Below are 426,224 nucleotides of genomic sequence, written 5' to 3' on the forward strand. Positions count from 1 at the left end.
ACCAGAATCCAGGCATGGATCATATTATATTGCCCCAAAAAGACTTCCTTCATAGTTGTGTCAGGGAAGGTTATTCTGAATAGTGAATTTATCGTATCTCTGGATAGGTAGCCATTTGTGAGCCTTGTATGCTATTGATTGTGTAGTCATCTGATAGGTAAGCCAGATTTTGAACTGAAATACTAGAATGATTTAAAAAAGATTGAAAGAAGTACGTGTGCGCACATAAATATTTATACAAATCTATAAATTATATGTTGCTAGGGCTGCCAAATCCAGCTGTGCTGTGGAGGAAGGCTGTTGCAGCTTGATGCCACTGAGTGTAACAGGTTGCAATGCTGTGCACATATCCCCGACAGGTGCACACACTGACACCAGTACGCAGAATACAATGCAGGAACACTCAGCGCTCACAAACAGCACCAACAGACTAATCCTGCTTTCCCCTCAGGCTGATCAGGTACCAGATCTGTTAACTGGATATATATATATATATACATATATAAGGCATGTATACGATATGTACATTAGCTAGGCCTAGGTCTACCCAGTAGCTGGCCGTGGATTCTGCCTTCCCCAGTTGTAAGTAATAAGATGTCATATGTGAAAAGAGAAGCTTTAGTGAAGCATAGGATGTTGTCAATTTCTTCACGAGATGCTTAACATCAGTTTGGGGACCACCGTTAGAGAACAGATCAGCACTGCAGGTGTGCTACAAGCAGGGGGTTTCATGGCTTGTTATGTGTAGAAGGTGAGACTGGACAGTCACAGTGGTCTCTCTGGTTTTAACAGCTGTTACTCAATCATTTAACAATGCCACATGTAATTCCCTTCCTTAAGTGAAAAGGAAATTCCAGTTTTTGAAACAGAAATGAGAAAGTGCCAAAAAAATCAAATATCAGGTGAGGGCAATATCTTGGCTGTTGGTTACCCACCTCACATAGTGTAAAAGTAATGTACCATAAAAGCAACACAAGCTCTGTTTATTGGTAACAAGGGAAACTAACCTTGAATTACAAAAGAGGAAACTATCCCCTCAGCTATAACCACTGATAACTCCTGTTTGATACCTTCGCATCTGAACTGCATCATGATGGTCTGACACGGTAACAGATTTATTTAAAAGCCAACTTTTATCATCAATATACCTTGTGGCACCTTGTCTGTGTCTAGTAAGTAAGGAAATGAATTTTGCTTCACTTTTTCCAGAACTGACTGGAAGAGTGAGAGAGGGGAGTCTGTTTTTAAAACAAGCCATCTTACAGTTCTGCAATCATATGAACATTCCTGCTTTTGAAACAGTGTTTTTTCTATCATCTTCTCAGGAAGGGGTAAATGATTAAAACATGGTACTGAAGGTGTCTAAACAAACCTGACAGTTAACATATTACTTCAGTCCACTTATTAAAATTGTGTTTAACCAGTGAGCCCTGACAAGACTTAATGTTTGGTACATACTTTTCCTTTGTTAGCCTGTTCCTACTAAGCAAAATAATTAGAAATGGAGAAGAGAACAAGAATTATACAATCCTTTCAAATGTGGCAAACCTCTTACACGCCACTACCCTCATCGCCAGCCAAGATCCTGTACTTTACCTCATATTCAGCAAGGTTACTTACCTCAGCCTTCTCTAAATACCTCTCAAAAATCCATGACCACTTCCTCTTCTCCCACCTTCCACCCTTCACTTGCCAAGCCACCAGTTTCCAGAGCATGCCTTCAATCACTGCGCTCTCTCTGAAGAGAAGTCATGCAGGTCGTACAGAAAATTTCTTTCTCAGAGACTTAGATAAACTTAGAGAAAGTGAACAGCAGACAAATGTGTTTATCTGACAATACATAGAGCAGGTGAAGGAAACGTGGCTGCAAATATACCTTCTCCCAAACCAGCAGCTTCTAGAAAAAGAACATGAGCTTGAGATCAGATATGTGCCAGTTCCTGGCACAGTCTGCAGAAATTCATTTGATGAATAGTTAAACTTCAATCATTTTAAAATTGCAAACAAAGAGTGAAGTTAATGCTTATGAGACACATAAGCATCTCTGTTTGTCATGCTGCTGCTATAATGGGAGTGTTTAAAAAAGAGACTGCTTATTGTAATGACAGGCTGTGAAGTTAGTCAAATGGCATCTATCGCTGGTCAATAACAGCCAATTGCGCTGCCTAGCTACACTCACCTTTTTCCTAATCTATGATTGCTAGCAGACTTTTGCACTTTATCGGTATCTTTGGCAATGCACAAGGAGCTGTTCCAGTGCAATACATAACGTCCTTATTGTTTTGCCATCCATTATGTGTTTCATTATATTCTTTGAAGAATATATGTTAGTCATCTGCAAATGCCTATTTACTTAAAAGGGTGTTTTTTTCTTAGTACAAATGAGTATATGTACTTTGTGTGTTTTACATATTTGTTGGCTTTCCAAAACAATTCAAAGAAATACAGGAACCCTTACAGCTTTGCCAGCAGACACTTTTTCATGGATCAAAGTCTTGTAATTGCTGAATGACTTTGTCTAGCAATTTACAATTTGTGCCTTTGCGTTTAGCGGACTGAACTGTAGATGCCAAAAGGCTCAAAATTTGTCACCTAGAACAGAGTGGAGACTTTGCCAATCAGTTTCCCCCGAATATATCATCCTTCCAAGAAAATGGAGAAATAGTGCAGTTTCTTACAGCTCCTTGCTGTGTTCTCTCCCTGAAAAAAATATTATTTGTATGTGTGTGTGTCTGACTTTTGCAATTCTGATAAAATATACTCAAGATCTCAGAGTCAGCGGTGCTCTTTTTCTGCTGGCTCTGCCAGTTGGGGTATGGCATGTATACAATGTGATAGGCCTCCTATATTTCTGGCTTGTCCAACACAGTCTGGCCCAATGATGTAAGCTGCAGCTTTTATGTGCTGAGGGTGGAGGTCTCTATAATAAAATTTGCAGGTCTATTGGGATAATTTTTCCAGTCTACAGCATTTGGAGCCATTTTGTGAATTCCAGTTTAGTAATGATAGGATGTCATGGTTTGTAAAGTATAAAAAATGCTATGCACTGAGGTAAGGGAGGGTTTAATAGTTTGGCAAGGGGAGCAGTAATCTCTGTTGCATAGTACCTGCTGGAGACATGAAGTCTGTGGGAAGAATCTTTTGTACAGGGTAAAACAGTAAAAGGTGAAGGCAGAGTCTGGAGGAAAAAAAAAAAAAAAGGCAGTCATGCGAAGGAAGAATTATGTGGAGTAAGATGCAGTTCCATGGAATGGAGGTAGAGGCTTTTTGGCAAGAGGGGAAACTGAACCAGGTTTCCTCAGCAATACAGAGGATTCTTCTCTTGTTTGGCATCAATAAAACAAAAAGAGTGTAAAATGTCATGAATGAGCCACAGAAAAGAGGATATGTGAGACTACATGAGAACTAAGAAGTTTCAGAGAGATGTAGATGGGGCGGATTTGGGATTTTACATTATGTACTCTAATGGTTTGCTAGTGTGATTGGCATGACAACTCCGATGTTCTTACTGGGGTAGTCAAAACCTGGTTTCTTGTGCTGTCAAATAAAATGAGTAGTTAAGTCAGGTCAATCTCTGTGTTCATGTATTGTAATTGAAAAGGAAAAGTAGGATGTCAGAGCAACATATACCACTATCCCCATACTATGAATAACAAGTATTTAGTGAAGTCCAGTGATTTACTATTACACAGTAATTTTGAGAAATGACGTTTACTAAAAAGCCATGTGTTTATTTATTAGAATTTGTAATTACAACAGTTTGCCATGTAATAAAAGCTTTTCTTCTGCCTATACCAGTATATTTTAAATAGGGAAATGAAGAAGAAGAGAAGAAAATAAATGGGTTAGAGAGGTGGCATGCATGACATTGGGATGATACTGTTGAACAGATTTCGTTTCTTAACTAGAGCTAGAGGTATTTCATCTTCTTGAGATCTGTTTATGTAGTGTAAACAGTGTTATATGGCATCCTCTGTGAGACTGCAAAGATGACATAAATTGTAGATAGAATACAATAATAATTGTGTGCACTTAACTCATTTATTTAGAAAAATATGGGAATTAAAACCTAAGAATGTGAATTCTTAATCTATATTATGTACTGTAGGTGTGTCTGTCTAGTTACTGAAGTTATTGAAAGAGTCTGTAAGAAAAGGGTAGCAAACTGTCAGGATCAAAGATTATTTTTAATTTTTCAAAAAATACTGTGAAGCTATCACTTGCATTAATAATAATTAGATATTACATTAATATGCTAGGCAAATATTTAACTGATGTGCTTAAATTAGTGTAATGCCTGCAGAAAACATCTGAATGGATAGTTCTTAACACTAAACAAAACACTGCATTGAAGAACGTTTTTTCTAAAATCCTTCAAGCTGCCACTAGATGGTAATACTAACTTTTAAACAGGCTGAATTTAGCCAACTACGTTACTGTTCTCTTGTTAAGAGCAATATGGAAAGTGCATTTTGGGTTCGTATATATAGTTTAGAAGCAATAATATCCACCAACTGCTATGTAAAATTGGAAATAGAAAAACTGTAACAATTTTTATTTCAAAATCGTTTTTAGAGCAATGTCTGAGTAAAGATCATTCAACCGTATCCTATCCTTCTTACGCCCTTCTTTAAAATGCATTCTGCGTTGTGTACATTAGTGAGGACATGAATGTCATGTAGCTACCATTTTGTCCTTCAGCATTAAAAAGGACAATGCTAGTCATTTTCTGGGACATTTCAGAAAGCTACAAAGCAGTTGTTGGAACAAAAATTTATGGACGTGTTTTGTTCAAGTACCGTTTTGTACCATTTCTGCAGCTCAGTGCAATAGATTCTGCTTTGCAGATTCAAACTGGAGTATTTGACACAGAAAAGGATGCAACTTCGTGGAAACACACTTCATACGTAACATGAGCTACACTTTATAAATTCTATTCTGTAAAATGTCTAATGAAGCAGTAAGTACACACACATTTCTGTTGAAAAAGCACTACTTAATAGTTTTGAATTCCAAGGATAGTTAGAAAAAAAGTATTTCACTGATTTTAGTGATATCATCAAAGCAACAACAAATTCCATTAATTTTACAGCGGACAGAATTTTACCTCTGAAGCTTAAAACATTCTTTGGGTCCAAAACAACATCAGCTTTGAAAGTAGACCAACTATTCCATCCTCTTTTTCTCCCCTCCATCCCCTTTGTTCATCCCAGACTCTAAAGGCTGCAAACAAATCTTATTAATACCTAGCAAAATCTGTATAACTGCAACATGTGCAACTAATCAACATTTTATGCTAGTGTCATCCTCTAGCCTGTTGGATGTCTTTTATTAGCTGTTCTTGGTAATTAGTGTATTTAAAACTCTGTTCATAATGGACAATTTTCCCAAGAACTGTTTAATGCTGCCACCTGTGAGGCTTCTGGTCTGCTCGTAGATGTAATAGAGGCTGTACAATTCCCTCTGTTAGTGACAAGTAATCCTATGCGGGCATATCCTCATGATGTACCTGAGCTCTGAAGCCCCCCATTAGGGTTGCTTCTGTTCCTGCTAATAAACAGGTGTTAACATGCAACTCAATTGATGTCATTGACTCTTCCATCTCTTAAACATATTTTCCTTAACTGAAAAGTTTATCAAAGTTCTTCAACTTAGTAGGCTATTACGTTGCATATTTAAGACTTGGTGAATTCAAGGTGAAAGTCTTGTCAAAATTACTGACAGCAAAATGTAACTGGCTTGGGTATGTTCACGGGCTGCTTCAAGTTACCTATGCACTGAAGAATGAAGTTGCCTTGTAACCAAGGTGACAAAAAGTGCTCTACACTAGATATTTCCATGTGACAGATCGGCAAGACTGTCGTTTTCTATCGGATGTAAAAACTGAAATCTTGGATAAAACTTTCCAGTTAATGCATTTGAGACAGAGGGAATTTTCTCTCTGGGAAAAAGTGAAACTTGTTTGAGTGCTGAAATTATCTAGAACTATAAATTGGTATCTGTGAAGATTTAAAACTGTGAGAGTCAGCTAATTAATATCTATCTGATAAGAGGACTACATATCTGTGACTTTCAAGATTTGTTACCTCCTACTATGAAGAAAACAGTTTTGTTTTCTGATTATATGTTGACAGTTCAGTTCCTCTGGGGTAGTGCTCCCAGTAGCTTTACACTTCCAAAAGTCATTAACATAATCATCATCCCTGACTAAATCTGCTTGTAGTCAGAAGGGGTTCATCATTCAGTTCTCTCCTATGAAAAAGTCTCATGTCTGGGAAAATGTCAGAGTTACAGATGTTAGTATTTTAGTTTGGAAAACAAGTGTGCTTTTCGAGAGAATAGACCAATTGTCTTTGCTTGCTGTGTTTTGATTCATGTTGTGGAGAGCTTTCTGAACTCTTGATCAGGATTCCTCTCAGACAGAAGAGGTGCTGTCCCTGGAGTATGCTCAATGCATGTCAAGCCACCAACAGGCATTTGCTCCGTTGAACTGGAGAGGAGTTGTTGAAGTAACCTACACAATTCATATAGTGTCGACAGTGAGTTCTCAGCCCAGTTGTTCAGATTTGCAGATCTTCTCTTGGTTTTCCATGCTAGCATTGGCTATATGTAGTCACATCCTACCAAAATACAAAGATTTTTGCCTGTTTTTAAAGTCTTGTATTTTTTCAGTCATAACAACTCCCTTAAACTTGCAGGACAGATCAATGGGAGCTGTGTGGGCGCAATTAAAATCTCAATGACTAAAAAAAAAAAAATCCTATTACCCAATAAAGTGTATATTCACATGTATAGTTGGGGTTTGGGAAGGGTTAGGTGCTATATTCAGTCATTTCTTTAAATTATGAATGCTTTTAAAGAGGACCAGATGTCCCACTGAGATGATTTTGCTCCCAGTATTTTTCCTGTAGGTACTATAAGAAGTTAATTATTCTGGCTTCAAAATAGTGAAGTCAGCTTGGAAGAGGACAAGTTTTCAATAAACATGCCAAAAATTACCTCTTTTGTAAGTGCTGTTTTTTAGAATTGTCTGAGGAAGTATTATTTGTTGTTTATTGCTTTGTAAGAAAGCAGCTAACTAGTTTGTCAAGACTATTGACCCACGAGAAAACAGCACTTGTTATAGAAACAAAACCACTGTCCAAGCTTTAGATAATTTGATGTGAACACTGTTCACAATTCACGTTACTGAGAATTATTTATGCCAATAAATATGCTGGCATGCATCTATTTCATTTTTCAAGCCCAGCTCTGTACGGGTGGTGGGAGATCTTATGTCAGTATTTCACCATGAAAAGCAAGGAAAGGGCCAAACTATACTCTCCAAATACCTTTTTATTTTTAATATAATATTCCTGTAGTTTTGGATAGGTTACTATATGAAACATCACAATCTTAACTGCCTTTTAATTACTTCCTTGAAAGACATCTGAAAAATCTGAACAACCGTGTGTATATACTTGGTTTCTTCCTTCCCTAGGTTTCTTTATTTCTCTGTTCCATCGTGACCATGTTGCAGGTGTTTAAATAAATGCAAACATTTTTCATATAGAAGATTTCATTTCTGCTCTTTACTATTAGCCAGCTTGTGCCTTTACTCAGAATTGAAATTTTTTATTAGTAAGTCAGCGCAAGACTTTGCAAGTTAGCATTTCTTTGCTTATTCAACATGTAAATCTGCTAAAAAGGTGTTTCAAGCAGGGAAGTCTGCAGGACTTCCTGGAAACATCAGCACTTTGGATCATCAGGTGATGGGTCTAAAAGACTCTCTTTTGCCCTAAAATGTGTCCTGGTACGTTCCTATTGATGCAGAAGGACAATTGCTATTTCTCTTTTATAGTGCTGGAAAGCTGATTATATGGCCATGAATGGTGTGCTGTTGATGGATGTTTTGCACTCTGTGCACTTCCCTTACTGTCAGAAAAATGTTTTGCTAGAACCATAAAGGCTGAGAACTGAAGTTATTTGTTTCAATAAGAGAAGAATGTGCTAACTTTGTGATCACAGAAGCCATTAATAATCAGACAGGCTTCTTTTACTTAACAACAAAACCCAAGAACAAAACCAAACTTTTCCTGTTAACTTTATTTATCATGCCTTATGGAGTTTATTTCTCACTTGACATCTACTATTTATTATTTCAGAGATATAAGGAAAGAAAAGAGAGATGTTTTCAGAAAAGATTAGAGGAAGAAGGAGACAGAGCTGCAGAAAGGAACTGGCCTATTACCATAACGGCAGGAGTTCCAGAGAGGAATTATTCAGAATCCTTGCTGAATAAATGAGAAGTAATGCTATCTGTATAGATCATAATTCAAGCATCGTCTGCTCCAGTTGCTTAGCAAAAATGAATAAATCAACTACCTCTGGTTAGCACTTGAAATTTGTATAGACATTGGGACCTACATTGTTAAGCTTTCCTCCAAAATTATGAGAAATACCTAAATTATTGAAAATGCAAGATTATAACCTAAATGTACATATAATTTAAATGTCATTGCTTGAGTCAAGTGAAGCCTAAATTGGGAAAAAAACAGGGAGGAAAGGTCCATTAACTTCAATAAATGTTTGCTGTGAAACATGTCAAACCTCAAAGGTGTGGAAGTGGAGAATAATACTGAAGTTCAATAGGATGAAAGACAAAAAAAAAAATTATCTTAAATTAAGCTCGTAAATGCTGGCATGTTACATCGGCATGTAAGATGTGCAACTAATGAAGCAAGTGGTTGACATGTGGAAATTCAACACTGATGTTGGTAAATTTTAAGTAAGTTGAGCTCCACAGAATGTCATTTCATATTTTACACTGTGCTGCATAATAGTAGTCCAGCTCTAAAATGCTTTTTACCCACAATAGGAAATTTTGCAGACTGGCATGTGAGACATTTTTGGGGCTTTCTGCTTGGTGAAGATTATACCTCATGGAAAGGCAGCACATTAAAAAATTTCTATTGTGTGAGGACATATAACTGAAAGGCAAGAGGAAATATAGAAGTAGCATAATGGATTATTACACACACTCAGAGAAATAGAAAGAATGATTATCTAGTGAATGTTGCAAATTACAATGCCATAATACCTGACATATTTTGAAAAACTGTGCTCTATTTGCAAAGAAGCAAAGATGGGTGTGATTATAATGTGGCCTGATGAGCCTTCACCAGGCACAGGGTGAAATTTAGAGCAATAGAACTTGTGTGATTTTGACGCAGACAGCCCTGCTTCACAGAGGGAACGGTGATAGTGGCTCTCTATAAAAAGCCTAGCAGACGAGAGACATACTATAACTTTGCCTCATGAAAAGGCATCTGTGGCATGCACAGCTTAAATCTTTGTGGAAAAAGAATCCACAAAGAATCGCAGTGATCACAGCTACTTGACGGGACCTAGACGTTTCTGCATTTGCGTAGTTGCTGATGGATGAACAGTGAAGGGAGGAAAAGAATATGAACCAGGAATTTTTAAGCTACAGTATGCAACTATCATAAATCAGAGAAAATAAGCATATTCATTTAATAGTGACTTAGAACACTAAATATTGCAGTTCTGTAGTTTTTGTCAAGTATAATCTGCTTCTGGAGACATATGAATTACGGTTAATAGAAAGGCTTACAGTAGGCCTCTAAAAGGCTCAAGATCATGCTTTAAAACAAATGTTTTTGTGTCTCTGTTGCCTTGAAGTTTACATGGTTATTCTGCAGTCACTGAAAGAATGTGGCACTGATGGCAAAATTACTGTTTTGTCATTTTGTAATATAAAATTTGCCTTAATTTTATTAGGTCCATACAATAAATACAGGAGGAAATCAGTTTTCCACACTGCAAAAATTAATTTCTGAAATTTTAGAATAAAATTAAATTTTTAATTTGATTTTTTTAAATTTGATTTTTGTTTTACAAACAGTAAAATTCCTTTCCACTTGTACTTTAAAACTCCTGTTCTTGTCTATAACTCCCTTCATTATTTGAAGTCATTTCCTTACTTGCCTAAGCTTGTTTGAGGTAATAGTTATTACTGAGCTACAAAAAGCAGATTAAGGGAGAAAACCATTGGAAGTCAAGTCCTAACTGTCATAAGACCACAACCACTACAATTAACTTATTTCTAGCTCTGTATTTTCTTGCTCTTTGTATTAAAAAAAAAAAAAAAATCCTATTATTTCTTTTATCTTTTTGATGGTATGTTAGTGTCTCTTTAAGAAGAGATCCTCAACTGATACCTATTTTTAATATGTGTTACCTTTATATATGCAATTTTCCTGATGATTCTTCCTGTTTCACAGATTGTCAGTGTTTCTAGAGGTAGGCTTTTACATTAAAAAAAATATAGGCTCTACCTTGGTCTTTGGGACCAAGAGAAAATAAAATTCCAATTTGAGGTCAGTCTTCACTGTCACCATCAGCAAATATGCTACAGCATTTGTGATGGTATGCTTGGAGGTATGCACCAGAGTTAGAACTTGTTAACAACTCACTGTCTCTTGGGTAAGATGAACTAAAGTTTGTTCCACAGCAAGAATGTTCTTCCTTAAAATGTGAAGCTTGACTTCACAGCTTAGCTTAAACCATGAAGACTGAAGGTTGCAAGCTGCAGCTGAGGGTCTGATACCAGGTGAATGTGAACTTCCTCATTCCTTGGGCTGTCTCATATCTTGTGTTATAAAACACATATGTATCAGTCTTGTTATCAGCGTCACTTTTATTACTACGGCCATACTGTGTAGAGGTGTTAATTACCTGTGCTCCAAAACCAATCCAAGTCACTTCTGTGAAATTAGCAGCCATCATTTCAGTACCTGTTGGCAACTAGTATTGTTGGTTAGTACAGAAATGTGAGCATGCATAACGGGCAAATACCAAGCAGGAAACAATAGGATTTAACAGAAAGAACTGGAAAATTAGTGATGTCACACTGAAAACTATGAATATTACACAGCTTTCTCTATTATTATTATTATTTTTACTATGGAAAATAAATTTCCAGCAGCCTTTCAAAACCCCTACATTTCCTCAAATAATTAGCTGTTAGAATCCACAATATGGATTATCCAAATGGCTGTGCAGTTGTTACTCAGGAAAATTCATACAAGTCGCCATTTACATGTCCTATAAAGGTATGCAAGCAGTGTGTCTTGTTGATCATTGACTTTGTTCTAAAGCATCTGCAGAATACACTTGAAAAATATTCCAACGTAAATGTAGCTACTGTGTCTAAAAGCTTTTTAAAAGCCATATAAAGCTACTTGAGGCAGAAATAAGTCTTTTCTTCACCAGCAGTGAGAACAGAATGTGCAGTCACCAGCAATATTGAAATAACTGAAATTTTTTTTTGAGAACTTCACTAGATTAATTTCTCATGCTGTGTCAATCACACTGCTTTACCTGAGCTTTTGGGAAATGAGTGCCACAGATGGATTTTGTGATATGTCAAAAAATCTTGCTAAGATTTTGGATATTCTGTTTAATATGTAGATATATCAAAAAGACAACGGTAATCTGATATGTCATATAACAGTAAGCATAATCCTGATACAGAAGTATAGTGATACTTTCCTGAGTAGGCGCAAGCTATACAGGAACACTGTTCTGGTGTCATAAGTCTGTCCTTTTCTGACTGGGGACTGCTGACAATAAGTAAAATGTCTAAATTGTAGTTATTTGGGGGGGGGGGGGAAAAGGTTATCTTGTAGCAGGTTGAGCTATTCTTACTACAGTAGGAGTATATGCTGCTTTTAGTTTTTCTTCTGCTCTTTTGTCCAAAAGACCATTGTGAAGGGTGCTGAAAGATTCAGATGCGGGGTGGGTGGAAGTGCTCCTGTATGTGCAAGTAAAGAATGTGACAGCGCAGCATTGTTATCTGAGTACTTTTGGAAGTTGCCTGGATTGTTATATATCCATTTGTAATTTGAACCTTTTGCTGTTTTTCTGCTTCAGAGTGATGTATGGAGGAATGAGCTTTCAGTGACATTCCTGAGTCAAATGAGAGTTATTAATATGGCCACATGCCTGCGCATATGTTACTTGAACATGAAAACACCAGCACCTGGCTTAGCCATGCATCAAAAAAGTGTAATGAACTGTATTTATAGCTTGGCTTAAGGTTTGACTGACACAAGTAGGATGAGAAGAGGTTTGGATGGATGGAAAAATACTTGGCTTGTATTTATTCTTCAGTGATAAAATCTTGAAGTGTCACTTTGTCACTGTCCTTCGGCTATCTAATCTGTAAGTGTGTAATTATAGATAGCCAACAAATGTTGAGCTATTCTACTACTATAAATGAATATTTGGGTATGTCCTAATATGATAGATCCAGTGAATACACGTGACACATTTAAATTAGAGCATTTATTACAGAAGAAATAATAAACTTCGTTTATGACATTGAATATTTAAACAAAGTTTGTTATTCTCTTGGGTCTTCCACGTTTCAATAGTGTAAATTAAAAAGGAAAATCTAAAGGGACAAAAAGAAGGAATAAAATTCTGTCGGCAGATGGGCTAGGAAAGGAGCATGGAGCAGCTGGAGAGCACTTAGAATGTGACAGTCCTTTTCTGTATTTCTTTTTTGTTGCTGCTCCGGGAGTAGAAGAGAAAACCAGCTTCAATATATGTCCTATCAAATAAGTATCTACATAAATTACAGATGTGATTCTTGCTAGGGCATGTTTTTATCTCTGTGCCACAGACATCTTTAGTTTAAGATGTTTGTCATTCTGGTGTGCACTCTTCATTTTGTCTGTTCTCTCCTGTGGTGCCAAGCAAACACCTTAGCTCCACTGTCTGTATTTTAGCATCTGCTGTCTTTGCATGCAGTGATACACTCCTTCATGTCTGACTGCCTCACCACTGTCAAAATTGTGCTGGGTAATCAGGAGGAAACTTCTTATTGTAGGCCCCCATAGACCTCTACCTAGAAAAGTATTTGTCTTATTCTTTTCTTCCTAGTTCTAGTAATATATTTTTTTCTTCAATCAGTAAATATCTTCTTCAAGTAACATCTTTTCCAGAACCAAGAGAATTTGATGATTAAGGATTTTTAGACAGCTCCACTTACCCTGGCTACTGATATTTCTGAGCTTTCTGGGATTTGCCTGAAAAAACAAGCAATAGGACAAGCAGAATTGATTTGCTACAGTCTTTTCAAAATCACTAACCACTTGATCCAGATAGGTCTATACTTATATTGACAAGCTTTTCCCCTTTGTTCCTTTTTCTCCCTTCCTTTCCCTTCTTCCCTGCTTTCCTTTCTAAATTGCCAGTTCATTAGTATATCTCAATTTTGCAGTCATTTTACTAGTTAATCTCAAAATCCTTTACCAATGAATGCAATACAATTCTCCAATTTTATAGATGAGAAAAATGAAGTGCAGAAAAAAGGGAGTTGCTTGCCTACTGTCACTGAAGGCCATTTCAAATTTCATTTTCCTCTGTTAAGATTGATTCTTTACAGAGAATCTCCTGTTCTCCCTGTCATGATGATATAGATGGTGGTGTGGAGAAAAAAAAAAAAAAAAGCTGATTTCAACTTTGTAGAAAATTATCAGAGCATGCTGGTAACTAGGTTTGTGTTCCTGAAGACTACTGAGCATGTTCTTGTGCTGATTGTTTTTGTCAACTCATATTGGTAATGGCCCTGTTCTTCTAATTCATTATTCAAGAAAGACAATTTAGTCTTTGCCTGAGCTTTATGCTTAATTGTGTGGAGATATCATATAGCCAGTATTACATGTTTTTATTTCTGTATGTTACAATATATCAACCAAAGGCAAATACTCCCAGGCAAGGGTATTTCATGTATTTAGGATGTCTTCAATTATCTGTAAATGTTTGTAGAATAATACTTGTATGAGCTGGTTTAATACCTTTTCTAATTCAAGTACTTTACTACTGCTTTTAACTGTCCTGGTAACCTTCAATTAAATGCTATTGGAGGCCTCCAATGCTATAAGGCCTCCATGCTATAAAGGTACCTCTTTTCTGGCAGTTGCCTTATAGGAGCAAGAACTTGTTGAAGCAATTTTCCTTTTTCTGATAGATTGGTCATGAGGTATGCAGTTCTTTCTTTTTCAGAAAAGGAAATAAAAGATGCTGCTACTGTATCAGATCAAGGCAAGCCAGACACCGAGGTAATGGGACACAGACTGAGGAAGGAATGTTTGATTTGAGCCCAGCTGTTACTGAAAATTAAGCCTGAGTGACACTGCCTGGATCACTAAGAAGTGTAGCTTCTGTTGGGTTCTGAGGGAGTCAGTGATGCTTATTAAATGAATTAATTGTGAAATTGAGTACAGAGAACAAAAAAATTCTTATGCTAGCAATTTTTTTCAACAGCCTATTTAACTAGAAATCGTGTTTCTGGTTGGAAAGATCTGTGCTCATAAATACATTAATTGAATGGCAGTATGCAATATAATCTAATTATGTTTTTTATGTTCCTACATATAATACAATGTTGTGATAATTCAGTCATAATTATATGCCTGTTTTTAACCACAAAGAACCTGAATGTATAGGTAGTAAGAACCTTTCTGTGGGAGGGTCTCTTGCAAAGAATGTGATGATAATGTTGGTGCCGATAGATACACATATTAAAGTATTTTCAAATGAATTCTTATACCAAAGTTTCCTATGGTTTTTTACAAGGCACTTTTTCTTGGTAGAATACCCTTTTGGAATCTAAGTCTAGTAGCAAAACCACTAGTCTCAGGTGTACCTTGACGGTGACCATGTCTTGACTAATGTCATGAGGTTTTTTTAGAAAACAATGGGGAGCTATGTTGCTAGTCCCTGAATTTAAATACGTGTTTTATTCCAAAGACCAACCAAATATTAATTTGTTTTGTCAGCTACAGATAGAGGAGTCAGAAATATTAATATGCAGGGAATTTAGAGATACTGCCTAGAATCATTCCCTGGACTCTACAGATGTGTTTAATAATGCTTTTTATATTGTATCGCACCACGTTTATATTGTGACACTAATTCCTTGTGGAGGTACTTTGTCAGTGAGTGCAGTGATAGGAGGACAAAGGGTAATGGTTTTAAACTAAAAGACAGTAGATTTAGATTAGATGTTAGGAAGAAATTCTTTACTCGGAGGGAGGTGAGGCACTGGAACAGGTTGCCCAGAGAAGCTGTGGATTCTCCATCCGTGGCTGGATGGGACCTTGGCAACCTGGTCTGGTGGGAAGTGTCCATGCAGGGGGGTTGGGTGGTCTTTAATGTCACTTCCAGCCCCAACTGTTCTATGATTCTCACATATGTGTCTATTACTTAATTCTAAAGTATGCTCAACAGATTTTTCATTTGAAGATAATTCTGCACAGCAAAATTAGTAGCACTTGTTCACCAGAACCAGTTCACTAGTTCTTATATTAGATGCTCCCTCATTTTGGAAGGTCAGTCAGAAACACAAGGATTTTACTTTGGTTCTCTATGGAGAGAGGCTATCAGCAATCTTTCTTAAATTTGCTCTGACATTTGTTCTGCTTGAAACACTTGGTTGCCAAGGATGGAAAAATGTGTTTGCTTATTCTAAGAATTAGTTTCTGATTACAAGTACCAGCAGTTGAAAAGTACAGGTCATTCTGCTCGGGGATAGCAGGACAGGTTATTGGGTGTTCGTATGGGAGGTATTTTTGCTTACTGGTATGAAGCATATCTCTTCAGTAGAGATCACAGTACCTTAGGATCCATGGGGACACGCATCTAGATGTTTTGTTATTGAAAGCCTGCCCAGATTTTCTTCCTCTGGACTGAGAAAGATGTGCATCACCAATGAAAGGAAAACATAAACTGTTTCTTCCCTTTTTCCTTCATGTGCAGTTACATATGACTGGCTACACATATTAAGCAGTGGAAGGTTAACAAAAACTCTGGGTGTGCCATGCCTTCTGACAGATCAATCTTGTCAAGGCAAAATAACTTTGTATTTCACAGACATAAATCCTCCCAGCAACAGTTGAGGTTGAAAGAATCCTTAATGTATTTTTTTTTTCCATGGGAGACTTTCAGAGGTGCCAAATGAAAAGCAGATTGCAAAGCTTCCTACCACTGAAAGCAAGTGAAAAATTCTTAAATTATCCTAGATAAACAAGTACAGATACGGAGTCATGGTATGTTTCCTGCTACCATGGAGATGTTTGCTAGCAGTGAGATTTTTCGAGAAGTTGGGTGTCAGTTTTCAGACAGGCAGAAGTAGATTACAATTTCAACTGGTTTAACTAGGCAATACAGTGTTTCTTTCTTCTTCCAAATCACTTTCACAGTATATGATCTCTCTGCTACCCGCAATTCCTCAAATGCGATACCAGTTCATTTATGGCTGGGTAACCTTCAAGAACATAAATGCATTCCTCTATTCCCTGCTCTGCCTGATCCCAACCCCTTTCCTCACAGTATATTCTGTTGCATTATCAGAAGTATCTGAGCTACATTGTCTAATTCTCGTTTGCCAACTAATTTCCTGAGATGTGCAAGGTATGTTTAGCCAGAAGTTTTTCAGCCCTCAGTGCACCAGGATATTTTCCAGGATTATGCTGCTTTTACTTCTGCGATTCATACAAATTTGCAGTCTATATAGCACATCCACCCTTGCTTATGCAGATCTTTTATTTCATATTTTATTAAATTTCACTTCAGAATTCCTTATTTGAGAAGATTATTCAAAGGATTGGAAAAAAGTTTCCTTGAAGTAAATTTTGATTAGATTTAAAGCTAAAAGACTCTGAAGCTCTCTTGGGTCTTGATGAAAAGCTTGTTCCTCAGAAGTGGAAAAGGTTTCTTCTCTAGTGCATTCACTATTTGGACTTGGTATCTTATTGGTCTTACTTGGTAACTTTTTTTGTTTCTCCTTCTGGCAACACAAACTTCATGATAGTTTATAGATGCTCTCGATTGAGGGGGAATTGCATGGGCAATAAAAGATATTAGAAGGACACTTGCTATTTCTGTCATGCCAGGTTCACCACAGGACAAGCTTCAGTGTCCCACATGGGATTAAGCTGGTTGAAGATCAGAGGTTTGGCTGATGATGGGAATCAAATCAATCTACTGCATCTTCCTAAGAGCTGTAGAGTTGGTCTCAGGTTTTTGTTTCTAAATATCTGCACGTATTCGAATTTCTGTGGTCAGCTGGAAAGAAACACTATTTTCATTTCTTTAGTTAAGTCGGGAAGGGAAGGAAAGGTGAACAAGAACAAAGAATGATGTTAAATTTATCCAAAACCCATATAGTCATTGTATGTGCTGAAATTAACTATATTACTACCACTACTACTATTTTTATTATTGTTGCATTGAGCAGGATTTAAACTTACCGATTTGAAGATCAAAATAATTAAGTTGATACCTTTCTATCTTACTATACACAACAAATTCAGATGAATTCACCAGATGGCATTAGTTAGGTTATTCACCAGATGACATTAGTTAGCAGATTATGATTCAGTTTATATGTTGTATCTTTTTAATTCAAATTTGCTAAGCTCAAAAATCTATAGTGGATAATTCTTATATAATACTTGAATATATAGATCTCTGATTACATATGATTGCATATTTATTTTTCCTCATGGCTTTAAACTATTTATAAAAAAAATGTAATTCTTATCTGTATATTTTGTTCTTGGAATTTGGGGGCGTTATGACTGATGAGCAAAGTGTTTGGAAAAAAAAAATTTGGGTACATCATGGGATACCCTTAGAATAGCAGAAAAGATAGTCATAAAAGCCTTTATATTAGGTAGGCTTCCTCCAGGTGTATGATTATGGAAGAGGTACTACATTATAGGACCTTTATAGGTCCTTTAGGACCAAAATAACAGTAGGGAAAATAATTTTGTTTGTAAAATTGATCTGATGATGTGGGGGTGGGGTAACAATTCTTTCTTCGCTGACATTTAACAAGGATGCTGGATTGTTCTTATACTACGGAAGAAAATTAGATACATTTTGACTTCACAACTCAAATATTTTGTGTAGCAAGTGTATTTTATTGTCTTTGGCCCTTGTGTAGGAAACAGGTGAAGGATTAGAGCACACTGCTTTTAAAGACCGTATCACACGAACATGATCCAGCACTTTGGCTTTACACTGTTGAAATTACTGTCTGCATGAGTGATGTATGTTTCCCAAATGTAATTTTAGTTATGAAATTAGGACGATCACATACAAGAGTTGATAGAGGGTTTTCCAAGTAGAAAGAGGAATATCAAATTAGGCATGGTAACACAGGAAATGTCTTCCCCCATGACTTAAAGTATGATGTAGACTGCCTATATCAAACCACACAGAGCAAAGGAGAATAAGATTTACTTAATATTTGAATGTGGTGCTTTTTATTTTGCTTAAAAGCCTTTACTTCTAATACCACAACTGTGCTTTGCTACAGAGAAGACAAGTTGACAGAAAATGCCATTAAATCTCTTGTTAACTGATGATTAAAAAGCAAATCATCAAGACCCTGGAATTTTCTATCAGCTGCTTCCTGGGTGCACATGGCTTCAGACTTTTCTGAAAACAGTGCTATTTGTATAAAATGCTGCACCAGTTGAGGAGCATTACAGCATTAATCTCTGACCAAACAACTCAGCAAGCAGGAATCCTGTTTAATCATGTTATTACAGAGTAGGATGAATATACACAGGATGGGGATGATTATTGTTCTCGTATCTGCTGTGGGTCAAAGTACATGGTTCTTTTATTCTGAAGGAATATCTCTAGTTCAAACGAGCTCTGAACTGTAGAAATGTAAGAAGCTACCTCAACCCTGGGAGCTCAAATGAACAGAAAAAGCCTAATTTCTGGTAAAGTACCAAAACCTTATATACCTGAAGAGAGCTCTTTTATAAAAAGCTAGTATATGGGTTGTAGCTGTGAATGAGGGGAGTCAGCCCTGTTATTGACCACCTATATCAAAGTTAGTAACTTCTATTAGCAAAGAGCTTTGGGAGCAACAGTGGAAATTAAAAATTCTCATGTGCTCAAACTCTGAAAACATGGACGACCCTTCTGCCGCTGCCTTAGGACTTCAGTCATGATTGGTGTTTTTTCTTCTTGTTATCTTTAAACTTTTAATGTACTTTATTGACAGAACGTTCACTGTATGTGTTCATTGAAGAGACAGAAGGAAAAATAGTAATTAAAGTGAATTCAAGACGTTTTTGTTCTCCAGAAAACCTGCATGATACCTCAGGTTCCCTAGTACTTTTTTGTCTCAGCGTATGTATGTACTCCTTATATTAAGTCAGAGCTTGAACTGCAATTCACTTCAAATTCACAATAAGATGTACTTTAAAAGTACATTTTTGAAATGTAAAATATATTTTAAAAGCTGGGTTTGAGAATTTTTTGGATGCTTTGTGTTAGAGTGAGTCAACACAGTGTTCTTGAATGGATTAAATGACAAGTCAAAATACAGAAGCAGCTTAGGAAACCTAAGCCTGTCTTGTGTTTCCCTGTCCTGAAAAGATGCCAGCTGAAAGTAATGAGATTAGCTTCTGTTTCCCAGGAATTGTGTGGTGTTATCCTGAAGTTGTGTGTGGATCCTGAAGTTAGACAGTATTCAGTCTTAGCTGAAACTCTGCCTTCCACCTGGGAGCTGAAGTATTTTTTTCCTCTCTATTTCCATCAGATGATAAACAGGTTAATTTAAGCCATCATGAGAGCAGAGCAGGAGCATTCACTCAGATAATTGTCTTCTTTGCTGATGGCTGTTGCTTGTTAATGAGTCCTGTGCCTCTTTACTGCAAGCTGAGAGCCTCCCTTATTTGTGGACACAACAGCAGTGATGTCTGGAGAATTTTTGATGGGTTATTTGGAAGAAAAAATGACTAATCCACTACAGCGTACTTTCAGTTAAATATATACTAGCAACAGGTTGGAATAATAAGAAGAAACAGGCACCTATCAGGCAAATCCACCTGCACTTAGATCTCTGCAATACAAGTTTTCACTGATGTCCTCAATGTAAATGGCAGTTTTATTGGTGGGATCAAATTATCACAGGTGGTTATTTTCTTTCCTTTTTCTTTTCTTCAGATCTCTCTGGTGTACCTCATTAACCTGCTTTTCCTGCTAACAGTCATCACATCTGCATTATTTCCTGCATTACTCTTCCTGTTGATCACTGGGGATGGTACTGTACCTGAATTACACAGCTTTCTTGTCTACAGACCCTTGCCTTCCTTCCCCAGCTTGGAACTCTGACACAGAGGCTGCCATTAGGAAGGGTAAAGGTAACAAGATGGTCGGGGAAGTCATGTTGAAGTCATGCCATGCAGCAAGTCACTTCAACTCTTGATAATCTAGCTTCTTTCAGATCCATCTCCATCGTGGCTTTGTACAACATAATAGATGTAGTCAAATGTTTCTGTTTCTGCAGGTGCTTTGACATTGTATCACCTAACTGCTGAAATGGCCACTTACTGTTTTTTGGTTATTTGTTTCCCTCAACTTTATGAATCTTTCCACATCTTTATTGGCTTCTAGAGAGCATGTTTTAGAGAGAATCATTTTTATACAGAAGTTGATTTCTGTAAGGGCTCTACTGTTTGTTGAAATCTAGGTTTCCTACTCACAGAAAATCCAGTATTAGAAAACCCAGTATTAGGATTCTTCTTTGTAGCCTATCGGTGGATTTCCCTGAATGTTTCAGATTTGCTGTCCTCTGTACTACTGGTAGGTGTGCGCTTTCTGTAGAAAACCAAGTTTTCTTTTAGTGAATTCTCTCTCATATATGGGTATATTTGCACAGCAAACAAACAAGGAGCAGTTTTCTTCTTTCCTTGGGACCTACCTGCAGTTCTTAACAACCTTCATGTAAGTTGGATGGCTGCATGTGAATATTTTTACTTCAAACTGCAACTTTCATATTTGAATGCAGGTAGAGAAAAGAGCTCTTAAAAAAGACCCATGTATTTCATATGAATGTTAATTTCTAGTGTTGCATCCTAGCTTTTGTCACTAGCACTATATATGTACCCAGACAGCTTCTTGAAACTGAAGGGTGAAGAACAAAACAGAGGGAGAATGAGACCTTTCTTTTCATTTGTACTGCAGCTGAATATTTCAATCTTGAAATAAATAGGTGTTATTCATTAGTGCTCTCGATCTGAAACTTTTCTTTAACTAACAATACATTTTTTAAATGTAAGAGAAAAATACTTCTTACATGGAGAAACAATAAAATGTTGAAGGATTCTAGTTTTTTTTTAATATAAAAAGGGTATTTTGAATGGTTAAATTACATAGGTGACACTTTTTCTTTACTCACTTATTGAAACTTAGAAGCAAGAACATATTACTCTGCTGTGTTTTCTGCATTGAAAAGGGGATATTGAGGTCATTACAAACACTCAGTTAATAACTGCTTAATTCACCAACAGTATTAGAAAGTGAAGCTGCTCAAAACCTGTCAGAATTTACAAAATAGTAACTGAAGAAGCTGCTGCTATACCAGCTCTTTATAAAAATGACATGGCACTTCAAGGCTACTTGTGTTGATGCGGTATATATTTGATCTTTATTCTTCACCTGAAATGGCTTAAAATTATCAAAATCTAATTTCTTGAATATTTTAATGCAAGCTCACGATTTTCAAGCCCGGATGATAATGAGTAGTTCACATTAATTTTCTGAGAAATTGAAGTGAAATCCTGTCACTTAATTATAGCATACATTCATGAATACATCAAAGTTTATAGGATAATAACCTAACTAAGCTGATATACCTGCAATGAAAAAACATACAAATGATAGAAAGAAGTACTTATTAAAATATATTTTTTTCACCAGCTTGCTTTTTCTTTATGTCACCATTATCATGATAGTGCAACAGTATGGGCAGGTTTTCCTTATTCTCACTTGATATTTCACCCATTTTTCTATTTCATCAGCATTTAGCAAGTATCCCTGGTCCATTTAGGTACCAAACAGAGCAGGAAGGGCCCTTTATGGGGGCCCATGTATTTCCTCATGTTAACATTTTTCTTTCTTAAAGACAGCTTCAGCAAAATGTTAAGAAATTGCAAATCAGAAATTAGAAGTTTCAGACACATTTGGTAGTGGTTGCATAAGCCTGTTCCCACAGAACTAAATCTTTTTTTTTTTTTTAAATAATTCTTAGCTAATGCCAATAGAACAGCTAATATATACTAACATTCTTGTAGAAACATTAACAGTGAATCATAAAACTGGAAAGGAAATTTGAACCATTTGAGCTTGAATTGCAGACTTTAAGCTGATAGTAATTTATTTTTTTAAAGTTGTTGCTATGTGTTGAAAGATATGATAATAATGGTATTTTACAGCTAAGTAATTTGTTTTGGCAATTATTCATACTAGAAGAAAGATAAGAAGTAAAGTTAATAATTCCCTTATTTTCTTATGCTGTATACAAAACCTCATTACAGTAATTTATTGGTTATTATATTTGAGGAAATTAGTTAATATATTTTCTTGGTGTACTTGAAGGACAGAAATAAACGGTTCCACAGGAGACAGATGGTAAAATAATTGCATGCTGCATTTATTAATATTGAATAGAAAGAGCTACAAAATCAACAGTTGTGAAAGCTGCTGTCATGGCCAGCCTTACCTTTGTTGTAACTCCTACACACGGCTTTGAAAATGTATCCCTCAACAGCTGTCTGCTTAAATGGTAGCTGTGGAGTGAATTCTAACTTCGTTGACTTTCTAAAAAAGGAGTCAGTCACTATGTGGCTTATTAACATAATTAGTTGTCATAAAGATGCAAGCCTGAAGATGTACTTGCTAATTAGCCATCTGAAATCTGATGGTTGTGCCTCTTCCTTCCTCCCCCCATAATCCTTCTCTCTTATTGAAGAGAGATGAGGATTGCATCATACTTCCAAAAAAATCACTTACTCCAATATTCTTTCATCCTGGAAATCGGACCTAGGGAATTCAGATAAAGGGAACAATTTCACATTACAGAGAACTTATTCTTGTGTCTGTTGTTCTTTGTGGGTTCTGTGGAAGATGGATTTTTCCAAGTTTTTAAAGTATCTTTTTGCGCTTCTTGGAAGATGTTGAAATGTCAATAAAAGCCATGTTGTTTTTTTCTGTTTTTTGCATTACAGAAGAATTTCTAATGGTCAGATGAATATAACAAGCTCTGTCATCTTGTGATAAAATTTGTAAAGAAATTCACTTATACTATTATTAATTTTACACTGGATAAAGGAAACTTAGACTCAGATGGTCAAGTGCTGAACTCCCAGTGAGTTCAATAGAAATCACATGTTTCAGATGCTTCTGAGAATTCTGAAAATTCTCTTTGGTATCTAAGTAAATCCCAAGGATAACCAACTTGAATAGGGACCTTCCTTTGAACTTGTGGGCTTTTGTTGCAGTTATCTTGTTCTACTCCAGTCTTTCCTGCTACTACTTCTAAAAGTCATTTACATACTGACATATTTTTTTAGTGTGAACTCTCTAACACTATCTTCAAAACTTACTATATGGTGTAACATTTCTTGTGACAAGCTTAATGTTGTGGAATTCAAACCCAAGGTTTTGACTGTTAGAGCAATCTGGAGTTCCAGGTGTTTGTTTATATCTAGCCCTAGAAGTAGGGGAAAAGATACTGTGTCCCAGTAATGCATATTTCTTTGGTTCCAAGAATATCTCTTCAGCAGAAAGCTGGAGGTCAGTCCCATCTGATTTTCCATATGAGCTGCTGATTAGGGCTTTTTGCATTTTAAGTATTGGGACTCATAGGAGGATTTCGTCACTGTGCCTGTGTTCTGTATCCTACAGAGTCAACAAATTTTCCTGACTGCTCGAACTACAGAGGTTGTAGTTGTGCAAAGAAGCAAATATTACACACCTAGAACTTTTCTGAGTTGAATAAGAAACCATTTTGCCAAGTGCCTCCAGATTGGAAGACAAATGCTGAGCAGGGGTTTGTGAATTCAATTTGGGGTTTATCTAAGGGTTATATTAGCAGCCTGAACCCTAACTTGGATTTAACTGTTGATGTATGCTGGCACAATGCCAATGAAATCTGGCACCAGTCTCTCAGTTACCACCACCAAGATTCAAGGGCAAAAAGTTTTATTGAATATTTTGTGTAATACTTAATGTGAAACTATGAAAGATGCATTTATTGCAGGGGGCCTTTCAACAGCTACCAGCTTGGATTTTATGAACAGTAGATGAGCAGCAAGCTGGCTAAAAGAAAAAAAATAAAAGGTCAAGTAGCAGGCAGCTGTGATTGCAGGCTTTTGTAAGAGGGAAAAATATACCTGCCTACTGTGTCAAATTAAAACAGTGGCAGCTGCATTTCTTCCAGTGTGAAGCTGAGCAGTATTTTGCAGAGTATAATTAAGCTGGAAGTGAAGCCTACAACTATTGTGGTCAGCATCAACATTTCTTTAAAATTATTTTCTCTTCTTGGACCTTGAAGGAACAGCAGAGTAATGTTAGACTGAGTTTACAGTATTTTTTTTTTCACTCCCAAGAAAGTTAAGAAGTCAGACAGGAGCCCCACAAAGTCATATGCAACACAAACATAATCGTCTCTGACATACTTACTGGTTTGCTTTATTGAAATCAGTGCTTGGTAATAATTGGCAGATGTATTGATACGTTACTCCAAATCTTTCACTTCACTTTTTGCTAGAGTAAATTTTATTTCCAATCTTGTTTAGAGGAGAAATGGTTAACAAGATGTACAATTCAGATTTGAGAAATAAGCTCATTTTAAACAACAAAGTTCTCCAGGCCATGGTATTTATGCTGTACATCCTAAACAACATAAAATGTTTACCTTGACTATGTATAGTAAGGGATGTAGAATGAAGTTGCTACAAGAAATTGTGGATTTTGATGAGGAGAAGCATGTTCACCTAGCAAAAGTAAAAATGAAATTTGAATGGTAGTTGTCATAGGAAATCAAGAGAGCACTGCAAGGGAATTAGCAATTACCTGATTATATCCTTGTGGATTTAGTCAAAAACTTGAAGTGCAGAGGAAACAGCATTATGACAATTGAATTGCGTGAGTTTGTGGTAAAAGCAGAGCAGAATTCTACAGAACGGTTTCTGAGGACACAAAAATCTGGAAGAAAAAAAAAAAAAAACAAAAAAATTCCACAAACTGATATATATGTTTTGATGACATTAAGAGATAATATTAGTCATCATAGCATGGAATATGAATATGGCAGAAATTTTTAATTAAATTTTACTGAGAGGTACCCATGAAAAGTTCGATGTACTATATTTCTGATAAAGGGTCAAGTATTGAACTCACTTATTTTGAGTTTTATTTATAAAACACTGCAGTGTGCATTATAAAGTGAACGCCACTCCTCATGCCCCTGGATTATCACCATATCAGGAGATAAGTGGAGATTTAAAATGTCTGACATATCTGACACTTCAAACTAGCAACTAAGCCTGGAAAAGAACCTTTTGTTGTACCAAACTGTATCTCATCTCCTTTCTCTGTTTATTTGCTACAGTTCAATTTTCAGTGTGGCGTCTGCTTTGTTTAGCTGCTTTCAGGGTAGCTCATGCTTTAGATCCATTAGGAGAATGTTTGGCTCCTAGCTAACTAGCTTATTTGAAGCAGTTATTAGCAATGAATGTATATGAGTACACTTGAATTTTGGCATGATCTCTTCTCAGTTTTGGTATTTGAGGAAGGTAATATCTGAATTCACAATGACAGAAAACCGAGTTAGGTAATTTCAAGATTATAACTGCTCCCAGCCATTTTTAATGGAGTAGTAACATTCAAAAATCCAATCAAAAGACTTCTATGGTAAGAATGCAATGAGATTTGCTTAAAACTTTGCTTGTTTTTCAAAATAAAAAATGATTTTTTAAAAATCTATTGTGCATTTTCTGATCTTGGTTTAGATCTGAGCCATTTACATACACTCATATAGCAATTCTTTATTCTGCAATCATCAGGCCGAAGAGTTAATATTAAAATAAATATTTTAAAAAGTGAATTTAAGGTGCTAACAAAACCACATAAAACACCAAGGAATGTAGCATTTCTATTTCTCTGCTTGTTTCATGTTATCTATGTGAGTAGTTCTACCTGACTTCATTTCTTCAAAGTTAATAGGAACCTTTCAATATAAATTTTAGTGTCCTCGGGGGCCCTATTTGTAAACATATTTTGTGACCCAAAGATGTAGGTAAGCAGGCTTCTTTGAAAACCCTGATACGCTGCTATCCCTCTAAAAATGCGTGTGCATTTATTGCATGAAAACTTTGTGCAACTGTGTTTTGCATTGAGTTACTAAGATTACCTTCTGTAGAAGGTCTGCGGAGAGTAGAAGATAGCAAATCATCTTAACTATATAGCCCTCCCAAAGAAACATAATTAAAAATGTAATTTGCCCCTTTCCATGAAATGAGTTTTAACATGAATGCTTCAGTAAACAAATCTACCTATCTAATTAAAGCAACACACAAAAGCTATTTAAAGATCACAGAAGGAGAAATATGATATAAGGCCAGCCTAGTGTCTCATCCTACAATCATTTTCAGTGCCGATGAGACACAGGTGTATGCTACATAAATAAGAAAAAATCTGAGTGTGATGGATGTGATTATTATTCATCTCAAACATCCTCTTTCTTTTTTCTTCCCTGTTCTAATTAGGTAGTTTCCAGCTGTTCAGCATTTGCTGCTGTGAGATGTGCCATTGGAGAATCACTTCCCAAACTAAACAGAGCCATTCTGAAAGCAGCTTTCTCTTAAAATACAATTAGGAAAGCTATGGTAGATACTTAAACAGAGTTAGATAGGCAAAAAATCAGTACTGCAAGAAAAACAGAATGGAGAAAAATGCATATAAGATAATGTAAAAATAGAAGAAATCCATATATGCAGTGGAAGGATAATGTGAGTTCTCTTGCAACAAATAATTGACTTTATGTGGATGATTCTACAATGGTAACTAAAAAAGTGGTGCTTGTCATGAGCACAGAAGCAGCTGTATCTCTCCACAGATTAGCTGTAGTTGAACATAACATCCCTGAAAACGGGTGGGCGCTTAGAGAAGTTGAAAAATGGTAGTGAAGTGCAGCTTTTTAAATTTTGGCTTGTCTGTCTTGCAGTTTGATGTGGTTCTATGCTGCGGGAAGGACAAATATTGCAACCAAGTCTCTAGGGTGGTGTATGAAACAGAAAATCCCAGGCAGTTTCTTTGGGCTAAAGAAATGCATTTACCTACTCAGGCAGTAATTGCTTGTTAGTCTGTTTAGTTAAGCAGGAAGGTGGCTATGGGGAGTTCTGGACTAGAGGTGTATAATGGTTCTTCCTTCTCACTCTTGGGTGCAGCTGGCAATATATATATGTATTTTCTATCACAGTCTGTTTACTTTCTCCTTCTTCACTGGTCTGCAAATTCCATGCTGTCTGAGCTATCTATGGGATCTTTCATTTACAAGAGATAGCTGCTCTTTTCTTCTGTTCTCTCTGTTGTGTGAAAAGTCAGTTTTCCCCTCCTACCAAGGCTGCGTCCTTTCAGCAACAATCGACTGACCCTTTTGGATTTCTGTTTGTACCTTCCTGGCCTCTGTTACCATCTTGTGCTTGTACTAGTGGGATCCCCTGTTACTATCACATTTTATTTTCTACAGTGGTCAAGCTGCAATTTCCTGATAATGCAGCACTAGTGTTTTATTAGTTCAGCTTGTTCACATGTATGCTCCTTGTCCTAGTGTCATCGAGTAGCTGACTACCAAGAGGCTGTCAGGAGATGTACAGATAGATAAATACAGTGCTTTCAGAACTACTTGTTATGCATGTCCATTTGTTATGGTAACAACACTACCATATAATCAAAGTTGTTTTGCAACGCAAATAACTAACTGTTTTTATTCCCTAAAAACATCTGGGAAAAGCATCGTGCTTGGTACAACAAAGTATGGCAATTTTATTCAGTCACATTTGTACTTTTGATTTCCATTCTGCATTTGAATATCTGAAGGAGTTTGAATTAGCCAGTATTCCTTTCTGGTGGCCTCTAGGGAGAAATATGAATAAATAACATTCAGAGCTTCTCTGCCCTGTTGTGCTGGTACCTGAGACATATATGCCACATGTAGGATGGATGGAAGGAGACCATCCTCTCTTCTAGAGATGAAGTTGGCAGAGGGTTAGTACAGGTGTCAGAGCAGTCCCTGATGGATTTGAAATTTGCTAATTACTGCTACAGGCACCTGCTGCTCCTCCCCATGGCCTTCGTCCAATTAAGATAGCAGCTCCTTCTCCCATTGCACAACATGCACTTTTTTCCTCTCCCCAATGTCTTCCCAAAGAATCAACAAGATTTTAAAAGTGTTTTTCAGCTTGCTGGCGGCTGTACAATTTGCGAGTGCAAAACAAGCTTTTGCTGTTTGTTGAGAACAGGTAAATATTACAGATTTGCTTGCAACTTTAAAAATAATTTTTAAGTGTTAAATTTTTTTCATCTATAAAAAGCTTTCAGTGTTTTAGCGGCACAGTTCAAAAAAGCTAATATAACCATTGAATTAACTGTCTGCTTTCTATAATTAGATGAAAAAGGCTTAAAGGCTTTATTGCTGAAGGAAACATGCAGGAAAATTTAAAGCATATAACCTGAGCATTAAAAAAAAGAAAAGGAAAGAAAAACTTAAAAGATAGTTTTGCTGTTGAAAGAAGTTTTACTATTCTGAGGTAATGTGCAACTACTGGTTATTATTTTTTAATATTGTTTTCGTTGATAATAATATTATTTTTTTCTATTAATCATGCTTGAATATGAAAATTGTCTGGCTTTTAAGTGTTAGGTTTTAAAACTTTCCCTGCTTCTCATGTCTTATTTGATAACTTAGTGAAGTGCCTCTATTTATAGAATTGATTTGTCATATAAACTGTAGCTGTTTTGTGGTGATGTTTTTTTCTCAAAAGAGACATTATCTAATAAAATGGCATAAATTTTGACTAAATTATTAACTGAATTTCAGGGCACAAAATTGCTACAAATACCTTAAGAAAATGTACTTATACTATTATATACAGAGTTTCCACTACCTACAGTTTGAGGGGGGGGGGGAAAAAAAGTTGACTATAGCTTATTAAAATAGTTTTGAAGGAATTGTGAGGACGTGTACAAACACTTATTCTTTCTGTTATGCGTCTGAAATTCCAAATGCTTATCAGATTCCAGCAAGAAATGGAAACAATAAAACATAACCTTTCTAGATGTTACAGTGCGCGGAATTAATATATGTATGCTCATATTGCACAAGAGTATTCTAAAGTGGAATATCCTTCTCCTTTTTCATGGCTGTAGATTCATGTGTCCTCCAACTTAAGGTTTTGTTGTGGCCTGATGGTAACGTGTTTCTCCTGTCCTTCCTTGCCTAAAAGCCCGTGCTCATCGTGCTTCTCAGTTTTTCCTCATTTGGACCCTGTTAAGTCTGAATTTGCTTCTACCCAAATATGAGGCTTTAAAAAAATATATTTTCTTTCACTTTAGTCCAAATAAATGTTGGCCTAAGAAATGTTCACATTAGACTAGGCAATTAGAGGTATCAAGCTGGTCTAGTATCCTGCGGAATCACATACAAAGCTCTCTTAAACAGCCACATATTTGATGAGTGTTTTCAAAGTCCCACGCTCCTGGCAACAGTATTTTTATTTATGCACAGCTCATTCCCTGTAATGACAGTTATTTTGGCTTTGAAACAAAACAGATTGTGGAAAAGTAGTGTCAGAAATTCAGAAGTACTGGCATTTAGAGGAAATCATGACTAATTCATTTTCATTTAAAGATGATCTATGCAACCATGCACTACAATTTTCCTCTTTCCCCCCGCATTTCTCCTCTTTCCCTATCTGCAGCAATTGCAACAGTCAGCAGCTGCAAACCACATGCTGTGGCTTGGGAAGGGCAGACATGGCCAGTTGTGGTGTTTTTAAAGTAGAGGAGAAGGGATTTAACTCTACTGACATCGTGAATGAGGGATAGGCTTGAGAGCCTCTCATTCTTATGCCATGCTACCGCTTCCTCTGAAACAACAAATATCAAATGAGATTTTTCTATCAGCTGAGGTTTAGACTAATATTTTGCATTAAAAACTACTGGTTTTATTTATTTGTATTGAGCTAGAAAACAGTTTGGCGGGAATTGTCAGAACAGAACTGAGCATTCCTGCTTGCTGAGACTTGAACACACAGCGTACATGTTTGTAACTGAGGTGATAAAATGCAGCGTACTCTTGCATATTTTATCAATACTTTTGAATAAAATGTTCAGTTAAGAAGTTACGCTTCCACTGACTTGTTGGAAAAGATCTTTCATGGCCAAAGGTGGATAGGTTAAATAAAATATTAATCTGACTGGTCAAAAAAGGTCAGGAAAAAGAACCATTCATTTTACTCCCCCACTCTTGTAAATCAAACTTATATTGGTGGACTTCATGCATGGAGAACTGGAAAAAAATTGTCTCAATGGGCAAAAAGTGTTGGCTTACATGCAGAAACCTAATAAGGCAATTGGTAAGGCTTGCTAAGGTGCTGCAGACAAGCCCCATGGGTTAATTCTGCCCTTCAGCTGGAGTAGAAGGAGGTGATTTCTGCCTTGCCTTCTCTTTAGATTGTTTCAACACGTGACCTGTGCTTAGCATCTTTAAGGAAGTGATTCTGCATCGTATTTTTTCTAGTCAGTGCTGAAAACTTAGAGTAGGTGTGAAAATTTGTTTGTTTCTTTTTGGAAGTTTAATTAAGGAAAATAGATGCAGAGTATTAGGTGAGAGTGACAAAAGCCCATCTGCAGCCTGACAAAGGAGCAGAGAGAGACGCTGGCAGGCTGGGAAGCCCAAATATGACCATGCCCAAGGTCCATCCCAGGGACCTTTGGCCTGCCACACAGCCAGAGGAGCACGGGGGCATGCTGAGGGACAGGAACCCAAAAGAAGGGCTCAGAGGAGGGGACGTCCTGCCTGGGACCCTCCCAAGACAGCCCCAGCTCCCAGATGTGAAACCCATCACGATGAGACAGTGTTGGAGCAACCTCTGGGTGGCGGGGTCGTGCCCAGGGGTATGGGGCCTGTGGGATGTAGGGGATCACTATGGGATATTTAGGGGAGGAACTAAAGGCAGGGAAGGGGGTGGACTGAGGTGATTTGGGGAGCAACAGGCATGGGGAAAATGGAAGGGAAAGGGGGGTGAAAAGGACCAATCACATGTAACTTGTTTGGTGCACTTGTCAGGCTTGTCAGGCCATTCCTGTGCCTGATCGGTGCAGTCTGTCCTATCCCATTATTGAATTGTCTGTGTTTGTGCAGATGCTACGTGCGGCCTATGTGTATATATGTGTTGTATAAAAGTGCTGTGTGCGTGTGTGCATACTGGGAACACATGCTTCGCCTCGCTCCTGGTTGGCCCCGGGTGCGGGGACCTGTGGTGGCCTTGCCTCTGTGGGGCTGCCAGATATGGCCCTATTCCTCTAACAAAAAGGTTGTTTATGGGTACGGTTGATCAATAGCTTTTTTTTTTTTTTTTTTTTTTTTTTTTTATCTAAAGCCGTGTCTGGCTAGTTGATGTATGAGGTTTCTGGCGTGCCCATCTATGTTTTGTGTTTGAGGAGGAACAGCGTGTATTTTTAGATGAGAGTGACCATACAGCATCTGAACAAAACTTTCCCTGAGGCAGGTACTTTGTCTTCAACAGTGGCAGGCAGCCTTCGTCTAGGAAAGCATGCAAGCTCTGAATGTGGTGTGGTGCTTCAGGAAAATGCTCTCTGTCCTCCAGCACCTTGAGGTTAATGGAAAACTTTATGAAGACCTTATCTCTTCCTGAACTTTTACACTAAGGCAAAGTAGGTCTTTTGGAAGACCATAAGTGGCAGAGTAGCTATGTGTTGATGTTGGTGATATGGGTTTAACCATGAGCTCAGCACAACATATATGCTTCAGTAAGGAATGTAAAATACTGTAAGAAATGTAAAATATCGGTTTTGTTTTATGGACTTTAAAAGTATTTCTGATTTTTTTTTTGTGGTTAAATGATACTGACACAGGTGTTTGTTTTTTTTGGAAAGGTCTTCACATTAGACAGAAAAAAGGTCTTACTGTGTGCATGTGTATGGTCATTCAGCGCATCTCAATAGGTTGTAATTACACAAATTATATGTGGAAAAAAATATGCGCAAAGTACAGTCTCAATCTAGTAGTTTTCCTTGCTTGTGATTTTTGTCCATGCCTTATTTGCTTGTAACAAACTAATGAGAGGATTGAGTGTTTATTTTTTATTTTCTAATTTATTTTAACTGCAATTCTGGCCATATACCAGAGGAATTCTGAAGGAATAAAACTTGTGAAGGAGTAATGGTACAGACAAATAATACTTCACAGTGAAAACCACAGCCAAAAATTATTGTGGGTTCAGATGCACTATGTGTGTAACACTGTTTCCATAGTTGTTTCCTATCTTCCCATAGTTTAGATTGATTTATAACAAAGGGTAAATCCTGCTAATGCTGTGGTGGGTACATCACAGAAAAAAACACTAATCTTATTTGAACTGCTACTAATGTTTGCTTTCTGTTTCAATTATCTTTAGGAAGCTAATCACTGTATCTAGTAGCAATTGTTTGAAAGATGAAGTATATCCACTGTTTCCATTTTATTTAGATTATTTGTAATGATAAAGGCCAAGAGGTTGTACTATTCCTATTCTATTCACAAATATATAAATAGAAAATCTGTGTTTGTTTTTTCCTATTCAGTTATGGGATAATTTAAATTTCCATGATTAATTACCTTCCTTTTTAATGGTTCTTCCTAGTTCATTTGTACCTCCTGATGTTAATGTCTTCTTACATATTACATTTTTTCCAAGCCCATTTCTGAAAATAGTCTTAATTATTGTTCCACATCTGTCCAGTTTCCCACCAAAAAGTGAAAAATTTGTTCGTTATGTTGCTTTCATGAATATTTTTTAAAGTTCATACATATATATTTTAAGACTTGGGAACATATTTAAGTGTGCTTTTTGTAATACATCTGAAGATACATTGACCTTTAAGAAGTTTCTATGAACTCTTATGAACTTTTATTCATTAACTAGAAAGAACAAGTTCATTAGTGTAATAATATGATATATGTTGTTGAACTTTTCTGCAGAATTCTTAGCAATTTCATTAAATATGAATAATTTAGTGGTCTTTAATTAAACTTTCATGTACTCTTCATAAGTAAGTTGGTTTTAACCCTTATATGTAACTCAAATTAAAACAAAATGTTGTAAGATTTATTGCAGTGGAGGCATAATTTTTAAATACTGACCATCTCCAGTTTAAATGTCAAAATGCTATACAGTCTAAAGACTAGCAAGAATAAGCTTATGTGTCACCTGATAAATTCTCTCATCCTTTATTGTGAATAACTTTGAAGAGTATCTGAAAAGTACTCTTTCTATTCTCATTGTTTTAGGGTTATCAAAGCCACTTTTTTCACTTTATACCATTTTTACAGCATTCTTACAAGGTGCTTACATAAACAAAGAAAAACATATACAGCATTTTTGTAAGCACCATACTTGGCTCTGCTAACACGTAACTCAAGATGAATTATCAGCTTGAATTACGAGTATCTTGATAAAACTGAAATTGGTAGGTTCTTGTATGTTCTAACTACATGAGCATTTTAAGAAGTAACTATTTTTCGAAACCCAATTTAAGTAAAGGAAGAAGCAGTTGTATTTGTAGCAGTGCTCTATTACTTTTTAAAGAGCTTTTGAACTTGTGTTACTTCCACAAGGTTCTTCGTTAGCCAAACTACCTTGTTTATTTATAATTTTTACAACAGCATATAAATCACATGACTCATGCTGTATATTTCTACACTTCTTACTTTTAATAGTGTAGTTGAGTTGAGTGGCTGAGAAGAAGCTCAGTGCCAGAACTTTAAAACAGATTCATAAGGAGATCCTTGTCCCATTTTAGGGAGTCTCCCAACCGCTGGTTAATGACTCATTTATTTCTTTGGGTTATATGTGTAGTGGATTTGATTCTAAATCAAAGTTGTTGTTGTAAACCCAAAGTGACAAAATAACATTTCTTAAAAAGCTTGCATTTTTTTTCTGTTTTGCTTTTATTGTTTTACACTTTTTTCTCCTCAAAAAAAAAACGAAAAAGTTTGTGCATGTTCAGTGGAGCATGAAAAAATGGTGCTCCGTGCTTTATGAGGAGGAAGGCTGCCAGTGCAGTTTGGCTGGAAATAATGAAGTAAGGATCTGTGTTTAATTTTCTTTTGCTTCTGTGCGCATTGCTTTATTAGAAGTGGCTGAGTCATGGGCTGGCTTGCTGAGTAGGTTATTGATTCACTCTTCGGTCATATTTTCATTTTTACACAGTTCTGGCTGCAACACATCCTGGGAATCTCCTCACATGCTGAGGTCTACTTGACCTCTGTCAGCCTAGCAGTCTATAAAACTTCATTTGTTGATCTGAGCATAGTGGATATTCATATACTGACATACAGAGTTCAGAGAACTAGCTGTGCATGTATTCTTATAAGAAATTAAGTTAAAAATAGAATGTAAATCACTAATTCATTATTTTAGTTATATATTTCCTGAATAATGTATTTTCTCTCTCTCTCTCTCCCCCCCCCCCCCCTTCCACTCTGCTCCATCTTCCTGGTCTTTGGAGCTACACAAAATTCTAAGTTGTGGAACGATGTAACCAAGAATAGTCCAAATAAATCATTAAAATGGTGCTTAGTGAAATACAATACGAATAGTTACATCCTACATATATACAATTGCTATGTAAAGCAATGTTCTTACATTCCTTTTAACAGAGATAAGAAAAAGTGATATTTGAATTCCAGATTTTCCTAGTTTATGGTCATCATTGCCTTAGCAATAAAATCTGAATTTCAAGCCACATGTGTTTGATCTCCACAGTGTCGGAAGACATAAATCCAGACATATATAAATAAATAGCACATCAAAACTGTCCTGTGCTGTTTGTTCCTGGACTTCTGAATGTTCTCTGGTACTGCTGTGGTACTGAGTGACATTTCGATGAGCTTGTATGTACTAGCTGCCATGCTGCTGATGTTTGTTTTCCCTAAGAACTGGACTCTAATGTCCATATTGTGTGACCCCCCAAAAAATACTGCAAAGCACTTTTTTTTTTTGGTATGCAGAATTGCTGCAGTAACTGTATGCATCAAAAATGTTAGTCCTATGACACCTTATCTCTTGATAACTTCTCCAGAGACCAGAATGGCACACTGAAGTGACATAACAGAGAAGTAACAATATTGTAGTGAAGTAACTATACTTAGCATGAGTACACTTAACCTATTAGCGTTGTTACTAATTTAGAGAGATTAGAGATCATTTTTCACTGTCATTTAGAGAAGTCATTCAATCTGCAACACTGGAACCTGCTAAATATGTTAGTAAACCTGAAATAAATGTAGCTGGGAGGAGCTTACATGACAATAGTTTTAAGAAGTCCTGATTTATGTTCATGAAAATATAATGGGCATACACCATGTTTCTAGCTTTTCCTGTCTTTTGCTCCAGCTGAGTTTGAACCTCTGCTGAAACTGTCTATGAATAGTTATGCTTCTTACTGCATTTAATAATCTGTTCCCTTCTTTAATTTGTAAATTAATTTCAGATTTGTGAAGTAATGCTGGTAAGCCCATGGAACTGGAGAGGAGAGAGGAAGGCAAATATAAAATACAACAAATAATATATAAATTTACATGAAAACAAACCTTCTGCTTCTAACAAAATCTGTTTTACTAATGCAGGTGGTATATGTTAACTATTTACAGTCATAGTGTGCTACATACTTGGATTTTGTAAACATTCTTTATTACTGTGATCTTCTTAATGTTTAAAGTGTAGAAGACAGCAGATTTTCTGTTTCCCTACATTTCTTTCAACGTATGTGCTTCATTTCTCTTTCTTCTTCTCTCTTGAACAAACTGACATTGCTAAGAGATGGTTATAAATGGAGATAATTAGATTTAGTAACAATATCTTAACCACAGGCAGGCATAATAACAATGATTTTTTTTCCATCTGCTTACCAGGTTCATATCTCTTCCTAACACAAAAACACTTCAGCAAGATGCATTTTCTATGTATTTGATAGCATTTAGTCTCAGGGCATTCACAATGTACTATTAAACCTACACGGTAAAGGAACTGCTGATTGTATTTGAAGATCTGAGCATATATTATAAATATTGCTGGGATAAGAAGCTCATGCAAGAAACTGTAAAGCTGTAATAGCAAGTTGCTATACAGCAGCTTTTTTTATATATTCTATGTTCATCACTGAGTTACTTGGAAGTCATAAATGATGCCTGTGCATTGACTCTTGGTGTTAAAGAGCTGCCACGTCCCCGTTGGATGTCTGGGTGGCTCCTCCATGCATCCTCAGGCAGGGATGGGGAGGCTGGGGGTGAGGTGGGTGGAAGAGCAGATCCAGCTCCTGGAATGCTGCATCAGGGCAGAGCACAGAGCATGCTCCTGTGTGTGGCTGGTTGGAGGGGAGAGCAGCCCTTCAAGGTGGTGCTGGGCGAACTTCATTTCCAGGAGTAAAGGTAGCCCAATGAATGCAGGAGCAAAAGGGACCTTTGGATGCAGACATTGGTGACAGTCATGCCTGTGTTTACTGAGTACCATGAGCTAACAGTCCTCTTTGCATTGGTAATTAGGAATGTTTGCTGGAAAATATATTGTGTATAATGTTGTTGTTTCTGCAGTCTTTGAAATTTTGCTAAGGACTACTAAGCTAAGTAGATAGAGGCTTTTTCGTTTGTTTTTATCAGAAATTGAGTCAGTCCCTTAGTTATGTATTCATATGCGGTGGGGGATTTTTAAATCCATATGTATGTGAAACCCAAACAAATAACCTGATTTGGCAGACAGCAGGAGCAAACATTGATTTCTCTTGCTTAGTATGTTTGAAAAAATTGAGTGGTGTATTTTAGTACAGTTATAAACTTGCTGGCTTCTTATTCATATTTAAAGGTCTAAGATGGATTTTTTCATTATCTATTTCATAAAGACCTTTGCTTAACTATTGATATTTCTAAACTGAAAATGCAGAAAAATCTGAGATTAATTTTGCAGTCCTTATTATTAATTAAATCTTACTGGGCAAGTTAAATACTGATATGAAGATGCTGAAGTATATATATTTGCACGATGCTATCACTGCTCTTTGGTATTTCAAAAGATTCAGTTTTGCATAGCTATTTGACATTCACTCCTGCTACTGCTTTTGAGAGGGCTGTTACTAATTCCTAGCTCTAATTTCACTCTTACATGTGCTGTATAGCCCTCTAGCTTTCTTACTTTGATGGGAGCTGCTCAAGATTCATAGGACCAAAATTCCACCCCAAGCTCTGGAGAGAGTAGTTGGAGCAATCTTCTGATACAGGATGAGCTGTCCTACAGCAATGTACATCTCAATAATTTCACCAGTGTCAATGGCGTTACTTCAGTTGGGCAAACTAGGTCACTGAAGGTTACTGGCCTGAGGTCTTTCTGGTCATCTCTTAATTTAACTAATTTTCAGTTTTCAGCCTGTAAATCAAGTATATTTATAGCTTGGACCAGATATAGGGAAAAGGAATGATAATTGATTAGTATGTTCAATGATGACACTATATAAACACTGTATTTCAGCAAATAGAGGAAAAATTAATTAACGTCTAAGTAGTATACAAAGTGGCTTTCAAAAAGGCAATAAAACTTAATAGTTTTATTTGTCTGTAATTATTATTAGATTTTATTTTTTAACTTTAAATGGTGGCACAAACTGGATATTAAAGGGCATGAAAATGATTTATGGTTCTAGACAGAATAATCAGACTACCAGTAAAGTGAGCCACAGGACGTAATCATTACAAATACAGACCCTATTTGGATGTTTGTTAAAAGAAGGCAGCTGAATGATACACAGGAGAATGCAATTTCAACGACAATTTGAAAGTAAAAAGTCTTCCTTTTACAGAAAACGTAGATGTAGTTTTGCTGAAAAACATTGTTTTATTTACTGAAAGATTACAGAATTTCCTTCTAATTTACAAGGAGAATGCCAGGACTGAAATATAAATTGTTCTCAAGGGTATTTCAAAAAATATCTGAGCCTTTTGAATAGTTTTCCTTTTCATTTTTAAGGACATTATGTTCTTTTTGCAAGTGAGGCCTACTTCTCTGCCTACACTAAAACTTCCTATAGAAGAGAGCATCAGAAACACTTTGATATCTTTTGGTACCTTAACAGGTATTAAGACAATGAGAGTATTACCTATAGAGTACAAAAATAACAGGAAATTGTCCTTCTTTTTTGCATAATGTTTTTCCCAGTACTTCTGAGAGATGTGGTGGTGTTGACATTCTGTGAAGCTCATTTGTCCTTGTTGCAGTCAGAGGGCAATGGCTGGGCAATTTTCAGTAAAATTAATTGTGTTGGGCCTAAAAAGTAAGCGTTGAGCAATGATCATTGGAGAAGTAAAAGCGGTGGGAGTAAGGAGGAAAGGGAGGGTATGCTGTCACTGCATAACTTTTTATAATTTTAGATTTTTTTTTTAATGTTTGCAGCTGTGGAAGGAGAGTTGTCCCAGATGGAAGTGACGCATATTTAAGGAATTCAAATATTGTTGACTTTAGGAAGTATTTCATAGAGACTTATATTTGTCATCAAACGTCTAGTTGATGTTCTTGCTCTTTCAGTAAAATAACTTCCCTCCCCTCCTCCAACCTAGCCTGAGGTTTCATTGCAGAAAGTGTCCTTTGAGAAGGATTTTCCCAAGCTACTGTTTCATGGAACTTGTGTAAAAATCTGCTAAGATAAAGTATTGCAAGTAGTTGTAGAATAAAGACTTTGAGGAGCAATTTCCAAACAAGGGCAAATGTAAGTCTACTATACGTTATTGGCTAATATACATATCTCTTATATCATTGGAGTCCTTATGTAACATTCAGTTGCTCTCCGGTGTAAAGCAAGCTTTACAGCATTACACAGAGGTTGGTTGAACCATGAAGAGAAGCTGGAATCTCCATCCTTAGAGATATTCAAACAAAGCAAAAGTACAATATAGAGTCTAACTGGCAGAGGCTGGGATAGGAGACCAAGATATGCAGCAAGTACTGCCACTACATCCAAGATGGTAATGCTTTATATGTTGTTAGGAGACTGATTGATGGTGTATTATTAGACACTACTGTGCTGTTTGCTGCAAATTCTGACTTGTCTCTGTCATATTTGCAGTGCCTCCATCCCTCCTGAGCACCTGCTTACCTTCTGCAGCAGGTCTCAGGGCCACCTCCTGCAGTGTTTGCTGTCTTCAGAAACAGGGATCTCATCCTTATCTAGCTCTGGGAGAGGGGTTGGAGTCAAGAGTGAAGCTGTATTTTCCACAATATTTCTGAGCCATGGCCTTCAGATCTCCTGTTTCTCTGCAGAGAGGCTTCTAAAGCTTTGGTTATTAGTAGCAGAATAGTCCATCCATACAGGGGAAATATAGGAGGTATGAACACGTGAGGCATTTTCTTCAGTAAGCCTCAATTGAGTGAAAAAGATTTTTCTGTTCCATTATTACCATTAACTATAATAGCCTAAAATTCCCAGCATTATACAACTTACCTTTCATTATTTTTTTTTAAGACAATTGTTGTTGCTGTTTTTGGATGGCAGAGCCTCATAGCCCATAGTCGAGGCATTTTCTTTGGACAGAGAGAAAGTGAAAATAAGATGAAAAATTTTTTCAGCTGTGCAGGAATACGTGTCTTATTTATTGTGATGATTTGACTGAGCCATATCATTATCTTATATCAAGCATTTGAATATGTTTGTGTCTTGCTTAGTAGGGCATGTCACCTTTCGTGTTAGGAAGGTGAAAGAACTGAAAAATAAAGCCAAATGCTGTAGGTATACAATTACAAGAGTGTAGGAGTTTGCACTCTGATCTTTGAATGATGTGCAAAACTGTGCATTAATATTTAATGAATTATTTTTCTGGTGTAATTTTAAATTTCAAGACATATTTCAGCTTAATATTGTTTTCACTGAATCTAGCAGAAGGAATATGATTAGGCTGTGTAAAAAGAATGATCAGAAACAAGTAAGGATACTTTGCTTAACATCCCTCATTTTTGCATAAAATAATTCTACATACAGAGTAAATATACACTGTAATCTCCTGGAGGCTGGTTGTTTTTGTTGTTTTGTTTTGTTTTCCGAAGAGAAAATATCAACAGTGATATTTTCTAGTGCCAAGCAAAATTATCATCATTTTCATTATGCTATAAAAGTGCCATCAAGCACAGACATGAATGTTCAGCTATAAAATACATAATGCTTATCGTATTTAATTAGTAGATACCTTATTTTTAACACTAAAGGTTTTTTGTCCACTTTTAGTCATTGTTATGGTTAATGCCATCTCATGCAAAGCATATTAGGGCTAAGAGATTTTTTTTTTTTTTTTAATTTTTGCTATGTAGATAATATTAAGTTTGCAGCTATTTAACTTGCTTGTATGCAATTTTGTGTGGTGAACCCTCTTGGGTCTATTCTGTATCTCAGCTTCACTAATAATTATTGGGTACAGAACAATTTATCATCTTGGAAACAGTCTGCACAGAGCTGCAACCAGACTCTTTCTGCCGCCTGATTTATCTGCTTATCTCAGGTAGCATCTCTGTGTAGATGTGTCCCAGGTATTAGTGGCTTTCAGTGTACATGTAAAATCAAGCTAGGGCAGTTGAACGTGTCTAGGTTATACATCTGTAATTACTAATGTCTGAAACCATTTCTGTGCTACCTGAGCTTATGACTAGACAGTCACTAAGTGCTTGTAGCTAGGAGTTCTGCACCGATCAGATGGGATATGTGAAAGCATGCACTTGAGCCCTCTTGAACAGCATGGGATTGAAGTATTCTTTTAAACCAGGCAGTGCATCAAGTATATTCATTGCTGTATTTGGGTGTTAACATATTACATGTTTTTACAGGGCCCAGCTCATGTTTTTATATATTAGATTAATTTGCAGGTGGCATTCTCAATAAGCATAGTGCAAATGTTGTTAAATGCTACTCGAGCTGTCACTGAACTTTAGGAGTTGGTATCTAACAACAAGAAAGTCATTTACTGTCTTGATTTGGCATCTGTTAGCTGTATTAGTTTCTCAGTATCTTCATATATTTCATACAGAAATAGTAATAACACAAGTACAGTATTTTTAAAGCAAGGATTTGCAAGATGTCATGTTCAGCAAAAGTCTAATCAAAATAACATAGTTTTCCTAATATCAGAATCTCTGACGTGTAATTATACACAATACCTGCTGTAAATCAGGATCTCCACAGATCTCCCCCTCTCCTTCCCAATCACACAGACACACAGTTACTGAATAGTTAGCGTTCAAGGGCGATTTAGGAGTCTCCTGACACTTTAAAAGTTCTGGTATGGGAGCAAAAGGCTTCCTTCTGCCCATGCTCATCTGTTCTGGAAACTAGATTGAGAACAGCACTTTAGGGAAGAAATACTTTAATGAGCTCAGTGCACACTAAAATAGTCTTTCTCCAGTCCCCTCTGGATATGCTGTAAAAGCACAGCCCAGAAATATGTAACGTGATCCCCACTGCAGTTTGTTCAACAGAAAGCACGGGTCTCTGCCTATCAAAGACAAAATGAAATCATCCAAAACTCTGGGCATGCTGAAGCTGTGCTGTTAATTTTACAGACAAAAACTGTAGTGCTGCCTGTCAGATGTCTATATATTTTGTTCTGTGTTAATTAGTGCATAGCTAAATTCAGTTAAGTATGCAACGCGCTGTAATGAGAGGAGTTGAGCTGAGGTATTTGAGATTGTCAACTGACCGTGACTCCTGCTTTCTGTGTTGTAGATGGCTTTATGAAAATGCCATGTGGAGAATCGCTATAATGTGCAGTCATCAGACACAGTAATCAAAGGCAGTCAGGAAAAGAGTTCTTCTTGCATGCATACTATAAAAAGAGAACATCTTTCTAGACCTTCTCTTCGGTTTTCTTGGTTTATATTTAGTGAACAACCCCATGAGGGTGCTCATCAAATATTCTCTGAGGAGAAAAATATATTTGGTGTTTTTGATTCAAAGATCAACTGAGAAATATATACTCCAAGATCCACAGAGTATATTTGTGTTTTCAAATAATTATTATAGATATGGATGGCTGCAAAGTTACTGCTCTGGAAATCAGACCTTTTAGTGATCCTTTTTTTGTTAAGCATTTACATGAAAGCAGAAAAAAAAAGCCTAATTTTCTTATAATGAAGTTATCTGCTAGGGTATTGTGAAACAGGAAAAACAATGAAAACTGTGTAAGCAGTAGCTGTGTTCACCTGGAATAGAAGAGCTAAAATATGCATTTCAAAATATGCAGGGTTTTTTTGTTGAGATTGAATAGAGACTGCTTACTGCCTCTAATTGTTTAATTATTCATCTAAATATTAATTAAATAATGTTCTATGCATAATTCAGCTATTGTCCATGATCATTTTATTGCCACGATACTCGACAAATCTAAAGCAAATATTATGCTCAAACTCTTGTTACAGGCAAAATGGAAACATGCCTTTTAAACAAAATCAGAATTTATTATTTTGTTAATTGAAATCTTAACAGCCTAATCAACTCTTATTGGTAGTTCAGACTGAATTATTACAGAAAGAGAAACGATAATGGAGAATATTATTATAGAAAAAAATCACACATAATAAAGCTATTAGTACAGTAAATAAATGTTAAATGTCCATCCCGTGATATTTATTCCATTTCCTGGCGTTCTTTGTCTTTCACTGCTGCTGGTGCATGGAGGAAGAAGGGAAGGGGAAATGTGGCAAGTTGTCAGCATCTCTTTGCCTGAAGAAGCTTGACTGAGGCATTTTTATGTGTTTGCTAGGACAGCTTTGCACCTTGTTGCTTCTTCATTGGTCTGCAAATGTACCATACAAGGTGCATTTTACATAATGTTAGACACTTGTTTCTTTTCTGTTACTCCTAAGACCAGTTTGTCCAGAGCCAGGTTTTTGGTTCTTCAGCTGACAACTGGTGAGTTGTTTGCAGCCCCAGGGTCTCCACTGCCAGCCTGTGCTCCATCTTTTGCCATCCCGAGCTACTCCTCTGTGTTTCATCTTGTGCTGCTCCTTCCCGAGGCCTCTGTTACCTTCTATACGATAATTGTGTGCACACCATACAAAGATATGTCTATGTAAAGCAAGTTAAGAATACCTACCTCATCACTGACAAATTATTGTTCTAGCTAAACCAAGTGACAAGAAAGCTCCAGGTGGGTCAAGACGGGCAAAGCAAATCTGATAGCCATGAGATCTTCCAAACTCAATTCAAAGGCTGTCGCCTACTACTAGTGATGGCAATAATAAATTTACAGGACTATAGGGCTACACATATAGTTAGTTCATCTGTTTTCTGAAAGGACAAATCTGAACAATACTGCTACTGGGCAACTATGTATTTTGACTAGATATTTGAATCTTATTTTAATTGCATGAAGAAAGAATATATTATTTGTAGTCAATGCAAATATTGACATGATCTGAAGTATGCATGTTTCTAGTCAGAATAAATTAGCAGACTTCCATTCAGTTATGTCAAGAAGGTCCTCTTTATTGTAAAAAAAAAAAAATAAAATTCTTTCACATCATTTTGCTGTTGGCACACATGGCAGCAATAGCTAGCGTTTGGGGAAAACACCCTTCACCTATGTATTTGCATAATGTCACACTGTAGGTAACTTGATTACATTTTTCAATATTACAGCATACTTTATGAATTTTAGACAATATTTTTGTCAGCAAGGTTTCATCTAGGTGCAATTTGTTTACTTGTTCTTTTTTAACTAATGAAAAGAAAAAAGCTGTTGATTGACAGCATTTCAACTCAAAAACTGTAGCTGTTCAAGAGGTGAGCTCTAGTATGAAGAAGTAACATTAAACTGAGCATCCAACATGTTGGTTTTTGTACTTGCAATGCATTTAGATTTTTAAGCCTCCATAAAGCTATCCCATAGATATAGATTAGCTTGTCCACTTCTTTGGAGTTTATGGACAAAATTGTCTTACTCTTTTTAGCAGTACTCTTCATGTAGTTAATACGTTATAAATTGTTGATGTTTATGATGTGACCTTTAAATATAATCAAGATCAGATTGCTAAGGTCCTTCTCTAGACAAGTTTTGATATCCCAAAAGATAGTCTCCAAACTTTCTGGACAACCTGTTTGAATGGCTCTCATTGTGAAGATTTTTTTTTTATTATTCTTTCTTACAACTAGTTGAAGGTTTCCTGGCTGCAATTTCGGCTTGTTGCATCTCTTTTACTGAGCGCTTCTGAAAGAGACCGGATATACCTTCTCTCTAGATCCCTGTTGGTAGGTAGAGACAGCAAATAGATACCCCTCTGAACTTCTTGTATCAGACCCAGAGGTCTCGGCCTCTCCTCACACAGGTCTTACAGGGTATGGCAATGGTGAGGGGTTCCTCAAAGCTTCCTGTCCCTTACAGAAAAGAAGGGTGACCTGGTTGAATTCAGTCCATCTAGCTGTTATATGTTACTATTCTGATGCTGCTTTTCAATGGTAGAAATAGATAAGTAAAAAAGAAAAGGGAAAAAATAGTTGATATTAAGTGGGTTATAAAATGCATTTCAGTACTGCAGAATTTCTCTATCCATGTCCTAAAAACCTGTGACTTTCTCCTTCCTATATGATATGATGCTTATACCAGTGTTTTTCAGCACCTCTCTAAAGCTGAAGTGTTTACTGATTTAAGACTTTCATCTCATGAAGCAAATTTGGTATTAAACACTATATTTCATTGTTTTCAAATAAATATTAGAAGACAAAACAAAGATTCTTAAAAGTGCATATTATTTGATTTTATTGAATCGACTTAAAAAGTGACACAAAAAAAAAAAGGAAATAGGGATACAAGAATAAATTAAGCCAATCACTTCATAGACTTGTGAAAGCCATTTAATTACCCCTTTCACAGGGTGATCAACTCATATTTTGAAGTAGATGCGGTTGGGAGGACTTCTCAGCTTTTCTTTTTTTTTGGCCTGAGTTAACAGCTGGGGTGTACCTTTCTGGTTATGGCAGTATTATCCTTCCATTTACATGGGAACAGAATTTTGTTTGCTTTGTTTTTCAGAAGGCTTTTTTTATAAACATGAGTTATCTTCCCTGTTGGTCTGTTTTTTTGGCTAAGTTAAGCAAGCCAAGCTATTTCCCTTTAGCCCTCTAGCCCTACTATTCCCCAACCTAGGTTTCGTTTATTTACTTCAGTTGTAGTCTGAATTCATCTTTCTTGAAAGCAAGTGATAATGAAGTCTTCTGTGTTAGTCTGTATACGCTGCTGCCTGGGGTTTTGTGTGTGAACTTAAAACTACGCTTCATCCCCGTGCAGAAGCTGTAGTTTCCCTCTTTCTTCCAGGAGCTTATGGTACAAGAATGTCACGTGCTGGTACTGCCACGTCTCTTTCTATCTTTATCATATATATATTTTCATTCCATATACATAACTCCAAATTCCTCTCATCTCTTCCTAAAAATGTCCACAGTATTTTGTCTTGGCACCAAAGCATTTTTTGTACTTGCTTTTAATTTTCTGCTAGTATTGCTCTTTAGATTGGCCTTGTGACAGCAGAGCATTCAAGCAGATCTATGCAGTTCTTCCTGATTATCAGCTTCTCAAAAGGGAGGCTAAACTCAAATGCCTATTTATGAAGTAGACTTTCTAAAAAAAAAAAAAAAAAAAAGTGGAAGCTTATTTTTACATATCTAGTTTTGGAATATGGCATTTAGGGTTTAACCTGGTTTTAATCTACAAACAGAGATGGAAAGTAAGCAAGGGGTGTGACACTGAGATTTTAATTAGGCATTTGATATGGACCTAATGAAATTTTGCTTTCAAAATAAGTTTCAATTGGATTGAATATGAATATTGTATTGCCTATGACAGATCTTTGGAAACAGGGGAGGATGTGGGAAAGAATTAATATAGCTTGATTGATTAGATACTAAGTAGACAAATACAATATTTGAAAGTATATTGCAAGTATGTATTCAATCAACTGAAAGGAGCAAGAAATCATTATTTTTTTTTTTGCACAGCTGTTTTCTTTTAATCAAGCAACATAAATATTTCATTTGTTTGTGACAGCATTTTAATTCATGTTTTACCTCTAGTCTTATACTTCACAGTCTGGCTTTACAAAGCCTTCCTTTACTTATACTAGTTACAATTTTATGCAAAATATGAGTCTTATCAAAGCAGAGGATAGCTGTTGAATTTTTGGATGATAATAAAGGAAACTTTAGAGATTCAAAGGTGGAAATTGAGTACTTTAAGAAATTATATAGAAGCTTGCTGAGCGATCAAATTGGTGTGAGAAGGAAAATATGGGAAATTTGTCAATGACTAGGGGTTATATACTAAATGAAAGATAAAGGCAACATGGCCTTGCATGTAAGTTTCCTTCAAGGAAAAAGTGTAGATCTTCATGTTCTCTGAACAGAGCTAAGTCATCCATCACTTTCAAAAGCAAAACACAATTGATGTGGTTTGCTATATTTGATTAGAAACCATCAGGCATGTGCACGAAGAAGTAGGTAGTGAGGTAAGCAATGCCAGATTTATGAAGGGAAAATTAGTCCAATTTATTTAAAAATGAATTATTCTGCAACAGAAATGCCTTTGAGCTCATATTAAAAAACAATATCATCTAATGATATTTTCTATACTAATCTATTATGAATCTTATTTTAAAAAATGTTTTATTATGAATAATTGCCATTGATTACTTTCCTTAGGTAATTTTTTGTCTTTTCCTTTAGGTGACTTTGTTTGGTTGGAGGTTTAAAATACAACTGCTTATTTCTTTATGAAAGATATACCATGGAATATTTTGACTGGAAAGTTATGGCATATATCTTTTGCAATGTTTAACCTTCATACTAATTCAGAGTGCAGAATAAACACATGTTTTCCACTATGCAGAATAAAATACATATGCATGTTCATGCATATATGCATACATACACACAAATTAGGGCATCTGCACAGAAGTACATGATGCAAGTACTCTCTACAGTAGTCTCTATAGTCAAGGATACACTTTCCACTATCACCTTTTTTATGTACATAAGTCTATGGATGATGTATGCTTATTTTGCATTATGAGGCAGAGTCATACTTTAAGTTCATAAAGTGTTATACTCTTCAAATTAAGTCAAGAGAAGGACTACATCCGAACTAGTCAGTGTGGCATTGACCTGTGATTTTTTTTTTGGCATTTACTAGTGTGTGTTAGGGTAATTTTTGGCCTCTCTTAAATGAACCAAAAAGACACCCTTCTCACTGAGTGTGTGATTATCTTTACTTGTTTTACTCTTTAATAATACGTCCTTAGGGTATACGATGGCACGAGTAAGTGAAGGTGTTAAAAGGGGAAAGGACATGGAGATGAAACCAGAGAGCTATCCTGGATGATAAGATTCTAAGTAGGCATTGGCTTTAATAAACTGCCTTATCATGTCATGCTGTTCCTTGGAAGAAATCAATTTGTTCGATTGAGAAATACATTATGAAAGCAATTAAAAAAATATTATATTACAATAGCAAACACTCAGTTGGACAATCAAGGGATAAGGGAGCTGGTGTGAAACAGGAAACCCTACCACCTCTTCTAGTTTCCATTTTCTCTCTTTTCTGTTCTTGGGCTTACTCTTAAGCTCAAATCCTTTAATGCTCTCACCCATATGCTAAAAGAATAGCACTATGCAAATGAGGAATGTCACTAAGCCAAAAACTTGACTATTTATTACAAATAAGAAAAGCACATGTAAGTTTTTGGTTTGTGTTTCTTTTCAGTTCCCAATGGAATAAATAAACAGACTTTATCCGTGATTGGCTTCTATATCATTTACACATTGTTTAGTCAAATGTTCTTCAACTAAAAGGAAAAACACTGGGTAATCTTAAAAGGACCAAGATTAAGGCTTTAGGCACTGGTTCAAATTAATTTTATTCTCTTGACAAAAACTGTGAAGAGCATGGGAAAAAAAAACAAACCACTAAATCCAGTAGTGAAACTGGAAATGTTACAAAGTTGAAGTGCTTTGAGAGACTTAAGTCTTGCATTTTGTTAGGTCAGAGTGTTCGCCGTAATAGCCAGTGCTCTTGTCAAGCCCATACTGGCACAGTTTGTTATTGTGCATGGAGTTGTGAAGAAAAATAGGAGACAAGGAGTAAGGACAGAAGTAAAGTGAAGTGCTCAGGAAGTTATGAAAGGTGACTGGGAGGTGATGGGATGGCAGCCTCAGTTATGGATATTTACGTGCACCACGGCCAAGGCTTCTCTACAGACAGCTGCAGGGAGAGGCAGCCAGTGCCTGAGAACTCCCCTGGTGGCAGGGAGCTGTCCTGAGGCAGTTTCTAGGTTATCCCATCTAACTTGTGTACACACAGGCAGCCCTGTGGGCATCCATGCCCCCCAGCAGCCCTGATGGTAGAAGTCAGAAGTTTGGGGTTGCCTTGCACAGCACAGGCACAGTAGCTGGATTGCAAGAGCACAGGTTCTACTGTGGGATGGTTTTCACGAGTGCAGTGTGTCACACAGCTGTTTAATTTCCAGAAAATATCATTTGTATCTCTGATGTACTCAAGTTAAATACCATCAATTTAGGCAAAGATTACATTCTAGTGTCATCTCTACCCTTGGAGGTTAAAAAAGGTCAAAAGAACGTCTAATTCAACAGGCATTTATAGAACAGTCAATAAACTTGCTTCCATAAATGTCGAAATTAGAATTCATCTTGCATTATATCCTAATGTTTGTCTCCAAATACAATGACAGATAGTTCTTTTGAAGGATGATTAATAGGATCTGAACAACAATACTAAATTTGTCATCAAGAAAGAAATAAGAATAACAAATGAATATTACAGCACTCTAACATGAAAAAAATTACATTTGAGATTTTGTTAATCTTGATACAGACCAGTGTATGAAGATGCATGCATATGTGTATTTATATATATATACACACACACAGTATACATACATACATGTATAAAACAATAGTAAGAAACAGTATTTGTGCAAAAAGTTTTCTGATCTTCATGCTGCTTTCGTAGAGAGGTTTTTTAATTCTAAGTTTTTATTTATTTATTTTCAATAATTCATATCATGGTTTTGGCAATTGTCTTTAAAACAGCAACAGTAATGAATCAGGAGTATGCTTAGGGACTTTTAGTATCAGCAGAAGCTTTTGAGGTCCCTAAAAACGCTTTGAACTGTTTTAACAATGATAATGTACAATCTTTATTGCATACAGAAGCTTGAAAATGAGAACTGCACTGAACCATGGCGGGCTGTGTTTTTATTTTGGGTTTGTTTATCTTAATTGAATGCTAAGAGTCTTGCAGGACTCCATAGCTCAAGTATCGATTTAAAAAATGTAGGTGTCGGAAAATCAGTGATAAAAATCTAGAGATGTAGCTGGCTATGCTAACCAGCTTGCCTTTTCTTTTTCTCTCTCATTTTGTAATATTTTATATTGAATGGAATATAGTATTTTCTTGCTCCCATGTGTTATGGTGAAGAAATACTAAACATACAAGGATAGCTGCTGTGAGAGCCTTCGTCATGGTTGTGGTTGTGTGTATGTGAGGTGGCAAGCTAAGAGCTATGGGTATTTCTCTACCACAGAGAAAACTTTGAGCTATAATGTCAACAGTGCTATTAAAGCTAGTGTTGCTATTAATTAGAGGTACCATCCTGTTTACGCTGCAGTACTGGATGTGAAAGTAACGTTGGTATAGACATTGCTGATCTAGATACGTATGCATAAAATTAGCTAACTCAGGCTTGACTCAATTTAGTCGTCAACTTTTTGGTTCAAAACAAATACCTCAAATATTTACTATCAATCATGGAGAGATTAGTGCAGGTTATGAAACTAAATAAACCTTATTTTTTCAGACTGGTGTAAGAGATTAGCGTAGCAGCTCCCAATTTGTGGAGGAAAAATTATAAGCAAAATGTTTATAATCTGATTTTAAAGACTAGACATAAGACATGAGTGGAGTTGATGGATATAGGTATAGAATAGGACAACATCATATTTCTAGTCAGTACTTTTTTCAGTTTCAACCTGTTGCTTTTAAATCGTCCTTCAGCTTTAATGTGTCTTTAGTAAGTAGCTCCTCTATACTGTAGCTTTATACAGTGCTGTTTGGTTTGTTGAGTAAACTCAGTTTATTCCTACATTTAATAAACATGTATTTATTACTGGAGCTGTACTCTACTGTTAAATTTCTTTCTATGTCATTTTACATTTTAGAAGTCATGCTATTATTTCCTCTCTTTGTGACATATAATTACCCTTATAACCCATCTTTCTCTTTAGGTAGGAGCTCAACTTATGAACTTATTTCCCTGATTTAAACATGGTTTACTGCTTTTTCAAATTTTCTCTGTAAAACTCCCCCCCCGGTATCATAGTTTAGTTTCTTTAGCATGCATGTGCGTACCTGAACAACAATCCATAGCTCAGAAAAGAAGGTTAAAGGGGGTCCAGATTCAGATTGGAAACTTGGATATGTTAGCTTTAAAGCAGAAGTTGCTTACAGTGCTGATCTAAAAAGACTTTGCAAGGACTATTCTTTTGGCAGAAGTCATAAGATGGTCCATAACCTTCTAAGCTTTTTCCTAATGCTGTCAATACTTTTGGCACCGTGTATAAAGATACTCTTATGAACTGCTATGGTTTTGAGGAGAAGAGTCTGGGGGAAGAGACTGCAGCTTGCAAGCAGTTGTGGGTTTACAAGGGAAAGCATGGGGAGGTGAGGAAAGTCTTCTGCTGAGCCCTGTGTCCCAAAACTTCATTCTCCATGGAGAATAATGTAGATCATGTGGGTGTCATCAATTTAAAACCTCTATGATGTACTTTATTTCAAGTTTACAGTGTCTACGTTTTGACTGTGTGGCAGGGGACGTAGTAAAACAATGTTTAGTTTTTCCTTTTCTAGCTCATAGGTAATATATAAAATCAGATGAAAGAAACAGTGCTTGTTTTCAGGTATCCAAATAGCACAGTTCTCATCATTATTCAAAACTGCCTGAAGGCTGAAAAATGCTAACCTAATCATAGTTCTTATCATCATTTATGAGCACAAATAATACCATGGAAGGAAAGCAAAGAGAAACAAAGATAGTCTTTGGGGATCTAAAAGTTGTGATGGAAAATGGAAACATGATGCTAGGGAGTGGTACATTTTAATCTGATGAATAACATAGATTTGAAAACTCTGTGCCTCCTGTAGCATCAATGTTGTTTTGTGGTCAACAGCCATCAACAAAATGAAGGAAAACGTAAGAGCAACCTAAGCATATGTATTCAAGGAATATTGAGTGTATGTTTCAGAAGAGTAACAGACAAAAGATTGACAGAAAACTGCCAGAACAAACCCTTTCGGTACAAATACGTAGAATCTCATTTTATTTATCTTCTTTATAGATGCAGGGCAAGATTAGGGAAAAAAAAATCATTAAAAGAGTTCTCTAAACTATTTTAAATTAGAATTTTAAATTAGAATTTTAAATTAGAATGCCTTTGTATCATAAGAAGGGCAAAGCAAGGTGCAGAATGGGTGAAATCCTGTTCTCTTGAATATATGGGATTTATTTCCTCTGAATTTGAGAGAATTATGATTTCATAGTCTCCCAGATAGACTGCACAATAATCTTGCCTAGATAAGAGGATTTTAGATAAAAATCCTCACTGATGCTACCAAAGCTTTTGCTGTACAGATGGGAACCACTGAATCATCTGACCATTATTCTCCCTTGCACAGGATTTAATAAGATTGAAGGGAGTTTAAAAATATGGGATAAGAATAAGAGGTGTGTAACTGTTTTGGTAAAAAGAGGGAAGGTTGACAGAGGCACTTGAAACAGCTACTGGTAAGTATTCTCATAAAATAAGAAATTATGGATCCATCTGAAAGTTATCAAGTTAAATTTAGTAAAAAAAAAAAAAAAAAAAAAAAGCATGATGTTTGTACAATGCCTACAACAAACTACAATGCATACAATTGAAATGTCCACAATATGGTAATTCTACATCTAATAGTTTATCAGATTAAAACATGATTAAGGAATTCTATGAGTAAGGAAAACTGTAAAAGCAAACAACAAAAAAATAAACCTACAGCTGTCAAGGTGCTATTCTAGGCATGGATTTGGAAAAAAAAATCTTTTACACAGCTTTTTTGATTTAATGATTTCCCTGGCATGAGACATCAAATGCTCTGAACAGGATCAGGAAAATGAATGGTGTTGGTTGAAGCTGGGAGACTGCAAACCTGATCTTCGTGTTATCTGATGAAAGTTTGCATGTATTAACTCTAAAATTAACTTGCTTAAGGTCCTTTAAACATTAGCAAATTTAGAGCAAGTTATGTAATCTACAGATTAAAATTGTTCTCATGCAAAATTAAACTGTTCGTCATCTTTCTCAAATTAGTTCCCCAGGTAGCTGTACTAGAAATGAGAAAGACACAAAGAAGTATTACTCTTAAATCAGCTTGACACCAGTGAAAGTTCATATTTCATAAAGAAGAATTGATAATCAAAGACTCAGGCTGCCCACAACTGAAAGACAGGTTTCCATCTTTCTCCCCTGTTTGGGTTGTAAAGCAACTGTTTCTTACATAATCAAGATAGGTAAGTTCAGTACATTGCATTATCATCTTAGGAATTATCGTTAGTCTACTCATATAACCAGGTGTATTGACCTCATTAATACTCTGCTTCTTTGAGATAGCCTTCTGCTGCCTTTCTCAGGCCTTTGCTTTGTCAGTGTTGCTACCACAGGGACTAATGTGAGGATGGAAAGAGTCTGTTCTCCTTTAATATGGTCTCAGGGTAATATACTAATGAGGAAACAAACAGAGCTTAGATCATATTGACAATACCTCAGGTAGCTTACCTAGAAAACAGTGGACTAGCAAACAAGAGGTGCACAGCTTGGAATAGTTAGAACTGTGTATGTGATGCACTGATAACATGTAATTCTTCTGCTTGCTGTGGCAGGAACTTGCTCACCATGGAATGTGGTGTTCAGATGTTTTTATTTTATTTTTTGGCGGGGGGGTTGCTGTTTTTTTCCCCATCTAAAATAGGTGTCAAACATATTGGTATTCAAGTATTTGGTGATTCTTTGATAACTGCTAGACATGCTTAACTGATGCTTTAGAAAACATCTGTTGTTGAAGAATATGAGTGGGATAGAGTGTAGAACTGTTATCATATGTTTCTGTAAAATGCTGTTTAAGAGTTTCCACAAGTGTGCTGTTCTCAATTCAGATTCAGACTTCCTTAAAACTTTGTGGACATCTCTGTAGGAGTAGCATAATTGGTGAAATAGAACTGTGTGCAAAGCCACCACTACCAAAAGTAACGACTCTGTCATGAACGTTTTAGCCACAGTAATGGTCACTGCTGGTCAGTTTGAGTGCTGCCTTATATTTCTCTCCTACAGTTTTTGACACTGACTGTAGACGTGTTTTTGTGATGTTTGCTTTTTTTATACCTCCTTAGGGATTATTCTGATTTTTTTTTTTTTTTAGTAATTTTAGTAATATTGGCTTTATCTGAATTCTTCTTAGATAAGTAAATATCTATTTGGACATGATTTCTTCAGCGTGGTTTACTGGCCTTACTGGATATTATGTAATTGTTTTCAAGAAATCAGGAATTCTACCTTAAGTATTCCACTTGTTTATGTTCCTCTAAGAATGTTCACCATCCTTCAGAATATGTGTTTCGAGGAGCATTCCCAAAAACTTGTTTCTTAGAAGAGAAAGTGGAGGAAACCTCAGGGATCCTGATGAAACCGTAAGGGACAACAACTAGTATAGCTGGACAGGGGGATGCTGCCTTGATAGCAGCCTTAAAGCTTCTGGAGAGGAATAAGATGTTCATTACCTGACAAAACTCAGAAGGACACTGATATTAGATCCTTTTTAAAATGGTTCAAGAACCTGTAAACAGAGGAGGTGAAAGCAGGACAGATATAACTTAGATTTATAATGAAATTATATATATATATATATATATATATATATATATATGCTATTTAGTAGAATAAAGACTACACACCTAAGGGAAGTGTACCAGTGATTGCCCTTCAATATTGTGAAAATGCATGATTTTCAATATTTGTGAGTTTATTAAAACTAAAATTATTTAATGATTGTTAGCAAGAGACAATCATAGTCAATAGTGCATTTTATAGCACTGTTTTAACGTAGTTGGGAGATAAATAGATGGAAAACTTCCTTAATTCTTCAGTTAGCTACAGCTCACAAAATCAGAAGAATTAATCATGTTCTGTAAGGAAAGAATATGTGATTAGATGATTCACTTTAAGTACGTGTCGAGTTCTAAAAAGGAAGGAACTTCAGTTTTTCATCTGGAATGAAAAGGATTGGGTTGGGAAAGGGGGGATTAAATTTGAAATGCCCACATCTCTCAGGAGCGTACTTTCTCTTCCAAAATTTCTAATCTGAATTGTTCAGTGGCATCCTACATAAGATGCTTTTATGCACGCTGCTCACATTCTGAGTCATGTAAACATGTGAGGAAGGGAGGAAAACAATGTAGAGTGAATATTCAATGTTTTACAGATTGCTTCACAAGTTGTTTCATTTTAATACCACAGATTGCACTTCTACATTTACTATGCAGGGCACTGCATATGCAAGATATATGACTGCACACCAAATACTTTCTTCGCTGTTTCATGTTTGATAAAAAATGCACAAAAGATAACAGAAAACTCAATTTTGAAACAAAAAGCACAGCTGCTAATGCCAGCATGAAATTTTGAGCTATATGAAGCAAGACAAAATAGAGTATGATAAGGTGTTCCAAAATACAGCAAAACATTCATATTGAGAATTTTCTAATTATTTTACATTTATCTAATCAAAACAAACACTGCTGGAAGAGCTCGAGTAGAACAGGGGTGATTATTCTTCAAGTCTTGATGCTTAAAATTAGGTATCTAAACCTTCAGTAAGATTCTGAGGTATCTGGAAGCTACCTGTTGTTTTCATTAACATAATGCTAAAACACAAATTGAGATGCTGAGAGTTGGATTCCTACAAATCGAAACATTTGTCTCCTTGCTTTAGAATCCCTTAGAAACAACAACACAAGAAGAGCCTCCACTATAAGCTAAATTAAAACCTTTGTCCTACACTTAAGATCACTAGTAATTGTTCTTCCTAGAAGATTTGGAGGACTATATCAGGAATATAAGGTAGTGATGTTTCATAAAAGGAGGTGTTTGGTTGATGCAGAAGTATGTGCAGATTTGAGCAGACCAAACATCTTGAGGCAAGTGCATCAGTGTAAGACCATGCACAATGCTGTAGTATGTGAGAGACCAAATGTTGATTAGTGTGCAGACATGCAATGATAGAAAGTGACTCCAGAGCACGAGTAATGTGATTAGCAAATTTAACTTTTACACAGAGCCTTGCTGTAGTGTCTGTGTAGTATACTACAGAAACTGGAAAAATAGCCCTAAGATCTTCATGTAATATAATCAAGAGTTTCTGTCTGTGTGTTGGTACAGAATGAGATGTTCTTGCTATAGTATGGACTGGAATTTTGTAAAAGTCAGCAGCTGGATGTGTTTTATTAAAATATAAGCTAACTGCACACTAGAATATCAGTTCCAAGTTAGGTACATTTTTTATTAATAAAAATAGCTAATGGTAGCTAACTGTGGCTTAGACTATTTTCCGCTAAGAAGTAGCTACTGTTCCAAGAATGGCCTTCTTAGTCTGCATCTGGATTCTTTCCTACCTGTCACCAAATTCCTAGGTGATCTTGGGAAAACAATTTTATTTCTTGGTCTGTAGGGCTGTTTTCCTTTCTTTAGAAGCAAAACAGCCAAAATCAGAGATGGTTGCTAAAGCTGGAATTTTATTTTGTGAAAATAATTGTTGACATTTAGTATGAGACAAGAATGATATATTTCTTGTGAAATGAAATGGCAGTGATCAAATACTCCTATTAACAGGCATCTCTTTTGTCTGGCAGAAACCTGACTTACAGAGAGGACTTTGCTTTCCCTTATCCTAGACAGCTGCTCTAATAGCTATACTTGAGACTGTCTTTCTCTGATTGTCCAGACCAGCTCTACTAATTAACCTTATCCCTTTCATAGTAGCTGTGATATTTGACTAATTTGTGTGATATTTCCCAAAACTAAAATATCTGTAAGTGATTTATTATCTGTAATTCTCTGTAAGTGAATTACTAATTCATGTTTTTCTGCATGACTTTGAAAATAGAAATCATGGTATTAAGTATAGTAACCGAACAGATAGTGGCTAATAGTCACTTTGGCTCTAATGGGTGTGTGTGGAAGAAACAAAACAAAACAAGCACCAACAGGAGGATGCTCTAGTGTGACTTCTAAGCAACATTTGTACCTGATTAATGTCTTGTGAGAAATCAGCAGCATAGATTCCAGTGACATCAAAGTCAAAAGACCCAAGATTTTATCTGAAGTTGTCTTGTGTATGACAATTTTACTAGCTAGTGTAAGCTTAACACATTATGCAACAGAATATAAACAATGTATGGAACAACATAAGTTGAAGTTTCCAAGCTTTCTTAGGAATTGAGTTTGAATAGTTTTAAGTTTGTCAGCTCTCACTTTACTGGTTAATACTGTGGAAATAGGCAAGCAAATAATAACAATTACACATGAATCACAGAGATAAGTCTATTTACAGATTCTAATTTATTCTTCCCACTGGTATAAAACTGAATATGGCAAACTGCATGTATGCTGTGGATTGAATTATGATGCCTTCTTGACTACTTAAAGAGAGCAAAACTGGGAAGCAAGTTAATATTTGCAGGCAATGAAACAGCATAAAACATTTAGAGAAAAAGTGTTAGTCATACTTACATGGATGTTAATTTTTTCCTCAAAAGAACCACATGAATTTTCTTAGTAGAATTCTAACTGAGATAAACTAGTAGATAATCCAACTGCAAAAGCTGAGGCATGAAATTAGCTGGAAGATAATGGTGGGATGATCTCAATTTGGAATCCCTGTTTATATGAGAAGGTCCTTATTATTACTGTTGTTGTTTGTTACTTCAATTTGATTGTTTTCAAATTGGAGCAAAAGTCATCTATTTGGGGATTTCAAAGTATAACATCTATTAAAAAGATCATTTTGATTCAATGAAATTTAAGAAGCTGGCATAAGAACATAACTCCTAAAATAAATTTAGTGGCTTTAAACCAATATTTCTAGGATTTATGTGAAATATTTAAGAAATTACTAGAAAAGCTTTTACTAGTACATTAAAACTTTCTAACTGTCAAAATTAACCCTTTGATGCTAAAAAAAACAATGCTTTCTAAAGTGAAAGGTACCTTGACAAAAATATTTTGACTGTCTTTCAAAATCGGCCTGGTTGTGGTAGGGGTAAAAAATAACTTCAAAAAAGTTCCAATTAACAGTCTAGAAAACTTGCAAAGCTCCAGGTTTCTCTAACCAGATTACTAGAGGGAAGGAAATACTGACAGCATTGGAAAGAATTACAATATTGCTTATCTAAGTGGAAAAATCAAATTATGCATAATTTAATGGGTTCGATACTAATTAGGAAAATACACCTTTAAGTCCTGTTTTTGGAACATACTCTGTGAGAAATTCAAATTTCACTGAAGCGATTTCCTCAGTAGGGACAGACCTCATCATGAGTCATAGTAGAGAGATTACCTGTGATTTACCACTTGTGTATCTATGTGTACAAGCCATGTGCATGACTTCAAATTTTGCTCGTGTCCCTGGTGATCTTTCTCATGATATTCTAATTCTGACTTGAGATTCAACTCCTTCTAGACCAACCTTAAATACTCAGTTGGATTTGCCTGTCCTGCAAGAATTCTTGATGTATCACTTTGAGATAACAAACACAAGAAACTGTCTTACCTAAAACTCAGTAAGCTGAGTTAACCCAGGCCTGCTGCTTTGGTAGATAGACCAGGGGAAAACAAGAAAACAATATGTATGGTTCTAAACTTCTCTATTTCTCGCTTATTTTCACCAGTTCCTACATCACCCCTCCCATATTCAGTGTTGCAGTTTAAAGCTGCCTTTAAAAGTTATTATTAACTTAAAAGTTATTTTGACTGTTGTGATTCTCCAGGATGTCCTTTAAAATACTCTGCAATTATGAGAGGTATTCCAGAACACAAGTAATTTCAGGTCTGCCTTGAGAACTAATTTATAGTGTCATTTTAGATTCATTTCTCCTCTTGGCTTGCATGCCACCTAAATGAATAAATCAGGTTTTAAACATATAACAAGCACAGTGAGGAAAATCGATGAGCATTCAAAATAATGCAGGTGTTTTCTTCATCTTTTGTAACTGTTTCATTACTAAACTGAGTTCTTTTATTCTACTACTTCATTTTTAAATTAGGTACTTGCATAAGAAACTCAGTAAATAAACACTTTGTAGGTAAGCGTGGAAAAATGTTTGGCTTGTTAACAAATACTGCTGTCAAGAAATGCTCATAACCTGAGTTTCAAAACAAACAATGGAACAAAAGCTGTAAGATGGAATCAGCTGGGAGAATCAATCACATTGGTAGGAATTGACTTAGGATTGGTAGGAATTTGACTTAATTCTTTCAAAGACAGCACATGAAAAGAATCAATATAAACTGAAGAATGTCTTATGATGGTTTTCCTAATACAACACAAAAACACGTCTGTATTAGTTGACCTGCAGACAGTATACTCTCTTCAGACTGATTACTGGTATGTTAAGAATAACTGTTGAGTGTATAACTATACGGTGTATTAGGGCAAGTTGTGTTGTGCCCTTATATTGGATTTAATTGCAATCATTTAATTGTTTCAAATGGGTAACGAATGAGGGATTTGAAAGCAAGACTTGAAGGCTAGGATAGAATTTTAAGCAGGTTAGCCATACCTTGAGGTGAGGTTTACTGAAAAGTCATCGCTTATAGATTTGAAATGGCACCTCTATATCCTAGCATAAAGAGTTAATCTTCGATGAATGTGCATTTGATAAATACCTTGCCGATTTGGATGGAAATAAGGTCCATGCACTCTAATAGGTCTAAACAATCTAAATAGTTTGGCTACTCTGTTTATATAACACTGTCCTTTTCCAGTGAGGATTCAATTTGCAACAACCGTGCTGTTTCATACATAGTCAAATGTATGAAATGTATGTTTCATGCATAGTCAAACCACCGTACTGGTTGCATACTTTAAGTGGATTCATGGGCAGCAAATAAAAGTGCTTGCTATAATGCTGCTTTAATGTTTGAAAACAGATAGAAGTTATATTATTTTCATGTTAATATGGACCTTTTCTGCACTATTTGTTTAAATCTGCTTTTTCTTAGGTTGCTGATGGGATGTATTCACAGCACAGTGGACTTGATTTTGCTTTTGCATATTTTGGTTTAAAAGTAGTCAGTGGAGACTACTGACTATAATTGTATCACTGAATTTGCAAACAAATTAAACAAAAGCCCTTAGCACAGTTTAATACTGTATTTTATTTCAGAACTGCATTTCAAAGATGCTTACGCTAAATAAAACTGCACTAGTGATAGGTTTTATCATATCTTTCCTTGGCTTCTATGACTAGACTGACATCTGTACCTGAACTAGTATTAAATGAGCCACTGAGGCATCTCCACCTTGCATGGATGGGGTTAGCAGCCACAGCTGGGATAGATAAAAACTTCACACTTACTGATTTTGTGTTACAGCCATGGAGGCTTAAATGACAATATGGTCCATGTGAAAAGCAGCTGTAGATAAGAGAATGTAATTTTGCTGTGGTTTTGTGGTTGGCCTAAACAATTTTCTCAATATGCCTTTGTATTGTTTGGCACCTAGCAGAGGTTTGAGTGTAACATGATTTTGTTTTGAAGGGCTTTGGGTAGTTATCCGCTATGCAGTGGTACTCTTGCTGACACCACCATAAGCTCTGTTATGTTTGGTAAGGCCTCAAAGTACTGAGTAGTTCTGGAGTGCATTTGAACAAGTATTGTCCTGTGGATTTTTTTCTTTCTTTTATTGCTGTAGCAGTGTCTAATAAAGCTGAACAAATATATTACACAAATAACTCATTAATTATGCCGTTCTTGTATTTGCCAAATCATTTGTTCTCAAACATATTCACTACTTAAACTTATGTGGGAATTTACTAGGTGAATAAATCTTCATCTGTGGGCAATTTTTAAAAGATGATTTTGAAGATTACCAATTTGCAGTGGTTTATTCTGTTTGCTAATAGAAACTGTAGACATTCTAGCACGTGACTTGTAAAATCGTTGCTATTTTTAAAAAGGCAGATGCTGAACTGAGTTTCCTTAGTCCTACAATCTACAGCAATAGTTTTCATTTACAGTTTGCTATCTAGTCTAACCACCTTTTCACTAATCATGATTCATCCCTCACAATTTGCCCTCTACTTTCCTTTGAAACAAAATCTTGCTTTTTTACTTTCCATAAAAGATGGGTAAAAACGATGGCGACCTTACCACAGCTGTTTTCCCGTTCCTTTACCACAGGTTCTTAACTGTCCTATCTGTTCTCCCTCTCTAGCCCTTCCACTTATTCCAGCAACGTCATTCTGTTCAGCATCTGTCTCTCTCCCTGCTTCCCACCTCCTCTATTATATTCTTCAACTCTTTCGCTCCTTTCATGGTATTTCTGTTTCCTGGACTCAAAGGTCTGAGAATCTTTTTGGCTGTAATCCTATCTTGCCATTTAACCTGCTTGGCTGTTCCACTGGGCTTCCTCTTAGGGAATAGCTTTCTTGAAGATAAGCCTTTGAATCCTACATTTCGGTCCCTCATCCTCTTGTCATCCAATACTGTTTCTAATACTGCTGATTCAAAATTGGTGCAATTTACCTACTCCACACTGCTCTGTCTAAACTGCAACTTTAGATTTTTTTCTCAATCATCCCTCAAGATTGTGGAAGACACAATCCCTGTTTAACAAAGCTCTTGAACCCCTCTGCTACTTTTTTTTTTTCCCTCCAGTGTAAGCTGTACATTTAACATTCTCATTGCTTCCATATTTAGTTCCATCGTCTTGTATCAGAACAAGTTTTGCAGGTTCTTTCTTCACAAAGTTTAAGGTGCAGCCTTTCCTATCGCTAAAATGAAGTTTCATCCAAACTTTTAATTACCTAAATGCTATTTCATGGTCAGTATAGTGTCATCTTTGTCCATGCTTCTTCAACAAAAGACAACAACACTTCTAAATATATCGCCCCTACAGCCCTTTTTTCAATGTCATCCTCCACTTCTATTGCAGCTTTGCTTTTATTTTTTACTGTCTGCTTTTACTTGTAAGACATCTACCATTCCTGTGATTGTTTCCTGTTTTGCTTTCAGTCAGACTCTAGCTTACTTGCTATTTTTTGAAATTAGCATTTGTAAGATTCTTCAATAATGTTTTTCACAGTAGTGATTCCTCTAAAAATATTTTTCAAAGTTATCTCAAATTACCCTTTAAAATAAAAATAAAAATGTTGACGCTCTTGTTGTAGTGTTGTCTATAAAAAGTTTGGAGATAACTCATTGCTGGTCTAATTAATTAACTCTGCTTATCATGCTAAGCAATATTGTTTCCTTGTAGTATCTTCCCTGTATCCATCTGCTGTATTTTATTGAAAGGAAAGCTCTTTTGTTGGCATGAGACTGTTTTCTGTGTTTTTTTTTTTAATTTTATGATAGATCCTAAGCTAATAGTTAAAGCTTAGTTAATCTTAATTATATATAAATATAGTAACTATAAATATAAGTGTACAGAGAAATTATCTTACCCTACTTCCTTCTGTACACGTGAAGAGCTAAGATCTTAATATGAGCAAGGATTACATTGCAAGTAAAAATAATTTCTACAGGAAATGTGTTAGTTGGAAAAATCTGAATTTACGTACTGAACGGGACAGCATGATTACAGGTGGTGTAAGGAGAGGGTTTCTGTGTTTATCCATTTGGTCGCTGACTTGGAAATACTGTTCTGCCTCTGCAATGATTAGTAAGTCCCTGAGAACTTAAAGGTCATTAAAAAGGTCATAAAGTTAGCAATTACATGTGCTTTATTTTTTCAGATGCCCAATAGAAAACAGCTGAGGCTGGACTTCAGAGGTAGCGAAAACTCAAAATTGCTTCAAACTGGAGTAAGAATTGATGGGAAACGTGCTTTTAATACACGGAAGTGTGAAAATGCTAAGTACCTTGAAGAACTGACAGTATGTCTCAGAGCAGGTGTCTATAAACTAATGGGCATTTCTGATTATTTTCAGAAGCAGTTTTTATCTTTGTAGAATTTAGGTGGTTCATAAATAGACCTGGAACTATAGAAAGTAGTTTTCAAAAGTAAAATACTGTAGATATTAACTCAACCTTCCATATTCACTGAATAGGGAGGTGCTAGGAAAACCAATTGTGATCTGTGTGAACAGAAATTGTGCTAGAATTGTGTATGTTCTCAGAAAAGTGCAAATTAAGTATTCATATTGCACCTACATTTCTAACCTTGTGACTTAGTTGGCAAATTAGTCTTTTATTAAAACATTATAAAATAATTTTATATGAATGTCAGTTGATATCTTAAACACCTATACTTACAAGTAGCACCTCATATGTTTTATAACATATGGCATGGACTGTGTTAATTCTGAAACTTCAGAATGATATTGACTTCCTGACCGAAAACAAGTGCATGGTTTAGCAGAAAAACAAATGTGGAAGTGTTACATGTATTTTGATCCTATTCCAAAATGTTGACAGTATGACAGTACTGCTTGTATCATTGGACTTTTTTAGTGAGAGAATTCTGTGCATGTAAATTCTGTAGCACACATTGGGCAAGTGAGCACAGCAGGCATATTTTACAGTGAATATATAAATAGTTTTACTGATCCAATGTTATGAGTATATCAAGCAAACAATACCATTTATTTTAAAAGTGCATGCTGTATTTTTTTCTGATCTCTCTGATGTTCAGTTGTACATCTTCATGCTCAGATGTTAGATCATCACTACTGATGGTATGTAATCACTACCTTTAAATTCACACGTTGATTGATAGGGAAGGATTATCATGTGATTACGAGTGAATAAGAAATGGCAAACTTCTGTTCCCAGCTTTGCCCTAGATTTCCTTTTTGACTGATTGAACAGCTTAGCCTCTTGGTATTCTTTTCATCATTTAAACAAAAAGAGGGCATTAATGTTTTCTTTCCTTGTGAAAGCATACAAGAGTCATGTCTCCTGTATTCATGAATACTGGTAAGGTAATCAAACCTATGACGAGTATAAATACATAAATATCATGTATAGTGAATTTGAACTATTGATTTATAGTTGCTTTTGAGAACATAATAAGATTTTTTTTCCTGGCATTTTTCTTTCAAATTTTATTATATTCACATAAGACTGGGCAATCCATTTTAAACAACTTTCCATAAATTCACAATGAATGAGGAACAAGAACCTACTCTGACTGTTTCTGACTCTAATAAAAGCTATATGAGTTCCGGGATATTCTGCAGGACACAGGGAAAAAAAAATCTTTTAACTGAATATTTAACAAGCTGTAATACTCTTTTTTTTTTTTTTTTTTTTTTTTTTTCCTTTTTGAGGAAAGCATTTGGAGAATATTTGATATTTTTGACAAATCGCAAATAATACTGTACTGGTGAAAATAGATTCTACATTTAATTGGATAGTATGTCATATGTAATTAAAAGTCTGTCATTTAAAATTAGCTAAGTTTTGGAGTAGAATTAGCTGAATCTGGAAATGGGTTCACTGAGATGTGCAAGAACTGGAGAGTTTCAAATAACCCTTTCCCTTCTCTCATGCTACTTCTTACCACCATATTAGGCTGGTGGCAGGAGAGAGGTGCTAGAGTTTATATACTGATGTATGAAAAAGGAATAGAAATGTAACAAAATTAATGCAAAATACAAGCCTACAGTTCTAATTTTTATTCCCATGAACTACATCATTGGGAAGAAGTACAAAGATATCCTGTTTGCATTAGGATTTGCCGATATGAGACTGGCACACTTAGCACTTTTGTATCATCCCATTCCTCTGTACAGCAGCAGTAGCAAAGTGGTTAAAAACTAGTGGCAAAAGTAAAAGGAGAGACTGGGATGCAAGGAATGAAATTTCTATGTTCCTTGAACTTGTTAGCTTTTCTTTCATTTTATGATTGACTCAGATTGTCTTCCCAGAGAACACCATAAAAAAGGAGGATTCTGACAGTAGAACTGTGGACTAAGTGATGCAAATGATGATAACATTGCCTTCCAACTGAAAAGCGTACCATATTCTCTACTGTATTTAGTTGTTGCAATATCATTTTGAACCTTTGAAATTTATCTGCTAAAGAAATGTAAACTTCTGCTCTATCAAACTCATCAGTCAAAATATTTGCCTCGTTTAATATTCCGTGTGCTCTTCTGTGACAGGCTGATGACTCTCAAAGAGAGACAGGGTAAGATGTGCCTATGAACCTTACATTATTCTATTCTTGGACTCTAGAACTGTACAAAGTGTCTCTTACCTCATACTGATACTACTGTTCATAGACGAGCTTGCTTCAAAGTCAGTAAGTGCATTCTTTGCAAGAGGAGGTTCCATTACATTCTTAGTACAGCTTGGGATAGAATCAGATATATGATAAGGCTTATGGTTAGATTGAATTAAGGGTATGTATCTGTGTATATTCATTTAGATCTGTGTTCCAGACCTGCAATCTCTGTTGTGGTTGGCTTACTTCCTAGCAAAACCCAGATGAAAGCAAGTCATCATGTTCCAACTCCATGACATGGAATTAGGACAGATGAAGGAGCTTTCAAATTGCAGGAGACATCGTTTTCTACTTCTGTAATGGCTGGATGATGAAAGGTGACAGACTATATTTGAGTACGCCTTATGTTTGAATGCTACTACGGAAGTCTGCATGGCCTCAGAATTTCTGTGGAGATTCATTCCTACGCTAATACACAACACAAACAAATGGATGATATTTTAGGTTTCAGATTGTTGCTATAGAATATTTTTATATGTTGTTGAGCCAACGAATCCATTGCTGCTCAAGGGAGAAAAGTTACCTAGTTACCTAAAGTATAGTAACAGTGGATACTAACTAGTTGTCAGACTCCAGTTAGGTATCCTATTGTTATGTTGTTTTTCTTTTTTAAAAAAATAAGTCCAGCTTAATGCAGACAAGGCTGGTGTAGAATGCTTGCTACTTCATTGACAAAATTTCAAAAGTTAGCATTTCTGTGAAGAAAGTCACACTTTTTTTTTTTTTTAATTCTACTGAAAACTAGCTAGCATATGTCTCCAGAACCTCTACATGGGACTTTGAGGAAATGAGTTGCATAACAGAGAATGTTCCAAGTTAGCAGACAGGCATAAATCATGGCAAATGTGTAGAGATATCAGGATTACTACTGTAGAGTTCCAGAAGTAAAAATTCAAAATAAAAAGGATCTAAATAGGTGAGAGAACCAACTTTATGGAAAAATAAGTCTAATTGAAAAACTTCATCATTCTTGATAAAACCTAGTTCTTGTGTGATGAATTTCTGTTTTTCAGTGAACTTTTTCACATAAAATAAATTTTCAATTTTCTAGATAAACACAGCATAGTATTTGCAGTACATATGTAAATATTCAAGATTGAATGAGCTGGCAAATTATGAAACGTAGAGTTCATTTCATTTCCATCTCTTTCATTTCCATCAGTGAATACTTCCATCTGTGAAGTTATCAGGATCAGTGCTAAAATACGGTTCTTATTTGTCTGTTCACTTTAAAAGCTCTGGTCAATCTATTGAGGACTGTTCAGAAGAGAAAAATGTTAGAATTAATATTCTTGGTTAAATCTGTTAACAGAAAAAGAACCAACTCCTTCTTCCCTATCTTTTCTGAAAGCTCCTATCTTTAGAGTGCAATACTAAGATTGTCCAATAGATGCCCTAAGAGATCTCTTATAAACATCACCACTAAGTACTGAAACCAAGTATCTTCATCTTTGTGTGTGTAATAGAATCTGTTATCTACTATCAAATGGTATTATGTTTTCAGATTTCAGTGATATAGAATAATGGAATTATTTGATCCCAAATGAAGTCGAAAAAAGCTGAATGTTAAGAAATTAAAGGTATCCTGATTTCTCAGTTATTTTTAAATAGTAATTTCCAATGTGGGTATGAATTCTGTAGTGTATTGCCTCGTTACTGTTTAATCAGTTTTACTTTATATTCACAAGACGAGAATGGGAACAACGGCATCTTGTCAGAATCATTACCATTGCAAAGTTGCCACACATTGAAATGAACCTATAGCATTTACCTAATTAGAAATAATGGAGAAATCTACATATCTAACATCAGAATCTAGGCTTCCTCCCCCAGTAACGACTTTACATCCATTGCCTTGTGAATTATTATTTTGATGCATTTCAAAGATAGATTTATTGTGGGTGAACACTAGATTATTGCATATTCCTTTTATTTAAAGCGTTTAGTCCCTTTGTGAGAACTGACTTTGGGGAGACATGGGGAAACCTTAATGTGCCTTGATAAATCTTGTGCAATTTGGAAGATCTCCTGTGCCAGATGGTTGGCACAACCTCTCTCCAAACCACAAGCAAGTTAATTTTCTTCTATACCATTTGCCAGCGTCTGCCATTCTGGTGCTTATGATGCCCTGCTGTTACAAAAGCACCAGTCCAGATCTCAGTACACTTTATTGTGCTTTTTGATCAGCACAGAATTTCTAGTGGGTATATTATCATCTTTCAAATTCATTAAAACATTAAGCAGACATTGAGTGTATTAGACCAGCAGAAGATGAGGAAAAGGAAAGATATTTGTTTCCAAACTTTGTGCTATGTGTGAGAGAGCAAGATTGGAGAATAATTCATGGCATCTCATGTCAGAGCAGGCTGAGAGTTCTCTTGCCATCATTTACTTCAAGCTAATCAATGATCTTCACTAGCAACAGCTGCACTGAAGGGGCAGCTGTCTCCTTCCAATAAAAAAAAAAAGTTTAAAAAAAAAAAAGTAGAAATGAAACCCTGCAGAGGGCAATAGTTTGTACTTTTTTATATTTTGAAATAAAATTTATTGCTTAAATTTTAATTTAAAAATGATTTTGGACATTAAGTCACAATTGTGTCTAAAGTTTTGTGTATTCTTGATTCAAAGAATACAAACATATTCTATATTTTCTCCATATATTTATATACAAATATAAATTCAACTTATTTTTTTTAGTCTTGGTAGTTTTTTGGTCTGTCACCTTAGCTGTGACAACAAATGGTACTTGGTAGTATCAGGTTTTAATACCCTGAATTCTCTGGTAGTTTGATAATGCTGTTCATGTGAACTCTGCTCACTCTGAATGTTTAAACACGAACCTACAGATAACAAATACACTATAGGAAAATAAACTGTTGTTGCACTTACAGGTTGTGAGTGGTACCAAGCCATACGGAAGTCCCTGAAAAAAATCTTTTTTTTTTATTTTTCTTTATTGTTTGCTAATACAAGAGCCCAAACACAAATAAATAATTTTAAATAGCTTTAGAAGTGATAGCACTAGAAAAGCTAGGAGAAAAAAAAATCCACTTCTGAAATAATGTATTTACTCTCTAATTCTGCACTCATTTCTCATCCAAAGCTGTTTACAAGGTAAATAATTCTGGAGGAATGGCTACTTGTGGTAGAAAAGCAGATCCAAACTATTTAGATCAAGAAAATTACTATTGCTCTAAATTGAGTGGGTAAGGGATAGGCTGTAAATTACAAGAGCAAATGTTTTGGACAAATGCTGAACAGCTTGCTAAACAACTTTCATTATGTTATTTGCATTGACTTCCCCTTAATATATTGAGACTTTGATCTTCTCTTTGTCTTGCATACAGTTTCCTGCTGTATTGGATCCTGTATTATACAGTGCCTCATAAATACAAAATAGAGAATCTTTATTATTAACAATGATAGTCTTAACAAGAATAAAACAACTTTGAAGTTCCTCTGCATCTCCCACCTTTACAAGGAAACCTCAGTACTTACCGTATGCCTTCTCAGCTGCCTGTGCAAGAATGACAAATGCTTCAAATACAAAAATTAAAGTAGAAAAATGAAAGCCAAACATAACTAACTGCTGTGCCAATGGGACTTTGTGTATATGAAACGGCAAAAACTGTGTGGCATGCTACATGGGATCTGGTAAAATATTGTCCTAAATTATCCAAACTGATGTTATGGAAATCAGGCCAAACATCAACAGTCTCTCCAGGCTAACAATTAATTGCTAAACACAGAATATCTTTTCCATTGAAGTAGTGTACTTCGGTCTGCATTACAGCAAGTGAAGTAATACTCCATTGTAACACTCTGTGAACTAAAATGTTTCAATTGAAAACAGGAATAATGGGATGTCTGGGTCACAAAATAATGAAAAAAGAAATGTTAAAGTTCATTCAAATATATGTATTTGCAGAGAAATAGAGCAAACCACACAAAATGGAGCTCACAAAGAATATTCATTGAGTAGAAGGCAGAAAGCTGTAGGGTAAGAATGAAAAAGATTTATTTTCTATCAGCTGTGATAGCTTTATACACAGAGCTGAAATAGAGGAAAAAGTAGAAAATGCCTGCTGTACAAATACTTCAATTAACTATAAGGTTCATAAGCTAGCTATCCAAGTGAGTGTCCAAAGAAGAAAGATGAGAGTGATGAGACACGTAGATTCAAAAATGTAAGAACATCCAGGTACCTTCATATGTTACACTCTTGTATCATTATTTATACTCAAATTTAAAAGCCTAAGCCCTCACAAAATTTTGAGGTTTTCAGAATTCTTCCTAGAGTCTTCCTTGTGTTATCTTTGGGGTTCTTTATGCCTAACAATTTGCAAGGCCAACATGTCAGACCATGATAGACTTTGAGTACTGCGTTAATTGTGTTACATAGAAAATTTTGATACTTGTTGATGGTTCATTTCAGGCCCTTTCATAAGGGCAAGGGAGAGTGAATGTGCAAGGTCCCTGTTTGCCCTTCTGTGATTTCAGTTTCCATTCGATTTGGAACCACTCATTTCCAAGTTTACCCCTGTCCCCGGAGAGCTTATGGTGTAGCTATGCTAGTAGGAAACAAAACTGACTCAACATCAGTTTTGCACCCCCAAAATTGTCATTAACTAGTGAAATTTTGTTCTGTTTATACCTTGCAAGCAACCTGAGAGGGGCTTGAGAGGGAAGAAATTGAACTGTAGTGGTTCAGAAATATTCTCTGGTTGCCAGCTAAGCTGGCTTGATAACTGGCAATTATAGAAGGTGGTATCAGTGAAAACTGGCTGATTTGGCTTTATATTGTATATTTTGTGTGTAAAAGTGTAAAGTTAATTATGTTTCTTCTTGCAGTACCATGACCTAATTAGCAGTCCAATAAGAACTCTCTTACGAAATAGCGATAAGCAAATGCAATCCCAAGCATCCCATTTTGTTATTTCTTGTGTTAACTAGTTAAATTCTTTAAGTGTGCGACTTACCTAGTTGTGTTTGTCACTCCAGTTTTATTCCACATACAGATGCGTGTATAATTAACCTAGTGTGCCAGTGTAGATCAGAACAGCTGACCTCTGTCTTACCCTAGTCACGGATGATTTAAAGGCAGTTTAATACTTTAATCTGTAACACGTTTTCCCAAAAGGCCAGAAGCAGGTAACCTGTAATGCCTCGAAGAGTAGATACTTAATTTTCATAATGACTTCACATTGAAGATTAAGTAGCTACTCTTTAGAAGTGTTGGAATGGATGATAAATTAATTTGAAAGTAATAAATCAGGTAACTAACTGGTTATCTCACAATAAAAAAAGGGCCAAGGGAGACTTCAAACTATTGTTATTTTGCTTGACGTGTAAGTATTTATAATTTTTAGGGTATTTTCTCCGTGTTGGGGGGTGGTGGTAGTGGTTTCTGTTCGTCCTCAGGTGCCAGTTCTCCATCTTACAGACGAAGGGGATAGGATATATACGGATGGGATCCCCAGTCCTATCTCGGGGTGCTTTTCCCTTGTGTTCCGCAGCTGGCGCTGACTCCCGGGGGCAGGTCTGTGCTTTTGAACAAGGGCTGCCGGGGGAGAGCTCAGCCTCAAAACTCTGGCAGCCAACTTGATAGGGGCGGCAGGGATTTCTCAACACGGAGCCTCCGGCATCCCTGCGCGCTCGGCCGGCCGCTCCATAACCTCCAGCATCCCTAAGCACTCAGCCGGTCCCTCTACCACGGCTTATCAGCACCTTATCGCCCCCACCCCGCCGTAACACGGGCAGGGACACAGCCGGACGGCTGTGTGTGTCTCCCCCGTCCCTCCGCATCTTTGCGCGGGGGCGAGCGGCGGCGCGGAGCTGCGAGCCGAGCCCCGCGCCCCCTGCAACAAAAGGGGGCGGGCGAGCGCCTTGGGGGGCGGGCCGGGGGCGGGCCGGGCCGAGCTGAGCGGCGCGCTCGGTCGGTCCGGCGGTCGGTCGGTCGGTCGGTCCGTCTGTCTGGACGGTGAGCGCGGCCGGTGCTGTCCGCGGCGCGGCGGGTGCTGAAGGGCGGGCGCCCCGCGCCGGCGGGCTCGGGCTCCGCGCCGGCAACTCGCCCCCGGGCCCCCGGCTCGCCACCACTTTGCTCCCGGCCGGGGAGGTGCTGGGGCGCTCGCGGGTCTTCCGCGGGCACCCAGTGGCTCGGCTCTTCTTTTTTCCCTTCTTTTATATTTTTATTTTGATTTTTTTTCTTCGGGGGCTTAGTGACTCCGGGCTAAGGTAAGCGGTTCCTCTTCCCTTCCTCCTCCTCGAGTGGTAGCGGGGTGGCAGCGGGGCGAGGAGCTGGCAATTAGCGGCACAGCAAAGTTGGGAGCTTGGGTCAGCGTAGAGGCGACGCTTGGGCGTGCAGTTTTCGGCAAGGAAAAAGGTGCCGCGAACAAAAGGTGCGCCTAGGAAGAGAAGTTGGAGGCTTATTTTTCCGTGAAAACTTGATTTCAGGGTAATGTTCAAATGTTTGAAAATATTTTATTTTAGAAATCTTTGCTGCTTTAAGGATGTCAAAAGGCATTACAGAGGCTGCTTTGTATAAACACTAGTTTTGGGGGACAAGAAAAGCTCTAATTGATTCTGTTTGGAGGAAGAAGGGATATGTAAGGTCATTCCGGGAAGTAGAGAGCAAAGTAGGAATTAAAGAGGATTTAAAAACACAGCCTCATGCTGCTCTGTGCTCGTGTGCGTGCTGGTGTGTGTGTAACACAGAAGGGCGGTTTTACCTCGGAACGTGATTAACAATTTAAGGCTGTAACACCAGGCACTTGTGAAATAGCCTCCTCCTGAAAAGGATCAGCCCCATCCCCGTCTCCAAGGTCAGTGTGTGCAGTGAGGTGTGTGAGCCCGTGAAAGTTGTGGGTTGTTTCCTCTGGTACGGACCGAGGAATGGCAGGCCTTCCTCCAGACTGCACCAGGTGTAAATGTGAAACTCTGAGTTAATAACGCAGTATTATGTTGCATTATAGGACTGCTACTGGTGGTAATTGAATGGAACTGGAAAGTGTGGGCACATGACGTGCCTTGCTATTCCGGCAGTGTTTAACCTTTCACAAGCTTAGTAGGGCGCTCTGCTTCATGGAAGGGATTTCTGCCCCTTCTGTGAGCTGTCAGGCTTCTGTGCATGCAGGGACTTCTGTGCACACACAGAGCAGCACCAGGCAAGGATTTCTGCACGCCCAGGGCAGAGCAGCACCACGCAGGGGTTCCTCTCTGAGGTGAAGGCTGATTCCAAAAGGAATGGGCTGCTGCTGCTTGTGCTGCTGGTGCTACCAAAATGACTGCACAGAACAGGCAGGCAAATGAGGTCCTCAACCCGGATTTTGTGGCGCTATGTATTACTTTATACTCTTGAGGCTTTGGTAAATTTTCTTTAGAACAATGACCTAAAATATTTGTTTCTTTGTGTAGTTGTCTTGTCCAAGAACTAGTAGGTGTAGTAACTGTAAGTGTGAAGTAACTTTTGTTGATGGTAAGAAGCTGATCAAAGATTTATTTCATGTTGTTATAGCATTTTTTACTCTAGTATCATTTATTTAATGTTAAGGTAGGGTGTGTTGTGGTTTTACTCAGGTGGGCGGCCAAGCTCCACCAGAACTGCTCTCTCACTCCCCCTCCTCAAAGAGGAACGGGGAGAAAATATGATGAAAAGGGCTCAAGGGTTGAGGTAAGGACGAGGAGATCGCACAGTAATTATTGTGACGGCCAAAACAGGCTCAGCATAGGGAGATAGTAAGATTTATTGCCTATTACTAACAAGCTGGAGAAGTGAGAAATAAAGGAAAGAAACTAAAAGCACCTTCCCCCCCATCCAACCTCTTCCACCTCCTCCCCCCGAGCGGCGTGGGGGAACAGGGGTTATGGTCAGTCTTATAGCGCTTCTTCTCCGCCGCTCCTTCTCGGTCACTCTCGTCCCCTGTGCTGTGGGGTCCCTCCCACGGGATGCAGTCCTTGCCGAACTGATCCAGCGTGGGCTGCCCACAGGCAGCAGCTCTTCAAGAACTGCTCCAGATATGGGTCCGTACCACGGGGTCCATCCCTCAGGAGCAAACTGCTCCGACCTGGATCCCCCACGGGCAGCAGCTTCTGCCAGGTCACCTGCTCCTGCGTGGTCTCCTCTCCACGGGCTACAGGTCCGGCCCGGAATCTGCTCCGGCAGGGGTCTTCTACAGGCCGCAGTCTCTGTCGGTGCAGGTCCACCTGCTCCACCATGGTCCCCTTCACTGGCTGCAGCGTGGAACCCTGCTCCACCATGGTACTCCATGGGCTGCAGGGGGACAGCCTGCTTCACCATGGTCCTCACCACAGGCCGCAGGGGACTTCTGCTCCGGCGCCTGGAGCACCTCTCCCCCTCCTTCTTCACTGACCTTGGCACCTGCAAGGCTGTTCCTCACTCCTCTCACTCCCCCAGCTGCTGTGTGGCACAGCGTTTTTTTTTTCCCTGTCTTAAATATGCTCTCACAGAGGCGCAAAACAACATCGCTTCTTGGCTCGGCTCTGGTCAGCAGTGGGGTCCTTACCAAACACGGGGCAGCTTCTAGATCCTTCTCACAGAAGCCACCCCTGTGGTCCCCTGCTACCAAAACCTTGCCACATAAACCCACTATAGGGTGTTTTTACTGAATATTTTTATCAGCCAGAGCTTAAGGAAACCACTTGGCAGCAGCACAGAAATACTGAGGAGTAAAGTTGAAAGCAAGAAAATTGAGGAGAAGGTAGTTTAGGTTGCTAGGATTTTCATTAAATTTAAGAAGAATTAGGAAATACATATGATATACTACTTGCCCCCCCCCCCCCCCCCCCCCCCCCCCAAATTATAAAGCAGCCCTCATATTCCTCTTTCCAAAACGTAGGGCAAGATAGTTTATTACACCAAACATGCACTGGTTATAAATCCTCATTAACAGTCTACCCATTAACTAAGTCAGGTCTTGTCATCTGTCGCTGACAAGAACTTGCTTTTAAATGTTTTGTTATAAATGTAAATAATGGTACTTCTCAAAGTAAAAAGACTCAAGTTGTTTGCTTTCTAAAGTAGACATTTGAAATGTTTTGGAGAAGTTAATTTAGAACCACGTGGTGAAAGCATTGCATTAACTATGAAAAAATCTGAATAGATATTGCCAAACTTTTGATGTTCATCTGTAAATATACAGGGCCTGAATCTGCAAACCCATATTCACTTGAGTAGTCTTTATTCATATATGTAGTCCTGTTAACTGCAAAGGGACCGCATCCATCTTTACATGAGTAAAAGTCATTGGTCTTGCTGAGATCAGTCATTTTACCAGCATCAATCAGATGATAAACTTTGAAGTTAAAACATTAATTTGGCACTTTAATTTATATCTTATATCTGATTGTATTTTCCATGCAATGCTTTGTCTTGGTTTCCATTTGGTTGCTTTATTTTATAAATCATGTTTAAAAAATGGAGCTTTGAAATGATAGGTAGGCTCTCAAGGAAGTAAAATGGCACTACTATACTTCAACTAAATGGTTTTCTAAATATACATGTACATCAAGTGGAATTTGTATACTGTGGTCCATAACCATTTTGGTCATTTGTTGTTGTTAGAGAAAGTGTTCAGACTTTTTATGACTGTCTTCAGTAGTAATCGTGTTCAAGCATATTTATATATGGAAGGAAGCGTGGAGTTCCAGGATCTTTAACAATAATATTCAAAAGTTGAAGAAAACCAGGTGCTGATGGCTTGGCTAAATAGCTGTCTGCAAACTCAGGAGGACTGTTGTCATAAAATCAGTATTCGGGGAAACCCACTGCTGAAGTGGTGCTTTGTAGACCCTGCTTACACTGACCGGCAGACCCACATGTGCATGTGCTGGCACACGCTTAGAATTACTGATGACAGCACCATGCTCACAGCCTTTTAGGAGCTCTGAGCTTCTGTTTTGTAGTGGGTCACCCGGGTATTTGCTCGGCTAGCAATTAGCTTGGAGACTAAATGGTACTCAGTAAAAAACAACCCTAACAAATGTTATGTTCTTCAGTTCTAGATGTATTCTAGATTTATCATATTATGCCAGTTTGTCATTCTGATTTCTTTTTGTGTGAGTTTACTCAATAATCCTCAATATTTGTTTAAAGAAGCAAGAATATTCAACCCTAAGAAAAGCAAATCTTACAATCATGTACATTATTTCTCTAAAATTATATTAGACATTTTTTTCCTTGGAATAAATTTGTGCAGCTTTAAGCTGTTATTTTGTATAAAAATTCAGAAAATAACTTCTGCATCACTTTTCTTTGACTTTTGGAGAACGTAAAGTTCTAATGAAAGCAAGGTTATACTTGGCTAGTGTTAGCTTTAAAGCTAAATGAGAAGGTGGAGCTCTGATATGAACAGTTCTGCCATTTAACAGTCCTGAATTTGGCTTAGAAATTTCTAAGGTAAGAGGTCAGAGGAAACTTAGGTCACTACTTCTGAATATTTTTTTCAGACTGGCAAATATTATGGGATAATCCAGGATATTAAACATTTCAGGAGTGAATCACAGGTTCAAGGGGGAGTGATGAATCAAATACCACTCTTGACTTTGTTCTTCTGTTTTTCTAAGTGAGTGTTAATTATTCAGTGTAGCTTGGCCTATAATGTGCTATAATTTTCAAGCAAAGTAAGATTAGCAAGTTTTTTTGGATGCATAGGGAATGGCTGTCAACAAATCAAAAGTTTGGGAACTTGTTTTCATAAGATATTATACATATTTAATAAAGTGTGCTTTTCCTGCCTCTTGATAGATAGAAAAGACAAAGAATGCTCTTATATTAGTATAAGAAGAGTACATTTAAACTGGATAATAAAAAGATATTGAGAGGGCTGTGGGTTGATTGACAGTTATGGTTGCCCAGCACCTTTGAAAACAGTGCTGTATGAAACTACCTTTAACAACTTCATTAAGATAGAAAATTAAAATAAGCAGGGAATAAAGTTCTACCTTCAGAGGAAATGAACCCTCATCCTAATTCTTTTTTGTGCTATTTTACAAATTCTTTGGGTTTGCGGTTAATAGAGTAACCTCTAGTTACAAAATCTTGTTTTCTAATAAGCAGGTTTTGTTCCTTTCCAGTACTTGTATTTATTAGCACATATTTTACCAGAACAGTTAGGATGGGCCAGTGCAGATAAAGAAATTTCTGTACAGTTGTTGTGGCAGAACTGTGAAAATGCTCCCCATTTTCCATCGTCATCTGTTTCCTCTTTGTCATTGGTAACCCTGGTCGTTCTTGCTGAGTATATTGGCTGAGAGATGTAATGAATTGAGTTCAAATCAGCCAAACTGTTGTGGTCCAGCCAGACATGCTTCCTTTACAAGTGAGTCTGGGAACTACTTGAAAATATGTAATTGTTACCTGTTTTCAGCTTGATTTGATAGCAATGTTTATGTGGGTATTTACCCTTACTGCTCTAGAAATGAAAATGGTGAGTCTGTTTCATTAATTACACTTTATACATTCCCCAACTGAAATCAGAGGTCAATTATTTGGCTGATTTGCTGAATTGTGCAAATCTCAAGAAAATAAGTTCTAAAGAGTTAAATGAGGGGAGAGTTGGCAATACTTGCATTGATTGCTTGAAGTAGGTTGAAGTTCACAGTTTATTTGCATTTGAATTAATTGAGATTAGTGTCCAGCAGTGCTTTTCAGAGCAGGCTTCAGAAAGACTTTTTTGTATAATAAAGTACTTGAAAATGTTAGTTGGAAGATGATGGAGGATATTTAAAATACTTTTTTCTTCTTTTGACACAGCCAGCTTTTTTCCTCGTTTTACTTAAAGTTAGGCTTATTGTAATTCTGAAATATTTTTAAAACTGAATGGGTATTCTTGTGTTAAAAGCCACTATCGTTTTCAAATCAGCATATTAAAAGCTTTCTGAAGTCATTTTTAGTTTCTTCATGAAGAAGTTATTAATAAGTTTGAAAACAGCTCATAACATGAATCAGATGCAATGTAATGGAAATCATCACTCATACAAAAGTGATTAAAAAAATACAATTTTGGTTTCCATTAGTGACTGAAAATCGTACCACCAAATTATAATTAAATAATCCTATAGTTTGAGTACTGCATTCGATGGTAGTCATGCGCTTACGGTGATAACAAGAACCAGGTTCTGTAAGGAGCAATGGAAGTATTGGATGCATGAAAATGCCATCATATTTATAGATATCTTTAGGAAAAATATCAATAAACTGTAAAAAAGTAGGCAAAATAACTGTAAAAAAAAATTACACCTTATATCTGGTCTTACCCTTCTGTGCTTCAGTTTATGCACGTTGTATCACCTTTTCTATCAGAGACTAAATTTTCCCTTCTAAGGGCCTGGTTTGAGTCTTAAGTCAGGCCTGGTTTGAGTCTTAAGTCAACAGAAAGCAGAAACCCTCATATGATATTAGGTGTGTACAACATCTAGGTGACTATTCACTTTTTTATTTTTATTTTTTTATTGAAAGATTATTGAACTTGTAGAATCTGAGATCAAGTATCTCTGGTAAAGGCAGGTTTTCTCAGTGTTGTTCAGGTATTCCTCAGTTCTGAGAGGTGAAGGCTCTGAAGGTGATTGGAGAGACAATACTGTTTCCAAACATGTGCTTAGTTAGCCCTACACGGGATTGTGAGGAGTTCAGAAACTGATATTAAAATGAAACAGCTTATTTTAAAAGTGAGTCCTTAATTTCTTCTTCATTCTTGTTCAAGATGGTACCATAGAATCGTAGGATGGTTTGGGTTGGAAGGGACTTTAAAGAGCGTTTGGTTCCGACCCCTCTGCCAGTGGGCAGGCAAAGCATCTTTGGCAGTGATGGGATGACTACCATTCATCATCTGTATTAACAGTGGAAGGTCCACAGAGAAGGAAGAGAGGCTCTTCCAGACAGTACTTCTGGCATGTCCTTGAAAATGGAATTAAGTTGCATGGGTTCTCTCTCTCCTTGCAATGGCAAAGGTTAGCCATAACCCAACCTTCAATGAAAAAATTGATGTTTCCATTCTTGAGTGATGATTTTCAAATTGAAGTACAGTTTGTCACATTGTTCTCCTGTTTTGTCAAGTCCTTTAACAGACATTATTCTGATTCAGAATAAACCATAAGACACACAGTGGCAGATCATGGTGTTTTGAAAACTGATCATATTTTGTACTTATTTCCTATGCCATGAGGTGAATAAACCTCAGCTACTATATCAGAAAGATAAAAGATTAATTTGAAATGTTCTGGTCCTCCAACATATGTGTTATACCTTTGTCTTCCCTTTATAGTACCTTTCAATTCTTAGGTAATTCAGAAACCTAGCTATAACTAGTATTATAGTAGTATTTAAAAAAGAAAATGATATTTGTCTTATTTTTGTTCCAGGCTGTTTTTGATAAACAGGAAAAAGTCTTCTGTACATTGATGCATGGGCTGATTTAGTTCTTTTGTTGGGACATTAAAAGAAAAAAAAAAACACAAAAAACAACAATATCGCTCCTGAGATTTAACTTCTGTATTATGCAAAGTATTCTTCAAACTGGAAACAGTTTTTCAAGCAAATTCAAACTGTGTTGCTTAGCTATAATTACATTTTATTCTACTGTCTAATAATAGACCAGTTCTTTTGTGCTTAGAGAATTGTCACAAAAATATTTGGAACAATCTACATTTGTATGTTTTGTTCCATTCAGTGGGGGTGGTGTTGCTGCACTTTGGGGTTTTCATTTGAAGCTTTAGAAGAGTGCTTCCAGTGTCATATCTTAAAATTGATGCCCCCTATGAAAAAAAAAAATCTAATGTTTTAATATATTTGTGTTCTTTATATCTTTTCAGTGTGGTAGTCATATTAATCTACTGCTGTAGGCTCTCAGTAATTTCTTCCATGCATAAATAAGCCTAAAGAGTTTCCAGGCTTGTCTTTGCATACACCGTGTACATTTTAACATAAAAAGTTAATAAAGCTAAACTGAAGATTTGGTTCATATTTTCAGAATCTTAGAAATGAATAGGGAAAGTAACATCCCTCCCCTCCCCATGTTATCATGATTTCTGAGGTATAACAGCTCTCATATTAACAAAAAGATGTACATTAAAGTTTGGGTTATAATTTTATGTCTGTAATGCTTTAGAATGTTTTTATTAATTCATGTGCTGTACCTGAGTCCTTCACGAACTGTGAGAAGTAAAATACCGAACAATTTTGGTTTTATCATTCTTTGTCTGTTCTCTCTGTAAGAGACAAAAGGTTCAAATGCAGTGGATTAGTCTTGTAGTTTTGATATAATGTGTACTTGTTCCTGAAGTTACCATGTGCATAAATGTTGAAAGAAACCTTAAAATTTCGATCATTAAAGTCTTAGTGGTTAAACAGGCAGGGAGTCTTGTATAGTTGTTCTTTTTCTAATGAAGAGTGTGAACAGTAGATTGCATCCATGCATAGAAATTCTGAATTCTAAAAAATCAGTTACTTAAATATTAAATTGGGTTATTTCAAAAAGAGCTACAACATTGTATATATAAAGTAATGCAAAAATCATTGATAGATTTTTAAATAAGGTTCAGAATGAAGCCTCACTTTAAACTTCCCATGCATCTGAGATTCTAAAGCTGCAGATTATCATTTTGATTTTCAGCATCAATTTTCTTGACTCATCCTGCAGCAGAGGATGCTGTGGCACATTATTTTACATCCATTAATATTCCTTTAACATCCAGTTTGGTGTTTTTAAGAAAGGAAAAGACTTGGTAATATTTTTGGTTCTTTAGCATTGGTTAACCATTTCTCACTGGAATTGGATCTTTGCAGTGACTATTGAGAAGGTCTGTTGATTTACTAACCGTGGGTATTTAGGGATGGCAAGACGGAACACCGTTTCCTGTGAGCAGTTATGGCTATCACTCCTGTCAGTGAGTACTTAGGGACAAGTAGCTCCTTAGCTTATTTTGTTGTGCATGTAAACTAGGTTTGTGAGTCTATTGGCTTATCATTATGCAATTTTCAGTGCTTTTGACTAGTGTCTGCAGGATCAGTTCTATCACAACCCTGTGCTAACTGCATCAGAAGTATTTGTGTGGGATGGATGTAACACATAATTTTCTTTTATTTCTGGCATTTATGTCCAGCAGTAAGCATGCCCTTCTGTTTTTCTGTTATCTTTTACATCATTTTTTTCTCCCCCCTATTGCTAGTCATTTATTGAAGAAATGCCCTTTTTCTGAATTGATGAAATATTTATTTATTTATTGTGTTAAGGATTGTATTTTTAGTTATTTTGAAGTTTCAAATATGTTCATCTTGCAGTCTTTCATGGAATACAAAATGTCAACTGTAAAACTTCACAAGCTAAAAAAAACTCCTTTGGCTAAGTTAAACTGAAATACAAAGGAGTACAGAAGTGCAGTCAGCACAGAATGCAAAAGCTGAATCAATATGCAATATGAAGTGAAGGTTAATTTAATTTACAAAAATGAGTGATAAAAATGAGGCTTTAGATCTGAAGTTTCAAAATTTGAAAATGATGCATCTAGGCAAATATATTCAATCTGAGATTTGTTAATAAGCATTAGTGGATGAGATACAGTCCAGAGAAGGGTTTGCCCATATTAAATGTTGTGTAGAATTTATTCTACTTTAGAAATCCAGAAAAAAAAATGCTGGTATTATCACTGTGAAAAAATGCTATCTTTTTTTCAAACAAAGTACCTTTTGAGAAGTGTTACCCACAAATTTGTTATTCAGTACATTTTTGAGTTTGCCTAATTTCTCAAGATTATCAAGAAAAGAAGACCAGAAAAGAAAAGGCTGTGCATTCCAGAAGCTGGACAGTAAGAATCCTGCTACCCCTTTTGGCTTCTGCTATTATGAAAGTATACCCGGAGGAAGCCACATAGCTGCTCACAAATGAAGGGTCGGAATTTGGCAGAACTAGGCTTAAAGAGCGTAGTGGATAGGGAAGACAAAAATCAAAGAATTGTACATAAGAATTAACAGAACATTAAGAATCTCAAAGAAATAATCCTTGGAAACCATTATTTTATGGATGGATTTTTTTTTTCCTCTCAATCCATGATAAAAGACTGCCATTTTTCTCTTCAGCAGGAATTCAATTTTAGTGTGAAGTAGCTAGGCAGAAGACACAAGCCTTTGAAATATCTGATTAGATATCTGCTAGATATCATAGTATCTACTGAGAGAGGAAAAAAAAAAAGAAAAAAATCATAAAATAATCCTTAAAACAGAAGAACATAACTAAGGAAGGAGGGTCAGGCGATGAGGAAGGAATACAGGGATGCTGTTCGTGTTTGTAGGGAGAAAACTCGTGTGGCCAAAGCCCAACTAGAGTTGAAGCTGGCCATGTCTGTGGGAGACAATAAAAAAGTTTTTTTTAGATATGTGAACAGAAAAAGGAGAACCAAAGAAAACATAGGTCCGCTACTAGATGGGGAGGGTCTCCTCACAGACAATGACATAGGCAAAGCAGAGATGTTTAATGCCTTCTTCGCCTCTGTCTTCAACACTGATGATGGGCTTCAGGACCCAGGGTACCCTGAGCTGGAGGACCATGACGGTGGGAATGACAGACTCCCAACCGACCCTGAACGTGTGCGGGATTTGCTGCTCCACCTGGATCCATACAAGTCCATGGATCCGGATGGAATTCATCCCTGGGTGCTTAAAGAGCTGGCTGACGTCATCGCGGGACCTCTCAATTATTTTTCAACAATCTTGGGAATCTGGAGAGGTCCCATTGGATTGGAAGCTGGCAAATGTTGTGCCAATTTTCAAGAAGGGTAAGAAAGAAGACCCTAGCAGTTACAGGCCTGTCAGTCTCATGTTAGTGCCTAGTAAAATTATGGAGAGGATGATCCTTGAAGTTATTGAAGCGCACCTGGGGGACAGTGCAGTCATTGGTCCCAGCCAACATGGGTTCATGAGGGGTAGGTCCTGCCTAACAAATTTATTTTCTTTTTATGATAAGATCACCCATCTAGTCAATCAAAGGAAACCAGCTGATGTGATCTTTTTGGACTTCAGCAAAGCTTTTGACACGGTTTCCCATAGGATCCTACTGGACAAAATGTCCAGCATACAGCTAAACAAAAACCTCATACGGTGGGTGAGCAATTGGCTGACGGGCAAGGCTCAAAGGGTTGTGGTAAATGGGGCCACGTCTGGCTGGCGGATGGTCACTAGTGGGGTCCCTCAAGGCTCCATTTTAGGGCCAGTCCTCTTCAATGTTTTTATAAATGATTTTGGATGTAGGACTAGAAGGTGTTTTGAGCAAATTTGCCGACGATACCAAACTTGGAGGAGTTGTGGGCTCGGATGAGGGTGGAAAGGCCTTGCAGAGAGATCTGGACAGGTTGGAGAGCTGGGCGATCACCAACCACATGAAGTTTAACAAAAGCAAGTGCTGGGTCCTGCACCTGGAACGGGGCAACCCTGGCTATACATACAGACTGGGTGACGAGACGCTGGAGAGCAGCCCCGCAGAGAGGGATCTGGGGGTTGTGTTTGACAGCAAGTTGAATATGAGCCAGCAGTGCGCCCTGGCAGCCAGGAGGGCCAACCGTACCCTGGGGTGCATCAAGCACGGCATCGCTAGTCGGTCGAGGGAAGCGATTGTCCTGCTCTACTCTGCGCTGGTGCGGCCTCACCTCGAGTACTGTGTGCAGTTCTGGGCACCACAGTAGAAAAAGGACATTAAACTGTTGGAGAGTGTCCAGAGGAGAGTGACGAAGATGGTGAAGGGCCTAGAGGGGAAGCCATATGAGGAACGGCTGAGGTCACTGGGCCTGTTCAGCCTGGGGAAGAGGAGGCTGAGGGGGAACCTCATCACAGTCTACAACTTCCTCGCGAGGGGGAGTGGAGAGACAGGTGACCTATTCTCTGTTATCACCAGCGACAGGACCTGCGGGAATGGTGTCAAGCTGAGGCAGGGGAGGTTTAGGCTAGACATCAGGAAGAGGTTCTTCACCGAGAGGGTGGTCGCACACTGGAACAGGCTCCCCAGAGAAGTAGTCACTGCATCAAGCCTGTCTGAATTTAAGAAGAGATTGGACTGTGCACTTAGTCACATGGTCTAAATTTTTGGGCAGACCTGTGAGGAGCCAGGAGTTGGACTTGATGATCCTTATGGGTCCCTTCCAGCTCAGGATATTCTATGATTCTATGATTCTATAATGACTTCACAACAGTGCCTCCACCTCCAGCCCCCCATAAATAAGAGAAGAATAACGAGGTATCTATTTTCTTTAAAGACACAAAGGAAGTCCACAATATCTAAGCTTTTGACACTGTAGCTACTTTTCCTTCTCCCAGTTTCAAAGGGAAAAAAGAAAGTGTAATTACTTGTGGAAAAATAAAAGAAATAAAAATAGATGTGTTCTCAGACTGATGGAAAAATGGTGTGGTTACATTTACATTATTATTATAGCAGGTTTACATCAGTGAGAGTATGAGGATAAATCAGACACCATATGTGCAACTCCACACTTAATTACTAAAAGAACACTTCTGTAATGAAGACTGTGTCATTGTTTTGAAGTTTGCTTCCTCTTTATCCTTGCACACATGTTACTTCTGGCAATCTGTAGGAACTATTATAAAATCAGAGTCAGTGGGCAACTCTAACAACAGAAGAATATTAATGGTAAAAATCTGTATTACAAAGGAAGAATAATATATTACTGGATGCTCACCGAGTGCTGTTATGACCAACTTCAATATCCTTTTGTTATGTAACAAAATAATCGTAATAACAAAAAACAGCACCTAGAATGTTGCTTTAGAAGGGATGTTTACAACTTCAAGATAAGCTAATGTTTCATAGTGAAAATAAAACTTTGCAGAAGTCATTTGCAGGATGGAAATATATTACTTCTGTCAAGATGATTCAGACTGTCCCAAAAGAAGACAAGTCCTTTTTCTTGCTCATGTTGTAAGGTCGAGTTTCTAGTCACAACAGTATGAGACAGATGCACATATATTATACTTGTTTAAACAACGTTTCAATTATATTTTGGGTATAGTGATTTAAAGTGTATTGTGCTCACTTTGACATAATAGCGGAAGAAAAGCAGTGAATCAGAGAATAAGCTATGTATTTTTACAGTGTAGCTAAATAGATAAGTCCTTATTGGACTCTGATATCTATCAGAAAAATGAAAGGTAAAAGTATTAGTCCATATTAATCCATCATTTTGCAGACAGTCACTAAATGGAATCAGCGGAATGATGTAAAAACAATCTTTGTCTAGTGGAAATGAAGATGTTTTTCCTTTGCTGTGTGAAGATATTGAGAAAATTGGTGTCATGTACAAAACTATGCAAATAGTATAATACCACGTGGTGTGTATATATATAGTACCGCTTGATCTTTCCTTTCCTTCTATTGAATAGTGGTGTTCATATGAGTAGGTGGTGAGTCAGAATAGGGAGCTGATCCGGACAAAAAATGAATCTTTTCCTTCACTGCCCTACCCCTCAAATGGTTTCCAATTGGAAATTGAATGGGAGTTTCAATTCAATCATAGCCTAAGATCAGCTTAAAGCTCGCACTGAGCTGCAACCAAAGTTAAAAAATCAGTTTTCTTCAAAATTCTGGAAAACTGATTTAAACTAGTGGGTTACTGTGGACGTATAGTAGGTTATAGAAATAATTATCTGAGATGAAAATAGAACAGAATGGAACAGTCCTCTGACTTCAGACGCTGAGCTGCATGTAACTTTTTTTTTTTTTTTAATTCCTAATTTATTTTTTTCCTCCAAGGGACATAGTTTTAAGTTTTCCTGTCAGGGCTTCTGGTGGGATAATTTGTCCCTATGGCACAAATTCAACTGGATGATGATAGTCATATGGGAATGTTATTCTAGAAAGTGACTGCTGGAGAGCAAACACTGTTATAGCTACGTTTATCCTCCCAGGCATGTTTCTGATATCCCAGTTAAGGGGAAAAAAATTAAAAAAGGCTGAGAAGGGTTTTGCCTAGCTTTCTACAAAATGGTACTTCTGAAATAATTTTTAGATATCCCCTTTCTAGATTTGCATCTCCCTTAGGCTTTTAGAGTAGGCAAAACTAGAGTTAGAGTGAAATGTAGACCTAAATCCAAGCTTTCTTTCATGTGTGATGGTCAAAGAAGTCAAGTAAGTTTGGAAATAAGAGATAATTTTGGAGTGTTTAAATGACAGTATTCTCTTTTTCTAACGTGCATTGAGTGCTATCATATTGTGCACTCAGAACCATGGGCAACTCAGAGGGTGTCATAGTGTTGAGGGCAATGACTAGGCAGCAGTATGTTGTGGCATCTTTCCGTATGGTAGCTTAGTTTGTCACTCGGAGCTGGCTCTAAGCTTAGGAGGCTGCCCAAAGCAACCAGCTATTAAGGGAGAGCAGCGTTGGCTCTCCTCCTGTTTTGTTTCCAAGCATTCAGCCTGGAAATTGCAGGCCGACTGCAGTGCCAGAACTGAGTGTTGGAAGTCATTTATTAAGGGAGAAATTAGGGAATATGATCAGTATGCCCTGCTATGAGGAATGCCCCCAGCGCTCCCTTAGCACCACTCCATATCCCCTCATCTCCTGCCCCATGCCAGCAACAGGAACAGCAAACCAAATTCTTCAGTGTGGTCCCCTGGGTTCACTGCCTTTTTTCCTTCTTTAACACTCTCCTCTAGGGCTTTCTGTTGTCACAGGGTAAGTTGGTCCCAGTTCTTATTTTTGGAGAAGTTAAAGATACAAGGTTTGACCTGGGTTTGCCATCAGCTGTGCTTCAATGTGATCTGTGTGCTACCTTGCTCTGGAGGACAGGAAGTATTATCCCTTCTCTCCATTGAACATACCTGGCAGAACAGAGATCTTCTGGAATTCAGGAGAAAAAAAAAAGAGTTTATGACCTTTGGAAGAAGGGGCAGGCCACTCAGGAGGGCTACAAAGATGTTGTGCGGTTATGCAGGGAGGAAATTAGAAAGACTAAAGGCTGGCAAGAGCTTAACTTGGATGCTATAGTAAAAGACAATAAAATTGTTTTTATAAGTACGTAAACAAGAGAAGGAGGACTAAGGAGAATCTCTATCCTTTATTGGATGCAAGGGGAAATATAGTGACAAGATATGAGGAGAAGGCTGAGGTACTTAATGCCTTCTTTGCCTCAGTCTTTATTAGTAAGACTAATTCTTCTCAGGGTGCACCCTCCGCTGAGCTGGAAGACGGAGGCAGGGAGCAGAACAAAGCCCTCATAATCCAAGGGGAAAAGGTTAGTGACCTAATTTACCACACCACTTGAACACCCACAAATCTATGGATTTGGTTGGGATCCACCCAAAAGTGCGGAAGGAGCTGGGAGAAGTGCTTGCCAAGATGCTTTCAATAATTTACCAGCTGTACTAGCTAACTGAGGAGGTCCCAGTTGACTGGAGGCTGGCAAATGTGATGCCCATCTACATGAAGGACAGGAAGGAAGATCCAGGGAGCTACAGGCCTATCAGTCTGTCCTTAGTGCCAGGGAAGGTCATGAGTGGATCATCATGAGTGCCATCTCATGGCACGTACAGGACAACCAGATGATCAGACCCATTCAGCATGGGTTTGTATGAAAGGCAGGTCCTGCCTGACTAGTCTGATCTCCTGGTATGATGAGATGACCTGCTTAGTGGATGAGGGAAAGGCTGTGCATATTGTTTTCTTGAACTTTGGCAAGGTATTTGATACTGTTTTCCACAGCCGCCTTCTGGAGAAACACAAGCTCATGGCTTGTGGATGGGCATATGTTGTGCTGGGTAAAAAACTGGTTGGATGGCAAGTCTCGAAGGGTCATTGTGAATAGAGTGAAATCTGGTTGGCAGATGGTCACAAGCCATGTGTACTGGTTTTAGCTAGGATAGAGTTAATTTTCCTCCTAGTAGATGGTAGGGTGCTATGTTTTGGGTTTAGGATGAGAATAATGTTGATAACACGCTGATGTTTTAATTGTTGTAGAGCAGTGCTGACACTAAGCCAAGGGCTTTTCAGCTTCTTGCTCTGTCCTGCCAGCGGGCAGGCTGGGCATGCAGCAGGAGCTGGGAGGGGACAGACCCAGGACAGCTGACCCAAACTGGCCAAAGGGGTATTCCATACCATCTGATGTCATGCTAAACAATATATAGGGGTGGCTAGCCAGGGTGGGGGGGCCGGCTGCTCGGGGATAGGCTGGGCATCGGTCAGCGGGTGGTGAGCAATTGCATTGTGCATCACTTGTATCGTACACATTATTATTATTTATTATTTTTTATTTTATGTCCTAATAAACTGTCTCTATCTCAACCCACAGGCTTCAGTTTTCTTGTTTCTCTCCCCCATCCCAGAGAGGGAAGGGGGAGGGTGAGTGAACGGCGGTGTGGTGTTTAGCTGCCGGCCAGGTTAAACTACAACACCATGTTTCCCAGGGCTCAGTATTGGGGTCAGTTTTGTTTAATACCTTTATGATCGTATCAATGAGGGGATTGAGTACACTCTCAGAAAGTTTGCAGATGGCACCACATTGGTTGGGAATGTTTATTTGCTTGAGGGTAGGAAGGCTCTGCAGAGGGATCTGCATAGCCTGGATTGATGGGCTGCATCCAGTTGCATGACATTCAGTGAGGCTCATTGCCAGGTCCTGCACTTGGGGCATGACAACCCCATGGGGTAGTATGGGCTTTGGGAAGAGTGGCTGGAACGCTGCCTGGCAGAAAAGGAGCTGGGGGTGCTGGTTGGTAGTCAGCTGAACATGAGTCCATAGTGTGCCTAGGTGGCCAAGAAGGCCAATGGCATCCTGGCTTGTATCAGAAATAGTGTGGCCAGCAGAATGAGGGAAGTGATTGTCCCTCTGTACTTGGCAATATTAGTACAGTCGTCATATAGTACTGTTCCTCTGTGCTAGTGAAGCTGCACCTCGAGCCCTCTGCTCAGTTTTGGGTCCCTCACTACCACAAGAATATTGAGTTGCTCATGTGTGGGCAGAGGAGAGCAACAAAGCTGGTAAGGGACTGGAGAACAAGACGTCTGAGGAGCAGCTGAGGGAATTGGGCCTGTTTAGCCTGGAGAAGGTGGAGGGGCTGATGGTAGGCCTCTTTGTTCTCTACAGCTACCTGGAAGGAGGCTGCACTGAGGAAGGTGTCAGTCTTTTTTCTCAGGTGTCTAGTGAGGAAGGAAACATCCTCAAATTGCACCAGGGGATGTTCGGATTAGATATCAGGAACAATTTCTTCATGGAAAGAATAGTTAGGCTTTGGGACAGGCTGCCCAGGGAGTTGCCATCCCTGTAGGTTGGCAATGTTGAACAGATGTGTGGACATGGCACTAAGGGATGTGGTTTAGCAGTGAACTTGTAGTGTTAGGTCGATGGTGGGACTTGATGATCTTAATGGTCTTTTCCAATCTAAATGTTTCTATGATTCTATACAGAATGCCTCATTTATGCAATTGTATGCTTAAGGTGATGAAGATGAGAAAAGAAAGATATATTTTTTCCCTCAATCTAAGCAGGGTAATCCTTTTTCACCTTGGGCCAGAATGAGAGATTTTCAGTCTGTGAGAATGATTATGTAAGGCTGATTAATGAGAGAGTGATTAATTAAAGACAAAAAGGGGGCTTTATTTCATCTGAATAGGCTTCGTTGAGGCTCTTTTCTCTGCTTAGTAGTCACATAAGATCTGGAAGAGTCTAAATGTGATAGTTCTCAGATTGCACTGGGTGTTACTGAATGAGTTGGGAACCATTTTTCCTGCATATGCAGTCTTCAACAGGATGACTAAAATGACTTTCATAAATATATATATATTTTTTTAATCCTCTGTTTTGGTTAATTGGTGATGGTTTGTGGAAAACCTACCTTCTGGATAACAAGAAAAGTTTCAAATTATTGCAGTGTAGTCATTCTGAAACCTTCAGGATACAGACAGACACAAGAGAAGCTCTTTCAGTTCTGTGTAGGGGTGCTTACATGAGTCAGCACTGAGGATGCTTTCATGCAGACAGTAACTGATTCATCAATAAAGGGCCTGTGTGTAGTTTGAGTAAGCTGCAGTACTTTGACATTTGCCACCAATTATGTGATCAGCATTTGCGGCTGATCAGTAGGAATGTGCTGCAATGTTCAGCAGTGTCTCCTGGATCCCCTTTAGAGACTGTTGGGTGTCCTAGACAGTCCCAGAGTCTATGTGGTTGACTCAGAAATTGGGAACAGTGGCAGGGTGGGATGAAAAAGGGAGCACAAACATGTCTCAGGGAGGTAGAGTGATTACATGAGGCTGTAGTTTCAGAGGGATCAACTTATGTGAGAAGAGATCCTCTTGCTTATACGCGGTTCACACTGGATGTGATATGGAGTGTCTGCTGATGATTGTACCTAGGTCATATGAGCTTGAATTTCTTGATTTTTTTTTTTTGTGTGTGTGGTAAAAATAAAATAAATAAATCTTAGTGTTTTCTGGCATCATATATGGTCAAAACTTTGTTCCAGGCAATTTTACAGTGAGTTTTCCTGCATCCCTACTGTATAAATAAAACTGAAGATATATACCTTTTTTCTGCCTTTCCAAAGCAAATAGATAAATATATACTTACATTTATAAAATAATTGTATTCTGTTTCTTCTTGTTGTTGTGTGTTTATTTAGTTCAACTAATGAACACAACAATTTCATCTTAATATATTATGTTAATAGGATGGTGATGGTAGGGGAGAGACCAAATTGATTCCTTTCACATACTGACCATTTCATCACCACATACTGGCTGCTCCTTAACTTTTGTTTTACAATGTACCCATTCCATTCTTCTTAGAAATGACAGTTATTTTTTTTTTTTTAGTTGATGAACTATTGAAAATCTTATTTATAATCCATTTTAGCTTCAAGCTCATAAGGACATTGTAGGTTTTATGTTTTACTTTCTGTCAGATTTCCAGCATCCATTTGGAAGGGTTTTGACTAGTAGATGTATTAGAGCACTATAAAATCATACTCATTAAACTCTTTAAAATAGCGTAAGGCAGTTAAAACACAGTAGGAAATGAAGATTCTGATCCTTATGAATGGGATTCAGAGAATAGAGTAAGAGAAATGCATTATTTTATTGGGAATATCTCTGTGAAATTTGAAGAAGGCTACAGTTCTATGAAATATTAATATAAACTACAATGATGCAATAAATTTGCTATAAGTAGGGGAACATAAATGACGAAGCTCTGTGGAAAAAAAAAGTTTCATCAAGTATGACAGTCCAGGGTGACTTTTTTTCTTTAAAACCTCAGAACTGTGTGTGTTTGCTTCATATTCTACTCAGTCTATTCACTGCACATAAGGAGAGAAGGTTCTTTTATTCACACGGACTTTCATGTCCAAGTGAAACAGCAAGTCTAGTAGATATCAGAGATTCATTTCAAATTGAGGTCAAAGGCATATCTTCAAACTTGTTCCCGTAGTATCCCCAAAGAATGCAGCTAAGCTGACAGGTTCTGGACACTTCCTCAATTGATGGGTCTAAGGAAGCTCTTGACTGACAGAACTGCAATTTTCTGTACTTCTTTCTGACTATGCTGAATTCAGGCTCATGAAAAAAGTTGACCTTTGTGGCAGTAGAATAGAAACAGAGACGAGTCACTATGAAACAGGAAAGAAGAGAGGCAAAAAAACTCCATAGCAGATAAATTAAAAAGGAAAAAATACCTACAACTATTTTAGCTAGTAAAGTACAGAACACTATTAACTATTTGTCTACTTCTGTTGATCTGTATGAATAGATTCAGACTTCATTTAAAGACAATCAGGAGCAACTTGGAATTTCATATGGTTCAGTTAATGGAGTTATTTTAGAGTTTTGTTTCTGTCGTTGTGAACCTTCATCATCTGTAAGTCCTATAAACAAGGTAAAATTTTGGGGCTAATATAATGAATGCTGGTTTTAGAGTTATTTTCAATTAGGTCAGGATTTCATGTGTAGTTGACTTACTTACAGTAATGCGGGCACTGGGGCTTGGCACTGGAGGGCAAATGTATTTTTGGTTCAATCTTGATAAGGACAGACTGCCCTCAGCTACAAAAAAATCATTGTTTATTTAAATAGCTGCAACAATTGTCTGTCTTGCTGGTGACTGATCGAACTGTGGTTCGATGCAGTGATACTAAAATCCACGTGCATCTTTTCTCTCTGCAGTTTGCTGACTTAGTATTCCCTATCAGTGTTTGTGCTGCTGTGTATACTCCTCTCCATCACCCAAGGGTGCATTCATACTGTGGTGAGAGTAAACACCCTCTGCCCATATTCTTGTCGTGATAAAACAAGTCTTGACACAAGTTCAGCCATTCCCAGAAAGGATTTTTTGCTGAAAGATGCAAGATCTCTGTTTCATGTTCTAATGTTAAATTGAAGTAACATAAACTTTATAAAAGTCTGTTTGAATGCAGAGTTTCTAAACGCTAATGGCTTTTAAAGAATTAAGTATCAGATAAAAAAAAATAGGAGAGAAGCATTTACTGAACACAATTTCTGATTAACCTAATACACTCTTGTGTTACTTGCTTGTCTGTGTTTAAGAGGCAGGGAACTTATGGCAAAGTTTTGTAAAATGTTGACAGTACCAAAATATTTATCAGAGTTCGTAGCTGGCAGATTTTATATTTCTGATTTCATAACATAAAGCAGTTGAATTCCCATTGGTTCAGAGCCTGCCATGATGATATACATTAGTCCTTTAGGACAGTGAATAACCAGGAGTAATAAGCTTTCTTAATGAGGGAAGAAAGAGACTGCCTTGCTGACAGCGTAACTTCCACAAACGAGCACTTATATACATCAGTGGTGGTAAATGTACCAGTTTCCTGAGATTGATCCTAAAGTGTTAGGAAAAAAATTAGATCACCAGGTGCAACTCAGTTCTATTAGAAAAAGCTCCTCTGAGATATGTGAAACATAGTTCCTTCATTTTGTTCTGCTTTCTATAATAAAGAAATTGTGAGATTGTAGCTATGAGGTTGTGTTAAGAACATGATGAGAAAGGTTTAAATTTGCCATTTCTCATTTCATTGTAATTCATTTAAACACGGGTCACTGACCCTATGAAATCTGATGTCAGCCTTTCAATAAATAAATAAATAAACTTAAAATGATAATATTAAACCAGAGCATGAAATTAGCAGCAAAGATTTCATCTAATAAATCGAAGTTGCTTCTTTCCTTCTCAGTGTTCATGTTGCTGTATACTGCTGTGTGTAATATCCTGTTTCAGTGTTTTAGTAACCCACTTACCCAAGTCTACATTGCTGTTCCATTGCTCCTGAGGACTGCTTCAAAGAGATGTATCCTTGCTGCGTCCGCTTTCCAGGTGTCCTGGGCCTTTCATAAATGCACCAGGCACACAAGTAAACAAGTTTACTTGTTTCTGGGTTCGCAACAGCTGCCTATAAGCTTTTTGGTTCCATTCCAAGTTCTTCCAGAAAGGGTGTCAGCCATGGGCAGTTGCCTCCCACTCTCATCCTCCCACGGATGCTCAATGCCTGAGCTTCTGCCCTCACCCACTAGCATCTGGCAGTGAAAGCAGCATGAAGGCAGAGAGCAACAGCAAAAGGCACGGAAAGCCTTGCCCTTGTGCTGGCTGCTCACCACAGAGTGCCCTGGGAGGATACATCTCAGAGCCCCCTGACACGTTTCATGTATCTACCAAGTGTGATACTACAAGACCAGGAGTGAGAGGGTCTGCACGCTTGTGCAGAGGGTCCTTCCACTTGTGCAGCATGATAGTTTTGCAATTTAAATTGGGAAGAGTAAGGAAGAGATCGACAAGAGTCAGCAGAAGGCAGGCTTCGTCCAGCATGTTGAATGCTTTTCATGAGATTTAACAACAAAAATGTTGTTCTCGTGTGTGTTCCAGCACATGAGCTGTCAGCAGGCTTCTGGCTGCTCTGCAAGGACTGTGCCAGCCTTTTTCTGTGGGTGAAGGATGAAGAGGGTGTGCCTGCACGGTCAGTGACCGTGGCTGCCTGAAGTAGCAGCTGAGAGACAGAACAGATCGGTACACAGATGCGCGAGCTGTTGGCTGCCGTGGCAGCGCTGCCTTTCGCTGCTGCGAGCCCCAGGCCTGCTGCAGGTAGTTGAGGTCAGCTCACAGCTTCAGAGCCTGGTTCAGAGCGTGGTTGCTGCTTCTGGAGGAGAAGCGGTGGGTGCCAGATGGAGGTGTGCTCCGGTGAGAGCTGGCAGTAAGGCCCAGGGGGTGGCAGCTGCTGCTCTGCCACTGATCTGCTTCCCACAAAGCATCCTGGAGGACAGACTTTGCTAGGTACAGATTATGGCTGTGTTCACAGAGGGAGTCTGGTGCCGTGACTGCTTTCTAAGAACCCTGGGTTTGGTGTGGCAGTGTGGCCTCCTCAGATGCCTTGTTTGTTGTGAAGTTTTTAAGAAGGCTGTGGGTGAAGATGTGGGGGTACTAGTCTGTGGGGGTAGTGAAGGGACTCTGCCTAATGGGAGAAGACATGCTTTTAGCTAAAACTGCTGCTACTTGTTCGAAGTGGGATCCCTATTATTGATATATATGTGTAGTATATAAATATATATAATACTACAGTAGTCTATAATATATGTATATATATCATTTATATAAAAATTACATTGTTTGCAGATGCATCTCTGCCATGAAACCATAATGGTAGGTGAAAATAGCTTAAGAAGGTAGCTGCATGTTCTTCCTGACAGGGATGCGTATCTATCAGTATGTACAATGAAGTGCTCAAAGCCACAGGCAATGAAGCATGGTTTATGTTTATTACTCTATCTATATTAGAAACCTATTAATAACACTGAATATGATGATAGAACTTACCCTCTTTTCCTTATCTATAGAAAATAGGCATATTATAGACTATAGATTATAGTCTTTCTTTTTTGTCCCCCTTCATATTTATAGTATGTGAAAGACAAAGACTGATGTATCCTGAGGGTATACAGTACTATTCCTTGATGCGTTAAAAATGACCTTTTAAATAAAGACAGGTTAATTTCTAATGTGTCCTTTCTCTTAAAGGTAGTAGGAAAGCATTGATCTAGTCAGTATTTAAAATTTCATTTATTACACTTTGTAGATCTTAAGTTGATTAAATCAGTTTATTTGGATACAATGGCTGTATTTTTGTCTCTGTTGTGAATGTTGAATATCCTAGCTTTTAGTAACACAGAACCTTTTAGTAACTCAGAACAACAGCATAATAGGTGAGGAATTTTGGAAACAAGTTCTTCGAAAGGGGAAAATTTCTTAATTTTAAGTATACACATATTTTTAAGTAGGGCATTCTCATATTTAGGTATATATTTTTACTCATCATATAAACTCTCATTTAAGTCAGCTTTCATTAATTACATGTTTTATACACTATTATATATACATTATCACATGGTACTGTATAGTATATACATTATCACATGGTATGATATTTTTTTGGTCTCTGTTTGCAAAGCTTACAGCATAGGGAGACGTAAAATAGTGCTCAGTATATATTTGCTAAACTCTCATCATAGCAGTATCTCTTCCAGTACGTCAATTCCAAATGAAGAATGAAGCAAAGAACAAAATTTACATTACCAATTTACCAATTGTTCATTTAATGTAAAGTACTGGGGAGATTTAGATAACACAATAAACTTTGAAATAAATTATTCTAAGATACATTAATCATGATTTGATATTCATAAGAAAGATGTCAGAACTGGGATTTTGTTTGTTTTCCACAAAATATTGAAAAGTAGAAGGGTGAAAATCATTAGCAGAAGAGAAAAGGGAGATGGATTCATGTTGCTTTTTCCCAAGAATTGAAAGGAATTGTCCTCAACTGAGACAGCTCATTAGCAGTGATAACTGTGGCAGTTTGGTGAACTTTTCTGGTAGTTTTCTTTCATTTTTTTTTTTTCATTTTTTTTTGTGGTATTTTTTTTTTAATCATTGAAAAAATAGTGAATTGGCACACTACTATTTTACACACCCTTTCACAGAAATAAAAATAGATAAGCAGTGTTTTCCCTACCCTGCAAAGGTTGGTGTTGCTGGTGGCTTAGGATCTGAGTAAAAAAGAAAAACATACTTTCACAGCCGTTTTCCTTTTTGCTTATTGTGTGTAATACTTTTCATTGGTTTTAATATAAAGCTTACAGGAGAATGTACATTGAAATTGCTAGTAATGGCTAAAGTTCAAAGAGGTTGGATATTCAGTTTATATGGCCATCTCTCTCAGAGTTCAGATATGTATTTGAATTCCATCCATTTTATTAATACTATTTGACAGTTTGGGTGCAATAGAAATATTGAAGATTATTTAGCATCAATTTATCAGAATTGGAAATACAAGCAGCAATTTAATTCTGCAAAATCAGTATCCTAAGCTAAGTAAAGAGTTAATATATAATTTTGTGGTATGGTGTCCTTTTTAGTAAGTAAAATAGCGATTTAACTAACTTGTAGCATGATAATGATTTAACTATATTGTAGCATAAACCGCTTCTGAGACAGTTGGAAAGTTTCAAGGGTAGAAGATTGGAACCAGTTGCTTTACTGCAGAGACTAAATTGTGTGTGATTGCTTTGTGGCAAATGTATTCGATTACCACATTTTTAATCAAGAGTGTGTGCAGTTATTTTTACAAAGCAGAGTTTTCTTTAATAAAATGAAGTATTTCATATCTATGATTTGTAAGTTTCACTAAAAAGCTGTGATTAACTTTTTCTTCTTTGCAATTCTGGTTTCCCCTAGGCATGAGAGTCATCTTAAAGAGCAAACCCTGATAAGATAGCTAAATCACAACCACGTATTTTTGTATGAATGGTTGCAAACTGAAAACATGTGTAAATATTGTTATAAAAAGGTTTTCAATATAACAATTGTTTTGGAAATTCTATGGAAGGATGAGAATAAAACAGTAACACAAAGTACAGATCACATGGAGCATATACAGGTTACTTTGCTAGAGGATTGACCATAATAAGGTCTTGATTCCCTTATCGAAATGAGGCAAGTGCAACGCTGTAAGGTGGCTGCCATCCATCTGTCACTTCAGAAGGTACAGCTATTCCAGAAGTGCTCCTTACTCGAGGGTTTTAAGAAGCAAATTTGTCATAGGATAAAAGAATCCTCTTGTGGATAATAATTTATCAAAAATTTTCAGAAGTAACTGAAATGGAGAGAAGTTAATAGCAGGAAAACTGCAGTGTGCATCAGATTCATGAATGCTCTGGAAATGGGCTAAAAACTAAAATGACAGAGCTTTCTGAGATTCAGAAAAGCAAATCTAAAATTGAAACTAAAGAACTTACTGTACAGTTAGAAATAAGGAATAACTATTATCTGTTCCACACCCTTCAATTTATCCCTCCTCAGCTTTTGAGACAAATCTCAGGCTGATGGAGGACAGCACAGAAGGATCCCATGATACTGATCAGCTTAATGATGAAATGGAAGGTGAAACTCATGGTTAATTAGAGAAATAATGCACCTGAGAAAAAGAAACCACCCTAATTATTTACATGCAATGAATAGCTGTAAATTGTCTATTTGCATTTATAGGGTATAGCAGGTAATGGCAACTGTTAATAGCTGTCTGAGAATTTCAGGTCAGTATTTAGTAGCAAACAAATTATTTACATATAGTAAAAGATATACTAGCGTATTTTAAATTTCTCTATGTACTTTATGCGTAGCTTATATTATGTTTTAAATATAGATTATTATGTAAATAGAATTATAAATTATGAAAATACAATATTTTATATTATAAATTTTTACATTCAGAAATATACTAGAGTATAAGAATTATTAGGAAAGGAGTATTTAAAGACAAAAGAAAATGTACTATTATATAAATGTATGGCGCATTCCTGTCTTTAATATGGTATTAGACTCCGGTTACATTCCGTAGAAATGTGTAATACAAACAGGAGTGTACAGAGGGAGAAACTGGAAAACCCAGAGGTACAAACTGGCCTCTGTTTGAAGATGTAGTAAGTAAATGAACTCATCAGACTTCCAGACATGGTTATGTGAATATAAAAAAGCAACACTCTTCACACCCATATAATCATATGAAAATAAATATACATACAAATTTATAAAAAGAAGCAGACAAACTTAAGCTAAAGTCCATCAGTGAATATTAAACAAAATTGCTAGTTGCAATTTCTAGCTTAGGCAGTAAACACACTCAGGGGAATATTCTAACAAGTCCCTTCTCTCCCTGTTTCTGTACTTACAATTTAATTTAATCATCTACCATTGGTTACCAATTTATTAACAAGTAGTTATTAAAAAAGTATTTGCCTCTCTTTACAGTTTCACATCAATGCTTAGTGCAAGGGAAGTATTAGAGCAAGTTTTCTGAAAATATAAGGTACATTTTGGTTAATAGCTGCTTGATGGCAACTCCTGGTAAAGTAGTTGAAAAGTAAAACAAACGTACAGAATAAAGAACTTTTAAACAATAGAGTGGTGAAAATACGGGTTAGAACTACGTCTTATTTATGCAAGGCTTTAGAAAAAGCTTAATACTTAAATGTTTTAAGAAGACCAAAAGATACCAGATGATACTCAATCTTGGAATCTCTAGAAAATGGCAGACTTCATAACAGCATTAATCAACATGTAAGTGGTTATCTTGTCTTATCTTTAAATCCTTTCAAATACATGAGTTGTACTGTAATGCATGGAGCGTATATTTATGTGTGTTACATGAGGTAGTATCATGCATCTGATATCACTACTTGCACAGCCCTAGCAAATTCAGTTACACTGCTTTTTGGGTGATGCCTCAGTGATGTGAGAAACTCCAGAAGAAAAATCTCTCTTCTATAGGGTTCCTATGAAATCGTCAAATATAATGAAATTACATTTATTTTCCAGAATGTTTCTTTCAAAGCTGGCCTCTCTGTTTTCTCTGGCTGTGCAGCAGCTTAATTCAGATCGTTAACTGCAGTCTGTGGTGCCCCTCTCTCCCCACCAATTCCAAAGTTTTCAGAAATACATGTACTGTCTGGGAAATGAAAGTAGAACTCTTTTTTCCCTCTCCCGAACAGTGATAGCAGAAGAATACAAAAGACTAAAAGTCGCTTGTAGTCAAAAGGTCTACAGGAGCTGTATTTGTTAAACTCTTTATCTTTTAAAATTTTTCTTAAAATCCATATTGTTAATGCTGATTTTCAGCAGTTTCCTATGAGACAAAGTTTTGCATGGTGTTGATTATAACATTTGATACATCAATCATGTTTGACACTGAAATTGCTTAAGCCCATTTACCTCCAGTACTTCTGAAAGATATTGTATATAATATCCTGTGCACTTAATAAAAGCATGCTAAGTAAGCGTATTAAGTTATATACTCAGTTGTTGTGATCCGTGGAAAGATTTCTGATAGCTTAAGGCAGAAGATACCCACCATTATTTGAAACACACAGAAGCTTTTACTTGAAAATAAAAGTAGTTATATAATAAAAAAAACCTCAAAGATAACTGCTATGCAAATATGTAATTCATGAAATTAAAATACAGAAGTTATCCAAACAGTGAAACATCACATTATAATCAGTGAGTAAACAAGATCTAGATCAGTAATGCAAATTTGGGTTCATAAACATGTCACTTAGCCCCAAGAGGGCATGAAATAAGAATCCTTTTAAAACAAAATACCATTTTGCAAGGATATTTGTATGATTGTTTGATAGTATAACCATTAAAAAGAATGTATAAAAATTCTGTACTTACCATTTATGCGGCAGTCCCAAATGGAAATAAGGATTCACTTATTTTGGGTATGAGTATGTAGAGGTGATATTGTCTTTCTTTCTGTTCATAAAGCTTTTAAAACTCATGCTAATCTCACATATTTAATTCAACACCTGAAAATGGAAGTCTTAAAGGGCATATCTTATTTTGTTGTTGTTGTTGAAATAAGAATAACTATTTTAAGGAGATCTGTGTTTTTGGTAGTATATTTTAAGGAAGAAGTAATCACTTATGTTGTGCAAGTTCAATAGAAAAATTATGATACTTTGAAAAAAACTGGGGTTTTATTTCTGAAAAAAAAAACAACTGCAGACACCCTACATACTGCTGGGATTTTAGATGGAGTCCATCTTAAAAGGTTACTTATTTAATTTACATTTTAAGTGTTAATCCAAGTAACAGGCAATGAAGTCAGAGACTGAGCATGTAATAATTTTATCTTTTTTTTTTTGGACAAGTACAAAAGAGAAGCCTTTCAGGGTCAAACAATTTTCAAAACTATAAGGCCTCTATTCTTTTACATCACATGAGGCTTAAATGTATGCAGTTTAGATGGGAGTGGTGGTATGTGGCTGCCCTCACCATCTTCTGTGAAATGACTGTTCTCCAACCTGATTTTCATTTCACAGAGAGATATACCAAGAGTGCACAAAAGGGACAAAGGTTCAACTGTGCATAGCTAGCATTAACATGCATAACTGCTAAACTAGTCTGATTCTGGCCTTGAAAGTTAACAATAAACTTTTTTCAAGACTTTTCAGCAAATACAAATAAAGGAGTGCTTTCTTCAAGATTAAAAGTCAAGGTTCAGGATTTCTTTTTATTTTTATTTATTTTTTTTTACTGTAATGGACATACTGTTCCATTAGCAGTGATACCGAGAACTAACACAGGCAGTGAAGGAAAATGCCATTCCACAACACACTTGAGTTCTTGGAGTTCTGAAATAATCTCTTCCAGTGTTTCAAGTCAGCGAGCTAGATTTGTTGTAATAAATAACCATGGAACAACTGATTAGCAGTTCTGTTTTGGTGGAAGAATGAAGGGAACCCCAGGAGAAACAGAACTTTCTACTGTGTCACTTTTTATCATCACTTTAATATCAAGATGTTGAACAGCTATAAAAGACCAAGCTTTAACTTACTTATATAAAATATCTGTCTGCATTAGAGCACATTGTCTTTGTTTCAGATCATTCACTACTTAGCTTACCCTGCAAGAGATCTATGAGACATACTTCTACATTAGAAGAGTTGGAAACGTGACTTAAGTGGGAACTTTTAGAACAAGAAAGGCAATTATAACTAAGGAGAAATCTTAAATTTTCTTAATAGGGAGTCCCAGAATGAGATTGGTTTTGGTGGAATAAAAGGTATGTGGTGTCAAGATAGTATTGTATATTAATCTTAAGACTGAGGTTGAGTTAGGAGGGAATGACAGCTAGGTGGGCTGGTAAAGTCGGCTGGAATGAGGCAGAAACTGATACTGGTTTAATGAAGTTTGGTTGACTAGCCCCCAAAGAAGGTAGCATACTCGTGCAGGATCCCATTAGTGAGACTGTGAGTAGAGGTAAGGCAAGAGTCCATTTAATACCAGTGATATCTCCATGGGAATTAATTCTACACAGTCTCTGCCTTCAGGTGGATGCGAGGGCTATGCTACATGAGGAACGATAGAAGTCAAAATCACAGTTTGTGTAAGAGGATTGCCGGGAACATGGCTGTAAATGATACAGGATAATAAGTGATCCCCAATTTGTTCACATTTTATGCTCTGCTGACTTCCTATGCAAAAGGAAATAGAAAGACAAGTCTTTAATGTTCTGTACACACGCTGGGTTCTCACCGCAGTCTTCTGACTTTCTGTACTTATTTCTACATTATTTGTACATATTTCTACATTGGCAAGATAAGTGCATTAGAGGCGAGGTACAAAGGGAAAAAAATAATAAGCACTCATATAAGTCAGTATGCACAGAAGTTGTTCATCTTTATCCTGTATTACAGGACTAAATACTACAGAATAAACAGAATGGCTTGCATGTATCTCAAAGTGTTTTCTGTGTTGTCAGTTTAAGATGATAGCTTTAATACAGATGCTGAATATCAATGAGTATTGTCTAGCTCTAATAAGTACAGAAACCAGTTATGAAATGTACATTTGTAGGTTCAGTGAGAACCATCTAAGGGAAACTCTCTAGCCATATGTATCTATAAAATGTGTGAGTATGATTGTTAGAAGCCTTCCGTGGTTCTCATCTTACCTTTGCAGACTTATAATGTCTTTGTCTTTACTCGAAAGGAACTCTGACACAAATTCTCAATAACATTTTCAGCATCTCCTGCAAGGATTTTCTCATACATGTCAGAATATGTTTCCCAGAGCCTTTAACTTTAGCAACGGGTCTGTGCATTCTTTTAGACTGTTGTCTAAAACCTTCCTAATACCAGTACATAATATCTCAGTTTTAGTCCCAGCAGTTCATACCGTAAAGGTATCACTGTAGCTGGGTAATGTAGGACTAACTCTGCAAACCAGTCTAGTTTTGTCTCAAAAAATGAAATTTTGTGTTCAGAAGAGCAGAAAATAGTTTCGATAACCTGGTTTACAAATATACTAGAACTTTTCAATTAGCGCAAGCTGGTTTGTTAAGGTGACTGCAGGGTGACAAACTTATGGTTGTCACACAGGTGAAATAGTCAAAATAAATAACTACACATAATTGTATACTTATCATATGCTATGCAAGTGACCAGATAGCTATTGGTATTTACTCTTAAAATCTCCCTTTAAAGTACTAAGTTTTGAAATGCTTAAGTCAACTGTTTGGTTTAATAGATTGTAAACAGGCAAGTATCCTTCTGCTAATTTCTCTTTTCAGAGAACAAGGTTGTATCAACCATTAAAGATGGCCTCTTTCTGTAAAAGAAAAATGATGGCACTTTTTCTCTTCTCTTTGTAACATTTCAGGTGATTTATGAAGGTGAAATACATTGAAGCAGTCTGCAATTTTAAGCTTTGCATAAGAAGAAAAAATGGATGTAAACAGTATTTATTTCTGTTTTCAGAGCATCATAATAAAGTTGCATAGGTTTGTTGGAATTGTGTGATTTTTAGTGTTCTTGTACAGATTTCAACAAGGTGCCACTGTTTATGCAAATAACAGTAACTGTTGAACACCATTTGTACTCACAACTGAAGACACTATGTTGCAGTATTGTGAAATATCTGTTAAGAATTATTGCTAAGTCTCCTCTGGGATGACAATATTTTTCTTTCTACTCCTAACATAGTGGTAGACAGGTATGAAGCCAGACGTGTGTATGAAGCTGTACCAACACCAGCATTTTTAATGAGTACTTCTGAGGACAAACGTAATTCACTAAACGTCATTAGCGCTAATACAAATGTATTTTATGCAGTTGTCTAAAGCGTCCTATGACCTCATGGTTGTTTAAAATCTCATTTTCTTTTTTGGGTTTGCTTCTGATGAGTTATAGAGCAGTGGTGCATTTATCATGGTTATCATGGCAGTGCTTTTCCTGCTCAGATCCTGTGCAACATGATTTGTGGATTTCTGAAACAGGAGCAACCCAAAATCAAAACCAATCAAAGAAAAGTTTTTCAAGTGTTCTACCTTGAATTTTGCACCTGATCACAGTGAATTCTGGGACAAGAATTTGGGGTTTGCTTGATAGGCTGGGAATATTCTTATAATGCTGACACAGTATAGAATATATATAGTTTCAATAATGCAATTTAAAAATCCCTTCAGAATATTTGGCAGAAAATACAGAGCTTTGCTTACAGTTTAGACTTCAGTCTGGTAAGATAATAGATATATGATACGTGTTTTATACTAATATCTGTCAGGATGCAAACGGTGCACCAGAGAAGCCTATATTTACAAGAAAAAGCTGATGACCATGTCATTGATGATCATCTCTATTGCTTCATTTGAGAATTTTTTTTGATTTTTTTACCATTGCTTTTCTATTATGTCATGCCTTTTCTGAGGCTTTTCCATGGTTGTTTGTCTCAATTGATGTCTCATATACCCATACTTGTAAGAAAATGACTTGTGCCAATATAATATTTCAGTCTGTCACTGAACTTTTACATTTTATTTTGACAGGAACAGACCTGTAAAGATGTTTATGTGGTGGTCAGCTGTTTTACTTCTTGGATGCATTTTGTTGGGAGCAGATGGGTGGCCAGCCAAGGAAGGATACAACTTTAGGCTCTATCAGCCCCTAGTAAGACTACGCCACAAGGTACTGATTATTTTCTAGCACTTCTGACTCAGGCTTCATGGTCAAAGGTTAAATTATATGCCAGCCTTGTCTTGTTTAGATTTATTGGAGTGGTGTTTAGAAATCAACTTTTTCAGTAACTGCAGAAGTCTGCAGAAATACAGACTTGCTTTGATAAGTAAACAGGAGCTGTTTGTATTTGGATGCCCAGAAACCTTTCAAAGAGTGAGATTAGCTCTATTCTAATTTCACAGACTAGAGATTATATACGTCAACAAATACTCTCAGAGAGATGGGAGAAGTTGTCTCCCAAAAGTGACTGTCTGCATCTGCTTAAGGCAATGATTTGTCCCAGTACCCACTGGATTTCAGACCAAGCAGCACCAAGAGAACTGCCTATCAAAGAAGCATAGTGGTGAGGTTAGCTCGTCAACAAAAACTTGCCTCCATGAGGTAGATGTTCACAGTACTAAATTTGAACTCTGGCATAATTACAGTGTCTCCTGCAATGATTTCCCAGCTACAAGCATTGTATGCCATTCAAATTTTGCCCACCTGCCACACCTTTGTCATGAATCAAGGACTACCAGAACAGTTCTCATCTAAAAGATCCTGGTCGTCTTCTAGCAGCTAAAAGGGAAACTACTGTAGTGGTTTCGTACAGTAACTGGAAAGGAACAGGGCTGTCAAATCTCTATGGGCTGCCTGGAGCTAGCATAGATCTGGTGAACTTTAGTTTCTACTTGGCATGGGACCAATATCTGCGGAACTCTTAAGGCCTGTGATCAGGACAACAAAGATCATAAAAAAAACCCTTTTCCCCCTTCTTCTGAATCTGGGTGTTTCAACTAGAAAGTCCAAATTATTGCTAGAAGCTATAAATGTTAGTTTCTATTACCGTTTCAAGATCTGGCTAGTTTAATTTCTCAATATATTTTATAAAATACCAAGATATTTCCTCTTGGACCTAGGTTTGCAAAAATGATCCAATATCATGGATCATGTGATTCTATTTCAGCATGTAAGGAGAAGGAACTCATAACTGAAGCCATTGAGAGTTCTGCTCAAACAAGATTAAAATATTTGCCTATTTATTAACCCATTATTGCCTACTGTGTACGTAACATATAGAAAGTTTCTAACAGATGGAAAATAAAACGCAAAAGTTTATATGTTATTATAAAATTTTGTGTCCTCTAGGGGAATGTGGTTCCGTCAGAACACAACAGCCCCTTATCTGGGGCCTGATGTGTCATGTGCTAAACCGTATAGGCACACAGGTGTTTACATTGAGTATTTTGCAAAATCAGAAACTTTGTCTTATCAGTTTACCTCCGTTTGTCAGTTTTAAACAAAGTAAAACAATACAGGAAAAATACTTTGAAGTCTAGAAGAAATGAGAAACTAGTAGTTTATCTATGGAATGAGCTGTGGGAGAGAGAAATTACATGTACAACCCCCCCCCCCCCCCCCCCAGTGAATGGTGAACATCATTTCTCAGTTGGTCTGTGAAATCAATATTATATTATATGTGGAACTAATAGTATATTGGTGTTCCTTAATAATACTTCTAATCCTCTGATAACTCTCATATAATATGTGAAATAGGCTGTAATAAGCATTACAAATTTAATTATGGGGTAGATAACACACATGTTCACATATATGTATGTGAACACATATCTCTATATCATTCATGTATGTATATGTCTATACATATAGATCTATATTTCCTCTTTTTAATTTCGTGTTACTTTGTTGTGCATGTTTCAAAAACATACAAAATGGAAAATAAGCATACATACAGAAGAAGCAAATGACATTCTATAAGTAGGTTTTGTGTTTTTAAAAGAAATTAAACTTTAGAGGAAAAGAATTGATAGAGGTGAATATAAAAGAAGAGGAAAAAATAATAACTTGAGATAAAAGTGTATTCTAAAAGGCAAAGAAAATATAGGCATTTATTTATTCTGAGGCAATATGTCTAGATGAAAAAAATGTTTAGTATAGTTCTACTTTTGGTATTAGGGATGCATTTTAGTATACAACAATGAGGAACGCAGAACTTTTCTAAAGTCAATTTTTAAAACCACTTCTGGCACAGACACACATTCCAAATATGTAGATAATATTGTAAGGGAGACTTTCTGTTTCAATCAAGCATTTAATATTTCAAATGCTAGATTGTTATGCAAGTAGAATACTTATTACAAATAGAAGATGATAATGAATATCAGCAGAGTCATATTTGCTTTGATCAAGCGATATGTATACAAGTTTAAGAGTGTGCAGATTAAAAAAGATGAGTAATCACTCTTGCTCTTGTAAAGGGGAATTTATTTGACTTGGATGGTATTCCAACCACAGCAACTCCAAATGTCAGACTGCAGGGAAAAACAATCTTGTTGTTTATCTGTCAAGTTAATATTTGGTTATTATCTTGAAAAACATAATCGTGTTCATGTTGATAGCAGGCATCCATATCATAAAGGTTTTTTTTTGTTGTTGTTGTTTTAAAAGGGATTATGAACAAATTTGTCTCCTTGTGCATGGAAATTACAAGTAGGCATTTAGTCTAAATGAATTATGGTCTGAATGCATAAGGAAAAGACTTTGGAACTAGGGAAATACTTTATGCATACAGAAAGGGTGAGTTGGACAAGGTCACCACCAGAAGTCTCTTTCTTGGAAGTCAAACTGGGGCTCAAGAGCAGCAGGACTGGTCAGGCTGGGAGTAGATGATAGATTTTATTTTATTTTATTTTTCTGAACAGCTAGATATTGGTTCAATTCTGCCTCTTCTATAGTGTAATCTATTGTCATTTGCTTGAACCGGAATGGAGAAAGACTATTACAAAACGCTCCTGAAAATTTTATTTCTAGTCATCTTCAAACTGCTATGGCTTACCCTTACGTAGTGACAATGAAAAATATTAGGATATGTCTCAATTGCACGTACATTTCTTGTTGTGCCAGTTAATCCTTGGTTCTTCATTAGTCAAAACACTGAAAAAGTTTGTAAGGGACTTTCCATTTGGGAGTCTGCTTGTGTTGCTGCCGATGGTATTGTAAGCAATTTGTTAATACCTAGATTCCCACCTGAAATCGTTAGAAAGTATTTCTAGCATCTTAATGAATTTTATTCTTCTGATTTGCATGGCTCTGACAGAGAGAGCAATGTTTATACAATATCTTCAGTGAAAAAAAAAAAGTATGCTGTGAGATCTCCAGGTACAAACAGGAAGAAGGCAGCCAACAGAACACTTGACTGCCAGCTTCTGATTCATTTCCAGAGACCAAGAAATATGGGGTATATTCTGTACATTCATATGTATATTGCAGAGCATGCCAAGTTTGCATATCTAACACATGCACACACATCTCTCCTCTGCAAGCCAGGTGAAGACAGGTAGGTTATTGGGGAAGGAGGAGAATATGTAATATTAGCAACAATGCCTCATTGTATATGATATCATTACAGGTAGGGAATTTTTTATTTTCAGTCTCAAGAGACAATCAGTGAAGATTGCTAATTTAGTCATCATCACCTGAATACCTTTTACTCAGGCCTGATTCTGATTTTGTGGAATTAAGACCACTATATTCAGGACAGTCAGAGTTATAATGCCGAATAAAGTGCAACCACTGGCTCGGGAGGGCGGGCAGGGGAAGGAGGAGCAAAGCTCAGGTGTATCAGGGTGTAATGGAGGGAGGAAAGAAATGAGGAAATTAGAATTCAGCCTGTGTCTGTGTCAGGGAGGGAGCTTCAGTCAGAACAGAGCTTTTTTTCCAGCTGAGCAGGTGGATAGAGACATGCTTTGTTTTTAACCCCTTCTATGGGCACCTTTTAACAACTGAGCTTCCTGTATTCATTAAAACTATTTCCAGTGTTGACCTTGTTTTGCTGAAGTGTTAATGGGATCAGAGTCAGATGCACAGCAATCAGTGTTTTCTGTGTTATTTTTCTGGATTAAAATATTTCTTTTAATCTTCCTGTGAAAAACTTGCCTCTTTCCCCTTTCTCTCTCCCTCCTGTCTTACAGTTACTGTTTGCTGTTACATTAGCCAGTTCAACTCTGATTCTCATTTATGGAGGCCTGAGTAAGAACAGAATCATGTCCAGTGTAGAGGTCTTCAGGCAATAATGATTTTGTCTGAAATGAAACAAAGTAAGAGAAAAACATGTAATGTTGTAAGCACGCTCCCAGGTTTATTGAAGACAAATTTAAGTGTATAAGCACAAAGCATAGAATACATTTTCTTCATTTATTTTTTTTGCCCAGACTATAAAATACTCTCCCTCAATTAATAGTGTATTCTGCGTTACAGTGAAGCACCCGTAAAATACAGGCAGGCGAAGAAAGATACAGGCAGAAAGTAGTACTTGAGGATTCAAAAATAATCTGAGCTTTTCTTGTGTGGTCTGGTCCCCAGACAACTGGAGGTTTATAGTTCACAGTGCTTATCTGGAAATGCTGTTTGCCTGCAGGCTCGGAGAAGTCATAAAACTTGATCCTTGAAAATCCTCTGTCCTAGAGAGAGGGGGGAGTAGTGGGGAAATCTTTTGCAGTAAGATGCAGCAGTGAATTCTGAAGACTGAGAGCAGAGCTCTTCTTGAGTATGTCAATGTGGCTCCCAGTTCTAAGGTAATAAGAGAATTCTCTTCCTCCTGAGGCTCCCTGAATGTAGTATCTATGTCCTATGCAAATTCCAGGATTTAATCTAAGTAACAAGACTTGCTCCCCACGACCCCCCCAGTTATTTGTCCAACCACAGTTGGACAGTCCTAAGGAACTTTTTTTTTTTTTTTTTTTTTTTTTTTGCTTTTTCTCATGATTGAATATGTCTTGCGTTCTAATCTACTTTTTCCTGTGGGCGCTAGCATTCAGAAGGCATGGCTATTTAAGAAAAAAAATCTCATTACAATCATGGTATATTAATAAGCTATCAATTAAACATTTTTGCTACCTCTCACTGCATACTCAAAATATATTTTTAAAAAGTCATAGGAAGATTGCCTATAAAATTTCTCTGTAAAATTTCTTCTACATTCCTTCTTCTAAATAGTCTTTCCCTGTGGGGGGAGAAAGGGATGACAAAGCCTAGAATTAATGCAGGCATGAAATTCTTTTTTTCTAGCTATCTGCTGGTTATTCCTTCTGTTGCTAACTCAATAGCAACATCTAGCTGTAAACTTTTAGTCAAGAAGTCTATGGGGTTAGCAAGGGAGAAAAGGTACATCTTTACCATTGTACTTTTGCTGTACTTTTCTTTTGTGTTCCTGATACTGAAAATCACCACAGTGGAAATGATTAATCTCATCCAATTATTTTAAGGGATGATGAGATACATGTGTCATCTAGCTTTTAATTAACATTGCCTTTTTAATTTCATGTGTCAACTTGGAAGCAAAGAATGAAATATGAAGTAGTGGTATATGGAGGTGATGTAATTACCCTTTACATTACAGTATTCAGCTTGGACTTAGCACATTGTTATCTAGGAAGAGGATTTCTGATTAGCCACTAAACAGACAATAATGTTATACACAATCTATATCATGCTGTTAACAGCTACAATTTCAGATTCTTGACGATTATATTTTTTCATATTATATTACAATGTCAAATCATCATCACAAATTCCCACCACAGCAAAACAAAACACGAACAGATTTTGTGTATGTAAAATTTGAGATGCTTGTCTCCTGCTCAACTTTGTGCTGCTTGGATTTCTAAGATCCGAGAGGCCAGATACTTGAAGTGGATATAGCTACAGAGATTTACGAGGTCCAGCTCTTTTCCACACCTTCCTTGCTGACTCTGATTCTTCAGGTCCTCAAGACTGCAATATATATAATTCAACCTCTTAATATTTTTTCTATCAGCCAAACTTTATTTTATTATTTTCCACTTTTTCTTCTCAGTCATTTTTCCCAAGGATTTAATAACTAATTTCATAACCTATAAGATGATACATGTAAGCTTTTATCTTTATTAACCTATATCATCATAGTTCATTAAAGTGAAAGTCATGCCCTGCAGGATACACAGTGGTTATAATGTGGAAAATAATATGCAAAATCAATATAAAAGTATTAAACGAACATGGTATATAACAGTGACAAGCGCAATCAGCTTTACTGGTTTGCTGACAAACTGGGATGTAAAACTCTGACTTATTTTTTAAATTAAATAATTGTCCACTTAGTTTATGGTTCGTTTTCACTTTTCTGATTCTAATTAGCTTGTTAAATTCTGTTTTTAAATGAGAGGAATTGTGCATTTTAAACATTGTTTTAAACACTAGTATACTATGTATCTATAGGGTGATATATTCTAAATTAAGAATCACCTGTTCTTAAGAATCATGTGAAATAACACCTTTTAAACTGGCTTCAGTAAAGTTGACTACGTACATCTAAGTTGACTGTACATCTGCCTATCTTTTCAATATCTATATTCTTAAACATCTCTAAGACTTTCACTCTTACTTTATGTGACAGAAAAATAAGTTCAGAAAAAAATATCAAATTTAAATACTAGGAATGTGCCTCACTGGCTTTAGCACTTTTTTCTTCACAGGTTAAATTGTCTTCATTATTTTTTGAAAAAAATATTTTTAAAAGTTTATTTTCATTTATGGATGTTTCATCCTTTGAAAACAAAACAAACAAAAGCCTTGAGATAATCATTTACTCCAGACAGTAACTATTTTAACTTCATTTGAAAATTGGAAATGTTTGGATTTTGTTGCGTCTTTTTCTTGCATTTTTAGCAAATACAAATATTATCTCAGATCTTGAAACTCCATGACTATTTCTTTAATGTTTCTTTTGTCTTTGATTCATTTAGAATAATATTAGTTGTCCTTTTGCCCCAATCCAAATTTTTGTAACTATTGTAATATGTTTAATATTCTACAGAAATCTTCTATCGTGTTGCATCTTGCATTTTTTTGTTGTTGTTGAGTCCTACTAGCAGTAGGACTCTGTATCGTTTAATGTGAAATGTGTTGTGAAGCAATCCAGAAAAATGACAATCAGATTCGTAGAAACTCTGCAATACTTCTCTTGGTGGTCTTTGAAAACACTTTATTGATGGACTTTCTGCCCTATTATTTACAGAATATGAACCTGATCTGAATAATAACTTCACAGTTATTCTAAGATCCCACTTCATAATTAAAATAAGAGCGTGTTTGTTGCAAGTGTCTGACCCTATTAAGGATAATGAATCCAGTTCCACCCTAATTCTCTCAGGCTGCCTCCATAGGTGGCAGAAATCACTTGTGATCAAATGGTAAACACGACTATGGCTGTATTCAGCCAAGTGTAAGTAATGATGAGTTGGAGAATTCCAGAGTACCAGAAAATAGCTTCTTCATGTAGTAATATTGATTCAGGACTACTGAATCAATGCAGAGAACAAAAGTTGAATTGAGGAAAGAATAATTTCTGTGAAATAAAGAGCTTTAATAAGATCTCATAAAAGAGTGATTTTCAGGGTTCTGGCTCAAGAGTATTTTATTGTAAAAATGAAGACACAGGAGAGGGCCTGCATGCTTAGAAGATTAATCAATGACATAACAAAACACAGTGATGCATTCTTTAAAAACATATTTTACTTTCCTCTGAAAATCTTTCCTTCTTCATCAAATGTATCTAGTTTCAGACTCTAGAGACTTTCCTTTTTTGTGCCCTTTTTTAATAGCATTCAGTATTCTGAAAAATTCAAGGTAGATACCATTATACAGCATGATCAGTTTCCCTGTCATGTCAAAATGGTATATGAAACTTTCCAATTTTTAGTAGATTTGTTTGCAAAGATAAATATAAAAAGCCAACTTATTTATGGATGCATTCTACTATTTAACATTAATTCTTATATCATTAACCATTATCATACAACCATATACCATTATCATTATTTTACATGCTATTCTTGCTAAAAATATGGTTCACAAATTTGTATTTTTCTACAAGTCATTTCACATTAGAGATGCAACAATAAATCCCCACAGAAAACCATTTCCCCCAATTATATATTCAGATCCAACTCTTTGATCAGTTTAACCATCGTAGTGGTTTTGAACTATAAAAATTTTACTGAGAAACTATGTGCAACATGAGCACAAATCTGCTATATTTTGGATAAATTCATAGGTGATGAAATGATACTATAACTGTTTTTTTGCCATATGAATTGCTCCGATCTCATGCTACCAAGAAATTCAGGTTAAGCAGTCCATCTGCACTTCATGTGAAATATGGCTTTTATTATCTTTCAGTAAAAGTATTTCTTATTACAATATGTAAGATAATTCTTCAGCATTTATTTTCCAGATTGGCTTTAAATTTTTCATTTGAAGGCTTTGCAAAGGAAACACAGGAAGAAACAAGTATATGTTTAGATATACTATGTTTATATTTGATTGAGTTTTCTTCATCAGTCTTTCCTTTGTGAGATTTGTAACTGCAAAACTCAGTCTGTGACTTAGCTCTGTCTTTTCACAAACCAAAGTATCAATTAAAAAATATCTCATAAGCTTCTGTCCTCTTACCCTGTGCACTATTGTTACTCAAGTAGGCTGTGCTTACACTGGGATGCTTCCAGTTCTGCCTAGATTACTATACGCATGACGTTATTTTTACTTTTTTTTCCCTTTTGTATTTACTGTTGGGATCACTTATGTAGTCCAAACTCAGGGCATTCTATTTGTTTCTCAAAACTTCTTCCATGATAACTGTTATTGGATGAGTACTACATCCATCACCATCATTCCTTTCAACAAAAAAATAGGAGAATTTGATGTTTTTCAGTTTCAGATTTGATTTTCATTAAAAACAAACAAATTCCACAGTGGTTTTATTTGGCTTTCAAATAATGAGGATGAATGTTAATGTGCCCATTAAAAACTTTAATGGTTTTTGTAGCTCTATTCAGGCCTGACACACAAAGAAAATGGAGAGTCTAATGAGACCTTAACTAAAAGATGTCTTAATTATGCCTACTTTGATTGTTATGCATTGATATGGCTATGCTTAGATACTTTTAAGAACATAGAAAGTTAAAGCCTTAAATGTAAAATTTAAAACAAAGATCTCACAAACTTTAATAATTAAAAAATGTTACTATTTGACCTTGTTGAAAGTGACCCAGGAAATGAGCAAGTGATAATTGTTTCACTTGAACTGTCTCTTTAGCTCTTCAGTATTTCGAAGTTTGCATTTAATGTAGCTTGTTAAATATCAGTACAGACTGTTCATATTTCCTGAGTTAAGTATAGCAGCATTAAATATTTCTTTAACCATCACATGATATCAATCACATCTGTTTAATGTTCATTGTTAATTCTGTCAAAAAACTTGCTTTGCACTTGAACTCTCCTACTAAGGACATAGTAAAAAAAATATTAATTTAAAATGATAAAAATTTAACAAGCTTATTCCGTATACTTCACCTCATCCCATGAAAACAAACCAAAACAAAATTATCAGTCATTTGTTTAATGCATAACCTGTAATTATGGGTTTGTAACCTCGAATGAACAACCTGTAATTTGAAGTGTAATTTCAGAGGAGAAATAAGACCTACCACTTTTCTGAGGCATCAGCACAATCTTCCATTCTCTAGAGTGGTTCATGGGAATGCTATTAATTTCTATTACTCTTTTCTAGATGTTGTACTCGTACATCAATGCAAGTAATACATAACTAATATTGCATTATTTTAACAGAATATATTCAATTTTGTTGGTTTACCTAACATTATTTTCGTGTTAAATCATTTGATTTTCAGCATTGCTTTTTACATGAGAAAATTCTACTGGATAAACAGGAACTTTAAAGTGTTTTATTTTAATTACTGTAGTACAGCAAACTGATCCTAAGACTTGTGAAAGACCAATCCCATTGCAATTGATTTATTCTATTTTATTTTATTTTTAAAGGTCTGAGAAACCACTGCATTAACTAATCTGGTTTTCCTTGTAAAGTTCTCCCATTTATCTCTATGTAATTTCCTTCCTGCTATAACTGGAACATGAGTAAGGCATGCCATTAAAAAATAAAGAAATAAAAATTAACAAGTCTTCAAACACATTCCATGCCTTAATATTTTCAAATTATTTCTCTTGATGGTACATTATTAATAATAAACCAAAGAACAGATTTATCTCTCTGATGCATTTGTCCTCTCTTTCCAATGACTGCTTCCTGATATGTACTTCAGTAAATAGGATGCAATGAAAGTTTTTTGTTTGGTACTCATTTATTTTCTCCATGAAATAATTTTGATAATATACCTGTTCAGAGTTAACAAGTCTCCTCTATTTAGATTAACTATATGCAATCTCTCAGAAACTAAGAAAGAAGCTAGTAGCCAAAATGGAAGTTACCAGGAAGGATCACAAGTTCGACCATGGAACTGTCTGGCAGCTTGGCAGATTTCTGAGTGCAAAACTTACAAACACAACAGCTGCTATTAAAAAGTCAGTAAAATGGAGGGTAATGAAAAGACTGAGAAACTGACAGAAATTTTGAATTGATACAAGGAAATCTTTGTAAGAAAGATTATTTATAGTCTATTATTAAAAACAAATCGTATTTTAGCCATGTCTGCTAGTATCAGTAATAGGTTTGGGGCAGGGGAGATTTATTATTTTTTTAATAAAAAAGGAAATATAATTAAAAATACACACATCAACTAGATTAGAACTTCAGATGTTTTCTGAATTGTTATTGCAGCTCTCTGCATATGTGTATATATATTTAAAGTTACTTCCTATCAACACTAACTCCAAGAGAAAGTAACTAAAAGCTTTACAATACATTGCCTACTTCACGGTAGGGGGACAGTAATGAATTGTTGCTATATTTGTAGCATATATAACTCTACTTTATATTTCATTTTAGAAAAAAAATAGTTGGAATGCAACAATCATATATTAAGCTAATCTTGATTTTTTCTAAGATTCAATAATAATAAGAAAAATCTTAATTCTGCGTTCTAGTTTCATAAATGGGTAATGAAGTACCCATTTTTATCAATCTTTCATCAAATCTCTGGTAAAATGAATGTGTTCCTAAAATATATAGTTGAACACTTTACAAAAGGACAGATGCAGCTGATTAATATTCTTATCATGAACTTCTCTTTTCCTTTGTAATGCTACCTTATCTGTCCTTGTAAGATGAATGGTAGAAAAAACAAATTATTACTAGAAAATCCTCAGCAGATTGGTTTTAATCAATACTGGTAGGTATACTACAGTTTTACCCATAATTATGTCCTCACACAGACTAAATATTACTTGCATTCCTGGATTGTAAGAAGGTAATTGATGTTGATGCTGACATGTCTATACTCTCTAATTGTCATTCTTCCTGCAGATTTTCTTTTATCTAGACAAAATTCTGCAAAGAGGAAAGATAAGATCAGAATGAACCTCAGACAGGCTGAATAATAAAATGCAACAACACATTATGTGGTTTCTAGAAAATTACACTTTAGAAAATTACACTTAAAAACCATCTCTGAAATTTTAAAAAATGAATAGGTGTTTTAGGCAAATTACTCCCATTAATGTCATTGGGAATTGTGCAGTGAAAACCCATCTGCAGATTTTTATTTTTATTTTTGGAGACAAATAACACTATATTGTAAGGAAATATAATACTTTTCAGTAATTATGGTAGTACCTGGAGTTTTAGGAGCTCAGATGTGGGGGAAGATAGTGGAATACCCGTCCTGTCCCTTACAGTTTCTGGTGATAATTCAGTATACTAAAATACTGCTTCTTGGAGATCTCTCTCCCTCCTCTTTGTATACTCAAATCCGGAGTGTCTTCAGATAATACCGAAATAAATATATACACTGAATATTATTAGCTTATATAAGGAAAGACAAGAGTGTGTGTGTGTATATATAGTAGAACTCTTTTTTCCCCTCTCATGTTCTATTATACATATATATATATATGTATATATATATCAGGGCTACAAAGATAGGGGAATGGAGCACCTCTCCTATGAGGAGAGGCTGAAACAATTGGGACTGTTCAATCTGAAGAAGTGGAGGCTCAGGTGAGATCTTATCACTGGCTATAAATGCCTCAAGGGAGGGTGCGAAGAGGACTGAGCCAGGCTATTTGAAGCATTGCCCAGTGATGAGACATGAGGCAGTGGACACAAACTGGCCCATAAGAGGTTCTGTTTAAATGCCAGAAAGCACTTATTTTCTGTGTGGATGACTGAGCACGGGAATAGGTTGCCTGTAAAGGTAGTGAAGTCTCTCCCTTGGAGATCTTCAAAAGCCATCTTTTGTCTGCCAGGACATGGTCCTGAGCAACCTGCTGTAGGTGTCTGTGATTGAGCAGGAGGGTTGGACCAGAAGAACTCCAATGGTCCCTTACAATCTCAACCATTCTGTGATTCTGTACTATTCATCTATGGCACCTTATCAACTTCTCCTGCGTTATCTCATTTCCTTCTTGGTGGGTTAAAAGAAAGTCTTACGTTGCCATGTATGGCCAGCATAATTGTACATTGATTATTGGAGCATTTAAAGTTTAATGCAAAAATAAGCACAACCGTAATCTACTGTTGTATAACCATCATTTGTGTAGCATGCATAGCGCCTCCTACTTACATGAAAGTTGTAGCCTGCATTTGATGAGACAAATTGGTTTATATATTCCTCTGTACAAAAGCCATTTTGGTTGTAATAGTATTCAGTAAGTTTCAATGCAATATACCTCTTCACTACTTCAACCATGCATTAGGTATTTTAGTGATTAAAGCAGTATAAAAAGAACAACACTACATCTAAAAATAATAGAACATTTTTTTTTCCTCCCATGTTCCATGAAACTGTCTATGAATTTAATTTGGATTTGGTCTGCCATCAAAAAATGAGGTATAAAGTCATAATATTAGAAACAGAAATTACAGTTACATCATATTTCTGTAAAAGTGAGACGCCTAAAAAATTTACCCAGAGCAAGCCTGTATACGCGTTCATTTGAAGTTTTTTCCTATTTGGCTCAGAACTTTGGCCAGTTGGTTTTGGACAACTCTTCTAATGAAAGCAGTGTGAGTATAGAAGGGCTACAACCCATGGAAGAGTTGATCCATAATGTCAACATGAAGATTCTTTTTTTTTTTTTTTCCCCTGTTAAAATAACACACACTTTTGAAAACAGGCCATTTTCTGCTTCAGTGAAGTGGAGGAAAGACTATTTGGCCTTTGCCTACTGTTTTATTGGGCCCACAGTATCCTTAAGATTACTCTTGGACAAGATCTTTTATCAGAAGTAAAACGGTAATAGAAAAGCATTTCAGAATCCTACTAAAAAGCAATGATTTAGTTAAATGAGGGTCTTGAATTTAAAGATAAGATAAAAATCAAAACTACTTCTCATCTTCTTTTCAACTACAGTAGTCATTGGGGTGTATGGGCCTAACTCTAACTCCTAGCTCTTGGGAGCTATCTGCAGCTTGCTGCATGCAAGTCTTTCTATACCAGGCAGCAATTTTAGGAAATGTGTCATCATCTTCATATGTAAGCTCCCCTGAAGAATCTTTGCTTTTAAAATACTTCTATGTTTCTCTGCTTTTTTTTTTTTTTTTTTGGAAAAGTATTATTCAGTAGAATGTAATCAGTTTTCCACAAATCTTTTTGGTTTATACAATGTTACTGTGACATAAACATGAAGTTATTTCAATGCAGTTGCTAATGTATGCTGCTGAAGAACATTAAGCGTAAGACTATGACTTTAGCCTGAAGCAATTGTTCCACCTCAAGGACCAAGGTTTTGTCTACTCTTAGAGTATCCAAGGCTGCCTTTAAGACTAGTATATGCACTACCAAGACATCTAGGAACTTCGCTTTAATGCACAGTCAGACATGCCTCAATAGAAAAACTGTGGATCAGGCTTTGTGCAGAGCTTCTGTGGACAGAACAAAGTGTATGCTTTGCTGAAGCATGGTCTTGAGATAGTTTCCTTTAAAAACATATAGGCAGGGACAAGATGATTTGGAACTTTGGCATATCTTTATTTCTTCTCTGCTGCCCCTTTGCTTTAAGGGGTTGTAATTTGCTGCATGCAAAGAACAGCTTCTTCCTGGGACTGCTGTGTTGTAGACCTGTTCTTCATATTCATCAGGGATCTAAATCAGCAAACCAAGAAACAAATCAGATTTCACAGATTTGCCCAACCCTGATCTCTGCGGGGTTCATTTGTTTGTTTAATGAAACAAATTTTGCACTTCATCACTTCAGCATCTAGGCTTCTCAAATACTGTTGTGTCCCTTTTATTAGGGGTTCATTACTCAAGACTTCACCAAATGTTCTCCGTAGGCCTCTAAGGGTTACTGTAAGACTCCTTTTATTCAGTGATAACTAGTCCTGGGCATGTCACTAATTCTGTGAAAACTTCAAGAGCTTTTTTTCTTATTTCTGTCTAGTCAACTCGGTCTGTATCTTGCTTCCTTCATGCAATCGTACATTCACGTGATGTGTTAACTGATCCAAGAACAGTCTACAACATAATATTTTCCCAGAATTTGCTTCCATAAATGGTAGCAATGTCCAACAGGATCGAGCTGTGTATGCAGAATAACAGCACAAGAATCCTGTTGCAAACATTAAATTACCATGCTTTCTGTGACAAGTCATGTTCTGACAAGAGCAGCAGCAAAATGGGTCACGTTTTGCTCATTCTTACTGTACTAGATGGAGGCAAGGCCTTGTTTACTGCTACTTGACAGGAGAGCTTTACAAATGCAAATCTTATTGCTACTTTGCATGTGTTTTGAGTTCAAATTGCAATTGTACTGCAGTTGCTGAGAGTATGTGATAAAGTCTGATTTTGTGATTTTTTTTTGAAACACAAATGCTCAGCATAATGTCGTTGATCAAACTGGTTCTGAGAATATTTTACCAAATTGTTGTGCTTTGTGTGCACGTGCTCTCTACTTGCTGTGACCAGAAGCTATTATTTCATCCATAAATAAATAGTTTCTGTGCGTTATAATTTGAATTTCATAACCCATTGTATTAATATAAGCTAATATGTAGATGTTCTACTATCTTAGCTTGTACATGTTTTAACATCATGGTAAAATGTATTATCTTGGTAATATCTCTCACTGAAATATTATATGTGACAGTAATTATTCCTTTAATGCTTTTTTCTTTAAAGTTAATATATAGTAGCAAAGTATCCCCAACTGCAGAATGATCATTAAAGGTAATGAACACACAAGTATTTTTCTGCATTTTAACTACGTTTTATGATATGAATAATGATAAATTTTCATTATAAAATGTTAATCAAGCAAATAAGTTTGCATTCCCTCTTTCATCAGTTTCTGTAATTAGTGGTTTATGGTTATTAAATTATTTTAATTTTTGTCGCATTGCAAGGACCATGTCCTATATGCTTTAGACTAATTAGCACTTTGTTTATTGTAAGAATTCCATTAATTCAGTAGTTACTTTTTAAATACAGCAGATTGGGAAAAGAGGATTTCTCCTGAGTTTTGCAAAAGAGAAATAAGACTTATCTTCTAGCCCACTCTAGGCAGACAACTCAGGGAGGCAAATGAGTGAGGCTCTAGATGTAGTATGTAGTTTGATTTGTAAGAACACAGAATTAACTGGAATTCGGTGTCTGTCTATGTGCAACATCTGTGATTTGTAAATACCTACTCTTTTCCTTTCAGAAAGGTAAAAACAAACAAAATGAACATAATGCATACTTAAATGGGGCTACAAAACTACCGTTTCTACAATGGTACGGTGTATTTTGTTAGTTCTAAAACGTTATCTACCTGTACGGATCAGCTCTGGTCTTTTTTGTAAGCATCTGCGTACCTTCTCTTGAATCACTGCTCATTGAGAGTCCCTTTGACTATCCTGTTCTACTCCCTTTCTTGCTAATACAAAACCCTTTATCTGAAATCAAACTTGATAATATTACAAAATTATTTACAGAATGTCATTGCTGAACAGTAACATTGCTCATTGTCATAATGTCAAGATGTTTGAAGAGAAATTGATGCTGTTTTGTGTTTTGAGACAAAGAGAAAATAACACTTGGAAAGGAGATTTTTTTTGTTTATATTTAAAACTTTTTTTTTTACAGTCTAGTTTGATATATATTGCAAATAGCTTATAAATTATAATTTGCCAGAATAGCAAATTGTGGGGCCAGCCATCTATGATCTTTTTTAGTTCACAAACACAGCAGAAAATTTAACATTTTTTCCACTTTTATCCACTGTGCTTTGAAAAGTTTGCATTGAATTCAGTTTGTTGGACACACCAGAAAGGCTTCTTTACAGTTCTAATATGTTCTGCATTGATACATTTCATCAGACTGCTACAATATGATGCAACACAAAATGATGCAAAGCCATGGAATTTGATTAATTTTGTTTGAGACTTCTAGGTTCAAAACTATTTTGGTACATTGAAGCAAATCAAAAATCCTTGGATGATTTGTTCTGCTTACAGGTGACTTATAGCAGTAGATAATCATTAATGTAATCACTAATGTGTAGCCCAAATGCAAGTGAAAATTTGTTTTGTTATAACCAATTGTTTGCTTGCTTCTCTCATGTTTTTCTGTTCAACCAGGAAGAGTTCCTGCTCCCCTGAGCATTTGAACTTTATTTTCCTAAGTTATAGGTGCTTATAACATTTATTCAATTACATAAGTCATTGCTTCTTTATGGTTTTCTACATAAATTAATCCATATACTTATATCTTTTAATAATAAGAAAGAGAACTGTATTTTATGCACCTTCAATATAAGTTTTTCTTCTATATTTTTTCACTATGTTTTCAGTTGAAAAGGCTCTTATTGTAACAGGCTTTTCCTAGCCAGAGAGTTAATTTTGCAATTCAGAGATGCTCTACCCACTCTAATCACTGGTTAACCTTGAAATAACTTTAGGCTTCCAGTCTTCTCTTTCCTTCAGGATGCACTTTGCTGCTACCAAGGGTCTTGCTGGCAGAAGGCATATTGCACCAAGGCTGTTCTGTGATCTGCTAGCAAAGGTTTTCTTTGTAGATTAAATGGTAGCTTACACTTAAAATTTGTGTCTTTTGAGAAAATGATGCCATGCAAAGCTGCTCCAAAATCTTCAGCTGAAATAAAAGAAAATAATGATATTAAGATAATTAGGACTTCAAAGAAAATGAAAGACATTTGCAGCTAATGCCTTCTTTCCCTGATATTTGTTTTTATGGTGTAAAATAAATCTTAAGATATTTCATTAAAAAAAAATCTTTTTTTAATTCTAAAATTTCATCGAAATAGTTTTCTTTCCCCTCCTAGCTTTGCCCAACTTGTTACACTCTTTCCTCCAAAAAGTTCTTTTTCATCCTTTTTAGTGTTTCTCTTCTTTGAAACCAAGATTTTTAAGTTTGCTTTCCTGTGAATCTACTCTGACTTAATAATCAGTGCTTGGATAAGTCTTCAGAATCTACTTATTGTAGTCTAAGCAGCAGACATTATAGGCTTTGCAGTTTTATTGGGAAAAGAAAAATCCCATTCTTTTTAGTTGCAAACTAAAAGAACGGGAAAAATAGAAAAAAGACTTGTGAGCTTTGTGGGGCTAAACAGTGTCCACTGAGCCCATAAATTGCAGTATCTGAATGCTAACATAACTTGGCTCTAATTTGCCTAGCCTGCTTAACAGGAATAAGATTCTTCTGAGTTAAACTGGCTTGTTAGAGTAAAGTCTAAGTTCCACTCTCTGACCTCTAAAGAGAGAGAAAATGAAAAGGAAAACATTCTCCTTTGTGAGGACTAAAAGAAAGTACCGGATAGATCTTTTAAACCAAATGCTGACTATAGTTTAAAAAGAAAAGTCAAAGGAGTTAAGCAATACTAAAACCTGAATGACATAAGTATCAGTACTTTAGATTTACTTTGAAATTTAGCCTGTAATCATATAATATTTTTCAGGGAATACCATTCATTGTATTCAGGAAACATTAGGCAAGTATGTGAAAATGTTTTAAAATCTAGTATATCACATTTTTTCATTAATAAAGACAGAAATACATTTGTCTTCATTTATTTATTTTTTAAATCTAAGCAATATGTTTCATGTAGTTATGGAAAATTTTGGAAATGTACTTTTCAGGTACATACAGGTTTTGACACACTTTGTTGTTTTGAAACAACAGAAGAAAGAGAAAACAACCCTTGACTTAGATTTGCAAGATTGGGTTGCAAAAATTGCATCATTAGCCATGTTATTTTACAAGAGAAACACTTAAAACATTTTAGTCATATGCATATTAGATGGCCTCATTGTGAAGTTTAATTGTGGCTACACATTTCTATGTCCCTGTGAACTAGAAAATACTTTTGTATTATTGATTACAGCTTTATTCTTTTCATCAATTTTGAATCTCCTCAACAGAGTTTAAACAGCTATATGAGTGCACAGAATTAGTTTTTTTTTTTTCGTATTAGTTGGACAAAGGTAGATAATAAGTCTTATCCTGAAATTATATGCTTGGTAAATGGGGAAAAAAATTATTAAAAGGCTAAGGTTTACCAATTCAGAAAAGTGAGTACGCAGTCCAGAAGAACATTTACATTGTTATAGGTATTCACGTCTTTCCTTAGATTTATCTGTACAATACTGGCATATTGAAGACTCAAAGAAGTTGATATGTGCACCGTAACAACAAATCTTTGGAGCTTATTGATTAAATAAAACAATGCAGTTAGGCCTGGATTGTAGTTAGTACACTCATTTTGTTATTATTAGTTTATAGAGTGTTAAAGATACCACATAAATTGCAGCAATAGGAAAAGTAAATGTCTCCTTTTTCTGTTCAAATATTTAAAATAAATATATCCTATAATAGAAATAGACCTGTAAAAGTGTTTTGCACTTAGCCTATTCCCAATGCCATTTTTCTGACGTGAATTTATAAAACAGAAAATATTTGAATACTTTGCAGTACACAAAATGGATAACATCTCCTTGAGCAACTATTGTGCAGAAGAGAAGTTTGAAATTTTGGGGGACAGATTGCTGCGTTGAGTAAATTCACATAGTTTTTTCTCATGTCATTGGAGACAACTAGCTCAGTGTATTTTTACACTGAATATCATGGTATGCAACAAGTTCTGTTTACTCTTGTCATGATCCAAAGGCGGGGGGAGTTACCTGGCCTATGGATATATATGTATAGCAACAGTGAGGTCATAGGATTTCATAATACACAGAAGACACAGAAGTTTTATTTCTAAAGATTTTGATTTACAGCAGATCACCACAAATCAGCACCAGCAAGCATACTATGATTAATAAGGCAAGCATGTATATAGATAACAAGCTATTACAGGAAGCAAATATATCTGACATAGATATTGAGGGAATAGCACTAATTAGTGGTAGCAGTGATTAGAAATAGTAGGAAGGCAATTAGATGTAGTAAAAATAAGTAATACAGCAGCAAATATAGATTAGTATTTTAGGTTCAACAAACCTATCAAAATACTATGGCACTGAATATACTTACAGATTGCAAACTTATTGATGCTATAACAGCAAATATACATATGATAGGTTATACTTATCTATATTATACATATTATATGCATATATACATATTCATAAAGCCACTGGTACCAAATGTATCAGACTGATCCCAGAAGAGAGGTCTAGCCCGTTCCAACCTCACAGGGGTCTAGTTGTGAAAACTGATCTCAGAGGGACCAACCTTACAGGGTCTAAAACCAATCTCAGAGGAGACCGACCACCCCCAGAAATGGGCCCCGAAGGGGACCAAAGTAAGGGACAGAGTCTCATTTCAAAGTTGATTTGCCTCATGGGGTGTGGAGCACTGCAGAGTTTACACTGAAGCATCACAGAGTTAACCCAATGTTCCAGCAAAGCTTCAGCCTGTTTAAGGATGAGAAAAAAAAAAAAAAGAAAAAAAAAAGAAAAAAAAAAAAACAACACAATAGAGAGAAAGGAGCACATGCAGCACAGGAAGTTTCTCAGAGAGGGAGTCTCTATTTTTGGTAAAAATCAGACCCTTTTTGTATCACTGAGATGTAAGAGGGTGTAGGACATCATCACTTCAGGTAACTAATAGATGCTGTTAATGTTGGTCTTTATCCTAAGACAGCAAATAGATGATAATGTTCGATATTTTCATTTTTTGTAAACAAAAACTTCTCATGTCGATACCCACTTTTTCAGGCCAGCTTCCTCTTTCCCAGGCTATTTTTTACTGTCTCAGGTGATGTATTCCTTTGTTTCCTGTTTTGTCTTTATCAATGGTACGTTCAGGATGCCTCTGGTTCTCTGGTGTCCAGCTGCACTTCAAGGATAGCCCTGGTTCCTCAGCTGAGTCGCTAGGCCAAAGGCCGAGTTCCCAGGCCTATAGTTTCCAGGCTGTCAGACTTTACTCTTGTCAGTGTTCAGCAACTATTTAATGTCAGTACTTTCTCATTATAGCCATGTTACCTCCTCCTATAATGCAGGTAACCACTCCCATCAGCTGCGTTCTCTCGTGCAGGTGATTGAGAGTGTTCAGTGAGTACGTGCAGTTATACGCAGGTGCACTACTGAAGAAAATTTCTCATGTTAACTGGAAAATATGAAATATGCATACAAACTTCAGCATTTCTGAAGAAATAACTTATCGGTCATAACATAAAATACTCATAAGTTAGATTAGGAGCACATGATATGGTAGTAGTTACCGGTTGAATGAGGAAAAAGTCTTTGCTGGTTGCCAGGAAACCAACGGGATGTGTGTCAAATAGTGAAATAAAATCAAAACAAATGAACAAAAGAGCTGTCAACTTGGGTTGTAGTTTCAGAGTATTCAGAGCAAGTCTTTTAGTAAATGAAATCACTGAGTCTTTGAAAGTTTCTTGTTTTTCTCAATGTGTATTTTACTTGTTTCTTTGTTTCTTATGGATGAGTTTTTACTAATAATACTAAGAAAGGAACTTGGATTCTTCAGCAAGACATGGTCATACTGTTAGAGGTATGGAAAGTAGAGCATTTAATAAGGATACCACTTAAAGTTTGTATTTAAATATACCATTAATTTTCAAATGGAATTTAATTCCATATTTTAGTATGTGAAAAAAGTAATATAACTGGAAAGTATGGTTTAATAAATGTGTGCTCATATAAAAAATAAATTCCTTCAGCAACACTGGGGCTTCATTATTCAGAAACTTGTTTAAGAATTGTTGTGCAATTAAATTACAAAAGCTTAGAAGTTTTTGGAAAAAAACATCAGAATGTGTATTTGTAGGAAGTGTGAGGCTGGAAATGCTTGTGTGTTTTGAACAAAATATTACCTAGACGTCATTTTTGGTTTAAAATAGTAAAATGATAAATTTCAGCCATTTAAAACTTTTATTTTGTGCTAATAACTTTGAAACAAATGTCTTTTAAGTATTTTTGATGCAATTTTGCAAACAAAGCATGGTGGAAATAAGTCAACACATTTAACATGGTTAAAGACATGTTAATAATTCTTTATTACCATATTTATTCCATAAATATTCACCATCTATGAGACTAAAATCCTGGTAACATGTTTAAGGTTGATGGGAAAATCTATTTTCTTACACTCATGGGGGAGGGATTCAAAGATTTGCAGGGTAAGGAAGCAGAGCTAGAATTAACTTAGGTAAGCCAAATATTCTGACCTGAACTAGAGACAAGTGGGTCAGCCTGAGAGGTAGTGCTAATATTTTTAAGATTAAAAACAGCATCGTCCAGGTAGGAGCATCCAGTGGTGTAGGAAACAATTGGTAGGTTACGTAGTGAAGAACTAAGGGGATCATAGTGAAAAACTTGCTGGCTATGAATAAGATGTGGCATACTCTTTTTGGAAGGGAAATGTTATTTTCAAATATGTCAGTATATGTTATATGTTGCTGATGCAGTTACAGAGATGATGTAATTTAAAAAGTCCTTGGTTTTAGAAAGGTCTAAATTGGAATATTGGAATCCTTTAGACAACACATATTTTAAAATGTTAAAAAATAGGAAGAGAAGACTTGGAAGACAACTGAACCAAGAGAGGACTACTTTGGTTTGCTTTAAAGATGAAATGTATTCTATGTTCACTGGGTTGCAAGCAAGCAGGGAAAAACAGGAGAAGGGCTGGAAGAGGGGGAGAGAAATTTATTTGTAGCTGAGGAGATTCAGTCTGTTTCATCTGGGATGAAACTTTCTAATTTTGAAGAGAGTTAAGCTCTGATCCAGGGATTGCAAGGTTCTGGTCCTCCCTCCTTGTCTCATGGAAGTCTCGTACTTTAGGCTGGTGGTCACCTTGATGGTTACCTAGTTTGGTTGATTAAAGCCGATATAATTTCAAAGTAGCATCACATTGTAGAGAGTTTTGGTCAGTTGAATTTTGAACATCTCCCAAGATAGACATAAGGTGGCAGAGATTGCATGACCTCTTCTGGGTCATGTTCTGGTGCTTAATCACTGTCATTGTGGAAAAAAGGTGTGAAAAATTGTAGGGGACTTCAAAAACAGGTGGTATAGGAAACTTTATGCAGCATAATTGACTTTATCTCAGAACAGGAAGGAGGAGGAACTAGACTAAGCTTCTTTTGAATCTGTGTGTCTATGATTTATGTGGTAATTAATACTGAAAATAATACATATTTCTACTTTTAATTGCAGCAGGAAAAGAATCAGGAGGGCTCAAGAAGTAAAGGTAAGTACTAATTATTTTCAAAATGTGTTGATTCTTGCAATTATCACAAATCTAACATTCATTGTTGGTAAAAATTTATTTATATACCTGGACAGATGGACAGATTGTTTGCTGAGTATTTGGTATTTGAAATGACAAAAATATATCCAGGAAAGGGGGATAAAATGTACATATCTAAGCTACTTTTTTTTGAAGTCTTTGCTTGAGATGAGCAAGACTGACTGCTGTACTCTGTATGGGGTGAACTGCATCTTCTCACTAAGTTTGTGAACTGAACTACAGAATATTATTATACTTTAATGAAGCATCAATACAATCACTTTATCTTGCTATGCAGTAAATTTGTAATTGGATGTGATTACAATTTACTCATAAATTAATTACGTCCTTAGCAGGATACCTTGCAAAAGTACTGTCATCTATGTTTTTTGCATACAGTTGTTTATACTTTCACTGCACCTTATTCTGTTACACTGGTTAAAAAGTATGTGAAATAGAATATCCAGGTTATAGAAACAGCCTTTTATCAAGAAAATAGAGAGTTCCAAAACACAAATTGTGTATTTAATGCTTTTTTTCTAGTGTAAAACTTTTATGAGAGAGAATACCCAAATCTTTTTATTTAAAGTTTGTTAATCAAGCAATGAAAGGTGAAATTGCTGTTACAGGCAGAGATAGTTGTCTTAATACTGTAGATGCAGGCTATTGTAGGTACTTTGAAAAGAAAAGGAATGGAAGGTAGAAGAGGAAAGAATACCATTTAATGGTTACTTAGAGAGGATGGAGTTAAGTGACAAGCCTACACCTTTTGTATTACCTAAGGAAGCAATGCTTAATCTTATCACCTGTGTTAGCTGTTCTTAATTCACTTATTTATTAGCCACAGTACTCATTAATCTCAATTTCCTTGCTCTCCCTCAAACTAAGGCTATACACGGGCATCTAAAGGCAAGCTAAATCTGTTGGTTGTGTGGAGTTGTGTCAGTATAATTGCATTGTTCATGATGATATAATTTACATAATATGAAGGACAATACAGAAATGAGAGATTCATGAATACTTAATTTTAGAGAGGTAGTAAACTTTTAAGTCTTTACGTACAAAGATACTAAAATCAGGCATTTGTTATGGGTATGTATGGCTTGTTATGGGCATGTATGCTTTCAAAGTTGTGTTACGCTTTTAGATCCTTTTTTCCCCCACTGTAGCTAGGTGTGTGGTCATTATGCAGAGAAGAACAATTAAAAGTAGGAACAAGCTGGTTAGGAGTGTTCACCATATGCATTAGCTGTTAGTTTAATTAACTAACCAAGTAAAGTTTTCAAAGGCTTATAAAATATTGCTGGCAACTACAGCCAAAGCAAATCATTTAACTACTTAAAGGGAGATATTCCATTATCTCTAAACAGGCAGTGAAATTGGTACTCAGATGCACAAAATTTGTTGTGATTATATCTGTAACATCTCTTGAGGAAATTTTTAATCTACTGAACTTCCTGCATGCTGTGCATACCTAAGCTGACAATTCAAGATCTTAGAAGATTTCAGTGGTTTTGGAAAAAATATTCCACTGTTGCACACATACGTGTATGTTTATGGTATGTTTTTTATTTATTTATTTTTCCTTTTTTGGCCTTCTCTTTTTATATTCTTTAAATTTCTTCTGTGTTTCTATGTGTTTTTTTTTCCATGTCATTTGCAGATTTTCAAAAAAGTATTTTTATTTTACTTGTCAATTATGGTATATAAGATTTTTTTTTCTGCTTAAAATACTGGTTTGTTTGGATGAAATAGGGCTAAAATAATATTTTTTCACAAATGTTGCTGTATTGTCAATGACCACCTGTCTTTCCTTCACTACTGTACTACCTGTGCAGTACCTGAATATGTTGTGTTGTGTTCTGCACTTGTTCTTGTGAGGCAGGTAAATTTTCCCCCGATTCTCAGGACAGAGTTGCAACTGTATTACTTACACTCTCTGCATTTTGCAGGTACCATATACGATAAAGGGACAAAATGTTTTCTTCAGATCCTTAAATCGTTTGAAACTTTCAAACCCGATGTCATCATCTTGATTCAGAGGACAATTACAAGTTCATGTTAAACAAGCCAGCCAAATGAAACCCTGGAGGCTCTGGGAGTGCCTCATAACTTCCATTGGTATTAGTGTTTCAGTATCTAATTTTTATTTAGTACTTCTTTAGGATTGTATCTTTATAAGATGAGAACATTGCAGCAGAATTAAGACATTAGTAACTGGCACCATTCCTTAGCTTTTCACATATTATAAATGCCTAAGAATTTTTCATTTTACTTCATCTTTTGCTATAAAATAAATCTGATTCCTATTTATATTTTACTAATTGTTATTGTTATTGCTGTTATTGTTTTGCAGTGTTTGGATTTTGTCCTGACATTTTTCTGACCCACTTGTTTTTCCCATCTGTTACTTCTGCTGTCAACCACTAAGTCAATCACACCAAAATAGAAGCCAGTACTCGAACATGCCCTGTTCTGACACTAATCCCACCTCTCTGATCTGTGATATTCTTTTGCTTGTTTCATTTAATGTATAATAGAAATTTCTGTACACTTTTTAAGAAAAAAAAGAAACACCACTTTTACATAAAATAATACAGTGCTACTATTTTACAATTCCACTATATGATGGCAAAATTTCTTATACTTTTGAGTGTTTTTCTGTATGAAAATGCTTATCACCAGTGTAAAATACAAATTGAGTTTTGTAACACAGGCCTTCTATTTAATTAGGTACATATATAAAAATAACAATAGTGTGAAAAATGTTGGTGCTAAAACATAAAAAAAGGTTCTCTAACCGTGCATTTAATATGAATATAAAATATACTATTTTAAAGTATATAAATTTATATGCATAGATACAATAAAACAAAAGTGTAATCTTAAAATGTGTTTACATACTTAACACACAAGGTGTAGATATAAAAAGAATGTGGTCTGTATAACCTGTTTACACATTCAAATCTTCAACACTTAAATCATGCTTTCTTATTTAGCATACATTAATAACACCCACCCCCCCCCCCAAAAAAAAAAAAAAAACACACAAAAAAACCCACCACCAACCAACCAACCAACAACAACAACAACAACAACAAAAAAAGTTTTGAAATTAGGCTGAGAGTGAGAGTAAGGCCATAATTTTTCTGATATTGAACAGTGATAACGATACTTGACACAACTTGTCTAGCTTTGCCTATTTATTTTAGTAACTTTTTTTTAGAACTGTTACTGAAAGGTATATTAATTGTTTCAGCAAAGATCTGGAAAACAAACACTTTTCATAACATTTCCAAATGATCACGGTAAGGGGATTGAAAATAGATAATCCTTTAAGGTCCCATCCAACCCAAACCATTCTATCATTCTATGATATATGCAAGTAAATAATTTGTATGATATTTACTTGTATGGCTGTAGTTTATTTTAGTGACACTTTAGAGTCTGACTGAACAGAATATTGTTCACATTTTTGCAAGCTACTATTGATCTGAGTTTTGAACATCATTAAAATCCAAAACTAAACAAGAGAACATTGACCACATTTTAATTGCAACCCAAGTTTGTAGTTGTATTTAATCCTTCTAACTTTATGCTAACCTTAGTAGCAGGAATCTGAAATTGTTGACTCACAGATTGATTTCAAAAATGTAATTATTATTATGAACATATTGCCAGGCTTTTCTGATACCATTAACAAACATCTGTTCCTTTTATCATCTTAAGCTACCAAAAATAAAGACCACACGAGCATCACTTGCCCATCTTACTTGCCTTTTGCTCCTTAAAAAGGTAACACACCTGCACGCTTGTGGGTTTCCAGATGGGTATAATAGTCTTTTTCTACACCCAGATAAAAGTTAGATAAGGAGGAGTGAGAAAAAGCTTAATACTGTTCAAAACTGAAAGAATTTAAGGGACAAAATCGGTAAGACCTTAATTAAATCAATAGCTTTTAAAAGTGACAAATTATCTCAAGATGCTTTCAAATGCCAGCGGGTGAGCAAACTGTTATGTCTATCCTGCAATATGGCTGTCTGGTATTGTTTTTGATACCGAAGAGAGCTGTGTATGTTCTGATGAGAATATATGGCATTAGCATCTTATGTCATGTTAAACCAATTAACTATGGCAAAAAATCCACTTCATTACTTTCTCTAATGTATCCAGTGACTCATTATGTCTGCTTGATCACACTATTCTAAATTCATATTTCAACAGACTTGTGTTATGTGAGTATGGTGAGAATCTGAACTGCAGTCCTCCTGGACTGAATTGATTCATGTTTTCATTTGTTACACTGGAGCAATCCTTCTCTGGTAGACCAGAATGTATCATAAAAATTTATAGTATTTTAGAGAGTATGTGTAACAGCAGGCAAGTTAGTAAATATATGTCCAAGACTGTTCTTTCAGTTGGAATGCAGCTGCTAAATATTTTTTCTAATATTTTATCGTTATGTTCCAACTTACCTGAATGAATAAACTTTTAAGAGGTGGTCTGAGGATTCTTTGAACTCAGTATAGCCAATACTGTCCCGTTTATCCTATTCCATTCTCCTCCAGTGCCTAATCAGCTCAAACACAAATCTCTGTTGACTCTTAAGAATTGCCATAAGAAAGGCAGCTCCATTTTCCGTTCAGAAAATTCTCCATTCCTCTCTTACACAACAGACTCAGTGCTATTGACTGAATTAAATATATATATATATATATATTTATTTCTTTATTATGGAATTGCTTTCACGTGATTAATCTTTGTAATAGCACTCTTTATAATGGTCTGAATCAGTTCAGTTGGGCTATGAAACACATTGAAAAGAAACAAAATTCTACCTGTGAAAATAATTTTAATGCAATAATTAATCTTACTATTTTATTTTTTTAACAGTCCTGAAACTCATTTTGAGGTAGTAAAAAGTGTGGGTCAGGTGTCAGTTCAATATGTTTTTGACAACAGAATTCCATTATTTTCAGTAAAATTATGCAATCATAAAACTTGATGAAGTGCTGATTTTCTTCTACTTTTCAACTTTTTACTGTCTTCTAATCTGAGTCATTATAAATCCAGATAGTATCTTTGAAAACACCATAATTACTCAGATCTTGAAAGTATACATTAAGAGCAAGGTCTGTGCTTTATTATACAACTTTGTTAGGTTTTCCTATTTATGTTAAATGATTAATTGATGAAGCTGAATTCCAATTTTGAGCTAATGCAATATTCTTTTTTTTTTTTTTTTTTAAATTTTTCTTTAATTCATCTATATCCTTCTTAAATTTAGGATACATTCTGTTAATTTTTTAAATCTATTTCAAAGTAGACATTCAGCACGTGACTGGAGAAAACATGCTCACCAGTATTCATGAAGTTTCTTTCTATAGTGCACAAACAATTCATTTGAACAGATAGAGCGGGAAAAAGATTGAACACCAGGAAGGAAAAAAGTCTTGAATACTCAATGGAACATAGATTCATTCCTATTAAGGATCTATTAGTTTTAGAAAAGTTACTCAAACATAGAGGTACAGTTTGATGAACACTGATTTTTTTTTTTTCATTTAATTTTTGTTTAGATGCTTCCATGTAAAAGTAGGTACTGATTAATTTTAACACTATTGAAAAAGTTTTGGAGAGTTTCTTGTGCTGTTTCTGGTAGGCCAAGGAGAGAAAATGAACAACAGAACGTTATTTTCTTTATATTAGTCTATTCTTTAATTATTATTGATATTGATTTTGTGAACTTAAAATTTCTGCTAAAAGCTTTGCAACTTCATATATTAAGTTTCTTTTCTGTGCTTAATCCCAGTCTGGATTTCCCTTTAAGGAAGAAATGGTCTAAAGTATATTTATTTTCAAAAAAGAGTATCTTTACTTTTCCTCTTTCTCCTTGAAAGAGGTATACAAACCACAATTGGCTTCTGAAGGATTTTGAAGTAGCTCTTGAGCACTGAAGACCTGTACTAAATTCAGAGAGAATGCAGTGCAATGAGAAAGTATTCTTGGATTCTGTACTATTCATAATAAAACATTAGTGCAGTGTTTGCAGGGGATGCATGTCAAGTTGCTCATATGTAGTGAATACTCATTTGATTATACTAACAGCAAAAGTCTAAGAATGTAAAAGGGACTGATGCCCATGAAGCTGAGAGCTCTCCTGGCTTTGATGTGTTCAGGTACGATGCTTTAAAATGCTACCCACCTCTTCTGTCTAACCTGCTTCTTTGCGGAACCTTACCATCCTTGTAAAGAAGAAAATACAAAATATATAATGTACAACATTACACATATGTGTATATATATATGTATGTATTTAATATAATAGCGCATATAATGTAATAGTAAAAGAATCAATGTTATAATTTTGGGGAAAGCAACTTTATTATTTGTTATTATTCCTCTTATGTAACCCTTGCTTTATCAGAACATTTGAGAGTAATCTTAGTAGGAGTTTATCTAAAATAGTCTGCTATGATACCTTGTTACTGAAGAGAAAGGAATCTATAATATTTATGTTACTGAAAAAGATAAAGAGAGATCCTTTTAAAAATCCACCTGCATTTTTAAAGGCTATATAAGCATGCATTTTTAGATGTAGACTTAGAAAAAAATATTGACAACAGTCCTATCAGACTGTTCATACTGGAGTGTTTAAAAGAGAGGAATGGTTGTCCTTACAGAAAAAGTCAAGTCCAAGAGGAGAACATAATATTCAAAAGTAACATACTGTTATTACGGAAATGTTTTTAATTTACATTGTTCTACATTGTGTACACACCTGTAAATAGCTGTTTGTTTTTCTTTTTAATTCAAGTACAATGCCACTTTTTTATTGTATACTTATAACACAGGTTTAATAGCTATCAACATAACTTGCAGTTTGTTTTTCTGTGCTGTTTATAGACCATAAAACTTCTCTTTTAAGAACAGTTATGCAGGAAAAAAACACAACAGATTTACGTTAAACAGCAGAAATTTCCTTACTCATATCATCTAAAAAAACAGAATTACTTTTTGTTTTCATCATGAATTCTTTAGAGTGCTATCGATTATATTGGGAACATTTTTTTTTTTTTTATATCGCCTATCTTTTGCAGTCAGTTTAAAGGACAATCAGGACTCATGTAACCTTGAAATGGGAGTGTGGTGAATATGATTTCCTCCCCCCTCTTCAGGCCTACCCCATAACTGCAGCACTGTATATTACTCAGATGCCAGCTGAAACAATTATAGAATTCATTTTTTGTTTTATTCTTTGCATAGCAAGGGTTAATGCATTTCATTATCCATTAAGGTCATGTTCCAGTTTACCCCAAGCACATTCTTTTGTCACTGCTTCAGACACTAGAACATGATTAACAGTGTCAGATTCTGTTAACGTTTACATCATAACTGGAAGCAGATATTAAAGTGAAGTGCAAATTAAAGACTGCTAAAACGCCTGCCTCTAACAATTATGGTGGGGCAGTATTACATTTCTCATTTGTTTTCAAAGGTCAGATTAATAAAGCTGCATGGCACATTATCATAAAGGGTGGACCCAGCTGCCTGTTTTGATTACGCTTGCAAGTCTAGTGTTTCTAAGGAGACTTTGCAAGGAATGAATGCATCTATTTTAGCTAGTGGTTTACATGTGGGTAATTATTAGACCATTTTCTGAAAAGATCCAAACCAGAGGTTGCTGTCAATCAAATGTCTTTCCACTTTTCAATTTACAAAGGTAAAAATAGGTTTCTTTTATAAATGTCTTTTAATTTTTAATCCTTACATTTTAAATAGTTCCTCAAGTACCTGAACAGCAAATTCCATAGATACACCAGCTGTAAACTAAACAGTTCTAAATTTTAAAAATACACCTCTCCAAATCTAGAGTTACAAGACTTACTGTAACTTTGTTGCTTTCTTCCCCTTTCCCTTTCTCTCAATACAGAAGTACTTTCAAGAATCTTATTAAAAGAAATTGTGTTTTCTTCCCAGATGAACAGCAACAGTATCCTGCTGTATTGTCACCATAACAGAAATATGAAAAAATGTTCTCTGTAATTATTGCCACTGTGAAGAATATTGGTATCTTCAGGAAAAATGTTAGTTGTATGAGCATCTACTGATACATCTACTGTACAGATAGTAAAGTATCAGATAGGCAGATAGCTAATGATCTAGTACACTGCTATAGAAATAAGCAAAATCCCATGCGTATTACACAAATTAACATAACTCTTAATATTACAGGTATAGTCCATATTCAGAACTTAAAACAGCTCTACTGTGGTAATTTTTTTTGAAAATTAAGGCATGTTGTGAGGGAGCCAGCAATTCTTTTCCCCAGAAAATCTGCAATGTAACTGGTTACCATTTATACACAACTTCCTAAGAAAATAATTTCAGTACAAAGGGACATTAATGGGCTTTAAATGAGGCAATTTTATCTTGTGAAGATGTACTTTTTGGACCATGTGGATGTTGGCTATCCACAGGTATTCCACAGATTAAAACTAGCGGCAGTTAAACTGTTTAAAGTTTAATTTAATTAAAACACTGGATAAGTAGTTTATACCTTAACATTTAATTCTCTCTAGTCAAACTAAAAATTGTGTTTACATTGTAGCTATGTAAACAATTAGTAGAAAAAGATGGAGCACCTCTGATTATGCAGTTGCATACATATTTAATAAATCAATCTATCCTTTTCTCCTTTCTATCCATCTTTCTATCCTAATCATCAGAATTCTGGGCGTTTTTGAAAATATCTTTTAAAAAGTTTGTTAAAATGTAAATATGAGTTAGATATTGTCAAAAAAAGGAAAAATAGTATTTGTTGTTTTAAATCCACATTAAAAAAAATCACAGTATAGTTTGAAGAAAAACAATGCTTTGACAAGAAGTGGCTAATGGAGGTACTAAGTTATAGGTCTGTATATATTGCTGAAATAATTGAATGATTTTCAGGTTTATACTGAAGATGAGACAAATTTCAAGGAACTAGAGTAACTTTCAGAGATATAAGAATAATAGAACGTATTTTATATGACAGTATTTAAACGTCAGCTAACATACTGTATCCATGTCTGAACGTTCATGTTTCAGGCTAAATTTAATCTTGAATAGATACAGAGAAGGGCTACTGCAGTGATCAGTGTTTTGTATGTGAAAACTTAGCTTTTTTGCCTAAGAGAATGGAAGACAAAGTTACATGTTTCTTTCCCACCTCTGCTCTCTTTTGTACAAACAAATTTTCCATTTTTTCATACCAGCCATTCATATTTTTTATGATTATACAGAAAGTAAGCTGTATTCTCAGGACAGAACAGGCTATTTTGGTTGTTTTCTCATGTGTAGGGCTTCAAAACACAACCTACCCCAAGGGTAGGATATGCCTTTGAACCTCCAAAGCTTTTAGAGATCAAGTATTTGAAATCACTTCTAGCTTTTGTTGTAGTCATAGGACACACAGTCTTCAGTTTTAGAGTCCAAGGAGGAATGGACTTTATAGGATAAGAGGAAGTCAAGAACAAGCCTTACCAAATTTTATTTTGCTCAAGTACTGAAAGAAGAGCCATGTGTTATGTGAATGGCAACAAATTGTCACTTTTGACCTGCAGAGCTACAAGTGGAGTCATTTGGCAGTTTAGGCATCAGTTATTGATCAAAAACTTTATCAGCATTGCCAGCCTAGGACAGATTTTTGTCCGTACACCTCCTAGAATTGTCTTGCATGGGGATGAGTTAAAAAGCAAACCCATGACTGACAAAGTCCTTGTTGGTCCTTGGTTAAATAATCTAAAAAAATTGACAAAAATGATTACACATCTAAATAGTACGCTATAAGCAATGTTTTCTGTATTCAAATGTGGTACGAGGCTTTGTTCTCTTCATGCTTGCTGGACTTTGTAGCATATAGAATCTAGTTACCCATGCTGTCCACTGGCTAAAATCTCTTATTTTTCTAGCAGTTGGCTTCCTGTCTAGACTTAGTTTAAGTATAGGTTTAGATCACCATACTGGCAGAGTCTCAATGCAAAAGCTTGCAGTAATAAGGTTCAAATTACTTTCAATTCAAATTATACACAAAGAACACAGATACAATTGTGAATACTGGCCCACTAGCAATAATCAGTCAAATCTTGAATAGTGGCCCACTAGCAATAATCAGTCAAATCTTGATGTTTTTATTCTCTTTAAACACCATAAAAATCAGTGATGGCATTGCTTGAATAGAAATTTATGAAAAAGTTTTATTACGGTTCTAAAATAAATAAATCTCAGAATATTCAGGCAATCATTTTCCTTAGCTTTATAAAATCCTGCATAGATCTGATTGAATGAAGGCTCTCAGGAGGAAGGGACGAATAAAGAATTTTAGCAAATAGAAAGACATACAAAAATCCCATTTGTATGGTGCCGAGGTTCCAATTAGCACACATTGATTCTTCCTCATAAAATGTGAAAGCTGTGTTTTTGTAGCTTTGAGGATAATTGCACACTAAAAATGCACTACAAATGGGGAAAAAAAAAACAATAAAATAATATTCTGTTATCATAATTTCTGTGCCCAAAGGATCATTTATACAGCTTGCACTCTGATCTAATTAGCAGTAACCTGACCTTCTTCCCTCAGAAACTCTGAAAAATCTTGTTACTATTTATAATTGTCACTGATGCCTCAAAGTAAAAGCAGCATGCAGAGTTGTAAGTATGATTAGTGAAATTAGATTTGCAGAAGTCATACAGCATCATAAAATCTAAAGAGAATGTATTTATGTTCCTTAAACAGTCTTTCTAGGGCTGTTCAGTATGTTTCTTTATAAATAGGTATGAACAAATTTACGGAAGCATGTGTGTATATGTTCATTGACATAAACATACAATGTCAGAACTAAGCCATAAATAAATGGTGGTTTGGGTTTCAGGTTTTTGGCTTTGCTGTTTTTTTTGCAAATTTAGCAGGGAATTAGCATGAAGAGTGAATTTGGACTCCCACTTGTTCACAATAAGGACTTGTACCATTACTGTGCTTTTGAAGGTATTATGTCATTTACTGCAAGCGTAATAAAAAATAGCAGAAAATCTTGAGGCTTTTCCCATCCATTTCTTTATTTCTGCATCAATTCGAAGTGTTGGATTAGGAAAGATTTGGAAATGTAAATTAGTTCAAGATTAAAACATATTAGCTAAAGTATCTGGTAGTCTAGAGGTTTCTTATGTAAAGCTTGGTTTGTTAATTTTTTTTTTTTTTTTTAGTTTTGGTGAAGTGTGTTACTCAGAAAGTGACTATCCACATGGCTGTGTACACTCAGTCTGGATCAATGCTCTTTAAATCATTAACATTTCTAATATGCCTGTATATTCTAACATATGCGCTAGACATTGATTGCTGAACATGCAGGTGTGTGACCTCTTACGACACTCTTTTCTTGCTTATTAAGAAAAAAAGAGTCTTTTTATGTGCTCACTTATCTTTATAAGCAGTCAGTTGCAAATGGCATTTCTTCCTTTCCATGCATCTCTAGAGAGATACTATGAGACATGAAGCCTGTTTACTTTCTTTCAGGCTTTTTGTACTGACTCAGACTGCCCTTTTTCACACGTCTACTTTATTCTTCCAATTGCGGAAAATGCTTAGAGGTTAGGGGAATCATAAATGCAAGTAATCTACACACTAACCATACAGAGCGTGAAGGTCAGTACTGTTTCTCACGCTGGGATTACAGGGTCCCATCAGACACTTTAGCAATCTGATCTAGTTGCTATCAGAAAAGTCAATATTTGCATTTTGTTGAATATGCATGCCCACTAGTGTTTGGAAAAAGGGCTATTTGGTATCTGTGCTTGTATGATTATCTTGTTTGCATTCACAAGATACTATCTGCAAATCCTCTAATGATTCAAAGACAACACTATGGAGTTATTTCATTATTAGGTTTAATTCTTTGCTATTCTAAGTTAAACAGGCTTAGAATTTGATGTTCTTTAATTTCAGCTAGGGCACTGGAAGGACAAGTTGAAGGAAAATACGGAGAGACATTTATTCATAGAATGTTAAGTGTACACAGAGCAGCTATTATTTTAGTTCATGGCATGGTTTGTTTATTGCTTTATTAAGAACTCTTGAATCACACTGGCTATTGAGAAATATTAGTTTGCCTGCAGATAGTAGTGTGACAGATTGTTGATTTTTAGGTGGTCTAACAGTTATCTAATCAACGTAATTATAATAAAAAAGAACCTACTTTGAACAATGAGCAATTTTTAATGTTGTATAATTTTGTTTTGCAGGTCATAGAGTCAAAATGTTTTCAGTTTGGGCAGAGTCTTGCACATATATGTTGAGCCTGACTGACTGTAGTCAGTCTGAAGATGTGCAGGATTTTGGCTGCAGACAGGGACTTAAGTCAGACCATGCCATTCTGAAAGCTTTTATAAAACAGAAAAAGAAAATCATTTTCAAAGATCCATGAAAGTATCAGGGCAATTCATTTACCAAATTGCTCCCTTATGCTTTGGAAAATAATGGATAAAGATCAGTCACTTAAAAATTTGCAGCTCTGTTCAAACTGTTTCAGTTCACAGACCTGCTCTTGCTTTCCAAATGCCAGTGACACTGACGGCCATATGACCTTATGAAGCCACTTGCCAGTAGGGTGACTTTGCATAAAAATCTTCTGAAGTTGTCAATTAAGCTGAGATAGGAAAGTTGGGTTTTAATTAGCACAAAAATGGGGGCTAACGGTATCCTGTCATCTTCTAGCAAAGCAAGGAAACAACATTTTCAAGTTATTTTTGAAATGAATACCTGTCTGCTAAATACCATTTTGACCGGCCAGTTTGAGTTTGCCTCTTTCATCCAAGATGACGTGTAGAAGAATGAGCTGGAGATCAGAGCAACCAGAGAAGGGTTTTGAGATACTGAGAAAGAGATCTGGCCACTTCTTTGTCCCCTGTGCTCAAAATAAGAGAGAAGAGTCTGGACAATGAACCAGCATTGTGATTTGTAACTTAATTTTTCTCTGCTGTTTGACTCAGGACATTTGAGCTCTTGTAACCTTTACATTGGATGTGTGAATCAGGTCATGAATACAAAGGAAGCCAGTGGAGTCATAACTTTTTTGTAACTTGGGATGGTGATGGTGGTGATTTGAGAAATATTGGAAGATTTTCCACTAAACATATAGAGGGGAAAACTTTTCTAGAAGTCATTGACAGGAGATTGTAAGGGATAAGTATATTGTTATTGGCTAAATAAACAATAAACAGTCGCAGTTAATCAGCCAAGAAATATAAGAGCAGAAACTGCAAGGGTAACATTAAACCTGCCTATAGGATCTATGTCTTCTAATTTGAGGGAGTGGTCACATTATGAGGCAGTGGAGAAACAATGGTTATGTTAATATCTGGTGTTGTCACATTATGGAGCATATACATAATCCAGCAAGCTACTGAAAATGACCTGTAAAATGACCTGTATATGGTGTATCTGTGTGCCCTCAATTATTGGTCGTACTTTTGCTCCCCAGAGCTCTGTGAGATAGGGTTGGACTTTCAGAATTGGGAACAGAAACCCATGTTGCATTATGGGAATTTCTTTGAGCCATCTCTTGCATTTGGTGAAATGACTAATAGGCAGACACCTGCCTACCGAGTCTGTGAATAAGAGCTTGAGATAGATCTTGTATTCATTTCAGTGCCAACGCTTATGTATGGATTTCTGAAACTTGTTCATGTCATGTGTAAAACAGAAACTGAAAGCCAATTTCAGAATGGAAAAATCATAAATATTTTACAAGTATAGAATTCTTCCACTCAGCTTTTCAAGGTGCACAGAGATGTCTTAGGGTATATTTCTTGTCATCATTGTTTTCTCACTGCTAGATATTCCATAGTTTCACCTTTTTTGTTTCTGTGAGTTTTTTTTGTTTTGTTTTGTTTACCTGAGTGAAAGATAATAGGGAATGCCTTGCTCCTTTTTTTGTTCACCTTCTATAGTTCAACATGATGTTATTCTCGAGTTTTAAAGAGTGTCATCCCTTGCAGAATGTCAAACTGACTTTTTGGCTGTTGGGCCAAAATGTTTGGCTAGCCATATACTAAATAAATAAGCAGAAAATGATAAATAATGGAGTAGTCATTTCCTTCTGGTGAATAATGAAATTCATATAATGAAAAAATAAACCATTCCATTTTATGCTATCTGAAAAATTGATAACTAGTTTGTGGTTTTTACATTATTCAGATAACAGAAAATGTACCATGCATTTGGATTTTATCTGCTTTTTCCCTCATCAATACAGCCATAAGGGTTAGCCGAACATGCATTATCTACTCTCTGATGACAGAAATATTTATGTTGCAAATAGATACTTGAAAAATTAAAGTATATTATACTGGCCCTCAGTAGAGTAACAGTCTTTGATTATAGTCCAAATAACAGTCTGAATAGTCACTGGGAGTTCTTCAAAATATGTACTAGCTTGTTGTTTGGTACTAAAACTATATTAACTGTTTGAATTTTAATGAGAGCTGCAGTTAACAGGTAGTATAATATTTCCTGCTTTTTCAGTAATTATTAATGTCTACAAAATTAGTGTTACCTTTGATTCCAGTTCACACATATTGCCAACAGAGAGTCATGTGCTTGACATGCAAATTTACACTGAGATGTCTTAAGGGGATATCAAATGCTAGACTTTCTCTTTTATAGTAATTGTATTTAAGATAATGCATTTGCTTTAGCTGTGAATTTCAAGATGTATTGGAATTTTGACTGAACTTTGCAGTGTGTTATACTGAACAGCTTAGGTATAAGATATACAGTGCAGCAAAGATAAGTAGGTACTTTTGTTTGCATTTAATATTTTAAAAAAATATATCAAAAGTAAGCTTATTATCAAAATGGTTTTAAAGTTTAGTCCAAATGACACACAAAAAATTAGGTTGAACCTATGAGCTAAAAACTGTAACACTTCTATCTTTTTGACATATTTTTTCCTCTATAAAAAGTAGTAACTTTACTAAATTAAAATCCAAGGAAAAATGAATATAAAATAAAATTAGTATAATGCACTGAAGACTTTTCCTTTCCTTTCCTTAACTTCTCTTTTCTTTCATATCTTTAATTGTGAGCAGTGCTGTGAAAAATCTGGTAAAAATTATTTAATAAAATCTAACATATCCAAGTAACCATTTGCTTTTGAATACCAGAAAATAAAGCTAGAAAACTGGTTTTCCTCACAATTTTATTAATTTCAAAAAATGTCAATATTAACAATATGAATATTTGGAAAAATGCTGAAGTTAAGCTATTTTTTAATGATTTTTTAAAAATTATTATTTGGTATTTCCACTTATTTTTTGGAGGCAGATAACTACTTCATTTCACCATTAAAGAAATGGGAAACTTCTGAAAGAAATTAGAAGGTAAAAAAATGACTATTGGCATGCTAAATGACTAGTGAACTTGTGTGCTCCTTTTGAGATTGCTGGAAAAGCAGTTGTGTACTATCTAATGTTTTTAATACAATACTACAAAGTAAAAAGCTACTAGATGACCTAGAAACACTTTTTTCACTCCAGACAATATTATGATTTTTAATAGAAGAGGCTCAGGTTACAGGTTTGCATTCCTTAGAGGATTTTTCAAATGTTTATATTCTCTGTATGTAAATCCTATGCAGAATAGGAAAGTAGCTTTCTATTTTATAAGCAGAAGTGAAGATCTAGATAGAGAAAAAAATACATTCAAGATACTGCCATATATTTCTCATTATGTCATTACTTGAATGCAATTTTTAATATTATATATATAAGTACTTGATGAAATATCATTCTAAAATGATTTTCCACAGATACTTTCAAGACAAGTTTTAGTTTTGATGAAAAAAACCAACAAACAAAACTTATCAGTTGCACTCAATTAATTCTTTTTCTGTAATGCTTGATTTTTTTAACCTTGTAACAGTGTTGAGCAAATAATCTGGAATAGATATATTTTTCTGCCTTGTGTAGCATCATTTTTCAATGGTTTATAGAAAAGCTCTATGAACCCAAAAGCTTTATTGTCCAGGAGCTTGAAATACGCATGGGTATGTACACATTATGGTACATAATAGTAGAAAAGTATAATATGCACTACAGATTTATTTATTTTTCCTAAAATAAAACTTGACTTGCAACATACTGAAAATTACAGTATGAGAGCAAGTAGTCTTCACAACTATTTTTGGGAAGCTGAAAAAACTATTCATCTTTTTTCATTACATGAGTGTTTGAATTACAGTCTTTTATGGCAGGATGAACAAAGATAACAGCCAGTTTTGAAACAACAGTGGGAGACCAACTGATAGAATGATCTGTTTTATCTGAAAGGATAACATGTCAGTGAGATAGAGGAAAATCTGTGAAATGCTAAACCATTCACAGACTAAATCTAAATCTGAGTTCATATCAAAGTAGAAATGGGTTTCAAGAAGGTTGATTTTTATGGTTCTAATTAAATATTAGATGAAGATATGTTTGTAGTGACCTAGTTATATATTCTGGCAAGAAATACATAAACTTGAACCTTTGTCTGATGGCAGATGTCAGAAAGATGGCAACTCTAACTGTCAATGCAAAAACACTCCAAGCAGTGTTATAAAGCATGCTTTTTTGTTGTTTGTTTTTCTTTTTAATTGGGTGAAATTAGTTCATTTGTTAATCTTGTCTCAAAGAAACGGAGCTTCTGCCAGCACAGAATCTAGAAGATAAAGTATGTTGAATAAGAAACTGCTTTGTCTGTTAGCACAGTGTGATGCAGCTGCAACATTTGGAGGGAAGATTCAGAAAACAGGTACAAACCTTTAATGTTAATTTTTTATTAGCTTATTCAGAGAAACTGGTCACCCTGGACACTTAATTTTCCTTTTTTTCCTTCTAAACATGGGTTAAGAGTCATTTTCTGAAATAGAGATTATGTTCACTTATTTCCATGTAAAGGTTAATAATGCTCCTCCAGGATGTGATGACCTGAATCTGAGTCAGGTCCTCAGGTCCTGCCAATTTTGCTGTTGAAATTACACCATACTGTAGCCCAGAAAGATGGGCAGGACAGTAAGTGAGAGAGAATTTTACCTTATAGGTTAGCAGGTATTTTGTTTCTTTTAATTCAACTTTAGGTGACTATTATTTGTCAATAAGTCAACAAGTTATTTTGAAGATTATAGTAAAAAGTTCATGAGGTAGAGGAGGCTCAGGGGAGACCTTACTGCTCTCTACAACTACCTGAAAGGAAGGTGTGGGGAGCTGGGGGTTGGCCTTTTCTTGCAGATAACTAGCGGTGGGCCTAGAGGGAATGACCTCAAGCTGTGACGGGAGGCTTAGGTTGGAAATGAGGAGACATTTTTTCTCAGAAAGAGTATTCAGGCATTGGAACGGGTTGCCCAGTGAAGTGGTGGCGTCACAGTCCCTGGGGATGTTCAAGGAAAGGTTGGACGTGGTTTAGTGGGTGACACTGGTAGTAGGGTGATGGTTGTACCAGATGATCTTGAGGGTCTTTTCCAACCTTTATGATTCTGTGATTCTATGATTCTAGGTAGCTGCAGATATTTCATGTTTTAGTGGTTGTCATCCTGTAGTCTTAAAACAAACAAACAAAAAAAACAATGAAAAAGCAAAGCAAAATATTTTAGGCAGCAGAACAACCACTGTTTCTGACTGTCCTGAGCTCCATCCCTCTATACGAACTCTGTAATTCACAAACCCGTAATTCATGTGCTGAAACTTCTGGTCCAGTATGGTACTGAGTTCTCATTTGGCTGATGTAGGTACTCCGGCTATAATCTCTGGCTATAGGGCTCCACCTATATTTCTTTTGAAGATTCCTGCATGTATGTGTTGTTCAACCACAGATACTAGTCCAGTAGTCTAAAATGTGGAAGATAGTGCTAGACCACACAGTACTCCTGGGTAGCTAGTACATAATAACTTGCCAACTTCTACTAAAGTTACAGACTCTGTCTTTATTTTTTCCACTAAGCAATGGTGCCTATTGTAGAGCACATCAGCCCTGATTGGATGCTTTATTCATGGAGAAATCACATTTATCTGAACAAAATAATATACCTGCACACGCCTTGCTTGTCTTTCTTTAATGTCCTGAAGAGTTTTAATCTAAGAGTTAATTTCTTCTATGTTTTTTCTGTCAGCCTTTCTCATGGTACCTACTTGCCCTGGAATACAAAAGACCCTCCTGGAGGTTTTTAAACACTTAGGATCACAAGTCATAGTCTTGTGTGCATAATAGATATTTTGCTGATTGGGAACAGAATTTTGAACTGAAGAGCTAGTCCCAGTATGAGATTATGTTTGTAATCCTTCCTTGCATTAAAATAGTACAGACTTTTCTCTGTGAGGAAACCATTACAATATTTGCAAACCACTAATCTCCCTGGGGATTTTCTGTTGTTTATCTAGGGCAAGTCTACAGGCTAGCGACTCTTCAATATTTCCTTATTTGGAGGAAACACTATCAAGATGAACTGGACAATGGTTGGTAAAGGAAAAAAATAGTATACAAGATAGAAATGAATCACAAAAAAAATAATCAGTGTCACAAGTGAACCCACAAAGATTCTAAATTTGATGTGGTCACATGTTTATCATTCAAAAGTAAAACAAATACCAAAAAGAAATAATAATAATAATAATAATAAATGTATCTGAATTTGATCTTGGAGAACACATCTTCAGTTTCATAAAAAATTCCTCTTACTTGATTCATTTGGAAGTGGTTGAAATGTCTAATTGCATGAATGGATATTGAAATATCTAAACGAAAATGACTGTGCCATTGTTGAACATTCATATTACATTTTAAGATGACTAAATGAAGGAAGTTTAAATTATTGGGTGATACTATTTTAAGTTTACTTAGGAATCGCTTATTTTAATTTTCAATTGAGATAATTGTTGGAAATTTACGAGGGTGGACAACAAACATTGAAAACCTCAGGTAATCAAGACTACATTCTTAAGGTATGTTTTCATTGAATCAAGTGTGTAATCTTCAAGATAATTCACAAAAGAAAAACTAGATTTATGTCAATATTCAGGAAGATGATTGTATTCATATTAAGATTGCTTAACATGACAGTCTTCAACTTGAATTGAATAGCTGAATCTCTTATTTGTTTATTTTTCATTTCACTTGCAGGAATTACTTTAATAGTTTTGTTCTGCTGCTTTGTGGCACTCTATCACAGAGAAGAGAAGCTATTTTTGTTTCCATAAAACAATCTAAGGTTAAAATTGGAATTCTACCTGGAAGTTAATAGAACTCACACAGATCACAGTTCAGTTTATGATGTTCCCTAAGAACTCCTCTATTAATAACTGGGCAACAACAGTTGGTATCAGACTCTCTTTTGGGTTTTACTCCTGTGTATAAAGTGCATTTATATACCAAATGCAACAAAAAGACACCATTGGTAACTGCAACACAAAACACATGTAAGGGAGGAAAGATTGAGGAGAAGATTAAAAGACTGCTCTTAGCAACAGCCATGATATATACACAAAGCAATGCTAAGAATCAAATAATAAGGAACTTCTTACATTTCAAATGTGTTCCTTCTCAGGATCTGTAGAATGTTGCTGCATCCCTAACAATTTGTCATTATGTTCTTGGCTTTAGGGAGGCAGCTACAAGAATTAAAAAATACTTATTACCCAAAAGATGTTTGTAGCATATGTTGGAGTAGTGAATATGGAGGATATTAGTACAATGGAGCATATGCTCCTGTCGGATTCATTATGGTCAACATTATCTGTATACTTTGACTCTATTCCTAAACAATTAAAAACAACAACAACAACAACAACAACAAACTAAAAAAACAACACCATATACACAAACAAAAAAACTTTGAAATAACTATATTTAGAGACAATGGCAGAAACGCAACAGAAGTCACCAGACCTCAAGCCTACTGTATGATACCCTAGACAACATGCTTGCCAAAACACATCTATAGGTATAAGAATTTTAAGTAGCATGAAAAACAGTGCAAAACTATGAAGAACTGAAAATGGTTTCCCTTTTATTTCCATATCTAATTTTTTACCATTTCTAAATTGATTAGATATTATGCAAGTAAAAGTATTTTTAATTTTACTTTTCAGTGTTTGCTTATATAATACTAATGTGGTACTAATTTTTTCTGGGAGCCGGTCACATTATCCACCACAATAGGAAATATATTTTCTGTACCACATTTTGTAGCTAATAGGAATTTTATGCTATATTTGCTGTGCTATCTGTCTCTTTCACTTCCATCCCCCATCCATCTGTACTGTCCATAAAAACAAAACAAAAACAGAATTGTGATAGGTTTATTCTTTGAATATATATGCTGTTTTTATTTTAAAGAAAGTTTCTTTCATTTTTTTCCTGAGTGAAACATGATGAAAATGCAAGTAAACTGTATCATGAAAAGTACATATGTTTAAAATTAAATGAGATAAAGCCACAGAAGCAATCAAATTGCATTTTCACGCTATCTCTTCACTGCACGAAAAAGTTAGGTTGTTGGAAAATTCCAAAAAGCTTGAAAACTTTAGCTTGCCTAATATGTACTGGGATTTCCGTAGGTGAGTCTTCAATATTTAGAGTGAGTTCAGTATTCCTAGTTAATGCATTTTTCATCAGAAGGTTCATGCTTTCCTGTCCTAAGACAGGAACATTTTGATTTCTGAAATCCACTGAGCCTTTATCAGTAATAGGTACAAGGTACCATGCAGCAAGAATGCATGATTATTAGGAATAGTGCCCATACTCCTCAGTAACACCATTACTGTAGTGTTGATGATGTGCAAAGTATACAATGCACTGTTGTGCATCCCACATCAATAGGCAGCACTCTGAAAAACCCAGGTGGTACCAAAATCTCTGGCCCTACAACAAAGAATATGAAAAAAATCAAATGAAACATGGAAGAACTCATTTTTTCACCTCTCTGAAACAGTATTGTAGCTGTAACCTTCCTATGTTCTGTCACCTACCCTGATAACTCTAGATTTGCTTCTGTGGTCTATAAGTAAGTAGGATGGCCATCCCTCTGTGATTAGAGCAGAGATACACTCCTAAGACTGGCCATGAGGGGATCAAAGAGAAAAGATTCTAACCCTGAGAAGAAATTACAAAGATTAGGAGGATTTTATGTTGCTGTGCTGGGAAAACTGAAGATCAGATGGAGGAGCTTTCAGACTTTTAGTACAGCTTTCAGCTTTTCACAAGTGATACTTAAAAAAAAAAAAAAAAAGAAAAAGATGATCGACCTTAAATACTGAAGGATAAATTCAGCCTACCTGCAATGCCAGGTTTCAAAAGTTTGATGCGAGTGTTTAGAACGTGAACCATTCATGTTCTTCTGCTGCACTGCTCAGAAAAGAGGCCACTTGGGCCTCTTTCCACCATCTCCTTCTGGAGAACAAGATACATTTTGTGTATTTTAAAGTGATCAGCAATCATACTTAAGCTGCATTAATTTTAAGGAGCATCAGGTTTATGAAGTGTTATTTCTATTGCAGATAAGATTTAAATATTATTTCATGCCTACTGAAAAAAAAATAGTGGAAAATGGTTACACATTTCTCCCTATTAACATATATGACATAAACATTGCCCACAGAAGCCACCTATGATTCAAGTACAAGTTACAGAGAAAAGTCGATTTTAAGAGGATTGCATGTGGTTTTATGATTGTAGCGATGAACTTCCCACTCTTTTAATGAGTCATAGCTAAAATAATTTTACACATTTTTAGAAAATGTAAGAATTTGGTTTTTGATATGGAATTTAGGGCTAGCTGAAAGATGCTCCAGGTGATAAATCTTTAAAGGAAATTATAAGCAAAATTATGCACTAGTGATTATAGCTAGCAATGAAATATGTATAAAAAATCAAGTGACGGTGAACTCATCTTGCATTCACAAGATGATGACTGCCCTTGATGAGTATAGTGAAACTATTTGCTGGCATTAGGAGTGTGTTTACCTATGAGAGGTCTTATAGACCTAGCATAAGAAATTTAACTGCTGAATCAATTTTAGGTAGCATTTAAAATTTTGTGAAATCATTTGTCTCTTTAGTAGAGCTCCTGTTGGTTATTTTACCTCATAGCATTTTTTTTTCATAATAGTTGGCTCTGTCCAAAAGTAAAACATTACTTCCTAGTCAGCACATCATTAACTGCTGATTAGATACCTGAGGTTTCCTTACACTTTTCTTTTTCTTCTTTTATAGTCTGATTTCTTTAGAAAATGAAGCTTATGCAGTCACCTGTTTTTGTTAGTTCTCTCATAGTAACGTTTTATGTCTATTGATCAGATTGAGTCAGCTTTGAAAGAGCAATAGGAGTCTCAGAAATACCTAATCAGCAACTGGAAAAAATGGAGTACTTAATTAGTATCTCACAGAGAGGAAAGGACATGGCAGGCCAGTCACCATATGCATACTGGCATGTCATCTGGTTTACATATTTGGTCCAGTGACCACGTGCTCTGCCTGTTTTCTGGTGGTATGTTATGGGACACATGGGTTTACTGTCAAAGAGGAGAATATTTGGGGGCAAGGAAAGTAAAGAGGAAAGGCAAAGCTGGGAGATAAAAGATAAAAATCTGTGAGTAACCAATGAGCTGATGGCTTGCAGAGCAATCTATATCCTTTATTTTTAATTACCGAACATCGCCTAATGATTGTCATTTTCTCAATAAGGAAGTAGTGCAAGTTCATAAAAGAGAAAAGAGGAACAGGATCCTAAACTTCACTTTTTCTGTAAAGGGAGGAGTACAGCTCAGATGCGGTGTAGGGTAGCATTCAGGATTTAAAAGAAAATTCTCTGAAACATCTAATCTTAATCCTTACACAAGCAGATATGTGGAATTTTGTGTTAATTTCTGTCCAATTATCGGAGGGCTCAATCACATGGGCTTTGATTAGCTGCTTCAAATTATTCATTAGCCAACAGGCTAATCTACAGCATGCCAGTCTCCCTTCTCTGGCTTCCACATCTTCAATGGAGAAATGAAAGACCTACATGGACAGTTTGCTACTGTTGCACAGATTATTGTGAACTGCTTTGTTTTACTGTAATGACCAAGAGAGTGCCTAGTGTGTAAAGAACTAAGTAGTAACATGGCTTAAATCCTCCTTCTGACTGTTTTGCATTAAATGAAGCTCAGCTATCTTAAATTTTATACGAAGTCATTGTTGTGGTTTAGTCTGGCTGGCAGCCAAACACCACACCGCCGTTCGCTCACCCTCCCCCCTCCCTCTCCGGGATGGGGGAGAGAAACGGGAAAGTGAAGTCTGTGAGTTGAGATAAAGACAGTTTATTAAGACAGGGAAAATAATAACAATAATAATAACAATAGTATTAATAGTAATAATGTGTACGAAATAAGTGATGCACAGTGCAATTGCTCACCACCCGTTGACCGATGCCCAGCCTATCCCCGAGCAGCCGGCCCCCCCACCCCGGCTCGCCACCCCTATATATTGTTCAGCATGACGTCAGATGGTATGTAATACCCCTTTGGCCAGTTTGGGTCAGCTGTCCTGGGTCTGTCCCCTCCCAGCTCCTGCTGCATCCCTAGCCTGCTCGCTAGCAGGACAGAGCGAGAAGCTGAAAAGTCCTTGGCTTGGTGTAAGCACTGCTCTACAACAATTAAAACATCAGCATGTTATCAGCGCTCTTCTCATTCTAATCCAAAACATAGCACCCTGCCAGCTACTAGGAGGAAAATTAACTCTGTCCTACCTGAAACCAGGACAGTCATCCAGTGCCAGGCTGAATACAATGCTATTGTAATAGCGCTTCATTATTTATAAAGTATCAGTGTTACTCTGGTTTTAATATGTTGTTTATGGCAGCATTGCTGTATAAGAACAGCTACAGTGGTACAATATTCTATAGGCAAACAATATTCTATAGGCAAAAATTCTATAGGCAAAAAAGTTATTAAGATTATTTCATGTTAACTTTACTGAGATTCAGCAAATGTGTGTGAAAATTATCTTGGGGTGGTTAGGTTTTTTTGGCACGCTTTTCAGCTTAATTTATAAGGAATAGTGGGAAGCATTCAGGAAATGTGATTACGTGGAGTAGTGGAAATGGGGAAAAATGAAAAGAAAGAAGAGCTACGTTCTGTACTTCAGAGCTATATAAGACAAAATTCTGTTCTAAAGTGTTGCAAATGATGGAAGAGATGAGAGATGTGCATGTGTGTTAGTACAGGATGAGCTGTATTAATCATTTCCCTTTTCTGAAATGACACTAAAGAGAATACTCATTTCACTGCAAGATGGTGGAAGAGATGAGGACTCTGAACAGACTAGAGGACTCCTGTACTGTCATCTTGTTGTCAGCTTTTTCAGGTAGTTAAAAGGTAGCCCTAAGTTTGCCCTCTATAAAGAAGCTTTATACTACTGAGTATCTTTATTACAAATAATATTAATGGAAAGCAAGCTGTGAAGGGAATGGGAATTGCTTTGTAGTATAGGAGAGGCAGTTCTATTTCAGAGATATATGGAGAAAAATGCCTTAATATGGGGAAAACTGGAAGTATTCTCAAGCTCAGATTAACTTTAGACTGAAGTTGCTCGTACTCTTTAGTTTCAGAAATAGATCAAAATTCCATGGTGACAGTGAATTGAGACTTCTCAGAATATACTTGAAATTTGTTCAGGTCTGAGGGGCTTTTTTACCGTCAATAAACCTTACTGCCTTCAAGTATTTCAATTCTGAGTCGGTTTAGTATCCTGTACCCTTAGCAAAGATCAGGCTATTGTCTGTTACAGTCTGGACCACTTTGCCTGGTCAATCTTTTCAACTGAATATCTTCCATGGAGAATTCTTTTTCCCCAGCAAATTTATATTTTCTAATAAAAATCTATGTAGCTAAAAAACATGCAACCAAATCTGTTAGGAACGGCATTTTCCACTCAGCTTCATTCAAGATGATTGCTATTCACTCAGTGTCCCTTGCATCAAAATGCTTACTACCGTGTGCATTTTAAACTCTTCTGTGACATTGAAGTGTGTTGGATAGTAAATAAAGCTAATCTTCTTTTAAACAGTCCTAAGCATCCCACTTCGTATATTCCACTTTATATAAATCAACACTACTTAATTTTTAAAGTTGTGATATATTCTATTTCTCCTAGCTGTATAAATCATATGTATATGGTGTATATGCATTTCTTGCATAGTGGCAGTATGAAAGATTTCATAGTGGCAATACAAAAGATTTCATTATTACAGTACCAGAAATGCAAGAAGAGATGAAAAGAAAATAACTAAACTGCATACCAAAGCTTTTTGTGTTAAGGAAGTTATGACTGACTAAGCAGTCATAACTGCTTTCTTGGGGAGGTGGGGGATGGACCCCAAAACAACAAGCACAAAACCATTTTTTTCACTCTGCTGTTCTTTCATTTTAGTTATATCAGAAATGATACTCATATTAGGAAAAGCAATCAGAGAGTTTTGGGAAAACACCTCTCTTTCTTTAAAACGCAGGGAAGAATGTAGGTGTCCTTTGCTCTTCCTTTTCACACAGAAGCTATGTGAATTATCTTATACAATCCTTGTGAGGCAGTTGTCCGTAGCAGCTTCTTTCACCTCACATTTTATTGTCATTTATTGTTTTCCCTTCTTTAGAATTACATACATTGCTATATTTTTTGCACTTAAAACATGGTAGTATATGCCAGTATTACATACAACCATTCAGTTGTGTAATAGCTTGGAATTAACAGTTTATGAAATAGTTGGATATTTATACTACTATCTGGCTATAGAATTATTTGCCTAGTGATAAACAGGTGTTATCAGACTTATTCATAAAATACATTGGTTTAGACTCAGATTGTGCAGATGTTTATTTTTGAAAGACTGTCAGCACCATGAATAAAATAAATCAACATTTTTAATGCTATTTCAGTTGTTTTTGCGAGATGCTATATGAGTTATGCATTATTTTATGCATACTTTCAATAACGTCTTTTTAAGAATGCATTTTACTTTAGATTTCATTTCATTTCATAGTTTTATTTAACACTTAATCATCCCAGCCTTTGGGCTGTGGGTATTCTATTCTTTTCCACTTCAGTTTAGGGACTATAGACTTTTTCTTCTCATTTCCTCACATGCCTTTAATATTTAGCTTCTCCTCTTTGCTTTTGCGTTGATTGTTCAGGTAAGCTACATTTTCAATTAGATTCTTTCAGAATGGTTCAAAACTAACGGAAAAATAAACAAGGAGTTTCTTTGGATAGCTGCTTGTTTTCTAATGTTCCTCTTTGTGTAGGGGGAATGTAGAAATGATAGTCTTTCCTCACATTCCACTCACTGTCACTAGGTTTTTTTGTTTGTTTGTTTGTTTTTAGAAGTGCCATGGTTGAGGGAATTCATCTTGCTCACAAAATTTCATAATCTCAAGAACCAATTTCTACTCCTTTCTCCAAGTCTCTTAACATTATTTTTTTCTACCTGAAGTAGAAACTCAGGCTATTCAAGGCGCAGAATTTACACCTGACTGAATTAATGCAAAATTGGATTCTCTTGGAAAGTATTCAGAAAGTTAGGACAGGTAAGAAACATAACCATGCAAAATATGCCTCTTGTGAAAAAGCAATAAAGAACCATGCATCCATGCGTTACTTTACATTGCAAAATCGAATTTCCTCTCTTGGTACTGATGAGGATAAAGCCTGTAGTTCAATAGAAGGCTTCTGTGTTTTATTTTGTTTTGCGGTTGCCTTATTATTTAATTCCCTCATTTTCTTAGAGTATTCTGAAGCCAAGTTATTTTCCTCATGATCACTGAGTGTTTTGCAGCATTCAATAGCTGGAACTCTGACATACAAATTTCAAATTACAATAGGCGAAAATATGGATGGTTGTGGGTCTGGGCCTCAATTTTCTTTCTTTTTTTTTTTTTTTTTTGTATATTAGAATGGTGCTTCATATGAATAAGAGCATATTCTTACTGCTAGAAAACAACTGAACTGGTATAGAAAGCAAGTCACGGTGAATGTGTACATTATCAGCGCATCATAAGACAGACATGCCTTTTTTCTAAATGCTTTGACTAGACCAAATAAACAGTATTAATCAGATGTTTTCCTAAGCTGATTTCTGTGTATTTCCTTAGATGCGAATTTAGGAGCTAAAATCACATGCTTAAGATGTTTCACTATCTTTATATCTTCCATCAAACTCAAGTTTAGTCATGACAAATCAATTTTTAAAGCATTACACCGATTGTGTTTTCAAGCTGATAGCTACCCTGCAAGAAGCCTGAATTACAGGGAAGGTTTTTCCTCCTTCCCCAAAATCAGAATGAAGAATATAAATGTAAGGTAGTCAGGGTGATCTTGAGGATGAGTTCAGAAGTGAGAAATTGGAAGATGTGCCCTTGTTGTTGATCATCAAATTCTAGGGACCAAATTGAAAATTGGGGGAAAAAGTTATATTTTTTTTCATCTGTTCTTTTTTTTCAGGGTGTTTCATCTTAAAAAAGAGTCTGTTAGATATTTTTATGAAATTGCACAATACTTTACAGTCAAAAGCATTAAGAAAATTCATTATAGATTTTTCTATGTTATTAGAAAACAATCATAACCAATATGAATAGGGCTAGAAAAAATCAGTCTATCCACTAAAAACTTTTTTTGTCAGTTGATTTGTTCTTTTTAACTTCCATAGGAACGTAGATCTCTCTGAGTGTTGCATTTATATAAATCTGCTGTTCACCGTGCATAAATTCAATCAGGAATATAGCTAACTCTGCTTTCATATCAGTGTGTATTCAGTAATGTAAGAGGGTAACTCCTCAGTTATCTGTTCTGTAAGATGATATATCCTTGACTTTTATAAACAAACTTATAGATTCATAAGCAGCACACAGCATGATTTCTCATTTTTACAACCCCAAAGTTAAGCAAATGTTAAATGAATATGAGGAATAGTCCATTTGCGTGAAAAAATAACAATAACAAAAAACTCAAAACAAAGAAAAAACAACAACTAAGGACAACCAAACCAAACAAAACTCAGACCCTGAAAGCCTGCCAAGTTTAGTCACTAGCACTTGGTATAATTTCTGTGTTAGCTGCAGGAATCAGATGGTATCAGCGCAACTTCAGATGGTGCACTTAACACTTTGCTCAATTATTTTAAATGTTCTGATCTCATATCTTTGTTCTTTGCATGCACTTTGAATATTCTGCATAACAATACAAATGCAATTTTCTTTTAGTTGCAATTGTTCTATTAAAGCCTAAGCACAAAGACATAACTTTTTTTTTTCCTTTTGTAAACGGGCACATAAGTGTTGAGCTTGTGCATGCAACAAATAGAAAGACAGACTGTGTTGAGAGTGCCACTGTATCTGTTAACAGTAGTCCTGTTTAATATTACATCATTAAACAGTTGAAAGCAATAATGCTTGTGTCTGCTCATTAATGGTTAGCTCGCTAACAAAAAACAACATGAATATGTTCAACTTCTTCTATTCATCAGGAAAACATGTAAAAATTTAAGACTTTAAAAATTAGCATGACTCATTTTCAAATAATATAATTAATTTCTATCTTTGTCAAATGTTTTTACCTGGGAAAAACTTTTTGGAAGATTTTTTTTTTCTCCAGAAGTTGTTTTTACGCTTCTTTCAGTTTGGTTTTGTTTAATGATTTTTAATGAGAGAGCAAATGCAGGAAAGAGAAAATATTAATTTTACGAGGTCTCAAGCTGTTGATGTTATCGAATGTCTGATTCAGTTTCTTTAAGATCAAAACAAGATCAGCACAGAAAAACTGGAGAAGAAGAGGCAATCAAAGGCAGAAAATTCAGTTTCTGTCTCTGGGGAGGTTTCATTCGTACCTGGTTGCTACAGAAACACAAAACACGAACATGACCTAATCTCATACCAGGCAAACTCCTGCAGTTGTTGGAGGTTGTTTAGGATAATGCTTTAGGTCACAGACTTGTAGCAGTGCTACATGTGCTACAAGTGTGGAGTTGTCCAGAGCAAACTAACCAGTCTCTTTCTAGATGATGGTAAGAGATCATCTTCAAGAAGTGAAAAAGCAAACCAGAACATTATAGTGTTGATACAAAGAAGAGTATAAAACAGTCATTAATTATTTAATGTTAATACATTAGGTAAATGAAAACTGCCTTCTCAATGCTGCTCCTTGAATTAGGAAGAACATCAGACTCCTGATGGAGATTAAGATGCTCATACTCTCCATTGTCACGGGTGGTCCCATCACCTTGGCATTCATCAGTTCAGTTGAAGGTGTCTGTGCAAATGTGATAAGTGCTATAGCCCTTGTCTGAGTACTGTTTTGCAGTTTATGTAGAATATGAGCATGTTCTTTGAGTTTAGATGTTGGGACAGAATCACTGCAAAGGCTGGAATTGCAGCAAGGTTTGAATTACTTCTGCAGCAGTCCTACTTTAGATTGTATTGTATGGAGCATTAGAATAATTGATTTCTCAAAGAAGAAAGCTTTCCAATTCTTGTTTTCAGGACAAAATGCGAGCTCATGAAAATAGGATGTACTGGGGAAACGTGTCAGAATTTTTACTGTGATGTTGACTCCAAAATAAACTTTTGGTTAGTATCAAAGGGAGAAAATTAGTCACTTCACGGTAACTTGCTAATAGCAGTTGAAAATGCAGGGAAGTCAAAGTCAGATTCATTATTCGATCAAAGATTTCTGCATCTTACATATCTATCAACTGAGTATTACAGTACTGAAAACTTCAACAAATAAAAATCATGAGATTATACCCCAAATCTAGCTTTTAAATGAATAAATTGATTTTATTCACATTTTAATTGCCAATACTTCTCTTACAAAGTGGATTTGATCATTTTTTTAAACCTTTGTATGTTATATGCGTTATCCATTATCCATTATATTATTATGGAGAACCGTATTTATGTTTACGTGTTCTTTATACTACTGTACACGCCTTCAGCGATTTTAAAGAAAATATCTAGAATATAGCTAACATCTTAGGCTATCTAAATATGTCTGTCAGACTTTATCTGCACAGTATCTGTTTGCATCAATGATATTAAAAGAGTTCTGCAGGTACTATAGAAAGAAACTTTTGTACTTCAGAGTAATAAACCGATCAATTATGAGTGAGTGAAGCCACAAGGCAAGCACTTTGCAGTTTCAGCCGGTGTCACCGTCTTGAAAATTTTCAGTGGATGTTTTTACTGTAGTGCACAGGTAATAAATAATGGGAGAGTGTGCCCTCCATGTGTCTCTGAAAAAAAAAAAATCAGCTTGATTTGATTGAGTTGTAGCATGAACAGAACTTTGATAATTTTTACTTGCAGAGTTAATCTGTGATGTTCCTGTGAATGGACTCTTATGGTTAAGACAGTTGTTCTCCAGAAATGTTCCCTCAAGAAGGGAAAGACATGATGTAAAAACATGATTCTTATGGGGTGAGGCAGAGGGAGGAAGATAAAACTTGAGATAAACACTTTCTCATTGGCATAGCATATATACTCAGACAAAAGCACTTCACTCTGATACAGTTAAGATATGTTGAAAAAAATTAAGCAATACATTTGTGAATATTCTTCACACCAATTATCAAATTCAGGTAGAAAATTTAGAATAAATCTAAAGGAAATAATTTTTTTCCTAGATGATAGGTTTTCCAATTATTTTTTGTGAAAACTGCATATGAGCTCCAGAGAGCTTTACACACAAATGATGGATCATTTTGCTGTTTTCTAGATGTTGAAATGCTAAGAGAATTCTGTGAAAATCCTTTCTGAATCCATGTATAGTAATACTAATGAAACTGCTGTTTACCTTTGGTTGGGCATTGAAGAAATGGTGCAGATTAAATTCTGTACAAAAAAAAAAAAAAAAGGATGTATTTAAGGGCACTTTTAAGGGCAAATTTCACTAACCAACATGATTGGAAGTACACTGACATCCCAATTCATAAGAAATAACTGTGGCAGTTTATGGATTAAGCTGCTTAATATACACATATTGGCTTTTGGAAAACTGCAGTAAGTTAGTTGGGTCATTCAAGTCATTTTAAACTAATGAGTCAAGTCGCACAGGTCTCAGATTTCTTTGCCAGTTTTCAAACTGTTGTAAATTGAAAGATCAGCTGGTGGCCCTAAGCACAGAGAAAATATATTCTGCATTATAATTTCAGTCATTGAACTAAACTCTTTGTGAGGAAAACAATTGTAAAAATTTAGTTACAAAGACATTGCAACTCAAAAAGTATTTGCACTGATATGCTTTTATCAATTCAGAGTTTTCAAGCATAAACAAGGTTTGTTGACCTGTAATAATTTTCAATTCAGTGTAATACAAAATAAATCTAGTATCCTTGCTTCTTGTTGCCCAAAATGCTTTTTCTCACAACAGTGCTTATTTCTCCATTTGTAAAAAGCAAATTTATGTCTGTCTCATTTCATAAATTTCTTGAAATCGCTAAAGAAAGTATGATGCATAACATATTGTTTACCTTTATTAATGTGAATCAGAATTAGCTTTCCTTTTGGAAATTACATGTAAAAAGAATATAACAGGATTTTCATTATATTAGAAAAATTTCAGCACTTCACTAGCTAAAACATTGAAAGAATTGACAGTGATTCAGTGTCTGAGCTTACCATAATTTACAAGTTAACCTTTCTCCATTTTACAGTGGGATGAAATGCAGCAACCGAAGTGGAAGTGCGGCAGTTATGAATCACTATTGATGTTCCTGTAGCCAGTACTTCCTTGAATAGTAGCTTAAAATGATAGTCTGCTCTTTATGGTTTTCTACGATTAATTCTGTAGCTTGGATTTGTGAAATGCTTAATGATTCTATTACTGTAGCCCTAAATTAATTCATGCATAGCAATGCTAGAAGGTTTTGTCAATTTTTAATATTATTAACAAAACAAAAAAAAGTATTTTTTCCATTTCTGGAATATGTTCGTCACTAGTTGGAAGTTACATCAACTATTACAAGAAGCATGACAGTTGGAATATCTGACTGGAACTTTTATTTCTATTGAAAACTAAATGCTTTCTTGTTCATAAAGATGTATATGCATTTTCTTATAAGTTTTGATATCCCATGATGTAGGAGAAAGGAACTCTCTGTATTTTTAGTTTAACTTGCTTTGACATATTATTAGAAGATCTAAAAGAGTAAAACATGATTCTATAATGAACTATTTTTGCAAACACCAGACTTACAAAATTTAAACTGTCTTACAATGGTTTAGCAGTAAAACCAGATTATATATATATATTTTTAATTAATTTTATTTTATTTTTAGGAATTATGTTTTAAAAAATATAATTAGTTTAAGTGTGGAATTAGAAAATATGTATTAGTCACATTGCTCAAATTATAATTAATTATAATTTATAATTAATTAATTATAAATAATATAATTAAAAAAATTAAATAATTGCTCCCACTGTTGCATTATGTTTTGTTAGTGGAAGAAATTGCTTTTATATTTATTTGAATGGACAGCTCTCTTTTGTTTAGCAGGTAATTTTAAATATTTAATTAGTATAAAGATGCACATATAGATATAGAAATAGTTTTAAGTAGACTGTTTATGTGCGATATTGCTTTTATAATTTCTTCAAAAAGGAATATTCTCATATAGTTATCATGTCAAGATTATTTTTAATACTTCACTTCATGTATTTTTCCTTTCATGGAGCAATAGTCTCTCTAAATAGAGAGCTGGGAAAGCATTTACTATTCCACTTTAGTACAGTCTAGCTTTTATTTATTTATTTATTAGGGTAAATGTAGATAATTAGGTTCACTCTAACTCCTTCAGGAACAAAAACAAAAACAAAACTTTTGCTGAGTATATAAGAATATATAGAGGAGATAGGATCAATCCTGCTCAGAAGAAAGGGCATACAAAGTGCGTTTTCACTTCCTAAGTAACTTAAAAAGGCAGAATTGTCATGAATGTTCAAGCTTACTTGATATGATGATTTTTATTTAATAAACTCCAAAGACAAATGGTGTTGCTTCACCATCTATATGTCTATTCTTAGTAAAGACATTCTTTTTGAGACTCATTTTTGCTGTCTCCAAAGGTTCATTTTCAGATACTGTATGCCATTTGGAACGATATTTACATTTTGTAGGTTTTTCTCAGTTTTCAGAAGTCCAGAGTTACATGGTTCATTGGTGTCAAAGTTTGTTAGCTGAGTTGTGTCTTTGTGAGATAAAATAAAACAGTAGATCCAGTCTTCTATGTAACTCTGAAGTTATTTTTTCTTGCTCCTGTCAGGAAGAGGGCAACTAAGAAACAGCGTCCTTTGCTGAACAATGCACAGCAATATTTTTTCCTTATGTATTTTGTCCTAATCTGTTGCGAGAAATACTTAATGACTAGAAATACATCCTAGCAGACAAAATTTAATGTGTCCTTTGCATTTACCCTTATGCAATATATGAGAGACTTTACAAGGTTTTTTACAGTAAAAGAAACCAACACACTAATTCACAGACAGATGCTACTGTTTTGCAATATCCTGAAAGTAACTGCTAAAGATGAATGGAAAATACTGATTATCCGCTGCCCTGATTATCTTTGTTGGGATTTTCAAATCTTGCATAATGCTATCAGGAATAATTTCCAAGTGCTTCCTAAATGATGAGCAGTTCCATAAATGAGTAATAATTTTCAGTGTAGCAGCTTCAAGCTCATATCTACTTTTCAGTGATAGATGTCAGTCTCCTGCTGATATCTGCAGACATTTTTAAATAGAACTATATACTTCTGTTGATACTGATGCAGATGAAATTTTTAAAAAGATCTCGCCTACTCTGTGTCTAATACAAAGATGGACACAGTCTACAAATTGAGATATGATACAAGTATGCAATGTTTTGCTGTTGTTTTTTTCTGAAGGGCTTGTAAAATCATAGTCCACCTTAATAACTGTTACACTGTTAAATTAATGTTTAAGTTTCAGATAGGAAAAGGAGATGGACTATATTAGTCTCTCATTACTTTTGTCAGAGAAACTGAATTAGAAATTCTGTATATAAAAATTATCCTCATATTCCTCTATACATATTTGTTCCCTAAAAAAAAAACCAACACGCGGATTAGCAGTTTAGACGTTATTGTGGGATTTTCTATTTTTTTTTAACCTATGCAATTTCATCATTGACATATTTTTTTTTTTTCCTGTTGTCCTTCCTCTCCCAGCCCTCAAATGTTCTTGCAGGATTTCCTAACATATGCAGTGCTAGTTAAGCTCTTGCATAGTGTTCCTGTACTGGGTCTGCTGGGACAGAGTTCATTTTCTTCATAGCAGCCTTGTATGGTGCTGTAGACTGGTGATAAAGACAGTGTTGGTTACAGACCAGCGCTTTAGCTATTGCTGAGCATCCAGGCCTTCTCTTTTTCCCACTGCCTCCCTCAAAGCCAGTAGGCTGGAGTTGGGCAAGAAGCTGGGAACTGACCTGGCCAGGAAGGCAGACCCTAGCTGACCAAAGGGATATCCCATACCTCATGTCGTTGTGCTCAGCAATAAAATACTGGGGAAGGAAGGAAGGAAGAGAAAGTGGGGGACTTTCATAGCTAGGACACACAGCCTTAAGGCTCTGCTTTCCAGGGGGTGGCTGGACACCTGCTGGTGGGAAGCAGTGAAGGAATTCCTTATGGAATTCCTGCCCTATTCCAGAGTGAGGGCGAGCCAATGACCGGGTGGGGCTTGGTTGCCATCCAGGGCCAACCCACAGAGTTCCTTTGTAACAACTCAAACGAAGTCAGCAACATCAAGTTTACTAGGAGGAAATGTTTTTATTCAGTAAAACTGAAAATGTTTGACATTTCCATTTTAGGTTTCCCTGAACAGCAATGATCCTGCTCTTGAACCATATGGTTTCAATGCAGCTCAATCTCTATGCTGCCTTTTCTAGTAGAGATCCCTGAGGAAGATAGCTGAAAGCTATCATAGCTCTGTTCTGAAGGGAAGGCTTTGAAGTACTGCCCCAGCCCCCCCCACCCCCAAAAAAAAAAATCACCAAAAAACCAACCCAACAACAAAACAAAACAATAACAACAACAAAAACACAACCAAAACCAACAACAAAACAGCATTAATGTCATACATGGGAATTGTGTAATATCTGCAGTATGGTATACTAGTTTGCACTGTGGATAGTTAAAGGGCCTCTTCGGTGCCAGCTACCTAATCAGAGGATAAGTTAAAGTTTCTGTTTATAATGTTATTTGATATATAAGCATATTTAATCATAGGGAAAGCCTATGGGGGAAACAGTAGTCATTTGAGTACATACTGTTAGCTGAAAATTGTCAAATCTGTTCTTCATGTGAAAAGTTACCACAGACGAAAAGTTAATATTGCTGTGTGGTACAATAGTTCTAACTTTAGCTTTTGAGTCCAAATCGTAGCAGCTTTTCCGATATTTAACTGAGCCCTCAGTAAAAGGGAAATTCCAGTCAATAATTTAACTGAGACTTATGTTTATTTTGATCATTGCTCTTAAAGCTAATCTTATTACTAGTAGTATTTTTTAAATAACACGTGAACACTACTTAGGCTGCTTTGTCTGGACTAAGCTAAGCCTTTGTGATTCTCAACAGGCTGTATTTCAAATAGATGTTGAAAAGTGTGAAGGCTTGTTCGAGTGGTGACCTTCTCAGGCCTGCAGTAGCTGCGATGCCCCCATTTCCTGCTTCTGTGTGGCTGGCAGAACCGAGGGCTGCCTGCTCTAACATAGCAGTCACTGGTCAAATGTAAGGAGGATGATCAGGGAAGGGGATTTTTACGAGGCTTATTATGTTGACAGGAGTTTGTCTCCTTTTGCAACACTTTCATACTGGGTTCCTTCAAGCAAGTGAACATCCAGGACCATAATTTCACCTGAGGGAGCCCACATACCCCTGTACTCTGAGGTTGCATGCAAAGACCCTGCCATCTGGGCCCTGGGCACAAGGCTGGAACATGGTCATGCAGCTCTCAGGTGGCAAAACAGGCTTTGGTTCAGGGAGAAATGGGAACTGGGCACTGCTCTGGAGAAAAGGCTGGGAACGGTGCCTGCAGCTGCTGTTGGTGAGGGTCAGGAGCCAGAGGGCCGCATGGATGCAGGCTGCTTGGCACTGGGGCTGGGAGGAGGCCGTGTGTGGCGGCAGCTGACAGGGAAAGGGAGGAGCAGGTGGAGACTGAGCTTCAGGAAGGTGGGAGATGTTTCCATCTACCACGCAGATGGCAGATGTTTGATGTTATTGTGTTGGTTGGGGTTGTGTTTTCACTTTTTTTTTTTTTTTTGGCTAGGCTGGATGTGGCTCTGGGCAGCCTGCTCTAGTTGGCAACCCTGCCCAGAGCAGGGGGCTTGAAACTAGATGATCTTTAAGGTCCTTTTCAACCCAGGCCATTCTATGATTTGTATTTATTTATTTATTTACTACATGGTGTTTTGTGCCATCTTCTCTTTGGTTCAAGCTGAGGAAGTATAGTTTGATTTTTCTGCTTTCTGAGAAAGCTAAATCCCGTAAAGTTTGCTCAAGAGAGTTGCGAAGTGCTGGTAAGTGAGAAGAGGTTTCAAATGGGCAAAGGTGCCAAGCTGACTGTTTCTGACCAACAGTTAAATATTTTCAGGGAGATTAAGTATTTCAGGTTAATACTAGGGTATGCAACACTTAGAAATCTTCTTGATCTTACAGTTCTTGTTGTGTTTGTTTGTTTGTTACTCCTTTTACTCACTGTTGTTTTCTATATTTATTTATTTATACACACATTTAGAAGTGTGGGATTTTCTACCAGTTTGGTCCTCATCTGTCTTTGCAGGAGAATAAGAAAATCACTTTATTTGAATACTCAAGGCAAGCATTCTCCTAAGAATTTGGCATGACTTTCAAAGAAAAAAAATCCATGTGCAGCCATGGAGGCTTTGTCTTTATCTGTTCAGTCAGTCCCCACCAATAAACATTGAGCACACCAGAATATTTCAGTCAGAGAGCAAGGAGGTGCAAGTCCTCACAGTACTTCCAGTCCTAAAAAGGGTGGTTTTTGGGTGGTGGGACGGGGCGATGCACAGGGACGAATGGAATACAGGACAGGGCTCAGCCAAAAATTGATTGTAGGCACAGGCAAAGTGAACTGTTGCATAAAGTACTCTAGCTTAGTTGCTGCAGAGGGAAACCCATGGCCCAGAAAGCTATTGGCTAGCTAAGTGTGCAGTTTACTGTTGCTCCTACAGGTGGGAGCAAGACTCTGAGATGTGAGAAATCAAAGTGGCTGCAGCTGAGGGCAGGGGGCTTGCCCTGACTCTTCAGGGCCATGCTGCTTGCTTTTTAAAATTAATTTATCATTCCTTCCCCTCTCTATCTTTAAAGCACTGGTGCTGCTACCATACAAGTCTTTATTTTGCCCTTCTCTCTCTCTGAGAAACTTTGAAGAGATCCACTGCTTTCAGTGACAGCTAAGGCTGGTGAGGCTCCTTTGCCACCACAGGTAAAGCGCTGCACTCTGTAGCAGTACTTGTCTGACCAGTAACTTGTGTAAGTCAGAGATAGCTACAGGCTGTTGTTTTGCTTGTTGCCGGGTCATAGAAAACACAGTGAGGAAAGAATGGGAGGGGAAACAACACAAAAACAAACAAAAAACAAGGCAAGCTATGGCACAATTTTGCAACAAAATCAAACTTACTTCTGTGAATGTATATAGTTATTTAAAAATAGAGATTTTAGGTTTCTTAGCTTACTTCTGCTCTTATGAAAGGCTTGATATTGATATGGCAAAGGATAAGTTATTGAAAGGAATGCCCAGGAAGGAATTGCTTGGGCTATCTGTTATGAGAAGCACTTTCTGGTGTCGAAATGGGATAGTTTATATTATTATTATTATTTATTTTTGAGAGTCCTGCTGCACAAATATTTTAGTCTTCTAAACCACTTAGTAGAAAATATTTCAGTAAAACTTGCATTGTTGTATATCTGTGCAACTGTTGTTTTGAACTCCATATTTTAAATTCTGCTTTGTGTTTTAAAACTGTCCCTCATGTTTTATCCATTCATTTTCATAACTGAATACTTGCAGGCATTTTGTTGTGGTTAATTAGAGTGAGGTAGCATACTCTTGTACTTATATATTGGTAATCTTTAAAAGTTCTTTTAGCTGCTGTCTCATTACCATAACCTTACAAGGTTATGCCTTAACAGTATGAATCTAAGTCCCATTTATATTTGTGTGCTATTGAACTCCTTACTGAAAAGCTCTTCATGTGATTTTTGTCCACAAAGCCTCTTGTGGACAGCCTTTCACCATTATGAATGGGAGTCTGTTTCAAGTGGCATTTCTCTGTTTTATATGTAATTATTGTATTCAAACTCTCCCTCTGACTGTGTTTGAATTGCTACTATAACCATTGTCCTTGTGGTGAAAGATAAGTGTAATTTTAAGATTATCTTGTCTTCTATGAGCATTTTTTTCCCTCATCATACCTGTGACGTGACAAATCTTATTCCTTTCTCTTCTACAAAATTTAATTATACAAACAAGTGGTTCTTTGTTTCTGTTAAGAGGAATGCGCTTTGAACTTGACTATTGTACCCTGGGTTTTTTATTCTCAACTTTACTCTCCTGCAGTCAGGAAAAAGGTAGTATTTAAGTAATTTTTCTCAACAGGTTCTTGCTATGGTTTCCCCTTCTTCTTGTGTCCTTCTTCTGTCTCCTCTGCTACATAGAGACAAAGAACTTCAGGATGTATGGACAATTAATTGAGTTTTTATTTTTCTTCCCGTGCTTAAACTTAAGCCTCTAGACAATTAAAAAAAAATCAAATGTGAAGAGACAAGTAATTCCGTATAAGTAGAAATGCAAGAGAGACCTCTAAATTTAATATTTCTTTTGATTGAAAAGAATGGATTATTTTTCAGGCTCAATCTCACAATCTGTAAAATCTTTGTTATCGAGGGTGATTTTTTGGAACTTCAGGGGGTATGTTTGCTTCTACTTTTATGAGCCTTATTTTGTTAAGTAGTTCATAGTATGAAAGATTATTTAAATTGAAGCTGCCCTGTAATTGTTAAGAATAAGTCTGTTGCAAGATAAAAAGTGAATAAGCATGGAACATAAACCTATATTTTTGTTACTTTAAGGATTTGGAAGAAACGCTTATGTGTTTGTGCATATTTTATAGAAGACATGCGTTAGTTTAAGATTAATTTGGATTCAAATCTGTAAACATGACCACAAGTGATATTTCTCTCCACATCCACCTTGAGGTGACTGTATTCTGGAGGTCCTGCATCTTCAGAAAAATGTATAAGATGCAAATTGCTAGTAGTGTGTCCAAAAGCTTGACTAAGATAGTCAGTTTGGAATGCAGACAGCTTTAACAACTGACTACTAAATTGTATTGCCTGTTAAAAAACATACCAAACAAAACCAAAATTATCTTTTTTTTTTTTCCTTACCTTTGTCTTAAAATCAAAGGACTGTGTGTGTGTTTTCTTTGCTGTTTTTTTTTTTCTCCTCTGAGTGTGAGGTCTGACTTGGGTAGGGTGAAGATGCTACAGAATAAAAGTGCTGTGTTATGGCACTTTAATATCATGTTTAGAGAATACTTTGGTAATTGCCCCAAATCCTCTCTCTCTTTATTTTATTAGTTAGTCATATAGGGGAATTTTATTACCACAGGCATTATACTTACAAATTATTGACAATCTTCATTTACTCTGAGATTCTCTCTCTTTTTTTTTCTTTAAATTTTGTCCCTACACAAAATTTTCCCAATCAAAATCAAAAACACTAAATTACTGAAGAAGTTTGTGTGCCAGGAGTGCTGGATGTAATGCAAATTTAGTGTCTTGTTCAGTCAGTACAATTACAAGCTGTTCTTGCTAGAAATATTAAAAATTGTCGAAGAACTGCTGCTAAAGTACTTCACTTTTTAAAAAAAAAAGTCTAGATATTTTTAGAAAATATTTACGAACAGATACAGTTCATGCTGAGGTCATGTTCAGTGTTACTGCCCTATTAGTGTTAATGGTAGGCAGCGATCAATTTCCCTACTGCTGCTCTACCCTCGACCTTCCCCCCCCTTCATTCCCCACCTCATCTCTTCCAGGATATTCCTGTTTCATGTGAAACTTTAGGCTGTTACCAAGACTGTAATCCTGATGTTCTGTAGGCCTTTCATAGATGATATGATGAAAAAATACAGCTGTAGAGTTGGTATGGTTATTGACAAAATCCTCTTAAATAAAAAGGTGGGGGGACAGATGGACTGTTGACTCCAGAAATCAGTGTCGGTTATTCATATGCAAGGTATTGACTTATTGTCTCCCAAACTAGTTGCCACTTTGTTTTAAATGTCATGTAGAGAATGCTGTAAGTAATGATAGAAGCCATGAATACAAACTTTATTGTTGAGAGGAGAGTCTGTGTTTGGGAGTGAGGACTCAAGATACAAAAACCCTTTGTGCCTTCCAACCTCAGGCTGACTAGAGAACGGGGTGATTCACATGCTCATGAATTTCTGAAGTCTCTGAGTATGATGCTTGTCTTAACTGATTCATTAGAAGAAAAGTGGATATTCTTGCCAGCCTTTTACATACTGAAACACTCACTTAATTCCCAGATATGAATAAGACAAATGTGGCCTGAAACTTGATCAGTTCTGGGTTCTGTTCCTTCAGCTGGCAATACGTATGAGGAATGCTAAGTGACAGCTTGAAGCTCTGTTTATGATGACTTGTCTTAAAAGAGAAGTCAAAAACATTTTGCTTTCTCCAATTCTTAAAATAAAAATCATTTTCCATTTATTTGTTCTTTCCTTTTATGTTTGTCTAGAGTTTAATCCAAAAAAACATTGTGACTGCTTTGGCTGCCTTAGGTGTAATATATTTTTAATGATATTTCTTCAAATGTGGCTTTTTAAACTTATGGCTATGATAATTTAAATGTTTCCTGACTTGCAGAGTATGCATTTGCAAATTGAACAACGGACATTTTGTTTTCCATAGTACTGTAGATCCTCTATGAATGCATAGATATTATACTCTATCAGGTGAAAATGCAGAGTATGCTAACTTAGCTGTATTGGTACACACTTTCCTATAATCACGTTGTGCTGTTTGTCAAATGTGGACTCCTCTATTGTCACATAAGCAATTCCAATTAAATTGCTGAAAAAAGATTAGCATTCATGGGCAGATCATTTGTCCTCTTGATTTACTTGTTCTCTGTCTCTCTTAATATTGAATATGTTGGGCTGCTTATCTTCTGCACTAAATTGTATGTCCAAATATAAGAACCTAAATTCATCTTGGACTAGTTTACTGTCTAAATCTAAATGCTTAGATGGAAGAACAGCCTTCAGAAAAACCCGGTGTTTTTTGTTTTTGTGACATGTCTGTACTATGAATGGGTTGGAAGGTATGCAAGTTCATAAATTAAAAATAACACAGAACAGCACTTGTTAACATTCAGTAATAGCAGAACTGAAGGTAAAAACTATGTCTGGAGAAGGAACACTACCTGTGTCGACGTCAATTTGAATTTTACAGTTGACTTTGATAGAAGGAGTTGTGTATGAAATGATACATGTAAATACATGTGTTGTTTTGGATTAGTTAATGGTATAACATTGAGACATTTATAGAACTTTTCATTAGGGATGAAAGCTTGCTTATTTATTGATATGATTGGTATATGCTGATATATATCAATATTACTATCTATATATTAAGAAAATAATTCTCCCTCATCTGAAAGTAGCTGTTTTTCATTCAGACATCATATTCAATTATAGTACTAAAATGAAGTCCCAAGTGAAGTCTCAAATCAGTTTCTACTTTCACAACAATATACAGCTCTGTACGTTGCTCAAGTACCACACACCTCAATAATTCAGAGCAGTTGTCAGTTTGAGAACTTTATCTTCCAATTCAGAAAGCAGAAACAATAACGATTTATGGACTTTGGCTTCAAACTGCAGCAGTTCTATCACTCCAAAGTCCTATAATTCTGCGGCATGTGTATATGACCAGTGCTGTGAAGTGTGCTTGGATATTGCAAGACTTAACTTTATTTGATGTTAGCAGTAGGGGAAAGAAATGGGATTTAGATTAGTTTTTGTTAAGTAATCTCTGTTGCCTCTTTATAGTTATGACGTGTTGGTACAAGGAGTAATATTTTCAAAAATTAATTGGAAAATTAAAATTTTTGATTAAGTTTGCACATTTCAAGTCTGTTTGGTGCTTTTGAATGTTATGCTCACCAACACCAGCTTGGCCTAAACTGTTTTATACATGTGTATAAAAATGGCTATAATATAGTTAGATAAAATATGTCAGAGGTGAGCGAGTATGTAGTCTTCTCAGCATTGTGCTCAGATTGTTGTAAAATAATATAGCAAAAGGATTTGTCATATCAAAGCCAACTTTCATGGCTGCATGCTTTTTGTACTGTATTGGTCTGTGGAAAAAAGTGGGATCTTTGCTGTACAAGAAAGGAAAGAACCAATGCACTTTTGTCTTGGGTCTAATAATCCTATACGCTTAAGCAGAAAAAGTGTTGAGAATTGACTTCTGCCAGTGAAGTGAAGAACATAGATTGTCAGTAGTTAGGAGAAATGTGTGCCAAGCTGATGTATTTGCTCATTAGCTCTTCACTAAAGAAAATAAATCTAAAACTACTAAATTATGCATTGCCATTTGTTTGTTCATATTTTTTTCCTGTGGGGCAGCCAAGTACTTTTCAGCTTGGCTGTGAGAATGGGGAAGGAATCACAAGGAGTGAGATTACAAGGAGTATATGGTATTTGGGGATTGAGTTCTTAGGAGTTGTTGATTTGATTAGGAGTGAACAGCAAGAGAATAAAATGAGGTTAACTGTGAAGGGCTGTGTCTCTTTCTACATTTGGTGATATTTTAGTATTTTATACTTATTTGATGATACAATTATGGTCTCAGACCTTCTGCATAATCGAAGCATTAGTAACTGCAAGTGGAAATTTCATTTTATTTTTTCATTGTACCTCCCCTTCTTGTTATTAGATGATGCTTTTAATTACAGTTAATTGAACACATGACAATGAACACATGACAATGACTACCTAGTATACTTAGTCATGATACCCAGATTAAATTTGTTTAATTCCAGGCTAATTTATGCTAAGCATTAGGCAGGGTTGTAAAAGAAGGATGTTCTCACTTTCTTTGCATAATACAAATATCTTATTGAATCTTGCGTACAATTAAAATGTACAGATTCTAAGTAGCTTTGAGATATTGTTTATATTTTTCTGTATTTGCAAATGACCTAGAGCAGGCCAATAATTACTAGAAAATGGATAATTTTCTAATTCATTCTAGAAGAAGTGAGAACTTCACAAATCCAAAATGCAATTCAGTATTGTAGATGGTCACTGTATCAGTGAACCCAGCTTCTTGAAAAAAGTAGTACCAGAATGGAGAATTACTGCAGGCAGGCTTGATGGTCACAGTATGCTTAAAAGCACTGTCTCTTTGCTTCACTGATATCGTTATTTCTTCTTACATTGCAGTGTTGCATTGTCATTGGCCCTCCAGTACTGTTAAATTACCTGCATTCATGTAACTTTTTTTATTTAAGTAGACCTTCCTCTATTAGGAATCCTCTGTAGCTAGAGGAGAGGTTTTGGTAGACTTTTCGTTAATAATAATGACTTGTCTTATTTCACTTCTACTCACGTCCGTGCATGTTTTTGTTTGTCTGTGTGTGGTGTTTATTTATTTATTTATTTATGTTTTCCCCCTGCATCTGTGTTGTTTTTTTTTTGTTGTTGCTTTTTGTCTTACACTCATCTGTCCATGTACTGAAGAGTATATGCTGAATCCCACCAATAATTATTCTGGCTTTAGAACAAGAACTTTGCTTAGTAAGTACTTTCTTAAAAGATTCAGAAAACACTTTGTTGGTAAAATTGAGGCAGCTTAATAAAACAGCACTGTTATGACACAGTACAATTTATTGTATGGATTGAAGAGTTGTTATTTTTTTGCACTGCATTTTTCTGACCTGTAAGGTTCATAAAACAATTCTTACTGTGAGGACTTGTAAATAGTAATAAGAGCCTTAGAGTGCTTAAAAAGAAAGCCTGTGGGCAAAATAAGTATTTGATTTTGTCAGATTCTTTGCATGTGATTTGATAGATCTTCTATTACCATTTGCGTTTTTCAGGGTTCATGGGTCAAGATGGGCACTTGGGATCATGCGAAAACAAGTACTGCGGTTTGGGTAGACACTGTGTTGTGAACGGGGAGAGCGGCCAGGCTGAGTGCGTCTGCATGGAGCGCTGCAAGCCGCATTACAAGCCGGTGTGCGGCTCTGACGGAGAGTTCTACGAAAATCATTGTGAAGTGCATCGTGCTGCCTGCCTGAAAAAGGAAAAGGTCACCATTGTCCACAATGAAGATTGCTTTTTTAAAGGTAAGTGCGGCTGTACAAAACACTGCTATTGGTTACGTGTTTTCAAGCAGTTCATTTAAAGAATTATAGAGGCTGCATTGAATGTACAACAATTAAATGACTCTGGAAGGTAATACCATAAGTATGTCACTCCAGAGACATCTTATAGATTTTTTTTTTCTTTGTGTTTATACTTAGTGCTATCTATGAACACCCTTTTTAATCTGAATAAACCAGATTTCTCTTTAGGATCAATCCATAGCAGTTTCATACAGATGTGGCAGTTGACCACATTCGTCTGAATGTACTTACAGTCCCAAAGCCCAAAGTACATTAATCTCTCTTGCAGCAAAAACAGAATTTAAGATTCAGAGGGGTTTGGTAGGGCTGGGGGACCTGTATTTATATTTGGTCTTGAAGTTGATGAATAGGTAGACTGGCAGCTAATTCATGGCTAAATGGGTCTTGCTCGCTTTGAATTTGGACAATCAAGTTTACTTGTGTATTTACCAAAGCGTGCAAGTTAAGCTGCCTTTTCATCTACCGAATTCTGAGAGATGCCAGCCTGAACACTGAGAGATGTGCCTTTATATGAAGCAGCTTATCATACTGAATTGCAGCTTGCTCTGTTTTTATGTATTTTGAGCACACCTTGCGGTTTTCTGGAACTCTGCCAATACGGACCTTGATTAAGTATGTTTGAGTTTTTGGGTAGATTTGTAGTTTGCTGTTACTGGTTAAAACAGACAGATGGCTTTTGGTAAAAAACAGTTTTGAATAATGCCATTTTTAATGAGTCTACCTAGGGGTTGAATTAATTTCTATTCTTTTTAAAGGCTACAAGTTGAGGATATAGTTACATTCTCAGTAATAGAAAACCTGAACTACTCAGTAGGACAAAAATTTGCATGAGCATTAGCTACTTTCACCACAGAAAGAAGTCTACTGAAAACATTTCAATTAAATGAAGTTCATATTTCTTATTTAACATTCACTTACATTGTTATATTCCACGTAAATTTTAATCAGAATTTTCAAGGATTTATTCTGGTATAAGGTTGTTCAAATGGAACCAGTTTTAAAATTTTCAAAAATGATCTTTTTTTATGCTACATTTGTTGTTAAGGAGTTGGCATTTAAATGAAATGTTGGAACTCTTTACTAAATCCGAGCATCCCAGGTTATGCACACATCTTAATAACTTTGTTATAACAAAGGGTTTTGTAGTAGAACTGAATAATAATAATAAAAAAAACCTTAATGTGGACACTGTGTAGAAAATTGATGCATTGTCATAATATATAGACTTTGTCCTGAGGTAGCAGAAAATTAAAATCTGATTTTAGGATCATAGCATATGTCACTTGTAGGGAATGATTTGTGCAATAATAAAACATGGATGTTTCTGTCTTGTGTTTCAAAAATCACAATCTTTAAAAAAAAACAAACAAAAAACTAAGAATTATGTTTTCCTAAGTAGATTTAAAAAAAACAAAACCAAATTCAACAATTTTGTTTTAGATGATACAACACTTAGAGAATAAATGACAGTAACAAACACAAGTGTTTAAATTTATGTGGCTAATTTCAGTCCTTCAGTATGTGATATACACTACAAATAAATTCAGAGCATGTTTGTGAAAAATTAGCGTTGCTTTTTCTGAGGGGGAAAATGTGGCAAGATTTATTTACTGAAATAGAAATTGAGGCAGTGTCTTAGCTAGAAACATCATCCAAGTGCTGCCTAAAGTTTTGTTAGCTGATCTTCACAGTTTAAATTCACTACATTAGTTTCATGTGTACTGTAGTAGAAAATGGAGTATCTGAATGATGTTCAACTTCAGGCACCTAATTTAGACAGAGGATTAAAAAAGTGGGTTTCTCCTTTTAATCAGTGACGGTCCTCAGAAAAGGACTAGGGCACCCAACTGACTTCCTTAGAATTCTCTTCTGAAAACTATTACTTATCAAGATGCTAAAATATCGTAATTTGGATGCTGTATCAAAATGCTTACAATTAGTATAAAATATTTCATTTTATCTCCTTTTTCTCATTTTATGGTGCCTTCAGTGGTGTTAAGCAGACATGACTAGGGGCAAGTTTTTTCCTTTATTTTGTTTGTTGTATACAGACCTTATAAATATCAAGTTTTGTCTTAGTAACTTCAGCTAATTTGTTGCTATAGTACAACATGGTAATGGCAGCATTGTTGCCATTTATGACTGCTGAATATGTTCTCCATCATTCAGTTCAAAGTGTGATTCAAGTTACTTCTTTTTCAAAAAATTAGGTAATTTTCTTTAATGCTATCTTGTTTAACTTCTTGAGGGCTGAGTTTTGTGTGGTGACTTGGGCTTACACTTGAGGTATCTTCTATGTACTTGAATCTCACAGTATTAGTACCTGGAGTCATCTGTACTGTAAAAGAAGATTCTAAACTGTGTTCATGAGGTTCCTTTCTTTTAAAAGACATTTTTGAGTTAGCAACTAGTAGGTTGTCTTCCATAAGGGCAAAGTACTGCCAATTATCAGGTCAAAAACATTAAAGAGCCAATAGAAAATACCCTCAACAGTGAAATTCCTAGATAGAAAACGTGAACCCCATCGTCATTGGTGTTGTCAGAAAGGCACTGCCGCATGACTTGTAGTTTAGCTGACATACTCTAGCGCAAATGATCTCATCTCAATGAGTTGCTTCTGAGATGAGAACGTTTCAAAAAAGATTTTATATTCAGAAAACAAACATCCTGAGCATTCTTTCACAGAGTTCTTTAAAAAGAATGAGCCACTCTGAATTGGTGGTGCAGGAAGGTGAATAGGTTCAGTATGTACACAACGTGCCATCATATGGTATCAGTGGTCTCTGACAGCAGTGACTCCACATATATTTGTGTGTATATATGCACAACTTCATGATTACAGTTAAAAGATTATGCTTTCTATGCTATTGCTAATCAGTTGACTTCAGATCATGCAAACATGCACTTGGTAACTTGATTTTTATTTTTTAAATTTCATCTAGTCTAAACCTTATATTTACCTTCAACGTTTAGCTCACATTTTGGGTTTCAAATCCTCATACTGGGCTGATTTTCTTGCAAGAAAAATATTTCTTCAAGAAATAAGTTTTAGACTGGGCATTGAGTTTGAGATCAGAAAAGATGGGAAATGCAACATTAAAGTAGTAAGCTTATTATTAAACATTTTAGTATTCTGTGATTGGAAAATAATATTTTATAAACAAATGTTCTGTCTACCTGGTTAACATCACAACAACAGTTAAAATCTATGAATACTGAAACAAAGTTTTATAACTGAATGATTTACAGTACTAGGGTTGTTTACACTGGAGGAAAGGGGGTTGAGGGGAGACATCATTTCTCTACAGCAACCTGAAAGGAGGCTGCAGCAAGGTTGTTTTTCTTTTCTGAGGTGATAAGTGATAGGGCATGAAGAAGCAGCCTCAAGTTGCGCCAGAGGAAGTTTACATTGGATATCAATAAGAGTTTCTACATGGAAAGGGTGGTTAGGCATTGGAACAGACTTCCCAGGGAAGTGGTGGAGTCACCTTCCCTGAAGGTATTTAAGAGACATGTGAATGTGGCACTTAGGGACATGGTTTAGTGGTGGACTGTGGTGGTTTTACTCGGGTGGGCAGCCGAGCTCCACCACAACCGCTCTCTCACGCCCACTCCTCAAAGAGGAACGGGGAGAAAATATGATGAAAAGGGCTCAAGGGTTGAGATAAGGATGAGGAGATCGCACAGTAATTACCGTGACGGGCAAAACAGACTCAACATAGGGAGATAGTAAGATTTATTGCCTGTTACTAACAAGCTGGAGTAGTGAGAAACAAAGGAAAGAAACCAAAAGCACCTTCTCCCCCATCCACCCCCTTCCACCTCCTCCCCCCAAGCAGCTCAGGAGAACAGGGGAACGGGGGTTGTGGTCAGTCTGTAGCGCTTCTTCGCCGCCGCTCCTTCTCGGTCACTCTTGTCCCCTGTGCTGTGGGGTCCGTCCCACGGGATGCAGTCCTTGCCGAACTGATCTGGCGTGGGCTGCCCACAGGCAGCAGCTCTTCAAGAACTGCTCCAGATATGGGTCCGTACCACGGGGTCCATCCCTCAGGAGCAAACTGCTCCGACCTGGATCCCCCACGGGCAGCAGCTTCTGCCAGGTCACCTGCTCCTGCGTGGTCTCCTCTCCACAGGCTACAGGTCCGGCCCGGAATCTGCTCCGGCAGGGGTCTTCCACAGGCCGCAGTCTCCGTCGGTGCAGGTCCACCTGCTCCACCATGGTCCCCTTCACTGGCTGCAGCGTGGAACCCTGCTCCACCATGGTACTCCATGGGCTGCAGGGGGACAGCCTGCTTCACCATGGTCCTCACCACAGGCCGCAGGGGACTTCTGCTCCGGCACCTGGAGCACCTCTCCCCCTCCTTCTTCACTGACCTTGGCGCCTGCAAGGCTGTTCCTCATTCCTCTCACTCTCCCAGCTGCTGTGTGATGCAGCGTATTTTTTTTTTCCCTGTCTTAAATATGCTCTCACAGAGGCGCAAAACAACATCACTTCTTGGCTCAGCTCTGGTCAGCAGTGGGGCCCTCACCAAACATGGGGCAGCTTCTAGATCCTTCTCGCAGAAGCCACCCCTCTGGCCCCCTGCTACCAAAACCTTGCCACATAAACCCACTACATGGACTTACTAGTGTTTGGTTGATGGTTGGACTTAATAAAGCCATATAATGAAGCAATAGCCTGCAGAAGAGATCTAGAACTTATTGGAAGAAAAGGAAACTTCAATGATGAGCCAAAGCAAATCTGGTATTGACAGAGTGAGCTGGGAAGCCTGATATGCTGATACCATCCTAATTTGGCACTGCCTTTGTCAGCTTGCTGACTATAGTTCTGCGGCTGGGTGGTTTCCACATGCTTTGCTTCCAATGTCTTGGCTGTTCTTGAGCCATGCACTTTGTGTTTCAGAGCAGCTTAATGTTTTGTTGGGAAAAAAGAAATTAGACCATCTGGCTCACACTGCACTTCATACTGTTAAAGAACCCCTTCCTGGCCATCACCAAGCATAGCTTTAACAAGCCCCAGTGGGTAGCGATTCAAATGGACCAGAACTGCTTTACTTGGTGCCTCTGCCACTGCTCCATGAAGTTTGTGCCAAACTTAGAAGGCTGGAGCCATTACTTTTCTTCCTGCAAGTGTGTTCCCAAGAGGGACAGCTGCAGCTCGAAGCTTCTAAAAAGTTTTGTTGCACTTTTGTATGAACTACCAGGGGCTAAATGGCCCACATTGGATGTTCAATAGGCTTCAGGTATGTCTGCTTTTTGTGTTAACTTCAGTGATTTGATTTTCTTAAATTCAGGCCAGTAAATCTAAACAGGAGACTAAAAATTCCTCATGACATAATTAATTTTATATTTTCTTTGCACTATGAGCTTCTAAGAGCTTTTCACATGAAGTGTATTTCTATATATTTCTATACACAGCGATACACTGAGTCATTTTGACAAATTGCAGTTTAATAGGAGTTCTCGGGAATGTAACACATACTCCTGTGTACTATGACTTTCATAGAATATTGCTAGAATAGAAGTTATTTCATACATAAACTTTAAAGTAACTTCTATATCTTTCTTCTGATATTAACACTTTATTTTCCTTTTTTTTTTTGTCTCACTTTTCATTTGGTGGGATTTATAATCTGTTAAGCTGTCTGTAAGTTTAAGATTTCTTTGTCCTACTACTAAAATGTCTAGGTTTCTGAGGACTGTTACAATAGAAACTTTGGTAAGAAAGTCTGCTGCTGTTACTGAGTTGTGCAGAGCAATGAGGATAAGAGCAGACTATGCCCCTACCCCTTTTGGATTTGTTCAAACTGGAAAAAGTTCACAATAAGTATGACTGAAAGTATAAAATGGCTTATGGGGGATATGAATGAGGCTTACAAAATCATCAGGGCATGCTGATGGTAGGTATGAGGAAAATTTGCTTTCTATTCTAATAAAAGAACAAAAATGAAGAAAACACAAGCACATTCAAAACAAACTTTTTACAAGTTTACACAGCAGGTCTCATGGGTAAAACAAGATAGGATTTCACAATCAGACTTTGCAGCTACTAGGGAAAAGGATGTGGGTTTATTCTGTGAATTTTCTGATCTTCTCATGATTAGGGGAGGGGAAAAACATTTAACCATTCTGTGATTCAGTGAAAGTGAGTTGAAGTGAATTAGATCCCAGCAATAGCTTGCAGAAGAGATCTAGAACAGCAGTCTAGCCTTCCCAGTGTTTGCAACAGGATGTGTCCAAAGATAACTTTCTTGTGATCTGTGTGCTAGGTAAGTGTGGTCCTAAAATACTGGTTCCTAAAATACTGACATATTCATTTAGATGCACTGACACTTGTTTTGTCTAATTTGATGTTTATGTACTCCAAAAGCGAACATTAATCTCTGTCATTTTATCAGTCTCACTTTAGGAAATATTTAATATTAACCTTGACTATCCACACTTATTATTTAATGGTAATCTGTAATCACTTTCAAAAGAGATTTAAGATATGTTAATAAGATTCTGTTGCAGTGTTTTCATTGCAAGAGAAATTCTTCCAAAGGTGTTTCTTTTGTTCTGTGGCTGTCAGCTGGCTTCTCTGTTGAAGTTCTCAAAACATCATTATTAAAGTCTTTCTGAAAGCCTGAATTCCTGCAAATAGCATACGGCCTCAAGTTTGCTGCTGATAAACTGTTAAGCTTCAATTATCACTCCAAAAGTATATTCCGCATAAACTGGATTATAAAAAAAAAATAATGAAAAATCTTTCAGAACTCTATCAGAAGAATAGGGGATGAAGGAAGGCTTGATCTTAAACTATGAAGTTTGACAGAGCACAGCAATTCTTTGGCTTGTATTTAGGAATTTGGCCCATAATCTACGTACATTTACATTAGTGCAACAATGTTACAATTTAACTGAATGTAACAATTTAAATTTAATGAATTTCTGAAGTATGTCTTCATGCAGGGAATTGCATATGCTCTTAACTGTTAACAGTAGTAATAAGTCATTCACAGAGTGGAAAGAAAAAAAATCACTGTTTTGTTAATGACAGGTAAATAATTAGTTTCTTTCAGTATTTCCTGTTGAAGAGGAATGCTGTAGCCAATGGAAAACTGCTTCTTTTTTATTGTTCTGTGAAACCATAAACCAAATTTTAGCACTGTTCCTCTAGTCTACTATCCCCACTTACTTTATTTCCTCAGTTCCATTGGTCATGAAATTTGGAAGATTGTCATTGTTTTTCCTCAAGCATCTGTTCAAGATTTGTCACAAACATCTCTTAAGTTGCTCCAAATTGTCTTAAATTTCTTAAATTGTTTAAACTAGCAGAAAGGCAAGGCCTACATATAGAAGAATATCTGCTACTGGATCTGCAGAGTGAAATAGGGTGGAAGATACTTGAGTACATGCTTAATTTAAAAACTAAACATTCAGCACATCCTGTGTTCATTGTTGGGAATACTGTACCACTTTACAGCTGAACCCCAAACTCTACTCTCTTTTTTCCTTCCGTTTGGATTAAATACTGTGTAGGATGGGACAATGACTAGCCTCGAACACTTGATAATTTTTTGACTGGCCAAGGACATACTGCAAAGACATCTCTTATTTTCAGCAGCTGGAGCAGCCTCAATCCATGTGTTTTCATTCCTTCACTACTGGAATAAATGCATTAATAAACTCTAACGGCTTATGTATTCTGCATTCCTATAGAGATAAGGAATAACTGTTCTCTACTTAATCTCTGTTAAAAAAAACAAAACTTAATGAAGTTTGAAATTGCTTGTAGGAACGCTGCTGCTGTTTGTTAATACCTAAAGAAACGCGTGTTTGGACATAAGAAATTTTCATTGGTTGAAGAATGTTTTAAATTTTTTTTCTGATTCTAGTAATGAAGTTGAACCTGTTCAAAGAAACTTATGTTGAAAGCTGCATTCTGAAGCCTCTACTGAATCAGACTAGCAATATTTTAAATGATTCAGATTGTCGATTTTCTTGGTGTCAGTAGCAACCTATTTGTGATGATATACTTGCAGTGTAGGAGCACGAGGAATTTCACTGAAACTATATTTAGTGTAGTTTACTGTTTTTTTTTTGTTTTGTTTTGTTTTTTTTTTTTTACTTCCACAAGTAAATGGGGGAGAGAGCTCAGGAAAGAAAAAAAGTAGTTTTAGTGATTTTTGGATTGAAATGGAAATGCTGTGTTTGCATAAGCAGTTTTACAAATGATTACAACTCCTACACACATATCAAATATAGTGCAGTAGGCACAAACTGGAAGATGAGGGGTTACATCCAAACATCAGGAGACCCTTCTTTACTGTGCGTGTGTCTGAACACTGGCATGGGCTGCCTACGAAGGTCACAGTGTCTCCTCCTTGGAGATCTTCAGAAGCTGCCTGGACATGGGTCTGGGCAGCCTGCTCTGGGTGGTCCTACTTGAGCAGGGTTTGGACCAGATAGACCCTGAGGTCCCCTGCCAGCCTCAGCCATCCTGTGGTTCTGTGAATGAGCATATCTGAAAAACACCCTCACTTGGACATGTTCTGCGTGGTTTTGGAGGGTCAGCAAGTGGCACACTGTGATCTGTTTCAGCCACTGGTTTCCAGTACTGTCAAGGGAGTGACTGTGTGTTCCCCAAACTTAAAACTTCTTGCTGCCAGCTATAATTCTATGTAATTGTTCTTATCTGATTAGGTTATTATTAGAGGGACTATGGTATAATGAAGATTGTTACACAATAAATCAAACAATTCAAACTTTAGTCATAATTTTATTATAAACAGAGGAAGCCTGGTCTTCAGGCAGGCATTTAAGTGAGATATATATATATATTTTCATACAACAACAAAGCATAAAGTTAAGGCACACTGATCTGTGTAATGAACACTTCTTAAAGTTTTAATTAAAATCATATCAGAATTGTCATTAGGTATGAGGAAAATTTGATGGAACGTATTGCTGGCCTTTAAAGATCATTAGCAATTGGATACATATACAAGGCACTGGCATAATAGAATTCAAGGTGGCTAATATATGGTATACCAATTGAAAAAAAGCAACGGATTTTTTCCATAAATTCTGGAGAAAATTGTGTACGCAAAAACAATCATAAACATCCATTTCTGAATCCAGCAGCTTATAACTGGTGGGAGAAGTAAATCTACAGTGGATAAAACCTACCAGTTAAAAGCTGCTGCTTGTTTGCCATTTGTTTCTCTTTTATCGTAGTATCATGGAAATATTTGTGGATCATAGTAAACAAAAAGCTACAAAATGAATGTCTTCCTATTTTTTTAAAAAATGTATAGCATTTTAGTGGAACCTGAAAAATGGGATGTGATGCAAAGTAGCAATCAACATAGTTGGCAATTCCTAATTCAGGCATCCTTCCATCAGTTTGTGCAGGAGTTGTAGATTTTTAAAATACTTTTTGGAATCTACAGGAAAGAGCAGAATATAACTAATGAAATGTAAGAGACTTTCAAATTCTTGCTGGATCACAGTCTAGTGGTAACTTAAAATTTTCCCTTTGCTGCTCCTCATTTGATGTTGAGAACGCACTGTGGCACAAAGATGATGACCATTCATGCTTGCGATGACGTGAGAAATGACCAGAAAATAATTAGCTTTAAGCTGTTTATAATAGAGGAAGACTTGGGCACTATACTCCGCTAGTTATGTGCTAATACTCGTCCCAGATTGGGAAATAGAATAACTAAGGCAGCACAGTTTTAATGAACATTGTAGCATATATATTCTCTATATTGTCAGGACTTGCCAGTTTTTAGATTGAAATCACAAAGATTTGCTACTGATATAAAAATATTAATATTTACAATATATTTGAATGTTTTTACTTTTCACGGAGAAACTAAATTGTTTGAAGTTATGAGATTAGAAAATGTTTTAACTGTCAGTGGACTTAGCAAATGCACTTCTAATACTCAGGCACAGAATAAATTAAATTTGGTAAATTGGGCAATGAAATCTAATTAGATCCTTTAGTTTTCTGTTTATATTGGATAACACTGATATATTTCAAAATTGTTGAAAGCAAACAACATAAGTAAAGGAAAACCTATTACAACAAAAATAGGTTAAAATGTAGCCCCAAGAAATAAGCTAAAGTAAAATTATACAAAACATCCACTTGCTATGAATGATGTTTAATATTTTTGTATTTTTGTTTTGTGCTTGTGTTGGCTTTGGGTGCAATTAAATTCTGAACTATATACTGCCAGGAAAGTTTGTCTCCCTCAGGGCTGGAGCAGATGGTGGATATATTTTTTTCTTCTTCTTTTCACCATTTAGAGACCAAGACTGCTGAATCTCTAGAAGAAAGTGTTTTTGTCAAAGAAAACTGCTGATGTTGGCCTTAAACCAGTAGGGTTCTTAGCTGTATTCTTGACAGGGTTACTACTAAAGCTCCAGGTAAAAGTGAAGTGTATTGAAGTTTTGCTAGTAGCAGTATTTTAAGGCAGATTTCATATCTGGTTAATAATGTTAGGTGTGTAGAATTGAAAAAGTTCTACTGATTATTTACTAGTAAGTTTTAATTTTTATTCAGCCTTTGCGTGTCAGGAAATTTCACTTGTGTGAGGAAGCTATCAATTTAGTGTTTCCAAGTAATCACTTTCACTTTGATAGTTAAAAGAATAACAATCTTCTAAATACATAGGGAATCTTAACTGTTGTCAAAAATATAGAATTTACTTGTGCTCATATGATTAATGTCCCCGGGAAAATGAAAGAAAAGCAGTCTTGAAGTTTAGTAAAAGAGTAAGTCTTATATATTGTGGGGGAAAAAAAAAATAAAAAAAAATCTGCAAGTGAGAAAATACCTTTTCAGTGTTAAATACTAATTACGGTCAAGAAGTTGTTTCATTAGTGTTCCTAAATTTAAGACAACTTCTGAATGGACCATTTCTTTGTTATTTTCCCATTTCAGCTTCCCTTTGAAAAAGGTCCTTGCCATTTGAATGGAACATAAAGATGTTTATTGGTCCCTAATGATGCAAACTATAGTTGTACAATCATCATTTTAGAATATGAGCTCTGTGTGCTCTTAGATTTGTTGTCATTTTATCACAATTGTAGAAGCATCTTTAAGTGTGTTTGCTTTAGCAGATGGTGAATGGCCACACTGGGAATATATCCATCTTTTTTACTGTATGATGAAGTTTTAAAGCAGATCTTTTAGCTATGGTAGCTAGAAAAAACATACTTTTGTAATAAACATTGTAGGGCGGGAAAAAAAAGGTTTAATTTGAAGTCCGTTATGCTGGACATAGGAAATCAGTATATACTAGATACATGAGAATACATGACATGCTATAAATATGGAAAAATGCTAATGCTTTCTTTAATTATTATAGTTTTTTTAAATATAATTTTTTAAAGAAATTTGAAATAATGTGTTTCATCTCTTTGTGTAAAACAAACAAAAAAACCCCCTGAGTGCTCTGGGGGGTGGGGGCAAAACCCTTCCAGTCCATAGGGAGTTTCCTCTGACACTATCACTGCCATGAATTCCAGGCCTGATGCAGGCCTTACTGCTGAAGCTAATGAAAAGATTGCCACTGACTTCAGGTTCATTGAAGTCAGACGCTTGAAGAATAAGCAATATATTGCAAGCATGAAAGATATGAAAGGGAGTCCAAAGGAGGAAATACTGGGTTTTAAATCTGAAAGGAATGAACCTTTAAAACAAAATAGAATGAGAGAGTAAATTGGAAAACGTAGTTCTACTGAAGCCATGCTCTTTGTGCAAAGAATGTGATGTTCTTTCTGCTACAGTTTGCAATTTAGGATCAAGTTGATGCTGTGAAGTGTGGTTTCTAGATCATTAACTCAAAGTCTTGAGTTACCCATGTGTCTTTCTTGGCAATCGTAGTATTCAAATGGAAAGTGCAGAAGAAAAGTAAAGAAAGCCTTTGTAGGCTTTAGAAATTGACTTCACAGTTTATTTTTTTTAAAGTTTTGTTGGGATGGCCTTTTTAAAGTATTCTTAAATACTTTAAATTGTTAACATATTTTTAAATACTTTGAATACTTCAGTTTTAATTATTCAGGAAATTCTGCTGCTTTGAGAAGTAAACAGACTTGCTTTGTTTATCTCCAGTGTTTGTAGAGAATATGTACTTTAAAAAAAAAAAAGAACTCATTACTTCTTTATCTCTTGGTGATAACTCTTTATCTCTTTTCATGGCTTTACTTAATGCTGTTTATATTAGACTAACAAGTAATGCTGGAAAAATAATAATTAAAAAATGCATTTCCATTAATATTTTGTTCTGTATGGGCTTATGACAGCGTACTGGCCTGTTCCTAGGCAGCAGAAAGTCTGCGTAGACCAAGGAAAGAAAGACATTACTAGGGTAAGTCTTGAGTTAACAGCAGTTGAGGTGGAAGCCCAGGAGAAGTAGAGAGAACTTCATAGTCCATGTTCTGTTCTGCTCAACTGAAACACATTGTGATAACAGCTTAAAACCTGTACTTTTGTAATTCAGAGGTAAATGAGCACAGCATGTATAACCATTGTTATCTTGCTGTTGTCTTGCTATCTTCTCCTTAACACCCATGTGTACATACGTATGTAATCTTTACGTATGTCTAACTTTAATGTCAGTCAAAAAACTGCCTTCCTTCCCCCAAAATAGTGGTTAAAAAGACGAAAAATATAGATCATTGCTTCATTTTCCTTTTTTTTTTTTCCTGTATTCGCAAATAGTTGCGGTGGCAGTGTGGACATTTTCAAGTGTCATGGGTTTGAGGTGTGCACCTTCCTGTTTCATACTGTGAAAGATCTGTGGATGGGGCCAGCCCATGGTGTCCTTTTGGTATACTAATTTCTGGAAGACAAAGATCTGTTGATGTGGACTAAAAAGAGTTGTTTCCCTCAACAATGCTCTTGTACAGACAGCCAAAAGATTGGGACTTTGGGATGCCTCAGGGCTGAATTTTCAAACAACGTCTATTAAGAATATTTTTGTGAATTGTACATAAATGCTTTAACAATCATTCTGGACCTTTAAGTGAAAATAAATTTTAAAAAATGAACTGCAGAGCGAATGGTGACACAGATAAATTTCTAATTTTGCACTTGTTTTTGTTAAACTTCAGACGGTGTTTTACTCTTATTTTGATAGAGAATTGGGCTCTGAAATGATAATTTGATTGCAAAGAAAATTTATTCAGTGTTCACCTGACGAATGGTTCAATATTTGTGGTATTTAAATAATCTTTTGTAATGCATTATTTAAGGACTCGTACTTTCAGTGCAGAAGGCTGAATGGGATATTGTTATTTCTAAAAGCCAGAGGAGAAATCAAAGAATAAAGGATCTTAATTCTCTGCATTTTGCGTGAGAGAGAAAGTGAGCATACATAATCACCCAAGGGATGTGGTGGATTCCCCATCAGTGGAGTACGATGTGTTATTGGAGTGCCAAGATGTGACTGGACAGGGAGCTAGGTAATCCTAGTTGGGCTCCCTTTACCACGAAATGTTGGCCCAGGTGCTTTTCTGCATTCCCTTCCAACCTGGGCTGTTCTGTGATTCAGTGTTCTATAATACTATTAGTAAAAGTTAAATACGTTAGTTTTATTTCTAACTGGACTAGCAGTTCACAAGAAGTTGAATGCAATTTTATGGTAATAACTTATGTAAATAATTTACAGGATTGTTCACTCTCAAAATTCATCCATTATTACTTTGAAAATATCCATTTAGAAACAGTATTTTATATATATATATATATATATATATAAATTGGTATTTGCCAAAAAAAAACAATAATAGAGCTTGTCTTTGTGTAGAGCTGAATAAATGCAATGCTACAAAGCTGGGGTGATCAATCTATACGGCATGAGTAGTAAAACCCAATAACTCTCCAGAAATGACATGAACTTAAATTTTTTCCTTTATAGGTCCATAAAAAAGGAAAAAAAGTGTTCACAAAAAATCTCCAAATAAGAGTTACATATTTAGAGCTAAAAATCCATCTTTTTGCCACTAAGCACAGACTGTGGTTAAGCAGGCGATATAACGAAGCCACATTTTTGAGCAATTAAAAAGGGAGTTATTTTCATATAATTAGGTTCACAAGTTTAGGTTGAAAGAGAATAGAAGGAATAGCTGGTCTTTTGTCTACTAATTTTAACTTGCTATTTTACTTTTTGCTTTGCAGTACACTACTGCATTGCCTGGTTATTGGGAATGTAATGTGGGATTTTTTTTCTTGTATTCCAAATGATTTGCATTAATTCTTTTATTCTATTTATTTTTGTCCTATTATTTAAGGCTTGCTATGCAACCTTTAATTCTGCTTCTTTGAAGAATGATGTTGTTTTTACACATTTCCTTTCAGCTTTGTTGTTTTGCCTTTACCTGTGTCTTAAAGTATTATTAGAGATACAGAATGAATACACTTTCAGAAATTCTGTGTATTTGCAACTTGGGTTGAAGTGAATGGAGCAGTAAGTGCTTGGTTACTTTAGATATCTTGAATATTCAGTTTGTGAAATAATGTCAGTGAGTGACGATGTTTTGGTTTTAAGCTTATTTCTTCATCTGTTAGACTGGGAATATCATTGAGTGTTCTAGACGCTTATTTGTTAATGAGTATTAAATGCATGCAATTTTGTCATCAGATTTGCATGCATGTCATGCCTTCAGCTTTAACTCAGATGTTTCTTAACTTCAAATAATTTACTCTTCAGCCATAGTATTTGTCCTGTGTCTTTGATTCAGTAGGGGAGGTAAATGGGGAACACCTCTGAAGCTCTCTATTGCGGGTGCCTGGGTTGCTGTAAAGAGCTTGACAGGGTACTGGCCTATGTGGTCCCAGGACCCAGTTTTTGTTAATTAACAGATATGCTATCTTCTGTAACACTTCTAATAGGGAAGAAGAATCACTTTTATTTAAAAAAAAAAAAAAAAAGAGCAACCAAATACAAAACCCAAAAAGCTGTCAGGCTGGAATTCCTGTCAAGACAAATCTGATACAGTTGGTACTTCGGGCATTTTGCTGTTTTCCTTGGCAAAAAAAACTCGGTTGCTCCAGACTGTGAATTGGCTGCCTGCCTTCTGCCCTTTTTCTCCCAAGTCTCCATCACACTCATGAGATCAGCAGTATTCAGTCATGCCAGAAAGTAGCATGAACTGGTGATGCTGGTTTAAAGATGATTTCTCTCAATACCAGATTACGAGGTTAAAAAGCATCCTAGAATCAGAGGCCTTGCAATAGCGCAGGTATTCATACGCTGCAATCATTATCACTCATTATTGCTTCTTTAGTTTTGATATATGGAAATTGAGCTACTTAACGATGATCTCTGACAGCTTAAAATGGGCAGCTGCTCCTTGATTATTTTATTTTTTCCCGGTAGCTTTTCACAGAAGCAGTGGAAGACCCATGGGTGGCTTTGAGCAATAGTTTCTCTTCTAATCAGAACTGTAGAAAAAAAATAATGAAGTGATCTGTGGGCAGTATAGGCTGTAAAATTATCTAAAAGCAATTTTCTTCATTTCTCACTTACAGCTTTCCTAGCTTAAGGTGTGGAGGAAGGTTCCCTTAAATTGATGAAATGTACTTCACCCAACTGACTTTCATAAGTTATTAACCATTTCAGAATGAGCTGGGGTCTCAAAAGTATTCCTGAATGCAGAGGGGATGCTGTACACAGTTTGGTCTGCTTGTTTCAGCAAATCACTGCGTATTGATGTTCAAATTAACACATTCTTAACATTGAATTTTTAATGTATGCACAGTTTAAATACTCTTTAATTGTTACTCTTGGAAGGAAAATATTTATTGCCTCAGGTCTCTGAAATGTAGCCTCTGTTACAATTGTCAGGGGAGTGAATTGTGTTCTGTCCTTTGAATTCATGTGCTTGCTGGTAATTGAGGAATACTAATGTTCACTAGAGCATAAGGTTCATTTAAGGATCAGGTAGAACTAACACTAGTTTGTGATGAAACAGGACAGGGATGGTGATTTGCTGAGGAATGCCATTTCCTTTTGACAGACTTCATAGGTTTCAATCTAGAAAAAAATCAAGTATACTGACATGTCTTGTAGGTTTTTCTCCCTGTGAGATTGTCCTAAATTGAAAATTTTTTCTCCTTGAATTGTTTAAGGGATCTGTTTTCTGTCCTGAAGAGGATACAGTTCCATTGTGTGGAACTACCTTTATGTTTTGGGGAATAATATCCTGCAGAGATACTTCACTGAATCTGGGAATTTTATTGTTCTGCTTTGTTTGAATTTTGAAAACTGCATCAGTGAATTATTTCCCTCTTTTACATGGCAAGTGTGACAGCTGAGACAAATTGCTGTAGCCTTGGTATTCTGTTGTTAGTATTCAGGATCTGCTTGGTCTTCCTTGAAGTCACCTTGGTCAAGGTTTTACCTAAGGTTCAGCCTGCATATTTTTCTCTCATCTCCACGAGAGCCCTTATGGTTGTAGAAGGAATTGTTATGCACTGGGATTTCAACAGTGGACTCATTTTGTTGTGTAAATTGTGAGTTTTCTTGTTTTGAATTGCTGTTTATAAGGTACTACTTGCTGAAGCCCAGGTTGCCTACCTTATTTCTTTGTGTCACTGTATGCAACTGCCGAATGAAGAAAATTCTTAGTTTGTAAAACAAAGTAGCCCATATAGGGTATTGTTTTTATATATATTGTGTGTGTATACATACACACTAATAAATGAAACTAGTTTTATATTTATGTATTTATTAAAAAAAGAAAAAGAAATACATAAGTTATGTGGTTGCTAAAAAAGATAGGAAAAAATAAAAATCTCACAAGTTCCTAAAGGAAATAATGAAAATTGTTTCATTCCTTCTGCCTTTTTTACCCTCCACTCTTTCATGCTCTGTGTCCAGAAGCTGCCATATTATACCACTTCCTTTTAGTAGATACCTGTTTGTTATGCACTTTCTTATATCCAAAGGAAGGATTTATTTAAAATAACCTTGACAATTTCTCCTTCTGTTGCTGAGATTGAGTTTCCATCTCTCTGTTTTGAATCTCTGCAGGGAATGTTTTCTTCAGCATGAACACTAAATGACCAGTTCAGACTTGCCTACGGAAAAAAAAAAAATGTTGATGATCATCTCTGCTTGCAGTAAAAACTGGTCTGCTCTGGGCAGCATTTTAAAATGTTTTGGAGATTTGAATTTTCTTGACTGCTAATAAGATACAGGAAGAAACATCAAATTGCTTTGGGATGTATTTCAAAGTACAGATGTTTAATAGCATTTTAACTCCATTTACAGACAATAGCACTATTTCCTTTTTTAATAGAAAAGAAACCTCGTAAAGGTAGAAACCTATCAATTGAACTATTTTCAATTTCCTCCACTGACATCCAGTATCAACTCGAAAGACATCCCAATGCTATTATGACAGTCGAATCATGCTGTAGCAATTTGTCCAGCCTAACAAATAGAGAATTATCCCCTCAATTCACAATCTTAAAGCAATGCCTTTTAAACAGTCCTCCAGATGTGCTTTTTATGTGATAATTTCTAAAATATGTTTACATATGTATAAACCTTTTGCTGACTTATACTTTGGGAGCGTGTAATATTTTTGACTGTGGTTGCAAATGCAAAAAATATTTCAATTGTAAGTGAGTTTATATCAAAACAAAAAAAACATTCTTGGTAAATCATTGTGTGTGCTAAAATGACGAAGTTTTCAGGAGCTTCGTTAAAGTAACATAAAGATTATCAGCAGCTATACTGTGGATATGCATACAGTATTTCTAGCAATAAGGGCAGGACTCTGGTATTTCTGATTCAAGGCTTAATATGAAAGCCAAGTCAGTGGCTATCATTCAGCTGACTTCAGTAGCTACTTGAACTACTTAGCATAGTCTTCATATTGACCAGTATAAATGACTTTTAGTGATTTATATCATCAATTAGTGAAACACTTAATGTTGTTTGGCTTCTTTGATGTGAACGTAATAAGGGAGTTGCAATTTGCAATGTTAAGTCTCAATCTAATTGAAAAGATTATTGTTATTGTCAGTTGCTATTATTTCTGTCAGTTGACAAAACACATAGCTGCCAAATTTTGGCCAGCTGTTGACATTATATGATGTATCAAATATTTAGTCAGTTCATTTACACATAATTATTTTAAAATGATGAAAATGTTTTGTAAATTCATAGTTATTGTTGACTAAAGGAATCTTATTAGAAATTACTATAATTAAAATCTTCAAACTATGAACAGGCAGCACCAGTGCAAATTTCCCATTCATGCTCTTTAGCCAACGTGCATCTCTGATGCAGAACTGACAGAAGCGTGTCCCTATGGGTTTTTTGGCCTGTTAGCTGACTCAAAGGGGAACATTAAATTTATTGACCACTTGTTGGCTGTTACTGAAAGTAGTGGGTGATCTCTTGGATACAGCTGGACCTCATGTACCAAATGTCAGATGAGGTAAGCTCTGCAGAAACCTGCTACTCGATCCTGGAAACGAAACTGCTTGCATTTGCCAGTGTGTAGTAACTGATGCATTTTGCAGGAGGGCATTACAGTTCTTCAGACTGTCCATTACTTCTGCTGGAAAATGTGAACTATTTTGAAAGGTCTGCCTGAAATAACGTAATCGATGATTCTTTTCCACATTAGGAAAAAAAGTAGAACAGAATGAAAGTTGTAGTCATCTGGAGTGGATATTGCAAATCTTCAATAGAAAGAATAGTAACTGCATAGAAATATTGGTAGTGGTGAGTAGAGGAGGCATGTGGTGTAGCCAACTGTAGGAAAAATTTCAGGAGGAGGCTTGTACCGTGTGTGGTGGGGAGTGTACTGGTGTGTTTTCTCTTCCTCTCTCCCTTTCTTTTTACCATGATGGGCAGAACAGCTGTCAGATGCATGCGTGTCAGTCACTTAGCAGGTCTGCTCATGTTCTGTCACCTTGTGGATCTGTGCTTTGTTTACACACAAGGAAGTCAAGCAGCTCTGCTGAGGATAGCCTACTTGTACTTGTTGGGCCATGGAAGGTCTAACATACCAGCTACCAAACAACTCCATAAAATGGACATGAGACCAGCAGTGTCTCTGATTTTACTTACATATAACTTTCCAGAGTGAGATTTACGAGTGTTGTGCTAAAATACATACTAATAAATCAAATTCAGTATCTGAAATAGTTTGAACAAGTGTACGTGACAAATGAGTTTTGCTGTGCAAGAAAGAGAATTCTAATGTGTAGCTAGCAGAACACTTAGGATTTTAGAGTAGTAAGTCACTTTTCATTTAAAAAAAAAGTCTGGACTAAGTTGGCAGTCATTAGAAAACCTGAATTAGGAAGAATTTGAGGCACTCAGTAGGGCATTGTACTGTAGACTTACATGTTAATAAAGAAAGGGTTAATACCTTTTCTAGCCATACCGAGAGCAATGTCCAGCAGGGGGAAAGAAAGACTGAAAATAGTCTTAGAACAGATATCGATGATGGATGAGGGAAAAATTCCTTAAGAAATGTGATCAGAGCTCTATCAGGAGGAATGAATGAGCTAATTGCCCGTGACTCACGCAGCTCTAATCTGTGCATTTTCAAAATAAAGTACTTCTGTAAGCCAATATGAGGGAAAAATGCATAAGATTGAAACATAAAAAAATAGGAAATAAGAAATCATACAGTATTTTCAGATTTACTGATTGTGGTCTGCAATACAGTTAATTCTGTAAACAAATATCATCCAAGCCTTGAGTAATGAAAGGGATTTTGAAGTCCTAGACAAATACGGCGTGATTACTGTACACAGTGATTCCACATTTAAGAGAACAAAAAATCCTTTTCTAAGCTCTAAATTCTTCATGTTGTCTTTCAACAAGAAGGAGGAATGCTAATTTGGCTAATTAGTTAAGGAAGGTGTCCAAGGTGTTCCTTGAATTTCTAGTGATACAAAACAAGGCAAAAGTCTCATATGTGTGTACCTATAATAACTTCAGAGGCATTTTTGAAATTTTGGTTGTGACTATGAAACTATTGTCAAACTGAGATTTAAATATACATATATATATATATATATATATATATATATATATATTATTCAAATCCCTTAAGCAATTAATAAGCTGCATTATATTTTTGGTGGTTTTAAAAAATTCTATAAATGGCATAGAATGGAGTTTAAATATGTAAAAAATGTTGAGATATTTTACAATAAATGTATTTTTTTTTTCCAAAGGCTAAATTTAGTCTAAACAAAAACTTATTCCTATTGACATATTTCTGTACAGATCATATACTTTTTCCACTTCCAATGTTTGTTATTCTTAAATGTAATATTTTTCTTAAAAATACACGTGTAAACAAATTGTGGGATATATGTTAACTGATTTGCTTTGACAAGTTACACTGTATTACACTATTGCAATTTTCCGCTTCTAGCATAGTTTTATAAAGCTGTTTTCATAATAAGGCCTTATAAAAATCCACAAGAAAGAAATAAGTTGGTCAAATCTGTTTTCAGAATTGAGGTCCCTAACTGCTGTTATATTTGTTGTGTAGTTTAACTATGTTTGTTTCCCCTAGCTTCATATGTGACACACAAAATTTGACGTGTAAGTCAGCGCAAGAATAATATATGCTGTCCCAGATAGAATAAGAAAAGTTTAATTTGTCTCTATAAGGATACAGTTAGGGGATTATTTTATGTATTAACTATTTATCAAAAGGTGTGTTGCCCCTGGAGCAGAAAGCAAGGAGTTTATTTGCTTCATAGGACTCTTCTGCCAGGAGCTGTGCTATTTTACAAAGGATATGAACTGTCTTGTATCTTTAACTACTACAGCTCAACATTTGTTAGTACGGTTGAGTCCAGGCTTTGCATTATGTCCTTTTTGCCCACTGACACAAAGAGGAGGATAACTGTTTCCACATCATGTGTTTCTCTTTGTATGGTGTGTGGCACTAAAGGTATGTGATGCAAAGTAGTAAGTGGGAGACATCAGACTTACTTCTGTGTTCCTTATTTACCAAGCTACAAGTCTAGCCTTAGGATAGCAGATTTCACTACCAAAAGTTGTACAGATTTTTTTTTGGCATAGCTTCTTTGTTTCTATCTTTGATAAAGAAAAAACATTTCAAAAGTCATATCATGTTATTTGTTTGTTGGAATTATCATCTTAGACTTAATTTTAGGATCAGAGGAGAGGAGAAAAAGCTTCCAGAGATCTTTATATTAGTTTCAAATTTCTTAACCAGATGTGCCTAGTATGTAGAAGAGGTCAGAAGACATTATTAATGGTGTCTCAGAACAGTTTATTTTGGTCTTCCAAACTGAAAAATAATTCGATTTTTTTCCTTGCATTGAACTGTAACGGAACATTAAATACTATTTTAAAGTATTGCTAAATTTGAATCTGAGCATTGAATGCTTTGATCACAGCTCAGGCATTTCTTTAAAACCATTAGAAATTTCTGAAGTATATATGATTACGTGTAAGGCAGAATCTCGGATGAGACTACAGAAGTCTGTCAAATGAAACATCTGCAATTTTAAATATATACTTTCATTGGTGATCAATATAGTTATTAAAATAGGTTTCTCAGACTTCAAAGTGTATACATACTTCGTAACTACTATATCACACTTCTGATTTAGAAGAAATTTTACTGGTCACGTGAGTGGTAAAGGACAGAAGGCTGAGGACTATTACGTGTACTTAAGAGAATGGTTTATTCTGTATGTGATGAGACAAGGAAGATTACTGAATGTGAGATCGAAGAGGCAAAACAATTGCAGGAAAGCTACATGAGAGCTCTGAGGAACCAGTCATTTCTGGTACACTGTCACAATCTTTTAGCTGCATTTTGTAATTTACCTAATTAATTCATTGAAAGAATCACTTGCTCATAAAATACCATTGAGTTCCTGCTGTGTTTAATGTCAAGAATTTCTGAAAGCATAGTCTGTTTCTGTGCACTGATGGTTTGAATTTGGTATTGAATGGCAAAATGGACTTTGAAAATGGAATGTAATGGGTTTTATTCTTTCAGTTGTCTTTTAGACAAGTGGAAGTAGCTGTTATCACATTAAAGCTTAAATATTTTGTTAAATAATTTTTATATGGAAAAAATGCTGTCCAAACATAAAAATAAAAAATACTCATCTGACCTTCATTATAAGTGTTAAGATTTTATACACAGAAAAATATTGGTAGATTTATTTTTCAGGAAATAGACTATGAAGTGGGATAAATTTATGACAAATATTTGACTAATAAGTATAAGATATGCAAAGTGTTATTTTGCCAACATCTATTTCTCTTTCCATGTACATTATGCAAGGTTAAGCTGTACTAGCTTTTGGAGTTTGAGTTAATGATTCTCATTATTTTTAAATTGTTTATAAGTCCCAAATATCCATAATGAATTGGCTGAAGTTTGGTTTTATAAATTTGAATGTAAAGCACTATTTGAAACAATGATCATATGCTTGGATTTTGCTTGCTTAGCGGTTTATGACCTGAAGAGCATTACGCTGATGACTTTTCCATACAGAATATACTTAATCATCATGGCAGACTTAATGAAACTGAAGACCCCTGAAAAGTGAATATGTGCATGTTTTGTGATGATGTCATGAAAAATGATTTTTAAATGTGTTTGTAGAAGGTAGTAGGATTATTATTGCATAGGAAGCTTTAATTGCACATTTCTGCTTCATGATACAGCCTGGCTTACTGTTTCAGGTGCATTTTCTATCATTTCTGTGCTATAGAGAGAAAGATTTTTAACTTTGTGTACCTACTTGTGAGAGGTTTAACTTTGCATTTTGTATGTTTTGGCTTAGCCTATTAGTTAATTTGCAGTAGTGCGTGCACAATGGAGGTTTCTTTCAATTTGACAAAACCTGTTAAGTTTTTATCTGAACCGAATGTGCTGAAGTCCAGAGATAGATGGCTTGTGCAAAAATCTGCCCTGTGGTTAATTTATTCCTGGAATTTAAATAGAATAGAAAAAAAATCACCTTGTGAATAATTCACCCTTCTGAATGAAGCAGTTGCCCAAAGTACCTCTAATGTAAACTTCTTCAATGGGAGGGCTGTTTATTACAGTTGGCAACAAGTAAACCATAACTGAGAAAATTGGTCCCCTACGTTGGCCTTGTCTTTTTTTTTCTGGCCATGCTTTATTTTAAGGCCATGCTTAAGCACCTGTGCCTTCTTCAATGTAATTACTACAGTGACGAAGGAAGAATGTTGCACAGCTTTTTGTCAGTGTTGTTTTGTCACCTTCACAAGGAGAAATACTTGTCTTCAGCAAAACCTATGGTTACTTGATCACCCCTCACCCTGCAATCCCTTTTGGATGAGCATGGTTACTCTGGTTGTGCATTCCCAGGCCTTCAATACTTTCTGCTTTTTCCCTTGTGTTCTTTGGTGACCTTGACTACTAACTCCCCAGGCTTCAGTAAAAATCCTTGTTTTGCTTGAACTGCAGCTGCAACTCTTTCAGATCAAAAGAGGGGATTGCCTCCAGTGGACAGGGAATGAAAGTTTACTTCACGTGTTCTGAAGCATGGTAAATAAACCTTTTCTGTGCTGCAAGGACAGAAATTTCAGTATTCAGTTAGTATTTCCTGTGAATCTGCTTTAGACCATGCCAGAGAGGAATGACCCAGGCTTGGGTGCTATCAGTTGCACAGAACACTCCGTGAGGAAAAAAGAAAATTAGTGTAGTAAATGGGAAAGTATACATAGCTATGGACTTGCATAGATCATGAGAATCATTTGTGGATCTCCCAGCAACTCTGGAGAGTTCAGGGTCTTGTGATGGTGCACATAAGGGGTTGATAAATCAGGATCTCGTGGAGGTGCATCCACACTTTGTCTATGAAAGTAGTGACCCTTTCAACCGTTGAGCACACCTGAAAGGGACCTGCTAGTTTAGTTTCCTCTGAAAGGAATCTACTTTGCACACAGAAAAAACACTTACAGAATAGAATTGAAGAGATCATATAGGATATAACCTAAAAATTGCAGTGTTTCTCTGAATATAATGCCTCAAGTAGACACAGAATTAATGACAATAATTCTGGCATGCTCACATCCTCAGTTATGGATTTTTCATCTACAGGTTTTGCATGGGTATCCCGTGAAAATCTATTTACAGAATAGTAAGCGTATATACTATCGCTGACCAACTGATGTCACTTACTAATATAGTCTTTTTAAGATACCATAGTTTTTTTCCTTCATAATATTACTGTGTTTGGGAAAACAATCTAATGCTACTCTGAATGCAACATAGTATGTATCTTTCCGGTGAAAGTAACAGCTTAAATTCTGTTAGGAAACAACTAAATAATGTCAGCCTGGTCTACATTCCAGATCTAAAGAATTTGATTCATACATACTTCTAATAATAATATTTCAAATATTCATATACTGGATTTATGTGGCAAAGGTTTAGTAGAAGGGAGGCTGCAGGGGTGGCCTTTGTGAGAAGAGTCCAGAAACTGCCCCATGTTAACTAACTGCCAGTTTCAGCCAGCTTCAAAAAAGACCTGCTGCTGCCCAGAGCCAAGCCAATAAGCAAAGTTGTTTAGGCCTCTGTGAGAAAAGAGATAAGAAAGGATAAAACAAACAACCAAACCAAAACAAACAACAACAAAAAAGTGCTGCACCACAGCAGCTGGGAGAGAGGAGTGAGAACCAGCCCTGCAGGCCCCAAGGTCAGTGCAGCAGGAGGGCAGGAGGTGCTCCAGGCACGCAGCAGCAGTTCCCCTGTGGCCTGTGGAGAGGCCCCTGGTGGGTGGAGCAGGCTGTCCCACATGGAGCCCATGGGTCCCACATGGAGCAGATCTCCATGCTGCAGCCTGTGGAGGAGCCCCCGGTGGAGCAGGTGGATGTGGCCTGGAGGAGGCTGCGGCCCATGGAGAGGAGCCCACGCAGGAGCAGGAGGTCTGGGGGGAGCTGCCGCCCGTGGGTGACCCATGCTGGAGCAGTTTGCTCCTGGGGGACGGATGGACCCCATGGTACGGAGCCATGTGGGAGCAGTTCTTGAAGAGCTGCTGCCTGTGGGCAGCCCCTGCAGGCTCAGTGTGTGAAGGACAGCATCCCGTGGGAGGGACCCCACTTGGAACAGGTGCAGAGAGTGACCGTGAAGGAGCAGCGGAGATGAAGCATTAGGGACTGACCCCAGCCCCCATTCCCCGTTCCCCTGCGCTGCTCGGGGGAAGAAGCTGGAAGAGACTTGGTGGGGTGAAGGTGTTATTAGTTTGCTTTTGGTTTCTTGCTGTTCTAGTCTGTTAGTAACAGGCAATAAATTATATTTATTAGTCTCCTTGCGTTGAGTTTATTTTGCCTGTGACTGTAATTGGTGAGTGATCTCCCTGTTGTTAGCACAGCCCTTGAGCCCTTTTCCATTATATTTTCTCTCCTTGTCCTGTTGGGGAGGGGGAGTGAGAGAGAGTTGCGTTGGAGTTCAGCTGCCCATCAGAGTGAAACCACCACAATTCTGTACCCTAAAATCTGTAAGATGCAGATGTTTATATCAGAAAACCTTTGTAGGTTAGGATTACTTGTAGGGAATTGGTTGACAGACTTTTTATTGCTCTGACTGAAGAAGCAATAACTCACCGTAAGTCTATTTTGTATTTCACATTACTTTTCTCTGTCAAACATGCACATGTGGATTTCATCAGGATAAAGCAGTGCAGCAAGTAAAGTCTGTATTCAAAGAATCCAGATTTTTAATGATTTAGACAATTAAGAATAGTTTTGATGTTGTCAGTTATGTAAACATTAGCGAGTAACATTTTGGAGTTCTCTCCCTTAGCATGTATTTGTCCATCTCCCAAATACACATCTGGGCCTGTCACTGACATGGGCTTTAATAGCCTGTATGGTCTGTCTTCTTGTCCACAGCAGGAATCACAAAAAGTAGACTCAGCTGAAGTCACTCAGCATTTTCTCATTCGCTTTGTTATGGCCGGTAAATTTCATCACAGAGAGAGAAAAAAGGACTCAAGAAGGTGAAAGTAATATGGTGTTAAGCATCACATAACTTGTTTCAATGTTCATTGGCATCACTTTGTGAAAAGTATTTTGTGTATGTTATGCCCGTACTTACATAGCCAGTTTGTAGGAATTAGACTGAAGTTATAGTAACGTAACTAACTTCTATACACTTGTTAGAAGAAAGGCATTTCAAATTATTAGGGGTTTTCTGGGCAGTGCTGTGGTTTTGGTGACAAGGGGTTATGCTATTATATAGAAATATATTATTTACTAGCTTTTTAATTGGTATTTGCGCAGAAGTCTCTGATACTTTGGTACAATGGCCTTGTAAAATATGCAAAACAGTTGCCCTTGGGTTAACTTCTATATGGGTTTGAATTCATTTCAGTTAATTTTTATTTAGAATTTTTGTCAAAATATATTAATTGGCTGAATCACTGAACATATAAAAACTTAAATCTTGCCTTGGAAGTTGTAAGATACTCTTGGAAATTTTTCTCTCGGAATGTAGCTCTTTGAAATCTATTTTGCTTATCCTGCTGTTGTTATTCTCCTTTATTTTTTTATTAATGATACAAGATTAAATCTAGTAATTTGCTTTAGCATATCAAAATCTATAGGATTCAGACACCATATTGGTAGTTATCAAGTAAATGTCCTAGTTGTCTTTTGTTAGAAAACTAGAGCAACTTGTTATTAGAGCAATATTGGGAACTTCTATAAGATGGAACTTACTGTGGTAGAAAAAAGAACAGATATTGGAAAGATTCATTTAAGCAAAATGGGAAGGGGTGTTCAAGTTGATAAGGCATGGCACTCAGAAAATAAACACACAAGCTAAATTACATAGTCTTCTTTCTTGGTAGATTACCTTCACGAAAACAATGGAAAGGTTCATTCAGACAAACACGCAGTAATTCTCATTGGAAACAGAGATTTTTAGATAAAGACCCAAGAAGTTGTTACTACCAAAGTAGGCAACTACCGAAGTGTGTCCTGAGTCAGATTGCCTGGAATCTCTCTCACACAGATGGAGTCAGAATTGAGAGGTTCTACTCTGTGTATTTCACCTGGAGGACTCAGTTTGCGAGTTGTACTCGAGCTCTGTTGAACCTCTTGTAAAGCTCATTGAAATGGAGGTGGTGGTGTCCCTCTTGCACTCATCACAGTGATATGGGAAACAAGAACCAGGTGTCCCTTCTGCCTCATTTGGGGTGGAAGCTTCAACTCAAGAATTGCACCTGACAATGTTTATAATTAAATTCTGAGGCTTGACTTTTTCTGGTTGAAAAGAGTCTTAAAAAGACATTGTGCCAGCCAACAGGTGGGGGGGGGTGGATATTCTACAGTTTGTTAGTTAGAGCAGTTGTGGAAGAATCAAGTCTTAGTAAAGTCGTAGTACTTGCTCCAGCAACAGAAGGAATTTCAATGGAAAAGATTAAAAGGTAACTTTTATTTTTTTTTGTAATATCTTTTAGTCTCATAGCTAAAGAATCTTCCTGGGGATGTGATATTTGAGAAGGAATAATTTGTCTAAAGAATGTTTCAAGTTTTCTGGTTTTTTTTTTCTGTAAAAAAAATTTCTTTGACTTGTGAGAAATATTCCCTGCTGCTTTAGTTATTAAAGCCACATTCTTTTCTCTGATTGCTTTGTGAGTGTGAAGGCTTTTGTAAACAGAATCCAAGTTAATTTAGAGAGTTTAATGCTGATTTGAAACTATATAACCAAGGGCACAACTTGTTCCCAAATGGCATTTAGATACGAATGTGGTGGTTATAATAGTCGTAGTTAAAGAATTTTGAGTGATTCTATTACAGGCAAAAACTTCAGGGATACTGTTAGCTGGCTTGCCATAATTAAAACAATTTCTTATTATAATCTGACTTTAGTCAGGCATACCTGACAGTGCAAATTAACCTTTTTAAAATTTCTGTCTTTCATGCCTGAGATGTCTTTGAAGTGCGAGTATATTAGAATGAATTTTTGCTTATTTTATCCTGCCACACAGATTTTTGTGTGTGGCAAGCTTTGAGAGCTCTCTCTGATGCAAGTCTTTTACATCTGTCTGTTCATTTGAATTCAGATGAGCTAACTATTTGCAGAGTAAGATAGACTCAGTTTGTAAGAAAGTTAGACTTTGATTTTGATTTGGTGTATCTTACCTGGTTCAGTTTACATTTACACTGCAATAAACAATATGCCATAACTGATGGCAGAATTTCTGGTCTGAATAGCCTGCAAATATACATCCAGTATTGAAAAACATGTATTTTATAGGACTGGATGCTACAGATGGAAACTACTAGTTGTGGTTTAATCAGTAAATATCTTGATATCTAAAGTGAGGTGCTGAGAAATGGTGTCTTTCTTTAGGAGCTTCTGGCATGCTTGGGCTCTCTCGGCTCTTGCTTTTGTCCTGTTTTCCTTTTCTAAGGTATGAAATCTTTGCCATGTTATGTAATATCCTAATCTTGTTGCTACCCTGTCTGTCTCTGCCTGGCTTATAGTCTGTAAAGTTCTGGACTGTTCTAGTTATAAATTTGCCAGAGTAGATTTTACCAGTTTCACAGAGGGAAAATTGCAATGAGTACTTTGATTTTATTCTTGAAGTATTTATCTGGCAAAATATTCAATTTCTTGGTTTTAATATCATTACTTTTATTTGTTTCCCATGCCAATTAACTCATCTGCAGCTGTACTGTTTAACCTTATCAAAATAGTTGGATTGTTTCTGTTCTTTCTCTCTTTTTGGTTCTTGCTGAAGAGAGCAATTTGTGTTTAGTTCACGTAAATCTTATCATATAAAACTCCCTCAGGCATTTAATTCCTTTGCTGTTCTTCAAGTCTGTTCTAATTTGGCAATAATTTTCTGGTAATATGCCCAGAACTGAACACGCTGTTCCAGAGGCAGCTGTGGAAATGCAGTATGCTAAGTACCCAAACACTATCATATGTAGCTTTTGATATATACAGCCTAGCACTGCAATGGCTTTCTTGCTACCAATTCACACCTAAGTAATAAAATATCTTATTTTCTCTCGTAACTCACCTGGTTTTTATGTTGCTCTGAAAATTTCTTCTTATTCAACAACTCTTACAATTCTTTTTCCCAATCTAATCCAATTTAATTATTTTCAGATTACGTTTTGAAAATATTAATTTCATTGGTATTGCTTTATATTTCAACTGGTATTAATTATTTCTTCAGCATATTATTTATTGAATCTGCCAGGTCATTGCTGAGGATGTTGAGTGCTAGGCCTAATAAAGAATTGTATATCACCCAAGAAGGGACATTACACTGTGTCTTAAAACTTAATTGAAAGTAGATTATTATGGATTCAAATAAGTGTGAATTAATTCTGTGACTGTATTAAATCACTCATGAAAATAGGAATAGTTTTAATTCATTAGGTGGTTTTGTTTTCCTTTTCCCTGTGCTCTTCTGAATAACTATGAAATTCAATCAGAAATCACATGACAAAACTGAATGACTTTTTTCTTCCCTGTGGATTGGTACTTTTTTATTTTTAAATTAACTTTTGATGTCGCTTACTTGCATGCAGGCTAATAGTCTGGTTTAGATACAAATGACACTACATATTTTATAGGCCTAATTCTATAAAATGAACAAGCATATCCTTGCATTAGTTCTATAAAGAAAACGTGAAATGTGTCCCTCTCAATCCAGTCCTCTCTTATAAAAAGTAGAATATACTTTTCAGGACTCAAAGTAGCCCTGCATTCAACATACTGTTTCATATGTTTGTATATGTACGTATGTTTGAAGGTACGTATGTGAATAAAACTTTTCAAGACAAGACCTTTAGGTATGGGTAGTAAGTTATTGTAATTATGAGTAATACACCATATGAATTTCTACTTGGACACTTTCTGGCTCTTGCGAGAATAAGAAGCTCTGTTCTTATCTTATTTAAGGCTTTTGACACCATTCCCCACAACATTCTCCTCAAGAAACTGGCTGCTCGGGGCTTGGACTGGCGTACGCTTCGCTGGGTTAGAAACTGGCTGGATAGCCGGGCCCAGAGAGTTGTGGTGAATGGAGTCAAATCTGGTTGGAGGCTGGTCACAAGTGGTGTCCCCCAGGGCTCGGTACTGGGGCCGGTCCTCTTTAATATCTTTATCGATGATCTGGATGAGGGCGTCCAGTGCACCCTCAGTAAGTTTGCAGATGACACCAAGCTAAGTGCGTGTGTCAATCTGCTCGAGGGCAGGAAGGCTCTGCAGGAGGATCTGGATAGGCTGGAGCGATGGGCTGAGGTCAACTGTATGAAGTTCAACAAGGCCAAGTGCTGGGTCCTGCACCTGGGGCGCAACAACCCCAAGCAGAGCTACAGGCTGGGAGATGAGTGGCTGGAAAGCTGCCTGGCCGAGAAGGACCTGGGAGTATTGGTTGATGGTCGGCTGAATATGAGCCAGCAGTGTGCTCAGGTGGCCAAGAAGGCCAACAGCATCCTGGCTTGTATAAGAAGCAGTGTGGCCAGCAGGTCTAGGGAGGTGATTGTGCCCCTGTACTCGGCTCTGGTAAGGCCACACCTCAAGCACTGTGTTCAGTTTTGGGCCCCTCGCTACAGGAAGGACATGGAGGTGCTCGAGCGAGTCCAGAGAAGGGCGACCAAGCTGGTGAGGGGTCTGGAGAACAAGTCTTACGAGGAGCGGCTGAGGGAGCTGGGCTTGTTCAGCCTGGAGGAGAGGAGGCTCAGGGGCGACCTTATCGCTCTCTACATTTACCTTAAAGGAGGCTGTAGCGAGGTGGGGGTTGGTCTGTTCTCCCACGTGCCTGGTGACAGGACGAGGGGGAATGGGCGAAAGTTGCGACAGGGGAGTTTTAGGTTGGATGTTAGGAAGTACTTCTTTACCGAAAGGGTTATTAAGTATTGGAACGGGCTGCCCAGGGAGGTGGTGGAGTCACCATCCCTGGAGGTCTTTAAAAGACGTTTAGATGTAGAGCTTAGCGATATGGTTTAGTGGAGTACTTAGTGTTAGGTTGGAGGTTGGACTCGATGATCTTGAGGTCTCTTCCAACCTAGAAATCTGTGTCTGTGTCTGCGTCTGTATCTTCACGCGCTCTCTTAGCACTAATCTCCAGCCTTTCATGAGCCTAGGTGGAAATGTAAGCAGTACTAAAATGAAAAGTCGGCTCAGGAAAGGAACATATAAAATGCTTTCCAAATACAATGTTTTGATTTTTATCTGAACATATGAAACTGTTTAGTGTATTTTTACTGAGGCAGAGATGATGACCTTTTCTTTCATGAGCCCAAGTAGTTTTTTCCGAGCACTGTCTGTGCTGTGCACTTAATGACACAAATTGACATTTGTCCCTTTAATTAATGCTGTATTTGAAGGAGTATGTTTAATGAAGTCAAACTGTTTGAACCAAATATCATTAATCTAGACTTACCTAAACTTAGCGGAGTTCTTCATAATTTTTGTTTTTCTTTAATACTCTTTAACACTTTAATTGCTTTTAATAAATAAGCCAGAACAAGTTGATGTGGTACCACGTTGCTCCCTGCTAGCTGGGCTCGAGTTCTCAGGTGCAAAAAGGGCATTTCTCCCATGTGCTTAAATAGAGCAACAGGCAGCAACAGTGGAATATAACCCCTGACAGGCTCTTGCTTAGGATGAAGTACATGCTTGCCCACAGGCTTGGTAGTTGTTTCCTAGAATGTCAATGGAAGAAACGGGAACTCAAGGTTATAGGCTCTAATTTTGAGCTCATTCTGACCCATCCTCAGTCATTCAGTTAGGCCCTTCCCACCTGAGTGCAATTATTCCTTTCTGTTCATTCTTTAGCTTACACCTCTGCTTTCACTGTCCATGAGTAGTTCCTTACCCTTTTGTATACCTATTAGGATGGTTTCTCCTTTGCTTCTTCTTGGCCAGGCATAATACTGAGAGGACAGCTGCAGTAGAACTGATGCTTGCTTTCTGTTCCTAGTCTCTTCCCATAGCTTCCTTTGACTTCTAGCAAATGCAATTTGAGGAAGAAAAAAACCTTTGTGGTCTACAGTGGATGTGAGGCATGCTTGCTGATTCTTCTTATGATATAACCACCAGACTCGATAAAAAATTTGTTGAAGATGTGATGATTTGTGTGTGTGTGGATTTATATGTCAGGTCAAGCTGGAGGAATTACTGGAAGAATTGTAAAATGTATCTCTGTAGTCACAGAAGAAATCTTCCATTCCCAGTCTAGTTTTGAGTAAGTGGAGACACTTTGTGTTTATTGAAAATAAGCACCTTAGAAACTGTAGGAAGACTGTATATGTGAAAACAGTAGTTTTTGTGCATACTATTTAAAACACCTAGTGGTCGTTGTTCAGTTTCTAAAAGCAGGAAAATGACTTTGCACACATTGCAGTGCCCAAATGGTTAAATTTTGGCTCAGTTAGAATAATATAAAACAGGGCATGTAATGGAAAATATTAATAATTGTACAAAGAAGGACTTTAATAGCAGCTGTCCCTTGGCAACAAAGTGATGGCAATCATATTTAGCTCTTATATGCCAATTTCCATTTTCAAAGTGCTGCACTTAGTTAATAGAATTGGTAGAAAGGAAAATGAGTCTCGTCTAAAGCTCTCCCATTACTTTACATCTTGTTTTAGGATTGCGTGGGGAATCCTTCATGGGGGAGAAGAGCTTTGAGCCATAAAGAACTGCTTGGTTCCTGTAGAAAGAGCTGACTGATCTCCCTTTGTGTAGTCCAAATATAAAAAGTTTGCGACCAAAACTTAGAAATGTTTGCAGAAACATGAAAACTGAAAAATACCAAGTGTTTCTACCACTGTCTCCTTCTAACCAGCAGGACAGTTATTTCATAGTACAGATTTTATATAATAAAGCTGTAATCTGGTGTTCTACAAACTACAGGCAATTTTAATTTGCATCTCCTCTCGCAGTGGATGTGTCTTACAAATTGCTTATCTGACCGCTCAAAGTCATCGCATTCTGAAACATCTTTTAGGAATAGATCTATTTATATGACTGATGAAAAAACGGGGAGAGAGACCCTTATGAGATCACCACTGCCCTTTAGAGAGAGTCCCCACAGAAGAGCTAGCCTTTTTGCTGCTTCTTGTAATTTTGTAGTTTAGTAGCAAGGGATTCTTTCAGAAGCTTTCTTCGTTACTGCTCAAGAATTTCAGTAATTAAGAATGAGATTAAATGCATGTGCAGCAAAGGACTGTAAACATGTTTACGCATTTTGATAAATGTTCCTGCAATTTTTTCTTTTGTAGCATTGATTCATTTGCATCATATACTAAGTGGAAATGAGCAAGATGTAAAATTAATCCACCCTTGTAACTATCTGAAGAGAGTAATTATCTGATGCTTACAAGCTGTTTCTAGAATAGATCCTTCCTAAGCTACATTAAATTTCATTGTATCTGTATTTGAGTCTTAAATTAGAGTGGATCACATCCCTTAACAGCGTAAACAATGCAGCTCCACTCAAATCAGTGGAGCTATACAAATTGTCTCTTATGGGAGCAGTACCCAGAAGCATGCAAGTCTCCACTGCAAATTTGATGTTATGAAGATTAATAATGATAAGTGTGTCTATTCTGAAAAATCAGTGCATGGAAAATTTACTGTGCTTGTTCAATTGTATTCAGTTCCCATATCAGATGTGCTCAGACTTTGGAGCCGTGGAGCAAAGCCCCTAACAAACATCACCCCAAACAAGCGGAAGCTTAAGAACAGGCAGAAGAAATTGAGATTTGACAGCTAACTGTATGATAAGTATGCATAAATCAACGTACTGTCTCCTGAAACCAGAGTGTAAGACTTCTGGGGAACGGAGAATGGAAAATTGGTAAATTAAAGGTTAAACAGAACTGAAAGAGGCAAAGTAGATGATTTGCCTCTCTTTGGTTGTTACTGTTTTTTTTTTCTGTGTGGTCCTTTGTGTTAGGTGATGTGGTCTGTTTGTTTGTTTGCCCTTGTTTGGTGGTTTGTTTTTTTCCCCTCTTCTCTTCCAGTGGCGTTAAAGTCTTTGTGACTAGAAGAGCAGCCCTGGGCATGCCAGCCTCTGTAGTTCCTCACTGTTCTGAGTGCAGCTTGTTTCCACCGTTACCTCCTCCTCTTGGCTCTTCTCATGCCTGAAACAAAACCACTGACAGCAGAACAGACAGGCGTACAGCAGAGGGCTATGCGATGGGAGGCAAGGCCTGAGGCAGCACAGCCACCTGCCTCCCCGGCGGGCAGGGGGTAGGAAGGCGGATGGGGAGGGATGGGACAATGGGCTGGGTGACCCAATCTGTCAGCTATGTCTAGTACTGAGGAGCTGTACGTTGAACAGGATCAAACCTAGAAGGAGTTTTTGTCTGTCTCCTTTGGCTTAAAGAAGTAATGTAACTTTGAGGTGCCTGGGAGAGTGCTTTTAATAAATGATTACTGCTGATGAGCATGTGTATAAGTATAGTTTCAGGTACCTATGGCAAATTCTAGACAAGTCAGGCAAACACTGATGGAAACCTTGTAAGTGGAAAATAAATTTTCATTTGAGAGTCAACAATTTAAACTTTTAAATATAGATTAGTTTTCTGATTTGTCTGCAGGGCGTGTGAAATGTAGTGCTGACAAGTGCGGAGGAAGCATGCTGACTGGGTGGGTGGAACGGGATTATCTCTTTTCGGCAGTGTCTTGGATTTAGATAGACATAAGTAGCTCGTGAAACTTTTTTTAGCCATTCCTTGTACTTCAGTGCTGTAGTCACTTTGTAACATTACTTATTGGGGGGGAAATCCCTTCCAAATGCTGCCCCCCCACTTTTTTTTTTTGTGTGTGTGGTGGTGGTGGGGAGTGGGACCCAATGCAAAGTGCTTCTGTATAGATAGGGTGCTGTAGAAGTGATAGCCAGAACTTTGATTTGCCCCTATGTAAAGCTGGATTTGAGAGCAATTTCACAGTCTCTGAGTAGTGGAGGAACTAGAGTGAATGTAAAGTTCTAATATGTTCTGAAATGTCTTCCTGAAGATTCATGAAACTTACTCGAAGTGATTTCTTTCTGAAATCCAGTGGGGAGAATTGACATAATAAGCCAATATTAAGAGTTAGCAAACTTCTTGCTTAACATCTTGATCTTCTGGGTTGCTCTCTTGTAGCACATACCAACCTATTTTTCAGTAGCTCAGTAAATGTTTCTAGACCTTATGAAAGCCTGAATGATGCAAATACATGATCTGTCTTTGAGCATAATTACTAATCACATTTCAGAATTGAAATGTGAATACTAACTCTATAAATCAAATAGGGTTTTCATTAGTGAAAATCAAGTCCATTTGCTCTAGAGAAATGAGGCGTAAAAAAAAAATATGCAAATCTAAGCTTTTCTTTTTTACTTTTCTTTTTTACTTTTCTCCTCATATTGATGCTTTCGTATATTCAGTAGTGTACTTCATTTATTCAATTTATACTTCAAATTATTCAAAAATAGGTGCATGAGCTCAACTTTCAGTAAATACCTATGATTAGATTTAGGTTACATTTGAGTATAAAATGGAAAGGTACAAAGTCCTCAGCCAAGATTTTACCAACTTTACCTGGATGTTTGGCGTTGCTTACAGTATGATTTTGATCTTAGTGATTTGCTTTTCTATACGTGCTTCTACTTATATATAATATAGATAGATAAAATTAGTTTAAAATGCTGTGAACTGAGGTTTGAGATGAAGAAATGGAACCATGGAAAATATACTTTGTCATAGATGATGCTGGCCAAATTTGTGGATAGAAATCAACACTCTGGGTCTTAGCAGACTTGCTAGGAGAGGTTGGCATTTCCAGACCTGGCCTTTATTTCTGGCTTTGCTGCCACAATGCTGGGGTACAACTGAAGACAAACAGTTTCTGGGAAGCCATAATCCCAGAAGCCACAGAAGAAGGTAGGAACTCTTCCATTGGTTTCCATGTATGTCAAGACAATGTTAGTTAGGCTTCAACATCAGAACCTTGCTTGGAAATTCGTAGGTGGTTCAAGCTTAGAGACTCTCATTTGATATCCGTATTGTGTTTCTGTATGGTTCTCCCTCACTGAAAATTGAGAGAAATGATACGCTCTTCCTCTGTGAAGTACTATAAAATCCACTAATGAAAGGTGTTACATAAAGACTTTTCCTCAAGGCTGGAGCTGTGAAAAAAACATGTTCCCAGTGAGGAAGAATATTAAGCTTAGCAGTATTCATTTACCCTGTATAAATGTGATTTCTAAAAAAATCAAAAGGAACTTGCATCGCATTTGAGCTTTTCTTAGCCTGTGAGACACTCATGGGGGGGGGGGAGAATAAATCCATTCTTTCATCTCTTAGGGACTGTAACACTGTAGGCAGTGGCTTAGTACATTGCCTTCTCTAATTCTTCTATTGTTGTGAATTATCTTCCGCTGACAGCTTATAACCTATTATTACAATAAAAATCATCCTTGATACTAAAATGCTTTTGCTGCATCAAATTGGAGCTCAAAGCATTATTCCTAGATGTACTCCTCTGAATGGGTAGTGTTTTTTGTTTATATTTTCTCCAGTTATCACTTTATTATTTAATATTGCAATAACCCTAATCATGTAACCTTTATTTGGGGCATTCTGAAAGCACCAGCACTGGCAGTTCTGCAGAAACTGCAAAAGTAAGTGTGCAAAAAATTTCAAAATCATAAATTGTTTATCCTAACCTTTTAACGTGGTTTAATCACAAACATATTTGAGGGCAAATTGGAATTCTCTTTTCCAGTTTTGAAGTTGATATTTTTCACTATTATATAAGCACTTGTTGTGCATTTGTGGGAAATATGTAATTATTGAGGTCCTTCAGTTTTCCATTTTTTTAATTAACGTAGTTGGATAGTAAAGGTTGTCATCCTCTTCATCCTCATTATATGAGTGCTTCACTAATGCCATTACCCACTCATACTAGTTCAGTATTGAGGCCTGTTTTTAAAATATTTGATAAGGATCCCTCTTTTCTTGAATTAGCACAAAAAAAAACCCTCTGCTATATGTTATGAAAACTGCCTGGTTCTTGCTGGGTTTGATAACAGGTGTAGGAGAATCACTTTCAGTGGAAAATTTCGTATTCTCTAGAAATGTGTAGAACTTTGCCTCAGTGCTACTTATCATCTCAGCCAAGTGATGAAATCTCATAGCCTCATAATTTATTTTCCTGGATTTAATGCATAGCTTTGGCCAACTCTGGAATAACACTTCTTTAAAGAAGATCCTGTGACCAGAAGAAATACCATTAAATTAAATTTGAGCAGTTTACTTCATTAAGAGACGCTGCACAAAGTAAATCCCAAGCATGCAGTTTTAGTACTGCTTGAAGGTTGTTGCTGAAGATGCAATGGCTTCTCTCTCTGAAATAAATGTGGGATGTCACAGAAATACACAAACTGTACCAAAAGCTCTTCTTGCACCATTGGCTGGATCAATCTTACAGGCTGGAGGAGTGCCCCGTCTCCTGTTGTAAAACACCATCCTTACGTGATGTCCCACGAGTAAGGAGGAGCGGTGACCTCAAGCTGCTGTTGGGTGTGAGCCCGTTTGCGCGGCTGCTTCGAGTGCAGGGCACCACCAAGGTGTGCAGGTGTCGCACAGGACAGCCACTTGCCCCGCTTCATGGCGCTGTGTGCTGAAGCTGCCCAGCAGGAGGTGCACCGCTGGCCATGTCAAACCTAGGGTGATGCATGTTGTAGAGAAGACCCCGCAATGCAGCACCTCAGCCTCTCTCGCCCTGCTTGACCCAACAGGCAGTTGTTGGTACATCCCAGCTCTGAGACTGAGAGAGTACAGGCACAGCAGAACGAGTGTATATGATGAGCACAACCACAGGCCACATGGGTGGCCTTCTAATGTGATCTGTGATCCAGTAGTTCTGATATCTGATTATTTGTAGACAAGCTGAAACCATCTCTATCAAGGCTCTGTGATGAACAAGAGAACTTTTTTGCTTGGTTTCCACTGAAGCTAACCTAGTATCAGGCTTAAGTGCCTATTACAAGCAACAAATTCCTTAACTTGTCTTAAAAGATCTATAAACCATGTCAGAATTTATCAGTAAGAGTTGTTAATAACTATTAACCTGATACAAAAGGACTGCAAAAGTATCTTTGTCCATCTGAATCCACTGAAGCCATCTGGTTATATCCATTTCACAGCCTATTGGAAATCGAAAGCCTAACATTCATCAGCGGAGGGAAGCAGTATGTTACAGGACAAATTCAGTCCATGGTTTGTAATTTTTTTCAACCTCTATATACAACCAGTAGCGGGAATGGTAGGAGTTACTTCTCAAAATGTGTATGTGACATTCAACTTTATTCTACACCTTTGCTTAAACTGTCCCAGTCTGAATATCAGTGGAAGATCAAAGGGATGATTTTTTTTTTATAAGCTGTTGAGGAGTTGCTTTGGTGGATGGAACTGTCTAGTTATGCTGCTCTGAATGGTGCGATGAAAGCTGCTTCTGGGATGTTCCTATCTGAGGACTCGGAGTCAAAGAATATGCCATCATCCAGATTGCCCCAGCTGCTCCAGCAATTAACTCCTGGTATGTGCTGGTTCGAGGTTTAGATGTCATGTTCTGGGTTATGATTCTGAGTGTGAAACTGGAGTCTGTGCTGAACTGCATGTCCAGGGTTTGACTTCAGTATATTCTATATCTCTAATCTGTAATGGACTGCCTGATGATCTCACGTGGAGAGCATGATTAACAGTTCTCCTCCAAGCAAAAAGTAATTTAAAAAGAACAATGTGGAAGTCTTATCTGTGCAGGAAGCAGCTTTATTTGGAGGCCTGTTCAAGACTGTAAATTGGACTCTGTCAGGAGCTAGGGAAGCATCACTATATTTCTGCTCTAGTACTCAGCACTTTACTTGAACGTTGTTTTTTCTAACAGGAGATATATGTATGTACTATAGCAGACATAGCCTTGAAAGAAAAATGCTAACGAAGTTTGTCATTACACTTCATGCATCTTCTGACCAGGTAAGTTATCACTGATCTCCAATTATTAGGCAAATTCTTCGTGCTTTTAGTGATGTAAATGCGCTAGAATTTTTAAAAAGGCATGTGTGTATCTGTACCAGCAAAAGAAATTACATTCATGTTTTCAAAGTGTCCTTTTTTTTCCTACATGTACTATATGATTTTAGTTACATGGCTGAATTTAAGTCTAGCGTTCTGCCATCTGTCTTTCAAAACATTGTAGTGTGTTAATGATTTTTTTCCTCAGTCCTTCATTGTAAACAAAATCTGTTGTTGGTTCTTGCTTGAGTACTTTTTCCTAAGCCTTTAGAATATGTCTTGGCACTACAGTCAGCCTGAAATATCCTTTCACCGCATGGGAAGTTAATGATCAGAGCTGATGAAATTCAAAATGATGTTCTTATAGCACACCTGCTAATGCACAGGGACATTGACTGCAGTAGGGCTTTTGTATGCCAACTGTGTTTAGTGAACCACTATGCTAGCGTAGAGACAACATCAAGGATAACAGATTTAAAATTTAGTTTATTCTGAGGCCCCATTTGCTTCTGGGATTTTTAAGGAGAATCCATTCCTATTTTGTTTTGTTGCAGTGTTAATGCTGGTGGTATTACATCACTTCTTTAAGAATTGTAAAGAGAACGCTTAATATATATACAGAAACTAAAATATAAGTATATATAATTTTAAATCAACTGCTGTTCTATATTCCTCCAAAGGAAGTTCCTTATAGGAACTATAGTGGGCCTGGTTGTGGATGCACACAAGGTCTTCAATAACAAAGAATATGGAGATAAACTAGTTGTTTATCTTGGATACACTAACAGATCCCTGTTACAATTACATTTAATGCTAAAAAGTCTTTCAAATTTTATGGAAATATCTGTTGGAAGTATAAGATTAAATTATTAGTGTAAATGAAAGAAAATAGTACAGTGGGCATGCAACTTGAGTCTAGGAACCTACCCCATTTGAACTTCAAAGTTATCATCAGTTTTGAATATTTCTGCTTACAACGCTGGAGTGCTAAACCCAACTTCTAGCTGGTGTTATTTGCCTGCCACAAGTTAGTGGTGCTCTAGGAAACTTAATTCAGCTCAGTAGGTCTACTGCATATCAGACACAGTAACTTGATTGTAAATCTCCTTTAGAAATGATATTTTTGCTTCCTAGGCAAGACTACTGCAATGTCAGGTGACTTTTAAAGGACAAAAATATTACAGGGGTGTCTGTGGTGGGTACCTTTCAGTGAGCGAGACAGTAGGCAGTGTTACAGGGAAAGTCACATTTCTATTAGTTGCCCCTGCCTTCATTCTGTCCTTCATTCTATTCTCAGTCTTTGTAAGAGCTTAAAAGGAAATTAAGTCCACGTAGGGGAAACTTATATTTCTCTTCTAATATGGTACAATATGCATGTGTGATTAGCTTAACTAAAAACTGTAAATTACAGAATGATGTTAAATACATGTTTTGCAAGCAATATATGAAAATTAAAAAAAAAAATCAGCTAACTGCTTCTAATGTTTCTTTGCTTGCTGCATGCTCTGGGAACACACATTCATCTCTTACGTCACCTCTTCTGAAAAGCTCCTCAGAATGCATTTCCAGCTGGGCTTATCTCTAGCTGTAATGTTTCCTCTATTTTGTCAATCTCAATTTTACTATAAATTAATCTGAAGCATTGAGAGGATAACAATTACATATGCATTACTATGTGCCCACTGAGTCCTGCCCACAGTCAGGACAGGAATGCCTATTAAGTATTTTCTAATGTGGATAAAGTGATTCTTCACGGGAAATACAGACGTGCAAGATATGTGGGTTCTTGATATTTCCACTGCACATAACACCAATTTTGGTAATCGTTTTATTCCAGCCAAACTCTAAGTGTGTTCTTGGAGGGTAACAGGCAGTTAATATATGGCTATTTTACTTCCTGGTGAATCCATGGTGTCAGCATTTGTGGGATTAAAATATAAAACAAATACTTAATGACCTTTGGATTCTACCTGTCTTAGATTTGTGGAAGTCCCAACATCAATTATGAGGAACAATCACATTTCAATTTCCCTGGAGTGAATACTCCTGGATCCTTCCTCCTAAAGTAATAAAATGCTCACAAATCTCACCTCATGAATTCAGCAAAGTGAAATAGTTGCTCCATCTGAGGCTTCTGTGACTTTGTTATTTAAAGAGTATTCATAATATTTAGAAAGTTTTTAAGTTAAAACTCATTAAAACAAAAACAACAACAACGACAAAAAAACAAGCCAGATGTATTCATGAGTTAAAAAAATCAAAGTTGTGGGTTCTGTTCATTTTTAAAACTGTCTTGCTAATTAATGATTTAAGACATAAGGACACTTATCAGTATTGAAAACAGTGCTCTTCCTGTATACTGTAGCTGCTCTAAGTAGTTTGAATAACAGGCTTGTTTGTCCAAGTAAGCTTTTGGTTTGCTCTAACAGTTGAACATTGACTTGAGCCATCACAACTCCACCATTCTTTAGGAGCATGGCTGAAACAGAGCTTTGAATCACATTGTTTCACGCACGGCCTGCTACTACTTATAAAGTGATATCATGCATTAAAAAGGAAATGTTCTTTTGAGAATGGACACAAGATTTATGGTACTCCAAGGTGCAACCTCAACCACATGTAGCATACAGTTTTAGAAAGAGGATTGTGGATTTCCTTTATTTGTCCTTATCTGAAATCCTAGTCTTAGATTCCATTTTCTGGGGGAACAGCAGCTCCTAGTTCTCTCCCTGCAGGAGAAAGGTATACAGTCTTTCATAAAGAAGCCTTAGCTACCTGTGGTTGTGAAAAATACATATTTTTAACTGGCTTTCAAATGCTGATAGGTACACAGATTGCCAGTGGTGGCCCTGGAACAGTATTTGAGGGTTTTGAGAACAAAATTATAATACTTGAAAGACTTGTAGCTACCTATAGTCTTAAAAATTCCCAGATGTGTAAGCTTCCTGTAATTGCTTAACCGAGATCTCCAATAATACTACATAATCACAGCTGTAAAACTACTAAATATATACAGGCAAGTAGGACCTAGTCCAGTATTTTTATTCCATCTTGCTGGGATATAAAGGTGCATTGCTGGTTATGTCCTTATCTTTCAACTAATAATGTTGACTGGTTATTGTTGGTTTATATGTAAAACTTCATGGTGGTTTGTGTAGCTGCATATAAACACATTTCACATCGGTGTTCAAAGGAAGGTGGAAAGATAGAAATAGGGAATTTTTGGCTTTCTGGTTTGATTACTCAGTGTATTGCCATGCATGTGCAGGTGGCAAAATGCGAATACAAGGCAATAACCATTATGTTCATTTACTTTGCCATTTAGGAAACACAGATGTTAACTATATAATAACAAGGTGGTTCTTATTGTAACAGCCCTGCTGTTAGGTGGTCCTGCTATTACAGTAGCTTGCTGCTTTCACATGTGTGAGACATTTACTGCTGGGAGGTTCTAACTGTATTGTATTAGCTCTTCTTTTTTTCCTGTAATACTGTTTCTAAAGTTGTTACTTACCATCTTAAATGTGGGTGGGTGGGTAAATTAGTTTTATTTGTTCTTTATTAGATATTTTTAATTTGAATTTCTGACACTTTATTCCCAAGGAGTGTCTTCCCTCGCTGCTATGAACAGACGTACCTAATACGCACATAGAATAATAGACAAAATATTGTTCCAATTCATTAAAGGTCTTGCTTCTTCAATTATTTATAGTTGGGCGAATTAGTTTGCTTCTTTAACTAACAAATACTCAGCTTCAATGTTCAAAATATCCTGGTAACGCAACTTCTTTCACTCTTGTACCCTGAATGATGTCAATATACTGATTATAGTTGGATCCATATGTCTTTTACAATTGGAATCTCAGTGGCTAAAAGATCTTGGCTTCTGGAGTACAAGCAGCAAACTGAAGCTGAACAGCGAAGCAAAGGTCAGAGCTCCAAGGGAGATTTTATATTTATATACACACACACATACATATATATATATATATATATATATGTATTTATATATATGTATATATATGTTTTTGTAATGTTTCTGATCACTGAATACTTCCTGTCCTTGAGTTATGAGGACCTCAAGACACCTATGGAATCTTCACTGATACTAGTAACCATATAGTAATGTCTGCTTAAAATTAATAAGGGGGGGAAAAAAATCCATCTGAAGTTACCTGAAAGGTGACACGTTTTGTAAGATATGTGGCCCCAAAGTTGATGATCCATGAATGACTCAAGTTCAATTATAGATAACTGTATATAGATATAAAAGTCTCAACTCTGAGAAATGCTTCAATATGTTTAGAACTCAGCAGCCTGGTTAATGATGACAGTCAGCACTGCAGCACCTCCCTTGCTGTAGTGTGCTCGGTATACCAGGTCACAGCTTGGATATCAATTGAAATTCAGGGTCTCAGTCTTAGTCATCAAAGCCATTCATAGGATTAATCCAAGCATTGAGAGACCTCAGCATCCCTTTTACTCCATGGCTGTGACCTTCCATAAGAATGGCATTCCTCTGGCACAGCGACACTGCTGGGCGCTTCACAGCCCAGAGCACAGCCTGTCAGCCCAAAGCCATTCAGTTTGCTGCTATAAGAGAAAAGTGTAGGAGAGCAGGACACTAAGAGAGTCAACATTGTTAAAGAGTATAATTCACAAGGCATTCAGGTAGCAGAGTAGTTTGTATGGTATAAGCATTTATTTGTTCTTTTGTCTAAAGCTTTAAATGTATCTTTTCCATCTGCTAGTTTATTTTAGCAGTATTGTATTTCACTTTTCTGTATTATAAGTAAAAAAAAAAAAAAAGTTACGGAGTTTGTGTCCTTGTTCCTATTGCTGATCCAGTGGAGAGTTCCAGTTGTTAGATTTCATGCTAAGACCTTTGAAGGTAATGCAATACAAATATAGACTATTTGCTAAAAATCTAACTAAACTGAATAAGAATTTTGGCTTGGTCTCATCATACGTCAAAGGGATATGCAGATCTCAGAGTTGCCAGTACTGTTATTGACAGGGTGTAATTAATCCATAAGTTTTGCTGAGTCTTTATGATGGCACAGTCCATCTGGACATAGCGAAAAATCAAACAAAACCAAATATTTTCTTGGACCTGAAAGTAAATGTTTTTCTCTTTCTGTAAAGGTGTTTCCTGTATCTTTGCAACATTCAGCTTGCTAGAGTAATTGATACAATTTTCAGAAATAAATGGTAGTACCTAAACCCAAAATCACATATTTTTTTCTATTGTCTTGTTGTATTTTTTTTAATCCCTCTACAGGCCTGCACTGACATTAGTTTCTAACAGTGCAAACATACTTCTGCTCTTTCTGGAATAGAATGTCAGCTGGTGACAATCTGTGATTCAATGGTACTATTTTGTACTTTTACAGTCCTAAGTACAGAGGAAAATGATTTCTTCTCCCTTTTGGCAGAAGTATTAAGTGGGATACTTATAGTAGTCTTCGAGAGCTAGGAATGTTGAGACTTTTTTGATAATAAACATTGTACGATCAGACATGCAATCAAGTTACCAAAATGACTGCTAGCTAAATATGTCTTCTACTACTATACCATAATGTCATTCTCACACATGTTTTTCAGTAGCAGTCATCTTACTCTTCAGTGCTTTTTGGATCTTGCACAACTGCCCATTTGTGGTGTACCTCTTGGCACTATTGGTGTTTTTGCAAAAATACTGGCTTTCACTCGTGAGTTTAACCTACAGACTGTGGTATATAGATGGGTATTCACTGGCTGGTGGCTTGCTGATACTCCACTTGATTACTCGTTGTAATTTCCTCTTTGTCAATAAATCTTTTCTTACCATTTTTGTCCATGCTGAGAATACTACGTTCAAGCCTTCTAACTCAGGCAAAGTGCTTTAATAGATTTCTGCCTTTTTTTTTTTTTAATATTATTTTTTCCCATATACCAAGTATCATCCTAGCTTATGGTATTTGTCCGAGTAGTTCTCTGTGTTGTTCTGTGTTCTCTGACACTGAATTTTGTCTTATGAGACTGTTCTGGGAGGTTTCTGAATTCTCTGTTACAAGTCAGTTGTCTCTAGCTAGGTAAAAGATGACATCATGCTCTTCCAAAAATCTATTTTCATCCTAGCTGTTTCAGTGTTTCTTTTGATGAAGTGTTGCATCATTTCTTCCTATAATACCAAGAGCAGCCCATTAATGGGTTATTATAAGTTGCCTATTAATGGAGATTTAATAGTTGCGAAGTGATTTTTTTTTTTTTTGGTTTTGATTACTGGGTCAAGGTTTTTGTCAAAGCAGGTCATTCAAAGTCTATTTCCTTTTTTTTTTGTAGTTGTGCTATTTAACTTTATAAAATCAATAGACACTGATTAAAACAACAAGTTCTTGTCTGCTAACTGTGTTTTAATCAAGCTGCATTCTGATGTTTTTGTCTGGTGTCCATCCTTGCAGATTATAGAGTGCCGTTAACTAAGTCTTCTACATTTCTTCTTCCTAGTTTCAGAGGCTTAACTCTAAAATTATATTTAGGGTTTTTTTACAGGGCAATAAAGATGATCAAAAATATGAAAATGCTTCAATGTAACCTATGCCTAGAAAGATCTTTAGCAAAATAGATGGAGTAGGAGGGAGGGGGAGGCAGTAGTGGTACACAAATGTCTGAAAATTAGTGTAGGCTGGGAGATAAGGGGGCAAACATATATATTTTCTTCTAGCCTCTTCTGGAACCGGCAGGTAGTCACTTCTCAAGACAAAATTATAGCATGGACACACTGGTTTGAATCAAGAGATGTTTTTCTTTTAATAGTTTTATTTAACCAGTAATATAGATAGATTAAACCCACCAATTTCTGTAGTCATCAGATGATTTTTTTTATTTTTTTTGAATGAACATTGGCTTCATCAAATTCTTGAACAATAAAATTTAAAAATGGTAAATAATTCAGATTACATTTTCCTCAGCTGCAAAGATTACTGTGATGCTTGAAATAGAATTGTATCACTTCTGTAAAAAGCTTGAAAAGGAGGTATCTCTTCTCATTAAAATTTGGACTAGAAAGGAAGAGTTTTATCAGTGTTCTAGGCTATGTTCACCTGAATGCAGGAAACACTAGGTAAGTAGAAACACTACTATAGGTTCCCATTACCAAGTAAAGAAGAAGAACATTAAAGCATTTAGCCTGTTTCTAGGATCCAAGGGGGAAAAAGTAACTGCAACTTTCATTCTAATAATTAATTTAATCAAAGATTTATTTTTTTTAGAGAATTTGATACTGAATAGCTTTAATCTTTGAAAATGACTATATCATTTTTCTTTAATATTTTAAAACTAATTAATATGGTGAAAACTTTAAGCAATCTGTTCATAATACTTCTGGTATTTCTGGAATGCTGAAATGTAGATCTTTATGTACAACATCATTAAGGGTGACTTTCCAAAGACCCACCTAGACCTATATTTAGTTATTTGAAAGAGAGGTGGGAATAGTACAGGAACATGGCAAGCAGTCAGAAATTTCATAGTAAAGTTGATGATGTCAGTACAGGGAAAAAAAAAAAAGGCACCATAACCACCAATGCCTAGGTCAGAGATGCAGACAAAAAGGACCAAGGTACTGTTTTATTCTTAACAGCATGCAATTCTCCTTCAGCAGCTGAAATACCAGAACACAGATTAATTTTTCCATCCATGTGAATTTTTGAACTAATCCACCTACTCTTGTCCTGAATTTCAAGCCAAGATTTTGACTTAGTATTGATGAATATCAAGTACATAGATTTCTCATAAGTTTAGTAAAAACTGAAAGAACTTTGACTTTTTTCTCCTTTTTGCAACACAAATTCCTGGGCAACACGTGATGTTCAATAAAATGGGAAGAATAAAAATAGTAGAGAGATGAGAATGGGGAGGGGAGTAAACATTTTCAGGAGGTCAAGAAGTGCTGAAGAAAGTTTAAAGGATATTGCTGCGTGTGTAGGAGTACTTAGTGAATACTTTTGCTGAGGATTCAGAGCAAGATAACCTGTTTTTTACCCACAGTGTTGCTTTTCTTTCATGAAATAAAAATATGACTACCTACTGTAGTTCTTACTATCTGAGCTTCAATGAAAACAGTAGTTTGCATGAAACATTCTGAAAATTTATTGATTTTAATTATAAATACCTTTAGCTAAACTATACTTTATTTTTAAACCAGTATCATATAGATGCTTTGGCTGAATAGTTTCAAAAAACAAACAAGAAACACCCTCATATCATACTTTCCTGATTAATACTTCAAACTACTTTTGGTCCTTTGTTTCATTGTTCTGTGCATCTTTTTTCCAGACTTCATGATCATTGGCTTGTTCATAAACTAATCTGCTCCAAATAGTTAATACGGGGACTTGTTTCAGCTGTAAATCATACATTTCTTCCAAGCTGTTTGTGTATAAATTAAGCATGATTGGCTTGTACTTTTATCTTTTGGTTTCCCTAATCAACAGAAATACTACCTAAGAAAGCTAAATGCTGTGTTTTGTCTTGTTTAGACTACACAATTTAACATACTTAACTATATATATACTATAAATCTAGTAACTAAGAAAGATCTATTTCAATTATTAGAGTAAAAATTAATTAGAATCCTAACAGTCTTCAAAAGATAAGTTAGATCTATTCAAGATGAATGCTCTGTCAGAATATATTTTTAGCAACGAGCAAAAATCAGGTTTTCATCCTGCATGCACTTGTTCAAAATCTCATTTAAAGTTCATTAAGTTCAATTAAGCATTAAATATTTCAATGGCTTTACTTCCAATTTGCTTCATTTTTAAAACGTTGAAGCCCATCGTAAAGACAAACTAAATGGTATAGACTTGTTTTTAGCTGTAACTGAAAAATAGCAGTCTAAATGTTTATTAAAATTTAGCATTTAAATGTGTATAAATTCAATTAGACATGTGGTAATAACATATATCTTCCCACCAAGTTAGTAAGAACCACAAGTTTAAATTTTCTAGCTACAGTTTTCACAAACCCATTCTGCAGATCAGTTTTTAATACTGCAGTCTTATGCATAGGCCCATTAAGAGCTGAAAATAATTCTGTAAGCTGATTCTTCATTTGGTTTAAGTTTTAAGCTTGTAGAAGTTTGTGGTCTCTGCCAAAGCTAAAACTTCATTGTGTATGCTTGTGTTTAAATACCCTCATGCGTTAAATGATAGTAAGGTTGCATTTTCTGTCAGTTTAATTGCATTTTCTTGAAGTTGCTGCATTTCTGTTGGCTCTGTAGACTAAACACACAAAGCAAGACTGTCGTTTGGCAGAATAAATTGCTGTAATTTTCAACTCAGTTTAATTCTGATGGATAATTTCAAAAGTGTTCTTGTTTTAGTGACTGAGTCATTGACTCCACCCACTGATGTTACTATTTGCAGCAGAACAGCGATATCATTCTTGACCAAATTGGCTAAATCTTGTTTTTAATGGATGTATGATTGTCCAGATCCTTCAACTTACCTGTGTGCATTGCCATTCAATTTCTTAAAGTATCTGCACTGCTTTGCTAAAGAAAAAAAATGTTGAGCACATGTTGCACTTGAAATTAGGGATGACTACTCTCTAAATTACACAGCATTCATCGGAACGTTGTCTTCTGCCAGCAAATCACAAAACCCAGCTAGTGTTTCTTGAATTGTTGAATGAGTGTGGGTATGATTGGTAATGTGTGTATTTACTTTTTTTTGGGGGGGGGGGGGGGAGACAATTACATTAATAATTTGAGGTATAAGGGATGATTTTGGGCACAGCTTTGCTTGTGAATGTTCTTGTTAATTTTCTGGAAGTAAGTGATATGATGAGATAATTCTTAGAGGTCATTTTAAGTTTAATTTTGCAATTGGCCCTGAGTAAAGCTGATTAAGGGAAGTTTCATCTAAGGTCTAGAACATGGAAATCATTAACATGTTGAAATCACAGTTAATATTATTATTATCTAGATAAATCTCAAATTCCCCCTAGTTATATTTCAACTGTTCATGTAGTTTTTTTTCTTAATGAGGAAATGTATTTCATATAGGTTGCACAGATATATATATGCTACTGTTCTGGAGAAAAAAATAACGAATTGATATCAAAAGTAAACCAGTGCCCCAATATCTCTTAAACTTTTTCCAGGGTGCTTTTTAAAATGAAATGCATCATAAAAACAGACAAAGATAATTGGTTGTGGTGCAGCCCTGTCAGGCAGCTCTCAGCAGGCACCACCCAGCCACTTGCCCACCCTCCCCAGGTGGGATGGGGAGAGAAAGGGAGAGGTAGAAGTGTAAGAGCTCAGGGGCTAGGGCAAGGAGAGCTCGGTGGGGAAGGCAGAAGCCGTATGGAGCAAAGCCTGACTGGGCCCCACTGGCAGCTTCCCACCGGCAGGCAGGTGCCAGCCGCTCCAGGCCAGCAGGGCTCCTCACACGGGGCGGCTTCTCGGGGAGACAAATGGCGTCGCTCCCAACGTCCCCCCTCCTCCCCCTCGGCCCCGGCTGTCATGGCTGAGCGTGAGGCCGGGCGGTGTGGGACATCCCTTTGGGCAGCCTGGGCCAGCTGTCCTGGCTGGGTCCCCTCCAGCTCCTGGGGCACCCCCGGCCCCTCGCTGGCAGGGCAGCGCGAGGAGCTGGGAAGGCCTCGCCTCTGGGCCAGCGCTGCTCTGCAACAGCTGAACATCCGCATGCTGTCACCACTATTTTCTTCAGCAGTCCAAAACACAGCATTGTGTGAGCCTCTGTGAAGAAAGTTAACTCTGTCCCAGCCAAAAACCATGACAATAATTTATAATGAAATACCAATACTGGTTAAATACTATGCTGTCGTGACAAAGACATTTTAAATTGGTTGATTTGGAATGGAGATTAATTCTCATTGGTTTCTTTAAATATAGCAATGAACAGAAGGTGGTGTTTTGTTTTCTTTCTCAAGTAACATGTACACTTAATGAGATCTGTAAACAAATTGTTTTTAGTATATACTATCTGACACTTCAGTCTGTAACTTATTATTACATAGGTTACAAAGGCCTTTGCGGATTGGGAAAAATACTTAATTATTAGGGTATTTAATGGAGATTGTTTAAATTGAACATTTTGGGGCATAAATAATCTTTATCTTTGCAGAGACAGTCTTTTCTTTGCGTATAATTGTTATCAAAGAAAAAAAATAAAATTTTCATGTAGTAATAAAATATTATGAGAATGTAAAGACTGTGTTTTATAATTTTAGTCTTAGTGGTTTTCAACCCAGGACTCTATTTTTGTATTTGTTTGCCTGTATAAAGTCTACATCTCATATTTTCTTTGTCCTGTGTTCTCAAACGTGCATCTTCTGCAATAAGCAACACTCAACTGAAATATTGGGCTGATCATCCTATGCTAAAATAGTATCTTTCTTCTATAGAAGGTCATTCAGCTACCTGTGTTTTGGTATTTCTTGGGAGCACGATGTGAGTGCAAAGAATCCCCTATATTATGTCTGACCACATGAAAGCTGTATCGCAAAACTTTTGGCAGTGAGCAAAATATAGGACTTACAGCACCACATACTTACTAGGCTGGGTGAACTGTTTGTCACAGTACCCTGCCATTTGTGCAGACAGCGTTAGCCAACGGGCGGTTTGCTTGGTGGTCTTCCATAGCTGTGCAGTTATGTTGAAGGTTCAGGAGTAGCAATATGTACCTTTGGCAGAGACTTAAGTTAATCAACTGGTATCAGAAGGCATCTAAGAAAAAGGGAGGTGATGACTCTTCAGTCTTTGCTGATAAGAAATCATTTTTTCTCGATTTGTGAATAACAACAAATCAAGTATGGTGCATCCTAACATGACTTCATATCTGTGGGAGATGGAGTAACACTGAAACAGAAAGCTCAACTGTTTGTGTTTCCTTCTAGCTTTATTCACCTTTACTTTGCTCATGAAGAACAAAAAACAATGGAACCTGTTAGTAGACAAGGGGGAGACCATTGCTTGAGAAAAACTAGGATTGCAAGAGGCAATTTAAAGTATATACACAGGCAGCTGCTATTTAAGTCTGAGCGTAATGTATTTGATCATGAGGGTTTCAACTTGCTTCTTTCTAAGAACACAAATTAGGTTTGCAGTATGTGTGATGATCAAGGGATGGTTGAAGTGTTAGCGTGGTTGCATCTGACAATGTAAAAATGAAAGTATTTACTTCCTTTTAACATCTAACCGAGCAGAATGCTCCTAATTTAATGCAGAACTAACCTTTTGTCCACAGCAAGAGGTTGAATTTGCTTCTGTTGTAATTTACATGAGTCACACCTCTGCAAAATCCTTCAGCCATCTGCCATCAGTCAATAAATCCTTTTTAAATTTCCATTAATTCTTATTAGAAAGATTGAGGAAATCCATCCATCTGTTTGATAGAAGTATTATGTCCACAGGGAAAGCACATCAAGGCTTTTATCATTCCTCTCTTTAGCGGGGGGGGGGGGGGTGAAGGTAGACTGTTCCAGAAGGTAACACCATGGCAGTGTGTTGATGACAAAACATAAAGGAAGAATCAAAGAACTGCCTAAACATACATCCACTTGTTAAACTGCAAACTTCTTTGCTGAGAAGAATTTGAGTACTCTTCAACAATTTTGCTGAGATACCCGCCATAATGGTAGTTAAGGTCCAAAGAAGAGCATAGCCTCCTATATTAGACCTTTTTCAGGAAGATTTGGAACACTGTGGTGATAGTGTTTTGCTCAGCATGAGTTGCAGTGTATACATATTTTTGAGAATAGTCCACATCCTTCATTGTGTCTTCCCATCCTGATTTAATATATTCACTGAAAGTAATCTGATTTCTGAATAAGACCTACTTAAAAATATTTTCTTCGAATTTCTTTATATTTATTCTCACTGCTATGATTGTCTTTTAACATATTTAGTTTCTCTTTGCACTGGGGCAAGAAATTGAAATACAAGTTTATTAATTTGACTATGACCTTCAAAGCTCCAGAATTGCTTAGTCATTATGCACCTGGCACATATGGATTTGTAGATTGATTCTGTTGAAGATTTTTTTTTAATCTTTCTCATGAGTTCTTTTCAACTGTCAGAAATTGGGAACCTAGAAGATCATGCCCCGTCAGGATATAGATTGATTTCTGTTTATAGTTAAAATGGCTGCTCTCAGAACCTGAAAGGAGCTATAGGTCATGGTTTATAACCAAAAGCTCCTGCTTGTGGACCACAATGGGTTGGTCTGCCAATGGGTAAGATTCCTTTGGCAGCAGCAATGTCAGGAACCGTGCCATGATTGTCACCTTCTGCAGGCATGTGATTTTGAAAGTTGATCCTTTTGTAAGTACTCTTTTGTGTCAGGTCTCTCATGTTTAAATCTTTTTCTGAAATAGATTTTCTCGTCCAGTTCCTTTTCTTCAAGTTTTCTTCTTCTTGGTGCCCTCTGGCACCTGTTCAATATCCAAGATCGAGTTTGCCAAGATGCCTTAGGGATATCTCTGAAGACTGGGCACTCATTCAGACTCAGGAAGGATCAGCTTTATCATGGGGAGTACAGACGCTGAAAACAGACTGTAATTCTCTCTGGCATACGATAATTTACTTAACATTAGAATTAAGGCCATTGAGGCAGTGTCCTCTCCTTCATGAGATCATTTCTCAATTACCTGGAGTAGGTTAGAGTTAGGAGGTACCTTTCTGTCTTTGGTGACAAATGAATTTAAGGCATTCTTCAAGATAATTTAGAAAGTTCTGCAGACACTATACTTTTAAGCTGAGAAGTTAACTGAAGAATTGAATGTCTGCCTAGACAAATACGTACTTTGACATGAGTGACCTCTTTAAATCTCCACCCTTGTGATTTAGGCTATTCTTAAAGTTGAAAGGGCCTTTGGGACAAAGACCCTTCACATCTGTGTCTCTTGGGAATAAATTCAAGCATGGTATTTGGCCTAGGTAATAAGGTATTTAGTATAATAAGTACTTAGTAAGAAATTCCCACCTTCAGTAATACATCATTTCACATTATTGGCACTTTTTTTTTTTTTTAGGACGACTTGCAGCTCTCTGAAGCTGGCATGTATTGCACGTTAGATATGCAGTCCCAGAGTTCTTGACCATTTGTCTCAGTGGACTTGAGAGGAATAGCAGATTGCAATGAAACATCTTACAAGTCAGAAAGGAAGGTTTATAACTTTCTCGAAGGTTTATAACATACTTTATCTGACCTACAAATGTAACTAGAACATCCCTTTCCTTGAGAAAAGAAATGGCTTCTTGCTGTTTTTGCTTACTTTCACCCAGCAGGACACCCTTGCTGAATTAGCAATGGTTGACAGCTTTAATGAAGATCCTTATTCAAAGGAAGGAGTTGAAGTGGTTTTGGGTGGTCACTGCATTGCTTGGAACAACTAAAGTTTTGAATTGTTGTGGTGATGGTAAAGAAATAATTTACCAAAAATAGAGTTTGTAATGAACTGTAGTCCACATATGTAATCACTTGCCATTCTTTTCCTATTTGGTCCAGTCCGGTGATACATTGCATGCAGTATAGGCACAGGAACCATGTTCCAATTTACGCATTGATAGTTTGGCCCAATTATTATAAGGGCCACTTAAGTTATTATAGCAGCCCATAAATGTACATGTGGACTTTGCATCTCGGAGAATTCTTGTGACTGGTAGTTAATTGTTTTAACATTAAGTAACTTTTTGAGACTTTAAGAAAATATATTTTGAATATTAGAGAAAGAATTTTGACTATAGCTTCTAACAGAAGCAATAACAGTGGGTGAAGTTATAAGGTGAAATTAGCTTATTAAGTCATAAAGGTGAAAATCTGTATCCAAATGCTGCTCATTTTACTTCCTGCCAATATATCTAACGGGAGAATAATGCATTTCTAGGAAGTGATTAAGTGGGAGTTTTTATATACCTGTTTTCTTTAAAAAAAGAAAAAACCCACTACCAACAAAAAAAAAAAACAGCAATGTTTAGAAACTGTCCAAGCTCATAACTCTGGAAAAAGAATTAGAACAATAGTACCAATAACTTTTGACATCTTTATCTGAATATAAATTCTGAGTTATTTTATTCTTTTTAAAAGACAATTTTTGTGTCCTTCCTCCTCTCAAAACCTTTATTGGCTAGGAAGGCTAGAAGTGAGTCATTCTCGAGATTATTTTCTGAGTGACACTTTGTGTACTATATTACTTAATTTTGAGAAGAAGCAGGAAATTCAGCTTGTTCAGATGCACAGGCTGAGACTGGAACTGACTCATGAACAAATTTAGTCTTGCCTAGCAAATGTATACAGTACTTTAATCCCACTCTTTTCTCAGGGCAGGAATAATAATATCATCAAAAATAATAATATTCCCTGTGTCTACTACGTGAATCTTGTGGAACCTCCTGCTTGCAAATGATTTAATGTCTGAGTCTGACAGAGTATGGTCTGATTACCCATCAACGGTAGAAAGCTACAGAAATTGCACAACCTGAAAATAATCTTAGAAAAGCCTAGTCTTTTCTTCTCTTCTTTGTTTCTCAGTCAAAGTCTAGAGGCAAATTTAGGTTAAACTCTCTCAAACTTGCAAATCATTAAAACAAGCATGTCTTCCTTTCACACAATGGGGTACGTATCACAGTACAAATTTCTTTCTGATTTAATACTTCTTTTGAAATCTTCAGTCTTTAAAATGAATTCCATAAGCCTATGGAAACTATGAGTTTCGAAGACTAATAATATATATATATTTATTTCCATATATGGGTTTTGAAAATACACTTTGGGTATGTAATTAGTGAGGAAATTAACCACCAGTAAAAATCTTTTGGTGCTTTGGACAATTCTGTCATACTGAATCACAACAGATCTTCTCACAGTTTTTCAGTGCATATAAACTATATTTGTTTCGTATAGTATATAAGTTTTCTGCAAATTCCTTGTACTTTAATATTTGGGTTAGAACAAGTTTACGAAAAGAACAGAGGCTAACCAAACCCACTGAGTAATATCAGAGTCCTCAGGCACAATTGTAGCTGTATGTTTCTGTCCTGTGTGTGGAAAGGAAATTTCTTTATCACAGTATTGTTTAGTGTAAAACCTAAAATGGAAGGGATACTAGCAAAATAAAGTTTGTGCCTGCTATTTCAAGCAACCATACAAGGAGCAATTTGTTGAAAACTTCCTGGTGGAGTTACTAAACTTAGAATTGATTGCTATTTAGTACCAAAAATGAGGAAGAAAAAAGAAGCAGGAAAGAAACTGAGAATAATTATTTTAAATTATATAGAATTACAATTATTTCTATGCAACTGCTAATACGTTACTGTAGTGTTTCCACTGTATTTCTGCTTTTTTGAAATGACAATATATAATATAATCTAAAATCGTTATGCTGCTATGAATATAGTGATCTTAACCAGTCTTCTCCAGTTCTTATTTTCCTTTTCTTAACTAAGTGACGCTTCTCAAAAATATGAAATGCTTTGAACTTATATTTATCTGTTATATTATTTACAGATGAACTTAGCTGTTGCTTTTGATGTGGTTTACCAGTCTGGAAAGTCAAACAAGTGTGTTCTCGCAATAAATTTGTGCTTGGAGTTCCTATGTTGTCTGGGTCTCTCACTCCACATTACTTTCCTGCTGTTGCTGTACATTTTCTTGATATTTTCAGCCTGAGATGGTAAAACTTCCTTCAGGGAGAACTTTGCTCTTCCTCCATGTACCGTCTGAGCCTGTATGAATTCAGGACTGTGCAGAATCTTCACAAATGTATGGTGGGGCAGGGAGGATCTGGAGACATAAAAATCAGAGCACTTTACTGTGGTTTGAGATTAGTATACTCAAAGGGACTGCTTACAAGGAGGAGTAGACTGACAGCTAAGGAGACTAAGGAAAAAACTTTTCCTGTGACCAAAATGGAGCATTGCATACCCAGAAATCACTTGACTAAAAGTCAGAAGTAGAGGAAACAAACCACCCAAAAGAACAGGGTATTCAAACTTTTAATTTAATTTGTCCCTAATCAGAATATTTATCTTCCTTCACTCATGGCGTAGCCGTTTTCTAGGCTTGAATTTTTTTTAGTCACTGTTCTCAGTTAGATAGTCTAGATGACTTCAGTTATTGTGAAATAATCTCAAAAATGATCCTATGAAAGCCCACTAACTGGACAATACAAACACAAGTAAATTTTTCTGTTATCAAAGAATCATTTTATTTAGTTTGGAAGATAATCAAAAATTGGTTAAAGCTTTCTGCTTCTTACTGACATGAAATAATACAGAGCAGGAATATGTTTTTAGTATCTAAAAATTGTGAGAGTAATTGTTTTATGTTATTCTTATCCATATGATAAGAATTCTTATCCATATGATAAGAATACGGTCCATAAAACCGTAAATGGTCTTTCAAGACAGAAGCTGTCATTTGGTAGTAGTACAGCTTGATTGTATTTTTTTAGTCTATTTTTATCCCCAAAACTTTACCTAAGGTCAAAGACAGTTTTGCTGTAAAAGGACTTACTGTTCCAGGAAATAAATCTGATTGCAGAATCATTAAAACTACCCAAATTGTGAATTAATTCCATATTTACTTTGAATGTTAGTTCTATTTGCTGTATATACTGACAGTTAAGTATCAGAATCCATCAGCAAAAATTAAGGTAATACTGAAATTACATATTTAACTGTGTTCTTTCATTCAGCTGTAAAAGATGACCTGCATATAACTTTATTTTGACATCTTAATAGTAATGATTGACACACATGCTACTGCTTATATGGCCATCTTGGTATGTGTGGCACCTGTCTTGAGTTATAGATAGGACACATCTGCTTTGGGGTGGGAAGAGAGATACATTAGATGAGCAACAAAACTGTATCCAACAGACACGGAGAGAAAGCAAAAAGATTATAACAAATTGAAATTAGAGCTAGGGCAGTTAATCAACCCCCTTCATTCTACTTTAATCAAGGACAGTGATGACATGAAAGCAGAAAAAAAATCTTAAAATACTAAAAACTTTGTTGGATTCCGGTTACCTTGCTTTGGTTTAGATCTCTTTTAAATAAAGATAATTTTCTTACCATTGGAGGGTGCAGAATTTTTTTTTTTTTTTGAACAAAGAGATTTTTGATGGAGGTGTTTCTTGCCAGTATCTTTCTTTAACGCAGTTGCTGAAAGTGATGAATGCCCTGCTACCAAGAGATGTGGCTGTCACTGCTTATAGATTGACATAGCTGAAGTTGTCACAAGGTCGTTTGTTTAGGTGATAATTTGAAATTTGATTGAATGTGAAATTTCAGTTCTGACATGTTCTTATGAAGGAAAGAATTAAAGTTCTGTAGTATCTTAAGAGATAGAAGATAACTTTTCTACAAGTAAACTAGATAAGGTAGATTTCTCATTATTAACTAATTTTACTTTTTTAAACAATATCAAGCTGAAAAATGGAATGCATTTGTAGTTGTTGCATGAATGCATCTAGGCAGTGTTCTGTGTGTGTATATATAAAATATTATATACATGTATGTATATACATAAAGATGTTTCTTCTCTTGGAGTAGAAATTCTCTGCCCTTTATGTTTTATGCCAGCTTGTTACATTATTATTTTTTTCCCAAAAATCCATTTGTGTGTAATTCTTGCCAGACTTTTAAAATTGTTCTTAGCTAAAAATATTAGAAATGTAGTATGAAAGCTGGAAATCTAAAGTTTGGTCTTCGACCTTACTTTATATTCAATATATAAAAAAAAAATCAATTAAATTCCAGATTGACTTGCTTTATTTTTTGAATTTTTTTTTTTGGAAACCTGTAAAGTGAGTTTTGTGTAATTGTACCATTTCTTCCCTAATAGTGGACAAAATGGCTTTAATTTCTTGTTTAAATTTTGACAAATCACAGTTTGAATAAATGCACCCCACTTTGACAGAAGCCAGTGTCATCACTTAGTGGTAATATGTAGACATATTTTGTAAAGTATGTAGAGAAGAGTATATAGAAACACTAGGAAATCAAACAGACGTAAAACTACTTTTTAAATATGTAATTATGTGAGTAAGGACGTTTTCTGCTGGAGGTAGTGTTTATGGAAAGGAAAGCTTCAGTTGTAAGAAAACAAAGCCATGAATTTAATTGCAATCGTTGCAAAGCTGAGGAGTCTAACCTTTTCTTTAATAAGGTCTTTCTACATCTAACCACAGATGAGAAATAAAGATAGAAGGCTGTACATCAAGACAGACAGTAACATATTTGAAACAATACCAGGTCAGCAAGCTTTTTGTAGTTGTATAGAGAAATATGTCTAAAACTTTTATTTCTTTGTAATGAAGCTAGAATAAAATTTAATGATCTACTCTCTCTAGGTAGCCTTTTATGTGACTATGAAAGGAGATACCATGATCCAAATTTTGTTTAGGGATTACTGGTCAAAATAGACTTGAATGTCATCCCACAACTTTGCAAGACACGCAATGCATCTCTAAAAGGAACCTAAACTGAGCTTATGTAGGCCAAGCTTTTCTCTTGCATTTACAGAAGTCTACATTCAAGGATTAGTATGAGCAAAAATTCAGATGCGAGTATATATGTATGATGCCAAATGGTCATTAAAAGAATACTGAGTTTTTAATGTAAAACCTCCACACAAGGTATTACCAATGAATGTGTGTCACAGTACTTTACCTTTGCCTCATCCATCATGTCATAATACTGCAAGGTGAGCCATAATATGAGGCAAGTCATTATAAAATAATAGCAGCCATGTTGATGATAGCATATGCCCTTCATGTGTAGCCAAGGGAAATACTGATATAGATCTTCATAGTACACTACTGTCTTTTCCTACATCTCTTATCTGTCTTTCTTTAGTAGTAGATTAGTTAAGCATGTAGAAATTTAAATACAGTAGTTGACGTGGTAATATTAAAATAAATAGTATTGCACACAGGTCTCAGTTGTCTGCAAGGTTTCTGATTTCACTAAAATCCTTTTTGACAAGGTTGTCTTTCCAACCATTATGACTAGCTTTAAACAGATTTTGAAATCTAACAGCACATTTTCAAGCCTATACTAAATACGGTAGAGACAGAGTCAACCTGGAAGTGACACATGAAGCTGGTACAAGTTATGAGCTTGATCGCGGGCTTATGCTGGTGCCAAAGCAGTATGGTTAGGTTACATTCTGGTGTGGATTCAAAGGCAAATTCCTTGCTTCCTTACTGAAGTTTCAATTCATAAATCTTGTTTTCCTTCTTTTATTGCCAAACTAGAGTATTTGCTTCTGTTTCTGCAGAAGGAACAGAGAAAATGGAGAACAGATACAGAACTATGATGTTCAACCTGGGAAACAGTATTTGTCTCCTTCTTAGGACAGCTAAAATCAAGTTTAATCATATAGACTTACTGACCTTGATCCCCCATAGCTCAGATTTCTCTGATTTGCACTAACTGATATCGTAATCATATCTCAAAGATGAGTAACCCTGTAGAATGTGCTTTATATTTTTTGTGGTTAAAAACAAAAACCCACACCCTTTGTATTGACTTGATAGTGCAGGGTCTAAGGACTTGCCTGATCTTGCCTTAGTCTGAGATGATTTTACGTTTTTGAAAAATTGCCTAGTTTTCAAATTGCCTACCTATTGCTATTGCCTACCCTGTTTACCTTCTTAAGCTCTCTCAATGGCATGTACAGATGATCTGTGCTTGACAAACAATAGCCTTTTCTTTCAACAGAAGCTGGAGAAATATTTCTTCATTTTCAAACTTAACCTCATTATGAGAAAGAATAGGCAGGTTCAGACTGTGAAACATAGAGAAATATAAAATACCCCAAACACCATATAAAATTCAACCCCCGCGCCCTGAAACAGATACTGAAAGTACCTCTCACTTATTATTCCTCTTAAGGGTGTTCCCAAGGCCTTCTCCACACCTCACTCTTGAAAAAGGTTGAAGCCTTAGTACCCAGAGAAAAAATGGAAGGGTAAGCATAAGATAGGCACTTCCAAAAGATACTAGAAAAAATTAAAAAGTAATTTAAAATAATGTTATCTGTGTTTTTGAAGCTTTTCTGAATTACTTATGTAAATTGGGCCAATACTGTTAAAATATTAATTGGAACAACAATAAAATATTAGTTCCATATATATATATATAATTAATTCTCTTTTCATATAGCAAAGTCTGACTGTGAAAGCTTTTGTAATTATCTTAGCACCAAAAGCTAAGCTGTGGTAAAGCTGAAACAATGGAAGTCCTGTGAATATGCGATAGAGAGGAAGAAATAGAAATGGAGCCACAGAACTGTCCCTTTTAGCTGTAGTGGTTTTTTAGTTAGACTTAGCCCAGTCTCACCTCACCCTCACCTTCATAAATACTCTGCATTTTTGATAAACCTTTAGGAGAAGGGAGATTGTGACTTTAATTTCATCTCTTACAATAACTTTTTTTTTTTTTAAGAGAACCCTCTGGTAAATGCTGTCTGAGAAGCAAAAGCAGAACTCTCTATAGATTATAGGCTAAGCTTGCATCCTATATGTATTTCCCTTCTGGATTTGGAATATATTTTAATCTTTTTTTATTTTTTTATTTTCAGTGTAGACCTATGCTGTTTAATAGTTCTCATAGTATCACTCTAAACACTGCAAAATAAAATTCGTCCAACCCCTGTGGGACTAACAGCAATGGTTAGGTTAACTCAACTAGACGGGAAAAGCAAATGCTGCATTAAACTCCTGTCTCAGCCTTCATTTTTAGCAATGTCTGCCTTTGCATCACACTGCCTTTGTCTTTTTCCTCTCAGGTTTTCTTTAATAACCTGGGAAGCACAAGGAAGCCCATATATCTTCTCCTTAATGTCACATGTGAAATCTTACTTGTGAAGTTAAAGTTGTTTTTGCTGTGTATGGGACAAAGAAAAAAATGAGCTGAAATCTTGAGCCACATACAAGGAATTAAAACAAACAAACAAAAAAACACAAAAACCCCGAACCACACAAAAATCTGGAATAAGTAATCTCTTCACCACACGTTGAGTAAAATTGAATAACATCTGAAATGATGTGATATGTTTAGAAGTTTAGACACATTTGTTAAATGTTCCCATTTTATCTTTTCTTCTTTATGGTAGTGTCCAAATATAAGCATCAGAAATGTAAGAAATTTTGAGAAGTGATACCACTGGTTGAGTTCTGTGTGGGTTTGTTTTTTTGTTTGAAGGGATGATCATTCCTGCTTAAGAGGCTTTGCATTTATCAGTTATGTACATAACTCTGCTTGTGGTGGTTGTGATTCTAACCTGCAGTCCAAATAACCAGCATATTCAGTGTTTTCTCAGCTGGGGCAAACGATGTTTTGATTACCGTCAAGCTTGTTAAAATCTCATCTTGAAGGTGAAAGGTTATATATTTTTTTCTTTTCTACGAAGACATCTGTGGAGATAACCATATAGCATTAATACGTAGGAGTTCACCACCACTACTCCTCTAAATGTTTAATTTATTTAAAGCATCTACTGCGGGAAAAGTACTTTTCTTCATCTACTGGTTGCTTTTTCACACTGTATAACATTAGCTCTAGCTAGCCCTGTAAAATAAATAAATAAATCTTTGAAATTCCGGTTTTTTTTTTTTTATTTATTTAAGATTTTGTTTATGCAAATGTGATTCAGCTTCGAATGGTGTTTAACCAAAGTGTTGCATCTTTAATGAAAATTGGCATAATTTATCTAAACTATTCATTGTTTAAGCACTGAAAAGCTGTTTATATTTGTCTGCAGATAAGACTGGACACCAGATTTGTGTAGATAAAGGAATATTGACTTCTGTCATATGAGATTTCTAATTCTGAAAGATCAGTGTGGTTAAGAACATTTTCACCAGTAATATTTGAGGAAAGAAAAACATTTTTCTTTATTTGCATAGTACAGCTAAGGCTTTGAAAAGCTAGCTTCAATTTTATTTTGTATACCAGCTATGGTAATCACTTAAAAGTGCTTGGCTAAGGACACCAGCAGATATAACTTGAACAATTCGTGTGCACACCTGTCAGTGGATAGTAGGGATTTTGTGTGGGAGATGTTTTTATACATATATTTCACGTAAATATGCAACACTGGATTAAAAGTTCTTAACAATTCTTATAGCTACTTAAACCTCTTTCCACAGAAGAACTGTAGAAGTCCTTAAAGCTCAAATATCTGGCTTTCCGACAATAATCCTGAATTTAAATTTAGACAATTATGTATCAGTCATTGAAAAGTACAGACGCTGCAAAATAGAACATGAAGCAATCAATTTGCTGTTTGTTCTCCCTTTTTTTCCTTCCCAACAATGGTAGAAAATTCTCACCTGCTATTTAATATAAAGAAGTAGCAGGGAAAAGTATTGATGTGTTAATACCCGTTTATCCAGGAATTTTGTATTGAAAAATACTTGTTCTGAGTGTACAGCCCTCCTTATGCCCCTCTTAACCTCTGAACCCTAGATCACAGGTCTATGTACAAATGAAATCACTTCTGCTCAAGGGCAATTCCAGAGCTTCATGAGAAGAGTGGAGAGTAAAGGGTCAAAACTGTTGAGCTCTAGTTTTGAAAAATAAGAATTTGATGTTGGAAAATAAGATACTGTGAAACTGGTATCTGAGCCTGAAGTTTGGCTTTCAGATAAGCCTAAGCAATTCTGGCTGTTTGAAACATGCCTTCATTTGTTAGGGCTCCAAATAACTTTACAGCTTTCATACTTTATCTGTTGTGACTGGATCTTGAAAACAGCTGAAAGGATAAAGAACTTCAAGTTGTCTCGTGTGTGTTTCAAATGCAATTAAGATCAGGCCTTATCTGTAGTGACTTCTGTGTATGGGGGTGTATGTGTGCACGAGTATGGATGTATGTATCTGATTAGTTCGTGTGTGTATATAATATGTTGTTTTGGATTAATTTCTCATTTTTACTTCAGGGAATACCATTTGTAATTTTGCAGTGAAGCATTTTGGCTAATTAGCTTATTCTGAATCTGTTCAAAATGCACGTAGAAAATTAACAGTAGGCTTGTTGCATATCTATTCAATTTAAATAAATAAATCCTGATGTCAGTTCTGGAATATGGTAAACTGTATGTGATATTGTCCACTGAAAACTAGTTGCTGCTTTGGGGAGAGCTGATGTTATTTTAATTTTGAAGGAAAAATGGCTTTGAGAAAACCATTTATGCTAGATAGATACGACAGCTCAAAATCATAAAATACATAAGAATACAATTGTGTAGCTGATAATTTTCTTTTTGTGCATACAGAGACGCTCCATGAATATTAATGACTCTTGATACCTCTCTGAAGTAAGAGTTATTCTTACTTTAGACATGTTAAGGCAAAGAGCGGTTAAAATGCCTTCGTTACCTGTGAAGGTGGTAGAAGAACTGAGAACAGAAATCAGATGGTTTGTATTACATTTTTAAAATGATATGATTTTTCTTTCCATCTCTATGTACACCAGTACTTTCCCCCAAACTATGGAACACAAAGCCCTGAGATTTGAACTTGGGTTTAAACAATGTTGATTAACTATTATCCTGATTGAATCTTAATGTTCTTCTACAGGCGTTAGCAATACTTACACCATCATTATTCTTAAGTTTTCACAAATAGCTAATTAGTTTTGATATATACCTTTTTCTCTGGCAAATTAAGGCCTAAATTGTCCATTTTTTTCTCTGTTATGAACAAATATCATTGTTAAAACTGTCTAGGATGGCAATAGCACTCAATCTCTAACTTTCAGCTGTTTCCTAGGTAACAGGGATACAGCTGCAAAACTCTGCTGTACCAAATGGAAGGAAACAAACAGTCAAGTGTTTCCACTTCTATAATTTGAATTAAGTAAATCCTAGGAGTAGCACTGGTTCAGAAATTACAAGGTATGGGACAGCAGAATGACGCTCTGATTCTAGTGTGTTTGTGTTTTCTGTCACTTTTGGGTTTCTGCACACCTTCTAGGATTTCATGGGAGATGATAGAAAACTTGTAAAATAAATCACAGCAGAGAAGTTTTCTTTGCAAAAACTTGCTATGTAGGAGAATTAATCTTTTACGTGCATGAAACAAACAAAAATCGAACAAGAAAACATAAATTTTCCATGATTGCTTTCCAGTACTTTTAGAAATTAGCCATTTATTTATATGAGAAATGTAGTTCAGAAATGAAGAAGGAAAAAAGTATCAAAAAACTGAATTAAATTATTAAGTTATGCACAATGAATAGATTACTTTTTCATATATAGATATAATTATATATGATCTAGTCAGTCTTTTTCACGTTAAATGTTTTTGTATTCTTCAAGCTTTCAGAAGTTATTACGCAAATAACAGGGATTTGCCATGATGCTATAATGCAATTAATTTAAAAGTTAATATTGGCAGATGTAGTCTGACTCATTTATGGGAAAAATACTTTAGGAATATAAATTGAGAATTTTCTTTTGAAACCATAATCAGAACTGAAACTGAAACATTTTGTTGGTCTAGATGTAACAGTATAATCATTGTGATAAATTTGAAAATGTGCCAACAATCCGAAAGTCTATTGTTGTGAAGTTCGTCTTCTGTCCTGGTAACTGCCAAATCATACTTTCTGGTTTTGATAAATGCCATCTTCTTTGGCTCTTGTAGCATTGGCAGTAATACAATTTATAGCAGAGTTCCAGTAGTTTTGTCTTTCTCCATTACTTTAAGCATAAATTACTTTTCCTCACTTTCAGGTTTGTTATACTTGTTCCCGAGTTACCATTCGCGTGCCATTCAGACAACTATTTCCTGAGTAATATTGATCAAGTTAGAACACAAGTAAATGCAGCTCTCCAAGTTCTTCCCTGTGCTGCTATTTCAGCCCAGGGGTGCCCTTCTGTAAACATCAACAGAGCCTCGTTCTTCTAATATAAACATCTACCTCACATTGCCTTTTACTGTAATATCCAAGAAAGCCATGACAGTGAATTAAGAGGATGGTTTGTTAAAATAACTGTGTGTCGTGTTGACTAACAGGTAAAAGGGTCAGGGGATATACAGCTTCCCTATTATAGACAACTGTGTCATAGTGCATAGTGTGGTTGCAGGGAGTATGGAGCTACTGTTGGTAAAGGTTGTTGTTGTTGTTTTTATTATTTTTTATACGTGGGTCAGACTAACCTATGTAGAGGAACAAAATAGCATGTTTTAAAACATAAATGATGACAAATATATTAAAAAAAAACACACAAGTGTTTTTTCGGAAAGGTGTTAGTGGTATTTTCATCACAAGGATTGTTTTTCAAACAAGTTACTCTGAAGCACTGAAAGAATGAGACTCCAGCAAACATAAGCACACCAGAAGCCAGTGGACTGTCAGGGCCAGCACTGTAATTCAGAGTCAGGTTGATCTGAAGAGTGAGAAAGTACACAGTGAGAGCAAATTACAGGTATTATCTTGCAGCCATGGTACAAACAACTTCATAAGGAGCATTGCCTTTACCACCATTGTTGAATTTAAAATAATCACTGCTGAAGATGGGTTGCAGAGACATGAAATTTCTTTGTGAACTATATTCACCTTGCTTATAGCTGGTTTTCAATGGACTGCTGTCATGATTAATGTTTCAGTAGCTAGTAGCTACGTCTTTGATAATTAGTATCTTTCACTAATTCTATTTTTCATTAATATTAAGGAGACATTAGTCTTTTCTGTTCATTATTAATACAGCATATTGATAAGTTTGAGCTACTTTTTTAGGTTAAAAATATTTCCAAAGGAAATCATGGGAATAGGAATAGGAAAATGAGAAGTTATCTCAATATAGGATACACATAACAAATGATTTTCTCTCTGAAGAGGTACTGTGAGAGAATAAATTAGTTTATCTATTCATTAAACTTTAGATCTAAAAGAAAGTTTAAAGTGCATAAAAATGTCTTTACTGGACTGCGATGGAACTTCCAGACTTTTTCCATAACCATTAATCTCTGAGTAAAAAGTATGAAAAGTGACTATTACAATGCTTTTCATGACCACATGCTTTATAATATTTATTTTTGTCTCTAAATTTGTGCTGCTTTATGCAACTTTTCATGTGGGAATCTGTGCTATCCATGCAAATGTTCTTCATTAAAAAGTATATAGTATCGTCTCGATTGTCTTTATGTATGTGAGAGCATTTATTCAATTCCTGATCAATCATTAAAATGAGAGGCATTGTTCTATCCCTCAAAGGGTGGAGGGAAGGATCATGACTTTTTTTTTTAAGTTAATTTTCCATTTCTTTTTCAAACTCAGACCTTTCATGGCTCATCAGAGATACTGTAACAAATCTAGGATTTAATTGATATTACTAGGAAGTAAACTGCTTTATGTTCCATATTTTTATGTTCCATATTTTTAATGTAAAAATACCTCTTTGCAGTTTTAGTATCGCAGACTGAGAACCACTTGATCAAAAATAATTTACAGGGGATAAAATCTGGATGTGGTAATTAGGTCTGAGCAGTGTATTATGTAATACATTGCTTGTGTTCACGTTTTTCTCAAGATTATAGATAAAATTGGGAGCATGTCATGTGTAGTCTTAGATTTCTGTTGCACTGGAGGAAAACCAGACTCTGTCTCCCTGAGGAAACAACAGTCTAGGGAATGCAAAGATGACACATGCTTTCTTGGTTCAGTCTTTTGGAGTTCAACACCAATGAACTAAAGTCTGCTGAAATTTTGTGCTTTTCCTTCCTCACCCCCTGGAGCCTGCATCCATTCAGATGGCAATGTTTGCTCAATACAGATTGAGAATAGCTAAGGAATAATTCTATTTCCATAATGAGTATTCTTATGCTAGACCCCTGAAAAGCAGATATATAGAAAGTAGTCTTATAAATTGCATGTACTCAATCTCTATGCCTCTGGTAGGTAAGGACAAATCTGTGAATACTATGTGTAGCTTAGGCTGTCAGCTAAATACAGCTTAGGTTTGTTTCTTGCTGTTAATACAGTGGGGTTTGTCAGATAGCTATATATCAGACAGTGACATGTAGAAAACATATATATATATATATATATATATATATATATATATATCCTAGAGAGGTTTGGATTCTTAAGAATATTTTGCCTGTGCAATTTAACTTCAGTCTTAGGAGTCCTCCTCTTCTAGATCTGAGTCTCACTGTAAGGTAGTGAGGAACATTTAAGAACTTTCTCTCTCTCTACCTTATGAAAGGGTGATGGAGGTATGTAGTGATGCAGTCGCTATAATAATGCATACACCATTAAATACACCAAAATAATAAACTTCAGTGTCATAAATGTAACAAAATAAAACAAAGCAGTTCTCTAGGCAATTTGTTTGAGGTAAACATTTGTTCCTCATTTACACTTGTATTTTCATTAGCATCTAAAAGAATTGGAACATAGCTTTCTTTGCTAAACAGCATAGCATATCGCTGTGGCATTGGATTCTCTATTTGGAGATAACAAGTAGTAGCCAACTAAATGTTTGCAATAAATACATTGTAACTATATTTTGCTAGTCTGCATTTATGTATCTGATCTTATTAAAAACACTTTTGAAGTATTAAGGTTATCTCAATAAAAACAAAAATTTCTAAAACAGTATCTATGTTCAGTTTGAAATGTACAGCATCTGATGTAAGAGAATAACAGAAACAGTTGTTGTGTTATGGTTTAGAAATAAATAGCAACTGTAATTACTGACTGCAATCAGTGTATGAAGGATATTTGTTGGAGCAATTTTCACTTTATAGGAACACTTGATAATGAAGAGACTTAACTAGATCTTATCATAGACATCCTTTCTCTTCCCCGGTGATCCCAATTTCTCTTGTTCATGTAAGTTTGATATGTCCAGTACATGAAAAGATAAATCTAGTTTATGAGCACTCAAGTGTAATTTTTACTTTCTGAAGTCAAATGTTGTTAGGAAGTATATTATTTGAAATGTATGATTTCCTATAATATTTTCAGGTTTTGAGGTATTATGAATGTTTACATAAAATACATTAACAAAGGTAACATTTTACAAAATCTTTAGATGCTCCTTTCTTTATGACTTTCCTTGCTTGCCATACACAGAAAGCTAAACGGTGCCTAGAACTGCAGTTATTTTTGGCCTTAATCTGAAGACCAGATAAAAAAATTATATGGATCAAACCACGACAGGACAAATTCCTTGCCTCATAAAGCAACCCTGTGGGTGTTACAAGAAGTTAATACTCTTCTTCTTTTTTTTTTTTTTTCATTTAAGCTCTTTCTAAGAAATCAAATTCAAAATAAGCTTATGTTGTGTATTTCCTTTTCAGGCGATAAATGCAAACCTACTGAATACACTAAAGTGAAAAATATGTTATTGGATCTACAAAGTCGGAGATATGTTGCACAATCAAAAGATAAAAATGTTGATGAGAAAATGGCTTTAAAAAAGATTCTCGTAGATCAAATGTTTAATTATTTTGATTCAGACAGCAATGGACTTGTGGACACAAATGAATTATCTCAGGTAAGATTTAGATTTTGTTTCCATTATTCATGGTAGCTATTCATTTGCTTTTGTCCGAACTTATACGTGGAATATTACGTCTCAGTATGCTTTCACTTTAGAAAATATATAAGAATCTTTGAAGTGGAAAACTTATTTAAAGAATTTTGGAAAAAAAAGTGAATTATTCAGGAATTCTGTGGTAATTATTGAGAAGCTTGAATACAGTGCTTTAAAATATACATGGGGGTACGAACGCTATAGGTTGCTTTGGTCATGAAATGTTTTATTGTCCATTGCATGCAATCATAAAATCCAACTGTATAGATGTATTTTAGGAGTAAAAAATAAATAAATGATATTTTAAAGTATTTCTGTAATGCTAAATGAGTATTACTGCTTTATGCAAGTAGTAAAATAAGTTAGCGCTGAAGAAATACAGTAGCAGTTTTGGATAGAGTTCATGGTGTCTCTAAACAGCAAGCTTTATTAACTAATTACAGATTTACACCAATAACTGTTGTTCCAGAAGGCACGACAGCACTAGTTATAATCGAACCAAAAGAACTAACTATTAAGCGTTGTTATAACAAATGTATTTTGATTTAATGGGCAGTGTAGAAATCCATTTTTGAAAAACCCAGCCATATTAATGTATCAAATACTAGGCAGCCATGGAAAAAATTAAAGACAAGTATGATTTTTTAGAGGCCACTCTTGATCATAATCCCTTATTTTAAAAAGAGAGGCAGTCTTAAGAACTATTTACAAGTGAATATGAAATTCACTAAGGTGTTAAACTGGTGTTATTATTTTCATACTGTTAACTTCTAAAGTTTAAGTGGCAATTTCCAGGAATAGAAGCTGCATGCAAATATAGGTACAATTACAAATAGCAATAGATTACTTGTTTTAAATATATGCATTTCCCATACTATAAATGTTTTTTTCCTACTGATTTTTAAAAATCTTTCAGAACTTCTGCTTTTAAGAGAAATTGGTGCCTTTATGTATTTTACAAATGATACTTCTTATACTGCATAAATATATAACATACATAGCAATCACAGATATAGATGTACAAATTATATTTAATACTTATATGTATGTATCATTAACTCTTGAAATAGAATGTGACAGTGACTGGTGTATTGTTTGGCAATATGAAGAAACTGAATTTTAGATCATTCTCTATTGTACCACTTGAAAGTAGTTTGGCTTTGTTGCCATAGTCCCCATATGGCTACTGCAACTACTGGAAAATAGAGGGATACTTTTACCACTAGAAATCCATTGTCTAATTATCAGTGAATCATAATCTTTCCATTAGAGGAACAGGACTAAAGTACTACTACTGAAGGTCAGTATCAAAAACTTTTTTTTGCATAATTTCTAGGTGTATATATAAAGAAAAAGAAATTCAGTTTCTCTACATATACTTTTCCTCTTATTTCTTTCTTTATGCCCACCTTAGTTAAAAAATAAAAATCTTCCATTAATGTGTTTTCAGCTATGTTATACATACATTCTTCATGCACTTCTATAAAATGAATTTATAGTGGCATCTGTATAGTAATGCTTTTTCACAAACATGGAAACAGGTCAAACGGCCTTAAACCCCAGTCATGGAACTTTGTTCTTTTTGCTAAAATTTGTAGCAGAACATCAAATTATTCAATCCAAAGAATAATGCAAAATAAATTCATTGTTCATGCTGTGTGGTTTGTTATTGTATGTTTTGATGAGACACAAAAAGCTAACCTGTTGCCCTCAGAAATCATTCTTTAGTCAGTTTGAACAAAAAAGAAAATTAGATGAATGCATTTCTCTTGAAGCCTTCTTGATAGCAGAAGTTTCAACTGTGAACCTTTGTCTCCTATTCGTATCATAAAAGGAAACACTGAATCACCTTTGCTATCCATAATAGTGTGCAGCTTTGCAGTTAAGCCCCAGCTCTTCTGTAATCTCAGTATTTGTAAATTTTAGCCTTTGTCTGATGGAGTTTCTAGCCTGCATATTTTTGGATAACAAACTAAGCATGTGACTCAATTCTGTCCAAAGACTCGAAACAAGAAAGCAGATTAAAAGAATTTGGTGTAATATCTTCAAATGAAATGTGCTGCTTTTCAGGGCATTATTAGTGATTGTTGAAAACTTGACACGTTTATTCTGCTCTAGTTCAGCAAACCAAATGCTTTTTGTTCTTGTTGAATGAGAGTTTGATAAATCATTATTTTTTTTTTCCTACTGTCAAGTGGGATTACACTCTTGTTCTCTTCTGCCCTTAATATATGTGAGGTATTTCTAAAAATTGGACTTGCTGTAGGGAGGAGGAAAGGAAAAAGAAGACCCAGTCCAGAAGTTAGTGATTTATAAAGTGATAGTGGTCCCAGGCACTGAGAGAATGCTGGACCCATTAACTTTCTTGAGAAGATGATTACATTTTACCATGTATCTGTCTCTTTTTCCAATGTGTGGGGTAAAATGTTTGAAAGGTCTTGCTACTTCCTGAGGACAAAATAGGAGTCACTGCTTTACTCTCAAAAATGTTATCAGGAGTAGAAGAATTTTCATCAGTTGTCCTCAGCCAAAATTTTGCAGTGTGCAGGTCTATCATAAATAATACTGCCTTTCTGCACTCTAATAACTTTGAGACCATGAAAAATACTATATTATAGAAAAAAAGGGATCCTACAGTTAATTTATGTTCAAAATTAATGTTGAGCTAAAACTTCATTTGTTAATGCATATTGTTAATATTAAATCTCCTCTATTTTGTTATGCAATGACTGCAAATTCCTTGACGGCATTATGTTATCTTATACGTGTCTATCTAGACATTCTACCTCATGTAAAATTGAGAATAATCAGCTGGAGATTGGAAAGGATGACATCAATGCTACAAATGTATTGATGTATTTTGGATCAGAAATCATAAAGTTTTTGTCTTTGCATGTTGATGCAAGGGAAACAAATTCTATTCTTCAGGAAAAGCAAAATTGTTACTTTTTATTAAAAAGAAAGCAACTTCAAATATTGAAAAAGTAAAAAAAAAAAAATAACATAAAATAAATCTAACAAATTAAGAATTGGCAGGCCATCACTTATTTTCTTTCATTTGAACAATTTTGCCATCTGGGTAGATTTTTTTTTCTGTGGCTATGTAGTCTAAATCCAAACTGTAGTTCACAAATAATTATTACCTCATTACACAGTGTAAAGGTCAAACAAGGTAGTCTGCAATGAAGATAGAGAAGCTATGGGGTAATGCAGCTCCAGGCAGGTTAAGTAAACAGTTTTGCTCGTGTAAATTCTTCTCTAACCTGACTGCTTTCACTTCTGAGCCTAACTCATTCCATCTTCTAGTCTCCAAATACTTCACTGGCAAGGTTTGGTTTTATAAGGGCTTACTGATGAAGTTAACCTTATAGCCCATACTGGTTTAACAGAATCAGATAGAGCATCTGTCCTTCCAAAAAGGTGGGCTAAAAATTGGGCAGAATTTTTATCTTCACTACTTCTGGTCATAAATGCAGCATATCTACAAGATTTCTAGTAAATTGAGGTTCCATGAAGGATTTTTTGATTTAGTGTTTTTTTTTTTCCAAGCCCTGTGAAAGAATATAAATCTAAAATAAAGTAAGGTAATTGATTCTTCGTAGGAGAATCATGGTTACCTATGAATATTCAGTTGTTAAGCAACTCATTTATATTCTCTCAACTCATGCAAAAAAATTGGGTTGTAATACAGAGTTAGAAATTGAACTTCAATGTTTCTGTTACTGTAGACTGCCTGATCGCTATATATTGTTGTTGCCTATGCAGAAAAGAAAAAACACCAGAAGTGATATGAGGAGACATAGGAACAAAATATGTTTTTCTAGTGGTGAATGTAATTATTCCCGTATGGTGGAGTTGTCATTTTAGAACAGTAAACCTTTTCTGCATACCACCGATGAAAGATATTAGCATCCTTACTTGCAAACTAATATCTGTAATTTCAAATTCTTATTTACCAGGTTAACGTACTGTGAATGAAAGATGTTACTTTTTTCAATAAAAATTTATCCTTACTTCTGCATTTTACCTTGACGTTTTCTCAGTGGCATTTAATTCCAGTTATTGAGATCAAACCAAATAATAATAATAATAAAAAACCAAATGAAACACTTAGGAAACTACAAAGTTCACCGCTGTTTCATGGAATGATAAGTGGAGGTTATGGGATCTACTGTGAGATAAAATATGCTGTTTTCATGTATTAGTCTTATATGCTTCAAGAGCAGGTGATATCAAAAAGATTTCTCATAAAGCGTAATGAACCTTTGAATAGTGTCACATATCCGTCTGTGTTTGTAGGTAAATACACAAGGCTGGTGTTTGTGTATGTAGCATCTTTACAAAAAGCATCAATTCAAGAGTTTTAATGTTAAATGTTGTTTAAAAAAACAAAACACACTCGAATAGGAAATGAAATACTGTTGTATTTATGGTTATGTGTGGATAGGTGTACTCTATCCGTAAACATCTAGACTATGTCATAACTCAGTAGAACACACAGTCTGAGTAGAGCTGTATGTATAAACAACTTGTTTACAATATACCAGCTTAAAAATGTAATCTGAAGGAATTATAGATTCAATTGGTTTATTTAGTACAGCATTAATTGCTATTAAATATAATGTTAAGATAACATTTTAATTACTTTCTTCCGGTTGTTAAGCCTTTAATTTCCTTCTTTTCTCAGATTTGCTTCAATAAGTGTCAGTTATTATATTTGCTAACAAACTGGTGATTTGTTAATTGAGATCAGATTTTTTTATTTGACCTGGCCTGAGTTATGGCTCCATCTTTTCATTCAAAGATTAAAATTCCTAAACTGTGCTCCATGTGTTGTGTTTGTGAGATCTGAGGGGGAAAAATAATAACCATTTGTTTTGTAAAAACAATTGGTCTCACAATTAGCCATAAGCAGAGCAGCAATTTTGCTTTGTTTTGCTTTACCTTTTACGTGTTCGTAGTATGGAAATAAATACTTCACTATCTTTATGGAAATGCAAAGTAAAATGTTTTAGCATAAATGCTTGTGAGCATTCTCTGGTAGGAATTTTTATCTCAGAAGTCTGAAATAAAATAATCCCTTGTATGGCACAACTTGTATGGCACGATCATAAAATTGTGCAGAACATCTTAATCAGGCTTCAACCTTCATAGTAAGAATTTGTTTCTAGTATGACTCATTTTTTATTTTTTTTTTCCGGTTTCTATCCTCCCTCCATAACTAATCATTTTACTGTCTAATTTAACCAATTTGTAGACGGACAAGGTTTAAAGAATTGGCTCAAGAATCACTTCACTCAAATTTTACTCTTCCTTCTTCTAAAGATGAAGGTTAATTTAAAACTCGAGGAACACTGTTATGTCATCTAATCTAACTTGTTTATCATAGACATGAAATTTCATTCAATTGATCCTACACTTTTAATTGAGAATATTTAATAACTTGATTTTTTCTGAAGGAAAAAATGTGCACAGAGAAGTGTGAAGCCTTGATTTGAAAACATCAAGGAGAATTTACAGGTCCCATGATTTAAGGTTAATTGTGTGAGAGTCTTTTTTTCATCTGCTTTCCCCAAAAAGTATCTATAGAATTGACACTAGTCAACCGTTAGTGTCCCTTTAAAAACAAAACAAAACAATACCATAAAGATTGATTTTTCTCAGCTCCCTTGATGACTTCATCAAGCTTTGAGTTACTTTTTTGGATTGTTTCTAACTTGAAAAGTTCCATTCTAGCTTCTTTACAGTAAATTTAATATGTTTAAGAGCAAACTGACTGTTGTGTTTTAGCACCGGTCCCACAACTGAAACACACAAAAGCAAAAATTGCCTTTCTACCTCCAGTTACCTTGCTACATTTCCAAAGATCATACTGCTGGCTTAGGCTACAGAATGATCCTGGAATTTATGAGACAGCCTTATCCACAGCAAATCCTACTTCTTTTTCAGATAAAAGGCTTTCCAGGGTACATTTATCCTCATTAAGTCTATGTCTAGGTTCTTGTTTTTAGAAGAATGACCTTACATTTCGCTCTATGAAATCATAGATCCTTTCCCTGAAAACATCTAACCATGTGATCTATTTCATTCCATATGCTGCACTGTCCTTCTCTTCATTATTATTCTCCTCACCAGTATATACCATCTGTCTTTATTTATTTATTTTTAAATTATCAAAAAGAATTGGGATGAATTTTTGGACCTTCAAAATCGCAGTGGATTCTTTCAGCATAAATGATTCCTTAGTGACACCTATTTTTTCAGGTTTTGCAATTACTGGCATTTTTATTTATTCAATATGTGCATTATTGGTATTGCACAATATTATTATTTTTTCTTGTAATGATATAGGGTGTGAAATTAAAAATACATTCAAGAAGCTATTATGTTTAGCAAGGTACCTTCGTAAATTAAATCCCTAACATAAGTAAAACAAAATGAAAATGGATTTTTCTGAAAGGCTGTATTTCTTAGAAGGTGGTGTTAAAAAACTATGTTGGGACAGCATTTAGAAATATAAAAAATATTCAGTCTTCATTTGTGAATTCTACTGTTTATTTCTTGAACTACTACTGATAATTTTTCTTGCCCTGTTTGATTTTTTTTGTGCTGTCATTTTATGTCCCACCTTATGGAGTCTTACTGATAAGTGAACATTTATTAAAAGGTAATGTCAATAAGAAAAAGACGGTGAGTTAGGGACTCCTGAGAGCAGGCAGTTTGGTTCCACTGATTTTAAAACACTTGGTGCTAACCCGAGTTCCTAAACACGTTTTCTGTTTGCAAATACCTTGGTAAGTAGTCAACTTTACTCTACTAGTGTCTCATATAGGTTGCAATTTCAAATGACAATCAATCTTATCAAACTGCAGGTTTTGACTGAAATGAGTAATTCCAATTTCTCTTTTCAAAATCCAAATCCCCACATGTTAATGCCTGTTCTGTAATGTATCTCTTGCAATAGAAGGAAAAAAAAACACCAACCAACCAACCAAAACTCGTCAAGATGAATTTTGGTTTTAATCAGAGAGTTAGTTGATCTGATCCACAGATCACCTGTGGAGTCTGGGAATGGCTGGATCTGGCACAGGAGAGTGCATATAAGGCAAGAATTAGAACTACGCTTTTAGCAGCAAATGATAGTTAAATAAGACCAATCATGATATGAAATCACTTCTTCACCTTCTAAAATCTGTCCTTATGGATATATTGGAGGGGATTATATATTGATCAAAACTGAGTGAAATTTCCAAAAAAATCACCAAAGTGTATTGCTAATGTAAAGATAGCTGTATATAAATCTGTAATCAAAATGATGGTCTTGCTAGAGATGTGACTTAAATGCCAGAAAAACCATAGCTATCTATAGTATAATTCTTGGAAATATCTCAAATTCTGGCTAATCTTTTAAGGAATTATTGTTATTAATAATTATTTTATACTGTTACAGATAGAAAAAAAAAATAGAAAATAGAATTAAAAATAGAATCAAAAAAATTAAAAATAGAATCAAAATAGAATTGAACAATTATTAAATGAAAAGCATCACAATACAGTTTTTAGCTCAAAGGATAGAAGCTAATATTCAACTAAACCACAGCACTGTTAAAGGTAAATGTTGGTGGGCTGCAACAATAGGTTTTATTATCCCACCTTAGGTGTAAGGTTTAATCCCAACTGAAGCTAATGGGAATACATGTTTTTAACAACTTCAGACTAGCTTTTATAGGAGGAAAAAAAAAGTAAAGATACAGTGCTTCTCACCAGAAATGTTCTGTTTTCATGAACCAGCTGTGATTTTAAGCACATTCTGTGGCTTGAAAGCTCAAAGATTTTTCACAGTGAGGTTTTCAACATGCACCGCTGCATCTTTAGTACTGCTTGTTTAACTACAATGGACTTAGTTATTAATTTTTCCCATTTTTGTCCTTTATGTACCAGCTGTAAGATCTACACAATTTCATTTCTTTTTTAATTCAGTTTGATGTAAACCTAATAAACAGGCAGTTAAAGGATGAGAAGTAGCTAGCACCGATGTTCAGGTAGCATAGTATGCATCTTTCATTAGTAATAACTAAAGTTTTTTTTGTGGCAATTTTTCTTATCTGTAAGAATGTTTTTCATGCTTTCTAATGTGCTAGCAAGGTTATTGTATTTTATAATGCTTTTAAATTAATGTTTGTGTCCTTTTTTTTTTCACTGTAATTCTCCTTTTGTTCTCTTTCATGTTTAGAAATTTTCTATTTACATGAATAATAACCGAATCTATTCCTTTCTATTCCTGCTGATTCCTTTGCAGAGCAACTGAAACATAAAAGCTTCTGTATTGCTTGCTTTTCAGAAGCTATCATATAATAATATTAATATAATGGATTTGCAGTTTTTTGGGGGGAGACATGTAGAGGGCTGGAGGAGTAATTATTTTATAAATGAATGAACCATATTTACTTTCATTTTTCCATGTCTGGCATGAAACTTTATAAACTGTGCAACCATTAGGAGGAGTTGCATTAGGTTTGGTTCTTTCAGTTATGTGAAAACGTTTTTTATACATACACCATGTAAAATTAAAATTCTAAATATTTAAGATAATAAATAAGTCTTCAGAATTCTTTGGATGTAGCCCAGGTAGACATCTACAGCATATACAGACTTTAAATCTAATTGGTGCATCACTTAAAGAACATTTCTATGGGTAAAGTTCATTTGAGTTAAACTCTAGTAGCTGTTAATTATGATCTGTTTACAAAGTGGATGTGCCCCCATAGAGAAACAGGAGTCTTTTCAGGTCAACTACTTCTATAACAGGTCCTTGAGAAGATAATAGGCTTCTCAAAAGCCTCTTAAGAATCTGATACAATTAGTAGGGTAATCAGAGTTTATTTTAGTTGATGTTGAAAATGTCTTAATTGCTTTTTGTGGTTAGGAGTTACTGAGAAGACAGTATGCCATGTATACTTGGGAAATTATTCTCTCATGGATATTTGAACGTTCCTTAATCAGCATTCATATACGTCTCAAGTAAAATCATCTTTATCATTCATAGTGTCTTTATAGTGCTTCTGTCTAGCCACATTATATATCTTCTCTACGCATTCTAAAAACTTTTGGTTAATCTCAGTGAGTCTGTCCTAAAGGTATTAACTTTTAAAACTGCCATAAATAATTACAAAGTATCTGGACATCCCTGGCTTTACACAGTTGCAGTTCATTGCCCCACAGCAACCTTAAAATGATCTATTAAATGATTATTAGAAACAATTAATTATACCAGAGAACTCTAAGAGCTCAAATGTAATTTCATGGTTATAATTTTCTTGTCAGGTAATAAAACGGGATGAGCTTGGCAAGGATCTGTCTGACTGCTCTCTGTTCGATTTGCTGAAATACGATGATTATAATAGTGACAAGCACCTAGGTCTGGAAGAATTCTATAGAGCTTTTCGTAAGTACAAAGATTAGCCTATTCTTCTTTCTTTCTTTTTTTTTTTTTTCCTCTTTCTTGCTTTATCTTTCTAAAATAGTATTTTTTATTTTTAGATTTTGATACATCAAGATGCTGTACTTAAACAATGGGTATAATTTAGCAGTCATGATACTGTAGAGAACTCCTTAGCGGAAATCAATAAGAGATCCATTAGTGTCCTGATTTCTGAGGTATTTTGGTAATGGAGAATTCATAGATAATCTTTCTCAATGCCAACATGCATTGAAAAGTCTGTGTTGTGCACAAGTGAAAACTAGTGCAGTCAGGACATCGCTATAGCACTGAAAAAGGTAGAACACATCACTGTACCCTTTTTTTATAACTGCTGATAAAACCATTTCTGATGAACCCACCAACAAATGTACTACTTTAATTAGGTGCTCTCAGTCTTCACAGGACTCCCAAAGAGGTACAGGTTTGTGCTGTAGTTTTGCCAGGTTCTTGTTCTTTGCCACAGGTGACTGAGACAAATGAATACAGTACATATGGACACCTTAACGAAGCCACTAGAGTATGGGTCAATGTGATAGCGTGTACCAGAGAGAATTAAGATGATTTCTAGTCCAACATTCATTTCTCCATATAAGGCTTTTTAACAGATTGTCCATGTATTCATTACGTAGTTTGAAAATTAAACCTCAAAAAGTTTCCAGTTCATTGTGTGCCCAATAGCCAAAGGAATGTGGAATACCATTAGTGTCTGTAATTATGGCACAACAAATACTCTTTCAATAAAGATAAAAAATTAGCTCTAGTTCCACTGCATTTGGTCTTGAGAGAGTTTGAGTTTAATCCTTCCAATATACATCAAAAATTACATATTGCTATGAAAGCATACAAAGTGAAACAAAACTAAAACAAATTAAATGATAGCTATCTGGTCAAGCTGAACCCAAGCACTCCACACAAGCCAAGCCAAACCCAAAGTGACCGTGACAGCTCCAGTCCATAGGTGTGTTTGCTGTTATCTGTTACTAGCAATGGCAAGTCTCTGTTTATCAGAATACAGAGAATTAATATGGGCGGGAACCAGATCCACGTAAGGAAGGCTAGGTAAGAAGCACTCACATCACATCTTCCACCATTAAAGTTAAAAATAAAACTTAAGAATTAAACATGTTAATTTTCTTTAATAAAACAACGTAGGAATGTTGAAAAGATTTATTCCAAACAAAAACTGTTGTTTTTTTTTTTTCAGAATTTTCTTTTGGTATTTAAATATTTTAACATCATAGTCCAAAATTGTGATTGCAGGTATTATAATTGTGAAGTGATGATTTTGTACAGTATGGGAATGATGATTTTTGACCAGCTCTGACACTTTCAAACATGTAGAAAAAGCGATTTAAATAATCCAAATATGAAGGATTTTTTTAAGTACTTCTCATGACTATATCTTAATTAGAATTGAGCAATAGTATGAGAAGGGGATAATATTTGAAAATATTATGGTTTTATTTTTTAGTTAAAGAAGAGTAAACGAAATCTGTTATCCTAAATCGAAAATGCTTGAACTATTGATTTTTTGACCTCTTACACAGTCCTGTCCCTTGAGCTGATAGTGTATTTCTCTCTAGTTTTTAATTCTTCTATCTTCACCTTTTAAATCTACATTTAGATCCTAATCTCAGTGTAATACCTGATACTCCCAGTGGATAATGCCTCTTTAAATATTAGCAGTAGTGTGGTGGGTCTGAAAACTCTTAACTATTATCATCCTCACTAAAGGTTGTCTACCCTGGACAACAAGTTATTGAGATTTGTTTACTCTGAAGGAAAAAAAAAAAAGTGTAATGCTGGAGAAATGGATCCAGATCAAAACTGCTGTGCGGAACTTAGTTTGTTGCTTTTTGTTGTTGTTGTTTTCCCCCTTCTTTACTTGTATAACTTTAATGAGTTGCTTGTAAGCACAAAAAGGGAGTGAAAGAAAGGGAAGAGAAGGGAAGGAATTCTAATGTCTTGTTTGTTAAGACAGAGTTAAATGAGCATAGAAATACTAGGTCATAAAGAAGGAGGCATGGTATTAGTCACAGCCCCACAGTTTGTGGTAATTTCCCAAGGATGCTTTGGGAGCCAGTCTGTACCCAAAGCAGCTAAAACATAAAACATATCATAGGCATCAGCACATACTCTTAAGATATATATTTTAATGGGGCGAAGATTAAACAGCTCTTATTTTCTAAACGTAAGTGTTAATTGACCCCCCCTACCAAGTACAGGAGCAGGATACACAAAAGAATTTTTCAAGAAATCCAGAAAGCTGGAAAAGGGTTGAGAGGAGGCACTGGGGACATCAGCTTGAGCTGAGGAGTCGTCAGCTTGAGCCTAAAAAGGGGATAGTAATAATCAAGCATACCATGCGTGTTTCTAGCTGTGATTTTAAGTGACATTTAAAAACACTTGGATAGGATTTTGAACACAGTTGGGTAGAATTAAAAGCTATTGTCACAATGCTGCTGAACGACCTGCTCCCTTGAAGTTGTTTCTTTTTTAAAGGATTAGGCAAAAACATTTTATTTAAATATGAATGCCTATCAGTGGTTTAATTATCAGTACTGTCTCATTAGCACTTGCAGGTAGGATTTTTTTTTTAATTGTCTCACTTAATTAGAATTTTGACTGTCATCTAAAGACTGTAAACTCAGAATCAAACATGACTGTAAATTGTACTGCTTTATTAAGAGTTCCCCACAGACAACAGAAACTACTTTTTATTTTTTTTTTTCCTGTTCTGGTAGAAAATAAGCCACCTTAAGGGCAAAGATTAATCATTGACTGTATATGTAATCATTCACATATTAACATATATGTGTATTTATGCATACATATACACACTTGCATATATTCTGTGAATTACTTTTGATCATCACATTTTATCTAACAAAATGAGTTCAAAATAAACAGGACAACCCAATGCGAAAAACTGTAAGCAGTGGAATAAAAATTCCCTTTTTCCTTTGAAAGGTCAGGTGCTAAGGCAGTAACAACAAAGAAAAAGGCTTGAGAGGGTGTACTGCTTTGGAGGTTTGCGCCAAGTCCCAGTTTGCAAAATGCTGTGAGAATATGAAGACGCGTACTGGCTTGTGTAGTGTTTAACATACTAACAAGACTGTAATATGGCTTTCGTGGTTTTGGCTGTTTTCACATATATCATGAGTTTGTTTTTGGTGCTATGGCACGTATCTACTAGATATCTGCCTAACAGATGTGATAACAGTTCCACTAGATCAATAGTACCTGTAGAAAGGAGCCTGAAAATTTTTTTCTAAGATAAAATGGAAAGTTTAGACCTAGCTAGGTCTTATAAACATGGGACTGAAGAAATTGTTCTGAACATATGGGTCAGTTCTCCACTGCCCTAGCCACATCATATAAAAGTCTATCCCAACAGTGATCTTGCTCCATCTTACTGTTTTGATTTGCTTGTTTGTTTTCTTTCCCCAACCAGCCCTAAGCTAAAGGATTTTCTATAAGAGAGTGTGTTTTTAGACAGGGAAGAGTGTATTTAACTTTGTCATAAAGGGTGGCTGAAAGCATAAGATGATAGAGCCAAACAAAAGGTAGAAATATGGAATACAGATTCTTGAAAGCTTTTTCTTCTGTAAATTAAACATCTCAACCAATGCACATCCTTAGTTTTTCAAGGATTTTCTTACTTTATGTAATGTGTTCTATGGTATCAAGATAATACTGTGTTTGCTGTAAATACAGTCTCTTTTTGTCTTCTAGTACTCTTTACTAAAATAAATCATCTTATATATTTTTCTCCTTTAAAGTACCTTCTAAAATGAAATTTCAAAGCAGGTGCTTTGGGTGGCCCTCATGGTGGCTTGCAAAATCTTCAGGAATACCAGAAGCAAGTAAATAGTAACAAATTATTCTGCTTGATCACTCAGACGATGCAGATATATATGTAGGCACTTCTCTTTGTGTTTACAATAGCAAGAATGATGGTAATTTAGATATTTATGAATAGGACAGATTGAATACAATGAATACAAATAACAAGTTTATGGTAAATAATAGAACTAAATGCTCTAACAATTCCCATCCTGCATAAAATGAAGAAGAAAACAGTTCTTTAGAGTATTTTTCTATTGTTAATGTAGAACTATTTTGATGTTATCTTATGCTTAAAAAAGGGGCCATGAAATTAAATACTGAGGACTTACTTGAGTGTGAACATTACCAATGGATGTAAAAAAAAATAAAAAAATACCCAAAACAAAATATGACCTAATTTAATTTTTAAGTTATATTAGAGATGCTTTACAGTTTCACAGGAACTGCATGTGCTACCTCATCTTGAAAGTACAGGTTGAGGTACCACAGAACATGATCAACAATTTTCTTGTCTGTCGTGCAGCTGTGATTCAGAATGATGTGTACTGCTACTGTACATGCTGTTGCTCTGTATTTTAAAAAGTACCTTAGCAGTGCTGTTCAGGTCACAGATACCAGATTGTGGTTTCAAGCATACCTTATTACTAAGATGTGTGTGAAGCTGTATGTAAACCTATAGTAACAACTGCTATTACAGAAGATGATGAGGGCTGAAAAATGCAGAACTTCTCATCTTAGCTTTTAGGAGAAAATGTGAGACCAGGTGCCTAATACGATTGTCAAATCTGGGACTTTGTTGCATCTTCAATCATGTGGAAGGGCAAGAAGCAAGGAGTCACCACAAAGAAAGGGCTCGTTATGATTAGTTAAGGCTTAGTTATTATCAGATTCTCTCATTCCTGTAAAATGCCTCTAAGACACCACTGCTTTCACTTCTACTTCAATTTGTCAAATGCAGTTATTACAGACAAAGATTCCAAAATCCTTTTTTGAAATGTGTATCTCTTTCCAAAGAAAAATAGACCACAATTTACCCCTCCTCCCCCAAATCTAAATATAAAATCTATGCTGAATTATTCATTGAAATAAATGAGTCTTCCCATTGGCTTCTGTAAATTATCCTCAAGCCCACAAATCCTGATTCAAAAAATGCCTATTGAATTTATACTTCGAATGATTTCAGTAGGAGGTCCCAAATATTGTATGTAATAAGAAACCTGAGACAGAACTTTGCAGCTATGATGAGTCTTCAATAGTAAAGCACATTAACAAACAGTGGAATAAAGAGCTCCTGAGGAAGGAAGAGGTATTATTCTGTCTCCTGCTATCATTAATTCCTGCTCAGCAACAAGTAGTGTGTATCAGATTGTTCCAGAGAGTATTATATTTCAGCACTAACCTGTGAAAATACCAGTTAACATCATACTGAGTAGAAGATATTGGACTTAGTGGCAATATTTTTCTGCTCAACATAATCTATCTTTTAAATTCCTACCTGTTCTATATGTGTTTTCAGTCTAGAGATTGTCAGCTGGAAAAGAATACCACCTCTTGTATTGAGTGGCCAGAATTTAAAGCTGATAATTTCAAACAAGTACATTTTTAAGGCATTAAATACTGTTTCAAGGTTTGAAGTACTGTGTGCCTGAAACATTCTCACATGTCACTAAGTCGTAATCAATTCATTTTGATGTGCGATGTGCTTCCTCAGTAAAACTGTTGCAGGGGGAGGGAGATTAAAAAAAAAAAAAAAAAAAAAGCTCGCTCTGAGTGGAACAGACCTTTTTTCTTTTTTTTTTTGAATTCTTTAGTCAAAGTTTTTATGTAAATGAAGAGCTGTAATTCTGTTTAAAAACACATTTCATCATCCCAAATGATTCTTTTTAAGTGTGTAAGATTCTTATTTCTAATTAATTTATATTTCTAAGTCGCTTTCATATGCGCCTACTCTCCTTATATGTGTTAAGATCCAGAGCTTGGTAAGCGTTATTGAGAGGTTTGAGGTGCCTTGAGAATGGGTGCATTGAACCACTGCTGATGGTGGACCTAGCTGTGGGGATCTCTTCAGAGCCCCCATCTCAAGTGCGTCTTGTGATTTGCCTCGAAGTCATATACTATGGTGCAGTGTTAGTTCTCTCTCTAAGTTTCTTCCAACATATACACAACACACAGCCTGTGTTGCAGATTCTTTTGATGCAGCCTTACCAAAACTGCCATGTTTTACAGGTCCTGTATCTCTATAAACTATAATAATTTTATATGGTTCTATCAATCCACAGGACTTTATAAGCAAAAACATTTATGATAAAGTTGATATTAGAAATTTATTTATTGCAATGGTCTCTTTTTGCCCATCATGGTTTCTACAATTCTCTTCACAACTGCTGAAGTGTGTGTTCGTTTGTTTATTTTTATTTATCATTATATTTTCCCTTAAATGTTGCTATTTGACAATGTAGAAGTCCTCTGGGAAATATTGAGTTGTTGGTACATTTTTGCCCCATAATTCCGCATCAAAGTAGGAAATGAACAACTGTTTTTTAATGTACCTTCTTTATAGTATATGTTCTAAACATTTGATAACAATTAATAGTATAGTGCAGCTAAAATTCTTTATTCTTTTAGAATTTTGCCTGATTTCTGCCTTTTTCTCGATAAGGAAAAAAATGAAAGATTTTATCAATATACTGCCAGATCAGATACTGTACATGTTTCTCATGAAGTTTTGATGAAGTGTGGTATTCATCATTTTCTGTAGCCCTACTAGAGTTTCTCCCAGGCCGCAGAATGTTTGTGCTGACCTAGGTGACTTAAGAAACAGGTAAGATGTATGAAAATGAATTAGTCCCATTGTATTTTGAATAAGCTGTTATTTCATAAACTGAGTTGCGTAGCAACAGAATACTAATATAGTTATTCATGACATCACAATACTAAATAAATAATATGTAATTTTGTAAATTTAACTGTAAATAGCTGTTTGTGGTGAGTTTCAGTATTGCTGCAGCTATTGTCTTTATGTTGCCAATTCAGAGAGAATATTTTCATCTTTGCAAGGCAGTGTCCCTGTAAGATTAGGATTTGACTGATGTTCCAACATCCACAAACACCTTTAGATATTGTAAGAAACATTACAAGACACATTTAAAATAATACTTTATAATCATAGTCACCTTTATTAATATTTATTAAAGGAAGCATTTTTTCTCCAAAACAGGGACTGGGAGATGGAGGAGAGAAAATGCTTCCAGGGTTTTACCCACAAAGAGTAATGACTTTGTTAAAGGAGGTGATCACTAGATTATCACTAGCAAGAACATTAAGTATCTACTTCAAGGCAAAATTACACTTCTGGAACTATTACGAATATTAATAGGCTCATAAAACATTATTTAGTAAGAAAGCCTCTTTAGCATTTCTTGTTTTCTTTGCACTCAAGAAATTATCTCCTTATCTGGATTTCATATTTAAAATTTGTCACCAGTTTCAACTTAGAGTAGCTGGCTGTAAATAGTTAATCAATAATCAATATATACTTAAACAAAATTTCAGAAGTATTATCATTTTAAGTCTAAGTACAAGTTACTTTTCCTTTAAAAAGAACTGGAATCATATTTAAGGTATTTAGGAACCAGCATATAGACATCCTTTTTCTCTTAAAAAGTGAGCAAACAAAACAACAACAACAAACCAACAGTACGTGTTAGTTTTCATTTAGGTCATGAGTGTGACTTTGAAAACAAAGTCTCAGGTATATGCATGAGATAGGTGCTTTATTTTCCATACAGCTGAATGTGAAAATGTTGAATCCACTTACTCAAAGGAGATTACTACTGCATGTTGAGGTAAGCTGTGTTTTAGCTCACTATTAAATTTCAATAATAAAATAGTTGGCTTTTTTATTATTATTTTTTTAAGATTTGTCAGAAACATTGCTAACTAGAGATCTGAAGTGATCTTGCTGTAACGTTATAAGATTCTAAGGCAATTTCTCAATTGTGCTTATGAAATGGAAAAAATTTAAAGAAAAGGTGGATCTAAGACATAGCCCCAAGACATCAAAAGGGGAGCTTTTTGATCACTAAAATAATTTAAGTATTTCATATCAAGACCGAATGAAATAAATTGCTTTTTTGTCCAAGTATCAATTTATTTCTTTGGAGGACTTTTTGAGCTGCTTTGTGTTGTTTTATGCTCCATGCAAGGCTGAGTTTGCTGGTTGTTCTTAAGTAGCAAGCACTAGTGTTCACCTTAGAAAATTATTATGAAGTAACTTTATCCTGAAATTTGGTAGGTGTTCTCGCTTTTTACTTCCTGGGCTATTATGGAGTCCAAAGCAGCAACTTCCCTGAGAAGAGACTCTTGGGGTTTTTGTTTCATTGTTTGTTTTTTATAACTTATCTACTCTGCTGATGTTCTTTGGTTCTATTCACACATATGGGTAACTAAAGAAGTTATTACAGTCGGAAGATGATTGTAAAAGTGTTTTAGTAATCCCCGGGATATCTGGATTTCTTAAGCATATCTGACATTTACGCTATAAAGGAATCTGAATGCATAGTTTTGCACCTAGATTGTATGAAAGTACATTGGAAATCCCGTAAATGGGGTTAATAAAAAAAAATACCCAGTTTTGCAAAGCCTGTGAGCTTTGCTGTTGATGTTAGTGTTATAGAAAAGTGTATTACAGTATATTGAGAAAGTTTTTTTTGATTGAATGCCCTCAAATATCCATTACATACAATAAGGACAACATAGCTGAAAAAATGTCTCCATTGCAAAGATATATATTGGAGAAGAAACTATCTGAGTTCATTCCATTTTTCATACAGAATTAGGTTCTGGCAAAGTGTTCATGTTTCCGGAAATGTCATTACTAACTTCATTTCCAAAACATAATAGCACAATTTAAAGTTTTACTGTAGTATTCTTCCATAGCTTTAGAGTATTGTTTTTTTCTCTTTAAAGTTATGCTTCCGTAGTGTATTTTCATACGTTGTTATGCAGTTTACTGCTGCAGTAAGACACTCTTTGTGGCCAGCTGAAATAAACAATGAATGGGATATTTGAATTTAAATATTTTATAGAAAACTTCAAATAAAATGTGGATAAAATTAATTCTCATTATTTATATTGACAATATTTTACATTTGAAATTTAAAAAGTGATTTAGATTAGTTTCTTAGAATAAATGTTTCAATAAATATTTGAAGTTTACTATCTAATTTTTCCACTTTATAAAAGTCTTAGTAGTCTACTTTGAACAGTTGCTAGTACACGTTAGCTAACGTCAGTTATTTTAGTACATTCACAAGGTGTTTGTATAAAAGAGGTCTGGCAAATAGTGTTTTGGTGTGTATAGAGTTAAGGAATGTGGCACCCCAGAATTTAAACTGTGTAACTCCATATTAATATAGGCCATGGTGTGGCAGAGCGGGGGGAAGAATCATCAAGGCTGTCTAAGCTGGTTTTATAGCCTCAGATAATTGTATTCTAACATGTGATGTTTCTTCCTCCTCAACATTTCTGGCTTTGAAACTGCTCAGAAACGAACATCGCATAATTTCATATAATAATTATTTATATATTCATTATAGAGGTACATGCAAGCAAAATTCAGTAGGAGCATTTAGGTACACGAAGGTTGTGTATATTTGATGAAATTGTATATCCCATTAACTCTGCTGCCTGTGATTTCTGGAGTCTTTACTTAGTTGCATGGCTGTTATGTTTCATATACAGGCTTAAAATGTGTATGCAATTATCCAAATGTAGTTTAGACACTTGGAATAAAAAAAAAGGGGGGGGGGGGGCAGGGGAAGAAGAAAGGAAAACGTGTTTTTTACCAAAGCAAATAAGGAAACAGACTAACGAAATGTGCCTGTGGCTGTGTTGTATCCCCAGGTAACTTGTCAGTAGATTCTAAAAGAATTTTTCTAAACAGATCATTCTCTCAGATGATCAAATCCTATGTTTAGGATTTGGTTAGCGAGTGATTTATATGTGAATTGCAATTTTGTCCATAGTGGAAAAAAAAGGCACCATTCAAAGGCTGTGAAGCTACAAGCAGAGGTATACATATCGCAGTATTACATGTGATGTAATAAAAAGATGCAAAACAGTGTAAGCCTACTGGGAGGGAGAGGGCTTCTTTATGTAGTTATTTAATGTAAGAATTGGGAAAATGATTGCATAAGACAGAAGGGATCCAAACAATTCATCTGGTTGCCACTCGTCCATGAATAAATGATTGGAGAAAAGTGTCATTTCTAAAAATTTGTTTTGCTTTACAATAATAATTCTTCTCAACCTAGACTTATGGTGGAGATGTATTTGTTGAAGAGAATAGTTAAAGTGTTTTAAAACTTGCTGAACACTCTATTTAAGGAATATTTGATGCTAAACAAAGATTAATGTTTTGTTTGTGCTTATGAAGTGCTGAGTTAATATCCATAACTAACAACATACCCATAACAACAACTTCTGAGTTGCAACAAAGATCCATCTAGTCCGGTATCTCTTAGTCTGCTTAGGGAAGATAACAAAAGAAAAAGCATGTAAGATTCTTCTAATATACTTTCTCATCTCTAGTGATTTTTGTTTTGGAGACTGATTATCTTTAATATCTCTTGGTGGATGCCTCATTCATAAATTTGATTGCATTTTGGAATCATGTGAAATTAGCATCTACAACATTCTGTTTCAGAGACTTTCACAGTTTAATGACTTCTGGCTAGAATAAGTGTGTTTTTTTTTTGTTTGCTTGTTGTGTACACTTTCTGTTTAGTTTATTTAGTTCTTGTGTGACAAGAACTTCTTCAATTGTTCTGTATTCTCAATCTCCAAGATACTGATTTTTTGAAGCTCCTGACATATTTTTAGTCATCTCTTTTCCATTCTGAAGAATTTCAGACATTTAACAGCTGCTTGTATGGAAGGCTTCCCACACCTTTAATCATTCTAGTTTCTCTGTGTTTTTTCTTTGTTTGTTTCATGTTTTACTGCAATTTTTAATTACGCTCCCCTTCCACCCCCCATCCCCTTTGTCCCCCAGAGGAAACGACTAAAAGCAAAGAGAGTCAACATAGATTTATACAGGGGCATAGTAATATTTTTCTGTTTGGGTACCAATCTTTGCATAATAATTCCTTTTATTGTCATATTGTCAGGATTGAGTAGGTGTTTTCATAGAACTACCAATTAAATTCTCAAGGTCTCTTAGCTAAGCAATAATAACTAGTTCAGAGCCCATCTCTGTGTAAACAAGGTTGGTCTGTTTTTTTCCCTGCATTCGGTACTTTGAATACTGAATTGAATATATTGAATTTGGCATGCTGGTATCATAAGTAAGGTGTTTATGCAAATTTTTGTTTCATACCAAACTATCTGATTATATGTTCTCCAAAAATATTACCTTAGAAAACTTTATCACTTAGTTTATTACCCCTTCTCCTTGATCATGTTCAACATGATTTCCAGTGGAGATCCAGGTGGAATTCCATGGATGATTTTTCTTCATGAAAGATCTGCAAACAGAATTCTTCAACAGAGAAATAAGAAGATAATTTCTCAGCCCATTACAAGATCTGATGCACATTGTGAAATGGTAGATCAGAAGGAGGTAGAGTGGACTGTAGTATGCAAGACTGAAGAGCTAAGGACCCTATCTGAATCCAGTCTGTCTTTAGTTTGTTCTTTAAGCTTTGTGCTGATCTTCTTATATGCATAGCATATTGCTTATTTTGATGCTGAGGAAACATAGCAGGTAGTCAAAGCCAAGACAGAAATACAGAGAGTCCCTCTTGTTCTCAGAATGTGCCACTGTATTCAACACAACATTGTGTCCTTTGCATGGATGATTACTCTTAACAGGATTAAAAGTGTACTCAGGTAATAACCAAAGTTAGGGGCCTCTGTACAGTCAGGTAATATAGCCTACCTTGAGTTCTGGTTTCTTTTATTTTCCCTGTACACATAAATCACATCAGTCAATTGACAGATTTTTCAGAATCTGTTTCATACTACTCCCATCTGTGCTTTTTCCACATTATAGGTTTCTGTGAGGAGTTGCCTCATAACTCTACTCCTCAGATTTCAGGGAACTGTTGAATAACAGCTGCATGGCCCTCCTCTACTTGCAGAGGAAATATAGTAGTACTGTTAAGCTTCAGAATTTCTAACTCCCGTTTGTATTTCAGGTAATTTGATCCTGAATTACTATCTTAGAATATTGTCCTGTCATTCTCCTGACAGAACTGGAAAAAGAGACAATTGTTTACAAAGTTGAGCTATTATAAAACTCTGGGTAAGTCCAGAGATCTTGAATACTTTGAAATTCTATTACCACTCTGGGAAAGAAGCTTTGAAATTTCAGAGTAAAATGGAACTACACAGTAAATAAAATTGGCAAATTATTATATTTATAAACAGAAATCTTCATGCATAAAACCGTGAGTTACCAAGGTTGTCAACTCTTCTCTTGAAAATTCCCATTTCATTATTGATTAGTTCCAGAAATACTTGGTAGATTGAACTGCTGCATTTCAAATGTTTCATTAGAGGTAACTGCAAGTATGCAGTATTGATGTTCAGCATCTGTGTTTGCAGGGAACATAAGGAGCATTAAAGTTGGATCTATACTAGTAAAATTATTTGAAAATATTTATGCTAACTCTTAGCATTTAAATAAAATGTTTTTGCTTGAACTAGTCATGTGCAAACACAAGCAGCATGCTGGAATTGATTTTCGCATAAATTGCCTTCTTTATTTAGACAAATTCACCAACATATTCTGCAATAAATAAGGTCAAAACCAATTATCACTACTTTAATGAATTAACACTTCCATATTATCTAGATTAAGACATCTATATTTAACGCACAACTTCAACTCCTTTGAAATCTGTTTTTAAGAGGAAAACAGAAAATGTTATAAGCAATGATGAACTTGTATACCCTTTAAATTATGTATTATTCCTACCGGCCACTCTTACCAAAATTCTGTTCTTATTAATTTAGAGCAAGATATGTAGTTTTCAATATACTCCTACAAGTGTAGCTCATTGTGAAATCTGTTTCTCTCTGTCCTTGAATAATACAGTGTTATGATTTTTTATCTGTCCTTTATCAAGACTGCATTACAGGCAGGTTGTCTGGATTTATGAATGTTTTGAGGTTCAAGTTAAGTCTTCAACTGTTAATCTGAAAAAATGAATAAGGATATATTCTCTATGATCATATTTACTGTAAGATACTTTGGAATGCACAATATTGACCAAAACGTTTGCTCACACATTTTCGCTGAGAACCAAGACCATTTTGTTTTCATGTGTAGACTGCTGACAGACAATTTCAGTTTTGGTCCTGGGTAATGGTTCATATTAAAAGGCACCATGAGGTATTGTATTAACCTGTGGATGTTCAAATGATAATGAAGAATTTCTTGTAGTTGCTTATGGTTTTATGTGCTGATGTGGTCTAGACTGCTTTCCAATCAGGTACCTAGAGTGTGGTCAGGATTTAAAAGGTTATATAGTGTGAACATAGCAAACACTTCAGCTGAACTTCTATAATGACAGAATTTGTGTATTCAAACCAAGTTTTTGCAGAGTACTGGAAAGAAAACATTTTATAATACTTGAGGAACTATGTCCTCTGCTTCCCAATGATTTAAAAGATCCTGTAGAAATAAGGAGCTGTTAAAAAAATTCATTGCCTCTTGGACAATGTATCAGCAGAAATACTGTATATTTATGCTGTGGGATACAAGGTTGATTAAAAATAACCTAGCTTTAAACTGTTTCTGATAAAAGTAGAGATCTGGACAGTGAAACATGTAGCTTGCATGGTCTAATGCACAGCAATCTGCAGCAGAAAGGCTGCTGCTTCTAACTAACCAAGGCATTGTGGATAGCTTTATAGTCAGCACTGGATCTATTTTGAGGATCTGATTGGTAAGTTTGCCTGAGATCATGTGTTATTCAGGTGAGACTGCTATTTATTTTAGTTGATTTAATTCACAGTAACTGGAAAGTAGGTAAATAACAGCATTAATGGCAAGAGGAGCTGAAGAATCAAAGCACACAAAAAGACAGTTTAAGGCAGTGATGGATGGAAGGAGAAAGCTATTTGCTAAGCAAAAAGATGCAGAAGAGTCTGTAATAGCAAATACTCCCTCAGAACCTGAAATTTAAAGCTCTTTTCTCTTGGCTGCCACCTAATAATTGTGGGCTCCAGTGCAGGAATAGTGAATGATACCTGCAGAAAGATGGTAGCTCTGAGGTCTATGGTTCCTTAGACTGATTTAGGGTTTTGTACACTCTGTCTGAAGATGTAAATCCAGATAAACTGGACTGTAAGTAGTTCTGCATGGTGCAATTTTCATCATCATCCTTTTAATATAATTTATAATTCCAGTCCTTTAATTAAGATATTAAAATACTTTGTATCAACTTCATTTGACCTTTGTTACTGCATTACAAAGAAAATTTTAATTGTATGATTGCAGATACTCCTTGGCGTTCCTGCTCTATTTGACAGAGAGAATGGAGAATGAATCAGAAATACAGCATAAAACTACCTTTTGCCTGTTAAGGCTTCTACTATTGATGATGAAAGTTGCTCAGGGAATAAGGCAGATAATTTCTGTAAGAAAAAAAGAGAAAACTAAGAGTAAACAAACATGGTTTTAACTGTCACAGTTGTCTTTGCTTTTACATCAAAGTTTCTAACTACTATAGTGCATCAGACTAATAGTTCATTTAATTTAACTGAATCATTTAACTGGACATGATTGCATGTTCCTCACATTTAGGATATGAATTTTGAGACTAGGACTCCCATTTGCTCAGGTTCTGAGTACTCTGAGATGAAGTTGATGTGAACTGAAGCTATACTTTGAACAAATAAAATGCTGTCCAGAGAAGGAACAGTATCATGTTGGGAACCTAAGCCCCTTGAACACTTTGGACAGTTTAATGTCAGCATCATGTCTGTACTATGATGTTAACCTGAGTGCTTCCTAGACTCTCACTGGCACATGAAGGCACCCTGGCAGAGTTTGTAAAACGTAGCTGTCTCTTCAAAACACTTGATGAAGACTTGAGAGTAACTGTTAAAAGCCTTTGAGAAATCCGGCTAGTCTACATGAACTAAATAACCTTTGCCTTTAGCAACCCTTACCACTGCCATTAGTAATTCAGGTTTCTCACAGACTTCATAGCTGGGACCATAGAATTGCAGCACACAATAGAGGTGAGCTCTGGTGGGGATTTGCCAAATTTCTTTATTTGTGTTCAACTTGAAGTCTACCTGAGTCTTTTTCTGCAAAGCTGATGTCTAGTCAGTCCCTGTACTGTTGCATGGGCTTACTCTGTCCCAAGTGTAAGACTTCTTACTTGTCTCTGTTGATTGTCATGGTTTGTCAGCCAATTCCTCCTGCTTATAAAGAAGTGTGCAGTCTTGCAGGAGCATGGTTCCTGATTCTCTGAATTTGGTGTCAACTGCAAGTATTTTGAGGGTACATTTTGTTTCATCATCCAGGTCAGCAGTGAAGATGTTAGATAAACCACTTTGTCTAACCTTGCCTATGTCTGTCTGTGTGGCCTACAGCTTTGTTGGTGTTATGTGATTTAAAATATATATATATAATTTTATATTTATACAATTTTATATTTCATATGAAATTATCATCCACACATTACCAGTCTCTGTTGTGTGAGTCTCACACAACTCATGAATATTTGTGTATGCCACTGTTTTCATGGAAAACATTATTCTGAACTTAATGGCATTCAATTTTTATCATTCCTAATTTCTGGTTATTGGGCGGACCTCGTGCTGGTGATGTGCTAAATAGTTACAATTGTGCTTATCATCAATCATTATTGATTTTATTCTTCATTAGGTTTCCTGTGAGGATCTTGTATAAATTTGCATATGCAGATAATTTGAATGGATATATTTTGGAGTGATTTTAGATTAGCAGGGAAACACTGAGATTGTTGGATTTCAGCCTCCTTTTTGGCTTTCTACAAGGTATCATCTTCACAGTTTTTTTTCCTGAAGAGACGTGTTTTGCAGGTATTATTGAAAAGCAATCTTTTTGTCTTTTGAGTGGAACAGATTGCATCAAATAATAGGCATTTTTCAAAGCATTTCCCTGGGGAAAAGTATCCTGGTTTTAAGATTTTTATCTACCTTGATAAATTCCACTTTGGTTAGTTGGTCTATTCAGAAGCTCTGCTTTGTCTTCTCACAGCTGCAAGTACAGCCCTGCTCTGAGAGTTTGTAGCTTGATCTGGCCCCATTGAATTGTTTCCTCATTTGTCTCTGGAATTGGTGTTGCCATCCAATATGGATTATGGTGCAGCAGAGATGCATTGAGCAGAATGATCCATTTTTTCTATTTGTTTCTGTCTACATTCCAAAACCGGGAAGAAACTACTGAATGTATAACTAATCCAAAACTCAAATGAGAAAATGCAACGTTTTCAATATTTTTGTTCTGGAAAACTATGCAAAGCAAAGAATACAAAGCAAACAAACAACAAAACAAAAACAAACAAAAACCCTTGGACATTTTCTGCCCTAATAATTAAAATTAATCATCTTTTAAAGAAAGTAGTATCTGTGCAATTGCATATATGCCCCTGATGAAAGATTCATGGAGTTCACAGCTTGGAGCTGTAAGTACGCTTCCCTGTTTTTACAAGACCAATGAAGTAAGCATGTATTTGCAATGACTGTAGTAAGTGAATGCATCCTTTCTTTACCCTTCTTCCATAGGTTCAATTACTACAGTACTCAGAATTTCCAGAACCTATAATCTTTAAAAAATATTTTCAAATATCTATTTCTGCTGTAGATAATTTCCAGTGAACAGGAACATGTCATGAAAGAGTTAATGAAAACCATTGAAATTGCAGGATGCACAGAAGTACCAAACTGAAGCTGTTCAGAGAATTGATGATGTGAGTAAGGAAACAGATTGTAATGTGAAATCTTAAGGAAAATCAGAGAGATGTTTTGGGAATTGTGCATTATATTTTGTAAAGGTGAACAACCTCCCTCCCACAAAGAAACAGGATGTACCATGATATTGTATATATTTTTTTCTCCCTTCTTGATTGTTAAAACCCACCAGAAAGTGAATGTAAAAGTAACTAGGAAATTTTTATTCTCTCTTAAATGTTTTATATTTTTTTATTTTTAATTTTAATGTTAGGAAAATTTTCATTGCATACAATATAATTTTGATGTTTTTTTTTTTTTTTTTTAAGGGAAAGCAAATGTACTGTTCTAATCTGTGTTCTGTATTGTTGCATTAATATTTCTACCTCCATATTTTTTCTGTTAATATCTTTTATATGCTTTTTTTCCTCTTTTGTGTTGTGGTTTGCTTTTGAAAATCTTCCTTTGTCAGATACCTTTCTCACCATTGCAATGTTATGGATGCATGGTGAATATGTATGTCCACACAAATAATTGGACAAGTAAGATGTCTTAGGTGTAGGTGTCATATCACATATCATGACAGGTATGATTGGAATAACTCATTACTTATGCATCCTGAAGGGCATATTTTCTTTGACAGTGATGTGGCATTCCAGGTAAGAATGTTGATCATATTTTTCTGGACTGTCATGGTTTCCATTGCTTTTGGAAATATTTTTAGAGTACAGCTATTTTAATCATATCTTACCAATCCTAAATTATACCTTTTGATATACCCAAATGGTATGGAAGTCTGGAAATGGAAATAGGTTATTAGGAAATTACTGCTTCATTTACTATGAGATTCTCTTCCCAGCGAACTTTAAAATTAACATTTGCTACAGCTTTATAGGCTAGAAGTAGATTGTTGTGTAACTTTGAGTATGTAGACTATAAAAGTTGAAAGTTTATGTATATACATAAACCTGAGATACCGTATCTGACTAGTTTCAGATCAGCAATTCCAGTAACATGCATCAAATCAAATTCTAACCCATCACACTTAGAAATTTCCCTCAGGATTCATTGAATGATGCAGAAAATCAGTTACAGAACATATTGAGAGGAGATGTTAAGGCTGGAGAGGCAGTTTCAGTCTGGTGAGATGATAGTAGAGGCAGAAGGGAGAGAGATTTATTTTTTACCAGTTCATTCACTGTCTCTTCCAGGAGATGGAAATTCATAAAAGTTCGAATTCCATTCTTCTTCATAACAGGGAAGAACTAGTCTGTCAATCATGATACTCAAATCCTAATCCCTAATAAATAGTCTATGGCAAACGGACTGTCAGTGCTATGGTTAGATTACTGGTTTCCCCTGCTGCAGAAGACATTGAAGCCAAAGGACTCATGAGTTGGCTTCCTGGCCTGTGTTTTCCTCTAGGCTGAGAAAAAATTCTCGTAAGGATGGCATCTTGTAGATTCCAGGGACTCTCATAACCAGCCAGTCTGTAGGATGAACCCTTTATCTGTACTATTGTAAATATTCTTAGTGAACAGTAATGATACTGTTTCTGGACATTTTCAGTTTACCTGACATTCCTGGCAAAACATAATCTCTCTCTACATAATATATACATATATATATATATATTCTGTTGGTTTTTTTTTCATGCAGTTTTTCATAGATTTAAATGATATATCTTTTCAGTTATCTTATTTCATATATTTTCTCTTCACAAAACAGTTCTTCAATGGTCTCTTTCAGGCACTGATTCAACGTAACCATGATAGAGTAGTTACCTGAGAAACCCAATGAATATATGTGACGGACAGGTTGTCCATCAGTGCTGCTAACATTGCATTTCTTATTTCTGGCAATTCTTGATCCAGCATGATGCATTAAGAGAGGTGCAGCCCACAGATACACAGAAACTTCTGCATTTCTGTATACAATGACAAGGGAATCTTAAATAATCAACGACTCCTCGTATTTCCATGAACGATGCTTCCGAACTACTTTTTAATGATTCTAGTGCCCTGCAGAGCGAGTGCGAGTATATGTTTTATTGATTTTTATGAAGACTTAAGTGAATCATTATAGTCCTTGTGGCACTCATTTATAACTTGAGTCTGTGTAGGCTTTGCAGACTTGGGAGAACACAAGGTCTCAAGGAGCAGTTTGATTCAATGGACGTAATGAGTAAAAATCATTTAATTAAAGTGTGAAGTTTAAACATTTGTATTTCTTCCTCAATGTTCAAAGCTCCCGTAAATACCAAGGACCACAGGCCTTTGATACGGGAACTGACTGTGGCTTTTCATGTTTGTTTATGGTTTAAAAAAAAAAAAAAATGAAGCAAATCCTAGCCAGATTGATACTACCCTGCCACAAGATCAGATTACTTTCCATTCCTTTAATGGTGTTAAAATAAAATTAATAAATTATTTTGAATAGTTTTTCCATTAAGTTCTTTATTAGTTAAACATGGTTGACCATCATGATCTTGAATATTTCCACCACTGTGAATATTTTCACCACCTCACTTTCTTTAGGGTCAGTATTTTTTGCTGGAATCAATACCACCAAAGACTATTCTAACTATCATGTTTCATGCTTAAGCTAATGACACAAAAGAACGAAGCATAGGCTTTAACTTAAAATGAAAAGGCCACTGTGGTATTGGGTATTGTATTGGGACTGTGCTGGTTGGAAATTAAATAATTAATTGTTATGCTATCATCCTTTTTTTGTCTTCTCTTGTTGCTGTAAGCTCTTAGTAATGATACTAGAGGCCTTTGAACTATCACATAATCCTATATGTGTGGCTGTGGATTTAGGAGAATTTTAGGAGAATTTTTTAGGGTTATAATATATTAATATCATATTGCTTTTTTTGATTTCTGTTTGTTTTTTGGTGTGTGTTTTTTTGGATTTTTGTTGTTGTTGTTACTTTTTTTTTTTTTTTTCTGCCAAAGAGCTGGGATAAGGTATTTTGGATCTAATTTAATGAATAAAGAACTTAGCTTTTTAAAAAGACTCCTTTGCTGACATAAGACCTAGAGAACAGCTACTCGTGAACTATCTTCTGTTACTTCTCAAGCTGAAACATTCTACTAAATATGTGAATAACTTGTTTACAACAAATTCAAAGCAGAAAATAAATCTGCAGTCTTGAACCTGTCTGTATGTGATATTGTAAGCTCCCCTTCATTTGTCTCATTTGCTTTGGAAAACAAACCTGTCATTATGAAAGAAATTAGTTTGTCTGTAGAAAAATTGGCATAGAACAGTGTATATTCACTGCTGTCCTTAAAAAAAAAAAAAAAGTATTTGTCTAAATTTGTTTTGACATATTAGTAATTAATACAATATATTATATATATATATATTATATATTATATACAATAATACAATTTATTATATAAATATAATTACTAAGTTTAGAATGTATTGGAAAACTACATCTCATTAGCAGCTGGATTCTGTCTTGTGGATTAATTTGAGTTGGGTGCTATAAACTCTTGCACGAATTCAGGGTCATCAGTGTTCTGTGCTATGCTGATTCTGTGCTGCATTGTTTGTGTTGAACAGATGGACAAAGAAGTTTATTAAATGGAAATTATTATTTTTTTTATAGTAAAATTACTTTTTTGAAGAAAGGAGGAGAAAAGGTTACTGGGACACCTCATTGCAGCCTTTCAATACTTAAAGGGGTCTTATAACACAAAAAAATGGAGAAGAACTCTTTATTTGGGTCAATAATAATAGGACAAGGGGGAATGTCTTTAGTCTTAAACTAAAAGAGGATATATTTAGATTAGACATTAGGAGGAAAGTATTCACTGTAAGGTTAGTGAGGCACTGGAACAGGTTGCCCAGAGAAGTTGTGGATGCCCCATCCCTGGAGGTGTTCAAGGCCAGGCTGGATGGGGCCTTGGCCAACCTGATCTAGTGGGTGGCATCCCTGCCTATGGTTTGGGGGGGTTGGAACTAGATGATCTTTAAGGTCCCTTCCAACCCAAGCCATTCTATGACAGACTTAATTCTGGCCTATCAGTTCATGTATGTATTTTTCTTAATTTGAAAAGCCAATCAAAATTCTTATTTTGGATGAGCTGTGTTTTGCCCTGTTTAAGTTTGTGGGAAAAAATGTTTACAGCAAAAATAGTTTCATTACACTGCAAAGGGAAATTCAATATACTTTCTTCAGTCTAGCATGCTAAGACTATTTTGTGCTTTATGAAAACAGGAAAACTTTTTGATCATTTAATTTTTGAGCTGACAAAATTAGACATGTTAATAGTAATGCTTGCTGATTTTAAAATTGCTTTAAAAAAACAGCAAAATGACACTGATGAAAAAAGCTTTTGTTATGTCATTTTGAGAGATCAATGCCAAAAATGGGAAAGGCACATTTTGTAGTTATATTTCAGATATTACAAGGCACTGAGTAATGACATGGTAAGACTTGCCACAGCCAAATGGCAGCATTCTCATATTTTTCACAGTTAAGTGAGAGATTTAACACATTCTGATGTTCATTGAAAACTCTTCCTTCATTTGGAGTTTTCTGTTTATGCATTATCAGTTGTTGATCAACTACAGACTTAGATTTTTTTGTTGTTGTTGAATGAAAAAAAATGGTCATAAAATTCCTAACAGCAAGCATTTTGTGTCTCAGATTTCATACTCATTTTATTTTATTCTTTACTTTTCATTTGTTCAAATTCTTTTCAAAATTTATCAGCCAGTACAAGTGATATGTCTAGACTAGAAGGTTTTAGGGCTTATTGATGTTAATTGCTGTGTGTTATAGGTGTTTAGGCTCTACAAAACTGAGCCAAAAGAGAACCTTTTATATCTTTTGAAAAGCAGTGACTTGTACATATCCTATGTAGTTACAGGTTACTTTTTCAAAAGACAAACTTTGTAGTTAGCTATAGAAAAGCAAAAGGCAAAAACTAATGCCCTACAAGCACGCATTCTGAACTCTTAAAGCTAGATTTTGTACACTATCCATTAAGTTCAGAGCTGACGGTAGTCCATGCACAAAAGGCTTCTTTGCTTGGTTTTAAAAGGTGATTTCTATTTTTTTATTATTATTTTTTTTAAAAATAGGCTCAATTTAGAGCATCAGAATGTTCCCATTCCCATGTTATGTGCCCATTGTACTTAGGAGTAAGGAAACAGGAAGGTGGATTAAAGCACTACAGAGCTACTCTTTTTTTCTCCTCTTGCTACACTTCCTCTGTATTTTAAAAATAAAATGATACTGTTTTATATGTTGGTTTACAAAAATATTGGTGTAGCTTAACTTACACAAAAAATGACAGCCCGAAATATATGACTCGTGAAAAAGTAATGCTTAATGGTAAGGTTCCACTATTGATTTATCCCTGCTGCTGTTAGGATATTTTTGTAAAATGTTAGCTTTGAAAACTCTTTTTCCATCTTTCACAGTTTAATTACTAGATATTGGGTGAATTAAGAAAATGGAAGCACTTACTCTATTGTAATTGATCATCATTTTGCAATATTGTAATATCTTCAGAATTATTTATGTTTAGTTGCTTTCACTTATATCAGTCACTAAATTTTGAAAATTTTCCTATGGTGAGCTGCATACAGAGCTAAAAGCTTTATAAATGTATTCAGGAGTACCAAATCACTGTGTATATGTTCATGTATTTTAGGTTGTAAGCTATTTAGGGCAAGGTGATTTTTTTTTTGTTGTTCATTTGTTTGAATGCACTGTCTGTATCTTACAAAAAAAAACTATTGGACATGTGTAAGAGATTTAGACAAATACCTTAGGCTTAAAAACAAAGGTAACGATATATATAGTAGTGATACATATATCTCAATTTGACATCGCAGAACAAAATAATTTCAAAAAAAAGGAGATTTAATTGACCAGTTTCTTTGCTAATTCTCAAAAACATGATACTATTTTGTGTTTGGTTTCAGTAAGTTCTGAAGATACTTTAGAAAGATATCAGAAAGATACTTATATGAGAAAAAATATCAACTGATCTGAAATTGATTTATTTCTAACTGAGGGACAAACAAAAGTAGGTCTATAACAAAGATTCTAGATAACTGAAGAAGCGATGAGAAATGAAATACTCATATCATTTTCAGTAAAGCATTTGATATGATGTATATCATATACAGTAGAGAAATCATGAAATTAACAAGGAACTGGCTAAAAACGAGGTGAAACAGGTTCAATGGAATAGGAGAATATCACTTTGGGAAGGAGTTATTAGTGAAGTTTCTCCAGTGACCAGTAAATAAGTGAACAACACATTAAAGAGAAAATTACAGAGATATGTTGGGTTGCTATAGTAGAGGGATTGAAAAACACTGAAGCCTGATGCAGTAAAAATGAGTTGAAATGTGATGTTACAAGGTACAAGACCTTATCCTTGTTTAATAGTAAGAAGTTATATTTCCAGCTGAGAATTCATCTATTAGAAACAGTAGAATAGGAGAAAGTTGTGTGGACCAGTCAATCACAGGGTGACTATGAGGAACCAGATGAGGTCAATGTGAAAACGGTAAATGCATTCTACAGATGTATTGACTGAAATCTTTAAAGAAAATATATGAATTAGTTAATATATTGCACATTTTTCATCCAAAATACAGTTTTATGTCATAGATTTTTGAGATGGATGAATTCAAGCTGAATCACATACAGTGACAGCTTTAATAATGAAATAAATAATGGGAGTAAGCAGAAGAATTTGACTCAGTACCATTTAGCCAAATGAAGGGTAAGGGAGTCAGCAGGATGGTTAAAAGGCTTTGACAAATCTCATGGCTGCTAAATTTCTCAACCTTCAGTAAGAGCTCTTTTTTACCTCGTCAGTTTTAATGTTTTAGAACGTCCTCCCAGCAGTTAGCATTTACTCTGCTTTCACTATTTTTGTCATCTTTAATAACCATATATTTTATCTTCCAACCAGTTTTTTTACACAGCTGTCTATAATTTATTCTGTTGTTCACACCCTAACTATACCTCTAGGTTTTTTCTAAATGGGCTTCTTCCATTTTTTGTTTGCCTTTCTCCATTTTATCTAGAAGAATTTATCCGGTAATTTTTGTAGTTAAGAACTCAGGATGTTTATCAGGCTGATACTGTATATGGAGGAGATGCTAGCAAATTCATTAATATGGTATACCATAGTAGAGCATTCACACTTCTATTTGATAACAGCAAGCTATAAGCTAAAACCTACTACCTACTTAAATTTAATATTACTGTTCCATAACCAACAATATCCTTTTTGTTGTTGTTGTTTGATTGGTTTTGATATTACTAGATTGAATTCATTCAATTTCCAAATTTTCTGAATATTTGCTCTGCTTTTTCATTTAATTATTTGAAGTATAGTCTCAGCAGATACATTTTAATTTAATTTACAGGGGTGACAGAGAGAGAAAGCTAGGAATTATCCTAGCAGGTGATATCTCCCAGTGCCATGGCTTCAGCCTCTGGCAAAAACAAAACAAAAAAAAAATTGCTTTCAGAACCAGATTTATTTCTTTCAGGGAGGAGAAAAGAGATGGCAAATGCATTATTTAGTTCCAGAACCTATTTTTTCTGTTTGCAAATGAATGTCATGGAGCTTGGGCTCCAAGAGGTGCTGCCTTGTGTACCTGAGAATGCTTTCCACACTTCTACCCCATACTTCCACCAGTGTGTGCCTCTTCCACCCTGCCTGTAGCCAGTTCAAGGACAGTGATTTTCAGGGAATTACCTGTCAAGGAACTCTGCTTCAGGTGCTGTTCTGTGAGCCTAGGTTTTTTTTTGGGTTGGGATTTCCTTTCTCCCTCTTTCTCCCTTAATGAGGAGCAAATATATTTTGTCTTTAGAATATATAAAAAGTGTTACTTCAATTTTACCAATAATGTTACTATAAAAATCATTTTAAATACACATAATTATATACAAAGTTTTTACTTAACTGTTGCTCAGTATTTTTAGGGAAATTGGTGCTCCCAGTGCATTTATTAGTGTTTTTTTTTTTTTTTTTTTCCACAGCTGTTAACAAATATGTAACACAGGTGATTTGACTGTGTCCAGGTGGGACAGTCATGCTTAATTTTAAGAAATGAATACATTCAGGTTCTTTTACTGCAATATAGGCATGTGATAGAAGTTATAAATGGAATACAAAAACACTGTATGGAAGATTGATAATTATTTAAATACTTTTTAGGGAATTCCTCTAGCAAAACTAGTGTTCTCTCTCTTTTTTTTTTTTTTTTTTTTTTTTTTTTTAATGATGAGGATGATTTTCCAGACTGTTGCAATGTATGGCAAGGCTATTAATACTGGTATATAAAAGGTTGTTAAAAAAAAAAAAAAAGTCAACAAAATAGTACAGTAATGGCTCTATTTTGATTTCAGAATACTGTCTTCATTAAGGCAGCAAATGCTAAGTTTTGCATTTGTTAAATGTTCCCTTTTCTACAGTTGCATTCAAATTGAAAAAGATAAGCATTTCTATAATAGGTACTGGCCTTCTGTATACAGGCATCCATAGTAATACTAGAGTTAACTGAAAAAAGACTTTGAAATTGTGTAGAATTTAGGTAGCTGAATTTATCACATGAAGGTTAGCATTTTTCATAGTGTGGCCTATAGCATAAACTAATTTTATGATAATTATTTAATGACTATGCTAAATTAAATATTGTCTTTGGAAAACACAGATAATTACTCCTTTATAAATTGAGTATCATAATATTAACATACCTTTTGAGATTTTTGCACACTGAATTTGTCAGAAGTTTTGAATCATTCAGTGTTCATGTTGGGTATGTTTCAAGAAGTCTGGGTGATAATCTCTGAAGAACCATCTCCTATAACATAGGAGCTGAAATGTTTCTGGTGAACGCAATAAATTTTAAAAACTACAGTAAATATTACTATATTCAACTTAATCTGTACATTCCCTTTTACATGGTTTGACAAATGGTGGCAGATAATGCATGCAGTAACAAAAAAAAAATGAGTCAATCACATTTATGTATGTCTGGTGGGGAGTGTCATTAGAGTTTTTGAGTCATAAAACGGTATTTCTGGAAAAGAAAAAATAAGGTATTTTTTTATCTAAATTGAATATTAATATTTTTAATCACACAAAAATTGATCATTGAGCTCAGTTATAGAACAATAAAACTTTATTTCCTGAAGCTATTGAAATAGTTTTCTGATGCATGAAATAAAAACATTAAACTATACTGTCTTTTTAATTGTGTTAATTACAAAGTATTGCTTTTATGGCTAAATGGATCTTAGCTTGCTTATAGGCTGCTGCTTTGCTGTAATGGAAAGATTAATGTCTTTTTTATATGAAAGTAATTTTCTAATTAAAAGAGAATAGGTACGTGATGCCTTTTGTAGTGTATTTAAAAAATGAAAGATTGATTTTATTTATTTATTTATTTATTTTTGTGCTTTAGCGTGAAGTAAAAACGTTCCTGTGTGGATGATTTTCAACTCCTATATAGGTCTCACATATTGGACCAAATACATTGGTCACACACACACCACACACACACACACTCCTTACAAATGTAAAACTTTGTCATGTTGTATTTAATCAGGTACACCACAAACGAAAGGACAACTCTTAGCTGTTTAGCTTTACATCTAGGCAATTACACAAGAAGGAAGAGTACACAGCATCATCAAACTAATATTTATCACTCTCTGTTTTTTCTGTAAGTGTCCAAGTGAGTTGTGGAACATAAAAGTGAAGCATCCTTATATTAATATCAGACCTGTGTACTGTACTGGTTACTGGAGAAATTGTCAAGGCCTGGATCACACATGCTTGAATTTTTAAAAGGTCATTTTAAAAGTTGAGTAGTTACCAGCTTTTGGTTAACCAGAAAAATGAGATTTTTTTTTTCTTTCTTGGGTGGAAATGAGCTTGGTGTTCACATAATTTCTTTTTTTCTTATTTTTTTTCTGTTACTTTGTTTTCAGTTTTTGTTATGGAGCAAAAGTAGTTACTGGGGCCATGCATTATCTTTCTTGCAGTGTGAAATATCAGAGGCAATGATAAACGGTGGAAGATTTACTTTCGATACAGAGTAAAGTTGAAAGAATTGAGAGTAGTTCTCTACTGATAGTAGTTTACTTGCTTTTTCATCAAATAGATTTATTCTAAAATTGTATGGCAAAGACTTCCTTAAAATGATTCTCTTTTAAAGACTGAGTACTCTGTTTTTAACAACATATTTATTTGTACTGAATTTTATTTAATGGAGACCTTTTTTTATTATTTATTTTTTTTACATACAAAATCTATTTTGTATTAAAATGACACTTCCCCCCCCCCCCCCCCCCCCCCCCCCCCCCAGGTATTTCTAATACCATACAATAAATTGTCTTAATTCCCACGAGAGTTTGAATTTGCTGCACTGGTGTTAATTTTAGAAATGCTGGTTACTTACCAAGAGCAAATATTTCATCATGATTCAAAGAATATCTATAAATATAAAAATAATTCTTGCTCTTCAGATTTCTGATATGGATTGAATTTTCTCTTACACATGTAGAACATGATTGTTTGCATGTATACTTTATGGTTTTGCTTCTAAATGTGTTAGTAATTTGTCTATTTTAGGAAAAACAAACCACGAAACAACCTGTGACACACTTTTAAAAGTGAATCCTTTACATTTATTAATTTACAGATATTTTACATTAGGGTATTTTAGGTAATACTAAATAAATAAACCAAACCTTGTGAAATAGCTTATTGGCACTAGCAATTTCTACTGCGTGTTGCACAGGAAATGCAAAAAGGAGTGAATATTTGTGGATCTAGATGACTTCAGAGGAAGTGATGCATTTAGTTCACATTTGCCTCCAACCATTACTCAGTGTTGTGCTCTTCTGCTTGGTGCTCTGTTCCATCCTGGTTGTTGCTGCTGCCACTTGGCAGACACAGCAGTTTCAAATTGATGCTGTAAAGTGCACTGTTTTTTTTTTTTTTTTACATCCTATATTTAGGAAAGATTTATTCAAGTATACAAATATTTATTATTCTGGCTGAGTATTTCTCCAGGTATTGTAAAAGAAATCATTTTTGACTGGAGAAGTGTAGAAATTATTTTAATGCTGTGTTTTAAAAATGACATAAACTAATGTGTTTGAACTATGACTAATGCATAATCTTCTGAGGCCGAAATGGAAGAAATTACTAACATCACTTTAATTAGGAAATTGTGCTTTCACTGATATCAAGGAACCCTTCCCACCCCACATCACCCCACCCAAAAAAAAAAAAAAAAGCGTACTAGGGAAGAAGGCTCATATCTTATTTCTGTATACTGAAAGCAGAATTCACTTTTTTGTTCATTTTCATCTCAGTCTTGCATATTTCTTACACTGAGTTCCATAATATTATTTTCTGAAAATGAATGACTCTTACAGCAGTATTGCCATATTAGTCAAATGAAGATGATAGCTACTATGCTTCATTGGCCTTACTGTTAAATAACTTCTGTTGTCTAACTTTAGATAGTCTTACCTCTGAAATTCATTTTCATGTTAAATGTTTCTGTCTTTATATGGTGATGCTTGTCAGTCAATTTAATTGAAATGTCATGCTGACCGTTATTTGAAATACTCAGAACTTCCTGTGGTTGTCGGAAGTTCTTTTTACTTTGATTCCAATTAAAATCCTTAAATTACCAGTGTACAAAAGCTGCATACTAATTAACCTTATGAAACTGCAAACAAATTAACCTTGAAAACAATATATCTTTTGCAGAGGTAGTTCAGCTAAGTCTGCCAGAAGATCAAAAACTAAGCACCACTGCAGCAACAGTAGGACAAAGTGCTGTCTTAAGTTGTGCCATCCAGGGAACTCTGAGACCTCCCATCATCTGGAAGAGGAACAACATCATTCTGAATAATTTGGATTTGGAAGATATCAATGTAAGTAAAAGAAAGCTCTCTTTAACAGCTTGCTATAAAATATTTTCATGAAGAATTGAGAAGTGATCAAGAGTGAACAATTGGCTGATGGGTTGGGCTCACATCAGTAAATGAGCTTACATAGGCGAGTTACTAGTGGGGTTCCCAAGGGCTCCATTTTGGGGCCAGTCCTCTTTAATATTTTCATAAATGACTTGGATGCAGGACTTGAAGGTATGGTAAGTAAATTTGCAGATGACACTAAATTAGGAAGAGCTGTTGACTCCATCGAGGGTAGAGAGGCCTTGCAGAGAGATCTTGACAAGTTAGAGAGCTAAGAAATCACTAACTATATGAAGTATAACAAGAGCGAGTACCCCATTCTGCACCTGGGAAGGGGCAACCCTGGGTATACATACAGACTCGGGGTTTGACAGCACATTGAATATGAGTCAACAGTGTGCCCTGGCAGCCAGGAGGGCCAGCTGCACCCTCGGGTGCATCAAGCACGGCATTGCTAGCCAGTCAAGGTAAGAAATTGTTCTGCTCTGCGCTGGCGTGGCCTCACCTCAAGTACTGTGTGCAGTTTTGGGTGCCAAAGTATAAGAAGGATGTAAAATTATTAGTGAGCATCTAGGAGGGTTAAGAAGACAGTGGTCTAGAGGGGAAGACATGAGGAGCTGCTGAAGTCCCTTGGTTTGTTCAGCCCAGAGCAGGCTGAGGGGAGGCCTCATGGCAGCCTGCAGCTCCCTCACGAGGGGAGCGGAGGGGCAGGCACTGAGCTCTGCTCTCTGGGGACAGCGACAGGACCCGAGGGAACGGCATGGAGCTGGGACAGGGGAGGGTCAGGTTGGGTGTTAGGAGAAGGTTCTGCACCGAGAGGGTGGTCGGGCATGGGGACAGGCTCCCCAGGGCAGCAGTCCAGGCCCCAAGCCTGCTGGAGTTCAGGAAGCATTTGAACAACGCTCTCAGACACATGGTCTGTTTTTTGGGTGGTCCTATGCAGAGCCAGGAGTTGGTGATCCTTGTGGGTTCCTTCCAAGTCAGGATATTCTGTGATTCTATGTGATATTAACAAGTTCCTTACCTATGATGTTTTTAGTCATATGACTGTAGATAAAACAAAAGAAATGGAAATAAAATGCTTGCCAAACTTTGTTTTTATTTTACTTTGTATTCAAACCCTTGGTGTTAAGTACAGGGAAAACGTTTCACAGACCAATCATTTAAAGGAATAAGTATAGCAATAGAATCGTATGAAGACAATCACAGCCCAAAATGCAGACAGTATTATACATTCAGCATTATGCAGCCTTCAAACATCTAAGAGAAAAAAGAATCTATAAAATTAACATTTTAAGAAATGCGTACTTATTTAACACAAACAGATCATTATAATAACTTTATATTCTGATAATTGAATAAAAATGTATTTTTACCATAATATAGCTCTTACTACAAAATTGGTTGTTTTAATCATTCCTCCAAGTATTCAGCAAAGGTACTTCTCAAGGAATCATTAGTGAATGTCAGTAACTTAGAAATCTTTTTTTAGCAAGGCAAATATCTGCCCCTTAACTTTGCTGTAACCTCTAAATACGGAGAAAAATACAAAATATGACAAAAATAATACATTTTTTTTCTGACAGAACTCTCAAAACAATCATTCAGCTGTATTTTGTTTGCCTGTAGGTATGTTTAATTTCCTTGTGCCATTTCACATTACCAGAATTATACATGTGGACAACCATGGGGTTGTATGAGTATGTCCGTCTGAGATCGCTGCAACTCTTACATGTGTGGAGTAACACCACAATCGAATACTTGTTTTATTTATTTATGAATGCTTTGATTTGTTTCCGAAGTGACATTTGTACATGCACATCACCTTTGTTTTGTTTTTCTTGGTGTTTACAAGCAATCAGATTTGTTTGTAAATTGAACTTCCTTACAATGGTTTCAAAGGTCACCTTGCTTGAATGGTAGCTCTAAGTCATTTGAGAGGCTTAGGATAAATCCAGCATGCTGTGAAAATTTCTCAGTTTATATTCTTGTTGCTTTTGTTAATTAGGTATTAATAATATGATTGGCATTCAAAAGTGTCCTACCCATGCTCACAAGCTCCTTTCTGTGTTATTTGTTAGCTTTCTGTAAATATTCATTATGGTCATAAGTAATGATTTGCAGTTCTTTCTAATCACATCTAAGTATAATATATAGCATGAGCTGTAGAGCTAGAAACAGGAGCACACATCTGGACATGTAGAAAAAAAAGGAAAATGATGAATGGTGATAATGAAGCTAACAACTCAGTTTCAAACTGAAAGGTTCACTTGACTGTATTTGCCAACATGAAAAGAGCAAGTGGTTTTCCAAGCTTGATACAAACATTTTGAGTATGAAAATTCAAAAAACAGAAGCTTTCTGCAGTGGGTGCACCAGTGGCAAAGACAAAATGCTGTGTACTGACCGTAACACCGCCAACCTCCTGTGCCACTTGGAACGGGTAAAGGGCTTGGCAATAAAGCTGGAAAAGGGGAGAGGAAAGCTGTTGTTTTAATAATGTTCATCTTTGTGTTTCCCACAGCCCAAGTTAGTAATTATTATTATTATTTTTTTTTAATTTTAATTGGCAATAAATTAAGCTAAATTTTCCCAGGTTGAGTCTGTTTTAGCCCACAGTGGTAATACGTAAACCAGTCTTAATCCACATGCTCTTTCATTCCTCCTATTTTCACCCCCCCCTGCCCTGCTGAGAGGGGGAGTGAGTGAGCAGTCGGGGGGGAGCTTGGCTGTTAGGGCCAGCCCATTGTGTTTCTTCAGTGCTTATAACAGCTGGAACACACTCCAGTATGGAATTTTTGAAGACTCACAGCATGCCTAGTTTGAAGTCAGTTTGCAGTGGTGATCAGAAATCCAAAGCTAAGGGAGAAAATTAAAATTACTAGAATTGACTGGATTTATGTGCTTTTAATAGGCAGACCATGTGACAATATACTGGATTAACAGTCTATAAACATAAAAAGCAAACAAACGGGCTAAGCAAAGAGATAATTCAAAAAAGGTCTACAAAGTGTCTCCTGAGAGAATTTGCAGGCTAGATGATGATGTGGAAGCAAAAACAGTTGAGGTATTGCTCACCTCTGGAAAGAAACTATATATTCATACCTGCACAGAGTGGAATTATTTAAGAGCTCTCTCTGTGTTGGGATGAGTTCTGTGTTTGCATTTTGTGTATGGGTATAGTAAGAATGGTACAGAGAGTAAATGCTTCCAGCAACAGGAGAAAAATTCTAAAGGTGAATGTATTCATCATTTATTTTTTTAGCTTAATAAAATCATAGAGAAATTGGAATACAGGGGAATGCTTTTTAGCAAAAATATATTACAGCTTAGTTCTTAGTATTAACAGTTTAGTTACAATTCAAAGGGAATGACAGATCCCTTGTACATATCCATGGGCTGAAGCTCTAAAAATACATAGCACTCAAAGGTTCTAGTTATATACAGGTGATCTTCATCTAATGTGTAGATAAACCAACAAACAGTGGAAGAAAGAGTTAATGGAGCCTGGAAGCTAAACAAAACAACAAAACAAAAACACCATTGGACATAAAAGCATTGAGTTTAACTGCTTCCTAGAGTCTCTTTTCTTCAAAATTTATTTTGTGTTCCACTGTTTGCACTGATTCTATCCTCATATTTATTTCTAGATCTTCTCTTGTTTCTTTGTGGGTTTATTTTGGTTGTTTTTTTTGTTGTTGTTTTTTGTTTGTTTGTTTTCATATTTCTTTGGTCATTCCTTTCTGAACTTGGTCAGATATTGTCTGTTTAATTCTTACAATTTCACATTTGCTTCAAGGTTGTTACGTAGTCATCATTTAGTATCTACTCAAGCAATGTAATAAAAATAATACCTTCGGGAGAAAAAAAAATAATTGGACAGAAAAGAGTTGTCTTTTATATTTCACTGTGAAAATGAATTTGTTACTTAAATACTAATTTCAAAGGCATAAATGTAGAGGGAACATAGTGTGTTCCAGTTTATGTTGCATTTTAACCACTAAAGAATACATTGTACTTATTCAGGCAATTTTAAATGTTCAAAAGCCCTAAGCCCTTGTATAATTTTGGATGTCCCCAGAGGTAAAACATTCTATGCTTTACTGTGACTCTATTATATGCTAAAACGTTCATCTAACTCTGAGAATTCTTACTTTACTCAGTTATACAAGAACCACATATGTGCATCTCAACATTAATAATCTTATGTAAATATTAGTATGGTTTTTGAAAAAAAGTAACAAGCATTGACCTGGGAAGACAGATAAATACTTCTTGTACAGCAAAATTTGTCATACATCATTGTAACTGGAAGTAAGCACATATGAAACCATCAGAATAAGCAGTACTGGCAATGTGATTTTGTAAATTATAGCAAATGATAATACTTAAGGTGCATGAATTAAGTTTTTGCACTGTGCAGTTCTGAATATGGCTTAAACTATCGGCTTTGGGGAGTGATATATTCAGAACAATATAAAGTCATAGTGTTTTGTCAAATGGGGAAATGCAGCAATAAGCAAGAGTCTAAGTCAAAACTCAAATTGTGACTATTGAATTTCTATTTTGTTGAAAGATGGTTTACTTCCCTACTGAAAGTATACAGGATATATGCCTAAGCCTGTCAGCTAGGGAAGTGACCATGAGCAAGCCTTAATTATTTGAGTTGTATTACATACTCTGAGACAAAAAAAAAAAAAAAAAAAAAAGTAAGAAATACTGTTTGACTTTCGAGGGTCGATAATGAAAATTGTATTTAATCAGTACTTTTACAACAATAAAATAACTTAGAGAATGCTATCTGACCACAAGTGTGCGGTTAGATTTTAATGATGCTACTGATAATATCCAATAGGTAATTTTAGGAGTCCTCAGTGCTCCTCAACTCTTCTTATGGTACATATGGTTACTATTTGTGGATGTAATGTGTCTTGCTACTGATCTTTCTTATTTAAACTGATAGGAGTCAGGGATAATCAGCATCCATCTGAATGAAGCCATGAAAAATTATGTGCCTCTGCAAATTTTACTTAATTTAAATTGTAATTTATTTGTACTATGACTCAGTACAGAAATTATATAGTAGGGCATTTTGCTACTATTTTAGTATGCATTTAGAAGGGCTTTTTCCTGCTGTTATCCTGAATCTTAAATTTCTGAAGTCTTTTCACTTACCTCTTCGAGTATATTCTAGCTAGCCTATTATTCATGATAGAAAAAGTTCTCGCTTATAGAAAACGTAAAAAATAGCAGAATCTTTCCTAAACACAATGCATATTACATTCTTCTCATGGAAGTTGACTTACTTCAAAACACTTTGTATCTCATTTTACTTTGTTCTCTTTTGACCTTTTCCTTTAGATTTGCTTTCAGCTGCTTCCCTATACCTGTCAGGAATAACACTTAGAAAATGTCTGCCCTTTGTTCTTTTGTTTATACAAGATCAACTTAGATGACTTGCCCATATGGAAAGTTTAACATCTACTAACTTACTTAAATTAATAACTTTTTAAAGGAGTGTAGGTTAACTTCTGCTTTTTGATGAAAACTAATGATCTCTTTCTTTAGGCTACCTTAATTGAAAACCTGCAATATTTCTATTTGATACGTAAATTTGGGGGTTTTGCAGCTACATGTGGATTATCTTTTTCTCATTTGTTCATTTCATTAAAATTAATCTGCAAATTACGACTTTAGCTTTTTTGTTATCATATTCATCTACATCCTCTTCTTGATTGTTTTAAACCAAAACATAATGTAATTGCCAGCAAAACCTGTTGTCCTCTGAAATAGCACATTCCCTTCCATTCTAGAGAGGTCTGCTCAGCAACTGATGACAAAAATATTTTCAGACTGTCAAAAATGTTAAACATAGTTCCTAGAAGGGACTCCTGATATCTGCTCTTTTTTTTTTTTTTTTTTTTTTTTTCTTGCTGCAGCAAGCCCTGCATGGTATGGTTCATTCCCCAAGAGGTTTTCATAACCCAGGATCTTTGTTATTGCTCCTCTGATTTTTGCAGTCTTCTCTGTGACTCCTTCACCCCTGCCTAAGAGAGAGTACAGAGATCCTGTGAACTGAGAGGAATGTCAGAGCCTCCTTCCTTTTAGCCTTCCCTTCAAAGATGATGCTCTTAATATCTTCATTTTTGGAAGAGGTAACACAGTCTAACAATGAACAAATTAAACAGGTGTCATCAGTCATAGTACAGTAGTTTAAAAGCTACCAGTGTTTTTCAATACATTAACTTTTTCTAATTTGCTTAGTGAATAATAGTAGTCAAATTACCGTACAGAAATTACAGCATCTTATATACTATGTGGTGCAGCAGTATTCTGTGTGTTACCACTAAGATATAAAAAGTTTAACAACCTAGCTACAGGTTTTCCTTATACATTATTTTTATGACAGCAGTCCAACCCATCTATTACATCCCTTTTTACTGAATTTTTTAATGAAGTGGTTGTATTTGATTAACAGTGACTCATCAAATTCAGCACATTTCTATTTTTGTCAGTATTGAATTGTCCTTTTTCTTATGCAGACTTTCTTCGTCTGAAATAAGATGTATTATTACCTTTTCTCTTTCATTTAATGTCAAATACCAATTTTGTTTGCTTTACTTCATTTTAAAAGTTAAGTGAAAATATTGTCAAAGATGCTGATCAGATTTATGAAATCTCTAATGCTTTTTTTATTTATTTATAAATATGCCAAAAATATGTAGGTTTGTCCACCGGTCTAATCATTTCATTCAGTTCCCTTCTATCCTTCGTTTTTCTGTTCTCTTTTTTTCTGTTCTCTTTTTTGGAATCTGACTTTGAGTCACAATTAATTCTTTAGTAGTGGGATAAATCACACCAAAAGGAAACACTGGTTATGTGTAAGATTTGACATTTTTTTTTCTTTGAATATTGAAGCTATTTAAATATTTATTTTATTTCATTATTGGCATGCTGAATGCCACTTTAGAATGTGCATCATGTTTTCATAACACCATAAAGATACACTTAAACCAGGTACCTGTATTGGTCTATAATCTTCTAGGTTAATGAAGTAAGGTGAAATGTTACAGTGAGGTTTCATTCACAGGTACTGATTCCTGTTAAAAGGTACTGATTCCTGTTAAAATAATCTGGACAAGCAAGTTCTGTAGCTCTAGCTTCATTAAAGTTATAATACTGCAGAATTTTATGATAAGGTTTTCCATATACATCTTTTTATGGCGGGAGCTATTTTAACTTTGAGACAGATGATGATTCTCTCTTTATGAAGAAGCATTAAAATTTCTCATGGGCTTTCTCTTCTCTTCTGCTAGATAAGACTGCTTCATTTTATCTTCATGAGAAATGAAAGTGTTGATTTCCAAGATGAACAGAATCAGGATCTGTGGACCATAATCTTTCCTTGTTCTGTCAGCAGTGTAACCAAGATCATGATCTAGTCCTTTTCCCGTTAGAGAGTGGGGCAGAGTCATTCCATCTTGCAGATCTGATGCCCAGTATTCTTATCTTGTGGTAGTTGTAATTCTACATTCTAGAGCTGTTTAGACTATTTGTATCCAAAATAGATGAGTCTGTTAGTATTTTCCTGTTTGTTGCTCAGAAGTTAAAAATGAAAGGTCTTGTGATACTGAAAGGTGTTAACATAACATGTACGTCCATTCTCCCTTGCCCCGAAGGAAACCTTGAAAATAACCCCAGGCAGGCAGGAGGCACCACTACACATTTTTGACAGCTACAGACAGAAACTGTTAACAAAATAAAAGGAATATTGTGCATTTTTAAGATTGATTGGTTCTTCCAAGTCAATTTCTTGACAGAGCTCATTGAACACATCTTTAGAAGAACAGCTGAAATGATAGTTCTGTACTTCTGTTTCAGAGGTCTTCTCTGTCAACAGAAATATGTGAACACCAAAGGTGTTCAAAACATTGTTAACCGTTTTTCTCTGTAGTCATATCTGCATGTACATTGCTGCCGATTCTGCCTAGTTTTACTAGAATACATCAAGGACACTTTTATAGGTATTTTAAGCAGGAAAGTAATATTCTTAAATCAAGAACTGTCACACTTAATATCATCTGCTTCTAAAACAAGAAACATTTATTATTAGTTTTGAAATTATTATTGTATGTTTAGCTTATTATGATGTATACTAAACTCATTGCCACAATATTTTCTGTGTTAATCTTCTGCCTACTGTATCATTGAAGACAAAACTCCAATAAACACAAAAAATTAAATGCAGATATATGCATTATAATTATCTCTAAGCATTGTAGAAATGAAGGTTCAAAATCAGTTGATTCTCCAAAAGGTAGTTTTGTGATGTCAGGTATGCTGTTCCTAAAATGTGGTAAAAAAGAGACGAATTGTAGTGCCAGGGAGTTGATGACGTACGACTGAGAAGGCTGAACTCCCAGTGATTCTGTGCTTCTCCAGTGACCCATAGGAGTACATGCAGTGTGTGCTAAAGGAGGGACATCCTTTGGCAGCCACTGAAGGTTACAGACCTTGTATTCCTCTGTTTACCCTGGGAGAAATCTTCCCCAGCATTCACAGTTCACCTAATAAGCCAACTCAGTGAGTTTGCAATGCACTTGAGAAACCCATTTTAATTTTTCAGCTTGTGCACTTAGCAACCAAAATAGCCGAAAAGAATAGCCATTTCTGAATGTCTTGTTTATCCATGCTCACTAATTTTGTTTGTGATATAGCTATTATAGTACAGAACTTTGTTGTACGATTTTTAATCACACAAAAATAATGAACATTATACAAGTATTATGGAAGCAGCAGAAAGATTTTGGAAAGACTAGCCCTATAATACCTATCTTTGGCATAATTTATACCAAAGTCTAAGCATGCAGTGATGTTTCGTGAATGTTTTCGAAGTCACTGTTCCCCCATTAGTCTCACTTTCTGGTCAAAATAAAAATAAAAAAGTAAAAAGAAATATCTCTCTAGAAATTTCTAAAAGTTATATAATGAAAACAAATAACAATTTTTTTCATTTACATCATTATTTTTGGTATTTTGCAATAGAGTTGTGTCTGTCCTACCTGTTCTATTTTTAAGTTTTCTATTGTCAATACAAATTAGCAGATAATGTAGAAACATGAAAATATTTTAAGAAAAGTAAAGAATTAGAGATTTCATTTATACTGATAATGTTTTCCTTTAAGGTAACAATCTTTTGAATGCTTCTTGATTTTTATACCGTATTTTTAATTTAAATATTCTTTATTATTCTCCTATTACTTCTTTTTTCAGAGACACCAGAACTTCTATCACACCCACCTTTCTTTTCACTCTTGCCCATCTTTCCTGTATTTTAAAATTATCAGAAAGTTATTTGATCTATTGTTATCAGCTGACTTGAGAATTTTTGTATCTTAGGTTTTTCACAGCCATAGCATCTTTCTCCCGCAATCCTTTCTCTTCAGTTCAAATTGGCCTTTTTCCTCTGTTCTTTTCTTTATATATGTGTGCATATCTATATATATGTAGGCTATATCTACACTTTGTGTTGCTGAAACTGGCAAGTTCACCTTGTGCTATAAATGTCTGGTAAGCATATGAAAAATTGCGGTTTGTTATTTAGGTACAGATATAAGCATGCTCATTTGTTTCTGTGGCATATATTTTCTCTTATTTTTTACTAGCTATATATTTATGTTTCCACCTTGTCCATCTCGTTTTGCAGTACTTTTGCTATTATACTAGACTTGATGCTTTTGACAGATTTGATAAGAGTTGTGTGAAAGAGCCATAAAGGATATAAAAAGGATATCAAGCTTTTCAGGTTATTATTTTAGGAAAAAAAAAAATCTTAAAAGCTAGGCAACAACCTGGACTAGGCTACAGCTAGCAGGTAAGGTCAGTCTTTCTTAAAAGCATAAGAAAGATGCTTTGTTAATAATGGCCTCCTGTGGCTCACAGCCCTGACTTTCAAATCACTGCTATAGTACATTAAATAGGAGGGCCACATCATCAGTAACAAAAGTGCTTTGATATCTAAGAGTCTGTTTAACTGAAGAGAGAGGTATGAATGGTTAAACACCAAAAAAAGAAACATCTTTGCCTGTCCCTCCCAAGCATTCCAGAAAGGAGAAGGAAGGATGGTTAGAACGTAATTACCTATTGGGAATTGGCTCAACTGGCATCTGCAATATTTATTACAAAAAAAAAATAATTAAAAAAATCATCTGGAAGTGTTTGATCACTGTATCAAGTCATTGATTCAGTACTGAATCAGAAAGAAAATTGCTTCCCACCTATAAAATCACCACTACTGCTACTTGCAGAAGTGACATGAAGCAAATTACTTATCCAGATCAAGCCTGCTTAATTTGTGAGGGCTGACAGGATTGCAACAGAAGGTGGTATGTCTGCCTCACTTTTCAAGTGATGGCATTTAACATTTCTATGAATTAAACTGCTCAGTGATCTATATACCCATAATCCTAGTACCATATATCCATTAATTTCTAAATTTTATTGATGATCTACTCTAGCATAGACCAATTTCTCTTTCACCACCCAAAGGTCTGTACCATATGTAAATGTTATCACATTCTTGTGTCGTCTTCCTTTCCTTGTCATTTTTATGCCATATTTATATAGCTATCTTAATAATCTAGAGCTCCTTTTTCAAAAACTTGCATTCAGAAGTTTTTCTAATTGGATATAAGTAACCTTTGTGTCCATGGCTAAAGTGTTTTCATTATTCTGTTGGAGGGCAGGTAAAATAAACTAGAAGTTTTACTAAATTTACTCTGAATTTTGACAATGTCTATCTGTTGGTAGTTTTAGAGGATCCTATAGTTTTGCTTGATTTTGCATTTAAATTTCTAATTCACATCTATATAGCTAAAATGCTGAATTTTTGCGGGGGGTGAGGGAGTGGGGGAGGATGAATTTTTCCTACACAACTAGTTTCGGTGGTTACTGTGAAAGTCTTGAGGTTGTTACCAATGATACTGAACAGTCTTTTCTTTCAGACGTAAATAAATTCATCTCGCCTAGTAAAGTTTTCTTGTGATAAATGATTAGACTGAGTATGGAGCATGGTATTAGTGGTTTGAGCAAAGGCTATGTCTGTGATGTTGCCTGTAGATAACTAATATAGGTATTAGAATTGTTGCAGGTTTCAATGTTTTTTTTAGTGTAATTCAACTTTGCATGTACTCTAGCTCATACTAAGTGCTTAGTCCAGATTGACTGGAATTTGCTGTTCACTTAAAGGCTCTGTGCAAGAATTTATTTATTTTTTTGGTGAGTTTAGTGTCTGTCACGCTGGGCTAGACTCTTTTTAAATGAAGCTGCTCTGCTAACATGCAAGCTTTCATTATTTTGATTTTGTACATGAGCAAAGAACTCCAGTGGACAGATGTCATTCCCTTCATTGTGTGTATTTAGGTATGCACTTTTAAAAATCTTTTGTATAGGAAGTCCATTCAAAATCTTTCTAAGCATCTATGTACTAGTTTTTTATATAACATACTTGATAATGAACTGACACAAATCGCCTTTTATTAATAATAAAAGGAATGTGTGTGACTGGTCTTACTTTCTCTCTACTGTTGTCTGGAGATCATGCATTACTGCTGAATAAAAAAATGAGAGTTCAACTTAAATCAACTGTTCAAGTTACAGTATGCATTTTTTCCTTTGCACACTAAAAATAATCTAAAGTAAGTCATTCAGATTTTGAAAATCAGATTAGAAGGTACTAGGTGTATTTTTTTCTTTTTTTCCTACCCTCTGTGTCTCTTCTTCAAGTAATACATAGAGACAGGTAAAGAATCTCCTGCTATCTTTTTTAAAGTCGTTTTCTCTGCAAGATATTTGAAAATTTTGTGTGTTTGACAAGGTGGTTATTTTTATCTGTTGGTTGTTTAATCACATGTACAGGGGGTAGTTTGTAATAAAAGACAATTTATATCACAGGGCTTTTGCAGACTGCATAAAACTTAAAAAAAATAAAAATAAAAAAAAAATCTATGACCATCTCTCTCACTTGCTCCTGAATTGTTAGTGCATACACTAGAAAGACTGCATCAAAACTGTATGAAAATTTTGGTATCATGAAATCTTATTGGATTATTTTTGTATTGTTTGTAGATTCTCTTGAGGTTGTAAAAAAAATAAAAATAAAAAAAATCCTGAGGAATTTACTTCTATGGAATAAAATGTGAGCTCTATTACTGATGCTTATAAACTAAGTAATTAAAATAAAATTTAGTTAAACAGTGTAATTATGAAGAGCTGATATTTTCAGAATCAAGACAATTTAGGAAGTATTCAGTGTTTTATTTATACTCTTCTTTTTCTTTCTACAAAAGTGTTAGAAAGATAGTGTACAAATGAGATACCCTTGCCAAGCTCATTCCACAAATCTGACCCTAAACTGAGTCATCATAAAGTGCAAATTGTGTCAGTTCTTCTGCTGAATTAGGACCTCCTAGCAATTAGATATTGCTTTGGATTGTGATTTCATAAAAGTATATTGCATAGTGCAAGTTAGTTTCTTTTTGCAGGTCTAGCTTAAAGTTTAATAAATACATCTACAGTTAAAGCTGATTAAAAAAAATAGAATGGTTTTCGGAAGTTATAATAAGCTGTGAAAATTGGGTAATTACAAATTAATGTCACTGGTTATGAAGTTAAATTGAGAAATATGTGAGAAACTTTTAAATCTGATTATGTTTAAAAAGGAGTAAAGGTTGAATGGTACATGAGTCATTCCGAAGATATCTGTGTGTAAAATGAACCAATAGAAAAAACGACTACCTGAGCATGCTGGAATTTCCATTTGAAGTAAACTTTATATAATCAGTTGGAGATTTTGAATGTCTAAATAAATTAACAGTCACCTTCACAGCGAGATAACATAAGTTACAGATTTTTTCAGGAAGTAAAAGATTGGTGAAGTTTTTTAGTTAGCCGCTAGTGCTCCTGTACTTTGGCAAAGCTGTGCTGATGTCTAGTGCATACCTCTTGTGTAGAATATCCAAATTCTCTTTATGTAACTATGTATAGTTAAAGAAGTTATGATTCTCACCAGTGACCCAAGAGCGTGGGGTTTTATGGCACTTTTCAGTGTGGTTTGTCTTCAGATTCTAAGTGAACTTAAGTGATCTTATTACTAAGTGAACTAAGTGATCTTATTAGCTTTCAAGATAGCAAAAACATTTTTTTAATCAATCAACATAGCACAAAGCTGCTGCAAATTTTCCACAGAATAATAGATGCTACCATCTATTAGCTGTCACTATCTCATCGTGAAATGAAACTTCAGTCCATACTGCATCCAAAAGAATAACAAAAAATCGTACGTCTCTATTTGTGTAAATACGTACAGTGTTCTCTTCATTTAGAGTAAGAGAAATGTGAATCTTTTCTCAGGTTTGCTGAATATGAACAAATCCTGTTGAATTTAACTAGTGGCCACTTCCCATGTATCATTAAGTCTTATTTTAGGAAGAGATAATGAAAGGTTATCTCTGAGCATTTGTAAGACAGACTTAGGATATGCACAAAGACTTTCTCAAAATCTGAACGAGAGATTTAGTTAAACATTATGAATTGCTCACTGGATGATCCCGTTTTTCTGTATTGACAGTAGAATGATACTAGTGAGGATATCTGAAGCTTTCTACTGTATATTACAACTATATACTATATAATACTGTGATCTTTCTTGAAAATTTGACTGGATATGCCATTTTCTGTTGAGCTGGTTCTCCAGTAAGTTGATTTTCATTAGATTTATGATTTGTCCTTATTGCATCTGTAAAATATGAGACTGAGTGAAGGTATGTAAAATTTATTCTTAGGAAACTCAGGTTTTGCTTTCCCTCTAAAGGGAGAAGGAAAAGCTTAAAAAATCTTATATTGGTGCCATATACAATTATTCTGTGATTTCTGTATAGAATTTAAGTTCTTTCTGACATGTGATAGCCGACCACAGAATCACATTGCTCTGCCAACATGAACAAAGAAATTGGTTACGCAGAAAGTAGGAGTTGTAAAATTGACATCAACAGGAAAAGTGTGAGTGGAATTTATCTGGCAAGCTAATACATCAATAATTATTTTACAAAATGTTTCCAGTTAACCCTCAAAAGCTTTTCACAAGGTCACACAGAATAAATAATTTGAAGATAACTACTGGAAAACAAATGGGTAATAAGCAAACAAGTGACTTTTTATTATTGAGACTTCCATGAGTAAACTGAAATCAAATTTAGAAAGTGTGGACAAGTGTACAGAGTGGGATAATGTGTACTAGTTGTTTTTACAAATCAAAAACTGTTTTTGAGAAAATACCTAGATGGCTGTAACTGTTGGCACATCTTTTCCATAGCAGACCAAAGCAAAATTTTTATTCTTAGGGTGAAATTCTTTCTCTGATCAGCTCAGAGGTAGAAATCTCTCTCTTTTCATGTAAGAAAATCAAGATTTTTCTTTAGAAAAAGGGGAAAATTCCCGTCCAAATTATCTTGTCATTATCATAGTCATAGTGTAGCAGTGTTGTAGTGACTATATTATTAACAATCGATACAAAGATAACCAATATAACTTTCTTCTTTGTTGTAGGTTTGTCAGACAGAAAAAAAAGTTATCATGTGATAAAAAGGGCTATTAATTCATTTTTTTTGGTGCTTGCTAATTACGTTTATTAAAGACCCAATAAGCTCACCTTTTCTGAGGATATTATAACTGAGAATGCACATCTCTATCTCTCATCCTCATTCCTGTGTTTCTTTTTTCTTTTCTTTTATGTTATCCTTTTTCACTTTTTTTTTCTCCTTCCAAAGTATGGAGTTTTGGAATTCAGGTTAATGTTAGGAAGTTCTTCAGAAGCTGAAGATCTTAATGCCATAAGAGGTCTTAAGATCATATTGTATTTCATCTTAATATGATCCTAAGATTGTATTATTATTTCTGACCGATGGGCCACAAAATAAATACTGTGAAAGTATGTAAGTGCATCTGAACTTTGGTGCCTGAAAACGACCTTTTTTCTGTGTACCAGTGTTGAGGTGCATGCTGGTATTCCAGGAACCGTATATAGAATTCATCAGCTGCCAGTAACTGAGCTTACAGAGCTGAAATTTCCAAACAAGGTTCTTAACCACTTCATAGATCTCTTAAATACAGTCTGTTCAGTTTTATATGTTTGCACCTCTGTGTAAAAGGCTGAGGCTGATATACTGGTGAGAGTTATCATTTAGGCCTGAAAATTTACAAGGGTTAAAAACAAACAAAAAATCAAAACTAACCAAACAAACAATAAAACAACACATTAAAAGAAACCCAAAACCATATAATATTTCCTATTTTGGGGTTCACGAGAACCTGACTTAAGTTGGGACTACTAAGCACTAGCAATAGTTATTTTGCAAGGGAGTTATGTCCTCTTTTCTAGAATAATCACATTTTCTGATTTAAAAACAAGAAATCTTGTCAACTCCAGATACGATGGCTTCAGACTACCCAAATCCAGACTGCTTTTCCAATTCAGTTTTCTGAACTTCTTAATCTCTGAACTGAATTTTCAGTTATATTATGCAAGTGAGATTTGAGCAGGGAACTGTTTGCGTGCGCTGAGTGAAAAAGAAAATAAACATGATATTTTTCATTTAGGGATCGAGGGCTTGTTTGGGGGACGTTGTGATCCATAGATGACAGGAAAATCAGGTTTTGGAATACAGATAATGATTTAAACAAAGCAAAAATAAGTTGTTTAAGGGAACACTATGTTGATAATAAATTGGTGTAAAAAAAAAAAAAAAAAGACAAACAGCCTCTAGTTTCTATGATGTTACACAAGTTCAAGCAGTCTTTTGCTATACATTCTTCTGCGGTGGGAAAGCTGACAATGGTCTTTCTAGAGCTGATAATGAAGAACAGCAGGTAAATGATCACAGACTCTAGTGCACAAGCATTAGTATATCAAAGCATTTTATAAACCCAAAGAAAATAATAATTATTTTATGAAGAAAAAACACCTTTGGATTTCTGTTCTTATTTACACTAAGACGACTAAGCAAAGATTCATTGTCAAATGAATGTTTTCTTTCTGTATTCCTTTACTTGTTATTCATGACACACATCATGATTCTTAAATGTCAAGTTCTCAACAGAACAGAGCTGCAGTGGAATAATTGTTAAAGTAATTGCTCAATTCTTTTTTTTTTTTTTTGACAAAAATAATTGGAGTTTCTCAATTTAATTTTAGAAGAACCATGCCATTTTCACTTGAACAGTAGTCTATTTAAGACAAAACAACAACAAAAACCCAACAGGACTTGTAACAATGTTTTTAGTGTCATCAAACATTTTTTCCAAAGTTAAAATATTATTTTCTTCTCTATTGCTGTTAATATTTGAAGACTTAAGTTCAATGTTTGTCTGTATTGATACAAGTTTTTTCAGTGACTCTAGCTTGTGAGTTATTCTATAAAACACTAATTATATATCACCATTGTGTCTTAAAGAGCTCTGTCTATAGTTCTTTGTCACTTTCCAAACACTCCTTACAGTTTTATATTTCCATTGTATTGAATTGTTTGATTTGATTAACAAAACAAATATTGAACTCAGTCTAATAATAAGCCAGGGACATTGTTTTGTAATTGAAAAACAAAACTCACCCATAAACCCCAAATATTTTGAGTAATGAAATGACAATATCGTAGGGGAAATCCTGTTGAAAACTGATGTCTCTGAGTAAAATAGCCACAGAAATGTTCTATTTTTTTTTTCTACAAAAAAGAAGAGAGAAATCATAGCACAGACATCCATTAACTTACAAAAGAGCTATGGTAGTTATCTCTTTACTAGTGAGACTGGACTTCAGAAATCTAGATAAATTTAAATATTTTTAATAGCTCACTTCTGTTTTACAAGTGTATACATGTCATTTTCAAAGAATACTGTGAGAGTTTCAGTTTTGGAAAAGTGTTTCTAGACCAATTGTCAATAGCCTTATTATAAATAAACACTATTAATTATTCCATACATTTTTTTTACAATAATTGACATGGAAACTTGTTTATAGTAAGTAATTGGTACTTAATATCAACACTACAGATGCTAGATTGTACTAGACTGTTATCTTGAACAGTAATAAAGAAGACAACAGTCTTTTTTAATTGATCTTGTACTGAGGATTGAACCGGGAATTGAAATGATAGATAAATATTGCATTCTAATCTTGTGGAATCTATATGCCGTTTAAAGATATTTAAGAGGATGAAGTTAAAAATGTTAACTAAAATGTGAAGAAAAAATATTTATTTTTTTTATTTTATTTTCTATGTATCTGTTAGTTTCAAAGAATGACGACGCTTTTACAGGATATCATTTACCTTGTTAAATTGTGCAGTGGTTTAGGTTTTCTATGTGATCTGACCCAGTCCAAAATAGCTTTTCTTCTGCAAATAGCTATCATAGCTAAACAAACATTCTTAGGACTTCAGAGTTTAGCTAATTGTTAAAATAGAAGTTGTATTTTCTATTACAGACCCAATACATGTAGCAAGATCAAGCACCTCTGCCATTCACAAAAAATAGTCTGTGTTTCAGATTATTGTCAGCTGTTCTGATTGAGTATTTGTGATATTTGCATCACAGTTTTGTTGCCAAGATGAAGAGCATAATTATTATAGATACAGATGTAAACATGATAACCTTGTTTTTGATCTTTCCTGGTAGGATTTTGGAGATGATGGCTCCTTGTATATTACTAAAGTGACCACAACTCATATGGGAAATTACACCTGCTATGCCGATGGCTATGATAAGCTCTTTCAAACTCATATTCTTCAAGTGAATGGTAAGGAAAAATGTTGCAATTACCAAGTCATAAGAGATTAGGATTTGGATTTTGTTAAGCAGATCTGTTGTTGTTGCTGTTTTATCTTTTTAATAAAGTATTACAGTTTAACAGAAAAGGAGATACAATTATATTTCTTTATTGTTCTCCTATGCAAAATAATAAAATATAATCATTTTCATTTAGTACTTCTATATGAGTAATATTAATTAAAAAGAGTGAGATAGTGCAGACAACTTCCTCTGCACACATAACTGTTCAGCTATGAATGTGTTGCCTGCAGAATAATGTATTTTATATTTATATGCATAAAGTAGGGAAAAATAAGAATGTTAAGAATGTTGCATTTAGCAAAATAATTTAAAAAATTCACTACACTAAAATTGATTGTAGGGTTCTAAATTCACGTTTTTTATTTTGATATCTAAGTGTGAATTTTAAATCTGGACATCTAAATTTATCTTGATCTGTTCAAGTTCTATGGACTCTTTCCTGACCTCTGTATCACAAAATCACAGAATTTTTGAGTGACCTACAGAGGTTATCTGGTGCCCTGCTGCCTAAATAGCCACCCCTAAATAGGACAACTATGCTTTTCTGGTGCCTAAACGTCTGTCAGAAGATTGTATTTTTCATTTGGAGACCACTGTAAACCTTTATGTTCTAAATGCAATCACTGTTGTTGATCCCTATATCATTCATAAAAAAATTAAATTGTCTAAGCAAATCATCCATATTTGCTCTGGTCAGATAGCTGCTGGAGTGGTACTTTTCCATACCATTTTGGTTGCAGATTTCTGGGGGAGCACAGGAAGGGAGGAAGGAATCCCTTAGATCAATTGTATTGTTTGCTGTTAATAACGTGGATAAATGGAGTTAAAAAACACTGAGATTTAAAGCTTTGGTGAAGTGAACAGATTTTTTACACTTTAGATCTGTACTTCTGAGTAGTAATCTCCTAAGCACAGCTATGATGGTCAGTACTTGTAGCTCTGATAATGACTAATTAATATAATGATACTTGTATTAACAGGAGAGTCAGACAAAGGTTAATGGGATAATGAGGCTCTGATCTCAAAGATCTAATGTGAGGGTTCAAAGAAAACAATGTAATTAGTTTTGAAGTTCTCGAGTCTATTTGTATAAATGTGTATTTTTTATATTATATGCATTGAGTAGTTTGCAAATATATACATATAATTTTACTTTTCTTTTAAATTAAACTTAATTTTTTTTTGTTTGTTTAATCTACAAGTTTTGAATTGCCTTGTACATCCCTAAGGAATAATGAACTTCCTTTGGAGTCTTTAAACAATAGAGATAATCAGTACTGTAAAAGACATGTTTTGTGGTGAAAAAATTCAGTCTGATCTTATTTAAGTAATGTGGTAAATAAATGTAGTAAGCAATATTATAAGTTGATATTTGAGCATTTTTCCTGTAAACATTAAAAAAAAAAAAAGAGAGAGAGAGCCATAATGGTCCAAGAGTAATTGTTTCATTAAATAATGCTAATTATTAATATTTACATAATACTTAAAAGTTTCAAAGTTTTAAGTGTGACTTTTTGTGAGTATAATTTTGATCTATTTTATTAAAACTTTATCTGGGGCAAGCTCTAATAAGATCTAATGAGAGTCTGAGCCTGACAGTTTGATTTTTTTTCCCCCCTCTGTATATCTGTGATACTGAAATTCATGCCATCAGGTGTTTTGCCTTTGTGCTGTTGACATCATATATTCAAAAACCTACGAATTAGTAAGTCTGTTTTCAGGTAATGATGGTAACATGCATTGGTCTTAATATCATAGGAGCTAAAAATATATATCTAATACTGTCTCTTGTAAAATACGTGAAATATCAAGTCCATAATTTGTCATTAAAATCCTTTACTGAAAAAGAATCTGGTACAAATAGGACAACATAAATGCAGAGGTGAGTCATCTGTACTTCAGAAACATTTGTGTCATTTCCCTGCTGCTTGTTTGTTAGCCTCCATTTTTTTCCACAGCAACTTTTCAAAATTTATAGAAGAATAGTTCTTCCAAACAAACTAGCAAATGGTTGCCAGAACAGAACATTTGTAACAAACTCAGAAATTCTTGTGGGTTGTTGTACTGGGTAGGGAGCCATCTCTCTCTAAAAGCGTTAAAGGAACATTATTTAAAATTAGTAGTATTTCTTGTTACTACTTTTCTGAGGATCATATGAATGCGGCAGGTACATCTGACACAAAAGTCTTGAAAAATGTTATTGAAAAAGCTGAACTACCCAGAAAGTTTGCGTTTTCTTTTTAACTCAGTGCTTATCAAGTTACAGATTTATGCTGTTTGTAAGCAGAGATGTTACTATTATTGATTGCATGTTACTATTATTAATTGCAATGACAGTTTTAGACTTACTTTCAGTAATTTTTTTATAACTCACTTTTTCTGTTTTACAAGTATATGTATGCCATAGCCTAGATTTTTCAAAGAATAATTTGAGGAATTTTACTTTTGACAAGGTTTCTAGACAAGCAAATAAAATATCATTAGCCTTATTAAAAACAAAAAGGAAGACTGCCTTCAAAACTATTCTAAAAGTATACACATATGTAACACAAATGTGTCATTTTTCTTTCTATTTATGTACTAATGATGGTATCCTACTCCCTGAGCTTTTACGCAAGGCAAGTTCTTTGCAGAGAGATGACAACAATTTTCACAAACAAAAGGCCTACTGAAAAAAAAGAAAACTTTTAGTACCCTAAGGTAAAGAAAAGAGTCCAGACCCTGAACCAGATATAAATCAGTGATTTATCTGGCTGAGGGATTCCTTACCATCATTGTTTTTCCAAAGAAAATATCTCAGTTCAATCAAAACGAAGAGAGCAATAGAAGAACATAGTTCACTATACATATTATGTTTCTTTCTTAAACAGATACATTCTCTCTGGATTCTAGACAGATTGAACAGTCTATTTTTTCTCATAATTTTTTAGACCTGGCTGAAATAATCTTCAGGGGTTTTTGTAACAATTGTAAGAAGTACCGAGTAGTTATATATTCATCATATTTGGAGCCAACAATCCCATGTGGCTTGTTGAACTGAATGTAGGATTCATCCAGTTAACGTATTATGTATGATTCTTGTAAAGACAATCATTCCATGTCCTGTCTCGTTCCCCACATTCCGCCCCCCCCCTTTTAACCTGTGTAATGACTTCTCCCTTACAAAGTAGACTTCTTTTTAAGACATTAGAATATACCTCTTTGAAAGTCAGCAGTAATGATTACATTGTTTGTGTGCTTAAAAATTGCTTTATGTGAATATTTATGCTGTTACATAAAAAAGTGACTGAAATGAGCCCAAAGAGTTTATATCAAGCTTGTCATGCCAAATTAATTTTTCAGACTGAGCCCACACTACACTAATATTTCAATTGCCTGCATGCCTCAGTTCCACAATTCCTAGGGGCATATTACAGGTAGGCTCTAGGGTAATTTGAAACCAAACATGTAAATGCAAAGCAAATATTGAAAAAAATTTTAGTCATGTAGATAATCTATCAGACCCAGAATTGCTGGTGAAACTAGGAAGTGGCAGGAAACAGAGGGAAAATATCCCTCCATAGAGGGCCACGAAGATGATGAGAGCGCTGGAGTACCTCTCCCATGAGGGAAGACTGAGAGAGATGAGGCTGTTCAGCCTGGAGAAGAGAAGGCTCCAGGGAGACCTTTCAATACTTAAAGGGGGCTTATAAAATAGATGGAGAGTTTCCTTTTACTTGGGCAAATAATGAGAGTACAAGGGGGAATGTTTTTAAACTAAAGGAGGGGAGATTTAGATTAGATGTTAGGAGGAATTCTTCGCTCAGAGGTTGGTGAGGCACTGGCACAAGTTGCCCAGAGAAGCTGTGGGTGCCCCACCCTTGTAAGTGTTTGAGACCAGGTTGGACGGGGCCCTGGGCAACCTGGTCTGGTGGGTGACTTCCCTGCTCATGGCAGAGGGTTGGAACTAGATGGTCATTAAGGTCCCTTCCAAACCAAGCCATTCTATTATGAATATGGCAAGAAATGAAATATAGAGGTGTCTGGGAGAATACCGCTAAAGGGAACAGGACCTACTCCAGAAATACAGGCCACACAGATCCTGCCAGAGAGAGGAGAAAACTGGGAAGAGGTGGAGGGAAAAGAGGCACGACAATGTCAGGCTTGACATGAAAATGCTTGAATGATGAAAATACCATGCGCACTCCCTTCCAGAAACTGGAAAAAGAGAATGACAACCTTAAATCCTTGTTTTTGATATGCCCATGCTCTCAGCTGGTAGTCTAAGCAATTAGCAGCCATAATTTTCACATTTTTAATCTTCTTCCACGTTCTTTTAATATATTTTTGTAGGTGGCATTTTGGGGTTATGTGTAATTTTCCATATATGTTATTTGAAAAGACCCTCATCTCTAATTGGGTTTAAAATATCCCTGCAACCTACTGATTTTCACGTCTTAATTGAGATGCAGTACATTTGTGTATTTCTTGCAGCGTAGAAATCTGAGGCATTTCTATGCTCTAATAGGACGGCATGCTGGGATATTTCTTGTAAACAGTTGGATAGCATTTGAAAATATTTAATCTCTTGCCAAAATAGACACAGTTAATTTTTGATCTTGTTACCTTCTTTCATTATAAACTGATAATTCATCCTCTATCCAGCTGTGTTTTGTGACACCGGCTAAGTATTCCACATTTTTAAAGCTACATTAAACAAAACTTTGGGTAATAGGAAACATACTTCTTTAACCTTCATTACAGGTTGTTGTTTTCTGTTTTTGTTTTTTCATTTTTGTTTGTTTAGAAACAACTTCAAAATACTTTTCTCTATATGTATTTAAAGATATGATCAACAATTACTCATTTAACAATTCTATGCAGCGAGGTTATTAAATCATTGTTTACCAATAGGAATATGTCCACTTTGATGTCATATGTCAATATTGATGTAGTATGCAGCAAATTTTTAGTTGGTAAGCATGCATTGCAGCAAACCTTGTAAAAGAGATGTCAACAGTTCTTATATCTTGCTAACAAACTCAGAAGACTAGTCTGAGCTATGAACTTCTAGAGTTCAAAAAGAAACCATTCAAATCAGATGCTTTAGTACCAGGACTTAAATCAAATTAGCCTCAGATTCAGATGTGTGAGATACTCTGGTAAAATTCAGTTATCTAGTTACATGCATAAAGCACATACAGTATAAACTTTTTTTTTTTTTAACATGGCTATGTATACTTTTCAATACGATTAATAATTTATCATTCTGTTGATCTACCTGATAAGAAACGCAATATCAAGTAGTCTGCATAACACAATAAACTGACTTGCTTTTATTTTTATGGCTTTCAGATAAGCAATAGTTCATTCTAGGACTATTATATTAATTAAAGTAAAAAGAAATATAGAAAGCTCCAAATCAGGTACAGAAGTTCCTGTAGTCCAGTAGCACATATCTAATGCAGCCATACATTTTATTAAGTGAGACAGAAGTTTCTCAGAAAGCATAAGAAATTTCCCACATTAATACCTACAACACATGACTTCGAATTTTTACATGACTTCAGAATGGTATAATTAAGTATAAACAAAAGGTAGTAAGTATTATAAATGTGATTACATGTGTTATACAGATAGAATAGGTCACTGGTAGGTGTTTTAGGGGGGAAAGGTAGAGGTGGAAGTGTTAAAGAAAAGTTTTGTGAAATAAGACAGTTATCTCTGTATGTCACATCATAACTTGCTGACTACATTATTCATATATTTTTAAGGAATTTAAGGAAAAATAAAAAAATAATAGTCAATTCTAAATCTATTGAATTAGAATTCAGGCTTTTCTTTGACATCACAGGCAGTGAAAAGAGGTTTTACTCACAGAACGTTCTTTCTACTTCAAAATTTACTGTGACAGAGCTCAGCATTGAATGTCACTGAATATGTGACTAATACCACATCTGTGTATTGCACTGTCATTATATATAGCTGCAATTCTCTTTAGAGTTGCTTATAATCATTTTTTTTTTTTTAATGAAGATAATACTCTTCTCCACTAAATCATAACTGTTTTCTGCCTTCAGTTCCACCAGTCATCCGAGTCTATCCAGAGAGTCAGGCAAGGGAGCCAGGTGTGACAGCTAGTCTTCGGTGCCATGCTGAAGGTATTCCTAACCCACAACTTGGCTGGCTGAAGAATGGAATTGATATCACTCCAAAGTTATCTAAACAGCTAACCCTTCAAGGTAAAGGGGTATATTTGTTTTCTACATGTTCCAAATGCTTTATCACTGCATCCTTTCTGTACTAGCTGTCCTTACAAAGTTTCAAACAAGGGTTGAAGTCAGCTAAAATGTTTTAGATGATGTCTTGCAATTACTCCTGAAGACACGTTCATTTTCTCTGCTTTATCTTTATTGAAATAAGGTTTGTACTAACTGGCAGAATTACCAGTAAATGTTAATCTAGGTGGAAAGGATAGGAGGAGAAATATATGAAGTGATTGTGCTTTTATATGAGGGGTCCCAGCAGACCTCAAGGGGAATGCAAAGACACTACACCAAAAACAAACAAACAAACAAAAAAAAACAAACACCAAAACCAAACCAACACAGCTAAAAGGAAATCTAACTTCTAAACAACATTAAAGGCAAGTCTGTGAATCTTCTATGAATCTTCAGGGCTTGGAGATTTCAGTGAACCTGCCCAGCCAGCATGACATTCTTATGTACTCCTTCTGGTGATATTTGATCAGCCATAGAAAAAAAACCTTGTGCGGTCAGTTTTCTTTTCAAAGTTTTATCTCATTTATCTGCAAAAATAGGACATGGATTAGGATAGGATAGAATTGAGGCTGCAGTGTGAGATACAGTAGGACAGGTAGATGGCAACTGCTTCTGTAAAGACAGTTTTACCTTCTCTGTAAGTGATGGAGTTCTCTGTACTTTCAAGGCCCTCTCTCCGGGATGTATGCGAACAATTGTCTTACAGAAAGACTTTCTGCTATGCATAGCTAATGGTGGACTCTTTCTGGTGAATGTCTCTTTCATAGCAGCATTCTATTGATTTCTCTTGTAGAGATTTGAGTGGAAAGTTTCTCCCTCCCCCCTTTTTTTTTCCTCTTCTTGCCTCTGTATCATGTATTTATGATAAATAAATAGCATTGTTTCTTCTCAAAACAAAAGACATCTAATTCTATTTTCTTGATTGCATTTTATGAAATAATGTTTTGAAAATCCCATTGCATTTTCTGATTTTTTTCAATCCCAGAGTTAAACTAGCTACATGTTAGTTTCAAGCAAAAGGTGGTCTAGAGAGAATGTTATACCATGACCCAGTGTTCCTCCCTGTCCATATTTTTAAAATACCTTGAAAACTGTTTTTAAAATATAGATCCTACAGCAGAAAAAGTATTCCACACTTACAATGCGTTGATTCATTATTCATATCATGTTATTTAAAAAGACCTTTGCCCATTAAACGAGGACCGTTTGTTGACATTCCTACTCAAGCTGACATACAACTCCTCATTTGTGTGCAATTGCTTATTTTTCACGTGTAAAACCCATTTATGTTTCCTTTGTCAGAGATTTGTCTGAAAATGCTCCTGAAACTATTACAGAGGGTAGTTTCCATAGACTGCTACACTGGCGTAGGTATAAAACTTCAGTGCACATGTTTTTTCTGTTGTTACACTGCACTTACAAGAACGCAAAACCAGGTACCTCTGGTTGCTAGAAACAATTAGTTCTATTAAAATTATTATTTATATTGAAGATTTACCCCATTATGTTCCATGGAAGTCTTGGTTATTTTGTGTAATAGAGTGTCAAGTGACCAAATACAACATAACGAACACACAATATTTACCTGATTTTAAAGGGGACCATAGTCATTTAAACCTATATAAAATCTCAGACTGATACTTGGCTCCAAACTGAAAAATCCATGGAGGCATTCCAGATTTCTGTCAGATGAATGAGTGTATGCTGTACACTAGCCACTTGAATACCTTTTGATTAGTTTGGCGTGTCTCCAAGTTATGAAGTGAGGAGTGAAAACAGTTTAATTAGTATGAGCAGAGAAAGCCTTCTGAATGTTTAATCTGAAAGCACTGTAGCATGTCTGTGTGTTGAATTTTTCCTCTCCTTTCAGCAAATGGCAGTGAGGTTCATATTAGCAATGTGCGCTACGAAGATACAGGAGCATATACCTGTATTGCAAAGAATGAAGCAGGGGTGGATGAAGACATTTCTTCTCTTTTTGTGGAAGATTCTGCTCGAAAGACCCGTAAGTATTATAAGAACTATAAAAATACATGTAGCTCTTACTTAAATGTGAAATCGGTATTAAAAATTATGAAACATTAAATAAAATGAGTATGTGTAAATAAATTATTTAAAAAAAATGTTTAAATAATGATATTTAAAAGTCGCTGAAGGCAGAGTGAGTAATCTAAAAGTTCATCTAGAAGTGAAATGAAATTTTCAAATCATTCTGTGAATTGACATTTTTTACATTGCTGTTGCAGTTTGGATGGTTTCCCCATGCAACCTTAGTTGCATATGAAGGGAAGAGGAACCAGATACTTAAAAATAATAATAATAATAATAATAATAATAATCCTGATTTGTGGTTCCTGGAAGCAGGGGGGAGACACCAAAAAAAACTTTTTTAGTCTTTCTTCTTGCATGTTCTTGACGTGTATCAAGAGTTGGACTTGGTTCTTGTGACATCCCATCATCACAGGACTTGATCTCAACTGCTAGGAGTGCTCAGTCAGGTCCAGATCAGTTTTAGTCGGCCTCTGCTGTCTTATGCACTGATAACTGTGGCTCTCGAGCAATGTGAACCAACAGTGACAACATTTGCTCACTAAGTTGGGAGTTCACTGTGCCAAATAAATCTCTTCTGCCACCCTAAAGTGTCTGTCTTTATCCTTCATGAAAGGGTAGCAGGGCTTATAAACCTGGTTTACCTTTGTCTTAATACTTCTTTCCCATCCCCTTTCTTCCCTCTGCTCATAAAATCGATTCCTGAGTTTACCTGCTTTTGTTTTGGCTTTGGTTTTAAATGAGTTACTTTAATTAATATCACATACTCACTGGTAACACATAGTAGAATGATAGTTATTTTACTAGTAAGTCTCATTGCATTAACTTAAGGCGCTCCCATTTATCTAGAAGCTTATTTAACAGTAATGAGTACTCAACAGAAGATACTGGAGGCAGAATTAGTAGCACTGCAAGTCTGTCTGACACTTCCTCTCATAAGATGCTGAGTTCAGTTACGTATGGGTTTATTAAGCTTTAAATGTTTCAAGGCAATCCTCCATGTGGGAAAATTTTTATAGCCCAAGTGTTAATATCTTTATTTAGCTGCTTTCAGTAACACTAATTATAACTGTCATTTCAAAATTCTTAACATGTTTTTTCTGTGTGTCACAAAAATGACTGCTCAGACAGTTTTGAGAAGGCAGCTGAGGATAAATAAGTTGTTTGATCATGTTAAATTTCTAGTAATCTGGTGATATGAAGCAGCTCAGTCACCTTCATTTGCCTTTTCCAGGCTGTGAAAAGAATTGAGACTGTTGCCAAATTACAAAACCTTGACAAGCAGGAATTTTTTTATGTTTGGTTAAACTTGTTTGGCCTTAAAAACAAATCATTTATATCCAACTGTCCAGTTTCCAAATATTGTAGTAGTCTAAACTATTGTGTTCTCTAAAGACAAGATCTGCAGTAATTATGCAAAATACTGTTTTCAGGAGTTGTAACATGATGCAATAATTTTACATCAGCTAACTTTACATGATTGTTAAGTCACATACCATGCAATGAACACTGCTGGCAATAAATGCTTCACAGTCCACTAGCGCTAAGTTGGAAGCTGTTATGATAACCTTTGGTGTCATGGAAGATGTAAATGAAGGAAGAGCAAATGTAACTCAAATTGTTCGTAAGATATTTCATCCAAAAGACATGGTCTCTTTCCTTCCTACAAAAGTCATTCACTATGGAAGTTCTATGTCATATGTTGAAGGGAGGCATTTTATCATTGTGTTTCATCACATCTGAACGTGGCTTCCTCAATACCAGTGGATGTATAAAAATGAACATAGTCCAGAGATGCATCGTGATATAATTCAAACAGATGTGCAATACATATTTGCAGGAGATGTTTACTCTGGTAGTCTGATTTGTTTACTCTGTCTCGAAAACCCATTTCTGTACGTGCAAGAAAACAAAGGTACATACTAATGAAAAAGAGCAATTGCTATCGATATCATCACAATTATATGAATAAACTGCCTTCACAGATGTAAATTTTGATAGACACTTAAGGTACTTGCTCTTTTTTTTTTTTTTTTAAATCTGTACTTCTGTTGAAAAATGTTGCTTTAAAGGGAGGATAACAGCATTAGAAAGCCCATGTACTTTAATTTCAGTTTTATTATTAACTCTTCTCTGCTTGTTTTTATATTTATCTCAAAACACTGGTTCATGGATCAAATTAGGGATTATTAGGGAAGAGAATGGCATGGGTATAACCACCTGGATAGGATTTGGGGCTTTTGTTCCCCCATCCACACATTTTAAACCCAAGGCTATTTTCTTCTACTGCAATTCAATGCCTGCTGTTGAGGTCAGAAGTTGCATTCTAAAGGTATTCTCTGATGTAAATGTGATTTTATATTATCTGATATAAACTGATATATTTTTATAAATTTACATTTATCCTTCTTTAAGGGAATAAAGCAGACATTTATTTTTATAATCAAGTTGTGGTTTTGTTTGTTTCTTTTTGTTGTTGGTGGTGTTTTTTGATTTCTAGTTGTTTTTTGTTTGTTTTGGTTTTGTTTTCCCGTATTGAAATACAGAATCCTCCCTTCTGGAAATCTTATTATAGAATATTGCTTTGGAACAAAAGCAGAACAGATTCTCACTAGCTTGTCAGTTAAACTGAGGTTATCTACTTTTTAAATTTCACACAAGGTAAAACTCATAGCAAAAGAAAAGCATTTCAGAACATTGACTTGATTGGCTTTGAGAAGGTAGTGAGAACTTTTACAGTGGAGCTCTAAAGTATAAGTTTTAATTACGTTGCATTGAACATGACGATAACTTTATAAGCAACATTATGAACATAGAGAGTGGTTCCATTTTTTTACTAGTGTGTATTTTATTTTCCAATTAATAGTAAAAGGAAATGTTCACATTTGCACTTCCCAAACCACTGTCTATATGCACATGAATGCTTTGTGTTATTAATGCTATCTTGCATAATAAGCCACATTTTTGGTAGTTATCTGTGGAATCTCATTTTTAACACATCCCAAAATTTTTGTATGAAAAACTCAGTGTTTTTTTTTTTTTGAGAAAAATCTAATATATACAACAGAAAGGACATGACTAGATCATTCCTTTGGGGTTGGATAAATCTTACTAGTGTAAACGCCTAAAAGAAAATCTTATATTTTCCAGTAACTCTGCCTGAATTAAAACCAGTGCCATTATGGATAAATAAACTGTTAAATAATAAATTATTTCCTTCATCTGTGTGCCTAAAAATATTATCAGATTGCTAGGATTTCAGAGTTCACAGCATTGGTTGCATACACATCTAATGCACGTGTGTGTATTATAAACACTAAAGAAACAAAGTGAAGGGCAAACCTGTATGAATTGTGGAATAGTGATGATAATCGCAAAAATAAAAAATATATAATGCATAGGAAGGGAGCCAGGGTATTGTTTATTTTCAGGCTTCTGAGCTTTAGCATAGAAATTTGAGTTCTAGTTCCCAAGTCAGTATACTTTAATGGTAATGATTTAACATCAAGATGGTAATCTGAGATGGAAGTGAATGGAAAATACTGTAAAAGTGCTTTTTCATTCAGATGTGTTCCGAAGATGCTAACACTGAATGCTGAACCATTGTTCTTTCACGTATAGGTAAATTTTTTAATAATGGATGACAGTCTCAGCAATAGTTTGGCCTTTTCTTAGCACTTCAGCATTTTGCAATGTGCATTAAAAATAAAACTTCTGAAAATATGTTTTCATTTTGGCATTGTCTCAGGTGAGAGGAATTATATTATTTTCTTTAAGATATCCTAATTTAAATATTATCAGCTCATTTTATAACTAAAATTTATTATACTTAACATCTGTGTCTAAATATGTGCCTGCTTTTTGCTGGATTTATGAAATTGTAATGGATTTTTTTTAGTTTGTTTATATAGGCTTTACCTATATAAACATCTGTTTCAAACAATGCTGATAAATGTGATTAACAGATCCTGATTAATTCTTTTGATGTTGACCACTTAGGTTGAAACATTCAATTTTTGCTGTCTGACTCAATGAAAAGTTTTTCTGTGTCTTTGAATTTTGAATGCTTCTGCTAATATACTATAATCACTCACAAAATAGGTGTTAGGAAGAAAACAAGTTTTTACTCATGGTAAAAATTCTAGAGTCATTTTACTGAAACCTTTTACATCATAATCTGGGACTTGATACTGGTGGTTCACGCAGAAAAATTGTCACTAAAATATACTGCAATGAAAATAATGATTTCTCCAGAGTCTGTCACAGTAAAAACATCCCTTCAAGCAGTCTGTGATCTAAATAGTGGGTGGATGCTTCTTGGAGTTTGTTACCTTTCTGAAGATGCCATATGCACTTGGTAGACCCAGGCTGTGGGACTACCAGAGCAGAGGGTATTCTCAGTGTAACTGCCTTTTCTTTGCTCCATGAGCTATTGTGGATGTGAAAGTGAGGATAATTTTCTTCTTGTGCTCATAGCTATTCTTGTCTCCTTTAGTGGTCCTCCATGTAGCATCCAAGGACGTGTAGGAAAAGAGGAGTAAGACTGAGTAAAATTGAAGAAGTGAAAGGGCCCTGGGAGAGGGGACAACAGAAGAGAAGGTTGTTAGAAGCAGAGGCCAATAATGTGAGGAAGAAAGGGATGACCCAGGCAGCAGCAGGTGAAAGAGGAAGGATTAATGAGAACACAACACTGAAAGGTACTGGATGGGAGGAAAAAGGGATAGGAGCACAAGTGCAAAATGATACCTTAAGTGCTACTTAATAATCCTGTATTAGATGTGAGCTTGCATCCAGGAGCCTCTAGTTACTTTACTGCCTTGTTATCATTAAATATCTGTGATCATGCAGCAACAGTGCATATCTTATCCCGCTTCTCCTTTTAAATCTGTGTGGAGAATAACCCTAATTCTAGGACCAACTAAAACAAGAGAGATATTTGAGAAGATTCTGAACTTGCTATTCTAGTAAGTAAAACATTTTTATTTAATTTGTCTTTTTAAGGAAGACAGCATATTAGAGTATACATTAAAAGAAAATATGATCAAACACAAAAAAATTAGTCAAAAGGGTAGTAGGTAGCAACAGTATGTATTGTGAGATAATTTAAATAAAATTTATCTAGTTGTTCTTGTATGATTCTGGCCACTTTTGGCAGAAAGAAGTTAATTTATCTGGTCTAAGTTTGTAAATGCCATGTAACTAATTAAACTCTCAGTAGTTACTCTTCAGGCTTTGAGGTCTGTTGCTTCTCTATCACACCTGAAGAAGGGCCTGTGTGCTTGAAAGCTTGCCTGCTTTTTCCAATGATACCAGTCAATGCAGAGCCAATTGCGAAAAGCCTGGCTCTGTGTTCATGAGAACCTCTGCAGGTGCTGGATGGTTGCTATTAGGTGCCCCAAAGCCTTCTACTTTCCAGGCTAAACAAGCTCAGTTCTCTTGTTAATTTTCTTCCTGGTGTGTGTATACTTTATGATGTGGTCTTAGCTCTCTTCTACTTCCAGCAGGGCCCCTTGCCTGAGAATTTTTAGGATTTTGTTATCTCTGTTGGAGAAGATACTTTAGCCTGTGAAAACTAGGCTTTAAGCTGAAAGTAACTGTTTCATGAAAATGCTTTGCTGTAATTAGAAACTATTTATTATCATTGTTTAACATTTCTATAAAATCTCTTGGACTTTACCACTACATATTAATCTCTTCTATGTTAATTAGCATCTTAGATTTATATTTAAAAAATACTAATTATCTCTGTATTCTGGTGTCATCATTATTAGCTCCTTACATGGCTTTTCAGAATGCTTATTTTAACGTGTCATGACTTTCATAGTCAACAGAGGCATGCAGCATAAAGGTAAATAGGGCTGTACAAGCCATTTCTACAAGAGAGGCATATAAACTGCGTGAACTGTGTTTTAATTCTCTAGAGACTGAAACCTCTTTTTTTGTGCTCTGAATTCCATTTTCCCTCAAGTTTGCAGTAAAATCCACTGAGAATGAAGTAGTTGGTCTGGGAGATAGCTGGATGACCCCTGAAGTGAATGGTAAAAACATTCTGAGGTTAACGACCTGGTCTAAATCTCACTGAAGACAACAGAATCTCCCCTACTGTAAAGCTCCTCTAAAAACACCTGAGAGAATTCAGCTGTGTTGGAGAGAGTCTCTAGTGTAATCACATTTGTTATACAAATAGCAGTTTAAAATCTGTTTTTAGTTTCATTCCGATGCAGTTCAATTATTCAGAAGAGATATTTTCACGGATTCATAGATTTACGTGTGACAGAGCCATTTTATCTGGCTCTAATCTGTCTTCTCCATTTCACAAGACATTAAATTGCAACCTGCTATGCCTGAATACAGGTCTAATCCTTTGCTTGCCTGAAGTGTATCCTCCCAGAAATGCATTTATACCTGAGTTAAAGATACAAATAAATGGAAACTCCCTTGTTTCTCTTGGTAATTTGCTTTACTAACTAATAATTTTCACTGCTCTAGAATTACATTCAGTTTCCATTTTGAATTCTGTTCTGCCTTCAGTTTCCTCCTTTGAATTTCATTTTTTTTCTCATAAATTAATGACAAATTAAGTATTCTTGCCCTGTGAATGTACAATTACTAAATATTGATTAATTTCTCATGAGAAGTTCCTCATGATAAGACAGTTACCGTAGGACTTGGAGGGTCTTTTTTGGCCTGTAGATTGTAATTGATTTGGGTACGGTTTTCTTAAAAAAAAAAAATGGGAAAAGTTGTTTGCAGAAGCAAATGCATTATATGTTTCTTTAATGCTCTAGATAAAGAGATACAAACTTCCTAAGTTTTTTGTTCTACATCCAGTCACCCCTTCTCATACTTTTCCATTCATATCAGCAGCAGAAATTTATGTTCATATGCTTACCTACCATAAGCCCTATATCCAACAGGTCTCCTTTACAAATCCTGCTTCTTCCCACCTCTCTCTGTCCCTCAAGTAGTCTTCATTGCTTTTCCCTGGATGTCTAAGTTTTTATTTGTCTACGTCAAAATGTAATTTATTTTAGAAATGTACTTTACAGAGTAATCCAGGCTACTTTGTGGAACTCCATTATTTATCATAACAAACAAATCATAGACTTATTGGAAAATTACTTTATATTTCTTTACAAGTCATTGATGGAAATCATTAAGATGAGACTCACTGCCTATTGCAGCAGTCTTCTTCAATAGTAATTAATAATTTGACACTAAAAATTACTTTTTTAGATCATTCAGTTTGGCAATTTTAAATTAAATTGATATGTACATTGCTACCATTGTTTAACTCTAATATTTAATCAGAACATTGTGTGGTTACAAATTAGATGTTTAGCAAAATTCTGTTTTACATCTGTATTAATTTTTATGTTACCAAACTTATAATTGCATCAAAGAATAATAATAATGTTTGTTTGACAAGATCTGGTTTCCATTAGAACACACTAGCTAGCCTATAAATATATTCTCATTCTTTAATTTCTGACGTAATTGAATTCTGTGTGAGCATTGTCTATTCTTTTGCCTGGAACATATACCCTTCTCTAACTAGGCTTCATCTACCTGAGTCATTAAGTTTCAGAGAGATTGGAAGAGGCAATGCAGGCATATGTATTAGTACTCTGATTGAACTTTCTAATATACTTCAAAATTTGTTCAATATTAATAGCAGTAGGCCAAACACCTCCTGAAGACGGTTTTAGGTGGTATTTTGATGTTCTTCATTTGAACCTGGTTATTTTAAGTATTTGTCTTGAGTATACATAATTTACCCTCTTTTGTTGCTTTGTAAGGTAAAAAGCATTTAATCGGCTTTCTGTTTTCAATTATCATCCTGAAAATACAAGATTAAAACATTTATAGAATAATATTGTCGAGAACATTAAAAAAAATCTGCTTCATATCAGTACAACTTAAACCCTGAGTAGCTCTGGAATCAGGATGCTTTTCTTCTAGCTCTGGCAGCCATTTGTAATAATTATCCAGCATCTTTGCTGCTGCATTGATGTAAAGGAATATCAAGCTGCTGGAACAACTGATAGAATAAAAATAGGATGTTAAATGTAACTAAGGCCACTTCCTTTTCTTAAGGTTGTCTATTTCTCTCCTATTGTAAATGGGATCTTTATTCCAATACTGCAGCATCTATGCATTAACTGATAAAGGTTGCTTTTCATTTTCTAGCTTGCAGTATATGCAGATGCACTTTAAGAAAGTCTTTTATTTTCTGACAGTTTTTTTTTTTTTTAAGCTATATTCAGGTGGTGTTAGGAACAATAGAATATGTTAGCTGAGTAGGGAATATTATGCACAGCTAACATGTATAAATATACCATTTATGAGCTTGGAAAGAGATAGGAGGGAAAAAAATAGCATGGGGATAATTAATGGAATTAGTGGAATAGAGTATATAAATTTAATCTAGAGATCTAAAGAAGAAAATTTGACAGTACAGAAATAAAAGAAAAAGAAAAAATACTGATAGTCCAAGACAAGGGAATATTTGCAAGGGTGACTCAGGTACTTAAAATTCTTATCTTCGATCCCTGCAAAATACTTTGAAGTAAAATAACTGTAAAAATACCTTTTTTTTTTTTTTTTTATTTCTCCTAGACTTGGACAGATACATCAGTTTGGCTTAGATTACTTCTCCATTTCATTTTACCATAATCCAATCAAACTACAGTCATTGATGATGAAATTGTTCTGTTCCCTTTAAAGCTTAATTATTTTTTAAACAATTTTTGTGTGTTGTTGTCTTATTTTGTTTGTTGCAATATTTTAATTTCTCTTGATGTTTTCCAAAATCTTCTTTTCCAAAACACAGTTTAGCTTGCCACTGGTTAATGTCTCCTTAAGCTTTACTATAAATTTTACTGAGACAAACACATGCAGCTTGAGACAGCTGTCATGATAGAAAGATGTCAAGTAATGTTTTTAAGGCATTTTCAGTAATTTGACATTACTTGATGATGCTTTTAATATTTATGAGGTTTTACTCTTGGTTACTCAGTTTGCCCCCTATGACATCATCATATATCACAAAGCAACTGCAAATTCTTTCACCTGGTCACACAACAGTATAAAAATTACCTCCCTCATGAGTCTTGGGGCTACATTTATAAAATAATACATCTTTTCCATGCCATTAAATAGATCTATTTCTATCACAGTACCTTTTTTACGTAATGTTATAGTCCTAACACCTAGCAAGAGATTATGTGATCTGAATACTACTGTCTTGACAGGTTTATGGCCATCATAAGCCACCAGGCATCTCTACTGACTCGAGAATGAGACTAAAAGCCTTTTGACTGTAATTTATGGCTTAAATTTTGTCTGAAAGGCTTTATGCAACTTTAATAGAATCTTCCTGTCACATATTGTACTGAATGATACCTATTCTCTTAATTTCCTCAGAGATAATTTATGCTGGCATTTTATTTTATGGCAGTGCTAAACAAGTTTATACTTGTTGACAGCATCATAGACAAAGACTTTATTTCAAACTTCCAAGTACGGGGCAGAATTTGAGCTCATGAGCCATTTTTTCTTCCTACCGGTGTGGTCTGTATTGAGTTAAATATGCTACAGGAAAGGAATTCAGCATGAGTCATTATAAAGATTTATAGAAAATAAATTAGAGAACAATAAGCTAAAAATGAAGACAAGCAACAGATTTATTCCAGCGATACCAATTCATATCATTTGGTATACTGAAAGATTTGAATAGTTAGTCTTTTTTTTAAGTATGTGTATCAAAATTGACTCAGGTATATGAGTGAAGAAATGTTTTGTCTTATATGGTTATCCATTCTGAAACTACATATAATATATAACAGCTGAATGTCAAAAGCCTCTGACAAAACTTCTGACTTATCCCTACTTCATGTAGTAAAAGAAACGGGGGAAAAAAAAAAGATTTTTCTAGTTATTGTTTTCATCCAAAGTGGGTAAGAATCTGTACTGCTGTTAAATTCTGCTGAAGAATTTCATGAAGTACTAAGGACAAAGTTTACTGAAAAATGCACAATCTATTACTATTTAGCCAATTGAGAAAATGAATAACGAGGATGAAGCGTAGGCTTTCAGATTTTATGTTAGCTACTCATAATCAAAGGCTAGGACTGAGCATAAAAGCATAGAATAGCTATGTAAGGACCATGAAGAGGGTTTTTTATGGAGAAGTATGCTTTAATTTTTTTATTATTATTTTTTTTCTCTCACTAAAACATGGATTCTCCCCTGTTCTGCACAAGGTGGGGAGAGAGAGAGAGATGTTGCAGCATTCTTTCCAGATGTCTTCATGAAAGGGCTGTAAATGAATAGTGCAATAAAATGCACTTACTTCAAGAAGGTAAATAAGAATAAAGAATAAAATAAGAATAAAAAGAGGAATATATGTAGACTGAGTGAATTTAACATCCCTATAAATGCAGGGCACCCAGCATTCATCTAGCATCAGATGGATCCCAGATGGATTTCCCAGAGCACACTGCACAGAACTCATACTGTGTTGGCTTTTATCTTGCATAACAAACAAAAGCAAATATCTTCACCTGACAAGCTGAAAAGTTATCTCTGTCATAACACCCACCAGTGTGCATTGCAGGGCACTACAGCATACTGCTTTACAGCTGCTGCTCATACTAACACATGAGCTTCACAAGCACTTAAGTACAAGGCCCAGCAGAGAAGCTATAGCCTGTTCAAGGTCACTAACTCTTGCAAAGTTGCAAACACATCCCATATTATTTAATAATCCTATGTTGTTTGAATAGATTTCTTTTAATAAGTGAGGGAAATAGGGCACAAAAGGAGATATTGGTGCTCCATCTTAAAATGAGAAAATTTTACTGAGATCTGTCAACAACTATGTATTTTTAAATTTGGGGACATAAATATGTGTAAGCTTTGAGTATAGGATGTGACTGAATGTGCTAATTTTGGTTTAAACTAAATGAATGCTAAACAATATGTTCCTTAACATACTTTCCATCTACAGATCTACCTGGTCCAAGTCCTTTGTCTAAAGCCTGGAGATCTTTCTTGAATATAAGTTATAGGACTGATTAGAAACTATGTGAGGTTTCTTGACCTGTATTAAATGAGGTGATGGTAGTCATTTATGATTTTATATTGCACTCTTAAATAATGTCTCATTTTTCTTCCAGCTGATCTGTTAATTTTAAAATGAGTAAGTGTGAGGCTAAGCACTCCTTTTATCCCCTTTAACTGTTGTTTCTTTTTTATAATATAGCTTAGAACCATATATATCATTTTGTGTTAACACACATTAATGTGTTCTGTATTTAACATCTTAAATCATTTAATTCGATGCTGTGAAGTTCCACACCGTTGAATAGTTGTAATTACTTTTTATTTTCTTTCCTATGTCACCTCTAGAAAAAAAAAAAAAGACTGACAAAAAGTAGTTTATGGCTAAATTTACAGGACCTCAAGTGCAATAAATTACATGGTTCTTTCCTCACAATGTGAAGAGAAAACTAATTTTAAAGAAAACCTTCCAGGTTTCCTTGGGGAAATTAATTTACTTTTTTTTTTTTTTTTTTTTTTTTTTCCCAGAACAAGACTATATAAGATTGCATAGACAAAAAATAACTGTCGCCTGAATATAGAGAAATACAGAAATGCTGGCATACAGAGAATAAGGACAGATCTAGAGCTCTGGGTCCGTGTCTGGGTGCCCCAGTGCAAGAGAAGCATGGGGAGAGATTGAGAGAACTGAAATTGTTTCTCCTGGAGAAGAGAAAAAACATGGGTGATCTTATCCATGTGTATAAATTCCTGATGGGGGGAGTCTCTTCTTTACTGGGGAGCCAGTCTCCTCTCTGTGATATCTATTGGAAGGACAAGAGGCACTGTGCACAAACTGAAAGACAGAGAATTCCATTTAAACATAAGAAAAAATATTTATTTATTAAGGGTGATGAAATACTGGCACAGGCTCCCCAGAGAGGTTGTGGAGTCTCCATCCTTGGAGATACTCAAAACCTAACTGCATGTTTTCTTCAGCAATCTGCTGTAGTTGACCCTGGACAAGAGGAACTCTTTGGGTCCCTTACAATCTCAGCTATTGTGTGATGATTCCCTAATTCTATAAACACTTAGGATAAGTCAAGGGAATAATATGTGCTCAATTCATACAGCAGTAGTAAAACTTGCAAGTAGAGCTTTCTCATTCCTTCCTCAACTCTTTCCTCTCTGTTTCTTTCCTCCTGCCATATGTCAAACTGTCAGATTTAACATTTGGGCAAAGGAGAATGAATGTTAGCACCTTAGTATTCCCTCTTTGAAGCTGTCAGCTTTTATATATAATAAAAGCATATGCATGCATGGTGTCACAAAGAAGGTGCCATATGTAGTTGGTGGGAAGAATACTAATGTTTTGTGCTGTTAGCACAGGGTCTAAATTTGAGAGCCATACTAGTTTGTTAGCAATTTAGTCACCATGAAGTTTCAACACAGTTGGATATCTAGAGGATGCATACTCAGCAGTGTAGTCAAGACTTCATTCAAAGCTATTCTCTTCTGAAAGTAACAGCCTGGAATGAGAAGGGAAAATATAAAAGCAGGTGATTGAGAAATAAATTTAAAATACGTTGATTCCTTTTTGACTTTAGCAGCAATTCAACAGAAATTCTGCCTCCTGATACAAAGGGGTACTACCCAGCCTGGGTAAGTGACAAGATGGCACACTGCATTAATCTTGGATTTTGGCAATTTATTGGATCGTAGTGGTTCAAATATTAAAGGCAAGGATGACATTTGAAAATAGTATGCCCATAGCACTATTAGGTGAGAACTAAGCCGTTTTCAAGATAATAAACAGAACACAGACTGAGCATACCTGAATGAGCTGTACTTCTGTTCTATGGTGGGAAAGTGAAAATTTTTATTCCAGCACTCTATCACTTCATTGCTGCTTTTTACTTATATAGGGATCTCTCATTTGTACACTTCAAAGCACTGAAGTTAAAAAGTAATCACCACCCTCATTATATTAAGGGATAATTGAGTGACACTGTGTCTAAGGTAATATAACGAGGTAGCTCTTTTGAGAGAATTAATGAAATAAAATCAGCAGACAATTAAAAAAGTAGTAGAAGAGAGAAAAAAAAGAAAAAAAGCCTAATGGCTGTTACCCAAAGCTCTGAATCATGAGCTTGTCAGAAAGTAGACTGATGCTTTCTCCAAGGGCCTCTCTATATATTTGATGATCTATCTCTTCTGGCAGAGCACAAGAACAAGAGAAATGCTGCACTGCACAAGGCAAAACACCCATCTAGGCTACAGTCCTGTCTGCAGCAGTGCCCAGTGAAAGATGCTTGGGAAAATCATAGTATTTGGGTCTTTTCAGGAATAATGGTTCTTCTTGCTTGTACTCTCAAGCTTGAGCACCCAACATTGTTTTTAATAATGTCTCTTCCATTACTTCTTCCAAAGTTTTTCTTTCAATGTTCATTAATGTTTTTAGCTTTTGCAACACTGTTTCAGCAAATATCACAATTTCATTATCTAATATGTGACATGTTCTCTGTGTTGTATTTCTTTCCTTTAAATTTTTCTCTGTTTCTTAAGATCACTATATTACAGAACACTTGTTGTTCAGCGGTGGCATTTCAAATAATTTACAACATGAACTCTAAATATTTTAAATTTGCACAGTTATGCTTTAATCCTTTTTATTCTCTCTAGGCAGAAAGAGTATGAGTAGTAAATTAGCATAATTAGTTTTCATTGATCTCAAAGGTCTAAAATCCAAACATTATATAAGGTGGTCAAATACATCTTAATTTTTCATAGAAAAAAACAACTTAAACACATAGTTGCCATACAATCTTATAGTTTCCATTGTGGTCTTCCAAAGATAATGTCAAACATTGTACATCATGTCATCTTCAGTGGCATAGCTGTATTACAGCAATACAGAACAATATCTTGTATGCGTTTTTCATGTTCCTCTCATAACTATGTTCTGAAATAAGTCTCTTCAAAGTTCTGTTGTACTTAAAGGAAACGATGAAAATGACATCACCTCTAATAAATATACATATTAATATAGATAATAACACATATACATATATGTTTATGAAATGTAACTATTGATTAAAGGCTAATGGAGATAACTTGGTCGTAGTGGGGTTTACTCTAACCCCAATAGCTATGTTGGTAAATCACAGCTTTATCACATGACATAGAAAACTTTATTTAATCTTATTGTTAATTCACTATTTCCATTGAATTACCTGTACATGTATTTTAGTGAATCAGAGGTTAAATCGTCTTAATTATGTCCGAATTGTTATATCTTTTATGCTGTTTTTTCTTGTTCATTTATTTTTTCTATTCTTTCTCTCTTACATGCTGCAGTTGCAAATATATTGTGGCGAGAGCAAGGTACTAATATAAATGTTTTCTTCATATTTTTGTATATTATAATGAAATGCTCATCTATTGTTCCTTGTTTGTTTTGTTATTTTCTCATAGTCTACAGTTGCAGTACATTACAGTGCAATATTTGAGGGATTTGGTTTAAAGAAAAAATGTAGTGGAAAATAATCCTTTAAATGTGGGTGCCTTTATGAACTGTTTTTTCATTTGGAGAAGGAGGAGAAAATAAACTGATCAAAAATTTTAGACAGTTATTCAAAGGAATAGAACAAGAAACTCAGACTTAAAATGCACGCCTTTGTTTGCTGACATGATAATGCTTCCCACCAATCAGCTTATATGCTGTTGATCTTGTCTGAATCATTTTTACTTGTGAAAATTATAATCTTAAACAGTTTAGTTAAAATAGAGTTTCCTGTTTCTCAGCGAGACAAAACGTTTTCTTCTTTACATACTCAGGAGGGGTTTTTGAATGTTGGGGTAGGGAATGGAGGTTTGTGATTTGCTTTGTGATAGACTGAAGAATAAATATAAATACAGACAGTATCAGATGTTAATAGCATAGAAAGCATGGAAAGTATCTTTTACTAGGGAAAATAGGTATTAATTTTCATATACATACAAGGTAATCTTTTCATAAATCATACTGCAGAAAAAGTGTCACCATGGAGAAATATCAAAATATCACAGAAAATAAGTGTTGTTGTGAGCTCTCATCTCTTTACTCTAAGTATCTGGATCCTAAGTTAAAGTTTTAATTTAGGAATTTATATATTTCAGGAATAGGAAATGTTTCAAGTATATTCTTTGGAATATTGGTAATATTATACATGGCTCAGGTTTTGCTGTGAATTCATGCTGCAAATGATACTTCTAGGTTTTTCTTAAATGAATATTTTAATTTAATTTAAGAATTCAAAAATTTGTATTTCATTTGCCTAATTACATACTAGACTTTGGCATTTATCAATGTGTTTACAAATATGAACTAGGCTGTTGGTTTTATATATACATTTATATATATATTCCTATTTTATCAGTTTCTCAGCTGGTATAAACAATCACTTGCCTGATTACAGTAGAGTTCAGCTATGATCCTCCTGCCCTGTTGGCCTTGCAGAGTATAAATGATGTGTTCAGAGTTTCATACAATGTCACTGTTAAAAGTTAAACTGATAAACAAACAGATGCTTATCTCAAAGTTTTCAAATGCGTGGTATGCTCTCTGCTTATTGGGAAGGTGTCCATCAAAGTGTTCCCTTGTGTTTTATCTTGAACAAAACTGGAAAAGAGTGTGTAAGAAAAGATTTTGAAGGCACTTTAGAATGTAATACAATAATATAATGTATACACAAGCATAAATATATCACTGTACATTTGGGAAACAAACCCAAACCCACCATCGTTTCTTTTTTCCAAAATTGTGTTAGCCAGTTTTAAACATAGAATCACATTTGTCTAAATGCAGTGAATATATTTAAAGTTGTTATTGTTGCTTCTGGCAGAGAAACTGTATTATAAAAGTACTGTTTTATGTTGGGGGAGGCAGGGAGAGGAGAGAGGGCTGCAAAATTACATCAGATGTCCTTAGAGGAACAGCTCCTGTATTTGTAAAGAAGGGGCTTGCCTAAGTGATTAGATATTTATGTAGATATTTGTAGATGAATGCTCAAAGGAAGAGATTTGGGGTCATAAGCGTGGGGATTATGTCACTGGATCCACAGGTAAGGTTCCTTATGTGAACTGGCTGCTCTGACTCAGGAGAAAGGGCATTTCTTACTGTGTCTCCTTCACTGACTTTGAAGAACATTTTGGTGAACATTACTATCTGGACACCAGGAATACAGCCATAAAACTTTGGGTTGTGCTGCTATGCACAAATATTATCTGTAAATTAGCAAGCCTGCTTTGGAATATTGGCAACTGAGGGGGACGTTTTAGGAGTCAATTTATTAAATGACTGTATCGCTTCAGACTATCGGCTGATTTACTTCCTCACATTCTGGTATTACTTATTCTGATAATAACTATAATACACTTTAGGACAGTGGGTCCAGGGAGAAGGGAAGACCTTGTTTCGTCCCAACCAGATATACATATTTATTTTTCACTAAGATACAGTAAGGCAGTTGCTCAGCTATCTGTGATGATCACTAGAAGGGGCAGCTTAACTTCAGACTTGTCTACAAGTTCCAGCAGTTCTTACAGGACACAATGTCAGGCACTTTCTAGAGAAAGAACTTGGCATGTTATCTTATACAGGCTATTTGCTTTACCTGCAAAGGCATACAAAAGTATCCCATTAGCTAGTTTGAACATATTGCAAAATATTCCCTATGCTCTTGATATCCTATTAATAGATATATGTGATAGAAAGCTAGGAAAACCCTGCGTGGAGACTGTTCTTTCCTTCTTTTTAGGACAAATTGACCAGAAGCAGGAATGATTCTAGGAGATTTCTCAAAGATAATTGAACTTGCTGTTTCTGGGCATGGCCTTGCAGCCTTATGCATCTTACAGCCTTTTAAATGACCTTATTACCTGTGTCATTCCTAATGTAGACTATGAATTTGTATGTATTTACATACATACAAACACCTATGTACATAGGTATGTATGTGCACAAACCCACACTTTTCCCCCCCCTAATGTTCACGTTATTTTATTTGATATTAAGATGTTTTCCTTTTCTATTAGCATAGGTTTTCCTTTGGAATTTAGAATAAGCAGAGTTTCAGGCTCAAGTTTATGTTTCCTGGGTTTTATTCCTGTGATCATACGCCAAATGTTGTTATGTCAAGTGCAAGCTTAGGTTCTGTACACAGGAGACATCTGCTTTTTTATCATTGTAGCCCACAGTTTATTTGTTAGAGTTTATTATAATAATTTTATAAGTAAGGTGATTTTCCTCTTCATAAAATTCTACAAAGATAACTAGTCATTCATCATAGCAAATCAACAATTGTCTTAAGTAGTGCATAGCAAACTTGGAAAGATGTTCTTATTAATGGTCATAAGCATGATCTGGTTCCCACCTTCTTCACAAAACATTACGTCATGCCTCTCATTCAGCAACATTGCCGTAGGATTGAATAGTTCTATGAATATTTGTGTCATTTCAAGTTTGGACTGAATTTCTGTCCAGCTCTGGCTTTCCAATAAAATTCAAGAGAAAATATTTCCTTTTTGGACTAAAAGAACTGTCACATATAGCAAGGATTTATAACAAAGACTTTGAACTTCTCTTTCAGTGCGATACAGAAATTATTTTAACTCTTCCATCCCTCAGGAAAAGAAAAATAAGAATACATGAAGAATATATATTCATTTTATTTCAATGTAAATTATTTCATGAGAAGACTTTCATTACTGCAGCTGTCAAACTATAGATTATATTTCTAGATCTATATTCATAAAGACAATGTCTTACCAATGGAGAAAACTGTGAAATTCTGAATAAGAGCTTTGTTTTAGTTTTACAACAGAAGATCCCATAGGATTGGTTGTATTAGCATAATACACATTAACAAATTGATATATGAGTAATATGATGAGGGTTTTACTTCAATACGAGGATTTTCTTTCTTGTGATTATTTAAATTTGTACATTTCAATGTGTTTTTTTTTTCCTAAGGTCTGGGAATTGGGAACATGTTTTATGTTTTTTATGAAGATGGAATCAAAGTAATACAACCAGTGGAATGTGAATTTCAGAGACATATTAAGCCTAGTGAAAAACTCCTCGGTTTTCAGGCAAGTTGTTTTTTTGTTTTGTTTTTAATTTACTTATAGTATTTTCTCAATTATAGTTTTAATTAAGAAATGCTAGTTTAGTGTTATCAGCTTGATAAATTCAGATATGCCTTCTCAGTTTATGTATAACTTATAATTGTATACTCAAAATTTGTTGTCTTGTCTTTGATCAAATTCAAACTTTCAGTCTTAGTTTTAGATTGAATTTATCTCCTCTGCTTTTCTTACTATTCTTCGTCTTTCTCTTTTTTCTCTCTCTCCCTCTTTTTTCTCCCATTCCTTTCCTTTAACAGTTCTGTATCTTCTCTTTATTTTTTTTCCTTTTTATTACCTGCTTTTTTTTTTCATGCAGTTAGTTGCATCTCTATTACTCAAGGATTAACACTCTCTTTATTAAATACAATATCTGAATTAGTCATTTTAACGGTTTCTTTTTCTCCACTGGATGTTTGTTTATATCATTCTTCCATGGATTTTGTTTGTCTGTATTAAACTGTCAGTTGTCATGAGGCAAATCCTTATCCTGATAAAACAACCTTAGAGCTCCACTAAGTTAGTAGAGATGATCAGTGCTTTGACTCCAACTTACAGTTATATAAATAGTTTCAATAACATTATTGTCAATGGATTTATAGCTGCTTTCACCAAATCCTGTGCATTTATGAAGTAGCTTTTATGTGTATCACTACAAAAAACAGTAGTGCATTCTCCACTTCCATTTGTTCTTTCGTTGTTTTTCCTTTACTGCTAATCAAATCGCTAGCTGACATGATGCATGTTCTCACAGGAACATTTGGTACTAGTCACTACATTGACTTGTTCTATATGATCTGTTAGCTTTCAAAAATAATAGCTTTTTCTCATTATTTGGATTTGAATGAGTGACCTTGAAATGAGAACCCATGTGTAATAACCCATGAGCTGTACAGTTTGTTTTTTCCCTAAAACCTAAAGCACATCAGAACAGCACAAAGTAACAGCAGAACTGTCTCATTGGAATTTTCCTCTTCAATTTACATTATTGATGTCAAAGGCTGCTGTACTCAACAGCAAGATTTATTTTAGTGTGAATAATTATGCTTTGAACAGCTAATCATACCTTGATTTGTGCAGCTTAAGTGAAATTAGGTTGACACAGCCAAAAATAAGCCAAAGAGCTTTTTTATGGCTGTTTAATTCAAAAGCTGATTATTTAAGAAGTCTGTTAAAATTTTATCGGTGTAAAGTGCAGGCTAGATTTTAAGTGTATTTTTATTGAAATGTGGTAATAATCAGGATGGATAAGTCAGACTTAATTCCTTTTTGTTGCCTTCAAACATAAATTAGCATAATAATTAACCCCCCCAACCATCCCTAAAAAAGAAACCAGGAAAGCAGACCACTTGACAGCTTTCATTTTTAAGTAGGTGTAGACTTGTGCTTCTTCGGGTATCTCTGGTTTGTGGGTAGCTGTGGTAAAATATTAGGCTTTGTACTTGCATGCATGTCATTTTGCCCATTAAATTCAACAATATTTCTGTTTTCTAACACCAAAAACTTCTTCCTTCACTTATAATAGAAGTTAATAAATCTTTATTCTTGCAAGAAGAAAAAAAAAAGATGAAATATGAATTTAAAAGAATTTCTTGCATATACTGCTAATACTATTACTAACAGTAATATATATAATAGTACATAATTCAAAACAAAACAAAATAAAACAAAAAACTCATGGAGCTTTAGATAACTGTTGCCTCCTTTGCAGAATGTCTTATCTTCCTCTTTGGAAAAATCGTTTTCTCTAAATAATGATAACAAAATGACTCAGTTCTATCCCAGGATCAAATTTTTACCTAGCTCAGTATGTGATTGTTTAATGGTAAGAGCTGGTGTTGTAAATTGTTTGGTATTAATTCTCTTCAACTCTCATATAACTGCTAATCAGAGATGTGGCTATATTGCATATTTTTAAGTTGCTTTATATAGCCTTTCAAATCTATGGTGGCTATTGCTGAGAGAATCTGTGTCACTTAGCCCTTAATATATACCTATAGGAAATCATTTCGTGCTTGCTTAAAACTCTTCCGTTTCTTTACACTTTTCTCAATTAGCTGTTCAAATGATTAGTAAAACCCCAGTAGACCTGTTTCATTGTCAAATATTTGTTAAAGTGTAGAAACAGTTCTAAATTCTGCAGTGCAGTTTAGGTACTAGAAGTGAAATACACATGATACTGCAATGTTCCTCTCTGGCTTTCCTGTTTACTTGTCAGCAAAGTAGAATTACCTTTACAAAAGCTCAGATAAAAGAATGAGCTCTGGTGTTTCTACATGGCATTGCTTTGTGTTGTGAATGAGTGGTGCGGTATTTACACGTGCTTATTTAGCTATGCTAATTTTGCTAAAGGTAAATACAATTTCTCAGTAACGATATACTTGAGAACTCTTATCTAAATATTTAATTGCCTCTTATGCAACTGAGTGTCAATACAGTGAAGCACTTTAGTGTGTGCCTAACAAGGGAATCAATTAGACTTTTATTGTGTTTAAAGTGAAGGAAAAGATTTAGTGCTTTACTGGATCATCTTGGTTCACAGGAAGTTATAAAGAGCTTCCTCCACTCCTTCTCAGAATCATTTAAATTACTGGAATATTCTAAGTAAGTACCAAATGAAAGTTGACTTTTATTGGGCTAATATTGACAATTCTGTTTAAACTGTTGTCAAATAGATCCTTATCCATGCTGCACGTAGTGCTTCTCAGCAGTTAAATGTCTTCTCATTCTGAAGTGTTTGGGGCATATTCCTTGCTAATATGCAATCTGTATTCATATTCTGCAAATTAATATTATCCAAAGCCCTTGAATTCTAATTCTTATGCAACAATGTTTTTATTTTACCCTCCAATTAAAATAATTTGGGGGTGGGGGGGGGGGTAAGGCAATTTAAAAATGTCAAGATTGATAGAAAAATCATTCTGGGTTCAACATAATTCTGATTCCCTCTTTACTACAAGAACTAACACATCATGGCCATATTTCAGAATAAAATAGATGTGTGTTTGAATAAACCGAGACTTCTAATATTTGAAGTTGAATGTGTGCTAAAGGTGGGAACATGATGCTTAATTTCATGATAATTTTCAAAATGTGACTATGCGCCAGAGCAAAGTTTCCACAGGATGTGAACTTGAGACACGGTAGTTAGTCCACAGAAATTTCTTTTGTTTACATATTTACACTCTTGTGACGCAGGAAGTGTAGTAAATGCAAAATTGTTGAGGAAAAAAAATGAAAAAGGTCCACAGTGATTTTCACTATTGAATAACAAGTATGTTCATCATATAAAACTTCCTGTTGTAAGATGGATTAGGTGATATATAAATTCAAACCTGGACACATACATGCCTGTAAATGGTTGATGTCATCTTACTAATTAAAGCATAGGTGGAGTTTTCCTTATACTGCTTAAAGAGATTTACTCAAATTCTTGTTAAAACACTGAGGACTCTTGCATTAAGTCTAGATTTATAAACAAGGAGTTTGCACACACAAATCTGTAAACACGTGTTTTCTCCTGAGAATTTTGCCCCAGTCTAGTTTGAAAAACTTTCTGTAAGGATTTATTTTCCTCCATTTGCTGACATGATGTAGGGTGAGGCACTTTTTGATTAAAAATCTGGGAAAAAAGCAATGAAAAAAGTTAATGTTCTATCAGATGTTAGCTTTTTCAGAGAATGAATTAGGAAAAAGTAAATTGCTCATATTTTAATTAGAAGAAGAAAATGGTGGTTTTATCCTTATATTTTAAGGAGAAATTATTTTAACCAATTACCCAACCTCTGGGGAAATTAATATAGAGACTTAGAATTATTGCTTCGAATGTAAAGGAAATCTGAACTGTCTAATCAGATAACTGTTAACTTTTCAAAAGTAAGATTTTGGTTCCATTGATTGAAGGTATTTCTGGAGCTTGTAGATAAGTGTGGGCTTGAATAAGAAGGGAAACAACTGCATAAACCCATTGGTGCTGGGAAAAAGTCTATTTTGGATATGAGAATTTGGGTGCATATTTTTTACTGTTGCTTTCGAGAAACACTTTTTTTTTTTAAGTTTTGGAGCAAAGTGAGAGTTGGAATTGTGTTATAGGAATTTATAACAAAAGCAATATTCTAAAATGAGTGAATTGAATTTGTATGTGTAAATTTATCTTTTACTTTCTCTTTCTATTTTTTACTTTTGATCTAAGAAAGTATGGTGCTTTCTTCTTGCTGTATTTGAAGTGGAAAATAAGGATTGAGTTTTATGAATTATCCATATACTAAGAATCATGCCCTGTAGTTTATAATTTAAATAAAGTATGTGTACGCATACATCTATATACATATATATATATATATGTAGTTTAGGTATCTTTTACATTGAGAGAATATTTGGAAATACATTTCAATCAGTGTTTTAAACTCAGATTCAGGAAAATAGCTCTGTTCTGGTATACCTCCACAGTGGGAGGTATGATTAATCATTTACACTAATCTATGTGATGCCATGTGAGAGAAACCTGAATTCCTTCAGCGGGAGTTGGTGCTATTTTTACATGGTATGTTGAATGTGCCCTTGTAGAATCACAGCACCAAAAAATGAAGAAAACTAAGGTGAGTTTCTAAGAGAGATGACTGAAAGGACTGAAAAGGACACAGGATAAACATTTAAAGATACAGACATTTAAGGATGCATTATTTGAAGTAATTGTTCGCTGAGGACACAACAGGAGTGTGTAGAACAATCTAAAAGTAGTTATCTGTTTAGATAAAGCATGGAACTAAGACAAGGCATATTTAGAATAAATATAAAGCACAATTTGAGATCAGTGAAACAACCTTCCAATTGAAGTGACAGTTGCACAGAAGGCAAATGACAGTAGATCTGATGATTGCACGTAATATTAGAAACATACTTGTTTATGTTGACACTTCACTTTATGCAAAGAAAAGCTTTTAGCCATGTTTAAGATAAAAAGTTTGCTTTGTCACTACGCTTATCATTCTTTAAAAACAGATTTTAAACCTCTCTAGAGAGTGCATGGCTTTTTTAGCAGTGCAAGATAAATCTTACTCTTTATATGTCTAAGATCTGCTGAAGGTCCTGATTATGTGCCATCCCATGGAACCTGAGTTTAGTAGCTTTTCCTTATGAATGCAATTTCTGAAAGACCTTCCCTTTGTTGAGGTTTAAGAACCACATAGGAACAAGCAGGGGCTATTGATCTTCTGTAAAGAAACTCCTTCAGTTAGAGTTCAAAATTGATTTATTTCTTCTTTTGACATATAAAGATTGAGTGTATTTTCTCTAATGTACAGAGGCACAGCAGGCAAAGAATGTTGATGAAACAGAAAAGTTAGCATTGAAATGCATCATCTACTTCTTGAAAACATTGTTTAGTACTGGATATGCAGTCATTGGTCACAGCCAACATAGGGAAAAGTCCCTTTTCACAAGGGAAATGTCCCGTTTAAACAACTTTCATGACAAGGCTAGCCACATAGTTGACCAAAGGAAGCCAGCTGATGTAATTGTTTTGGATTTTAGCAAAGCTTTCAATAACATTTCTCACAGTATCTTTCTGGACAAAATGTCCACCATACAGCTAGACAAATATATCACAGAATCACAGAATCGTCTAGGTTGGAAGAGACCTCCAAGATCACCGAGTCCAACCTCTGTCCTAACACTAACAAGAACTCCACTAAATCATATTACTAAGGGCTACATCTAAACGTCTTTTAAAGACCTCCAGGGATGGCGACTCAACCACTTCCCTGGGCAGTCCATTCCAATGCCTAACAACCCTTTCAGTAAAGAAGTTCTTCCTAATATCCAACCTAAACCTCCCCTGGCGCAACTTTAGCCCATTCCCCCTCGTCCTGTCACCAGGCACGTGGGAGAATAGACCAACCCCCACCTCGCTACAGCCTCCTTTAAGGTACCTGTAGAGAGCGACAAAGTCCCCCCTTGAGCGTCCTCTTCTCCAGGCTGAACAATCCCAGCTCCCTCAGCTGCTCCTCGTAAGACTTGTTCTCCAGACCCCACACCAGCTTCGTTGCCCTTCTCTGGACCATCTCGAGCACCTCCATGTCCTTCATGTAAAGAGGGGCCCAAAACTGAACACAGTACTCAAGGTGCGGCCTCACCAGAGCCGAGTACAGGGGGACAATCACCTCCCTAGACCTGCTGGCCACACTGCTTCTTATACAAGCCAGGATGCTGTTGGCCTTCTTGGCCACCTGAGCACACTGCTGGCTCATATTCAGCCAACTATCAACCAGTATTCCCAGGTCCTTCTCGGCCAGGCAGCTTTCCAACCATTCATCTCCCAGCCTTTGCGCCCCAGGTGCAGGGGTTGTTGCGCCCCAGGTGCAGGACCCAGCACTTGGCCTTGTTGAACTTCATACAGTTGACCTCAGCCCATCGGTCCAGCCTATCCAGATCCTCCTGCAGAGCCTTCCTTCCCTCGAGCAGATCGACACACGCACCTAACTTGGTGTCATCTGCAAACTTACTGAGGGTGCACTCGATCCCCTCATCCAGGTCATCGATAAAGATATTAAAGAGGACCGGCCCCAGCACTGAGCCCTGGGGGACTCCACTAGTAACCGGCCTCCAACTGGATTTGGCTCCATTCACCACAACTCTTTGGGCCCGGCCATCCATATATAGTACAATGGCTGAACAATTGGCAGATGGGTCAAGCTCAAAGGGTTATAGTAAATGTGGTTATAACAGGCTCTGACGGATTCTGCACCTGGAAAGGGACAATTGTGGATATACATATGCAGAATTGGGGATGAGAGGATGGAGAGGAGCCCCGCAGAAAGGGATCTGGGGGTTTTGGTTGATGGCACATTGAATATGAGTCAGCAGTGTACCCTGGCAGCCAAAAGGGCCGGCCGTACCCTGGGATGCATCAAGCACAGCATTGCTAGCCGGTCAAGAGGAGTGATTGTCCCTCTCTTCTCTGCACTGGTGCAGCTTCACCTCAAGCACTCTATGCAGTTTTGGGCACCACAGTATAAGAAGGACATAAAACTATCTGAGAGCATCCAAAGGAGGGCTGACAAGACAGTGAGATTCTACAGGGGAGAATGTCTGAAGAGCGGCTGAAGTCCCTTGGTTTGTTCAGCCCAGAGCAGAGCAGGCTGAGGGGAGGCCTCACGGCGGCCTGCAGCTCCCTCACAAGGGGAGCAGAGGGGCAGGTGCTGAGCTCTGCTCTCTGGCGACAGCGACAGGACCTGAGGGAGCAGCATGGAGCTGGGATAGGGGAGGGTCAGGCTGGGTGTGAGGAAAAGGTTCTTCACCAAGAGGGTGGTTTGGGACTGGGACAGGCTCCCCATGGAAGCGGTCACAGCTGCAAGCCTGTTGAAGTTCAAGAAGTGTTTGGAAGATGCTCTCAGACACATGGTCTGTTTTTTGGGTGGTCCTGTGTGGAACCAGGAGTTGGACTCCATGATCCAGAGAAGTTGTGTATGCCTCATCCCCAGAAGTGTTTAAAGCCAGGTTGGATGGGTCTTTGAGCAACCTGATTCAGTGGGAATTATTACTGCCCTTGACAATGGGGTTGGAATTAGATGATCTTTAAGGTCCCTTCCAACCTAAACCATTCTATGATCCTTGTGGGTCCCTTCCAACTCAGGATACTCTGTGATTCTATGATGTATTGTTCTGTCACAGTATTTTTCCCCTTCATTTAAAAGGAGTCTAAGGCTTAAAAACAGAATTATTTTTAAAGATCTCTTCAACTCTTTCTGTTCATTCTACACTGAAGTCATCATCTGCTGACATATCATAATTGTTTTCACAGTGACCAGTTATGATGCGTGAGACAGAGCATTTTAAATTAGGAGGAAGTACAGATAAATGCTAAAAATAAATAATAATTTTAATTTGTTGAAATTTTCCCTTGCAATGAGAAGAAAAATAAAGAGGGAAAAGAAGAATAGGTCAGGAAAACAACAACAAAAAACCCTCGACACGTGTTGTACCTCTCCATGCAGAATATTTTTCAGCTGTTTGTTTTTACATAAAGTTGATGTCTGTTATAGGAATAAATCATGCTATTTCAATAAGAGAATTTATAAATATGGTAATGTATTTGTCCAAATATTTTTTTAATTTTGATAAATACAAAACTTTACTAAGAATACATAGAAACAGAGATATAAATACCTATATATATATGATGAACAGTAATATATTTGTAAAATATGAATAGTGAACATAAACTGTGAGAGTTAGTAATTATGGAATATGAAGTATGATTTCACTGAAGTCAACAGGAGTTTTGTTTTTGTTTTATTTTCATCCTTTTGCAGGGATGGAAGGACAGAGGGGTAAGGAATGATAATTTGAAGCAATTGATTTATATGGGGTTTAACACTTGTGTGATAGGCCTCTGGAACGTCTTAGAGCAAGAGCAAACTTCTGAAGCAATGTATCAGTACTCCAGATGACCAGAAAAGCAAATCCCTCTAATTACTGGTGCTTTGTCCCTATAACATGTGGCAACTTGAACCACAGCTCCTCCTCTTCTCTTGCGCTCCAGCTACACAGTCATCTTTCCAGTTTCATATTTCTGCATCTTGAACCTGCCTTACTGGTGTATTCTCAGGTGTAAGCCCTGTCTATAACTGCATTTCTTCGCAAGATACTGTGATGATGCAGAAGGGGGAGTTGCAAGCTACTGTACAGTAATAAGATATATTTGTGTGCATTTTATTTGTTTGTTATTTTTAAAAAGGTCTCTCGCTTACTTTTCTACATGTATTGTTTCAAATGGGTTTCTTTCTCAGGACATGTGTAGAAAACACACATCCTTTCTTTGAGGACAGCAATGCTAATGCTGCCTGAATGTATTGAAGTATGTTTTACACTTAGAACGCTTTTGAGTAGCATGGTGCTTACAACATGCAGTTTGGCTAGCCTCAATATATGTCCTAATGTCAATTTGTCCTTTTTCCTTCCCTAAATTTTCTGAGATTTGTATTTTACAGTTAAAAAAAGGGGAAGAAAAAAATATTGTTATTTTTCTAATTTGTCTGTATCTATTGCATTGTTAGCTGTTCTGATTCTTGCACTTTCTCTGTTTCTTTTGAAATATAGGATGAAGTTTGTCCCAAAGCTGATGGAGATCCTGTTCAGCGGTGTGTATGGGCAACTGCTGTTAATGTAAAAGACAAGTTCATTTACGTGACTCAGCCCACACTCAACAGAGTACTTATCGTTGATGTACAGTCTCAGAAAGTTGTACAGGTATTTCTAATTTTTGAGTTGATGTCTAATTTGATGTCTAAGTTTTTTTCATTATATTTTGGAAAAAAGATGCCATTAGTTTGAGAGCAAACAGTATCTGGAAAAAAGCTCATTTACATTTAACAACAGTTTGTTTAGTTATTGTTCCTGTAAATAGTCAGTTGGCAGGGACAGAATCAATATGAAAAAATACCTCTTAAAAAAATTAAGTAGTTGAGGAAATGTAGTTCTTTGGAAAATTTCTGAATTGAAGTACTTTTCACTTGAAAATGAAGGTATAGAATAGTATTTTATCATAATGGAATTTAACCATTTTGACAGGAAAGATCAGGGGGTTAGGTTGACTACAGAAGGTGGAGGGCTGTTATTCAGTAAACTTTCAGATAGAGAAATTGCTGGAATTGTGGAAGACACAAGACCATGCTTAGCGAAGATTGGAGGCTGTGGTCTGGAACTTCTCTACTCCTGTCTGCTATGTAGGTAGTACTGTCTGTTTCTCAGCCTCTGAGACATTATTGGAGATACTCTGCTTAATCAAAATAATTAATTGGCTAAAAGAGAGAAAATGATGCTATGGTACAGAGATTAATTAACTCATATAGTTTGTAAAAGACCTTGTAGTAAAGGCAATGCTAAGATACATACTAGAGTTTGGAGCAGTACAATTGCCTTAGGAGAGCCTGAGAGTCACAATATAATTCACATGGTCAGTAGTAGCCTCATTGGGATGGAGTAAAAATTGAAGTTTGGTTGCCATTATAGAAATCAAATACTATAGCCAATCTATTCGTGGCCTCTCTCTCACTGTCTCTCTCCTTTTTTTTTTCTTTCTTTCTCCCATTTCCACTGGTATCAATGCATTATAAGTGGTGTCAATGTACTGCAAGGTTAAATGGGGGATTTACACAAGGACAGGTTTTATTCTGTTGCATTGTCAAAGGCATATGAGAATGCATTTGGCAAATCATAGCTATAAATCCATCATATTTTAAAATACTTTCTGATTATGAAGATATTATTTAAAGTCTTAAAATATTTATGTTTACAAGGCATATCAAAAAGGCAAAATGTAATTATTTTTGCTATTTGGTTTCTGCCTAGTGTTCCTATCATATTACACTTTTTTTTTTTCCTTTATATTAGATTACATTTCATAGTATAGTCTTTAGTTTTTCAGGCAGGTGTCATTTGAACAGAAAGATAAGTTTTATTTGGCTTTCAGTGGTAAAGAAAGGCTTTCAACACAGGAGTGTCAACATTCTTTTGGGGCTTGTGGTTTGGTTTTTTTTGTTGTTGTTGTTTCGGCTTTGGTTGGTTGGTTTGGTTTTTATTTGAGTACATTACAGATCATATAAAATCTTCTTGAAATTTACTTTAAAAGCAGGGCTATGCTTTTTCTGAAATAAAATTATTTCCTGGGCAAAAGCTCTGAAGCTAGTTAAATTGTTAACAACTCTGCTCTGATTCTTTGAAGAAAGAAAATCTGTATGAGAGGTTTTCTGATATAGAGGTTTTGACACCACATTGGATGTTCTGATTCAAATTTTAATCATAGAAATGATTACAAACTATAAATAACATCTACAGAGTTACTTATAGTATCATCACATCTATCACCAACATGTTTTTAGTTAAATATAACATGGATTTGTATTAGAACTCTAATTTATTTTAAATAAAAAATACTTAAATAGAGATTTTCTTCAGGCTTTTTTGCCCTTTCTGGCCAATAAATAAATGAAAATCTTTAATATAGAGATTATATATATAGTGACAAAAACATTTTAATTCTTATCATTTTATATTCTTTAAACATCTATATTTACTACCTTGTCTATCAATTGACTCAGTAGACATAGCTGCATTGAAAACCGTAGCCACTCCAAATGAGGATGGGGATGGATAAAATGCTTTTAAAAAAAAAGTTAAAAATAAAAAGTTATTTATATTTTTGTTCCTTTTCTTCTTTTTATTTTATTATTATCGTTATTTAGTTAAGTTTACCTTTGCATATCAGAATTGGTTTTCTGAGAATAAGACTTTTTACAGCCAATTTGATGTACTTCTTCAGGAAGAGCCACTGAAAAAAAATTCTCACTGCAATCCTCTTATTTGAAGAACTGGAATTTCTAGCAATGATTTCCCTGGTCTCCGACTGGCGTTAATTTGTCATCTTAATTTGTCAAACTGATGAATGATATCCCAATTTAATTGCATTTATTAACATTTAGACTTCAGTGACAAGAGAGACAATATTATGCCTTTAGAGCTTACTGAAATATGTTTAAAAAAAAAAGTTGGAAGTTGTTTTGAACTTCGGTTTTATGGAATAGTTTGATTGGTAGACATTTCAAATTTGCTTTAAATGAGATTTGTAATTATTTTAATAATTGTTTTATTGTCATTTATGGTATGCCTAGAGATACTTAACATTACATGTTAACTAAAGAGTAAAATTCAATAAATTAGCCACCAACTAAAAGTATACCCCTCCTCAATAAAGATATAGAGGGATTCTCCAGTTCTTGTATGGAGTTAGATTAAATATTCAAGTTTCTGTAATGGTCTAGGCTTTGTGCATTATTTCTGTGCTCCTCAGAGGGCATATTAAGTAAAACCAAATACTACACAAGCCTTCATGCTAATCAAGGGCCAAACAACAGCAGCAAAACACATTTCACCTAAAAAAAAAAAAAAAAAAAAAGTCTTGAAAAATAGAATAGCATCGCTTTTCCATTACTGTAATAATAGCCAGGTCACCTTTGAACAGCCTTTTTTTAGGAAACATATTGATGTGGTTTTCCTTGTTACGGTATTTGTTTGAAGTACTATTATGTACGTTATATTTATTAATTTATGCTATAAAAGTTAATGAAGAAAATGTGTATACAAGTGTACATACATACATCTAGATAATGTATATAACTAGATTGTAGGATGATTTGTTTCTATGAAAAAATCTTTATCAAGATAATTACTTTAAAAAGATCCTAGAATAGACATTTTAAATTCCAATATATGTTTCCAAACTAGGGACATGGATGGTGTATCTTTAAGGAGATATACATAGGTTTCCTGATTTAGCCAGGTACATCTAAATCATAGATAATAAAGTTAAGAAAAATATTTACTTTCATTTGTAAGTTCTTGAAAACAAGTGCTGTCACCTGTAATTGTTTGGAACTGCTTAGCAGCATGAAGTTAAGTAGGACGACTTCAAGGCTTGCTGATATAACCAGAACTCATTGTCATTTAGTACTCTGTGCTGGTGGCATTTGAGCCTGGAATAGCTAGAAACAGCTGTGAAAGCATGTCTCCAAGACTCTGAGCTTCTTTTTGCTGTCTGCTCCTTTCTTGGGAGTTGCATTGTCCTTGCATGACTCCACAGGTAATTCCTTCTCCAGGCAGTGCCATGGCCCAGATCCCAAACACAACTGGTGCTCATTGAGCAGAACATGCACGAACCAGACCTTTCATTTGAGGAATCCAACTTGAATTTTGATATGCCTGAACAAAATAACTATACAACAGCCACCAAAGTATTATTTTAGACTAATTGTCTTCTATTTGCAGTAGAAAATGTTATGAAACTTGAATGACCTTTTCCAAGGGGCACCTTTCTGTTTTTAAATCATCTGGCGAGCAGCAACCTGTCTTCGTTTTCCATTTTCTAAAAGAAGAAAATGGATTTTTTTTTTTTTTTTACATGAAGTTGTGACTTCCAACACCTCAGGAGTATAGTTAAGTATCATCAGCAATCTCAGCCAGCCATTAGTGCATTATCTTGAGGATCTACATCATTACTTTAAATTAGGTTCACTTAATTAGCCAGCTGGTACACTCCCTGACAAACTGATAAACAAGCTGTGCTTTATTGTTCCATAATAGTGAGACTTAAAAACAATTTCCACTTATTTTTTCTGCTTTAATTATGAATATAGAAAAGTAATCCCCACAACTGTTACCTCATGCAGAATGTCTCTGAATCAAATAGTCTGTCCTCCCTTTTGATACCTCTGAATTATTCAGTCTTTCTCCTAAAAAAGGAAGTGTAGATCTCAACTGCCTAAAAGGTTTTTAGTCTCTGGAGACAGAACTCAAGGTTGTAGGGAAAACACCTTGGTTCTGATCACATCTACAAAAAGTAGAAATCGTATTCAGGAAACATTTATATGTTAATAGGCTTACCAACTGCAACAGTATACACTTTAGCAGAGTTGGCTGCAGTAACACTGTGTTGGTTTTATGCAGGACTGTGCAGGAGCATCTCGTGTTGATTCACTATGTGGTTTGAGTATACTTTCTCTTTTTAGCCATTTTCCAATAATTTGTGTAGTTTTTAACTGATACGTATGAAGAGAGGGATGGTAGGGAAGGAAGGTAAGTACATTTTTACTTGATTTAAAATGTTTATTTTCAGCTTCTTAATAGCCTCAATATGATGCAGTTTTGATGTCAAATATTAGAACACATAATGGATAAAAATCAGTGATTCAGTAACATTGAATTAATCAGAGGACTGTTTCAAAAACTGACAATATAATTTTTAAATATGATCTTAAAACATCGGGAAATGTATGTCCAGTCATCATTTTAATTCAATCATATTTATTATTTTTCTTTTTAAAATGTGACAGAAAGTAAGAATTTCTTCTCTTATTATGCTGCAGGCAGTGAGTACAGATCCTGTCCCAGTGAAACTACACTACGATAAATCACATGATCAAGTCTGGGTTCTGAGCTGGGGAAACATGGAAAAGAATTCACCAACTTTGCAGGTGGGTATATTGATCAGACTGATTATATGCTATGAAATCTAGATAGGCTGAATTTTTATGTAATTGAGACATTTGTATATTTTCCTTTAAACATCATTATGATGACCCAGCAGAGGTAGTAAGATAGATAACTGACTTTGCTTTAAAATATGTATATATATATATATTTTCAAAACCTTTACTCAGAACTGACAATATCAACTTGATAGAAGGCCATGGAATACAGGTAAAAACAACAGCATGTTTTGCCACTATTCCAGTCTTTTGAGAGCAAATTTGCTGCTTATGGTGTTTTTGCCCCTAATTAGAGGATACATTGGATTTTAGGCATATTCATATTTCACTAAACTAAGTGTAAAATATAAGAGTAAGTAAAATAAGGTAAGACAGTTCCATCTTTTTTTTTTTTTCTTCAGATATATAATAAAAATTTTTGTTTTTCACATGCCCTCTGAGCAGTGGCAAGCCTAGGGACAGCCACTAAAGAAACATTTCAAGAAACTGTAATTGCATTGCTGCTTTTTCACTACTTTCTTCTCCTAATTTAAAGTAATCCTATGAGAATATGGAGATAGTCTTTGTGTCATAATTTCAAAATTATTTCAACTTATTTTCCTTTTTCTAGAAGTCAATGGAGTCCTTATTTGTTTTTAAATGCATAAAGAGAGAAATTCAAACGTAGGGCTTAAATAGAAAAAAATGAGTAACATTTGAAAACACCTTTTTTAGCACCTCTAGACTCTTAGTAACTGTGCATATGCAAGATAATTTGTGGCAGTTTCACTGTTACTCCTCCTAAGAAAATGACTGATAATTGAGTCACACGTATCCTATTTTAAAGCCAGTGATCATCTTCACTCTCCTTTTCCTTTACACTATCCATAATCAAGTCTTTTCCTTTTTTAATCCAGTCTTAAGAGCATGTAAATGATTATCATAGTGGCTATTAATATAAAATTGTCTTTTACTTGTCCATAAAGATTTACTGCAGAGGCTGTTCAGGATTTGAGGAAAATTCAAGGAAAATTGGTTCAAGGAATACGTAAACTGAAACACACTTGCTCTTCTGAAATATATATGTGCTATATTGAATTGCCTCCTGATTGACAAGACTTGGGAGCATGTATAGGCATAGCTTCTTGTGAATCAATTAATAATATATTTTCACTTGGGCTGAAGTGCTTAAGAAGCATAATCCCAATCTAGGGTCAACTGTGAAAAAAGGTAAACAAAAATATTAGTTTGCACTAACTGCTGGAGACTTTAATAATGTATATGAATAAATATGGATTTAAAAAAAATGAGGAAAAAAAGGAAATATGAAGATCAGGTACGTTAGGTATGTAACAATTCTTTGAAATCTGAAATGCTGATCAGCTTTATTCACTGTCATTTGTGTTGTCATTTCTAGCTGAAGATTAACACAGCAGATGAAATAAAGAGGCAATATTGTATGAATGTACTTAGATTAAATTTTGAAGGAGTATTTCCATAGTTTGTAATAATATTACTTTATGTAGGTGATAACACAAGCCAGTGGGAGTGTTTCTCATCACACAATCCATACTCAGCCAGTAGGAAAGCAGTTTGACAGAGTAGATGACTTTTTCATTCCTGCTACAACCCTCATCATTACCCATATAAGGTAAGTTTTAACTCAGTTATAATTAACTTTCAAATGAACTATAATGTTGCCTCCAAAGAAAACAAATTAAAAATAACCTTGAAAATGTGAGACCATGCCTCTTCAGTATTGCTCGGAAAGACCCTTTTTCATATACAAACTTCATGTGAGTTTTGTTGAATAAAGGCTGTTGAATTTATCAGAACAAACATTTATTAGAATGTGTTGTCTTGTTTTTTCCTTTTCTCATCAAACGTTCAAAAATTCCATTACTCTGGGTACTAAAGTTGAGATGTAATATCACCTGGAGTGTTCTTGCGGAATTGATAACTGTAACATTCAGATAATTCCCTAAATTAGGAGCATAAATCTTCATTTGGAAATGATACTCCCTAATTTCTTCTACACCAGAGCAGTTGTTATATATAGTATTTGCCATGTCATATTACATGTATGTTGCATTAAAGTTTTTCTCTTGATAAACAGACCAGAAAAGACACGGAGTTTTAAAAGGAGTTATGATACAACATAACTTAAGTCTTTCTGAACTAGAGTATCTTGCTAATTCTGTTCTATGTTTTTTTAATCAGGCTATCTGTTTTTAAAACAAACTATGACTGTGTAAACTCTATTTAGAGTGTAAAGCTGTGCAAAACAAGCAAGCTGTGTAAACTCTATTTAGATGCATGCATAAAGTTTTTCCGATTTCATGGGTGCTGAGTAAATGAAATTCTTACATGTTAAAAATGGTTTGCACTATAATCCATACTGTAAAACACTGTAAGTTCTTGGGACTTTAGTTATTTCTCTCAATGAATGTAGGATTGTTTGTGTGTCCAAGGAATAGACAACTTTTGGCTGCGATAGAAATATACCAAGTATGGAAAACTGGAAGGAAGTAACAAGTTGGATTTTAGAGACATATGGGACAAGGAAAGAGAGTGTGAGGAAAAGAGGGCAAAGTTTAATACAGATGTAAAGCAGAAATCTTTTCAGAATTTCACCAATGCCTCTTAAACTAAAATCTATTTCTATTTTTCTTCCTCAAAATGCATTAGTAGGAATGTGAAATTTCATTTTCCTTTAATGTTTTCTGTAACATTTGTACCCATAGGGTAGAAAAATTTTGCCTTCTAGGATTTGTACATCTGAATCTTACATTAATAGTTATTAGCACTTTGTATGCTCAGGACTGTTAGGTTATTAGCAAAGTGACACAGATATATTTCAGTGCAAATGACCTCAGCAAATAATTAACTTACTTGCTTATTGTGCCCTTCTAATTTCAAGTATCTACAGAAATGCTCTTATTAGGATGATTCTAACTTTCCTTCAGTTATGAGAAGGCATCATTCATGTTTAGCTAAAATCCCAAATCATATATATAAATACGCATCTCCATCCAAAAAGATTTTAGTCTCAAAAAAGATTTAGTCTTTTTTAAAAATGAAAACATCAAATTTAGGGTGATTTTACAATTGGTTCCAGAATTTACTCTAAAATATGTGCCTGTGAAGAATCTAGTCTATATCAAAAAAAGAAAAAGAAAATTTTTAGTTTTCTACAAAACTTTTAACAAGTAAATTAGCAATCAACCATATGCACTTTAAAAGGAATGTGTAAATTAATATGTTTGAATAGGAATTGACTCTAAGTACCATTACTGCCACATTGCTTTAAATAAGTAAATAAATGCACATTGTGTTCCTAACCTCAGCCATAGAAAACCATAAAATAATTCTGCTACATTTGGAGCAGGCATGCTTTGAGAGAACAGAAGCTACTACTTCATAAACTACCAGCATTAGAGGTACTACCCTTCTGACTAATTGATTTTGATGTTTATTGCTAAATTATTGCCCTAGGGAGGGCAAATTTGTTCAGCTTTATCTTTAAGGGAATTTACAGCTGGTGATTCCTGCCTGCATAGCTCCCTAATCCATTGCCAAAGACTGCATTAACGGAAGAGGGCAGTTAGTGATCTACAATGACTGATTCAGTTGTCTCCTTGGACAATTTTTTAAGCTAAGGGATCCTGTTGCACACTTGTATGTGATATTAAATGAATTGAAGTTCCATTAATGTGTGCAAGTCTTTAAAAGTCCAAGACCTGGCTGTTGGGGGGGGGGGGGGGGAGGGAGGAGAAAGTTAATCAGTTAACATTTCAATAAATGTTGGCATGACTTAACCATTTTGAAAATATTACACAATGCATCACCAAAAATTGTATTGAATTAGTAAAAATGCTTGCTTTGTTTAATGGAATGTAAAATAATTCTATACAGTATAGGCAAGCACATTTATTTATAAGATACGTATGCTATCATACAGTAATATAATTATTCATGCAGATTTTTGCTATAAAAGGATCAATAGAACAGCACTGATACTTAGATACATTAATTTTCATGTAAATAGGAAAAGAAAGGTATGAAAGATATCATACAAGGAGGGGAACCAGGAAAAATAGGCCCAGTCCAAAGAGTGAAGAACTCATTTTGTCAAACTCAATCTATTTGAAATTGGAATTCTGTCTAAACAGGCCAAGTACTTGCTTTCTGCTGTGTATGGTGAGTCACAACTACCTGCAGCTGAAGAGTCATTTTACCTGTCCTATATGTGAGTTAGGATGAAGGAGAAGATAAAAGAGAAACAAAGAATAAAGAGAAAACCTACAGAATTAGAAAAAGAATATTAAACTTAATTAAACAGTGAAAAAAATAAATTGAACAAGTGACTAAAGGTATACAATGAAGGTGGATGTAATTTCAGAACTAGTACAATTATTGTTTTGTAACTTCTGTTTTTTTCAGACTTTTTTTTTCCAATCACACGCCAAATAAACAAAATCGCTGTAGTCTGACATGAGGCCTGTAATATTCTGTCTAATACTTAAACCATAGATTTTGGGTTATTTTGTTAACCAACAAAATCAATCCAACTGCAATTGTTTTTTACCTTCTAATGAACTTTTTTAAAATGCAAAGAATCTTATGTTAGTTTTCTAAAACACTACCTAATTCTGACCTTCATATTCTATTAAAAAAAGACTACATACAGAAATTTTGTATTTTTATTTTATGTATTTTTTCAAGAGCTATTTTTGTGAAGTCACTTAGTTGTTAAAAAATTTGCCTTTCATAAAAAGTCTGGCCTTCAAGTACTTAGTTGTGTTTTTGTTGTTGCTTAAATGAAAATGAACCACATGAGAAGTGTGTCAGGAAAGTTTTTGAATTAATTGCATCAGAAAAATCCATCATAGTAGTAGTGATAAAGAAAAAAAACTTGTCTGTTAAATCTAAATTGTCACCAGTCAACAATAAAAAACCTCAACAGCAGCATGTGTTTCTGTAGAATGTGATGCAATGAATATAAAGCTTTAACTTGTTGCTATTTGGTGCTTATTCTAGCCAGGGGAGCATTTTATGAGTGTGAATAGTGAAAGACAGAAAGAAGGGAAATAAACGCACTGGCTGAATTAGCTGATACAGATAACTGCTCAAGGGACCTATTTGCTCTTTTTTAGAAGTCAGTTCCAGTGCAACACCAGACCTTCCTAGAAAAAAAAGGAAAGCTTTCTGCAGCCAGGTGCATTTGTCACCTGTAAAACTAAAATTTTGAATGATGTAATCCTTTTGCAACTGCTAACCATTTATAGGTGGACAGGATGGAATCTGTTAATCTGTTATAAACTATACAGATCCCCAGTCATGTCCCCCCCCCCCCCCCCCCCCCTCCCCAAATTATTTCTGGAGAAAATATATACAAAGCTTATTCCCTTTGTAGATGGACCTTTTAAAAATTGAGTACATATATTTTCAATAGTTGGCATTATACATTTAATGAGAAGAAAATTTTAATCACTGAACTACTCTTTGTGCCAAAGCAGTTCATTGCAACCAATGATCATGTCCTTAATTGTCTGCTAACACCCATTTCTTATCATAAAAATAGATATTTGCAATTAGTATGTGGGATGGCTGCAAAAAGATGACTTGTACAATACTCATGAAAATATATTCTCAGAAGCCTAAGGAGCAAAAGAGCTGATTATTTCAGCTCCACTGTTCATAAATCGAAGTGAACAAAAGATAATTGGAATAAATTAAGGTCTATCATTACACCGCTGAAAAATGTTTCAAAAGCAATATTAGATGAACTCACTGTAATGGAGTCACTCTAACTTTTTAGATGTTTTAATCTGTTAGGAAGTATTTTAAATGTTATATAGTTACCTGGCTTAACAAGTGGAAGAATGAACGATCAACTCATTGGTGAGATGGCTCAGGATCTGAATAAAGTTAAAATGTTCTCAGTTTGAATCTTTACCTACCTCTCTTATTTCTCTGTTGTGTAGGATAATAGGGGAAGCAGTCTTTCTGAAATTATGCTTATTCATTTGCACAACACATTCCAAAAACAATTTTTTTTTTTAAAGAGGTAATTGGAATGTGCTGCCAATACGTCCTTGTGAACCTTCATAAATTAAACCCACGTTAGGGTGGTGATTCAGTACTTTCAGAAGTTTGGATTCAGAATTCCACACTTCATTCCAGAGTTTAAGCCCATACAGTGGTGTGAAGTAGTTGGACTGTCAGAGCATTTTCAGTATTTGTATGAAAATAAGCACAAAGAAAATACTTTATTTCAAAAATCCTACATAATCAGAAAGAACTTGCTTTTCAAATGATTTGCATGTCAAAAAAAAAAAAGATAAATGCTGAGCCAACTATAGACAAAAGAGGTGGAATTAATTTGGGAGGTTGAATATTTAATGTAGCCAATGTGATTTAGCTCAAAGATAAGAGACAATTTAATATTTTACAAATTAAATTAACAAGCCCTATTAGGGGAGTATCAAGTTTGCACACAGTTCTTAGTCTTTAAGCTATAAATATATGTACTTCTACAAGGGAAATAACTTGAAAGCTTGAGGATTTGGAGAAAGGAGCTCCATAGCACCAGGGCAATCAGTGAAGATGTAGCAAGTAACTGCAATTTCTAATGACTATGGAATCTTTCAGTGAATCCTCCATAGCAGCACAGCACACAATGGAGGTCTCTCTGGGTTAGGGGCTCACACTGTGCCATCTCACATCTCTGTAAACCCTGTCTTTGTGAGAGTAGCGCTAAAAGGAAAACCTGTAGTCATTCTTTCCCCTCTCTGTGTATTTCCCCCTGGCAAAGGAGGTCCCTTTTGGTCCATAAATGTGTTCTTTATGAAAAACAAACTCATAGGAACTTGTGGGGAAGAAGGAGGGGAGACAGCAAAAACTATTTTCTGCTGTGAATAGTGATTTTTACAGCATCTTCGTTCTAAAGGGAATATGAAGAACTAACAGATTAAGAGATTCAGTTTAGACACATTAAATGCTCTCAAACTTGTTCAGCTACTACCACTGGCGATAGCAGGAACATTCTTCTTGTTCTACTTGCATTTCCCATTTAGTTCAGGAAATAGCCACAACCTGGCTTAAGTCTATTGGTTTCTACTAAAGCTAAGAGGAGTTTTGCTAAGCTGTAAATGTTTTCCATGTTATAGTTTATTTTTTTCCTCTTGCATGTGCAGACATCATTGCAGGAAAAAATTACTTCTAGGATAATATAATCTCTCCCTCTGAAGTAGCCAAACAAAATATTATTACAAATAAATAACTGTAGTACCTATCTCCTGGTACATATCTGCTTTTAAAACGCAGCACGTGTCAGTATGTGAAAAGACATTACACAATTAAACACATAAAAATTTAATCAATTGTAAAAAGAAACTAAACCCTGCAAGTATGGGAATAACTGAGTTTCTAGTATCTAGTGATTAGAAGTTATTTCAGTAAATCTTTAATTGCTCACTGGTATTCCAAATAAACCAAATTATAAGGATTCATTTATTAGCTTTAAGGGGCAATCTTAAAATTATGTAATTAACCAATTTTTTATATGTTTGCTGATAAACTTCCAGAGCACAATGATTTAAAATGTTTTGCTGGGTATGCCTCAGATGGAGTGAATTTTCTTCATAGCAACCCATATTATTATGTATTTTTCATTTGTGACTTTGGAATAGTGAAAATTTATTTGCAATTTTTTATTTGTACATTTCTATTTTTGAGCATTTATAATAATGACATTTAATCTTTTCTATTTGAGGTTATGTTAGAAGCCTCCCTTCTAATGTTTAGTAAAGCTGAGATGCTTGTGTAATTATATGAATCAAAGAGTTCAAAAAAACTTCCAGATCTGCATATGTATACTGTTTTGTCTATGTACATTCAATGAGTTCCCAACTGTCAGCATACAATTTTTTCTTGTGGATAAACTATTCAAACTTTCATCTTAAACAAACAAACAAAACCTAATAATACAAACCACTAATATCTACAAATTAAACACAGCAACTTCCCATGGTGTGCCTGATTTTTTCTCATGAAGATCTTGCATTTGGAATAGAAATGTTCTCTCTTGTGCTTTTTTTTTTTCTGTGCAAAAATCTATCATATTTTTTAAAAAAAATAAATATCTGTTTTGGTTCAGTCTAATATTTTCTTAATTTGGGTTATTAGTAAATAAGGAGAAAAAGTAGTTGTGGTACAATTTAGTGTTTGTTCTTTTCAATGTTCATATATCCCCAGATATCACAGTATGGGAGCCTCATTTTATAAATGAAGAAAAGACCTTTTGGGACTGTTTTGACATAGATAATTTATCACCTTTGCAGTCCTTATCTCTATCTCATTATTCATTTTCTACTAGTATTGACTATTTCTTTTGGCATATACAAATTTGGCTGTGCATTCCATAAGACATCTGCCCACCTGGTTGTTACCATATTTTCTGGCCAAATTTCAATTCTATCCCTCCTCATACTGACATTCAGGGCTATCTTTAGGAATGTATTTTGTACACTGTGTCAGTATAGCTAACCCTTGGCTTTCTTTTTTTTTCAAAAATGAAGTGATTTTTTGTTGTTGTTGTTGTTAAATTGCTTGCTCTTCTTTCCTAAAATGTACAAGAAAGAAAACCACGTTTGCTGCCAATGTACAAAGACTATTTTTGCTGAGAATTAGTTCTTTTATGATAAAATGCAAATAGTTTCATGTATTCCTGGATTCTAAAAATGTAGAAACCAAAATGTTTTCCTTTGTCATAAAATGTCTTCGATTATTTTCTTTTGAATGCTGTAATCATTGGACAACAATTTCCAATAATGAAAAAGTCTGTTTCATATACTTCTGTTGTAAGTGTTTTATGAGGGAAGTCTCAGACAATTCATAGACTCTGGCATCACTAGTACCCTGAAAGATCAGGGCTTATCCCTATCCTGTGCAAATGTATACTAAATATGAGTGGAAAACACTGGACTAACTGGTCCATGTTATAACAAGTGTGCTCTTCCTGCAAGACCAAAAAAAAAGAAAAAAAGTGTCTGAAGAATCCGCCATTGGGCCAGCTATGGCAAAATCTTCCCAGCTGTTCCTTAACATAGGTCATTCGAAGATATTCTTCAGTATACACTCCATTTCCCTCCAATAGATCTCTAGTGAGATATAATTTAAATACTCTGCAGGTACAATCTTACACTGAAGTAGGGAGAGGGGGTAAAGACCTGGCATTAAATTCCATTTTTCATCAGAACTGATCTTTTTATTCATTTAACAGAAATGGTAGCAATGATGTTGTTATGTGGGAGAACCTTTTCTGCTGCAAAACAGAAATATGAAGCAAGAGTTCTTAGTGTCATAAAGAACAGAAACAAAATCAGGGAAACAAACTTCAAAGGTCAAAGACTGTTGTAGTACCCAAAAGTAAAACAACTTTTGTGCTGATGAGCAATAGCCAACAGGCAAAATCCACTTAGCCTTTTGTTATTATCAAGCAACCATTTCTGAACTGCAGAAATTAAAGAAAGGTCTTTTCTCAGCAACCTGCCAGAAATGAACTATTCCAGGAACAATCATTTTGTAGGTCCTGAGGGGAAGACCGGTATGCCCTTGCAATGCTGACAGTTTTTGAAATCAGAAACCCTTCAAAAATGAAAAATGTGTTTTTTATCTAGAGATAAATATTTTATTTGTGCAATATGCTACAGCAGTTGTAATAGAAAATGACAATAAAAAATGTATTTTGAACTTTTTTTAAAAGAGCAATTTAAAAGTGAGGAAAATTAACTCTGATATTTCAATAGTATGACTGCAAGGCCTTTATGAAGTGAAGGAAATCAGTGAAAACAGTCTTCCCGAGAATCATCCATGTATGGATATAAAGTAAAGAATGATTTTAATACAAGAAATAATGGTTACAGTGCTGTTTGTCAAGTTCTTAGAAAATCCCCAGTTACAAGGAAGAGTGCATCTTTTTTTTTGTGTGTGTGTTAATGACAAAAGCTCAAAAGACCACTGAAAGCAATTGATGTGTACCACTAAGAAACAGTTCTTCGGCCAATTTATTTTTCCTTTCCTTGCTGATAGTCTCATTCTCCAGAACTACAATGGATAATTTCATTTCATCAGAAAAAAAAAAAAAGCTTGATATATAACACATTTTTATTTTTGAATTTTGTTTAAATACTAATACTTTCCCATGTTGCCAGATTAGAAGATCTTTATAGAGTCAGGGACCACCCTGATCCTCTAACAGACTGTTCGTGGGAAGTTAATGGTATTTACCTGGAGTTCCAGAAAACTTTTGATCAGCAGATTTGATCAAGCTTTGTAGCAATAAAACTATATCTTCCCATGTTGATTTTTAGCATAAATTCTGAATAAAGGTCTCTAAAATATAGAATATGGAGTAGTTTTAAAGATGAATGTTATTCACGTGGGATAAAGTAGGTAATGTTTGTTACTGTTTCCTTGAAAACTTCTGTTTTGTCCGACAATACTGTTTTTTTTTGCTTTGTGTACAAATAGTTTTGATTGTAGCTCATCTAGTTCTCTTTCTTTTACTTGGTTTCTGTTTTGAGAACATCATTTTCCCAAAGTGTTTGATCTTAGATCTCTCTTTACAAAAAGTCTATTAACTTGAGTGGAGTAATCTGAGTGTAGGGCCAGAAACTGAAAGGAAAGGGGGACATTGGTGTATACATTATCATCATTTTCTACTCTATCCATCTTTCCATCACAAATACAGTTTTATGTTAAAGTATTCATAAAAATAATTTAAAAACAAATTAATCCCCATTTCTAGCAAATTATTACTTGGGCTTTTCTTGTGTCGTTATGACTTTTTAACTCGTGTTTACATGTTTCCTGTTTTATAGTAAATGCAGTTGCATTCATAAGTAATGTGTATTTCTTGTCTATAGGAAGAAAATAACAACATAAAGGCAGCAAAGTTGTGAATATAATGCTTGTTGGCAGCTCCATCCTAGCTTCTTACTTGGGTGTTGTTTTTAAATTAGTTTGCTGTCTGAATGGTGGAAAAAATGGTACCTTGCAAAAACTGTTTTAAAGATGCGTTCATATAATCGTAACCTATCCCGAGTTGGAAGGGACCCACAAGGATAATCGAGTCCAACTCCTTGGACCGTGGAGTCCAACTCCTGGCTCCACACAGGACCGCCCAAAATCAGACCATATGTCTGAAAGCGCTGTCCAAACTCTTTCTGAATTCCAGCAGGCTCAGTGCTGTGACCACTGCCTTGGGGAGCCTGTTCCAGTGCCCGACCACCCTCTCGGTGAAGAACTTTTTCCTAACACCCAGCCTGAATGTTCCCTGTTGCAATTTCATGCCATTCAGAATTCACATGATTTCAATATCAACATTAATGCAGATTCACATGCATTATCAGACTTCACATGATTTTGAAACATTGTATGGAGTATCTGGTGCATTATTAATTTATACTTTACTCAATTAGAACTTCCAATTAAAGTAATGTCGCACCTTCACTGATTCTGTAGCTGCAGATCTTAGTATTATCTTTCATTCTGAATAACTACTGGAGATGCAGTATTATTATAGGATGAAATGAAGATGTTCGGTTGCAGCAAATGAGGGTAAAGCATGTTTAAACAAGGCTGCCCTAAAGTCTGCCTTGGGTTTGAATTCTTTACAGACCTTCACTTTAGTATGCTTTGCCCAGCATCCTTGCACAAAACTCTGTGTTATGCACACAATGAATAAAGGTAAAACAGATGAGGCCCAACTGTATTATAATTAATTAAAGTACCACTGCCTGAGTAGGCTAATATTTTTTCTTGGGTTATTCACACAGGATGGATGCAATAGAATGAGAAAAACTGTGTAACATGACTGTCTCAGTATCTTAACACTGGGAAATTATGCTTTTTACAATCTTGGTATTGTGTAAAAATAATGGTATTAATGGAAGCAACTGTGTTGTTATGAAATATGGTTCTTATATGTAGAATTGTAGACGGACAATGCCTAATTGTCAATCCAATTGTAGATTTGTATATGCAATGTCTAAATGAGAGATGTTAAAAGTCATAAGATGTAATTTCACCTTGACCTTTTGCAGTAGACAATACTCAGACATAGTGATAAGCAAAGTTACCTTTGGAAAATTCATTGAGAAATGTTGCCTACAATTCTTAGAGCTCTGCAAAACCCTAAGGAGATAAAATTGAAAGACAAACTTTGGAGTGAGTGGTTTGTTATTTTGGTGGGTAGGTTTTTGTTGTTGTTGTCTCAAGCCTCTTGACTTGAGAAAATTTGAAGTTGATCATTATAGTTGGAAAAATACACTTTTTTGAAAGTGAAGTGTATTCATGACGTTGTATTAGAACTACCCTTTTAGAGTGATGAAGAGATCCCTGAAAATCCAAAGAGGGGATATTCTCACTGTTTTTAACTCTTTTTTTGCATGGAGACATATTACTGTATATATACTGACATACTGTATATATACTGACATATACTTACTCTGTATCTAGTGACTGAAGGTAGTGCCAGCTGCTCCTCTGAGCAAGACTTTTAATTTCTGATCAAAAAGGACAGCTTTAATAACCCCTACAGCTATGTGGTACCTGAACGTGTTATAATAGCTAGGAGAAACAGAAAATCACATTTCAAAGTTTTTGAACTCTAGCTTTTACTTTCATCCTGATGTAATGTTAGTCAATTAAACTTCAGTTTTCTGAATCTGCAAAATTCTGGTAAGTCTATTTTGGGATATAATGTTTTCTTTTGGATAGAACACCTATGGTGAGCGTGAGGCTCAGGAGGTAGGCAGGTAGATTTAGGTGTGAAAATCCATTGCATCTATGGGTGCAAGCTATCTAGCTTCTGCTACAGTTAATGGAGGTCTAGTCTGTACAGGTAGAGGAATCTAGATGGCAATTTTGTTCATCCCCTCAAGGGCTCCTGTGCTGGTCAACTTAATAGATTCTCTAGGCTGCTGGCAAAAATATCAGCTTGAAGACTTAACCTGTGTTATATATTTATGGTTATATATTATATATATTTAAATGTAAGCGTCTACCAGAAGGGAATCCCACCTGTTTTTTTTTTTGTTTTTGTTTTTTTTTTGTAGCGAGGAGATAATTTGAGACTGAACTATCATAGTGACAATTTTTCAACCTACTTACTGACTGCTGATGTGATTTTTAGAGGAAGGAAGCAGCTGTGCTTTGTTACAATTGCAGATTTTATATATATATATATATTTTATATTTCAAAGCAGTAAGGATGTAAACATAAATGGATTGATATATGTGGAAGAGCCACTTAGGGTTAAGCCATGTATTGGTTTTGTCCCTTTTGATTTCCTAGTTCATATATCAATTTTTAATAAACTGATGAAAAGAACAGATTATAAAAAATGTAATACTTAAATGACATGAGCCATTGTGGCAGTATAATCCTTTTGCACATGTGCATAGCCTGAAGTACACTTTTTTTAAATTTAAGGTGTATTATTACTTGAAATCCTTATCAGAACCATCCAAAATTTAGTTTTGTGTGGCTTCAGATCTGTCACTGCCATTCTAGATGAAGGTATAAATGTGCTGCCTCCCCTTAGGATTAAACATAAACATTTTCATGACAGCTGATGAACTGGACTGTTGGATGTTTGTATATCAGTCATAGGTTTACTGCTCACTGTTTTTTCATACAGGTTTATAGTTCCATAAATCTGGATACTAAATCCAATTTTTAAAATACATTCTAGCAATTGAGCAGCAAGACTTGTTTCTGTTCTAGCTATAGCATTAAAACAAGTAAACCCATTTGTACTACACTGTGCATTTTTCTAGTAAATACAAATGTCACTACTGTTTAAGAAAAAATATATTTCATGTCAATTATCATATGAAGTTCATCTGAAAGCAATTTTTCTGGTATGTTACGTTGCATAACACTGAAGTTTCTAATTTACAGCAAACAGAAAAATAAATAAAAATTAGAAGCATATCTAAGTAGAAAGGAGAAAACTGCTTTAATAAATTATGGTCTTGAATGTAGATTATGAGACTAGAAATAATCATTTATAGCATGTTAACTTTAGTTTTTACAATTATTGTAATTATTCTTCTCTTAAATATGTGAGCGTGTTTGTTTGTTTTTCCCTGTTAAAATTAGGAAAACAAGGTATTCATCTGTACAGACTTCACTGCTGGAAAATACGTTTCAAAGTTGGTACCTTTTAGGATATTCTCTCTGCCTCTTTTAAGTTAGGTTAGAGAAGTAATATAATTTATCTGTCTCAATTTCTCTTCATCTAGGTACTGTAAAACTCAATGGTTTTCACAGAAAACTGACTCCTTGTAGTGGGTTGACCTGGCCATCAGCTGAACCCACCACCCAACTCCCTTTCCCCTGTTGGGATGGGGGAAAGAGAATTGGAAAGGCAAAAGTGAGAAAACTCGTAGGTCAACATAAAGACAGTTTAATAAGTGAAGGAGTTGGGGGGGGGGGGGAGATGCAAAAGCTATCACTCACCACAAGCAGACCAGTGCCTAGCCAGTTTTCCAAGCATTGGCTACTCTGGAAAGAATTTTATTGCTGAACATAATGTTCTATGGCAGAATATCTCTTTGTTCAATTGGAGTCAGCTGTCCTCGCTGTATCCCAGCCTCTTGTCCACACCCAAACCTAGTTGCTGGGGGCGGGGGGACAGAGTAAGAAACAGAGAAGGACTTGCTACTTTGTCAGCACTGTTCAGCAACAACTAAAACAACAGTGTTCTGTCAATGCTCTTTTGGTCACAGATCTAAAACACAGCACCATGTGGGCTGTTGTAAAGAAAATGAACTCCATCCCAGCCAAGCCCAATGCACTCCTCCTATGAAAGGTGCTATAGAATTACTAAGTATAATTACTCAGATTTTTCTTTTCTAACTGTTCGTCTGAACAAATAGTTGTGACATTTTTTTTTTTTGTGGAAAATCTTCAATGTGGTTAATTCTTTAAAATCTGGTATTAAAATCTTTATTATTCATACATATGGAGTAAATGAAGAAAGAAAATTTCAGATTTCATAGTTCTAGTATATACTCCAATTGGAGTGACATGCCCACAGGCTACAGCTTCCCACTTGCATTAACTGTAAAATGATTCAAAATGTGAAAATTTGGTCTCATATACTTCAGACTTGAATTGCATGAGTTCCCAGTATGCACTCTGACAAACACCTTTATATGCTGCCAGATATTGTGCATGATTTCACTGCATAGAAAAGACATGAGTGTTGAGATTCTCATAAATATTGATCAGAGGTTAATGAACAGTGGGAGGCTTCTGCATATCAATCTATATGAGGGGAAATTTTGCATTAAATACACCACCATCTATCTATAAATCATTTGGGAAATGTGAAGTTACTCTGAAGTATCACTTGTTCTCCAACAACCTAATCATAAAAAACAGGATAACAGCACACAGGAGACAAGCACAATTTCATTGTTTGACTATGAGTGGCTGAATTTTTTTAATCCTTCTAGTAAACTAAGGGCTTTTGAAAAGTTATTAGATTATGGTAGCTTTGGGGGTTGAATTCAGATATCCACAGAACAGAATGAAACGGAAGGTATTAGTGCAAACTTCTTCACCCAGATTTAATAGTCTTGCTTTACTTTAAAGGGAGAGGGAAAAAACAAACAAAAAAACCAGCATAATGAAAGCTCAGCCTATTACTTCCTGACTGTTTTACTGAGATCTCCAGTAAAATTCTCTTACTAATATCAGTTTTGTGAAATGTTCCTACTGCATTGGGACTATGGACGGCATTGGAAGACGAGATTTTAATACATTACACTGATAATTCATTGCTTATAGCTCTGGTAAATTACACTCTTTTACTCCACATGGCCTTTTTTGGATCAGAGCTAACCTGTGTACTCCAAAGCTTCCTTTAACCTTGGCGACTTGCAGTACTGTTTTCTGACAAATTTGGAAAATAATGTGTTCTTTTAGTTACTCTTACCTCCTCATCAGAAAGACAAAGTACAAGTTGACAACAAAAGTACAGTTAACAATCTTGACATTGGCATGCCAAGAGGTTCTTTATGCTAGACAGAAGGGAAGTATGGATGGATTCACCTAGTTGTTAGAAAGCAGCAATTAGTTTATTGGACAGTGGGCTAAAATTTATTTGCAACTGATCATTGCTGTATGCAAGCAGGCAACTTTTTGAAGCAGGACTCTATGATCAATGACTGTCCCTACAAGCTATTCACCAATATCTTCTATATTTAGATCGATAAACTTGAAAGGAATGACCATCCCAGCCTTAGAACATCTTTCTTCCTAAGTGAAATCATGTCTGTTGTAGTTCTATAGTTATACCCAAACAAGTAACAAACTTCCTGAATTTGGAAATTAATGTGTTGTAGAGTCAATGGGGACTTTTTTTTTCTTAATTGTTTTTGGTCTGTGAGATATTATGTCAAATCAAAATTAATTTCATAAGATTTGAAACACTTAGCTCCTTCTTAAAATCTCAGCATCAGATGCCTGAGTTCTATGAGGTTAAAATCTACTGTACTGATGCTATTTTGTTTGTGTGAACAAAGACAAAGAATTAATGTTTCTTATATTCATAAGCTTGAAAAGATCATGAGAACATCTTTTCTGACTTCGTAGGAGTTGGACTCAATGATCCTTATGGGTCCCTTCCAACTCGGGATATTCTATGATTCTATGATTTCTGTGCATACCATAGATTTTACACATTTCAAATAGTAATTGAGAAATGTAGATAGTGAATCGGGTATTTCTAAATCTGCATCTACTTGGGCTTGGTCAAGTCTCCCAAAAAGAATAGTCTTTACCTGGAGATTCCCACCAAAGAAAATTCATCACCTCTATAGTAGATTTTTGCAATATGTTATCATTCCCATTGTTAGAAAAATGCATGTTTCTAATTTTAATTTGTCTAGTTTCACTCTGTAATCATTATTATACTTTCTTTGTGAGATTACAGATAGCATTACTAAACAGAATGTTCTCTCCATTAAGGTATATGTACAAGTTGTAAATAAGTCACATCTAAATTATTTCTTTCTTAGCTAAATATTTTGAATTCTCTCAGGCTCTTGCTTAAAAATATCCTTCAAATAATTTTAGATGTTTTACCCCATTTTTTAAATATTCCTTTTTTTTTTTATTATTTTTTTAATATCAGAAATAAAGCAACATGAAGCGTTCTGGCTTTGGTCTTCCCAATGTATAATACAGATACGAGACTTTTGCATTATTCTAACCTCTCCCTGTATATTACTCCAAGGACTGTAGGAGGAAGTTTGGTTCTTTTTGACTCCTTGGACTCAGATCTCATATTGACCTGCTTGTCTGCCATCCATTTTATTATTTCCCTGAGATGTGTATCAAGCTAATCAGCTTGCAGTTTGCTGATGCCTGGCTTGATCTTTTGAATATTTCAATAATCCTCTTCCAGACTTCCCAATTCTGTCTTTTATTCTGAGATTTATTAAAATGTTAAAAGCTAGTAAACTCTTTCAACATTCTCAGGAGAAATTATCTAATCTGACAGATAGATGTATGTTCCTAAAAATAATAATAAAAAAAAATCCACAGCTGTTTATCATCTTCTTCAGTTGCTACTGGCCTAGAAAATATTACCTCATCTTTATGTTACAAAAGTGTTTTATTTTAATCTCTCCTTTTTTCTCTCGGTACTTTACAATATCAGACATGGAATCTTTAGTTTTTTTTTTTTTTTTTATCACTTTTCTTCACTTCCCTTTTTCCCTTCTGCATTTTCCCTTCAGAACTTGCATTACTTTTCCCATGCTTATGCTGCTGCTAGCAATTCTCATAGACTTAAGAACCAGCCACACAAACCTCACAGGCACGTGAACAAGTAGACCTCTCTCTTGATTTGTTCAGCTTCTCAAAACCCCAGCCACATAGCTCTTACTGAGCAGGCAGGCAAGCAAATATATTAAACACATAGCTTGACAAATCCTTTTACATCCAAGAAGACTGGCTGCTTTGAAACTCTCCCCCCCCAGCTTTTATATGTATTATTGTGTTGTTTGGGTATTTACTTCTGCATCCAGCTTTACTGAATTTTAATTGAGGCACTGAAAAGATAAAGCTGGTATGATCGCCTCTCGCCGAGGCGAACAGCTCTGGGGCAGACGCGTTCTGCAGCGGTGCGGGGGATCGGGACAGGCAGCGCTTTTTTTTCCGGCATCGAGGCCACTCGAGGGAGCCGCCAGGACCCGGCAGCCCTCGCGAGGGAGGCTGACGAGGCGTAGGCGGAGCCAGCAGCGCCCCCCTCCCCGGCCGTTCAAAAGCAGCCCCTAGGGAGCGCGGCGCGTCAGAAGGGCGAGGCGCGGCAGTTTGCGCGGCAGTTTATGCAGGCAGGGTGAGCAGGGAGGGCAGAGAGCAGAGACCATTCCTCCCCCGCCCATACGAACAACTCCTCTAACGGCTGTCAACCGCTAGCTGGGCTGCAATGGTCTACACCAGGCAGAGTGCTCTCTCTAGAAAGTCTGTAACCACCCAGACTGCCTGCCTGCTCAACAATGCGGCAGTTCAGGTCTCTGGATGCAGGGAGCGTCTGAGCCTGTTGCTGCCATCTGAGGGAGGCAGAGGGACTGTGTGTGTGAGGTGCGAGCAGGTGGATGACCTGGTCCGCCTGGTGTCAGAGCTCAGGGAGGAGGTGGAGAGGTTGAGGGCCATCAGGGAGTGTGAGCGGGAGATAGACTGGTGGAGCAACTCCCTGCAGGGCCTGAAGGAGAGGTACCGGGGTGAGACACCCCAAATGGGGGTGGACCCCCTGCCCTATTGCTGTCAGGCAGAGGGAGGGGACCTAGGAGTTCAGGAGGAATGGAGGCAGGTCCCTACTCCACCTCGCAGGGGACGGCCTCCCCTACCGCCCCCACCTTCCCAGGTGCGAGTACACAACAGGTTTGAGGCCCTAGAGCTTGAGAGACCTGTGGGTGAAGATGAGGTAGAAAGTCTACCCAGGAGGATACCTAGGGCGAGGAGGTTGACTCCATGCCTCAAGACTGCCTCCACCAAGAAAGATAGAAGGGTAATTGTTGTAGGCGACTCCCTTCTCCGGGGAACAGAGGGCCCTATTTGTCGGCCTGACCCTACCTGTAGGGAAGTCTGCTGCGTCCCTGGGGCCATGGTCAGGGATGTTGCCAGAAAGCTTCCCAACCTGGTTCGCCCCTTTGCCTACTATCCGCTTTGATAGTCCAGGCTGGCGGTGATAATATTGAAGAGAGAAGCCTGAAGGCTATCAAACGGGACTTCAGGGGACTGGGATGGTTAGTGGATGGAGCGGGAGTACAGGTGGTGTTTTCATCCATCCCTACAATAGCAGGGAGGGGTACAGAGAGGACACGGAAAGGCCACCTGATTAACACGTGGCTCAGAGGCTGGTGCCAACACAGAAATTTTGTTTTTTTTGACCATGGGGCGCTTTACTCGGCACCCGGCCTGGTGGCCGCAGACGGGTCCCTGTCTCTAAGGGGAAAACGGATCCTAGCCCAGGAGCTGGCAGGGCTCATTGAGAGGGCTTTAAACTAGGTAAGAAGGGGGACGGAGCTGAAATAAGGCTTGTTGGAGCTGTGATGGGGGAACAATGGCAAGGCCTGGGGAGAAGGCAATGGCCCGACTGAAGTGCATCTACACTAATGCACGCAGCATGGGTAACAAACAAGAGGAGCTGGAAGCCATCATGCAGCAGGCAGGCTATGACTTGGTTGCCGTCACGGAAATGTGGTGGGACCACTCATGACTGGAGTGCTGCAATGTCTGGCTATCGGCTCTTCAGAAGGGACAGGCAGCACAGAAGGGGTGGTGGTGTGGCTCTCTGTATTAGAGAGTGTTTTGATGTTGTGGAACTTGAGGCTGGGACTGATAAGGTTGAGTCTCTGTGGGTTAGGATCAGCGGGAAGGCCAACAAGGCAAGCATCCTGGTGGGGGTCTGTTATAGACCGCCGAACCAGGATGAGGAGACGGACGAGGAGTTCTACAGGCAGCTGGCAGAATTTGCAAAATCGTCAGCGCTTGTTCTTGTGGGGGACTTCAACTTCCCAGACATATCCTGGAAGCACAACACAGCCCAGAGAAAGCAGTCTAGGAGGTTCCCGGAGAGCGTGGAAGGTAGCTTCCTGACGCAGCTGGTTAGAGAGCCTACCAGGGGAGGTGCCCCGCTAGACCTTCTGTTCACAAACAGAGAAGGACTGCTGGGAGATGTGGTGGTTGGGAGCTGTCTTGGGCAGAGTGACCATGAAATGGTAGAGTTCTCTATTCTTGGCGAAGCCAGGAAGGGGACCAGTAAAACCGCTGTCTTAGACTTCCGGAGGGCTGACTTTGAGCTGTTCTGGACACTGCTTGGGAGAGTCCCTTGGGAGGAGGTTCTGAAGGGCAGAGGAGTCCAGGAAGGCTGGGCACTCTTCAAGAAGGAAATCCTAATGGCTCAGGAGCGGTCTGTCCCCACATGCCCAAAGACAAGCCGGCGCGGAAGAAGACTGGCCTGGCTGAACAGAGAGTTGTGGCTCGAGCTTAGGAGAAAAAAGAGGGTTTATAATCTTTGGAAAAGAGGGCGGGCCACTCACGAGGACTATAAGGCTGTTGCGAGGCTGTGCAGGGACAAAACTAGAAGGGCCAAAGCTCATCTGGAGCTCAATCTGGCTACTGCGGTTAAAGATAACAAAAAATGTTTTTACAAATACATCAACACCAAAAGAAGGACTAAGGAGAATCTCCATCCTTTACTGGATGCGAGGGGAAACTTAGTTACAAAAGATGAGGAAAAAGCTGAGGTGCTTAATGCTTTCTTTGTCTCAGTCTTTAGTGGCAAAACCAGTTGTTCTCTGGATACCCAGTACCCTGAGCTGGTGGAAGGGGATGGGGAGCAGGATGTGGCCCTCACTATCCACGAGGAAATGGTTGGCGACCTGCTACAGCAATTGGATGTATGCTAGTCAATGGGGCCGGATGGGATCCACCTGAGGGTACTGAGAGAACTGGCGGAGGAGCTGGCCAAGCCGCTTTCCATCGTTTATCGGCAGTCCTGGCTATCAGGGGAGATCCCAGTCGACTGGCGGCTAGCCAATGTGACGCCCATCTACAAGAAGGGCTGGAGGGTAGACCCGGGGAACTATAGGCCTGTTAGTTTGACGTCAGTGCCAGGGAAGCTCACGGAACAGATTATCTTGAGTGTCATCACGCAGCACTTACAGGGCAACCAGACGATCAGGCCCAGTCAGCATGGGTTTATGAAGGGCAGGTCCTGCTTGATGAACCTGATCTCCTTCTATGACAAAGTGACACGCTTAGTGGATCAGGTAAAGGCTGTGGATGTGATCTACCTTGACTTCAGTAAGGCTTTTGACACCGCTTCCCACAACATTCTCCTCAAAAAACTGGCTGCTCGTGGCTTGGACTGGCATACGCTTTGTTGGGTTAAAAACTGGCTTGATAGCCGGGCCCAAAGAGTTGTGGTGAATGGAGTCAAATCCAGTTGGAGGCCGGTCACTAGTGGAGTCCCCCAGGGCTCAGTACTGGGGCAGTCCTCTTCAATATCTTTATCGATGATCTGGATGAGGGGATTGAGTGCACCCTCAGTAAGTTTGCAGATGACACCAAGTTAGGTGCGTGTGTCGATCTGCTCGAGGGGATAGGCTGGACCAATGGGCTGAGGTCAACTGTATGAAGTTCAACAAGGCCAAGTGCCGGGTCCTGCACCTGGGGCGTAACAACCCCAAGCAGAGCTACAGGCTGGGAGATGAGTGGTTGGAAAGCTGCCTGTCCGAGAAGGACCTGGGAGTACTGGTTGATAGTCGGCTGAATATGAGCCAGCAGTGTGCTCAGGTGGCCAAGAAGGCCAACAGCATCCTGGCTTGTATAAGAAGCAGTGTGGCCAGCAGGTCTAGGGAAGTGATTGTCCCCCTGTACTCGGCTCTGGTGAGGCCGCACCTTGAGTACTGTGTTCAGTTTTGGGCCCCTTGCTACAAGAAGGACATCGAGGTGCTCGAGATAGTCCAGAGAAGGGCGACGAAGCTGGTGTGGGGTCTGGAGAACAAGTCTTACGAGGAGCAGCTGAGGGAGCTGGGATTGTTCAGCCTGGAGAAGAGGACGCTCAAGGGGGGACTTTATCACTCTCTACAGGTACCTTAAAGGAGGCTGTAGCAAGGTGGGGGTTGGTCTATTCTCTCACGTGCCTGGTGACAGGACGAGGGGGAATGGGCGAAAGTTGCACCAGGGGAGGTTTAGGTTGGATATTAGGAAGAACTTCTTTACTGAAAGGGTTGTTAGGCATTGGAATGGGCTGCCCAGGGAAGTGGTTGAGACACCATCCCTGGAGGTCTTTAAGAGACGTTTAGATGTTGAGCTTAGTGATATGGTTTAGTGGAGGCCTTGTTAGTGTTAGGAGAGTGGTTGGACTGGGTGATCTTGGAGGTCCCTTCCAAACTAGACGATTCTGTGATTCTGTGACAGGTTGAGAAAGAATTAATTGAACGACAATATTGATGAATCACATTAGTTCTATTAAATTACTTTTGGCAGCCATACTTCTGGCTCTAGGTAAGGGCAGGTCCTGGTCCTTCATAAAGATTTGCCAGCTTCCCCCTTTGAACCTTCTCTTTTTCCCCACCCAGTTTCAAAAGCCTAGCTAATTTTGATGCAAATATTATTCCTATAGTCTTATTCAAAAGGATGTATGTTAGTTGTCTGAACTTACTCCTGCATGTATCTTCTAGGACCTCAGCTGCAGTGGTGTGGGTAGCCTGTAGCGTGATCAGTAAAAAAAAAAAAAGTGTGTTGGACTTGAAATGACCTGTATTTTTACTCTGACTTTGCCAGTGGATCATTATATTGCCTTAGGAAAGTCATTCAGCTTTTTACTTCATTTGTTGTGATACTTGTAAAGTGCTTTGAAATCAGTAAAACTCCTACTTAAGTTCACTGCATTATTATTCTGCTAGCAATGCTGAGCTTCTACTCACTTCTAAAAACATTACCTGGTAGGCTATAGTTTTCCACATTATATCAGTGCCCAAAGTTGTAAGTTGTTTAAGTTTGAACTAGAAAAAAATTTGAAGCAAAAAGTCTTCATGTTAACATTATAATAAAGTATATTTTTCCTGTGTTAGAGAAATTGCTACATAAAGAAAAAAGGGAAGGAATTTCCATCAAAGCTGTTTTTTCAAATTTCAGAAATAAGCAGGACACAGTGAAGAGCATGGATAGTGGTAAATAATGTTAAGGCTACAAAGCTGAAAATATTTAAGAGCATGAAACTGAGGAATCAGTGTAAAGAAATTGTATTAAGCTGCCTCTTGCACACTTTAAGAGATGCATTGTAAATGGGTATTCTGTTATAGCTGATTATCAGTAGTTGTATGATTAGCTGCTGCAGCAGCGGGAGATTGTGAAATCAAGTATCTTAATAGCTTCAGAGAAAGCAGAGACAGTAAAAATAATAACTTGTGCTCCTAGGAACAACAAATACAGTATCAGGATAAGGCTTTTGCAATCCTGAAGTTGGTTTCTTTGATTTTCAAGCATTTAATTGTGAATTCTGTTACCAAACCTGAAACAACTTTTTGAATTCTAAGACTAATGTATCCAAGATACTGAAAGCTTTTTACATGTTGGTTTTGGACTGGGAACTAAGCGGTACAAAGAGATATATGAAGTTGCATAAGAAACTAGAAAGCTTTGGAAAGTTGTGGTTTAGATACTAGAAATTTAGAAATTATGTATTTTTAGTTGTTTTATGTTTTAAAATGCATATGTTGATTTGCTTTGAAATAAGCATATGATTAACCCTGAAGATATGGAGACATTTGCATCTAAGGATGTAGACAAACATCCTCTTCTTAACATACTGATACCAGTGGAAAATTTTGTTCTGCTCTGGCTCCAAAACTATTTAGTTCAAACCACCCAGGTTAATCAACAGACATACTGCATGATTCCAGGATAACTAAATTTATTTTAATGGCGTGTCTTAGGGAGTGTTTAATCAAACTACTCAGTGGTAGAATTTAGGGGATCCCTCTGTCAGAGGATGCCACCAGGTTATGAGAAACTGGAGGGATTATGGGTAGTGGCAGCAGCCTCTCCCATTAGTAAAACTGGTTGTTGAATGTAAGTCTTTCCACACCTTCAGCTGATGCAATGTTAGGGAAGTTATGTGAGACCTTATATTTAACTTATATATATATTCATGTATATATATATATATATATATGTATATATATATTCACTGTTTTGATAATCAAAGGTTTTATGCAACCAAAATTATCATAAACTGAGTGTACCTGTGGTTCAGAAACATATTACATAGGGAATAATGATTGAGAGACATAGATTAGTAATTTATGTATTCATCTTGAAATTAGTGACATTTTGAATGCAAAATATCACATAAATTGATCATTAGCACTGTTTAGTAGATCATTCATAGGCAGGGAAGAATTCTTTGAATCAAAGTGATTTAAATCATTCATTTTAACTGTGATCTAAATCAGAAAGAAAGAATTTATGGTTTAGGTAATTCGTACTGTTTTGCATTTGTATTTTACTTCAGAAAGAAAGGATCATTTTCATTGGTTTAGAATAATCTGTAAAATAAATTGATTCTTAAGCTGCATAAAGATTTCTTTTTGCTTGTCCGGATGATACGTGATACATGAAAGCAATTGTTCAAGGTTTTCTCAAGTTTGAAATACATTTACTTAGATTTTCAAATTTGTTTTGTGGTAGAAAAATAGTTAAAAATAATTACTTTTAAAATTATTTGTGATTTCTGACAAATTCTGATTTCTAATTCTGAAATTTGAATGCAGATGAAAACATACAGTGGAATTTTGAGTAATTTTTCTTAGTTACAATGAAGGTAGAATGAAATGTGTTGGGCACACATAAACAATCAGATATGCCAAATATGCTTTAAGGTGAAATGAATGATTTCTTTACAGAAAACAATTTTTAGCTCTGTTTTATACAGTTTCTGAAAACAGTAGGACAAACTTTGAAAAGTAATTATATACTTAATCATAGGGGTGTGTGGTGGGACTTTCAAAATCACATAACCACTTTTGTATATATTTATGCACTCCGGAAAGCATCACTTGGATATAAATTCTGGACATAATTGAAAGCAGTTTTGTGAAAGCTTTTTCTTTCCCTATAAATAAGATTTCCATTTTTTTCCCTATTGTTTTTATTGGTATACAAGAAGAGAAAAATAATGTTTTCAAACCCAAAATCAACTTAACCAAACTCAAATGAAAAAAATGTTCATTGTGTTCACTATTGAAATTGAGTTCAAGAGTAATTAAAGCAAAAGTCTGCACCATGCAAAGTACTCATATTTAAATAAATGAAATAATACTTTAGTAGCTGAAAATAGAATATTTAATGTATTCAGCACATGCCATTGCACTGACCTCAGGTTAGATATTTTCCTTTGCCTTCAGATACCTTTAACTCATTAAAATAAGGAAAAGTGAGAAGGGTTAATCATCATCCTATTCAATTTTTAATTTGTGTAAATGACATCACTAAATGGTAGTAAGTAACCGGTCTATTTTTAGTCCCGTGTTACACCATTCCACAATAATCTGAGATTTTCCCACATGTTCAGTTTCTTCCTGTACTCATGCAGGAAAAAAAAAAAAAAAAACACAAATGATTCTACAGTTCTATGATCCTATCATACTGAAGTAGGATGCAAGGATTTCTGAAAGTGGGGCTAAAATTAAAAATGTTCTTGAAAATTCTACTAGTTCAGTAGGAAGTACAAATATAATTCACCCTATCTTACATCTGAAGAACTGATTGAACAATGTCCTGAAACCTTTCTGCCCGTTTCTTTGGTGGTTCACAGATAACTGAATATATTGAGGTTGCAAGGTAGGGTGTGAAATTTTGTGCTATTTTCAACAACTCAATTGTTGAAAAACTGTGGCGCTCATAGTGCTTCATATGAATAGAATCTGAAAGGTATTTTTAGATTATATATCAGTACACAGTAGCAAGAAAGCTTCATTCTTAGGATCAAAGATTGAGTAAAGTGTTATGTTGAGAAATGTGCCAAAGGAAAACAGCTGTTTTGGAGAAGTGTTGTGAATGCTCTTAGATTATTAGCAAAACTAATTTACTTTGACATAACTTCATAATATTTAGAGCAGTGGTTTAGGCATATAAACAATTGATTGTGCAGTCAAAACTTACATGTTACCATTATAGAATATAGTGTATATTTAAAATGTTATAAACATTAAACTGTAGAATTTTAAGGCTTAACCATATTATTCATGTTCAGTGAAAATTCCTTGATGTATGTAAATGCATAAAGGGTCATTTAAAATGTAAGAAATGGTGGGGCTTGGATAGTTGGGAGGCATAAACCTAAATCCTTTTATGATATTCATTTCTGCTGAATTAAAATGAGGAAGATTTGGATAATTATCTGAATAACAATGAGCACTGGATTAAGCTGATATTCCCAAGAAAGTTGAAGAACTGTATGAAGAGAATTAAAAAATGTGAGGTGTACTATCTAGTGATATTTAGTCTTTTTCTTCTTAGTGAAAGTTTTAACTGGATAGATATGCTCAAAGTAATGTTTACCTTTTATCCTATGTCAATTGGAAAAAAAAAAAACACTTTTCCAATTAATCAGATAAATATTTTTAGACATTTCATTTGATGCACTCTAAATTAAAATTACAAGAACACTGACATAAAAATTATAAAATGCTTAATATGTGAAACATCTGAAGCTGAGATATATATTAGTACACTGCTGCACATACTAACTCATTGACTTTGTTACATTGGCTTTCCACATTTGTACATAATGCATACAATAACTCTGACTTTCTTTGATTTTGTGCTTTTCCTTCCAGGTTTGGATTTGTTCTGCATAAGGATGAGCCTGTGCTCCAGAAAATTGATCTTGAAACTATGTCATACATCAAGACAATTAGTTTAAAAGATTATAATTGCATTCCTCAGTCACTGGCTTATACACATCTTGGAGGATTTTTTTTTATCCATTGTAAGCCTGACACTACTGGGGCTGTCCTACCACAGCTTATAGTGGATAGCGTTACTGATTCTGTGATTGGATATAATGGCGATGTAACAGGCACACCACACGTCTCTCCAGATGGACACTACCTTGTCAGCATTGATGACGCAAAGGGTCTTATGAGGTTCCAGTCCATTACAATGAGAGGAGAAATACAGGATGCATTTGACATTCATACAAATTTGCACATATCTGATGTAGCTTTTCAGCCATCATTCACTGAAGCTCATCAATACAATGTCTATTGTAGCTCCAGTACACAAACTGATGTTCTCTTCGTGGAGCTCTCCTCTGGCAAGGTTAAGATGGTGAAGAGTCTTAAGGAGCCTGTAAAGGCAGGCGAATGGCCTTGGAACAGTAAGAACCGTCTTATAAAAGACAGTGGCCTTTTTGGTCAGTATCTCATGACCCCTTCCAAGGAATCTCTGTTTATCCTGGATGGACGCCTCAATAAGTTAAATTGCGAAATCACTGAAGTTGAGAGAGGCAACACAGTAATTTGGGTTGGGGAAGCATAAGGATGTGTGTTGGATATTTACTGAATTAATAGTTTTACAGTACATTGCACTTAAATTATACCATTCTTTAAACCTAGACATTTCATTTGAAATTGTTAGATCCTTCTATACCTGTTATTTCTTTGACTTAAACACAATTTGAGTCAATTTCCACATAAAAGTTACTAAAACAACAGCTATATGATGATGGTACTCCTTATAAACTATCAGCCAAGATTGTATTGGTTGAGTGGAATTGCTGAATATTGAAATTGATGATAAACATCATGCATTATCTTAAAGAAAGTAGTAAAAAACATAAAGCTTCAGGGAATTTAACACGATACTTTGAATTTGTAAATGGAAGAATCATATGTAAATATGATTCAAATTTTGATTTGGTTTGCTTCAGAAACAAAATAAGAGCTGTTGTACAACCTTTGATTCCTTAAACAGAAATATTATGTCCTGTTTTGTCCAGTCCACTGTTTAATCTTTTCGTGCCTTGAAGTGAAAGTCTCACAAGAAAGGTAAAGCATAGCAATTGTATAATTTATTCCCATTGTGTCTACAGGATTGCTTGTCATTGGAGAGAAACCTTTAGTATCAAATTTCTAGTCTCAAGCTTTGGAACATACAAAGAGAAAAAAAAAAAAGAAAAAAGGAGAAGTTATATTTGCAGTGCACAGTTTTCTGATCGCTGCAGTTTGTGGAGTTTATTTTTATGGTGAGTCTTAGTTGAGAAAGCTGCTTGCAGAGGCTTACTTTTTTTTTTCTTTTTTTGAAAAAAAATAGGTATTAATTTTTTCAGCTATCACAGAGTTTCATCAGTGAGGAGTTTGAGTTCTACTACAGAGAAACATTGCACTTAACTGTTCAGGGTAATCCACATTTTGAAAACATGGCATCATGAAGCTTCACCTATACCAACAAGAAAACTGGTATTAAAAAAAAACAAAACACACACACAAAAAAAAAACAACCACACATTTAGGAAGCTGGAAACTCAGAGAACTGAAGTCAACAACCTATAGGTAATACTTTTGCTTATGCATTGTACCATCGAACCATATTTTTTAAACTATTTGGTTAACTCAACAGACCTTCAGTTTCATGCATCCAATTGGATTAGTAAAAAAAAAAAAGAATAAAAAACAAAAACTTTGTATTTTTTTATAGTTTGATAACTTAGAATTCTAATTTTAATGATGAGCAAACATCTAAATGGGAAAAATGAGATTCTCAGAAGTAGAATAACAGTAGTTAGTAGGATAAGAAAGCCAGCAGTAAACAACAATCCAGACTTAGAGCAATGACTTAAAAGTTTGGGAGTATTTTTATTTTTATTACGTTTTTGCTAAGGTATGCTTATAAACTCTTAAACTGACCTCCTTTTACTGAAGGCAATCAATAAAAGAAACAACGCCTTTTTTAAAACAAAATTTTACTCCAATCTAGATTGTGTAAAACTATTTAGAAATCTGGAATTTTCTAGCATTGTAATCTTGTGTGCATTTAGCATCCTGCCCTGTGTGATACAGTAGATCTCTCTTTAGCTTGAGCAAACCTCCTGGTAGGTAGATTTAACTAAATTAAGAGTCTGCTTACATTTCTAGTTACTGAATCTGTTTTCCTTTTTAACAACTTTTTTCCATTGTGAACAAACAAGAATCATGTAATCTGTCTGTTACTCACTTATTTGCAGTAGTCTGTTTCATGCATTTTTCTTCTGTAACTTACACCATGTGAATGTTCTGTATGTAGAAAATGCTTGACAAAAGGAGAATAAACCCCATAAATTTTAAACTGACCTGACTTTGGTGAATGCTCCAATATAGCCACATGAAGTGGTATGTAACATAGATTTTATCTGAAAGCAGGGTAGAAGGAATTTAATCTGCCTTTTATATCTATAAAACATGTATATAAAATAAATTATATCCAGTGTGGAAAGAAAACTTTTTACAAGAGTTTAACTAACTGGAAAATTTCCTTTGGCTGCTACAGAGAAAAGCTTATCTACTAATCAATTAGGTATGGAGTAATTAGAGTATAGACATGTTTATTCTGTTGCCTGGCTTCTGGATCCAAAGACCTCTAGTCTAGAAGCTGTATAAATGTAAAAGCCTAAACTGAGAAGCATGGCACTAAACAGCTGAACAGCTCACTGTCGAGTCTGCTCGGTATAGGTGGAATGTACTTTGCCTTCTCCTTGCATAAGCATTAACAGTAAAAGATAAGAATTGCATCTCATGACAATCATGAGGTTCCTTTCATAGGACTGCCGAGTGGTTTTGGTTGGAAGGAACCTTAAAGACAATCTAGTTCCAACCCCACTGCCAACACCTTCCGCTAGATCAGGTTGCCCAAAGTGCCCCATCCATCCTGGTCTTGAACACTTCCAGGGATGGGGCATCCACAGCTTCTTCGGGAAACCTGTTCCAGAGCCTCACTGCACTCTGCGTAAAGAGTTTTTCCTAATGTCTGATCTAAATCCACCCTTTTTCAGTTTAAAGACATTGCCCTTTTTCCTATGCTCCTTGATGAAGAGTCCCTCCCCATCTTTCCTGTAGGCCCCCTTTAGGTACTGGAAGGCCTTGGAGCCTTCTCTTCTCTTTCTTTGACAATGAAAGACGTTATGCATGACCCCATAGAATCTCTATTAAAATCCAAGCTAGTTGTCAGTTTTGGTAGTGTCTTTATTCTTTTGTATTAGCAGCATATGGCAATTGGAGATGCTTTAGAATATAAATAAAATATTACCTGTATATGAAAAAGGAGACCAAAATCTCTACTCAAGTACCTGACAGATTTGATTGTCAATAATATTACAGTTGTTTGTATTGTATAGAATTCGTCCAAATCGCTTTAGGTCTAGTCCTGGCTCAAAGACCATGGTTTATTTCTTTCCCATTGTTACGGAATTGAAACAGGTTTCTGATGTCCAGGAGTTCTGATCCCATTAATAAATGAGAATTGAAACACTGTCTTCAGTGTTTCAAATTTCCCTTAATACAAACCCAGATGTACCAATAGATGGTTTCAAATCATGTCTTTTCTGATTGCTGCTGTAAGCAGAGACAATGAATGCCTTTGGTTAATTTGTGGTAAACACCCACAATTTATTTCACAAGCTGTTATAAATCTTTAAGGTTTAGAATTTTATTACAGAAATAGATTAGAGAAAAGAAGTGGAAGATGATATAAATGTAATGGAGGAAGCTAAGTTCTCTTACAGCTGCTGAAAGTTTCCTCTATATTCCTGAACGCAAATGAATTTGAGAGAAGTGCATGTGAGGACAAGACAGTGCCCTTCAGCAGGGATTGCAGTGAAGGAGTTTCTTTTAGTAAGGTAGAGTTCATAAGTCCAAAACTAAAATGTGTTTTCAAATACGTAAGAAGCATATTTTGTAAAAGTACGTCTTTAAGAAATTCAGTGGCAAAAATGATGAAATAAGTTTCAAAGAACTCTACATATTGTTGTCAATTATATCAGTGAGATTAAAAGTGTCAGTCTGAGTTTTTTATTGAGCCTCTTGCTCACACCATATCATTAAGGCTGTCTATTGAATACAGGTTAAAGGGTATCTGAATATTTAAGTCTGTCATTGTATTATTTAGATTTTAAATAGTGATCTTCATGGACAGTTTCAGTTTCTTTGAAATAACAGAATCTTCTGAGATTGAATATGGCTTTCCTTTGTGTTACTGAACAACTGTTTTGTTACACTGCTGTAGTATCAGCATTTCAGTGAGGAATTAAATATTCCTAAATATAGATTGCAGAATAGCAGTGTTACAAATTATAAAGGTTGTATTAATATAATAACATACTTATTAAACCATTTTGTCTAGTTACCTCAAAATACTCAGTTTGATTTAAACTGAAAGATTATTGTCAGCTTAATTTAGGACATTTGTTTTTACCTAGTAAAAGAACAGTAGCAGGGTTATTTGCAGGATATTTGGTAAATAAATTGGTAGGTCTTGATTCTGGAAAAAAAAAATACGATTACCAATCATCCGTACTCATATCTTTCCCTTTTTATGATATCTTGAAGAGAACACCTGTAATGCGTTTCAAGATTTTCTGGAAAAATTAGTCAGTTAGTTGCTATGGTAACATGTCTAATGAATATTTTAAGAATTTAAAATTGCATTAATTACCATTTTCACTTATTCTCCTTATTCTTCTAATCATTCACTCAAGCAACTTTAGGGAAAACCAATGCAGGTGCAAAAGCTTTGTAGAATATTTTATAGGTCAATAGATTCCAGTTTTGTCTGGTTGAATTTTAGTGTGTAAATGTGTGTGTTTGAAATAGGCTGTATCGTAGACGGGTGTTCTCACCACTGGATTAGGGTACAAAAAGAAGGAAACCTTCCCCTGCTCGTCCTTCATCTTCCTGCAGAGAAAAGAAAGGCCACATCTTTTGTCTTCAAAGACTATAGGTGGCAATTTTCAGCTTTCTGAACTCAGGTCTGAAACAGCAGGAGGCCTGGTCCAGCTGAGCAGTAACAACCTGGAGTCATAGCAGGGTCCTACACCCTGCGTCGATTCCATTAGCTGCCTCTAGACCATCTTTTTCATCCTCTGCCTCTCTCAGCTCTGAGCTACCCAATGTTTTCCATTGGCAGAGAGGACTCCTAACGATAAGCCCAGCAATGCACTCTGAAAGCTACGTAGCAACAATACCTAAGCCTAACCCACTTCTGACTCAAAGTTAGCACTAAGTATTCAAGCAGCATGTGTCATCCAGCAGCAATGTAACCTGGCGATACCCTGGTTATGGCAGGTTGGGGCCAATTTCAGTGCTTCAATGGAGGTAATAAGCCCAGTATAAAGAGGATTATGGATGAAGAGAATAATAAGAAATAACCTGTTTTGCTCACACAAGTAACCAGAAAAATGCTTAAAACAGGGGTCAATATACAAACAATTGTTTTGTTTCCTTTAAAATCTATGGTTTAAAGGAATACAAATGACAAAATATTAGACCTTGTAGAACGGTAATCACAAAATTACTTTCTAGATGTTTTGATTTATTTATAAAATCCTTATAACCTTACCAGCTCTGTTAAAACAGTGAAACATACATTTATTCATGGCAATGCCATTTGTTGTGATATTATTCTTCATCTTCAATAATACTACTACTTCTTTAATAATATTTTCCAGACTGTATGTGTAAACAATTGTCACAACTTCTCACCATTTTTTTGGTGAAGTTAGACAAATGCTTGATCACCATGGCCATCTTCACACCTGCTGCAGTTGAAGTTCAGCATTCTTGAATACAGATGTCCAGACTAAAAGCACTATTCTGAGTGAGGGGAAGGCCTGGGACTCCAGTTTCTACTTTTTGCTCGCAGCTTCACGAGGAGGAACTGAGGATCTTTTTGAGCCTGGAGAGGAGACAGCTTCAGGGAGACCTAATACCTGCCAGTACCTACGAGGAGGCTACCAAAAAGATGATGCCAGATTCTTCACAGTGTTTCATGTTAACATGACAAGACACAGCCACAAAAACTGCAACAAGAGTTTCAGACTGGATATAAGGAAACGGTTTTTCACTGTGAGGACAGCCAAGCATTGAAGTGGGCTGCTCAGAGAGGCTGTGCAGGCTCTGTCCATGGAGGTTTTCAAGATCCTGCTGGATTACAACTGGAGCGTCCTTGTCTATCATCTAGCTGAACTGGCTTTGAGCGGGGTGTTGAACTGAAGATCTAAAAGTTCTGTTATCAGCTTGCAACCTGAATTATCTTGTAATCCTGTGATTCTGACTTGGGGACGGAAATAATACAAATCAATTTATTTCAGTTGTTTAAGTTTCTGACGGAACTTGCACAGCAGGTACTTAAATGCACATTTGCAAATGAAAAGCCCTAGTGTTAAGGCTGAAATGAAATATGGCCTAAGGAAGCCTGAGAAAGTAATGTGTTTTGTCATTTGTAATCCTTAGCTCTGAACATCTCATTTTCAAACAAGGGTATTGTCATTTTGAAATCTGCAGTAAGTTTCTTGGCTTCCAGGAGATCCCAGGCTGATAATAGAACTTGCACAAGATGAAATACATGCAGGTAAGTGCTCCTTTCTAAATATCTGAGAAGTAGCTATAGCCTAGGAAGAAGGTACTCAAGGACAGCATTGTAGATAAGGTCTCTAACACTCTGAGGCAACATATGTCCAAATGTGAACACTGTCACCTAAATGTGTCCTTGGTCACAACTCCCCAGGTTCAACGGATTATATATCTGGTATCATACTAGAGTGAAAAAAAAAAAAGATCTAAACTTAATGAGATCACAAAAATAATGAAATTTGGAAATAATGTAAAGCAAAATCTTAGTTATGTTGATATTAGGAGTCCTTTCATAGTGCGCACCACATTAAGCATACCACAGTAAAGGCAAAAAAGACAATTTGGTAATTTGGTGGGCTGTGTCATTCTTATATTGGAGAAGGAAGAGAATATGATGGGTCTGTAAACTAAGAGTAAAACTTAGTGTTTTACGCTTGCAAGGCAGAGATGTTTACATTTCTTGATAGAGGTAATTAAAATCAGCTCCCCCCCCCTTTTTTTTTTAATAGTAATGTAGAAATAACTGTTTAGAGAACAACTAACAAGGCTATGTGCTCAGAAGAAAAATCTATTGACATTAATTTTATAAAGAATAATAACCAGTGTATAAAAATATGTATTTCACTTGAATCTATCCTATCTGTCACCTCTTAATGGGTTAAAAGCCATGTTTGGTGTGCCACTACCTTAAAATGATTTTAAAACCGTCTTTGTTGAGCTATATTTCACATATGACAAATTCAGTTACTGGTAAAGGACTAAATGATACCGAAATTGCCTTTTTCTATTTAGAAGTAATACATGAAAAATCAGTTCTTCTAGCTTATGAATATTAAAATTCTTATTTTAATCTACTAGATGAAAAAATAGTTTCTTGCTATTAGTCATAATGTTAATGTTCTTATTTTTAGTCTTCATGAGATAGTGTGTCCTTTACCTTTTCACAAGGCTGGACCATAGTTCTCTCATTTTGTTATACTTTTAAAATATTTTTCTCTTGTAATTAAAACTTAGGTATGTGCTTTGCTTTTAATTAAATGTGTATTAAACCTATGGCAAAATAATGTTTTTGACTAATGAGATTTTTCAGTGCTTTTTCCTTTTGAAGAAAAAAAAAAAAGGAAACCACAATTCCCAGCAAATCTCCCAGCAAATCCTTGGAGTCTTCAACAAGAAGACTCCCTTCCCCCAGCTGTCTCTCTGTGTCCCTTTACTCATGCCTTGCTCCATTTTCCTTATGCAAGCTTTCTTTATCTTCTCTTAGAACAAATTGGCAGCATAGCCTACAACCATTATGTTATAAATATAAACATATATTAAAGGCAAACATCAACGAAGTATTTTATGCATAAAATTTTTCACAGTTTTCACTGTGTTATAATAATTATATTCTTTTATTTCTATGAAATGATGTCATTTTTTTAAAAAAAAGGATTTTTCCCCTAGCTTCTTGTGCAAGGTGTGCAATGCAAATTATTAATGTGAACACTCCCTTTGAGAGATAATATAAGCTGCAAATGTAATTATAGAGATCAAAAAGAATAATCATCATTATTATTGTTTCATCTCAGTAGACCTATGCCAAACTATTGTTAATGACGCAGCCATACACAGTGAGGAAGTAGAAGCAACACCATACTTACATTGGGGATTGCATAAGGAGAAATTATTGCGTAAATAAGGAAAGAAGAGGAGCTAAGTCTCCAAATTAGTACAAAATTAGTTTTGAGGTGTCTTAAAATAAACATTCTAAATAAATAATCATTTTATCTGTAATTATGTAAAGATTAGCTAACAGGATACGCTTGCAAACTGTACTTAGATGCTCTTTCCAAATAGTTTCTTCTGATACTTCTTTGAAAGCAGAACTACACTATTTAATCTGTTCAGTCTGGACTGTTAGACTCCTCCACTGTTTGGTGGCTTCTGGCTCCTTTGTATTTCCAGTTAAGTGGATTGCTGGGTTGGCATTCCTGCTGTCTTGCCCTCTTTTCACCTGTGAACTTAGAGACAAAATACAGCACTGCTGTGGTAGCAGCAAACATCTTTCCCACCCAATCAGCATGACCATTCCAGTTGTATCTTATGCCCAGAGTAGATATGGCTGAATGATTTATCATTTTCTATCAAGTGATATTAAACTGTGAAATTTCATAATGGTACTTCCACAATGTACTGCTTTTACTCTTCTCACCTTGTTAAACTGTATTTACTTTGACTAACTTCAGTCTTCTACTGAAGAGACATTTTCCTATCTCCATGTTTCACCCAAAGAAAACATCTTACCTTCAGTTCACTAAAATGAGGTATCACACTCCATTTTTTGCATGTCTTTATTTACTCTGAGTAAGAATGAGTATCTTATAGTACTAGTCCTTCATGCCTACTTGCAGCAGTACTTTATGAGCACTGAGGAGGAAAGATGTGAAAGAGAGGCATTGGCACATCAGTCAAGACCTGTGTAGCAGCACTACAGTACTTTCATCCCATATTTGCTTCCTTCTCTTTCACATGTTGGGGATGCTGAGAATTACACTGAGATAAAGTAATGGATGTTGCTCTTGACTGTGGCTAGGAGCAAGCAGGTGGAATACTAACTTGATTTCAGCGCTGGAAAGTACAGTGTTTTTGGACTCAGTTAAGTGGTGAAAGCAAATGTTGGTTCCAGATTGCAAACCAGACATTGTACACAGCCCTTCAAAGCATGGGGTCTGACAGAATTCCAGTTAGTGTTAGGGCACTGCTGTTTGGGCTGAGGAAATTTCCTCAAAGGACCTAAAAATCCTTACATTTGCTTTACTTTTTTATTATCATTATGTTTGTCTTTATCGCCTTTATAATTAATATTGTTTTTAGCATTTATAGCCTATTGTTCTGTACCAGAAACGCTGCTACTTTTATGTTGTTGGCTATATGCCAATAGAAGAAATGATTGTGTGTCCCTATTCCTCCTGCCTGCAAGCACTCTGTTTATGGACATAAGTAATTATGCATAAGACACAATAAAGTTGTGATGGTCTAAGGGTAGAAGTTTAGGATAGAACAAGGGTAGAAGAATGGCTTTGGAATCGTATATAAAATACTTGCAGCAAAGTATATTAGGGATAACTACATTGCAAAATATGGTTTGTTTTCCTCTGGCTTTTTAAAAGATATATCAGTGGATATAAAAGAAGTGCAAACTAATATGCCATTGGCTGCCTTTGGGATGAACAGAATCCTCATAACATTTTCCTTTCCTTATTGCTGTTCAGAAGAGCATGCTGTCAGAAGGGTGTTGGTATATAGTGCTGTACCTGTAAAGAAGCCTGGGCATTTGAATCACAGAAGAGAGCTGGAGACTTAGTTTACTTCGTCCGTTTCTCAAGTGCCTGCAATCCAAGACAGACTTTTAATTGAAAGCTTGAAAGTGAAAACGTGAAAACATGACTGAGTGGAGCAAAGCCACACATTACAGAGACATTGCAAAGAAGAAACAATGGTTTCATCCAAAGTAGGTATGACTAGAGGATGTTAATTCTGTTAATATGGCGAGTTCTCTCCAAATAAACTGAATTGGGCACATGTATGTCCTAGCTTACTGAAGGGTAAAAGTTGTTACCAGACTTAGCTGTCATTTCAGTATTTAGATGTGCTTAATATAGTTTGAATGTTTCTCTAAAGAAGCAAAGATGCTAGAGGGCTGGACTGAAACAGAACTTACTGTTGCAATACTAAATCTGGGGGAGAAGAGGCATTCACAGCCCCCAGCTGAATTCCTCATTCCTCTGACGCATCATGGGGAGAGTTGGTGTGCAGGAAGAAGATTCGTAGAAACCATCAGGCTGGATGGCCTTTCTCATTTTACCTCTCCCAACAGCAATAAATTAGGTGGCGCTTTCTGAGACTGTAGGAGGTATTTTAGATGTGTGTGAACTGGACGTTGTGGACAGATATTTGTTCAATTGATCAGTGCACTGGACTGAAAAACTTCCAGTTACTTACATTAGGATGGTGGCAAGCCAGGTTAAGAAGGCACTGCAGAATTGGACCCTATGCTCTGCTGACATTTAGGCCTGAAATAAATCCTCAAATTGCCTAGCACTGTTAAAATATAGTGAGATCTTGATGTGCCTTGAAAGAGACACTTTGTCTTCTGGAAGATGTATTGGAGCAAACTGATGTGCATGGGATAATTTAGGGGCCCAAGTTCTGGAAGTAGATAAGTACAGGTTTTATGTATCCAAATTTTGTACTTAGGACTTGTATGTTTTGTACGTCTAGCATATAAGACAGCCCGTGGAACTGACAACACACAGATGGAAGTTTTGTGAGAAACCACAAGTCGCTTAAGCAATGATATCTCTTGTGTTTCACTAACCCAAGATGCAGTCACATTTTTTTTTCAAAGGAAATGTGTACAATGTCTAGCTAACATAGCCACACATTGCTAGTACAAGCACCATCTAAGCAAATGTTTTCTTGTCTGTGGGATACCTACAAACAGGGAGGGAACTGTTTTGGAATCACAGTTATCCCTAGCCAGTGCTTGCAGGATTGCAGGGATGGTGACTAGGGCTGGTCTAAAGGCAGTTCAAGCAAATCCTGACCCTTTAAGATCCATCGGGTTTCAAACACCAAATGAAAGAGAAGTATGGGGAGAAATGGCCACATACCGGGAAGCTGGCTCACTTTTTGTTTTCCTTTTGTTAAGGAATATAAATAAGTGGCAATATGAAAAAGCTGAGAGATCTCTGCACTAATCCATTGCAATAGCAGCCACACAGTTTCCACACTTGTGCAGATGATTACCAAGTGCTAGAGTTGTTAAGAATTGCTCTTCCACTGTACAAATTATTGTGGCTTGCATCTTATCTCTGGAAAAACATGCAAACAAGACCTGCAGGCAGGAAAAATAGGACTTCCTCAGTTTGATATACTCATAATTTTAGACTCCAGTTAAAAAAATTGGTATGACTAGAACAAAAATGTCTTTAATCAGCTTACTCTAATCAGTCACAGTAGTATCAACATGCTCGCTGTTAGCATTTCTTTGTTTCATAACATCTGAAAGATAAAGTTTTTCCTCTGCAATATTCTCTAATCCTAATACTGTATACCATAGGGTCATGTTTTTATGCTGAGCAGAAACATAGTGTGATATTTTGAAGAAATCACCTTTATCCTGGAACCCTACAAGGACTTTGGTATCCATAGGCTTACTCAGCACAGGATGCCAAATTGCATCTGAATTTGGCAGCAGCTTTTGTGCCTGTCTTAGGCAAGAGACTACCCATAGGTAAGGTGTCAGGATCCCATCAGCAGGATCTCTCTGGTGGCTCCTGCTATATTTATTTATTTATTTGCCCCCCTCCACTCCCCAAGCAGGAGGTATTACCTCACTGGAAATGAAAACGGACACCTGTACAGGGGGCTGACCTTCTGCGGAATTTGTCATGAAACAGGATTTCTGCCTGCACAGACTCTGCCAAATGTCTGGTAGCTTGCTTCCGTAGAGACATCTGCTCTCAGCTTTTGCAGAATTTGGAATATCACCATCCCCATTTTCTTATTTTGCTCATCCATCTGAGAAAGCTGGATTCTGCATGTATATCCATAAGGATTAAAATATCTTCTATTAGTTATGTCTACTAGCTCATCTATTACTGCAAACCGTTTAAGTTACATGGACTCCTTCAATTATGCTTCATACAATTTCTTCCATGAATCTAAAACACTGATCCTATATACGTAACTGCAAAGCTGGAGCTCACTGGCTGGGAGCAATTGCCAGCTACCCTGGGGAGCGCAGGGACTAAATAACAATTGATGTCTGGACACTTCTGTTACAGGCCCAGAGAGAGACATTACATTCTGCTTTGAAAGTGTCACCAAATGAAGAAGAGAGAGTCTTACAGTGGATATGTTTCCCTCACACCAAGGAGGCAATCACCTGTTAAGTGGGACAGACAGGTTCAGTTCCCATCCTCTGTTTAAATGTGTCCAAAGGGCCCCTGCTGCCCCTGCTGCTGGGTTTCTAAGCACCATACATAAATTGTATGCTGTTCCTCTTCATACTGTTTCTGCTGTCATTCTACTATCCATGTCTTTCCTGTACAAACCTTTAATGGAGAATTCTAATGGATTGAGCTTTCCAGGAAAGCCGAGTTAGGGATTTGCTGTTTTCAGGATCTAGTTTGCACTGTCATGATTGAAACATAAAAAGCTCTTCATCAATACCAAAGCTGAGGTACCCATGCACAAAAGCAGAAATGCAAATTATTTAGATGTGCATGTAGAATTAAAACACTTTTTTGAATGTGAATTTGCATACAAGGCTGCATGTGATCAGTATGTGAATTTCTAACATAACTCGCTTTTTGATTGAACATACTAAACATGAAATACATTCAACAGCACCCTAGCTTCCATTTTTGTATCTAGTCTAATGTTGTATAGAAACTCCTGCTTTATCATAGCAAGTCCTTTTTTTTTTTTTTCTAGATGCGCATTATTTCCATTTAGCCATGAACACAGAGATACATTATTGCTGAGTAAGAGACAAATTTATTTCTCGAGAAGCTGTTTTCACAGCAAATGTCGAAGAGGATATGCTCTAATAAACAACACGGCCATCTAGTGGTGAAGCTAGCTGTAACCCTGAAACCTGACTTTTTTTGTTTGTTTGTTTATGGCTGGGCATGATTTAAACACACAAGAAGATGGATCTCTTGGACTAGGAACTTGGAATTGACCATTATGAAAGCAAATCCCATATCTATCTAAGTCTACAGTGACCCACATACTCAGGAGAAAAAAGAAAGTTCCTGTCCCATCTCAATACACTTAAGGCATCAACACTTGACATTCAGTTCATGGAAATTTTTGGTAATGTTATCCATTTTGAGTAGCTTTTTATTAATTTCTTTATTGACAATGCTTCATCTTCTTCCACCTAAAAAGTGACTTAAAATGCTACAATATATTTTTACCTACATCTTTGACCTCACAGTTTTACTCTTTTTTCAGATCCTTCCATTTTTTATTGAATTTTAGGCCCTGTTCAATTCATTTCCTCTTTTCAAGCTGTAATGACCGAGCAGTCAAAAATCTGTGAATGCATAATCTTCTAGTGCACCTGACCATTATTGCATATTTTCTGTACCCGTAGCCCTGCAATTATGACCATTGCCATTATCAGTAAAAAGCCATAAGTTTTATATTGCCTTGGCGTGAGCTGATTTTATCTGATTTTAATAATTCTCTGGTGCTGTAATGACTATTGCCTAGTTTGTTTTAGATCAGGTACTGTGAATAACCTTTATGGTAAAGGTCTGACAGACCTGGGCATGCTTTCATTCTCTGAGGAACAATAGCCTTTTACAGCAATTAAGCTGAGGTAGTCAACGGTGCAGCTTTCAAAGTTCAGTTGACAACCAGGGGAAGAAGCAGGCTGATAAGAAAGCATGTAAAAATAGTCTCAAGTGAATGCCAGTATCGAGGCAGAAGGGACTCCCCACACACACCTAAGCTGAAAGTCCTGATGGAAAAAAAAACTCAGGATGCTGATGACCTGCTGCAACTCTGTTACCCCCATCCTCACCCCACCTCTCTGCTTGATGGACTTTAGCACCATTTACCTTGTATTTTCTTGTATATAATTTAGTGACATCATTAGTGAGGCTTTTCAGTATGAATTTGGACTATGTGTTAATATTACTGCAACTACAATAATCGGTTGTATTTTAATTATACTGTTAATATCTTTATTAGGTTTTAAATAAATTATTGGCTCCATATATCGTGTTGTGTTTGCCATAATGATTCGTTGAGTATAACATGCCCATCTCTTTTTTCATACTGCCACCTCTAAATCAGGATTGAGAAGATCTATTTTACATTTCATTTCATTTCATTTCATTTCATTTCATTTCACTTCATTCTTTCGATTTCTCTTGAAGACACAGTTAGTCTGCATGTCTTGGCAATACTAACTTTCACCTTCTGAATAATTAAAACGTATTATACAACACTTCCATACTAAAGGATAAAATATTGGAAGAACATTTTGGACTGTAAAGCACTTACTCTCCTCAGTTTATGAACTCCTGGAACAAAGCTTAAAATATCTTGTATGAGATCTGTAATGCAACCTCTCTCCCATTTGATATAATTTTTCATCATAAGCATCATTTACATCTTCTATCAATTGGAGGCATAAATGATAAAACTTACCTAAAAATCAACTAGTGATCTACCTGAACTATATCTTGGGGCTATGTAATTTTATGGATCCCAACTATACTATTTGTGGTACAAAATGACTGGGATGACTCTCTGAAAATCTCATCCTTTGTGTGAAAAGCAATGTTTATTATTAATTTCACAGATGTATAAACTGTGTTGTTATATCTTTATTCCAGACGTTTAACTGTTCCAGCATCTGAAAATAGGTGAAGTATATAAATGAAATGAAACTTTCAAAACATGAAAATCTCTATAGTTTCCATGAGGAGGAAAATGTTAAGGCATAATTATTGTCAAGTGTGGACCAAGAATTTGGAGTATGAAAGGCAATGCCATCTTTATGCAGCCTAAAGAAACATGAAAGCCAGTGTATGCAGTGCTTGTGAATATTAAGATATTTTCTTAATGTCTTCTTAGCACTTTCTAAATTCTTGAAGTTATCTGCTGTTTGGTTCTGAAGGCAAGTAGCATGGATTCAATCCAATATTTTAAGAATGAGCTATTAACAAACAATGTGTCATTCACAGTAACCTCTTCCTTTTGGAAATGCTTTGCCAGAGCTTTCCTTTGCATTTACAGTTGCTGTCATAATGAATAATGTGCTTTTTTTTTTTTTTTTCCCTCCTTCTTTTCCCCCTCAAACAATAGATATTGTCAAGTTCTGCTGTTTCTGAAAGTGATTGCCTTTTAGGACTTCCTACTAATAGATGGATTAGCTTTTAGTCTGAATGTACAACAAAGAGCTTGCTATGCTGATAGCCCACAAAAACTATTTAAAGTGGAATTTTTTCCCCAAAACTGTTATGACATCATCCTTTACTGCTGTAAACTGTTTGTTCTTGGTCAAAATTATAGGAAGGAATTGGTCAAAAAATCTAAGTCCCTTCTCATGAAATAGCAACCAGGTTTCTACAATCTGTTAGAAAGCAAATGACTGCAGATTCATAATGATGAAGCCACATGCAAAAAGTGCCAGTGTGTCTAAATACACTGACATACCACGTCAGATTTCGTTCTGGGTGCATGCACTTTGCTGGTGAACTGTCATAAAATCCTCAGCATTGTAGCACAATCACAGACAGTAATTTAATTTTCATTACAGTAATTATCTACCTATCTAGTTTTTGGTCTTATCTCTGAAACCAGAGGGCTAGGAAAGGGATGGAGGAAAGTGGGGTGGGGAATGACCCCAGACCTTTTAATGATGCTGAAGATACTGTTGTGCCACTACTTTTCCTTTCCAGATAACGTAGTCCAAATCCCTTCTATTGTTGGTTGAGCTAAATTTTCTTGTTCTGATCCAGTATTAGCAGCTACTACCTGTTAGAGGAAAATATATATTCAAGCTTGAAAGCAAATTTATTTGGACAAGTGACAGGTGGGAAATTTGTTTAACAGAAGCTGCCTGAGTTCTAAAAAGCCCTCTAGGACCTGAGAAGTGTCAAAGAGAAGGACTAAGTCAGGGCATTCAGATGATGAAACATGCTGCAGATGCTGGCTGTAATGACAACCTGCAAATCTGTCCGTCAGATGATTCCTTTAGATAAAAGTAGAATGTATATATTAGAGTGACATTTGTAACAGCCTCTTCTTCTTGTTTGAAATAACATCTTTTATTCTGAATGATCCTAATTTCTTTCTTTCTCCAACCGTCTTCAGAGGCTTCTGTTTCACTAGCAATTTTCCAGACTACTTTCTCTAAAAAAATAAAAAATAGATGCATTGGAAAATGTGACTTGTTTAACAAATACTCAAGAAGTTGACCAAATTGGTTAATCCTCCTTTCATGAAAATGATTCTAGATAATTTCAGAACCAGAAGACTTTTTACGATAACAGCAGAATTTTCCTTTCTGTTCTTATTCAGATGTTAAGCGGGTCCCTATTTTTTCAATTGCTATTAAAAATAAAACTCCAGATAGAATCTCAAAATCATGAAATCCCTAAATCCTTATCAGAAAATGGAAAGATTATTCTCTACTTTCCCTCTTTCTAATATGTATCTTAAACAACAGCTACTAACTTCTGCTAAATTGGAGATTGTATGAATCTTTGGTGTGACTCCATATACGTTCTTACAATTAACAGGACACAAGATAAACTGGCTACAGTCTTTTAACATAATTTGGATAATCAGAATTGGTTTGTAGTCCAAACATATGACCTCTGTCATATCAGTGATAAGAAGATCCTATCTATCTATATGTTACTAAGGTCATCCTATGTTAGGGCAAACAAATATTTTTATTTTGGCTAAGAAGAGCCCAGTGAGCAAAGTACTTGCTAGTCTTTGCTCACTGTCAGTGCAGCAGGAAGGGGAAGAGTCAGGTCTGATTGCTTATAAGACCCTGTCTTTTCTTAGGCTATTACTTAGAAATTACTGCCAAGCAATAAGGCTTGTGTTGCAGCCTTATTCAACATGACTGAAATATCATCACCCTTGTCATTGTCTATAACAAACCAGAGCAAAGTTTTACTCTCTCAATTACTGACTTTTATTATTTAGAAAAAACCTTATTGCCCTGTTGGGATGTCAGTGAAATGCTTCATAAATTTCCTTAATGATTCCCCTTCCCATCATTATGATTAGTAGTGCCAGTTGTTAAGGATATTTTCTTCCTTTAAAGCTAATGCAAATAGTATGCTCCGTAGGAGTAATTTCTCAATAGTGTAGTTAGAGCAGGGCAAAGCCAAAAAATATTTTCAACCAACGAAATTTTTCAAGAGTTTGATATTTTTAAGAAGACACACCCTCAAAAAGACATTTTTCTTCATCACCTAAGAAAACGTTCTCTATTACAGCTTCATATGTTTGCACTTGCAGGTTGAGAGCACTCATTTTTGCCCTAGTTTCAGGTGTGTGTTCTGATGGTGAAGGGAGGGGATTCTCATTTGGCCAGCTGAGAATGGAATGGAGCAGCTGCTAAGCTGGTAGATGAGTAGTTGTAACAGGGACTGCCAAAAAGAACAGGTCCCAACTCTATTCAAAACTAAGAAAAAGCAAAATTTTGAACTATGGTCTTCTCTAGATAAACTGAAACCCTTGCCTATTTCTTTTATCTTTGTTGAGTATTAATCTGCTATCTAGAACCAAGAAAAGTTTGTGCTGCTGAAACCAATGAATGTTTCCTGAAAGTTTGATCCTGATTGACAGTTATATATATATATATTCACAAGTTTGCTTTATTTTAGCCATTTTTCAGAAGAAACGATATTATTGTGTGGCTATAGAACTTGCTTGTTACTTACAAATAGCTAGACTTCTGTCCATTATGTTTAAGGATTACATAAATAATTTGGATTTGAGAATTAATTTGTTTTATCTTGTATTTTCTCCTTGGAAAAACAGAAAAAAATATATAGAAACCCTTAAAGGAATTTAAGGATCAGCTGAGGCTGCAAACTCTTCTTTGAAAATTGCTTGGCCCACACCTGTGAATTTGTGATGTGGGTTTCTTGAGGGGGAGTGTGTGCACAGCTGAGACACTCAGCTTTTTTAAATTATTTTTTATTATTTAAATAAAGGAGAAATATTATTTCCTTTTTTTTTTTCCCTTCTAAATTTTGCTTGCCCAAGAGTAGGGTGGACTATTCTTGTTCTGTGTGGTGTTATATAAGAAATATAGTATGCAACTATCAACAAGTTATGAAGGTAAATTCTATCGCAGCAGGATGCTAAGGTAATTATGCAATGAATCTCAAGTATTTTCTTGTAAATCGCTATCTTATTGTTTAGCTAGAATTAGAAATTTCGGGAGCCTTTGAAATGTATTGTGAGGTCTGTAGTGAGGGGTAGATCTTTGTGTGTTTGGTAGGAGCTACTGACTTTAAGGATGTAAAGAAGTCCTGTTCTGAAAAGAAAATAGAGACAAAGTAGCGTGAAATGGGATTAGTAGGGGTTTATACTAACTTTTTCTGCCTTTGAGTTTGTGTGGCATGGGAATTTCAGGGTGCTTATTTTGCTTCTTTATAGCTTAAAGTGGCAGGGGTGCAACGTGTTCTGAAAAGGTTGTGGTTAGCAGTCTTTCTGTTTCTGAGTGCTCTGTTTTATGTGTGCAACAACCTCTTAAAAATAAAGTGGTGTCTCTGTTGGCAGCTTGGTGCTGCTTCAGGGCAGAGTCTCTGAGTGGAGCTGGCAATCTTCTTCCTGCAAGTAATGGGAGACGAAAGAAAGGAATGATGGGGGAAAAATGTCATAATGATGATGTGCGTTGCTAAGCCAAATTTGTTCAAAAAAAAAAAAAAAAGACACTTTGGAGCTCCTGGATGTTATTTCTGTGTAGAGGCTGTAGGAAGGGAATCATATGAGTGCTTTGTTATAGAGGACATATAACCATTTGGCTTGTAATGGCCATCTGAGAAACCAAATGCATTGAAAAGGTTTTCTTTTGCCATCTATACGTTCATCTTAATTTAGCGATGGATTATATTGCTTGGCTGAATTTATCTCTGAGATGTTTTCTATTAAAATGCTAATTCTGCTAAGAAAAAAATCTGAGAACGTTTGGTATGGGGTAGTCTAATTAAAGCTCTACGTGATCGGGAGTATTTCAAATATCAGTTAACAATGATGCACCTGCGTCTAACATGCTATCTGTTAAGCCCCAGAAAGAAGAAACTCTAAGAGTAGAGTGCAGAACAAGTCTCTTAAAACATCTATCGGAGACGTCTCCTTTGTGGGTACATCTGCTGGGATACTTACTAAACGCCTTGGATAAGCAAAAATACATTAGCTAAGATGGTGCCTGCTGCAGGATCTTCTAAAGCTATAGGTAATTTACAGAGAGAACTAAAATGAGAGCGGAATCTCCAAATGCAATATGGCTGTTCATAAAACAGGTGTCTGAAGTAGCATGTGTGACCATTGAGGTGATCTGTTTCAGGGAACTGTAGAGCTCTGCTTGCAGATGTAAGGAGTTCTTGGTGATGTGGACTGGTCCTTAATAAACTAAACTGTGTCCTGACAGTAGCTGTAATTACATGGATTAAGGATTTATAGTATGAAGAATAAACAAGATGCCTATGCACATATTCTGTTGGGGGGGGGGGGGGAACAAAACAGAGGGAAAAAAAAGCACACAATTCTTCACAAAGATAAAATGAGAATGAGGAAAGATGTAAATGTGAGAGCTGGAGTCAGGATTACAGAAAATCTGGATCAAGTGCCTATTCCCTCCCCCCCTTCATTCCAGAATCTTCTGCCTGTAGCCATGCCCGTGGTCAAGGAAAGAAAGAGAACTGAGTTCTTTTCATTGTGCTTCTTGCTTTGAAAGTCTCTGAATAGGCCATATTTCAGCGTGACCTATTGAAAACACTGAGGATTTTGTACTAAGAGTGATCTCCTTACAGAATATTGATATTCTTCCTTTTGCGAGAGGAGGCTGTAATGTTTCTTGTTTCTAAAGAACATATTTCAATTTCACAGATGAGATGCATAATTCCAAAAGACTCTTGCAGCACTCTCTGGTACATAATGAGCATTCTTTAGAATTCCCATTAAAGTTGTGGCCCTTAACAGCAGGAGGCCAAAAATAGTCATAAAGCTACTATTCAAATGACATGGGGGGGAAATCACATATGAAAGTGAATTGCAGGGCTGCTATGTACCAAGCATATATTCTATGCAGAAAAGCACTCCAGCTCCCACTTCTCCATGAGAGCCTCGAATTATAATATTACATAAAGCATGCAGTTTAGACCAGTATCTCTTCATTTAAAAAGTTTGCACAAGTGATGATAATAATGTTCATAAGGAACCCCATGTTGTATTAGCCTAACCAAAATACTTTTAAAGTAGTGTGTGTCTTATCAATGAGATTTGAATAAGATTGCATTCGTTTAAAAATACATAACCTAAAAGAAACTTTGAATAGTTTTAGAAAAAAAGTGGGGAAACTGTTGACATTTCTGTGCCTAGTTTTTTTTTTTTTTTTTAATACAAAGCTTTACATGGAATCCATTTTGTGGATTAAAAATGAAAAGTAAAATGTTAAAGGCATTCACTGGCTAAAAGGAAAATAAATGACAAATGAATGGTCAGATTCTGATTTCTAGTGCAGGGGGTTCTTTTACCCTTTAATACCAAATAGGCGTTGTTGTGATCTAGCCAGTGGGATCTGGAATGAGCTGAGCCATTCTCCATGGAGGTCGCTAGTCAATTGAATACCTTTATCCATTAGTTTTCATGGCTGTATCTCTACTGACTGTGATGATAGTTTAGAAACCTGGCTCAAATGTAAATACTTAACTTTGGGAGATCTGATCTCTAAATGTTTCTTTATGACAGACAATACTGAAGGGGCTTACAATGATTTAAGCTGGTAGATACAGCTGATATTATGCCTCAACTGCATATTTAGCAGAACCATTTAAAAACACATTTATGTTCAAACATCACTGAATGCTTTGAAAGTTTCAGTATGAAAAAATCATAAATATTCTGACATTGCTTCATTTCAAAGTGATATTTCAATTGGAGGATAGGAAAAAAATGTGACAGGAAGTAGATGGCAAGATTGAAAGGTTAATGTGTATTTTTTTGCATTTTTTAATGGGAAAAAAAAAGTGAACTTACACGCTAAAGTGCACTCCACTTAAGACAGACACTTGAAAACTATCTTGAGTTCTTTAATTGTTCTTTAAATGCACGCAAAGAACATGTTGAACATCAGAGTGGCTTACAGTTATGCTCTGTGGTGTCTGTTTAATGCTGATTCACAGCAGAAGCTACTACCAACTGGATGGCTGCTGTTTCATAGGCAGCAGTTATCAAATGTCGTGTACAGTAAGAGCCAGCATGTAGCTTTTCAAATTTAAAACTGAGGGACAACCACAGAGGCACTCAGCTAGCTATCATCAGCAAAATAGAGTGGGCCAAAATTGTGCTTGCTAATCACTGAGTTGTACTGAAAGTCTTTTCCTCTCAGAAAAATACTAAATCAGGAAAACCATCTGTTTTGTTGGGATGTTTAATGTTTTATAAAACTGTTGTTTGGGGAAGGCTGAATGTGTGATGGGGTGGGACATGCAGAAGTCAGTCATTTACCTGGGCAACAAGAAATAGGTCCAAATTGCAGTTCTGTCTGACTTTTTTAGCATGCACGTGCTCCTGAGCCCTCGATGCTCCAGATGGGTGCTCAAACCCATAGTGTGGATGGCAAACTGGGCTATAAATATAAATATTTTTTTTCTTGCGCTTTTTCCTGAGGTCATCAAGGATATCACTTTTGTTCTAATGCAGGATGAAAACTTTGATATTTTCTCATGAAACTGTGTTCTTGTTCTCTAGGCAGCCCTGGAGGACTGTGAATGATAGGTATCTCAAAACCTTCAAAATACCTCACATTGTTTCTGACAGCCTGACAAACAGAATGCTATTAGCTGAGTCCCAAAGGACAGGTTAGCAGACCAGCTAATCCCCTACTGTGAACATATTTATTGTCTTCATTGTTTTCAAGATTATGAAATTGACAGTTCCAGAGGGCGTGAGTTCTGCTGCAGAGAAACACAAGTTCCAGTAGTAATGTAGCTTTAGTTGCCCACTTACACAAAGCACAAACATCAGTGTCATATCTGAACAGTTTAAATTTTGTTATAGAAATGTCATGATGTGGTTTAGAACAAATTAAAAATTTCTTGCAAATTTCTTTCAAACCCTCAGACAAGCCAATGGAGATTTCTCATCTTATTGTTTTTGTTGTTGTTTCTTTGTTTTTATCCCTGGCTTCAGGTTAACTAGTCACTCTTTTACAGTCTAACATGATTCAAGAACAGTTGAATTTCAAGAAATTTCTTCTTTCCAACTTTCAGCTGTTGGTAAATATTTATTTGGTGGTGGTTGTTGTTAGTGGGTCAAATTCTGCTCGGCTTGGCTTTTGACACTTGTTTTGCCTGATCAGAGTGAAGAACTTAATATGAGGTTCTACGCTTTCACTCTAATTGTAACATGTCAGAGAACAAGTTTCTGAATAGCCAAAATCTTTTGTAGCATTTCCAGCTAAAGTCACGGAATAAAGTTCATTAGGTCAATGGATGAGCAGAGATTACTATGTGAAACAATCCAAGCCTAAATGCACCCTCACCCTCAGGAGGTGGGGGTAGTTATTCAAGTCTGTTTTTCTTAGAGTCGAACAGCAGCACACACACTTAGAAATTTGCTGAGGGTTATAAAAGCATTTGAAACATTTGGCCTTTCAATCTAATCCATTTATTCAAGCTTTAAAACATTAACAGGTATTTTTCTCCTAGGACTTTAACTGAGCTATGTCACAGTTTAGTATTAAAGTAGCGTGTGCTTTGGCTGAAAGAAGGCCACAAAATATTAACGTTTCAGGAGTAGTTATCAAAATACCGTCCTTGGACTGCTTGTGAATTTAGCAATAACAAACGCCAGAGAGTAATCTCTAACAACTTGTTTCTATGGAACTGTAGCTTTTTCCTTCTGACTCTCCCATTTTATATGACAAATTGATATATAAGTTGCTAATACATATTTAACATTTTCCCTTCAGCCACTGGAGGATTTAAATAATCTTTCCTTATATAAACATGTTTTTAATATGTGGTTCATACAAATGCCATTAAGGTGACTTTTTTGTGGGGTGGGGGTGTTACAACTTTATAAAGGCCTATGTAGGTATTCTATTTCTGAAGTAATTGTAAGTGTATCACAGTTACTGGTCATGTTTTATAATAAAATATAATTGTATAATGATATAGAATTATTTTAATGAACATATCGCATGCTGTTCTAGTCATGGATAAAATCTGAAGCTTAACATAAGAGACCTCCACTAGGGCATCATTCAGTGTAAAGAGGCTCCTCCACGCTGCCCTATTTTCATCATTCTGCCTTTGAATCCTGGCATCAGAGCCACCTTCCTTTTAGTTGAGTAAGAACAGATGGGTCTCCCATTGCAGCCTGTCTCTTATCCTGCCAGAAGGCTCACTTTTAAGTCACATGAGGCAAGAGTTAGTCTCTCTCCTTGTGAAGTTAAGCGAGCTGTCAATCTCTGCCCCTGCTGACTGGGGAGCAGGGAACAGAGATCACAATGATGGGAGGAAGCCACACTTCTGATGTGCTCAGGTGCTGGGAGGAGATTCATTAGAACTAAAATGCTGTTCTTAAAAGCAAGTAGTCGCTTTTGTTCTCTGCTAGCCTCGTGTCTCCACTCCTCAGGATAGCTAGACCGCATATGCAACAGCAAAAAAGACCTAGCCATTAAACGTAGGCCTTGCAAGGATTAATTAAAAAAAAAAAAAAAAAAGGTGGAACAATAAATTTGTGGCATCTCTATATCTGAGTGAGACTAGAAATAATGCGCTGATGCTCACCAGTGAATCAGTCATGGTGAATTTTAATAGATTCTCAGTTTTCTTGAGTACCAGTGTTTCTCACAGCTTTCAGTGTTTACTTAACTAAAGTAGAGGTATAATGAAGAGTTTTTTTCTGTTCTCAATTTCCTTTTCACTGTTGAAATACTCAAAATCATAATCTAGCTTCTAAGCTATGTTCACGTCATTGAAAATAACAATAACAAATTGGAGTGTAGCTGTTTTTGAGAATTTACAGAGCACAGGTAAGCCATTTGAATGTCTATTCACTTCTACAGGATTTTAGTAGGATAGGTTTCCATACTAAGGTTTAATATTATGCACTCCTACATGCCAAAATGAAGCAGCCACACCAAAGAAAATCTTAAATTCATTTTGTACCTGTGGAAACTACCTATTAGGTAGTTTTGTTTTAATCTGTGGAGCTTTGAGGTGTCTTTTAATCCTGCTTTAAACCAGCTAGCATTATCTGTGTATAAGAAATGGATATTCAAGTCACGGTTGTGCAATGTGAATTCAAGACTCTAATTTCCCGTGTCGCACTCTATAAAGTCAGGATAATGGCCTTCCACAGAGATGGCATAAAGGTAAATACCTTATTGATTGTGCAGCTAGGTAATGGGCATTTATGAATATCTAAAATGGATTGGTAAGTTCTGTGGTAAACTCCAAACTTTTCATGGTAGTTGTGCATGGCTTGTAGCTGAGGAAAATTCAAACTGCAAATAGTATCCTTACTCCTGCCTACCAGGGAACTGCTGATTCTGCTATACCTGCAGTTGCAAAACAGGAATACATTAAATAAGGTTATGATTGTGCCTAAGCACAAAGAGCCTCTAGTTTACTTGTAAAGAGCGTGGAACAAGCTTGCGGCAGTTTTGGGAACAGTGTCTTGGGAAAAACAGGAGTATGAAGAGCTGTTTGCTTGCAGGCTGAATCTGTTCAAACACAGCTGCCTTCGCTGGAGATCTGAAAGGGGTGTTACACCTGTGAGTTGTAAAACTTACTGCTGCTGTTGCTGTCAAGACACCTGCTCAGGCATACAAATAATTGTGAATAAATCAACCCTGGAATTTGATATTCTCTACTGTTATCTGGTTATTTCTTTCTCAATGAACTAATTGCAACACCTGGAATCAATTCTCTCCCATCCACTGGGAAACTACAGCGATATCATGCTCCTGAATTTACTACTTTTATGTTGTGAGTATTGTGTTCAATATCTTTTCTTCATACTGTGATTATGATTCCACACTTTCTGCATCTTTTTGCACATTTTGTGTGCATCTGAGTTCTCCGACAGAATTAGGAAAACCTCCCATGTAATGTTTGCTACCAAAAAATCCTTCAACACCTGAAGGAACATAAGAACCCCGGGAAGGAAAATATCAGTCTAATGCTTTGAAGGCTTTTCACTAGCTGATGTCAGACCAGCCTTTAGCAGTTCTTTTCCTGTCCTTATATCTAACTCCATTTTTATTTTCCTGCGGACAATCTAACCTGCTCTACAAAGATGACTGCTTGACTTTATCACTGTACTCTATTTTAGGGCTTACAATCAGCAGTTGCTGTTCTCCAAAATGCTGGTGATGGTCATTGCTGTATACATTTCTAGAGGTATTTATCTCAAGAGGTGGGTTAAGGATTTGATTAAGAAATCTTATGCATAGCACTGAGTTTCTTGTGCATAGGGTAAACAGAAAAGTTCAACAGCTGTTTTCCATGGCATGACTTCTGGAAGTCTATCAGTACGAAAGACATTGGGGCTGTGTCATTGCTGCAGGAAGTGGTATATCAATCATAAAAGAATCTGTGTTTAGATAGCTCTAGAAATCTGCTTCAGAATCTTCTGTGGCTTTACAATGTCTGTCCTAAATCTACAATATTCATAAATAATTTATCCTGAGTTGTATGAGACTTTAACTGCTTTTTCTTGTGAGGCTTTGCCCCGAGGAGTATTAAAGTGAACTGGGGAATACATGCGTGACCTGGTGTTTGATATCCACAGTTAGTTTTCCAAAGAATGTTTGTCTTGCTTTTTCCCAACTCACAAAAAAAAAAAAAAAGCAAGCTTCATGTAAATTAGTTTCAAACGTTACTGAAATATCCCTGACAAACTGCTTTGATTAAAAACTGAATCAACTGTAACCTTAGTAAGTAATGTATACCTCATTAAATGTAAGTTGTAGGCTTTCCTTAGGTTACAACAGTGTACTTTTTTAAAAAAAAAAAAAAAAAAAAAAAAAAGGTGATTGTTCTCAACTTTTGAGCTGTTAAAGCAAAGCTATTAAACTTCTGGCCATGATGCTATAATGACATGTACAACAGGTAGGGTCATGATTTTTCTTTTAGCTACAAAAGTAGATAAATTCCATGACTTTGTAGTGTTTAGAAAAACATTCTGCAATAGGAGGAAGAAATGATTTGAAGCTCTGAAATGTTTTAAAACTGTATCAGCTATAAACATTTTGAAAATGCAGTATACTTCCTGTTAAAAACAGTGCTTAAAATCAGTATATTTTTAATATGACACTCATGCATCAGCACTCATTAGAACAACAACATGTCACTACCAATTGCTCAGGAATAATGGAAGCTTTACAAAGCTTTTAGGAATGGTAGCAGAAAATCTCACCAGTTATGACAGGTATAGATTGCTAAAAGTATTTGCAGTTGGAAACTGAAGATCACCAGCCATTTCACTGATAACTTTGGAGTTTTACAGTAGATTTCCTTCCATAAAATAAACTTTTTAAAGAAGATATGCATCACTTCGTTGTCCCAGTTAGGAGTGACAGCCTTAATGTGATTTGTTGATTCTATTAGAGTAGCTGTGCCATTTCACTGAATATTGACACAGATGCCCATGCAGTTGCACTACAGCATGAAGCAGTCCTTCCTTTGCAGTGTTGCAGACAACTCACCCAGTGACACTTCTGCATGGACTGTCTTTTATTAATTAGTACTGTTCCCCAGGTTTTAGTTCACCAGTCTAATGAGCTTGCTGAGCAGATATTTATAAAACTCTGAAGCATTCCTTGACAGCAGAGAATTGACTAAAAGTATCTGGTACTTGTTAGTTGTTTTAATTATTATGGGAAATATTGTGAAGTTTCATTCTTATAGGAAAATCTCTTGTTTACTGTCAGTTTATCAATGCTAAAATTTAAATTCTCCTTTGCATGTATTACCACAATAACTTTGTGCTATGAAGCTTTTTATTTTTGTTAATTTTATTTTACTTTTCCTGGGTCTGAGACATTGCTCTGAAGAAAAGCTTTGAGTTTTGGAGGAAAATAAATGTTTTCTTCTTGGTTTCATCACCACTATGTCTAAATCTTCCAGCAAACATCGCTGCAGTTTATGTACTAATGTATGCATCACCCAACTGCTGTTTGACCAAGGAATGAATACCAAGTAGGGCATTTATACTCAGGTCTTCCATTTTGGCAACAAGTGCACATTACTAGCAGAAACACAGAATTACCTGCAAAGAAAGATGATCATCCTTTTACAGTTTTGAATTTTGGCTAGGAATGAGTTAATAAAATGCTTCATGTGGGCCCCAGAATAGTTCTTGTACATAGGCTATATCCTCTTCTGGTGACAGCATGTGACTGAACAAAAGCTACTAATTGTTGTTATGGGATCTCCATGGTGATGCATGACAACATAAGTTACTATCAGTGATGACAGTGACAGCAAGACCAATAGATGCAGGACCAGCTGAAAGTAAGACCTCCCAGGACTTGCTCCAGGAGCTCTCCACTAAAAGGGAGAAGTAATGCTATTTCTTTTTTTCTGATTTCTCACTCAGTTTAAGTGCTAAGTCCATCTCAGCTTATAGTCTGCAAATGAGCTAGGGATGATGTGCCTCAGCTGTTGCTTTTTGTCATATAATCAGTCTGTCCTTTGGTCCCCTGATCTGTCTCTATCATTAGATTCCAGCTTCGTGCAAGTTGACCTTGTTGGTGACTTCTTTCACTGGTTTCAGTCACCACACCTCATGCCATTCCTTCCTGTTGATAGTTTTGCTGGTGTAAGGCAGGACAGCAGGAGGGCCTCTCTCTGCCTTGAGACAGGTTCTCTTTGCAGACTGAGTGCAAGGAGGTGAAAAAGTGAAAAAATAATACATCTGTAAAAGCAAAGATGAAAAGAGAAAAAATAAGTCATTACCTGGAATATTGCAGTATGTGATTTCATTTAGGATCTTTTCCAGTACAACCTCAAAACCAGGCTTCAGTGCCCTTAGCTCTTTTCAAAGCAGCATCAGAACAAGTTCATGAAATAAAAATATATTTTTAAAAAGGCTTTTTCTGCGCTAAGGTAGAGCCTTCAAATATTTTCCAGACCACCACAAAAGCCAAATGCAATTCACTTGAAAATGTATTATTTCTTAATGCAAAGAAAATACAACTTGAAAAAAGTGTCAGTCTTTGAAACTACTGGATCCTTTTTGGAAAACTGTCCCTTTATACCTGGCATGAACAAGAAGATAACTTTCAAGAAGTGGCTATAGAAAAGAATTCTCCCCATTGGATGTCATAATATAAGCCTTGGAAAAGCACTTATATTAGTTGTAAAATGTGATTGATGAAATGCTTTTGTAGGTTTGTGCACTTTATAGATTTAAAGGCTCTTACAGGTAAGCCAAATCCTCCTCTCATGGTTACAGAGGTTACTGCACCTGGAAGAGCAGATGGAAATGTCTTAGAGTTAACAGGCTGCATAATACCTTAATCTGTTAAGTCTTGCCTTTTCTGTTTACTTCCTTGGATGTTCAGAAAAATACCTAACTCTTCTTACATATCTGTTTTGCAAGCTTTCAGAGTTATCAATAGTTTGGAAATACTGTAATTTGTGTTGACTATTTGCGCTCTGACCGGGGTTTGTATGCTGGCACTGTTTATTAGGTTTATTTTACTCACTATTTTATTTAGTGAGTGTATGCTGGATATTGTTACATTAGAAGAAGAGAAAATAGAATTGTAGTATATGCCTGTAAATATTACTTCACGTCTTTGGAAGTGGCAAGGAAACTTAATACTATAGAAGTAAATTCATACTAGTTTTGAATAAATTTACAAGATAAGCCCAATATGATGTATTTTAAATTATACTACAATTACTCTCAAGAAGCTTTTATTTATAAATGTGACAAAGTGAGTACCAGAAACAAACCAACTCTTCCATACCTTGGAGGGAGATAGTCTAGAAAGTGTGATTTAGGAGAAAAGTTTTCTATCTTAAGCATGTTTTAGGAGCAATCATAACAGCAACTTGGCACCAAATGGAACACAAAGTGGATTATCTAAAATCCTGTAAAGGAATATATTGCTGTTCATATGAATCTTGCTACCGGCTACTATGTATGCACTGCCCAGGGCATACATTCCGGTTTCTATATGATCAAACTGTTGCACTGTCTTTGAAAGACTTCACCAGTCCATATTTTTAGGTGGTAATGTTAATGCTACAGTTACTGGGGAAAGATCGTTTATTGTAGCTGTCTTTCTAATGTGTTCTGAAAACACATTCAGAATGTGCCCTTCAGCTGTGGATTTTTGAGCTCTTATACGGCAACTTCTGAGCCTTTTTTAGATCTGCTTGATTTTTGAGATTCAAATAGCTTCATTGTGGGCTCTGTCAAGGCTCAGCACCTTTCATCATACTTGTTAGGTTTATTTTGTCCATTGTAATGCTTAAATATTTTTTTCTCCAGAACTACTATTTTAGCTCTAACTTATTATTATTAGTTTTTTTTAGTAGTGGTAAGCCCACTGCTATGTGTAGAGGGTTGTGGTTTTTTTATTCCTTACCTGATACTTATATTCAATTTCATCTGCGAATTTTGTCTTATGCATGTCTTTGCAGTCAATGTTAAGCTCTTCTATTTGGAACAACATAATTTCATCATCCGTCACTTCGTTGTTTATTTCCTTTTCCATGTAACTTGTAATGTTGAACAGCGTGTAACCCAGCACGTGTAAATCTTCACAGCCTTTCCCTGTTATGAAACTCCACCTTATCCAATCTTTTAACAAATTCTATGTTCATGTGAGGACCTTCCTTTTATCCCATGACTACTTAGTTTCTTTAAGAAGCTTTGGCAACTAATCTTGTTGAAAGTCTTGTAGCTGACTGTCAGCTGGATCTCCCTTATCTGTGACCTTGTTAACTATTTTAAATGCCAATTCCCAAACCTAATGGTGCTCTTTCACTGTTGAAAAGTCAATTGTCAATTTGACTCTCTGATATACGTAACAATGTTCCTTTTAATGTGGTGTGGAGATTTGTGGTGTTTTTTTTTTCTTCCCTCCCCCCTTTATGGTAGTTTCTTCTACCTTTCCTGGTGCAAATGTCAAGCTTAAAGTGTTTATTTTGTAAGATTTTTTTCTGTAACCCTTTTTAAAAAAAAGTTAATGTCACTTTTTGTTTTCATCTTCAAATAGAGTAAATGCAGTTAAAATTTAATCGAGGTTTTGTACACACAGATAAAATTGGCCACCTGGATACTGCCAAACAACTATTTTAGCAGCATGTAGCTCAGCATGTTGAACTGCAAAAGTATTGGGATAAGTACTGACATAGTTGCACTTCAACAGAAATTGCCTCTGTGCTTTTGAAATTGGTTCATAGATCCAAACGAGAGAGTTGCTGTTGCATCTTGATTGCAGTGTAGAAATACCTGGGAGCTCCCCTGAAGAGAGATGACCCTAATCTTCAACTCCTTAGAGAAGTATTCTAGTTATTAAGCTAGTTTAAGCAAGAAGCCATTCCTGGTGCTGCTGCCTTTGGGGGTTGCATGTAGTTGAAGAATATTCTTAGAATCATGCCTAGATAAACTGATAAGGGAATGCTTTTTGATGATACTGATCCATGATTTCTCTTTTTATCATATGTGTGGTCAGAAAAGGAGCTGTACCTCAGTGGAAACTCAAGTGCAAAAGGGATTTCTTTCAGTATCAGGCAGCAGTTGAAATTATTGATTATGCTTATATAATGGCTAGAGTAGTAGATATCTTTAAAAGTGGGAATATACTTTGTACCTTTGAAAAATAGAGTGAAAATGTCCAAGAAGTTCACACTGATTGTATAAACAGTAGTTACACCAGAGAGCTTATTCAGATTTGTCAGCAGGATAGTGACTATTTCATCAAACAAAATGAACAATAGGCCCATAAGGGGTACATTAGAACTCTTCTCTTCTGTTAGGAGGCCATAGCTTGTTGCTCAGCTGTCCCAGTAGTGATGATCTATGCTGTATGGTTTCCTTTAGATGATGAAGTAGAGAGCTCTGGAAGCTCAGAAGGCAGGCTTCTCTGAGAATCAGCAGTGAACGAAAATATTTTTATGCCCTGTGCACTCCTGTGAATGTCAGTGCAGAAGAACTTGACCTTTATTCCATTCATGAAGTAGAATGCCCTTAGTGCATCAAGGGAGACACTTGGATGTAGTTCCTGATAAAAAGGAAAAATTTGGCAGTCTAAATGGAGAGTCACAGTTCTTTTTAGGCTATCAGTAAAGCAAAACTGTTCTGTTCTCTTTATATGTCAGTTGTGTTGAGAGAGATTATCATGGTTCCTATTCTCCTGTCATGTTAGGCCAGTGAAAACTAAAATTTACTTTTCTCAGTGTTTTTTTACCCTCCAAAGACCAGAAGACATCAACATAAAATAAAAATACTATGTCGTCATGATAATGAAAAATTTTAGTTTATGAAATATGTGAATGCTTACATTGTCTTTGCTTAGTGTTTATTGGTAAAAAGCCAAGATACCAACTGTGATTCTGCTGCTCATTATGCTGAGGAATTGATTCATCAAAGCTACTTAGGTTACGAATCAGTCATGGTTTTAATTTTGTCCAGAATTGCAATGTTCTAGTTAGAACTCAGAAACAAACAAAAACCAACAACAGTAAAATAAAACAGCAGTTTTCGACTATTATTTAAAAATAGGATCAATTACTGAAGTTGAAAGTTTAATGTACCAGGTCTTGGTCTCTTTTGGTCTTTCTTTATGATGTGAAATGAAAGCATGACAATCAGGGAAACTGTCAAAGAAGCTGGAATGCTTTCAGGTAGGAATTAATTAGTACCTTAGGTTTAACTATTGTTCTATTTGTTAGCTGAAAGACTACTAACACATCTTTATCTTCTGAGAGATTTTTTAAAATGAAAACTTTTTGAAAGAAAGAATTTAGACACTTAAATCCAGAAGAGGACTTAGTGTCCCCAGTTAAGGGGGCATTGCTCTACAACCCAGTTTAATATGTCTGGGCACTAGAGAACAATGAAATTTAAGACTTTACTTTCCTGAAAGTTGGTTCAAGGCTTTTCAATAGTGTAAGCCAAATCTGAAATTCAGTGTTCCCCTACCTCCCCACCTCAAAAGGGGGAGGCGTGTGTGTGCGGAGAAAGCAGAGATGATTTTGAAGTTGACCATGCTTTCAGGGACTGAGATGAGTTTGGAGGTAGGAAAGGGGCTATCAAATATCTCTATTGTTTGAGGAAACTTGGAAACTTTGATGGCCTGACAGTGTAATTAAGCCTCTCCACTTCCTGAATTATTCACTTAACCCTCCACAGTTTCTCTCCCACAATGTTGCTTAGTTCAGTGGTTCATCAAAAGCTCACACAAAAGTAAACCTGCTGTAGAAATGGGGGGGGGTACTGCCTGTTGACAAATGTAAGTTTGTCTTTACCAGTGCTCTGTTTTTTGGAACTCTATTTGTTGTGGTGTGTGTGTTTTGCGTTGTCTGTCGCCCCCCCGTCCCCAGCAGAAGGAAGAGGTATATTTCATCTTACACTGAGTCATTATAAAAGGTATTCAGCTGGTGAATTGCCTGATCTGTTTAAAATTCTTGCTGTAAGGGCCAAGCATTTGGTGGTATAAAGACTTCACTAGTTGCAATCCACAACCACTGAAAGCATAGGCAGACATCAACAGCAGAATCCTGAGCATATGGGTTTAGTGTTAGGCAACACCTGAATGGTGCCCTGGTATTTCAGTGTTAGAATTTCTCAGTCCTTATTTAGATCTGTTTTTATTCTTCATTTTTTAGAGGTTTGATTTATTTTAATTGTCATGAGAAATAAAGATCAGGAAATAGAGAACTTGTAGAACAACTGGAATCATTCAAAAAAAATACAACCCTACAACTGATTATAACTTCCTTACAAATAACATGCTTGTCTGGTGGGTGATGTATGTATGTGACGTGACAGTCCTTGAGAAAACTGTTGATGAGAATCCAAAACAAAATCTGTTCTAAACAAGTCTGTGTTCACTTTGATTTATCAGCCCTGTGCAGTAGAACTCACCTGTTCTAAATAAAGTATGACCTGATGTGATTTCCAAGCAGTGTAGCTAATGAGGTTAAGGCAGCCAGTGATGAAAACATGACCTTAGAAAGGTGGTAAAGTAACCACCATGCAAACAGGATCTTCTCAGCAGCATTTAACTCAATTTAGGTCTGAAAAGCAAGCAGAGTTCTACATGCGACTGGAGTCACTAGAGCTAAGGAACTTCTAAAATTTTTTGTGAACCATTTTTGATCTCACTTCCACAGGGATAAAGTAAAATATGAAACTTTGTAGTTTCTCCCCTGGCAAATGTGGTAGGTGAAATAAAAATATAACCATATTGATTTGGTTTAAGATCACAAACTTAAAAATAATGAGCCTATATTAGATGTTTTGTTACAGAAATAGTAGAGAAACACTTTTTCACACTGAAAGCTTATTCATAAAGTGCATGGGTGTGGGGCAAGGATTCTGAACATCAAAACTCATGAAAGGCAAAGACTTCCCAATTTGATGACTTCCATAATTTTTACTATTATATGAGTATTTAGGGAGATGAATGTATTTGGAAGAGGTCCAATCATATTGCTAGGAAGTCAGTTTAGTTCAGTAGTTAGAGGAGGTCACCATCTTCTTTGTGAAGAACATGTGGCTTTAATATGGTATTGGAAATCTTGAGCTGAAGATCTTAACATTAACAGTATGGCCAGGATGTTTCTGAACATCATTTTTTCTTAATTTCAGAGTTAATATGCTATTAACTTTAACCACTGTCTGCAGCTCCAGTATAATGCTTTTTTTTAATCAATGTTTTTCAACTTCTAATATGCATTCCTTACATCTTATTATTCACTCTACTAACATTTGATATCAGTCAACTGTTTATTCCTGAGTAGAATAAAAGATGTGTAGTAGGGACAAAATGTCTTGAATTAAAGCTGTACCACCTCAGACTCTTCAAACGGCATTAATATTTTTAGGATCAAGCTGTTAATCAGCTGGATCTTATGACTGTGTGGGAGCTCTTTAGTCAGAACACTCTGTAAAACTGGCTGTTTAAGTTAATCTTATGGGTATACTGGCTGACAGAACCTATGGAGTTTTACCTGTGGGAGAATTTACCCTGTTAAAGATAAAATGCCAAATTGGAGTTGTATCCTTTATTGTAGTGCAGATATAAAATTACATTCCCTGAAATCTAAAGATATTCTTTAAGTATAGAAGCAAGCACAATAGCTAAACTTGGATGAAAAAGTTGGGATTCAGATCTAAGTCAATATGCTTCTCCAAGATTGTATTATTATTAGTTTTACTTTTGAAGTTAAAAAAAATAAAAATAAAAAAATCACGATTACACTTGTTGTGAGTGTACTTAGGTTTTAAACAAATTCAGGAAGAATGTATAGAGTCTGTAGCTTGAAGAACAGGCTATTTTTTTTGCAAATACTTGCAAAGCAAAAAAAAAAAAGGTGTTATTAGGTAAAGGTTTTATTTTTATCATGCATCACAGTCTAAAACAGAACATTAAATTAACAGTTCTATGCTTCTTTTATGGTTATTTCAAACTTAATGCTTCTAGTATTCTTCAAAAACTACCATTATTTTTAACTTTAATTAGTTCAGCAATTCTACTTCTAGTTGTCTCTAGTCTGATCTTGTTGGATGCCCTTTGCTGATCTTGTAAGTTGGCCTCACGTGACTCATTTTTTTGACTATATTACCATCTTGATCCTGTAGAAATGGTAGAATTGTTTAGTGATGATATTCTGAATAAAGGAACAAGATACCTTAAATCCATACCCTCTACCTCCATTTTCAGATGTCTTCTAATATTTTGATCATTTTGGTCTTAACAGTTTTCCTGGCAGCTGATAAATTTTGTTGGATTTTTATATGCACTTGCAATTCCAGTTGATAAACTGTTTTTAAGCACTGGCTATAAACAGTGATGCTTGTATGCAGCAGAACCTGCATACTATAGTGCAGTTTTTTGCATGCCCATATCCGTATAAGTAGGAAAATACTGATTCTTAGTGGCTGAAGTATCACTCCGTCTGGATGAGGAGGGATATGCTCGTTCTACGAGGTGGTCAAGTCTTTCGGACAGTTTCTCCACAGCTGAGACACAGGCCCATAGCGGAGCAGAGAGATTGTCTTCATATTTTTGAAGCTGGCAGGACATAGTATACACTGTTGGTCCCATCCCCTCATCCCACTGAATTCCTGCCAGCGTACTGGCATGTGATGATGGTGCACTCTGCACCAATTTATGCCACATGGATGTTGTGCACTGGACTTAATTGGGATCTTGAGGTGTCTGGGCATTGTCCAAATCACTATAAATCATCTCCAGCACAGCTAATTCCCGCAGATGTTGGAGACCTTCATCCATAGTGGCCCACTTGCCTACTTGATATACAATATCTTCCTTATGGGGATACCTTTCTTCCACAGCTGCCAGGAGTTGCCTCCAGAGGCTGAGAACCTGTGTCCCTCTCCCAATTACTTTGTCAATGACCCTTTCTCTAGAGAGGGATCCCAGCTGCTTGGCTTCATTGCCTTCTAATTGTTGGCTATTGGCCCCAGCATCGAAGCAGCCAGGTGAGGATGTGTTCACCTGGGTGTCGACCATAATCCTTTCGTATTTCTCGCAACTCACTTAGGGGTAGGGATCAAGTGGTTTCTGATTTCTTTATGATTTTCATCTCTTCTTCCTGCTGTTTTTGTGATGGCTCTGCTTTAGAGGTGCCTGCCTTCTCCTTCTCTCTTAGGAGAGGCTTCTTCCCTTACTAAACGAGCTGACTTCCGTTTCCATTGTTTTGACTTGACTATGGGGGCGACTGATACCATAGTTGGTTGATCCTCTGGGTCAGTCACAGCATGTGTTATCTGGTCATCAGATTCAGAGACTTCCTCCCTCTCTTCAAGGTGCTGGATGATGTTAAACAGTGTTTGACAGGAGTAAGCCAGGATCCAGCACAATGCTGCAAGCTGTCGTTCTCTGGCATTATCAGGGTCAGGGCATACAACTCTCAAATATTCTGTCAGGTTTTTAGGATTTTGCACTTGTTCAGGGGTGAAGTTCAAAACTGTTGGAGGAGACACCCATGACAGGTACCTGCTGATGTCCTCCCACACACCTTGCCACATGCCACAAGACTGTTTTGGGACAGATTCCCGGGTAAGCTTTCTAAACAATTGACTAATCTTAGAGAGAAGAGGAAACCCGTTATTCAGAATTAGAAATAGCAATATATGGGTTACACATGGATATTCAAAATACTCAGAAACTGTTGTAATTAGCCCACTGTGAAAGAAGGAGGAGGTACCATTCCTGATGTTATTCATAAACTGACTTCCAGATGAGGAAAGGAAGGCAGTGTAGTTCTGAATATTCTCTAAAAGATAGTTTCCATGAGACCCAAATGATAACAGTGCAGAGCCTGAATGCCAGATTAAACTCAAGGGCAGTGCTTGGCAGCACAGCGAATTTAAAAAAACGAACACAGATTGTAGCACATTCTCGGATCGGATATAGAGGAGAAAGGAGAACATGACACGGATTGCATGACACATGATCAAACAAGCCAATATTAACAGGACACTGAGCATGGTGACTAGCAAGTGTGTTAGTTGTGTTTTAATCAATTCTACTGTTATCTCAACCCTTTGAGCCCCATGTTGGGCACCAAAAAGGACTGTGGTGGTTTTACCGTGCTAGGCAGCTGAACACCAGAACTGCTCTCTCACTCCCCCTCCTTAGATGAGGAGGGGAAGAAGTAAAGGAAAGAACAACTCATGGGTTGAGATAAGGATGAATTCTTTAAAGGAAAAAAGAAATAAATAATTATTAAGGAAAGATTATTATTAACTAAACAATTTAACTAAACAATTAACAATTTAACTAAAGGGGGAAAAAAAAGGGGAAAGGGGAAAAGGGAGGGGGAAAGGGAAAAACTAAACAAAACAAGTAAAGGCTATGTGGAATGCAGAGGAAAGAAATTACTCTCTACTTCCCACAAATGAGCGATGCTTGACCACATCCTTGAAGCAGGGCCTCAATGCATGTAGCCGGTGTTCGGGAGGAGGACAGACGTTTTCACAACGAGAGCCCACCCCTCCCCTCTTCTTCCTTTTTCCACCTTTTATTGCTGAGTGTGACATCATATGGTATGGAATATCCCTTTAGTTGGTTTAGGTCAGCTGCCCTGGTGATGTTTCTTTTCTCACATCTTTGCCCACCCATAGGGGGGTTAGAGAGAGCCCTGATGCTGTGCCAGCACTCCTCAGCAGCAGACACAACACTGGTGTGATACCACTGCTGTTTTAGCTACAAGTGCAGAGCACAGCACTGTATGGGCTGCTGCGGGGAAAGTCAACATCCCATCCCAGTACAAATAGTCACTTGAAGTGACTTCTTGGATCATTAACTGCAGTCCCCTACTGAGGCAAGCCGTTAGATCACATGATTGTTCATCCCTATTATTCATCTCTGATGTTTTGCCCTATATGGAGTAAGGAGAGTTCCATTAGAAGTAGTGATAGAAGAAGTTCAGACTGTCTACCTTTTCATTTTCACTTTGACAGACACTTCCACTCTCTGAAGAGAGGATCTTTGAAATTTTTATAGGTAAACACACTGAAATGTTAACAGTAGAAATTGGAATTCAGTAATGCTTTTGTTCACACTGTTGTATTAAGGATATCTCCAAAGGATTTTATCACTAAAACCTTGAGGAATGCTTGGCAGATCAGATCATGCTATGTACTTTTCAATTAAACAGTCCTACTTAAGTTATGTGATAAGTAGTGCATATATGTGACTCCTGAGTATTTCTGCTCAACAATGCTTTGAATGCCTCCTGTTTTTTTCTTCCCATTGTGGCATGTTATCATATCACATTTATCACCTGGGGAAATTCAAGACCAAAACCATAACTTTAAGACTTTGATTTTGGCATTTCCACTTAATTAAAATACTCATATGAAGCCCAAGAGTTCTTATTTCATTTGAAGGCATTTCCATGCTTCAGTGGAATAAATCTTCCTCAGAAATGCACATTCTGTTTTGTAGCTACCTGCTCCCTCTGGGGTTTTTAATGCTGTATTGCTATCCTGTATGCTGTTTTCAGGTCAAAAAAAACTGATTTTATATAAATTGCCTACTTCAGTGGTTGGAGAACACATTGGAAGATACCTTGTTTTAAAAAGTTTTTGAAGGACTTTACCAAGGATACAGGAGCAGTTTTATACAACTTATGTGGAGGAAAAAGTGGGAGGGGAGAGACAGAAACCTTCCCCATGTTTCTACAGTACTTTGTAAAGCACTTTTTAACGTACAACCAAGGCTGAAGATATTTAAGATATGTAACTCAATTGATTAAAAATGTGCATTTTGCTTGCCACAAAGCTACCAAAGTATCATTCTAGTATAAGTTTCAGGAAGACCCTCTGACTCAGCACTTGAATTAGTTCAAAGTAGTAACAGAAATACCAAATTAAGTGCAGTATGAAAGAACAAAGACAAAAAGGCATCTTTGGTTTTCCAACATATCCTTTTTAACAAATATTTTTAAAATATACATCTCCAAGTAAAAAATCAATCTAAGGATAAGAACGCTAGTCCCTTTTCCACAATTGATACAGATCTTATCTTCTGATTAATGATAGCCTGTTATTGCACATCTTTTTTATTTGTTAGGGGATTACACTGAGTTGTATATCCCCCAATGGATACTTGATTGCACAGTTTTCTCTTTCCCTGGAATGACTAGTTGAAATTCTTCCTTTTTTTTTTTTTATCTGAAGCTTTTAAACAATGTGCATTCATTATGCAGCTCAGCTGACCACAAATTTCATAAATGTCATTTTTTCTCCCATGTATTGGATTTGTATTATGTGCATGTGATACATTCTACTGCTTTTTAGCTTGTACTCATTTTTCATGAGAATTTATCACTGGAAATTAATTACTTGTATTTTCAGAACAAAATGGAACATGTAATCTGAAGCTGTATTTTTAAATTAAATTCCCACCTTTGTGCACGTTCATAATTTTACAGTACTTCACTCAGTGTGTGTGTGTATATAGATATATTGCTGTATTTTCAGAATATACTTTGGAATTTTCCATGAAAACAAAAAAAACAAAACCCCCTATTATTTTACTTAGTATATTTTGCAGAGAGAAGTTATCAATAAACGAGACTTGTGTATGAGGAGGCAAAACAAGTATGGTGGTGTGGAAAAACATGCCAAGGACTGCAATGGAAAGGAAAACCTTTCTTCAACAAAGGAAGGTGGAATTGAATGAAATAGAGGAAAATTACATGAGAGAGAAATTTGTGAGAGACAAACATTTAGAAAACACAGGCGTATGTCACATCTGGCAGCCTTTTCTTTCTGCATCTATTTCACCTCTTGCCACATTTGTTTCAATTGAGCAACCTGGTCTAGTTGGACATGTCCCTGCACATGGCAGGGGGCTGGAATTAGATCATCTTTAAGGTCCCTTCCAAACCAAACCATTCTATGATAATTAAAAAGTTTTCTAGATCCTCTGTCAGTCTTTAAATTCTAAGAAGACTTTTGAGTTTAATATTTTGCTCTTAACTTTGAAAATTGTGTGTTTATGGGAATTTTCACTGGGAAACATTAGTAAAAAATATTCCTTGAAAATATTAACAAGGGAGCCTAAAATTATAGATTATATCTATTCACCCATGTTAACAGGAAAGCATATAGAACAATATCTACAAATGGTTCCAAATAACTGTTACGTCTGAAAATAGAAGGCATTACTTCATGACATGATATAAAATTTGGAGAGCTATAAATAGTCTTTTTCTACAGATGTCAAAAAAAAAAAGAGGAAATTGTTGTTTCATGATTGTATTTACAACTGAAACATATCCATGTGATTATTTCTTAGGTTTATGCTTTTCCATATTTTTTCTGTCACATGATCTGTAACAACACCCCACACCCGCACTGGCTTTAATTGGTCTGTTACACTGTATGATGCTAACTTGTCTTAGGCAGGATTTCTTGCAACTATAACATAATAATGTAGATTGGAACATTTATTTAAATAAAATAATGAAACAGATAAACTATCATGTTCTTAACTATAAATTAATATTCCTGTACTTTCTTTTCCATTTGGATGATTTACAGTTAGGGGAAAAGCCTGGATTTTTTTTCATCTGAACATCAGTACATGGGATCTTTTTTTTCACGTGCTCCATTTGTGTTCCATATACTCAAAAAAGCAAACAAAACTGAGCTAATATTTAATTGTGGCCTATAATTACTTTAATAGCTTTACAATGGAAATATTTGTACTTTATTGGAAATGCAGTCCACCTTGAAGGTGAAGGTAGAGTAGTGTAAAAGGGATGGAGAATACACACGAAGTAAAAGAAATGCACTGCACTGTAATACTAACTAGCTTCAAGAATGTGAAATTTTTACTAAAATTTGTGTACAAGTAGGGCAGAGAAATAGAATAAGACCTAGAAATGTCAGCTTTTATTGCTTAATTAGAAAATAAATATTAATAAATAACATAAAATAAGCTAGATGTGATGCAGATCATATGACACTTGCAAATGAGTTAAAAATCATTGTCTATTTAACTTCAGAGTTCAATAGGCAAGTGTTAGAATCTGGAACCACTTTGTCTGTAACTGTTGATGCTAGCTAGGTACAAGAGTTTTATTGACTTACTTCCATTAAATACACGTGAAGTAATATTTTATGTAGTACTATAGATTTCGTTACAATCTATATAAAAGCAGATAAATCTCTAGACTTTGCATGGTATTGTGTATGAACTGTAAATCACCTTAAAAAAACGTATACTGCTGGATGTTACTGAAGAGATCAGGTTCACCAGCAACATAAAACATAATACATTTGTTTGCTCTCTTTAGTGTGTGTGTGTGTGAAGGGTTAAAACTACAGGTTAGCTTCTGAAAGCAAAAATGTGTCTATAATACAAGCAGAATACAATGTTGGGTATAGTAGTTTAATTTCTGACCTGCTGAATATGTTCCTGAAGTTGGCTGACTTGTTCCCGTAGTTCAGGAGGACATTGTGCCTGTGCTAGACAAGTGAACCATAAACCTCTGGCTCAGGTGACTTCTATGAAACTCACTTTAGTCAGTGTTTTGAGTATCAGACTACTGAAGTGAAAAAGTACTTGCTATGCTTAAGAGAGTTTCTCTGAAATTAGAGTGATGTATGGGGAGTTAAGGAGAGATAGTGGCTCAGATGACCTACACAGGTATAAAATAGTAAAGTAAAGCCCAGTTAGTAAAGCTTGAAGGATATTTTGAACAGTGATTTTTCCCTATGTGCCCCCCACACATCTAGCCTGTTTCACTTTCCAAGTGTATTAGATAAACTAATGTTTTACATTTTGTATGTCTTTAATGGACCTAGTCTCAAAAACTTGCTTGCAGTCCACCAGTATCTTCAGTTAAAAACAGTATTATTAGCTCTTCAGATTACTTTAATAGCTTTTTCTTGTAATGAAGAAATAATTGCACTTAGATGCTGTAGGTGTGAAAAACTGCACACCATCTTATCTATTGTTAGTGGATTGTTAACATTTGCAGAGATTTTGATGTAAACTTAAAAAAAAAAAAAAAAAGTTCAGTATAATTGCCCTACTTCTCAACAGCTGATAAGCTGGGTAAACAAAACTTAAATGGGGATGGGAGAAGCAAACTTAAATACAGTAAAATCAGTTGGAACTGGAGAATTTTGACAACCAAGAGCAAAATGTAAAAACTAATAACTTCCATATATGCTGAGTTCTGGTTTGATATTATTACTAAAAAGTTATTTAAAGATAACCATGTCATATAGATATAGACTGTCAATAAGATACAGAATAACACTTTACCTCAGTGTCCTCCAGTAGTCACTGTTACCCATCAGGTTATAAAGGTGCTGCCCTGAAGAGATCCATAAGAAATTTGAAGATATAATTTATGTTTGAAAATATTGCTTCTGAAATTTCTACCAGTGTTAAGTAGGTTGCCTTTTTGGAAGGTGGAAGGGTTGTGCTTTTTAATTGTTGGTGTGTGCGCGTTTTGGAAATGAAAATGTCATTAAGGTACTTATATCAGCATTAAACTACATATAGTTCTGAAGTCAGTTAGAATACATTCCTAAAGGAAGTAAATCTTCAATGTTCCTCAAAAGGAAGACAGACTTGTGATACCTTTCTGATGGAAAATATGTGCAGAAATAAATTCTTCCTATTTCTTCAGAGAGACATGGAGGTATGTACTTAAGCAATGTTCCTCTAATGTGTCAGAAAGAAAATTTACAACTCCTCTCAGGAAACTGCAACAAGATATCGCTATCATTAAATAACAAGTACAAAAATGCAGAATGAAAACTGCTCTATCCTGTTGCAGCAAGTAGGTTTAAAATGAAGGAATACAGTATAGTAGAATTCTCTTGTGCAGGTAGGTGTTAACACTTGAAAGCCCTGAAGTTGCAAGCACTGGGGAAATTAAAATTAAAAAAAAAGGGGGGGGGAGGGGAAAAAGTCTACTGTACCCCAGAAAATGAGATGAACAGTGATATTTCTTTCCTCTTTGCGTTACAATTGATAATCCAGGGATATTCCACAGGTGAGGGAAAGTGTATTTATGACTTTAAACCAAGATGCTGTTTAACAATGAAATCTTTGTAGGTTATATACATAAGATATACTATTTGTTTCTACATTATTTTCTAACATTAACAGTGAAAGCAGAACAATATATGTAGTATCAGTTATGTAGTCTTCAATCCATGGCTATATTAGGAATATGTAATTAAGAGCTGTGGTTTTTGTCCTTATTTTGTCTCAAAACAGGAGTTACTATTTGTATTTGCTGGCAAAAAGTCTTATCCAATTTGAATTACAAGAGCAAACAATAACTAACTTAATGTTCATTAATTCCCCTTTATCTGTTAGAGGAGTTAATGGAAATGTTTATTAAATTTAACAGTCCCTTTGACTTTCCAAGGTAGTGTGACAAGGTGATGCTGTGACTGAGTGTTAAGACCTATATGTTGCTGTATGTACTGATTACCATTTTTAGACTATTGTTAGTTTGAATTAAAATCTGTGTTCTTGCCCACATGAAGTAAACTAACCTTTTGGGCTATGTTGTATTAATAGAATTTTGAAGTTTTGAGTAAAATATTGCTCCTTTTTTTCCTGCTTACTTAATCGTGAAAGTCTGATTACACATTCTATGCATGAAGAATTCATCCTATGTAAGAAGCTATTATGAAATAAGAAGTGAAATTGAGTTTGTAGATATCAAAGCAAAACAGAAAGCTTTCAAATCTAAGCACGTGGAAGAACCCTTCGATTTTTTCTTTTATAAGATTTTTAATGTGCTGCATTTCATGACATAAAGTTAACCGGATCTTTTAAAAGGGACCTTTAGTGCATTCATCATAAAATACATTGTAACTGTAAACAGGAAAGATTTTTTTTAACTTTAAGGAATTTGCTGAAAGGAGATGAGAAGATTTGAATCTAAAGATTAGAAGAAGGTGCCTTTCTTTGATTTTGAGAGAAATGTGAAGAAACCCTATTGTTTCTCATGCATGATCTTGAAAGATAGAAATGATCTATGAGTAACCCGACAGAACTGTGGTACAAAGTACTTATAGAAAGGACTTGATGCTGAAGGGGGGTTGGGGGGGAAGTGTAAGAAACTAGTAGCTATTAATAAAACTGTAGGAAAAAAGAACTTCAAGATCTTATATTTATATATATATATATATTTTTCCCAGTTGAGTTAAAAACCTTAAGGTCAGTAAAATGCATAATACATATGTATTCTTTTCATTCTCCCATTTGATATGATAACTTATTTTCTAATTATGTATGCACATTCATGTAATGCAGTTTAAAATACTTCTGTTTATATTTCCACATTGAGGATGACCAGACAACATTTAAGAGAGAGTTAAGCTCCTGCAATTTTCTTTTGATGGTTTATTTCCTTGGGATTTTGTTGGAGGGGAAAAGACTGAAAACAAATAGTTTTCCAACAGCAGTTTAACATGAAAAAACAACACATTTTTTTTCTGTATTTTCAACAACTTTGGCGGTCCTCACCTTTATTTGAAGAAAAAAAAGATAATTATTTTGGGATGTAAAGTTTACAGGTTACATAAAATAACATGAAAAAGTGGGGAAAGAACAGATGTAATGCTCAAAGTTCAGAGATAAAATATCTCTCTAAGTGTATGCTACAAAGTGTTTTCAAAAAATACTTCTAGGATTTGGTTGGTTGTTTTATTTTCCTTTTCACAGGCAGATTTTTCCAGAATCTTAAGCAAAAGATTTTACCAAAATAATTGTGTCCTAAAATTGCACGTTATCTGTGTTCCTATGCAAAAGGTGTGTTTACTTTATGATCTGTTAATGACTCGTTGAAACAAGAATGCACTTTGTATTTCATCTAATGAAGAGTATTTCTTTTGTTACATGGTTCTAGACTTTTGTAGAATTGTTTTCTTAATTTCTGCTATGGAATATAGACACGACAAAATAATTACTGATGTCAATATGATAGTAAGTGAAATGTTTGTGTGCTGTGGTACTGAAAGACTGCGACTAAAAAATATCCTCTACACTGTTACGATAATTTAAACTCCTAGGGAAATAGCTGATGCTAAGAACCATAAATCTCATTAAAATTATTATGCTTCAGAGTAAAAGAACAGCTAAATGGGTGGATGAAAAATGTCCACAACAGGGATGTAGATAACAGTTCAGGATGTAAGTCTGGCAAAAACTGATGGACTGTTAGATGTTAAATGATCACTAAATCCCTGTCAGTCTTCCTATTCCTGACAGCATTTAAAACATAATCTACAGGCTTTAACTTGAAAGTACTAGGGGTGGGTGCGTGTGGAAAAACAACCCAATGTATTCTTTGTTGGCTTATCTTTTTTTTTTTTTATGCTATGCTGAGTAATTGTTGGGAAACAGCTTTGATCTTCATGATGAGCACTTCATTGATACAAGCAGAAAATTAATTGTGCAAATCCCCTGACCAGCTGATGACAATGGGCCATCATTGTGGGTAGATGTAGAATTCCTTTGTAAGGCAAACAGGATGTTGCCTTGGAATAATAGCAGCTGAAACCTCACTGCTGAATTTTGTAGTGAAGTTACTGGCAGAATCTCCTTCTCCTTTTGTAGTAGAAATATTTTTCTTGTCCTTTCATAGAATGGTTCTGATATCATCCTATTTCTTTCTTTGCTAACTTTGTGTAAGATGTTCATTCATTTGCCGTACTTTAGGAAAGGGAAGTAGATAACTGGTTCTGCCATAGATGTAGATTAGTTCTGGTCTTTCTACATAAGCTTTCATAGTACTCTGCCTTCCCCATCAGTGCATGGTGTACCTTCATCCCATTTGCTCCCTATGATATCCAAGGAAGCACAGGATTCAGCCCATCAAGTGTAGTCATCTTGGACAATGAGATAATCAGAAGGTCAAAACCAGAATGCTAATAATGGCAAGTCTTGTATCATTTAGTAAGAGCAGAAGAAATAGATAAAGAAGGCAATGTACAGGTGCATTTACCAAGCATGTCCCAGACTGCTCCTGGCCCACTAACCAAATGTTGTACAAGCTACCCCCCTTTACAACAGGCTGCTATGCATGGACTCATGATTTTTTTCAGTGGCTTAAATTCAACAGGCTTCAGTCTGTTGCGTAATTACACCTACAAAAAGCAAGCTGGTAAAACTTTACCTCAATTTTAACAAAAGATTTAAACTAAAGATTAGAGGGGAAAAAAAGAAAAAACGTTTTTTTTCCTTTGGCAAGAAAAGCCAAAATGTGTAATGCTTTGACACATGGAAATGCTTTAATTAAGAAGCACTTCCTTGAAATTTTACAATTAATTATTTTTAATGTTTACTTTAAGTAGATAGCTGAACAATAGGTGCATTTTTTTTAATATAACGTTAAGTGGACCTCTCAATTGTCAAAAGTTATGCTTGAATACTTTAAATGAAATGTATAATGAATTTAAATTGGATTTCACTTCAAACAGTTTTTGATGTCTTTTTAATTAAATGTTATTTAAAAATCTTTCCTCAAATTTGGATCTTTTAATATGACTGTGAAATAAGTTAACTCATTTATCGGAAGTAGGCCTTTTATGCATATTTATGAAACAGGAAAAAACTGTCAAGAAATCAAACAAATTGTTGGTCTGTCATTCCCTCTGCCCTTTCCCCCAACACCCCCCCCCCTTTTTTTTTTTTTGGTAGAGTCAGTGATTTGTTCTTCACAAGACCAATGGGATCTAATCTACCTCAGATTGCACAGTGCTGAGGAAACCTGGTGTGATGTAAATTGAGCCAACAGCTGCTAAATGTTGGATTCTAACAATGCTTCAAACAGATGAAATAGACTTCTTTTCTTCTGGGAAATTATTATTAAAAACTGCAAGTAGAATAAGATTCTACAAGACTTGACTACTGATTTTTTTAAAGGAATTTGAGATAACTTAGAATTACTGAATAACTTACTTTTTAAAGTTGTACACACAATTCATGCCGAAATAAGGCCAGACCATGGTGAAACTTACCACTAGGGCATGTGTAGAGGGAGAATTACTTTCATAATACTGTTGTTTTTCTCATGTTTCTTCTTTAGAAACATGACAGCAGCTAGATTTATTACTTAAATTTATTAACTTTAATATAAATGTATTAAGTGTTGGGATCATGCTGAGTGAAATTAATACTAGACGCTCAAAAATGTGAAGAGAATGATTCAAACTTGCTTGTCCATAACGGGTGGCTAATTTTTTTCCTATATAGGCCTGATTTGGGCATTTAGGGTTGCAGAAAATGGGAGGGGGGAGGGAACTGGAACATGGGGGAACATTCCCCACATATAGGTGTTTTCTTGGAATATTACATAAAGCTGAGAACATTGGTAATGAGTTGAAATGACTTGCCTGTTGGTTACAAACGTTATCCTGGTAGCAGAATATACATATGGAGGGTAGTACAAGCAGTTCATAAATTGTGAGTGTTAAAGCAGTATAGCATAGAAGAAACTGAGATATAATGAATATTCACTCTATGCTGGCTGTAAATGTATAACTAAGGTGAAGTCACTATATTTAAATTAATATATAATTTTCAAACTAAGTCTTCTCAGGATTGACGTCTGTGTTACTGCTAAAGCAAGACTTTAAAAAAAAAAAGTTGTCTGAAATTTACTACAAAAATTTTAACATATTTAAAATTTGTTTCACTTTAAATATCCTGTATTTGAAGAAAGATCCTGAAATATTTGGCTGAAGCGATGAAACTTAAGGCAAAAAAATTTCTTTTCATAATGGGGAGAAATGTTTTTCAGACAGTTCCATCTGACACACTACCTATAATTCTTTATATACTGTGAGTGAACTGAAAAACATCTGACAAACATTAAACATTATTAAAAATTGAATGAAGTATACACTGATTAGCGAGTAAAACAGGGCTTCTGTTAGCTGTTGATAGCGGGTCTTTGAGTTGATTTTGTTTATAAAAGATATCAAAGAAAGTATGTGTTTGGGAGTATGTAGGAGGATAACAGACAACAGCGCTTGGAAGCAACTTTCCTGGGTTAAGCAACAAATAATCAGTGTTTCTGGTACAGTGCTCAGTGACAGGAAAAATGTTGCTTATCTAATGAAAAAAATAATGATGCAGTTATTTGTGGAATAAACTATAGGGCACTTAAAGCTATTTCTTTAGGCTATATCTAATTGAATCTTCAATGTTTGTGCAGGCCCTCCAGCTTTTCATATTCATCTTTATTTGAAATTAAATGTAGATGTGTTTAGTTGATATTTTCTTGGTAAGGAAGCATAAAATTATACCTTGCTATTAAGACATCCCTCTGTTCCCAGGGGTAGTCTGGATCTTTTAAATATCTGTTTTACTTGGAAGAAGAAATTTTTTAGTGAATTGGTTGAAGTCCATATGAGGATGAAGCATCAAATAAATGTGAACGTCCTCAGATGCAGATAATTCCATTGCAGTAGTTAATGAAACCATTTATTAAGACCAACTCTTTATCATTTTACATCTGTACACTTATGTTGATATTCTTATCTAGAAAGAAGACAAGGAGCCATATGGAAAACAAAAAAGCTGAGGGTGAAAAGAGGAGTGACTTGGGAAATATTTCAGAGCATTTCTTAGCTATGTGATCTAGTAGATACAACTTATCTATCTATATTTTTAGCTTCCTGAGCACCATTCCAGCTACCACTGTATTCTGTGTGAGAATAGCATTTCTGGCGGTATTTACTTTGTGGCATTACAAGCTGGATGAGGAAAGACGGACACACTTTTCTGTGAGTGACAGTTCCCACAATGCCCAGTATTACTCTATCCAAGTAAGATATCGGATCTCTTAAGGCTTCTATTAAACATTCTTCGCAGACCAATTCTATTTGTAATTTACTAATTATATCGTGAGATAATAGATTGAAAAAACAGCTGATTTTTTTTTTTTTTTTACAAAGGTCCAGATTTCTTAACTTTCTCTCCTACAGATCTCCTGTCCTGTTCGTCTTTTACCATCCATCAGATCTGTTCAGTGCAGGCAGACAGCCAGTAAAATACAATGACTGTAAAATTCTGTGAAACTTGACTTTAACAACAACAATTAACAAGAGAGTTGGGGATGTTATGAATAAAAATTAATTAGTAATTTTAATTCATGGGCACTTCATACCCTAAGGTACTTTTTAACTGCATTTTAATTTTTTTGTAATTACAGGTGTGGAGGGGTCCATTTTAAGCTTGCATCCTGTGTAGAATATTTTGTGAGGCTGGTAACATGGAAATGCTTAAAATTCAGGACTGTACTTTTGTGTTTTTCATACGAGTATATAGGAGCTGAAATCATACAGCTGACCTCAATGGAATTCAGATGAACATCTATATTTGATGTAACTGAGAGATGTCAGCATATTCAAAGCAAAAAATTAGTTCTGCCAGTGGTAATTCTTCTGTAATTGACTTAAAGAAATAAGCAAAAGAAGTGCTTGGAATTTCCTCTTTACATATTCTCATATTCTTGTGGCTTACACACAAGGACAAACTGGATTGTGAAAGTTGCAATGCTTGCCTTTTGGATAGTTCTCATAAACAAATGATTATTCTCACAGAAACAATCGTCACTTTCCTCCCTAGCTCATCAGCAGGAAAGCTGAGGCTTAGAACATGGAGCTGATTTTTTTTCCCCTACTCCCTAAAGACCAGAGGCCAGGGCAGAACAGTAACCAGACTTCCATAAATTTACTTCAATGCTTCATAAAATGAAAGGAGTGCCCTGTGCAGAAAGACTAACTGGAGCCATTACATGACTGCAAGTGTTTTTTCTCTGCCTCGAGCATTCCAGTGTCCACCAACAGACTTCTTTAATCCCCTAGCTTTCTTATTTCTCTCAAATTCTCAAAGCAAAATCAATTCTTCTGTTAGATTATCTGAGGCTACTTTAATTCCTGTGTATCTCCTGGTAAGGTAGTACTTTGCCTACCTCTTTTAGGTACAAATACCTAGTGTCCTTTTGGAAAGTCTGTGTATAGAATCATTAACGTGTGGAAAAGTTACCAAGTCCTTGTTTGATAATTCTTGTCTCTTCTCCAGTGAATAGTTTTCTATAAGAAGAGCATGTTTCTTTCACTTATGTGTTTGACTGTCACTGGCACACTACCCACAGATGGGAATGGTTTTAAGTGAAACTGAAGTATGAAACGTTGCCTGAATGACAGGGAGGGCCACAGTTCACCTGTTGCCTACCTTCCATCATAGAGAGCATTTCTTCATGTACAGAGAATCTGAGATGACATCACAGCAATCTTTACTGTCTTTACTCCTTCAACACATCTCAGCTACAAGAAGCCAAGCTATAACAAGAAAGGTCAAAAGAAAGGCCAGAAAATCAGATGCTTAGCAGGTATTACTTTGAATACCAGCACTAGGTCTTACTCAAAGTACTTTAGAAGTTTCCTGCAAGTTATTTAGTGAGGGTAATTTCTCTCTGATGTCAGAGATTTCCTTAAGGAATTGAGCTGGTCAGGGATGTGTGTTGTGGCTGCCTGTCATGGAGAGTCTTGGTCCTGATACTGGCAGCCATTTTGGGTGCAGCCTTCACTGCCCAGGTCACTTTGGACACTTTTTGCCATCTGTGCAGAAAGAATGCAAATGAACTATAAATAATAAAATTGCAAAGCATTTAGGTTTTGGTAAATGTGTACAATGTCACGAGGCTAAGCATTAATATGTTGGCAGTGACACCAAATATTTGGCCAAGCTTTTGCTAGTCAGATATGGAAGGGTTGGTCTGTATTGTTGCTTTGAAGGGGCTGATCTTCCTTGTTGCTGGGTTGACATCTTCTTCAAAATTTCTGTATTTTATTGGAAACTGTACATTTGCATACTAGTGGTTTCCTGTTGAATTCCTGAGCTGCTGCTAAGCTTATCTTTGACTGCAGTTGTACCTTTCCTCTCTCACTTGGCTCTAGTCTATGTACTTTCTCACAAATTAGCCTAGGTTTGAAAATATGAAGAATGCTCTGCAGCTGTAGCTGTGTCCTCTCAAAGCTAGAGCTCAAAACTAGATATCTGAAGTCTGGAAGGGAGATGAAGTTCACACAGGCATTTCAGTTGTGTGGTTTTTTTTTAATTATTTTTAATTTGGTGGGGAGGAAGGGGATGTAAGGTAGAAGGAAAAGACAGCAATCCAGAGTTGCTTTCAACTTCATAATGTTCTTTCAACTTCAAAATGTTTGCAGAGCTAGAAGTGTGAAGTTCAGCAGCATTGCCTCTGCACTGTAATGAACCTGGTTGCAATAAAATTTAGTCAATGCCAATCGCACACCTTCACTTTTGTGACAGAGGTTCTTTATAACCAAATATTAGAACCATTTTTTCAAGTAAGCCTCCAAATGTTATACATATCATCTTTATCGTGGTCAGAAACTTTACTGTCCATGTGTTTGAATTTCCCTAGTAGTTCTTTTAAGTTCTCCAATATTAAGACCAACTGGCCAAAAATGTAACATGTAAGAGGTGGAAAATATGAACAGCAATGAAGAATAGTCTGTAGGATTTGGCATTAAGCAATGAATGTTCTGTATTGAAGAACGCTTATGGACATAAGAATTTGAATAGAAGTCTTTTAAATTGATTAATGTTATTGGAGGGTGTATGTAAAAGTCAGCAGCGCCAACCTATTTGCCATTCATTTCTCTACCGTTTATAAAGTTATTACCTTCTTGGAATATTACTTCATGTGATCATAAAAATTTATGATGTATACCTTTCAAATGCCCATGTAGGGGGAAAAAATTCATGAATAACAATAAAATATGATTTGTGAAGAGAGTAGAAGCTGCATCTTCATTTTTAATGATCTGTTTTCTTTTTGTTGAAGGTTATGTGATATTGAGGTAAATCGTCTGGCTCATTTTAAGAATACACATTCTATTATTTAGCTTTCTGTCTTGGTATCTGCCTAATGAATGAACCACAGCAACTATAAGGTATCCAAAGGTAAGGTGTAGACCAACACCAGGCATTTCAGAGAATATTAATTATTTGATAGTGATTTTTTTGTTTGCTTTATTTCAATGAAGAAGATCTGTTTTTCTGTATGGAAAGAGCACTATAGTGGCGTGTTTATTGGCCATCTATACAGAGACCTGTATTTTTAAGAAGCAAAACGTGGATTTTGGCATTAGTCTGCCTATAGTAGCTTATTCTACAAGTGTTCTAGACCCTTTGGAAGACAAATGATGATGATAAAATATAGATAGTGTTAATGTACCTTTAATAGATATAGGTAGATAATAAAGTATTCAGACAATTTTACTGAACCTGTCTGAATATTTTCCTGGAAGGAACTTTTTAACAACTCATACCTCACAAAATTATTTTAGGCTCAAAAGCAGAGGAAGGGGATGACTGTTTAATTCTTAAGGTATTTCTCTGTGGCTCTTAAATAAAGGCCTGATGTTGAGGTTGGTAAGAAAAGACAACCCTCCCACTCCCACACAATCCAAAGGAAAAAATAAACAGTTTAGTTTTTATCTCCAATTTCTACACAGCCAAAATTTCTGCAACCATTAAGTCGTGAATGAATTAAAACTTTACTGGTTGAATTTCCATAATGACAGCATAAGAATACTTTTTAAAACACCATTATAGGTACTACTATTGATTGGCTAATCTATTTATATTTTTCTTTGCCATATCACTGTACTGTGATACTTCCTTTAAAAACATTTTTTTTGTTAAACTTCATAACAAGAACAATAAGAAGCTTGTTAACAATAGAACTCATTGCTACCTTCCACGTTAAAAAACGTTAAAAAATATGGAACTAAAGAATATTCCTCCTCTTACCTGTTGTGTAATATTTCATTTAACAGCTAATGTATCATTCTAAATTACTTCATCAGCTATATTTGTAAATGCATGATTTGATTCCTATTGATTGCAGAGAATTGCTTTCAACATACCTTCCTAAAAAATCAAGGTGCACATCGACTTTACTACTCACAGAGGATCCTGTTGCAGAATTGCGAAAAAAGTAGCAAAATGGTATCCATATTGGGATTGTGATCTTTGAGCAGCTTGTGTATGTTGTTTTTCTCTCCTGCATAACTGAGTTTAGGAAACTGTGTAGAAATGAATGGAAACTTGCCTTTTACATTTCACATTTGTGGTTGATCTTTAATTTGAATAAGGTATACTTCAAAATTAAACACAATCTGGTAAAGACTTTGCATTTCCCTTAAAATAAGCAATGTGATGTGATGTTAAAGTCACATCTGTTGTTTTTTTTCAACAACTAGGTTTTATTACCTCTGTATAATTTACAAATGTAGTAATCCAGAAGTCTTGTCTATCAGCACTGACAACTAGTCTCCATCTAGTAATATTGTTACATAGATTTTGTCTCAGAGCTTATAGAGCAAAAGTAATACTTTCAAAATTCAGGTGATGATGGTTTTTCTCCCTCCAGATATTTCTTGCGTGTAGCTGTGAGAAACATCTTAAATAATTTTCTTCAGACAGGATCTTCTGTGAAGCTATTTTATTCGCGATTGCAGTGGCGGGCGTCCTGTCAATCAGGAGCGCATTTTAGTAAACAAATCATAACCTTTTATTCCCTATTACCTGACACCTGATCACCTCCCCTGTTTCCTCATTGGCTGAATACTACAGGTTCACAAGCTACTCGACGCTCCTCTATACCATATATGTACAATTTTTCTTTTTTTCAACCCTTTAATTTCTCCTTTCTTATGTTTTGAGAACTTGTGATCTTTGTTTTACTGTTCTCACGCTGCTCATCCTGTTTTTCTCAAGCTTCTACCTTATTTTGGAACAGTGAGGCCTTCTACTGTCCACTTATCTACTTAGCATTTCTCCTCGTTATGACTACACAACTACCTTGGAATACAGAAAAGTAATTCTCTACTGCAAAAACACAACTTTGTTTCTCACAGTAGCCAAGAGCTGGGATGAAAGCATTGACAATAGTGTGATATAAGGGATAGAGGGCTGATGCAAACCCTATGAGCTGGTATGTAACTTTAGAAAGGTCAAAAACAACAACACTACAACAACAAAAAACAAAACCCACACTTCAAAAGTAAAAATTGAAAGGTCTTCATAAAACATAGTATGTGGCAACTTCTGATACAGATCATTTAAGCAGATTTCAGTGATATACCAATAGCTTTCAACCTCAGCAATCATCTCTTCAGACAGAAGTTATAAAATAAATGAGTATTTTTCATGAGGGACCTGTGTGAATAGACTGACATCTCTGGAAAGTATTAGCCTATCTTTTTCAGTAACTAAGTGAAATAAAATTAAAAATTCAAAGCTGTAGGTTGTCTTGGGATGCAGTACAGTGTAGGATTCTTTCTCTACATTTTATATTTATGAGTTCTCTACCTTTCCTACTATACATAATGGATTATTTCTTTCCATTCATATAATGTATGTAGATATCCATAAGTGATAACTTCAATTGCCATTTGAGATATGTGAAATGTTCAATATGAACTTTAAATTTCTTTTAATTAAATTAATGTCTATTTGCTTCCAGAAAAATGCAGTATTTCACAGAAATGGTTTCACTCTCTGAGACTTTAATTGTTTAGAACTTAAAAAAAAAAAAAAAAAAAATTTTGGAAGTTTACTGTTTTGTTGGTATGACTTGTTCATTTCTTTGCCTAAACAGTTGATTATAGGTGTAATTTGTGTGTTCTGTGGGGACTACATTGTTTAGAACCAGAAGTTCTAAAATAACTGGATAAAATCTTAAGACTTTAATTCTAAAGGCTAAAAATATCTTTAGTTTCGAACATACACTACTAATGGAAATAGTAATACTTTTAGTTTCTATTAAAGTAGCTAATCAACACTTAACACTTTCTGATACAAATTATGAAACAGGAGAGTTCAGTTGTGTTTTTTTTCAACATCTGAATATTATTATTATTAGGTATTAGGAAATAGCAAAAATTAGATACAATGGTAGAAGTTTTATGTGATGAAGAGGAAATCTGTATGCTTTCTGTGGTAATGAGCACGAATAGCTGAATTTATGTGGCTTTGAGATTATAGATATAGGAGCTAAGGGAAATTTAGCTCTCAACTTGCGCTGTATGATTCAGTCCTATCCTGCATCATCATCCTATGAAGGCACTGATGAAGTGACAGACAAAAAAAATGCCAGCCCCTCTAACTAGAGATTTTGGGAATGAAGCAATCAGGCTACCATTTCCTCTGCTTTTGTAGCTCCATACTAGCATGGTTTTGGCTGAGACAGTGAATTTTCTTCATTAGAGGCTCACGCAATGCTGTTTTGGATTTTTGAAGAAAATAGTGGTGACAGCATGCGGATGTTCAGCTGTTGCAGAGCAGCGCTGGCCCAGAGGCGAGGCCTTCCCAGCTCCTCGCGCTGCCCTGCCAGCGAGGGGCCGGGGGTGCCCCAGGAGCTGGAGGGGACCCAGCCAGGACAGCTGGCCCAGGCTGCCCAAAGGGATGTCCCACACTGCTCAGTGTCATGCGCAGCAATGACAGCCGAGGCTGAGGAGGAGGAAGGGGGACGTTGGGAGCGACGCCGTTTGTCTCCCCGAGAAACCGCCCCGTGTGAGGAGCCCTGCTGGCCTGGAGCAGCTGGCACCTGCCTGCCGGTGGGAAGCTGCCAGTGGGGCCCAGTCGGGCTTTGCTTTGCGCAGCTTCTGCCTTCCCCACCGAGCTGTCCTTGCCCCAGCCCCTGAGCTCTTGCATTGTTACCTCTCCCTTTCTCTCCCCATCCCTCCTGGGGAGGGTGGGTGAGCGGCTGGGGCTGCTGAGCTGCCTGACAGGGCTGCACCACAACACAGGCCCATCACCTACTGTATTCTGAAGGCTTTCTTCCTACTAGTTCTGTGTCATTGGAGATTTTTAGTCTGTTCTAATCATGCTGAAACAGTAAAAAGTTACTGGAGTTGAAGATATCCAGTTCAGTGTTTAATATCAAAGACTACCAGAGCAAATAGAAAAGTAAACAACATGAGATCAGACTTCTCTGCAGCTGGAAATCAAACTATGAAGAAAATGGGAAAAGCATGGAAAACCAACTGCCTGTGAATCAATAACTATCAGAGTTATGGAAAATCAATGGTTTTTTTTTTTTTTAAGTGATTGTGAGAGAAAATAATTGGCAGAGCAAGTCAAATCACAATGTCCCCTACTATTTAAATTAAGTAATTTTATTTCACCTTCTCACAAGTAGCGTAGTCGCTCAATCATAAATAGCAAAAGTGGATATGTGTTGATAGGTAATGTGGTGATGAACTGTCTGTATTGCTGCTGAAACACTGCAGTGTGAGAAGTAAAGCAGTGAAGCAGTGTGCTCTCCCACCTGTCGAGGGCTTAGTTCTGTGTTAATAAAACATCTGGGACATTGATGCCTATTGCATAACAGCGGGAGAAAAAAGTTGGGGGATATCAGAAACAGCTAAGCTCTTATCCCTCAATCATTCCAGCTGCCTCTGTATTCTAAAATATGCAGAAATGACTTTCACTTTCTTGAACTGTGCTATAATTATAGTACTTTAGTTTTCACAGTCTTCTTCCTTAATTTTGTTTCATCTTAACTTTGCTCTATCAATGCATTACTATATTTCCTTCTGCTTGTTTCTATTACTGTAATTCTGAATTGTATTTTGATTTGGGGCAAGATCTTGCAGAATACTTTTTCTTAAATTCAGGTTGTGGCATTTCATTCATAGATAGCAATAAAGTAGCGGCTTTAGTTCTTATGTTTGTATTTAAAGGCAAGCTATGGAGAAGTAATTTAGATAAGGTTATTTTATAGTTTCCTACAAATTAGTACTGTACTGAAGATCAGCATAAATTTTCTTCTATGAATTGTTCTTGGATTTCAGTTTTGTTTACGTGAGAACTGAAAGGTTTTCTTCATTATCTTATTAATTGGCATTGAAGGTCTTATTTAATAGAGATCTGTTTTCTGAAGTTGGTATAAAACCAAGTATTTGTTTAAGGAGGGATAGGAAAACTGGTATTCACCTTACATATTATTCTAAATAATGAAAATAGACTAAATACAATTAAGTTTGTTCTGAATAGCTAACAGTGAAGAGCTATGTTATGTTAGGGAAAATGTAAACTCAGTATTCTTTGACCAATTCACATGTTTATTTTCCAAATATGTTAAACAGAAAAAACTTAAGATTTTTTTTAATAACTCCTGCAAAACGACACACTTAAATATTTTTACTTTGAATTAAGTTGGTTAGTTGTTAAGTTGTTATGTTGTTAGCTAATAATAAAACAACAACAAAATAAATCATGTTTGGGACATTTTGGGACATCTTCACTCCCTGAGGATGTTGACTCAATTATTCCTGTCTCTAGAAATACTATTTTTTACAGGTCAGGATTGAAGTGTGGTAGTGCAGCACAAGGCAGAGTTACTAGTAGAATTATTAAGATTTTGTCCCTAGAGTTTCATTAACAAGAAAAAAAAAAATCCTGAGTTTTAGCATCAAATAGGAAGGTAAACTTATATGAGAGAAATGTTTACCAGCAAATATTTATTATGTAGAAAACTCATTTTCCTAGGCTTTTCCAGTTCACATCTTGAAATTAGTCACATTGGTTCAAGTAGTAGTTTCAATGTCTCATTTGGTTAGCAAATAATTTCAGCTGAAGATCCATTTTTGTAGGGGAGAAAAATAGTCAATTTTTAAGCTTATATGTTCTGTTCCATTGTTCTGATCCCTTCAGGTATCTAAACACATCTTTAGATAGTATTAAAGCTAAATTATGTTAGCAATTATAGTACAATGATAAAACCCCAGGCTATTGATCCTTGTGATATTTGTACTTATCTTTTATTCAGAGCACTGTTTGAAAGTGATTTATTATTGCTTTGGGCCATCCAAAATGTTTTATTTTGATAAAAATGAAAGCTCTGAACTTCCAATTTCCATTGAAACCCTTTAGTGGTCCACAAGAGTCTGTCAGCTGTCTCTGCCCTGAGTAACACATGTTAATGAATGTAACAGGAAAGACATTTGACTTTACTTTTAAGAATTAAGTGCAGTACAGTAATTTCTTTCTCTCTGTTTATGTAGTAAAAGATGATACTTTACTACTGCAACTTCATAAATTAGATATAAAATGTAGGAAGTAGCAAATTTAAAAAAAAAAAAAAAAAAGCTTTCTTTTCTAAAAAGGAGGTGTATTATGCTGGTGTTGAATTATTGGCATTCATTAGGTTCTACATCCGTATACGGAAAAGACAATTCTGGAGCAACTTTTTTCTTTTTTCTTTCTTGATTTCCATTCTCATAAGGACTGTAATTGTCTTGTAGTTTTTCTTATTTGTTTTGTATTTTCTTCATATTTAGGCTGTTTCACATATGCTGGTTATGTTCTTGTTTTCATTTATATTCTGTAAAAGGAATTCTACACAGTGCTAATGATTACTTTCCTTTAATGGCCAATATCTAATCTTCTTGGTTTGTTTTCACTCTTGGAAGTCTGTTGGTATTCTGAGCTTCTATTGTTAGGGATTTCTGCTGTACTAGTATTACTCTTGTAATTCTTACCCCTCAGTGAGTAACAACCTATGTTTACATTCACTGGCAATAACAGTATGCTCTTTCTCGTTTTTTGTTGCCCTATCGCTTTATTTCCCCACTGCCTGCCCCAGACCCACTATTGACAAACACTGAATGCTGGAAGTAATTCTGGCAATTGGAAGTAATTTTAAAGATCCATCCAAAAAAGTACTTAGAGTGTTAGGAGAGTGTCATAGCAATGCTATTCCTCACGACAACGAACTTCTTGTCTGTATTCCAGAGCATCACTGACATACAACAGAACCTGTGATATATGAACACTACTTCACTAGTACACTGGAGGAATAGGACATCTTTAAGGCAAACTAAAAATATGGCTTGTGCATAACTAACGACTTTAGTCATTTACATAGGTGTGAAATACATAGTCACCTTGACTATTAAAATCAGTATTATCTCCTCCATTATTTTGCTATTTTATTTTGAACAGTTTTCAGTTGCAGTTAATACGAAAACAATAGTTCCCAGAGAACTTAACATTGCTTCATACTAAGTTCTTTCTGCAGAAATTTATTTTTTGAAGCTTGATAAAAATCCCTGACAAATAGCAAAATGCATTTGCAGAACTAAATCCCTGTATTAGCATAACTGTAACAAGAATTTAACAATGTCTGTGGAATCACAGACACAAAATGATAAAAGTTTCCTGGGTACTTTTTTTCACATCTCTACTGAATATACAGGTGTTAAAGGTAGCAGGGGTGGAGGGGAATTGCTTGCATCACTGGTAGAGCAAAGTGCTCTGTATGACCCTAATCAGTCTTAGTGAACCTTATTGTACTCTGCCTGATCGCAAGCAGAGTGGATGAAATATTCATTAGATATACATTATCCACATTATTTAATGCATAGCTGTTGGGAAGAAGTAGGCACAGAAGTAGCAATAGTGTTTTCCTACATCAACTTAAACAGTTTTAATGGACTTATAAATGAAATAGAAAATATAAGATTTCCAGGAAAGACCTGGATTTTATCTGGGCTATACTGGATGAGGATCTGTTCCTGATGATTGCTATAATCTATGTGATTTTAAAGTAGTTCCTTGTCATGATACGTTACACTATCATATTACTAAGTTATAGAACCTTTCTCTTATTCTTTGAAATCAGACTAATTATACTGTGATCTTTAATTCATTAGGTTGACTGCTACATAGATTAACTGCATGCTTAAGCATATCAAAGACTAACAGCTGAAATAGGCTTCCAGAGCCTCCTGTTTTCTTCCACCATGAAGACAGTGTAGTGGGTTTACGTGGCAAGGTTTTGGTAGCAGGGGGGCATAGGGGTGGCTTCTGTGAGAAGGATCTAGGAGCTGCCCCGTGTTTGGTAAGGGCCCCACTGCTGACCAGAGCCGAGCCAATAAGTGATGTTGTTTTGCGCCTCTGTGAGAGCATATTTAAGACAGGGAAAAAAAAAAAATGTTGCGCCACACAGCAACTGGGAGAGTGAGAGGAGTGAGGAACAGCCTTGCAGGCGCCAAGGTCAGTGAAGAAGGAGGGGGAGAGGTGCTCCAGGTGCCGGAGCAGAAGTCCCCTGCAGCCTGTGGTGAGGACCATGGTGAAGCAGGCTGTCCCCCTGCAGCTCATGGAGTACCATGGTGGAGCAGGGTTCCACGCTGCAGCCTGTGGAGGAGACCACGGTGGAGCAGGTGGACCTGCACTGACGGAGGCTGCGGCCTGTGGAAGACCCCTGCCGGAGCAGATTCCGGGCCGGACCTGTAGCCCGTGGAGAGGAGACCACGCAGGAGCAGGTGACCTGGCAGAAGCTGCTGCCCGTGGGGGATCCAGGTCGGAGCAGTTTGCTCCTGAGGGATGGACCCCGTGGTACGGACCCATATCTGGAGCAGTTCTTGAAGAGCTGCTGCCTGTGGGCAGCCCACGCCAGATCAGTTCAGCAAGGACTGCATCCTGTGGGAGGGACCCCACAGCACAGGGGACAAGAGTGACCGAGAAGGAGCGGCGGAGAAGAAGCGCTACAGACTGGCCACAACCCCCGTTCCCCTGTTCTCCTGAGCTGCTTGGGGGGAGGAGGAGGAAGGGTGTGGATGGGGGGGAAGGTGCTTTTGGTTTCTTTCCTTTTTTTCTCACTTCTCCAGCTTGTTAGTAATAGGCAATAAATCTTACTATCTCCCTATGTTGAGTCTGTTTTGCCCGTCACGGTAATTACTGTGTGATCTCCTCATCCTTATCTCAGCCCTTGAGCCCTTTTCATCGTATTTTCTCCCTGTTCCTCTTTGAGGAGGGGGAGTGAGAGAGCGGTTGTGGTAGAGCTCGGCCGCCCACCCGAGTAAAACCACCACAGACAGATAGATAATCACGTAATTCAACATGGGGATAGTCCGTAGGTGGATGTCACTGTCACATTTAATGATCCGCAGTTTGCTTTTTTCCTGGGTGTATAAACCTGAATTTGGGAAGATTAGTTGTGTTACTGCACTAATTGGTTTGTAAAAGCAACGCTGCCTAGAAAGAGCAACACCAGAGAAGTCTGCTTTTCTTTGGTCCATGACCAGTCTGCACTCAAGGCAGAGCTCTGGGAAGGGATGGCTGCTTCGAGGAGGTGCCTATCACTTCTCCGGAGCAGACCTGCATATATGTGTGCCATGGAAACAAGGCGCATTTTTATTAATGTGGCTGTTTGTGATTGATTTGTCATGGGAAAGCTTAGCGATGAAGTTCCAACATCTTCCAGCAATGTTTACATGTCAAAAAAAGGACACTGACATTCAGGAGACTTATCATTGTCAGACAACTCTACAGGGCCATGTTGCTCTATAAAATATTGTGTTGTCAGCTATGTTGAGCTAGGGTAAATTTCCCATATAATTTTAGCAACGCCAGTAAAAGCAATTAGATGTAATTCTTTACTCCCATGGACTTTGCATCTAGATGCTGCTGCAGCAGTAAATAGTTAATCTGTACTGGAGTGCTCTCTGACTCCAAGCAGTGGAATTTAATGTGATGAGTAATAGCCTAGCATCCTGAATATTAAAATTTTCCATGGACAGGAAGAATAAGGAAATATCTGTAGGGAAGTATACTATCTTTACAAATGGGAAAATGAATAAAAAAAAAAAAAAGAACCTAGCTTTCAAATAAAACATGTTCTTAGGGACGATGAGATTGTATTGATAATTTAATATACGTATATATTTACGAATATATAAAGAAGAACAGTTAGTAGTATGAACTTTGGCATGACAAATGCTTTGATCTTGATATGTTACTTTTCCATAATGGCAAAGCTAATTGTTCCAATATAAGGAAGCTACTGAAGTTAGTGTCAAAAATATAGCACATTTGGCATTCGTTAATAACTTAAAATGCAAAATGCTCAGTAAATTAAATCAGTCATTCCTAGAGTATGTTTTAGTTGAGTGGATTTAATTAACAGTTGTTATTATAGCAAAGTAATGTCAGAAGTCTGTGAAACATCACTATAAGGAATTTGCATAGTTGTCTGTTTACACTCCAGTGTTCTGATCACTTGGTAACAATATACAAATGATTATATTCCCAAAATTTGATACATGTTTAATCCTGGCTTTCAACATCATTCAGGTAAACCCAGAAATGCCCAAACCTGCTGATTTTGAAGCTTTATTTTAATCAAGAAAAAAATAATTATGAGACAGAGGATATCAATTTTGTACAGCTAAACAAAGCAATTGTACCGCTTTGCTGTAGGCCAGCATGACTTCTTATCGACAGTGTATATTGGGTTTAGGCAGCAAGGTTTTGATAGCAGGGGCCTGTAAGGGGGTGGCCTCTGACTGAAGAGGTGTATTGATTTACATAGCGAGGTTTTGGTAGTGGGCGGCTGCAGGGGTGGCCTCTGTGAGAAGAATCCAGAAGCTGCCCCATGTTGGATAAGGGCCAGCTCTAGCTGGCTCCAAAAGGGACCCACCGCTGCGCAGAGCAGAGCCAAAAAGTGATGCTGGTTGGGCCTCTGTGAGAGCAGATTTAAGAAAGGGGGGAAAAAAAATCTGCTGCTCAACAGCAGCTGGGAGAGAGGAGTGAGAACCAGCCCTGCAGCCCCCAAGGTCAGTGCAGCAGGAGGTGCTCCAGGCACGCAGCAGCAGTTCCCCTGTGGCCTGTGGACAGGCCCCTGGTGGAGCAGGCTGTCCCCCTGCAGCCCATGGGTCCCACATGGAGCAGACCTCCACGCTGCAGCCCCCCCGTGGAGGAGCCCCCAGTGGAGCAGGTGGGTGTGGCCTGAAGGAGGCTTTGACTATATCAGCAAAGCAGTTTATATGGAGTCTGAGTTGTGAAGTTTTCAGCAAGTGAGTTTTCTGTGAAGTACTTGCAGCTATGGCTAGAGTTCAGTTCTCTGTTAGGGCTGTGTTGCTAAATCATTATGAATTTTTTCAATTTTAGAAGACTTGTTTTTTCCACTTATGTGATTAGGTGAGTAAGACCATGGTCTTGAGAGTGAAGTGAGTTCATGCTATGCAAAAAACACTACTGTTAGATCAAAGCACTCTATTTTATACTGTTCCATTTGCATCCTCTGTGAAATGGGAAAACATTCAGTAAGAAACACGTAGCTTGTTTTAAGATTCAATTCACTAACTTTGGTGTGAGACAAGGCCAAACATCGCCGCACAAGAAAAAAATTATGCACTATCCCTGTATCAGTACAATATAAAAGTAGCAGAATAGAGATAGTTGCTTGTCTGGGATTAATAACATTCACTCTGACTTGCCATCACAGAAACTTGGATACTGTCTGCTTTTAATATGTGGCAATGACCACCTTTTAAGTTGCTGGGATTCTGCTCAGGTGTACAAAGTAGTCTTAGCTTCTGTGCTCTGGAGGTAACACAGCCTTAGGCTTTCCCTGAAGTCTCTATCAAATCAGTTTTCATACTGAGTATGCAAAAGACAGCCGAAAAGTTAAATAAGGTTCTGTGACTTCTCCAAATCTCAT

At 35.8% G+C, this 426,224-nt stretch overlaps 1 protein-coding gene across 2 annotated transcripts; it reads left to right on the forward strand.

The window, feature by feature from the left end:
• Positions 1–102,687: 102,687 nt before the first annotated feature.
• On the forward strand, positions 102,688–363,894 carry FSTL5 (follistatin like 5). Of its 2 annotated transcripts, XM_035550439.2 has the most exons (15): positions 102,688–102,820; positions 125,508–125,541; positions 169,853–170,101; positions 238,538–238,734; positions 248,098–248,218; positions 276,841–277,007; positions 294,777–294,897; positions 301,010–301,171; positions 303,081–303,215; positions 317,660–317,686; positions 321,315–321,433; positions 330,566–330,715; positions 335,386–335,493; positions 337,014–337,138; positions 362,428–363,894. In XM_035550439.2, the coding sequence occupies exons 1-15, from the start codon at positions 102,698–102,700 to the stop codon at positions 363,128–363,130; spliced, it is 2,541 nt and encodes an 846-aa protein (XP_035406332.1). In that variant the 5' UTR covers positions 102,688–102,697; the 3' UTR covers positions 363,131–363,894. The 2 variants fall into 2 exon arrangements, with proteins under 2 accessions (XP_035406332.1, XP_050566362.1); XM_050710405.1 differs by lacking the exon at positions 317,660–317,686.
• The last annotated feature ends 62,330 nt before the right edge of the window (positions 363,895–426,224 follow it).

The sequence above is a fragment of the Cygnus atratus genome, chromosome 4 (genome assembly GCF_013377495.2).
Source record: "Cygnus atratus isolate AKBS03 ecotype Queensland, Australia chromosome 4, CAtr_DNAZoo_HiC_assembly, whole genome shotgun sequence".
In the NCBI taxonomy this organism is placed as follows: Eukaryota; Metazoa; Chordata; class Aves; order Anseriformes; family Anatidae; genus Cygnus; species Cygnus atratus.

Excerpts from the sequence above, each read along its gene's own strand:
- FSTL5 (XM_035550439.2), top strand. The coding sequence starts at position 102,698 with ATGTTTATGTGGTGGTCAGCTGTTTTACTTCTTGGATGCATTTTGTTG. Across the intron at positions 277,008-294,776 it reads TGGATTTGGAAGATATCAAT|GATTTTGGAGATGATGGCTC; the intron begins GTAAGTAAAAGA and ends CTTTCCTGGTAG. Across the intron at positions 294,898-301,009 it reads TCATATTCTTCAAGTGAATG|TTCCACCAGTCATCCGAGTC; the intron begins GTAAGGAAAAAT and ends TTCTGCCTTCAG.